The sequence below is a fragment of the Neodiprion pinetum genome, chromosome 3 (genome assembly GCF_021155775.2).
Source record: "Neodiprion pinetum isolate iyNeoPine1 chromosome 3, iyNeoPine1.2, whole genome shotgun sequence".
Lineage (NCBI taxonomy): Eukaryota > Metazoa > Arthropoda > Insecta > Hymenoptera > Diprionidae > Neodiprion > Neodiprion pinetum.
In genome coordinates, this window is record NC_060234.1 from 2,257,114 (window position 1) to 2,679,682 (window position 422,569).

Sequence of the window (422,569 nt, forward strand, 5' to 3'; positions counted from 1 at the left end):
TTTTCGGCTCTAACTTTTGATTCGTTGATCGCAGCGTATTGGGACTGCGCCCAATCGATTTCCCTCGCAAAATTACGTCGGAATAGTGCTAGAAAAAATTTATTGCAGCACTTTTCAAAATCGCGAAAATTTTCGCCAAAAATACAAAGGGGTTAGCCTTACTTTTTCTTGATTTTTTGAGGCAAAAATTTTTGGTCTCAGATTCGATTCAAATGACCCTTTTCTGACCAATTGGACCCCCAGAAACTCAGAAAACGCAGCAAAAAGAGCGTGGGATCAACAGGAGAGAAATGACGAAGGAAAAAGCACCTGCTGAAAAATGTCGAAAACGCAGGTTTTCGTTTTTTGGCTCTAACTTTTGATTCGTTGATCGCAGCGTATTGGGACTGCGCCCAATCGATTTTTCTCGCAAAATTACGTCGGAATAGTGCCAGAAAGAATTTATCGCAGCACTTTTCAAAATCGCGAAAGTTTTCGCCAAAAATACAAAGGGGTTAGCCTTACTTTTTCTTCATTTTTTGAGGCAAAAATTTTTGGTCTCAGATTCGAATTAAATGACCCTTTCCCGACCAATTGGACTCCCAGGAACTCAGAAAACGCAGCGAAAAGAGCGTGGGATCAACAGGAGAGAAATGACGAAGGAAAAAGCACCTGCTGAAAAACGTCGAAAACACAGGTTCTCGTTTTTCGGCTCTAACTTTTGATGCGTTGATCGCAGCGTATTGGGACTGCGCCCAATCGATTTCTCTCGCAAAATTACGTCGGAATAGTGCCAGAAAGAATTTATTGCAGCACTTTTCAAAATCGCGAAAATTTTCGCCAAAAATACAAAGGGGTTAGCCGTACTTTTTCTTGATTTTTTGAGGCAAAAATTTTTGGTCTCAGATTCGATTCAAATCACCCTTTCCTGACCAATTGGACCCTCAGGAACTCAGAAAAAGAAGCGAAAAGAGCGTGGAAACAACAGGAGAGAAACGACGAAGGAAAAAGCACCAGCTGAAAGATGTCGAAAACACAGGTTCTCGTTTTTCGGCTCTAACTTTTGATTCGTTGATCGCAGCGTATTGGGACTGCGCCCAATCAATTTCTCTCGCAAAATTACGTCGGAATAGTGCCAGAAAGAATTTATCGCAGCACTTTTCAAAATCGCGAGAATTTTCGCCAAAAATACAAAGGGGTTAGCCTTACTTTTTCTTGATTTTTTGAGGCAAAAATTTTTGGTCTCAGATTCGAATTAAATGACCCTTTCCCGACCAATTGGACTCCCAGGAACTCAGAAAACGCAGCGAAAAGAGCGTGGGATCAACAGGAGAGAAATGACGAAGGAAAAAGCACCTGCTGAAAAATGTCGAAAACGCAGGTTCTCGTTTTTTGGCTCTAACTTTTGATTCGTTGATCGCAGCGTATTGGGACTGCGCCCAATCGATTTTTCTCGCAAAATTACGTCGGAATAGTGCCAGAAAGAATTTATCGCAGCACTTTTCAAAATCGCGAAAGTTTTCGCCAAAAATACAAAGGGGTTAGCCTTACTTTTTCTTCATTTTTTGAGGCAAAAATTTTTGGTCTCAGATTCGAATTAAATGACCCTTTCCCGACCAATTGGACTCCCAGGAACTCAGAAAACGCAGCGAAAAGAGCGTGGGATCAACAGGAGAGAAATGACGAAGGAAAAAGCACCTGCTGAAAAACGTCGAAAACACAGGTTCTCGTTTTTCGGCTCTAACTTTTGATGCGTTGATCGCAGCGTATTGGGACTGCGCCCAATCGATTTCTCTCGCAAAATTACGTCGGAATAGTGCCAGAAAGAGTTTATCGCAGCACTTTTCAAAATCGCGAAAATTTTCGCCAAAAACACAAAGGGGTTAGCCTTGCTTCTTCCTTATTTTTTGAGGCAAAAATTTTTGGTCTCAGATTCGATTCAAATCACCCTTTCCTGACCAATTGGACCCTCAGGAACTCAGAGAAAGAAGCGAAAAGAGCGTGGAAACAACAGGAGAGAAACGACGAAGGAAAAAGCACCAGCTGAAAGATGTCGAAAACACAGGTTCTCGTTTTTCGGCTCTAACTTTTGATTCGTTGATCGCAGCGTATTGGGACTGCGCGTAATCGATTTCTCTCGCAAAATTACGTCGGAATAGTGCCAGAAAGAATTTATTGCAGCACTTTTCAAAATCGCGAAAATTTTCGCTAAAAATACAAAGGGGTTAGCCTTACTTTTTCTTCATTTTTTGAGGCAAAAATTTTTGGTCTCAGATTCGATTTAATGACCCTTTTCTGACCAATTCGACCCCCAGGAACTCAGAAAACGCAGCGAAATGAGCGTGGGATCAACAGGAGAGAAATGACGAAGGAAAAAGCACCTGCTGAAAAATGTCGAAAACACAGGTTCTCGTTTTTCGGCTCTAACTTTTGATGCGTCTATCCCAGCGTATTGGGACTGCGCCCAATCGATTTCCCTCGCAAAATTACGTCGGAATAGTGCTAGAAAAAATTTATTGCAGCACTTTTCAAAATCGCGAAAATTTTCGCCAAAAATACAAAGGGGTTAGCCTGACTTTTTCTTGATTTTTTGAGGCAAAAATTTTTGGTCTCAGATTCGATTCAAATGACCCTTTTCTGACCAATTGGACCCCCAGAAACTCAGAAAACGCAGCAAAAAGAGCGTGGGATCAACAGGAGAGAAATGACGAAGGAAAAAGCACCTGCTGAAAAATGTCGAAAACGCAGGTTCTCGTTTTTTGGCTCTAACTTTTGATTCGTTGATCGCAGCGTATTGGGACTGCGCCCAATCGATTTCTCTCGCAAAATTACGTCGGAATAGTGCCAGAAAGAGTTTATCGCAGCACTTTTCAAAATCGCGAAAATTTTCGCCAAAAACACAAAGGGGTTAGCCTTGCTTCTTCCTTATTTTTTGGGGCAAAAATTTTTGGTCTCAGATTCGATTCAAATCACCCTTTCCTGACCAATTGGACCCTCAGGAACTCAGAGAAAGAAGCGAAAAGAGCGTGGAAACAACAGGAGAGAAACGACGAAGGAAAAAGCACCAGCTGAAAGATGTCGAAAACACAGGTTCTCGTTTTTCGGCTCTAACTTTTGATTCGTTGATCGCAGCGTATTGGGACTGCGCGTAATCGATTTCTCTCGCAAAATTACGTCGGAATAGTGCCAGAAAGAATTTATTGCAGCACTTTTCAAAATCGCGAAAATTTTCGCTAAAAATACAAAGGGGTTAGCCTTACTTTTTCTTCATTTTTTGAGGCAAAAATTTTTGGTCTCAGATTCGATTTAATGACCCTTTTCTGACCAATTCGACCCCCAGGAACTCAGAAAACGCAGCGAAATGAGCGTGGGATCAACAGGAGAGAAATGACGAAGGAAAAAGCACCTGCTGAAAAATGTCGAAAACACAGGTTCTCGTTTTTCGGCTCTAACTTTTGATGCGTCTATCCCAGCGTATTGGGACTGCGCCCAATCGATTTCCCTCGCAAAATTACGTCGGAATAGTGCTAGAAAAAATTTATTGCAGCACTTTTCAAAATCGCGAAAATTTTCGCCAAAAATACAAAGGGGTTAGCCTGACTTTTTCTTGATTTTTTGAGGCAAAAATTTTTGGTCTCAGATTCGATTCAAATGACCCTTTTCTGACCAATTGGACCCCCAGAACCTCAGAAAACGCAGCAAAAAGAGCGTGGGATCAACAGGAGAGAAATGACGAAGGAAAAAGCACCTGCTGAAAAATGTCGAAAACGCAGGTTCTCGTTTTTTGGCTCTAACTTTTGATTCGTTGATCGCAGCGTATTGGGACTGCGCCCAATCGATTTTTCTCGCAAAATTACGTCGGAATAGTGCCAGAAAGAATTTATCGCAGCACTTTTCAAAATCGCGAAAGTTTTCGCCAAAAATACAAAGGGGTTAGCCTTACTTTTTCTTCATTTTTTGAGGCAAAAATTTTTGGTCTCAGATTCGAATTAAATGACCCTTTCCCGACCAATTGGACTCCCAGGAACTCAGAAAACGCAGCGAAAAGAGCGTGGGATCAACAGGAGAGAAATGACGAAGGAAAAAGCACCTGCTGAAAAATGTCGAAAACGCAGGTTCTCGTTTTTTGGCTCTAACTTTTGATTCGTTGATCGCAGCGTATTGGGACTGCGCCCAATCGATTTTTCTCGCAAAATTACGTCGGAATAGTGCCAGAAAGAATTTATCGCAGCACTTTTCAAAATCGCGAAAGTTTTCGCCAAAAATACAAAGGGGTTAGCCTTACTTTTTCTTCATTTTTTGAGGCAAAAATTTTTGGTCTCAGATTCGAATTAAATGACCCTTTCCCGACCAATTGGACTCCCAGGAACTCAGAAAACGCAGCGAAAAGAGCGTGGGATCAACAGGAGAGAAATGACGAAGGAAAAAGCACCTGCTGAAAAACGTCGAAAACACAGGTTCTCGTTTTTCGGCTCTAACTTTTAATGCGTTGATCGCAGCGTATTGGGACTGCGCCCAATCGATTTCTCTCGCAAAATTACGTCGGAATAGTGCCAGAAAGAATTTATTGCAGCACTTTTCAAAATCGCGAAAATTTTCGCCAGAAATACAACGGGGTTAGCCTTACTTTTTCTTGATTTTTTGAGGCAAAAATTTTTGGTCTCAGATTCGATTCAAATCACCCTTTCCTGACCAATTGGACCCTCAGGAACTTAGAGAAAGAAGCGAAAAGAGCGTGGAAACAACAGGAGAGAAACGACGAAGGAAAAAGCACCAGCTGAAAGATGTCGAAAACACAGGTTCTCGTTTTTCGGCTCTAACTTTTGATTCGTTGATCGCAGCGTATTGGGACTGCGCCGAATCGATTTCTCTCGCAAAATTACGTCGGAATAGTGCCAGAAAGAATTTATTGCAGCACTTTTCAAAATCGCGAAAATTTTCGCCAAAAATACAAAGGGGTTAGCCTTACTTTTTCTTGATTTTTTGAGGCAAAAATTTTTGGTCTCAGATTCGATTCAAATGACCCTTTTCTGACCAATTGGACCCCCAGGAACTGAGAAAACGCAGCGAAAAGAGCGTGAGATCAACAGGAGAGAAATGACGGAGGAAAAAGCACCTGCTGAAAAATGTCGAAAACACAGGTTCTCGTTTTTCGGCTCTAACTTTTGATGCGTTGATCGCAGCGTATTGGGACTGCGCCCAATCGATTTCTCTCGCAAAATTACGTCGGAATAGTGCCAGCAAGAATTTATTGCAGCACTTTTCAAAATCGCGAAAATTTTCGCCAAAAATACAACGGGGTTAGCCTTACTTTTTCTTTATTTTTTGAGGCAAAAATTTTTGGTCTCAGATTCGAATTAAATGACCCTTTCCCGACCAATTGGACCCCCAGGAACTCAGAAAACGCAGCGAAAAGAGCGTGGGATCAACAGGAGAGAAATGACGAAGGAAAAAGCACCTGCTGAAAAACGTCGAATACACAGGTTCTCGTTTTTCGGCTCTAACTTTTGATGCGTTGATCGCAGCGTATTGGGACTGCGCCCAATCGATTTCTCTCGCAAAATTACGTCGGAATAGTGCCAGAAAGAATCTATTGCAGCACTTTTCAAAATCGCGAGAATTTCCGCCAAAAATTCAAAGGGGTTAGCCTTATTTTTTCTTCATTTTTTGGGGCAAAAATTTTAGGCCTCAGATTCGATTCAAATGACCCTTTTCTGACCAATTGGACCCCCAGGAACTCAGAAAACGCAGCAAAAAGAGCGTGGGATCAACAGGAGAGAAATGACGAAGGAAAAAGCACCTGCTGAAAAATGTCGAAAACACAGGTTCTCGTTTTTCGGCTCTAACTTTTGATGCGTTGATCGCAGCGTATTGGGACTGCACCCAATCGATTTCTCTCGCAAAATTACGTCGGAATAGTGCCAGAAAGAATTTATTCCAGCACTTTTCGAAATCGCGAAAATTTTCGCCAAAAACACAAAGGGGCCTTACTTTTTCTTCATTTTTTGAGGCAAAAATTTTTGGTCTCAGATTCGAATTAAATGACCCTTTCCCGACCAATTGGACCCCCAGGAACTCAGAAAACGCAGCGAAAAGAGCGTGGGATCAACAGGAGAGAAATGACGAAGGAAAAAGCACCTGCTGAAAAATGTCGAAAACACAGGTTCTCGTTTTTCGGCTCTAACTTTTGATGCGTTGATCGCAGCGTATTGGAACTGCGCCCAATCGATTTCTCTCGCAAAATTATTCCGGAATAGTGCCAGAAAGAATTTATCGCAGCACTTTTCAAAATCGCGAAAATTTTCGCCAAAAATACAAAGGGGTTAGCCTTACTTTTTCTTGATTTTCTGAGGCAAAAATTTTTGGTCTCAGATTCGATTCAAATGACCCTCTTCTGACCAATTGGACCCCCAGGAACTCAGAAAACGCAGCAAAAAGAGCGTGGGATCAACAGGAGAGAAATGACGAAGGAAAAAGCACCTGCTGAAAAATGTCGAAAACACAGGTTCTCGTTTTTCGGCTCTAACTTTTGATTCGTTGATCGCAGCGTATTGAGACTGCGCCCAATCGATTTTTCCCGCAAAATTACGTCGGAATAGCGCCAGAAAGAATTCATCGCAGCACTTTTCAAAATCGCGAAAATTTTCGCCAAAAATACAAAGGGGTTAGCCTTACTTTTTCTCCATTTTTTGGGGCAAAAATTTTAGGCTTCAGATTCGATTTAAATGACCCTTTCCTGACCAATTGGACCCCCAGGAACTGAGAAAACGCAGCGAAAAGAGCGTGGGATCATCAGGAGAGAAATGACGAAGGAAAAAGCACCTGCCGAAAAATGTCGAAAACACAGGTTCTCGTTTTTCAGCTATAACTTTTGATGCGTTGATCGCAGCGTATTGGGACTGCGCCTAATCGATTTCTCTCGCAAAATTACGTCGGAATAGTGCCAGAAAGAATTTATTGCAGCACTTTTCAAAATCGCGAAAATTTTCGCTAAAAATACAAAGGGGTTAGCCTTACTTTTTCTTCATTTTTTGAGGCAAAAATTTTTGGTCTCAGATTCGATTTAATGACCCTTTTCTGACCAATTGGACCCCCAGGAACTCAGAAAACGCAGCGAAATGAGCGTGGGATCAACAGGAGAGAAATGACGAAGGAAAAAGCACCTGCTGAAAAATGTCGAAAACACAGGTTCTCGTTTTTCGGCTCTAACTTTTGATGCGTCTATCCCAGCGTATTGGGACTGCGCTCAATCGATTTCCCTCGCAAAATTACGTCGGAATAGTGCCAGAAAGAATTTATTGCAGCACTTTTCAAAATCGCGAAAATTTTCGCCAAAAATACAAAGGGGTTAGCCTTACTTTTTCTTGATTTTTTGAGGCAAAAATTTTTGGTCTCAGATTCGGTTCAAATGACCCTGTTCTGACCAATTGGACCCCCAGGAACTCAGAAAACGCAGCAAAAAGAGCGTGGGATCAACAGGAGAGAAATGACGAAGGAAAAAGCACCTGCTGAAAAATGTCGAAAACACAGGTTCTCGTTTTTTGGCTCTAACTTTGGATGCGTTGATCGCAGCGTATTGGGACTGTGCCCAATCGATTTCTCTCGCAAAATTACGTCGGAATAGTGCCAGAAAGAATTTATTGCAGCACTTTTCAAAATCGCGAAAATTTTTGCCAAAAATACAAAGGGGTTAGCCTTACTTTTTCTTGATTTTTTGAGGCAAAAATTTTTGGTCTCAGATTCGATTCAAACGACCCTTTTCTGACCAATTGGACCCTCAGGAACTCAGAAAACGCAGCAAAAAGAGCGTGGGATCAACAGGAGAGAAATGACGAAGGAAAAAGCACCTGCTGAAAAATGTCGAAAACACAGGTTCTCGTTTTTCGGCTCGAACTTTTGATGCGTTGATCGCAGCGTATTGGAACTGCGCCCAATCGATTTCTCTCGCAAAATTACTTCGGAATAGTGCCAGAAAGAATTTATCGCAGCACTTTTCAAAATCGCGAAAATTTTCGCCAAAAATACAAAGGGGTTAGCCTTACTTTTTCTTGATTTTTTGAGGCAAAAATTTTTGGTCTCAGATTTGATTCAAATGACCCTTTTCTGACCAATTGGACCCCCAGGAACTCAGAAAACGCAGCAAAAAGAGCGTGGGATCAACAGGAGAGAAATGACGAAGGAAAAAGCACCTGCTGAAAAATGTCGAAAACACAGGTTCTCGTTTTTCGGCTCTAACTTTTGATTCGTTGATCGCAGCGTATTGAGACTGCGCCCAATCGATTTTTCCCGCAAAATTACGTCGGAATAGCGCCAGAAAGAATTCATCGCAGCACTTTTCAAAATCGCGAAAATTTTCGCCAAAAATACAAAGGGGTTAGCCTTACTTTTTCTTCATTTTTTGGGGCAAAAATTTTAGGCCTCAGATTCGATTCAAATGACCCTTTTTTGACCAATTGGACCCCCAGGAACTCAGAAAACGCAGCAAAAAGAGCGTGGGATCAACAGGAGAGAAATGACGAAGGAAAAAGCACCTGCTGAAAAATGTCGAAAACACAGGTTCTCGTTTTTCGGCTCTAACTTTTGATGCGTCTATCCCAGCGTATTGGGACTGCGCCCAATTGATTTCCCTCGCAAAATTACGTCGGAATAGTGCCAGAAAGAATTTATTGCAGCACTTTTCAAAATCGCGAAAATTTTCGCCAAAAATACAAAGGGGTTAGCCTTACTTTTTCTTCATTTTTTGAGGCAAAAATTTTTGGTCTCAGATTCGATTTAAATGACCCTTTACTGACCAATTGGACCCCCAGGAACTCAGAAAACGCAGCGAAAAGAGCGTGGGATCAACAGGAGAGAAACGGCGAAGGAAATTCTTCGTTTTTCTGCTGTAACTTTGGATGCGTCGATCGCAGCATATTGGGACTGCTCCCAATCGATTTATCTTGCAAAATTAGGTCGGAACAGGGCAGGAAAGAATTTGTTTCAGAACTCCACAAAATCACAATATAATTCATAAAGCCATTACAATTCTCCATATTATGCGCATAATATATCATGTACGTTCTTCACCGAATCTCCAGTGAACTCGTAAACTATACGTAGAGTGCGATACTCTTTGTAACATTCAAATGTAATTTTATCAATAAATTATTCTTCAGATTTTCAAACTATGTCATCTCTAAAATGCTGCAAATCAATCCCTCACCTATCCTTACCTCTGAATAATGTACCTATAAGTATAATTGGACTGAATAATCTCAGACTTGTATACAGACGAATGTGCTGAGACACAAAATCTATTCCTAATCCGATGTCAATCTAGAATACCATATAATTGTTGTTTTAATTATGTATATTCGCGTTATACAAAGGTCTGCGAACATTATATCTACGCAAGTACCAAAAATAAGCAGACAGAAAAAATCTCTCTGTAACGATAAAAGCGAGAGGTATTAAATTCTCTTTCAATATCACCAGTTGAATTTTACAATTTCGATATCTCGTATCTCATTCATTAATCATCTGACGTTAAAGTCTAGTAACCAAACCGCGTAATTTTCATCACGCTATTCGAAAATAAACGCCGACGCGCGAAACGTTCGTGTAGAATTCATTTGTCAATGATTGTAGGAATTGCGAGTTAGACTAGCTTCACCGGTAATATGCGTTGATTTGCCAAAGATCCGGCAAACTATCGAAAGTTGCGCCATCTGTTAACAAACTCGGGAAGTACAATGAGCGCTTACACACTTGCAAATTTGCAAAAAGTAAGTGGCAAAACTATCATCCCGCTACGCCAGCGTCGGCACGATGTAAATGCAATATACGTATACATTTATATGTAGAGTCAATCGCGTATTACCAAATTCAATAGAATCAATCCTTATGTATAATTATCACCATAATTAACAATGAATACTACATTTCACGCAAGCGCATACCAAGGCTCACTCAGTAAGAATACACATGCATACATGCTTGCGTACATATATAGGTATACCATGTGCCCCCCCCTCCCCCCGCCATTTGGCCTATAAAGAAGTCAGATAGAAATTTTTATAGTGCAAAAATGGTTTGGGGTAGCGAGTCTCGGTGAACAACGCGTTACGGTGTTAAAAGTTTTTGTATCAAACAGTGAGGGCAAAGTAACTGTACCGACTCTCGGTTGAACTTTTTGTTATTACTGTACTTGAATCTTAGTACAGTGCGGGTGATATTGTATATTTTTTTTAATTGGAAACAATAATTAATTAGCGCATGACAACGCGGGGTTCAGCGGTATTTTCATTTCACGCCATCGTCATCATCATCATCATCGTCGTCGTTAGCGATGACGGCGACGACGGCGTTGTCTTTTCCATTTTTGTAGCCAACTCTGTTTTTTTCTCATTCACCGTATTATCATTATCCAAAAAACATGGCTGTTCGTTTCGCCACTATTCTCCCTTGATGTAATTCTTATTGTTGCTGCTGCTGCACGATCATCATTCTCTAATTGATATTCAAGTATTAAACATTTAATCATCTGCCGAATACGCGCTTTCGAATATTGCGAACGTTCGTATTCGTACTTGTGTGTTTATAATCTATAACCTATCAGCTCCAACTTTTGAGCCTGACACGATATTTCTGTCTGCCTGGATAAACCAGATCTTATAGTTTTTCATTCTCGCGTTAAAACAAACGAAACACATTCGTTATTAAATTTTTAAATGTAGACCTAATACCACTGACATCGTTATTTATTTATCAATCTTTGAAAACCTGAACACCGGATCAATAAATAAAATTGTTTATTACTAAATAGACTTCAAGTTATCAAGTGACAATGGATCAGGATATTTAATCAATCGACCGAAAACATGTCGCATGTTTCTTACTCGAAATTGATATCTTTAAATTATCCAAAACTTTGTCCCAAGCCTACGCCGCAACAGACACTTGCTGAGGTTAGTTATTTAATATACATACAATAATTGTTATTTGCTCTATTTCACACAATACTTTTTAAATTATATACACGTCTCCATTCATTTATCAATGAATAATACTATAATATACTATACTAATACTATCTCACCTTTACCATCAACTTCCCATTTGACAGTAAAACTTCATATTTTGTTTCAAGCAAGAATAGTGCCCTCACCTTATATTCAATTTCCACCCACAACAGGTCCTTCAATCCGAACCAGTCAAGCGACTGCTGAGCCAGCCAAATATTGTGATAGAAACAATTCCGAAAGTCCAAACGACTCCCAAATCTAATGTATCCAACAACAATGTCCATTTACCGGTTGATAAGAAGAATGGGCCGAGCAAGGTGGCGCAGAGCAAAGGCATCGGGTCTGAAATATCAGTAATGACAGTGGAAACGGAAAGCAAAGATAAATCTAGGCTGCTACCTGCTAAGGGGGATGGAAAGTCTGAAATAGCCCTGATGGTCGTCAAGCCTGAGCAAAAACAATGTGGTCATCACGGCCCATGCGAAAATATCGTTTGCGACGTTTCCGTGCTACAGTACGTTGACCAGGGTGGAGTTCTACCAATGCTAGCTGTGGGGATAGAGGAGAACGAGATCAATGCCCCGGTTGAAAAGCATTGCAAAAATCCGCTGTGCGATGCATTGAGCATAGATCATGACCGATGTCGGCGGGCGTTGATTAAACTCTACCGTTGCGATTTGATGAGTGCTTGCGACATTTGCGGCGTTGTATTCAAGACACGGAGGTCTAGGATGAGTCACAAAAGCTGCATCAGGAAGGAGGTCTATAGGCACAATCAAACAGACGGTGCTCAGATACTTAGGGAAAAAATGAGGGAGCGAGAACTGCAGATGATCGAGGCAGCCAAGACCAAGAAAAAAGAACACTTGGACCCGGCCACTGAGTACAAAAAGACTATGGAGTCCCTGAGGAATAACAAGGAGCTGATCATCATCCCAAAAACCATTCCCCAGCATCAGCCAATTGTCACAATAAAAACACTGTCCCCGGGCAACCAGCCGAGCGTTGTACAAAGTACTAACTCCCGAGAAGTCTTTGGAAAACTTTTGCCCTCCATTCCGATTGTTTTCCCACCACAGAATACAATCGTCGGCAAAAGACCGGGTTCTGAGACCAACGAAGGACCAGCCGTGAAGCAACCCAAGATAACAAATGTGTTTTGCACTCCACCTCAACACGCAAGGCTTGGTCAACAGTACATTAAAGTTTCCTCGGTCACGCAATCCAACATCGTTCAGCCCATGTCTCTCAATGATTGGTTCGCTTCTCAGGCAAATATCGTAACCTCGAGCCAAAATACAGCTCTCAAACCTTACCTGACCCCCATCAGAGTCGTCCCTATCACCAGCCTGAAGTCAGCCCCTTCGCTTCGGCATCAAACTCACGGTATTCCTGCGTTTTGCTTGGTACCGGACAATCTTCCCAAACCTGTACCTGTCTCAAAACTGCAGGCCATTCAGCCAGCTCCGATAGCTCCTAGCCCGCCAAGGTCTGTTGCACAAAATAATGAAACAGAGAATGTGGAGCAGCAGAATTCACAGACAGCAAAAAGTGCGACGAACACAAGAAGGAAATCTCAAGCTCGTAGGAAGTCTGAGGAGAAAAATTCAAAGGTTTTCAAATGTCCTTATTGTTTCAAGGGTTTCAGCACGGATTGGTATTTCAAAATGCACGTAGCTGGGCACACGGGAGAAATGTTATTCACTTGCAAAACGTGTGAAAAACCATTTAGCAATAGATATGATATGAAAAAACATATGCTCAATGAGCACAATGATGGCGAATGCAGATGCGAGATTTGTGGACAGATATCTATATGCAAATCGGCACTTGAGATTCACATTCGGTCCCACACCGGTGAAAGACCCTTCCACTGTACAGAGTGTGATCTGTCTTACAGATCGAGCACTGACCTTAAAACGCATCAACGAAAGCGACACAACTCTACGGACTGCCCATACTGCCATATTCATCTTGTAAAGGCAGATCTTCAGGCACACTTGGTGTCGTGTCATCAGATGACGGAAAAAGAAGCATTGCATGAAATTCTGCAAGGACAGGAACAGGCAGTGAATGGAAATGAATCGTCCGAAATTGAGGTGTCAGATTGTGAGTCAATGGCAAATGGAATCCTGATGAGAATTAAAGAGGAGCTCATAGAGGAGGCAGCAGCTGTGAATGAAACTACGAAGTTTCAGAGTAGTCGTAATGGTTCAGATTCAAACAAGAGGAAAAAACAGATTGCAAATAAACCTGCCCATACGAAGTCTAAAGGAAACGGTGTGCACAATGCAGAGGGAAACCAGAATGTATGCAATTTGAAGGAAACTGAAACTAAGCCTATCGTTGTCAGGAGGAGCACTAGGAGATCGAACTCTAATTTTCAATGTACCATTTGCAAAGAAAATTTCGATAGCTCCACACTGCTTGATGATCATGTAGCTAATGAACCCAAAGAAACTGTGGAATGCCTCGCATGCAAGAGCTTGTTTCACAGCCAGACTGATTATGATAAACATGGCAATAGCTGTGGCAAAAGTTCCTGCAAACAGTCGTGTAAGTATCATAACGAGTGATTTGTGTAGAATACAGAGTTTAAATGTGTAGAAAAAAATTTAAAAAGAAAATTTTAAAAAAAACTCAAAAAATCGTACCTTTGTTTGATTATAGAAAAAAGCAGTTGAGTGAATTTGAACAGCAATGATCTAACGATAATTTGCCCTCCTGCAGCTTGCCTGAAAAATTCAACAACTGGACCGCTGAGACCATTCCAGTGTGAGATCTGCCTGAAAGTATTTAAAAATGATGGAAAACTCCGTATTCACATGAATCTGAGTCCGCAAAATTTCATAACGTGCGTTAGATGCGGCAAGAAATTTCACACTAATCGCGAGTACAGATTGCACATGCACAATAATTGTGTTGAATTAATTAAGTGCCGTAAGTGTAACCGACAATTTTCAAACAAAAGAACACTTGATAACCACATTTGCTGAATTCAGAAGGATGAGGGGTACACTGGATTCTTATGAAAAAAAATCATTATTGATTTGTATGTTTTTTGTAGTTCTCTCGTTATATTTCGTTGCTAATAAGTAGGCCATTATACACTAAGTTATTACTTTAGCTAATATAATTTTCTGCATTGCATTGAAACTTTTCTTTGTACTTCCCTTTCTTTTTTTTTTGACTGCTTACCGCACATTACGAAAGTAATAAGGTGTGTGTAGAATGATTCTATATTATCTTAAACAAGGATATCCTCAAACGAATTCATATAATTGCAAATGTAAAATTTTAAGATAAGAGGAAAAAAAATTAAGGTATTTACCGAGTATTCTGCACACTATTGTCAAATTTTAATTAAAAACTATCTGAGGGTAAGATTTTATGGTATTTCTGACAAAGGAAGCTATATTTGCTTCTTTATTTTATATACAATGTATAAAGTATGCACGCATTTATTTTTATGATTATACCTATTATTATTCTTGTAAGTCAGACCTTTGTTCCTGCTTCGAAGACTGATGAGCACTTACGACAGCAAAAATCCTCAGCTCATCGCAGATAGTATTATTAAAATTTTAGTTCCAAAACGGTTTCATTAAATCGGAATTATTCACTCTAATAAAAACATCAGTAAAAAGATTGATTTTATGAACATAGCAAATGTATTTTGACATTTTTAAAATAGAATTTGTATAATTTTTTTTTTATTCACTTCACCTGAATAACTCATTATAAGAATAATTGATTTAATCCAGTATGTCTCTGTACTGTGCAGTACGAATCTCAAATTGGCAAACTAACCCCTTGTACGATATTTTCGTATTTTTATAAAATCCAGTTATACATGTAACAGCGAAATGCCTACCATAATTAATTATATGCCATTGCACCATTTTTTTCCAGATTATATTTTGTGCACAATATATTTAATAATCAGCTTAGCTGTATTGAATGTTCACTTTCTCGTTGTTCCGAGCTAAGAGATGTGAGAAAATTGTGCTGCTTGGAATCCTGTTTTTTTTTTTTTTTGTTTTATTTTATACTTGTATTTGAACATAAACGTTTGAATTCTTTTAGTCTTCATGATTTTTCTCCAAAATTATTGTCACTCCTAACTTATCATTCAATCATTTACAACTATGTGTACACTGTAAAATAAGTGAAAAATTAAATGTTAAATACGGCGTTACAAATACAAAATGTTTTTATTCTTTCTTCTTCTCTTAAATACATTCTTCCATCCGATTCTTTTTAATAATTATATTCTATCCAACGCCTCTAGCATTATGACACTGTTTCCTCGAATGACCTGAAATAACAAAAATGATATTGTCGTCAATACTTCGTGCGGATATAAAAAATGATTTGCATCTTTCCTCAAGCAATTGCTTCAGATTTTTTAAATTCTTACCACCATTCCAATGTTATTCTTCGTTCCGTCTTTGCATTCTTCGACTGTTTCGTCAATGACCATGTTCATGAACGGATCAAATCCTCGCAGGATGCCAATCACGTGTCTCCCGCCATTCAGTTTTACTGCCAATTGAAAGTATCGTTAATAAAATACATCAAATACCATTCCTCTCAATTTTCTAGAAGAGGGTTTCGTGCGCAACATGATATTTGGCAATATCAAATATTTATAACCTTCCAAAGCTAGGTTCAATGAACGTTGAAAAAATAAATGAATATCCCAAACCAAGTCAATATTATTTGATACTAATTTAATCCTCTGAACTTACGGGATAACTTTTTGTCCATGTATCTGAAAAATATAATGAAAAATTAGTATATATGGGCAATAAATGTACCGGTAGGTGAAGTCTAACCTTAAATTTAGCAACGTAACCTAAAAATTCTTGGCAAAGAACTGCGGTTATTCGGCGTCGGTTTGACACGCAAGTTTATCACTTACTTTTTCAATTCTGGGGGATGTGCTTTGCTCATTTTTAATAGATGTGTTGAATTTTAATTGAAAAATCGGGGCAGTTTGATGCTCACACTGTCCAACGATGAGATTACGAACAACGTAAAGCGACGTGAGACGCTTTTACAAATTTGAACATCTAAGGTGTGTTACTGCGCAGCCATCTCCACGAACAAATCGTATTAAGAACCGACCGTATGAAGGCCATCTTGGATTTTCAATTGATCCCATTCAATACCATCTAGCGCACAATTTAACAAGTAGGAATCTCCACTTGTACTTATAAGTTACGTCATATAATTTCAAGATGGCTTCTATGGTCGGCGCAGAACGGGACGAAATAGAGTCCACCGGTGGAACACGCTTTATTATCTTACACTATAGGATGCTTCCATCGTAAGGTCCACGAAGCATGTAATACCATTTGTGGTAAGGTCAGAGTCAGGTTAGGTTAAAATTACAGCCAAACGAGAAACGAGATTTGAGAGGAAGAAAGTAATTTCTCCTGAAACCTCGTTTCTCATTGGCTCATAATTTGAACCTAACCCGACTCCAACCCTTCGATGGAAACATGACCAAACAGTAATAGCCAGTTGTATTAAAAATGGAGACCCAAACAGTAAACACGAGAAGAAAAGTGTTAAATCATGTAGTTTGCAGTATTTTAGTCGAAAATGGTTTTGAAACGTGTGAAAGACAGGCGCTGGAAACCCTCACCGAAATGTTGCAGGCTTGTAAGTGAATTTAAGACTTCTTGAACGCTGTTAAACGAGTTTACCCTATAAACTAAAAAAGAATGCTTACCCGTAATTATGAACATTGTAGTTATCGTCGAGGTCGGAGATTCGGCGAAAAATTACTGCGAGCTGTCTGGGCGGACCGAGCCTCTGATAGCCGATGTTATTCTGGCCCTAATTAACATGGGAATCAAATTAGAAGGGATGGAGACGTATGGTAAACGTCTAAACAGGACTGTTCTGCCCCAACTTCAACAACAGATACAGGCCAAACAGCTCAATATTTTACAAGCTGGAGTAAAGCAAAATCATCCGTCGCACATACCTAATCATCTGCCACCATTTCCTGATCCTCACGCCTACATCAGGACGCCGGTGAGTCATAACTTCCATCAACTACTCATCATTTTGGCAGCACATTAGTGTAACTATCGACAAATGGTGTTCAGACACATAAACAACCTGTGACGGAATATGAAGCTATCAGGGAAAAGGCTGCATCACAAAAACGGGACATTGAACGAGCCTTGACAAGATTTATTGCCAAAACAGGGGACACGCATAGTCTGTTCTTGACCGAAGACAACACCATGTTTCCCTGTAAGTGGTAGAATTAATTGAGTTTGGAAATTTTCAAAAGTAATATCTTATATTCTAAAATTATTGTTTTATTTATTAATGGATTTTCTCAACTTCTCTCAAGTGATAGCATGCAAGCCACAATTTCCCAGCTATTTGTCAGCACTTCTACCACAGGATCAAGTTTTTGAGCCTGATCAAGAGTTCCAGTTTGAACCGAGTCCGGTTCAAAAAAAGAAGAAGGCACCGCCTGTAGAAGACAAAGAAGAAGGTTTGTTCATAATCTATAGAGACAATGAGTCAGAAAAATGGTGAATCTTGTACTGATGATGTTTCAATTTTCAGCCCAAGCACAAGCAGATGGGACAGAGCAAAGTGGAGAGGCATTAGCCCAACAAGATGTGATAGACAATCCTTATTTGAGGCCAGGCAAACTGCCAAAGAATAAAATAACTGGTACGAATCCGACTGGTCCTGGAAAAAGAGAAGCGACAGACGTATGACTAAAGATTTAGGTATTATTTTGATATTTGGTTTTTAAGCACGGAACTTACTAACTGACAATTACTTTATTATTACTGATGCACAGAGGAAGATATTGTATATTTATATATAGTAAATTAAGTTATCATAAAATTAATAAATATATTTAAAAAAAAATAACAATCCGACTTTAGTTACTCAAGTTGTTATTATTGTTATCATAAATTGTGTAAATTTGCTGTGAGTCATTTTTTAATATAAAGGTCTACTGATTTATGTTGAGTACAATATTAATATATCTGTAGATATCCATAAAATTGCACAGCTCACTAGCACCGATATACATACAATAAGAAGGCAGCGTTTAAGGATTGATAAACATCACAACTATTTAAAGGGACCCTAGGTATTGCACGAGACATTATAAAAATAGATTATACAATATCGCATAGACGTACATATAACGATTACCGATTACATATGCACCCTACATTGCGAAGCTATTCATAGCTTAATTGGAAGCCTAACTAATTGCTTTTATTATAGATAATAATGACATGAGACCTTCATTGATTCTGTGAAAAAATATTAATGCCATGACAGTGCGATGATTTGATAACTGCAATTTAGTATATCAAATATGCAAAAAATTTTTTAACAAGCCTTTGTGAAATATGAACTATGCGTTCTTTGTTCAATGGATGAAGATCGATTATAAAATATTTACTTTCACTTATATTCTATGTAACAAACATGATTGGATTCGTCTAGACTCCTATAAAATGATAGACCAGGCATTGATTCATAAAGTTTACTGTAATACCCTGTTTCTAATTTCTAATTTCCATTTATTTTGCTCTTTCTTGAAAGGCATTTGATTGTAGAAAATCACGCAACTACACGCGATTGTCGGACAAAATTTATTTTAATTTGCAGACAAAATTAGGTGTAACGAACACAACGACCGATCCAAAATTCAACACATTCTAAGTTCAGTCAAGTTCTTTCACCACAAGTAAAAAATTATCTATAGTTTGATGATGCAGTGTGATAAACTATTGCAGCAAGCTGAATATCCATATGTGTCTAATATCAGATTAGTACTTGATAAAAATATTTCAGCAAATTGTTGGCTTTCTTTTTAATTTTTTTCATTCTCTAATTTAGCCATTGAGCACTATTGAAATCGCGAAAATATAAAAGTAATAATCAATATGTTTTACTACATTCGACATCCAATCGCACAGTTTCACTTTACGTGTATTTCTTTATAGGTATGTCGCATAAATACAGTATCTCTTTTCGTACACGTCGATACTTTATTAAATGTATCGTTACTTACGAAATAAGTAACGCTTTTGAATAAATGATTTTTCAATCCTCGGATCGCGTTAAAGATTTCAGTGGTTGGTTCGAGAGTTCAACATGTAGTATCTGGTTTCTTTTATGCAATTCACATAAGGCAATGAGCAATACATATATGGAATATACCTATATGTATAGCATTTGTCATATTGCTTTGATCCTGTTGTATTAATCTACGTATGTCTATGAAAACCCACTATGCTCAACAAGTCGAATACGACATTCTTCCGAACGTTCAGTACTGGTACCAAGGTTGACGGCGTACCCAGCGTAGTTTCATGCCAGATGCAGTACGGATTTTGATGCTGGCGCATTCTGCGGCACGAACTGTTTCCTTAACACTTTGCATAAGATTCTGAGCATTTCCGACCAACATATCTGTGGCTTCTTGATCTTCTTCGGTACCTGGATGCAAGCACATAATTGTTAGAAAGACTGTGATCGACGAATACGTGTTTAGAACACCGAGAAAAAATTGACTGCAAAAACTCTCCTTACACACCATACAACGTGATCTTAGAAACCTAGCTACCCAAGTTTCGCAATTCTATGAGTTGGGGTGAAAAATTGACCACGAAATTTGAAACTTTAGGCTCTACAATTAAGGTCGTGAAAAAAGTACTAAATCTAGATAAAAAATTGGATAAACACAGACATGCCTGAGAAATTCAGTGACAACGCACAATGCTACGACTATAGAGCTAAGTTACATGACAGGCCTACTTTTCACGTGGAATAGAGCAAACTTACTGCGCCCAATCATTTCGTCTGCGCCAATAGAGAGTGATACGGTATGTGTATCACCAGCACACCGTGCATAATTCAAACCAGAAATCAGAAAATGATTAGTTGAGAGAGTTCCCAAATGCTATGAAATTAATAACGCAATGCCACAGTAGCATCTATAAATATTAGAAATTATAACAGTCCTTTTTTCAACCGCTGTTACAGTTACTATGCAAGAATAAACATCGTCTGCCTAGATATACATATCACTCTTGAATCGTCACACCTTTACAAGCGTAATTCAACTCTGTGGACAGACTAAGCAAGAAGCTACGACATTAGAAACTTGACAATGCCCTTTTAGGTAGATTTAAAATCAATCGAGTACAGATATTTTGAGTATGCATATTTGCGAAAAATTAATAAAATATTTTAAATGCGATATATTACTGTATGAATAGAAACAATTATAAATACGATCGTACATTAGAGTGTGAAAATCGATTATGCACATGCCTGTTGAGATTTAATTGAATAACTCAACGTAGAATACAACAATCATTCGAAAATGTAAACTTTCATGCAAACACATCTGTGAAGCAAACACGATTTTATGTACAGCTGTTTTACCATGTAGTATTAATTCCTTCCAGCTGGGAAGCATTTCTATACACAAAGAAATCATCTTTACAGTTAAATTGTTAATTAGTATGCTGTATTTACAGAAGCAGTCGTTTCAAGAAAATAAAATTGTTAAACAATATTCCCTCAACACGCACATTGATTTTAGAAAATTAATATTGAAAAGAGTTAGGAGAACTGATGATTTACCTCACAATCTTATTTAGTTAACAAATTATAAATAAATCAACTTTCTCAAACTTCTAGCAAAGCTTTCTCAGCCTATAAATTCTAATAGTTAAAACATGAATTATTTTGTTTGATTACGAGTTTGTTAAGCTTAAAATATCTTGAATTAATATTTTCAACAATATTAGCACTTCTTCACAGCGATCATAATAAGCCCATGCAGCTTATTAATATTGATTTAAAGCTGAATAATTGTGTATGACTGAAATGCGCAATTATTAGTAACAACGCAATTTTCTGTGTCTAGTTTTCACCAACTTTTGTAAATATTCAACAAAATAGTCGAAGCGAGAGAATTTAAAATAATTTAATAGCAGATTGACAAATACCTTGTGCTCCCAGCATAGTAGCTTTCACTGTTGACAAAATCTTCAGTTGTGTACCAATAGTCGGTATGCGTTCGCAGACTTGTAGAAGATTCTATAGCAAAAATACATTACCGTTATTGCGATTTTAAAAATTCTCATCTAACCGAATGCAGAATCACTCAAATTATTTCAAACTAGATAGAATCTAAAATTCGACTCACCGTACGAATACGTTTGTCTGTACATTCCCGGGCTAGTTCCTTAGCGAGACGCGTCACCTCCTGTGACGCTTCTGCGATCGCTTTAGCACAGGCAATCAAATCTCTCTTATTGCCTCCCTCGCCCCTGACCAAGCCAGACAATCTGCCCATCAGGACAGCCATTTTCTTCGCAGCAGCTATAATGTCATTATCCTTGCTCGACCACTGACGTACTTCTTGATGCAGACCATGAGCAGCCATCTATAGAACCAGAAGTGATGATAATGAATTTGAAAGTTAGAAAAATCGCAATAAATATTGACATAATAGGCACGTAATCCTGACTGACCATTATGGGCTGGTTTGGCTGCGGCGCGTGCATGAACATCTCATCTTCATCATCTGTCTCTGGTGGCGGCGGTCTTGGTGGTGGCAGTTCACCTCCAGGTAGAGGAGGACGAGGCGGAGCCATGTCTGCGTTCAATAAAATTTCAATTAGTAACATAGGGTGCAATGTTAAACTGAGAGGCGGAAGCAAATATAACTTTTTTTTTTCTGGAGAAATATTGATTTCTAAATCAACATTACAGCAAGATAAATGATGGAAACATAACAGACATTCATTGTGATGAAAGCCTTACCACTGTCAGCGTCATATTGACAGTAATCTTGAAATCCTGATAGCGTGAAAAACGTCAAAGCGATATGTTTGTAATTTAAGTAAAAAAGCAATCACATATAAATATGGAATGATTTTGGTTCATGCAAAACCGGTGTACCCAAGATGCACAATTAGTTACGGACGATGAAGTTTCGGTCCAAAATCAACCTGTGTGTAAACCTATATTCAGTATGCAAACATACTCAAACTGAAAGTGGAAAGGTAGCAAATATCACTTATGGTATCAAAAACTAGCAGTTACCATAAGCATGGGATACAAATGCCAGCATCCCCCTTGGATCATAAATATACACATACACTCATCTCTATCATGACGATAATCCCACGTGCATATTCTGGATGTTTGAATGACCTGATTTAGGATAACAAGGCAGAACGAAAAAAAAAAAATGACGAAAACTCGGAAGTATTTCAATAATGAAAATAAAGGTCTAGAGTTCTGGAAGATAAATGCAAATCCGTTTCGAATGATCCAATTCGTGATTCCTGGTCTTGTTAGTCATTCGATAGAACAGCGGAGACAAGAGATGACGATAATACTGCAGGCATGAAAACACGATGCAACGTTCAATTTAAATTCTATACATTTTACTTTACTTCAGATTACCTCGGGCTCGCATTGACTGTTCTAATTCATCCTCAGAAGCCAGCTCTTGGTACAGGAGATCAGGGTTATCTCCTGATAATGAAATACAAATGAATTTGATGAACGACAAATTTTTCACTTCTGAACTCACTCAACTTTGAAGATAAATTTACAGAAAATCTACATTTTGAATTGAAAAACCACAAGCAATGGATGTAACAATCCTTAGTCTCCTTAATTTGCAACGTTTTATTTTTCAAAGTACCTCCGCGAGCCCATTTTGGCAAAGGACTGACAGAACGCCCCTGTGGTTTATTGGCGGTCAAAGTTGGACTTGTGACGCGCAAGCTGCTCGGCGATGGTTGGTTTCGTAAAGGCTGCCCAACTAATTGTAAATGAGAATACGTGTATAGAAAGAAAGGAAAATAGAAAGAATGGAACAAAGTATAGAAAAAGCTGAAATCATACGTAAGTAGATATAAAATATACTCAACTAGAACCAAAAGAAGCAAATGTTTTCATAAGATTCATAAAAAAAACTTTTAAACACCTTTGTTGCGACATTAAATACGATAAAATAAAAACACTAATACATTTTAAAAAGGGAAACGAACATCTACTGACAGATACGATGAGAAAAAAAATTGACTGCAGGCTTTTCAGTCGCAAATATACCTACATTATGAACTTTGATGTAATTTGAAAAAGAAAAGAACATTAAAAAAACATGCGTAATTTACTGATTGTTGTCGTTAAGTATGTACCTTTATCTGTGAAGTAACTGTACTGTTGACCTGGCATTTGTTCCTCTGTAAATAAAAAAAAACCAGACGACCAAATTTAACTAATGTAACATTAAACTTGATTTTAATCGTCTGCAGTGATGAAAATCTTTTTGTTCCTGAAATATTTCTTAATATCCTTGAGGACTTTGACGTAAAACGTCGCACAGCAGAACTATCGCGCCTGATTAATGATAAGCCAGACCTTTTTTTAACATAATCTTTTCAGTGTTTCTATAATCAAATTCAAGATTACGAAGACGGTAATAAACGCCAGATTTTTAGCAATTACAAGCTGTAAGCCCCAGATTGTACATTGTTATTAGTTTTAGTAACTACCTTGAGAGTCATGAGTATAATTTTGCAGAGAAAGTTGACTCGTACCAAATGCTGTTGAGCGGATAAAACTATCACTCTTCTCCTCTTTAAAAATATTCCCAATTTTTCCATCTATTTTGTGTTAATGGTTTTCGATTATTGAATTATTAGTCTACACTATTATAGTGGTCTAAACAAAAAGGTTCTATACTATGGCACTATTTTGTTAACGACTAATTAGTTTGAAAGCTACGATTATTAAATTTCGTATTACTTGTTTCACCATGTAACAGATAACGTTATATTCGAGTGTTATAACTCAAGTATACAATTGAAAACACTAGGAATTCATGGGTCTGGAAAGTCTAATGACGAAATTTGGTGAAAAGAAGTCAAGGGATCACCGAAACAGTGATGTAACGTGAAAGAAAAAAATGATGAGGATATTTAGGTTCGATCTAGACCTACGTTTTTTCACTTACCATTGTTGATTCGCAGTTGAGACATATCTGGCGGTGGTGGCAGATCTGGATTGACGGTAATAGCCTTGCGAACTTGACCAACGTTGGAAAGAAGCTGAAATGACATAATCGCTCATTATTTCATTTGGTTAGGTACTATACCATCTCTTCAACCGTCTTCTGTGCTCGTTTTCTAATTTCCTTAAATTTAATATACCAATTCAACAATTTTTACTTTACTTACAGCTCTGTTGCTTTCCCTCCAGCGAGAGACAGCCGGTCCATCGTTAGTGTTGATAGCCACTGCCTTTGCATCCTGAACCATGGGAGCCACACCTGTTATTAAGAATTGACATTATTAGTTCCAACTTATTTTTAGCTGCAAGCTGCTTATTGGGTAGTGTATACGTTTCTGATTAGTCTTAAACCTGATTTCACAGAAGAGGATCGTTTCGATTTTAATTGTTTATCATTAGTTGCTTTTCTGTGATACTTGGTGTTACTGTGTCCCATGATCGTCGATAACTGTATAAAAATTCAAACATCTATCTCGAGGGTCTCGACGGCATGGCAAAAAACTTCAGCAGTTTCTTAACTCAATAGAGATCAATTATCAAACCAATTACGCCTATATTCGTTTTTGTCAATTAGCCCCAGAATTATTTTAGCACTAATTGGAGCAGGAAGTACACGTCTTTCAAAGTTTCCAAAACACATTGTCCTATTTAACAAATGAAGATAATAAAAAAAGAGACGAATTGCTGTTAGTTTTCAGGAAAAATACAAAAAATAAACCTCAACTAAATGCACAAAAAAAAATCCTCTGATCTTCGATCTCGTCTACCAGAGTAATCAACTCCAAAATGATCAAACGCAAACAGTAAAAAATCAACACGTAAATCGTCACTTCAAAATTTTACTTACTATTTTGAAGACCGTCAGCAGCAAGATTTACCCGCTGAATAAACGCAGGATCTTCGCTATTATCGCTCTCCTGTTTCGCAACGAGTATAACTCGGTTCGCAAGCCTCGCAATGGCCGCCGTGTTGTCCACCATTTTCTGCGGATGATTCTTACTGATGGCATCGTCACAGAGGAACGAATGTTTTTGTATTTGCTCCTCGGAGGTACGAATAAAGTCTCCGCTGTCTGTAGCCTCGTCGCAGAGAGCCCTCGCCCGCTGGATCGTCTCCGCGTACTGTTGACGTAGGTTTTCAAAATGTTCATCAGCCGCCTTACTCTCCGGATAGGTCATTCGAATTCTACCGGCATTAACCAGTTGCGGCGTCAATGATTCCACCTGAGAAGCGCTAACCGCCAGTGCCTCAGCCAATTTTTTGTTACCACCGCTTCCTGTTCAGATCAAAAATCAACTCGGCGATATTTTCGATACTTTTTATTTGGAATACAAATTGTATCAGCCACGTATAAAGATAGTTATCCTTACCTCCTGCAGCGACCATCCTTGCTGTTTTAGCAGCTCTGTTCGAAAACGTCTGAAGAGCATGAGCTTTGTCGTTGAAGTTTTGCTCTCGTCCAGGAGTTCCTTCAAGCGAGAGAACCGCATCGGTGAACTGTTTCAGTGGTGTAGAAATATCGATAAAGTCCTCTACGACCCTGGACACAACTGCTTGCTGAATACGGTTCTTAAGCTCATACAATTTCTGGGATAACTGGCGAGCGGTATCCTGAGCTCGTGGTGTGTTTCCTTGACCGTGTGCACAGAGATCGCCGAGTTGACGAGACAAGTTGTCAACCTCATCGCAGAGATTCAGTATCTCCGCCTTATGAATCCCGGGCAAGCCTTCGGCCACCTAAAGGTAAGAAAATCAATTTTTCTGATCCGACACTGAGGAATCAAAGAAGGGAAGAGTGGTAAAACTTGCACTTACGTCAGCAATATTTTGTTGATTCTATCCATATGTAGCATTAAAATCGTATACCAAAATTTTTGAACATTCGATAATTTATAGATTCTTAGAGATAGGATGGATTCACCCGGCATGCAGTAAGCGATTCTTCAATCAGCTTAGAAATGCCTACCTTTTTACCCTCATGAACAATCAGCGCAATGGCCCTCTGACCGAGCCCCTTATCGTCATTTTGAGGATTAAGAAGCCACTTATTAGCCTGCTCTAATCGGCCTGCGACTGTGTGAGCCGTTTGTGCAATCCCAGATTTGTCCACAGCTACGATAGTCGAATAAACCGTGGAACGCAGGTCATTTAGTTTGTCCTTTATAGCACGAGCGAGCGATTCTGCCTGTGGTGAGTTTCCTTAAAGCATAAACAAAGACCATTTCGATTATAACGAGGTGAGAAGAAAGCCTTGTCTACATATAAAACTTTTTATTACAAATGACAATCACCTTTTCCATCCTGTCGCAGTTCGCAGAGAGCATCAGTCATGGTGGTAATTTGTGACGTCAATTTCGTGATTGGTTCGGCTTGTGACGGGGCCAGACAACGTTCGGCGAGACGTTCAGCCTGCTCAATAATTTGCCTGAGACTCTTTTCACCGACACCACCTCTCAGAGCACTTCCATCTTCAAGCCAATCCTGGGCAGCTCTCATGCGTGATTCGATGGCACTTTGCGCTTTTTTCAAGACCTGGAATTTCGGTGTAAATTTTAAATGAAGGGCGGCTTGAAACTTGAAAATGTCAATCATTTGTTGTTCCAGTTTGTTTCTTATAAAATTGGTAACGCAATGCATTACAGTAATAACGATTAGACCTCAATTGCTACTGTTTTGAGTATTCCATCTGTAGTTTCAGCATAAAAAAACCGATATGTTTTTTGCTTACAAAACCTTAATTAATCTTGTTCATAGCCCTGAGTTGCTTTCGAAGTTAAACTTTTTTGTACCTAGCCGCACTCTAAGATATAATAATTATTTCTACTACGTAAATATTAACTGTGATTTTTGATCCCTCATACATAGTCGAATTGTGCTATTTTGCAATGACAATAAAGATTAGTTTGATATTTATAACGCTAGCTTATATTTAAATCAAAAAGACTAGAATTTTCAGTTATTGTATATTATTTTGTCACAAATACCAAATGTATGTACTTTATTACTTACTTGTGAGAAACTTTTTCTCTTTTGACTTAATAAATAAATGAATAAATAAATAAATGAAAGGCTGCTTACTTCTCCGCGAAAAGTAGCATGTATATAAGCTCAAAAGATATACCGTCAATTGATCAGCATCCCACTCTTCCTCGTCATAAGTCGTTAACTGTAAGACTCTGATAATCTCGTTAAGCTCGTCCGACATTCGCCCCGAAAGATAGTTTCGATTCTCCGCCGCCTCTTCGGCACCCTTTCCTCCCTGTCCAATTATGTGGATGAAGATCTTCATTGAGCATATCAGAATTGGCGCCAGTGTTTTCACCTAGTGAGTAACAAAGATTATGAATTTATAAAGCTTGGTGAATAGAAAGCAGTTTTGTTTGCTCTGGATACATATCCTAACATAATACATATAATACGTATCCAACATTCTTATCATACCTCATCCAAACAGCGCACTAATATTTCCCGATGCACCTGGTGCGTTAGTTCTTTTTCCCTGGCGCTAACTTCACGCGAAACCTTGCTGAGACAGGGGCTGAGATTTTTCAAGAAATGTACTAGGTCTTCCATCGTTTCAATGACCTCGGCGACGGCCAAGTAATCGAGAACCCTTTTGCACTCACGGATTATTTTCCTCACTTCGCTTTCGTCAAAGTACAAAAGGAGAGAGCTTGTGCCTTGGAGAATGCCCCGCGATCCTTCTATCAGCTTTTTCCTGTGGAATAAAATGAATTTGTAAATTTCTTGGAAAAATCATGTTCATTGATTCGAGGCAACCGTTTTTAAATACCTGGCGGGCCCGGAGTACGGATCTTGTTTGAGCATGGCCGAAGCTTCTTCGAGCAGTCTGGAGGCTCCCTCGACTCTGTACAAAGCACTAGGCATATCTTGCTTGAGTAGAGCATCGTCAGAAGAATTGATGGTTTCCCTGCCGACCTGGATTGAGATAGTTGAAGATGATGAGAACGTGAATTACGCAATTTTATGAGGGCATTATTGGCAGGGTTTGAATTCTACGCAAACTCACTTTGACAAGGTTGGTGACGGCCCTGCTGACTGCCTGAACAGGGCGCTCCAAATCTGGCATGGCATTTCCATCTTCAGCTTCTTCGTGTAGTATAACTAGCCTTGAAACCTAAAGTAAAATACAAGAATTAATTGAATTAAAAGGATTCTCTGGCAATGATACAGGGATTAACAGTCTGATTTTAATCATCTCAGAATTCAAAATAACAAGAGAGTTCACAGTTTCATTGATCAGGACATTAAAAGCATAAATTAAAACCCGATTTTGAGAAGTAAACTCTCTCTAGTCATACTACCGATGTCAAATCGTGTGCACAAAATTTTATAAATAATCCAGATGATATTACCTCTAAAAATACAGCCAGTGTATCACAATGTTTATCTTTCTGGCTACAAAACTGTCTTACTGTATTTATGTCTGGTTTTTGAAATGGTCAGTCAAGGATGATAAATCATAATTTATATGCCAAGTGAAAATAAACAAATTGGATGTATCCAATTGGTCAGTACATATTTGATAAATGGTATTTGCCGCTTGATCTTCGGAAAGGAGCAGAGAAAGACAGAAAAAGAAAAAACCACACAAGGTGTAAACAAATGCTTATATTCTTGCGAATGAAAATAACAGTGACCATATATGGTCACGAGAGCTAAAATGCATCATTTCCATAAATTGTGTGGGTATGTAGCGGAGACACGGCAATGAAGGCACTGAAAGAAGCATGGAAACTGAGCCAGCAGTAGGCAACCTCTAAGGCTTGATTACCCTGCGTAACCTTATCTGAAAAGGCAAGACTGTAGGTTGTTTATAAGTAGGCCATGAAATAAGTCTTGTGTAAGCGGGCCTCAGGCAGAAGCAGCAGGCAGGTCCGTTGGAAGACGGCAAGATGCTCAGAGAGATCTTTATTTTCTGACAATATATTTTTAGAATTTCCATGTAAACCTCATCCTAGAGCATCCGCAGTAATATACTGTTAGAATAGGTGTGGCTCAAAGAGGATAGAAAAATCAAGGAAAAAGAGGCTGCAGAATGACAACTGTGTGTATGTGCGTTCAATTCGAGTTTAATATAATTGCATTACTTATGAAGAGCGGAAAAAAACTAATTGATAATGAGACTGAAGTTTGTAACGTTAATGTAAAGAAACGCTTTGGCGGCGGGGGGGGGGGGGGGGGGGGGGGTTTCACTATTTTTCGAGTTTATAGTGACTTTGGACTTGTCCCCTGAAGTTTGTGTTTCTCTCTCTCTATCTTCGTGCCCAAATCGATCAATGAATAATTTTATTCACCGCGTGTAGGACGGCGATGATTATGAATTAAAAAAAAAAAACAAAAAAAAAGTAAGCATTGGTTATACAGACAAATTATCACAGAGAAGGTCCTTTTTTAAAGACGTAATTGATAAATATGCAAATCGAAAGCGGTTCACAAAAGGGAGCGAAAGAAATGTAAATAAAGGAAAAAAAACCGAAAAAAAACCTGACGTATACACCACGCCCAAAAATACCGAACAAAACAATACTCGGTATTCCGGGAGAATTTATAAAACAGAGATGATGTCATATAAACTCGACGGCGGAGTCTGTGTATTCATTTGTCGAGTGCGTTTGCACTCTTCGAAATATGAAACCCTTGCATGTACATGTATATGTTGTATAATGTGCATGTGTATAACAGCTATTAGTTTGAAATGTGTCATTCTCTCCGGTTAAAGAGTGTAATTCGTAAATTTAGACCCTGAGTTATAAGTCGGCGCTGTTAAGCAGCGTCTCTGACCGTATACGCGTGGAATTAACACGCTCGAAAATCCATGTGTATATAATTATGTACGAGTATATGTATAACCTGGCAAAAATAAACGGGTTATAAATAAATATTCATCCCACGAACAATTATATCATCTCTATATGTACATGCAATTTACTTAACGAGGATGAATTATTTATTCACTTACGAGCTGAGCAGGTTCAAATTGACAGACTAATGAATTATCGTCTGCGTATTATAGTTTAATTAATTGTCAACAACCGGAAGCTTCTTGAGTGCAGGTGAAACGAAATTCGTTCGTAATTCCTATAGATTATTCGAAAACTGCTGACTGCACGTTTATTGTCCGTTGTATTTTTTTTTTTTTTTTTTTTCGTTCTAAATATACTTCGGAATGTCTGTATTATAGGTATGTAGACATATAGTCGTACACAGTGATCTTAAAAGAAAAAAAACAGAATGGACTAACCTGCTGTGCGACGGGCTCCAAGATGCTCTCGATAGTTTTCGTGTGAAAGACAGGCATTTTGATGCAAGTATCTTTTTAATTTTGGAGAGAAATAAACAATCACCGAGTTATCCTTCTTCGTTTAAGACTTGAAAAATCATTCGCGCACATACACACACCGAGAACTATAAAACACTAAAAGATTACAGGAGGGGGGGGGGGGGGGGGATGGAACAAAAATACGTCAGGGGTAAAATCCCACGAAACACTAACTCTGAGAAACTGAAGCGATCAACTGACCACACTTAACTGCTTCATCCAGCTACGTGACTGGCTTGACTTATCCGGAGATCCGAGATCCGAGCCACGGTTGTCGAACGAATATCTGCGCAGGCGTGGTTCGTGAACGCACCTTGGGAAAACCGGGAATGCGAGAAATACTCGTTGAATCAAACTGCAAGGAGGAAGCCGGATATTGCAACGAATGCAGAAACAGCGCGTTGTCGTTTCACGATTCATCAATTGTACCGGATAATTCGTTTTCAATCATTTTTCATCCTACTCTTCTGTTATAAAAGGATATTTTTGTTAAATTACATGTCATCCGTGTTATATCCACGGCAATTTCGTAGAGGAAAAATTAATCAAAATTGATCGATTATCGTATAATAAAGTATTCTATCACGTGTACTTCGAAATAAAATATATCTGTAGCAGAAGAAATACGCCTTTGCATAGGCAGCAATTTCATAATGGTAGGTCAGGTTGCCTATGAACAGGCGGCAAAGATGACAATTTCGTTTTTTACTACCGATATTGGATAACTGTATTGAATTATTTCTATGCACTTCTTTTTTAAATTAAGATAATACTGGATCGGAGTATACGGTATAAATTATCAACAAAATTGGTGTAAAAAATGAAGGAAATTTTTTTATCCCCGCTTAGTCAAAAATAGGCCAAAGTGCAATGCGCGCTATTCCAGACGTATAATGTATATTTACAGGGGGGATAGTGCAAGCTTTATTTATATCAATGGAATTATATGACTTGTACAAGTACGGTGTATATAAATATAGATTATCTTCGGGAAATTATCGTATTGACAGTATGAATAGCGTAATTCTTAAGAATGCAACTATTTCACATCTCCGGTGAAAATTGACAGAGAAGAAAAATGAAAAAAAAAGCCAAATAACAAGACATCTAATGCGTACCACTCTAAAAATACAAAAATTCGTCGATATTTCACCGAAAGTTATTCCTCGATTATTTATCATCTATTTCTTAGCAAATGATATTTTCATTGCATGCGACGGCGTTATTTTGAACCCTTGAAGTGCATCCTTTGCCGCGCCAGATTGCACCTCGTTTTCAAACTCAACAAAGGCAATGTCGTGTCTGTTTGGTACTAATCTGACCTCCTTGAAGCCTGGGAATTGATTGAACAACATGGACAACATCATTTCGCTGGTTTCGTCAGGCAGATTGGTCAGGAACAGAATCTGGTTTGGCGGTTGCTCGGGCACTGCAGTGTTCGCCATTCCTGTGTGCTGAGGAACTCCGGAATGATAGCCGACTTGCTGAGAGTGTTTAGCCTGCTCCTTGGCACGCTTTTTCGCACGTTTCGCTTCCTCCTCTGCAGCAGGTACAACCCGCTTAGGTTTCTTTGGTCGTTCAGCAAACGTGCCCTTTCTCTTAGCTATTAGATCACTGTCCGTTTTCGCATACTGTATTCTCTATTAAGAAAAAGAAAACAGGAGAGAGGAAATTAGATAGAATATTAGTTTGCTGATAAAAATTGAGTGCTAAGTTGAGCAATGATGATATTTCTAACATAAAACTGACGTTTGAGGATTCAAATCAGATCTGACTAGTTGTTCTCACCATTGGTTTATCGTAAAACGGGAAACCTTGCATGGATCGAAGGGCGTTAGTAGCGCTGGCGATCTCTTTGAATATGACGAATGCCTGGCCACGCATTTTCAGCGTTTTCAATGCAACGATATCAAGAATTTGACCAAACTGCGAGAAAATTGCATAGAGCGACTTTTGCAGCTCATCTTTGTTTATCTTCTCATTCAAATTGTTTATATAGATCGTGTTGTTTGGCCTTATATCCATTTTGCCTGTAATCAGAATCGGAGTTAGAACAAGTCTTATCGCGAGGCACAGCGATGACTTGTGTTTGTTTTGGTCAGCAAGATGAAATCACTCGACTAACCTCTGAGCCGATGTCAAAAAAAAGGGAAAAGCAGAACCGTAATTTATATAATGTTCAATGTGGAAAAAAACCCGAATGCAAAATCATTGATGATCCTATTCATTACATTAAAAATGCCACGAATACGTGAACGCAGAAATGCTTTCGTATCTTTTTTGCATCCGGCGATTTCGGAATCTGCTGATTATCGCGATTAACATGGTATTACTGGTGATAAAAATTCGAAGACAGAGATATCGCATTATTTTGAACGCATTTGAAAGATAAAAAGCGTTGAACTTACCTAATTTTCACTACTTTATGATACAACCTAACACCTCAACTGCACACGCTTGTTAAGCGTCGATATTTTGAGAGGTTATGTTTGCTGCAATCAAGCTCCTTGCAGTTTGCTGCCTGCGCGGCTGGCTTAGATTATAATTCCTAAATATAGCGACAGATGGCGCCGCGGGTCCGGACGTGTCGGCATTTGAATTTGAAATTTCGAACTACGGACACAACGGTCGTTATGGATTTGCTAAATATTTAAATAATTTATCGCGATTTGAAAGTTCCATATAATTTCACAAGATACGTTATAAATATATATGTACTTAAAGAGACTAGGAAAGGAAAGATTTCGTGTTTTTTAATTTTTGTTACTACAATCTCTGCCAAACATTTTGGCGAAAGAAGAACTGAAAAATTCGGAAAATTAAGCTTAGGAGGACTAGGAAGGTTTTGGCGACTGACGATGTGACGAAAATTCAATTCGCTTTCATCAATTACAGAAAAAACATACGCAATTTTTGTTATTTCCAAGTTGTTTTTCACATTTTTGTCGATGCAAATCAGTGGTAAACGTAAAAAAAATAATTTTTAATAATAAGGCAAGGTATTGAACTATTATAGAATCTTGGTGATCGGTCAATTAAGTAAACGTATTTTTAGTTAACGTTTCGACCCGGATATGGGCCCTCCTCAGAACGATTTATTTATTTAACTGTCAAGAACAACAAAAAATTTTTTTTTTTTAAATAATAATACTAGAAGTACAATCAGACATTAAATATTGTAGATGTAATACTTTTAGGGCTATTATATATTATTGGTTAGTAAGAACAATTTGATTAATTGAAAAAAGAATGGCTTAAAGTGTTATTTACCTTTTTTTTATAAGTAAGTGGACTAGGATGTAGTCGAAATTCAATTTTTTCAATTTTTTGTATCCAGTTAAGGTTAAACAATATTTGTTGTGTGGGCGGAGATTAGAGGTTTGTAAATATTACTTAAATGTCCAACATCTTGTCTTGTAATCTCCGCCCACACAACAAATATTGTTTAACCTTAACTAGATACAAAAAAATTTTGTCCCCATAACACAGTTTTTCTACATAATTTTTTCACAAAATATTTTTTGTTTTTCTGTATAATTGTTTATATTAGGTTCACCTTTACTCTGGATCATATTTGTTTCTCCCATCAGTCGTTATTCACCTGTTGACCCAATCGGTTCAACCAACAATAATTTTTGTTAGACATGTGGAACATAGTCATAAAGAGCTTACCTCCACTTCTTGGACACTTTGCAAATTAATTTTACTGCTAAAAAGACCTTCTTTAAAAACCTTTTAACACAATGACATATTGACTGTGAAGAAACATAGTTCTTTAATCTTTTTAATTAATGACTTCCAACTATTAACTCCTACATGTAAAATAACTAGAAGATTGACATTGACTACCGTCACTCAAAGAACATTGTCTCCACTAATTGTAAATTGTGAATTCGACTACATCCTAGTCCACTTACTTATAAAAAAAAGGTAAATAACACTTTAAGCCATTCTTTTTTCAATTAATCAAATTGTTCTTACTAACCAATAATATATAATAGCCCTAAGAGTATTACATCTACAATATTTAATGTCTGATTGTACTTCTAGTATTATTATGTATATAAAAAAAATTTTTTTGTTGTTCTTGACAGTTAAATAAATAAATCGTTCTGAGGAGGGCCCATATCCGGGTCGAAACGTTAACTAAAAATACGTTTACTTAATTGACCGATCACCGAGATTCTATAATAGATTATATACGAGGTCGAGAATTCTTATTCATTAAGGTATTGAACGTTGAAGATAACCGTGCGTTCGAGTGTGGTACATATTTACACGCGTTTCATAGTTCGTACTATAGTATTTCCGATTCCTTCTAAATCTAGGCCTAGGAAGGTGGAAATAAATAATCACAAGTCCTGATTGTAGAATTGGAGACAGATCAGAGATAGATCCAAACAGGAAAAAGTTGACGCCGCAGGTGCGGGCGGTGTGACCGGCGAAAATGGGGAAGGAATTCCGGGAGGAAAATCTGAAAAAATTTCAGATGTATTTGATTCGGATATTATATAGTAAGCATAAAGATAAATATGTTTTTATGGGTTTGCGCTGAAAATAATTCACCGCAGGCTCTGTGGTTTGGCTATGCGATTTCTACTCTTAACGGATGTGAAAAGCAATGATACATCACATTACGCTGATATTGAAAATGAGTTAGTTTATTATTCAGCTTGCCTTTTTTCCATCGAAAAGAAGAAAATCATCAGCTGCATAAATCGAGTCAAATCGAAGACGACGTTGCATTGCCACGAATAGAATATAAATATTTTCACTTCGTTTTCCTATCAAATTGGATAAAAGAAAACTTGAAACTGACCCTCTATCGATATCAATCAATACAACATTTTTATAATATGTTGGTTTAATTTTTGCTGCTGGTGGAAAAAAAATTATCACATGTCTTGAATACAAAAATTGCAGACAGATTAGAGACAGACGCGCGAAAAAATGAGGGAATAGAAAATATATTGACAATAATAAGAAAATTAGATAGAATGAGAAGTTGATTGAAGGAAAGTTTTCACAAATTTTGAAGAAAATGCAATTTAATCGTTTGATGTTGTTGTATATGGATTTGTAGGATATTGTGATGATTGGAGTTATGGTTACAACGGTTCGTAGTAAAGACTAGATTCACCTGCTTATTGTGTTGCTGTCTCTTAGAACTTAGAACTTGTGAGGAACAATGCCTATAATAAATGACAGTACAAGTATTAACTGTATAATTCACCTGGTTTTAATACCGGATCTGTAAATGATTTAATACAATATATACCGAGTTGTATAAATATATATATATATATATATATATATTATAGACTCTGTGAACATATTTGACATCGCTTGCGTAAAAATAATAATTATTAAATACCATATTTCGTAGTGTAAAAATATATCCATGAATCATTGGATTTTACGATGACAATTTCACGGGCAATCACAATGTAGATATGAATTATACTATTATCACATTATTGAATTTCAGTTACACGTATTTCACCCGGTATTTGATTACATTGATTAATTATCCTTACTTGATTATTTACGCGCCAATATTGTAATTTCTAACAAGATCGGTGCAAGGAATTATGATTTCTACCAATGAGAAAATTATGGATTATATTTAAACGGGTTGCGGCTGTTTTTGAAGTAAAAAAAAAAACTTTATAAAAAACCCAAATCCGAATTATTTTTGCGGTGACCGTCCAGAATCCCCCTGTGACAAACTCAGCCCTGAAAAAATTCTCTTGAAGCAACTCTTCGTGTCTTCCCTCAATTTTTTGATAGCTGAGCTCGTGTAACCCTTGAAAAATGGAATAAAAATTTCAAGCAGCATTAGATCATATTCTGGGTAAAAAATCCTTCAAATCCATTACACATCAAAATCCGACGGGGTAAAGACGATAACCCTGTGAGCTGATTCAGAATGCTCGATATGTAAATACCGTAACAATGTTTCATCGATGTTGAGTTGACTTAGAAGCTACATACCTATGTATACATACATACATGTGTGACGTCATGTGAATACACGTTCATTCGAACGTAAGCTCAAACTAAAATGCTGCTTCAATTTTGCAATACTGTAGCAATTGTTTCATCAATTTTTACAGTAAGTGCCGTGTGCGTGTGGATATCGAATTGACTTCTTCGACAAATACTCGTTGGAAATTCCCAAAGGAATGAAATTGAAATTTCTTCACGTAAACCGTAATACGTCAATGATCCGATAGAAGATCCGGATCAGGCAGTGATTTATGAATATCATTTCAGTAAAAGGCAATTACGTAAAATTTTCAGTAAAATTGTGAGGATACGTTCGCATTCTGCATTGTCTGAACGATTATTATTGTGCAGAAGTTAATTATATCGTATGGTTTCCCGAGATTATTTTGACGTCAGAAGAAAGAAACTGTCGCAATTATCGTTGCAACGACTTTTCCGGAAGTAGCGGTTAGGAGGATATGCTGCTTAGATTCTGTGAAAACGTGCGCAAACTTCTTTCTCGTTGCTACTTTGGCTGTGGGATATGTAGGGGGAAGAATTTCGACCAAATATTCACGTCCCTGAGACCCGCAAGCCTTCCACAAGGTGAATATCTTCAAATCTACAAGAATAATTGAGGTTGACCGTCTTCGGGTATCTTCGGTCGATGTACAGTAATATTCATTGATGCTTTTGTTTTTCGTCTAACTTCTTCACGGTCCGAAACGAAATGCGAGTTCGATTCTATGCGATTTATGTGACAGTGACCGGCGATGCAGCCGGCGTGAGACGATGAGAATCATTGTCACATAATTCGCATATAGAATCGAACTCGCATATTCCTTTCGGACAGCAAACAAGTTAGCCGAAATATATGAAGACACTTATGAATATTGCTCTACAACATCGTAAGTAGAAGCTCTTTCCTCCCCCCCCCCCCCCCCAACCACCTCGTTGAATCATCATCTAACTTATGGTATATCGGGTTCGTAATAAGAAAAACTTATCGCGTCGCTAAAGGCGCTTGTATAAAGCGCTGCAAGCTTCCTGTTGTGTTTCAGTAGCGTCTACGGAAACCAAACGGCAAGTCGGAAGCTAAATCTCGAGGACTGCAGTGCGATTGGAAAATCGGAAGTTTTTATACCAGGATCTAACGAAGGTTCGGAATCTGATCATGAGTACCGAGAATGGTGCGAGGAATCCGAACATTAATCATAACGAAAAACCCCGTGAGGTACGGCTTGGACTGGAGGGTATTGGTGGAACAACGAAGCCTAAGGACCCGGTAAATTTGGATGAAGTTAACAAAATGACCAGAACTTCGGTGTTGAACGGAGTGCAATTCACCGGTCATGACGATAACGATTCGCGGCGAAGTCGATCGGTAAAACCGACGAATTATGCCGCGAGGAAGACCGTGGCTCAGGGTATGATGGACATTGCGCTTCTCACATCCAACGCGAATCAACTCAAGAGTCTAATCGAGTACCAAAGTCATGTCAAGACGTACCTCTTCGTGATGGTTCTGATATGCGTCAGTCTTGTACTGCAGGTAAATTCAGTAAATTCGAGGTGAAAAAATTTCTACATTATTTTACGCAAATTCTGCTCATGCAAGGTGTATCAAGAACTTATGAAACAGTGTGAAGTTTTCTGATATGTATAATTTTTTAACTTTATTGGTCATTTTTCAAGTGTTTTGAATTCTTTCGAAGTATTCAAAGTCATTCGCCAAAATGGATATACGTTGACTCGAAAAGATTTTTGCTACCGACTCACCCTCCGCTGGTTCACGTTACTTATCAAATATTAATTATCATTCGTTAGTCGGTTAGTTTTTATTTAAATAAATACATCCAAACCACATCCCGCAGATTCATTTGACGTTTCACGAGGTATTACGGCTAATTAAGCCGTCTAGTGTTGTAGTACTTATACTAATTGGAACTGTTAACGTTCTCCGATAACGCGGGTGGTTTACCAAGATTATGAATATTGTTAATAAACATCTACAACGCGTGTGCATTTTATTTCGAATAATAAGACAGTGAAGACACCGCGTGTAGCGGAATACGCATAATACGCATGTAGCTTACGCAGAATTTTCGTGGGGATTTCAATCGACGAGGAAAAAAAGACAAAGGGTGCGAGTAGCTTCTGCGTCATTCGCTTTCTCTTCTGTGAAATATGATAATTATTCACAATTGCAACACTCTTGTAGATCTTCTGATTTACCCGGGCATGACTGTCGAATTTTTTCGTCGTCGATGGAATTATCCTCGTCTTCGATTTTTACTGTCACTCGACGTTTTTCCCCCTTCATTAAATACATCGAATCACTTTTCTTTTCCAGATCACTGTAGGCGTCACGCTCATTTTCAAAGGCCGTTTCGACTCAAAGTTTAAGGACAAGGCTGCCGCGGCGAGAGTAAATAAATATATAATGACCGCAGTGTTCCTGATAACGGTGATAAATATATTTATCGCAGTATTCAGCACCGGTGGTAATTCGCCCGGAAATATACCCAGTACCGCAATAGACGCTACCAGAAATAACTCTTAATTATTCACTGTTATTATTTATTTACGATATTTGTATACGTATGTACGAGAATTTTAACGATGACTGATTAAATTTTCACTGCCTCCGCATATTATGAATTAATAATAGTAACGATTTTCGTAACAATTATACAACTTGAAATGAGAAACTTTGTTTCAAATTTACCGTTTAGATTAAATTTACAATGTTACTTCGGTAGAAAGAGAATATATAATAATATGATAATACAATAACGATGTCGTAATAAGATGAAAGCTTGGACAACCGCAAAAATATATTTAAGAAACAAACACTACCTCAGATTATTATACGCACGAATGTAAGGCGGACAGCGGAAGTTCAAAAAGTTGGTATCGCGTGAAATGTGGTCTGATATTATCTATAACAGCGATCCTTAAGGAAAACATGTTTTTATGGATTTGCGCTGAAAATAATTTACCGCAGGCTCTGTGGTCTGGCTATGTGATTTCTACTCTTAACGGATGTGAAAAGCGATGATACATCCCATTACGCTGATATTGAAGATAAGTAAGTTTATTATTCAACTTGCCTTTTTTCTATCAAAAAGAAGAAAATCATCAGCTGCACAAATCGAGTCGAATCGAAGACGACGTTGCGTTGCCACGAATATTCGCCATTAACCTGTTTGCGACATTTCTATAAGCTGTCTGAATTGAATTGAGTGAAAATTTGTCATTTTTATTTTTTTACTTTCAATTCCCCGTTTCGCAGATCTGAGTTCTGAACCAAATTAAGAGCGACATTAAATCATGGCAAAGGGAAAAGGTAAAATAATTTCAGTATTCACAACGATTATTGTGTTTCGTAAATATTTGCTATAGTTATTCTGCAAACATGCGTTTGCCACAAGTTGTATTGACAGTGTCGATTTGTTTTTCCGACGTTTCCTTCTCTTCGCTTCGGTGCTGATCTTAATTTGCGATAAAGTTTTCACAGATTAGCAAGAATCTTTTATGCCAGTTTGAGAAAATAAAAATTTTCTTTCAGGTGGCGGTGGAAAGGGAGGTGATGTGAGTTGTCATTTTCACAGCATATCAATCGATTTATTATATAATCGCGCTCAAAATCTTCATTCAAATTCGAGTGATGCACCGAATTCTCGTTTCTATTAAATCTACATTTTTCACACAAATTTATACCTAAACAGAAAAAAGTTGAGGCCTCAGGTGGTGCAACCGGCGGAAGTGGGGGAGGAATTCCGGGAGGAAAATCTGCGGAAGTAAAGTTCGAAGTTAGTGGTGGTAAAAAGGGAGGAAAAAAAGGTTAGGCTTGTTGAAACACTTTCGATCCCGTATCTCAATTGAATTCGAATAAAATCAATCGTATTCGTTACTGAGCAGAATGTCAATATTGTAACAGGTAAAAATGTGTTTGCAGTGGTGCGTTTCGAAGACGGATGGATATGTAGAGAATTCGCGGTCCGGAGAAGATAAACACAATGAATATGCGTATCTCTTGTTTGCTTTAGATTTCGAGAATGATGCAAATGTATATTATACATACGAAAAATCAGACATACGTAATTTGACTCGTTCGTCACGCATCACTGCAAGTTATAATTTAAGGATATGACATCTCGTTGCATAAGCAAATATTTTCAAAACATGTACAAAATTCACAAATTTTAGATCGTATAAATGCTATACCGAATCACGAACTTCTTTCTTTTGCTCTCCGAAATACATAATATAGATTTCACTTGGTTGTCGTATGAAATTGGATAAAAGAAGACTTGGAATTGATCATTTATCGATGTCAATCGTTACCGCAATTTTATAATATTTTCATGAAATTTTTGCTGCAGGTGGAAAAGAATGATCAGTTGTCCCGTGTACAAAATTGCAGACAGATTAGAGACAGACGCGCGAAAAAATGAGGAAAGCATGAGAAGTTAATTCAAGGAACGTTTCAACAAATTTTGAAGAAAATGCAATTTAATCGTTTGATGTTGTCGTACATGCATTCGGTAGAATATTATGATAATTGGAGTTATGATTACAACGGTTTGTAATAAAGATTAGATTTACCTGTTCATTTTTCTGTTGTCTGTTATAACTTATAATTTGCGTGGAACAATACCTATAACAAAGGACCGTACAAGTATTAACAATATATTTCATCTCGTTTTATTACCGGATCCGTAGTGAATTTAATACAATATGTACTGAGTTGAATAAATATATACATACAGGCTCTGTGAACATGTTTAATATCGTTTGCGTAAGAATAACTATTGTTACAGTATGCGTATTGGTATCACGTGTCATATTTTATCGTGTATTACGTATATATCACGTCCACGGAACATCGGACGGGTAATTATAATTCAGGTATGATATATGCATTACATTATTATCACATTATCAAATTTCAGTTACAAGTATTTCACGCATTATTTGACAATATTGATTAATCACCGTGATACATATCACTTGAATATTTGAATTTCATCCATCAATTATTAATTATCAGTACATTGTTGTACGTACCATCATGAAAATAATCACGTCAATTCGTATATGCAATAAAATATACCGTTGAAAGTTAATTCGTCTTGAATGTATCATACACTGCTGTATTTATAAGAAAATCGTTTACCACGAGTTGTAATTTTTTTGCCAATGGGAAAATTACGGATCACGTTTAAACGGAATCTGAATTTTCTCTACTCTTGTCGAATCAGATTTTTTAATACCGATTTACCAATCAAATTTCCAAAATCCAGCATATATATACATACAATATACCTACATTAAACACATAATTTCGAAAGAATAACAACGATGCGAGATAAAATTCGGTTAAAACGATCTAGTTCCATGAAATAAAAATAAAAATAAAAATAGAAATAAAAATCACCGATAACCCGGCAAAATTCGAAGCGGCCGGTTTATCGAAGACCGGATCCCAGTCGGCTGGTCGAAGAACCTTTGGTGGTGTTGACATCGGTCAGAGCAGAACTGTCTCGCATATCAAATGCCGATATGACAGCGTTGACAGCGACGGTTAACAACATCAGGACCAAGCAAATGTTGTTCCAAATGTTTGCCTTCCTCTGGTCTTGCTGCTTGTTTATGTTCAAACTGGATCCCAGAAGGATGCATATCACGCCTTGTATCACCTACGTACGTGGGTTTTTATATCGGGCGTTGCGGTGGCGTGGATTTCCGGTTTACCATCGCGTATTTCCGGCCAGGTTGGTGGGGCGGTGGTAGAAAAAAATGTGGGACAAGGACGAGGCGAATTGGATTTGAAAAGAGGACGGGGGGGGGGGGGCAAAAGAGAAAAACGATAAAATCAAAAAAATTAAATTCGAACGAGGATGGATAATTGAATTATGAAAAAAATGATACGATAATATTGTATCACGGGAAAAACAACATTCGCACAAACAAACAAACATAATATTTATGTCAACCAAACCGCAATTAATCTTACCGATATTTCAATCCGTTGTAAATATGGAAACGTCAATGTTGTGTGAACGCTTTGTTTTTACGCTTGAAATACGAATATCAGCATAATTCCAAGCATTTATATATATATATATATACCCCGTCTATAACCACCTTGGTGTATAATTTTACAATCATCGAGTATATATTAGGTATGCGTTACCGTATTAATTAACTCATGTACAGTGACCATGACGGTATTGACTGCTTCTACGAGTCGATGTTATATCTGTCGCTGTATTGCGGAACCAGCAGGTGTCTTTGTACAGGTGTGTGTGTGTGTGTGTTGTGTGAGGAAAAAGAATTTCGTTACTGGTATACTTATATACGATAGACGTTTTCGCATTCTTAAATATACTAAATACCCTATACTTCCTTATTAACGGCTTAGTCTATACTTTGGCTTTTCACTGTGCATGCACATGATTAAATAAGCGATCTTCACCAATTATTATCAGTAGTTGAAATTTTCTATCCAAATCCAGAACGTCGCTTGGCGGCAGAAAGTTAACGAATAACCTGCTACTTGGGCTGGCTCATATTACATTATTTTTAAAATAGCTTTTTGATAGGTACGTGTTTTAGCTTAGCGTAATTGAATCAAGGTATAAAATTTTTCACGATGCTTTCTGTAGAATTAATACTCGCATAATTGACTTGAATCGATCAGCTGATAGTCGAGTACGACGCCATATTGCCTTTGCACTCGTTTGTTTTGCCAGAAATTACGTAGATATTAATTTATTTTGAGAATTGGTGAATTGGTCCGATCAGACGATGTTAAAAATACTTAATTTTGCAAAAATTCCACTGATCGAAATTGTTTTTTTCATCTAATATCTATCTCGCAGACTCGTAAACATATCTGCAATTGGATCAACCGGCTTATATCAACAACCGTTTGCTCGCGTTAGGCGTGTAGGAATTTTGAACTTTGAATGGTTCAATTAATGCCATGAATAATTATTGTCCCCTTCCTAGACTAACAAGGAAGGTATCCCAGATCAATCTCTGCGATTTCATTTCTTTTGTAATATGTTATAGTAGACTAAAGACTGAACGATTGGAAAAGTTTCCTCGTAACGAGAAATGAAAAATGTCATTTTTTCAATTATAAAAAAAAAAAAAAATTGCCAAATCGCTTCTTAACATGCCTTAATTTGGAGGGTGGTTTCATCCCTTTCAAGTGTTTAATAGCAGATTAAAAAAAAAAAAAAAAAACACGTGTCGCTTAGTTTTCACTCTGCTGTAACATATTGCAAAAGAAATTAAATCGGAGATATCTACCTGGGATACGTTAATTCCTTGTAAGTCACGACACGAAGCATTAAGTTCAATTCGGTGAATCAGTTGCCTTTTCAGGGTATAATTCATTCCGTTTTCGATTATACGCCGCCGAATATTGATACGCGATATGCGCGTTGCTTTGCTCCATTCCAAAACCGGATATGATGATGTTGATAAGACTGATCAAAAACACCCCCAGTAGTATCAAGTCGTTAAGTATCAAGGCTGCCCTGTGATCCCGACTCTTGTTGATGTTCAGCCCGCCGATAATGACGTAAAGAACGCCCACGAAGGCCTTTCGAAAAATCGAAACCAGACATTTGTACATTCCGTTTTTGGTCATTGAGCGTTTTTCTCTGATCAATATCGTTACCTAATTTGGCAAATTGATCCAATTGCAACGTGGCACGCGCCATATCTTTCACATTCCCGTACGCATATAAACTCTTTCTCTCAAAACGCAACGTCGACATCAATTGCTACCCGACAGCATTTCGGCGGCGACATCGGACATCAGGAGACCGTTCAATCCGGTCGGATCGAACGTCGCGATGAACAAATTGTCCAGGAATACGACGAAGCTGAGGGTGACTCTAGCCTTGCCGATCAAGTCGACCGATCGAGCGAATGCGTTGTCATCCATCCTGCAGTCCCTCAGCAAATTTAAGGAGAGTGAAAGAAGCCCGGAAAGGATCTGCGGTGTTTGTTTTACTGTTTCTTTCTTTTTCTTTTTTTTTTTAACGTCACGTACGAGCATTCATCAACTAAGTCGCAACGTCGTCAATTGGACCAAGTTGCGAGCAATAATAATAATAATAATAACAATAATGACAATAATTACCGTGATCGAAACTATAGTGCACGGTGAAAGTGCAGTAGTCGGCATTGCGAAGGAAAAGAGAGAAATATGTCAAATTGTTTATACGTAGTCTTGTTGTTGAAGATGTAAGCGTATAAATGAGGAAACGAAAATAAATTTGTCTGATATTGTCGAAAGTAACAAAATTAAATTAAAACTTATGCTCGACGTTTTTATACAGTAAGAAGTGTTATTTAATAATTGCTACGCGATTATAATAATGAATTGGTATGTTATTGCGGCATAGCGTTTTTTTTTCCGTCATCGTGCGTTTAACAACAAATATGTAATAATCTATATATAGCTGATTTCTATAAATATGTAATAATTTGCGTGTAAATTTGCACAACAATTGCTGCAAGCTGTGTCGTGGTACTGGGATAATTTTTTGTCATATAAACATGCGAAACAAACAGACACATTCATACACACACGTAAGCTTGGTACGTAATTGAAAGTATTATTCATCGCCATGGTGGAAATTTTCCAGTCTAAAACTGACGGTAAAAAGATTGCGAGAATTGTTCCGATTTGGTATTTCCGATGTTTAAAAGTAGTACATTTGTAAGACAAAGAAAAGAAAATGTGAATCACGAAACAAGGCCTGAAATGACGTGATTCTTTGTTCGAAAATTTCCACCTCAGAGATCGACGCTTATTTCCCGTGTCTATAAATAACAATGAATTACGTTAAATTTTATTGCAAAAGTTTACCTGGAGACCGATTGACGTACAGATCAACGACAGCATCAGGATATAGAACTCGTGCTGCTTTCCAACCTGTGAACAAAATGATAACACGTTGAGGAATGTTTTTTTTTTTTTTTTTTAATAGGGTTTATACCTACAATCAGGATATTTCGAAAATCGATTGTTTTTCAAATTTCATTTTCGTGATACATATATTCAAGTATATACACGGAAAATTTCGTATCGATCCGACAAATATTCTCGAAGTTACGCGAGCATTTGCAAAGACGCCCCGGAGCGTTTGAAAGTGCTTTTGGAACTTTGCTCATCGAAGATCGGATATAGCAGATTTAAGAATCATTATTTTTGGAAATAAAAAATATCAGAATGAAATCAACATTTAACTAAAAACACAACGCAAACCTGCAGGATGTATTTCAGCTGTGACGCATTAGCGGTAAGAAGAGCGATGTCCAGCATCCCTTGAGCGATCGTCTTCTTCGTGGCATATCGATTGACGTCCAACGATTTGATCTGTAATCCAAAATTCACACGATCATAAAGAGCTGTTTTTCTCTCTGTTTGATTTCGTCGCATTGTTCTCACCGCATAGATTAATCAGGGAATTATAGTCACTGCAATGATTGCTGGTCTAATTAATTACTCGATTTATCATCGTTGGAGTCACGTGATATACCGGATTACTTCCGTGATGCGCCCCATAGGGGCCCCTAATTATAGACAAATCGGAGTACAAATCTACTCTGAGCAATTCCGCTTTTCTTTTGTTTAGCTAGAGTAAAACTCGGAGCTGCTCAGAGTGGATTTGTACCCCGAATTGCCTACAATTAGGGGTCCCAATGTGGCGCGTAACGGAAATAACCCGGTATAACAAATTGCGACATCGAACGTACATACAATTTCAAACACCGAAAGAAAACATTTTTACTTTTTGTTTCTTTTTTTTTTTTTTTTTTATCGTGTAGAACGGATTCATCGAATTCCGATCGATCATCGCACTTACGAATGACTCCGCTATCTGAAGCACCGACATATTTTGGTGATTTTGAACCCGCACTCGAATTATAACGACCGTTATATGTTTTCAAATTTCGAATCTAATATGCGGCCTTGCGCAAACTGCAGCGCGCTCGACTCGCGGTTGAAAAGCAGCAGATCTCACAACTTCCAAATCCTTAATGCGGGCGCGATTTGTACGCGTGTGCAAGTTAAACGCGGCGAGGCAAGGTGAACGGGTACAACGTACTCTGCGGTAGCCATACTCGAATGAGTAAGAGAATTTTTCATACCTATACCCTGAAAGTGTAGCGTCTCGGCTACAGTGACGGCATGCTGAAAAACGTCTATGTCGCATTTATGCGCAGATCCCCGATCCCGGATGACGTTGCACGCCGTTTGTGGGAATTAATTTGCCAAATTGCTCGCTCAGCTCAATTCGCCCGTGCGGTAATTCGGAGCCTCGTTGTTATTTAGTCCGTTAACCAATTTTGTCACAATTATATAAACACGTGGTCCGTGAATTTTTTTCACGTATTTTTAAACCGTCCGAGAACATTCACACATTTTGACTTGAAACGTGAAACAAAAAGAAAAAAAAAGTTCCAGAATTTTTTCAAGATAGAACATACTCGTTCCATTTTTATCGCACACTCTGTCATCTTTTCGCACATTTTGTCTCAGTTCAGTTCAAATTGAATTCCATCTTTCGTAGATCGGTTATTGAAAAAAAATTGCGATCGGTAGGATCGTCGGTGTACTGTTTCAACGCGACTCGCGATAAAAGTGAACTCCGCGATTGAGAACGGCCGATTTTTACTATTATTGTTACCGCGATTATCGACTGGGACGAACCATTGTACCGACTGATCCGATTGAATTCTATTAATTCCAACCGATTTACGTCAGATTTCATTGTCTCCCGTAACTTTTTACGCCGTTTTTATTCGGTCCCTTCTTGTTACAACTAGAGCTCTCCTGAAATCGGTATTTGGAAAGTGCGATTTTCGCTCGAAAAGAAAACAGAAAAACATTCAAACAAAGCCGTGTTGCCTGCATAGATAGACGATTGGGGACTGAAGTTTCCCCTTTAGAGTTGTGAAACCCGAAGCCGAGATTAGACAATTCTACGATCTATAGAGAGCACCGTTGATTACGATGAATGATGAAAAGGCATCAAGCGGTTCTCTTATCAGGGTAACCCGTTCGGAATTTCTTAAAGTGAAAGTTAGGAGAAAAGATAAATAATTTTGAAAGAAAAAATAGTTTAAAAATATCCACCGATAACGGTGAACACAAATGAAACAATATCTCTATCATGCGTTAGAAATGATCCTGAGTAAATTCTGGGCAAGCATTAAATTCGGATGAAAAACACTGGCGTTTAATCATCTTTGAGGTTCATAGTTGTTAAACATTTTCTCAAATTGTTGATATCCTAGCCAGGGTTATTCAAATTTAATTTCCAAAAACAGCACATGTAAACAAATGATCGAAAATCGTGCTTTTCCACGGCAAAAAGGATTTTTTGCTAATATACCATCAAAATCCGAATGCCAATTTTTACACAAACTTAATATACACCAAAAAATTTTATAGAATATTTTTAAAATTGTTCGTCATTTCAATTATATTGGATCCACCATTTCCAATTTTGAAATTTCGACTTCAGATCCGTAAGCAGTGATCCCGAAAACTATGAATTTTATCAAGATTAACTTTTTGAATTTACGTGTGCCATATTGGATCCGCCATTTTGAATTTTTGAATTTCGAGTGTAGAAATTCATAATCAGCGACTTCAGAAAATTGTATCCACGAAAGGGTTAAACTCATTTCTACCACATTGTTGCAGGGATGTTGTTTCATTGATCGTCTTCGCTATAATATAAACATTGACGCAAATGACATTATTTTCTACACCGTCTTCTCCCTTTTTTAAACTTTTCCCGCCAATTTCTTACAGCATTAATCACGCTCCGAAATCCAATGTCCGGTTTGTCCTGTTCGGGCGGAGAAGGCGGTGGAGGATCGTTTTTCCCCTTTTCCGGATCGACGCTGGCGAGAGATTTGGGCCTGATCTGCAGATCCTGGCTCTCGAGATTCTCGCTCTTTCTCGTCGGAGGATCCGGTATGAAATTCGCCTCGGATCCCTGATCGAATCCCTCGTTCGTAAAGCCGGCCGTGCTGCGCTTGTTCAACGTCTTGACCCTGTTGTTCGATTCTTCGATCGTTTTTCTCGCGTTTGAAAACTCCATGATTTCCGGTTCGTTTCGCGGCAGTTCCTCGACCGCTTCCGCCATCGGCATCATCCGCGGTGGCATGGGTTTAGACTTTTCAAGCGGACTCTCGTAAGTTTCTTCGAAATCTTCATTATTTCCCCCGGATTTTCCGAACTGCGACGGTTTCAAGTTACTCTCTATCACCACTTCCGCATACCCCGACATTTTTGAAGATTTATAAATTATTTTATTTATTTTTAATTGCTATTTATTTATCGTCTATGATTCGATGATCTTTGTTACACTTCTTCCACCGCGATGTTACACCGATATTCATTCGTTACTGCACGCTTAACTTATTTATTCGTGCCATATATCATCGATGATGACAATTCTTTTTCCCCCGCAACAATATTCCCGAGATTTGTATTAGCCAATATGGCGCCGCGCTTCGTGAACAGCTGATCGTTTCAGACTGATATAACAAATTGATTCTACAAGTTACAGAATACTTTCTATTGCAAACTGTCAGACTTTAAAGGCACCTTGAATCAATACGAAATAAAATTATACACTGTAAAAAAAAAAAAATATCTTTGTTAACATTAATACAAAAGTCTGGGAATTTTCTTTTTCTTTTTGCGTATACCCTTCACAAAATTTCAAATACGATATTGAGTATAAAAAGCGTGGAATTTTTATGATAAAAGCATCGGTTCGTAATATTGTTACATATACTCAAGTATTTAAATTATTGTATACATGTACGGGATAATAAACCATTCAGAAGAATATTTTCTTTCGGTTCAGAAAGATTCGACAAATGACAGAAAAATCCAATGAAATATAAAGCGGATACCTTTTCAAATCGTGGTTGTAAAATTATTATTCCTCTTATTTAATTTAATATTCATTTGAAAATTCGATATTTGCATATAGCGATTTGTATACAATAACGATGTTCTCGTTTCTATTCTCGCATCGTATTGTTTAAATAAAAATTTTGTGAATAAAAATGACTTGTATAATAATGTTCAATTTGACGTAGATCGTATTTTTCGTTCGGTTCCAATTGAAATTCCGAATCGTATTATGTTTTCAACGCACCGCTACCACCAAATGAGTTAATATACACATATTGTTATCGCCAGGGCAAAAAATGTATTTTTACTTTGCTTGTTCGAAAAATTCTTGAACGATTTTTAGATATTCAATGTTGTGTATATTAAATTCTACATCAGTGTATTCAAGTTATTGTTCAATTATCAATTCAGCCATACGAGTTCATGAATTTGCATTTCATGTACCTAGTTTGTAAATTTCATATGACATTGTACGATAAATATCTTGTAAATATGTTGTAAATTTACTTTCGAAGTTTACTTTCGATTACCGTAGAATGCGTAAGGCTAAGAATTTATTCATCTCTCAGAGATAATATTCTAGACACGAACACATAGTGTGGGCCTTATTTGCGATTGGGAAAAATTTTGATGTGTTCACCCGCCAGATTGGCTCCAAGTATTTAAAAAAAATCTGTACAAAAGATCAGTTGTCTATCTTTTTTATAACATTTAAATAACATGCGTTTTTATGACGCTCCCAGTTTCGATTTTTGATTTTCACGTTCTTGGCAATGAAAAAATCTGGGACTTGTATAATACCTTATGTAAGCTTCTGAAAAGAACCCAAAGTTTCTTGGACTTTTCACTATTACGCTTCAAACAATTACGTTTGATATTAAAAATCATTTTCGAGGCACATCACGATTTTTTCATACTTGAAGTACGTTTTGGATAGCATTTGAATAATTTATGGTTCTCTTAGTGTACATGAAAAATAGAAATAATGTTCGATCGTCGGGGGTACATAAATATATATAATACATGTAAATAAGTCCACAATATATAGACGGATTTTGTATAATACCTAGGAAATGAACGACAAGGATAGAGAAATGAAACATGAATACTTGAAAAAAGAAATTTCCAGATCATCAACGAATAAATTTTAATTTCAGGGGCTTAAATATAGGATATTATAAGTCCCAGATTTTTTCAGCGTCCGGAAGGTGATATTAAAAAATCGAAAGTGGGAGCGTCATAAGAAAACATGTTATTCAAATGGGGGAAAATTAGTCCTCGGGGTCACTCCTTTGCATTGATATAGAGAGCTGATCTTTTTCACAGATTTTTTTTAAATACATAATTGAAGTCAATTTGAGGAGCGAACGCATAAAATTTTTTCCAACCCCCCAATAAGGACCATCATAATATACACGTACTTTTGTAATTTTTTTTTTTAACCATTCGATTTTCGAAGCTTTTACACCATCTTCAATTTTATTCATTTATAAACCATTTTTCTCAGAAACTCTTTCTCCCCTGTGCAAGAACTCTGCTTAAAGACGTGCGGTTGAAAAACAAAGTTACAAAACTAAACAATACGGAAATTTATACAGAGATAAAGTTTATTTGAATTAAAATTACCGCAATATTGTTAAATTTATATTGTTTTTTCGCGTTTTATTTTCCGTCTTAATTCACAGTTGTTTCACCGCTGTCCGATTCCACAGCAAAATTTGCGAAAAAAACATAAAACAAAAAAGAAAAAAAAAACAAAAAGTCCCACCAGATACCGATTATGAGTTAGTGGTAAACAGACGCGTTACAAGATCGTGCAGGAATATAATATCGTAACTATAAGGATACGTCGAGTATCGAGTTTGATTTTATCACGATTGATTAATATTTATATATCAACGATCGTGCTGGACGATTAAGAATATCGTTGAAATTAATTTCATATTAATTTATATTAATTATTATCAACTATACAGAATAAAACTCGCTGAATTGCACAGCGTGCAAGTTTCGCGATATCGCGGCGAACCGTCGCCCGCCGGTGTTTTTTGAACGTGCAGGTGAATACTTAATGCGAGCGGTGTATACACAACAATTAATTAACACTAAACAACCGGAGTTATAACGATCAGATGGCGGGCGGAGCGCGGCTGAATGACCGTTGATTTGTTGCTTCTTCAAGCGTCTCGGAACGACTGATTGCTATTTAGCAATACCCGATATCGCCAGTAATTGCGGCACACAATTCAAACCGAACAAAAGTGCAGGTTCTTTTCACCGTTTCTTTTCCATCGTGTACCTTACACATATACATATACATGTATATATATATATATATATATGTGTGTGTGTGTGTGTGTAGACACTCCAGGCTTTCTATAATACGCGACAAGCGAATAATCGCGATCACGTTTAAGATTTATTAATTTTTTTCAACCGTCCAGACTTTTTTTTTTTTATGCAACGTTATTATACGACTATCGTGTATGACAAAGATGGTGATTAAATACTCACAATTGTTATAATATACGTGCTTTTGTCGATTGATATAAGAGAAGTTAATCTTCCGATTAAGTACTTTTTTGTTCATTTTATTATTGTTAAATCAAGTAACATTTAATTTGGTAAATTTGACAAATTTCAGTTTGGTTGAGTACACCTGGATACATAATTAACGCGTTATTCCCGATTTTCGTAACGCATTCTACGCGCATCGACATTTCGTGATCGCGATCTTGATTCGCACTGTCCGAAATCTGCGAGAGTTGTTATTATTATACCCGCGCGATGCGACGCAGAAGACAAATATGAGGAAAAAAAAATCTGTGATATAGCCTTTGTTCAGTAGCCTCGCTCCAAACTGCATCATGTGCGTTAAAAATTTCTCAATGCTGTTTCTCCATGGTCGTCCTCCACCGTATTTGTTGTCTTTTTACTTTTTTCGTCTCGTACCGCGATTCTGACGTCAATTGTTTCGACGGTCCACTTATAGTCTGCGTTTTTATCTGTTTTAGTCGTTCTCTGTAACATCGGGGGTGTAACTCAGTGGTAGAGTGTCTGCTTCGCATGCTGAAAGTCCTGGGTTCAAATCCCAGCTCCTCCAAAGCCCGTAAATTTTTTCCTTTTTTTTTGTCCTTCTTTTTCCATTTGTACTTGTTCTGTGATTTTGCTGCTTTTCGTTATCTTGAAATATTTACATAGATTTTTACTATCTATCAACAAAACAGCGGAATATTTTTACATGATATATTAATAGATAAGTAAAAGTGAATCTTGTAGACTCATTTCTAGTGATCTTATAGATATTTCATTTTAAATCTTTGTCATACAGCATTCTCCGATCGCAGACTCGCAACTCGAAAAATTGTCCGGTATTTAGTTTGAAATTTTGAAAACTAATTAATATTTTCGATTGGACAAAAAATTTTTAGAACATGGCCGTGAATCTATTCGCGCGAAATTTTTTAATGCGAATAAAACACGCTGAATAAAATGTTGCGATTACGTACGATTATACATAATACTTAATGATGTATTGCAAAAAGCGCGCTGAAAATTTGAATAATCAGTTGCGCGGGAATATTGAAACAAGCATAAATTTTCGTCAGCAATTTTTACAAAGACGTGGATGTTATAAACAGGCGGAGTAACTGATTATGTATCTATGATTAATTAATTCCGTAACGTATTATTTGCAGGATTTCTTCACGCTGGTTTGATTTAATCGTACTTATCGTGTTAACAGAAATAAGGTGTAACAGCTAGGCGCAAAGATTTCACCTGCACCGCGACGCTTTCGTTATGTATTATAAATCGTTTATACCGTCTATTTGTTGGTTTTTTTTCTTTTTACTTCTACTACTACAACTAATTTTATCGTAGAATTGCAAAATATCACAATCTTACTGCAGCATCGATTTATCTCGCTTTTATATTCATCAACAGACTATATATATATATATATCTGGCTATATAAGCTGTCGTTTATTACAGACTGCAAGCATGATGTTATACTTAAATGTCCGTTGATTTGCATGGAATTTTCTCTCTTCGTGTAACTCTATATATATATATATATATATATACAACAGTGAAATAGCATAATAGTTTCATTGCGATAGCGATCTTCTCTTCCGTAGTTATTTATAACAATCGTAGACGACGTTGACAATAAGAGCCGGTGATAGTTATGACTTCTTGAAAAAGGAAGTTTATAGCGATCAACCGTGACTCGGGACAAGCTAACTTTGCATGGCATGATAAAAAAGAAGAAGAAAATAAAAAGAAAGTCAAACTTGAGATTCATCCGTCGCATTTGTTTTCCATTTCCCAATTCTCTCACACTGTTACACTACATAGGGATAAGTTATACATTATTCTCCATTGTGCAAAAATCATTTTAAATTTTTTGTCTCGTCGGAATCTCTCTACATTACATTCCAAATAATAATTATAAACGTAAATGACACTGGGGATTTTTGCGCTAATTTTGCAGCTATGCAATCGTTACTGTTAATACTATTTAAGCTTACGATTTATATATACGTACACATAATACTACATACAAAATTAGTTGATATTCTTAACGTTTTAAGTTTAAACAATACTTAATCGCTTAAAAGTTGCGTGAATTACAAAGTAAAACAATTTTTAACACATTTTTTCCTTTACACTTACAACGGAAATCCCCCTTTAAAAAATGATGACTTACCCCAGTATTACCACCGTCGGGATTAATAGGTGTTACAGTTGTCGTCGCCATTGCGGTCAATTTTACGTATCGTTATTAAATATTGGGAACCTGAGAACTTTTGTCAATACAACTATTTCCTCCCCTTGTATTATTTCAATAATATCACTATCGATGCAGGTTCTTTTAATTTATTTATTTTTTTATTCAAAGTTTTTATTTCTATCGAGACACGGACGGTATAAAAATACTCTACGTTTCATTCACGATAGGCACTGATCGACTAATTATCGTGCTATTGTTATTATCGTGCAAAGAAAATGTTTACTATATTTATTCGAAAACGAACAAAGGAGATGATTAGTTGTACGGTATAATAATATTAAGATTACGGTATTGAGGAACAAAGATTTAATACGGTATTCGTCACTTTTTTGCGATAACGCAGCGGTTGAGTGAATAATCAAAAAAATAAATAAATGTGAAAAAAAAAAGGAAACAAAGAGATATTGTATATATCTTAGTTCACAATGTACTTTGTCAATCGGTGAAAATTGCAAATAAGATAAGGCGAGATACCGATGTGATGTATATGTTGAATTACTCGCGGGTCAATAACTGCATCGGTGATACTTTTTAGGTGTTATTTTCGAAATAGATATAGAATAATGTTCACAGAGTTAGAACGATTTTTCACGAAATCCCGAATTATCTCGCAATACTTGGGTACCTTTTCACTGTGAAAGATTGCAAGCCGAGCTGAGGAGATGTGAAATCAACTTTGACTACCGATCGAATGTTTATAGGCAGACTTGAGAGAGGTAAAAGTTTGATCGGTGGACGGTAGGTTTCTGGTGGAGAAATTGGAATACCCTGGGATGTCGGTTTATTGGCCATTCTCTATTATTGCACAATCCGACCAATCGAATAGTAGTCATTGTTGTGCGCCCCGGAAAGCCATGGCAACACGCTGTGACGCAAATTCACGTTACATGCATGCATAATTCTAAATTCCCGAATGCGCGACAAATTGCAAAAACAAAAGCGTTTAATCATATTTTTTACGGGGAAGTGAATCGATGCAGAGGAAAACCAATTACACCGTGCTAATAAACCTGAAAGATTGTTAACAGAAACGAAGAAGCGAGAAAAAAATTGATATTTCTAGCCGAATCTTGAGATTCGAAATAACTTATTTCGAACGACGATAGGTGATACTCGTGTGGACATCGATTCAGAGACGGCTAGTTTTTCGGATTACGTTGGTAATACAGTTTTAGCCTACAGTCATAGACTACAGATTGTCTTTTTTTTCGACCAACAGGTATTGGTCAACTGACCACGTCTCGAATGCACAATTTTAAATCCTTAAAAATTCTGTAATCTATATTTTCATCAGGTGGAATACCGATTTTTTTTAAACGTGTTTCGCATTTATTCTGCAATATCCAGATCCTTTGCAAGGATGCGGCCTACTTGGTATTTTCATTTTAGAATATTAGGTCAGTGTAATATTAAGGTGATATGTGGAGAGCTATATATCAGTGATGAGAGGACTCTGTGCTTCTGTTTGGGCTTCGCGCACTCTATCCTCTATTAGCAAGTCTATGCCGTTACGTGCTGCTGTATCTGCGTTACCAACGTAATAGACTCGGCCGGAAAACTAGCCGTCACGGAATTAATGTCCACGTGTGTACATGCGTACGATGCAATAACTGCATTGCGAACAACGAGCTAAATTCGCGGAGAATTTTCCAACTCATTGTAACTGAATTATGTGTAATACCCGCATTCAGACAAAGAAAAGGACCAAGACGGAAAGTGACGACGGTGATTAATGGGGGGGAAAAACGCGAACAGTTAATGATGAATTCCGCCCGTAGATGATGAGTTTAATAAATTCTGAAAAAATTTGAATTTATTCGAATATTATTATACATAACTATACATAGTATTCAAAGATCTTGATAGATAACACGTCCGCCTCCCTTTTTATGTATTAGACGATACGCGTACATATGCATAATATGTTTGTGTGTTTTGTTTTTTAGTTGTTGTTGTTATAACAAACAATCAGTCTACATATACACACATAATATGGTCGGTTCGATCTTATTCTCTGCACTTTTTATACCGTATTATATACACTTTTGCGTAGACTGATTATTGGCGCGAAAATGATTTTGCGGTCATCGAGGTTTCCCGTTCACATAGTTTATATATTGAGATTTTCGATCTGTTCTCTTAAAATGAGCACAAAAAATGCAGATTATAATCAACCCAATTGTCTACTTAACATACGTCATACATATAACATATCATAATAGAACGTAAAATATTTTTTATTTCTTTTTTTTTCCTCATTTTTTCTTTGTTTATAAAATGGTGAATTTTAAAATAGTTTTTTTTTTTGTTTGTTTGTTACATCGTAATAATATTTCTAATCAGTTAAACTTACAAAGACGTATCCCTATAAATTTTTTTTATACAGTTCAATTAATTTATCGGTTTGTTGTTACCTGCGTGTATGTTTTTTGTGGTTTTTTTTTCCTTCTTAAATTATACTTTCGAAAATTTCATTCATTTCCTTTGCTTCTACATTGATTACTCACCCATATTATGCCTATTTTTCTTAATTTTTTTTTTCTTCCTTTATTACCTATTTTATTCCTTTACAATATAACTTAGGCTTAAAGCACACCAAGGCCACTCACCAAACTAATTTTCCGTCCCTTTTATATTTATTATTTACCTATTAATTATCAACGTCTCCAGCCACAGGCTGAGTCAACAACTTGATTTAAGAGAAGAAATAAAAATGAAACATATTCATCTCTTCTTCATGAAATTGGACAAGTTTATGAACAGGGAAATTTTTTTCTTCAACGAGTCATAAACTTGCGTTGGTATGGAAAATTAACTTGGCGTACAAGCTGTAGGTATTAAAAAAAAAAAAAAAAAAAAAATGGCCCGTTTTCTGCGCCGGCGTACACAGATCTTAAAGTAAATTTTAATCTTTTAACAGTAACGTCAATAACTAGGGTTCTGTTTGTCTTATACGTTAAGCTTGTAATAATAATAATAATAATAATAATAATCTAGACGTTAAAATAAGGTTTAAAAATTAATTTTAATAGGCTATGTCTGTTTTACTTTCTTTTCTTAGATTTGTGCTATAAAAATAGTGCTAAAAGCACGGATGCATTTTACTCAATTACTAATCAACAGTCGCTAAGAAGTTTTCTTGGCATACAAGGAGATCAATTGAGCCCCCAAATTTAAAAATATCAATCGTTAATGGTCCTCGCATGGATGATTTCGTTACACATACTCGTAACAGTCCGTAGTAGAACTGAACCAACATTTGCGCACTTCTGTTATTGAATGATGAAAACGACTTCAAGTGAAATTTTAAACAAGTAAACATGCCGCAACATGAAATGCGGGGTCAAATAATCAAATTTTTTCATTCTTTCTTGTGATTTAAAACAAAAACTTTTTCAAATTATTAAAAAAAAATTTTTTTCTCTTTTGTCTGTAACATTATCGCCAAAAACGCATATTTAAATGTATAATTTAAAGCATTGGAAAAAAAATCCGTTATTATCGTTTTTTTTTCTTACCTTTGTTTCTTTCCTTAGCATCGTTAATAATGTAAATAAATATTTAAATGGTCTCCAAAGGACTTTGCCAATTGTGCGCTTGCATAGACAGTCGTTGATTGTTGCTCGGTTTCAATGGCGTAACGCATCGCGTAGCATCTGGGAATCGCTCGCGGTATCTTTCAAGTCGTAGGTATTTCACCGTGACAAGTTTGCCTGCAAATGTGAAGAATTTACATTGAACGTCGAAATAATTGGATGAAAAATCTTGAGTGTATCAGCAGTTGGGACTTATAAGGGAAAATTAAGTATCGCATTTGGTTCTATACTCACTGTCAAACCACCAGCCGTGCAACGCTCTGTACGCTTTTCCAGCATCCTCTTGAGACATACATTTCATGTACACGCAACCTTCACGGTTTCCACGATCGACGCGAATATGAAGAATTTTCACGTCCTCGCCACACTTTTCTAATATCGCGTCCTGAACCTTTGTTTCCCAGTCGTCTTCAAACTCCCTAGAGCAACAAACATGTCGAGAAACATCATGGCTTTGTGAAATTCCAAAGTTGAGAAAATGAAAGCAACTAGTCCAATTCATCTACTCACACATCAGGGTCAAACATGTGTCGTATCTTGAGGCAAGGCGTCGGCGAATAGGGCAGGCTGTTCACAGAGCCTGCCATGGTTTCGAAGGCTTGACCCTGCCAAACTTTCGTCTTTTTGTTTCCGGTGTTTCCAGCTGCCTGAACGTTAGACGCGTTCAGATTGTTGCTTGGCAGCCAACGCCATACGTGAAATTCCTCGCCTGCCACCTGCTGCACCTCTCTCCGAACTCTGAAGAAGAAAACGACAATGTTTGTTGGATGAGGAGAGTGAGTCAAGTCTTCAGGGTTAGTTTATTGAGGGGCTATAAAGGCCTACCTGGATTCATTTTCGTCTAGAAACTTGACTGCCTTCGCCCAAACGCTGGACATTTTCTGCCGGTTTTTTGGTGGTATCAAATTATCCCTGACATGATTTATAGCCAGGTAACTTTCCTGCGTGCCACCAGGACTCGTTAGTGCAGAATTCTGATGATGAAGTTCCAGCATGCTTATTATCTCGCTGACCAAACGGAATACCTCGTTCTCGGATTCCTTTTTCTGCTTCAAATGCCAGAGGACTAATTTATGACCGCCAATAATCATCAGAGCACCTGGAAAATCACATCAATTCAATTACGCTCAATTGCTTGAGCGATGTACGACTGAGGAAAAAATGTAAGACTCTACATTTTGATATTGAAATGGTTACTGCAATACTCGGCATTAAAATTTGGATAAAACTAAAAAAAATTACGAAATAAAACGCCAAACGAGAAATCTGGTACGAATTTACTAAGTGGAAACGCGTACAAATCTACATAATGTATGGTAAAACGAATATCTGTCAGTAATGCGATGAGCATCGGAAGATTCAGTCCTTTCACCTTGGTTGTGACAGCAAAAAAGGAAAATTCGTGCGATACGAGGGAAATAAGTTTCAGTTGATATCGTTCAATAACGAATCAGTAAGGAATTTACCGACTGCTACAGCCAGAATCGAGGTGAGCAGGGTGTAGAGCTTGTTCTTGATCAAACACTTCATTGGGACATCAGGGTTTAGGACAACCATTCCCACTTTGCCATCTAAGCGTTTTGCCAATACTTTATCCTGAAATGGTCGAACAGTATAGCTTAAGATTGATGATCGCTGTTAAAATTCATCGAATTTTAAATATTTCTGTAACTAAAAACTGAGTAAGTGTCATTAATCGGCTGCAGTTTACCATAGAATCTAGAATCTGTGTATCCGCTGAGGCCTTGTTGATGTCGTCGATTTCGATCAGGGAAATTCCCCATTTGGGATTCTTAAAAATGAGCAACTGTGCGTTGTGAAGATCTTCCTTGATGTCCAATTCATCCTGCGACAACGATATTTTATAATTTCGTGCGTGGCAATGCAACAGCAAACCCAGGCCAGAAAGTGTTTACATTGATTTATAGAAATTATTTAGTACCAACCAAATCATTCTTCAGAAATCTTTCCATCACGTTATTGTCGGTCATATAAGGAAAGTCTGTTGCATCATCGCAGTTGTAGCTTATTGCCTTCTCTGTTAGAATGGTCTGCAACTTTTCCAGCAATTGTATTGCTGTGTGTTCCGTTCCCTTGCGAATACAATTGATACCAGGACTATCGCTATGTGGCACGTTGGGTGAGCAGAATGGAAAATTGTTGTTATCTATAATAATAAATGAAGAACATTGCATTTACTTATTTGTCAACAATCGTTCCGAACAGTGATGGCGGATAAAATCAAAATATAATTGCTGTACTGTATAAGATAAATATAATCGGAGGCTACGACAAATTGTAAAAGGTGCAAAATTCTTACGATTTAGTAAGAAAACAACTTTCAAGTGAGTTTTGTGAAAAACGTTCAGATCAATGACCGTTTCAAACAGAAATATTTTGAAAAAAAGTATGTATAAAATCGTGGGAAAAGGAAATGAAAGTACAGAAAACTGAGAAAATTCTCCAATACACAAATATTTATTGATAATTATTTATAATCAGAAAAAAGTATACAATATTATTAAAATGTTAGAGTTATATAAGTAGGCACTCGATTTCTTTCTTTTTTTGTTCTTTTAATTTCATGTTTTTATAGTAATTAGATAATAATTGTTATTTAGTTGAGTTATCATCAAATCATCACCTCAGAGAGACTACCGAATTTAATTGTTAAATATACTTTATAGTTGTGTTTTCTTTTTTTTGTTCGTTTTTCAGTTTTCATTTTACCATACCAAAACAGAGTTTCATTACCGCTTATGAATAAACACAGAAAACACGTAAACTCTGTCCACTAGTGCTAACCATACCTCAAGGCAGGTGTCAAAAAAATGTTCAGTTCTCTATACCAAAATAGAACTTTCATCCAGTCCGTTCCAATTAAATACTTTCAAAACTTTACAGTAAATCCACTGTTTTCTTTGTAATATGACATGAATAACGATGATTTTCCAAAATTTATCAAAAACTATGGATCCAATCACGAAAATGACCTAGTACAATATAAAACAATCCACAAAATACATATAAAAAAAAAATTTGTTAGTGTACAAGTTATCATAAAAATATTAAATATCTCGACAACAAATCAAAGGAAGAAAAGAAATAGTTAGTAAAGACAAGTACAAGTACGTACAGTGTTTTAAAATATGTTGATACTTTCAAAGCTTGAGACAAGGGACAGTATCTTTCCAATTAGATCGAAACGTCATAATTATTTTCCATCAGACACACGTTCCAAAATGTTCTGATTTATCACGTATAATTGCGAGGAGAGAAAAAACATACACTGGGTAATGTTGTATCCATATCAGGTATACAGGTAAAGTATCAATTACTCTTCTTACATAAAAAAAAAAAAAAAAAAAAAAATGCAAGAAAAAAATATGTATTCCTAAACTACATTTTACTAGTAATATATAATATGTCATTTTTCTTTTCTTTTTCATTGCATGAAATTTTTTTTTAAAATGTCTGAGTATCTTTCGTAGTTTATTTTTACTGTAACTAATACCTACCAGCATCAGGTGAAAAGGTGTCGTTCTTTCCACCAAGCCCCAAATAAACGACTGCCAAAAGAATGAAAAACAGCAACAAGACTCCAACCAGTATAACCGATATCAGGTTGTGATTGTTTTTCATTTCTTTACCATCCGACGTGGATGGAAACGTTCTTGTGATTGCCGGTCTCTCCGAAGCCAGCGCATTGTACCTGTAATCAAATGTATGAAAAAATAAGATGCTAGAACAATCCCGCGCTTCTTCAAGAACACTAACAACATCATCAAGTATCTAATATCTTCCTCTCACCTTGGCGTAGATGGCAGGTACTTGGATCGTAATGATGCAAAGTGTCCATTTGAATCGGTTTCCTTCAATTCTGGTAAGGCAGAGTGGCGTAAGATTGGAGCTAAAAATAAACAGACACAAGAATAGGCTTTTATCGTTGTCGATTAGTCGGCCAAGTGAAAAATTCAAGAGCAATACACAATAAAACAGTAAACAATGGTAAATGGAGCTGAAAAAATGTCACTAGAGGTTTATAAGACCATCGAAAATCTCTGCACTCACAGCTAAGACTGGTCTTTGACGGTAAATTGCTGCTAGAAATTTTGCTCAGTCTCCTAGTGAAGTCGGACAAATATGGTGTTTCAATATTAGCAAGAGGATCTTCGGCGTCTCTGTAGTTATCCTCCTTCTGGCTGTGTATCGGAGATATGTTGAGTTTGAAGGCAGGAGTGACGTAGCTATCCTCGTTGTTGGTGAATATGGATCGTTTCTTGGTGTTATATTCAAGACTCACAGGTACGTGTCTCTCGTTATTCAGAAAAGTAGAAGCGGACGTGGACGAAGACGAGGACTCGTAGGTCCTTGGCTCGACAGTTTTGTATCTAGCCGCAGAGGTCGAGTAAGATTTCTCCGGCTCCTCGGCTATGTCCGAGTCCGATCCAGTCTCTAGACCGTCGTTGGAGACGGTGGTCTTGAAGTTTCTCGTCACCTTCCTGGACACGTTCTTGACCGATTTGAGCGAGGTGTTGAGCGGCGCCTCGAGACGAACGTAGGGCTCACCGGTAACCTCGTTGTTCGCGATGCTCGAGGTCGTCGTCGTTCGAGCAGCGGAACGTCGCCGAGAAGGACTTTTCGGAGCCACAGCCGGAGCCGGCGGCGGCATGGGATTGGCAAGAGTCTGGCGTCGCGAGCTGGATGATTTCTTCTTGCGACCGACGGACGCCGAGTCGTCGTCGGTGTCGTCGCTGCTGTACTTGGCGGCGAGTGAATGCCGACCCGAGCCCTTGAGGCCTGCCTCTCGGGCCTCCATCAGGTTCTTCAATTTCTTGACGAGGATCTTGCGCGTGGTAAGAGTTACGGGACCCACGGGGTAGCCGTACTCCGCCAGCTTGCTGCGCAGCTCCGAATCCGACAACGCGTCTACGGCCTGCATCTTTTATACACGGTCACTCTTCGGTTCGTCACACGCCGGATTTTATCCCGTATCGAAAGAAGAACGTTCGCCGTTTATAACCAAATCTGCGAACAAGTTTCGACGGTAGATTTATACTTGATACTGATTACGCGATGATCACTCACCGCGACACGCGCCAAGCAAACCACCAACGCGCTAGCCTCAAAACAACAATTTTTCTACACCGAAAGAAAAATGGATGGTGCGTGCGTGCGGTGTTGGTTTGGTTGGTTGGTTGGTTGATTGGTTGGTTGGTTGGTTGGTTGGTTGGTTGGTTGGTTGCGCGTTGTTCTCTCCTCTCGCGCTGCTGCTTCTCGGCGCGAGAAAACGCGGGCTTTTGAGGCGCCAAACGACCCTTATGTAATTGAAATCCAGCTTCGAAGAGAACTGCGCACCGGCAGACCCTGGATACCGAGAGATTTATTTCTGATTTTTCCCTTTCACTAAAATTCTTAAGAGGGTGCCCTAGTCGATTTCGATGCTGTCTTATAATAAATCTCCAAATATCGGTGTCCGCGTATCTCAAACGTGAACTAAACGGACCCAAAAATACTGTAATACAATTTAATTTGACGCAGAAATAAAGAAATGACATGAATTCTACGAATTCAATATTACGATTTCGTAGATTCCGTACCATTTCTTTTATATTTCTGCGTCGAATGAAAATGGATTGGAGTGTTTTTGTTCGGAATTGTTTATAGAACGAGACTCTTGAAGCTCTCTCTCGCGTTTGAGATACGCGAACTTCGATATTTGGAGATATATTAAGAGCAGCATACGTAAGACGTTTAATGAGCAGCGCTGCTACTGCGTCAAATCACTAGACAGATGCTAGTAATATTTAGTAAGTTACTAAACTGCTTCTGCTTTTTGCTGCGCATGAAATCCCACCATTATCTATTTACATCATGTAATTTCACATTACCGATAGTCGTGCAGAGGGTAGAGGTGAAGAGAATAGAGTACGAAGTAGGTTATGTTTGTGTCAATAACCTTCGGCACGCCAGCGCATGCGTGATTAGACAAAGACAACCAGACTCCCTAGTTGCTCTCTCTCTTTCTATCGCTTTAATGCTCCGTGGCCGTGAGGCATTGGCGGAGTCGGCCATCTTTAATCATAAGTACGCAGTGGTCAAAGATGAACGAATAAAAATAACTATTGAGAGTCGTGACTATAGTGTATGTAGTTTCGGTTTTTACATTAAATCGTGAATATATTTTGTGCAGTGTGCTGCTTCTGCCAACCTGTCAAAAACGACGGTCAAGATGGTCGTTCTTTTCGATACTTGAGACCGACTTTTGATAAATAAAGTGTTTCGTTTGATGTACGGCGGTAAAGAAATCAGGGTGTAATTGATGCGATTTATACTGAACGAAATTTTAACTCGTTCTAGGGTACGGAAGAGATAGTTATTTTAACCGTATTTCGCTTAGTCGTTAAGATCGAAAAATGGCTCTACGCAAAGTGAAGGGGAATTTTGAGCGAATGTTTGATAAGAATCTTACCGATTTGGTCCGCGGTATTAGAAACAACAAGGAGAATGAGGTATGTCCTAAATTTCGCCATCCTTTATCATCCCTGATGCGACATCCCCTTCAAACATAACCTAGTATACCCTTATCGCCACGAGAAAAGAGATAAAAGAAAAAACTATTCTTCAACCGAACCCTCAATCGTCTGTATCTAACGGTATATTACAATCTAATTTTCCGATTTGCAGGCAAAATACATCGCACAGTGTATGGAAGAGATCAAACAGGAACTACGCCAAGACAATATCGCCGTCAAAGCAAATGCTGTTGCCAAATTGACATACGTATGTTAACATTACTTTCATGTTGACAAAATCCCCTCATCTCCTTCTTAACCTCCTATTTATAACTATCGATAACTGTGTAATTTTTTATCTCGCAGCTTCAAATGCTCGGCTACGATATCAGCTGGGCTGGATTCAATATCATCGAAGTAATGTCATCCGCCAAGTTCACTTATAAACGTATAGGATATCTGGCTGCTAGCCAGAGTTTTCACACTGATACAGAAGTGAGAATTCCTTTTCAGATTTAATTTATTTTTTACATCTTGCATACCATTTTTAATCCTTACCATCGAAATGTTTGGCAGTATATAACTAAAAAAAGAAAGCAATAACTTTTCTTTGTCGCGGATTTCTAACCGTACAAATATATTGGTTGATAATATTATAATTGGCTGAGATAATTTGGCTGAGCTAAACCTTCTTTTATTTTTTTCAGCTCTTGATGTTAACAACTAATATGGTGCGAAAAGATTTGAACAGTCAGAATCAGTATGATGCAGGTTTGGCTTTGAGTGGATTGTCGTGTTTCATTAGTCCCGACTTGGCTCGGGATTTGGTAAATGACATAATGACTTTGTTAACGTCGACAAAGCCATATCTCCGAAAGAAAGCTGTGTTAATGATGTACAAAGTCTTCCTCCGGTTTCCCGAGGCTCTGCGGCCAGCTTTTCCCAGGCTTAAAGAGAAACTAGAAGATCCAGATAGCGGTGTTCAGTCTGCAGCTGTCAACGTTGTATGCGAATTAGCCAGAAAAAATCCCAAAAATTATCTCAGTCTTGCTCCTGTTTTCTTTAAACTCATGACTACATCCACGAACAATTGGATGCTAATAAAAATTATCAAGCTCGTAAGTATTTTTTAATTATAAACGCGTTTAGTTGCCCAGGCATTTAATAGAGTATTGAATTCACTTGTGATATAAACGTCAAAGACGGAAGAGACAGTCTAATTAACTCTTTCAAAACCTTGTTATCTTTTCTTTCTTTTTTTTCCCATGCAGTTCTCAGCGATAACTCTCATTGAACCAAAAATGGGTCAACGCTTGACACAGCCCCTCATTGATTTGATATCAAGGTTCCTATATTAAAAAATCTTACATAACATAGAGTATCTTTTGTTGTTGAATATATACATTCTGCTATTTATGGTTTAGTTTTCAGAGAGAAAACGAGAAAATATCGCTTTCATCTTGTATTCTTGGTTTTCACTTGTGTTTTGTTGATTTTTTAATTTTATCAATTGAATCAGAGGCTAGGGGAAGGGATTATATTCTTAGACCCCAGTTAAAACGAATTTACTCATTAGATGTCCAATCCTAGTAGTGCATCGTACTGTCGTCATAGATTATCACATTGTTACAATACTTGTAAAATATGTTCGCTGGTTGATTGTACATTAGAAACGTTACAATGTTTTTCCTTACAGTTTGGCGCGTTGACTCCTTTAGAGCCTAGGCTTGGCAAAAAGCTAATAGAACCCCTTACCAATCTAATACACAGGTACATTGCTATATTATATTATGTATACACGTCGTATTGATTCACTGTAAATGTATTCAAACGATTTACCTGAGCTGACTGAAGTGGGTTTTCAATTCTATTACATCATTCGCGTGGATACTGAAACCTTAGACTGAAATGCTGCGATGCGTTCTTAAGCTCATTCTCTTGCCGATCGAGGCCACATACGTTTCTGAAACTAAAATAGTCACTCTGCTATATGAAAGAGTATCGAAAATACATAGGACAAAAATTTTCACAAGAAACCTTAACAACTCTGAAATACGTTGGTCAGAGTCATTATTTAATTTCTTTCTTAATTTTTTAATAACGGACTACCACCTACTACAATACCATAGAAAAATCGAATTATTAGCTCAAAAGATTACAGGCTGTAAAAAGTTATTTTTAGATAAATGCGGAACAGAACATTTTTATTTTTTTACATTACAAAGGCTTTTACTTGTTCGAATTAAAATATGTAGCTGTATAAAACAAAAGCTAATTCATTAAGAAGCAAAAAAAAACATTCGACAGGATAATAATTTATCTGTATTTTTTAGTACGTCGGCAATGTCGCTGTTGTACGAATGCATCAATACAGTGATAGCTGTACTTATATCGATATCATCGGGTATGCCAAATCATTCAGACTCTATTCAGTTATGCGTCCAAAAGCTCAGAATACTGATAGAAGATTCTGACCAGAATCTGAAATATCTTGGACTTTTGGCGATGTCGAAAATTCTCAAAACGCATCCAAAGAGCGTTCAGGCACACAAGGATCTCATAATGCAGTGCCTTGATGACAAAGATGAGAGCATTCGGCTCCGTGCTTTGGACCTGCTTTACGGAATGGTGTCTAAGAAGAATCTAATGGAAATCGTACGGAAATTAATGATACACATGGATAAAGCTGAAGGAACAACATACAGGGATGAATTACTGTCAAAGATCATACAGATATGCTCGCAAAACAATTACCAGTTCATCACGTACTTCGAATGGTAAACGTCCAGCATTTTTATCATCAACAAACGTTTTCCAGCCCTAAATTCTTTCGCTTCTTCTTAATCTAGGTATATTTCCATACTGGTTGAGCTTACGCGGATGGAAGGTACAAAACACGGACAATTGGTAGCGACTCAATTACTTGACGTTGCTATTCGCGTTCAGGCAATTCGAAACTTTGCTGTACAACAATGTGCTCTGCTTTTGGAGAATGCTCACTTGCTCACTGGACAGCCCAGAGCTACTATGGCTGAAGTACTGTACGCAGCTGCATGGATTTGTGGCGAATTTTCGAGGCGAGTTGTCCGCTTAATACGTGCAATTAATCGCAGTTCGACATCGACGATATTAAATTTCCGTTTGTTTATAGTGAGCTGCAAAATCCCTTGGCCACTTTGCGATCGATGCTGCGATCAAGGGCTTCTACATTGCCAGGTCACATTCAAGCTGTTTACGTACACAATATTCTAAAACTAATCGCTTGTACTTTGAGTAAAGCGGAAAAAGAAAATGACACGAAATCTATACAGGAGGTATGGCATTATTCGTCAGATTTATCAAAGCTTTACTGAAATTTTATTTTCCTAAATTGTTTCTTTGTTAATTATTCTTAGATATACACGCTCAGCGACAAAATAGTAGCTTTCGTATGCAGCGGTGACTTGGAGGTGCAGGAGAGAGCTAGTTCGGCAATTGTTCTTCTAGAGTGTTTGAAGGAAACTTCCGGACTCGCTGAAGAATTGGCTGAAATGTTTGTCGGGGAATTGAATCCCGTAGCGCTAAAAGCTCAAAGAAAGGTACAAGACAAACGCATGAACGATTAATGATTTTCAATTGTCAATTAAACTTTTTGTTTAACTAGGTCCAAATTCCGGAGGGTCTTGACCTCGATGCGTGGATCAACGACCCTCCTTCAGAGAGCTCTGATTCCGAAGATCTTGACATGAATGACATATTTGTAAAAACTGAAAGGCCCAGCGATTCTTACCGCAAACAAAACGTCGTTGAGTTGACATCAGAGGAACTTCAGCAGAGGCGAGAAGCAAGAAAATTGGAACAAGAAAACAATCCCCATTATTTGAAGGGCTCTAGTAACACGTATAAAAACTCTTCGTCTTATCACAATATTTCGAATAACAATGAAGACGATTTTGAGAGCATTCCAGTTGCCGAGTTGAATATACCTGTCGCGCTTGAAGTTCCTGGGCTCGCAAATTCAAATAAATATTTGAATATAAGTTTCGGCGAAGATGACGGTGACAAGAGACACAAGAGGCGTGGCAAAAAGAAATCGTCCAAGAAAAGTAACGAGATGCACCTTCATGTGATTACGCTTTGCTTTTCGTCACGTTAAACGTTACTTTCATTCCAGATAAGAGATCGAACAGTTCTGAAGATGAGCACGAAACCGTTCACCCTACGCAGTTGGTAAACACCGGAATAGGCGAGTTACCGCCTGGTGCTGAATTGAGCGATGGTGACGATTACGATATCGGAGACATGAATGATCCTCACAGGGCTCTGGACATCGACTTGGACATGCCGTTGCGAGAGGACGAAAGATTGCCAGTTCTGGAACACAGAATCGTTGAGAATAGTCTTGCCAACGAAGTGCCTGAGGTTAAGAAAAGTAAAAAGGACAAGGTAACAACAATTCACCGTTTCTTAGACGAATTAGTTGAACCTTTTTTTGTTCACTTTGATGAGTAACAACGAGGAGAAACAATTTCGTTTTTTAGGACAAGGAGCACAGAAAATCCAAGAAGAAAAGCAAAAGTGCGAAAGAACATAATAAAGCAAAGCAGCCGACGACTAAGAAAGCAGAAGAGAATGGAAATAACATAGATCTGTGGTTGGCAAGCGATACTTCACCAGAGAAAAATCAGAAAGTGGGTAGCGGCGATTACATGGAAATGCCGAGTAAAGTAGAAACTGATAAAAAAGAAGAGGGCGGTAGATCAAAGAGTTCTAAGAACAAGGGTAAAAATAAAAGCGACCATGAAACAAGTAAGCATAAAAAAAAATCTAGGAAAGGTAAAGACGATTCCAAGTTGAGCAAAGATAAGAAAGCGTCTGGCTATGAGGAAACAGCTGGTATTTCAACTCCGTCCAAAGAAATTTTGCCGTCTTTGAACACAATTTTGAACAGGTTTGATAGTCCGTCAACGAATCTTCAGTCTCAGTTTGATTCGACGGATCAAAATTCTTCCTACAAAATTCTAGCGACTGATAAAACGGTCAAACTCACTTACGACGTCAAACAATTACCTCACGAAGCTGACAAGATCGTTATTCTCCTAGTCGTCGCGAACATCGGAACGAACCTTTTGAAAGAATTTGACTTTAGCATCTCCGATACCGCGACATTGAAGCTGTTGCGAGATGTGAGTTAAAAATTTGAATATACACTTAATTTTTTTTTTTTCATTTTATCTTGTACCACTTCCATAATTTTCCCGATTTTCAGGCGGGTGACGAGTTTGAAATGAAAACGCGATTTCAATTACTGCCCAATTCCAACAACGTGACACAATTCACGATGTCTGTGTCGGATGTAACGTTTACACAAAAGTTACGAGGTACTTTGGCGTACATGATAGAAGGAGAGTCGGGAACTTCCCAGGAGAAGCTTGACTTTGTATTGACATTACCATGCAGCAGCTTTATGATCGGTCATATTTCTCACAAAGATATTCTAACCGAATTACTTAGCAGCGGTCAGTTGACTGAGAAAATAAAAAACGAAGTTGAATCTAGCGGACAAGATTTCTCACAACTGTTAAATACCGTTTGCCAAAAATGCAACGTTACTCTAGTCGAACAGATCGATCAAACCGCATCTCTTTATGGACATTCCTTGAAGGGACACCATGTTTGCCTATTATTAAAACATAACGTGAGTATTCACGATTATCATTTTTTATTCACCATTCACATACCGATAATTTTGAATATTTTGTTGTTTTTTTCCCTGCCTCTTTCAGAATTCAAAGGGGACCTTGATGATTGAGGGAAAAAGTGACAATAACTCGCTGTTATCAGGTATTGTTGATGAAATATCCCGAATTTTGGTATAACGCAACCACGGAGAAGTGTATCAAGTTGAAGAGGAAATTGTGAAAATTCAACATATGTTATCTATAGTTAGAACTTTATAATATTCAAATCAATTCCTACGTCAGTGGCGTAGTAAAAAATAAAAATAAACAAATTTTTTTATATATATACACATGTATATATATTTATATATATGTATGTATGTATACAATTTAGCGTTCGTGACCAAGGAGGCTTGATGAAGGAAAATTTTCGTCGATTTTGGTCATGATAGACATTTTTATTTCAAAATTTATTGTCTTTGCGACGTTTCGACCAGGCGCAGCCTCGACATCACCAGGCTACTATTTTAACAAAAAAAAAGAAATGTCCTGCCAAACATTTTTTCTTTTGTTAAAACAGTAGCCTGGTGACGGTCGGGGCTGGGCCCAGTCGCAAGGGCAATAAATTTTGAAATAAAAATGTCCATCGTGACCAAAATCGACGAAAATTTTCCTTCATATATATACACATAAACAGAGAGAAGCATGACAGCGTAGACTATTGTTTTTTTCGAACAAAATTTGCCAGATTCGTGTTTTCCTTGAATTTTCATGAAAATGTGAACAAGAAATTTCTTTGTCGGTATCTGTATTCGCATATTTTTTTTCGAGCTGGAAAAATGATATGATTTTCTTTCTTCATTTTCTATTACTGTTAGGATTTGAATTTGTGATATGTGCCTGGTAAGTTGCTGCTGTTGCTGCTGCTATAGATATGACCCTGTAAATAGGAAATTGTTATTCCGGATCGTATTGATCTTTAAAACAAATGAACACAGTCTGATGTACTATCTACGAATCCACGTTTAACTTGTAACTGTACCTAGTAGTGTCAATAGTATCAGCATATTAACTTCAATTATACTATTATTATTTGACGTAGTTATGATTAAATTCTCTACGCGTTTCAAATTTATCTTACAATCAATAAGTAATTTGCATGGTATAATTTGTTCTTTTTTCAAGAGAAACAATTATAAAGCTGATGCTATTACTTTTATAGGTACCAGAAAAAAAAAAATTTCAAATGATGGATGGATACTGTATGTACATAGATATAGGTATCTGAATCCAGGTTTGCTTGGCTCAAAGAGGATACTTTAGTGGCTTGCGACGATGAATAAAGAGTTTATCGTAGATAAAAGCACTTTTTTTATCCCCATTTTGATCGGTGTACTTGATACGCCGTATTCTGGTTTCGTAGTAAACACGCTATGCGACTTTTGTCGTCACTTTGAGCTACGGTAATCCTACGATTATAATGTACACTGGCATAAATATATACACATACATACCTACATTATATTGTAAGTAACGAAATAAGACAGACAGAATGAGAGAGAGAGATAAAAAGATAGCGAGAAAGCGGAGAAAATTTAAAAGACGAAATCATCAGCACACATTCATTGTGTTTGGAATCGGTGCCTAAAGAAAATTGATAACGAAAGTTTTCGATAATGAATTTAGGGTACAAGGCACTGATTTTCTATACATACATAGATATTTACATACTTGATATCACGTCCGAGTGGCTGATCGTGGATTAAGTATACATTATATTACTTACTTTTCAAAACAAAGAAGCAAAGTAACAAAATTAAGCGTCGAAAATTTTTCTCAATGAAATTCAAAATATGTAAAACAATAATCACTCGGCTATTAATCTACGGTTAGTTATTTTAATGAATAATAATTATAAAAAAAAATTGGGAACTGCGTATTCAGCGATATTGCCAAACGCTATGTATGGATTCGCGAACTTTTATGTTATATAAATTGTATACAGTCAATATAAGATTAAAATATTAATTAACTATACTCAAGGAATCATTCTACTTTGTCTTATCATTTTTGTAATGTATCCTTTTCGTTTTCCTGTTGTTGACTCTAACTTCTATCTGTGTAACAATTGAAATGGCTAGTCGGTAAGTCTGGGATCTTATATCAACTTACCGACCCGAGCTGTCAAAATATATTTTCGAAACTACCATTTCGAATGAAATCAAATCAGCCATTGCAATACTACCCTCGAGAAGAAAGATCTCAAAAATTCTGAAACTATTGAAAGATAATAGAATTCTGAAATATTGATGTATAAATGGGTTCTTTTTGCATGATGTGGCGAAAGTGGCAGCGTGTACGACGCACAAAGCGACTATTGCATATTGATATACATATACAGATGCACACACGCGCAGATATATTATAATCGGGCCCAAGGTGTATTTTTTTCTGTAATCTGAATAATATTCGTATGTGAATTACCGTGAAAGTGGCTGAAAACGTGAAAAAAACGATAATTTAAGGATAATTGATCGATGTAAGAGCTCAGGGAGGCGATAATGCGATATTCTCTTTTGCTGGTTATCATATTTTGAGCCGTCGATTCGACTGCTTAGGCGAAACGGCTCAAGGTTATGTTGCACACTGCCTGATAACGATAAAGGAGGGCAGAGGAGAGAATAAATTCACCTTTCGGATATGTGTCGTATTTTTTCACACGCAGTTCAATGTTTCGGATTCTTCGCGTATGTTTTTTTTCTTTTTTTTCGGGACCGTTTACTACCAAATATCACGGAGCTGAATGAATAGCGAGTTTTTTTTGTTCGTTGTTCGATCTCTGTCAACCGAGCATCTGATCATCCCGCAACTACCTACGTACCGTGAATTAACTCTGATAGTTATTTTGGTCCATTTACATATTTATTTCACCTCAGAACTACGTAGTATCGAAAACGTTGCGTATATCGCTATTCAAACAACCTTTGCCAATGACCGAACGAATAGCGGAGATGCGAAATATTCTAAATCCACAGATCACGTTTACATTGATTACGCCCCTCAGATTCTTGAGACTTTCACAGTTCCACTGCGATCCGTTTGCAAACATTCAATTGCATTATTGTAATGAATATTTTAACAATGCACAAAACGTTGGCTCAAACCCAATCCAATGACTAGTCGATTCCGCTCGTCGCTCTATCTCATCGGTTTTTCCCACCTTAGAATCGCTGATCACTTTCCTGGCAATTGTCACTTCTCCTCAACTATGTCCGGTATTGTAGAGAAGATTTCCTCTTTTTTTTTTTAGAAGCCTGGTGCCTCGGGTTATCAAGTCTGGGAATTTTGCTTGTGAACAGTTATCGCCACAGTTACTTTCCTTGGGTTGAGTATATTATTCGAACTCAAGTTATAGTTACGGTATCGGAGGTCACGAGGAGAACGACAGTTGGACTCGGATTCCTTGGTATGATTCCTACTAATTGCGAATTTTGATTAATAACATCAAATAATTGAAATACGGAAATGAAATGAAGAAAGTTTTTCCAAAATCTCTTCTTCAATTGATAATAAATCGCAAGGATTTCGAGAACTCGATGAGATCCTGTTGGACCGTAATCAACGTTGAACAAAGGAAAATTTAGTTGAAACTAAAGAGCACTAAATAAACGTGTTGAATACTTGTACATTGCTATATATTGCTCTTTTTTGGGCTTTAGCCAAACACATGTTTATTGGAGGATGTTAACCGTGAGTTGAAATTAGATCGGGCTGTTCCCTAAACTGTGTTTTTTAACTTTAGTTCAACGTCCAACTTTGGCAGAAGAGGAACTTAGCAATCCTTCACGTTCTTTGTGTTGCTCGGACATATCTTTGCAATAACTTAATAATTTATTGAACATGTTTCAAGCCGGCATCCCCAATTATAGATCTTCTGATCCTTATTACTATCAGTATTTTGTTTGCCATATGTAACTATCAGACACTTAGATGCGTATCCTTTGTCCCATTTTTCAATAGTTCCCTTTTGAAAATACAATTTTTTTGTTTCCCAATCAGGTGCAAACGCAAGATGAAAGTTAAACGAAGCAAATCCCTTTCCCCTGAACCGTCGAGCAGTAACGAGTACAAGAGGCCCAGGATTGCCAATTCCGGGGACAGTGACAATGACTATCTAGAATGTCGGCTTCTCAATCTCTCCGATGATGTTTTACTGAATATCATGAAGTTTCTCCATCCGCAAGATCTCATGGCTCTGAGTTTGTAAGCCTGAATTTACCACAGATTCGTCTGATATTTGTATTTGTACTTTTATGACGTACAAATGCTTTAAGGTGTTGCCAACGTTTGGAGCAAGTAACAAGGGACAGAACGCTGTGGAGTAATTGCGTCGATTTTCGAACGGCTCCGACACTGTTAGAGGATCTAGAAAAGTATGTAAAGTTTTTTAGACCGATGACCACAAGACTGAGAATACGCGGTAACTTGCAATCGAATAAGCATCGAGGATTGAGCCAAAGCTTTTTTAGTGCAATACGAGCAACGTGTCAACTCAAGGAATTAACTATGGAAGAATACGATATTGATGCTGATAAAGTAAGTCGATGAGTAGATTCAATGTTACAAGGATAAACAATTTCACTGTTCTATCGGTTTAATGTCTTTGTTTGCTCATGTCTTCTCGCAACAGATACAAATCACAGACTTTCCAAAAATGATTGAAAAACTTTCACTCAAAGGCTGCAGGATGCACCATTTGCAAACCGACAAATCCTACTTTTTCAGGATGGACTTTCACATGCCCAACTTGACGGTAATATTATATATATTCATCTCAGGTTTTTCAACAGGCAAATAATCGTTGAAGTACTCAACATTTGTCTAAATTACAGTGCCTGATATTGAGCAAATGCAACTGGTTCTATCCACATTCATTGATGGTGATAAGTAAGATGGTAAAACTGAAAGAACTTCGACTGGATTCTTGTTATCGACTCGGCGAATGCGTCGCTTACGCAAGCCTGGCTACCAGATTTGGTTTCAAATCGTTGGAGGTAATTTTTATGAATATCATCCATCAGAAATAACAATCGATTGCTCTCGTAGTTTTGCCGAATTTCTTTGATCCACGAAATTTACACTCAACTCCCAATAGATTTTAGATCTTAGAGACACTGGACTGGGGGATAGCGAGATATGCTGTTTCAGCAGCACTAAAACATTGACGCATTTGTACTTGGAATGTCCACGGTCGCCGAGACCAGTTTATTGCTACGAGCATGACCCACGGCCCTACAGGCCACCTCAACAGCATTCGACAGACCCGCGCTTGAGAGTGTTCGAGGATCAAAATATCTTGGAGGTAAATAATGATAGGGTAAGATAAATTACAACCCTGAGTCTATTTGCCTTGTCAGAAAAAAAACGGGATCTAACCTTCGATATGTATAAAACATTTTCCAGTTATTAATAGACGAGAGACGCATCGTGCCGTACTTTGATTTCGAACGATGTCTCGTATCCGATCGAGCTATTTGCGCTTTAGGAAGCTACGTTTGCGATCGTACAATTCTCAACAATATACAGGATATGATTTTCGTCGAAGTGGATAGGCGTGTTGTAAACAATCCCAATCTCAAGGAATTGGTAGTGCGGTAAGTTCGATTCAATTGTGCTGGAGATAAAAGTCTAAGTGAATAATAATGGTGATAAGTTGGAACAAAATTAACATCTTTCCTTTCAGAAACTATCCACGAGTAACGAATCAAAGTCTAGTACATTTGGCCGCGAATGCACCTAGCCTTGAATATTTGGACGTGACGGGAACTACCGTAACTCGAGAAGGTGTTGAAATGTTCAAGTCACAAAAGCCTGGCGTTACAATATTATCGTCATTTGATGAAACATAACGTCAATATGAAACTTGAATTCAAGCATTAAAATCAAAGGGAGGTCTCGATTAATCGAAGCATTGTGAAAACAAAGAGAGAATTGATTGGTTTCTTAGTTTCATCATCGCATTCTTGCAGCTTTAGGTTCATTGAAGTTACAGGATTAAAAATCCCATACAATCACGTCCTAATTTGATAGTTTAATGTGTATATTGTACACAATTCTTTTCGTATCCAAATTCAGAACTTGAATTGTCGTACCAAAACTTCAATATGTGCACTGTATCATAAATTATGAATGCGTAGGCAATAAGAACTAAGCTTGAGTGGTACACTGTATTGTTTAAATTTTTTTCTTTCCATTTTATTTCTTTTCGACAGCGCATTATTGGTTAATAAATTATATTAATATATTATACAGCTATGATAAAATTGAGAATCGTGTGCGTTGAAAAATTTTACCTCACTTCGGCAATTTAATGTCTGAAAAATGTTTTTTTTCTGTACCTCGAGAGCTTTAAAAATTCTGGTAGTCTTTTACCAGCTATCAATGTAGTAATATAAATATATGTGAGCAACTGCTAAACTTGTGTGTATGTAAGTGTTTGTGCGTATACCTGACTTTAAGTAGGAATGGGCGTGTGTAAAACAACTGTAAGATTTTCTTTGTCGACCTAGAATAAATTTTTTTTTTTTTTATCTTTTAGATGATATAAAATATCGTTTATAACTTATGGGTATACTGAAAAGTTCTTTCTCATCTATCTATTGTTGTTGTGCTAGTGTCTTTTGTAAGAGGTATTATTATTAGTTACTAATTAACATTATTACTTTGTCCGTACTAGTTCCTTACGCTAAAAATAAATGGAACATTTTTTCAACAGTATATTCAAATTTGTTTCACGTCTGTTGGATCGAATTTCTTTTATCATTTTCACCTCGTTTTATTTAGTTCGTCAAGATTCAAGCTTGCCATGAAATTATCTGACAGATCCTGTGGGTTATTTATTTACAGTGATGGTAATACATAAAGTTTGAACCATTTAAGTTTATTCATATCTTACGATATGCTCGGATTGAGATATTATCAGCGTATTAGAAACTGCTCGAAGCAATGGTCAAAATTCAGAGTATGTTACTATTATTCGCAGAATCTGAGTAATCCTGATTTCTTTCCTAATTTTAAACTGACATAATCATAACCGTTTCAATAGTTGTTCAAGTTCGGCTCCTCGTGCGGGAATAAATATTTCTGGACAGCAAAGCGATTTCACGGAAATTCGAACTCGCAAAGCCTATGCATTCCCGAGCAACCTCTGGAATTTTGTGAACTACGAAACGGAATGAAAGTAGTCTGCGAATACAAGAGTTCCGACGTAACTACAGTTGGTTTTTTTGTACCCGCAGGCTCCATGCACGAGAAATGCAAAGAGCGTGGAGCCTCTTTGTTTATGGAACATTTAATATTTCGAGTAAGTAAAAGCAGGATTCTCCCTCTTATACTTGGTTTTCCCGTAAATACAGTTTTCAGTTTTTTTGGGTTTCTCTTCGCACCAGCACCTGTGACGCGGGAAATTTGAAATGCTTCGCTTCTGTGCCGGGTTCCTACTTTTCAAGTTAATAAAGCGGCCACATTCAAGTCGGGAATAAAGTCCTATGTGCAAAACGGGAATAAAGCCGATTATTCCATTGTTACATAATGTACCTACTATATTTCACAGTTGGTTTTTGCAGCTGTCTTAATTATCGCTACGATTTCACAGGAAACACGATGCAGAGATCAGCTGCAGATTGAACAAGCGTTGGAAGAAATTGGTGGAAAACTTGGAGCTCTCGCTATGCATGATATGTTTTTGTTTTGGGGTACTGTTCCGTCCTGCGATATCGAAAAGCTATTCAATTTGTTGGGCGATATTATCAACAACGGTATTATAGGTAAATTGTTTGAATCTCATTGCCGATTAATACAGGGGTACTAATGTTTGTAAAACCCTATTCTTTGTAAATTCGATTTAACAATATGATATTTCAGTGAACGATGAAGTCGACAAGGAAAGATTCACCATTCTACACGAACTGCAGGAGATTGATATGGACGGCGAACGAATAGTGATGGACTATTTAAAGAATATTGCTTACCAGGATACCGAGTTGAGTAAAAGCGTGTATCCAGAGACATGTGCGATAAAGTAAGAGATTTATTGTATTACTTTTGGAAACTTATCTGCCGTGACTTGGAAAACAAGACAATCCTAATTTTCCCAACTATCCAATAATACTTTTGTCTATTATTAACCAGATGTTTATCAGCGGAGACCATATCATCTTTCCGGGATCGTTTTTTCAAGTTCAATTTGATGACAATTGTTTGCACAGGGGGCACAAGTTTGGCTACCGTCAACAAATGCGCCGAAGCGTACATTATTTGTTGCGACGAAGACTCTGCACCATCGCCAGATTCACGTGAAACACAGGATCACGTCCCGCTGCCTTTAAGTTATCGATTCTCAGGTCAGTTTGTAGTGGAAAACAAGTCCGGAAGAGCGAATTTATCTGTCATCGACGGATATTGATAACGATTGTCGAATTTAATATTCTTTTCAGCAATTGACATGAGACACAGAGATGACGATGAAAAATTAGCCCACGTCGCTTTAGCAGTGGAAACACCAGGTTTTGGTCAAATTAATGATCAATATGCACTGACGGTGGCCAAGGATATTGTTGGATCGTGGGACGTGACGTGTGGCAAGTTTTCGTATCCTTAGATTCCTCGATAAGTTGGAAGTGTTGATAGTATATTGCGATCATTGTGATACAAGTGCGAGAAAGCAACCGTTACACGCATGCTGTGAAGTTGGCCGCGTGAGCCAAAGTACGGTATGCATGTGGTCTCTCTCTGGCACAAGTGTCACATAACTGCTTATGCAACAAATGCATGAGAAGTGCTGCTTTTCGTGTCTGCTGCAGCGAGCTCGGGATGTGAAAAGGTAATAGTGCGAGAAGTGAATGTGAAGAAAGCACTAGTGCGAGAAGTAAAATGGCGAGCCGTTTTGCGCATGCATAGTATCTTTATTCTATTGTAAAGCATCGCTTACACCACTCTCTGCAGGCACGAGAAGTAGCATTTCTCATTCATGCGTTGTATAAAAACTGGAGGGTATATAAGCACTAGTGCTTTCGTGTATATATATATATATATATAAGGCAATAGTGCGAGATGTATTATAATCTGTTTCTCTCGCTCTACGCCTGATTGGCCAATCCGTTTCCTCTCAGGTATTAAAGTACAGAGTGAGAGAGACGGAGTAATCCTAATACATATATATACTCTCACTCCTTCGCTACACTTTCTCTACGCACGAAGCAATCTCCAGTTGTATATGCTCAAAGATAAAAACATAAAGTTGTGTAAACGAATGAACTCCTTCAGGTGGTGGCGATAACAATGCGCAGTCTGTTGCTCATTACGCTTTCAATTATAATTTGTGCCACGTTTATAAATCCTTCAACATCGCCTGGGCAAACACAGGCTTGTGGGGCTGTTATTTCGCTTGCGACAGAATGCTGCTTCAGGTATTTGTTATATTGGCATAGATTTTTACGCATGACCAATTAAAAACCGATGAATTATACAAGAAAATTATAACATTATTGCCTTAATTGGTGTTTGGTGTCGAAAATATTTGAAAATTTGATCATTTCTCAGGATACTTTATGGGTTATTCAAAATGAATGGTTTCGCTTGTGCACGTCGATAACAGAAAAGGAGGTTCAGCGTGCGGTAAATCAATGTAAAACACGTGAATTGGCCAAACTGAATAGCTCCATTGACCGATTTTTTGATATTGCCGTAAGCTTGTTTCGCCAGGGTAGATACGAACAGATTTCCCAACGTCTGTACAAATACGATGTGAGTTATACGAGTTACAATCTTCAAATCGAATATGTTTAAAGATTTCTAGAAATCGTTGGTTGACTCACTTTTGAATTACAGGAAATCAAGGCTAACGCTATAAGAGACATAGCTTCGAAATATATATACGATCAATGCCCCGCTGTAGCAGCTTTCGGACCTGTCGAGAATCTGCCAGACTATACCAGAATTCGATCTTCTATGTATCGACTACGTTACTGATCTAGTTATAATTTCCTTTATGCTGATAATCAGTAGTCAGAATATCTATTATTAGTCTATTATTTCCAATCAATACTTCGAATCTCCATTGTAAACAAAATAAATCAAACGTACACAGACGAATAATTTTGATATTTTTAGAAAATTGCATGTTAGAAGCATCATCGACATACCTGTAAGATGCTTTCCAAATCTCATTCTTTTTGTCGGCGTAAATCTGCGGATCACTCAGCAATCACTGAACGGCACTGCACCACAAATTTACTGGTAAACTTACACAACACACGACAAATATTGCGATAAACAATCTCACAACATGCAACAGCATGAATTCCCGCGGATTCACCGCAAACGACTGAAGTCGGCTGTAAAACGTTTCCCGCTTAAAGATATTCGAGTCAAAGAATTGTTCTTGTTTCACAGATGAGTCGCCGAATGTCACTCAGGTGTAAATTTATTCACGGAAAGTAGTATTTATTGGTAAAATTACACGGTATGCCGTGAATATTACAGTTCAAACGGTTCAAACTGACCCGACGTCCGAGCGTATGATTTCTCGTCAGCTCGCCAAATGCGACTGACGTCGCGACGAACTTTTACCGCTTATTGCTCAGACCGGCCGCGCATGATTTCTGCGCATGGGGTAAATCAGGTGTGCGGGTTGCCGCTGCTCGCCGCGTCAGGCGCCGATTGGAGTGAGAGAAAATTAATTTAATTCCTTCCAAGTGTGCTAAATTGTACTAACAATAGTGTGGTATTCTGTTATGATACGAGAAACTCTAATTAGGAAAATCATTATTGTCAGGTAAATTTATTAATTGACTTGATTTTCACGGCTAAAGAATACATATAATCTGACTGTATAGCGCGACAGATTTGTAGAGATTACTGGATCAAAGATTTACTTTTAGTTTCGAGTTTGATCGTATCAAGTTTTAACCTTCGTAAGAGGAAACATGTTTTCTAACTCCAAAACTCAGGTTCTTAAAATTCTAAATTCCGAAAAGCGGCTGATACTTCGAGCGAACGTCAAGTCTACTGATACGTCTGGTAGTGGCATGATTTCGAAATTTCGTGACCGCGCGAGGCGGTCGAGAGAAGAGCATTTATCAGATTGTTGACTATTGTTAGTTTTTTCCCGGGTAGTCGACAGTGTCGAGGGTTGTTATATCGATATATCGATAAACCAAATGGAGAGTACTGGCTGCAATCGCCCGCCTGCCTGGCACAGGGGAAGATGGATATGTGATATTCGGTCAAGTATTTTGAAGTTAACGCACTTTTCTACAAACGTACTGGGAGGCAGAATCGGATTGTTGGGTTGTTTGTTTCGGGTTGAAAAATCTCGAAATTGAAGACAAACGTGGGACGGATGGGAAGACACCCTGTTAAACAGGGTTGATGGAAATAAGTCGGGGGTTAAAAAGATACTGAAAATAATAAATTATCGGCGCGCTACATTCGACAATAACATTCGATATCATGCGCGTAACGAAGGATCAGAAAGTGATTTAAACCGTCTTGCCAGAAATTCGTGAACCTTGTCATTACCATTGTCATTATTTCTGTTGTTACTGTTATTATCGTGATTTTTACACGATCGGCGAAGGATCGCAGCGTTTAGTTTAGCCCCGCGTTCGTTGCAACTCGTGGAGTGACAACCGAGAGGCGAACTTAACCTAACTTTGGGGAGCCCTTGAACCGCGGCTTAAACTAAACTAAACTCTCGGCCATCGTAACCACCGAACTCTGAGTGACTTAATTATTATAAGAACGTACAGAGGAGAGGAGGAAGAAGAATGCCAAAAATAAGAACTAAACCTGTGTCCAATAGCTCGTGGCTCAGGCAGCGAGAAATTGGATTCAAGTTCCCTCTAGGTCACAACGACAGATTCTACAAGACTCTCTATTCCTCCATACAGCCATGCACCTCCTGGGATCACCGCGAAAATGTTTCCAGTGCTATGCACGGCGGTGTTTTCAACCTAGAATATTCACCGGATGGGTAAGAATCTCTGTCGACCTGGATTCCCCTTTCCAAGTTCCATTTCGCTCAGCATCTGGAGATTGCTGGCCCATTTTTGTTTCCCTTCTGATAATTCTATCCTTATTTTTCAGGTCCCTCCTGCTTGCGGCATGCGAAAAACGCAGTATTCTGATGTTCGATCCACTTTGCAGAAGGCTCATACACGCTATAGACAATGCGCACAATGACTGTGTCAACTGTGTAAGGTAATAAACTTGGTCATTTGCCTGCTAAAATCTGAGACTTTGTTCTCTTAATGCAGAATACACAATGATTAAATTTACTTCTTGTTTATCTATAGGTTCCTGGATCAGCGGATGTTCGCTACGTGTTCGGACGATAGTACCGTGGCACTCTGGGACGCGAGAAATCTTAAACAGCGCATAAGAACTCTCCAAGGCCATTCGAATTGGGTCAAGAATATCGAGTTCAGTCCAAGCGACGGTTTACTTTTGACGAGTGGATTCGACGGCAGTATTTATACATGGGACATCAATAGGTGAGGATTTGTGGAGTCATAGCTCTCCGAGTCATCGAGAATACTGCTATTTAATCATTGAAAAAAACGCAGCTAAAATATACAGTACTGCAAATACTTTTCACCTGTGTCCTTGAGATCCCAGTCTTGTTATGTCACATGTTCTAGAAATTCTTCTGGCCTCATTTGGACATGAAATTAGCATTTTTATGTGAGAGTGAGTGAGTGAATGAATGATTGAATTGCTTTTGTCAGGGTTTCTTTGCCGACTGTAGCCTGATTGTGAAATAAAAAATAACAAGTTTGCAAATTGGCAAATTGTTGGCTGTCAGCTTGGCTCTTCTCTCTGATTTCATTTAATTCGGTTGCACTTCGATTTTCTTTCTTTTTTTAATTCTCGTTTTCTCTTACAGCTTTACAGAAAACAGTTTTTTGTACAATCGAGTATTTCACACCAACGGACTCATGCGGACTAGGCTGAGTCCCGATGCAACCAAAATGCTCATTTGCACAACCTCTGGGTACTTAATCATTATACACAATCTTCAGCTGAGCACTCTGTCGCAGGATTTAGCAGGATTCAAGGTATTATAATCTGAGTTTTCAGACTCAATTTTCACAATTCCTCAGTTTCAAGTCCTAAGTAAGTTAAAAAATTATCTCGCAAATTAAATGAATACAAAGAATTCATTAAAGTTTGTGGTAAATTCGAGATAAATGATACTTAGTTTGTTCGATAAAGATTGTGTTTTCATTTTTTTCATACTAATGAACGTCTGTTAGAAGACTGCTATCATCTCAGAGATAAAACTTGTTATTTCATGTTTTTTTTTATTGTTGAATTGCGCAAGTAATATATATATTAAATATCGTTTGTCAATATATGAGTTATCACACTCTGCAGAGATATAGGAGAACAGATAATTAAATCGCAGAGAGAGACAATGATATATCTTATATTAAAAATTCATGTATACGACTTTTATTCGATGATAAAAGTTGAAATGACTTTCAAGGTAGCAATGAATACATTGTTGTGAAACGTCCTTTTTTCAATCGCGAAAATGTAAATTCTAGAAGCAAAAAAACTTTTGCAGGTATCATTCGTTGTTCAATTTCTGTTCACAGCCGAATATGTACAGACTCATGCAATTGTCACAGACGACGATACCTGTAGCAGCGAGTTTTACACACCTTTTTTCACACTCCCGATCACATAATAGGGTCGAGTTCCTTACTGATTTTCCTGTTGGGGATGACGCGGAGGTGATTTCAAGCCTTCAGGTTCATCCACAGGGCTGGTGTGCTCTGTCGAGGAACGTCAGTACGGGCGAAAAGTCAGAGGTAGAGTATATCCAAGAAATCTTCGCCAAAGACTTGAATCTTCGTTTCACCGATATTTGTAAATTTTATTGCGAAGTAAACCTTTGACCCATTTCAACTCCTCTCTAGTGGACCTGCGTTCACGACATTCAGGAGACTGACGCAGCGGCGCAAATTGAGGAGCAGGTTAAAGACAACGAAGATTCGGCATCGCACTTCAACGATCTCTCCGTAGAAGAATACGAGGATGATCACCAGCCGCAGCCTTCGAGGTCAGGAACCACGTCGCCGTTCGTGATAGACAGCGTGAGCCGAGCTAGAATAGTGCAAGAAGTGACTGACATAATGACGAACTCGTTCGTATCGACGGACGCGACGCAGCCCATAAGACCGTCGCGAACTAGCAATTGGCAGGACATACCGAGGCGAAATTCGCGGTCTCAGTCCCGTTCCGGGGCGCTACCGCGACTGGAGAGAAACATAGTGAGGACGAATTTCGGTGTGGTAGAAGTTAGCTCGATAGAAAATTCCCTGGAGTCCAGACTTGGCTCGGGAAGTGAAGCTGAGGAGAGACGGCGGCAGGCGAACAGACTTCACGAGAGCGACAACGAGGGCGATAATTTACCAGGCGGCAACTCGTCTCCGGGAGATAATACCGAGGACTACAGACTGCCGCGTCAAAACTCCCAGCTCAGTGACCTGCGGCGAAGAAACGTGATCGATGGATTCGAACTTCACGTGAGCAGCACCGACGTCTGGGAGGCTCTCGTAGCGATAAGGGAAGCGAGACACAGACGAGAACGCGAGAGGGAATTCCACTCGTCCCCCGGCGAACGGAGGGACTGGCTGCCCAGGTCGAGCAGCGGCGTTAGCGTCAGCATGCCGCCGTCCCACACCGTTGTCATACTCGGCGACAGGGCGAGGGCGCAGGGCCAGAACAGGCAAGGCTCACAGACGATGTACGCGATACCGCGTAACCATAAAATCCACCAGAATACACCGAGGCTGACGCACTACATCGAGGAGCCGAATGTGGGTTCGGGCTACATCAAGGAGCTCTGCTTCTCCTCCGACGGCAGATTGATCTGCTCGCCCTTCGGCTACGGCGTTCGTCTATTAGCATTCTCCGGTGACTGTCAGGACCTTTCTAACTGCGTACCGCCGGGCAACGAGTCCGTTAAATTACACGAACTCGCCACCAACGTTAGTCACTCGGACATTGTTGTTAGCACGAAATTTTCACCGAAACACTGTTTACTCGTTTCCGGCTGTCTGAGCGGACAAATTACGTGGCATCAACCGGTGGTCTAGCTAATTAATTCCTTAATTATTATTCATTATTTTTTTTTAGTTCCTTTTTTTTATCGTTCTCATTTTCGAAATTTTTATTCGTGGTATTTATATTATTCGTATACCTATGTAACACACGCGAACGACAGTCGTTGATCTCTGTTTTGCAAAAACTTACGCAGGGAATAGTCTGTATTATGTAGCCTGCAATCTTGTAATAGTGAATTTAAATCAAATTTTTCCTGTGTAACACATAATATATATATATATATATATATATATACAATATACACATATGTTTACAACATGGTAGCAAAAATAAGAAAATAAATATCAAGATGATGGAAAAATAAAGTTGAAACCCGTAATTAAACAATAGAATAATTATTTAATAAATATACACGAATAAGAACGGGGAAAAATAAATGTGAACCAACGACGTTAGTTTCACCGCACGCATGCATATACGTATAGTATAATACATATATGCTACGTTTGTTGTATATTATTATTTTTGTACTATAGATGTGACTTAAAAGCAATAATTTTTTTTTTCTCGTTTTCGACGCGAATTTTTCCCTTCAGTATTTTCCCGGTATCGGTTATTATTATTATTATTATTATTATTATTATTATTATTGTTGTTGTTGTTATGTTATTGCAATTTTTTTTTTATCAAACGTTTGACGTTTTACTCGAATTGAGGTCGGACTGTCTGCACTGCTGTTGATCCGAGAAACAGCTTTTTTTCCTCTATTCTCGTAACGTAAGGGAGAAGAAGAGAAAGAAAAATATTGAAGCGTTGAAAATAATTCTGAAATAAAATTACCACGAAAGTTATCACGTATCGATCCAGATCGTTTGCTAATAATTTTTACATGTATACACCTTATAATTATGTAGCACTAGAAACTCTGCGAGTTTATCAACTTTGGTTTCGAAGAATAATTATCTCAGCGCAGTTTGAAACGTTCCTCAAGCCTTGTACATAAGTTAAATGTTAATATATACTTAGAACTTTTATTTATCATTTCATGAGTAAGACTCGAATTTTAGAGGGAGGAATGAAACAAAAATAAATCGATAATCAAAATGTATCAATTGCCACGTTAAAGTTATTTTATACTTGTAATATGCGGTTTTAAATACGACGTACAATGGGAGAAACATGAAAGAAAACAAAACCAAAAATTTTACTGTCGAGTATTACACAGGGCAGTTAAATTTATAATGATTATTTGAGCGGTAGATGTATACGTTTTGTATAATTAATATCCGAAGATATTAAAAGCGAGTAACTGATTTTTTCCTTCCTCGTTTTATGACGTGCGAATATTTCATCTCCCGATTGAAGAACCAGCTTAGCTTAGCAAATAGTTAACAGTAATCATCAAATCGAAGCATTCAATTCGATTTAAATCTCGGGTACCCGAATTTATTGCATTAATTGAAACGACATCAAATAACACGACTATACATACGCGTCTATACTCTTTGTACACAAATACGGAATATCACAATCATCCGGATACAGTCTTGTGAATCATCGATTCCTAATTTTTTGCGAGTCTATAATTACGCGCTGTATGCACACAACTTATATCTGTATTATTATACATACGAATAATGAAAACTTAAGATCCTAAAAGGTAGAAAGGAAATTGTGAATATTTACCTCCGATATTACATACTTGACAAGTATAAAAAAAGACGAAAAAGAAAACGAGAAAATAAAGAAAAAAAACAACTGTAAAGTACATATATATTATATATTGAACATTTGTAAATAATTTATTGTCTAGTTTATAATATATATATAGGTGTGTGTGTGTGTGTGTGTGTGTGTATAGGTATGTATAAATAATATACATGCATGGATATATCTCTCTATTTTTTCTTTTGTTTTTCAGTTGCTGATACTATACGATAAGAATTGCGTTTTCTATATATTTGCTATCCGCCGTGCTAAATTCTTCCGTCTTATTTTCAATCTATATCGTTCTTTCATTTCGTTTTTCACATTATCTTTTGCCGTCAAGCATGTGGATAATTTTATACTATAACGACGTGGTTTAACAAAAAATTGAAAACATTCGCCAATTTACAAGATTAAAAACGTTTTTGTGGTATTCACAAATTTTGTACAACTTTGAAATTTGAATTGTTAACTTGTTATTTATTTTTTTTTTTTTACGCACTGTCACGTCGAACTTTATGCCAAACTATTCTATAAGAGAAACAATTTGCCATAACGCAAGTCTATGGAATTAATACAAAAATATTAGAACAAAAATTCCATTTGCCATTCAGCACTGTTCACTTATAGTACAATCATTATTGTTATTATTATATTATTATTATTATTGTTATATTCGATTTTCCATTTGTTTTTGTTAGATCACGGTACACGTGGTTATCTCGCAAATAAACTTATTTCGCAATGTATGTCGATAGTCACTTGGGTTCGCGATGAGAAGAAGATAAAAGAAAAAAAGAAATAATGTAAGGAATAGATAAGAATGCTAATAATTCGTAAAATGATGAAAAATTATAAAAAGTACTTAAAATCGCAAACGCGTTATTTGCGATATTATCAATGAGTTATGCCATTCTCGTGCAATTTCTACAGATTAACTTCAAGCCGAACCATTATAAAAACTGTCATTATGTATATTGAAACAAATAAAGTGTGTTTGGCAGCTAATGATATGTGACGAAAACGTTTGTCTCGCTTTGATCATATCCTAAATATTGTACATGCATTTTTATGTATTGACATATGCGATATACTAAAAGGGATGAAATGCATGATGTTTATTCTCCTTAGCGATCGATATAAAAAACTGCAATTCATACGTATAAATCTCTGAAAAAAATATAAGTAACAAAATTAATAGCAAGGGTCGTTCAATAATATGACATGTAATATGATGAGGATAGATAAATAAACGATGGTTTTAGCTTCCTTTTCTATTGGTTTATCTCATTATATAACTGTACTAATACGCGATCAATAAAATATAACAATTATCTAGACTATTTCTGGTTCGAAAATCATTTAATCGGTAATTTCAAACCTTCGATAATAAAAAGAGAGGAAACAATTTAGGGTGAGGATATTTCTTTACAGAGATGATTTTTGATTTCGGTCGAACTATTTTTGAATTATTGGGAAGCCCAACTTTATACTCGTTTTTTCAGCAATTTTATCGTCTTCGCGTGATCTATTTGCTCATATTTTCTAGAAAACGAACCTTTTTCAATGAGAGAATAATCATGTCGCGTGATTTACGGGTATACGTAAAAATCGGAAGAAAATTTTATCGGACTTTGAGTAATTAGAACAGTGCAACGGATCGCAATGATTAATCTGAGACCGTAAAACGCCGGATAAGGTTGGATGATCGACAAAGCAAAAATTGTTGAAAAACAGTTGAAAATCATAATTTCAAATGCACGCAACTCGCTATCGGTTCAAAAAAGAATACATCATGCTAGAAATGTAAACGTCAAAGCTAGACGTAAAAATTGTAAACAGCAATAAAACTTGACGGGTAAATTAACTGCGCGTTTGAACAATATTAACTCGCTGATCCAACGATTCTCCTGCAGTTTCACGTTTCATCTCGACAGCGTAACATCGGAACGCAATCGCGTCTTGGGCCGAGTCTCCGTCTCCGGCCTCGACGCTCTTTGAACAAGGAGAAAATGGCTTCCAGTTGGATCCTGCTCATGACCATCGGTCTCCAACTCTTTACCGGGTCAATCTGCACCGTCTCTGATGAGCCCGCCTTCTGCAGCGCTGAATTTGTGTAAGAATTCATCAACTGTTTGCTCAAATTTGCGAATTAGCACCGTAGTTTGTGATACCTACAGGTCCTTGAATTCAAATTCAATGATGACCACCATAATGAGAAATTCGTTGTGACGCGGGAAAGTATGAACTGATCTACGTAGACATAAATTTTATCAGTACCTAATCCGATCAAGACATGTATAATTCATAGACGCGCATAGATCTAATCAGATATAAATATCAGATGGACAAAATTTGGATGTAATTAGAGCTATTCATTTTTCTTCGTGAAAGGTTTCCATTCGTGATCCATGGTTGAAAAAAAAAAAAAAAAAAAAGAAACGATAAGGAAACGCGGCAAATTCGATTTTCCAGGCTGAAGCACATCTTCCTGCTGGTCCCATCGCGGGACGAGCTGCCCCACCTGACTAGATACTTGAGCTTGATCCGGTCGGTGACGATAGCGAGAAACCCGGACGATGATAGTCTGGTGCACGTGATGAGCGACCCGGAGGACAGGGAGGCCATATATCGACACACGATTGAGCGCAACGTGTACGTGTCGCACACGCCGTACTGCGTGCCGAAGACGGAGTTCTCGGCACTGCAGGAACAGCGAGCAAACCGAACGCTGTTGGAAAAGCTGCGAGGAAGCAACGTGCCGGGGAACCTGATAGACCGGGAACCAGCGACGGACGACGAGCGGACGGCGACGAAGGAGCAGAACGGGGCGATGATGCGGTTGCTGAAAAACGGTCGTCTGCCGAGTTTCTCCCGACGGTTTATCAGGGCGGCCGACGCGACGCCGCTTGGAAAACAGTCGAACGCGGCTGAGCCCAGTTCGGGTCACGTGATGGCAGCAGCGACTAATGGGATAGCGGCTCGCGTGGCGCGTTATCAGATGAGGGCGAGCGCGGAGAGCGCGCCGCACTCGCGGTTGGTGAAACGTCAAGACGACGACGTTGTTACGACCCCCGTCACGACGACGGTGGACGTCACAGCGACGGAGGGCGCAGGGCCCACACTAACGCCACCACCCCCGCCACCACCGCCGCCGCCGCTACCGAACAGATCGAACCAAAATCAGGGAAAGGGAAAATGGCAAGGCGGGAAGCGGGACGGCGTTAGGAACCCCCAATCTGCGGTGAAATCGCAGAAGTCGCATGTCCACGGTAATCAAAAACGCACTACACCTTTACCCGAATCGCTGAAGGCCAGGGGAAAGGTTTCCAACCGAAAGTCGCCGAACAGGGAAGAGGGAAAGGGCAGGGGAATTGGCCACAAACAAGGAGCCCAGGGAAAGCATGTCGTACCGCCTTCCGACGAGGACGATGCAAATCGCTCGGCCGACGAACTCGTGAACGATATCGGCTTGTCGACCGATGCGGCCCCGTGGTTGATTCAGTGCATCGCGGAGGCACCCGATACTAATCACAATCTGTCTGATCATCTTTATAAAATGTTCAGGTATGCCAAGAGAATGGAAAATCAAAAGAGAAAGGGGTAACCGTATTCCTATGATGTCTCGCTTCTGTTTATTGTATGACAATTAATTTACGTTTTATTAATATCGTATAAAATATATATATATATATATACATATATATATATATATATATATATATATATATATATATATATATATATATATATATGTATGTATGTACAACTATATCTGCAAACTTAACAATTCTCGTTTATATATACGTATAATGAATCGAGAAGAAATATAATTTATATACGTTAGTTTTTTTGCACATCTTGTACCTTACAGTCGCTTTTGAACGCGGTCGGATTTGTAGTCAGCGTGTAACGAGACAATCGCTGACTCTTATTGCAGAGCTGCCGAAATCATGCTGAGCGTCCGAATTGGTCGAAATTTTTTATCTTCTCCGGTTATATATCTCGTCGTCTTCTTATAGGTAGAATTGCTAGATAGTAACGGTGGATTAGTAACAATACGGGCATCTGCGATTAATGCGCGGCCTTCGTCCGAGTCGCCTAGAAAAAGTATGAAAAATAAAAAAATACACACGAACAAATAATATATAATGCGTATAGTACAATTAATGATAACTACGATTATGAATATGTGTGTATTAAAATGTATAACTTCAGTTCTCAGATTCACTTAACTAATGATTAACACTAAACCTTATATCGTATCAATAACATTCTGCGATACTACACTGCTATACTTGACGGGATCCTATACTACATGTCTTGTATCCTTGGGATAAATGGTACACATAAAAATATACTCCCGATTTAACATTTGAATTACTGAAACACAACGCGCAGCGACAATTTATGGATCCGAGATTAGTTTACTGATCGTAAGTCGTTGTGACATGAAGAGTGAAGCACCGAAGTTAATTCTTCAAAATTATTAAAACGATCATGTTCTTCGAATACTTTCTCAGTAAAAAATTTCAGAACTTGACTCACTTCAATACTGACGAAAGTGACGAGACCAAGAGAATGTATGTCAAAAATGTAAACGGAACTGCAGGTGCAAATTTTGCGAACCCTGGGGGAAAATAAACATGGCTACCATTGATTCCATTCAGTTGGAATTTTATTTTAGCGATGCAATCTTTCCCCGTGATCTACGATATGGAGTCCTTTTTTTGGACAGACGAAACGATGGCAAGATTTGAGTAGTTATGATTTCGAATACCAACGGCAGTAGAAAAATTGAGAATTTAGCCTGTAGAATTCACTACAAATGGCGCAACGATATTCATCTTATACCATCATTATTTTTTGAGCGTAATAGATGACCGATCTCCACCCTTGGAAAGAGAAAATAAATTAAATGACAAAGTATAGAACAACCGTGAGCACTATGTATTCGATATTGGCCATAACCAACTCGCCGGCACTCGGTGAGGGTTCGCGCGCATGGTCATGGTCTGCATGATCCATGGAATCCGTGTGATTGTGATAATGATTGTGATGGTCATGCTGATCGTCAAGCTGGGAGTGATCGTGATACTGTTGATTGGTGGGGGTAACCTCAGCGTTAGTAACAAGACTGGAATTCATGTTTTGAGTATCATCATCCTCATTGTGGCCCGGTACGTGGTGGGGAGCCCTCTTCGATCGTTGGACGAGAGTGAGTCTCGTGTTTCCGTTTCCCGGGTTCTTCCGTCCTGCTCGGTCGGTGTTCTGCAACTGCGGAATAGCGTCGGGCCTGAAGTTGCCCGGAATGGGAGGCGGCAGTTCTCCCCTGAAGCTTCCGTACTGCGGGGTCTTGCTGAGAACATCGGACGACAACCTTACTCGACCGGGGCGCTCGTTGACCTTCGGAATCGAGCGCGCAAGTTTCGCGTCCAGTACCTGAGTCCCGTCGGCTGTGATCAGGGCCCCGTCAACGGGGGCCTGACTCTCAGGTCTTCGCGATGATTGGCGGGGGGCAGAAGGGGGCAGATAGTAGGCCTCGGGGCTGTCGGCAGCCGGCTGCGTGTCCTCCTCAGCCTCTCGCCGCTTGTTTCGCTGGGCCTTCTTCTTGAGCTTCTTGCTCTGGTTCCCATCCGGCGGCGAGGGCACGAACATCGGCTCGAAGCTGTCGAGGGGGGCGTATTCCCTGCTGTCGAGGATCGCGTCGTCCGACTCGTCGACGTTCAGGCGACGGTCCTCGGCGTAGTCAGTGACTTCTGTGACCCTGAGGATGGGCTTGAAGCCACCCTCGACGACGACTGACTCCGGCTTGAACCCGGTGTTCTTGGCGCGTTGGGCGACACCCTCGACCTGGGACATCTTCGCCTCGATGGTGTTCTGGTTGAAATCGGTTTTCGTTAGCTTTGTTATCTGCGCGTTGAACCGGGGTTCGTTCGTCGCTGATGCAGGGAGGCTGTGATGGGATGGGGATGATGATGATGATGGCTGGGTTGGACGGTAAATGGATTTCTTCCTATCCTGCAGGATCAAGTGTTGGGATGCTCTTTGCTGCGACAGCGATACCGGGTTAGGGATCAGGGAGTGCGAAGGCCTGCGCGACTGCACCGGCCTCCGCTGCACAACCACTAGCTGAGGCTCGGCGTGCACCGATGCGGATGGTCTTGAGAAGGTCGGCACCCCCTGGGCGTAAGCCAGTTTCATTACCCCGAAGTTGGTCATTACTGGGCCCCGGTTTCGCTTCGCGACATCTGCAATTAGTTTTTGTTTCAAATTAGGATCCCGCTCACGTTCGCGTTCCCTCACTTCGTATCTCCCGTTCATCATCGCGACCTGCTTCATCGGTCCCTGATAGCCTTGATCAGCCTTCAAGTTGTTGTTGTTGTTGTTATTCGCGCCAAGCGTGTGTTTATATCCGTTCTTGTTCATGTTATAATGCAAGCCTGATGCGGATGGGCTGACCTGTTTTAACTGATGCAGCTGATGATGGTTATGACTGAAATGATGATTGTGATGGTGGTGATGATGGTCCTCGAATGATTGCAGTAAGCTTTCGTACGGTATTTGGAACGTGGGATTCCTGCTCTTAAGCCTTATTAATTGAGTGCTAGTAAACGATGATTGATCGTCGTCTTTTACAACGGGGAGGTTGTTAGCGATGATTGATGGATTACGAATGTATTCCCGATGTTCCTGGAAGAATTCTGGCCTTGGCGTTACCTTGCTCGATACACGAATGCTCTCCCCTCCGACGAGCTGGTCCGTTTCTCCGGCGTTCAACTGCCTTCCCGGTAACTCAGCGTAGACCTCGCGCACTTCGCTTGCCGATCCCTGAATACCACCTTCGTCACATTCGTCGTGGACGTTGATCTTCCATCCAAGATGACGGTGAGTAAAGCACTGAAAAAAGATCATTGCAACCATACAGACACCTTTCGCGCCACTTCTCCTAGTGGAGAACAACACTGTTGGGTTCGTCTTTTACAACTCACCTGATAGTAGACAGTATCCGGAGTGTCAGCGTCTGGAGTCCATTCGACGATTCCCGGTTCTCCATGATCGCACTCCAGTGTCAGAGTGCGCTGATAGGCACCGAACGACGAAAACTCGTCGGCGAGAGGCTGCGACTGGTCAGGAACCCAGTTGCAGAGTCGACCGACTCCGGTGAGCTTCATGGTACCGCGGATGCGTTTAACTCCAGCGAATATTCTCACGTTCTAGGAAGTATACGGAGATAGTGTGTAAGACTCATCGGTTATGACGCACAAACCATTCAAGGACCAAATCGCGATTCGCACCCACCTCCTTTTCCTCCGGTGTTTTGTGCTGATAACCGCCGATGGGGTCGTCCGTTATGTAGAATGGATGATAGCGGGCCGGTACTTCCGGGTCCGAACCACCCTCGACGACGAAGGTGTACTTCTTGCCTCTGACCACGTTGATCTCGGGGATAAGCAGCCCGTTTATGTACCAGGATATCCCCCAGCCAACGTGTCCTGAAATATAACACAGAACCGCAAGTTCGAGCCACTCTCGCTGGAGATAAAAATATTTGAAAAACCGTCAAGTCGATTTCACCTGTGATCGCGGGGTATCCGTGCTTTCCTCCGGTCGGTCCCATCTGGGCGTAAAAAACTCCGTCAGCAGGTTCGCTGCAATGGATCGGTGGTATTTCCCACGGGTCGTTCTTCGGCGCTGCTGCTGGTGGCGGTGGAACGCGCTGCGGTCTTCTGGTCGTCACTTCCGTCTGGGGATGAAAGATTTTCGTTAGTTCTATCGATCGGTTTCTATATAAAAAAAAGCGGTACCTGCAGACTCGTGGAGTCCTTGTCCTTGTCCGTGAGGGCCGGATGACGATCCTGCTCCTGGTTATCTGGCATCGGGCAATTCCACCGGGGTGGTCTGCCGAATTCAATCAATTGATCCTTCCTCAGATAGTTGCTGTGAAAGCTGACCTCTTTCCTCTCGTTCAGGGGCCCGATAGCCCAGATAATCGCTTGGCTCCCGTTCGTCGTTATTGGCACGTCAAGTTCGTCACTGGCCTTGAGCGGACGCTGGTAAGTCACGATACTGTAGCCGTTCACCATCGCCGCGTTCAATAAACGCACCGAGTTTGAGTTGTCCTAAGCATAAAAGGTGGAAGATCATTTTCGCGCTCCCTTCAAAGGATAATATATAAAAAATTCAACATCAGTTTGTTGTCTATTTGTTGTCACTTTATCAGCCGGAGTCACAAAAATTGTTCCACAGTAGTCCATGTCGAAAAATTTTCTACACAACGCGTTGTTTACAGTGAGAGAAGGAGGAAGGAGGTACCTGGATCCTGGTGTCCGGACAGCTGCCTCGCTGACCCGAACACTGCGATTTCGCGTCCAAAAAGTAGTCGACGGCATAACCCTGGAGGGTTTCCTTGTCCACCCATGCGACCACCACATCTCCACCGACCATGATGCTCTTCTTGGGGTCCGGAGACAGGCCGAAGGACATGTACTGTCCGGCGTCTGAGGACAGGAATCAATAAGAAATCAATAAAGCAGAGGGCTTCAGGCATTATTAATTCTCTAAAGAGATATTTTCGACAAGAGTTGCGGCCCTGGTTCGATACTCGTTGCTAACGCGGTTTGCCTTTCTCTTGACATTTTGAAATCTCAATTATATTCCATCAATGGCATCGTTAGCCGACGGGCATATTCTGACTTATTATACAGTGTGTGTATCTAAGTGTGAGTTTGAACATGCTTGAGTATAGTTATGATTGTAAAAGTGAAATTATATGACGGGATATACGATGTAAAAAGGTATAATAATATCCGGGTAAACATGGTGTTGACATAGAAGTTTTTCAAGACTCTTACCGAGTTTTGCGACGAGCTGAACGACGACACTGTCACCAGCAACAGCCCAACGGACTTCGAAGGCGAGATCGTCTTGGAGAACTTCGCAGTTTAATTTCGACTGAAAACCGAAACGATAATTTAATCACGTTGTTGTAATTTCTATCCTCTCTTAGTTTCCAGGAAGAGAAAATATATATATATATATAAATCGAAGCGCATAAGCTATAGTTTTTATTAAAAAATATATTTATTATAAAAATACTTGAAAGTATACGCATCATGTACAAAAAAAGAAGGTAAATAAAAAAGTATAAAATTGTGATATTCGAATAAAGACGTGAAGTATAAAAAATACATATTTTCCTAAATGTATAATACGTTATCACTATTATTATTATCATTATTATTACTATGATACTTTTTTAAACTGGCTCGTTACTGAGGAGTGACTGATATGTGACGTATTAAACAGGTATATCGTACTCACGTTGCGGTTTGCAAAAATCCTTATAAGTTTATAACGATAAATTTTCATCCGTTACTTGCACACGACATATAGTTTATATTTATATATGTATAGGTATTTATGTAATAAAAAAGAAGATCTGTTTATAATGTATCACAGTTCAGAAGGTGGTGTATATACAGGTATACACAATATAAATGTTGGTAAATAGTGGTGAAGGTATAAATTTTCCACTAATCGTATAGATTGAAAAATTGCAAGAGAAATGAGTATTCGTAAAGCGAAAAATCGCAAACGCGCAATTACATTAAAATGCTGCTGCAACATAATGCACGAGTTTCGACGTTGCTACGGAGATATGAAGGTATATGAATAGCGTGTAACGTACATGTATATATAATAGTAGAATCATGCGGCCTATAATTTCGCAATGAATTATTTCGTTGGTTAATTCCAAGCAATGCAACCTCTAAACAATTCTCACCCGATAAATATGCCATATTTAATAATATATAGTGTAAAAAAACAAATCACGCTTATGTATAATACTTATAAGCTGCGCCCAGCTACCGGTAGATTTATTTATTTATTTATTCATATCATAATATTTAGTCCTATTTCACGCGGTAGAATGTTAAATAAATAAAACGGTATTTCAATTGGTGGAAAAAATATCACTCGCCGAGCGTTCGACTAATGGCAAGCAAGCCACGTGGAGGAAGAGAATTGGAAAAACAAAAGTACAAACTAAGTGGATAAATGGGAGAAAGGGTCAGGAATAAAAGATGTAAGGAACCAGACAGAACGCGATGGAGATAGAATTTTTTCGGTTGAAAAAACTCGGGAACTTTTCGTCCAAATTTCACCCGTCGCGAACCGGTAATTTTGTGCTCGTTATCTTTTCCGTCGGTTGAGATTATTCTTAAATTACAACAGCTTTTCCTATTTCACTGGTAGTTACTGGGTGGACGTTAAATCGAAGCACGTTTTTTCACGGGATCCAGAAATGGGCAATGAACGAAATTATCAATATCGTCAAAACAATTGCTCAGCTGAGAAGTTTTGATTAAAAATTGGATATTCTACTTATATTATCAGACTGACGAAGAAAAGATCTATTCAGTATCCATTTTTCGACACGATAGTCAAGTTACCGCACAGAGAGTATTACAGGTGATTGGATACGTTAAAACGTCATTTGGACTAACTCGAAGCTTTGCGAGTTCATTCGAATTGTTCGCGAGACGTCAGTGTCAGTTTCAAACGGCAAGATGTGATGTGAAAATTAATTTTCAACCGTAGGAAGTAACTCGAAAACGAGATTTTGTCATCACGGGGAAGAAAAACCATCCAAATATGATTACAAGACTCAAAAATAAGAAAATAAAAAAATAATAATACACCAAACGACAAAGTTTCGAAACGATTATTATCGAAGGTCGTCGCGTCCTCGAGGTTCGATTTGCGGGTTCGATTCGAACGATGATCAAGGAAGTTTTTCCAAGAATCGCCCTAGTACTGAACGTAAGAGTTGACACTCTGGTCTCCAGGATACCGTAGGAACCTCGCGTACGATCCTTGCTGCTGGTTCTGGTATCGGTGTTGATCACCGAAATTTCTGAACCGATTGTCATGCTGAGGCTGAGAATATTCGAGCTGATGGTGAGAGGGGGGCTGGGAAAACTGTTGCGAATAAGGGTTGAACGCTGGCTGGACGTTGGCGAGCTGCTGGAGGCGCGAAAGCGACTGTTGAATGTCGTTTTGGCTTCCGTGTCCGAGGAGGAACTCGCGTCTGGTGATCGGGAGGGAGTGAGGAGCCTGCTGGATGGGCTCCTGGAGGTGGAGGCTTTTCGGAATCCGGTAGTCGACCGACTGGAGCAGCTGGACCTGGTCATTGCGCCTCAGGGTCGGCCGGTAGGTGGTGACGCGTTGGTCCTGACTGGAGGACGAGGACAGGATCGAGGGAAAGGCCGCCGGGGTCGAGGGCTCTTTCGCTAACCCCAACTGTCCCTGTCCTCCGCGCATATTCTGCAACACAAGGACAGAGACAGTGGTTATTTTGTGATTTCAACACCGGCTTCCGCAATAGTTCGAAAGCTTTGCTTTCCGCTCGCGTGGAAAGCCGTGGTTCGATTCCAAGTGCAAACGCCTGGACGACGCGACGCGACGCGACGCTTCGAATTCACTGCCGAAAGCTTGCAAATATTGACCATCGCTTGGCTGACGCGCGTTTGAACGCACGCGGACGGCGAGTGTGTCACTGGCGTACAAAACTTGCGTTACCTTCGGTTTGGATTCGGAGCGACAAAAGGGTAGTGAAATGTGGGCTACAAGGGGTTCGATTCTGACTTCTGCGGACAGCAGTTACACCTCGACACTCAAGCTCGTCTTACGATATATCAGCAAAGCTGGACTTCGTTCCGTCACTTGGGTGGACAGTGCAACAGTCTGCACTTGACAACGACAGAGTCACCTGAATTCAGGTTAATGAACTGTCCACTGTCCACTGTCCGTGACCATACGCGAGCTCGGTCAAGCGGAAAGGGGTTCAATCAAGGCCATTGAGGTCCGGGAGTCAAGTTCCAACACTAACCGGACCTTGATCTTCGAACTCATTTCACAAGACTTGGAGGACCCTTCGGTGTTTCTTTTTTTTTCCAGAATAAAACAACCCGGGAGTGATTTTGAAATCGTCTGTACCTGATACCTCCGGTCAAGCACGTGACAAAAAGTGAAAGAAGAAAGGCGCCTCGCGCTGCCAACCAGAGCGTGGTCGATGTTGCAAGAGATAGACAGAATGACAGAGGAAAGGGGAAAGCCTGACGACGGATTGACCGCGGCTAATCGTGAAATTGGAGTAGCCACTCACCTGGGGAGAAACGCCGAGCATCTTTAGAGACGGGGGAACGTTCAGGCCCTGGGGTATCTTGACGTGTCCAAAGTCGACGGTGAAGGCCTCGCACCAAACACCGAAGTGTCCGAGCTCGTGGACCGTCAGGTCACCAGGCAGGGTGAGGACGATGGTCTTGTGGTCGTACTTACGGAGCGGATTCTCCTTTCCGTTTTCGTCAGGAATCCGGATGCCTTGGGGCGTCGGATTCGGTCCTGGTCCAGCCCAGAATTTCGCATCTGAAACAGAGTTCGAAGTGACGGTTAAGTTCCCCGTTTTCCTCGCGGAAACGAGCCCGGAGAAAAGAGAACACTAAGACATGGTGTCCAGTAAAGAGTATGTAACAAATTCAAGGACAATTCAAGGACATTCTCAAGTTATTCAAGAACATCAAGTTGAATATTTTCAGGACACAAGAAAAATTCGAGGATAGTTTCCAGGACTTTCGAAGGACAAACAAAATTCAAGGACATTTCCAGGACCATCGGACACCATGTAAAAGTAACACTCGGACTACCCCTTTGCAACACGATGATCATTCCGATTCTACAGAATTTTCTAAACAGTGTAATACGATTGATCCTCGTACTGAAACGGCGAATCGTTCTGTCAATGTACCATTTGTGAATATACCCCCAGTAGCGTTGCCTTGGGTTGGAATAATTTGAGAAGACTGCGGGAAATGTTTCAACAAAGTCAATACAGAATTTTTCCTAACAGGGACTTTTGCCACCTGACAACAGACTCATGCAAGATTTTGAGCAATGCAAATTCTGATATCAGACCTACGGTCAAATGTGGAAGTGGACGGGTCGTGTCTCAAGCTGGAGTCTGCGGGCAGACTTACCTTGGAACGCTACTAGGAGTGGTACCCTTTTATCGACGAAGCCACCTCGGCTCCTGAATTTTGTAATGACTCACCTGGCGCTTCTCCGTCGTAGCTAAATCCGGGTATAAGAAGAGTCTGAGCGTCGACGATGACAACCGGTTCCGAACTTACTCCGTGGATGCCGTTTAGGGTTCCAAGCTTCTTGGGTCGCGGATACTCGAACCCTCGCGGTATCCTGACGTCGCCGAAGTTTACCTTGAGAATCGAAATAGCAGGAAGGAATTAGATGAGCTTTCTTCTCGGTGGGCAGGGAAATTGCCGGGAATCGCACTTTTCCCTCTTAGAGAGCTCGCAGCTCGATCGATGCCTGGTCTCATTTCTGCGGCCAGCCTTGGCGACCGTTCGAGCGTTTCTTCACGCCGCGGTAATTTTTCAATATAAGGGCAGTGTGCGGGGGGAAGGAAGGGGGAGACAGACCAAGGCCGAAGGCCACACCGACGGCCGTTATGAAAGGTGGGTACTCACTGAAAAATCGTCGCACCATATCGCGAACCATCTTATATTGTTCAGGGTCTTTCCCTCGGGCAGTGTCAGAGTGATGTCCTCCTTTCTGTACCTCCTCAGAAGGTCGTACCTGTAATTTGTTCGAACACAAAACCGAGTCATGAATGGTATTGATGACGACGCGATGAGTAAACGAGGACGTTCAACGATCCGATTTGTCGGTGCAGAGGATTCGAAGGTTGGAAATTAATTGGGAGGTTGATGTCGGTAACGTTACTGTAACGATCCGTGTTTAGGAAAAATCATTGCTTGACCCTTTTGACGGGCACATTGTTTTTTAATGAAAAAATTTCCGACAGTCATACGTGGTCCATAAGTTTTCGGGGTAGCTGATTACGATTCTGAAGTCGGAATTACGAAATTCAAAATTGCGGTAATTTTCCGAAGTTTCCAAAATTTTTTGGGATAAAACTAACGAACGGAAAATTCTGACAAAAATATATATATTATAAAACTGTGTGTGGAGAATATGTAGAAGATAAAAAAAAAAATTTTAAGTTTCAGCTGTCTACGTTACAAAAACTCGATTATTTTTGTTGAAAAAAATGAGTTTTTTCACGTTTACTGCTTATAATAAACACACAAATAACCAAATTATTGCAATTTTGAAAGAAGTTTTGATGACTTAGGCATCCAAGAGTCTAAAAAGAAAAAATATATTAGAAATATGACAAAAAAACTGAGACTAAACTGCCTCTCAAAGGGTTAATTCGCTCCTTCAGGATTGTCTCAGATTTGGTATGAAGTGCGGCTAATAGAACTCCTTGGAAGTGATTTTAAACTTGCACAATAACGATTTTTCGTTCAACTTTCATCACGTTAAACGTTACCATCAACTTCAGTATCGCGAAGTGTTTATTAATTGAATTCACTTCGGGCTTCTGTTTTGAAAATCAATTTTTTCTTTCTACTCACGTTCCCCTCTCGTCCGGGACTCTGAATCCATTGTCGATCGGTGTCTTGGAATTGCCGGCGTAAAAGTAGGCGGCTGAAAGTAGATTAGTTCACGAAGATTAGTCAACCTTGATGCTTGATATCTGATTTATTTATTCGTTAAAAATTCTTCCCGTTTCTCTTGTCCTCACTATTATTCCGTCTCCCTCTTTTTCACGGCTCAACGAATGAACGAACGTCATTTTCACCGGGGAATTGAGGAAAGCGACCAGCGCAGGTTTCCTTTTTCGGGTAAATGCTAATTCGCATTATCGGCGATTCGCGACGCGTGGGAAGGCTAATTTAAATTCAAACGTCAAAAAGCCCGCGAATTTCGGAGAAATCGTTGCGGGGTGTGAGTGAGAGAAAAAAAAAAATTGTCCGAATCGGTGAAATTAGGTGGTTTCAATCTTGACTCGACTCAACCTTGACCTATCGTCACGTGCTTAATAAAAATTGCGGGGATGCAGTGATTCCGTTTAAAGCGCGTATCGTACTGCGATTAATGGACGAAGCCAGTTCACAGCCACAAGGCGACTTTCGATTGTTGTCAAGTGAGTGTAAAAGTACATGGAAAAGAAAATAAAAAGACTGGCAAATGGACTCGACTCAACCACACGAGCACACATTCACATGTTCACAGACTGAGCACAGCGTCAGAAATAGAAAGAGGAAAAACCGACTTTTGCCGATAGTTATTTACTCCACGGATCTGCCGTACCCGTTTTGTGCGGTAATTTTCTCTTTCTCTCTTGTAAACTTTTGAAGAAAGTTCTTTTCGAAAGTACATTCGTGCGGCAAATTTATGCGAGTGGCGTCGAAACTCTTTGAAATGCTCCATTTGGCTGGGCATAAAGCTCCGCGATTTGTCGGTGTGTCAAAAATTTTCCTTCGTACAGCCAGGTTGAGAAAGTTGGTCAAGTTCAAACAGAGGCTTTGCAGAGTCTCGTTCGAGCGAATCTATTCACATCGAGACGTAAAATAATGTTCGATTTTGACAGGATAAATTGTATGACCGCGAGTTAATTTTAGACTCTCGATTACGTCGCTCGATCAATTTATCGATCAATCGCAAAACCGGTTCCTTGATAATCATAAACAAACTAATTCTTCTCGGTTTCTCTCTCTCTCTTCACATTCTCTTTGAAAACTAATCTTTCAAATCCACGTTTCGAAGAATCAAAAATATCGTCTAACATCGTTTTGTCAAGCTTACCCGGACCCTCGCCATCGTAGGTCAAGTCCTTGATGTACAAAGTGCGTCCATCTACGGCGAAGACTTCACCGGAAACACCGTGATGAAGCTGAGACAATTTTCCCAGGGGTTTTCCGTAGCTTGCTGCACTGCATGACTCTGGAACAGAATAAAATTTGTGAAAAAACGGGATTGATATAATATTTTAAGGTAGCTATTCAAAAAGTTTTCCAAGCTTTCGTAAGTTGGATATTTATCTTTCGCTATAATTATCTGCAAAGCCATTGTTACGAAACTAATTTTTCTTAAAAAAAAAAAAAATAAAATTCGTCGTTCGTTCGTTCTTCCTCAATTTATCCGACGTTGTTCGCAAAATGACTTTGTGAAATTTTTAACCGCAAAACTCGGTACGTCGTATTATTTGACACTATTTTTCATTTTCTTTTCAAACTTCATCGGCCTCTTACTTCGTCATCTCCCTAATTGCCTTCCACTTATTTTCCTGTCATGAGTTTCCTTTTCTTCTTCTTCCTCGGGTTTGAGAAAGGCGTTGACGGCCCGAAGGTTGAGGATTCTGAGCTTGAGATGGAAGTCGATAAACACGCAAGATGCGCTGACGGGTCGGTCAGTGAGCAAGGAATGCGGTTTAACAACGTCGAAGTACCGCGCTTACTTCTACGTATAACACACACACACACACACACACACATTTCTAAGACACGCGTTCAACGATTCCTGATTACACGACATAACATCGAGTTAGCATAATGGATATTTATAATGAGCTTGCTCGACAAACGGTCAACGTCTCAAGATCATCGAATCTAGTTCAATCCCCGGACGTTATTTCGTCTTTTCATCTCCCTCGAGAAAAAAATTCTCTAATTTCTAACAATCGAGCAAAACAAAATGTGCGAGAGCAAAACTCGCGACGTTCTCTTTTTCGATTTTAATTAATTTTCCAGCATCGACCTGTAAAACGTGCCTGGACCATGACGCAAACCATTTTTACACCACCAATCGTGAGTTTATCTACACTTTTTCCTTTTCGTAAAAATTTCAAGTCTCGTATCGAGTTCGCGATCAATTTTCATCCCAGTTTCGTGCATCGAAGCGCGGATGATGATTGCATCGATAAAATTATAATCAATCTAACGGCACCGGCTGAGAGTTAATTGGAAAAAGAGAAGTAAACGAAGTAAAATGTAGTTCGCAAATGGCGAACGAAGGCGAGAAAATGAAGAAGAGGACGAAGACGAGACTCTTGAATAAGCTTCTTCTCCGCAACGAGATCGTACAGTTTGCCGCTGCGCCTCACGGTTTAATATCGACGGATTTTGGAGAGAGGCGAGCACTCGCTAATCGTTCTCTGTTGCAACATTATGCCGGCCTACTTATCCCTACGGTCCGCTGTATCTTGTATAACCAGGTCGGTAAACTCGCGGTTAGGCATTTCCCTCGTTAAATTCATCATCGGTACCGAAGCGTCAATTTTTTTTCTCTTCTTATACGATTTGTTTTTCCCGTATTAAATCCACGTTAATCAATCTCGATCGTTGTTTTTCAACTTGAAAATGTTTTTCGGAATTTATTCTTTGTGATAATCGATTTCTGAAAATCGAAAATATGACGGCTTGAATCGTCGAAGAAAATCGATCGAAAATATAAAAAAATCGGATCTTCATTTGACTGATTATTTAACCTTGATAAATTCTCACGGATCGATCGATCGCCGTTTTACAGTTCGGTGTAACGATTAATATTCCTGCATATTTTTCATAATGAACGTAATAATGACAACAACAACAACAAAAATGATAACGATAATTTTCTCGATCGAGGTGTACGAATGTAGTCTCTTACCGAGTTTCGAATTATCAAATTATATCGAACCGAATTGAAGAGCATGGCGAAATCGCGGATGGTTTACATTACATGCGTACCGTGTATATACATACAAGAAAATCTGTATGAAATTATTAGACTACATGTACGATGACGATGACGATAATGATGATGAGGTGTCACTGACCCAGACCGACCTTTCGACGATCGAGAGAAAGCAAGAGGAAGTATAGCATGAGGTGTAGCTGGCATAGTTATAATAACGTGTTTTATGTAGACGACTTTGAAATAATAATATGTGTAAATACATACGTGAAATATCGATGTTTTGCTGGAATCGGGAGAGTAAAAACGGTCTTTAGAATACAAGAAGAAGAAAGTGAAGGAGGAAATTTTTTGTCTAATTTAGTGGACTGTAAACTGTTACATCCACAAAACTGAAGGGGAGCAGTGTTGTTGAGAAATTTTTAATCCCGATTTGTGTGTCAAAAGTTGATCGTTGATCGGATGAATTTTTGCGTAATAAGACAAATTTAGCTTCCGCGACTTCCGGTTGCAAAATGCTGGCTACTCGATATTTTTAAATACCTCCTTAACGATTCGCCGTGAAACTCAGGAACGAAACGATCTTTCAAAACATCGTGTCAGAGTCGTTTTTCAAAATATCAACCGATTTTTCAAGATATAGGAAAAGAGGGATTTTTTTATAACATCTTTTTTTTCTACAACTTCCTTCACGATTCGTCGTGAAATTCGGGAATCGACCGATTTTTCCAAATGATTTCTGTCCCATGTTTTTAAAAATCGGCCGATTCCCGAGTTTCACGACGAATCGTAAAGAAAGTTTACAGCCGACATTTCGTTCTGCATGTTTGCATAATTTCCTATCGATAGGTTCTAGAACATGCGTGTCGATTTTTCTACTTTATAGATGATGATTAACGAAAGGATATCTCCTCCTCTTGAGCCCGGCGATACCGATTGAAATTTCGTAATTATAATAACAAACCTGGCGTTGTTGGCTCGTAATAGGTAAAAGTTTCCTCTGCATGGCTTGAACACCGGCTGCATAGGCGTTACACGTTCACATGCATATAAATATAATGTGTATCCGTGCATTGAGCAACTTTTCAAACCGATCGTGAGTCCCGATCCGCCAAAGGCTCTTTAATAAATTCATTAATATGATAGCTGTACGTTACATGGTCATGAATACACGCTCGTATTCCGATACGCCTATAATAAACCTCCTACCTCCGTCTAAACGCGGGATTCACGCGTTTCGATCGCGGTCGATCGCTTAGAGCGATCGGTTTTCGGGCTCGGATTCTGGAAGATCGTTTCGCCGATTTTCAACGTGTGATTACAAGAACTCCATCGCCTTTACGAACACGAAAATTTTCACTCCGGATCGGCGCGGCTCGATTCGTAAACCGATCGGGGAAATGGAGCAGAAAACTACCGGACCAAATATCAGCCAATTATGCCGAGGCACGTGGCCTACGATTCAAGTGAATGTCCACGACGTGGTCTACATGTTTTTTTCAACATAACACTGGAACTCTACCAACGATCGGCCCTCGGCAACCGGTTGCCGATTTTTCACCGATTTTAAGCTTAATTCATGGTGTTTTGCTTGTAGAAAAAGAGGATTAACTCGTACGATTCAGGACAACAAAACCGATCTCTTGGAAATGGAAAAATTTGCAAAATCGATTCAATTTCAGTCGTAATTTCGACTCTGAAGAAGAATCTACGAATGAATTCGGCTTAGAACACTCTAGCTAGGAAGCCTGGTTTTACCGATTTCTTATAACCATTATGCTTAAGAATTTATGTAATACATAAAGCGAGGAATCGCCGTGGCTGTATAATGCGATGAATATAATGATGGAACGCGGTACGCTTTACCTGCCGGGCATGTAACGCCGGCTACAAGCATTTGCAAGTGAAAACCGAGCAGGTGAAAGGTAACGGCTAGTTATATTACATATATATTTAACGCACGATTTACACTGCGCGCATAACATTATACCAGTAACTCGTATTATACGTAAATCATTCTAGTAGTTAGAAGAATTTCAATCTGTATAAAGGGATACAGACAAAAAAAAAATTTCTTTTACCTATTTACTGGATTTGATTAAAGATCGGCAAATAAAAGACGTTGAAAAAAAATATGGTCATCGGTCACAGCGATGTCAAAATTTTCTACAGACATTTATCTAGATACGAGTATTATTATTACCCTTGTTGTTCAGGATGATCAATTCAGGATTTCGCGCATTGTGGAACAACCAGTTCTTGAATTTGCAAACACTGGAATTAACGATACAGGACAATTGTTTTTTCTTTCTCGCAAAAATTATAAGCAGTATTCAAATTCTCTGAAGCAATCATCAGTTTAATATCTACAACCTCAAATTTCCAGTGAAAGCGGAGAAACCGGTACGAAAAATCGTTGTTCCCGAGATCCAGGAATTGGGTATCCATTCGGGTGACTTGAGGGAAAATAATTATAAAGGCATTAAAAAACGATCATAAAACACGAAAAGAAGCCGCTTGACTCGATCGTTCTATTTTAGAAATCGTTAGGACCGTTAGCAATCGTTAGTATTTGAAAATCGGTAGCACCGATCACTACAGGTTAAATATCGATGTGAAAAAAGGATTTCTCAAGGGTTTAACATTGCAAGTAAATATTAAAATCCATAATTCTTAAACCACAATAAGTATTTTGATACATCTGTAACATTTACGATAATGATCGGAGAATCGTCAACAAAAAACAAAGAATCGTCGGTTTGAAATTGACTCTTGATCGAAAGATCGTTGAAAAATTGACGAGTAAAAGAAAAAAAAAAAAAAACACAAATTTGCAATCGGTTGTGATCGGTTTTGACTGTAGAAGCCGGCCGAGAAATCGGTGAAAGAAATCTTCGAGTCAAGGATCGTTGAGATCGGATGGATCCTTGACAATTTTGACGGGCTAAGTAAAATCTTGATTCGTTGCGATGGCCGGGCGAATAATCGCGCAAATTCGAACGAGAAATCGGCACGAGAAATCGGCTTCCCGCGGAAAAATTAGACGACGAAGAGCGTGAAAAAAATGCGTAAAAAATTGGCAGAAGCGGAAAACTCACGTAGGCAGGAGGCGAGGAGAATCCCGATGGCAGCGAAGCTCAGGATCGGTCGACGCGAGCTTGAGGCACTGAAGCACGAGGCCAGGGGTTGTGCCGGTCGCGCCATGGTGCAGGCTACTTGATTACTGGCTTGGAAAGTGGCTGCCAGTTGACCACCTAGCTTCGCCGGTCCCACCACGATCCTCCTCCTCAGGATCAGAGCCTCTCCCCGAGCCTCGAGAGAGGGTAAGAGAGACGAGGAGAGACGGTAGGAGGCTTCATTTATCCACATTGGATTATGCGCAAGTTGTTTTGCACCTTTATTGCAAACATCGGGTCTTGGCCTAAGAAGGAATTTCGAGTCTTATCGCTCTTCCTCTTTTTTTTCCACGACATCTCGCGTCCGTCTGTTCGTTTTAGGATGACGAAGGCGTAGCTTGTACGGTTTGTTAGTTAAAAAAAAACCAAAAAAAAAAAAATTAACAAATAAAAAGAAATCCACTAACAGCAACGACGAAAAAAGTGTTCAGAGACTATTCAAGAATTTTAATTAATGCTCACTGCAGAGAATCGTACTCTGGCTTTATGGAATATTCAATTTTCAACAACATTCGAGAGCTGCAAGTCACTCAGTGATTCGACAACGTTCATTTTTTTTTTTCGTTTTTTTTTTTCCATCAAAATCAGAAAATTACACCGTTCTGCCGATTTTTTTCAACACAATCGACTCGATGATCGTGAATAAAGTTTTTTGAAAATCTCGAAGAAGATACATGTATGGTTTCTTTTTTTGTAAAGTCAAATTTCGTATAATCGTTCCAACCAATAAGCAATAAAGTTACGATTTATTAGCATTATAAAAATAATAATAACAAAATATGCTGTTATTCAAAATCTATGATGTTACAAATAAAAAACTTCAATTCGATTCGACCGACTGGAAATTGAACTTTTGAATACGATCGTTGAATTTTTTGTTTCTGGTCTTTTTTCGTTTCGTGACAGTTCAAATAAACTTTAATTTTTTAATTCTACTTCTCATGATATGTATTATGTACGTATACAATGTACTTTATTACATACTCTTAGAGTTATTGTCGGATAAAACTTTACGGGAAGAGAAATTTTTTAATCGACATATTTGGAGTTTTGAGAAAGAAAAATTTTTTCCTCATGATTCGTAGGATTGGCGACAAGGAAATACGACGAGTGTGCCGAATTTTGAACCACAAGCGAGGCGCAGAAGCGAAAAGACAACGAGACAAACATAGGTAGACGAAAAAAAGGAAACGACACGTAGGTGAAAATAGATAGACGCACGATATTGTATGTAATACATGTTCAACGCGTAGCGGTTCTCCGCCTCTCCCGCGATATCAAAGGACCAGTTTTTCACCGGCATTCAATATATACATAATATACATACACGTGTATAAAAACACACGTATTATACACGACGCGCGTTGTGTTAGAGCTTTCGCCGGCAAAGTTGAATAAGAAATAATCGATGTGATTCTGGGAGGAGGAAAGAAAAAAATCTACAGGTTATAATAAACAAACAAAATAATAGGTGAAAGAAAGCAGGAAAGAGTTGCAAAAAAATTCGTCGTTCGTCTGACGTTTATTTACCTACTCAATCGACGCCCTCTAAAACCGCTCGTTCGATTCGCTCTTTGTCTAACTATGTTGGCGTTCATGCAAATTCCGGATTAAAGGCAGATTTATCCACTCCAAGCTCACTCGCGTGCAGCGGTGAAATACAAGTTCTATGTCGCATTGCTAATTAACTTGACTGGCTTCTCGTCAACGTCCCGTTAGCTCGGGTATACAAAGCGTGGATTGTTTTTTTTTTTTTTTTTCTTTTTTTTTTCATTCTCTCTTCGTCTACTTTCGATATTATTAATTTTCAACGGTGTGAAAAATTTTCAAAACTAGTGCGGAAAATTCGTTGCGGTGAAAATCGCTCGTGTACGATTGTGGAAAATTATAACTGATATTATACGGAATAATTCATACGTTAGAAGCGTGATGCAGGTGTTCAAGATCTCGTGAACGGCGCGGCGGGCAATGAAATCTTGATTACTCTCTATTTTGTCATGGCTCGAATGGCATGCGGGACGAACAACAGCAACGCGTGTTCTTACGCTCTTTTTATTCTCGGTTGGGGGGGACAACCTACAAACTCAACAACTTCGACAACGATCTATTCTGGAGAAGGAACGCGAGTTGTTATTACAATAACGATTAAAACGCTTGCGGAATTCTCGCAATTGCGTATATTCTTGCGAAAATTTTGGAAAGAATTTAAATCGTTAAACAACAACACAATACGTGGTGATAAATAAAACAAAGCCATCGATCGTAGAGAATTTCTAAATACAATTTTGCTACTACGTTGTTAAGGTACGTTGCTCGAAACATGCCGATTAAAAATTTAGAACTGTATATTTTACGGATGATTAATATTATTACGTTTTAAAAATTTCTTTCTTTTACAAAATAAATTCCATTAATTTTGAAAATTTTACATCAGACCTGCGAACAGGTAACTAACGATAAGTGTACAACAAGTTTTCCATGGGTTTGCATTTTTATCCATGTTTTTGACAACGTAAACAATCTGACGAATAAATAAATAAATAAATCGTGAAAACGGTGAAATTTTCCTCTCCGGAAAAACTTGAACGCGATGTTATTTCCGTTCGATTCTACGCTGGGGTGAAAGAATGATGTGTGAAATTTTTTCTTTTCAACAGTCGCACGATAAATCGCGAATTGTAACATGTAACTCGATTTGCAAATACGACAATGGGATGTCGAAGGATGATGACGTCGGCACGTGTGAGTCTCGTGCGGAGTGATTTTTTTCCCTCCGTCTTTCCTTTTCTTTTTCTTCTTCTTCTTTTTTTTTTTTTTCATTTTTTTCTCTCCCTTCTCCTCCCCTCTTCCGCACGTACGTTTTTCTCCATTTTTCATCGTGTCTGTGAGTCGGCATCTCGTATTCATGCCTTCTTCGCACGGACGTTCACTTGCGATTGTGTGCGGGTCAAGGAGTTCAAGTGAAAGTATTAAATATCAGTGGCCTCTGCATCGCGCGGCTAATATGTAGGTAGGTACACACATACGTACGTACGGTGAATCCGCACACGGCAATATAACGGACGACGTCTGGATATATTATTCAGCCGTGTCGCGTTATTATTACGCGTCATGCTCCGTGTGTTGGGAAAAATCGGCCTAGGAGAGAGAAAAATAAAATTATTAATTATGGTAATACAATTTTCGCCGTTTTCCTGCCACCTAAATTAATCTAGTCATTGAAACGTTGAAGGATTTGTTCAAAAAAAAAAAAGAAGAAACAATTATATCACTCATTTTATCGGACGATATTCATTCCGTGTTATTCAACTCGGCAATTTTACTTCGCTTCCAGTTAGTTGTTTCGTTACTTTTGTTCCTTTATTGGAATTTCGTATACGAAATATAGCTATATATAGGTGGTTAAATTTCGCTGTCGAGAATTATTGTCTTATGTAGAAATTTGCCAAAATTGTCTAATAAAAATGTAGGTAAATTATATCTGTAACCGTGTAGGTATAATATGTAAAAAAAAATAATATTGTGTGTCGGGTTATGCAACGTTTGAGTACAATTTTTATGTCGAAACGAGTATACCGTACAAATTACTGTACGTAATACATATTATATTGCAATTGCACAAAAGTTGAGGTACGCAAACCCTCGCGGTGTTGTGAACAAAACAAGTCAAGGTTATCAACTTTTATTACCTACACCTATACATCTAGATATGAAAAACCTTTGCAACTTTGTACAAATACAAACATATAATAACGTGCATAACATAAATTTGTTTATCTGACGTGTAAATATTTATTTAATTTTTTTCCTTGTTCAGAACCTGTCACTCGTTTAAATTAATATTTATTAATACTTGGAACCTTTTCTTCGCATTCTCTTTCGCATTTTAATCTGTTTTATTTTTAAGGAATAGCTAAGAAAAACAAAATTCTGGCCAAAAATTGTTGTTGCATTCCTCGCATTTATCGCCAAGTTTTCAAAGTTATGAGGTATTCGTTCATCGTTGAAGTTTAACAACCGTGCGGCGAAAAAAAGAAAAAGTAGAATCAAAAAGCGAGTATGTACTCCAAAATTACCGGGGAGCGGAAAATTTATGTTGGCAGATTTCTGCGCGAATTTTCGGGCGTCCGTTTTACGGAATAATGGGGGGGATGAAAAATTCGTAAATCAGCGATACGTGAGGGGGTAGTATGGATGCAAATTACCATTAGTTTCGCGACTAACACGGTTTTGTCAAGCACGAATGGCCGGTTCTTGCGCCACAGTCTCGAGCCGTCATCTGTTGGATATTTGCTAGCGTTTACAGCAACGACACGTTGTAACAAGTGGCAGCAACAAAACCGCCCAGTGACATAATATAACCACCGGATCGTAGCGAGGAGCTTTTGTATTTATGCAAAATTCATGCATTCATGCCTAATTTATGCCGCTCGGGATGTTATTCCAACGGTAATTAACCACAGGGTCTGAATCATTTTTTTTTTATCGCTGTTCAGTGACAGGTTTTCGGTAAAATAAAAAAAAGGTGGAATCACGCGCCTGAAAGAAACCTGCGTTTGTCAGTTGCCCGTATTTTTCAGACACCGGGTATATTGAGATCACATGAAATAACGATTAAACGCTGGTGTTCCGTTGATCGGATTTAATTTCTATTCTCGATCCATTTACACGCGCGTTAACGGGATTCAAAATATCCAGAGGCGCCGTCTGGTGGCGGAAAATCGAATCAAGGTGACTCGTATTTAATTAAAAACCTCGACTTTCAGCGTATATTTCAGCCTGCATCGATTCAACGCAACGAAACAAACGTCCGACAGCTTGCACGAGTTTCATCGTGTCTTCGTGTCAGCGCAATTCGCGCGAAACGATCAGCTGTTCGCTCGTCGCGACGCCATCTTGCCGGCGCTTCGAATACCGCTTGATTCTAACGTCGATGTTCGGTGATAATTCGAATTCACATCACAGGACTGATTGGTTAGAAAATTCATTTAAAAGGAATAACAAACCCGATCTTTCGATTTCGCTTCCGATCGGGATTTACGCGTAACGGATCGAGAGGCGATTAATCCGTTTCGAGCGGACAATCCAGTCGTATGCAAATGCCCGCCTGCGGTGCCGAAATTTCTCTTACACAGTGCGGCTGTTGAATCGTCAAATCGGCGTGGGACGTCTCAAAAATAAAAAGTCACTTTCGATTCTTCCCCGCTGGATTTCGTCCTGCAAGTTGTTCGGGTCAACGTCCATTTTTCACTCCGCTCGGTGCATCAGTCTTCCCGTTCCCCTGCCGAAAATGTTCATCCGTCAAATCGTGCAACGTTTCGAAATAATTCGGCGTGTAATTTATCCCACGACTTTTATTTTCTGAATTCGACAAAATGTACAATAAATTAAAAAAGCGCGAATCATCGTACGCGAATTTTCATCCATCGCATCTGACGATTCGCACTTTTGTAATTTGTTACACACCTTGTCGAACTTGAAAAATAAAAACCGTGCAACACGTGCAAATTACACGCCGAATTCTTTCGAAACATTTTATGATTTGACACGTGAACATTTTCACCAACGTCAATTCTTCTCGCGTTTTACGATATTTCGCATTCGATTTTATTCAACTCTCCGAGACTTTTACCCAACGACGTGTAACGGGCGACCGTTAACGAAAGCAGACGATAATTAGACCTTTGATTAAACAATGCTCCGCAACCGTTCTTGTAATCCGCAACTCCGTCGAGCTGATGCGGTTTACGGAGAATAAGGTTTCGGAACACTCGGTTGCGTTACAACTCTGCAAGTCTGATGCTCCGTGCTTGAGTCACGATAATGGAGCAACTCTCGAGTTCTTGTATTGTCGCAATTCTCTCCGCAACTCTGCGTTATACGGTTTAGACTCGATCTTGGCAACTCTGAGTGACGGCGAAAAAATACTCGATTTTCGAGTAAAATCGATTAATTTTCCACACGATCGGTTGTTGTTTGAAAAAAGCACTATCATTTTACGCCATTAACCTTTCGATTGTTGTTCAATGTTTGAATAAGCGAAGAATAAACGAACATATTTTACCCAATGGTGAAAATTATTTTCAATCAAACTACAGATTAGCGAAAAAACTTTCCCACAATTAAGATCACGCAAGAAAATTACGAAACAATCGGTTAATCGATCAATTCTCACCGATTCAATCGAGTCGTGTTCGATTATTTTTGGCCGAATGGCAATCTTTATTGGGAAGAATAATAACAGGGTGGTCACTAAATCTCCATCACGAATTTCCCTGAGCTTTTCAAATTTTCCAGTCAAAAAGAAAAAAATATTACAATTTTCCCCGATCAATTCGCAGCGAATTGAAAAAATATACACATTTCCTTCTTACGAATAAGAATAAGAAGATGCCGATTCGAATTGTCAGATTCTCGTAATATTCCCGTTTCCTCGACGGCTGATCTTTCTCCGGTTCATCTCTTCATCCCCGATACGTACTTCGATTTGAAAATAACGTCGCCAATCGTCGTACAAGGTATTGTCAAAGTGAAAGAAATCCGCTGATTTCGCTAGACGTTCAGAGTAACGGGGGGAAAAGGTCCGATAATTGGAGTTGTAAAATTGCGGCTTGATAGTCAAGTCGAAGCCTTGAGGCTTTGTGGTTGATTCGAGTGGTCACCTTCATTACGGCCAAGACCAAGCGATTATCTGTGAGGTCAAACAGCTCCGGCGGAATTTTAAACTCCCCGGCGAGAGCCCGCTAAAGAAAGATACGGATAGAAAATCGTTTAACGTATCGGTATAAAATTTATAAAATACCGATCACTCGACTAATGTCGGGTGTGTAAAAACTAATGATTCTGCAGCACATATCCCGTATTGTGCAACGGTTGTTAATTCGAATACGAGAGAGTATTTCGACCCGGATGTCTGTTAGGTGAGTTTAATTTGGACTTTTTCACAAATCGTAAAAAAGAAACGCCTGAAATACTGAATTCGAATTCAAAGCGATTTCGAGTATTTAATTATTATTAATACCATCGATGCTTCTTCTTCAAAATCGTCGTGTATATAATTTTTTATAAACTGGTCAAAATTATCGATTCAAAAGTTATTCGATCGACGATGTTTAGAAATTTATTCTCGCCGTTGGCCAGACGGGGGCGGAGTTCAGACTCTGTCCGATACAATAATTATTGCGAAATAAAATGATTGGCATCCGTTGTACGATTTATTATTATACATAAGTGCGCGAGGATTGAGTTTACGATTAATATTAAACAGTCTGATCTCAGCCTCGCTCTCTCCTCGTCGCCTCTAATCGAATTTGCATGACAAAGCTGTATTTTTCATTATCCTTATTTCCAAATTTCATTTCATTATATCTAGATCTCAACCTTCTCCAATTATCATCGCGTATATTATACGTACGGAAATTGCAGAGTTTCCGTGATTCAGTTTCGAGTGACGAATTCGCGAAATCGTTGTTCGGATACTAATAAAAGAGTCTTTGAAAGAGAATGGAAGAGAAAATAAATAAAAAATTAAACGACGGCGAAAACTGTACAAGAAATAATAAAACGCAAACAAGTTTTTGAATCCATTTTGTTTTCCGAGATCGATAGATCGTAAAATTTCTTTTCAAACGAACCAGCGGTTCAACCTCGACACGATTCGTGGGTGAAAATTTGCCTGTCGTAAAAATCGAAAATCAATCCGAAAAATTTTGTTTTTTGCAAGAGAAAAAAGAAAAAAACAACATTCTCATTTCCCTGGTCAATTATTTTCAAAAATTAAACTCCCTTTTTCCTTTGCACAAATTTTTGATCTCTACGCTTATTGATCTGATTAAAATTGATGCGATTATTTGTATTTCTCATAGTTAAAAAAAAAAAAAAAAATGAAATTTCTCTGATCAATTATTTTCAAAAATCCAACTCAACCCGGCAATGAATCCGAATCCATTTTTGTTCTCTCCGCTCGTTGATCCGACTAAAATTGATGCGATTATTAAATTCTCGAGGTCTTTGAAAAAAAAAAAAAAAAAAAACACCGTGATTCCGAAAAATCGATACTCGGCAAAATCGGCGCGCAGCGTTCGGGGTTTTTGAGTCGGCGGTAAGAACCTGAACAATTTGCGGTGTCGGCCTGGCCGGGAGAAACGTGAAAGTGAGAGTAGCCCTCGTGCATGAATCGCGGTGTGTTTTGCCAGCCGAGCGATTCACCGTGTATAATCGTCTCTGCGTGTCGCATACGTGGGCGAACGAATAATCGTGTGGGTGTTATAACGGCGTACGTAGAAATATCGAAACGAGTTTACCGAGCAGGGAATCACGCTTCAAACACATCGGCGAGTCGTCGATTGCTCGGCAATCGGCTGTGTATTCGTCAATTATAGGACCCCTTATAATCACTTCGCGAAAGTCGATGAAACCGATCTGCAGTTTCTTCGTGTTAGCACCTTTCCCGCTACCGGAATTCGATTTTTGGATCGTATGATCGGGCAAAAGTTTGTCGTGTAGAAAAGATGACCGTTTTACGTTCGGTTGATTTTTCAAGTTTTTTTTTTTTTTTTTTTTTTTTTACTCATGAAAAAAACCCGTTGCAGCACTTGAATTATTATTTCATTCCCGATATTTACCCGCAACTCTATATCAACCGGGAATCCGATTCTCCAAAATTAAAAGTTCTTATTAAATTGTAACAATTTTACCTAATTTAATTTATAATGAAAATGTTGTCAGTTAAACTTCTCGAACATCAACCGGAGACTTAATATTACAAGTGTGACGTAAATTGATGTCGGATTGACGTAAGCGATGGAAGAAAAATTTCATTCACGATACTTGATAAACTTAAAAAAAAATTTATAACAGTGAAACAAACTTTACAGAGGCTTCCATGGTGGAATCTCGCAAATTGATTTTTCAAAAATCACGATAGAAATTCACTGACTTTCACGAACCAAAAATCATCGATTCGTCTCATTTGACATTCGATTTTTCTCCCGCGTCGGTTGTTGAACAAGCAAAAAAATTGGAAATTACCGATTTCAAAGAATATTAATTTCGACTTTGACAATTTCAAAAAAAAAAAAAAAACTATCACGACGGTTTCTTCCTTGATACGGATACGTTGGTAAACGAGAGTTTCCGAGGTGAAATTTTTTTTTTTTTTTGCGTCCGGATTCGTAAACCGCAGATCGAAAGGCGGCGGATTTATCCGGGCCTGGATGACGTCACAGACCTCCGCAGACGCCTCGTGTGTACCTACCACCTTCACCGACTGTGAATATATGTGCCGGCAGTGAAAGTGAAATGCCGCGTTGCCAAATTACGACCACCCGAAACGAGAACGAAAATTAGAAGCAATCGTTGATTCGCACGCGGTTGCGATTCTCGATGATCGGAACTCGTCGGGTCCGGTCAGCGTTTTCATCTTATCAAAGTTCTCGGCTCGAAAGGATAAGACGAAACGAAGAAAAGGAGGGGGAGAATAACGAATATAAGCCGCTGATCGATTTGCAAAAACTTTTAAAATGCCTCTATCGGACCAATTTTTGCACATTTGAAGATCTTGTTTCGCAATTCGTTCGATATTAGGGCGAGAAGTGGAGGATTTGTTTTTTTTTTTTTTCTCGACGAGAAAAAAGAGACACGACGATTGCTGTACTTCATGATTACTTGAATTTTATGGAGCGATTTTACGAGAGATTAATCGACAAATAATATTATTTTGACTGTAGGTGATTTCTCACGATTTCCAAGATTTCACATACGATTTATTTATATTACCAAGAGATATCTGCGCTTCGAAATGATTTCTCAACTACCACCTACGATTGCTAACGTAGAATTTTACTTCGACATTACCGATTTCAGTGTGATTATCGAGAATATGGGAAATCGTTATAAATGATACGAAAAAAGAGATGCGATGATTGCTATGATGTTTCATGATTACTTGAATTTTATAGTGATTTTACGAGATTACATGACAGATAATTTTACTCTGATTTTTTACGATTTAAAAATGATTTCTCATTACTACCAACGATTACTAACGTAGAATTCTATTTCAAGATTACTGATTTCAGCGCGATTTAGGATACTAGGAAATCGTTTTTGCTTATGCTCAATTGACAGAAACAACCCTCGCGAATAATGGCTTTTCGATTCGAATCATGCAATTTTGCAATAGAAATTTGAAGAAGATAAAAATAAAATAACGAAGAATTACCTTTTTTCATCTCGATTATGATGAAATGAAATGAAATTCTTGGAAATGAAGGTCATGATACGACAATTCAATCGTTTACCTCGTAACGGATGTATTATATAACATCTGTCTTATTATACAAAACTGGAACAAAATAAACAAAAGAAAAAAAAAAATATATAAAACTAATGGAACAGGTATATATATTATCGATGATGTTTAATTAATTTATGTGAAATGTGTAATTCGAAACCCCAAGAATTAAGATTCACCTCCTTTACAATTAAAAACTTGGGTTACGCGGTGACAAAATGGCGGATTCTTCGTCCAATACGCGCGGATTGATCGTATAAAATAATAATAATAATAATAATAGATTTTCGTAACCGGCTGACAACGGTGGTAAATTTTCCGTGAGGAAATTCCGCGCGTAAAATTCGGGGCCGGAGATTTGGGGATTAGAAAAATCGTCAGGGATATTCTCCAGAGCGGGAGACGAAAGGTAACTTTTGAGGTGGTTTTGGGGGACGCTAGTCGTCCGGGAGCTGGCTGATCCGAATTATGATTTTAACCCGCTCAGAAGATCCAAGTTTGAGAGGGTCGGATATGTATTACGGCCCTGGATGAAGCGAGCAGCGTCGAGGGATATAATATGCGGTATATTCGTTCGCCTTGAGGTAAACTTGACGGGATTTCGTCGTATTAGCGAATTAGAAATATTTCACCCGGGAGGTTGAATTCCGACTCGAAAATCGTCCGTCCAGCGACGGAAGATTGGCCCGGAAAAGCTGGTTGAAGATAAAAAAAAAAAAAAAAACAAAGCGAAAAGAAATTAGCAAAATTTCGTTCAACGTCGACGGTTAAAATTTTTTTAATTCGCAAGTTTCTTCGACGTCGGTTATCGAGCGGAGATTCTTTTCTAACGACGAAATTTCAACGCCGATAACGGATCTCTGCGAATTTTGCGAATTTACCGAGTTAAGGAAATTCCTGTTTGTTAAAGATTTTTCAGGAAATATTCTCAAAAGGGAAGTGTTAAATTTTATTCAAGTTAACGGGGAAGTTCGGTCTTAGAACGGAGCCGCGTTTCCTTTGTAGAATCAAGACGAGCGTCTCACTTTTCATCCCTTACATACCGAGAAGGAAAAGCTCGGGCTTTTCCTCTTGGAAAATTTATCCAGGTGGTACAAACAGCTCGAAAATAATTTCAGAATTCTCTTCGAAACACCCTTTTCAAATTTTCTTCATAATTTTTCTTTTCCCATTTTTTCCGTGGCTCATTTTTTCGTCGACGGTCTTGCAAAACGGTTGTATTAAACAACATTTTGGTCTGTTCGACATCGGGATGAAAATAATTCATGCAACAAAACGAGGAAGGAGTGGAACGGAGATTGTTGGAAAAAAATCGCGTTATTTATCAGCCTGCAGTGTCGACTCTTCGTTCGAAATCTCGAGCGCACGAATCGCGGCGAGAATATTAGAAACGCGTGCATATAATACGAAAGGCCCGTCACGCACTCGGCTTGTCTATTTTTCTCTTCCCAGGGGTGATGTATGTACGGCTGGTACACGGATCTCCACTTACTTAGGTCCGTTTCCGACTCGATCCCCTGCATCCCACCCCCATCCCCTTTTTTCCCATGACGTCGCGTAGAGAGAAGCGAAAAATTCTCCTACGACTCTCGCATTTTTACCGGAATCATTATACGAATGGACGAATATTCTCAGATCTTCTTTATTCCTTCCTTTTGTTAGTCCTTGTTTTTACAAATAAAACGTGACAAACATTTGCGGTGAAATATTTTTAAGAGTATTATAATTTGTATCGGATCAACGAAATCAAATTTACACGACGATCGATCGGTGTCGAATGTTTTCGTTCCGAATGAAGTGAAATTTCTGATAAACGTATCGTTGTTCTTGTTCGTATTTAACTTCTCACCGTAATTCACAATTAAAACTGCATGATATGTTATAACACGAAGGAACGGACGTTTGTTTTTTTTATTTGACGAATGTATTTCAGAGAAATGATTTATTTGGTATCGAGCATCGGCGATGTCAAGGTTTTTGCTAATCTGGGCCAAGATCACATTGTCTCTGTAAATAATCGATATGACTTTTGTTTTTATTATTCGTTTATCCAATTGCCAACGGATCGGAATTCATTATTCATACAAGCCTGTCAATTCAGCACTGCGTTTTATTTTCATGCAAATATCTTATGCGCGCAGTCGTGAGTGTATAATAAAATAAACTTGATCCTTTTACGATAAATTGCTTGACGATCGCTTTTCATTTTTATTACTCGACCAAGTGACAGGTAAATAAAATTGCGATAAAAAAAAATATATCAATTATTTCCGTGTGATATTGAAAAAGCGAAACCAACAAATTAAATATCTTATTGAAAACATTAATCGACCTCGTAGCAATTTACGATATTAAATATCCTAAGTTACCCAAAAATTTTCATATTAAAAATATTATCATTTTTATTGGGTAATTTAATTTGTCTCGCTTCACGTATAAAAATCGAGTCAAAACGGCGACGACCGCAATGTTATTTAACCGAAAGTCGATCGGAGCAAGTAATTTATTTTTTCTCCTCACCACCTTCGTATTTATTTAAATTTTTTTTCTCCACTCTATCTTCGTCATTCGAAGCAGAGAAATAAAAGCTTGCATAACTAATAATCTCGAAGTGTTCTGTATTCTTTTTTCTTCCTTACCATTTTTTTTTTTTTTTTATTTCTTTGCCAAAGAGTTATCTTCTTGTTCTTTTATCCGGTTGAACGAAACTCTCGAGGCGGTAGTAACGCGAGTTTAAATGGGCTTTGCCTACTCCTCGTAACCTGCAGGTGGTAATTATAACCTCGACACTTTGAGCCTCCGGCATTCTGTCCGCGCTGCAGGGAATTCGGAGGAAATAATTTAATTTCCGGTTCGCTGTTTGATGCAGGATTCGTTTCGACGGTTTCTTTAAAGGATTTCTACCCAACCCTTGCCAACGTAATTTCGTATGCAAGACGGCGGCCGATCAGCGTCTAGATCATGTTTTTGGATTGGGGAAGTTTTTGCATTTTTCGGCACGCTAATTTATTCGTTTGTTTATAATCTGTCGTTGGTATCACCGAGTGTTTTTTTTTTTTTTTTTGCACCGGAAATTTCATTCGTCAGGTCGGAGGTTTGACTGTCAAGTATCATCGTAGAAATTTCGCGTAATTTTAGATTGGCAACCCTGTTCACTTTTGACAGATTTGCAAATATTGCGTTCGATTAACTTTCAACTTTTTCGAGTAATTAGAAGTTGGCGAATTCATTCCGTTTCACTATTTCTATACGAATTCGCAAGCTTTTTTATCTTCAATACTTGGAGAAAAAAATATCCACGCAATTTGCAAGTCTGTAAATATACGTTAAAAAGAAATTTCATCCCACTTTTTAGCGATAAAAATTTTTCATTTAGCGAATGATTTTTAAAACTTTATGTAAAAAATCTTGACTATCGCAGTAATCCTGAATTTTTGAAATTTCACGCTATTTCTCATCGTTACAAAAACGACACCCCAAATTATTAAACTTCCCCGTGAAGATAGGATTTCCCATGAGGATTCTTGAAAACCCCATAAAAATTCTTGAAACCCCATAAGAATTACGGAAACCCCATAACAAATCGAAGACCCCCGAAGTGACCCGATAGAAATGGTGGCTAACGATTCTAGAAATCCTATACGATGACCCAAAAACCCCGTGGAATTTTCATCTCTCGAAAGATTCCGATCTCGAAAGATTCCGTGACAATGAAACGAAGAAATTTCTCTCCGACGTTTACAATTTTATCCGAATTTCAAGAAATTTCTTTCCTCTCGAAACTGGATCAAGGAAGAACTGAAACCCGCGTCCCGGATGCGATTAACGAATGCAAAACGCACGGAGTTATCGATACCGAGCGATTCCGCGAAGCGTCGAGAGTCGCGGTCTCTTATTGATGAAGACGGTGAGATGCAGATCGAGCGATCACTTTGCCGGAGGAATTCGCATACGATTACAGCTACCAAGAAGACGGTCAAACCGTGCAAGTAAGGACGGAAACTCGGCGAGCGTTTCAATCCGGACAGAAGTTTACTCACGATCAGGTAGCAAAAGCGGTTAACGTTGGCATAGACGGATTTATGGACCGCACCCGATTCGATCGGCACGAGGATCGGAATTCTTGCAAATGTCAGGAGGATTAGTGTCAGCCAGACATTTACGTCCAGAGGGCTGCGGAATAACGGGAAACGTGCGCGGAAATTTTTCTCCAACGTTTATCCGCGGATCCGTTTGCCTGTCCGCAATTTTTTTATTCTTTTTTTTTCAACGCTTCTCACCTTCGTCCCTTTCCACGGAATTCGATCGTACGAACTTGCAGGGAAGTCGTTTGAAAATATCGCTTTGTTAACGTTTTTAGTCGTTCGATACTTTTTGTCGATTAGTTTTGTTCGTTTCTATTTTCCCGCGCTAGTTTATCGATCTCAGCGACATCTCTGTCGGTCCAAGGTTCGCTCATCGCCTTTCGCTCATCGGCACAGTCGACGCCAACTTCAGGTTGAAGATTTCGATTCGCTCCGCGTTCGATAAAGAAGAAACCTGCAGAATTATAATGTGAAAATTCGTAGGACTTGTTATTCCGCGATATCCTAACGGTTTGCAATCTCAATTATCCGCACACATTTTTAGGAGTTCAGTTTGCACGAGGCTATTTTGCAAAATTGCAAGTGTAAAATGTAACTTTTTTTTTTTTTGTCCGACTCACGATATAAATTTACTGACATTGTTTTTTTTTTTACACCTTCTTTCAAGCTTTCAGGAAATTAAACACTGAATATTACAATACGAAGTACGATGTTTTTTTTAAATCAATTTTACTTCCAATATCATACAGAAGCAATGATTTTGCAACACGGTTTTCTAATTCGTCTATATTCATCGATCGAGTAAATAAACAGATAAATTTTGCTACTTTTTTTTTTTATTCCAGTCGAATTTCAATATTAAAATATACTTCGTTAAACGAAGAATTTACTATCGGAACAGCGAAAGCCACTCTGCGCAAGGTAAAATCTCCTAAATTTGTGGTAAAAAATACAGATGCCTTTGTCTTTTTTTTTTTTTTCTTCTTTCCATCACCAAAAACCCCGAGGCGTCCGTATTTTCCTGCAGCTTCGAGTAAAATCGTTTGTGTTTTTCTTCTCTCCGCGGGTGAAATCATAGAATTCGGCGTTAAACGGTGCGTGTGAATAATCCTTAGTTGGATTTAGCGATCTTGGTCGTATTTTTGAAGGTGCAGGCTGCAAGGCTTAGGGTGAAATAAAGGTTGCGTAAAACTTTTCCGTCCTTAATTACATTCCGGGAGTAGCAGCGGGAGCAGAAGCAACCATCCAAGAAGGTTGCGTTGCGTTGAGGGGGACGAAGAGGGATGAATGGAGGAAAAAGGGGGGGGGAAAGGAGGGAAAGGAGGGAAAGGAGGCACCAGCTGACACAAATCCGAGTTACATTGGAGTCCGCCTCGTTTTCGGCGGAAGTAGGTAGGCTGGTAAAAGTGGCTACACCGAGTTCTTACCCGGCGAACGGTCCAACTTTTAGGGGCGCGTCGCGTCCGCAGCGTAAAATAAATTAACCTTGGAAGCGGCCCCAAGCCCTAAGCCCGAAAACCCCTCGACACGCGTCGACTCAGGGACGAAGGGTTTCCCGCTCCCCTTTTCGTCGCTTTTTTTCCCTCCCACGGCATCCAGATGCTGCGGTATACCTTTCCCGATCGAACAAACAACCTTTAATCAATATACCCCACCTTGCGAGCCTTTGTATTTCCCCCTGTGTCGGATTGGTTTTAATTTTTCTTTTCTTCTCGTCACAATCCCGGTGCGATAAAGTTTGAAGCGCGAATTTTGACTGTCAGGGGAAAATTTTCACCCGGATACTTTTACCTTCGCGGCAAACATAGTATTGGGGGTTACACCTGTTCTCGGCCTAAAATCGTGCCGTCCAAAAATAAATATTCACATAAATCTCATTCACGAATACTGTCTAAAACAATGTTGATAATTCACCACGTTTTCATCCCATTTTTAGGGATTCTTTTTAGTTTTAATAAATTCTTTACATCAGATTCGCATTCAGCGTCGAAAAATAGATAGAAAACGTATAATTGCACTTTCGTGCCAAGAGAAAACAAAAAGTTGAAAACCGATTTATGAAATCGAAATATAAAAATAAAGAATAATATGGAACTAATGAAACCAGTTTTTACCCAAGAATTAGAAGAGAAAGGAAAAGAAGAGGTTGAAGAACTGAGTTGCTGCAATTGAGACTCAAACTTTTTTGTTTATCGGTGAATCAATTCGCTTGGTTGCTTCCGCAGTTTTAAAAAAATTTTTTTTACTGCTTTTCTAATTCGTTAAGGCGTTTGGATTTTTTTTTAAATCTTACCCAACGCTAGTAAAGTACAAGAATGGTAAGATTTTGAAACTAATCGCATTGAAAATGTATCGTTTATCAACAAATTTTCGTATTAACTATTGACCGAAACTTTTAACTGTGAACCAAGTGATTTGTTATTTACGTTATCCAATTAACCGGTATTCATAAACGATAAACATTCGATTTAACTGGTAGTAGCTGCAAAACAAAAACTATACACGATCGTACCAAAATAAATACAGTTTTATAAAGAGGGTAGATTATAGATATTTGAAAATTAGCAAGCGCCTTCCTTGTCGCTAAACTTTTGTATACCAGTGTTAGTCTCATTTCTCCCGCAACGGTTATGACTATTTATCAACGGAGTTTCGAGATCTCTGGTCAAAGTTAAATTCTGAACAATAGTTGTATTCCGTCGAGGGTGGGGAAGGGAAAAGAGAGACAGAGAGAGAGAGAGAGAGAGAGAGAGGGGAAAACGGTACCGTTTTAAGCCAGAGACAAGGGTGCGACAGCCCGCAGAGTGGGTGAAATGGTCGATTCAAGTCGCGATACGAAACGTAGAAAATTCCGCAATGGTCAGACGCGCGATGCGTCTGACCGAAGCGTTGAGCTGATTCACTGAGCGCGGGATTAAAACGGGTGCGAAATATTTTGACCGGTGTAATTTTCGACCCGAGGTCGGTTTTCGGTTCAAATTTCGGGCAATGTAATCTAGACATTTCTTCTGACCTACGTGATTTTAGCAGCGATAAAAGTTTCGTTAATTTCGATTAAAAAAGAAATTGCAACATCGTGTCGGTGAAAGGTTTGAAGGCCACCGATGGAATCGAATGAGTTGGAAAAATTATTGAATTGTAATTTTGATAATGTCGTTGATTGTAATCGAACGTTTTATCCTCCGAATCGTCGTTGAAGATAAGAGTTGTCCGGATAAAAGTCATTTTTCATTTTTACCGGAGCATCCTCAGAATACGAATTCCGAGGAACGATTCTTTCGCCGTTTTATTTCATTCCATGTAACATTATCATACATCAGAGGATTCCTCAAGAAGGTCATTAAATCCCAAGTCATGATTTTCGTATTATATCGTATATGTTCCTTCGCGAAGGATCCCGAAGGACGAAACTATGTCAAAGTGCTTCGTGCAGCCTCGGCAACTTTTGGCGGTTCCCTAATTTCGTATGACTGTGTGTTTGGAATACGAAATCTGCGCTGCGGCTTGTGGGTTTATTAAAAATTTAAGTACGGTTAAAAATCCGTTCGAAGTTCCGAATATGAAAAGTTCCGGAAGCGCCGAATTCCCAATTATTTGGTGGGCGAAACTTGAAGTGAAGAAATCTAACTTTGGAGGAACAACGATGTTTCGAATCGCCGGAAAAACCGACGGCTCAAAGTTCCGAAATCCAAGCTTCCGAAAATTCAAGTTTCGATAGAGCTAAATTCCGAAAATTAAAGTATACTCACAGAGCGTAGCTTACTCGATGAGTGGGTGTGAAAAATTAGAAAAACCGTGAATCGGAATGACCAGGATTGAAAGACGTAAAAATATCGAGAATCCGAAACAAAAAAAGCGGTGAAATTTCACCAAGCCGGAAATTCACAGATCCGAAAATCTTGGATCATTCGAAATTTCGGTGTTTCAGATTTTTTCGTTTCCGCAATTTCGGAACTTTGAGCTTCGGGTGTCGGAGCATGCGAACCTTCGACGTTTCGTCAAAGTTCGACTTCTCGACTCCACGTTTCGCCGGCAAAAAATTCCGAATCAGTCGCTTCCGGGAGTTTTGAAATTCGGAATTCGAAGGCCGCTCCGAGCACGAGATCAGCGCGAATTCGAGGATCCGCAGGATCGGTTTCAGCTCGACGCCCGCATCATCTTTGGGCGAATCCCTCCCCCCTTTCACCCTCTTCTCTTCATCCAGGAGCGGGCGTAGAAGCTGGAGGGTCATTTTTTGCTGACTTCAATCGTTAATCACCCGCGCTACTACCTCGGGATGTTTTTGTCACCGTCCCTCGGCAGCCGTGACGTCGTTCTTGGTACGCCTGAGCCCAGGATCCCGCTTTGAAGGGACGACGCTCGGCGTCCCGGCGCCCCTTTGTCGACGACGGGACGTCCGACGCACCTGCAGGTCGACTGCTGATAACAGATTCGTCAAATCCCAGATAAGACGAGGCCGCCCGCAACCCAAACCCGAGTTCAGAAACCAGGCCTCTCAGTTTCGGAAGAGCTTTCGTTTCGCTTGGTATTTTTTTTTCTTTTCTCTTTTTATTTTTGTTTTTGTTTTTTTTTTTTTTGTTTTTTTTTTTTTGTTTGTTTTCCGGGGATTTTTCGGTTTCACCGCGAGCTTCTTTTTTCTCATTAACGCTTCTATTGCAATCTGCAACGCGCCACTTTCCTTGAAATTGTTTATAGAAATTTGTAAATTTTTAAGAAATGGGTTGATAAACCTTAGATTTTATAATAAGAAATTTATCACGTCTTCCTTCTACGAAGTGTTAGACAAGACTGACGAACTGAGGCGCTGAACGAGAATCACTGGACACGTAAGAGCGTAATGCACCTAAACATCAACAGTTTAGGTTAGAAATAGCGTCCTTGTACACAAGAGAGATTAGTTTTTGTACATACACCATTGTATGTACATTAAATCAAAATTTTTCAGTCATTTCACGTGTAGACGAAGGGTTTGTGAATTAATGAGAATTCCCTGAATTAATGCAAAATAACTGAATTAATGAGAATTAATGAGAAAATTAACTGAAACATTTGGAATTAACTGAGAAGTAACGGAATTATGGAAAATTAGGTCAAGTTGATTTGAATTAGTTTGGATTCGTGACATAATTACCTGTTTACGGAGAAGAAAAATTTAATTTAAATAAGAAATCGAGTTGAATTAAAAAAAAGAAAATAAGAAATTGAAGTAGCAGGAAACACAAAATAATGAATTGAAATTCATGAATTGAAATGAATTAAGTTGAACTAAAGAAATTCACCTGAAATAAAAGAAATTAAATTGAAGTAACAAAAATTAATTTTAATTGCATGAATTTTTTAAAATTAATTTAATTCAAACAAATTATCGTGCCACTCAAATCTCGAGTTATTTACCCCTCGCGTGTAGATACGAAACTTTACGATTTTATTAATTTTTTAGTGTTTTCAGCGTTAGATGCAAGCGGTTTACTAAAGCCTGTCCGAACGAGGGAAGAAACGAAAAGAGAAGAGGAGGTTAAAACAGAAAAAAGAGCGGAAGTAGAAGTTTTATCGAACTCGAATATCCTCCACTACGATCTATGCAACAAATTTATTAACGACGAGTGAAGTTGTACGATACGAATAATCAAGCCGTAGTTACACAAGGTGTAACATATATTAAGTAAATGATCGATCAGAAAATAAATAATATTTTCAGAATCTTTAAACTTTTCATAACAAATCCTCGTATTTTATTGTACAACAGCTGTGCCTATAAACAATGAAAGATTCAATTTCATTTCCTTGCATATCGTCCATGTTTTATTCTAAGCAGAACAAGCTTCACTTCACTTATTGTTAATTAGAATTTTAATGATTTCACTTAAAATTTAGAACGTGAGGAATTAATTAAAGATTTTTTTACACGTGAAAGTTTGCGTACTGAAATTTCACGTATTTCGTGTGAAAACGTACGATAATAATAATAATTATTATTATTATTATTTCTGATCAACGGAGTGCGACATTTAAGCGTCTATAGTGTCAAGGATGACTTAAAAATTCAAAACCATTTCCAGGATGCGGCAGGTCAAATTTTTTGGAGCATATTTCATGTACTCGGATTTATTTTTCGAATATTGTTGGAAAAATTTAACTAAACATAATATCCCAGCAGGTCTATTTTATAATTGTGTTATTTGTTGCATTTCTCTTAGTAAATATGATAATAATTATGGTCATTATAACATTTAAATTGTCATATCAACATTCAATTTGTACTTTGTACTATTTTTTTTCATTTATAGTATATACATTAAAAAATGGTTAAATCGATCAAAAAATTTTAGTACACCTCCTGGGACGATTTTTTTTAACCGTGTACAAATGTCTGTATTACTGATTTATTACATTATTGCAAGAGTAACAGGAGTGTCAATATGCAATTAATTACACTTTCCACGTATAAGATCCTTCTTCAATTCGATTTAACATGGCGTGATAATTTTTCTTAGCTGAGCCTGACATATTATCACTTGAAAGTTATCACTCTCGATAATTTCATCCAAGTAATCTAAATTTGAATCATATCTCGCGCTATTAAACGTTATTTCGACATGCATTTGTTTCAAACAGTCACCATGACATATTTTCATTTAAAAATTATCAACTCTTGATAATTTCATCCAAGTAATATAAATTTGAATCACATCTCGCGCTATCAAACGTTAGTGCGATATGCGTTTGTTTCAAACAACGATCACGTGACCGCGCCGCCATATTGATAAAGTTCGTACGTCCGACTCACCCCGGTCACGTCGATGCTTCGCGTCCTGATAATTTGTCGTAATTGTCTTTGTTACAAGATGAATTGCCTCTCGATTCTTCGCAGAAAAGGTAAGCATCTTTAAGGCTTGCATGTAGACCACGTCGAAATCGTAGGGAGCAAAGAAAACGCAGTCAACTTCAGACGAATACTTTTTTCAGCACGCGACGAGGCAGCAGCGAAGGCCGTTGTCGATCTGCAACAAAGAAATTATCTCAGAGTCTCGGTTAACCCTTTGCCCAGCAACCACGCGTGAGCTGACTCGTGCTACGTCATCGATCGGGATAAACATGTGGAACAAAAGTGAGTGCCGACGTATTTACACTTGATACCGACCTTGTTGTTGATTACGTGCCCGTGCGATCGGACAGTTTATGTAGAATCGAATTCAGTTGCCGAGTTCGTACGGCAGGACAAACGACGCTCTGTTGTCTCGCCATTTTGAAATCGCGTTCGTGCCTGTCGGTCGCGTCGCGAGTCTTCGTCCGACTAAATCGTCTTTTTTAATGCGTTGCTCGTCGATTCCGCTCGGAAAAAGTGCGTGGAAAGTAAAAAGCAGTCTCTGCTGTACGAGTGGACGGAGTGAAGTCTGATCAGGGTGTTGCGCCATCGTGAAAATTCTCGTGTAATTTTACGTCGTGTCCGGAGTCTTGCAAATCTGCGTCTAGGTTCATGAAAATTTGATCGAATCTCGAAAGTTGTCGTTAAAACTCTGGATCAGTGAATAAATTGTAAATTTGATGTGAAAAGCCAGGTATTCTCATCGAATTACGTTCGTACGACGGAACAAACGACGCTCGAAACAAACGACGCTCTGTTGTCTCGCCATTTTGAAATCGCGTTCGTGCCAGTCGGTCCCGTCGCGAGTCTTCGTCCGACAAAATCGTCTTTTTTAATGCGTTGCTCGTCGATTCCGCTCGGAAACAGTGCGTGGAAAGTAAAAAGCAGTCTCTGCTGTACGAGTGGACGGAGTGAAGTCTGATCAGGGTGTTGCGCCATCGTGAAAATTCTCGTGTAATTTTACGTCGTGTCCGGAGTCTTGCAAATCTGCGTCTAGGTTCATGAAAATTTGATCGAATCTCGAAAGTTGTCGTTAAAACTCTGGATCAGTGAATAAATTGTAAATTTGATGTGGAAAGCCAGGTATTCTCATCGAATTACGTTCGTACGACGGAACAAACGACGCTCGAAACAAACGACGCTCTGTTGTCTCGCCATTTTGAAATCGCGTTCGTGCCAGTCGGTCTCGTCGCGAGTCTTCGTCCGACAAAATCGTCTTTTTTAATGCGTTGCTCGTCGATTCCGCTCGGAAACAGTGCGTGGAAAGTAAAAAGCAATCTCTGCTCTGCGAGTGGACGGAGTGAAATCTGATCAAGATGTTGTGTTGTGGAATCGGGAGTCAGAGCTTGTTTTCAGGTATTTGGTATTTTAGTATTCAGTGTTTATCAATGCTCGTTACAATGTTCGACAACTGGCTTTCATCAGTGTCAAACTAGTTGATCAAATTACGTACAAAGACGAAAAAATCTGAAAAAAGTAGAAAGCTAAAAATACTACACTACAAATCGGAAACGAAACAAAACGATCAAAAACTTTAATCTAATCGAAAGTACGAGAAACAGAAAAACAATAAACGCGAGTGTAGCGATACCGAAATAAAAGTGCAAAGCAGTAAAGTAAAGTATATATAATAGATATAAAAGTTGGGTTACGTAAAATAAAATTACAAATAAATATAAAAATAAAAATAACTATGCAAATTGAAATTTGGCTATGGATTTCTTGGTGAAGCGAAAAAACAGTCGTGTTATTTGAAATAGTAAGCTAAAGTGATTCTGCGATCATTAACGACGTCGTCGCGAGCCGTAGAAACTACTCGTCCGATTCGGTCGTGAAAAGGACGCCGTGGAAGAAAATCGGCACGCTGCTGCGCCGCCATTTTGTTATCGCGCTCGTCTCGAGAAAATTTCTACAACTAAGAATTTTTACAGAAATTGGAACATTTCGTATAATTTCTTTAAAAAATTGTAAATATGTATAGTTTTTCGTAAAGAATTATTAATTTTCTTTAAAAATTAACGTTGTTGTATCTTATACATTTTTTAATGAAAACATAGTTTTTATGATAAACCAGGCATATTTACAATTTTTTACGAAAACAATTTTCTTGTACAAAATGTCAAAATTTTTCTAAAAATTCGTAGAAAAATCGTAGAAATCATTTCATCGTCTTTGATTAAATCCGTTGCTCGTCGTTGTATTTCGTTGAAAAAAAGTGCGTGAAAAGTGGAAGAAAGTGAGGTGGCTCCGTGGTTCAGTGATTCATTTAGTGACATGTGCGGGAGTGAATTCGAGTCAAATTCGGGATTCACACAAAAATTCGGTTACCCGCTTGCTGTGTATATTATGTATGTATATACATATATGTATATAGTATATATTTTTAATCGTGAAAAGTGGTGTTTAAAATAGTGAAAAAAATCGGTCAGTCGCGTTAAGCGTTTAAAGTTTGTGTCCAGTTTCGTCGGGTACAGGTGTTTGCTGCAACTACATTACCGACTGTTTATCGTTCTTTGGCCGTCGACGATATATATGTATATATATATATATTCTGCCGTACGCAAGCTGATAACACGACAGCCGATCAGACTGCAAGGTGAGTTGTTGCTGCACGCTGTATCCGCTTATGCTTATCATCATTATTTCATGTGACACTATTTTTCTGACAAAGAAGAACTTTATGTCGCGTGAAGTGGCGATACCGTTGCAATTGTTATTTATACCTATGCGACGTACGTACGTGGAATATTGTTTTACTTGCGTATAACAATGCACTGAAAAGAAAAAAGTCGTTGAATCGACCATGTGAATATTTATTTGTCTCGATTCGAGATCTGTTGGTCTAACAAAATGCTTAGTTGGATTGTTTGAATCGAGTAAACATTATTTTTAGATCAATAGATCTTGAATCGGCACAAGTAAATATTCATTTAGACGATTCAACGAGTTTTTTTTTTCTCCGAATGTATTCGCGCAGTCTTTTTACTCGGGATTTGAAATATGTATGAAGTTTTTCTGTTTCATTTCGTCACGGGTTTTTATGTCGTGCAATTATTTCACTACCGCATTGATGACGAGATTTCAGCAATGATGAATTACATACGAGTGGAATGAAAAGGATTAACTAATTAAAATCACGTAGGGTATAATTAAAGAAAAAGAGTTGAGCATTTTTTATGCTCTTCTTTGAAAATCAGTACAAGTTTTTATTTTATTATTTTCTCAGCAAATCTACGCGATGGAATTCATTAAACATTTTTTTTTATAGATTCGTACGAAATGCTTACGAAAATTATTGTTCAGTTTTGTGGGGGGAAAACTATCGCAGGCTTGTGTAATCAAAGAATAAATCAATTATCGCATGCCTACATCAGCTATTGTTGCAATAACGATGATTATAGTAATAATAACCACAGATCATCAGGTCGATTTTTTTATAGTAGCACAACATATTACCATAATTATATGGATCACAGCGTTATGTTTTACAGTGAGAGTTGCAACAATTTTAATAATTGAAGAGTTGAAACGAATATTCATGAATTCGTATTTCAATCTCACCACTAAATCCATGTACTTAAATCGTACAGAGTAATTGTTTTCTCTTCGGTTGAAATTTTCAGAAATTTCCACATTTCTTTGGGTTTTCTTTTGTTTTTCTCTTCGTTATCAGACTTTCAAACTTTTCTTCACAATCAGGTTCTCGAAGCTTAAAATTATCGGAGAAACGTTGTTTGGTTTTTAAATCTGCCAAAAAAAAAAAAAAGAAAGAAAGAAAGTCGTATCGAAAATTTCATAATCCAAAGATCGTACAAAATTTTTATTTCCGGTTACCGCTCGGTCCTTGACTATTTTCATTTTTTACCAGAATCGAAAAATATAGTTCTAGGTAGAAAATGAAAATTAGTTTTCTAGCCGATACCGGAAAGTCTAGTATCCGTTACTGTTCTTTCTCATTACGATCGCTGTTGCTAGATTTTCTCGTAACTGTTGGAAAAATTTAATGCTCGTGCAAGAATAAATTGACGTCAAAGCCTCGTTTAACTAAAAAAGCAGAGTAAACCTCAGAAACTTATTTTGCGTGGCAATAACCAAAAAAGGATCTACGATAGCGCAATTCCAACGATATTCAAACAGTTTTTTTAACGATACCTGTTTTGCCAAATTTTTCTCAATGCGGGGTTTCGGGGTGAATCAGTAATCGCGTCCCTCGCGCCCACTTTTTACGTCCCTGAACCTCGGTGGCGGCGCGGCGCACAACATCCCCTTGGATCGATGCGCGGAAGGGACGTCGCGACGCCACCGGCGTCGTTGGTGGGAGCCGAGTCGGCGCCACGGCCAAATTACGCTCGGCGTTCTCTGCAGTCAGACCTCGCGTTCACTCAGTCCAGGACAGCAGCCACGAGCCCTCGTCCTTCCGCTCCACCTCCGGTTTTATTCCTGCCGATTAAAACGCACCGCAGACGGACGGACGGCTTCTTACGGCGGAATTCTTCGGTTTCGAAAGACTAGCTTCGACGTCGCTGATCGACGACGTTGGACGTCGACGTCAACGACCACGACGACCGCGACGACGACGACTTCTTGAGGTCAGTTATTGCCCGTCTACCTTTTGTTATTACTTCTCTGCTCACCTTTCACTCTCCTGGAAAGAGCTCCCGGCTCGACCCTGTATTTTCTGGCTCGATACAACCCCGCAACCTGGTTAGGGTCAGGTTAGACTCCAACATCGATTTCAACGGCTCCTGCTCCGTGCACTGCACCTCGCTCAGGTGTTTTCTTCTCCGTACCGTCGGACTCTTCCCGCTTCTTCCGTACACCTTGGCAAGACCAACCGAACACCCTTATTCGTCAGGCTTCCATACTTCAGGATCATATCGTACCGATTCCAAAGTTTCGAGTCTTGAATAGCTAGAGCTTTTGAAAATACTCACTTCAAACACTGCCAAAGTCTACTTCGGGTACTCCCAGGGTACCTTTATCAGAACGATTGCGTCGTCACGAATATACGCACATTTCGCAGTAATTACTCGTCGTTCCAGCAGAGTTGGAAAAACTCTTGGTTTATGTTCTTAACGTTCTTCAAACACGAGTAGGTTCCACGTCTTGATTGGTCTCAATTTACGGAAGGTTCTGCTTTCGTTGTTTCTTTTTTTTTTTTCTTTCTGTCACTACGGTTGAACCTAGACTTCCGATACACAAACGGTTGTACCGTTCTTGGTATTTGTCTTACGACTTCACCGAAGTTCGTTACTCTCGTAGGCACTCGTGGGTCAGTTGTTAACTTTTATGTTCAACCGGTAACTAAAGTTTCCGATCGGTGTCAGTTTACGGAGAATGCGGCTGTTGAACCGAGACTTTTGACCCAAATGGTGCAGTTCCTGACCTCGTTAGACCGCGAATCAATCTCTCTGGGCTTTTCATTCTATTTTCATGTTTCGCATCGTTTATTCACGCTGTTTGAACATTGGTTAGATATCGTTTGGTGTAAATTTATACGGAGAGTTTTACCGGTTTGAGAGAATTGAAATGACGGTTATGTACCAAGTGACACGGTTACTGACCTCATTAGACGTTCGGATCAATCTTTGATAGTTCTTCTCTGCACCCCGATGTCGCGTATCGGCTGCTCATCTCAATTATCAACATTGTTGGTATGAATTTTATGGAAAAGGATAGTATTGGAGGGGTTGAAACGCGGCTTTTGATCCAAACGACACCGTCCCGATGTTATTTATCCTTTTGTCGACGCATTTTGTTACTCCAAATCAGTCGTTGACACTGTTAAATCGTGAGTCGAACATCGTTCGATGAAAATTTATGGAGAATAGTTGCTTTTTTTCTATTTAAACCGAAGTTTTTGATACGAATGATATCGTTCCCGTTAAATTTCAAGCACTCGAGGCACCGTTCGGTGATAGATCGTGTGATGATTCATTTGCATTAAAATGTTTTCCTCTTCATTACCTTCGACACCCGATTTTCAATAACGATAAAATATTAGAAGAAATAAACAAAGAAACAACGATGGACAAAATAGAACAAGGTTGAAGTAAGTGAGGTTAACGTCACGAAACATCAGGAAGATATTTATTATTTTAACATTTTAGAATTTTAAACTTTTGAGGAGTCCGATTTTTAAAAATATCGATATGCTTGGTTCAGAATGATTTATTAAATTTCTTTTCGGACAATTCTAATGCTGCGAAGTAAACTTTTCGAACATTGGCATTATTACAGTAATGTTACTAACATCAATCACATAAAATGGTGAGTTTGCTTAAGGATGTACATGCGTACAGTCTCAAACAAAAGTGAGTCTTGTCGACAATATTGAATACTTTATGATGACATAAAAATCGGGAAAAAATTAAACACAATAAGGACGATACGAAAATTTAATTTGAATAATAATAATAATGCTGAAAATGATCCAAAAATTGTTTAAGCAGAACATTGCTTGGCAAATTTTCTAAGGGAACGTTTTTTTTTCGTGTGAAATGAATTCGTTGATTTTTCTGAATACACATGAATTTTCATAAAATTGTTTCATTGTTTTCAAATTTCCGTTGATGAAAGACTTCAAATTTTGAAAAATTTGAAAAATGGAGGAAAAATCGTGATGTTCGGATAGATTGTTGTAAAAACGTTTTACATTACAATCAAGAAGTTTCTGGGGCATTGAACGAATTGTTTCGTAAATACAGCCTTGATAAATTTTCAGAAATTTCAAAATACTGAGAAAATTTTTCAAAAACTCACGTGTATTAAAAAAAATCAACGGATCCGTTTAACATGACAAAAAAAAAAAAAAAAACATTTCTCGAAAACTAGTTAAACAATGTTTATTTTAAACAATTTACTCATCAATTTTGGGCATTATTATTATTATCATTATTGAAATTTAATCTTCTTATCGTCTTTATTGTCCTCGATTTTATTTTTGATCCCATTTTTATCTTATCACAAAGTATTAAATATCGTCGATCGGACTCATTTTCGGTTGAGAATGTATAAACCAGTAGATCCTCAACCTTGAGGAAAATTTTTCTGATCGTCTGACCTTCGAGAAAAAGGAGTAAAATGAAGATGGGGTAGTTTCGATTTTTGCGAAGACGAAGTGGATCTCGCGAAGCGAATTCGGTTGACGGTATAAAGTCCTCAGGCAGGGATGACGGAGGAGAAGAAGAAGCCATCAAACGCTGCTTAGAGGAGGAGGCATGCCATGAGCGCGAGCTTTTCTGCATGATCCTAATTAATTGACCCGACCTGACGCGAGAGCTTATCTCTCTTTCTCTTTGTTTCTCTCTCTCTCACTCTCTTTGTTCGCGGTGAGACCGCGAGTAACTTCCTCGTGCTTGGACGAGCAGCGAAGGCATCGTCGTAGGTATTATTTCCTTTTCATCATCCTAGTCTGTGGTTGGCGGAAATATTTTTTCGCTTCAGTTTTTTTTTTATTTTCCTCGTGCTTTTTCAATGATTCGGTATAGTTGAGATAGAAATAAGATTCGTTTTTTATCAACGACTTTTCGAACGAAGATTTCACTTAGCCTGGATCCTTCTCCGAGGGATCTTTCTTAATTGAAAACGAAATTTCTTCGTCCAGCATCTCGACTCGTTACCAACGACACGTGTCAAACGAATTTTCGAGCTTCAGAGGAGCGAAATTTGAATCTTGTAAGCTCGAAGGATGAATTTAATTTACTGAATCTTTTAACCGGGAAAAAAACGTTTAATTGACGTAAAATGTATAATTATTGTCGATAGGTTCTCAGATCGAGGGTGTAAGGGTATTGAGTTTTATTCTCGTTGGGTAACGATGTCGAATTTCGAAATGCAAGTTCCGTATAACAAGTGATAACATTGCATCGTTCGAAAGAAAAGGAAGAGGGAGGAAAAATATACTCAACTGTAAAATATGACTAGGATGAAAAAGTATGGAAAATATGATGAAAGAAAGATTGTGTCACGAGATTCAATTTTGATTGTTAATTGGCCGGATTCGTTGAATTTCGAGATTAGGGCTTGATTCCAAATTTTTTGATCGCTTGCTGGGAGATGCGTGTAAATTATTTTACCGATAATCTGGAAAGCGATTATTTTCATTTTCATTTGAATTTTTTTCATAAATAATCGATCACAGAATTCGTTTCTATACTGAAAATGACCAGGTGTTAAATTATAAAACGATGAGACTGAAATTTACTTGTAATTTTATTAAACGATTTATTTTGTGAACTCGATAAAATATATGTAAAAAAAAATAAATAATCTTACGATTCCTACTTTTGTGACTGATTATGTGATTTTTTTTTAATGTATTTGATCGAACTCACAAAACAAAATCACGCAATAAAATTCCTAGTAAATTTCAGTCACAACGTTTTACACTTCAACGCATCATAAATTTTTAGTAGGCTTCGCAGGAAAAAATAGAAAAAAAAAAATGACAATAATAATAAGAATAATAAAAATGAAAGAACCGATAAATTAAAAACAAAGAAAAGACTGACGAACATTTTGCGCACGCGCGCGTATATTGTTTGTGTGTTTTGGCGGAGAATTTATCGGAACGGCGAGTCGAGGCGCATCTAGCGCAGAGTGGGTACGGTTGACTAAAGAGTTAGCAAACCGGAAGCAGCGGTCGGTAGATCCCGAATGCGGCGAGGTTAGCGTGGTCTGTAAACCCGAGAGGACGAAGCGGGAAACTTGTAGTTTGTGGATTCGCCTCGATTTTCCTCGATTTTCCTCGATTTTCCTCGATTTTCCTTGATTTTCCGCGCCACCATTTATCGTATACCGATACGCATATATATATTGTTGAATTCTACGAGTCAGATATACGAAGGGCTGAAAGTCTCACCCTTTCGGAGTTTTGGACGAGCCGATGTACAGGAAATTATAATATTGTTACGAACTTGGCGTTGAGAAATAAACTCGGGTTCCTTGAGGGGCTAAGATTAAGTGGGCGAAATGGGCGGATATTAAAGGATGGGGAAGGATGATTTTATTAACGACACGTGCCTACAAGGATGGTTGTTGTATGCACTGTGAAAAATTTCATTCGTTACAGTAACTAGAAAAATTGAGTAAAACGGGTATCGTTGAACAAAAACTGTTTGAATATCGTTGGAGTTACGAAAAACGAGGTACGCCTAACCGTCGATCCTTTTTTGGTTATTGCAGCGCAAAATCAGGTTCTGAGGTCTACTCTACTTTTTTAGTTAAACAAGGCTTTAACGTCAATTTATTCTTGCACGAGCGTTAAATTTTCGCAAGAGTTGCAAGAAAATCTAGCAACAACGATCGTAACGAGAAAGAACAGCAACGGATAATAGACTTTCCGGTAACGGCTAGAAAACTAATTATCATTTTCTACCTAGAACTATATTTTTCGATTGTGGTTAAAAATGAAAATAGTCAAGGTCTGAGCGGCAACCGGAACTTATGATATACCGATTTATAAAAAAAATATAGTAAATAACTCTAAAACAAAAATATCTCGAAAACTATACGAGTTGGGAAGCTGGTTTTGGTTTCATTTCACTATTTCATCTCATCCGTGTTCGAACCTGTTACAAATAATGTCACGTGGTAGTTACGACATTTTTTAAATAACATACGATTATCTACAAAATGAAACGAAAAATAGCTTTTCAACTTTTATGGATTTTGTGATATTTCGTGAGAGTGAAAAATTCAAACCGGACGAGAGTCAACTTTTAGAATTTTCCTACCGAGTTTCGGTTTCTCGAAGCTTCGTTTGAGGCTGGGAACTCACTTTTCTAAGGTTACGTGTAAGAAGAAAAGAAAGCAAAAAGAAAGTAAAGAAAAGGCGACCCTAACCTAGACTTAAAAAACTAAAATATGGAAAACAGGAAGTACGCTTTCTTGCTTCAAACATCATACACCTTACGTAGTAGAAGATCGAATCAAAGGAATGAAAATGATTTGAATAAAAATAAAAAAAAAAAAAAACAAAACGCGCACTCACACATTAATCCGGGCCATATACGTTGAATTTTTTTTTTATCCATCCACGCTAAACGGAGATAAGAGTGTACGCGGCACATGGCCGAGATTAAATCTGTTTTGTTTAATCCTCCACCAAGAGTTAAACCGGTAGGTATTACACGCGTACCCAACTTGGTGGGCGTAACAGAAATATTCAAAGCTTTCCCGGCATAACCTGCGGAGGAAAAGTTCCTCCAACTCTCTCGATCCACGTGTCTCTGCAGGCAGATACCCTACGCACCTACACACCTACACACCTACTCACCTACAGATCGCTCTCTCAAACACTCGTCGGCATCCGATGCTTCTCGCTGATACAAGGCAGGGCTGAACCTCCCCTTGTGTGATACTGAACTAACCGACGCGACGCTGATATCAGCCAACCTTGCAGGATAAATTTTCCCGGCAATAACCAACGCTCGTTAAACGGTAGGGCTAATTATCCATATTTCCTTACTCGGTGTAACGGTTGGCTTGGGAATCGCGTCTTACAATCATTCCTCGATCGTCGGACGGTTCGAATCTTTGAACCGATACGACGACGTGTCTTTTTACCGGATGTGGGAAAACGGTTGCAGAATTTATTCACCAGCTTCGGCTTTCGGTTTGCCAATTCCTTGAGGTCCTTTCTTTGGAGTCTGGATTTGAGCGATTGAACGGAATCTTGTTTCTTTTTTTTTTCTTCTTCTAATCCTTCCGAGTCGTAGTGGTAAAAGTATTCTTACCACCTATTTTGTGATCCATTTTTTTTTTTTTTGTTGGTTACTTAGTGGATCTTGAAAATATATTTATTTGAGGTTTTTTGCCATTTCTGACAATATGCTTAATAGGTTTTCAGTACTCGAGAGTAATCGTTGCGATATAATGTATGTTGTTATTGTTCGTGGAATCAAATAGGATTGATAAAAAAATTTGGTCGAGGATGTGTATGTCGAGTAATCCTTAAGAGTGTGGCGTGAAGTTTGATGCGCGTAGTAGGTATACCTATAATACGTGTAGCAAACCTATGAGGATATTTTATCTCCGCGTACGTATACGTATACGTGTGATACAACGTGATGTAAGGCCGAGGTAATGCCAGCCAGAATCAATACTCAGGTGTGTGCCGTGCCAGCGGTTTGACGTGAAATTGCGAGTCTCGATTTCGGTCTCTCCTTTGAATACCTGATAGCCGAATGAGAATGACACCGTCGGAAAGGTCGAGCGTTGAAGGATATGACGGAAGAAAGAAGGAAAGAAAATGTTACAGAGGAAAAAAAAGGTCACGATGTAAGGAGAGAAAAAAGAAAGAAAGAAAGAAGAAGAAAAAGAAGTAGAAATCGTCTCTGACAGAGAAGTCACATCCGGGGGAAATAGGAAAAGACGGGAAAAATTATGTCCCGTCATACTTTTGCGAGCCTCGCGTGCCGTCAGATTACGTCGCTCGAAGTTTCACTTTCGTTGCGAGCGTTGCGTTTTCTTTTTTTTTCTTTTTTTTTTTTTTTTTTCTCATCAGCCGACAGGGACCACTCTACGAATATCCTTTTTGCATTTAAATTTTTCACGCGAGTATTCTCGCCGGCTACGTTCTTCGGGATGAGGAGAGAGAGAGAGAGAGAGAGAGAGAAAAAAGAGGAAGAAAACACGAACGAAGATACGGAAAAGCTCGATTGAATTAGGCGGGGGTGAAAAAAATTTTTTTAAAAGAAGAAGCTTTTCCCCCAACCCTGTCCTCCACTTTTTGGCGGATCGATATTGCACGCTTTTTCGACTATACCGTTCGTTGACGCGACGCGTTCACCCGGCCGCGAATCGTCTCGTTTTTTCTTTTCACGCGAGGGAAGAAGGGGATGAAAATAAAGCAGGGACACGGAGATACGTAAGGAGACCCGTCGCTGGCTCAACCCTGTTGACCGATAATCATACCCGACCTTGTCTCACCCACTTGACCGTTCTCGTTGCAGGATCGAAAAGAGGAGAGAGAGAGAGAGAGAAAAATGGAGGGGGAGAAATCGATGAGAGATATTTTAGACTCGAGCGGTCACGAAAATTGCCGACTAATCCAGTTTAGTGTGGGAGATTAATTTTTAAGTATGGAAAATTTTGTGAAATTTTGTTACTTCCGAAGACTACGGTATAAGGAAAATACAATCGCATACAAAAGTAATTTTTTTTTAAAGAATAATCGGAAACAAAAAAAAAAAAAACAAATTTTGAGCAATCAGAAATTCGGTAGTTTGAATGTATAAACTGGGGAGGATACGATTGTTTGTTTAGAAAAAGTAATGGCGATTCATTGAAATTGGTGAAAACAATCGAAAGTCGAATAAGATTTTTACCACGAAATATTAGATTTTGAAAGCTTGTACGATTTGAGGTGAAAATTTGTGTCCGAATGTTTTTCTCCAAACTTTTCTTAAAGTTTAACGTTTTCGGAAAATTCCTTGTTTCTCTTTTTTTTTTTCTTCTTTTCTGTGAGTAGGGTTGATCATGTTCTCGGTTAAAAAGTTGATTGTTGAAAAATTGCGTCGAATCAAACCTTAGATTGTAAACAAATAACGAAGAGTATCGAGAGAGTTAATTCTCCGTACAATTTTGTAGGGTTGAAAATTGAAGATTCTCTAAATTTTGGGTATGAAAAATTAAAGATCAACGAATCTTTTCAATTATACAGTTGGAACGTATTCATTGTATGTTGAAATTTTTTCAAACTATCAATTTCATCGCGATCAGCTTTAATTTTACGGTTGAAAAATTGATTCCACGACTAAGTGAAGAGAAGTAAAAAGGAGTGAGCAAAAAAAAAAAAAAAAGAAAAAGCACCCACTCCAATCAGCGTAACAAAAAAGCTCATTTCTTTTCGAGCCAAACACGTAGACCGAGTTCCGAGGGGAGAATTATGGGCGAAAAAATTTCACTCTTATCTGCTATTAGGATCGGGTCTGGTGATCCTTGTAAAATACAGACTTTTGAATAGATCCGCAACGACTTATGACCGACGCCATTATACTTTATACCTCCGGGCCCTCGGTATTTCATGATTCTTAAGCCCTCTCCCTCTCTCACGACGTTCCTTGCCTTCCTCGCCGTCGCGTTCTCAGGAAAATATTATCCTTCATCGTACAGGTATATAGAACAATGTATACATACGCACGTGCAATTTGGAGCGTTTAATTTCTTAGCTGTTTTTTATTTTTTTTTTAAGAAGAATTTGTGACAAATATTTGAAAAAAAAAGAAAAGAAAATCGTCGTAATACCCGGAGGAAATGGGAAAATATTTAGAGGTCGATATCAATTATTGTTGTAACATTTTTTGTTTATTTTCATGTTTACACCTTACGGACTCTTACTTGTTTTAGTTTTTTTTTTTTTTAATAAAAAAAAATAATAATTTTGCTTTCAACTAGCCTTGTTTTCGTAACACCATTTTGAAAATTTTCGAGGGTGTCCAGAGAAGTTCCACATTTGAGATAAAAAAAAAAAATGAAACTTTGAGCCAAATCCGCGAGTATCTTGAGGATGCGATCGGCTCGACGTTCAGAAACGGATGTTCCTGACTGGCGCCTCGGCGTTAAAACGACGTCCGTATTCTGCTGCGTTAGGCCGACGTGGCGGCCTCGTTTCTCCAAAAGCCGGATTATCGCGCGTCGAACAAAGTCGCGAAATATTGTACCCGACATCGCTGGGCTGGGCGCGTAAAGAGTTGAAAAAGACGTTGAAGGAAAGTGGGAAAAGGAAAAAGAAGAAGTAAATTGACGAACGAGGGACGAAAGGGGGATTAGAAATTTGGCATTTAAGTGGGTTTTTGGAAATTTGAATGTCTGAAATCTTGGAGTAGGAAGTTCGAAATGATTTGTGGAAGAATTGACAGGATTTGGAAACGGAATTATTGATCTGACGTTGGAAAATCTGAGAATTTTATAGACAGTGATTTTTGAAATTTATTTACTTATTAAACCAAAAAAGATTTATATAACAATAAAATTACCGATCTATCAAGTCATCACAGAAACTTAATAACCGTAATGATAAAGAATCCTAGAATTGCGATTAAATTGAATATATACTTCAAGATAAGTCAACGTCCTTACGATTATGTTTATCACATTGTAGTTTGTTGAGATAATAATATAACAATTTAACAACGGCCGATTGTTTAACTTAATTTTCATTCAACTCTTATTATTCACGGTTTCCAGTTCGATTGGAAGTCTATTGTAATCACATATTGCTCTTATATTATCGTAAGGATTGTAGATTCAGGAATTGTTTGACGGAGAATCACGGTAAAGTGAAAATGGGGCAAGTTGTCGGTAAAATTATTGTCACATGTAACAACCGGCGATTTTTTTTAAAAAACGTGCTTATCTTGCTCACTCGTTATTCAAATTTCAAAACACACATGTGCGTATATCAAACGAAAGCGACAGCGATCACCTTTCGATTACATTGCTGCGAAACATTCCAATGTAGCCAATAAAATGGGAAATACATATTTAGTAGATGAAAAATAATCACTTGTTAGGTCCAATTTCAGTTTTTCAATCGCTGCTAGGCCGCATATTATGCGATATTCTAGTCAACAACATTCGTTTCCTTCAAACATCGAATGTGATTCCACACTGGAGTAATAATGTAAAAAACCAGCTGATTTAAGAAACGTGCAAAATCCTGACAATATTTCGGTTGTCTTTGACAGTGAACGGGAATAAGGAAAAGGACGGTTGACGATCTCGTTAGTGAAAATAGGAAATTGTACGACGGAGGAAATCAACTCCTCCTCCCCTCCTGTTTCTTTTTCGTTTTTTGTTTTTTTTTTTTGTATGTTTTTTGTTCTCAACTCTCAGACCCGCGGAGGTGGGTCAGCGATTATTTTTACCTTTTGACTAAATTTATAGGCAATTAAGAGGCCAGCCCTGCGTCTGAGTTGCAAAGTATATATACGTATATAATATGTATATAAGTATATACGTAGGTACATGTATATATATATACATATATATGTAAACAGGTAGTTAAAAGACTCTCTTGGCTGCTTTGAGAAATCGGGAAATAGTACATGAAGATGGAGGTGGAAGTTGCGGAAGTGGAAGTTGGAATCGATTTTCGAATCGTTTTTTTTTTTTTTTTTTATCTCTTAGGTACGAGTTTAAAAACAAAGATATTATTTATCCACGATTGAAGGGATGGGAAATAACGTGTTTGTGGTTTACGTTTTATTCTAACGACAATTCTCGTAGTTTTTGAATCGCTCGAGATTCTTTCGCCGATGTCGCAAAATAAAAACTCCGAAATTGGATGTTAGAGTATGGAAAATTTTTAGATGTTTTTTTTCTTCCACTTCGGTTACGATGAAAATTCTACAAAGATCGCCAAGATATTTTTCCCCACCTAGGGATTAATTGTTGGGATAAGTAAGAAAATAGAATAAATGATAAAGTTTGAATTTGTTTATCGTAAAGAATTTATGAATTGGAGAGGAGAAAATTAATTTCACCAGTTTGCAGGTGAATGCAATTTTTAACTTTATTGGATACGATTTTTGTACTTTTGATTCTTCTTTTGAAAATAGGAGGAAAAGATTAAATAATAGAGTTTCAATTTGTTTACGGTGAAGAATTTGTAAATTATAGAAGAGAAAATTTATTCAAGTTTCCGAAAATGATCAGACAAAGTAACGAGTAACGTTTGATAAAAAAAAAAACCGTAAACCCTTGTTAATCTAATCGTAAAAAATCGCGTACTGGATTTAATGAATTTCGAAAAACTCGCGCAGGGCGAGATGACAGATTAAAAAAATAAAAATAAAGTAAAAAATAATAAAAAAAGCCAAAGACGAAAGAGGGTGAATTGTTTCTCTATTTTTTTTTCTTCCGCTTTCTTTTTCAACCTGCTCGAAACGATTCGCACAGAGTGAAGCTGCGTTGCTCAGGGGTAAAGCAGGGGTGGAAATCCCCCAGGTTTCGTGGTTATTATTCCCGTAAAGTGTCGCCGTCTCGCGTCAAAATACCGTACCTGGATCCCCAGACGTTTCAATCCACTTCTGAACGCGTCAAACTGCCCACTGAAAATTAAACCGAAACTGTAGTGACGGAGATTAAGAAAACAAAAATTTAAAAATAAAAAAAAAAACGAAAACATACATGTGAGGATAAAAATACGGAAAGGTAGCAAAAAAGGAAAATTCTAAAGCGAAGATTATTTTCTTTCACGCCTATCTTGCCGCGATATTTATTTTATAACATCGTTACTGTGTACCTAATCTATATGTGTCGGAAAGAAATGGGGGACAAATGACGAGAAAGAACTTTCTACGTCGTAATATAATCGTAACGGTTGATTGGTTCGAGGGTATAAGGAGCGGGGCTTCGTGTGTATCAAGACGTTTTATCTTGGAATAATGTTGCTACATCGCAGTAAGTTAGAGGGGATGAAAATCAAGATTTCAGACGCTCGCGTGCTCCTAGACATTTGTACCTTGCTCGCGAGGGTTATTCGATTATCCAAAAAATTTTCATCCAACCTTATCGCTATTTTTTTCCAGTGCTAGAATTAAGACATATTTTTCTATTTCTGAACGAGATCCTGAGAGCTTAAAAAAAAAAAATTATTGTTAGATGTTTTAAGCTGCGTGATAAAAAAAATTACACCACACGACGCAATTTCTTTCTCTCTTTTTTTTTTTTTTTTTTTAGTTTCGTATCATCAATTCGTTGTCTCGATAGGTACATGGATTTATTTATACGCACGTATCGTGTAATTTATTTTATAATAATTACAGAATCTGATAAAAGGAATAGAATTATTCTAACTACACTGTTGAAATTTTTATTTCAATAAGATAACGCAGAAAATAGAAGCAACGACGAATATATGTACCGATAAAACTAATCGCGAGTTTAAAGATTATTCAAATTTCAGGTGGCAATTCGAGTTTCCTTCGCTTTTTAATCCGTAGTTTGAAAACTTATAATTATCGAAGTTTGAAGAGGATCGATCCATTTTCTTGAATCGTTTTGAGGAAAAATGAAATATTGACGAGGAAAATAAGGATTCCGATGAAAAGCGAGCGACCGGCTTTCGCTGCGAATCTTAGGTTTACTGCGGACGATGAATGTCGCGCAGTTGGCGATTATCGAGTCGAGTTAACTTCGCGTCTAGCCGGTTAATTGCCGATAAAATCCAACTTGTTAGGCGAAAACGCTGTCCTTTCCTTCCTTCCTTCCTTCCTCCTTTACTCGTCCAGGAGGATAAGGAAGGTCTAGCTAGCGATTAACGATCCGCTTCCCAGAGTAATTGAAATATTATACGGTACCTCGTAATTTCCACTCCTGGAGCCGGCCAAATTTCAAACTATATTATACAAGGTATTTCGAAATTTCGGTAACGAAAATCGTCTCAAATTGCAGCGGAAAATATCAACGATAATCGGGAGTCCGTATATTGTGTAATGCTGGTGTTAAATTCAAAATTGTTTCGTTTTATTTTTCAGTCGTGTTAGAGGAATTCTTGGAATTCAGGGGAAAAGGTTAGGTAAGAGAGAAAAAGAGAAGGAACGGTACGAATGAAATGTAAAATAATAATACGATAAAAAAAAGAACGAGAGAAATCAAAGTCGTAACGATTCAAAATTGAACTTTTAAGTATTTTCTATGCAAATTAGTGATCCGATTTTCTTTTCATTGAAACGTTGATTCGGTTTTTGAAAAAATCAGGTATAGCCTGTATTGGAAATATTCAATACAAGTGAAACATTATCCTTGTGAGTTTAAGATTTGTTGACAAATAATCCACAATTTTAACGATTTTATAATTTGTAAGTTTTACAAAGTTACTCGAATTTCTAAAATTACAAATTTCGGAAAATCCTGAGAGTACCGCGAAGTTTGTTAAATTTCTAAGACTAAAGAATTTTTAGATTAATCAACTTTCTTAAGCAGGATTTTTTCAACTTCCAGGTTTGTCCAAATTTTGGTTAGGTATAAAATTTTATTTCTCAATTTTTCAAATTTTCAAAATTACAAATTACGTAACGCTGAAAAAATTCTACGGCTTATCCAGTTTTCATATTTTTTCTAACAATAAGAGAAAACTTTCAACATTTGCGAAACTCGAACGAAAACGAGACGGTAGGTAGACAGAGAGGAAAACTAAAGAAACAGAAAACATAATTGGAAATCAACTTTTAATCTGACCGAAAAATTAATGTAAGAAAAAAAAAAAAAGAATCTATGCAACAGATTTAAAATTTGTTCGTAATTCGTTCGCCGTTGTTAAGTCCGAAGATGAGATCCATCCCTTATTTTAAAGCGGTGTCACGTAACATGCGAAACACGATGAAAATTGCGTCACCCTGTATACAGATTGTGCTGTTGTTTTTAGTATATATATATATATATATATATATATATGTATATATATGGTACGGAATAAGGAAACGGGACAGGATTTTCGGGGCTGCGTCGTTGTTGGTTGTGACAAGGAGAAAGGAGAACAGGATAAGGACGAAGTAGGAAGATGGAAGAGGGAAGAGGAAAAAGGGAGGAGAGAAGAGAGATGGGTTGACAATTTCCTGGCTGTCAGATTCACTTAGTCCCTTATTCGTTGTCAGCTGCTGACCGCAGCTCCAAGTAATAGATTCCAGTCTACTTTATTCCTTATCTCAGGATAGCTTTTCTTCTTCTTCTTCTTCTTCTTCTTCTTTTGTTTTTTATACTTCTTTACCAGAGAGTAACAAAAAAACATGCCAAAAACGGAAAACAGAAGAAAAAAAAAAATTAAGAGACGACAGGAGAGGACAAGGCGGAAAAACAGTTTTTTCGCGATGATCTCGAAAACGGGAGAGTGAAAAATTTGAAACTGATTTTAAACTGACCGACGGACCGAAATTATTCTAATAACCTGTTTTTCGAATTGGAATTCTGAGGGTTTGAAAACTTGTAACGAAACGAAAGAAACAAAACTTGAAGAAGGTATGAAAAATGAAATAGAAGAGAAAATTAATAATCAAGGAAGTAATTTATCCGTAGGAGTGAAGAAATATATTTAAAAAAGAGGAAATCTAAACGCGGTTTGAGATTCGATTGTCGGCCGTTTCGCACGAATTTGCGGTCCGTTAATTAGTAATAAATCAGTCAATACCGTCAGACAATGTTTGCGCAAATGTTTGGACGATTTTCAAATGAGCATCAACGTCACCGCCGCCGAGTTGACACCCGTCATATTATTCATGCATAATTCAATTCGATTCAATTTTCAACACACATTTAACCATATTCGCAGAGCGGTTTGTAGCTATCTCGCGCTGTGCGATCATTCAGGGCTCATTTCATTCGCGACGTATCGTCGATTTATTACCCTACGTTGCATCGGGGGTATCTATCGATTCCCGACGAGAATTCGAAACTCATTGAAACGGAGGGAGGGTGGAATCGAAACGTTTTTCTCTCTCTTTTACTTTGACCGGATGAAAAATTTAACAGATAAAACAAAGGAACGAGGGGTGGGCGGAAATAAGGAAATAGCACGATGGAAAAAAAATTTAAGATCCCTGACAAGGAGAATTCAAATAAATATATTATCCAGAAACTAGGGATGTAGTCGTTTCTCTTCCATCGTAATTTTTTTCTTTCTCCTTTTCCTTCTCTTCTTTGTCTCTTTTTTTTTTTTTCCTCTTCTTCTTCTTTTCAGTCTATTTCTCTTCGACATCCACTCCCCGGGGCTCTTTAGAATGTAAACACGGGGAAACAAACCCTTGAAAGATCGTAAATTCGCGTTACACGCAAACACACGCGTTCACCGGTGTTGTAAAAGGAGGCGACTTGTTATCGAGAAAACAGTAAATAATAAACAAGGGCGGAAAGTGGGGAGGAATCGGAACGGGGATGGGGGATGATATGATATCGCTGATGCAACGGGGTGGAAAAATGAACACAACGCTTGATCGTCGCGGTGAAAATTTTTACCCCATCCATTTTTCACTCACTCGCAGAATTTTCCAACGGCTTTGACGCGCCATATTTCACGTACATGTATAATACAGGCATGCATATTTCATTATATGTACACGGTGTAGATATACGGGACATTCCGCGCCGAGGCAGTATAAACGATTGACAATGACATTTTTTTCAAATTCACCGAGGAAAAGGTTTTGAAAAAAATTTCAAACTTTTCCAATCACTTGTCTTTACCCCATGATTTCATAAACCCATCTCAGAAACACCCGAATTGATTTTTGTGAAACAAGATGAAAAATATTTGGTTTCCGAAATGAAAAGTTTATTCAAAAAAAACGAAAAAAGATGAAACGCGAAGAGAAACAAGAAACAAAAACACTAGATGACAATTTTAAAATTGTTGGGGTAGATTTTTGAATAAATCAATCATGACACACAGCGAAGAATAACAATTTTTTTTGAGAAATCAATGGGAGAAAAGTTTTTGGAAATAAAAAAAAAAAAAAAAAATTAAATATGAGGAGAAACGAGAAACGAAAGCGCAAGATGAGAATATGAAAATTTTTGGGGTGGATTTTTCATCCCTCATATAATTCCCTTACACGCATTGCTATATCAGCGCATCGCACTTGCTTAAAGTAATAGTATTCGCGGTTTCCTTCCGGGGTAATCTTCAGCTGTTAAAAGCCCTCCTTGAGCCCATTAGGGGTGGCTTTTTGTACGTGCTAAATTAACGTGGGACAGATGTCGTTGCGATGCTGGGTACGAGGCTCGAACCATCTTCTTAAGCTCCGCGAGGGTGTTGCGGTATGGAAACCGGAATATAGCGAAGTTTAGGAATTTATACAACCACCCCTTTCCTACCCTGCTAAATTTTCCCCCATGTCTAGAAATTTCGCCCCGCTATCCTTCTCTCTCGATTCAACACTGACGAAATCCGAAGAAAGATACCGATGAAACCCTTCAAAGAGTTGAGCGTTTTTTACAAAAAGGTTGATCCCTAGTTTTCATTTGTCATGTTTTTTTTTTTCAAACGATTACGAAAAGAGCAGAAAATGAAAATTCCTGGCGATCAGGCGATTTGATCAGCTTGTCGTACGATAAGTTATTATTATTTCAACATAATCATTAATCAAATTTGTAATTGATTTTCGAAAAATAGCTTCCGCTATTACTTGAAACAGATATTTTCAATTTCAAGAGCGATTACAGTCGGATTAAATTACAGATGTTAGAGCGCCTTGCAGGTGACGGTAAAGAGCTTTTTGTAAGCCGGTGAAAATCCCTGAAGATCTTAATCTTAATCCGGGGACGTTTAGCGGGGTGGAAAAACCGACTATTTTGTCCGATAGTTTGAACGGGGGTTGAAAAAGGTTAAACTCGTACAATATAATGCCCTCGTTATATACGCGGAAAGTTTTTCTCTACGTCAGTCATCCCTTATCTCTGTTCTCTCTCTCTCTCTCTCGCTCTCTCTCTCTCCGAGCCCTAAATTATTCCGCAAAGGTTTTCGAACGACGCGTCACTCAATCTCCGCTTTTCAAAGGTCGCGAAAAGCTTCGAGAATATAGGGTAAGTTGTAGGAAAAGGGGAAAGTTGAAGATCGCCAAAAGTTCGCGAAAATCCTCGTTTGCGGTGTCGATGATAAAATGTCTGAGTTGAGAGGGGGATGAGATATATCCTAAAATAAATTTTTCTTTCACGGTTTTTTCACCCATTTCGAAAAGAAAAAAATATTAAATTTCCGTATTTGAATAAATTTAAACTCAATTATCGACGTAAAAATTTTGGCAAAAATGTATTCTGAATTGTCACTAATTTGTTTTCTACCAAATTTTTTATCCCGAAAAGTATTCCAGAGGTAGAGATTTTTAGTTTAACGATTTTTCATAGCTTTGCGAAGTTCTATTTTTGAAAAATATCACCAATTACAATTTTTCAAACTCTTGATTGCGGAGAGAGAGAAAAAATTGGGAAAAATGTTTCTCTCACGGTAAGAAGAAAGTATTATTTCTTAAACCGAATATCGTATGAAAAATCATTTTCCAAAGCATTTCAACGACGCGAGAGCGACGATTTGTACTTGAATATTCTCAGGGTAAACGGGGCTGAAAATATTTGGCCAATTTTCCAAGTCCCCCAGATTTTGAGAATATCGCGGTGTCTCGAGAAGCTGCGGCTCGCAATCCCCAAACATATTAGGACCGGGTTTTAAGCTACGTTGCGTTACGTTGCGTTACGTTACGTTGCGCGCATGACGTAGGGTGGCGAAATTTGGTATTACCTTGTAATTTCGCGGTTTTAAACGCGTCACCCTTGGCAGCTTCGCCCAGAAATTATTAGGCGGGGTTGAATCCACCGAAATTCCAACGCACACGAAGCGCCGAAATTTTACGCCTAATTTCACGACGCGAGCGCTGAACTAATCAAAATTATACGAACTTCTCGAACTTGTCGTTAATCAGGCTTTCGAGGGGTGTGAAAAAATTTACACGTTTTTTTGTTTGTTTTTTTTTTTGTTTTTTTTCTATCTTACTTTTAACTTTTTCACGTATACGTTTTTCCTTACATGCGATTCGCTTGAAATTTTGCATACGTAGGCTTTTGGGGTCGCTGATTACGAATCTGAACTCGAAGTTCTGGAATTCCAATATGGTGGACAAAGAAAAACGACATGAAGGAAAATTTTGAAAATTCTGTACAATTTTTTGGTGTGTATTAAATTTGTGTAAAAGTTGGTATTAGGATTATAACGGTAGATTAGCAGAAAATTCTTATTTTTTTCTCTATTTTTGCAACAAATAAATTTGAATAAATTTTGGATTTTTTTTTTAGACTTGGAAATATTTCAGGGATCATGTAGAACCAAAAAACTTGGCAGTAGTTACCACAAAATTAGTTTAATAGATTTAATAGCTGCAAAACCAAAAAAAAAAAAAAAAGGTGGGACGATGAGCGTTTAAAGGCTTGATTTTGAATATCTTAAATGTATTAAAGTGATTTAAATTGTAATTGTAGCGACACGTAGATAGCAAAAATAATCTTTCCTCCAAGTTTTATCTGGTATTTAAGTCTCATTTTTGTGGGAGATGAAAAGACGGCGTGTAATTATCAATTTTTTTGGATTTTTTTTTTGTTCCGTTTTCTCCGTTATCCACGGGGCGTATAAATACAATCTACATTCGCATCGTTAGACCTACGAGGGTGAATTTTAAGTGGACGATTATTCCGCAACGTCTTTCAGTCGGAATAACGATTATCATTTTTCTCTCCGTCATTTGAGAAGGATAGAATTCTTCATCTCCCTTCAAGCCGAGGGTCGAATGGACGTTGAAAAATCGTCGCGCAGCTTCACGTTACCTCTGTTTCTGATGCGGCCTCGCAAACAAATGGCATCCAGCACCCCATGGAAATATCCGTGCATTATAAAGTCAAATTTGAAAACCTTCATCCGGATGAAAATATGCGACATGAACAGCGTGTGAAGAATTTTTACCTTACGTATATAAATACACTTTATAAATATATCACCGATTATATTTTTTCTTTCTGGTAGAAAAGTCTCGTTGACCGTATGTCGAATTTGAAAGTACGAAAGAGAAAAAAAAAAAAAAATGTCAGAAAACGGAAAAATCCATCCTAAAATCATGTCAAAAATATAAACAATAACAGTTGTTACACTAAATGTTTAGGGTAATGTAGTTTTTCAAGTTACCTGATAAATACGAATTTTGAGTCTGTGTTCTAGATGTCAAATTTTAATTTCTTTCACGTGACTAACGGAAGAAAAAATTGTTTTATTCGATAAAGTTTGTTTTTGTAGAGATCAGAACGATATTTCAGATTTTAAGAAAAATAACGTATTCTCTCATACATTTATTGTACATAATAACCAAGCGAATTTCGGTTTCGTATTTGAATCATTTTTATTAAAAATTAATGTTATTTCAATTTTTTATTAGCTAAATAATTGAAATTATAGATTTTCTTGAATTGAGAAATAGGATCCTGGTTGTTTTCTGTTTCCAAATCTGAATATTTCAACGCATGGGCGCAGAATTGTTGGCAATTGTTTTTTTTTTCAAGTCCCCAACAAAATTTTAGAGAAAATGTTTTCAGTTTTTAACAATGCCAAGTTTTAGACGGGTTTGAACAATCATAGAAGACCAACGGTTGGAGGGAAAATTCTGAAAAAATTCGGGAGTGCTTTTTTGTGATGGTAAAATCGTACGAAAAATCTTGAAGCGAATCGAAAATGGTGAGGTAAAATCATTGGCCGAGTTGACGTGAAATTCCGCATTGCGTACAAAAAAAAATTTCAAAATTTCAAAAATTTTGTTTTCCTCCCTTGGAGAGCTTGCAGCTGTTAGAAAAGCTCAGGCTGGTGGAAAAGCTTGCCGATCGGCGATTTATGTCGGTACACCACTCGGTTTCCGGGTATTTTGCACAAGCTGTAGTTCGTCCTCGCCGCTTGCAGGGTTTTAACAGCGTTTATCGGACTCTCGCCTAGCAATTTCGCCGGAAAGCTTTTCAGACAGCTTCGGCCGTTTCCAGGTTTCAGGTTATACGTGTAACGTCGCAGGTGTCGGAAGAAGTGCAAACGAAGGATGAAAGGGGCCGCCGTTGAGAAACTTTGTTATCGGTGACGTCCGTCAACGGTTCCGTTGCTTTGTGCCAACATTCCAGAGTCCCGGCTCGGCAGCTTTCAGCTTTCAGCTTTCAGATTATCCGTTTAATTAACGACACAATAAGTCGGCCTGCAACGCAACGCATTCCTACGGATATCCCAGACCTGCAGAATGTGTTGCCTCTGACATTTTCCGGCCGCCCCGCTGCAGCTATTATCAAAATCTAAATCCTGCGGGCATTGCTTTGTTAGAAATTGTCGCCGGCGAAATTATCGCACCGATGATATTTTATTTTACGCGCGGGGGGAATTCCATGCGAACCCAACGTTGAGGAAAAATTTTCTCACTTTTTTTTATTCACCAGGCAAATTAATTATAAATATTTTTATTCGATTTTGAGATAGAGGTTTTTTTTTAAAGTTCTTCAAGAAATTTTTTTCAAACCGTATTTTCTATTCCAAACGTTTCAAGATCGGGCGAAGAAACGAATAAAAAATACTTGGACATTAAATAGCTGGGACAAAAATATGACAAAAAAAAAAGAAGGTACGGTTCTCAATAACGTACCGTTTCGATTTAACGTCCATCTCCGGCTCCGGGGGTGGAGATAAAATCGCGGAGGATTCGCAGATGCGGTTCCGTTCTGACGTGTGACGACGGTCGAGATTCTAAGGGGGTTGAAAACGGGGGAATTCGGACAAGTGAGCCGCACGTTTTGCGGTTTAAGGGCGGCAGAGGGGGGGGGGGGGGGTCCAAAATCATATCTGTTTTTAGAAGTTTTTTTTTTTTTTTTTCCTCAAAGAAGAAAATGAAAGAAGTTGGAGCAATTTCAGTTGGAGGGCTTTATTATTTTATTTTTTCTTCATTGAAATAACCAACAAACGCGTACAAGTTGCGAACGACCACGTTTTCAATACGGTGGCGCAGTTACTCGGTCAATTTTTATCCGATTGGCTTGAATTATTGACACAATCTTTAAAACTCGTTCATCGACTCGAGCCGTTGGTTAGATTTTTGAATTTCAACGCCAATATTTTTTTGTACAAATTTTTTTTACAATATTTTTATTCCTAATCGTAAATATTTGAAATTGAACTTTTTTTTCAACATTTGGGCTACGAGCTCGAACCCGAAAAAGTGTTTTTAATACAAAAGCTTTTTTTATCCGTTGGAAGTTTTGACAGTGACGTCGATAGATGCGTCGCAATTTTGTTATTAATTTCAATAAAAAGATTCTAAAATGTTTTTGAAAGTATAAATTATAATCAAATGGCTCTAAATGCTTCCATTTTCGTAAAAAAAAAATAAAAAAATAAAAACAAACGTGATCTCTAAAAATGAGTATGATTTTAGACCGTCCAAGCTGTAAACCACCCCTTAAAGTGTGGATCGGTTTTTACGTAACTCGCAACGTAATCGGAGGGTCGGCAACTACTTTTCGCGCACATCCGGTTCAGTGATCGCGTGTAACGGAAGTTGCGGGGAAATGGAGCCAAGCTGGAGGATGTTCTGAATTCGGAGGGTGGTTCAGCCCCTCTTTCTATACCCTCACGCCGCGTATCTCCCAAGCGAAAATCCTAGAACGCGAGAGCTTTCGACGATATGTTTGGGAAAAGCTCGAGATTCAAACTTACGGCAGAGAGTTATAACGCGCGTTACTCTCATTCCCATTTTTAGAGGCGTCAGTTATTACCCTCGGTGTGTATGACAATAAAAGCGGAGGTTTATACATTTCGGAAGGCAGCTGCGATTCGCTCACGCGTTGCATAATGTTTGAGCGGTTTTTTTTTTTTTTAACCGAAAGAAGAATTTTTGGATTTATTTAATAACACGCTTGTCGAAAATTCACTGTAACGAGTTTTCTTTTTCGCAAATTATTTCCCAGCCGCAAGATCCAGAGGAGAATAAAGAGACAGAACGAACAAAGTGCCTGGAACCAAAAATTTGGAGGAACAAAAAATGAAGATCAAATGTCTTTTTTTTTTTCATCAATTCCAATTTTGCATGGTTATTTATCACTTGAATTCGTTTGTGGAATTTTTTTTTTTACCCGGTTTTTTGTTATTTTCCTCTTTAATTATTTTCGAATGCTGGAAATCCGTACGGTGAACTATTTCGGTGTGTATAAACTGTACACGAGGCATTCCGCACTAAACTGACCTATGGTCAGTTAAATATGGTATGAAAAAATCATCATTCACTGAGTTTTGGATTTTTTTTTCTTTCTCTTCTTGTCGTCAATTCTTTGTTGAAATATGAAAATTTTCAAGACCAAGGCGAAAGTGGAGAAGCTTCTGGTTTGAGAAGCTACAGAGTGTGAAACAGGTAATCGAAAAGTGTTAAAAATATTAATTAGTATTTCCGAAATTTATATTCAATTTGATTTCCTCATTTCTTTAATTACTTGTTTCGTCCTGTATCTTCTAAACCAAAAGCTTGCCCTTTTCCATCTTGGTCTCAGAACTTCCGTTTCTTAACAAAAAATTTGTGAGAAAAATTCAACATCAATCGATCGGGGCTATTCGTACGAAAATTGTTTTTTTTTTTTGAGTTTTTGGGAAATAGTAAAAATTAAATCCGTAGTCAAAAAAATCAAAAAAGTCAGACGTAAGTCGGTTTGGGGTGGAATGCCTTATATATATATATGGATATACATGGATATATATTATATATGGATATGAAAACGCAATGAGCTAGAAAAATCTTTTGACTAGCAGGCCAAAAAATTGAAATGAAAGTAGAAAGAGAGAAGATTAAAAGAAAAAAGAGGCCGACAAAAAACGAAACCGACTCGACACGTTATTCGGTTTTATTTTCCAACCGGCAACAATTTTTCAGGATTTTCCTTTCACGAAATCCTCACCTCTTTTCCCGCTTCCTCTCGCTTCTTTTCCCTCGGGTCGTGTGTATTATATTGGTCTTTACCCATTCACCCGGATATCATATGCATGCAGTTTCCTGCATCTGGTCGGCTTTCAGTTCAAGCTTTTTTCCACACGCGATCCCATTCATTGTGGATTTTTTTTTTTCATTTTTTGATTTGTTTTTTTTTCTGAATTTTTTTCATTTTTTTTTACCACAGTTTGCTCGACCGGACGTGATATTCCAGTTTTTGTCCGCGGCATTCTTTTGTCCTGACTTTTATCAAACCTCCCTGGGTTCTATCTTTTCGCGACTCAATTTCACGAGCGACAAAAATATTCTGCGCCAGCTATTTGCGATTTTGTAAAATCGTTGTTTCATATTTTTTTTTATCGTCACATGTGTTTTGGTTCGGAGGTTGGAAGAACGGAGATGAAAAGAAAATTTATGATTTTAGTTAAATTTTGACATTTGTAAACGATATTTTGTTTAATACGTTCATTAATTTTTACGAAGAAAAGAGAGGGAGAGAGAAAAAAAAATAAAAAGAAATTGTTATCGGTGAGGGTGGTTGTTAAAAAATGTGAATAATCCGAAAATTTGGTCGTAAAAAGATACATTGTATGTATGTACGTATAAAAATAATTTTCTTGGCTTGAATTTGGATGAAAATATAATAATAATTGAAAATGATAAAATTTCTCTAAAAATCCTTGTTTTCACTTTCATTTGTGCTCCCTGTCCGAATCTTTTCTTTTTTCATACATTTTCGACTCGCCCTAAACCTTGTAGGAAAAAAGCTCCCCCCATCGGTGTTCAAGAAAGTAAACCGTTCGTTGATGCACCACTTTTGCTCCTTCTTGTGTACAGGTGTGTGCGTACATGTATACAAACATACGTACATTCGGTTGAGTGAAAACGCCGAGTAGCCAGAGATTCCTGCCCCCGGTAACTTCCCGACGCTTCGCTTCCTCTCCTTATTCTTCATCCTCTTGGTCTTCTTCGTTTTCTTTTTATTCTCCAACCGTCTCCTCCTCACAGCTCTCTTAGTTTCTGCCGTACGCGATTCCCTCGCAAGCGTCTCAGCGAGCTTTTATCCGTCCTTCGCGGCGCTAAATCGCCGAGTGTGTTTGTCCTCCTCGTTTTCTTATTTCCTTGCCTCCTCTTACACCGAACCCTCCGAACGGTGGTGTATTTGAATTTGAATCTTGATTCCCTTTTCTCGCCTCCTTTCCCCTTATTTTTCAACCTATTTTATTTTTGTCACGTTTAAGTTTACAATTTTTTTTTATTCTTTTTTTTTTTTTCTCTCCCATTAACGCCAATTCGTTGTTTAACGCGTTGTTGTATGTCAGTTGAGAAAATTCTCTCCAATGCGCGAGGAAATTATATTAAAATATCTAGTTTTGTAACTTTCTTGACTCAAGTTTCACTGCGGTAAGATCTTATTTTTATTGCAAGCTTCAAACGTAGAATCGTTGAAATATCATTGATCTTAGGGTGGGGAGGTCGTCGATCAAAGCGGCCGCACGATGCATAGATCGCACAGATAGCTGTAGATTTTTATTTCCAAATGTATAACAGTGATCGTAACGAGGAAGAACGGTAACGGATACCAGACTTTACGGTAACGGCTAAAAAACTAATTTTCATTTTCTATCTAGAACTATATTTTTCCATTGTGGGAAGAGAAATGAACATAGTTGAGGACCGAGCCGTAACAGGAAATAAAAATTTCTCTCAGTGTGGAATTTATTTTCAGGCCAAAGATGGGAATAAAAAAACAAAGAACAAAAGAATGCGTTTGTCGAAATTGGTTTAACGTTATTCCTCCCTTAGTTGGGCCCATTTTTCTCGCCTCTCCTCTGTTTGGGAACAATACTGTCGTTAACTAATAATGAAAATAGTCAAACCTGCTCTACCTCGACGAATTTGAAAGTTAAGGTAACAGCGACACATGCGTACAATACGTACGCTCAATGATATTGTAAGATTGTCACGTTTCAACTATTAGGAGGAAATCAGCATTCGTGGTATTAATTCCTCCGTTGGGACAGCTTTTCCTCTCACCCTTTCCTTATGCGAGTCATCATCCCCGACGGTCACCGGGGAGGAAATCCTCCGCGTTACAAACCTGCGAGAATAATTATCTGCTCTCTCTCTCTCTCTCTCTCTCTCTCTCTTGCTTTTACCTTCTCCCATCATCCGTATGCCTAGCCTGTAAGGTACGAAATAGAAATCCCGGGTAAATCATCCTTTCGCAAAGATAAAGAACAAAAAAAAAAGGTCGGTGTCGTTTCACGTCCAAAAAAGTGCGGATTTGCATTGAAAAAATCGAAAAAAAACAGACTAAAAACAAAATTGTGATAGAGGAGGATAATAACAAATATATGCGATTAAAATTATAATAACTAACGTGAGAATTTATCATACCAAATGCAATTGTAAGTAACTTAAAAGTTAATTTTTTCTCTGCCACTCAATGACAAATTACGAATTTTATTTGCAATTATACGCAATTCAATTTTCCTTATTGCGGGTAATAGTTATAAATATGTTTCGGGAAGTTTAATGGTTTTGATAGAAATTTTGCCGTGACCGATCTTTTACTTGAGTTTTGTAAATTTGAAGCAATATTCATGCGTTTAATTTTTATGCAATAGGTTGGAGAGCTGGTTATTTTTTTTCAATCTTTTTTGCCATTTTGTTTTTATTTTCACGTGCGGAAATAATAACGAAATGGTTAGAAAATAAGGTGAAATTTTTATGCTACAAGGGATTTTTTTTTCAACCGGTTCACGTTTTGGGACGAACATTTGTTCAGGGACGTGAGATTAGTCGTGTGGAGAATTATACGGAGAGAAGTGGTAAAATCCCGGCGCACTTTCTTACTTTCGTCCTAAACTCGAGAAATTGCCGGAAAAGGAATTCCTTAATATACAAATCCCCGAAGGTTGGGGCTAATCGGTAGCCCACAGGTTTGTGTTTCCATTTTTTCCTTAGCTTATTATTTTTTTTGTCTACATTTCTTCGACGCTTTTTCCACCTACGATGATCCCGTGTTGCGGAGCTAACCGAATATTCAGTCTCGTTGATTGGATACGTTTGAAAAATACGTACGCAAACGTAACTGGAGTTTCATTTTTTACCTAGAAGCATAATTTTTCGATTGTGGTAAAAAATGGAAATAATTAAGGACTGAGCGGTAACCGGAAATAAAAATTTCTCTCAGTGTAGAAAAGGAAATTAATGGAACGATAATCGTTTGAATAAAAAAATCATCCTGGTTTTAGTTATGATATCCAGCCGAAACGTTGAATCGCAGAATTAATCGGCAGGGATAAAATGATTTCGCCAAGTGTTCTTTTCGTTACTTTTCTTATTCAGTTTTTTCACTCGTGCGCTCGAGACGTCGCGTCGTCGCGTCGGGTCTCTTATAACTCGACTTGTCAGAATTACACCGATACACGATACCCGGGAGCCGTGTCGTCTGGTTTCTCCTGTGGCGGTTCTATAACTCGTTGATAATTCAATTGCAGAAGTACGAGAGGCGACCCGCCCGACTTCCCCGCACTCGCTTCGTACTGATTCGGATTCAGCGGATCTTACCAAGTCGGAAACTAGATCCGACATTCGCCATCCACCTCGGGCGAGACCCGACTCTTGTCAACAGTAGACTCTGACGCTACAAGAATCATCCCCGTGCGCCACCCTCTAACTTTACACGCCACGGACTCACCTTTTGTAACCCGTTTAGGTATATACCTGCGTTAAACCCAGACGCGAACTACCGAAGTTGTAAATTGATTCGTTTTCGAAGTCTCGAATGAAACTAAAAACAAAATACTAATGATAATAACAACAACAACAACGATACCAGCGACAGTGATTTTCAAAAGTTGCCAGACGCCTGGATCAAGCTTTCTTTTTTTTTGCCGTACGAATGGAAAAAGTTGCCCCGTTTTTAAATTTTTCGAGAACAACATCGATCTACGACAGATTGATTTCGTTGATTCGGGCATCGGTTTAAATTATAGCGCGCTGTGCGATTGAACGATTAATCGGTAGCTTCGATTGATCCGTTTCTTCGAACGATCGATTAATCGATTGATTTAATTTTCTACGAAGCGTTTTTTTTTTTTTTTGTTTTTGCGACGTATCGATTAATCTTAGGTGTTTCGATTCGTCCAACGATATTGATCTGCGGTATATTATTTGTGAGGCGGCTTCGGTTGATCGAAATGACGAATAGTCGATAACGTCGATGAATCGATTTGTAATTGCAGTAACGTTTTACCGAAATCGTCGATCGATCGTTTGATCGGAAGAAACGACGAATCGAAGCTCTTGCCGATTAATCGATGAATCCTACGACACTGGTTTGATTACATAGAAATGATTTAGATTTTTATTTTGTTCCTCTACATGTTTGTGAAAAAAAGAAAAAAAAAAAAAGAAGGGAACCAATTTTTGCCAAGGGTGAAAATATAACGAACAATGAAACGTTGATACCGATACGGATATACCGATTAACATATGAAGGGAAAAAAGTGAAAAGAAGAGACCAAATACCTTTTCTTCTTCTTCTTCTTCTTCTTCTTCTTTCATAGAAAGAAAGAGAGACGAAAAATTGGCGAGGCGAAAGCACATTCTTATCGGGGATTCTTATATTGTTTGGGATGGTGAAAAAGCTTCGGGATCGGTTGAAGGCTTTCGGTCACTCGCCAGTTTTGGCGTTCGTCTGACTGATCTGCTCGTTATCTTAACGGACCAGGGCTTTGATATAAAAAGTAAAAGGTGGCCGACCAGCCACCCTCTTATTCCCGTCTCGTTCTCCCTCCATACCAGACTGACTTATGTCTGGCATCAGCCTTTCACGCTGCCGTACTGCCACGCCGTCTGGGAATTCGGCCGATCGGTTATTCCCGGGAATATATTTAACGAACGCCGATAAGAAGTCAGAAAAAAAGAAAAGTAAGAGAAAGAAAATTAGGGTGTGGGGAGGGATAACGAGACGAGAGTGAGATATTTTTGATGGGGTTTTTTTATTCACTTTTTGTTTGATTTTTTTTTTTTAATTTTTTTTTTTTTCAGGATATTTCCCGGTTTCGGTCAGTAAAAATCTATAAGAAACGGTATGAAAAAAAACAACCTGTCGAGTTTTTTTTGGTTGCAGATCTGTGTAATAAAATTGCTCGAGAGTAGGCATCGGAGTCAAAGTGAGGAATTTAAAACGATTCCTCTTGGGAATTTAACTTTGATGTTTATAACGGCCTGAGATGTATTTCACGGTTGTTTGACACGGTGGAAAATACGAGGTCTCAAACTGTATTAGACGAACGTCTATCTGTCCAATTCTCGTGCCGAAGGAGAATTTTGATACGGGGATTCGGGTTTCGATATTCTCTTCTGAGAATCCGAGTATCCTCGGATCGATTTTACCCGCCACTTTGAAATTCGTCCCTTCGCGATGAACCCTGGATGCAAAAAGCTCTGACACTGCCAACCGCTCGCTTTTTCCATTTTCTTACGCAACGACTCATCCTTTGCTTGAGAAAAATCTCCGACGGATAATATTTTTGAAAATGCTTAAGAAACTATTCTGTCGGAAAACGAGTAACGGCGAGTGGAAAATTTTTCACACATTTTTTTTTTTTTCCGGTACGAAAAAAGCTCGTTTTCACCTCGGCTTGACCAAGCCACGTTTTTCAATAGCGAATTTCGAAATTTCGGGAGCTTTTATAAAGGAGTCGTAGGGAGCTTTTCGAGTGGGCGAAACATGCCCGTGATGCGGTTGAAGGAACGGAGCTTCTCACGATTTTCGGTCGAGCGAGCTTTTGCCATGATTATATATATCTCTGACGGCCTGGTTGTGGCAGCTTGCGATACCGCCGGTTGTTACGTACCGAATACAGAGAGAGGAGAGAGAGAGAGAGAGAGAGAGAAAGAGATTCGGGGGTAGATAATGGAGTCCTGAACAGGAAGTCTGACCCGTGGACAGAAAGCTCGGCCGCACCTACGGGCGAAGATGAAAGTCGAGCTTTGGTCTCTCTGCGTCGAAAGAGAGAAGAAGACAAGTCGGAAAAATTGTTTATTTTTTGACGACACTTGCAAATTTCATCGTAGTGAAAATGAAATTAGATAGGATTCAGAGTCCGTCGGTCTGTCGGACAAATTTTCCCGATGATCTCGAAAACGGACGAGCGATAAATCTGAAACTGACGGGACTTGGCAGCCAAGTGAAAAAAGTTTTGAAGAAGAATTGGAAATAAAAAAGATTTCTGAAATTCTTACCTTTTTCTCATTTCAACTAGATACTTCGGCTTCTTTTTTTTCTTCATCCCTCCCTTTCTTGCCGTTCTTCTGTTATGACACAGAACGTGCCTTCTGAATTTTAATACTTGTTCGTGATCCCGGTTTTCTCCGGTGTAATCGAATTTTCATTATTTTTCGCTCTCTCTCTTCCTCTCTCTTTCTCTCTTCACGCTGTCATTTTTTTTAGTTCGTCACTTTTTCTGCTCCCTTCTCCCGCCTCTTCTTATTTCTATTATCCTCTCTCACTTTCATTCCGTTCCTTATAAATATGCAGGTTGAGCGTGTATATACAGGTATTTACTACGTATCATATCTGCATACGTATATATGTACATATATGCATAGTATATGTGTGTGTGTGTGTGTGTGTGTGTGTGTATATATGTATACGCTTGAAGTACGCCGAATAAGAATTTTCTTCCACGCAGCTCATCCTCCATCCTCCCCATTCTCCCTTTACAGATGCGGATATAATATTCATGACAGTTTTACTCTCAGATTCTCGTCTTTATTGACGCGGCAGATGCGAGGAATGAGAAAAAAATAAAAAAAATAAAAATACAACCAAAAGTTGATAAATTTTTCTTTCTCCTTGAGCAGCAGAAGCAAATAAAGGAAAGCAATGCGGAGAGGAAGATAAATGGGGAAAGAAAAAAACGAAGCTATTTTATTTCGTCGAAGATCGTGGAGCTATACATAAATTATTCAACCTTACCAACAAGTTGGAAAAGTAAACAGAGCCTATAATTTTTTTTTTCTTATTTTTCAATTTTCTGTACATCAGGATTAAAATTTCCCTTGAGGATTGTTGCGAATATTTTACTCAAGAAATTGAACGGTTGTCCAATAGCGATTTTTTTCTTTTCTATTTCAAAGGTTTTCCCTTTTCTCAGTAGAATTTGTGACGAAACTTTGAATGTACGTAAATCGGAAAGAGTAGGTCAGAGGGACGAATGAAGCGTGCGGTTTTTTTTTTTTTTTGTTTTTCACTTATTTTTACTCTGGTATAATTTTTTACTCCACTTATCTTCACCGTGTCGTTTGATAAATGGGAGGCAGAGACGTGCGGTATGATGGGTACTTTCAGGCAAATAACACCGAGCTTAATGGAATTTTTTTTCTTTTTCTTTTTCTTGTTTTACCTCGAAGCCAGCGCCTATTGTCTAGCCCGACAACAGCGAGGCAAAAAGTCTTGCATAAAATACGGGCTTCTCTCGTAATTATACCACATACATCCTTCGTCAATTTAAATCTTCAAACCGAACTCTCTCGTCCTCGTTACAAGCCGAACAGCGATGCGGAATTTTTATTTCGCTCGATATTTTTGTCGCCGTCAGGTTTATTTTCTCTCTTCGTAAGCGTCGAAACAAGGCAAAAAACAGACAGAGAGAAGACCGCACTTTTTTACGATATATTCATCCGAGACAGATGGATTAATTTTGTCGTTGTAGCGTGCAGAAAAAATTTTACAAAATTTTCCGTCAACGTAAAAGTAGGCGTGTTGTTTTTGTTTTTTTATTTTATTTTTTTTTTCTTCTAAATTCCACACGGATCGAAGAAAATTTTTTGCAATCGGAAAAAGAAAGAAGAAAATGATGTAGGAAGAGAGAGAGAAAGAAAAAGAGAAAAATCCGATTCGAGCACAAGTTTGCAAAACAATTTTTCCGACAAGTTTTCAGAAACTCTTCGAGATAAATTCCACGCGACATTTTTCACTCGGCGTTAGCATCTGTTGGTTAGAGAGTTTGTATATTATAATATCTCATGCGGTTTGTTCGAAAGTTTTTGATCCCTCGATCGGACCGAGTCTTTACGACACGGTTTTCTTTCTCACCGTAAGAATTCCACGTGCAAACAAAAAGACAACTGCACACTGAAAAGAGAGAGAGAGAGAGAGAGAAGCACATGCGTATATGTAGGCTTGTATATATATGTAGGTATGTTTGGGGCAGAGAGATCGAGATGTGCTTTGGCGAAAAGAAAAGCTCCGGCTTTTGTAGATTACTTTTTCTTTCTCACGGGACGGTCGGATGGTGGGGAAAAAGAGGAGAAAAACCGAAATAAGACTTTCCCACCAGAGAATATTCGCTCACACGCTGTTTCAGCGTCTCTTGGAAACGTACCATAAACTTTCGGATCGTCTCACGCACATTATGCTTTTTCCGAAATTTTTCAACTTCCCCATTAACCATGGAATAAATATTATAGATCTGTCTGTAGAATACGGGGGAACGAATACGGAATTACGGGTGTATTTTAAGTTTGATTTCTTACTTTACATCACTGTTGGTGGTGTCGGAAAATCACTTGTTCTAATTTTGACGAATCTCGGAAGTTTTAGAATTTCTAAAATTCGAAAAACAGGTTTTTAGAAAAATTTCGGTCTCTCGGTCTGTCCGACAAATTTTTGCGATGATCTCGGAAACGATTGGATGAAAAAATTTAAAACTTACAGGATTTTACAATCAAATTATGGGCATGAAAAATTGTCTTGTCCTGTTTAATAAAAATAATTACCCGTCAATGTTTCCTGTTGCGTATATCGTAAGGGATTTTCTGGTTGCGCAACAAATATGCCTTGAAACCCGTCGCGTCTTGCGGATTTTCAGCACCATATGACGCCACTCTGTGTAAGAGAATGAGGATGAGGACGAGGATACTGTCAGATTTGCGAAATGTCGCAGAGCGTTGTTAATTCGTCACCGTCAACCGCAGTGACTTACACCTCGCATTATCCGTTGTTCCGAAAATTCAACCCGCTACCGTCCCTGGTACAAAACTCGTTACGACGTGAATACCGGCAATAAATTAACAGCTAAAAACGTCACTTTATCCAATTCGTGTAAGTGTTTTGAAATTTTACATCACAAGTTCGAAAGCCGTAACCTTTTGTACAGCATTTCGCATGGAGAAACAGGAATGGAGAATAGTTGAAACTATGCTAGATTTTCGACGGTTTAAAAAATGGCAAGACAAGTGAAAAATGTTCGGGTGTTCCCGGGGATTATAAGTGCCGAGGAGAATGAAGTGAGGGGTGGGTTTCTAATTGGGGTGTGTTGCTAACGCAAGACAAACACGCTTGGAAATAAACGCGAGACTCCGCGAGTATCTACTTGCAGTGGATGTTGTAGCGAGGGCGTCAAGCTCTGTCGGCTTCTCTTTGCCAGATGGTTCTCTCCATTTGCTTCAGAGAGCTTGGCCTTACCAGCCAACCTTGTGGTGCGAGAACTAAGAGGAAGACGAATGCCGCCGTCTCCGACTCAGGAACGGAACGGAACGGAACGGATATAATGATGTGTACACTCGCTACACGCCCGAGTCCCATCCATCCTCTCGGTAATACTCTCTTGATAAACTGTGTTGGCAGAACTGCGTTTCGTAGATTTAACCGTCTAGCAGCGGTGCCGAATGAAACGTGCCCGTCGACGATCGAAAAGAGGAGTAAAATCAAGAAACAACATTACTCCTCTACCCTTCTCAATTTTTCCGAACGAAATTATACACCCCGAGATGATTAAACCTGATTTTAATCTTTTTTTTTTCTTTTTCTTTTCTGTTACAGGTGAGTTGGTACCGATTCCTTCGACGCGTATCATTAAGCACCAGGTGAAACGCTGGAAACGATTGCGGTGAGTCTTGAACGAAAGTTGCTGCTGCTGACTTGGACGCTGATTTTTAGATCCGTTTTATAAAGTCTAAGGATCGAATGATTATTTTACAGAATTGATACGCCGAAGTTTATTCTACGGTGTTTGGTTGAACATTTTTTTGCCTTTATCAAGATAGAACCAGTTTCTAACGGTTTCAACACACTGCAAATCGAAAAAATACTGTGGGATAAATTCCGTAAACGACTTTCAGAACGTAGCCGCGACTGTTGACTGAATTTAGAAATTTGTTCGAAAGCTCTGGTACTTTCCGTTCTCTAGTATTAGTCGATCAAAAAATGCTAGATGCTAGAATTTCTAATATGTTTATCGCAGTTTTTGACAAGCCATTAATCGGGATCGGAATGTGCTAGAGTAATTGAGCAAAACGAAAAATTTAGCGTGAAAACGAGGCTACATTATGCTAGAATTTCTAGCATCTTTATAGCATCTTTTGACAAGCCATAACTTGGGAACGGAATATGTTAGAGTAATCGAACAAGGTCGAAAATTTAGCGCGAAACTGAGGTTATATATATATATAATAGACTTTTTATTGATGCCACCAACGCATCTCACTCTCGATTTACAGTCAACCGAAAAATGCAAAGAATCTGTTTTCAGTTCTTCTGTATCACTCGAAAATTATTTTCTCCATACTTATTCGTTTCTCTTCGGTAGTCATTATACGAGTACGAGTGTATAACGGATGAGAGTATAATTTGAACAATTATCATTTTCGCAAATAAAAAATAAATAAATAAATGAATAAAAGCAGTTTGAAAACGGGGAAAATAAAAGCTGCTGGACTCTTTGCGGAATGCGAGTCCTTGCTCTGGAAATTTCGCATTCAATGAGTTTTTGCAATCGGCTCGACCGAGCCTCGAATGGAGGGACGAACTACCGGCAATCTGTCCTACTGTTAGCAGTACACGGTCGTCAAGGGTGGCTATAAGGGCTGAGACCGAGATAAAGGATACTCGGCGACGATGCCGACTTCGTTTTTATCTGTTGTCGGCAAAAGTTTACGTATACCGGGTGCCGAGTGTTTCCGAGCCGGCTAGGCTTTCTTATCGCTCGGGTTTATAGAGACCCGAGTGTAAAACCTTGCGACAAATTTTTACATCTCAAAACTACACCTCGACCACTGAATATTGCAGGTTTTTTCCCAAGTCAAGAGACCTTTTCTTTCTTTCTCTTTTTTTTCATTCCCATTTCAAATTTCGAGAAATTCTTGTCGTTGACGAACGTTGTTGGAAAAAAGAAAATGTTATTTCGAAATTTTGTGTTCTTTACTTTTGACATGGAAACAAATTATTGTAAGGTCAAAAAGAAAAAGGCAGCTATATTTAAGATGGGATTGAAAGTTTTTTTTAGTTTTTTTTTTTTTTCTTTTTGTAAATTTATTCACTCGCCTACTTAACGTGTACTTTATTATCTTGAAATTTAATTAGTTTCATTCAATTTCCCTGAGACCTTATACAGCTATCGAAACGTTTAATTATGTATCCAACTTTTGGCGAGATCTCTTGTATATACCCAAGTATACCTATATTTACAAGATGGTACCTTATACCTGCCGCTCTCTCTCTCTCTCTCTCTCTGTTCGCGCCTAATTTTCACGGCTATGTAATTCAATTTCGAGAAAGGCTGCAGGCGGTAAACTCGCGAGTCACTTTATTGCTTGATGATTAACTGCAGAAGTGGGTTGAGGCAGATGTTATACATTGTATATATATATATATATATATATGTATGTATGCATGTATAACACATATCGCTTGATCAATTCCTTTAATACGTGAGTATCTTACTTCCCTTGGATTATAATATCGACTCAAGATCGAAGCACACGCATTTATCGATAGGAGAAAAATTTGTAACTGAAAACAAAGGTCGATGTAAATTATTTCAAATACAATTATACATGTAAGCTCTAGTCAAAAAATTCAGGTGTCAAGAAAACAGAGAGAGAGAGAGAGAGAGAGAGAGAGAGAGAGAGAGAGAGGCTGATAAAGTAGATTTTAAAATGAGGAGTAATTTAGCTTCGGTGAAAAAGGTTTGATAAAGCACATAAGCACGAAAATAAAAAGAAGCTTCGACAAAAACTTGCAGCTATTTTACATTTTAAATCGCGTGGTATAAATTTTTCTCGCACGCGTTTCGTATTTGGTTTTGTATATTTTTTATTAATTTTTTTTTTTTTGTTCATTTGTTTCCTTTGGTTTTGCTTTTCGCATTTCTTCCGTTTCACTTGGCACTCGGCACTCGGCACTTCACCCCCTGATTGATGGAGGCTCTCTCTCTCTCTTTCACGCCCCTCGTAACGCGTATATATACGCATACCTGTAATGGCGGGTCTGCGGTCACGTGGCAGACGACGTCAACGTCGACGTCGACGTATGATAACGATAATCACAATCAACGCTCACTCGGCTACATGCATATTCACCTACTCAACTCCTATATCAATCATGGTCGTCGCTCATGGATACGGTGACAAGTTTCGCTCTGCGGGTTCATTTATCCAAGTAGGTGTGCAGCGTCTACGTACATATATATGTATATACATATTGAAGTGTTTCAAAAAAACCGGCTATTCTTTTTTTTTCGAAGAACATTGAAAATTGAAATTTTTTGACACATATCAGATGATTGAGATTTCATAACTTCAGAAGATGAGAATCGAAAAGAAAATAAGAAAGAAAAACAAATTATTATTATCGGATTGCATTTTTGACGGAAGAACGAACGTAAAAGCTCGTTATAATATGGGCTGAAAAATTTGTATTGAGAGAGATATTGTAACGAGCTTTCGCTGCTTTCTTCTATTATTCCGATCAGTTGTTTTTATAAAAAGAGTAACGAAGATCCGTCGTCAAGAGAATCTTAGATCGGATCGACGTATCTTTGAAAAAATTGAATATTGGCTAGATTGACAGGTTTTGAGATATTACGATGTTTTTACGAGCGTTAAGTCAAGTTAGGTTAGGTCAAGTTTTGGGTCAGATACGATCAATCTTCATTCGGATATAATTCTTGACTGTGAGCAGGATCATTTTACTTCAACAACATATTCATTTCATCACATTGAATTTTGTTGGGTTATATCAGGCTATGTTTGGTTGGATATCATCAATCTTTACAAAACTATCAAAAAGTTTATAATTATTCAGCAGGACGGAAATACTTTTACGTCCTCCGTCATTTTCGCTAACAATGAGAACAATTTATTACCAGAAAATTTTCACCGTAACCGTTGAACGCGCGTAATTTTTCTATATTTATTTTTCCTCGCGATCGTGTCGGGCTCTCATTAAAGAGTCGTGAGGTTTAATCAATGAAGAGAGGCCGCGAGGCCGAAGGTTGGTGTAGTTATTATTTACACGGGGTATATTTAATACGTATACCTCCGCGCGCGTGTGTGAATATAGAGGCGCCCTTAATGAAAATGACAATATAATTCTCCCCGACGATTAATTATAAACTAGATAATTGATAGTAGACCAGTTTCGCGTCACGTGTCATTACGGCCAAGCCGTCCTTCCCCCCCCCCCCCCCCCCCCCCGATCCCTCTGCGCTACGTCACTCGCAAAATTTGGCACACCCACAAACACACACACACACGCGCGCGCCAACGAATTGCATTCATTCGTCGTCAATAATCGTAAGGGGGCATCGATTAATTATTAACCCGCAGCTGCTTTCGTCTTACATTTTTCAAACTTTATACCATCAACGTTTCTTGGACGTTGCAGAAGGGGCAGAAAAAAATAGGACGCACGGAATTTCGAGTATTTTGTTTTTCTTCTTTTTTTCTAAACATTGTACGTCGACGGTTCAGTGCAGAATAAATTCAAGTCAACGCAGGTGAAAGTGTTGTACCTGGAGAAAGCTTTTTCGATTTCGTTTGAAAAGATTTTCACCCTGTACAAAGATCAACCTAACAATTACGCGCGATAATAAGGAGGAGAAAAATAAAGTTTTTAGTTTAGTTATTTTTTTTTTTTTTTTTTTTTTACGGAGACCAGCGCTGTTGCATCAAAATCGAAAAATCTACGTCGTACTCGCAGTCTTCTTTATTCCCGTCAATTATTCCATCCGATTTCACGTTTCAATCCCTTGGGTCAGTGAAGATGAGGAGGGGATAGCAATCGACGAGAATTAATAAAAGGAGAGACTGACTGTCAACAGAAAGTTATCCCTTCGGCGATAGTAATGGGGGGAGGAGGTAGGGTGGAAGTTAACGACGACGCGAAAGGAAGGAACCGAGTTAAAAACTTTTCTCACCGGTTACCGTGCGCTGGGTAACTTTTGGATCCTCGGCAGGCCACGAAGAAATGGGTATAAGGTTATATACATATATATATATATATATACACATATATATACATGTATATGTATAAGGTATGTACGTTATGCCAGCCGGGAAAGAAGAGATATAACTCAAACCGGTACCTACCGACCTATCCTACCCTATCCTATCCTATCCGGCCTAGTAATCTTAACTTTCTGCTACTCCTCGCCGATTTTCGCGTAAAGCATGTATGCGCGTATTTATCTACGTATGTATGTGTATACGTATATGTTTATGTGTATGTACGAATGTACCGATCGCGTGATTTTCAATTTCATACCGTTGATTCGCTCCTCGATAACCTGGTTAATGTATACGATATTACATTATGATTTACACGGTATAGAGTGAGCCAAAAACACTGACGCATCGAAGCTGTGGTATTACAAAGGGATCCGTTTACTGCGGAAAAAAACAATTCTCCCGTTTGGCAAAATTTTTTGCACAATCTTAAGAGGTGTCGCTGGTCGCATTTGACATTTCCCCTATGCCGTATTTGATATTTCCCATGGAGAGAGAGAGAGAGTGGGAGTGAAAAACACGTGATAAGGTAATTCCGTCGTCGTGTAGAAGAGTACGAAAAAAAAAAATAAAAAAAACGAGAAAAAAAAGATAAAAGTTGGGGGAAGCAGGAGAATGAAAAATGACAAATAAACCGTCGCCCCGCGAAAATGACTCTTAACTTGACAGCCTACTTAGTCCAGGGACGGCTTCAAGTCCACGGCGATCAATTCACGGCTTGTCATTTCTGTCGCAACGCGCCCTAAACTTAAGCGGAACGGAAGCTAAGGGCGTTGTGAAGAATGAGAGAGAGAGAGAGAGAGAGAGAGAGTATGAGGAAAGCTAAGGTACACATCTTTAGACATGACACGGGAGTAAAAAAAATATACAAAAGAAAACTGAACCCCTGCTGGGAGTTTATAATGTAGGTACCAGAAAATATCAGCTGTGTCACGTGGGTCGATTTATTCTTGTGTATTTTATCCCAAGTTATTATTATTATTATTATTATTATTATTATTATTATTATTACATTTTTTTTTAACTCTTCCAACCCGTTTCGTACCTACATGTATATTTTATATCATGTATATGTGTATGTTGATTAGAAAATTTGTTCAAACGGTATGTTGAATCAAGAGATTTCAAATCTGGCGACAAAGAACGAAATAGTTTTCAATCTTTAGTTCCGGTTCGATTCTTGGTTTTTAAGCGTTGTTTTTTTTCCAGTTAAGTAACGCGTAGAAAGATTGAAAATATCTCTGGCTTATACGTTTCTTTATCTTGTTTGTAGTATGGAGTTATCGATTTATTGATAATATTGTGAAACGAAGCTCGATGTGTTTAATCAATTTTTAATTTCATCCGAACTATCGTTCATTTTAAAATTTCGAATCCAGTCGTGGCGTGAAAAGTAAATTTTAAAATTTATACAGCGTATGGGAAATAAATTTTTTCAACTTTTCTTTGTTAAAAGTTTTGACAACAAAGGAACGTCGATTAAAGTTTTTGTCGAGCTTTGAACGAATGGAATTTTTGATTAATATTCCGATCGACGAAATTCGAGAAACTTTGAAACGAATTTCGATAAATCGAAATTGTCGACAAGCTGCCGTTATTGCTGCTAGATTCCTGCGTTAATTCAACGTCGAATATCAGCTGCAGGCTTTGCAAATTTCATCAAAATTATACGTGCCTCAGGTGCCAAAGTGTAACGCGTGAGAACTCTTAGCAAATTATAGCCAATTTCTACCAATTAACAACCGCCTCTGGGTAATTGCATTGATATACCTCAATATCGGGAGCGGTGAAGCTCTCTCTCCCTCTCTCCCTCTCTCCCTCTCTCTCGATCTCTCCCTTTCTCTTGGATATCCCGACGTCTACACCACGGCATAATTATAAACGTGACTTACACGCGACAGAATTCTGCACAACACCGAACATTCAATATCAGATCACTTTCGAGGGACGCAGGCCCGAGTAGAAGATGAAAAAAACTTTTGACAAGAGTCGGAGAGTTTTCTACCGCGGGAGAAAGAAGAATATGTATTGACGAGGAAATGCAATCGAGGAATTTTTAGATTCGATACGCTCCGAGAAGTTTGAGGAGGAATTTTGGTGACAGGTAAATCAGGAGTATCGTTGATCGGAAATTCAGAGATGTATGATCGATAACATCGGGAGGGGAAAAAGAAATTTCGAGGAGAAATCGAGAGGGGATTAAATTATTCGTAAACGATTTAAAGCGATGTACGAAAAACTGAGAATAACAACGGAGATTTGGTGTGTCGGGGAATTTGTTTGTCTCTAACGGTAAGTTTAAGAAACGGGATTAATTCGGAATTGAGATGAAAAAACATGTGTGTATATATTTTTATATATCGAGTATTAAGAAAAACCACGTGGTATACTTGACCACACTTTTCGTTTTTGCTTATTTGTGCACGATCCAATTGTTTGGTGATAATTTATAGCTTCGTTGAAAATAGTTTTCAACGTCAGATGAAAATCTTTATTTGTCTTTCTTTTATCATATCGAATTCGTTATCTTAGGAAGTAAGACGATGACAATAATTGATAGGTTAATCGCATAAATTGATATTATATCGTATTGCGACGCTGATGGGAGTGGAAAAAAAATAAAAAAAAAAAAAGACTGTCAGGAAAAATAAGCGAGTCGAGGTTGGTTAATCGAGCTTGAAAAATAATCGATTGTACTCGATTAAACGGGAAAAATTAAACGAAAATCGATTATTACTGTCGTTCGTCTTACAAGCTATAAGCACGCACGCCATCCACTCATATCGAGAATAGCTCAAGTAGTAATCCACCGTTCGGGTCAGCCACGTTACGCGTTCTACTAGCCGAGAATCTCGAGTAATTTATCAAGCCTGCACGTAATTACGCGTATGTGTATAAATTTACAAAGTGGATCAACAAATCTGTCTTAAAAATTAGTCATTTTTCATCTTGGTCGCAATTTTGTTATTATTTTTTTTTTTATTATATTTATATTTTCTTAATATTATTAAATAACTGTAAATTATATTACACTACATATCGGTTTTCGAATTTGTTCGCGTAATGATTCACCGTTTTTTAGATCCGCTTCCGTGTAACGAACGAGCAACGAGAACGTCGATAATACTAGATAACGACACGAGCGTTGCTCGTTTGCGGTTAAAGTCTCGGCAACATTCTTGTCGGTATTTCGCGGTGACGCAACGGCGAGAGATGTTTTAATCGGTTGGGTTCGATATTACGTTAAGAACTAAGATTTCATGAAGCGGGAGATCGAAGAAAGGTATAAAGATTTTTTTTTTTTTTTTTGTTTGAGCCAGTCTAATACACATACAGATATATGTAGAGCTACAGCTATAACTCGAATACTCGAAGCTTATTTTGAGGACTTTCAAACTTTTCAACTTCAGCCGTGAACTTGGTGTTTATTTATTTATTTATTTATTTATTTTTTGCGCAAAGTTTTATTCGAATTACAAATATCTAAAGAACGTGAAGAGGGAATTAGCGAATCGGAAAAAAGGAGATAACGAAGAAGGGAAAGAAAAACACGAATATCTGAAAAAGATGTGAAGAGAGAAAGTGGATGAGAGAAGGAAAAAAAAAGGAGAAAAAAAAAATGAAAAAATGGCCAGCCTGCAGGGGGATTTTACTGGGATTGATCAGGGTTTCGTATTCGCCATTATCCCGGCGATCTTTTCGTCGAGCTTTTTGTCCTTTGTCTTCTGTTCTTCTATAGTAGGATTCGTCGGTGTATTTATAGAAAGGATCCATTCTGCCATACCTGATACGGAATTCTTTTGTCTTCAATTTTTGTACGGTTGTATACATTCGTTTCTTTTTTTTTTTTTTTTTGTATATTATATACGTTACATGTGGTTTGATAATGAAATTTTATCTTGATTTAGTTGTTACAGGTATATTGGCAAAAATATTTTGTCAATTAAAATGGTTACAAGAGATTTACGTGGCGATTTGTGAGTCAGAAATTTTACAGTGATTGTGAGGAAAAGAAGACAAAGAAATGATTTTGGTCGTAGAAAAAACATCCATGTGTCGTTGTTTACCTTGGTGATGAAAAAAGTGATAGAATTTACAAGATGAAAAAAATGTTAGTAAAGCGCAACAACGATAAATCACCTTTTTCAATTTTAGCTTTCTAAATAATACTTTACGGATGATATATTTAATTTGACCCTTCGTCGCGCTCCCCAATCGTTTGTTGATGTTGGTTAACGTAAACGTGATACAAAAATGCCTGTGCGTGCGTATGCGCGAGTTTGTACACACACGAGTGTTTATTCAAACTTTACTAATTGAGGGTCGGATTATGGGACGAGAGCTTTGAGTAATCCGCGTAAAACGTAGATCGGGGTAAATCGAGGAAGCTTGGGGGAGAAATTAGGTCGCTAGAAAAGAAAAAAAATACACGATAATAATAATGAAGATGATTCCAAAAAAAAAAAAAAAAAAACCGTAGGAAGAGGCTTCGGGTCAAAATCTCGAAAGACAAAAAAGCCGACTGGTCGAAAAGCCGAAATTGCGGTTTTTATAAATCACCAGGTAGAATAATTGTTTTCCCGAAAGTTCGTTCGATCGAACGCTTTTTTGTCCGATAAAGTATTTTCAGAACAGCCGACATTCCGAATGAACAAAGCGCGGAACGTGGAGATACGGAAAAACGAACGTTACCAAATTGAAAATTGAGAGCGGCTGATACTTGGAACGGTGAAAAAAATGAAAAAAACTATCTGTCGGAAATGAAAGTTCCGAAGGAGCAAAACCTTGAGCCGCAAAATGCGAAAGGCCGAAATAGCGAATCTCCCGAGAATTCGGAATTTGTGAAATTCGTCAACTCGACGCCAGTCTTATCGAGCGTCGTCGAAGAAGAAAAGAAGGCAAAGGAATCGGCAACGTGTCTTTAATAACACTTAAGCGGCGCATCTTTTTCCCCGTGCGTTCAATTTATCCGCGACATTGTCACGTCGAATCGCGTTCCACGTTCACGTCAGCTTTCTCGTCTCGCTTCACAAGCGTAACGCGTCATCCGTTGGCTGCAAATCGTCGCGTTGCGTTTGAGGGAATAAACGTGTTTCCAAAGTCCTGCAACCTTTCGGTATTTTGTCCGTTCCGTTTTATTGGCTTCCGGGATTCTTACCTTTCTAATCTTCGGTCAGTCGTGGTTGACAAATTCGGATTTGTAGATTTTCGAAAAAGGCAAGAGCCTGACGTTTGAAAAGTCGACGTTTCGACTCTTCGGTATTCTCGCAATTCGATATTTTTCTCTTCGTAATTTTATCCAAAATCAAAAAAAAAAAAATAAAATAAAATTCGGTATAACTTTATACGTACGTTTTCACATCATCAATTTTTATTCCTCTCGACGAGACAACCTTTTCGCATTTGTGGTCTCTTTTTTACATTTTAATTTGACTTTCGGAATTTCGTCCCGTCGAATTTTTGGTCTTTCGCATTTTTATCCCCCACTCGGAAGGGAGTATCCCACCATATATATCGATTGAGAAAATTATTCTCTCTTTCGCTTCGATCATTGTTCTGGAGCATAAAAAATAGGTAACATAGGCAAAGAAGAAACGGAAAAGGATATATAAATATAAATATCGACAAGCATAATTTAATTAAATTTTCTTCGTCCCCCAATCAACTTAGTTACTTAACTTTTAAATCTGAATGAAACTTTTTTTATCTGTTCCTTTTCCTTCAACTTTTTCTACCACACGTTGTAACTTCGACATGTTTGGATTCGCGCACGCGATCACTCCTGAAATTGAAGCCAGTAGCCGCTTCTTCATTATCATTCCAATGTAATCTTAATCGTTGTCGTTTAAAGTGCTAATTCGAGGCTCCGAGCCGTGATGCTCGATTCTCTTCCTTCCTTCCTTCCTTCCTTCCTTCCTTCCTTCCTTCCTGCATTCATTCATTCATTCATTCATTCATTCATTCGCTGCTATTCCTCCAATTTACACCTTAATTAACAGGTATCAAGTGTATCCAAGCTGTCGGATGAAATACAAGCCGTGCGGCAGCGGAGAACTTTCTTTCTTCTCTATCTCTCTATTCCTATTTCTATTTCTATTTCTGTTTCTATGTATTTTCATGTATCAAGTCATGCCTATACATACACGTGGCGTATGTAGGCTACGTACTCGCGAGGAATTCCTCGGTTCAACTCCACTTTCGTTATACGGTGTTCCTATGAACTTGATTATATTGCAGGAGAAGCATGTCCGGAATTTCAAGTTCCCTCGACTGTTAGCTGCCTCGATATATATATATATATATATATATATGTATATATGTATGTATGTATGAACGCGAGATCTCGTTAGCTAATATGATCCCATTCCCGGCTTCTCACCGTCAGAAGTATATCATTAATTTCAGCACTGTCTCTATTTAACACGCTTTCATCATCTCGCTTTATCTAAAGACGGGTGAACGGTGAAGAAAAGAGAGAAAAAAAAAAAAATTCGATAGATTAAATAAAATAAAGAAAGACAACAACAGCGAATTTAAACACGTCGTAGGAACGAGTTCAAGAATTTTCAAGTTCAAGTAAGTTGATGCAAAAAAACAATATTTTGGATCAGGAATTCGATCAGATGTCTAAATTTTTGCAAAAACTTTTGATTTCTCTTCACTTAATACGTCGATTAAAATTTTCATATATATATACGAGTATATATACATATGTATATATTTACGTATGTATAAATATACTTTTGTTTCCACATCCTTTGAAAAAAAAAAGGGATAAGGAATTGATCTCGTTGGAGAATCCTTGCCTGTATTAGGGAGTTCGGATCTATGGGGGGGTGGGGGTGGAGAGAGTTTGGAAAGGTGATCGGTCGATTTGATTCGAAAAAGTTGCCCCGAGCACTTTATTCTTGTAGTAACACCGAGACACCGCACGTACGCCTCTCACATATACGCGACTCCGGACTTTGGATGGGATCATGCAAAGTAGCCATTATCCTATCAACGGGAAAGGCGACGAAGGACGACCCGTCCTGTCTCCTTATCAACCTGAGTTTACCGAGGGCTGGACTTGATTCCCAAATCTTACTTGGCGATACGCTTATCGAGCATTCTCAGCCAATTTACGCTGCACGGACGCTACCGAGGAGAAGATTTCGGGTTTTGGTTTTTGTTTTAAATTATTGTTTTTTAGTTTCTTTTTTTTACGCCGCTCAACGCATCGTTTCGTTATACCAGAGGAAAATTCTTTTCAACGTAACGTGAAAATTTAGTACCCTTTGTGTCGGACGTTATTGCGCTGAGACAAGTTTTATAAAAAAATGACTGATTGCGAATTTGGAATCGGATTTAAGAAATTCAAGATCGCGGATCTGATATGCCGGACTGAAATCTCTCAACCTTATCGAACATGGTATAAAAAATGTATACTTCAAAAATATCTGTATCTAAAAAAAGTATTCGAAATTTGAGTTTTATTTGTGAAATTCGATTTTATGTTTGAAAAAATAAAAAAAATTAAAATTAAAAATAAAACCAGGTTTATACATTTTTTTTTTTTTTTTTTTTTCAACCGATCCAAGGTTTTCGGAGTCAAATTTCGGTAACGCTTGACGTGGAATGGATTATACAAGGACGTTTGCTTAAACCAGGTAAGCGGACGGATCGAAAAAGGTCTTCGATCCGAGGCGGGCTGTTTAGATAGAGGAAAATTGAATCCCTATCCCTATCTTTCTTCTTCCTATTCGTCGTCGGTTCGGCTTTGGTCTTCGGGGTCTCTTCCCCGCCTGTCACCATTTCGACTCGCTGAAAAGTCTCATTCCTGCACGTGAGTATCCACGTATTCGCTCAGGAAAATTGTCTAGACGATTGAGCTGGAAGATAAATAAACAAATTGATGAAAACAAGTAAAGGTAGAAAGAGAATAGATGAAAGTAACAATGAGATAAGTTGTGCCGGAGGGAAATGATTGAACTGAATGTGAACGGGTTATAAAATAGACATAGAAAAACCAACAAAAAAAAAAAAAAAATTGAAACTATATTAAAAAAAGAATACAAAGAAGTACTGAGAACAGACAAAAATTAATGAATATAAAATAAATAAATAAGAAAAGGAAAGAAAAAGCCAGAAAATAAATAGTAAGATGAATAAATCAATGAATAGGTAGATAGATAAAAATAGGTAAAGGTAGAAAGAGAGAGAGAGAGAGAGAGAGAGAGAGAGAGAGAGAGAGAGAGAGAGAGAGAGAGAGAGAGAGAGAGAGAGAGAGAGAGAGAGAGAGAGAGAGAGAGAGAGAGAGAGAGAGAGAGAGAGAGAGAGAGAGAGAGAGAGAGAGAGAGAGAGAGAGAGAGAGAGAGAGAGAGAGAGAGAGAGAGAGAGAGAGAGTTCAGTTATCGACGAGCAAACCTTAAACGCGAGGCATCCGTTATCTGTCAAGTGTCAACCTACTTCACTCACCTACGGTTAGAAGAACCGAGCCTGATGGAAGGGTTCACCTCTATTCTCTATTCTCAGTCACGTTCCTTTTGTCTATTCCTTTTACCAACGTCAAAATATTTTCAGAAGTTCGGCTAGCGTTTCGTGCTAATGTTGTTGAACAATCGTTAAAATTTGCGCGAGTATTTGTTTTTTTTTTTTTTTTTTCCGTTACTTTCGAACGAGAATCCTTCAAATAATCGCCGACAAACCGATTCTAACGACTGTTCGTCTATTTTGCAGAAACTTTGAACTCTCCCGTATCGTTCGATTGCGAATGTTTTACAACGGGTAAGAAAAAAAAATAAAAAATTTAATAAAAAATTGAATAAAAAATTTATGAATACGCAGGATGTGTGAAAAAAAAAAGAGCGGTAAATTCTGAGACGGATATATTCGGAGGGCTCATAGTTCGGGATCGAGACGATTGATCGTTTCGATATTGGCGGGAAGATAGGCGGCGGTGTGGCGGGTCGTTGCATTGGAAGATATCGAGGGTCGGTGATATACCGCGACTACCGATCGGCCTTAAGTGCGACGCGGATGTCCTGCCAGGGATCAGGATATCGAGGGATATGGAGTGCTTTCCTTAGAAAAAAATGAAAAAAAAAAAAAGAAAAAAACGTTGGGAGATTAGAAAATCTACGGACCAAACGGGCGGAAATCTGTTTTTACATGTTACTTTTGTTTTTGTTCAGAATATTCGGTAAATGCGCTGGATATAGCCGGAGTGTATATAAATATACATACATATATATATGTATATGTATATATACATACATGGGGCATTCCACGTCAAATCAGCAGCTCTGGTATCTCAGCCTTTTCGGTTTTAATCATTTTTTAGTACAACGATGTTCTTAACAATCCAAAGGAGTCTAGGGAATTTTTTCACATATTTTCTTCAGCCACTGGTGAAATTTATACATTGATTAGAATCCGATTGCCGTATCAGGGAGACTTTCGATAATCTTAAGATTTCGAACAATTCGTCTTTCTTTATTTTGTTTCGTCATTTTTGAAATTTAAATATATCGTCCATTCGGAATATCGATACTTAAAAGTTTCGACCATCGTCCGGAAATACGTGGAATTTTACGTAGGTCATAACAACGATTTAGAAAAGACTTTGTAACATGCCGGCATTGTATTCCAAGTTCGGTATATTAATGATAAAAATACAGAATAAATCGTATGGCCGGGGTAATTTTTGACTAACGTACAATTTTCAGTTGCAATGTCCACCCGGCGTTAATGTTACTGCACCGTATTAAAGCAGGCTACAAAATGTGGGAATGGGAAAAGTCCGCTTTGATGATTAAAAACTCCCACCCCCAATCATTTCTCTCTCTCTCTCTCTCTCTCTCTCTATCCGTGTCCCCCTTTTAGCGCCGGGATCTGAGTACTTTATGTAATTACTCGAGAGCTTCCGTTACGGCAAGCGTTGCCTCCACGCGCCGCTATATTGCCGCGTCAACAATTGAGAAGAACCCGTTCCCATACCACCCCCCGTACCGTATCCCTGTTTTATTTATTTATTTTTTTTTTTTTTTTGTTTTGCTTCCGTTTGTTTGAATTTTCCGTTAAAATTATTACTACTTGTTAAATACGGCCTTTAAAGATTTGTCAGTATGGTATCGTCGTCGGTATGGTATTCAATAATAATCGTGACTGTACGCGAAACGAGGAAAAGAAAAAAAACAACAAATGGAAATAACAAGTTACATTAATAACCGCAATATGTAATAATGAAAAATGTCGACTCGCCTCGGGCAACGGAAATGCCTGATAATTATAATAAATTACCTCTAATAATGAATACAAGGTTCGTTATGAACGTTTGTAAATAATATAATAATATATCACTTTATACAATGTAATCCATATTAATTTGACAAGTTGTTTACATACGTACATACATAAATATATATATACATAATAAAAGGCCCGGAGTGATTATAACAATAATTTTATGGAGTGTATTCAAAAGAACGACATTGTTATTACATACGGTATTTGTATATTGTGTAACGATGAATTATTATGTATTCTGTAGAAAATCGCAGTACGTGATCAGAACGAATTGTTTGCCATGTAATTTCAATCACGTATCTACCTATATCTATCTATCACTATACATATATATATACAGGGTATTCCAGGTCAGAGCAACGGGTCGTCGGCCCGACCCCCTGGGGTTCCGATGTCCAATGGATTTTTTTTTTTGGTTTATTTTCGGTCGAAAGCGATGCCTCTGATTTTTTGAAATTTTATCACCGCCATTTTGTAAAAGTTTGGCGACCCGATCGCGTATCCTTGACGTGAAAATGAACATTTTTTAAAATCGATGAAACTTGTTTGTAAAGTCAAGGACTGGAAAATGAATCTTTTCGTCGTGATTCAAAAATGGCACGAAGATACTCTGTATTTTTTTTTTTTTCTCTCAACTTCCGTTTGTGGAATACCTCGGGTATAGATATAGCGTGTATGCGACATGTATAGGTGTAATAATATATATATATATATATGTACGTGTAGGTCTATACGTTGTAAACAATGTCTATTCGGATACAAGTTTTATAGAGCGGAGTTTCGCGAGCTTCAGGCACTTTGCATCGCGAGGCTGCACTTCGGTAGTGAAATTCTTTCAATTTTTTCACTTCTTTGTTTTCGTTTATTTGTTTACTTATTTATTTTTTTTCTTCCTCTTCTTCTTCTTCTTAAAACACCGCAACGCTACCCGCAGTGGTCGAACAATAGCTGCGAGGTTGCAGAAGCTGAAGTTGATGCGGAAAGCAGAAACAGCGGCGGCAACGCGGTAGCGGAACGATTTTTTCACGAGGATGATAACTTTTCTCTAAAGTGCACGGATTACGGTCTTCCTTTTCATTGTTTGTATAGACTTTCTTTGTTTTTGTTATTACGACGGAAAAATTGTCGATGGAAAATGTATACAGTACGTGTGTATGTATATAATAATAATGTGAATATATATTTCTGATTTTCTTTAAAAGTTTTTCCGCAATTTTTCCAACTCCGAAACAGTGGCGTTAAAATTTTTCTATTTTTGTTTTTTTTTTCTCCGTCCAACTGGTCAATTATTTATAAATATTGAGAGTGATTTTGAAAAGGACCTTTTTTAAAATCGTCAAAAACTTTATTTTCTATTCGCAAGCATTTCAAGAACGAGTCTGTGATTCGTCGATTTTTTTTTTTCAATTTTTTTTTCGTCAACTAAATCATTGTTTGAACGGTTTGAAAACTCGCGAAAAATTCTCCAAAGTTCTATTTTTCACTTGGAGTATTTCTAGGCCGGTTACATTACGAAGCGATTATCGTCTACTTTTTTTTTTGCACGTTCAACTTTTTTTTTTTTTATCATCCTCGTCACGAAACCCGTCTGGAAATCTTTTAAATAAAAAATAGAAGTTTTGAGAATTTTGTGGAAATTTTCGGACCGTTCGAACAATATTTTAAAAGTGCTGGGAAATGAGAAAAAAAAAAAAATGGAAAACAAATCGTTCCATCGTGGGCTCGGTCTTGAAATGGTTAGAAAAGAAAAAACAGTTTTTAAGAATTTAAAAAGAGGTTCTTTTCAAAACTACTCTCAATATTCGTAAATAACTGACCAGTCGAGTAAAAAGATGTGAAAATAATTCAGTGTACCATTTCAGAGTTGGGACAATTGTAGGAGAAATTTTAAAGAAAATAAAAAAAAAAAAGAGACGGGGGGAAGGGGGAGTTGGCATGGAATATCCCATACATAGATCATACGAATTTCCGAAACAGAATCAGCGGTTACGAATAATACGGAGTGAATTATATTAGTGGAAATCGAACTAAGGATATTATTTTAGTTTCGTCTCTATTAATTAATTAAGCAGAACGAATAGTTACGGGTTGTGCCACGGATGTGTGGAGATTATGGATAATTTATTGTAGGGAATATACCGTCTTTCGCATGACCTAGTAATTATTATCCGACGAAACAATAACGGCGAATGATGTTCATCCGCTCCGCGATGGGCATTATATTATAACTCGATTCGTACCGTGAATCGAGAGCGAGCGATATAATAAGGGAGTCAATTACCCTCCGATCTATCCGTCTATCCGTCTATCCGTCTATCCGTAAGTAAGGTACATACTTGTTGTATAGTCATCGTTGTAAATAGATTTACCCCGCTGCTATTTTATTATTTTTATTATCATATAGATGTTTCTAGTTAAGGCAATTGAATCTCGTCTCATCGACGTGAACGTACGTATAATGATAATAACGATAACGAGGGTATCGAGTTAAATTTAAAACAATATTTTATCAGGCTAGAAGTTTACCGTCCTTACAGGTACAACTTCATAAAGTTCGTATATTATATCGCAGCGTTTATACAGTCTCGGGGTTGAATTTTTGTTGTTCTTTTTTTTTTTTTTTTGTTTTTAAGGATATCCGAGTGTTCAAATTTCAAGTTTCCGTCAGGATCTAAATCTGCGTGTTTATTTCTAATCGCGCTGAGAAAAATTTCATTTGTTACGGTGACTAGAAAAATTTAATGAAACTGGTATCGTTGAAAAAAAAAACTGTTCGAATATCGTTGGAATTGCGAAAAAGGAGCTACGCCTAAAAATTTTGCGCTATCGTAGATCATTTTTTGGTTCTTGCAAAGCAAAATCAGTTTCCGAGGTTTACTCGAATTTTTTAGTTAAACAAGGCTTTGACGTCAATTTATTCTTGCACGAGCGTTAAATTTTTCCAACAGTTACGAGAAAATCTAGCAACAGCGATCGTAATGAGAAAGAATAGCAACGGGGATACTAGACTTTCCGGTAACGGCTAGAAAACTAATTTTCATTTTTTACCTAGAATTATATTTTTCGATTGCGGTAAAAAATGAAAACAGTCAAGGACCGAGCGGTAAATGGAACTTGTAAAAATTTCTCTCGGTGCGGGTTGTTGACGAAATAGAAAAGAAAAGAAGAAAAAAAGAATTGTGCTTTAAAAATTTAAATTCAAAGATGCGGATTTGATAGTAATAATTTCGTTCCACAAAGTAGGAGAGAAAATTCGTCTCTGTCTCTTTAATTTTGGTGGGGTTCTTACTCCTCCGCTTGTCGTCCGCAGTTTGAAATTTCTTTACTCGCTCCATTACTCCGTTACACCAATCTTGTACATACCGTGTACGTAGGTATATATATATATATATATATATATATATATGCTCGTTTACCTCGACGACGCGTTTTATGTACGTACATAGAGATAGATACATGTACGTAAGTGTAAACGGAGAGTAAACGACAGTCGCGCCAAGCAGCTTGCACTTTGGGACACGTACGGAAAATGGTATGCGAGGAGAGAGAGAGAGAGAGAGGGAGAGAGAGAGAGAGTTTGGTGCAAAAGACTTGCCGACATAATTGATCACTTAACGGCCGATCCTCCTTATCCTTTTTCCTCTTTCCTTTTTCCTTTTTCCTCTTTCCTTTTTCCTTTTTCCTTTTTCCTTTCCCCCATTTCTACTTCCCGAACTGTCAATAAAACACAAAATCATCCATCAAACATTCCGACTATGTATAATATTTTACGCGAGGTGTACGTAAAGTATATTTGCACGTGTGGGTATAATTTGTTGACACGTACGTAAGTCTCTGTACATGTATTTATGGGGTGTTCCACTCCAAATCAGGAAACTGTTGGAACGCGACATTTTTTACAAAAAATTTATTACAAAACGTTGAAGAAAAATCGCTAGTGTATTTTAGAACCGGGGAAGCAGCAAAAAAAAAAAAAAAAAAAAAACAGAGTCAGTAGTCAAATCGGAGATGCGTTACGTGTCGTAGTTGATTTTGAACATTTGTGTAAGTAGTAGAAGTGATTAAAAAAATTAAATGAAAATTGAAAAAAACTGATGCCACTTTAAATCTTGAGTGTAAATGTTTCGTTTCGGAAAGCAAATGTTTCAATTTTTTAAGACAAATCAACTCGAATGCTCATGGGATAATAACTGTTTTGGAAGCATTTTCAGGGATCGTACTAAAATTTTTGGTGAAGTTAAAAAAAAAAATTTCATGTCTCGAACGTTTGCTGAGTTGGCGTGGAATGTCCCATATATGTATGTGTATAACGTGTATCTGAGGAAGCAAATTTTCTTTCAAGGTAAAATCGTGTAACATTTTGATTTGCGTCGATTGTACGTTAATGGAAACGTAGAGTTTTTGTTTTTTCTTTTTTTATTTATTTTTTTGTTGTTTATTCTGCCTTTACTTTATTCGAGTTGGAAGTGGAAAAGTTATTGGTTAGCTAGACGGAAGCGTACGTTGCAGATTTGCGGCTTCGAATTAGAGGAAGTGAATCGAGGTTGAAGGCTATTATTTCCCTAGCGGTGTGAAAATAACGACTTTGGACTTTACGAGCTGCTTCGCTTTCTGCAATCTCAGCATTAATCGCGGTTTTTAAAATAGTTTTCACTTTGCCTGGATTGCATCTATTTTTACCGTCTGCGTCAGGACGGTTTTTTTTTTTTTTTTTCTTAATTAAAGAGAAAAATTTCAACCCCGCAACGATTGGAGAAAGTATCTCGATGAGAGAAGACGAAACGTCGAAGGGCTAAAAGAGAGTGAGAAAAGAAAGGCAGAACTTCGTAACTTTTCAATAGCTTGCTCGATTTTTTGTGAATTCCTATTTTTTTTTTTTTTTTTTTTTTCTTCTCGTGCACAGTCAGATATGAAAAAAAATCTGAGTTTCGGCTCTCGGATTGAAACACGCGTTTGGACAGTTGATGCAAAATAAGCAGGAAATAATAAAAAAAAAAAAACATGAAACCCTCTTTTAAGTGCTCTGCATTCCATGATTGTTGTTGTTATAAAATTCAGTTATTATTTCTTGCAGCGGTTAAACGAGGACAAAGGAACGACGACAAACATTTTTTGGGGTGAGACGTGGTTTTGTTCGTCTGTTCGTTCACAGGGACACGTATATACATAATATACGTTAGGGCGGTAGAAAAAAAAAAAAAAAATCATGTAAAAATTGAATTTTTTTTTTTTTTTTTGAGATTAACATGCATCGAAAATACTATATAGATTTATGACAAAATATTGTGGGTTTCTTTTCCTCGAAGCATTTTAGTCGCTATGAAAATCTTGTCTCTGAATTGATAATTTTTCAATCAAAGGATTACTTACAACTCTGCTCCGGAAACAATGCGTAACATTGTAATTTGGAAAGCGTGATGGTGTAACGACGATAAGTTTAAGAAACATTCACGTGACAACGGATCGTTTCCGCGAACAACGTTGCCGAGTTCAAAACCGTTTCGAAAATTTTTCTCCCGTCTCCCCCTTTTTCTCCTTATACATGTACATGTATATATATATATATATATATATATATATATATATATATATACATAGGAACAGTGACAAGTTTCTCGAGGACAGGTTTAAACGCCCTTTCTCCGTCTCTCTGTCTATTTCGCCCCTTTCTCTACTTCCTCTCTTCTCCCTCTTCTCTCGAAGGCGTGCTCGCGGAACCTTTTCCCGAAATTTGCTCAACCGTGCAACTTTCACTACGGTTGGGTATTACTATTGTTTACTTTTCCAGTTATTGCGCAGTTGTATGATGTGGATAATTTTCACGCCCCTCTGACACTCGCGCAAGGTGGCCGGAGGGGTAGGAAGGGGGAGGTTGAAAAGCGACCCCAAAAGTTCACCCTGGTGGGCCCTTAACTTTTTGCCCACCCTCCTCCTACTCTCTCGACTTTTCGTGCTTTGCGCTTTGCTACGCATTATACGTGCGTCTGTTTAAGTCGCTTGTGTATACGAAACGTGACCGAAATAAACGTCGCCTTGTACATACATACCTACCTAATACTTTGCGCCCTAATTAAAAAGCTTTCCGTGAGCAGTGGCTTATTTTTTTTTTTTCTTTTTCTTTTTATACTCCAAGGGTATGAGAAAATTTATTTATGCCCGTATAGGAACGCTGATGCTCGGATAACGGTGGAATAGAATAGAGTAGAATAGAATGGAATTAGGTCGAGGAAAGAGAGAGAGAGAGAGAGAGAGAGAGAGACAAGGAAGGATATTGACGTTTTTTTAAAGTGTATAATTTTTTTGAATTTTTTACAGGGTAGAGAAACGAGCTTTTCGGGTTATGGGGGTTAAACAAAATGTGAAAAATGGTTGAGTTTATTTTTATAGAATAATTGTTCGCAAGATCGACAATTTACCTTTTTATAGAGAGGTTGTAACGAAGCGTGTGAGAAAAGTCGATTTTTTTTCGTGTGAACAAATTTTTCGGACACGAAAGAAAAAAAGAAGAAGAAAAGTGATACCGAGTCACTCGTTCGTTCTGGAAAAGAATGATTATGTACCAAGAGTGCAAAACGTGGATCTTAGATTTTGATATCCCAGTCAAAACGATGGCAAGTGATTTTTACCAAATCTGGAGAGTTTGACGAGAAATTGTAAAAACTATTGTCATTCAATTTTTCGAAACTGATTGATCAATTAGTCGATGTAATCAGCTGTTGACGGTACGTAGATAAAATGAATAATGATGTGTTAGGTTTCATTAAACTACGTTTGATTTGGTAGATTTGATTAAGAAGATTGAGAAGATCGATTTGTGAATGAAAAAAAAAAAAAAACATCAAAGGACTTGGAGTTGTATTTGGTAAAATTGCGTTAAAAAACAAAAATTATTTTGGAACGCATACGACGTGTCTTCGAATTCCAAAAATTTACCAAGTACCGGAAAGAAGATTTTTAGCACGAAACGAACAAAAAAAAAAAAAAAGAAAAAAAACCAACATCAACAGCGTAAAAGATCGAAGCACGAGTATTCGAGGTCTAATTTCTAGCGCTCAGATATCGCGATTTTATCCCCGTTTCCTCCCCTCGAAGCAAATTCTCCGTGTAATAACAGTCTGGTGGGTGTTTTTTTTTTTTTTCTTTTTCACTCCTCTTTTTATTTCTCTGCCTTTAACCTTTTCCATTACCACTGATTCACCGTTTGATACACAAGGTAATATTCGGCGAGAATCGCTAATGCCGTTTTAACTTGTACCTTTCAAGCACCTTCTGTCGTTTACGAAGGAACCCGAGACGACGTCGACGGTTTGTAACGCAGATCTTATTACCAAAAGTATTACGACGATGACGACGACTAATACTAATACCACTGGTAACTGCAGTTGGAAAATTTTACACACACTTGTAACGAGTTTCTTATCTTTTCACATTCTTCGGGGGGAAAAAATAAATCGTGTGGAGAAAAAAAAAAATATTTCATTTCATCACATTTTTCATAGCTTTCGAAAGGCATTAAACGTGTAACATTAATTGTGCTCCGATCCGATTTTGTTGCTGTGTATTTTTTTACAGATTTATTTTTAATTTGTTAGATTTGTTAGAGTTACATAGGTTTTTTTTTTCTTGAAGTTATTTTTTTAATCAACTTCTTATCTACGCGTTTTTAATAATTTTATGTACACTCACCTCGTAGAAAGACGATCGTTTGAAAACATCTCTTTGTTAATGTCGCGGCAGGCGCGATACGAGATCCTTTTACGTAACTTGTTTGTTGAATCGACAGAGAAATCTTGGTCGAAACTCGAAAGGGGTTCTTCGTCCTTTTCAGTATCGAGTCCTATTCGATATTGCGATCTATCGTTCACGAACTTTGTTAATTTTATACACGAATAGCGGACCTTCGAGTCTTCGGAGATAATTTTCCAATCCACTTAAGCAATTGTCGCGGATTTTAAGGAATCGATGTTTCAAGTTGTGTAATTGGAGAGTCTGTAAAAGAGAAAAATCGTTGTTCACGAGTGGGTAATCTTGAAAGCTTATAAAATTCATTACTTTAAGGTTATACTGAGCGCATTTATATATATTGAAGTTAATTCCCGTTTATGCAGGCTGCCAGAAAGTCTGAGATTGGCAATCTTGGTTGCTTCGAGTTTCGGTGAAGAGGGCTTGATAATTGGAATAGTTCCGGGAAGGCTCGAGTTGAAAAGGAGTCTCCGCATATCAAACATCGGGGCTTCGTAGAGTTTGAATTTCGAATAACTCAACCGAATGGCTAACGATCGGATCAGGCTCGTTGAATCGTTCGATTCGACTCCTAGGAACAAAAGAAAAAAAACAAAAAACAATAAACAAAAACGTTTTAAAAAAAACGATTTTTTTTTTACTTTCGGTTTATTCGTGAATTAATTGTTCGTGGCCGGTGAACGAATCGTGCGAGAAATTTTTTACAGGCACTGTGTTTTTATTAGACTGTGCCAAAAAAATTGAGTTGTCGATCTTGAAGCTGCTCGTTCGATATTTTATAGAAGAAAAGAAATGAAAACGATTCTCAAAGTTTTAGCGAAACCCAAAAATTTGTGTGGTTTGGATGATTAAAAATAAAGAAAAATCGAAAGTAGACGACCTTTTTTTTTCTCCCGTACATGCAGTTATAATCGTTACGAATTAACCGGTTTTTATCAATTGCAATTTTTCTATGTACTGTACATTATTGTTGAACTAAAGGTTAATATAAGAACAGTTGAATAATGAAAAAAAAATTAAGAAAAAACTAAAAATGAAACGTGTTTTTGAAGGAATGAAAAATTGTGAAAATTGAAATACGGTCACACAGCGTAGCTTACTCAAAGAGTGGGTGTAAAAGAATCAGACAAACCGAAAATCAGAATGGTCAGGATTCCGAACGTATAAACATCGAAAATCCAAAAGAAAAAACGAGCAAAGTTGGTAAAATTTCACCAAGCTGGAAATTTGGAATTTCGATATTTCAGATTTAAAACATTTTTCCATTTTCGCCCTTTCGAAATTTTGCCTTTTCGAATTTTTGCACTTTCGGAATTTTGAGCGTCGAGTATCGAATCGTTCAAAACTATGATGTTTCGTGAAATTTTGATATCTCTGCTCCAAGTTTCGCGACGATAAAATTCGAAATTTGTCACTTTCGGAACTCTTCAAACACGGAAATTCAACCCCGTCCCATAAATTTTCATTCTTGAGTTTCGCGATTCCTGCATACAAAACCGATTTCAATGAAACTTTTGGAATCATTTTCTTTCTTTTTTCTTTTGTCTCTTCTATGTTACGATACATCGTACGAACAGCTTTAAATTCAACAACTCGTTTTTTTTTTTTTTTTTTTTTTTTTTTCCCGCACAGTCGACCGTTCACCCATAAATATTTCAAGGCTCGTGTCCGTGATCTTTCTACCGCTGTAGCAGGCGTAAGACTAGCACTCAACACGTCAGACATTAACCCCTATCCTCCTTATCCTCTTCATTTCTTTTCGCAGACGGATTATAGGCGGACACCCAGCGATCCCAGCTTCCTTCGTTGCTTTTCCACTTTCTTTCTTTCTTTCTTTTTTTCTTTCTTTTTTTCTTTCTTTCTTTCTTTCTTTCTTTCTTTCCTTCACCTGTCACGGGGGTGAGTTAAGTACGCCGAGTTGTTGAGCTTGTGCGTGGGTACCAAGCCTGCTTTTTTCTTGTCATTTCCTCTCTCTCTCTCTCTCTCTCTCTCTCTCTCTCTCTCTCTCTCTCTCTCTCTCTCTCTCTCTCTCTCTCTCTCATTCTTTTTCGCTCTCGCATTTGCTCCCGTTTTTTTATCTCACATTTTATGAACCCTCTTCCTTTTCGTGCCTCCCCTAAGAGGCAAAGGCGGTGAGCATTATTCGTGTCTCCATTCGTGTCCAGAACTGCAGCAGCTTCGCTATTGCCATCTTGTTTCTTATCGACTTCCTCAAATTGGGAGGCAAAAAAAGTGTCCCTTATTTTTTCGAAGGGATATTTTTGGCCAGTATTAGTCTGTCGATATTTAATCGGAGTTTAGGGATTGTTGTTGTTACGTAGGTAATGAATTCGGATGATAATGATTCCTAAGCCTCGTGTCTGTTTATTATAAAATTCTCATCGCGATGATGAAAGTTTTCACGCAAACGGTTGAATCTCAGATTCTTACTTTGTTTGTAAAGATCAAGTTCCGAATAAGAGTTGGAAGAATTTTGTCGGTATGTTTAACCCTCTGATTAAAAATATATCCAGAATCGTTCCCGAAAACTTTTCAAGCTTTCTTTAGTGGAAAAAAAAATTTTCAAAAATACGTTACAAACGAAGTGAAAGAAGTTTATCGAGGTATAAATATATTGGATTATACTTTCAGTTTGAATCTTGAGGGGGTGAAAATTTGCTTCTTCGCTTGTCGACGATTTTTTTTTTTTTGTTTTTTCGTCAAACGTAACGATGCAAAATCGCTTCAGGGACGTGCTTAGGAGCCATTGTGTTGGTTCGTTCTATACATATGTATACACGTGTATGAATCGGGGGTGTGTTACATTTGGCTGTGACGTATCTTTGTACACACCGGCAAGGGTTCGATGGCGAATTTGATTACTCGATCGAACGAGCAGTCGCTGGACCGTTATCGGTCCTCGACAAACCGCCTGACGGTAACTTGTGACGGGTATATATATGCGGAATTGACATACTCTTGGCTCTACCTGTCACACACATCGTGGTATTACACTGTACGCACGGTATACGGGGAGGAAAAAAAGGAGGAGAAGAAGCGGGTTCCTCTATCGCCTTTGGATTTCGCCGTTGGACCTCATTCACCGACCGTATCTCGGAGATGGAATTTCGATTTTTTTCTTTTTCTTTTTTCATCTTCTTCGTTTTGCTGCGAAACGAAGAAATTGAAACGATCTTTTTCTTTGGTTCGTTGCTGTTGCAAATTGCGAAAGCTTCTCTGCGATATTTTCTAAGAGCAGTTGTGTGGTTTTTTTTTCTTGGAGCAGGGGGGGGGGGGGGGGGGCAAGCTTTTGGACGTCTGAATCTGAATCTGAGTAATTTGGATTTTTTTTTTCAATTTTTTTTTTTTTTTAACATCGAAAATTAAGCGGGGGAAAAAGAGTTTTTTCGGTATACTTTTTATTACCGTGAAACTGCCGAGTGAAAGGTGACGGAACTTGGCAGCCAAATGAAAGAATTTTGAAAGAAAGATTAGAAAAATAACGTAATGGAAAATAAAAAATGGAAATTTTCTTTTTTCGAATAAATATATACATATTGTATAAAGTGGAAAAAATATGATCGAAAAAGTATACGTTTGTCTGTAAAATATTGAAAAACGATTTATTTTTGGTTGAAACGGAAGTTTAAATTAAACGGGACGTGGTAATTTTTCATGCCTATCATTTGATGAGTGGTAAAATCTTGCAAGTTTCAGATTTTTGCATCCAGCGCCGTTTCCGAGATCATCGGGGGAGTTTGTCGGACAGAACGACATTTTTCGAAAAAAACTGTTTCTCGGATTCGGAGAGTTCCGAAAACGTAATTATATTGTGAGATTCTACCGAAAGTGATTTTCTACCGAAACCGATACTTTTTTCACGTCACTTAAGTTGACAAAAAGTAAACAACTAATTGCAAGGGAATCGTTTGACGGGAAATTTTGAAAAAGTTTAAAACATGTAAAACTGAGGCCTAGCGTAATAATCGTTAAATTTTTGAAAATAAGAAATCTCTTATCTACAACGATTATTTTCGCGTATATCTTACGTTTTGAAAAATCGAATTTCAATCAAAGAAAACAGTTGTATAAATAAAATGGAAAATGAAAAACACTATTCAGATATATAACGTATAATGCGATTTGTTTTTTTTTTTTCTTTTTTTGTTAAATCAGTTCACGGATTAGTTTTATTTTTTGCACGTCGTTTTTTTCCCCCTCCCATTCGAATATGTACCGCAATATAATCACCGCGTGAAACATCGAACGAATTCTATATCGCGGAAGAAAAAAGAAACAAAAAAAAAAAAACACAACTTCCTCAATTTTGACGGATAACTTTAACCCGTGGACAAAAACATCGCGGTTAAACGTTCGCGCCAAATTGCTAACCTAATCTTTGTCTGCACGGCAAACGCAGGCTATCGATATCCGAATTTGACTCACGGATGACCGATGACGTATCGGTTATCGGTCCGGTTCATCCAGCCATTACTCACCTAAACTTTTTCTCGTCTCGTCTCTCTCTCTCTCTCATCCTCCTGATCATCATCCTTCGCTCTTTCGATCCCGATTTCTCGTCGCCGAGACGATCGGTCGACAAATACCGAGAATTACGTGCGTTGTTTTTTTGGGAGGAATTTTATTTCGTGTTTAAAAATTCTTCGGAATTATACATACGTTCGTGCAAACTCGAAGAACCGTTGAACGCAAAAGTTGTGAAACAAAACAGAGCGTCGGATAATTTTACAGAGACGCGCTGCTGTCGTTATTTCTCGAGGGAGAAAGTTTTTTCGAATCCCTCGGCAAAAAAGTCCATCTTCCATCGAATGTCGATGAAATCGTGCGGACGAAACGCTTGTCACCGGTATGCGGAAATGATTTTACCTCTTGAAATCCCGACGTTCCACGTTCCACTTCGCGTTATCGGCTATTAATTAATGAGTAACTACTGCTACAGGCATTGTTGTTGTTGTTGTTGTTGTTGTTGTTGTTATTATTATCATCATCACGAACGTCGTCGTCATCGTAATGACGATTGTTGATACTGTTATTATTGTTATTATTATTCATTACGTCGATCGAAGAGCACGAGGCGGGAACGAATGACGCAGAGCTGTGATTCGGGTCAAGTTTTGCTCCAGGGCTAAACTCTAGGTACGCATTGGTACGTAAGGTATCCAGGCAGCGGTGTACATGGTACATGTATAATACGGTTAATTGGAGGGTTGCTGGTTAAAGTGATATTAACTCGATCCCTTGAGCGAAACATCGCAAGCAGTGGCTAATTGTTCCAAATTAATGTCTACGCGCGTATACGTGTACATGTATATTTATTTGCGTATGTTTGTATATTAGGGGTGGGGCTGAAGTTCCGAATTTGAAATATTCCCAATTATCTCAAGTCCGAAGCGAAGAAACGGCGAAGTTTCGTACGATCGGAAATCTCGAGGGATCGAAGTTTCGAAATGTAAGATTGCGAAAATTTGAGATACGACGGGGCAAAGTTACGAAAAGTAGCCAAGTTTCGAGGAAATTCCGAAAGTTAAAATATACTCACAGAACGTAGTTTACTGAAAATCTGAATTACTGGGATTCCGAACGTAAGAATACCGAAAATCCAAAACAAAGAAAGATCGAAGTTGTGAAATTTCACACGGAGAGAAGTTTTTAGTTCCGGTTACCGATCTTTCCTTGACTATTTTCATTTTTTACCATAATCGAAAAATTTAGTATCTTCTCATTTTCCCACTTTCGAAACTTTTCAAATTCGTAATATCAACACCGCTCCACTGGGTATAAATTTCATACACACGCACGCGTGTACAAGTCTGCGTCTTGAGATCGTCAAATGAAGTACGCACCCCTTCAATTAAGCTCAATAGCTGTCGCCGCTTGACTGACGTTAAATCTAAGGACGAGCTTCTGCGTAATATAAACTCTGTTCATGCGACAACGATTCGACCCGTTTCTCTATTACGTGTTAAGAAACGCTTTTGGCGTGATAATTGTTTGAACATTCCCGAAATAATGAATATTCTTATCATCACGTACATTATTGAAAATTAAATCAATCTCACTCTCTTTCTCTATTTTCGTTTACGAATAAAATTAACCTTTTTCGACGAAGAAATTTCAGTGTTTCAAAGTTGTTCCTTCAATCGTAGGCGACGTTTTTCAACGTCAGAGATTGTCGCGTTCCTGTTTCGTTGTTGGCAGATTTTCAACCAGGCTGTAGATTTACATTTCACGTAACAAAAATTCTTGACGAAATCAGTCTGACTCTGAGATATTAAATTTTGCAGTATAATTTTAGATTTTTTGTTCTCGTTTCGAATTTCTCGACGGAATCACGATGACATGGCATACATGTGCGAAAATGAGAAGACGATAACAGGTACGTACACCTATTAATTAAGTCCGAACGACTCTGCCTCTAGAGCCGAATGCTCTCGTCGTTGTCTACCGGGTAACAAAACGATTCGTCTTTGTCCAACGGTTAATACCTTGTGATGAATGTGCATCGCTCCTCGGGACGAGGAGACGGTGATTAAAAACCCAACCCTCGACCCCCCTCGTTCTGTGCACGCTCCTCTTCCAATGTCCAACGACTGCAAAAGCCACGAAATTTCTCCCACGGTTGACGGTAACAACTTCTTCTTTGCCCTCCTTTGTTTGTTTGTTTTTTTTTTTGCTTTTTTTTTTTATTTTTTATTCATCTTTATCTTTCCTTTATAAATAAAATACCAAGCATAACGGTAGTAGAAATTAAAGGAATTGATGGCGATTGGAGATATTAATAGTAATTGTATACGGCAATGTGTAAAGATGATGATAGTAATCGAGGAACGTGACGGAATTGGTAGATTTGTATAAATTTGTGAGTTAATAATATCGATCCAACGAATTTATGCGTAGTTGATCGTAAAATTACGATGTAAATAACTAGATAAAATATGACAAGATTATTAGAATAACGATGATAGTGAATAAATAAAATAAAGTAAAGTAAAGTGCTAGCAAGTGTCAATGTTATCGTAATAACTGCGTAATAATGTGGATAAAGGTGAAAGTAGATGAGCTCAGATTATCCAATTGCAGGGAGAGATAGAGAGAAGCGTTTATTAGCTGGCTTCCTATGGGCGGTGTATGCATGGCTGGATAAAAAATCACAATACAACAAATTACAATACAATCAACGAGAAGATCAACACTTGAGTTAGAAAAGATATCGAAGGAAGAGTGCGATTAAACGGGTTGAAATAAATACAACAAAAATGGGGCGGTGGATGGATAAAAATTAAGAGAGGAAAGAAAAGTTAAAAATAAATAAAGAAATGAATAAAAATTTAATAAATAAAATATAACAATAGTTGTATGACGGTAGGAATAGTAATAAAGATAGATGAAAAAAAATGACAGAGAGAGAGAGACGAGAAAAGATTGCAAAAGCGGGAAATGTGAAATTTAATGGGATTAAAACTGGAGGGAAATTTTTCGTTCCCTCGCGTTTTCTCTTTTCTTTTTTTTTTCCAGCCGTTTTCTTGGTCGCGTCTTTTTTTTTTTTTTTTTTTCTTTGGGTTTTTCATTTTTTCATTTATTTATTTTATTTTTTTTTTCATTATTCACGTTCCTTCGCTTTTCCCTTTGCGCGTTTTACACGCAGCGGGGTGTTTTATTATACATATATCATCGTGTACAACATGCTCCCTCGCTCATTTACCCCCCCCCCCCCCCCCCCCCTCCCCCTCTCACCGCCCCATCGTTCTCTCAAAGGTATAATAATCAAGCGTTTCCTTTTACAAACGTTTAATTGTTCCGTTCGTAATTTCATAGCGACTTCCAATTCCTTTCTCCCTTTATATGCTCGCTAACACCCTCTGTTCTATTCTCTCTCTCTCTTTCTCGCTTTCTGCCGTTTTTCTCCTATTGACGCGACGCTTCGTTGATGTAAAGTATGATATTCATATTACAAATTTATATGCGAATATTGTGATAATAAAAATTCAGCAATAAATCACTTTGAGAAAAGAAACACGTAGTTTCGTCGAGGTTACTTTACAGTTTGTTTATTTTTTCATTCTATTTGACGGACACACTCGTTGACCGTACTTACATCTTGTCGTTAAAGAAAAAAAACAAACGATATGCCGAACGTTGTTGGATTTAGAAAGAAAATTTTATCATTGATGCTAAAATTGTTGCGTTCGACGGCGTGAATAATAATATTTTTATCACGGAAACGGATTGTGATGAATATAATTTTACTTTACGATGTCACCGGTATTGATTATTTATTTATCCATCCGTTTTTCATTCGTGTTTCAGGTAAGTCGGAAAACGTTTTTCCACGTCTCGACGCTTTGCTGCGGGTACGAAAGCTGAAACCGGGTGAGTGCAAAATGGGTGAAAACCGTTGTCAATACGGTGACGTATACTTTGTTATCACGAATCTCGTGTTTCTTATTTATTTTTTTTATTTTTGCTCCGATGGATTAGTAAAAAGTGTCAAGTCGTATTAAGTCAAGTCACACGGATCATGATTTACGAAATTTTACGCAAATTTGACACGACGATGACGTTATTTGCGACTAAGACGTGGCGCAAAGTTATGTGACATCATTTCACGTAACACGTATGAAAAATAGAATTAAAAGATATTCATTAATTTAACATAAATAAATTGTAGAAAAATGACCCGTAATTCCGTGCACCGAAAGGGGTTATGAAAATAATTTAAAAAAATATCGTGAAAAATTACAAGAACACATGTGTATAAAATTTCAAACGGCATAAAAAGTTTAACGGCGAACATTTTTTGTTTTTTTTTTTTGTTCGGGATCGCTCAACGAACGAGAATCAGAGACGACACAGCGCGCGGTACGATGTCGCGATTGCGATTGTGCGAACGTGGAATGCAATTTATCGGCGCGGATGTTGCTTTACACCCAACGGCGCGATACATGCGGCGGCAGCAGCAGCCTGAGGAACTTTTGCTCGATTTGACTAACCTGGGATTAACAGCGTACATTTACCAAAACTAACTAACCCAACTCCCTGGGCGACCGAACGTCGAGCTTGCAAGCTCGACTTGCCACGGTGGACTCCGTCCAATAACCAAACGTGACCAATTGCACCGCATGTTATCTGTGTGTATACCCCTCTCTCTCTCTCTCTCTCTCTCTCTCTCACTCTCTCTCTAACGGTCAAGTGTAACGGGATATCGTTGTGGTTGGCCGAGTATCGTGTTTGTCGTTTTAGGTATTCGGGTTTCGGGACAACGACCGGTTAACGCGAATTTTTAATCAGCATCGACGCTTGTCAATGTCCGCGGCGATATCGAACAGCCTTGATTTGTCCGTCTCAAACAAGCCGGTCTGCAACGATTACGAAGAGAAAAGGACGTTAGACGGGAGATAGTAGGGAATTGTCACTTTAGAAAATAAACGTACGAGCGAGAAACCTTGAAACAATCTAAAACAAAAAAAAATATAGCGAGTGAAGCGGAGAAATAATAAAACCAAGTACAGCGATAAAGTACAAAAAAAAAAAAAGGAAGTAGGTAAAAATCAGCAAAGGAGAGGAACAAGATTGGTGAAAGAATGGAGACGTGGTTCAGGTTGTATAAAAAAAAAACTAAATAAAAGTGCAAATAAAATAAAACAAATATACGGTGAGAAAAATTGAGTAAAACCATCTTACGCGTAATTTAAGCGTTCAAGTGACTATTGAAATTATTAGTCAACGCATTTTTTGCCAAATTTTTTCTGTGTCCTAATCGCGGTAATGACGATTTTTATAAACTTTTTCTCGCTTTGCTCATTACTTTGTTATTCAACGTTAGCTGTTGTAACGATTTTTAGAAAGTTTCCCTCACGGTTTTTACAGCGGTGTTGCTACTCAATCGATTAAACGGCCGTTTCGTTTAAATTTCAATCCCGATCATCGTTTCGCTTTCGACAAATACACGTCGCTACACGACACGTAACTTTGAACTTTCGAAGGAGCTTTCGTTCCCTTCCCTTAAATCTCAAGCTGCAGGCGTATACCTGTTACAAGTTTGGCGGTAAGGAAACGTCGACGTTAAGCACCGGGTATTGATCTCTGTGCTATTATTAGAGCGATGTCGACCTCTGTTAGAACGCCGCCGCAGCCTCGTGGCTTCCTATTTCTCGTCATCTTTCTCTTCCTTGTTCCTTCTTCTTTCTCTCGTAGCCCCGACCCCTGCAGACTTTTGCATTATTCAACCCTCTTCCTCTCTCCACGTCTCGGGACAAGACGTCAGTCAGCATTTGATCCCCGAGTTAAACTCGAGTGAAGAGGAATCGAGACGAGACCAGGAGAGACGAAGAGGGATGGAAAAAAAATAATTTTCAACCCCTAAATTAAAATACTGCAAACGTACACGACGCATCCCTTCGCGCGAATCTCTCGACACGTCGTATTTTCCTATTTTACTTTATTCTCTTTCTCCTTGTTTCCTCTCGCCTTTTTCTTTGCACTTTGTTTTCCTCTTTATATATATGTATATATACATACGCACAGGAGGCCTCGCAACTCCCGGCGAGATGGGGTTTTCATTGGGGGGAAGAAGTGAAAAAAGAAAACGCGCAGAATTGATGCTAAAGAGAAGAAGAAAAAAAATTTAAAAATTATAATACTACGAATATGTAGATCGAAATATCGTAAAAAAGCTGCCGCTGCTTACGTAACGGTTAGTTTTGTGAGGTAGGCGTGCTACGTTTTGTTATTAAAAAAAAAAAAAAAAGAAAAAAAAGAAAGAGAAAATAAACTTCGTTTTTATCCGAATACGGCAGATGAATTGAACCCCGTGTTGGTTTATTTTACTTATTTATTTATTTATTTTTTTTCCCACTTTTGCGCCGGAAAAAAGATACACGCAAGATTTTTAGATATTCGACACCCTGTTTTTTTTTTTTTTGTTTTTTTTTTTCTCCAAGCGTTTGCGATAACTTGATCAGTTAATTCTTTGCGCCGTTTGAAAACAATTTACCGTCACATTCGACGCACTGTAATTCGATATTGTAAATTTACCATCCTTTGAGATACGGGAAACCGCGAGAAAAAATAAAATAAAAATAAAAAAAAAATCAAGGGAGGTGGAATTTAAAAGCTACGAAAAAACAAAAATTCTCTCCCTTTTTCGTGGTTGTTTGTCTTTTTTTTTTTTTTTTTGTTTCTTTTCATCACCTTTTCGTTATTTCATTCTATTTTGGGAACACGCGAGATGCAGCGGAGGGTGAATTTTTAACCACGACCACACGTTATTATTTTGCCGGGTACGAAAGCAGATAAGAGGATGCGTTTGAACCCTTGCGCCTGGGTTAAGTTGACTCGTCTCGGATCGAATCGGACAAACCAGCCGAGAGACTCTCCACGAGAGGTCGAATCGATCCTGGCAACGCTTTTATCGTTGCGTCTTCGTTAGGGATAATTTTCGGGTCGGACCTTTGATCCTTGATCCACGCAACTCGTCGACAATTAACAGAATGCTTTATCCTGACGGAGAGAGTTTCTACACCGATTTTACGATGTGGCCGATATATATATATATATATATATATATATATATATATATATATATATATATATAATATATACGTACGTGTATAAGTTTCGAATTACGGAAACGGGGATTTAATAACAATTTCTTTTTGAAACAAAATTATATATATATTCATTTCTCACGGTCGAGAAAGTGAGAATTTTCTTGATTCAGTGGAAAATTTGAAGAAAATTTTCATATTCATTCGTGAAGTGGTGAGGAAGTTGTTAATTCATTTTCAGAAATGTAAAAGAGAAGAATAAGATATTCAAATTCATATTGAATTGGATGAAAATTTTTGGTCTTCACTTTGATAGATTGATGAGTAATTTGATTTAATTGAATTTTAAAACTGTGAATTTTCACATTGGATTGAAAATTTGCAGTCAGAATCGCGTGGACGGATTTTTAAAAAATTTTCGAATTTAATTTAATTTGTTTTCATTGCATTACTATGGGAAAATTACATTGCTTTTGTTTATTTATTTCTATTGCTTATTACATTATCCTCCTGATGTAATTAAACAACGAAGTTTATGTGATTTTCGATCAATTCAAGGAAGTTTTAAAATTTTAACCAAAGGCTTGTGAAGTTTTTTTTTTTTTTTTTTCATTAATTATAACCGAAAAGCAACTCTAATACAGTAATTTCACAACGCGTTTATATTTTGGATACGTATAAATTTTTTTGAATAATTTTTTCCAACGTCGTCGGGAGTGATGAATAATTGTGAAATATCTTTACCAATTATTATTAAGCTTGCTTCTCCTGGCAAAAAAGATAATAAATAAATAAAAATTTCAGCGTCATTTCGTTACAAATCTAATTGATAACTTCAATTCTCGTCTAAAATTCCCCCGTAAGAATCTTAGGTGTAAAATGAGCGAAGACATATTTGTTTATATCTTGTAGACAATTTATCGCACGAATTTGTGTAATTGGCAAATTTTGTCGAAAACCGAGCGTTAATTTTCGTACGGTCTGAACTCCCTTAACCGTGATTCTGGGTACGTTAGGTAGGTAATACAGGTATCTATCGATCTCTGTTTCAAGACATGGTGATAAACTCGTCAGTCCGTTATACTTTGTACACATACCAACCTGCGTTAGACGTCCTTTCACCTCCGGTGTTTGCGCAGAACCAACATCTTCACCTGGAGGCGAACTATATATATATATATATATATATATATATATATATGTATATATACATAAATATATATATATACGTATATGGTATGTACGTACGTGTATATATATGTATATATGTATGTATATTACACGATGCTCATATCCTCTACTTACCTGTCCTTCATACGGGATGTGTGCAAATAGATGTCTGGTGGACGACACCATTTTATATCTAAAAAAAAGTGCGGATCACTTTACGAGAAGCTTTGCGACGCAACTTTTTATATCACGTACCGTACACATATTAAGCTTGTATTACCAACGTAATGTTGAAACTTGAAAAAAAAAAAAATTCTAGTCGAACAATCTAGCGGATCGCTGGTTTCGAACGGCGAACCGTGTTTGATGAATGTGAAAAATGAGAATGAATAAAATATTGTTATTATTGTTGGATTAGATTTTGGACGGAAAGATTTTTATTTTTTTTTTTGCGTGTTTATTCTTGTGCGAAAAGTCGAACTTGTGAAATCTCCGTCTTGTAATACATGTCAAAAAATTTGTTGGTTTTTGAAAGATTTTTATATATATATATATATATATAAAAATATGTCAGTCACTGGGGGCGTAAAGGGGGGTTAGAAAAATGTATAAAAAAATCTACAATGCATTTATTAGAGTTGGAAAAATGATGTAAAAGAATTGCGGACCTAGTTCAGAAGGGTGACGTGGAATGCCCCGTATATTAGGAGGATTTTCAAATCGTACGATGATAAATCGAGGCCTGCACCAGGGGTGGGAGAATTTATAGGATTTAATAGAAAATAAAGAGGACAGTTTCATATTTTTTCCGAATCAATCAAATATCGTATCGTTGTTGAAATTTTGGCGTTAAATTTCAGACCGTTCAATATATTTTAATGCAGCAGTTAAATTTTGGAATTGAATTTAAACGTTATGAAAGAAGCATTTTAAAAATTGAAATAAAAAATTATAATTCTATATTATAATTGTATATTATAATTGTAGAACCGCTGCTGTGTCTAAAAGATGACGAAAAAAATTTTAAGTTAATGAGTAAAAACTTGTTGGATTACGAATATTGACAAAAAGTAAGAAAACAAAAATAAAATAAGCAATCCGTGACATGCATAAAATCTCGTTCCGAAGGCCCTCTGATTAATCCGCGACATTGTGCTTTTTTTTTTTTATATTCCTTTTCTCTTCCTTTATCTCTGTTTTCGATTCATTCTTTTTTATTCCATTTTTTCTTCTTTTTTTCATATAATTCTTGTTCGAGTTTTGATCGAATGGTAAAAAAATTCTCCGTTATAACCATTTTTTCGCTCTTTTTTCTCTGTCCATAATTTTTATTAAACTTGCTTACATTGAATCGGTAATTATTCAATATTTTATTCTTATCAAATATATATATATATATATATATATATATATATATATATATTATATATATATATATATATATAGGTATATATATTTATTTATTCTTGTAATTTATTCATTATATACTTTCGATAATTCGATTAACTCTTTTCAGTTCAACTTTTACGTACAATTCACTTATTATTTGATGAAAATGCGTGCGAGATATATCTTGGTTAAGATTTCTACCCTTGCGGGTGAAATTTGTCGGAAAAATTGCAAAACTGTCGCAGGGTGTTAATTTCTAACTGGGTAACTTTAGATGTAAATTCAGAGGTGGAATTAGGGATCGTGTTACGTTTCGCTTTCTATGAAATGTCGCTCCCTGCGGCGTAAAGACGTCGTATCACAGGTACGAGTACAGAATTTTACATTCTGTTCCTTTTTTTCTCGCCAAAAAAAAACAAACAAACAAACAAGCAAACAAACAAACAATACATTATTCACATATAATTTTGAATCGCGTTACACATTGAGAAGGGTTTGATTTTCTTCAATGATTATTTATTTTCATAGTAAATTATACTGTACGGTATTTAACGTTTTTTATTAAGTGCTGCAGGAAAATTTTGTGACAAATGTTGTGAAAAAAAAAGAAAAAAAGGAATGAAACATTTTTTATTTATTTTTATTTCTACACCTTACGGACTTTTGTATGCAGATATTAGTTTATTTTTTTCGTATCGTTTCGAGTTGTACTTAAAAAAAGAATATAATGTTAAAAAATGAGCCACCCTAATGCTTGTATACGTGTACGTTGTACATATTGTAAATTTGTTCATGAAAGATGAAAGAAAAAAAAAGGAAAGGAAAGACAAACAAAAAAAGGTATCGCGGCCAGGAGGTTGGAAATAATTTGCAATCCGATACAGCCGTAATCGGATTGGTTTCAAATATGCCACGACTATGACGACGAGTAATCTCCACTGCGTCCGTTTATGTATCTATATATTACATATTTACACACACATACATATATGTGCACATGAAATGTATAATATATTGTGAAAGGCTCGTGTGGAAAATTGCCAACAAATAAAAGTAGGAATGGAAAAGAAAAGAAAGAAATAATAATAATAGATGAGAACAAATCGAACTGAAACTCGATGTTGCGACGTCGATTCGTTTTGATAAATAGTTGTGATGAATTTTTTTTTTTTTGTTTCCACAAATTGAGATTTCAGCTGGGACGAGTGAAATAAAAATTATCGTACCATGGGAAAATAAATTGCCAACGTAATCATTGTTGAATAATTTGATTTTCATCTCGTTTCCATTCTCGATTTTTTTTCACCGTACGCGGGAGAATATTTTTTGCGAAATTTTTTCCATCTCACCAACGTACAGGTACGTAAGTATCCGATGGTATCTACGCGACGTTTGCATCGGTTGGATGTAAAATGGAATGAAACAAGGTGGCGGAGTGGTTAAAAGCTTCTCGACGTTGCGGGTCGGGAGTTTTAAACAGGGGTTGACCTCCTGCCGCGATGCCGGGGTAACGGGAACACCGACGTTGAGGGATTTTCCGATAGACGGGAACATCGTCTGCACGAACGGATAGATGGATGGATGGATGGATGGATGGATGGATGGATGGATGGATGGACGGATGTGCCTTCGTGTAAAAGTATATACGGTCTGTACGTATTATACGAGTCGCGGTACGTACGTAACGTACGTGCGATTTTAGATATTTTTATGTTATCAGGGAAAATTCATCCGTTGAATAATTATTATCGAACTGCAAGGGGGAAGCTGCAAGGTCAAGTTAAAATGTAAACAGATCACAAATACGAAAAGGTTGTCTTGTCGAGAAGAATAAAAATTGATGATGTGAAAACGTATGTATAAAGTTATACCGAATTTTATTTTATTTTTTTTTTTTTATTTTGGATAAAATTACGAAGAGAAAAATATCGAATCGCGAGAATACCGAAGAGTCGAAACGTCGACTTTTCAAACGTCAGGCTCTTGCCTTTTTCGAAAATCTACAAATCCGAATTTGTCAACCACGACCGACCGAAGATTAGAAAGGTAAGAATCCCGGAAGCCAATAAGACGGAACGGACAAAATACCGAAAGGTTGCAGGACTTTGGAAACACGTTTATTCCCTCAAACGCAACGCGACGATTTGCAGCCAACGGATGACGCGTTACGCTTGTGAAGCGAGACGAGAAAGCTGACGTGAACGTGGAACGCGATTCGACGTGACAATGTCGCGGATAAGTTGAACGCACGGGGAAAAAGATGCGCCGCTTAAGTGTTATTAAAGACACGTTGCCGGTTCCTTTGCCTTCGTTTCTTCTTCGGCGACACTCGATAAGACTGGCGTCGAGTTGACGAATTTCACAAATTCCGAATTCTCGGGAGATTCGCTATTTCGGCCTTTCGCATTTTGCGGCTCAAGGTTTTGCTCCTTCGGAACTTTCATTTCCGACAGATAGTTTTTTTCATTTTTTTCACCGTTCCGAGTATCAGCCGCTCTCAATTTTCAATTTGGTAACGTTCGTTTTTACGTATCTCCACGTTCCGCGCTTTGTTCATTCGGAATGCCGGCTGTTCTGAAAATACTTTATCGGATAAAACAGAGTCTGGTCCGGGTGACTTATCGAAACTCCCACTTCCGGTAGATTGATCATTCGTCTACTTTCTGGTATTTCAGGATTTCCCCCCTCACCCTAGACATGTTCGCGACAGACTGTATATTACAGACGTACAACGGGAGGCACGGAGATCCAGTTTCCCTCGGTTTGATTCAATTACGTCAAAGCCTTCGTCAAGGCTGATCAAGATCGTGGCTGACGATGAGGCGAGGCGTCTTACTTGCTTGTAACTCGTCTGCTGAAATCTTAGATATTCGAGTGTGGTGGGGGTGGTAAAATCGAGTTTGCAAAATCAGAGATCCCTGTTACGCCTAAGCGTGGTGTGCGTCATCAGTTGCATTGAAACATCGACAAATGTGCTAACGAAGCTGTGAAAAGCGACAACCCCGATGCTTTTCATTGAAGAGAGAAAAATTATTCGATACATCGACACCGTGTTTTTCTTTCTTTCTTTTTTCTTTTTTTTTTTTATGAATTCTTCAGCTCCTGTTTGTCGCGAAAACAAAAAAAAAAAAAAAAAGGAAAAAAAAATTAGGGAGATAATGAGGAAAAGTCCAAGATTGAGAAATAATGAAATTCGAAATTTCTTGACCATAATTTAGTTAGGGGATGAAAATAATTATATCCATGAGTTGAATTGCAGCGTAGAAACATTTAACAAACAGAATGGCATGGATTTTTCAATTTTAATCGGTAACTTTCATTTACCTTTTTTCCATCTTTTTTTCTTATCTCTTTCAGTCTTATCACGCCAGGGTAGAGATTGATTTGAAAAAAAAAGTGAAGAAAAAAAATAAAAATTCCATCGAACGAAATTTTGGCTTTACACTTTTTGAAATTGACTAATTATGACGATACCTGATGAGTAAAAAATTTTTATTCGATCTTTGATCCTCAGAAATGTTGCAACTAACGGAGAATCGAGTAATTAAAAAATTACCCGAGAGCGACGATCGTGAAGAATTTGTCCCATTAAAAAAAAAATAAAAATATGCTCAAATGTATCGAAAACTAAGCATTAAATTGAAAAATGTTTCGGACAAAAGTTGTTTCACGTAATCGGAGACATCGGATGAGTATCTTAATTTTTGCGTCCGGGGCCTCTGCTTCAAACATTTTCGTCTTCAAACAGGCCCAAAACATTATACGAATTTTTCTCGTAAAGAAAGTGGCGATACGTAAATTTTTGCCAAGAATTAAAAAAATGAGAACATCAGTTCTCCACGATGAACAGAACTCACCGCACCGTTGCTCGTCGTTTTTTCTTTTTCTTTTTTCACAAAGAGAGGAAAAATGGAACGAAAGAAGAGAATGAAAAGGAAGACGGGGGAAAAAAAAACGAAAATATCACCTACCCCCGCATGTATTCCCAGGGGTTTTTGGTTATCGCGGGATCCTAGCTTCGGTCTCCCGGGGACTTTACAACGGACAAAGGGATCCCATCGCGAAGAACAAAGTATTTCTCTCTCTCTCTCTCTCTCCCTCTCTCTCTCTCTCTTTCTCTCTCGCTTTCTTTCTTTCTTCTCGATTAGCAAAAGCAGGCGCCAAAAAATGAAAAAATGAAACGAACCGAACGAAGGAAAAACTAAACAAAAAACAAAAGAAAATGAAAAAAACTAGCTACAAATGTATGGTCCAGTGATTAAGTTTCGTTTATAGAACTACGGTGAAATTTTTTTTCGAATCTTTTTCTTCTTTATCATCCGAGAATCAACGGACGAAGAATTTCTGGAAAAAAAAAACAAAAAACAACATTTCTTCAACTCTGTTATTTTTTTTTTGTTTTTTTTTTTTTATAAGAACGAATACAGTAATTACCGTTGTATTGTAAGATTCAAAAAAAAAAAATATACAACACATATGCATAAATTCTGTACATGATTGTATTACGACGAAGTATAACTGTAATATTTTTAAAAAAAATTATATCTCGCAGTTTTTTTTTTTACAGAATCTTTTAACTTACGGGATTGGATCAGAAAATAAGGAGAGAGTGTTGGTGTAAAAAAAAAAAAAAAAAAAAAAAAAAATACCAACAACAATAATGATAATAACTGAGAAAAAGAATGATTAATTATTTCGCTCGTAGAATTTGTCTTTAAAACAGCCGCAAACGCGAATTCTTGACAAGTTATTCAAAACTTTGTATATAACCTGTAAGTATACATGTGTATATATTATATATCGTCTATGTAAAATTGTATAACTTATATACACGTGTACGTATCTTCGGAGAAGAGATACGAGAGTAGATTCAAACACGGCGGGAGGGTGAACTAATTTATACCGCTACTCGAGATAATTAAAAACTCATCTCATCTTCAGACTTTAAACTCCGGTTCAGTGAGTGATTCGTGTAGACGACTCGCTGCGCCGCGTCTCGACTAACCCCGACTTTTCCACTTGGGTTCGGATGAATATTGTACGAATTAACCCGTTTATACTTTAAAATTGAAACGTCCGGTCAATGTGCCGTTGTTCGAGGGAAGAAATACTTTTCGGAGGATCTTGAGAGGTTTTGGACATGTTTTTGAAATTTAGTTTTGTTATTTTTCTTTTTTTAATTTCAGGTTTTTCGTCGCAACGTGAGAATAATTGTAGAAAATTAATGGCGGCGTACCGATTTTTTAGAAGAAAATTTTACCCCTATATTTCGTATGATTGACAATTACTTGACTATATGCGGTATTTATAATGTGAAAATTGTAAAAAACTAGAATCTGCGTCGAAATTGAGAGTGACGGTACGAGAAGAGGGCAATGTTTTTTTTTTTGGATTATTTCTGATCTAGATTTTTTATGTTCCGTTTTTTGTTTCTGTCTTCTTCGGATAAGAATATAAACAGATTTTTGATACATGATAATTTTAATTGCGTATCGAATGCAACCGTTTTGTTTTGTTGTTAGTATTTTATTCGGAGTGGCTTTTACGAATTCAAAGAGTCGATATTGAATTTACGGACGAAATTTTTATCACGGTAATAATGAAATTAAAGTTTTTGTATTGAGAGGTTTTTTTTATTTTTTTCATTTTTTTATCTCATCGATACGATAAATGAATTTTTACAAGCTTGCGTGGGAAAAATTTTACGATTCTTCATTTTTAAATCGAAGCAGATTGAAGATATTTACCTTGTTTTCTTGTCAAAAAATTGAGACACGATAATACATACCGTGAAGTAAAATTTAACGAGTTTTCTAAAATATTCGACGGATGGTAACGTTGAAGAAAAAATCGTGTAAATTTTTTCCATATCGTTTTATCGAAAGATTTCGATTAATCTGAGCGTACAGTTAATGGGTGAGAATTTTGTAAGCTAACGCATCAGTTAACATCGAAGTAAAAATAATTGAGCGAAGAAATCTGGAATGAAATTGGAAACAAATTTTCACAGACACCTTTATTCACTTTCCCCTGTAACGTACGAAAAATTTATCACGATACGCGTGTCACCGTTTTTCGATTATTTTTCTCATCGTCAAATCCGTTCAGCGAAATTGTGTGTATAATAATGTCACGTGTATTGTATTACGTAGATATTAAATACGACGGAAATTGATTACCGATAGTAATACCGGTTAATACGATTCGGGGCTCTGCGGTTCCAGTATTACAATAATAATATCACGAGGTATACGATGTACGTCCGTGTATGTATGTATTTATGTATGTAACGCAGAGGTTGGGAATCTGGTTTCGTTCCTTTATATATACCCGATTCCGGCGTATACATAAAAATTTTATACCCACCGCGGAGCTGATCGGCTACATTTTCTTGGAGGAAAAGTTTACACGGACCGTTTTTATTTACCATTATTTACGTAGGAGGCAACCGATTTAGATGTATGTATAGTATGCGTTAGAATGCCTAAGAAAAAAAAAAAAAAAGAAATGAAACCTCTATTTTTTTTTTTTTTTTTTTCCGACCTTCCACTTCGCGAAACCATAGTTTATAACGTAATATTAAACCTCGTGAAAGGAAATCGCTGTGCGGTTTTTTTCACCGGTGCGGCATCGAGTTTTTGTATTCGCCATTTGACGAACACGTAGGAAATCCAATTTTAACGGTTGGAGGGAGATAATAATTCTTCTATACAACGGACGGAAGTCCGCGTGGTAGAAAATTTTTCGTACCGCACGATCTTCGAGATATTCGAGATTGCGTAAAACGTGATTTTTCGCCTTTTCGAAAACTCTCCGTTGACTGTGCGCGATAAATATTTCCGAAAGAATATAATTTTTTTTTTTATTCATCCCTCTTGTCAATTGTTAATGATGTTACATGCATGTGTTGTATTGTATTATATACTCGATATATTTTCAGCGCTGAAAGTTATCAGCCAATTGTAAAGTATGTATGAATTATTTCTCAATCTTACTGTTCTTATACTTGGTTCTTGTCAATTTTCTCAATTCTTGTCGTCTGGGGTTGAATTTTTAGTCTCTTAACCAATTGCTTCCGTAGCAATGTATTATAACATATTGTTGAATTCTGACGTAAAGCGGAATTAAATTTATAACGAATATTAGTCAAAACTGTAACAATATACATACGTATCATTTTCTGAAAGGAATTTGAAAATTAGAATAATGATAATAGTAACAATAATATTAATAATAAGGAGAAGAAAAGACGTCGTAATTACGAGGCTGGGATTTTGCAGTTTCAATTTTAATGCAAAGAGGATTAGGATTAATCGAGGTATTCTGGTACCTAGTCTTTTTTGCCGTTTAATTAATTTCGAATCGTCACGTACATTGTACCAATTAATATTTTCGATAAGAAAGTTTTCTGTTTTTTTTTTTTTTTTTCTTCACGACTCAGTAAATCAACGGATAATACATTTTCCATATTATTATTACATTGTCAAAGCGAATCTGAGAAGATGAAAAAAAAAAAATAAAACCATAGAAGAAGAAGAATTCTTATCACACGTTGGGGAAATCTTCGCACACTGTATATTGGCCCGGGTGGTTTTTTTCATCTACATATTATATCGCAGGCATCAATGGCTCTTTGAGAATCAAGTTGTGTGCAAAACGAGGTGGAGATTTGTCGATTCATTGATACAGAATCGTTGAAATACTTGTCACACCGCTATGCCTGTTTCAATAATGGAATGAAAAAAAAAAAACAAAAAAAAAAAAAGTAAGAAACGCGCGGTAAAAACATATCTGGATAATTGTAAAGAATTTATTTGACGTGTTTGAAATGTTGTTCGAGATCAACGTCGTGTGTCGTAGGATGAAGTGAAGTGAAAAAAAAAAAAAAAATATGAAATGAAATGTAAAAAATATACATTAAAAATGTACGCGAACGAAAGGATCCAGGAGTATCCAAAAAAAGAAAAAGAAAAGGAAAAGTTTAACTATAAAAATATACAGGCAAAACTTTTTATTACGATCCAGCGTTCGAAATTTGAATACCTCGAACGTCAAAAGTTTTGGGTACAAACGCGTTCTTCCTCGTTTTAATAATATATGCAATATGTATGGCGTATACATATGTATATAAGTTACATACCTACACGTACATAATATACATACATATATGTACATTGTAGCAGACCCTGCGCGTCGACGCGTATAATTCAACAATTGCGAAAATCTGCGAACCATGAGAAAAGCTCAGCAAAAAAAAAAAATCTCGATCCATCTTTCCTCAAGATGAAAAGAGAAACAAGAAAAAAAAAGACCCAAAACGAAGGAGATGAAGATAACAAATCGCTTCAATGCTCATTGATCCGAAGAAAATAACGACGGTTAGAAAATTGAAATATAAATTAGGGGTTGATTCGTTAATTTTAACCCTTGTTTTACAGCCTGGGGTATAAACGAACCCTCGCCTTTTCTTTTTTAATTGATGTTTTGTTATATAAGCTGAATGGTTTCGAAAAGTAACCTTTCAAGAACTTCGGAAACAAATTTGAAACGAAAATACTTGACAGTTTATTTTTCACAACAATTTTTGTCGCTGGGGTACAGATGACCCCAGGGTGTCAAGTACGTGATTCTACAGAATTGTACACGAACAAGGGTTAAAGTTGACAAATTAAAAATTTCCACTTGGCAGTATATTCAACGCGGAGTACACTTGAATGAAATTTGTAATTTTCTTTTCGACAAGTTTTTAATTGTCTTTTTACAAAATCGGCAAAAAACGGTTTACCTATTTTCTTGCTTTTCTTTGTTGTTTTTTTTTTTTCGTCTTCTTCTTCTACCGTTTTCTCAAACAAACGAGTAAAAATTTGTATTGTAAAATGTACGTGTATCGAGAACATATCGAGATTAGATCGCGGTTGAAATTAACGATTTTATTTTATCGCTGCTTTTCAACGAGACTTTCTTCCGAATAGCCTTATTTCTCGAGTTCCATGGGGCGGTGCATTGTTTACGACCACGACAATACTACAATTCTATAACCATAGTACTACTTCAGTATTATATCGCAGACGAATGAATCTGCCCTGGCTGGAAGGCAGCGTTCATTTATCATTCGAGATAATGCCGTTAAAGCTGTACCAGCCTGCAATCGCGTTGTAAATGTCAGCCGCTGTGTTTCGTATCTCTGCCTGGGTATATAATCACGTATACATATGTATATATATATATATATATACAGGTATATAATATGGGTATGTACAATACAAATTGTATACGTACAGCGAGAAATGCATTATGCATTATGTACAAAGCACCTTTATTATAAATATGCAAACGCAGCCAATTAGTATCGATATTCGAAAGTGGAGAGAAGCAAGAAATTTACGAAATTGTTAAAAACGATGAAGGGGTTTTTTTTGCATTTCCGCAACATTTTTTTACATCTGTTGTACAAAATTCGTTTTTTTTCGTCAAATTCAAAAATAGGAGAATGAAAATGTGAGACCTCGAACTTCTCGTTTTCACGCTGCAGGTTTCAAAGTTCACAAAACACAAACTGTTAATAACCTAGAAACTGAGATTCCTGATTAACGATTCAAAAGCTTTCGTGTATCATATTACGTGAAAAGATGAAAATTTTTTAATTTTTTTTTTTTTAACCACTACAGTTAATTCGACAATACAAATTTCAAACGTCTGAACTTGGATTCGTTATCGGTAAGCCAAAAAACTTGAGCCTAGTAATTTCAACTAAAATCATTGAAATGATTCCACAAACTTTTTTCATTTTCGGGGTGATTGCACCAATTAGAAAAAAAAAAAAAATTGAAAGCACAATTTTTACGTATATTGTATAAAGCAGCGAGCAAGCTGCAGCATTGTTATGGATTATATCGTTTTCGTTAAAGCTGCGCTTTCGGATCAGCGAACTTTCCGGCGGAAACTTGAGATCCGTGCTCTTTAAAGGGCCGATCAACTTCCGACCGACAAATTTTCTGATTTCCGGACAAAGCTACGTAGGGTGAGCTTTCGGTGCGGTCAGCCGATTAATCTCTTCGCACGATCCATCAGGAAACTGTCATTAACTCGGGAACCGGAAAGAAAAAAAAGTCAAAGTAAAGAAACGAGAAGAGAAAAAGAGATACAAAAATAATTTCAATAATAATAATGAAAATTCGCTTACTTAGAATGTAAATTTGATACAAAATCTAAATTTTTGTGGTTAAATTTTGATCGAAAAATAAATGTGCACTTCAAATCTTGAATCGATTCGAAATTATGACGATTTAAAATGAGGATTTTCAAAAGCACGCCGTTTCGCTTTGAGTTTATTTCCCATTTGTCTTTAAATTGGAAAATTAAAAAAACAAATTTTCCTGTTTGTGAATAGCTTGACTTCTGAATTATCTAAATACTAATTCTTGTAGGAAATTTGACTCTACGTTGACAAAGTACTGTGATAAAAATTTTCCAACTCTTGTTCGAATGAAGAAAAATAATTTATTCTTCTTACCGCACACCCTAATATATCCATATATGTTTATACTAAACGATCATAATTAATTACGTCCCCAGATGTGAAAATATACTTTAAGATACTCGTTGTTTATTACGCACGTACGCATCGAGCGTGCGTATACAGGTATGTAATAAAAGATTCCTCGGAGTCCCGTAAATTAAGCGGAGGAAAAAGGGAACTCGTGCGGTGTTGGATAATTAAATTAACCACCGGAAATACACTGAGCTCAATTTACCTTTTCATTAAATTTTTAGGAATGAATGCGTGTATCCACGAATGAAGCGGTCTGGAATTTCACTATGGAAGAAAGAAGAAAAAAAACACAGACGGAACCAAAACTTGGCGAAATTTGACGTCCGTTTGGACAGTTGAAATTCAGAACCAAGCAAATACAAGAAAGTGTATAATTACAGTGAATTTGTTTATGAATTCAAACTTTTTGTCTGATCGGTGCGAATTTTCTATAGTTCCAACTTTTTTTTTTTTTTGCTCTGTTTTGCTTTTGTTTTTATTTACGTATACAGAATAGTTCAACAAGAATCCAATGAGTTTAATTTATTCGTATTCGTGTAACGATTATGATTGATATATTTCGATTTAAATGAGCGTTACGAATATTGATTTTAATTTTTATTTTCTTCCCACGTGAGAATGGATGAAAAAAAATAAAAATTAAAAACAATACACGTATGAATTTGTGAGAAAAATTGTTGGAGAAAGATTTGAAAAGTTGTTTCGCAAGAAATGGAGAAGAAAAAAAGAAATTTGCGAAGTTCTATCCATGTGTATATATATATGGTCACGAAATTATTATCTATATATTATATAGACATTGACGCGAATTCGAGGGGGGAAAAACTTGTGCGAAAGTGGGTCAAGAAAATAAAAAAAAAAAAAAACACCAGAAAATTTGTAGACAGAGAAAGAAAACTAGATGGAAATAAAAAACTGGGTTTTGGAAGAGAGTGCGAGTGAGAGAGTGAGAGAGGGAAAAGAATGAGAATGAGAAAAAGAAAACAAAGAAATTGCGGAGGGAACACGGGGCGGAACAAAAAATATCTTTACGTTAAAAAGAATAGAGCGAAGATTTTTCGCGTGTTTAGTTGCGGCTTATGCAAACTAAAACCGAATTTGAAATCAGGATTCTTCTACTTCAGCTAGCAAATCCGTGCAGTTCGAGTCCTGCAGGATCAAGAAGCGCGGGAATTTAACTTCTGGTTCAGCCTGCAGAGTTGAATCGAGTCTGCTCTCCTTCTCTCTTTCTCTCTCTCTCTTTCTCTTTTTCCCTCCCTTTTTCAATACTTGAAAAATTTTCAAGGAGTTCCGACTTTCAAGCTCATCTGCTGTTTGCTAACGCCTAAACACACACGTACTTTTTTTCCCCCTTTTCTTCGTTTTTTGCTTCTTTTTTTCCCTCTCTCGCCCGTCTAGCTTCGGGGCCGAGTTTTCCCATCGATTTAGCAATTTTTCTGAGCTTTACTTTCTTCCTCTCTTCCTTCGTTCCTTCCCTTTTTGCCTCGTCAGGCTTTATTAATTTTTATCAAATTTGCAAAAACTTGGGATCGGTGTTTTTTCTGCGCGAATAACGACGAAAAAACGGAGAATGAGGGAAAAGAGAAACACTGAGAATCGGTGGAAAGGATGACTGCGATTCTGTTGACTTCGAGATGAAAAGTGAGGAAATGAAAGAGAAAAAAAAAATTGAACAACTTGAAAATCTTTGAAGACTTGTGCGATCCAAATATAATATACCTGCAATTAATTAATAAACTACGCGATTCTGCATAAGGTTTATAATTCTGAGCTGTTGACTAAATTTGAAACAAAAACAAAAACGAAAAAAAAAACACGTGGCTTATTTCGTCTCATTTTTTTTTTTTTTTTTTTTTAATTGAACGGTTTAGCAGATACATGATGTACCTACATGGTATACTTATGTATAAAAATACTTAAGATGCGAAAGTCGTTTTTTTTTCCTTTGTTTTTTAAACCAGACGAGTGGTATCCTTGTACTTCAAAGAAGAGAGAGAGAGAGAGAGATGGAGAGAGAGTGAAAAGAGGAAAAGTAAGGGATGAAAATCAGCCAAGTGGGCAACGATTCGTCGATGAACTGATTTCGCGTACCTTGAGTTTCAATTATCACGATGATGATGATAATAATAATAATAATAACAACGACAACAATGATATTAATAACTGCTTTTATCTGTGCAAGCGCCGTTTTTTTTTTAATAACATGAAAGCTAAAATCTCATTTACAAATCTCGATGGAGTAAATCAGTTTATTAAATTGATTATAGAAATTTGACCATATGTTTTATAATATGAAGGAAAAATTTTCAACATCAATTGTAGAAGGTTTATAGATAATAATTCTTGGAGAAAAAATGGTTTCATTTTTGAATAAAATTAAATGAATATATTTACATTTTGAGGATTTTTTTTTTTCGCAAGCAGACGAATTTCTCGAGAGTTTTGGAATTATAATCAAAACAATTATACAATTTGATGTTTTTTTTTGTTTATTTATTTAATGATTTTTTTTTTTGCCTCTCCGCTCAAGAAACAAATCATTGCAAATAGAACTAGAGGTTGAACGGTGTAAATTGCGTAACTGCTGCGTGAAAATTCTGACCTATTCAGGTGAGCGTGAGATTCCCAAGCTCTCCGCATACTCATATTTATATCAATATTTGTTACGTATACGTTTTTGCTAGAAAATCTCTCCTCCGGATTATATCCCGTTTCCGGAGGGTTTCGGGTTACCTTTCTACCCACTTCTCGACGGGTAATTCTATCCCGTTGTGCCAGCTATGCAACTCGTGTATACATATATATGTATACAACGTACAGAGGGTTAGGCGAGGGTTGTCTTCTTGTGTAACGAAATCTTACACCCTATTTTACACACCTTGCGAAAGCTTGATAAACCTGAATTAGATTTATATACGTTATATATATATATATATAAAAGGTATCGTGTCGCGTACACTGAGAAAAATTTTATTCCTTACAGTAACTAGAAAAATTGAGTAAAACGGGTGTCGTTGAAAAAAAAAAAACCGTTTGAGTATTGTTGGAATTACGAAAAACGAGGCACTCAAAACCATTTTGCGCTATCGTCGATCCTTTTTTGATTATTGCTACGCAAAAAACAGTTTCCGAGGTTTGCTCTACTTTTTTTTAGTTAAACAAGGCTTCAACGTCGACTCGGTTTTTTAGCGTTATTTTTATTGTCAAAATTGCGATTTGGAGATATGTATTAATTTTTTTTATAAAATCAGATTATTTTACAAGTTTCAAAATATTTTATCATCGTTGTCTGTTCAACGAACGATCGATTTGAAACAATTGCGTTGGGTTGACGATACAATAAACGAAATATTAAGAAAAAATAATCACAATTACGAAGCATCCATCCAACACCGAGTATTAGGCGAAATTCATAATTTACATTTTCGTTGTTGATTCTCATTTTCATTTTCGCCTTTTTTCCTTTATGTTCCCGTCGTGTTTCGGTCAACAGAAACCGAACTCGACGTATTTTTAAATTTCATACGCAAAAGGGGTGAGTGAAATTAACTTTTTTTTTTTATCCCCCGACAGCTTTGTCTCCCCTCTCTCTCTCTCTCTCTCTCTCTCTCCCCCGGTATAAAGTATACAATGTCCATATTATGTCTATGTGAATACATATTATGTATATATGTTGAGAGAGAGAGAGAGAGAGAGAGAGAGAGAGAGAGAGAGAGAGAGAGAGAGAGAAAAGAGCGTTTACCCAAGATGTTTACGAAGCAATCGAGCCATCCTGTTAATTAATTTACTCAATATTCAAACCATGTACTCTAGTCGTTACGTACGTATACATTATGTTCACGGACACTTGTGTATCAAGCATATATGTATATATATATATATAAATAACATACATTATACGTATAACCCTGTTGTGAAATTAATTCATCCTGTTTGCGTGTGTAATTATTACGAGGTGAAAGCATTTCGAGCAGCAGAAAAAGCAGCGCGTGAGGGTGAATTCGAATTCATTTTAATCGCTCCGCACTACTTCCGGTCAGAACAAAAAGAAATCTTTCACTAATCTTTAAGAAAGAAGCGGTTCTTCTTCTTTTTTTTTCTATTTTTTTTTTTATGTTCTCGATGTTTAAAAAGGCAGTGAATTTTACCGTGCATATATTTATCGTTAGTCGATGTATTAAAATGATTTTGAAAAGTAATTAGTTTTTTGTTCCCGTTTACTCTTGGCTTTTCGATCGTGTAAAAGTGTCGAAAGGTTTGAGCAATAATCGAAGTAATATTGATTAAAAAAAAAAAAAAAATATTATAATCGAGAATTACAGTTCGAAAGGTAAATTAATCGCAAAATGGGTTGAGTTGGAGTTTAATGAACGATTATATTACTTTGAAAAAACTTGAAAATGGAATACCTGAAGAATTATGAAAAAAAAAAAAAAAAAATCTGTACATTTGATCGTCGTATTTGAGGAAATTTGGAAAACTTGTTTGTTTGTTTATTTTGTGTAGGATATAGCCTTATTTTACCATCGCCGCAATTTATGTACCTATGTCTAATATCGTTGCATAATAAAAAGAACATTCTCTCTCTCTCTCTCTCTCTCTCTCTCTCTCTCTTTCTCGCTCTCTCGCTCTCTCACTCTCACTCTCTGTTTTCATTCCAATCGGAAGTATGCGCGGAGCGAAAACACCGAAGGTTGTGCAGTGTTTTCCACGAGGTTAGCGAGGCGCCCAGACGTCGCGACGCCCGATTTCTGCAGAACTGCCCGGCGTCGTCGCGTCGCGTCTCCTTCATGTGGCGTCGGTATCGCTTTACCGTCTTTCGCCAGCTTCCATTTTCCACACACACACACACACACACACGCACACACGTGTATACTTTATTATTTATTCTCTTCATTCTTTGCACATACACAATTAGACGTTCTCTTTTCTTCTGTGTTGTTTTTCTTCTTAACGATATTCAATCCGCAGCGGTCGCATTTTTTAGTTTGATTTGTTTTTTTTTTCCAAATCCCCTTCGCGCTTGAAAATAATGTTTGTGTTTTCCGTAGGAAGCTAACAAACTAATCATAGAGAATGGATTTATTGAATCTACCAAATTATGCGTGCCGAACAAATATTGCGAATGAAGTGTTTTTTTTTTTTTTACCATTTCCAACTCGAAGGAACGTTACGCGTATTAATAAAAAAGTGACGGGGGAAATATTTTGTGTCGTCGAGTGAAACGAAGTTTATTTGAATTAATGTCAAATTTCTTGTACAATTTTTTTCTTCTTATCAGCGCAACCGGCGCTACGAATAAATTCTCCACGTCTTTTTTCGGTTTAAGAAAAAAAAAGCTCCGATCAATTCATTTGTCTGTTCCTGTTAGCTGTTCCCTGTTTCGGTAACGGTTGGTTTTTTTGTCGCCGGGTGAATTTGTCGCAACTGTTGTACAAAGATAGAATTTCTGCAAGGTGTAACTTGAATTTTTTCTTTTGTCGCAGAATTCATCAATTCACACGCATCGTGAAATTTTTGATAAAGGATTTTCTTGACGCTATACAGCAAACTTTTATATCATTGTATGATAAAGTTATCTTATGTCTAACTGCGATTGTACATGATGCGAATGTTAAAACATTATATATATGTATATATATATATATGTATGCGTGTATTATCCGCAAATCCAGCAGCATGTCCGGATTATAGTGACGTACGGAAGAGTGAGATGGTTGAAATTCTTCTTTCTTAATGAGCTTTTTTTTTTACATCCTCCCTAGCTGACTTTCAAACCCCGCAAATACCTGCCCACTTCTTAACGAATATATCCGCGATGCTGGTGTAAGGGAGAAGAAAATACGGGGGAGTTATTAGCCGCTGAGACCAAAGGGGACGAGGGATGGGGGGGATCGATATTATCCAGCATCCGACTCATAAGACCCGCTCGCCACAGTAGCTCTTCTTTCCTCCTGGGAACTATACTATAAGAAACCCTTTTTCTCTTCTTACAGTACGCAGGGCTTAGAGGGCTAAGACAGCAGCGCGGAAGAGCAAAGAAGAAGTAGAAGAAGAAGAAGAAGAAGAGAGGGAAGGAAAAGGAAAAGAATCTAAGGAAGCGGATAAAAGTTATTCAAGATGGCGGCGTTCGTGGCCAAGCAGATGGTCGGCAACAAGCTCAACGCTGTCAAAGGTCAGTCATTACAATGTGTAATTTTATTCATCATCTTTCCCGTTATTTCCACTTGTGTCTGTGCGTGTGTTCTTCTTTCTCTCGGAATAGAGTATATCAGAATTTATGACTGTGTTTTGTGATTTTTTTTTTTTTCTTTCTCTCTTTTCTTCGCGACACAAGGAACAATTCATGTGATAATCGAGACCGAGAAGAACCGATTTTTCTACAACGAATGAATTACGAATCAATGGAACCGGACGAACGGAGCTTGTTGATTTGATCGCGTGAATTGTCGCGGGTTCGTACATGTTTTGTACAGTGTTTCGAGACTGCGATATGACGTGGCGAAAATTTATAGACGGGTTAATCCGCAATGCTGTGCGTACGGCGGTTAAATACATAATACCCTCGTCGATATATATGTGCTATGTAATGTGATTCGGACGAAGTGGAAACTTTGTCTCAAAGTTTGCACAGATTAATTGGTATCTGGGTAACATTGTGTAACGTGGGTATTTAAGTTTCCGGACGAATGTATGTACGTATATGCATATGCCTATAAATCGTGCTAACAAACGTGCGATTTGTATGATCCAAGTTATTTCCTCCAACAATGAATCGAATCATCTAGAACGCGAACGGTGGATGAGTCATCGTTGAAACGTTATTTTTTTTTCATTATTAAACGATACTTTTTCTCACACGAGAGATGATTGAAGATATAACATTTGATAAGTATTTTTTTCTTTCGTATTTTTGATTTTTTTGATTTTTTCTTATTTTCTTTGTTCGCGGATTCGTACGTACGTAATTATAGAAGAGAGAGGAATCAATGAACGAAGATCGTCTCGTAACGCGTTTCAGATTAATTTATTTCACGAAAGTTGTAGATTTTTAATTTTTTCCGTGGTGTTTTATTTTTCTTCTAATGATGCGGATTACAACTGTTATCCTTGTCGAACAGTAGGTTTGCAGAACAGGCTCTTAAACAGATTCCCTTACCGACATTGTTACCGACGCTTAACCAAGACGCAAACCATTTTCTGAAATTTTCTTGGGGTGGTGATATTCTCACTTGACCGAGTGTCGGTAATAATGTTGTTGTAGGAATCTATCTCCAGTATCGTCCGTGTACATATACTTTGAATCGTTGCTACGGCGGAGAAAAAAAAAGATTGAAAAATTGTTAAACAGAAGTAATAGTTTCGTTTTGTAAAATTACAATTCGTAGTTAAAGATAAAATTGAATATTCCGCAGAGAATTCGAATCAAAGATCGATTGTATAGAGAAAAAAAAAGAAGATAAAACGCAAAACGTTGGCGATCTTCGGAAATTCTCTACGCGCATAATTTCCCCCATTCACCCCCCCACCGTATCGTTGACGAAAAATCTCCACGCAGACGGACCCGAGTTGCGGGTCCAGCATTGGAGGGTGGATTCGGCGTCGCCCTGCTATGCCAGTTATCGCCGTAAATTTGGGTATATTTTCATGATGCGGCTACGGGGAGTGTCGGTATTACCATACATTACCATAACGCGCGAGTTTATCTCACCCCCGTCGGGATAACGGGGCAAACTTCGCCCCCTTCCTTTCCTTTCTGCCCTCCCCAAATCTACCGCGACACCTACATGCATTATACATATGTTCGTGCGTACAATTATGTATAACAATAATGGTAATAATAAGGTTTATAATGATGATAATAATAGTAAGAACGGTTCGAAGGATCGAACTTCTTAGGTTACGGAAATCGTTTTTTATATTCGTCAAATTATATTTGTATAATTTTTATAAAATCTACCGTCTATAATTCGAGAAACGAGGCATCGGTGTTCAAATCGTTCTTTATCCAATCACGTGCAAGATGTGATGAATTTTGATTTCATCGGGGTTGATTTTTTATCGCAAAAACTCGGTTCTTAGTATCGAAAGATTTTTAATGATACGGATTTTCATTGATTCTAGGGTACTGTAAATTATCGTATGCTTGGAAGAAAAAAAAAAATTTGCTGTCGTTAACTCGTTGTTCCTTCTATCGGATTACGTATCTGTGAAAGGTTTGGTTTGAAATGACATTAATTTCTGATTTTGAAACTAAGAAATATTTATTTTCCGTTATACAATATCACATATACAATACATCGTAGTGTAACAGTTTTTTATACATTTTTCCCGATTGCTTGATCAACCGTATCGTAATATTATCGTCAATCTTCCTCCGAAACACACAGGAATAAAAATGATGTAAATTTTGGAAAAAAAAAAAAATAAAAAAAAATAAAAAGAGAAAGCAAACGATTTTCCTGTTCTTTTTGATCACCGTTATACCTAATTCTTTTCTATTCGTTTTCTTACTTCGTCATTTTATCAATATCGTTTAAACCTCGAGGTTGTCGGCAAATTCAATCCATGCACCAAGAAATAAGGGTGGGCCTCTCCGTCCGACGGATCGAAGCAGCGGTTTACCGCGAATCCGAAATCGCCATCCGTCCGTCCGTCCATCCATCCATTCGTTCATTCATTTATCCATCCGTTCGTCCGTCTATCGGAGAACATCGGGGATACCGTTGAACAACTCCCTGTTCCCCCAAGTTCCGGTAATGGGAGTTAAAGGACTCGCGGTTGATACCGAGAATTTCCTACAGACGCAATTCCCACGCCACTCCGAAATCCTTACGCCCAACCCCCGCAAAATATAACCCCGCTGTACATGCCAAGCCGTCTCACGATCCACCCTTGGACATCCATAGAATTTTCGACGGGTGGTCTAATTACGCTGAAAGCAATCGGCAATCAGCAATCAGCAATCAGCGCGACTCTCTCTTTCTCTCTCTCTCTCTCTCTCTCTCTCTCCGTGTCTCTATATTTCCGCAACGTTCGTCATGAGTTTCATTTCTCTTCAGCCTTTTCCTTTACGCGGATTTTTCAATCCCGCCGATCTCGTGCGTTCAGAGGGTGTCGAGTGATTTTTTTCTGTTTTTTTGTAACCTGTCGATTTGAGCGTGTTTTCATTTCGTTTTTTTCTTTCTTTTGCTTTTCCTTTTGCGAATTATCGTTGAAACGCGATTTGAAAAAATTGAATCAGGTGTAACGAATTTTTTTATATCGGACGATTACGAGACGTGATGATCGATGATTCTGAAAGGGAGGTGTGTTTTTTTTTTTTTTTCTCACTTTTTCACTTCTTATACGTGTAACGAACGATCGTTCCTTTGAAAATGACAAAGAAAAAAAAAAAAAGAAAAAAATGGGAACATTGAATGAATAAAATAAAGGGAATTTTTAATAAATACGGTTAATTGCTCGTTATCATAGTTGGCCGCGGTGGGGGTTATCGACGAGAAGTATATAACGCACGCGTACAATACGTTGCACGCACACACACGCGCGCGCGTATATATACCCGTACGCAGTACGTCCAGGAGGCAGGGTAAATCATTAACGTGAAACTAAAAGCATGCCCGAGCAAATTGCGGTGCTTGAGTGCAACACGATGACCGGAGAAACCCTGCAAAGCTTTTATATACGCGTGTATTATACAGGTATATAGCTATGTATATATGTATATAAACGTATATACATATATATACATTATGTATGTACGTATAGGTATTCGATGGAGGCGCCTCGCGTAATTGAATGTCCGAATTTTCGTTATATACTAGATACGGGCGTGCTGTATACACGGATGTATTGTAGAGGCACGGGGATAAATTCAATTATTTCGCAAAACGCTCGATAATTAATTATTACGATTATTTCATTGGCACTGATGTTTGTTTTTTTTTTTTTTTTTTCCTCTCTCTGCCCGCCGGTGAGGAAAAAAAATGTGCTAGAAATATTTTGCGTAAGATTGTTCTTTGAAAATATCGTGACGATATGCTCGAGGAAGAAAAAAAGTGTGAAAATTACTCGTTGCGGTATATCAGTGGTAAAAATAATTTCAGCGAAAGAAATTAGGAGCGTTTATATACATATATATACATGTGTCATGTATATATATGTGTGTGTGTGTGTGTGTATGTATATATTTATAAAAGTTCGCTTCGATTACGTGTATTCTGTAAATTTCACTCGCAATTCATTATTCATAATTGGCACGCTGTATAATTATACTTGATACGATACGGTACGGAAAATTTCCCAAATTAAAAGGAGGAAATATTATTTCAGGTATGAAAAGGGAATTTCGTATATCTATAACCTATGTGTGATATGTGTATAGCATGTATATTACAAAGGTATGCTTGAAACAGCACAGCTAGCTTTTTCAATTCTCTCTGAAACTTTTTGCGCTACGTGTTTTTGTTTTCCTTTACGTTTTTACCGTTTCTTTCGCTTTTATCTTTATTCCGGTTTCGTTATTCGTTGGAATGACGAGGAAAAAAAAAAAAAAAACAGAAAAAAGCTTAAAGGCGGGGAAAACCGTGTAGATTATATTCTAAATTCGTCACAAGCGACTTTTCAAATTGGAGGTAATTAATTTCTTCCTGATCTTTTTTTTTTTTTTTTTTTTCTTCTCGTTTTTCTTCATCTGGTGAGGGTAAAAATAATAACGATAAATATAAAGTCTCGACTTTTTGAATGAGGAATAATGGCGTTTGTTTTTTTTTTTTTTTATAATATAAGTATGGAGTATAAGAAATATACAGTACACCTACATTTTATGTACCTATTATATAGGTGTACATATATGTATGTATAAATCATAAAGTTCTTAGATCAGTCGTTGGAGGAGTTGAAATTTTCCGACAAATGACTGTCCAATTATATATATACGTAGGTATATCATAGGTGTGTATATATATATAGTTGTGTATGTATATAATTATGTACGGACAATCCGTACGTATTTTGCAGGCAAAGAAAGTTTAAGGTGAAAGACAGGGAGCACCCTCGCACATTCTCTCCCTTCCCTCTTTCATCCACCTTATTTTTCCCCTCCTCGAGGTCTTCTCATTAGGAAGATTGATATTTTTAATTAGAAATCCCCGTGGTAATATTTTACATGTTTATTAAAAGCCGCTGCTGGCGCAGAGCTTATATACATATATATATAATATGCTAGAAGATGAAGAAACGAGTAACTGACGTAGCTGACGGATATGTAATGTAATATATTTAAAATATTTGGTCGAAAAAATGATTGACTTAATTTTACGCGTTATTAATGTAGTATTGTGTAAAATGTTGTTAATAAATTCGACATTCGTGATCGAAGTGCTTTTATCGAAAATCAATTATTGTCATAGAAGGAGAAAAATGAATAAATAAATAATAATAGTGATAAGTGATGTAGACACGATCTTCTTGGATCGATGAAACGACGTCTGAAATGATTTTAGACTCAATTTTCTTGAAATATTGATTTTTTTTTTTTCCTTTCATGTTTTCAAACAGTTTGAAAATATTTCCTCGATATTCAATTAATTTCAATTTTTATGCTTTCCTCTTCTTCTCATCTTCCTTTTTCCCTTCCAGTTTTCAACAATTTCGCCGAACGAATTTTCTTCGTCGCCCCTCGGTTTTAATGAATTATCGAAGTTACACGTACCTCAAAAATGTTACGCGAAATATCGCCGCAGCGTTCGGAGGTAGAGGAACTACGGTTAAAATGGAGGGAGGGAGAAGAAGAAAAAAAAAAAAGGTGTAGAGAACTGTGGGAGGAAGAGCGAAGAGAAGAACGAAAAGAAAGAGAGAAAGTGGAAGGAGAGAAAAATAAAAGAAAAAAAAAAAACAAACGGTGAGAAAAATCTGGAAAACCGACGATGTTTAAATTACCGCAGAGGGTAAATTGAATCGGGATGGCGGGATGAGAGAAAAAAAAAAAGGGAGTCGAGTGGAAGAGTCCGAGTTTCAGTTTCAGACTCGGTCCTTTCAACAGCTGTACATAGATATGTATATACTATATATATATGTATGTATATATGTATATGTAGGATATAGTCGTCGAGTAATAGAAATGGAGTTGTACGTACGTGTATGCACGTAGGTGTGCGATAAACGTGTATTACGTACACGGATAGAGGGTTCTATTTACTATTTCATTACCGAGAAGCGGCGGCTGTACTTTGATCGCAATTTTTACCGATCCGGAGATTGGCTCTTGGGGGAATTGGGGAATACCACGTTTGTCTCAAACGCGATTTCGAAAGGAATGGAATCGGGTGGACGGGGGTGGTTTTCAATTCCTGATGAAATTACGCGCGACGGTCATTCTCCATTCGTTTTATACTCTTTTTCGTTTTCAGCTTTTCTCCATTTGAGAACGGTCACGGGAGGAAACACGAAAGCGACGACGAACCGATAGCGAGACGGAAAATGAGGGGCGGGGGGGTGGATATTCTGGATTCGAAAATGTTGCGAAGGAGAGAAATTCTAAAAGTAAAGATGTCAAAGTTCCGAAAGGGCGAAAATGAGAAAATTCTTAAATGTTAAACATCGAAATTCCGAAATATCCAAGATTTTCGGTTCCGTGAATTTTCGGCTTGGTGAAATTTCGAAGCTTTGATCTTTCCTTGTTTTGGATATCCGATATTTTTACGTACGGAATCCTGGTTGTTCTAATTTTTGGTTTATCTGATTTTTTACACCCACTCGTTGATTAAACCACGATGTGCGAGTATATTTTCATTTTCGAAACTTTACTCTACCGTAATTTAAATTTTCGAAATCCTGCACTCGGGAACTTTGAAGCCGTCGGCTTTCCGACCATTCGAAACTTCGTTGTTTCTCCAAAGTCTGATTTTTTTACGTCAAGTTTCGCCGTCGGATGATTTGGAATTAGGCGCTTTGGGAACTTTCCAAATTCGGAGATATAGGTGTACGATAGGTGTAGGAACGGCGTATAGAAAATTGGCAAAGAAGCACCAACGGCAGTTTGGACGCCGATGAATTGAAAAATACTTTTCTCCTTCTTCCATTTATTCGCACCTCACACTTTCGTTGATGATTTTTCTTTCGCTTCTGCTTTCTTTCTTTGTTTTGTTTTGTTTTTTTTTTTTTTTTCTTCTTTTCCTCACTTCGTTCGCGTCTCTTCACACCTCGCGAAATGAAATGAAACGAAAAGAAACGAGGCGAGAGCAAACCGGGGAGAGGAATTGATTGGAATTGGAAAAAAGGAACGGTTTGCCGATGCAACCCTAGGCCAAGGACATCCATATTTATGCCTTGACAAGATTTCCATTTCACTCTTTGGGAGTGTTACGGTGCCAACAGTTTCCGCTTGTCCGGCTTGCTTCGAGGAAACACCGCAGGTTCATGACTTAAACAGCAGACATTATTTCGGACCATTTGTCTTTTTATTGCGTATCACGCTGATGGAACGAAATTCGCGAGAGAGAGAGAGAGTGAGAGAAAGAAAAAGGGTGAAAAACATTGTTCTTGTATAATATACGACGCGATTCCAATCTCAAAGGTTACTCTCTCATTCGTTATTCCTTTTTTAACGTTAGGCGTAATTTTTCATCATTTTTCTTACTTGTCATCATTTATCCAAAGCCTGTGTTACGTTTAACAAAGAATTCAGAATAATAATCGGTTGTAATTTTTCATCAAAATTTCACTTGCCGTACGTATTTTTTTTTTTTTATGGTTACAAGTCGGAAAAGAAAAGGAAGTGCGATTACTGAAAAATTATTGTTCACACCCTGTGCGTGTTTTTTTTTTTTTTTTATAAATTTATAAGTTCAAGATTTTCCATATATATTTTTAAACCATTTACGTTATAATTTTTATTCACAGTATCGATCTTAAACTTGTAATATTTTCTTTCAAAGTTTTTCTCCCTCACATAGACGCAACGCTCTCTACATGTATGAAGTTTTTCTTTTTATTTCAGCTAATTTCCTTCGTCTGTTGTATTCCTGGCTGTGTATTGTTTACAACGTATTATTTATGCACGGTTGTGACCGTCTCGACGTTGTGTTTGAAAATTCATCTCGTTTGAAGAACTAATTTCAAACTCAATCGCGGACAAAACTGATACTCCTTGCATAATAATGCGAACAATATATATATATATTATATATATATTATATGTATTACGTAAAGCTCAATCGTGGAAGCCAAACGAGGAACTGAAATCGGTGGAATTCGCGTTACAAGGGAATTGCAGTTGGGAAATATATGCAGTACAAGCAACTATTGTGCTGTTTGTTTTTTATTTATTTATTTATTTATCATTTCACCCTCGGACACTCTGTGTGAAATTTATTTGCAACTTTGACTCAAATCGAGTGAAATTTTTCAGATTCGAGACTCTATCGATTCCCCCGAATTGAAGAGTGATAATTAATTGTATGATAAAATAAAATGTCAGTTCGACGCAATGAAATATTTTGTTAAAATTCCACTTGATTTTTCGCTTATGTCAATTTTCATAAATCTTCCTTTAAAATGCAGGATAATTTCATGGAAAATATCGTTGAAAGCCTTGTTGTCTTCTTTTTTTCTTTTTTTTACGTTTCTATTCTAAAATCATAATTGTATCAACAATATCACGTTAATTTACATAACTAACATCTGCACAATTTCGGCAATTTCACATGCCTCTAGGCATGTAATTATAAAACACTGCGATATGACACACTCGACGAATTTCGTAACGCATTATTTTCGCGTGTATTTTACCTATACGTCGTATATATGGGGCATTCCGTGACATCTCGATCAAGATTCTACGTCGACGTCTAAGATTGGTTTTGTAATTTTTTTTCGTACGAAAGCCTACGCGACGACAAAGGTAATTGACATTTCTTTCGGAATATTTCTACCCAGCGTATCTGAGGTATGATTTAATTTTCCGCGATCTGAAAATGTTGAGAAAAATCTTATAAAATGTAAGAAAATTTCTTTTGCACCAATTGGAAAATGGAAAAAATTTCATAACTTCAAGAGACAAAAATATTTCGTAAGATTTTTTCAGATCGGGTCGATGAATTCTGAAAAAAATTGCGACAGCGTTTTCCGTCGCGTACTTTCGTACAAAAAAACAAAAAAAAAAAAAAAAAAAAAACGACAAAGCCAATCTGCGACGTTGAATCTTCTGATCGAGATGTCACGGAATTCCCCATACATACGTGATTAACAAGGCTTATCCAATATCAATTAACGATATTTAATTACAACCGTCGCGTTTCGTTCGTTCCGCAGGCTTCCGTGCCGTTGCATGCATATAATGTATATACAATGTATGTAATACGATATCGTAGATGCAGACGCTATGTAATAAGGTATAATATGAGGTGAAGCGGTTATGCGGAGGAACATTGTTCGATCGGAATGCATCGCTGGCATGCCATTCGCATCGCATATATATACATATAATATATATTTATATATATACATGTATATAGATCGTTATGCGTCGAAATATGTACTATAAATTCCTGCAGTTGTGTGCAATGCAGCTGCGGCTGCAATTGCGGCGAAAATTGCATACATTCTTACATATATATATATATATATATATATATATACGCAGCTGCGGTTTTCCATGCTCATGAAAACTCAATATTATACCAACGCAGTTTTATCCAATTTAGAATTATTTTTATTTTTATTATTCATATTTCAAATTCCTCCGCGCATAATTCCTCCGTTGTTTTTTCCTCTACGAGTATCGCGGGTGTCTGTTTTTTTTTTTTTTTTTCTCTTGCCTCTTTCGTTCCTACGAATTTTCTTACGGCCGAGATAAGAGTGGAAGAGCTTCGGGGGGTGAGGGGAAAGTTTTCGAAGACGCGTGATCTGGGGGTTGAAGAAAGTGACCAAAATAGAGAGGGAGACGCGGGAAGAGGTAGCAAGAAAAAAAAAAAAAAAAACAAACAAATAAAAAAAAAAAACACCGGTCAGGGGAGAAAAAATAAAAAGTATAAGCCCCGTGCGCACGGGGCAGAAGTAAAAGAAGAAGATCTCTTATTTCACCGGTTTATGAGCCATCCGAAAAGAAATGGGTGACATTAAAAGCTTCGCCGGGCCATCTAAGTTCGCTCTTTTAAAAATATATTACACCCATTTATCGACCCCCGCCCACCCCGACATATCACGTGATACGTTATACGACATACGTACGTGCATGCACGTTCACACGCACGTGTGCGCGTACTTTTTTTATTTTTTTTATTTTTTTTTTTCTCGTTCCTCCATCTGTGTTAGCAGCGAGCGCGTCGGTTTTTTTTTTTTACTTTATGTTTATACGCTTTTTTAGCTGCTTTACAACCCCGTACCTACTTTCGTAGCCTCGCTAGAATTTTTCCGCAACTGTGCTCGGAGGCTGAGATTTTACTCGCGTGCCACCGTGATTTTTTTTTTTTTCTTCCTCTCTACCATCCGGAGAAGATTTTTTTTTGTCAGGTCGAATTACGTGCGTACACTTTCTTTGCGTTTCTTTCTTTTTTCTTCTTTTTTTTCTGGGTCATTAACCTTTTTTTTTTTATCTACACGCAGAATTAAAGAACGTTGCAAAAAAAAAAAAAACAAAGAAGAAAGAAGAAACGAGGGTTGTAAAAGAATATTCGGTCTATTTAATCATCGTTGTCATTCGAATCGAAAGAACGATGGTAAAGAAGAATGAGAAGAATCGTTTAAATTATAATCAAACGATGAAGATTCGTCTAATTATTAATGAAGTGTACAAATTTTCTGCAATTTTTTGTCGTAAATTGTAGACAGGCGTAGATTTAATTTGGGGAGGTACTTATTTGGAGGTTAGAAAAATTTTTCATCGGGACTCCCCTCAAAATCTGTTGCGAATCGTTGAGAAAAAAATTTGCGGCAAATTTCAAGCTTCTACGTCAACTGGAACACGTGTCTTTGAGATCTGAAAGTTTTTAATGTAAGATAACTGGTTTTTATAACCAGTTATTTCGTTTTTTATGACTTTGATATATATTGAGGGAACGATTTGAAACTTGGCAGAGTTGTTGCTTGTAACGACAGGAGGAAACTCTGAAAATAACAAAATTTTATCATAATTTTTTATAATACGTTTCTCTTTTTTTTATTTACATACAAGCTCAATAGCGTCACTTTTATTAAGCTTATTGTATACAAGGGAAGAGTAATTATAAAATTTTGAAATTTTTAGGGTCTTTCCCTATCATTACAAGCAACAAATCTGCCAAATTTCAAATCTTTTCTTGAAGTTATATACCAAAATCATACAAAACGAAATAACTGGTTATAAAAACAACATGTATCTCACATTTAAAACTTTCAGAGCTTAAAGACACGTGTTTCAATTGATGTAGAGGCTTGAAATGTGGAACGGATTTTTTTTTTGAATCATTTGGAACAGATCTGGATGGCGTCCCAATGAAAATTTTTCCAACCTCCTCGAATAGGCGACCCTATATATTTATGCAATATATTTAAACTCACGTGATATCCTGACCTAATTTTAATCAAATAATTAATGTATTCAGTACTTTTTATTATGCTGCGGTTCGCCAGACATCAAACCGCTAATGGATCAGGACTTATCGCTCCGTATTAACCGAAACCGATAAGCATGCGCGCGGCATTTTGAGTTCATTTACCTGTATTTAAAGAGTCTGTATAAATCAACGTATTATATGCTGTATACGGATGTAAATAATTTGTGCAAATAAATTGTGAGCAGGTACGGTTGTCTGTAGAAATAAATTGATAATGTGACGGAAGAATGATGAAGTTACGCAGGGGGTTCGACGTTTTTGACAAGCTTGAAATAATATTATATAATTTGGAAAATGGATTCTCAACCTGCTTATTATCCCCTTGGACGGCATTTGTCTTTAATTCTGATTGATCAGGGTTGATTGGATTCTCACAGTCAATGAATTCTCCGCGAAATATTGTTTGACGAATCTTCAACACGTCGTAAAATAACACATCGATTCAATTGTAGGATATTTCACTCGTAAAGTAATCAGATTTTAAAAACCTGCATCTTAACCCTCGTGATTTATTTTCTTTCGAGACGAAGTTCGGGAAAAAGAAATGAAATAGCTTGAACTCGAAGCGCCAAAAATAAAGAATGAAACGTAGAAAAGAGGAAGTGAAGAAAAAAAAGCTGCCGCGAAATTAATAAAATAACGAGTTAAAAATTTCTATGATCAAAAATTCTCCTCGTTACACGTAATTTTCCCAGTATTAATATGTACGGCTGCATGGTAACTAATGTAAATTTGCATACGTTCACGTAAGTGGAAGCAGCAGTCTGGCTAATTAATCCGGAAAAATTAACCTCACAATCAGTTGCTAATGGACGTCTGGTGCCCTTCTTCCCTTCTCTTTTAACCGTCAAACCTTTTTACTTCCCTGCCGCGGGAAGGACCTTCCGTCGTTGCCGCGAGAGAGAGAGAGAGAGAGAGAGAGAGAGAGAGAGAGAGAGAGAGAGAGAGAGAGAGAGAGAGAGAGAGAGAGAGAGAGAGAGAGAGAGAGAGAGAGAGAGAGAGAGAGAGAGAGAGAGAGAGAGAGAGAGAGAGAGAGAGAGAGAGGGAGAGAGAGAGAGAGAGACAGAGTCGTAACGGGGAGGAAAAAGAGTCTCGCTAACTCACACCCCTTGTAACCCTGGTAGCTGACATTGTTAACCATCGTCAAAAGATCACCGCACTTTGTGTTATCGCGTCTAAAACACACCTCCCCGAGCCTCTTTTATTGTTACACGTTGATAGGGCAGGCGGATAGAAAATCACAGACATATTACCTGCTAACGACATCGAATTCACGGCATCTTATTGCGGGTTGAAAGATTAATGTTGTTTTATTAATACTTTTTTTTTTTTTTTTTTGTTTCTGTTCCCATTTCTTGCTCAATTTGTTCCCTTTTTTTTTTATTTCTTTCTCTTTTTCTCCTCTCTGATTTTCATTTCTTGCCACGGAGATGCGAATCAGGTTCGTTATTCTTCGCGGTAGGTAGGTGTACAAGATTTATTCTCGTTTCATTTATTTTTCTACCTTCTTGAGGATAGTTTTTTTTTTTTTTTTTTTTTTTTTTTTTTTTTTGCAGACGAGGCTTGAAATATCGAAGGATTAAAAAATACGAGTGCGAGTGAGTGGTTTTTGTTTTTTTTTTTTTCCTCTTACAGCTCGAGAATCTCTTTTGTTGGATTTTAAAATGTAGAGAGTTGAAAGATGAGGATGTCGGAACGTCGAAGGATGAAAGTATCGTGAAGGAAAAAAATATTCCGACGATTGATGGCTTTGAATTTCTACGTTTTTGAAGTTTCGTTGGACAAATTTTATTTAACGCCTCTGAAAATTCGATATCTCACTGTTTACGGTCGAAATGAAATTAATGACCGGTGAGGGTAAAAATGTAGAGAAAGAACCGAAGATAGATGACGCGTAAGAAGTGTCGAATTTTAAAAAAAATTTTAAAATCTATTTCATGGGATATGGAGTGAAAAAAACAAAAAAAAAAAGAAATAACCAAACCGAGAAGACATTTTGAACTTTGAACATACTTATGGTAAAAAATTGCAATCAAAGGCACGAATAATCGATCGTTAGGTTAATAGAAGCCAAGAAAATTGTTGAAAGCATTTTTCAAAAATACTCAATAAATGTATAAAATGTCATATGAAAAATAGATAGATAACTGAAAAAGTAATCGATTTGGTTGACAACTTTTTCTTTTTTTTTTTCTCTTCGTTTTGAAAGAAGATGTATAATTTTGGTGACAGCAAAAAACGCTCATCAAACGGACATGACAAAAGATGAATATCAAATTTGACGATATTTCGTATTCGGTAGGATGAAAAGTTATTTTTCTTTTAAATATATTTCTTCTCTTTCTACACGACGAATCGTTTTTGTTGTAGGAATCATTCAATTTTTTCTACTATTCACGTTGGACGATTATCATCCGCCCGATGAAATGCGAATAAAATGAAATTGAAACGAAGTGAAATAGAAAAATAAAAAAAAAAAAAATAAGCATGAACGCGGTTGGACGCGAAAAAAGGTCGAAGGAATTACGGAGCGGCTCTCGAGAAACGTGAAAAGAATTGAAAAAAACTAAGGGGGATGACGGGGTGGCAATTTGAAAAACAATTTCTAGCCGAGTGTGGGGGGGTCGCCTTTTGTAAACGGCGAAAGCGACCTTTCGACGAAACGTGGAATCGGAATTGCCGCCATCGAAGACCACCCCTTATATCATCCTCCCCAATTACAACGCGCATCCCCCGATAAACGGACCGCTTAGCGCTTCTGCAATTCGAAACTCGACGACACTACAAGTCAGCCGCAGGACAGCGGTTTTCTCCGACGATTTTTTCTTTTTTTTTTTTTCTCATCTTCCATCTGTCTCTCCGCCACGCGATTATTATTCGCCAATTCAACGCGAGGCGATAACTCCGCAATTAATTTTTTCCCTTTCCTTGATTTTATTTTTACTCAAAACTCAAATCTTGTAGAGTTTTAGAAAGAGGAAAGAAGACGAGAGTTAAAATTTGAGCCCTTGATGTCAATACTTCGTGAATACTGAACGCCGTTTTATATTTTATTTAATAATTTTACCTTCGTTTCGGAATTTGTAGGGATTATTGTACGCTGTACAAAAGAAAGGTCTTTCTTTGTTATTTTTTCGACATTTTCGACACTTTCAAAAGTTATTGTTGACGTAGCGACTGTGAGAGAAAAATCCAAAAAAAAAGAAGACAAGCGTCGATTTTTTTCAGCAACCCTGGTGCACACGAATATTATGAAAATTTTCACATTCAAATTGGTAATTTGATTTACGTTAACGGAAGAATGAGTTGAATAATGTAGGGGTGTGGAATTTTCAATGCAAAGAGAGAGAGAGAGAGAGAGAGAGAGAGAAATGAATAAGATTGCGGAGAAGAGAGGAATAAGGTGGGGGAAGAACGAAGAGTGGGTGGTTAATTTCGTGGGGGTACTTCTGTGAATAACATCACCTCCCCTTTTCATCCCCCTTTCATCCCTCTTTCATTCCCCCTTTTCGCTGCCGCCACGGGAGTTTTGTCTTCCAGGAGAGACTATATTAAAGATTCCATCGTTTCCCTCCCTCCCTTTTCCCACCCCCTCACTTTTCTCCCTCTACTTCCATTACACTCTACTTTCTCCAGCGAAGCTGAGAGAGATGAGAGAACGGAGAATAGAGACGAGAGAGAGAGAGAGAGAGAAAAGGGTTCGGGTAAATGAGCGTTCAACGCATTCAATTTCTTCCCCTATATAGCATCCAAACAACCCTTAGAGAAGTGGGAAGAAAAATTTCTGAACGAACGAGGGAATTCTCTCTCGGTTTGTGTGCGTATGACGCTCCTTTATTAAGTTCCAATTCTAGACGCGATGGAATTTCATTGAAACCAACCGCGTGCCGCTTGATAAATTCCTTCTACCTTATGTTATGTATAGCGGAGTGAAATTGAAGGATATAAATATTAATTCGTTTTAGATCGGTCCTGATTCCCTTAAATTCGCCGCTTAGGTCTGAACGTCAATTTTTACTCAACCCTTCGTTTCGATTTCGACAATCTATGATTTTCGAAAGCCATTCAATATTTTACACCGACGAAAGTTTAACGGATTTTGGAGAAATTTGAAGTTTTTTTTTTTTTTTTGGTGTTTTCTTCAATTTTGAACGTATCTCGTCAAAGTTTCTTTTATTATTCAGCCATTTTTGAACGCTCAACAGCTTTGACGAGAATGCGAAGAGATTGAAAGAATATTTTGGGACTAAAAATTCACCGAAATATTTGCAGTGTACTTGGAGAAATAGAATTTATTGAAGACACGGGGGAAAAAAAAAAATCGTTACCCATAAAAATGACGAAAGATTCAAAAGAAAAGGGGTGAAATTTTTTTATTTTGAACTTTTTTGAATTCCTGGAACTTGGTTAAATATTGAAAGAAACAAAAAAGTTTTCAACCCTGAAAATTCCTACGTTTTTTATTCGTACAGTTGAATCGAGCGAAATTAATAAATTTCATCGTAAAATAATCGTGATTTCTTGACGTTCAGTTTTGCTGTCTTTTCATCCTCGAAACGTCGCTCTCTTCTCTCTCGGTGACAGTTGACAGTTATACGTATAAATAATTCCGACTGATATCCACGCTTGGCAGAAAGTTGGCCCAATTTTCATCCGGAAAGACGTCTCACAATTACACGTCGCACGCATTAGCAGAGTCGTTTTAAGCTTCCATTTACTGCAGCAGAAGCGGCAGATGTTTGAATGATTAATTACTCGGTACTCGCTCGTCTCGTGGATTATGGCATTAATATCCACTGCACCGAAGCCGCAAGCTTCCATAAAAGCAGCGCAGACTGGCTTTGAATCACTTTAAAGCTACCGTGTGGTCGACTTTTTTTCTCTCTCTTTTTCAAACGGAAAACGTCTGTCGAACGGTGTAATTCGAGGGTGAAAGATTTGAAAAAGAAAATACAGAAATATCGGTCAAGTTGTTCGGATTTTGAAAATCAAAAGTCAAGCAGAAGTTTTGTCAAAAATTTGTCAAAGTCGAATTACTGATATTCGTTTTTATACAAACGAAATTGGATCCGTCTTTTAAATATCACGAATCGTTTCTATTCAAATCAAATTATACATAAATTTTTTTCCAACATAAAAATTTTTTTAAACAAATCACTCATACTTCGTTATAATTACAACCTGTGAGTTGATTTTTTTTTTTTTTTGGTTCTCTTCTGCAGAAATAATTCCGGAGAAAAATTGATTGAAATTTTTTTCCACCGATTTTGTTGAAGTTGGTTCGATCGACTCGAGCTTCAGCTTTTGAAGCCTCGCTTAACCATTTCTGCAATTTCTATCCCTCCTTTTTTTTTTTTTTTTTCTTCTTTTTTCTTTTTTTGTTCGGACAGTACAAGGCCTGATAAGTTTTTTTGAATCGTAACAAAAACTCGAGTCGTTGATACGAGGCGCCGGATGTGTGATTTCCGGTTTCGATAGACCGCAAAATTTATTACGCCCAGTTGGGTTTTACGGTAAATTAAAACTGCAGAGATTAGAAACGGGCGCTGCTGTTCACCTCGGATGTTAAATATTAAATATTTGAACGGCCGGAATCCGCGCTTGTGTATTGTACGTGTAATATCGCGGCACGTTAGGATACGAAACACGGGGAAAACACGCGTGATTAATCGAACCCCTCGCTAACGAGCCTGTGTAATCAATTCCTAGCCGTTTGCTCGGCGAAAACATAAAGGAGGGAGGGGGAGCAAAGAAATAAAGAAAAAAAACAAATAAATAAAAATTGAGAGAAAGATCAAGAAGGAAACGAAGGTACGACGGAATCGTTGATAGAATCAATTTTACAAGTTTTGGTATATATTTTTGTAAAGAAGTAAAATGGAAAAATGACGTACGAAGGGTACGAAGACCGTGGAAAAATTTTTGGGTGATTTTCAAGGTTTAGAAAATTTTCGTTGAGATGTGAAAGGAGGGAAGAGATGGAAATTCTCCGAATGAAAATGACGCGATCAATTTGCTCGGAGACTCGTGGAGGAGAAAGGAGAAAATTGAGAAAATGAGAAGGCGGAGGAGGAGGAGGAGGAGGAGAAACTGCGGCTTTGTCTCGCTGTGCGGGGAAAAGTATTAATTGCGCCGACTTCTTTCCCGAGTTCCTGGATCAGTGAAGAAACTTGAGGAAAAGCTGAATGAAGGAACTTTTCCGCAACGTTATATCACGGTTGACGGTCCACCCTATTCGTCCTTATTACTGTTGAAGTATCGCTTAAGGATATAAATGCGGTGAGGTAAGGTCTCGGATGAAAAAAAAAAAAAAATGACAAAAAAAAAAAAACGTGCCGGGAAACGAGAAACGGTGCTATCGAAAAATTCCCGCAAGCTCGAAAGCTCGCGTCGGTCGGGCCGAATTTTTCTCAATCATCGTCGGCTGCTTGATGTGGGTGAAGAAAAAAAAAAAAAAAAAAATTTGGAACACGCGAATTGAAACGGAAATAGTTACCAAAGAGATTTGAATCTTTGAAATTTCTTTTTTTTAGCATTTTTATAGTTACAAATTTTTTTCCCACGCTGAGAATGAATTCCGTGGTTAAAATTCGACTCGACTGACGTTAATTTCTGTCTCTCGATCTCGATAATATCGTCATTTATTTAGGGTTACCGACTTTGATTATCCCGTCTAAAAATAACTCGTACAAAAATTTGACGAAAAATTGACAAAACATTACATTACATTAAATTAAATTGTATTGAATTTTAATTTATATCGGTTACTTTTTAGTCTGCTATTTTTACTGCAAGTTATTTTGGTGTAGGCTAGTTTTGTCGTAGGTAATTTTTGTGCGGCTTATTTTTCTCTAGGTTATTTTTATCATCTCGATGCAAGTGATTTTCGCGTCGGTTATTTTTGTCGTTGATTATTTTTCTATGCGTTATTTTTGTAACAGTTTATTCTTTTACAGGTTACTTCTGTCGTGGCTTATTCTTATTATGAGTTATTTCTCGCGCGGTTTATTTTTGTCACAGTTCATTTTAGCGCAGGTGATTTTAGGGTTTGTCATTTTCGAGTTGGGTCAATTTTGTGCGGGTTATTATTGTTACGTGTATATGATTTTTGTCACATGTTATTTTTTTTTGCTTGCTCATTATTGCCACGGGTTATTTTTGTCGCGAGTCATTTTTGTTTGGGTTATTATTCCCAGGGTATTTGGTGGAAATGCAATTTTTTCAGCGTCGTTGATTTTCACCTCAGCCTCAGTACAGAGGGTGGACGTTTAAAGAGGCTGGTAAAAGCTTTAATCTCACTGACAGTTTCTCTCTACATCTGATTCTTCTGTTCCTCTCGGATCCTTTCTCCGATTCTCGCTGTATCGGGAGGCGAGGTCAGCGACTGACGGGAATGTGGAAAAGGAAGGCCGGGATCATATTCTTCTTCCAATCGTCGCGGCGATGCGGCTTTGAGCCGAGCCTCCGAAGCTCGGAAAAAGCTGAGCTCACAGGATACGCTTGCAGTTTTCGTTCCACTATTTCTCCTCTCCCCATACTCCGCGTCTTCATTTCCTTTTCTCAAAACCCGGAAAACCCTCTTCGCACTTCAACTCTGACGCCCAATCTCGGGATACGACCCTTCCTCTCGAACATTCCGCTCCGACGATCACCGAGATCGGAGGATGCGAGGATTTATCCAAGCTTCGTTCGCATCCCGCGTCCTTCGAAGTATCGTTTCATCGGTATTAAGGATTTTTACTTTTCCTACGAACGAATGAATCTTTCGTATTCACACTTTGACAACTTGTTTCGTGTTCCGTGCCGTTTTCATTGTGTTATACACTTCTGTGAAGTGTAATCTACGACGAAACTACGGTGGGTTTTTTTTTTTTTTTTTTTTTATCCCCCGTTCTTCTTGCTCACGTATGTTATAAAATTTAGCGATCGTCGTTTTCGCGAAGCAGCTTCAATTCAATCGGGGAGGGATAAATTTCTCGCGATCACTCTCGGACATCGGACGAGGTAAAAAATCGCGTCGAGTCAGCGACGCGACCCGTGAATTTTTCATTTTCCTTTTTTCCTCAGCCCTTGTTTTGTTTTACTACGGCTTCTTTGTTTTTTTCTCTTTCGTTTTTTATATATATGCACTTTTTTTTTTTTGTTTCGTCAATCTCGACTTCTTATCTCGGTATTTCTTCGCTTACCGAGAGAACGATAACTTACGGAAAAGCAGACGATCATTGGCAACCCCTTTTTATTATTTGCCCCCTCTTTATTTCGTTCTTTCCCTTTCTTTTACTCCTCATCCTTACCTGCCATTTATTTTTTTATTTTTCACTTTTGTTCCGCGGACCAAATCATCGACGAAAATTCTTCGTTTAGTTATTTTTTTGCCGCTAGTCAGTGAGAAATATAAGAAAGTCAACAAAATAACGACGAGGAAGAAGAAGAATGGATGAAATTGATCGTTCGTGGCAGTATAATTTTGTATTGTTTCTAAAATTAATCGATACCCAAAACGAATAATGCTAACAATGACGACGGCGATAATTTTGACTCCAGAATGCATGGGAAAAAGTTATGTAATATATATTCTACGCCTATCGGCAGCGAATTAATTAACCTTGGAAGAAAAATTCTTGAAGCTTTTTTTGGGGGGGGGGGCGAAAGAGAAAAAATGCAAAGATAAGAAAGAGAAAAGAAAAATCGTCTGTTAGAAATAACGACTAACTTCTTGCGTAATTTATTAACTCAAGTACACCGAATAGCCGCACGTAACGTTTCTTTTCACATTATGTATCGGGATATTAGGTACGTGAAAAGTTTTCCCCATCATTTTTCCACTTCGTCCGAATTCTTCTTTTCTCCGATCACGAGGGCACCGCGGACCTAATGAATAAACTCTGTACGTTGGTTATTTTATGCGCGGAAGTTGGGAAATTTTTTTACGACTTACCTACGAAAAGAAGGAAGAACGATTCGGAGAAAAAAAAATTGTACGATTTTTGCGAATAACAAGATGAGGAATAAAAGAATTAAAAAAAGAAAGAAAAAATGAAAAACGAGACGGAGAAGAAATTTCGTCTGAACCGTTATTGTAAATATTTTATTACGATGGAAAAATTATTAGTTTTTTTATCGAATTTTCTTTTTCGTCAACGCTCCTTGTCTTGAAATTTTATTTATATCGTCGAGATATTTATAAAATAATATATGTAATATGGGGAATTCCATGCGAACCCGACCAACGTCTGACCTTCGCTATTTCTGATTTCGTTTAAAATTTTTTCCGCAATTCTCCCAACTGAATTTTTGTAAAATTTTTAATCAACTGCTCAATTATTTATGAATATTTAAAGCGATATTGAAAAGGATCTTATTTTAAAATTCTCAAACTATTCCCAGAGACTGTATTTTCCAATCCAAACATTTCGAGACCGGGCCTGTAATGGCCGACTTTTTTTCATTCATTTTTTTTTGAAACATTTGAAACATTGTTTGAACGGTTTGCGATAGCGCAAAATGGTTAAGCGTACCTCGTTTTTCGCAATACCAACGATATTCGAACAGTTTTTTTTCCAACGACACCCGTTTCACTCAATTTTTCTAGTTACCGTAAGAAATGAAATTTTTCTCAGCGTAGAAACGCGGTAGGAAAATTTGCGTCAACTCTCGGAACGCAACGGTTATGTAGAGTTTGGTAGGTGGTGTCGTTAATTACAAAGAGCTGTCTTGCGGCCGAGGCGAGAAATCCTTCTTACCCTTCCTACCCTTCCTACCTTATTCCTCGCAGTTACACGCAACAAGACCATTCCCCCTAATCCAAGTAATTACTATGCTTACCAGTTGAAATTACACCGCGACTTCTGCCACTCTTTCCTGCTGCACCGCCACTCTTGCATTTCGACTCTGAGTGTCTTTACATGTATAATATACGCGTTATGCAAACATATAATGTACAAATATATGTATATAGGTACCACATTGTACATATATATTCATTTGCCTGGCTTGTTTTACTCCGAGCTAATAAACTTAATTTGCTTTACACGCATGACGTATTTTCTCCCCTTGTATTATCACGTTATCGAATTGTTTCTTTAAGAATGTAGGATGATCGAAATATTATTATCTTAATTCAAATACAATGGTCTAGAAATATTCTTGCGTGATGTTTGAACCTGTGGGTCACGCGATTCGGTTTTTTGTACTTTATGGCACGGTCGGATGAAGAAAAAAATTCAGGAATGTAAAAGAGAACGAGAAAAAAATAAAATAATAAAAAAAAATAAAAAAAAAAATTAAAGGAAAAAAGAGCGAACGAATAGTTTTAGTACGATGGGAATCAGTCGAATAATTCGATAAATTTTTCATGTCGTTTTTCTACATTTCACGAGAGAAAAAAAGAGAGTTTTTGTGGAAAAAAAAAAGAGGAAGAAATTTGTTGCCCTTATGATTTTACAAGCCTTTTTATCTTCGTGAATTTTGCGAATCGTTAATTTAATTATTAACAAAATCGCCTGCCTGACATTTCATTCTTAATTGTAATCGCAAAAGTGAAAGTCCGCGACCCCTTTTCGAACCACGGTAATATCAAAGTAACGGATTTCCGAACACGTAACGAAGACGATCGAAAAGTTTCTGCTGCAATTACTACTACTACTACTACTACTATGATTATCATTTCCGTCGCAGGAAAGGAGAGTTCGTTAAAACTTCACCTGCAGAGTAAGGCATTTGGCAAAAAGGGCAAGGATTTGTAATTAAAAAATAAAAATCCGTCTTTAAAGATGAGCGAAACGTGTTGTAAAATTATTTACACGCCGTGAAATGCCTTGGAAGTATTTTTTTTTTCCTGATCTTTTTTAAATCGACGTCATTTTTTTTCCTTGTTCACGGTGCGTTGAATATCTCGTTTCTCTTTGTGTTTTTTTTTTTTTCTTCTTCCTTCATCTTTCAGTCTGCGTGAAATCAGATTTCGAAAAATTCAGGCAGCAGAAATTTGTTGCCAAAAAATTTGTTGTCATTCATATATTGTTCTTATTAGTGTTGTTGTTATTATTATTATTATTATTATTGACGTTGTTGTTGTTGTTGTTGTTGTTGTTGTTACTGCTTCTGCCCTTAGTTTTTTCTCAACCTGATCACGTACCACGGCAATTATTATTTTTCCCCAAACTTTTACCACCGTCGAACTTCTCACGGCTTACATCGTCTATACGTATGAATGTGTGTGTGTGTATATACGTTTAAATATATATATATATATATATATATATATATATATATAGCCTTATATATATATATAAGTAGCCTTACTAGCAGATCGACACGCGGCTTTGGATTTTCTTGGACGGAGGCTGAAACGAAACGAGAACTTGTTCTTTCTTTATTTTTTCATCAATTTTTGTTTTTTTGTTTTTTTTCATTGTTTTCCGTTTTTTTTGTTTTTTTTCTTTTTATATTTTCTCACGACACACCCGTTTTACTTTTCACTCAGTTTCTCGCCTTTCGCGATAATTGTTTCTTCGCGTTAAACTTTCCACTTTTACCCGGAAAACATTCACTTTCGTACAACATTAGGTAGGTGTAAATTATTTCACTTTACAGCTCGCCATCTTCTTTCATATAATGGAAATTACGAGTCGTTAATTCGTTATCGTTGTCGATTTAACGGAAGTCGATTCATTCCGTTCTTTAACCTGACCCAAAAAATCATGGTGCAAAAGAAATGTGAGGGGGAAGAAAAAAAAAATAAAAAAAATGGACAATTAATTACGTGGGATGAGAACAATGCTACGAGGGGGAAATAAGAAAACTGCTAAAGAGAAATGAGGGCTTTATTATATCATGTGTATATATATACATATATATGTATGTATATATATATATAAATCTACGGAGGTTCGGAATTGCGTGTAGCTGTTATATTAGCTGGCAGCAGCAGACCACAAACTATTGATTTCGGTTTGTGGTCCTCGTGGCTTTTGTTCCACGTGAGAGAGAAACCAAGAAAGAGAGAGAGGGAGAGGGAGAGAGAGAGATTAAAGTGCTCGGTCCGTTTCTAGTGGAGACTGCGTCTGAAAACTCAAGAGAAGAAAGACCTTATCCTTTATCGTCACCTGCTCTATTTAACTTATTGCCCATATATTTTCTTGTTGGAAATAATAGGACAGCGTTAACTTTATTTCATGGAATTCAGCAAGTTTTATTACATACAATATATATATATATATATTATGAATCACATGGAATTAATATTGTTAGCATGGCTTCGGAAGTTTGATCCTGGATTCGATAATAGTAGAAAATATCTGATAACTATTGAATTATTTTATCGTTCCATCAAGTTTGCAAAATCGACCTAAGCTTTGGAAGTAATACAATTCAAGTTTTGAAAAATGAACGAGGAGGTTATAAAATGTATCGTAGGCTTAGGTGATAACGAATATTCATCTTGGACGAATTACTTTAAAGTTTGGACAGAGATTTGGTTTGGAGATTGTAAAAAGTTATGGCGTAAAAATTCAGCAAAATATAGCCAAAGTTTCGGAGACGTTACTTATTTTTCATTTCGAGATTTATAAGTCATAGATTTTTTTTAGTTTTTACATTTTATCGCAGTACCTTGTACTCGAAGTTCGGAAAAATTCGTCTGCGATTATCCTCTCACGTTGATTTTGCAAACATTTTCCGTCAGCTCTGACAGGTGATGGAGAAAAATAAAGAAAACTATGTTAATCCATTCGGCACGGCCCATCTTTTAAAATAAGACGGAAATTAGGATGGAATAACAAAGATTTGAAATTGAAGAAATAAATCAATCGGTTAAATCCTTTCTTCGCGAACGATCCTCTTCCTCAGTCGTCGGCTTAGAACTTATATATATACATATATATATATACATTTAAGTGTACATATCAACGGCAGAATAACCCGAGGGCTCTAATCCCTCCTGGAGTTAATTAACAAAGGCAATTATCGATTCGGAGAATAAAGTATAAGAAAATCCTTTATCCTCAAGGAGGCAGAACGAGGTAGGGAATTAGGCTTGATTGTTTTAAAGACGCTCGAGTTACGTAATTTGTAGAGAAAATGATTCGGACGTATTTGAACGTGTAAAGAAAGATTATGAACCAAGAATATGTATATCGATCAATTTTTATCATTCAAACGTTGCGATAGTTACGAAAATTGATGAGACAAAAAAAAATAAGAAAGAAAACAAAAAAATTAATCGAACCAATTTCACTTTTATCGAGATTCTTCCAATGCCGTAGAGGTAAAGAAGAAAGAAAGAAAGAAAAAACTTCTTCACCAGCCAAGATATTTTACGCGCTCCTAATTACACCCGCATTAACCCTTCGAGGGTGGCGGCAAAGGTCGGAGGTCGGAGGTCGTGAAGGTTTACGATGCAGGTGAGCGGCTTGACCATGTGGAACTAGAAAGTGGTCGTAGATTTTGCAGGGTTGGCCGCATAGTTTCTAGAAATGTTTCCTCGCCCCCGGATACCTCGGTTCTCGGGATAACGGGATGCGGATGAGGAAGTTGGATTAAGCATAGGAGAGGCGGTGGTTTCGTTCTGTATTTTATTCGTCGCGTTCTTCATTTTTATTTTTTTATTTCTTCGTTTCTTCTATTTTTCTACGCGTGATTTTCAAACGCTTGAGCATTTTTTAGGCTTGATTTTCTTACGAACGTATGACAAGTTGATATTTCACACGTTGAAGAAATGATTGAACATCGCTGAGTTTTGTAGAAGAAGGCTAGCTTTAAATTGATACGTTCGGTGATATTTCGTTTACGAATTTGAAATATTCCGAAAGCGTCTGATTTCGAATTATTTGGTGGCGAAGCTTGAAGCGAAGAAATCAAACTTTGAAGAAACGACAAAGTTTCGAACGGTCGGAAAACCGACGGATCAAAGCTCCGGAATGCAAGGTTCCGAAAATTCAAGCTACGATAGAGCAAAGTTCCGGAAAGTAAAGTTTCGATGGAGCGAAATTCCGAAAATTGAAAATATATCCACAGAGCGTAGTTTATTATTCAACGAGTGGGTCTAAAAAATCAGGTAAACCGAAAATCCAGAACAAAGAAAGATCAAAGTCGTGGAAATCTTGGATCATTCGGAATTGCGATTTTTAGGGTATTTAAATTTTCTCATTTTCGCCCATTCGAAACTTTGACGTTTGCTCAAGGTTTGATTTTTATACTCAAAATTTCGCCACCAAAAAATTCGGAATTTTAACCCCGCTCCCCGGTCTCTCGGTTATCGTTTCATTTCTCGTCTGTATAATAAGCAAGGTGTGAAAATTATTTGCCTGAATTGAAAACAAGAAAACAAATGAACCGAAAACACAATTCCGCGGTCACAATTCGGAAATATTTAACATTCGATCGAAATATCGATGTCAAAAATTACAAGCTAACAATCTTTCGTACGTATTTGGCGGGGGTGAAAACAAAAGCAAGAAGATTGAAAAAAAAAAAAAAGCAGAACGTTTAAATTTGATCATTCGTCAGTGTCATGCGAATAGTAACACGTATACGCAATGTAGTACATATAATATATATATATATATATGTATTTATGGGTATGTATGGACATACATTTAACCACTCATGGATCGGAGGAAGGGTTAGAAACGGTGATACAGTGGCGCAATTTTATCAGGAGCTGGTATAAATTAACCAGCCAGAAGAGGGGAAGAATAAAAAAAAAGGGACAAAAAGAAAAAGAAATAAGCAAATAATAAAACACCAGGGGAAGAGGGAAAGTCGAATGGTTGGGAGAGGGTGGAATTAGGGTGTAAATGAATCTCGGTGTTAACGGAGCGAAAAATTAAAATAGTGTACGCGGTGATCGCGTTTATTTTCTCTTGTTCGTTTTTTTTTTTTTCTTTTCCTCGTCATTTCATTTCTTCTCTTCTCTTTCTTTCCGACATTCACTTTCACCTGCATTTATATTTACCGACAAATTTTGCTTAATTTGTCGTCCTGCTGTAAACTAAAATTACATATCCGGTTCGATTCGATTCAATGATTTTCTTTTTTACGTTCGTGTTTGTAAAATGACGACGATGATGATGATAATAATAATAATAAAAAGAGAGTAAAAATCGAAGGAAAGAAAATAAGGGATAAAAATATAGTGTGACGTGCATCGCACCGAAATGATCGTATCTTTCGAAATACAATCTTTTGTATCTGTAAACTAATTGTATTGCAACAATGACACGAGTCTTTTCGTCTTTTTTTTTCTCGAACTTTCTCTTGTTTCTTCTCTCAGAACAGTATGGATTATATCGGCGAAACGACGCTTATCGTTAATACCAAGCACACATTACGTTTTCCGCGTGAATTCTCGGACGCGTGTAACAATGTAAATCATCCGGAAATTGGCGGACGGGTGAGGAGAGAGGTCCGTAAGCTCGAATTTCGCGACACAGCGCGAAGATTATCCCGTCAAATATTGTCACAGTCACACACGTGGAGTTAGCTTCGCTTCCGTCCATACGTGTGTACGCAGAGACACGTGTACAGGCTATTCCTGAGATTTATATACCTCAGCATCGGCGGCACGTTTACGTGTGTATGTATGTATGTATGTATGTATGTATGTATAGATAGATATATACCGCGGACTGTTTGTTATGCAACGGAGGAGGAGGAGGAGGAGGAGGAGGAGGAGGTTAGCATGCATTATGCATGCCGGTAGAGAAGGGTCTATTAGACAATAATTCAAAATTCTGAACGTGCTCACTCTCTCTCTCTCTCTGTCTCTCTCTCTCTCTCGCCGTTAGATCCACGCGACGCGACGTCGAATCCGCGTGTTGCTACCGACATGTAGATCATATATATACGTATATATATATACGTCTGTATACATGGTATACGACAGTGCCGACTAACGGGTGTTTCCATTACAAAATCGAACAACTCGTCGAGGAGTGTTTTGAAAGGAATGTTTTTGATTTTTTTTTTTTTTTTTTTTTTTTTTTACTCTACTCTTTTTAATCGAACAAAACTTTTCTGAGTAAGCGGCAAAACGAAGAAGAAGAAGGAGAAGAAGAATTTTCAAGTTTGATTTTTACCTTCTTCTTCTTTTTTCGTTTTTCATTTTTTAAAGTCATCATTTCGAAGCAAGAGAAAGAATAAGCGAAACGAGAGTTGTTTGAGATTAGAATTTAGCATGAGAAATTTGACGTTAACGCGTGTTTCTGTTTAACTCGCGACCGAACGCCCGAAAGGATAGCAAAACTTTCTCACCCGGAGTGTAATAACAACGAAAATGATTACGCGTGTAGGAAATATTTCCTCACGTGTTGTAATACGTAATAACCTCTGTAGGCCGGATGAAGGCACGCGATCTATGGCTGGTATAATAAATTACCCTAACCGATAGTTACCCATAAGGCATGTAAACCAAGCGAACGCGGCTGACGTGTCGTATAATCAAGTTCGGGATATAATTTGCGATTTAGCGCGCGTATACCCGGTGATCCGTAAGTACGGTGGTTTCGGTTTTTACGTTTTTGTTCTTTTTTTTCTCCCGTCTCTCAAGCATCTTCAAACAAGTCGAGACGAAAATGAAGAATGCAACGGATCGAAAATTCAGATTTAGCGGATGAGGTGATAAATAAACGAGAAGCACACAAAATGTGAGAAAAGAAAGGAATAATTTTGAACAAGGGATAAACGGAGAAAAAAGGAATAAAATTAATGTATCTTTTTTTTTTCTCAAATTTCATGCTGTCCGAACTTTCAATTATGCATCGCGGAGATTTGTAACATTTTTTTTTTTTTTTTTTCACGAATTCGAATGGGAAATAAAGATTTCGTTGAATTTAGCCGATCGGAATAAGTAATGTACGACCGTCTATATCCACGAAATCTTTATTTCTCGCAGATAATATACCGGCGGGACTGCAGCTGAGGATGATATTTTATATTCGAAGATAATAAATTCTCTACACTTTTATATATATATATATATACTTTTTATATCTTGAACCTATACTTTCGCTATTTTTAACACACACACACACACACATATATATATATATGCGTACCTTATCGAGTTTACGTCGTAGCCGTGCGCACGATGCAAAACGGAGACACAAAAGTGTAATAAATCCAGTTACAAATCGAAAAATAAGCTCCACGCGAAAGCTCGAGGATATATTGTAAGCTCTTTGCGTCTGTATGTATGTGTATATATATATTATGTATTATACAGCGGGTATCGCATACGGTCGGGATTAAATATAACTATCCCTTCTCTCCCTTATCCGTGCCTGATTTTAACCATTGAATATCTAACAGCGATCCGAGCTTTCAAGCTACGTCTGACTAAACTGAATGAATCATCTTCGCATCGGATGTGACAATTGTATTCTCGTTGCTTGTTGTTAAAAATTTTCTCGAGCATTGGGAAAGGACGAGTATTAACGGTTCGAATGATTCTTGATTATTTCGCGTCTGTTGTCGGAGAATGAAAAAAAAAACATTTTTGAAAGGATTAGAGAAAAACTGATAAGTACAAGTTGTATGAATTATTTCTTTATCTTGAGAGCTAAATTCTAGAAGGGAGTGAAGAGAAAATAATAATACGAAGTAAGGAAAAGTGAATGAGAGTAAAATTTGACGTTTCGAGTAAACGAAAGTCTCTCTTTGAGACGGAGTTTCCCTGAAGCGAGTGCGCGTACCTCCTCTACGTACGTGTTCTCTGTGTCTATAACGCAAAGTAGGAAAACTTTCCTCAACCAAGTTTCTCTCCCGAGTTCGGGAAACTTTTGGGGAAACTGTTTCGCCAGTAAGTGACTTCTCTCGTGTGCCCAATTTACGAGCGTCTGTACGTATATATGTACATATTTATTTATGCATACACGTTACGTTACACGTGTACACGTATCATGGTATCTCGTATTCGTCGTCGTACGCTCGACGATCGTTGAAAGGATTTATTTTTGATACAACGGAGCGATAAGGTTGGAATATTTATTATACAAAATTATTAAACAGCTGCAAGCCTTGCAGAGGATCGTCGATTTTCTATATTTCAGATCGTATCGGGAGGATAATCTGATTAACGAAAGAAATTGATCAGCCGCTTCGCTGTGTGTTTGTAAAAGAATTACGTTTTTCTTTTTTTTTTTCTTCACTTTTTGAACCAGTAGATTTTTAAAGCCTTTCGTCGCATTGATTCCAGTTTAATATCGCGACATATTCTTGGGTTTGAAATTGAGTCCGAAGGATTGTTTAAAAAGTGGATCCTTAACGGAGGAAGGAAGAAAGGTGGGGGAGGGGGGGAAACTGTGTTAAAAGAAGCAGCTGCTGGCTGTCAGGGGGATGTAAAAATAAAAATAAAGTGAGTCTCAGGGGTGAAAAGAAGCTGGCGCGGGTTTGAATCCTGCAGGGGTTTCTTAAGATGCGTTTCCCTGACGCGGTTCTTCCGCGGTTCTTCGCTACAATAAACTTCTTGTTTGCTCTTTGCACCCCGTAATTTCCTTCGGTGAGACGCGACGCGGGTTTCTCTCGAACTTTAATATCTCTTCTTTTTGCGATATATATATATATATATGTTGGACAGCCTGGATATTTTTTCTTCGAATCGGCCCGTCGTGGAAAATTTTTAATCGCACGGTAATATCTCTCTCGAACTCATACGTCTTCAACGTCTAAACACAATTTTTAAAGTATCGAAACCTGACGCATGGAAATGTTTAATGTAAAAAAAAATATTTCTCAAAACAAAATATATTGTTTTCTGATATTTTTGACAATTTCGTCTCCAACCGTTAAAATTGGAAAACTCGATGCCGCACCGCTGAAAAAAACCACACAGCGGTTTCCTTTCGCGAGGTTTAATATTATGTTATAAAACTATGATTTCGTGAAGTGGGAGATCGAAAAAACAAATAAAAGTTTTTTTTTTCTTCTTTCTCTCAACAGTAACTCTCTCGATTCTGGCAATTCCAGCGATTCCTAATTAAAAACCCGACTTATATCAGACCCAGCTGAAAACTTGATCGAGAAATGCGAACAATAGGCAGCCGGAGTTTCTACATTCGCTCTTTTGTCTCCTCCGTTATATAATTCATTCCCACCATTTCTTTTCTCCATTTCTCTCCAACAGCATAAAATCCTGCTTCAGTCTCTGCAGCGGTTGCATACCTATACGTACATACATATATATACATATATACATGAAAGTCGTTAAGAAAGTCGAATCGCGTTCGTTCGTTCGTTCGTTCGTTTTCTCGATTCTTGATATTAGCAAAATTTACGATTTTCAAACAACGCCAGGAGGGAGGGGGAGGGGGGAAATGGTCTCTTCCCGGGAAGCAGGAAATGCAGAAACCTCGCGTCACGTATTCCGGGCTTTATCGGATGTTCGGTCCGATTCGATTTGCCTCGATGCGAGGCGAGGGTTTGGTTTAAAGGCCGAATGCATCTCGGCTTCGGGCGTTATATCGCGCCGATTACGCGAACGGTTACAATTCCGCGGCTGTAAAATCGTCGAGCTGCATTCGAAACCCTCCGTCCTTCTTCTGTAACGCCCGAACCTTCTCCACTCTCCTCGTTTCACTCCGAATCACGATTTTATCCCAGCTCCGAAGTGCCAACTTGCTATCCCGGCCACCGATCTTAACGACCACCCTCCCTTCTATCTCCTCTTCTTCTCTTCTCATTTTCTTCAAACTGCATCCTAACACCCGAAGCAAGGCACGATGTTCTTCCTACTTGCATTTTGTCGATGCTGATTTTTACCGATCGTTAGCTACATCTACGTATATATATATACGTAGTCTCGTTGACGACAATTTCAATTTATTCCCAGGTATTGCCAGAAATTTATAATATATACTCGACTCAAGTCTTGCACGATCAAAGTTTTCGTTCGCGATCGATCGTTTCACACTTTGAAGCAACGCTATTTAGATTTGTTTTTCCTAAACGATTGTCTTCTCAGATTTGGTATTTTTCTTTTTTTTTTTTATTACTGAATCTTTTTGTTCGATGAATTTTCATTATTGTTTTCATTAGAAGTTTCAACACGATATTAGTTTCAGTCAGCGTTTGAGAAGTGAATTCTCGATTTCTCGTTTCACAATTTTATTTTCTTTGCTTTTCGCGTTTGAATATTTCAAATTTTTCGAATTGACGCTTGGTTTTTTTTTTTTTTTTGTTGTTACATTTTCTACTTTCGATACACTTTCTTCAATTTGTCCACGATGCGTATTTTGTTTTTTGAGGTGAAAAATTTTATTCGCAACAGATTCGCGGCAACGGAATTCAATAACGGAATTTTCGCACATATTTCACCGATTTTGTTCATTTGTTTATCCACCTCGGTTTTAACTGTAGGAATTTATTGTTTAAAAAATGAAAACACATTGCGAATACAATTTTTTACCGATAAATACATAACTCGAGCAGTAACGGACTTTATATTAAACGAACCTGCGGTCTCGGCTTTTACGCTATAAGATTATTTTATCGGGTACTCAAACCAACCCACGGCAGTATAAAGGTACATTATGTAAAAAGTTTCCCGCATAGTCATTCCCCTTTTCTACTCCATGCTTCTTTTTCCAACGTGGTCATGTCGTCGTCGTCGACGTCTTAATCATCGTTATCTCTGTATCTCTCTCTCTCTCTGTATATTTCCCGGCGTCACTTCTTGTCCAACTTTCTCATTTCTTATCACAACTCTTTCCCCGCTTCTTCTTCTTCTTCTTCTTCTTCTTCCCCTTCTTCTAATTCTTACATTTTTTTAAAACCTACAACTCCGAGAGTTCTTACGTTATGACCGCCGGTAGATTCGTGTCTTCGTACGCGTCGAAGCTTAAGGGAAAGGAAAAAATCTCCTCGGGCTCGATGAGAAAGGGAGGAGGGGGAGGGGAGGAGGAAGAGAGAGAGAAAAAAAAAAAAAACTTGTCTCGCCTCAGGTTCTGCAGCTACTTGAAGTCAGCGAAATAGAAAGAGAGGGAGAGAGAGAGAGAGAGAATGGGAGTGGCAGGTTTGTAGCCAGTAGCAAAGTGACTGACTCGGGTTGAGCCTTAAAAAATAGGGAAATAAATCAACCCCCCACCCATCTTTCACCAGGCGCAGGGGGTTGAAATTTTCCTCCCCCTTTCTCTTTCTTTCCATTTTTCTTTTTTTTTTTTCTTCTCTCCTTTTTACTCCTCCTATTTTGCCCCGGGGCCTATTCCCGCCAATTTCAGTCCAAGCAACCACTCAGAAGTTTCATAATAAAAGCTCGAGGTGATAAATATATATTATACATGTATAGAGAGAGGAAGAGAGAGAGAGAGAGAGAGAGAAGTTAAGAAATGAATAGAAAATATGGGTGAAAATAAAAAAGCTTCTGAGCGAAATTTGTTTTGAGACATTTTGGAATTTTCATTGCCGAAGGACAGCGACGAGCTTATTCGAAGCGGCAGATGTTCGCCGGTCGTTGATCCTTGCTATCGCTACTAAGCTTGATCGTTACAAGCACTCGCCGCGTCTCGTTTTCTCTGCGGCGGCGAAACACCGCGTGTGGGAACCTCTTGAAGCTCTTCTTATTATATCGCGGCTCGGACCCGACCTCGTCATCTAACGCGAATACGCGGCGCCGAGGGATGTCCGGTTGTAACGACACTCTCGGCCCTCTTGACCTTTTCACCTCGTTGCCGAAAGCCTTTTCAAACGGCAGCCCGCAGTCGTTAGACGCGCCTTCGACGTTTCGGGTGGAATTTTCGCTTTGTTTTATTTTGTTTATTTATTTATTTATTTATTTATTTTTTTCATTCCATCTCCCATCTTTCTCATCGAGACTTTGTTCGATCGCCGCTGATCGATTGGAGGAGGAAAATAGGAAAGACAAGTTGTACGAATTGGTAGGTTTTCAGGAATATAGAGAAAAAAAAAAGAAAAGAGAAAAGAAAAAGACAGGAAAGGAATGAAAAAAAAAAAGAACAAACCTGGACGAGTAAATAAATTTTAATGCAAAAGGAGAAACGGAAATCGAACGAATTCCGTAACGTTGATCGAACAATGGGGTGAAATTAGTCACTGATTTCTGCAACTCGGAAGTGGCGGCGAATGGTTGGAGAAATGAGGGAGGATCGAGGAACGATAGGAGAATACAAAACATTTCCAATCAAACGACGATAAAGCTACACCAATTTTACGTCACTAAAAGGAAACCGATAAAAGCTTTCACGAAAGCTTAAACTTTCCCCTGAAATCCCTGTTCGTCTATCTTCTCTGCACTTCTCTCTCTCTCTCTCTCTCTCTCCTTTACGCGCGAAACTTCCTTTTGACTTCTACACCCTCACTGATTCTTGTACCATCACGTCAGATTTACTCAAACGCCACGAGGCTAAATTGTTTCCAAGCTCTTTTCGTCAGCTTTTTTCCTTCTTCTCGTTTTTCGTCGCGTTTTTTGCATCTTCAAATTTGGGAAAATGGTTGTTACGGGGTTAGAAAATAAGTACAACTCGATGCAGGAGTTATTTGGAATTTGACCGTGGTTTTAGTGTCTGAATATGTTGATAAAAAAAGAAAAAAAAAAAGTTTCAAAGAAGCTTTTCTTTGTCCTTACAATTAAAGTTCAAATTTACAATGATCGATTTTACAGTTTTATACTGATCAGGGATAAATGAAGCATTCGCCTTTTGAGTCGTACATTATTGTGCTCAATCAATTTCTACAACAAGATAGTGTAATATGATTTTTCGGATCGTTGATTGCAAATTTGAAATGAGAGTTGAAAAATTTAAGATGGTACATCCGATATGGTGAACGAAAATTTCAAAAACTCTGTGCAGAGATTTTCGGGGTCGCTGATCAGTTTCGCCGTATTGAATTTTCAAAATCTGATTACAGATTCGTAATCAACGACCTCGAAAACCCTTGGACAGAGATTTTTCTCCCGATACGAGCGAATTCGAGAGTGATAAAAATGCTTACCGATACGACTCGGATGGGTTAGCCGAAGTATTAATTTCTGTTGATCGGAAAGAGTAAAAAGGAGAAGAAAGCTTGTAATTTTCTTTCTCGATTCACAACGTCCGATTGGTCTTTGCTATCCGATTGCTCCTCGACCTTCGTCACGGATCTTTTTACTTAGTTTTACGCACCTTTTCGAAAAACGGTCAACCTTTCCATCCTGAGGATACGCGTCTGACGGCTCGACGTCATCCGGTTTCCCCAGCTATAAGGGACAACCGACTCCCATAGGGAATATGTCAAATTACTTTTGTCCTGCAGGTTGACGGAGGATCGGTCACGAGGAGTTTCCAAAACGCGCGGATACCTAACCGCGCTTAGCGTTGTAACAACGGAGAAATTGTTTCTTCCCCTATTCTCCGACACCTTTTGGGGTGAAAATATGTTCCAAATCTAGAATCACGCCGATTTCACGCTATTCTCTTCCCTCTGTTTTATTTTATTTTTATTTTTTTTCCCTTGTCTTTCTATTTCTTCCTTTTCAGTTTGTTCGCTGTCCTCCTTTTTTCTTTCCATTTCGAACCGCGTCCGCGTCTTGATCGATCGGTCAATTTTTTGGATGAAAAAAAAAAAAAAAAAAAGAAACATTACGCGTCGAATATTATTCAAAATTTCGTTTTCAAATACGAGAGTTTCAAATTCTCGAGAAACGCGAAGAAGGCGGTTTATATTTTTTTTTGTTCGTCTTTTTCAAAACGTCTTTAGAAAAGTAGCGATTGATTCGAAATTATTTTTCCTTCGTTATCGCGTCGAGTGTTTTTTTTTTTCTTTTCTCTCTTCGCTCCGTACGTAATTCTTCAATCTTCGTTTCACGAACACACCGGACTAATTCGTCAAAATGATCACGATTCTTCTTCAAAAAACGCTCACATTTATTGTTATTAATTAACGCAGGCAGGTGTTTATATATTCTTGTAATCGATCTGAAAAAGAAGGCGAAAAGAAAGAGAGAAACAAAGAAGCTTTCATCGATGGTTGAGATAGAGAGAGAGAGAGAGAGAGAAAGAGTCTGTCTTGTCCGAAGGATTTTGAGCTTGACAGCTTTTCCATCCGCGCGCAGCGACGTTCTTCAGGGTGATAACGAAGACCCAGTTTTCCATCTAAGCCAGCCGGTCTAGTGAGCGTAAGTTGTGCTTTCCATGGTGCAAAAAGGTCGACGGGGAGGGAGATAAACCACGGCGAAACTTTGTCTGGTTGAGAAAAATACGGGATTCCTAGAGTCACCGGTTAAGCTCGCCTCTCCCTCTCTCTCTCTCTCTCTCTCTCTCTCTCTGTTCCGTCCTCTCTTGCCTTATGCACATCCACCTCTGTGGAACCGAATCCTCGGTATGTAACCAACGTGAAATGGTTTTCCAAAGCTGCCACGCGATGCCCCGACGACGCCTCCCGGGGGACTCTCTGCGCGCGCACACACACGGACGCATATATTTGTGTAAAGTTGCGTGCGTGTACGTAGGGGAGTACATACGTGTGCGTAAACGTAGACACGTACGGACGGACAGCGGCATGCATCGGAGGAGGAGGACGTCCCAGACGTCTCGCGCAATGGCGACGAAATATTTACCTCGCTGACTTTTTCACCTCTTCTTTTCCTATTTTTTTCCTTCCCTCCTTCCTTCTTTCTTTTTCTTTATTTCTTATACTCACTTTCGTTCCCCCATCCGTCAAAATACCGGGGATATCCTTATCGCACCTCGATTCCTCTTGTGATTTCTTTCTTTTTTTTTTTGTTTTTTTCTCTTCCCTTTTCTCCAGGACCATCAAATCTCGGTGAAGGAAATTCATTCGGTACGGTCTGTTTGAAAAAAAAAACACACACACACACGCGCGCGCGCGCACAACAAACACAAATAATTCAATATCTCTGATACGCGAAAACTTTTACACACCGACAGACATAATTAAAATTCGCACGGGGTTTAATGTCTCAATGAGGAACGAAACGGTGTAACGTTACGCGTGTTTTTTTTTTCTCTCATTCAGGGCATTATTATTATTATTATTATTATTATTATTATTATTATTATTATTATTATTATTATTATTATTATTATTATTTTGTTCGTTCAGGGTGCGGTTTTCCGGGGCAAAAAAGACACGTTAAAGCTCCGCGCGTCTGCCTTGTTCGGAATTATTCCAACGATCGTCATGGCTGATATGAAGCACGCACGGTTATGAATAAAAGTTTTTAATCCAGAGACTATCATTAATTAGCGAGAAACCCGGAATGAGTTTATACGCCACCGCTGTATTCGGACCGTTTAATTAACGTAGAAATCATCCGATACCCGCCGTGATAAACTCTGCGAAAGTAGCGAGAGAGAGAAAACTGTCTATTACTTTCCTTTTTTTTTCTAATAATTAATAACCGCAGTTTTTCCGTAACGTTCCGCGGATGATGAATTCATTATACGTGTAAACGGTTTTTTTTTTTTTTTTTTTCCTACAGCTCAACTTTTTCGCTTGTCGGAATTTTATTAAACAAGAACAAAAAAAAAAAAAAAATGAAAACAAAAAAACGAACCATCGACCAGGCGAATAAATTGCAAAGTTATTACTGAAAGACGAGAACTCAATTTTGGTGTTCTGATTTCGTTTTTTTTTTTTTTTTCATATATTTCATGCCCAATTCACGATCGAATATCCCAAGTTTTTTTTCTAAGACCCGCGTAAGGATAACTGTGATAATTATTTTCACAAGCGACGCGCTTTTTTTTTTATCGATAACTGGAGCGGGTGCAACATTCGTACAAAACCTTCGGGGTGTGAATTTGACGCGCTTATGCTTTTATTCCTTTGACGATGAAAGAATTGAGGGGGTCGGGTGGGAAAAATTAATTAGTAAAGTATAAGGTTGCCGACGCGCGAGCTTTTAACGCTGCATCATAAAGCACTACAGGCCTTGAGTTTAAAAGCTTTCGATTCGATTTGCGAATTGGAATTTTTATATAAAACCCGATCGGTATATAACGGCTTTCAAATCTCTTCGCGTTGAAAAATGGAAATTGAATTTAATTGAATGAGGGAGAAAAAGGGTGGAAAGAAAATTTTTTAAATTTGCGAGGAAACGAAAGGTAACCCGATGTAATATATTGCTCTCGCATATTTTATACAACGGTTTCGGCTTGATTTACAACAGCTTATTAGAAAGCCGACATCGTCCTGTCGTCGGGACGTTCGTTAGCCAACTTTTACCGAGCGGCTTGGATACCTGCTCGAATTTCAATTTAAGGATGTGTCGGGTTTAAGGTCTAGACGTGAAAAATATCGAGATAGAGCGAGCGAACGATCCGGAAGAAACAGTTGGAAGAAAACGTAGCAACAGCGATCGTAACGAGAAAGAATAATAGCGGATACTAGACTTTTCTGATAATAAATGAAAATAGTTAAGGACCGAGCGGTAACCGGAACTAAAATTTTCTCTCGGTGTAGCAAAAGTACTTTTGTCCGATGTTTTTTTTTTTCCTTTAATTATTTTTTGTTAATTAAAACCATAAGCGACACTTCTGTTTCGATTTTCGAATCCTGATTTTATCCTCTTTCTTGGTCTCGTATAGATCTTGACCAAGTTGCAGGTCTGATGGTTTTTTTTATGGTTGTTAAGCTTAAATTAAAGTTGGTTTGGGTTAAAACACCTCGAGTTTCTCGTATACGTGATTAGTTTGCTTTTCTTTTTTTTTTTAAATCGTTTTTCTGAATCCTACTTCGAAGTTACGAAATCTTCTCATCTTCCGACAGGTGTGATAAAAAAATGTTTATATTTTATAAGATATTTCTCAATATTTACAGATCTTGGAAGGTCGGGGGTTTTTCTTTCCAAGTTTTCGAATAACGCTTCAGATACGCTGGTGAGAAAAATTTTGAAAAAAATTGCGACAGCGTTTTTCGTCGTGTACTTTCGTAGCAAAAAAAAAATAAGTGAAATCTTTTGATCGAGACGTCACGGAATGCCCCATATATATACGTTGTACACGGCACCGTAAGCTCGTCTACGTTTCATCGGTTATACGAGCTCCAATTTCGGCTTCTCGGACTGCGGATGACCTCAATGCTGAATAGTTTCGTGAGAGATACCTACGTTCGCTCGTAGATCACTGTCCAAATTGCGGTTACCAACGCAAGAACGAAATCTCAGGCTCTCTCCTCTCTTCTCTCCTCTCTCCTATCCTCTCTCTCTCTCTGCAGTAGTGACGCTGGGTTTCCCAACCTGACCCGACCACGCCTATTACGCTACCCCGGTTTCCTCTCTCTCTCTCTCTCTCTTTCTCTCTGCTTGCATCGTCTCTTGTACATCCGCATCATTGGTTAAGCCTGGAAACTTGGTAAGAAATTATGTCGTTAGGACTGAAAAGTATCAAGTCTGTTATAACGTGAAATTGAAATCCACGGGAATTGTCTTTGCAAAGAAAATTTAACAAAACATGGTAATATCTCATTCAATTGTTAGAACAGTATCGTTGATTTTAACGTTCGTTTATTCGTATAAACCAAAACTTGAGTCAAAAATCTCTGTCGAACGTGTATGGAAATGTAATATTTAAGTACGATTTGTTTTAGCTCCAGAGTTACCGCAAGTCGATTTATCTTTAGTCTCAGTTATTTTGTTACCCACCGCGATTCTGGTTGATTCGACATTTTTTCGAAACGAAAGGGAATTGTCACGGTGCGTGTTGCTTGTTGTCAGAAATACTTACGGAGATGCTGTAGCGACGATGATGATGGTAAACAAATTTGGTGCTAGAAGCAATTATTAGCGATTTGTGAGATCGTTCGTGAAGAAAAAATTCCATTCTGACATAAAAAAAAAAAAAAAATGACTAGGATGAATTGTAACAGACTTTTGAAAATACTATTCAATTTGATGTACTATTATTTCATACATTGTGCGCGTACCGATAAACTAACTCTAAAATAGGAAGCACCGATTTTATGACTGTTGTAAAATTCGACGAACAGTTGAAGGAGAAAATTGACATTGGAATTGCGATTAGTTTTACACTGAGAGAAATTTTTATTCCCGGTTACCGCTCAGTCCTTAAACTATTTTCATTCTTTACCACAGTCGACAAAATACAGTTATAGGTAGAAAATGAAAATTAGTTTTCTAGCTGTTACCAAAAAATCTAGATATTGAAACAGTTTTTTTTTTTAACGATACCTGTTTTACTCAATTGTTCCAGTTACTGTGACAAATAAAAAATTTTTTTCAGTCTAGTTTTGTAATTTTTCAACAAATACCGGCGTGAAATTTGCTCGTGATAAAATTCTCGTTCAAGATTGTACCTGTATTATATACCCAACGCAGTTTCATTTTCACCCCCAGGTATCATACCTGCAACGTATATATATATATATATACACACACACACACATGCGCACGTATAATATCGGCGGTGTTTGAAATTGGGGAATTTCGATATCGCGATCCGCCACCGAGAGAGCTTGCGAGAGACTGGGAGGGGTTGAATTACGCGGGTGGATAACGGAAGTTCCGAACGCATTCGCGTCATACGTAACCGAAACTGCGTATCTATCCGCGTTCTCCGAACGATGATGTTTCGCGATATTTGATGATTATACGTGCCGGCGCTGTCCGATGCCCAATGCGTTACGTTGTTACGCGATATAATATGCATAAACAGAGTATTTGTCACGCATCTACATGTGCGTATGTGAACACTAGAGTGCTTCTAAAAAACCGACTATTCGGTTATATGTAAATATTTATATATTTATAAATGCTACAAAACTGACTCGTATCACTGAAATAAACAATGTTATTGATTTTAAAATTAAAATTATAGACTTCCAATGAAATGTTAATTGATAAATTTCATCAATCAACGATATGAGTCAGTTTTGTAGCATTTATAAATTAATAACATCGTTATTTCAAACGGTTCGATGTTTGAGGCCTGATAACTCCGAAACGACTTACCTTACGCAAATCTTTATTCAGATCTTTTTTATAGAGCGTAAAATTTCCTACAAGAATATGTTTTGTTTATATCTTCACACCGATTCGTTTTCGAGCAATAGAATTCTAAATTTTTAAAAAATTTTTTCCCATGTTATTTAATTGGGAAATAGAAAATTGAGAATCGCCACCTCTAAATATCAATATTAAGAGCTCATATTTTACCGAGGTCATTTTTGAGGGACGCTCGGAAGATTTTTCAATGTTCTTCGAAAAAAAAAATGGTCGTTTTTTTTTTGAAACACTCTTGTATATACTATGTATATATATGCATACGTGCACCGAATGCACGCGGTCAATACGATTGTTATTTGTAAAGTGTGCGAATAGCGACGAACGAATTGACGAACTGCTTCTAATTTCGTACGTACGTGTACGTATTATTATATATACGTATAAATAATACGGATGTCGAAGCGGTGGAAATTTTTCAAACTCTTGGAACACATTCCAGATATCTATAAAGATATACATGGATTTTATATATATATATATGTGTGTGTGTATGTGCTATGTAGGTATATTAATTGCAAGATGAATTTTCTTTTTTCACGTCTTTTTCTCCACACACGCTACTGACAGCACACGATTATTAACATTTGCAACGCTTCGTCGATCAAAGTAGATGTGAATATACTTGACGTTTGTTTGTTTATTTGACAATTTGCAGAAATTGCAAATATATATATATATGGAGATCGAACTTAGTCAGAGAGAATAACTGCGCGCAAACAAACGACTCTGGTATCTTTTCTTTTTTCGTTTTTTGTATCTGTGTGTGTGTTTTTTTAGTCCGATGCCGTTTCTATTATTATTTCATTTGTTCGTCATTCGGTGCGATTTTCTTGCGTCTTTTTCTTCCGGTTCGGTTTCAAGCATATGTTTCGGCTTTTTGTTCGTTCAGCTTCGACTTTTTTTTATTTAAAAAACAAATTTTCATCCCCCTCCGCCTACTGTTTCACCCTATCGACACGGAAACATTGCAGGCTGTGACCTAATATCGTAATCGTCGTCATGGCATCAGAATGTAATTTAGAACCACCCGCGACATCAATTTATCGAGAATGTTTGACAGCCCTCTTAATGATTCATTTATAATCCTTGAACCAATTGACGACCGGAGCCTCGGTGCTCGAACTTTCGTTATTCGACACGAACGATGTTGCGCTGGTAAAATTTTTTCCTTTCCATATTTCCCTGTTTTTATTTTTTTTTTCGCTAATTTCCTTTTCATGTCGTTTCTCTTATCACAAAGTCGTACGTCGGGCGTTGCAGTTATATAAAAAAAAAAAAAATTCTATAAAGTATTAACAACGATGATAAAACGAAAGAAAATGTCAACTTATCTCGATGAGAAGAGAAAAAAAAAATAAGGAAAGAAAAGAAAGCAGGTTTAAAGTAGAAAAAAAGGACAAAAACCAGTCGTTTCAAAGACGTTTCGACTATATTGAGATGTTCGTCGTTTATTGATCGTCACGCGAACCTTTCGTAACTGTTACGTGTACGTATATTCTCAATTCTACAAGGATTAACGACGCGGCATGGAGAAGTCAAGGAGGAGGTGGAGGAGGAAGACAAGAATGTAACGTGATTTTTCGAATACACACGCATACACGAAAAATTACCAATACAATTTTTTTTCCCCATCGAAATTACGACGTACGTTACGTTGAATAGTTCTTGAAAAAAAAAAAAAAAAAACCATTTCCAAACCTAGTGAATTGAAAAAAATCTCCAAAAATTCACAGAGACTACCTTCAAGTAGTACTATACTATACGTGTGTACAACGAATTATAGAAACAAATCCAGGAGGTTAAAATGAAAAAATAAATAAATAAATAAATAAAAAAAGTGGCTCAGTGGAAACCGTCTCGTATATATATGCATGCATATGCGCAACGTGTATGAGGGTACACAGAACAGGCAGTCTCTGCAGGCCAACAGGCCAAAACCCTGGCAAACACGACCACCTGCATCCTACCAACTCTCTACAACCCTCCTTCTCTCTCTCTCTCTCTCTCTCTCTCTCTCTCTCTCTCTCTCTCTCTCTCTCTCTCACTCTCTCTCTCTCTCCTCTCTTTGCTGGAAGATTGCCAAGCGTCGAGCAAAATGGCGCTGCTGCTGCTGCTGGGCTACCGTTCCCCACTAAATGTGCCTTTGGTACCAGCACCCCTATTTCTCCTCCTCCTCCCTTACTCTCCTCCCTTCCACCCTTTCATCCCGGCGAATACCCGGGTAAACTATTTGTAACTATCGGCAGTCCCGAATGCCAATCGGTGCTGTGCGCCGAAACGGTCGTTAGGTGGGTACGTATTTTTTTTATTTTCTACCAAATTCGATCGTCGAACTTTTAATTTGTGAACCGATGATCGGATTGAGGGATGTGACGTTGCACTGATTTTTTTTTTTTTTTTTTTTAAACAGGTTACACGTGAGGTATACAAGTTGATCGGTTATCGAAAAGCTTTTACTCAATTATCGAAACTTTTGGTATGTAAAATTATTAATTGACGGGCGCAAATTGTGAATTTTTCGATGACTAAAAGTTTGTATTTTTGATAATTTTAGAACCAAGGATCAAACGGACAAATAATTGGGACAGGTTCAATAACTGGGACACTCACCCGAGCTTTCTTAAAATTAATTTATCCACACGGCGTGAAATATGTTAGAAATATTTCGTTTGGAACGTGAAATATTTCCGCAACGTGTCGAACGACTATAAATTTCAATGCCTGCATTTGTAACCTGGGAAATAGTCGCGGGAAATATTTTGCAAGTAATATATCCGGACGTGATTCTTAAATTTTTGAATAGAATATGTAACATGTTTCAGATGAGACAGTTCCGAAAGATTTCCGAACGAATTCATTTATTTATTTTTCTTTCTACGTTTACGTTAGTCATCAATCGTTGGAATTTTCGAATTTGGGGAATAATTTCTGAACGAAATTAAGTCTGGACTTGAAACTTCAAGGATTCAAAGAGAGTTTCGAAGGATTAACGAAGTTTCGTCGTTCAGGCAATTATACCGCGAGGAAAATAATTTCAGACTTGAATTTAGCCGAATCTTGAGATTTTAAATATTTAAGGACAACGTTCTCAGAGATAATAACGACGATAATTCTCGTATGAATTTTATATCGAGTTGCGCGAACAGCGAGTATTTCGGACAAATAATGTTTGCTCGGTTTTTCCCGATCTCCCTTGCGCAAGCTCGCGCAGATCCGGAATCTTCGTCAAAGTCTCGATATTGAACCCCCCCCCCCCCCACCGATGTCGAATTCGGAAACTGTTTGTCCCTGGCATACAGTTTCCGTCGTTGCGTCGAGCCGCTGAGGTTTGGTTCGAGTAAACGATTAGCGGGAAGTAGGCAAGTATCGCGTTTCTCCATCGGGAATAGGTATACCTACGTCGGATTTAACCTTATGAGAGGATATACCGATGGATATCCGAGACCCTGTTTGTCCTTGCTTCATTTCGAGGGGAAGAAACGGATCGGTTCGATTCTCATTCCATTCAAACTTCGATATTCTCGTTCGACGATAACGTTTGACAATGAGTTCCCATTTTTCTTTTTGAAAAATTGTTGCGGAGACGACGCGGAGGAGCTTTTGCTTCTGTGCGACAGAAAGAGAGAGAGAGAGAGAGAAAAAAAAACAAAACGAAACAAACTCTGTTTTGGAAAAAATTCTCGTAATCAAGGACGAAGTTTGAATCGAAGATTGTTTAGCTGATTAAAAGGGTCATCGGGGTTTTTTTTTTTTTTTTTTTCAAATCTGTCTCGAAGAATTCGATACTTGACGTTGACACAACGCTCTTGACAAAAAAGCTAAGAGCTTTTCAAGAAATTTGGATCGATGATCAATTAAGTCACTCGAAAAAGCTCGAAACATTACAAAAAATCCCGAATATTTACATCCTTCGCTTGGATGAAACAATGTTGACGGTAGAACTGAGAGGTTTTAATCAAATTTCGATCCAAATTTATTCAACCGACCGAAAAACGGCAATACTTGACCCGGATAAGACGCCTGTGACGGAATAACCGAGAGCTTTGACGAAGTTGAGATCTAAGATTATTTGGCCAGCCGAAAAAGCTCGCAAATTTTTCGAAAAAATCCCTCATCAATTTCAATCCTTGACTCGGGGAAAAAAGCTGGTATCTTTAAGCGAGAGCTCGAAGGCCGTGGTATTCCTTCGATAAATTCCTCGACCAGTGTTGAAATAATTCCATCAGTCGGTTGTTTCCTCTTCGCCGAATGGGGTGGATGATATTATTCGGTACGTACACCGTTCGCGTCATATCAGATCTCCCCGTACTTTCTCAGCGGTAGACAGGCAAACAATGGAGCTGAGCGACAAGGCAATAAATCCGAGCATACAGCATCCGTGTTTTCCGTGGCTGGTGCCGACCGGCGTCTATAAATTCAGTTGATATCCCACGCAGCTTAGGCGTCTGCCTGCCCATTCCTGGCAGAGCCGCGCCTGTAGGATAGCCGAATACCCGAGGAAATATTCCCCCGGAAAGCCGCGTCGCCGAGTCTTCGATCCCCATCGATCCGACGCTCCGAGTTACAAAGTTCTTCCTCTCCCCTCGCACACCCAGAATTATGATCCACGTAATCGGCTTTCTTGTTCGAGTACACGCGACGACTTTTCGCTTCTTCTTTCCTCGCCTCGCAATAATTTAACGGTCCGAACGAAAAACAAAATAAAAATTGGTACGTCAACGTTAAGAGCGATACAACAATGGTTCGAAAGTTGCGACTGATTTGGGCGATGAGGTTGAACTCAATGGAGAAGACGGAATTTTAATACGGTGAAAAATTTGATTAGTCTTGATTTTTTTTTTTTTTTTTTTCTCACGTTTCCTCCGTTTGACCAATTTCGATGAATAATCCACAACACCTGATTTCGATTAATTTTCAATTAGTCGGAAAACTCTGGGATAATGTGAAATTGTTGTCGGTACAAATCGTTGAGCTTATTCCAGATTAAGAATTGCATTTTTGCGTTGTTGAAAATTAAACAAGTTGATCAAATTACTAAATTCAACGTGGATCATTGGTATCGATTAGTTGTTTCGATTCGTTTTGAAACGGTGAAAAATTTGGGTATATAATTTGGATTTCTTACCTCGAAATAAAGGTCGCGTTGTCATCGGTTACCATAGACCAATGGCAGTACCGAAATTTAATGTTTTCCGGACAAAATACACGTATAATCAAGTGAAATTAAATTCAACGAATTCGAATCGATGTCCGAGCTTTTATTTCTATAAATTACAATATTTTCCTAATTTGTATTTTCGTAAAAAATATCGGTAACTTTTTGGTCACGAAAAAAATAAGAAAAAAAAAACAAATGCGACTTCAGATTATCAAATCATCGTATCAGATCCTTCTCAGTTTTTTTTTTTTTTTTTTATTAATTTCTCTCTCTTCAACGATTTACTCGTTTTATTTGCTTCCGCGCACTTTCCGCTCGCCTGAGAAACATCCTTAAAGGTTGGGACATTCGGTTGAGTCCTGGTAGCGTTTATTACCGGAGCCCGAAGAAAAGGTGTCGGAAAAGGAACTGTACGATTCGGGAATTTACGAGCGTCGGTTGGCTCGCTGCCTGGGGAAAACCCGAGGACGAAAACTCCTCGGGTCCTCCGTCCAACCTTGGCTCGACCTCTGCGAGGGAACTTTCGATGCAAATTAGCCGAATGACTTAGGGCCCCCCCCCCCCGCCCCCTCCCCCTCCCTCCCTCTCTCACTACCACCCTATCTACCTACGGATTTTGATACAATGGGATTATTTCACGACTTGTTATTCTCGGGCGAGTCGCTGCCTCGACTCGAGAGGAATCCCCGGCCCTTTCTTTTTAACCTTATTAAATTTCCTCGCTCGTATGGAGAACGGAATATCGGTTCCCTCCTGCAAACGAGCGAACTAGGCGAAGGAATATGGAACCTCCCCCTTAATTCTTCCAGCTTTTTCACTCTTTCGCTTATTAGACGAAAATAATATATTCGCGGTATTCGTAACACAGATCTGCGAAAGCAAAATTTTGTTCTTTGTTTTTAAGCTGCACGGGATTTTTTTTGGCACTTACATTTGAAATATGCGAGGCGTCTTGCATAAAAAGAGAAAAAAAAAAAACAATCGCAACGACCATTTTATTACAACGATGTAAACGATATTTTTTATAAAATTAAACAAACCGTATCTTTGTGAAATTTATTTAACATTTCGTGTCCGTTCTTTTCGCCTGTGACAAAAGCTTTTCATCTTCTCTTTTTGATACACGTCCGAAGACGCTTCCGATTTTCATTTTCCGTTTCCCTGTTTTCATTTATTCTTGAGTCTCGCTCCGATATTACATTAAATGAAAGTAAGGCGTCACTTTTGAACAGGATTTTTAGAATCAATGAGAATAGGATAGCAGATTTCGAATTAAACGGTGGTTTAAACTCTAAAAACGAATAACTGCAAACACGAGTTGAAGAAAAAACCTGACGTGATGGAACTTTTTGAGTATTTTCTCCGGTATTAATTTTTGATCTTATTTAAATATTGGAAAATATACGAATCGTTTGATGTACAACTAATTGCGGAGTTTGAGCTGAATTTAACGAACGATTTCGCATTCTATAGACGTTAATTCTACGGATTGAAATACTTTGGAAGATTCTTTTTTACATTTTTTTTTTTTAACATTCGTTTTCAACAGTGAAATTACTTTGATATTCTTGTGTAACACCTTCTTTTTCAAATAATAAGACTACGTTCAAAAAGTCGGAAAATTTTTGTACGACTTTCTAACTACAAGCCAATAATAATTCGCGGCGATATGTTTTTTTTTTTTTTTTTTTCATTTTGTGATCTAGTATAAAAAAAAAATGTCTATTTCAATAGAAAAAAAAGTGCTAATCTTGAGACATTATTTCTAGTTCGAAAGTAATTTTACTAGCTTATGATCGTCGTTAAAGAAATTCCCAAACAAAAATTGCTGATTTCGAAATATTTCATTCGATTCTTTATCATCGAGTCGAAATTAACGAAGCGTGAATCGTTGAATTCGTCGAATTTTTTCATACGTCGCGTAAAATTTATGTCTCATCGACCGTTTAGGCCAATTTCTCGTTTCCTCGTAGAGTAAATTCGTTATGTATAAGTATACTTTTCGCATCGCCTTGTCCTCGGTGTAAAAATAAGAAAAAAAAAAGAAAAGAAAAAAAATACAAGACATACCCCGTGTAAGAATTACAATTTCAAATGCTATTCCCTAAGGGTGTTGCCTGAAGTGGGCCGCTCATGGACTTGCAGAAGCGTAAAATCGACAAGCGTAGAACGACGTTCGAGGCGTCGCGACGCTCAGACTGCCGCCATTTCTGTGCGAGACGCGAGTTACACGGATTAAATGGCCCGGAAACGGAAGAGAGAAAGATATCGACGTAGAAACCAAAATATGGGGGTAACTCTCTCTCTCTCTCACTCTCTCTCTCAAGATAATGAAACTATCGCTTGCACCTTAATTGGATTGAAACAATTAACGGAGGCTGCTGGCCCGCTTGCGAATAATCGACTCCGTCCACAGTGCCAAAACGAATTCCATTTCAGATTATTAGAAACTTGCCTTCGCATCTTTCGAACTTTTCTTAACTCAAGGATATATCGAATAATTTAAGATAAGATTGAATCGGAATGAAATCAAACGCTGTAAAGATAATGAGAAGATTTGATTTTATTAATAATATTGTTCGATAGATTGTTGGGGAATTTTTTTTTTTTTTTTTGTCATGTAAAATGAATTCGCTGATTTTTCCGGATATTTATGAATTTTTAAAGAATTTTCTCATTATCCAAAACACACATGACAAAATAAAACATTCCCGAATAATTTGTTGAACAATGTTTTGTTAATACGATTTATTAATAACTTTTTGCTCACGATAGCCATGATACATCTTTGAGAGATGAAACTTCGGTAAACTCTCGTTTTTGTAAGATTTGTTTTTTTTTTTTTTTTTCACCAAGAAATAGAATAGAATTTATCAAATCAACGTAAAGCATATCTCAAAATATACGATGTAAGGTATATTGACAAATTTTTTGATACCGAAACGTTTCAAAATCTTCTTTGTTAAAATACGCTAATACGCTTCGCGTGACGTGATGAAAAAAAAAAAGAAAAAATTAGGACCATTTTGAATAAACAAAAAAATCATTCATTTCTGTACAAAGAATCGGCGAAAAACAATATTCATTGTATGTATATGTATATGTATATTTTTTTTTTTTTTTTCGAGATATCCTTTATGGTAATTCGATAAACTGTTTCATTCCTCTTTGCAAAAAAAAAAAAAAAAAAAATTTTGAAAAAAACGTACGTATACAGGATTTTTCTCCCTCAACGACGAAATTTTTTTCTATATTAAATTGTACAGATTTTCTTCCAACATCGCTTTTCAATCGGTCGCACGGAGCAATTTTTCCGCAATACCAATACAACGCGAACAAATTCATTTTATCCTTGACTCTTTTAATGATCGTTAAGGATCCGTGCTGCTAAACTGTTGGATTGAATTTAATTGGAAAAGTTTGTTTCCCCCGTATTCCTTCTTTCTTTGTTTCCTACTTTTTCCCCGTAGGTTCTTATTTTTCTTCTCTCACGATCGGACAACGTTGCCAGCATTGGAATACAACAAAATCTGCCCCGTCTAAACTCTTCTTGTTGTGTAAAATTTAATTTTTCACCCACTTTTCCCGATTTTCATTTCGTTTTTGCCTCTTTTATCGCGTATATTTACAATACCTCGTCGACGCCCGCGTACTGTACGCAGGTATTGTATATTATACATCTGCATAATCCGCAGGGCTTATACCGATGAACCGTGTGATCGGTAATCCCTTAATTTGTCGCCTAAGGGTTGATTTTCGTGATGGAAGGGCGGGGGTGAAGGGGGGAGGGACGAAATGATCTGGTAATCGTCGTTCCCGAACTGGAACTCGTGGAATCCGAAGCACGCACGTGACGCGAGGCCTGCAACCCTTCAGGATTAATTTCCCTGCGACCAAACCCCTTTCAATGGGGTTTGATTTAATTGAAAAACGGTATAATAAATACGCGAACGAAGCCAAGGTGGAAAGGCATCGAATATCGAATAACAACAACGATATTGTATAGTTGAAAAAAAAAAAAAAAAAAAAAACATGTATAACATGCATTCAGAAGGGAATTCTGTTTCCGATTTTTTTTTTTTTTTTTTATCTTACTTCTCCCACAGTATCTGGAATTTTTTCGAATTTTATTCAACCGCTGAAATATTCGTAAATGTTCAAAGTGATTTTGAAAAAGACGTGTTTTTAAGATTACAACAAAATTCTCGGAAGCTGTATTTTCTATTTACAAACATTTCAAGAACGGGACCTCGATGAGCCGATTTTTATTGCAGGACTTTGAATTTTTTCTTGATCGCATCAAACCATTGTTCGAACTGTTTGAATATTTTTTGAAAAATTCTCGAATCTTTTATTTTTTACTTTAAATTTTTCTAGACCAGTTTTATTACGGAGCGATTTTTGTCTAGTTTTTTTTTTTTTTTTTGTCTTATTCAACTCTTTCGTGTTATCAACTTCACAATGAAACTGTTCCGGATATTTTTGTCCAAGTGAAAAATAAAAGCTTCGAGAATTATCCGGAAATTTTCAGTTCGTGTAAAGAATGTTTTGGTTGACAAAAAAAAAAAAAAAAATGAAAAATTGCGGAAGAAAAGAATCGAAAAACAATCGTCCCATCATGGGCCGGGTGTTGAAATATTTGGAAAAGAAAATACAGATTTATTAGAATTTTTTGGAGAGTTTTATAAAAAGGTGCTTATCGAAATTCCTATCAATATTTACAAGCAATTAATCGGACGAATGAAAAATCGGAAAAAAAATCCAGTATACCGTTTCAGGGTTCGAAAAAATTGCAGAAATTTTTTATTTTTTTTTAAACGTAATCAAAAACGCCGAGGTTCGGACGTTGGTTGGATTCGCACGAAATTCTCCGTATAATTATACGTTTAAGACGAGGCTGCTGCCACCAAAGGGAAACTCTGTAAAAGTCAAGTTTATCTTATCGGAGTAATATATCTGTAAGCCGTACATGGTATTTATGTGTGTGTGTTCATGCCTTATATACCTAAAACACTACGAGCACAGCGCTTGTCGTGTTTATCTTGAATGTTCGCTATTCCCTCACTTTTCTTCATTTTATTATTGTGTGTTTTTTTTTCTGTTACACCGTCAACTCTCTCTCTCTACAACTCTAGCAAATTGAAATTTTACTCCGAACCTGCCTCACGGCCGATTAAGATTCTTCTACCTCGATTACCATAACACCACAGTTTTCGTATGTAACACGAAGCACAAAAATTATCCACTTTCATTATATTTGTTTCGTTGGAAATGCTTTGAATTTCTTTTTTATTTTTTTTTTTTCCAAACTCCGTTATTAATTTTGTTACTTTTACGGAACGATTTGGAATCGTAGCGTTTTTTCAACCATTCCGAGATATCTGTTTACGGTTGATAATTTTTGTTTTCAACGGAAACGAAAATTTCGATCAAAGTTGTATACGCGATTTTTCATCCATGTTATTTATTATCGATGCAGTTTTTACTTTTTTTTTTTTTTTCTCACTTTCCTTCGTAACCCGACCGCTAAGGATTTACGTTAGAAACTCGTCTCCGTGGATAGTAAAAGATTCGAACGATCGATGAGAAAGAGTTCTGAATTTCTTCGAGAAGGTCAAGCTTTGATGCGTTTGAAGGAAAAAAAAAAAAAAAAATAGGAGGGGGTTAAACATATTTGTAACATTCGTTCCGATAAAATTGAGAACAATGTAAAAGCGATCGAACGAGGCCAAAAAAAAAAAGAAATAAATGAAAAATAAAAAAAAAAAACGTACATTAACATAAGCTGTTATATATGTATATATGTATATTATATATAGGTATATATTTGATTGCGAGTTGGGAATTTCATTCAGGCGGAAATTGTTGATCCCGGTTTACATCTCGTGTTCCAATATCCTGAAAGTCTTGGCGAGAGGGGGGAGGAGGGATCGGATATAAAGGCGGATGGAAAAATGAGCTCCCGGCGAATATTATTCGATTGCAGGGCGGTCGACGGTTTGTCGTTTCGACAAAATACGCAATTTCGTTTTCCGGATCCGCGGACGCATTCGTATTCGGAAATTCATGCGTCCAGGTTATGTTACGGCTTCCCGGGGAGTTGAGGCGAGGCGAGGCGAGGCAAGGAAAAAGCGAAGCCAAGGGATGAAACCAGGGGAAAGAATCGTTTACCCCGCGTTGATCTCGCCGGGTGGCTCAGCGCTTATTGTTACAAACTGCCTCGTTTCTCAAAGGTCGCCGCGACGCGACGCCCGTCGAGGAACTTTTCTCCCCAGATGGATACGCGTGTGTCTGGGTGTGTATGGTGTAATATATTTTTTTGCACCCCCGCGACGCGGTACGATTTGCAAAAGTGACAAAATAGGAAAGTGAAAAAAAAAAAACAAAACGAGAAAAACCGACACCCCTGATATCGAAACTAGATTTTTTTTTTTTTTGGCTCCCATCAGAGTTATCCCATCTTTTGATGGTATTTTTTTTTTCTTGTAATATGGTTTTAAAATCAAAAGAGGAACTATTTACTGGTGTGGAAAATTTTAAAATCGCAGAAATTTTTATTCGTATACGTATGTATTAATTGGCTCGAGACTTTTTTTACTTGAGAACAGACGTTACTTTTTTTTATTTTTTTTTTTTTTTGTCTCTTCTTCTTCGTCGAGACATTAAGCGTCAGGCAAGCTTGAGAAACTTATCGAACGTGTAAGATTCTTTTATATTATATCGTTTTTCAGTTTTTTCATTGTTAATTTGACAGTTTCGAGACTTATTTTACAATCTTTAGTGAATTGCTTGTACAAAATATGCAACAATGAAGGGAAAGTCTGCTTTGAGCAAATTTATTTAGTTTGAATTAACGGAAGGTAAAAATTAAACTTTCAACTCTATGCGATTACTTTCTTTGCCTCTCTATGTCCATCTATCTCTGCATAGTAATTTGAGAGTGTCCCGATTATTTGAACAATAAAATAGAGTCGGTTGGAATTGGGGGAGGAATGCAAACAAGACAAAGGGAACATTAAGTTATACTTCGGAGTTGTAACCTACAATTTAGCTACTGAAGCTAATAAACTACATCAATCAAATCATAGTCATAGTTCAAATATATCAATTATTCAATTATTGATCGTTGATGCTGATCAGTGTATTCAAATTTTAAATTTAACGTTCAATTCTTTGGCAAGTAGACGAAAATTGAAATAATTATCACGCAATTGGATATTCTAGTTCCTGATAATTTCTGTCTTTCTCTCTATTTCTTCAGTCGGTTTTTTCTTTCTTCCTTTTCTTCTTCTTCTCCTTCTTCTTCTCCTCATTCTTTTTTTTTCCACTTCTTTCCGTATCGCGCGCGAGATGCGGCACCTTGTAAGGTACGTAAAGACAATTGGCTGTTCCGTCGATAAGGGAGGAAAATGGGAGTCGATAAAAAGTACATAATACAGGGAGGATCGCTCGATCTGTGCCCTCCGTGTTATCCTTGCGAGTCCTGCGTGTCCCGCGTAGCGTCGCGTAGACAATGGTAATGGCGAGTCAGAGAGAGAGAGGGAGAGAGAGAGAGAGCTTGCAGCCCCGTAAAAGGACCTTCCCGTAAACCCCGCTCGTCGCTATTCGCTACATAAATGCCGGGGATCTCAGCGTCTGGATAGAAATAAACTTTGTCTCACGGCAATATCAATTTGCCGAACGCGAAAGAGATGGGTACGAGAAGAAGAAAATAAAAATAAATAAAACTTGGCCGGACACGGTTTCGATGAATTTTTAGAAGGGGCTGAATCGCGTAAAGCTCGAACCGAATTCCGAATTCCGAATACCGATTAATTCGTGACAGTCACAAAGCTCGCTGAAAAGCTTTTCCTCGGAATTAGCTTCTTTACTGTGGGTAAAGCGGAATTTGGGAGCTTTGTTCGAACAACTACGGCTATCAAATGTCAAACGTGAAAACAGTTGAAATGATTGCCAAAGGGAAGGCGAGGAGATGGATACACGAGACACTTGTAACCACGAATTTCAGCTCGTTAAATTTTTCACGTATTTTGTACGATTCTGTTGCAGAAATAAATGAATTCGAAAAACGAATTTAAATTCTTCGTATATCGCGTCGAAGGGTTTGAAGGGGTGAAAAGCATTTTTAGATAATTAAATAGGAAAGTTGAAAAGCCTCGAATCGATATTTTTAGTCACAATTTTCTTTTGTTATTTAATCATACGTACGACGGTTGAAAAATTTATAAAAAATTCTTCTTTATCCTGCTTGGAAGAGCTTTTTTTTAATAGCCAAACGGCAAATGGACGAGGGGATAATTAACGACCTTCGAATAAGAGCTTTCGTCTCTTATCCTTCGTTCTTTGATTCTCTTAGCAATTTTTTCCCTCGAATTAGCCACAGAAAAATAGTAAAAATTAGGAAAACTTCTTCTCTGCGCAATTTCTGAGAGCCCGAGGGGTTTCGAAAGCTGCCTTCTCCAACCAAACGCCAATTCGACCGATACATAACGCACTCGAGTTAGAGTTTTAATTCGTTGTTATTTGTTATCTGTGTTTCTTCAGACTGTTTCTCCGCAATGATTGGGTGTATGAGAAATATGAAAAAAAAAAGAGAAACAATCAAATATCTTGCTTCACGGAATTTCAAAGGGCCGGAGGGGTTCAGCTGCTTTTTCCTACCACAAACCAGTTTGACGTATTCGAAATCCTTGAATCGAAGCTTTCATCCCTCGGTCTCGATTCTTAGGATTCATTTTTTTTTTTTTTTTCTTCAGGATTTTCTTTCACATCGCGAGTTTCCATAATTATCAAAGACGACTGCAAAACAAAAATCTGCTCCGTCAAATTTTGAAGAGCTCGAAGGGATCGAAGAATTAATTTATTCGACAAATCTCGCGTCGATTGGACAGCTCGTTTTCTTTCTCTTGACAATTTTCCTCTCAAATTGTCCTTTTGAAAAATTTGGCAATAGTCTTGAAAAAACAAAGGGGGGAGGGGGGAGGGGGAAACAATTCTTTTTCACTCAATTTCCGGCTGCTAGAGTGGTTTTCCAAGCCTACGCGCCTTTCGCGACGTCGGTGGATTCATTCCTCGGGTTTATCGCGACCAAGTTGCGTAAAAGAAACGCAGCGAGCCGAGCGCGAGTAGGTTATTATGTCAAATGCAGCCTTACGGCCGAGGTATCAAACAGAACCAGCAGCCACGCCCGCTTCGCCGATCGACCCAACCTTCCTCTTGTGCTTCAGCGGCAGGTTTATTCGTTCGAGCACTCGCTCACTCGGCCCCCTCCACCCCCTCCGGTTAGTTACGGGGGTTGGCAGTTGCGTTATCGCTACGGCAGCCAACCGAGGAAGGCCAAGAATCCACGCGAATAGGTCAGGAACATCACCGTCCGTGCCATTCGTATCCTCATCGTACACAGTCGAGTAGGAAATTACTCAAACTCAGGGGTGGATGTGGCATTTTCGGAGACTTTGGTACACTTTGTGATTATCGAATGGTCCATTTTTTCGACATACCGATGCTGGGTGTAGATGGAAATAAACGAATTTCAGATTCAGCGGGTAAATCGTTCAAGTTTAGGGGTGGATACATCGTGTTTGACCACTTTGGTACCATTTGTGGCCATCGGTCGATCCAATTTTGGACTTGTCGATGTCGCGTGCAGACGAAAATAAACAAATATCAGATTTAGAGGGTAAATTTTTGAAAATTGGAATGTTGGTAATTTTATAAAAAATTGTCAAAAATAAGTAAGGTTGCGAAGGTGAGATTTGTGAGAGTTTTTTGAGAGTTTGAGAAATTCTATTTTTCAGATGGGCTTCAATAATCATAGAAAATTCGAGATCGCTGATACGAATCTAGAAAAAACAAAAATTCAGAAACGCTTTCGCGAGACTGGAGAATCGCATACAATATTATAAAGAGAATCAAAAATGGCGAGGGAAAACAATTGGTCGAGTTGACACGGAATATCCCATATACAGCTATTGAGAATACAGCCGAAACACGTGTATATTTTATACGGTGAAACCCACCCTCTTGCAGGCGGTTGTCAGAGTTGTGATATGAATGTGAGAAAATTGGGAAACTGTTTTTAAAATAATTTGAAACCGATTTCTGGGGGCGTCCGATGAAAGTTTCATCCTAGACTCGAACGAGGATCCCCCCATTCCTTCCATTCGTGATCAGGGGTTAATTTCGTTGGTAAAAAAAGACGCGGAGAGGGGTGGCCGCAGTTTTTGATAAAACCGATTCGGGGTCAGTCGGGTTACCGAGGGTAGGAATCGGGGGGACGAATATGCGGCTTGAGGTAAACTGCCGCGAACCAATATAAATGCAAAGACGTTCGCCCGACGCGGCGCCGGATGGCTTGAGCTTTAGGAGCTGGAACGAAAACCGGTCGCAGCGGTCGTCGGGGTTAAAAAGCTCCGAACGACTCGCCCCCTCCCTCCCTCCCTCCCGATCGCCGTACCTGATTGATATTCCTCTCAGGACACGCGAAAACCTGCAGCGGATGCGACGACGATCGTGTCGCCGGAGGGGAGGAAAGGACGCAGCAGGGTGTGTGGGTGTGGGGTGTAAGGTATAAGGTACAAGGTATAGGACGCACGACGCCCGCGGGAATCCTTGAATATAATTCTCCTTTCATCCTTCCCCTCATCGTTCCTCAAAATCCTAAGAAATTGCTCCCGAGTGGGTGTCGCAGCTTTTACGTCAAAAGGGAATGCAATTCGGTATTTCTTTTTTTTTTTTATTATTTTTTTATTTTTTCTTCCTTATCCCTATCGTTCGAGAGTGGAAGTGGTGTAAGGAAGAGAGGGGGAAAAAAAAATAATAAAAAATCGAACCACATAGATGTGCAAATAATTTGCCAACGTAAATTCTTTACATCGTCGTAACTTGTCGCCTAAGGATCGTTGTTTTTTGTTTTGATCTTTTTTTTTTCAATCCATGTTATTGTTTGTTTTTTTTTCACAGAATTGACGTTTACGTACAATCGTACGATAAGGTTTTCAATTTTTTATCACCGTCTCGTTTGTAATAAATAAGTTTTAGTCGGCGTTGAAGCATGAGAAAAAAAAAAAAAAACGAACAAAAAACTGTAAAACCCGACAATAATAAATATCGAAAGTTTCTGTTCGAAAAACACACAATAATACAAACTTGTAGTTTAATACAGACAATTTACCTTTTTTCACAATCTATGTACATGCGTATCGTGCGCGCTGATTAATCAGAATATTCTCTCGGTGCGACGATGCGGAAAAAATTCGTAACGTTCAGGCCTAATTATTATCGTCTACAACAAGACGGCCGTCCGATTTACCGATCCGGCAAAATATCGCGTCCCTAAGCGCAGAAGCTTCGCAAGCTTCCCAAGGGTTGCGGTAACTCACGAAGGGACAAAGACAAGTGTTTGCATACCTATATTATATACGGAGATTAGGCATTGGGATATTTCAAATGGACAGGGGCTCCGAATTTTGGTCCTGATCGAACACCCACCCACCCTCTCTCTCTCTCTCTCTCTATATATATATATATATGTATATCTCTTGCTCCGGTATTCGCGGTGAGACAAAACAGAACGGCTATTACTTATAAGCCAGGAAGGAGCCAGGCGGATGTTACTCGCGGAGGAATCGAGGAGCGTCGAACACGGTGAAGATGAGAGTGCGAGTGGATGAGAGGATAGATGGTGGGGGGGTGGGGGTAGACAGCCTCGACTTACCCGAGAAACGGCGATAACTCAAATATCTCACCCCGTGGGGTGGATGGAGGTGCGCGGGTATTACTCAAGTTAATGCTTCGGCATTTATATAAAGGAATGTTTCGCTGATATATCCTTCTCCTTTCTCGCTCGCGATTCCCGCGGCTTTTCTAATGAAACGTTTTTTTTTTTTTTCCCCCACCACCCCACTCTCACGGAAAAGCATCCCCACCTTTTCCCTCGGGCCGTTTGGGAAACTTAAACACCGGGCCGACAGTCGTTTGTCGTTTTTACCTCCGCGAAAGCTTTTGCTTATGCCTGTACACATTTGTATTATACGTGTGGTTCATCTATGCGTTGTACGTACGTTTCGTGCACGTATACGTATACGTTCGCGTATAGAACGCGGCGCACGGAATGAACCGACTCGAGGATAAATTCTACTCCGGGGAATAATCTCTTCGGCGCTATTTCTCTCCAGGGAATGGAAGGAGACGGAGGGAGGAAAAACGAGGGAAAAGATACGCTAGGAATAGTCTTAAAATTTCTGTCGCAAGATCCGGTGATTAACTAAACCGGTTTTAAAGTGATTTGTTTTTTTTTTTTTTTTAAGCAACGAAACTCGCGGACAATTTTTTCGTTGCTCGAAAATGTAACACGTAAGTTTGCGTTTATTCGCGTAGCGCTGCTTTCCGCTTTGAGGATATTTTGAATTTTTACACTTTTTTCTTTTTTCTTCTTCCACTCCTTCTTGATATTCATGGGGTCAAGTATGCTTGTTGTGTTTGGATAAACCACGGCACGCAGGGCAAATCCCCGACAAGCAATCTCTATACGTCATACGAAAGTACCTGTACTGTATGCAAAATAGTATACCGACACATTTTTACAACCAAACGTGTGTGTGTGGTGTGTTTTATCCGAAATAGCAATCTTTGCCCCCATATATGCATGAATATAGAGATAGATACGAGGGGCAGCGGAGGGTTGAAAACTAAACGGTTGAATCTCGGGAGATAAATTCCGTTTTAGCGTGTGCGATGTTTTACTTTTTTTTTCTAATTTCTTTGCTTGTTTATATTTCATTTTATTTATTTACTTATTTTTTTTTTTTCTCACCACATCGCTGGACAAACTTTCCGCTTACACTTGAAAACGCCCGGGTTTTTTTTTTGTTCAGCGTACAAATCGATAAACAGATTGCTCGACGGATTTTTCAACTCGCGAGTGAATTCTATTTTGACCGATTTTATATTCACCCTTTTTTTCGGGGTAAAAAGCGCGACGCGTCGGAAAATCGTCGTGATTTTTACGTTACAATTTTTCAGTTTATGTAGCGAAAAGATTTCTCTCGGTAGCGAGGAAAAAAAAAAGAAAAGAAAATTTGACCGATAGGAGAAATTTATATCCATGGATTGCGCGAGATTTTTTTTACTAAAATTACAAAGCTTCAAGGGGGACTTGAAATTAAATATATCAGTCAAAAACTGCACGGCCAATTTCCAGAAACTCCGCAAACGCGTGAAAAACGTGACAAGTCAATTATAACAAGAATCGGAGAGTCTCGTTCTTCGGGCGAAATCTGACGTTGCACTTCTTTCCGTTAAACCACGGAGTTCATGAAATCGATGCATCGATGGAATCAATCACAGATCCCTGTTCATTTTTGATAATCGACCGTGCAGTTTTTTTTTTTTTTTTTGAGTGATTCGATTGATTTTGAGTTCCCATAAAAAGTATTAAAAAACCTGGACAATTATCTTTCGAAGCCTGTATCTCGGAAACTGGTGATTTTTGAGCCTTCGAATTGGAAGCCAATTTCTTCGGGACGTCTTTTGACTGTCTAAATTTTTTCACATACTTACTTGACGTTTTATCTTGTTTTTCTTCTTCTTCTTTTTCAATTTCACAATGCAAAAAATTACACTCCGATTCTGAGTAAAAACTGCAAGCACGAAAAGAGGTCGTTGAAACCGACGCGACAAGCCGGGCTGAAATCGGTGAAATAAATTTGAGACGGCTGCTTGATCGAGGTTTGAAATGCGGTTGTTTTGGATCGTTGAGCAATCGAAGTGTGCAGATGCGATGAGGAGCATTAGTCAGGGTGACACTTTGGATGAGACGACACGCCGCAGTCGTCGATTCTCTACCCCATCCGGATGGGATCCGGAAATCGGTGTATATATATATATATATGTGTATATATATATTATATATATATACGTATACCTACATCTATACCGAATGCATTTCATTTCCAACTCGCTTTCGATTCCCGGACATGTATATGTATGTACGTAGAGTAGTTACACTTCTCGCCATTGACAAACACCCGAAGTGTTCTCCCTGATCTGAATAACGAAGTGGAGGACTTTCGTCTCCTTCAACTCGACGAGTTCACCATCAGAGCAGTGAAATTTTCAAATTACTCTCCCTCGCGGTGAGGGAAGCACAAATTTTGAGAATCATTGAAAAAATATTCAACGGTATCATTGTTTTGCGAAACGATGATTTTTGACCCTTAATTTTAAGGGTGAATTTTTTTTTTTTTTTTCTTATCGTTTTCGTTTACTTCGCCGCACTTCAGCGTGATATCTTTCATTGCTTTTCACTTTCCGAACTTTAAATTGTCCAGCCTCTCGGGTCTTACGGTTGTGAAGGTTCTGGTTGGAACGTGTTTCTGTTTTTTTTTTTTTTTTTTTGGTATTAATTTATTTTTCACAAAACGTCAACGCTAAAAGCCGTTCGATTCCAATCAACCCCCGCAGTCACTCGGGGTAAATATTTGAGCAGTTTCAATGCTCGAGTCGGTGGTGGTTTTTATATATTGGTAAAATTAGCTTCTCCCTTTCATTTCCCCGATGAATAGGGGAACATACAAAACCCGTCACCGCCGTTCGCCTTCCGATAATTTTAAACTTTTGCGAAAAAGCAACGTCCCGATGCGAAAGCTTCGCGAAACCCGGCCAACTTGAAGCGAAGAATAATTTCATCCGGGTTTTTCGTGAGTTTCCGAAAATGGAAAATCGCCGGAATTTCGATGGACGATTTTTCGATCCAAGCTTATACCAGTCGTTGAGCTACGCGTGTTTTCTTGTTCTTTGTTCTCTAATTTTTACTCAGTTTTTTTTTTTTTTCTTTTTCTTTTTTTACCGGCAGACGAGTTTCGAGCTTCAAGCCCGAGATGCCGGATGACAAATGGGGAAAAAAAAAAAGCTCGCTTTTCAACTCTCGTCGACAAATTCTTTGGACAGTTTTTTATTTTTTTGTTTTTTCTCGTTTTTTTTTTTGGTTTTCGTTCAAAATTTATCACCACTTTGAGCGATGGCTCCGAAGTTAACGACTTTTCAATCCTCGCGAGATTCGTTCGATAAATTTTAGTGGGATTTTTGCCAGCCTTCCACATCAAACTTTATATTAAACGCTTAGGAAGATGAACGTGTCGCTCCTGAAGGAATCGAATTATTACCAGGGCTGAAAACGCGCGCTACTTTATAATATCGGAAGTTGGAAGAGGGGGGAGAAGAATATTCGACAGCCTAGCCTCGCTGTTGATCTTTGAAATTTATTATGGAATTGATTACTTTTTCTTACAACCCTTTTCACTCTCTCTTTCTGGACGATCTATTTTTATCACACGTTCGCGGAAGCTCCGAAGCTTTTATTGACGACTTGAGGCGTTCCCAATGAAGGCAGAGTGTTGAATTTTCATCAATTTCGTTTTCTTTTCCCTTTTCTTTTCTATCTGTGTGTGTGTTTGGGTCGGTGCGTCTGAGTTTGAATCGAGTTAAAAGAAAAGATGCGAAACGTAAATTGGGCAGCCTTACAAGGTGTGGGAGTTTTTTTTTTTTTTTTTGTTTTTTGCGCGCTCGCGTGTATAATTAATTGCCCAATTTCTGTTCACCCCCCCCCCCCCCCATCAACGTTATGAATACAACCCACCCTTAAACCGAGTATCTTCGTCCAATTATAAGCGGATTTATTTTCTGTTTCAGGTAAAATACACACGCCCTATTTTCTCTCACAACTTTGAGCCCTTCAAGTCTCTCCATTTTAAGGTAATAAATTTCTAAAAATTATACCTTCGATCTCCAGCCTCTCGGTGGAGAAATTGGATTCGACAAATTTTAATACATCAATTTTTTTTTTTTTAACACTCGTGGTTCGTCTTGATTTGAAATTGCGTAAAACGGTGCTTCGAAATGAATAAAATGAAGAAGCAAATTCGTTTCACTTTGAAGTCAAAGCTTTTCGTCATTTTAATATCAGCTCTTTCGCCTGGAATTTTATCAAAACAAATTCTTGTCCTCTTTGTTCGTACAATGAACGTAGTTTAGGAAAAAAAAGGAAGGGAGAATTACAAAATTCACATATTCACCGAAGTTTCAAACGAGCGTTGAATTCAGTTCATTTTTAGCTGTTCTGTTGTTTTTCGTTTCACGTTTTGTTCCTCGGCTAATCACCGTAGATTTCTTCCGCCTCATTCGCCGCGAAACTTGGCCGCGTTACGCGATGCGGAATTTCTCGATTTCAAAACCAAAGAGACCATAGAAATTCCATTATTTTGTCTATGAAAGGAGAGTTGCCGCAACGCATCTGAGATCTGAAAACCAGAGGAAACAAAAGAGGGGGAAAAGAGAAACAAACAAACGTTAAAGAAAAGAACGAAAAATTAACGAAATTCAAGCGATTTAACGATTTTTACGCGATTCGGAGATATTTTTTTACACGCCAGTGTGTAAAAAAGAAAAAAAAAAAACAAGGGAACGAAAGAGTAATGCAAAATTTCTCTTCTACCCCGATTTTTCAACTCTTGGACGAAACTAATTCCGCGATTGCGGCGTTTCAATCCCCCGGAGAACAATAACCGCGAAATTGTTGTGATAATTTTTTATCTCTTTATTTTTTTCATCCGCCGCTTTCATTCTTGTGTGTTTTATTTTCGTCGGATACTTTTTTCACGGTACCGATAACGCCATTTAACCTTCGTTCATTTTCAGACACGACGATGAGTTTTTTTTTTCTTTTTTTTTTCTTATTTTTATTCCGATTTTTCATTCGATTCTGCCAAAACCGGGAAAATTTCCTCTTCTCAACGTCTTCGGGTGTATTCTTTTTTTCTCTTACCTTCCTTTTCTTTATGTCTTCCTGTTTTCTTCTTCTTTTCGATATCATCATTGGCTTAGAAATCTCAGAGTTGAAAAACGAGCCGAGGATGCGAATTCACCCTCAACTTACAGACAACGCAAAATTGGCACGAGAAAAAAAATTGAGGGTACAATTTCGTGTCACCAACTCATAGATGATGCTAAAATTCCGATAAGGAAAAAAAAAAAAAAAAATGTCGAGGCTACGAATTCAACCCCAAATTGGAGGTTTTTGAACGGTTTCTTACCCTTAAGCATATTCAAATAACGGGCGAAAAGTAATTCAATTAGAATCCAATCCAAATAAGGAGTAAGTGACATCCAATCGAAGACAGTAGAAAAAATAAATAAAATAAATAAATAAAAAACAGAGAAAAAGGTAAACCACGCTTTCAACTTCGTTAACCAACAATTAATTTTTACAATACCTAATCTTGCGCTTGAGATTTTTTTTTATCATCAATCGTGAAACAACGTATGATTTGTCTTACGTAACAAGCTTGACAGCAAGTGTAGCGTATCGCCTAACCTAATATCCACTCCGTCGATGAGATTTACGTTTCATTTTTTTTTTTTTTTGTTTGTTTTTTCACATCTGCGATTAAAAAAAAAAAAAAAAAAAAAAAAAAAAAAAAAAAAAAAAAAAAAAAACGGCGTCCCCACATCGATCCTGAGATTTATCGAGTTACATGTATATGTGTTACGCATGCGTGTTCATATGTGTTACGCATGCGTGTTCATATGTGTTACGCATGCGTGTTCGTATGTGACTGAAAAAAAAAAAAATAAAAAACGCATCATACATACAGCGATTCGAAACAATCCCCGGTCTCATCTTCTTATTCTTCTTCTTCTTCTTCCTCTTCTTCTTCTTCTTCTTCCTCCTCGCCCTCTTCTATTTGTAACATCGAAAGAACGACAGTACACGGGGTCGATCTCTTCAAGTCTATTCCCCCCCCCCCCCCCCCCCTCTCTCTTTCGTGTGTAGCTGCTTTTTTTTTCCTCCCCTACGCCGTCACCTTCGGTTCCCTTCTCTCTCTCTCTCTCTCTCCTCCCCCCCCCTTTTTTTTTTCTTTCTCCTCGTGACTAAGGTTGACGAACGCGGCGGGGGTGGGGGAGTGAAGCCCTACTTTATGTATAAGACTCTTATTAAGTAACCATGCTACGGGTAATCTTCTTCCGCGGAAAGACCCACAACGTCTGCCTTACCTTCTCTGTATTATATATATATACATATACCTGCACATATACCCATCATCCATGTACGTACATGCCTACCTGTCGTGTTTTCTTATTTTTTCTTTTCTTCCTTTACCTTTCTTTTCCCTCTCCCTGTCCTTTATCATATTCTCTTTGTCTCATTGGCTCGTTTTTTTCGCGAAGCACGGATTTCGGCGCTGCGTGTCCTTTTGTTTGAATTTTTGTATGGTTTTTATTTCTGTTTGTTATATTCTTTTTTTTTTTGTTTTTTTTTTGTTATTCTGACAGAGGCGGACCGATAAATGTCATTGGTCGAAATGATATCCGCGCGATAATCGTTGAATCGAAATCGTGCGACAATTTTTTTCGACAGAAGGGAAGAAGAAATTTTTCACAGACAAATGACAATGTACGTGTCACAAATGTTTTCGAAACGAAAGTCGAGCATGGATTTTGAAAGTTTGTGGTCTTTTTTGATTAAATTTTCAATTTCTCGGCAACGTGTTCAGGTGCGTGAAAAAAAAAAAAAAAAAACCGAGATTTTCATTAGCATGAAAAAGTCACTACGTTGTAATCAAAGTTTGACCGAATTCGCGTTGACGCAGGTTTAGTTTTTTTTTTTTTGCTTTCTTTTTTTTTTTTGTTGCACCGTTCGTCGAAATCTCGTTCCAACTCTGCACAGGTGCTCGGAAATACCGTGGCCTTCGTGAAATCCACGTTTTATCGTTTCTCATTTAACTTCGCAGCTCTTTGATCACTCAAACTCGCTATGTCTACTTGACGTTTAATTTACCTCAAGCCTTTCCCCGTTCCACAAATCAAAGGGTCGAACCTAGTGTTTGTACGATATATAAAAGCGAACAAAATTAAAAGGAAAAAACAAAAGCGATTTGTACACATGCCAGGTTTCACGGGGAGGGGGAGTGAAAAAAAAAAAAATGGCATCACCGATTTTATCTTATTTTTCCGTTTCGCATAATCGGCTTTATTTTCACGTTCGTTCAAAGGATCTATTTTTTATTGGTTTTTCTTGTGATTTTTTTTTTTTTTTTCGTTTTTTTCCACGTTTATCGCGTACATGTTCATTTTTACCCCCAAGAAAAAAAAGAAAAGAAAAGATAACACCGTATCGTACAACAATTTGCGAATGTGAAAAATACTGTGTTATACTACGGTTCAAAGAAAAACCAAACTAAAAAACACAAGAAAGTTAGTTTCGTTTTCATTACGATTCTGACGATTCATTTTATTCACCTTGACATGAGTTTTCGTACGCGAAAAACTGTGACAAGAATCAGAGGTCAGGAAAAACTGGCCCGCGAAATTTTGATCTCAGAATCATTTGTGTTGTCCTTTTTCATCGTTGTTCAGACCCTCGGACATTTGAAAAAAAAGAAAATTCGAAACATCGTAGTTTCGATAGCTAGGTAAAACAAAGAAATATTTCTGCAAGTTCACTAATTAAAGAGAAAAAAATTAACGTCCCCCCCCCCCCCCAAAATGTCCTTACATTTTTCTAATTTTTCGCTATAAAACTATTTCTTCTCGGTAGTCTTTTTCTACTAATTCGACCCTCAAGAGTTCGAAAAACGTGATCCAAACATCACAGAATCCATGATTGAGAAATTACGCAAAGGTGACTGATAATGTAACGGTGTGAAAAAATAAAAAGTGAAGATAAATCCGTTGCAAATAAAACTTGCCTAGACGTCTTGTAGAGATGATAATAAAAGGTTTGCGTATGCTATTATTACGTGTCTGTATATTTGTATACATGTATTCGATGCGGTCTAACCGGCGTCTGGCCCAAGGCTATAACGGATAATAAACCCCATGCAAATGGGGAAAACGTTGTGGTGCCGGTATGCAGTTTCGTTACAGGGATAAATATAACCCGGCTCGCCTTGCGGAACGTGGATGAAAAAGGGTAAAATTTTCCAGTCGTTTTTCCAACCTATTCGGAATCGAAATGTTGTACGGATTCGACTCAACGTGCCTTGAAACGTGTATCGAGATTTTTCACACCGACGACGGTTAGCATACGCGAATCTCAATCTCTTGTACGTATCACCGTGTATGCCGTTTTTTAATATCTTTTTTAATATTTTTACACGAGTTCGAAGAATCTCTCGACGGAGTTTCGCGATACGTGATTTCCTTTGTCTTATGTCGTACGCTTGCAGGTTCTTTTGTTTTTAGGTATTCTTTTTGCAATGTTGTTACAGGGTGAAAAGATTCATGAAAAGATACCGAGACTTTGAAGTGAAATGGAAACAAGGAACGGCACGGAAAGGCGTTGAAATGAAGTTTTGTTTTTTTTTTTTTTTATTCATTACAAGAAAAATAATAATCAGATCGAGCGAGAAGTGATCGAAAGTTCTAAATCTAACAATTTTTATAATAGAAAAATATTTTTAATATACCACAGAAAAAAAAAAAAAAAAAAAATTGTAAAATTTTCCGGTTTCTTTATCGAATGGATATTTTCAACCTCTGCAGAGTTGGTGAAAATTGAACGATGAATAATTAATATCGCATTTTCGAGTCCTTGGATGAAGATTAACTTGAAAAAATGAGCCGTAATAATAATCGTAGAAATATTATTTACACGGGAGAAAAAAATTAAATCGAAATATTTTCCCGAATGTCGATACTTTAATCTTAAATATACACACGTACATATATATATATACATGACTCGACTTTTTTCGCGGATCAGAAAAATTCCGAGCCTTCTCAAAGGCGTGTGTGTGCACATTGGAAGCAGCAGGCGACTCGTCAAAGAATAATATATTCCACCCCCTGGAAATCGGGGGGGGGGCCTCTGTTCGGAAATAATTGATTGCTACTCGAACTTCTTCTTCTTCTTCTTCTTCTTCTTTTGATTCTTGAACGTCCGTTTCATCGTACAAAGAAATCGAAATACGCGGAAGCATATATATATATATATATATAAGAATAATATAAGAATAAGAATAAAGGCTGAATATAAATGATAAAACGCTAGCGAATATGAGGGAATTGTTGAGAATTTGGTACGTGTACATGAATACCTAGCTTCGTAATGCGTATGTATGCGAAGAAGGAAAAAGGAAAAGCTCTGAAAGAGAGAGATAGCGAGATAAAAATTTGAACAAACAACCGGGCTAGAAAATGAAAGAAAGAAAGAGGCTGAACGTGAAAATAAAAAGGGGGATGAAAGTCGTTGGCTGAGCTTGCCAATAATTTAAGAAGACAGACAGACAGAGAGAGAGAGAGAGAGAATGAGAGGGGGTGAGGGGGGGTAGAGCGAAGCTACGAAAAGGGTGGGAGAAATCGATTCAAACGCGATTATATCGAGCAGGGATGTCGAGTCACTCTCCGACGAGCAGGAGGGTGGATTAATTATGTAAAATACAATACTGCCAGGGGCGTATCGATTCCCTTGTTTCTGGGCGGCGAATCGGCAGAGTGTCGCGGTGGAAAACTGTGCCCAACAAAAGTCGCCTTGTATATATACGAGTATATATATATAATATATATATATATAATATATATACACAAAACTGCAGTTTTCCCTGAACTTTTTCCAATCGGAGTTTTTAAAGTTACGGTATTTTGGAATCTGGAGGAATCATCGATCAGCCGATTTACAAGATTTTCGGATTATAGGATATATCGTTTTATGACAGACTGAGAATGTTGAGATTTGAGTGGAATGATAGATGAAGGAAAAAATAAATAAATAAGAATCTATGATTCTGAACAAATTCGAAAATCAGCTTACATAATATTGCGTGTGTATTGCGATATTTGTGTATTATAATTTTGTAGAGACGAAACAAAACATTTTTTTTACCCATTTGGAATGAAATTTAAAACTTTATGCACGGAGAGAAGGAAAAGAGCGGATTTTACTCAAAACTGTTTCTAGAAGTAAATTTTACATTTAACGAAGAATATTTTACCAAAAATATCTCAAGCGTCAGTCTTTTTCTGTAGTTTTCAATAAAATCTGCTCCTTTATTCTCTCCGTGTAACTTTTCTCTTTCTCGATATCTTACGATTATTCATTATTCCAATCTTTGTTTAAGGGGTCGTCTAGTGTAATGGCTGTTTTTCTTTTTTTTGAGCTTTTTTGTAAGACAAACCATGGAAATAAAATTTTTCATAATTTTCACTTGAAGTTTGTTAAAATTTACAGAAATATTGAATCCTATCGGCTGGTATAGATTATGTCATATTCAATATTTGTTGAAACGTCTGTAAACATAATGTGAAAATTATGAGAAATATTATTTGAATGATTTGTTTTAAAAAGATACTTAAAAAAAAAACCCTTAATCCGTAAATTTGACGAGTTTTTGCTAATATCGAATATAAAACCAGTCTGGTAAAGAACGAAGTAAGGCTTGAGCTTAGGAATTGACGATTTGACGTCACGATTAAGAATTCAATTAACGCACCGACGAATTCATTCCATCATTTATTCATTACGCGCGATGCACGCAGCTCTGCAACAATGCAAAACGTGTTATAATACCCGCATATACAGGCAATGACGACACAAATGAGCCCTCATACAGAGATTCCCAGCTTCCGTAGATTCGAACGGCTTCGCAATGTGCCTTTCTCGTGTCTGCCTGTGTGTGTGTGTGTGTGGGAGTCTGCAAGCACACCAGATGCGGGTGGAAGCAATCAGGCACACAATAACCCCTAAGCACAATGCCCCTCTAATGTGACTCGATAGAATCTCCCGTCTTCGACGTTCGAAGCTGCCGAATTATTGTACATCAAACTCGCAGTCATCGTCATCGTCGTCGAAACTCGGAGTAACCATTTTTTTTACAATTTCGCCAAAGTTCGAATGATTTTATCCCGTAGGCCTTCATTCCGGTCGATTAATTGTTGTTGTTATTCTTTATTCGTGATAATTTTCTTTACACTTGTCAAGGCGAGTGTAACGGTTATTGATACCGTTCTGATTATTTGACTTTCTTTGGTTTTGCATTCGTGTGATCCTTGGTTCCAAAATTACCCAAGTAATGAGTATTTAATGTCTAATCCTGTGGCGATTGGGTTTAGTCATCGAGAAATGATTTATAGAAACGTGTCAATTATTATACACTGGCACACTCGCATTGAACGGTGTTTATAAATTTTATTCCCGCATCTCGCGTAAGGCTGTTCGATACTTTTCGTTATTCATTTTTTTTTTTTTTATCACTCTAGCGATCTTTGATTTAATCGCAGAGCTCGAGACCTTAACTACGATCAATTTCGATGCTTGGAAGATTTGCAAGCTCGTGTTTCACTCGATTTTCGTAATCCCCAAAGTTGCAAACTTCATTTCTGCTCAATTTTTTCGTTCCGCAAAACTTCAAACTTGAGCTTTGACAAATTTTCCGATTCGTCAGGCTCGAAAGCTTGAATTATACCGAATCTCGCCATTCGACAAATTTCAATCTCGATTTTTTACTCAATTCTCGCGATTCCTGAGATTACAAAGTCCATTTATATTCCGTTGTGCTTTCTTCTCTCTCTCTCTCTCTTTCTATCTCTTACACTTCACGTTTCAAACATGAGCTTTGTATACTTTTTCGACCATGTTTCGCTGCGTCCGTCCAATCCTTGTTCATACCCCCGGAATTTCCCACCTTAACTTTTTCCTAATTTTTTTTATTCCTTAAAGATGACGCTTCAGTTTCACGTCTGTTTCTTCTTTTTTCTCACCGGATGAAATTTGAACCTCGAGTGCTGCTGTATTTTCTTCACGAAACTCCGAATATCAATCCTCCACTTTGGGTTTACACGTTCCGATCGCGTATGGGGTTCGGACCACCGGAGAAATGCTTAAGCAGCTTTTGAAACGTGACGTGAAATCGTCGGGCGGTTAAACAGGACGATAACTGCTGCGTTTGGCACACACACACACACACATATATATATACGCAACGCAGAGAGAGAGAGAGAGAGAGACACGAAGTAGCGCTGAGCTTTACCTCGACTTCCTTTATAATGCATTGATGGGGTAATGCTGATAACCGTGACGCAACCCGTTTACATTATCTGTAAATAGATAATGGAAGTATATTATTGAAGGAGCGTTTGACGTGTTGTATACGCGTAAACAAATTTAAACGGCCGGTTACGCTGTTGAAAATGATTTGTTAATTTTACCGACAGACTTGTCGTTGGAAAAGAGTTGTCGAATTACGAAATCAGGCTGGAAATTGACGAATTCGGTGTAGCGGCGTTGATTACTATTAAATTTACGAAAAATATTGTTTGTTTGTAAGAAAAATTTATTAGCAAAAGACGAAAACAAGTAATTTGAATTTATATTAACGAATTGTGTGGTAAATTTGTTGTACATTTAAATCGGATAAACAGCGAATGTACGGTGAAGGAAGTTCCGAGTGGAAATTTTTTACAAGTTTTGCTCCCCGTTATTTATCGTTGAAAATTAACGAATCGACGAGTTCAGATCGTAGATCAAATGCGTCAAATTGCGGAAATTATAACGAGTAAATGAGTAAACAAATAATTAAATAAGTAAACAACCGCGTTGGAAAAGCGGATGATCAGCTTGCAGAGCTTCAGGCGAAAAATTAAGGCCAATACCGAGGCAAAGGTTGAACCGTCGTACCGACAAGAGCGACGAGGTATTGAAAAAAATATTGCAGTTTTTTTTTGGTTTCGTTTTTTCTTTTTCAAAGAAATTCAGTTTTTCGGATTTCAACCAAACCTTTGAAAATAGGAGGTTTAATATCGTTTGACGCGGTACGTGAAAAGTATAGACAAGGAAGAGTTGAGAAAAGAATTCGATATATAACGCGATTCTACAAGAGGGAAAATTTTCCGATGAGGAATGTTGAACGAGAATTAGAAGGGGGTTGAAACGTGGCAGATTATCGTTCGTTCGTATAATCGTTGAGCTATTATTAAAACCTGACGAAGGCCGAGCACGAAGACAGAGAATAAAAACGGATCCATGCTTTTATGAACAATTATAACAAACGGGAGATTTTTCTTTTCACTGGTCAAGGTGAGAGAAACGTTCACAGGGAAGGAAGAAGAAATTTATATAACAAAGCGAGGAGGGGAAAATTGAAAAGAAAAAAGAAAAAAAAGATTGACAAAACTAATATGCGTGCGCTGGGAGAAATTATAAAACTGACCGTTTTGTAAAAATATCATCACCCTTTGCGCAATGCGCGATATATATATTTTTATGGAACGTTGTTTCTCCGTTTCTCTTTCTTTTTTTCAGTTTAAACTAACCACCCTTGAATGCTGCTACGATTCTACGTGTTATTTCATCGATTTCACGGTTCGCCGTAACAGCCCTGTAAAAACTCCGATGGTAGAAAATACACCAAAGAATATCAACGCGAAGCAACGCTTTATTGTATTTCTCTTCTATTTTGTGCTATTTTTTTTTTTTTTTGTCTTGTTTTGTTGTCTGTTTTTCACTCGTTCGGGTATGATTTTTCCGTAGAAAAATTTTGTACCTTAAAATAGACAAAACAAAACAGAAAACACAAAACAATTTTTAGTCGAAAGTTTTGCAGCATACAAACGTGTAGCAGCTTTGTATGTATCCATCAGAGATCCACCATGGATGCGGATGGAGTCTTTCGTCGTGGTTCTGCCTGTTTCGGGAATATTGAAATTCGAGATTAAAAATGGCCGCCCCTGTTCCGTGTATCTTCGGCAGGGATCGCGAGCAGACAAGGCTGCGGGGTTGAAGGGTTGCGCGGCTGTCCGCCCGGTCCAATCAGCCGCGGTGTCCACACAGCCCTTTAAACTTTGGCAATTAGGGAGGGTGGCTGGGCGGCTGATGAGAACTGGAAGAGAGAGAGAGAGAGAGGCCGGGGTCCTGCTGCATCGGATATTGCCCTAGATAAAAATCAAATTAGCCCAACACGGCGTGTACACGTGTGCGGAATTGCGTGCCGAATAAACGCGCGGGATCATCCCCTAAATATATTCTAGGTCTGAGGACGACTTTGGTTGTTTTACACCCGATATACCTGCGTGCCAGGTTCGTTAATTCGGCAGCTTTAAATCACCTCGAAATCGGCGAAACGGAGGCGAAAGTACGTACAAGGTTCTAGAAATTAGAGTAAACTGTGAAACGAACTTGCGAATGGATAACAATGTGAAGTTATCTTGAGAATCGAGTCGAATTTCGGTATGTTTTGTCTGCGATGTCATTTTTTTTTTCTTTTCTTCGTGATTATCTTGTTGGTGGAAATTTCAAGTTCTTACGTACGTAACGTAGAGATAAGGAGATGGAGAATCGTAAAAAAAATTATCAGCGATAATTAATTTGGATTTCGTTTCTGTTTTCAGGTAAGAAAAATAAATCTACAATCTGTACGGCGAACATTCAAGTCCGATAAATGCGGCACAAACGTGAGTAAAATTTCTGAATATCGTGTCGAATCTTTTTTTTTTTCGTCTACTACTTATTTGAACTGATTTTACAAGTCGAAAATAGAAACAAGTCAGTTTAAATGTTCAAGAAGGGATTTTGAGGTAAAACAAATTATTTATAAAAACCTGAAAGACGGTTAAAGTTGAGAAATTTTATTGCCCAGCGATTGAAACTTTTTTTTAGCTATATCACGAGACAGTCGTCAGCGTTAATGACTAGTCATTAGATTATTATGTTTATAAGTAGGTTTAGAAAATACAGGGTTTACAAAAAAAAAAAGCTAAATTTAAAATTGTTTAGCAGCCGATTCGTTCGAATTGAATCTACGATCTTTTTCCCCTGCCACGTAGGCACGATTTTAGAAGAAGAAACATAAAATTTGTTTCGCCGACTATACGATTAGTAGTAGTTGAAAATAGTTATCCGAATAAAACGATTATCATCGTCGCGGGGATTGAAACGAAATCGAATTTACGAAAATTTCAAACAATCTCTCAAGCAGTTTGAAACAAAACATCGATATCTAAATTTAATTCGTTTTTTTTTTTTTTATTTTCGAAGCATCAAAATCGATCTTCGTAAGCTTTACGACGAGTATATTTAAAAATTTGACAAGTATTCAAGCCACGGTTATCTGGGTGATAAAAAATTGATACAAAGTATGGATTTTTAGCCGATGCAACTTTCTTTTAAGGAATTGCAACCTTTGGCCAATGGCCAAGAGCAGCTTCTAAATCTGATTGCGAACCGGATCGCACTATGGGAAACGATACGTATTCTATGGGGGTGGTGTGCATGCGACTGGTTTATGTTGGGCGGAGGTGGAGGGGAGGGGGGAGGAGGAGGGGGAGTGAAAGAATCGGGGAGAAAATGGAAGAGGAAAGAGGGAAAAGTTCCGCATGCCCCAGTTGGCAGAAAATCGCTGGCTTAGCACACCCGCGATGCGGTATCTAGCAGCCACGCTTCGGTAATCCTAAAAAATTTATTCCCGCAAAAACCAAACTCTTCCTGCAACTTTAACCGCCCCCCCCTCCCACAGGCATCGGTTCATTTTTTCCGTCCTCTTTCTTCTTCTTCTTCTTCTAGTTTTTTTTTTTTTTATTTTTTTTTTTTTTTATCGCGTTTCCGTATCTTTTACTCTCTCTCCCTCTCTTTTTTTCTCACGCCCTCTATCGATCTTTTTGCACCCACAACTCTGTATCTCGGGCTCTCCGTCTACTTCTTCCTTCTCTCTTTCGCCGTCCTGAACTTGGGAATTAATCTCGAGCACGACAGTCTCTTTCCTACCTTCTCTCTTTATATAACTTACCCCAAAAGTGTTCCGAGTCACGGGCAAGTGGCGGGACGAAACTTCCTAGATCGTGATCGACGGAAAATTCGACTCGTTACGCGATCCGTCGACGACGTCTGTGTGTGTTATTTTTTTTTTTTTTTCTTTTTTTTCTTCTCGGCATCATCGCCGCTTTATCAGCTTTTTTATCACTTCTAACGACGTTGGACGAAAGGAGAAAAGCGTTTCGCGGATATATTTCGTCACCTTTGGAATTCGTTAACGAGATCGAAGTATGGCGATTTTAATTAACGTGTGTTTTTTTCTCTCACTCTCTCTCTCTCCCCGTAATCATTAGCGGCAAGATTCAAAGAAAGCTGAAACTTTGCAAGCTAACGATTTTTCACGCTGTTTCCCAAAGAGGGCGTTTTTAATTTAAATATTAATATTAATCTTGTATAGTTTGTTCCGATTTCACGAAATGTTTCCGGAGTCTGGAAAAATAACAACAGTTGTAGCAATGAAAGTTGTGCCGAAAAATTTAGGGAATAAAATTTGATTGCACGCGATTCTTGGGGATTTTCCGCTGGGCGGAATGTTTCGTTTGACAAGCTTTGCGCGAGGTTTTGTCCGAAGATTAACGGTGGCTGCAGTTGCGGCCTGTCCGAGGGCTTAGCGGGTTTTAGCACCTGCATGCTTGGGAAAGTCCGAACTTCACGGCCAACTTTGGCTAACTGCTCGAGGGAAATTTCCCGCCCTACCAATATTCACCTTACCAAGACACACACTCGAGTCTCTCGGCTGCCCCCGAGCCAGTTTGGATCTTCAAATTGTGTTTTGTACTTCGGTTTAAGACCCCGGAACTTGTATCGTCATCCTTGTCTTGTCAAAAGTTTGCGAATCCAACTTTATTCGCGTATATTGAAATGAAAATCTACGCAGTTGCTGAAAACTCTCGATATATAGTATAGTATAGAAATTTTTATTCATTTTTACATTGATGTTGAAACGAAGCGAAATTGACAATTTTTCACGCGGAGAATCGATACGCGGATGTGTATTTGCGATAAATTTTTCTAGCGTAAAAGAGAGGAAGAAGAGGAAAAAAATAAATAAACAAAATGTATAAAAACTGCATCGTCAGTCGGTGTGTTTGAACTCTCTTTCGCATTTTTGACACGATTCTTTATTGATACGTGAATATAGTGATATATTATTATCTCCCACCAATTTCAGTATGTTCAATAATACCTAAGGCGGTGTAAGATTTTTTTAAATTTTTTCTACATCGTAGCTGGCTTAACCTGAACTTGACCTCGCGTATTATCGACAATTAAAAAACGACGTGTAAAGATTTTGATCCTATACAATTAAACTCGATGTACTTGAATATCGCAAAACAATGGAATCCTTGTGGAAATTTTTACAAATTATTTGTGTTTCAGGGTCACCGGCAACCCCTGCAAATTCTCGCGTTTTGTTTTTTTGCGATTTACCGTTCCTGTTTTTTATTCTTTTGTGTGTTTTTTTTTTTTCTTTCATTTCACGTCTTTCGGGTATTTAAGCTCGACATGTCGAGGGCTAGGCGAATTTTCCCCCCATCGGGTCCTCCGAATCAATTACGAACGGCTTAAACAACGGATAATACAGATTTTCAACACGGATTTTCCAAATGGCTCGTATCGCGGGTCGTTTGGTGCTTAAGGTTTATACGTACGCGTAGAATTTCGACATTTCCGTGTTTCACTCGGATTCGGCAACTGTTAAAGCTCGTTTTCTCGTTTGAGATTCAATCAGGCGCGAATCCCAGCTACGGCTAGAATTTTATTTACATACGCATTTATGGGGAATTTATCATGCCGATCCGATCAACGTCTAATCTTCTCAGTATTTTTGATTTTCTTTCAAATTTCTTGTGCAATTTTTACGATACTGAAAAACAGTAGCCTGAATTTTTTCTGATATTGTTTGTTCAACTGTCGAATTATTTGTGAATAGGGTCAGACGTTGGTTGGAATGGAATTGGAATTCCTCACATATATGCTTACTTGTATTTTTTTCGCATTCCGCAAATAATAATAGGAGACTATCCTATCAAGAAGCGAAATTTTTACAATAAAAAAAGATCGCACAGATTCGAATAACGCGGTCAATTTCGTGGGTGAATAAATTTGGCGAAGAAAAAAAAAAAAATATAAAATTTCTTTCCATCGAAAACGCGTTGTAACGGAAACGCCAAGTTTTCAGAAACTCACGACAGAGAATAATAACGATGCTGCAGCATCACGCGTTGACTGAAAATTTCTTTTTTTTTTTTTTTTTTTTTTTTTTTGCGAACGTCGTTTATCGGAAGAATCGAGCCAAGCATGTTCCGGGCGTGATATACAAATCGCGAGTCTCGCCTTTAGCTGAATTCTGCACACCTTGCAGAATTTATCCGGCAGCCTTGCGTATATGTGTATAGGTCCATGTATGTATTATTTTTATATATATATATGTATACATATGGTTGGAATTTATTACATATCCTTCGCGAATATATTCAGCCGGTGCAGCACGATGCGATTTTCCTGGCCCGCGGTACAAACGACAGATAAATATGCATTCTGCTTGAAATGTTTCGCTATTAGCCCTCCTGCACATGCATATTCTGACAGCCTCGTATTTATCGGATATAATATCCGCAGTGCAACGCTATGCGATGCAACATCTGCGCCGAATGCCATTCTTATCAATTATATACATATACATGTATACATATATATACACACACTTCCTGCGTACACGCTATTTTTTGTCGTATTTCTTTCTTTCCCTTTTTTTTTTTTTTTTTTTTTACAGCAGGTAATTATTTTTTATTTTAAAAAGTCTCGTTTTGAAGAGATTGAGATACGACCTTTGTTGAATAAATCTTAAAAATTCCATGTGGCAAGGTAATTTTAATGAATCAATGAGAGAACGGTGATTTGAATGTGTATTCGCAATAATTTGATAAAAAAAAAAAATAAATAAATAAATAACTGACTTTAGTAACGAAAGATTAGAGACGCGATTTATTTCTATGAAAATATTAACAAACACTCTTCCGCCACGGATCAAAACCGCTTTTGCACATTTCGAAAGAAAGGAATGAAAAATGAAAACGCTTCGACTCTGATATCGTACGGCGAATAAAATGCACTCAAGATATATCGCGGATCGGCGTTGATTTTCATTTTGCCTCGCGTTCGTCGTTGGATAAAAAGGCAGCGATGTTCGCTCGCCGGCGATTCGGTGTATGCGATTAATTTTGCGTAACCGCAAAACAAGCTGCGGTTACACGTATAACGGCAACCCGGCTACGATTCGAAACCGGGCAAAAAGGGGGCGAGCTTTAAGCTCCTAATGGCGAAACGTGCAGGACGCTTGTACGTTTAAACGTATAACTGGCGCAGGGGGCGAACAAAAAGCTTCCCAAAGCTGCTAAACCCTTTTGCCACATCGACGCGAGAAACGCCTCGCGATCACCAGGTTTGCTAATTCTTGAAAAGTGCAATGCCGGAACAAATTTTGAACTCGATATTTCTAAACTGTCAATACGACTAATTCGCACACTGAGAGAAATTTTTAGTTCCGGTTACCGCTCGTTCCTTAAACTATTTTCATTTTTTACGATAATATTATATAGATAGAACGATAAATTGACGTCAAAGCCTTGTTTAACTAAAAACGTAGAGTAAACTTCGGAAACTGATTTTGCGTTGCAACTACCGAAAACGGATCGCCGATAGCGCAAAATGTTTACGCGTAGCTCGTTTTTCGTAATTGCAACAATAGTCAAACACTTTTTTTAACGATACCTGTTTTACCCAATTTTTCTAGTTACCGTAACAAATGGAATTTTTCTCAGTATAGATAAATTTCAACGTCAAAAGTTCGGAATCGTAGAACTTACGATCGATAGTGATCGGGTACCAATTTTTTTTTTTTTTTTTTGATTTTTAATACAATCGAATGGCCGAACATTTTTCTCACAGTTTTTCTTCCAAGATCGTCGAATCGTTTTTAGGGAATTTAGAATCAGACCTTGCTGGAGCAAAGCGATTTTTATCGAAATAAATTGAATCCACTCGCTATTCTGAATATGATTACGGGAAAATTCTGAAAAAACTAGCGATGTTTAAAACGTGATAAATGACAAAAAAGAAAACATTCAATCACCGTCAATTTTTGACCAGATCTGCACGACTAGGCGTTTCAAAATTTTTCTCACTCTCTTTCATAATCGAATGATCAACGTTTCGGCTAGTTTTTCCACTCGAAACGGTAAACTCGCGACTTTTAAATTCGAGTGTCCGAAATCGTTTGAGCATCGCGATTTTCATAAAAAAAAAAAAAAAAAATAGAAACTGAGCATTAAAAAATTGTACGAAACTTAATCTCGAGAAATGAAAGAAATAAAATCACGAGAGCTCGAAAGTATTGTTGAAAAAATGCTTGGACGTGTTTCTCGTCTAGAAAAAAAAAAAGTAAAAAATCAATTCAGTTTTTGCCTCGATATATATCGAGAGAGAAGGACGACGAATCTCGCGGTCCTTTCCCCTTGATCGAGAAGTTAACAGTGTTCTTAACGGGGATTGGTTCATCAAACCCTCGGTCTACCCTTGTGTACGGTAAACAGGCTTTATGCCTTGATCCGCAAGTACCCACTTCGCCGGAGTCGAAAGTGCGACGCGAAGTTTATAGAGACGCGAATCGGCGGGCTGAGATGGTTTCGGCCTTCGTTGGCTGTACCGAGGATCGAGCGACGACTACAGCTCGACCCGTCGGTTAATTGTATAAATTTACAACGGATTAGCACGTCGGATGGAAGCCAAGATTCCACGGAGGCGTGGTTTTTTTTTTTTTTTGTTTTTAATTTTAAATCAAATTTTCTTTATTCGTAGTTGATGCGAAACCAATTTTAAAAAAGAAATAAAGTTGAAACACTGCGAAACGATGCGAGAGCGAGAACGTGCTGTTGTTTTAATTTTTATTTTTCTTTTTCTTCTCTTCTTCTTTCGTCCCATGAGAAGAGAAAATAAATCGAAAACCGGTCTGTAAGAATTGACGGAGAAATGAATTTGCGGTGAGAGACGGATAAATGCGAATTGACGATTCTCTGCCGGTGGAACCGCAATATCGAACTCGAAAGGGGTTCGAAACATCCCCTAATTACCAACGTTCACGTGATACCAGCTATTTAATGGACCGCCGGCCTTTCTCTGCCGCACGCCCCCCTCCCCCCCCCCCCCTCATAATTAGCTCCCAACCGCAGCCCGAACCGCGTTTATCCGTTCGGAAATAATCCGCGTGCAGCCGGAGCGTACTCGAAAATATACATCGAACGATTTTTAAGGGTGTACTTGGAGATCCGTTTAGCGGTAAGGCGATTTCGCATTTCTTTTCTTTTTTTTTTTTCGAAATTTCATCATCTACCCTTCGTTCCCTCCTTACTCGCAGAAATGTAGAAATTTTTAGACGAATCGTTCGATCGTTGCCGTAAACTTGAGCGCGATGCGTGCTCTTTTTTTTTTTAAATATGTATATATATATACATATTTTTTGATTTCTTTTTTTTGGGGGGGGTGAGTAAAAAATGTAAAAAACGCAGTTGCCAAATACCGGGTATAAACCTTGCCTGAGCGTAAAACGCTGCGATAGTGAGCAAACACGATTTGCAAAGAGAGTATAAAGGCTGCATTCGTCCCGCTTTTTCATCGCGTCGAGTGGATATCGAACAAACAGTGAAGAGAGTTTTTGAGCAGCCAGCGCAGCGTTCCGTCATTCCAGCATCGTCAGCAAATCCATTTCATTTCATTCGATTTATATTATTTCTCTGTATAACTTGCGGCCATTTTTTTTCTCTTCTTTTCTTTTTCTTTTTTATTCATCCGTATCCATCCATTGTTATCGATCATTCGTATTTCTCTTCTCGTATATTCGTTTAGCGTATATCGCAGAGTATTCTCTCTCCTTACGCCGCTCAATTTTTCTTTTTTTCTTTTTCTCTTTTTTTTTTTTTTTTTGACAATTTTCAAAATCTTCGTATATACGTCCATGTGTTTTCGTTATCGCGCTGGAATCTTTGGCGTGAATCGATTCGACCGGAGGCAACGAGGCGTTAAAAAATCGACAGAAAATTGTATAATACCCGATTCTTAACCGGATAGTGAGTGGTTGAGAAAGATGAGCCCGCTTTTACCGACCTGCGGGCCATTCAGCGATCCCTCTCCACCCCTAAGAGCATTCAGCGATTTTCAATTTTTCACCCGGGAGAACTTGAAATAAGCCAAAGTTACGATCATAAAACAGGCTCCCCCCACCATCCCCTTTGTGCATCCCTCTCGCCGCCTTCGATTCTCTACTGAGTCGAAATCAGAGGGAAAGGGGAAACCGAGGCAATTTTTTTCAAAGTGCTCTTTTCTAATGGCTCGATTATAGGCAATTTTCCTCATCTCTTTAAACCGTTGCCACCCCAAGTATTATATTATATTATATCTAACGGCCCCAGTGTCGATAATTTCTCTAAGAATTCTCAAATCGTGGTAAATTTTCCCAACTGCGAATTATTACCATTTTCATCGTTCTTGATTGTCGAAGGAACGGTTTTTTTTTTTACTTTTATTCTTTTTTTTTTTTTTTTTTTGTTCGTCAGCACGTTTATATACAATTTTTCTTTCCCTCGCATTCGAAGTGTATTGATAATTAATCCATTGCCTGCGATACATTTATCACAGAGGAACCCTTGCGCGTCTTCACTTTTTTTTTTTTTTACAAGCCGAAACAATTATCAGTCAAAAGTAGCGACGAAGAGGAAATTGATTGCGAAAAAAAAAAAAAAAAAAGAAGACAAGAAACTCGTAAAGTTTTCTATAAACATTTTTGAATATTGTGCGAAAAATGGGTAAATAAACGAATCTTTTGCGTGGTTAAAAAATTTTCATCAAGATTGGTGGGCGGGGAAAATAAAGAGATCGGTAAAAGCCAAGTAGCAAAAAGTGGGGGAAAAAAAAAAACGAAGGAAAGCTTGAACCGCGAAGAAAAAATGGGGTGATGAAAAATGTGAGTAAAAAAAGGGGGGGGGGGTGGGGGGAGGGGGGAGAATTTCTCATATATCAGTGCGCGGTTGAGTTTATAGATCGAGGACAGGGGATACGGGACGGAAGCTTTCTCAAGTGAAAAGCTTTCATACAGGATAGATATAAAGGCACACGAGTCCTGCAGCCGTTCGAGAGACGAGGAGACGACGCGGAGGCGTATCGTCTTTCCGCAAGACTTGCCCTAATCGTGTTAGCGTCAACGTAACGAAACGCGCAACGGTGCCTAAGTTGGGAATAACGAAACGCAGCGTAACGTATTGTATCCTAAACCCGAGGCCTGATCTAATCTCGCCTAGCTCAACGCCTAACTGGACTAATACAATACGTACTTACAATTAGCAAGGTTCTCGACTTGGCGAAGGAACGAAGTAATTGGATCGTCAATTTATTGGGAGTGGGGGGGGATGACGAAAATTCAATAGGCAGGTACCGAGATTTTTTCGAATCGTCGAAATTCGTTCCATTTCCATAAATGTTTAAAGTGAAAAGCTCCAAATTTTCCCCCCTTTCTTTTTCAAAATCGTTAAATTTTTTGAAAATATTTATCCTCTCTTGGTTTTTCACTTATCGTTTTGAATCTGTGTGTGAAAAATTTGGTCACACGCTTGCGTCGTGATAAATTTTTCGCACGGTTGGAAAATAACGCGAAATCGCGTAAATCGCACGAGAGTTCGAAACGTTCGCGATGACGGGGATTTATATATTCCTTGATGGAATGAATTTTCAGTTTTTGATCAGCGTCGTTGGTGAGTCGAGATAGGGAACCGCGTGAGGGGGAAAAAATCGAAAAATAAAAAACAACAACGACAACGACAACAAAAAATCTATCATACTCGACGTTATTACGCGTTAACGAAATATAAATGGTGTAAAAGATTGAATTTCCTGTGAAACATTATGTTTTTCCGCTCGATTGAAAATTTCAACACAATACTGCGGGCATATGGGGGATCGACGATTTATTCGATGAAAACGATTTTTATCTCTCGTTTGTCGCACGCGTACCTATAATAAAGTACATATATATATATATATATACCGTGCGTTGAAAATGGCGAAAAAGACACGGGAGAAATATAACGCGAGGTTAGAAAAAGGATAGATAGACAGATAGAGAGATAGAGAGAAAAAACGGTGCGAGAGAAGAAGAGAGAGAGGGGGATAAGTGATTTTAAGTGAAAAATATGTCGCCGAACCTCGAAGTCACTCGAAGACCTGGCCATGGCTGAAATGTGGGAACGGCGAGGAGGGGGAGGAAACTCGCCGAAAGCTCTCCCGATTCAGGGACGAGGAAGAATGAGGGGGGAGGGAAGGGAAGGGAAGGAGGACGAGGACTCGAGTTAACCTGGGACCCGGTAGCTTCGTAGGTATAATACACACCGCGGGTGAATGGAGTGAACTCGGCTGCGAAATAAACCCTACAGGATTTAACCGACGCGGCTTTTCCTCACACTGCAGTTTTTCACACCTGACCAAACCCCCCGAGAGAGAAGGAGAGAGAGAGAGAGAGAGAGAGAGAGACAGAACCGCAAAATCGCTGAACGATGGGTAGCGGATTTTATCCACCGCATTTTCTACTCCTTATATTTCTTCTTTCGTTTTATACACGGAGGTATTTACTCCTTGTTCCCAGGATCACATTTAGCCACGGATGAATCGCACAGGTCAACGGTAACGGAAAAAAACTTTATTCGATTTCTATTTTCGTTCGTACGCTTGTATGAATAAATTTTTTGGTTCCCCGCGTAGAAGAACAATTAACAAAATCTTCGTTTGTTAGTTACGCGTGTACAGTTGGGTTTTGTATTTTTTTTTTTTTTAACGCTTACAAACAAGTCTCGGAAGTTTTTGATCGACAGCTGTGAAAAATGTATACTTTTTTCATCCTCGTTGATTTTTCTAAACAAACGATTACCTTTTTTCCGGTTTATATATAATTATTTGAAAATGAGACAAAAATTGTTCTTTCAAAAAACTTTCATCACCCGACTGCCGAGTAATATTAGTTTCAGATTTTTCACTCCACCGTTTTCGAGATAATCGCGTGTAAATGCTGCTTCGTATTGTTTTTTTTTTTTTCTCTTTGTTCGTTTTTTTCCGCTTCGTCCGTATTCGCGAATCGAGATTCTCACAGCTTGCATGCACGGCGATCGGATGAATATTTTTTAAGAAACAAATTATCCAAAATTTTGAAACCTGCCGTCAACGAACGGGCAAATATGCGGATCTGAAATTAACTTCCCGTGGGATAATTATTTCGGGACCGCATGCGCAACCCTGAGGGACGCGGAGGATGCTGTTCGACGAGTGCGGCTAACCGGGCGTTTCGGTCGACCCGGGGAAGCGATGCTCGCCGAGGCTGCTGCCCGGCATATCCGCAGTGCCCCAAATGGCACGACGCCAATTCGGCTTCACCCCCTTTGGCCAATTTCCACCCCCGGTTTCGCCCAGGCTTTTCTGCCACACCTTAAGCTCGCCAGCTTTCCGCTGCAAAAATGACGTCCTGGCTTTTTTGTTTCTCTCTCGCTCTCTGTAAATAATAAATATTTTTCCTTTGTCTTCGTATGTATATATATATATGTATTTTTTTTTTCTTTTATGTCTGTCTATTTTATTCTCAAGTATCTGTCTCTTTTCCGTTCATCTCTACATTCGCCAATATTGCGATCTATCCGTCTATCTACACTGAGTAAAAATTTCATTCGTTACAGTAACTGGAAATATTGGGTAAAACATGTATCGTTGAAAAAAACTGTTTGAATGTTGTTGGAATTGCGAAAAACGAGGTACGCGGAAACATTTTGCGCTATCGTCGATACTTTTTTGGTTGTTGCAACGCAAAATCAGTTTCTGAGGTTTACTCTACTTTTTCAGTTCAACGAGGCTTTAACGTCAATTATTGCTGTTCGATACGGTCCATTTATTTATTTATTTACTTATTACCCCGTTCCGTGTAACGACAGTGTCGTAAAAATGTGGTCTCAAAATCGTTCGCGATAAATGACCCGCGCTGGTAGTAAAAAAGCATAGGAATTGATCGAAGGAGTTGAGAGAGGACAAAATTAGATTAAGGAACCGTAACGAAATTATTAAATTCTGTTTGTCGGGGTGTAGGAAATTTTTACACATTTTGGTCAACCTTTATTTATCAAGGATGATACGAAATATTGCAATTCAATTGATAATTCGGGGAAAACTGAAATACAGAACGGTCATTAACAAAGTAGATTCTTAAGAATTTCATTGAATTCGAGAATGCGGATTAACAAATCGAGACGTTACTTTTTTCAATTAAATATCCGTTCAAAAAATTAATTCAATATTGTTCAATTGAGAATAAATAAAATTTTTGAACCAATCAAAATTTCCACACTTCTGACGATGAGCGGAACATTTTTAATTATCGCTAAAAACAATATTCCGAGGATTATTTCAAGCACGAAGCCTTGTTCTGCCACAACTTGAAGAAAATGAAAATTTTGTTTCACGAACTACACTTCTTTGGTTTTTTTTTTTTTTTTTTTTTTCGCAAACGTTTACCAAAAATTGTTTAAACAAATTTTCATACAGTATTCGCGCGAGTATCGAGATCCGTTATTGCATTTTCTTCCTTTCGACACTTTTTTCTTTTCTTTTTTTTTTTTTTTCGCTTCACCTTCCGTTCCCAATTCGTTCGACTCTACTTTCTCTTTATCGCGGAGTTATTTCCGCCTTTCGCATTACTTCTCTTCGGATAAATTTCACCCTGATTCGATCTTTGCGTTAGGCCCGTGGCGTTGGCACTACCGTAGAACCTGATTCCTCCATTTCATCCCTTAGCAGCGGGATTTCGATCGAAATTGAACTCAACGGGATACCTGAGGCAATAAACAGCTTTTAGCGAACGCGACATTTCTTTGCAGCTTCCCTCGCTAGCGTTTATTCAGACCTTACACATCCTCTGCTTCTGGGCGAAAATCTTGTTGGTCGAATAAAAAACGACATACCAAAATGAGGTGTCTTGGAAATTTTCAAACCTGCGACCAGGCGTCAAAAGATCAGCTCGCAGAATTATCCTTCTGTTTTTTTTTTTTTTAATTTTAATTCGTACAAATATTGAAAATATTATTAAAATATTCGTTTTTGAATCTTATCGATGAAATTTTATTCTCAAATGATTGTAATTTTTTTTACGTTTTTTTTTTTTTCTCGTCTTCATATCGCGCAACTGAGAATTGAATTTTCTAAATTTTCGGTACTACGCAACTTGCAAGTTTGAAGCATGAAAATAGCGATGATAACGTTGAAATGAAATCGTACGTTGAGGATAAATATTAAAAATAATTCACAGCTTATCGCACAACGAATTACATCGACGGTATTGAATTGACTAGCGGTATAATCCGGATTGCGGTCGGACTGAAATTAAGCTCGAAATCCGGTCCAGCTTCGCGAGCTTGCGTCGAATAGTTCATTTTCCCGTTTCAAGTTGTTCTTCTCCTTCAGCCCAATAAAACTGTCGAACAATTTTTTTTTTTTTTTTTTTTTGCCACAGCGTTAATCAGTCGAACGGTTTTTAATTTACTTACGTTTTTTCTACTGTATTTTTACGTTTCTTTTTTTAATTTTTCTTCTCTCGTCGTTTTGAAAGTCACTTCAACGTGATCTACATTCCATCATGAATTTCATAGACATAGACGAGTTCATTACGCCCACGGGTGATAAATCATTTCGAATGAATCGTTCCTATCGGGATATGTTCGATGAAGTTATCAGGCGAATTCGTAGATCCGCATGCATGTACGTACGTGTGTATGCGTATACGTACGGATACGTAGCGAGGTCAGATAAACGGATCGGAGAGTGGAATAAGACGAATAGTCTTCGCCGTTTCTGCATCTTGATAAATCCACCACCTCCTATCAGATACTTCCGTGAAAATCCAAGGAGAAAATCTTGCGCCTTAACTTGAGTTTCATATGTACGTATACGTGTACGGGGCATTCTCTTCGACTTTGATCATTTTTTAGTACGATTTTTTTTTTGCCAACCCAAGAGGGTCTAGGGAATTGCTTTTAATTTTTGTAACCGATGATGAATTTTATTTTTCTTTTTTATTCAATCGCAAAACCAATTCACACTTATTCTGTGATTTTTGAGCACGACTCGACAATGGGCTCTTAATATTTACAATTTTTTTGTCGGTAAGTTTTTCAATCTTCCATATCGGAATTATTTTTTTCTTTGTCCCGTTGTGTATTGAACTGAACAGATTTCGGAATCATATTATTTTCATGATTCCGCGATCTATTTAGATCGGGTTTCAGAAGAAAGAAATTGATTCGATATTGAAATGGAAATATTAAAAATTCCGAGACGCTTTTGGGACGGTAAGAACATCGTATTAAAAAATAATTAAAATCAAAGGGGGTAAGTACATGGACTTTTAATTTGACGTGGAACGCCCCATACACGTACAATGAGAAAGTTACACCGTTGCATGAGTCAAATAAAAAAAAACTATACGAAACGGATTAGAGAAAAGCGTGACGTTCGTGCCGAGATTCTGCAAAAGCGGAGATAAGCAAAATGCTTTCGAAATTGAATCGGTATTGAAAATCCGAGGATTTTGATACTTGTGGAAAATCCTATAAATACCTGAATAAAATTCTTCTACAATTTTTATTTCTCATCACTTATAGCTTGTGATATAAATGTATTCAAATTCAATTTCTTACGGTTTACTTTCAGACAATTTTGCTTATACCTTACAGTTAGTTTTATTCGCCTGAATTTATCCACGTATTATTTCGAAATGACGAAATAAATTTTGCTAAAAATGAAACAATCGGTCGAAGAATATTTTGAAAAAAATATCGGGAATACATGATGAATACTAGTTTAACGGATTTCAATTTTTCAAGTAAAAAGTTGCAGAAGCTGAAAAAGTTTGAGGCCAAAAATCGAAGGATTTTTCCACCGAATTAATAAGAATCAACGGCAAGAAAAAAGATATAACAAATAAGAAAAACAAAAAAATAAAAAGGGTCAATGTTCGCGCCGCATCTATTGCAAAAAAAAATAAAAATACGTATCACGGTGGGAAAAAAATTCGACGGCGCTGAAGAAGAATGCGGAACAGGGAGTCGGGACGAGACTTGAAGTAAAACAAAGGGCGGAAGAGCGGGGGGAAGTAAGGAGGAGAAAAACATAAGAAGGAACCGGAATTCTACATTTTTATTTCATAAAACCTGCACCAGCTTCGTGGTGGTAAATATTTATGGTATAAGGGGTAAGATATGGGCTCCGGTGAGAACTGTAAAAAAATTGAATAATGCGGATGAAGGGAAGGGCGAGAAAATCGAAGAATTCTTCCCTTTTTTTTCTCATCTATTCGTTGTAAAATAATTTCTACGTATTTAAAAATCAAAATCTGTCACTTTGCTTTTACATAATTATCCAATATTTTCGTATCCTTGTTTTACACGAATATCGCGGTGCAACGTTGTAAATTTTTCATTCCGACGAATTTTTTTCACTTCTAATTTATGCTCTTACTTGCTGCGTTTGCCGTTAAAAGAGAAAAAAAAAAACCATCGTTTTTCCTCTCCCCGAGAGTGTTGTCCTTTATTTTTTTCGTCGTTCTTGTCGTTTCGTTTGCTCTCTTCGTGTGTGCGCGTGTTTTTCTTTTTTTTTTTTCCTTTTTCTTTCAGCAGAAGCACAGCAACAATCGAATCGTGATTACATTCGAGGATTGGTTGAGTAATCGGGAGCTTAACGAACGCCAGGGAATGAAAATCGTACACACTGTGAGTACATGTAATAGGATTGATTGACGGACTTGTAAACGCAGAAAGTAAAAATTGCTGCACATGATATTACATACGATACATCAGCGTATAAATAATATTTCAGTGGCGCATTATTTTTTTGAAACATTATTACTCTTGCAATAAAATATACAACGAGAAAAAAAAAGTTTTTCCGATGCAATTTCCATGAGAAACTTCGATCACAGTGCTGACTGATTTCAGAGTTGAGGTAAGAATTTGAAAACATTAGGCAATTGTTTTTGATATTATTTGAAATTGATTTGGCGTGTGGGGTGGCAAAAATTTGTCAACGTGCTAAAAATAAGGATCACACTAACGTTACATGTGTTTTATTAACCGACGCACGATTTTCCATGCATCATCGAATATTCCTGATTGTGAAATGTACAATATTCATGCGATGTGAAAACTGGATAAACTCACGCTCGAATTTCCAAACTGCATCCGCTTTATGTTTTACGAACCAAAATATTTTTTCACATATTTATGTCAAACGCAAATAAATATTATTGGTAAAAAACGCAAAAGGCCGTAGGGTGAAAAGAAATTTTGAAGTTGAAAATTTGTCATCGAATAATTAATAACGTAACATATCGATTGATATTAATTTTATTATTATTTCTATTATTATTGTTATTAATATAAAATTTCACGAAGAGTAGACATTTAAACAGGGATAGTGCAGTTGTTTAAAAATCGAAAATAATATTCTCGAATCGTAAATTTTAACCCAATCCCGGCATCGAGATTCAGCCGAACGTGACGACCAATCACTCATTACTCGTATACGTAAAGGTTTCATAGTCGATATATGTGACGTGGCCAAACTCCAATCATCAAACCAGCCGCACGATCCGAGCTAATTACACAGCTGCAACATGCCCGTGCCGATTATGTAAATAATTTGCGAACGTGATTTTACGTTACTCTGTTTATTTCAGTATTTGCCGTGATAGTCGGAGAATTGTATAATTTTCATTCCGGTACCTGAAATGAAAGGTGAAAAAAAACCACACAGACACACAGACAAGGGAATAATTCAACAAAGAAAGCACACGTTTTACGGTTTCGCGAATAAATTCTTGAATAATGAAAAATGAAAAAGAGTGAAAAAATGAAAGCGGAAAAAAATAACCACCGGCCGCGAATTCTACTTGGGCGTGTTTTCAACGACGCGTAGGTCGCTATTCGGGATTAATCAGGGCAGATTGCTCATTGCTTCGAATGATCGGAGGCCCCGGGTTTCTGGTAGAGGATCACGACCTTCCCCAAAGGCCCCGTTAGAGTAAGTTAACGCAGAGCGTTGGACGACGAGAGAGAGAGAGAGAGAGGAAGCAGGTTGATGGGATTACGCCAGGGGGACATGAGCCTTTGTTTATCCTGGAGATTAAACCCTGCCTGATGCTTCAAGCTCGGTGCAAGCTTCAAGCAAGAATACATTTTCATTCCGATGAAAATACCCCCGAGAACATTATACAAACACGTGTACACGTGTGTGCCTTTTGCATGCATCTATTGTTGGATTTTATGCGAAATCCGTCGGTTACAGGGTGATTCAAGTCTGAGGGTTGGATTACATATCGCGGCTCGTAGATACGGTGATAAGCGATTTCGAACGATTTTAAAGTGATTCCTGCTTAACAAAGTTGTTCGCAATTTCGCGCGATTTCGTTCGAATCCAAGGGATCGTACACGATTTCACGCGATTTCAGGCAATTTCGCGTGGTTTCAACTGAATTCAAGTGATTTCAAAATGACTGCCTTCCAAAGTCGTTTGCGATCTCACGCGATTTTGCGCAATTTCATACGATTGCGCGCGATGTCAAGTGAATCTTATGAGCTCTGTGTCACGCATCTGCAAGAATTAATTTTCGAGATCGAAATTCTGGCAATCATTGAATCAGGATACTTTTTTATAACGATGAATTGAAAGCTCGATCTGTTTTCAGTTCCTTTCGTCGTTCGTGTCGTCGTACACGGATCGCCCTGTTAACTTGCAACTTGTAACGTATGAGTAAAAGCATTGCGGAAGTGAGGGGTATACATTCGTGTACGTGCGTTGCTAGAACATGTCCGCTCTAGCTGATATATTCGTTACGCGATCGACCCAGACTGCAGTGCGACCGGAGCTTGCGAGAACGCCGAAGCGAAATAGGTCGACGTTAGGCGCCCCTGAGAATAATTGCAACGTGTAGGCGTGTGCGTGTTGAAGTGGGGTGAAAAAAATGTTGAAAAGAAGCAGCGTCGAAAAGGAAAAACGCACAAGAAAAAAAATGTCATCAGGAAACCCCCTCCCCTTCATATTTTCATCAATTTTTTTTATTTCCTCTCTCTCCTTCTTTCTTTTTCGTCGTTCGAATTTTTTCAAGCTTGCCTATATGTTTCACCTGCAAGATATTTTGTGAATGATTAAAAATTGATTGCAAAAGAAAAAAAAAAAAAAAAAAAGGAACGAGTATAAGAAACAAACATGCGGGAATAGCAAAAGTCGTAAATCTTGACACGCGATATTACGTTTAAAGTCATTAAAACTCTGTTGAGGTATAATTCGGGTGCGTTTGTGCGCGTGTGTGTGTGTGTTGTTGTATATTAATTTCTGCATGTAAAAACGTCGAGTTTTGTCGAGCTTGCAACAGTCGCGACAACGGAGAGATAAATTCGCAACAAGCTTGTAATTTGTTATTACACACCGTTGTGGAGAAATTATGAAGAAACAACTCGCAATTAACGACACAAGCATGATGGATAAAGAATCGCGTTCAACTTTCCACGAATGTTGACGTGGTTGAAAAGGAACTTGCAAGTGGTAGAAAAAGAAGAAAGTAAAAAACCTAGAAGAGGAAGAAAAAAAAAAAAAAAACAACACCCTTTCTTGTGGTAAAATTTAAAAATGAAGTTGTAACGAAATTCGTATCGAATTCTCGGCACGAAAATGGTGAAAGAAATGTGGTTGCGAGAAAAAAGTGATTCTTCGAAATACGAAATCCGGGCGATCGGAGAAGCTTTCATCATTCGTCGTTTTGCCGTCGACTTGTGTCCTTTTTCCCTTGGTTCTGAAAATTTTCTTCACTCTTTACTTTTTTTTTTTTTCTTCCTCTCTCTCTATTCCGCACCTTGTCAGATGGGGAATAAGTATAACGTACCGATAATAATAAAATAGAAATTGTTTCAAATCGAGTGGCGAGGTGGGGGTGGGGGTGTGTGCGATGTATATATACATAGATATATTTCTCCGAGGGTGGTCCGCTGCCGGTGGCAGAACCTACGCTAGGTATATTGGAGGCGGGAAATTTATCGTCTCCATCTCGTTTCTGCTCTGAGTAGATTTGATTGTAAGGCAAGGCGAGCGCGTGGTCCATGGTTTAAGGCTGATTTACAGCGGAATGGCCACCCTGCCGTATATCGGTGTCCGCTGCTGAGCGGACCCGCGACTAAAGTGCGAAAACGTTGAACGTGAATCGACTCCCGTCGCCGCGTATAAAACACCCCTAACCAATGGTTTCCCGTAGATCAAACGCCGTGAAATCCTTCTTTTCCACGCCGCTTGTTACACCGCGGATGAATTATCGGATTTGTCCCGTTGAACGCTTTTCGTAATTCGTCGTTACTCGATATTTTTAAATTTTTTTTTGTTTTGATACGTTTCAGAAACCAAGGATCGACCATATTACCGATTAATTTCATTTCTCACGGGACGACGGAGGGTAAAATTATCAGTGTCAACAATTCTCCTTCCCTGTCAATCCACTAATTTAAGGTAGTATTGTTTATTTTTTTTCGGCTTTTTCCTTTAAATAAAATCCGCACCGCAAAATGTTATTTCGACCAGTTCAAGTCAACCACTCCAAACCTATCAACGGGCTGCAAAAATTTGCGAAAAACACTGCAGTTTCTGCAAAAATTTTGCAAGTTTGGTAAAAAAAAAAAAAAAAAAAAAAAACGTGGAAAACCTATCGACAATCCGAAATTCCAAGCACGCCACGTTTCCCATCGATTTATGTTGCGGTAAACTCTTATTTCACTCCCTCAAGATGTATCGGCCAACGATTTCATCAGCAAAACTCCAACTTCGCGTTAAAAGTTAAGCAAACTTTGTTAGAAATTGAGCGCATCGCGATACGTCGGGGGTAAACTAAAGAAAGAAGAAAAAAAAAAAAAAGGAAAAGAAAAAATCAGGACGAAACAAGGACGAACGACGACGTTACCAAGATGCTACGGAATTGAAGGTTTCGGTGCAGAGTTGGCTAATAAACCACCGTTGAACACTGTTGACTCGCAGGTACGAGGTAGGCAGGCGGGGGTGGAAAAAAAAGGAAGGGAGGGGGGGGGGGGGGGGCAACACGTGGAAAAAGAGACTTTCTATATTGGAGACGATACGTAACAAGAAGACCCTGCAAGCACATAAAGATCCATCTCCTGAAACGGGGCCCCGCCACCAGGCGTAAAACTTTTCGAATACGTGTGTCTGCCGTAAAGGCGAGCTTTCGTCGAAGCGTACCCCTTCCACCCCCTCCCCCATCGCCCCGCCTGTTTCATCCCCTAAAATATCTTGCCCGCTGCAGTAAAAGAGAGGCGCGCGCGCGTATAACATTGTATCTACGTGAATAAATAAATGAAAAAATAAATAACAGAGAACGGGGGGGGGGGGGGGGGGGGCTGTGGAGGCATCGTTGCTGGTATCGCAGCATCAATGCGTCGGGGAATGGAATGGCAATTGAAATTTATCGAACGTCCCACTCCTTGGCTGTTGTTTATTTTTTATTTTTTAATTTTTTTTTTTTTTTTTGTTTTGTTTTTCGAACAGCTTTTGCAAAATTTTCACAAAATTTGTTTGTCCGCGCGTGTTCGGAACGGACTCGCCTTCGATTGTACGAAGTTGCGGAATATTTTTTTTTTTTTGTGGCAATCGAAGAATGCGAAACATCGAGAACGCGGTATTAATTTGTCGAAGAATTTTTGAAAATGACCGATTCGAAAAATAAACGCCGGTTTAAAACGATCTGTGTGGTTGAATTTTAGTTTGAAGTAACGTTTTTCTCCTATTCAAAGCGTTTGAAATTGACTTTGAGTAATATTTTTCACAAATTTTAATCGACAAGTTTGGTCGTCGATGATTATTCGAAAATTTTGAATAATTTTCGATTTGGTAGTGGAATAATTTGTTACTCTTTTCATTCAAAATTTTCATCAATTCTCACGATTCTGTGGTTTCCATGCTAATTCTTACTCTCATATTTTTTTTTTTGTTTTTTAATTCTTCCAGGAATTCTGGTTAGCTACCAAGTTATTGTCGCTGTTAAGTTCGTCACTCAACGATAGACTAATTTAAATAAAAGAATCGACGAATGATTTTTCGATTCGAATCAAAGGTTCGTGTGTAGCAACAGGTTGTCGCAAGAATCCTGGAACAAGGATCTCAGCATTTTTGCGCACGTAGAAAGCGTCGTTGCGTAATTTTCAGCAGAAAAACAGACCGTCTCCATTTTCACATGTTTCTTTTCTTCGTTTTGATATTTTCATTTCTTAATCGTTCGTACGATCGTTCGAGTTTCATTCGCTCGAAGCGGAATATCCGATAACATATGTATCAATATCGTAATTTTAGAAAGATAATAACAATTGACGCAGATTAGATTGAAAAAAAAAATAAATAAAAAATTTGAAATTGTAGCGACGCGGTTTCTGTAAATTATCATCGTAATGTCGTTGCAATTATAACGAGTTATCGAAAATGCTATGAGCATTCGAGGGTAATAATAAACGATAAAAATTTAATAGGAAAATGAAAATTGAAATTAACTCGAGAATGGGAAATGCTCGGAGAGCCCGGTTCGGAGTTTGCACGTAAAGCGATTTCACACGGCGTTGCAGTTGGATGTATCAAATATACACGCAGGTATATCCAGTGTTCATACATACGTTGCATTTTCATCGCTTAAGCGTGGCTATAACGACAATTTACATGCCTTAAACCCACCCGTCGACGACTAGCGACGCACTGCTAAACTCGCCTAGCTGTTATGCAAATTTAACGCCGCTAATTGTTTCTGTGCCTTTCTTCCCTCGCACCTATCGCTCCACTTATGTATATATGTATTTACACACACACACACACACACACACACACATACATGCATATAACACACGTACGTGTGTATGTATAATATTTTGTACGTATGTACAACTTCAATGTTTGCATGACGTTAACGCTAGATTATCCATGTCGCGAGCAATTTACCCCGTAATACGTCAACCTGAAAGCTCTATTTATTCCTTCCACATTTCGTCCGACTTTTCACTTCACCGCACTTGTTATTTTTTTATTTCTATTTTTCTTGTTCTTTTATTTTTCTTTTTTTTTTCTCCACCAACTCCCACTCGATTTCCTCCCCCTCGCTCGCTCACTCGCTCTATTTTGAATATCAAAAATTTGAGCGAAATCGTTTTTCAATTTTACTAAAAATTCTCTTGACATTCCGATTCGGTTATTCGTTCCTGCCGATTGCATTTCTCGTCACTTATCGTCACTGTTATTCGATTTTGTTTATTATTTTTTTTTTTAACTCTCGTTTCACTTTTTTTCACTGTTTCAAATTTTTACTCACTTCTCGCGTCTTTACCGGGATTCTTTTAATTCGTCGAACAATTTAACGAACTTCCGATTATCCCGCTCTTATACTTTTTCCTCTCAATATCATCCCCTCCGTCATTCCCTCGTCACGATCTCACCACAACCTATTTTTATTGTTTTTCTTCTTTACTAGTTTAATTCCTTTTAAAACCGTCCCGTGTCGCGTCACGTATATTATATATGAGCTAAGGTCTTCGGGCTTAATTAAATGCCTATCGCCTCCTCGAAGAAGGGTGCAGTGTAGAAGGTGAGGGAGGGAGGGAGATGAAATTCAGCTCTAAAGCTTTGAAATTTTCTCACCGAGCTTCGATCTAAATTCAAGGAACGCGCAATTCTCACGCCGCGGATCCCGAGACTATAAAGTCGTGGTCAAAGTATGCCCATATCGCCACCCCCTCTCGGCCTTTGGTATGTCAATATAGTTCCGCCTCCTATATATACGAATACGTATATATACGCGGATCCAAATCCTCGAGAGAGCGAGAGAGAGAGAGTAAAGGGGAGGAAATGAACCCCCGGGAAGCCGAGGAACGCGAGGAGTAGGGTAGATAGGCGCCAACCCCTCTTCTCGCGACGCTCAGGCATGCCTGCGTGCCAAACGGTAATGATTGGCGCTCCTCGACGATCCTCGAAGCAGCATCTGCCGGTCCTTCTCGTCGTCGTTCTGTGGGGTGGAAAAAAATTCACCCCGTCCGAATAATATCGCGTGAGAAACCACGCATACCTCTTTTTATATATACCCCGTCCCGCGTCTATAATCAACGCGTAGGTATTTCCATAAACGATTTATTTGCCTTTATATGCATGGCGGGCAAAAATTTATATCGACAAAGATCGTGCAAAGTGGTAAAATCCGTTGGCCGATACAACGTTCTCGAAAGCGAGCGTTAACCTGCCGAGGAATTTTTTAGAATTCAAAATTTAATCTTTCGATTTTAAAAAACAAAAAAAAAAAAAACGCAATTTTGAAATTTTTTTTCCCAACATCCGTCACGGGACTCGTTTCCTACATACGTTGATACTGGGAATTCAATAATGACTGTAAAAGTTTCACGGGATAAACCGAACGTCTGATTCGAATGCAACTTTTGTTCGTCCGGGTGTTTAAATTCGGTCAGTTGTCCGAAAAGATGAAAACTAAAACGTACGAAACGTGGGAAATTTTTTTGAATCATGTACGAGTTTCGTTCTCGTATTGTTGTTGTTTTTTTTTTTTTTTTTTTTTTTTATTATTACTTTTCCCCCTTCGTTCCGCCTTTCTCACTACGGTGGGAAAGCGTTGCGCGAAGGAGAAAACGCGAAGGAGAAGAAAAGCGGTTGCTCGATAGTCTTAATTATTCTTAGTGGGTGCCTGAGAGAAAAGAATAATAGGAGAATCAGTATTCCAGGATGCCGGAGGGCGCTGCGTCGGTTCTTCGGGGTTCGGAGGGGCGGGGGTTGCATGCCTTATTCAACAGAAAGCCGGCCTCTTGTATTTATCAAGCAGATAACTCAGCCCCGTCGTGTCTCGCCGGCTTTCACACAAGCTCGACAAGGCACCGGCACAGAGAAACGCAAACGCAAACGCAAACAGCCAACGCGAAGCAGAGATTCGGTTACAAGCGTCGGGTAACAATACTGTGTGTGTAGGTACAAACCCGCCTTATACCCCGGCGGTAGCGAAGGCGGGGGTTGAAAGGGGTGAAAGAGAGGAGGAGGAGGGCGCTCGTGTCGGCAATCTGCGAAACGTTTTAGCAGACAAGCTCGGTTTCTGCTGCTCGGTTTCTGCGGGGGATTTTTCCCTCACATTTCATCCTAAAAATGAGACTACGTTTTTTTGTTTTTTCCAATCGTGGTGAAAATAAAAGATGAAAAAAAAAAAAAAAGAAAGAAAAAGGAAACGAACGACGAGAAGATGATGGAAAAGAAAAAAAAAAAAACGAACGACATTCGACCAGGTAAACGCATTTCCCGGTATATCTCGATCGGAGGAAACACTTTCGTTCTAGGCTTTGCTGCATAGTCGATTTCCTTTCTATTGATCTGACCTTATATTATTATACATGTACGGGTGTATAGCTATTCGTAAATATTTGTTATGTGCAGGTCCGCGAGTATATTCGTTTTCTTGGCATGCTGTTTTTCAACGAATGGATTCGGTAATACGATTCGGTTTCAATGATAAGGATTGGATCAGGAAAATAAAATTATGAAAATATAAATGTATGCATGTTTTGTTGCATTTTTTTTTTTTTTGTACCGTTTCTTGCGTCTCTCACAAACGAGAGATAAAAATGCAAGTTTCTGCTGCTTGTGTAGAGATTTTGATCACTTGAACCGGTTTATGGAAAAGTTGTTACCGTTAGAGAGATGATCGTAGATTCCGTTTTTTTCAACTGCAATTATCTGTAATATTGTACAAACATTTGAGCATTGCGTTAATCTATAATCTAAGTTGATACAAAATAAATAGCAGATGGTTTATAAGAATAACATTTTGCTGGTCATTTATTTATTTTCTTATCGTCGATTGACGTGAGCTTCTCGAAATAAAAACAAGAAACTTTAATCATTGATCAAGTCACCGGAGATCGTAAGTCACAATTTTTTTACCGTTGTAATTACATCTTGTAATCGTTTGACCCGAACTTTGTCCAAAAAAAAAAATAATAAAAGTTCGGTGGACGAAGAAGATTTGGAAAATCGTACAATTTTCGAAATCTTCAATTCTAAATTTTGGAGTTTGGCGACCGATCTGGTTATCAAGATGGGTTTATCTATTTGTTGAGCAACCCCGCAAGAGATGGAGAGAGAGAGTGAAAAAAAGGAAAAGAAAAAAAAACGAACCAATATGGGTTAAAAGACAAAAGGCAAACGAATGAATACAGAGGACTGTTCGCGGAAGCAATTGCTCCAAGATATTTCCGCTCGGCTCGAGTAGTCGTAGGTACAATATTTGTCGAGAGACCAAAAGTATCTCGATTGTGCGGCGTTAATCGAGCTTTTTTCCTCGTCGACCAAAGCGGTTCGGTGTAATTATTTTACGTCAGGATTACGAAGCAGAAGGAAACCTCCTGCACTTTATTTAATTTCGAACCTTTTCCTTTCTTCTTTTCCTTACCCTCTTTATTATTGCTTCTTCCTTCAAAATTCAATTCTCATTCATACGTAATTTCCCTTTTTCACCCGATTCTTTTCAAAGAATTTCACGATATTCGTGTATAAGAGGAGACGAAAAAAAAAAAAAAGAAACGAAGCAAGACGAGGATTAACATAAAAATCCTGTACCCGCGCTTGATAAATTTACCTATCAAAGAACGATAGATAAATTCAAATTTCATTGCGATTCAGATGCAAAGGAGATGCAACACAAAGTTATCGTTAACTGTGACAGGATTTTGCATTGAAATTTACGTTTTTGGGGGGGGGGGGGTAGGAGAGTATATGAATTTCCACACGACAAGTTAAAAAACAATTCACCTGCGGTTGATAAAAATATACACGAGCGTGAACAGCGTGTACCGAGTTACGTGAATGTTATTGAAATAAATAGCGTTGAAGCGGAGAGAAAAAGCTCGGATTCCGTAGAGAAGAAAAGGGGAAAAAGAAAAAAAGAAACGGATCTTGCAAAGACGCGAAGCGAAGAGCACATTGTGGGCAACACATGGCGTTGTATACGAGGCAGGCCGGGTTGGTTAAAGTTGGAAACGAGCTTTTCACGTCGGGATGAAGAGGGCCGAGGATTGAGTCCCGGGATGGGCTGGAAGCCAGAGCTCCGCAAGCACGGAGCTTCCAATTAGAGGAAATCATCGCGCGACCTACAGCTTTCGAAACTTGGGACCTCTTGCCCTCACCTTCTTCTTCTTCTTCTTCTTCTTATTCGTTCTCTTCTCTTCCCTCGGCATGCGCCACGAGGCTATTCGCCTGATGAGTGGCCTCGGTTTGAGTTCAGGTTATTTCGATGCAATTTCCACCCCTGCCTCTCGAAGCGACGCCGCCGCGACCGCCGCCCCTTTCGATTTTCCGCCAAACAGCCATTCTCATCTCGTTATTTCTCCATTATAATGCCGCGGCGAAAGTTCTCATTATTATTTATCGCGAGGCGAGGGAAAATTTGAAAACAAAATATTGAAAACTTCGAATTGCGTATTAACGATGATGTACAGACTTGAATCGTAATTATTCTCTCTCTCTCTCGTAGGTGCGTAACTTTACGAAAATGAAACAAAATTCTTAAATCGAATCATCGTCGAAGAAGAAATTTTTTTTAAAACGTGCGCGGAAGACTATAATTTTTTTTTTTAGTCATGCTATTCTTCGTTCAAACTTTTGTATTCGTACAATTATTTTATTTACTCATTTCGTTATTTTACTTTTCTTCTCACCACCTTGTCCATAACATTTTCATTCTTTATTGCCAAGATTTCTTTTTCTCCTCGTTTTCACCTCGTCTTATATGTTATATACATGGAAAGCAGAGAAATATCGCTCGCTTTTTTTTTTTTTTTTGCACTCACCTTGCTTCGGATTTTCTACCTTTTTCGCGATTTTTTTTTTTTTGTTTTTGTTTCTTTTTTTTTTTCTTGCCGTGATTTTTATTCATTTTTTTCCGCACGCGTCAGTTGCGTGATTGATATAACGAGGCGCTCGACTACGCAAGTCATTAATTACCCGAACTGATATTGTTTGAGATTAAAAGAAAAAAAAAAAAACCGGATTTCTTGGTTGTTTTTTCGGTCCCTGCGTTTTTTTTTTCTCAACTTGTCTTGTTCGTTTTTTTTTCAGTTAATTTGACTGTGTATAATTACATTAGCTGTACTTACCGAACGGTGAGAAGAAAAGCTCACGTTCGCAACTTACGCGTACTGAAATTTTGTGTAAAGGAATTGTTCGAAATACTTTATTGTGTGGAAACGATAAAAATGAAGAATAAAATTTTTCGAGGTTGTTTAGGAATGCAAGGAGAACATATATTTCTTCACAAAAGTATGAAACACGAAAAGAACAGGAGTAAATGTTTACTAGATTGAAAAAGCAAACCAAAGTTAGAGATATCCAAGCTCTGGAGGATTCCGGCGTTGAATGAAAACGTTTCGTCGTCAGGAATTGCGTAAATCTTCGGGATCCAAATCACAGCACACGACGGATGTGAAACAATACCCAACAATCTGAAAAACGTGTTTATAACGAAGAAATAAAACTGAATTATAAGATTAATCTGCAAAACAATAATGTTAAATAAGCATAGTTGTCGAATAATTATTTGTAAAAGAAGGTAGAACCGAATGATTCAAATTCGTTTTCGTTATATCGGCATTTTAGAAATCCGGAAGAAAATCTGCTATTTTGATTCACTGTAAAATTGACGATGCGTATGATTTGAAAATGGGAAGAGAGCGGTGCTTTTTTTGAACCAATTTGCGAGGCTGAATTAATTTAAAAAGGCAGCGACAAACCAGAGAATAACAATCGGAGCCTGTGGAATTGAGTGAAAAAACAGACGGTTACTAAAATTGAATTTTTCGAAAACTGAAAGTTCCGATGTTTGTGGAATTTGAGGACAACTGAAAATTCGAAGCGTACTAGAAAGTAAACCATCGTACTAAATACATAGATAAATAGACAGGAATTCGGATGATTATTTCTTTTGGATTTTAATGTTTCTAACTTATCACATTTCATCTTTCGTATTCTTCTATTTATTGTTATTATTATTATTGTTATTATTTTTCTCAAATTCGATGTGACCTAAATTTTCATCAAACGTACAAAATCGTCGAGTGTACAAGTCTACGTAGCTGTACGAAAATTCTGACGACCCTGTAATTTGGATTTTTATTCAGCGAAAGCGTCATATTCCGATTTTTTTAGTGGCGAATCTTGAAGTAAAAAAATTAAACTTTGACGAAACATCAGAGTTTCGACTTCGACGGTCAAAGTTCCGAAAGTGCTAAAATGAGAAGATAAAAAAATCTGAAACAACGACGTTCCAAATGATCCAAGATTTTCAGTTTCGTGAAATTTTACCATTTTGGTATTTCTTTGTTTTCGATATTTTTACGTTCAGAATCCTGGTCACTCTAACTTTCGGTTCTTTTTTTTTTTTTTGTTTTTTTACACCCATTCGTTGGTCAAACTACGCTCTGTGAGTATATTTTAACTTTCGGAATATTACTCTGTCGAAACTTTGCCTTTCGGAATCTTGTTCTATCGGAACTTTACTTTTCGTAACTCTTCCCTATCGTAACTTGAATTTTCGGAATACATTGCATTTCGGAACATTGAACCGTCGTCTTTCCGACCATTCGAAACATCGATGTTTCTTCAAATTTTCATATCGATACTTCAAGTTTCGCGACAAAATAATTCTTAATCAGGCGCGCTCGCAACGTTTGAAATTCGAAATTTCAACCCCGCCCGCGTATTCAGCGTTTCAAAGTTTCTCCAAATTTCGACCACGACTAAATTTTCACGTTCAATCGTTAACGTTTCCGCGTAACCAACAAAAAAACAAGAAAAATAAATAAAAAAAAAAAAAAAAATTAAACAAGAAAAATTCGATATACCGACGGTTCTACCGTGCGGCGGCTATTTCGCATTTCAACCCCTACTCTCTCCTATTTCCACCCTTAACGGGGACGGTGACGTCGTCGGGACGCTACGCGACGCGCCGCGTCGCCCGATTCGAAACACGCCCACTGCGCCGACGGCAGGACGGCGAGAGGAGGGGAACGGAAAGGGGTAGGGATCAGGGGAGGAAGGGGTGGAAAGGGGAGAGTCGGGAAGCAGGAACAACGTCCGGCCGAGACGGCGCCAGTTCCACTGCCGCCAGCAAGCCGAGCGCCACACGAAACGCCATGGACATACTGGGTATGTCCGACCAAGCATGCCTTCTTCTACTTGTCGTTCTTCTCTCTCTCTCTCTCTCTCTCTCTCTTAAATACGAGCGTACCTCACACGGCGCCTGCTATTTTTCGTCTATACGCGTATTCGTAACGCGTAAGACCGACGATGCGTACCGTTTTTAATATTAAAAACTGTAGGCGAGGAATTGTTCCGAGATTTTTTCGAACGGGTAGATTGTTTTAAGGGTTGAAAAATGAAAGTTTGATCGCGGGGGGGGGGGGGGGGGGGGAAGTGAAATAATTGTTTGGTGTGGGTTTTTTATTTTCTACTTGTCGGGGTGAGTTTTATTTATTTATTGTATTTTCATTCCGTTGTTCTCTGTTTGCGCGTCGGGATGATCAAACGTTGGAAGAAAACTTTACGACGCGAACCGAGATGGTATTATTTTCGATCCATTTTTGAACGAGTATCGTTCGGCTGTGTTTTTCTTTTTTTTGTTCAGAATTATTGTCTGCCTTGGTGGTGAGTAAATTTATTGCGTTGTTCGCGTTTCTTGTAAATTTTTGAACGTAAGAGAAATACAAGCTTTGATACGCTGTGGTATGTTTTTTATTTCTTTCGTTTGCGTACTTCTTCGATTTTCAAAGTGATGTATTCGATTTATACGCGACGGAGAACACGCTTCTAGAACTGTAAGCTCGACTTGATTCGTCGCTGTAGCGGCTATTATTGAATAATTTTCTTCACCTTTGACACTTTTTGGATTTGTTTTGTCGTTGATTTTTCAACCGTGATATTCGCCTGTCAAAGCCGGATCCGAAATAAAGGAAATAAGCTAATGACGAAAAGCTGCGTTTGTGCATTTGAGTACGCGTAAATCACTTTGTCGTAACGTTGTACGTAAAATTATATCAAAAATCTTCGTACGATTTGTTCAAGTTTGTTCCGTTGCGTTGTTAAAAATTTACCGTGACGCTGTCAATTTTCTCTTCCGTTGTTCAATTTCGTTTATACACAATTCGCGGTGATGATTTGAATCCGTGACACGAAATTACGTGTGCAATTTGCAAAAATTTTACACCCGTAGCCGGGGTTCTAATTTTGGGGCGTGTCGTTTGCATTGCGGATTTGTGTTATAAGCCTTATCTTCTTTTATATACTTGTGGGAAATTTTCTACATCTTTTTTCTCAACGCCTCTGATCTGAACTGCGGTAAATGATCTGAATTTTATCGACGACCTTGAATAAAGGTGGAACAGTGCGATTTGAAGCGATTTCTAAGAAAGAAGAGTTAACGTTAAAAAGGGGCTGATGATTATCTGCGAACTAGTCATCGAATCAACGATGCGATTTCTGAGATGAAAACATTCGCGAGGTAAAATAATTTTTCTCTGTTTGAAAAGTTACACTTTTTAAAAATAGACTTTTTCACTTTTCATGCTTTTATAAAAAGTTTTTTCAATTGAAATTATTCAGTGAACACTTTCTTCGGAGTGCGTTAATACTTTTGTAGATTATTTCAGGTTTTTTATATTGTTGAAGTTGAAGAAGATATTTTTTAAAATAACTGTTTCGTCATTGTAGCAAATATGCTATAATGGCGGTCAAAGGGTTAAAAGTGAATTAAAGGAAATAAAAAAAAAAAAAAAATTCACAAATTAACGTATGAATATTGAGTACCGGAAGTACTTGAATTGCGAAATGTGCGTATTAAGACACACCGAATGAAAATTGTGAAAACAATTTGAAATGATTAATTTTTAAAAGCCGTTGAAAACAGAGAGTACGAAGGAAAAAGATTTCGGAACGATAACTCGATCCTTTCATTTTTCTTCTTCTTTTTTCTATCTCTCTCTTTCTCTCCCTCTTACTTTTCGCCACTCGGGGTTGAATTCAGGTCGCGGGGTCAAAAGTGTTGGAAATAAAACACTGACCGTGAAAAAATATATAAAAAATAATTCATTTTTCCCCGAATAAAAATGAAAGAGAAAAATCGCAACCACGCCTCTTCCAGCTTCTCACACTTCTCTTCTTGGTTTTCTCAACCTTCGTCTCCTTTTTTCCCATACCTTTCTCTCTCGCTGTTGTCGCGTTCGCCCGGCTGTTTGGCAAATGGGAGAGGAGAGAAGAAAAAAAAAAAAAAAACGCGTCGCGGATCTCGAGGGACGTCTTTTGACACCCGCGGAACGAGAAATGACGTTAAGAATCTCCGAGGCGTCTTTGGTGTGCTTTCCGTTAAAGCGAATGGACGATAAATGGTAATTTGGTTACGGTTGATATTCGCATCTTCCCCCCCTCCCCCCCTCCCCCCCCCCCCCTCCTCGCCCCTTCTCTCAAAACAATTATCGCGAATAAAAAGACTTCCTTTCATCTTCAAACCTACTCGTCTGTCTACCAAATTAATTTCTTCCAATTTTACAATCGTTGAATGTAACGTAGAAAGTTGAACCGTTCGCAGAATTACAATCGCACGGTAATACGGTGTAATTTAATGATATTAATAATAATAATAATAATAATAATAATAATAATAATAATAATAATAATAATAATAATAATAATGATCATCTTTTTTTATCATCCTACTGTTTCGGATAAAAGAATATTTATTGATATAAGAGCAGAGTGTCCGATGAAATAAAAATATAATTTTGAATATAAATAATGAAGGGAATGAATTTCAGGGGTTAATTATTCTTGCATGTTGCGAAATATCAAATTCAGCAACGCGATATGGAAACATAAATCGCATCACGTTGTGTCGTATAATTTACGTCACACACACACACACGCACCGAGGATACAAATTATATGTCATTAATTCTCAGTGAACGGATGAAACGCGATTTCCTCGTTAACAAGTTTAATTACTCTACTCTTTGTTCCTTCGTTTATTTATTATTTTATCAATATATCAATTTTTCTTTATTTTTTTTATCTCCATCATCGTTTCACACACTTTTCGTTGTTTTCTATTTGGAATTTTGCTCGGAACTTTCGACTCACCGGCAATGTCGTAGCGCTAATGCAAAGGTCTGCAGATTCCCTGCTGATTTGGCCGCCATCCGGGCTGACATGGAGGTCGTCGGGAACTAGGCTGTCTGATGATGCTCTTGGCTTTGCACGGCAGCGATCCCCCGATTAAAAGTATCGCGAAAACCGCGAGTATATAATTAAAGAAACGCATATCTTGAGTCGAGGAGCGAAGTACGATTTATACCGACTATGCGAACGAGACGTTGGTGAACGATTAATTTTATACATATCGAGCAGACGAAAGGTGGGGAAAACAGAGCGACGATTATATTTATACGGGTCGAGTGTTATCAATCTTTCTAGTTGACGTTTCAAAGGTCGACGTTGAGGGATCAGTGACTTAGTACGTCAATGAATCAATGAGATAACTTCAGAAGATGGTTAAACATGGAACGAAGTTGCAGAGGCTGCGAGTCAAGTCTAAGAATAATATTTTCACCTCGAAGTGATTGAAGAGAAATTTGATTATTCGCCATTCGTTCGTGCGATAAATTGTTAGGGCCAACTATTTTTACTTTTATCTTCTTGCAAGAGGATCTTGTGGGTACTCTTTTTTTTTCATTTTTCAATCAATTTATAACAAAACAGTAATGTCTTGAACGCTCAATATCATTCTTAACACTTCAAATAATATTATTATTATTTTTCTTTTTCTTTTCTTTTTACAAATGCCACTGATTTTCATGGATAACAATATGACAAGTAATTTGAAAATAAGGAAAATTAGGTATGTTTTTTGAATTCTTCATAAACACGAGTTGAATGCTTAGCCCATTTTAAACCGTCAAAGCGTTCGCAGTCTCCCTGAGGTCGATTTATTTGAAAGAGATTCCGGTAACGGAAACAAAAATTTGAAAAAAAAAAAATAAAAATAAAAAAAATTTGGAACGTTGGGGGAACAATCGTTGTTTCCATTATCTACTCGGTTGCTATCCGTCGTGTGATGCGCGCGATAAGGAAACGGGGAAAAAATAAGAATACTTCCGAGATTCTCAAACTGGCAAAGTTTTCCTGTTCCGAAAATCCTCGTGCTTTAATTCGGCATGACTGTTGAATTAAGAATAAAGTGAAATAAATATGCACTGAGAAAAATTTCACTTGTTATGTTTGTGGTTAAAAAATATTGCGTGATTCGAGGTAAATTGATTTAACGCTAAAACAAGGATAATTAATTGTCAACCTCGTTTATACGCCCTGTTCGTTTGCGTCATGGAGAATGGTCAATGAAAATACGGAGGTAAAACAAATAAAAAATAAACCTTGACGCATCCAGTTGAAATAGATATTTTATCGATAACAATGTTCATTGACAGAGCGATCGTGATTGTTCGATAATCAAGCAAGAACCGGTAGCGAGACGCGTACGCAAATTATCTAATTTGGGTTTGACCAATTTTTCCGTTTTATGATAACGAGTGCTTCGTTTAAGTCCGAGAAAATCCGTCAGTCAGTTTTGTTTACGATTAGATTTTATAGTATACGTTTGTAAGTATTTGCAAATTCACAGTGCGTGGAACTCGGAACTGGTATCTGAAAAGCGGTGAAGAAAGAAAAAAAAGTTAAACATTGACAAGTCATTGAAGAAGAGAGCTAAATTGGTGTAAAAGAGAAATCTTGAAGTAGCGTAGAAGAAGATGAAGCAGAGGAAAGAAATCGGTTCTTCTTCCTCGCCTGATAAAACCATAAACTTTGAAGTCATCGTTTTCGACTTGAACGTAAAGTACAAGATGATAAAGCTCAGTTAGCGTTTACGTGCACCGAGCTTTTAATGCCCCGGATCTTTGAAAGGCAATTTTTTTTTTTTTCATCGACAAAGCAAGAGAAGAACGGAGAAGAGGCGGGGATTTTATAGTCGTACGTACTAACGGCTCGTCTAACCTTGTTTCTGCCTCGAAGAGCGACCATCATCGACGTAAAAGCTCAGCTTCTTGTCGCGGAAGATGAAAAATAAAAAAATCGGGGTGAAATTCGTTTCGGTTGTTTCGCAGAAAAATTTCTTCTCGCTGTTCGACAGGTTGCAGGAAATTTTTCTTCAAATTATCTCCCGTCCGATTGCAAGCCGACAAGGATGTTTTCACGCAGTGCGTTTCAACTTGAAGAGAAAGTTTCAGTCGATTTTATTTATCTATTTACTTTACGGGGCAAAGACTAATATTTATAAATCAAATACCAAACGGTTCGCGAGTCGCACGGATACATTATTCGTGACTAACGATGAGAGAGCAATTGAATAAGCCTGTGAGAACCTTGCAGATAATTAAAAAGCACTTTTTCACGAACAATGGGTGAACCAACCCAATCAGGTCCCGGACGGGAATCCTTTATTAAATTTTTAATACTAGCCAAAACATCATTTTTCGTTACGGAAATATTTGTTGTACAATCGTTTTGCGCAAAGTTCAACACAAAGTTTGCAAAAAAAATATTTGATTTCAGCTGAATAGAATGTTTATGGTAAATGTTATGTTTTCGAGATTGCTGCCGAATCCAAAAATGACTTCGAAATCGATACTGAATCGAGTTAAACACTTTTCTTTTTTTTTTTTTTACTCTCATCGTTTTCATCGCCATCTTCAAGCTCAGCGCTCAACTTATTGTAACGAACAAGTTGAGATTTCGTTACGACGTTCCTCTTGAATACGACTTGATCGTTATCAAAGCATCCTTTGTTCTCAAAAATCGAGTCAGAGTAAATTTAAAATGCTTTGCTTTACCACTCGTCGCGTTTTTTGCTTAATCGATCCACTGTAATTTTATTTACCACCAGCAACTCTCTGTTTGGAATTTGATGATTTTACTTGGAGAAGAGTGAAAATAAGTGACACACAGGCAAATGAAATGGTAAATTTTTGTTTTTCATTCTAGATTTCGACGATATTCGTAACTCCCTTAAATTCTAATACTCACGAATCATCGAATCCCAAAGGAACAATCTGCTGGAAAACTTTTCTCCGAAATACGAGGGCGCAGCGAACTCTTTCTGTCTTCGTTTGATCTCTTCGCCTCTCTTCAATTTTCACCGGAAATCAATGTACCTCTGAAATTCGATTAACCCAAATTAATTTGAACAAATATTTACACTTCACCCACGCGATATACTCGAAGAGTCGAGGAAAAGGGACGTCGTTCTTCCCTTTTCGAGGGTAAAGAAAAGCCCTCTTCACCTCGAATCAAACTCGATTGTTATATAAATTATCAATTTCGATCAAAGAGACCCCTTTCATGCATTATTTAGGTACAGACTCGAGTGTTTGCTCCCAAGAAATAAATACACGTACAAACGATCGATCTCTGTGTATATTTTGACAGCAAACATAGACGCACGATTTTTTTTTTTTTTTCATTTTCCAATTCTTTTGCTTTCACGTTTTCTACACCGACAGGTCAGGATTTAATAGCAAAATCACAGAACAAATTGATGAAACCTGTATAATTTATTTACCGTTTCAAAATTTAAACTATATATTTATCTTTTTCCGAAGCTTCGTGTCGTTAGAATTAAGTTATACCGATATTTGTATGTATATGTATTTATATTTTCTTTTTTTTTGTTTTATCACAAAACTGACGCAAAATTGATGCAATTTTATTTTTTTTCTTTCAAGAATTTTCCGAGCTTCAAAACTTTTTCACGCAACACAGAATATCAGTATTTTTTTGTTTCGAGTTAACAATGAAATAAAATCGAAGATACAATGAACAAGAAACAATTTTAAACGAAGAATATTATAGATGTGTAGATTTTTATTTATTCTCGATTAATTACTTACCGTTAATTTCGTTATTGTATTCTAGTCTCTTTTACTTTTACTTATACTCTTACATACTTTTTCTCAAGTTTTACTTGTTCGCGTTACTCCTTCACCTTTTCTTCTGTTACCACATCAATTTATGCTAACAAACCACAAGCTGTGAAAAGAAGAAAAAAAAAAAAAAAGGAGAGGTACGAGAAAGAGGGGATTATTGCTTTCGGGAATGAATTTCGTTCTTACTTCGTCGTTTTTTTTTTTTTTTTCCTTCATCATTATTTTTCACCGTAAATTTAAACGCAGCTGCTGTCGCGTTCCGATCGCAGATGAGCTGAAGGATCGATTTATACGTATATATATATGTATGTACGCTGTAATACCTCTGTACCCTAAATTCCCATGCGAAAAGGAGATTTCCCGAGATTGCGGAACTCGCGATAAATCATCCGTCGATATTGAAGACGCCGTGTGGTAAAAAGAGAAAAAAAAAACAAAAAAAAAATGGGGAGAGGAGAAGGGGGAAAAAAATAATAAAACCACGTCGAAGAAGGAGAGTGAAAATCCGAATGAAAATTCTGCGAAAAAAGAAATGAAGTAAAACATATTATTGAATGATATATTGTATATTCTATAATGTAGGCATCTGTTCCGTGATTCGTAGAAATAAAATTTATACGTCAAAAAATCCCACCCGATTTTCGTCCATTCTACTTATACGTAAATAACAAATTTTGTAAGTAAATTGTATGATTCTGCGAAGGAACAAAAAAAAAAATGTACAACAATAATATATTGATACATCGCAAAAATGAAAATTCTGCAGTTACACATTTACGAGAGAATTGAAAGAGGGATCGGTTTTTTTACTCGCAAGGTTTTTGCAATAATTTTCTCGTGCAAAAAAGAAAAAAAAAAAAAAAATGACACCGATTTGAGAAACGTGATTGAAATTATTAAATTTACCTTGATGTGTCGATAAATATGTTATGAAAATATAACAATTTTTCGTTTTAATTTTTTTTTTTTTTTTTCCAAAAAGATGTAAAAAAATTAAGCTTCAACGTTGATCGATCTGAAAAATAGGTATCGCAAGCTAATCCGATTTCCCGTTGAGAACGTCGCGAGAAGTTGTGCGTCCGTTTATTTAATTTATTTCATTTTTATTTTTTTTCTCATTTTCGCGTTCCACTTTTTTTCAGACACGCTGCCACCGAATTCTTGGATTTGCATCTTCAATGCAGCAGCTGCGGAGTTTTAACGGAAAGCCCCGTTTCGGATTTATATATATATATATATGTATACGGTGGTAACGGATAATCTGCAATCTGCGATCCAATCAATGGCTCAGCTGCGCCTCCCCCTTTTCCTCCCCCCCTCTTCCCCCTCTTCCTCTGAATTGGAAACTGAGTTAACCGGAGCCAGGCGGACATTTGCACGGATATACCGATTTCATCTCGTACCCCGCGATCGATTTACATGACGATAAATCCTTGCCGAAGATTCGAATGTTCCGGAAACGACAGAAGTAAAAAAGAAAATAAAAAAAATAAATAAAAAAATAACGAGTTCGCTGAAAAAATTTTCCGAAGCGATTTCGAATTCGAAAATCGCTAGGGAGAAATGAATTTTTATTACAAAATTATGTCAGACGTTTTAGACTCGAAACGAAAAAGAATGACCCAATTTTTTTTTTTTTTGTTTTTGATTTTATAACGATACCGAATTAAAGCTCACACACGTGTACGTAAAATGTCTGATACAACGAATACGATAAAATTTGTTAATTAAATTTTTCTCTTCTTCTCTGTGTTTCAGGTAAGCGAGTCACTCACTCTCTCTCTCTGGTGAATACCGGTTGAACAACGATTGGGTTTTTTAATGGGAGTCCCTAGTTTTGACATTAGGTCGATATCAGTTCAGGTATGTAGACCGAGAAGAAATTAATCGCAAAGATTGAAAATTCGCTTCTCGTTATTTCATCCATACGTATTATTATTTCAATTCGTGGTGAAAGAAAAACAAACGAGACTAACAAAGGAACAAAAGGCAGACAGTGTTGAAAAGTTGTTCAACAAATATTAATTCGCAATAAAATTACACCGAACCGCCCACGTGGCTTTCAAAATCTCGACAAACTTTGTTTGGAATATTGCAATTTTCGCAATTTTCCTTAGTCGAGTTGGTGGTAATAAATAATTAAAAAATACCTCGCCTCCCGCTTTTGCAATGAAACGCAAATTTTACTCCCCCGAGGAATTTTATGTAAGCGTGTATATATGTATAACATATATAATTCCTCGCCAAAGAATTTCCAAGCTCCCTTTTTCTCCATCCCTGCATCCCAGAATAACGCCTCCGATAATTGCGAGAAAATCCAGAAAAGCTGCTTTTTACTTTCACACGGTGCGAGTAAAATCCCGTTTATCATACGCGTTGTCGACCTCGTTAACAAACAATCTACAACGAGAGAAATTTTTAGTTCCAGTTACCGCTCGGTCCTTAACTATTTACATTTTTTACAACGATCGAAAAATATACTTCTAGGTACAAAATGAAAATCAGTTTTCCAGCCGTTACCGGAAAGTCGAGTATCCGTTACGATTCTTTCTCATTACTATCGCTGTTGCTATATTTTCTTGCAACTGTTGCGAAAATTTAACGCTCGTGCAAGAATAAATTGACGTTAAAGCCTTGTTTAACTAAAAAAGTAGAGTAAATCTCGGAAACTGATTTTGCGTTGCAACAACCAAAAAAGTATCGACGATAGCGCAAAATGTTTACGCGTAGCTCTTTTTTCCTAATTCCAACGATATTCAAACAGTTTTTTTTTTAACGATACCTGTTTTACTCAAATTTTCTAGTTACCGTAACAAATGGAATTTTTCTCGGAGTAGGAAAAAAAAAAATTAAAAACAAAAAAAACAACTTTAAAACGAGAAAAAAAAAAGAAACGCGTCGCTATCGTTTTAAAAAATTTCCAAACAAACGGTGAATTCTTATGCAAAAGTTGTAACGTTGAAACGTGGATTGATTTTCAATTTTCATTTTGCTTTTTTCTACTCCAAATTCTAATGAAATCGTGTTCTCGGGTTGAAAGCAAAAAGTTTTTCTTCCTTTTTGTTTTTTCCTTTTTTCTTTTTTTTATTTTCCGACTTCCGTCACCGTTTTCGGAACTTTTCAGTGCGACGCCGCCGCCGCCGCCGCCGGGTCGAAGAAAAGTTTCGAGGAGCATTGAAAATCCGGCCTGCAGGCGGGGCTGGAAATTAACTCTTCTCTCGAAGATAATTCTCACGGGCTACTGCTGCGCATATAATACCAGTAATTTCTCATCATCGTTTCAAAAACTTTCCCTTAATTTGATCCAACGAACCGCTTACGAACCGAATTTAGTCTTCAACTTCCGCTATGCTACATTGTGATATAGTATAGTGTGTATACATGTATATATATGTACGTAGATATGTATACGTAATACATAACCATGCCCGGAAGATAATTAATACAAATCTCGAAAGATAATAATTACACTTTGCCGCCTCTTCTCGACCGATACCAATTTAATTTGGGTGGAAAACCAACCGAACTCCAAGAAATTTACACGAAAGACTCGGTGTAACCCTGAGTTTCCATATCTCAATCGCAATCTTAATCTCAATCTCTTCGGTGATTTCAATTAGTTGTAATTAAGATTCGAAATTGTCAGAGTTGATAATTAGCAAATTCACGCTGGCTCGAATTCTCCACCAATTGTCATTTCGGTTGTTAATTGTAAGTATAAAAATCAAGCAATCGAAACAAATGAAAGAACAATAAAATTATGTAAAATTTGTTTATTTTTTCACTCAAAATCGGCTGTTTTTTTATTATTCTGCTTAATATCACTTATATACGTATGTAATATTGCGCATAAGTACGAGTGTACGAAATTTTACACGGTTGTGGTTTTACTTTCGATTTTGTTCGTTTCCCTTCTTCTTCTTCTTCTTCTTCTTTTTTATTATCATTCGTTTTTACATTCCCCCCCCCCCCTCCGGCAGGTTTTACGCGTCAATTTATTGCTGTAAAAAGTTTACGAGGTAGGAAAACGCGTCGTCGTGTCTACGAAACTTTTCGGGGCGAGGGTGCAAAGCTTTTCGGCGAGTGAATCGCGGCCTTGAACATTTGAAAAGCTTCAATGAATCATCGCCGCTGTCATTCATTATTCACCGACAATTAGAAGTGGAAGCCAGTTGATACGGTCAAACTTCGTCGTTAATACTTTACGAGTCGTGTATAACGTATATTATATACAGTGGTGCCTTAATTATAATTTATTCATCGTTGCTGAACGTTTTTTTTTTTGTTTTTTCTCTTTCATTTTATCGGCGTCGATTTTTATCCACGTTAATCATTCTCGCCGGTGAGAATTAAATTTTTTTCACGCCCGTACAAAACTGGTCAACTTTTCACCGACGTTATCACGATGCTTTGAGGAAATTTCAATATCGTGAAATGCGATATTTTTATTTTTATTTTTTTTTTCTCGTCCGCAGGTGACCGATATTCGTACAAGGAAGAAGGAATGAAATTACATTTTTCAAAAGATTCGCGCAGACGAAATTCAGGATAGTTGAAAATAAAATAGCTGCACGTGATACGGTGAAAATTGAGAATTCTTATAGTCGTAAAATCCGTGTCTAAAAATCTTGCGAGTAATTTGAAAAAGAAATTCGAAATTGTGACGAGGAAGAAATATATGAAACCAGTGAAATCGGAGTGTTTAAGAAAACTGTGGTTAAAAAAACTGATGTACAAATAATTCACAAACGTTTGAAGTACAGAGAGAAAAATGACTGTGAAATTTTGTACTACTGCGGAATTTCCGGTTTATTTCTCTTCTTTCTCTCTCACTCTCTCTCTCTCTCTCTCCCATATCTGCAGCAATTCATGAATGATACAATGGGATATTCCCCATAGTCTGCGAACAATGGGGTGCAGCAGAAGACAGTGTATGTATATATATATGTATGTATATATATATATATACATGGTGGTACATGGTGGAGAAATGAAAGCTGCAGTACGCAGACAAGGCAGATTGGCGCTAAAACACTCTTTAAAAGTATACGTATAGTTGGGTACGTAACCTAACTACAATATAAAGTGGAAAGTCTGTAAACGTGACGAATAAACTGGGCTAGAAATGGACCGTGTATTTTTTTTTTTTTTTTTCTTATCATCTTTCAACGTCATTCGTCGTCGTTATTTCCCTTCACTTCTCGTTCTAATTTTATATTACGAACGTTTTATTTTCACGGTTTGTCCGCTTTCGCTGTTTCTCTCATGGTTTTCGAGTTTTTAGTTTCTTTTCTCTTCTTCCAATCCCCCCCCCCCCCCCCCCCGTGGCTCGTTTATCCAAACCGCGACAGATTTCGATGGTTAGATTAATTGTTCGTAGTTGTTTCTTGTAACATGAAAAACAATAAATTTTATTCTTGTATTTCAATACCTTTTACCTGTATTCTTCGGGTGATGAAATTTTTCACTTATCTAACAAGATCGGTTATCGACACGCCATTTTTCTTTTATCTGTGTTCTTTTTTTTCTCTCTCTCACACAATGCATCACAGTCGAAATGAAGTATTTTTAAATGAAAATTGTTTACTTTTCTACGTACATGTTCCACATTATTGAAATGATTTCCTGCTACGTTTCTTCTTCTTTTTTGAAATTGTTTGCTAGAATTTTAGCCACGAATCGTCGTTCAACGATTCCAATGACTCATGATTTTTCCAACCGCATGATGCTTGTTTGAAAATTCTTCGTTCTCCCGTTTCTTTTACTTTTTTTCAATTTTCACTCACTTCGTAGTTTTTTTTTTTTTTCTTCTTTTTTTTTTCTTCTTTTTCTTCTGCTCATCATGCCGCCTACAATGTGATTTCTTTTGTTCAGATCCGGACTAAAAATTTGCTATGTACACGGAAAAAAAAAAGAAGAAATAATAATAACAATATTGATAAGAAGCTTCTCGCGTCTCGTCGATACAAATCTTATTGTATCCATTTATCCGACTTCATCCAATCCCCCCTTTTTTTTTTCTTCTTCTTCTTTTCTTCTTTCCGCATTCCTTCGAAGTCGCAGTTTCACATCCCGGTGTTATGTTTTCACGAGCTTTTTTCCCACATCACGTACACCTGTAGTTACATGTATACATGTATACACGTATCCTCTGATCGGACAGTCGGGCTTTTAAACTCGTATCAAGATACCGTAGACGTAAGAGATGCCTTGTCAATTTCGTTTGAAATCGCAAAGCGAAAAGCCGAAAAAGAGAGACACGGTCTCGATACGAAGGTGACGGCGAAGACGGCTTACCCAACCGTACACAGAGACGCTTTTCGTAGCCTTCGTGAAACTCTCGTCCTTTTCCTCTACGGATATGTTTGCGCGTGTGCAAAATACACACACGGAGGCGGTGGGAAGAATGCGACTAGCGAATTCCACCTTTATACACCAAGGCTCCCAGCATCCCTTTTACCTCTTTCCTCTTTAACCCGCGGGGAATTTGCGGCGGCGAAAATACTCTCGTGAAATTTTTCTTTTCTTTTTTTTTATTTTTATTTTCTTTTTCTCTTAACCTCAGCGTATCTTTTTCAGAGCTCAAAGTTATGTGTATAAAAGTGGTATATATATACATATATATATATATATATATATATATATACGCGTATCGTATTACAGACTTCACACTAGGCGAGTTTGTTTGTTAAATCATTGAGAACTTGTAAATTGATTAAAACGAGTACCTAGTATACGGTAATGAATTTTATATCGTTACAATTATATTAAAACCAGAGCAAAAGTTTTTCGAATTTAAATTAACCTTCGTTTCTTCGAATTAAACGGGTAATAATATTGTTCCTAATCCCTGTTGGTAATAAATAATCGATTTTGTTTCAACAATTTATCTTGTGAGACATAATTCATATCCGCAGATATTTAGTTCAGACGGGTCCTCCCATGTTTTGCAAAAAAAAAAAAGAAAAAAGAAGAAAGAACAACGCATTAAGTCGCCAAAAATATCGGCAAAAAATATTTCATTCCGTTTCTCGTCGACGCGAAGAATTTTTGTATTAACGATGTTTTTTTCCACGACTGACTTGTGTTGAGATGTAAATTAGTTGGAAAATAGGGCAACTTTTTAACAATCGGTGAATAAGAAAAATCTGAAATAATTCAGGGAATTGCTTTTTACACCCCCAAAATACATTACATCAAAGTTCAAACAAAATCTCGGACATTACGAGGGTTGGTGGCAGGCTTACTTGGCACGGAATGTCCTATATGTAGATACGACATGCTTACACGTACTGTTATTACACGATCGATCTCGGAGCAAATATGTGTTTCCGGTTTTCGCGCTTGCGCGCTTCACGACGTAGACCAAAAATTGCCGATCCAAATTTCGAGCATCGTTCGTCAGTTGTTGTCAGAACGAACTCCGAGATGGACGAAAGTTTGTTCGATTCGTGTTGCGCGTTTCGTGTCACGTGACGTGAATTGTTGTTGTTGTCGTTTGTACGTTAAGTGACACTATCTTTGAACGAGTTTCTGGATAATCACTATTTGCTGTTGAGAGATGAGGTAATCAGGAAAATTGCTGTTTAGTTATTGTTACTATTTCGCATTTCTCTTCTATATATTTTATCTCACCGAATTTTTTCCCCTTTTTTCTATTCTTCTTTGCTCTTTGAATCTATTTTATTTTCTCATTGTTTGTACACAGTTTCACGTATGACAATTACAATTAAATTCACATTGCAATTGTTATTTTACGGAATTTAAAAGCTGTGAGGAATTTACCACTCGAACGTGTAATTATCAGACGATTTGTGTGTTTCTTTGTTCTTCTCTCTATTTCTTGTTTTAAATCTTAAATTTGATTTCTGTCGTTAACCAGCTCATTTTTTTCGGTTATCACCTGATCGTTCATACTAACGACTCATTTCGTTGTTATCACACGATCGTGCAAGTTAAAATTTTAGTGAAAATCTACACATTGCGGTTAATGAAACGAGAAAAATTTGAAATCCAATCCGATTAGGACGCAGATAAAAAAAAAAAGAAAAAAAAAAGAACCCTCTCAAGTATCGAAAGAAGAATACGTCGATTAAAAATCCTCGAGTCTGGTATTCAACAACAAAATCTCGTTTGAAAATAATACCGTTTAATTAGCTCGCGTCAAATTTTACCAAAAAAATCATTTCGCAATAGATTATTCAACAACAAAAAAAAAAAAAAAAACAGCAAATTTCTACAAACCGTATTCGTTATAAATTTCAAACAGATGTTTCACTTTCCGCAAAAGTAAGGAACGAAACAATATACGTATATGGGTGAAAATAAAAAAAAGAATTATAGGCGAATTGAACGATATGGTAATTTGGCGAGAGAGCGTTTGAATCGGGGTAATACGCAGAGTTTGAAATATGATATTTGCGGAAGAGGGTGTGAAAACCTCGGAGAGAGATTTTTATCTCGGCCCTTCGAACCTCCCTCTCTTCTCCTCTTCTCTAGGACTTGGCTGCGGTTCCCCGTGACAAATTCGTGAAAATTCAAATCCCTTCTCCCCTCCCCCTCCCCTTTTCTCCCTAATCCGCAAACAATGTAGTTCCAAGTTGATATCACTTAGCATAGCCAGCCCGAGAGCCGTTCCTGAATCTCACCGAGTTTCCTGGAAAGTCCTTCTCCGCTGCCTGGTCGAGAGTCGGACGGGGGTTTCAGGGGTGCAAAAAGGCACTTAGGGAAATTACCGGATCATCTCCGCAAACGGAATCCTCCTCTTTCACTCACACAGCTATATTATCTCGAGAACCTGACAAGTTTATACGTCGTCGTTCCGAATGTGTTCAGGTCCTGCCGAATTCGCACTGACAATGGGATTGAGAAAAGTATCCGTCACTCTTGTTGTTGACGCGCAACGTTGCCGGGAAATTTTTTAAAAATTTTATTTCCATTTGAAAAGAACTATTATAGTTGGTGACGTTTGCCGTAACTTGAAATATCAGTTTTTGAGTTGGGGTAGAAATATGGAAGGGTTAAATAATAAAACAGTCGTAATGTGGAATTTTTAAAGAAGCGGAAATTTGATTTGTAGAATTTAAATATTTCATTTCTATATTTTTTTTTTTTTTTTTTTTTAATCTAATTTTGTTTTCTCTTCTCATTTAATCCTTCCTGCGTGACGTAAAACTGTGCAACTCTTGCCCTACTTTTTTCCACCCCTCTTTCCTTCATTTTCTTGTTTTTATTCTTCATTCATTTTTTATTTTTTTTTTTTTTTTTTTTCTTTGTAATATAATCACTCGAAGATGAAATCGCTGCGGCTTAGGGTCTTTGATACGACAAATCGCAAACGACGATCTTGTACTTATTATTTTAACCTGCCTGCCTGTAACACACCCTCAGTCCCTATCAAATATAAATACAAGTTGTGCCGACGTGGAGGAAAATTATATATTCACGTATGCAAATGGGACAGGTTGCAATATTTTTCTGTTTGCCAAGAAACGTCAAGCATATTGCTAGATCAATCCTCCGATGATAAGTAGGATTTATTTATTAAAGACATGTTTTTTTTTTTCTTTTATTCACCACTCTTTCTTCCTTAGCTTTTAACAAATCAAATTTTATTGTATGAAGCGGAGAAAAAAATTACTGAAACGCATACGGACGACAAATAGCGCGTATAAAAAAGAAAAATAAAAATAAGTATACGGGTCAACTATATCGGTATACATTGCAAGGAACAAATTCTGGAGCGCAAGTAATTGGAAAGAAGAAAAATCAAAATACACGTACGCATATATATATGTTTCCGTGACATATTTTCTGCGGCTGAGATTTTCGCGATTACAAGAAAGTGCTAGCCGGCCAGCCTATCCTGGACAAAGGAATACCTACTCTCAACCCGGCCTGAAAACATTCGAGTTGAGCTTAGAGAGAAAGAGAGATAGAGAGAGAGAGGGAGGGAGGGGAAAAATGTTTCCCTTAACGAATAAAGAGAAGAAGAAAAAGGTAGACAATAAAGACTGAGACGAAGACGAGGAGGGGGTGAAAAAAAGAGGAAACATTTTCCACCCGCAAAACGTTCACGGAATTTAAATGATTCACAAAACCGCCACCACCGTGTCACCCTCCACCCCCTACTCCTACCCCTCTTTCTCCTTGTCCTTCTCCTCCTACTTCTTCTTTTCCCGCGTATGTAGGCCAAGCACTTCTGCAACGTGGCATGGGGGACACCTTCGCCCCTTGTCTACCCTCAGCAAAGATCATTACGGCGGGTCCCAACGCGGAAAGTTTTAAAGAGAGAACCTCGCTGCTTGCGAAAATATTCAGGAAAGAGGAGGAAAGAATATTTTGTACTTTAAATTCGATTAATTAATTAATTAGTTAATTAATTTATCAGTCGGTTAGTTGGTTAGTTGAGGAGGTATACAAACCTGGTGCTGGATACAGATTCTCATATATGTAAACCTTTTTCAAGAATTTAAGCCGAACATTCTAGAAAAAGGTTTGCGTCTTGGCTAAATGTCGGTAAGTGTCGGTATGGAAATCTGTATCCAAAAATGACTTTGTATAGTTGCTTGGTTATTCACTTCTTTCTTGTTTCGAAAAGCTTTAGTTTTCAAGACTGTTGCGGATCAGTAGGTATATCTATACTCATTTTAGAGACCAGTTTTAGCTACTTGGATTGCACCTGGCACTCAGCTACGTTTATCAGAAAGTTTCTAACGGCGCTAACGACAAAAGCCACCGGTCATAACCGATCCTACATCTTACCCTCGGCTCTGTCTTTTATGTATATAATACACACGCACACGTACACACACGACACGCACTCTTCGCTTACTTCCAAACTTTTATACGGAATTTAAACTTTAATTCCGTCAAAAGCTTACCCCGGCGATTTTCTCATTTTTGATGTTGTAATTTTCCTTCTTTTTGTTTTTTAATACCTTCTTACTACTTTTTTTCATTCAACTAACTCAGGCATTCAGTCAAGATAAAATACAAAAAGCAAATGAAATTATGTGGATCAGGGTTTGAGCAGTGTAAATAAAGTGACTCTTGACTAAATTTTCATAAGATCAGTAGCTTAATAACGATGGAAATGAATTGTACAACTGTAATCGACGAAATTTGATAGAGATGTAATTTTTATATCAAGCCGAGATTCTTACAATCAAATAAACAACTTCATTGACTTTGAGTTTCAACTTTTGGAACTTTGTTTCGTTCTTTGTTTATCCCTGATAAACAAAATACGCAGAAACTCGTACAAAATTTGTTCAGCCCGTAAACCGATGTCTGTCATTGGTCTGTTTTAATGTCGAAAGGAAAAATGAATAAATAAGCCTAGAAATCTGAGGATTTTAGCGTTGCAGTAGAAATGGTCAGTATACGGTCAGACAGACCGCGCGGTGAAATATTCGCTAATATTCTATGTTAACGGAAAGCGTTTGACGAAACTTCCGCTTTCTTTTGTCCCATCTTTTAAATTTCTGTAAAGCGTTCAGTCATCTCCTCGTTTCTCCACTTTATTCCCTTTTTTAACGCCTTAATTTATCCTCCTTATCTCTATGTGTGTAAAACAACAGGCGCGGTTGGCAGTGATGGAGGCGACGAAGATGACAAGGAGAAGGAAGAGGAAGCAGAGAGGGAACGACAGGAGGCTATCAGGGAAGCCGAGGAACGACGGAAGGAGAAACACCGCAAAATGGAAGAGGAGCGCGAAAAAATGCGGCAAGAAATCAGAGACAAGGTAAGAATTATATTATACGCGGTTTAATATCATCCAAGATTTTTCTCCTTATCGTATTTTTATCAATTATCGAAACCCCGAAATTCGTTCTCTTCGCTCCTTTTCATATCTTCCCGCTGTTTCTCTCGCATTTTCAGCTCAATTGTACCAAAATTGTACGTATTGCACAGGTACATAGAACGCAGTTGACAATGAATAATGTGAATAATTCATCATATTCCTGCAATTGTCCGAAAATACCGTCAGAACGTTATTACAATTAATAATATTATTGTTACTATCACTTTTATTATTATTATCATCATTGTAATAATTACCGTTGCAAGCACGTGTGTCGAATTTAAAATCCTTCTTCTTCTTTTTTTTTTTTTGTCGCTCCCGTTTCGCTCGCTAAATATTTCATTCTCGTTTTTCTTTCTTTATATCTTTGTTAATATTTTCTTTTATATCTTTCGTCTCGTTGAATTATTACATTCGGCGGGGAAAAATTATAATCTCCTAAAAAGCGCACATGCATATAAATGGGAAACGCGAAAGAGGATGGGAATTATTTCGCGAATAATATGGCGACGATATATATATATATATATATATATATATACGTAATGTATATTTATACATTTTTCATTATGATTTTCCTGCATTTTTCCCGACTCTAAATAACCGTGCCCAGAAAAAGGAAAAGATAAGAAAACCACTATAAATGGCAATTACAAAAGCTGCATGCAGATATTATATTCGCGAAAATATGTGACTTGCGAATTTTATCACCAACAATTTCAGACTTCCAGGTCGGAGTTAAACGTGTTTGAGAAATTCGTTTTCCACGTTAACTCAATTTGCGTAAATTCGATTATACAGATTACCAATGTTGTTTCATATATTTCTATGTCGAAATTTTACGTCTCCGTTGAAATGTTACACGCGAATTGATATTGATGAAGTTCTTGCCGAAAAATTGCCAGAAAAAAAAAAATAAATAATAACGATGATCAGATAATTCAAATAGTAGCTCGAACGATTTATAAAATGGATAAAACGGAACAGTGGAAAAAGAAACATGATAATAGATGCAAGAAAATGATTCGTGAGATTTTTCGCACGTGACCTTTTATTTTCCGCGCAAACAAACTGCGAGAACTGTAAATTGTAGAGTTTCGTCACTCTGACCTGTATAATAAAATAATATGTACGTCGAGATTGAAATTCAATGTGCAAACATTTCAGTGGAAAATGAATTATTATCAATTCACGAAGCACAGCGACGAGTTTGTTTGTTTGTTTTTTTTTTTTTTTTTTTAATGGAAAATAAATATTTTTATCAGCGTCGTTTGCCGAACTCGAAACTAGGTCGCTCCAATTTTTATATTTTTGTTTTCTTATTTTCGTTCTTCGATATTATAGGAGATTGGTGTGTAATTTAGAATTATGCAAAAATTATAAAAATCTTTGCGAAATCAAATTCGTCGAGCTTTAAATTTGACTTCGTCTTCGAAGCTGTTCCGGCTTCGTATTTCACAGAATTTTGAATATCACGGATGGCTGGACTAGACGAGAGAAAAATTTTCCCTCGGCGCGTATATATTTCGAGACGAGAAACGGGCGGCTCTGCAAACTCGCCTAGCTACTGTAATATACATGTCTCTTTAACGGATTTCACTGCAATATGCAGGATTTCCAAGGTCTGACGCGAATCCGACTGAATTTCATACCGCGAATTAGGAAAGCTGAAAAAAATGAAACAAGTAAAAAAAGAACGTCACTTTACCGCGCATAAATTTTTCACTTTATTTTTATTCGCACGATTGTGAAAAAAGGGTTTCAACCAAACGTGACCCGTATTTTCACTTTCTTCCCTTATTTGCATGCATTTCATTATTCCGTAAACACTGCGTATCGTACGAAAGGGAGTAAAAGAAAAATATTGGGGTAAAAATTTATGGATTTAATATAATGCGCGTTTATTCGTTTGATGTACACAATAAGGATATTTTATATTGTTGCGATAAATTTGCAAACTTTTTGCCAGTTTTTCCCGAATCGGAACGGATATATTTGCTCAATAACAGTTGTGGTAGTTAACGGAACGAAAAAACAAAATATGAATAAATGATTACGAATTGACAGAAATACAATTTTGACGATTTAAATTCTAGTGTCGTCGAATTTTTTCTTTTTTTTAACAAATTCGGTGATTTACGTCTTTGCGATAATTTTTTATACGTGTTCTGTGAGACGTTGAAAAGTTCGAAATTTCAAAACAAAAAAAAAAAAAAAAAAAAATACGTCTTCGAGGAATTTTTGATCTTATGAAAAACAAAGCTCAAACATTGAGATGAATTGTTTTTTTTTTTTTTTGTCGGCATTACGAATCGAGTCAATTATACTGCATCACTAATCAAAGGGTCATTGCGTCGTTGAAAAAATCTGCGGGAACAAGAAAGTAGCGAGCTGTTTGTTAAAAATTTGACCCCAAAGTCACGAAGAAGGGAAGCGAAAGCGCGAGTTTACGAAATAGTAAGCAAAGCTCCGATGTATATACGCGTAATAAGTCAGTCCGGGATCCGTCTAATGTTGGGGCTCAGAGTTAATTAATTCAGTTTAGTGTAGGTTGAAAGGGTTTTGAAAGCGTCTTTGTAACGTTAATTGGCCAAATTCTCTAATCCTTATTGTTATCTTAATCTCAATCTTTATTTATACTCGGGGAATTAGCATTTACCCGAGTCCTTCGCGAGGGCTAAGCACGCGGCTCTCGAAATTTCCCTCCCTTCGTCGCATACGGAACGTCAGCCGAGTTTGAACCACACTCGCCGTAAGCTACGCCGAATGGAATGAAAAAAATCATCGGTGACGAAAGTTTCGATAAAACTCGACGTCGATACGTCGAAATTGTTGTTATTATTATTAATCATTGTTACAAGAGAGCGAACGATTTGTCGGAACGTTTGACAAAGGGGGAAGAGATTACTCAGCGACGCGACTTGCGTTTCGGCGGAAAGTTTTGAACTGTAAGATTCGTATTATAAAAAACGAATAATTCGAGTCCAACGACTAATTTACGAGACAATCCGCTAATTATCGCGGTAGTTGTTGAAAGGAGAGAAGAAGCAGGAAAGAAGAGGAACCAAGCTCGATACTTGAATGAAGAAATTTGCGTAATCCCGACTGATTCGAATAGGAAGACGATAATTAGACGTCAGATTCTGTCTACCGTCGTTCCTCTCTCTCGAGTTTCACTCTATTAAATATTCATAAGAGACAATCGGTACAATTACATTATACTATATCACTCGGCGAGAGTTGTTTAATTCGCCTTTCGTTCGAATGAAAATCTCATATTCCACTTCGTAGCACACGCATACACACGTGTACACATACCTACATGTACCTATATGTATATAACCAGTCTCAATTTCTCCTGGGATATTTCGCCGCATTTGAAAACTTGCCGGATTTCTTTCTCAAAAAGTTTAATCCATTCGCTATCCTCGATTTCCTCCCCTTCTCCCTTCATATGCCTATATATATATATATGTATATATTCACAAACATACACCGGGTGTTCAGATTTTAACCAAAATTTGCAAGTTTGCCACTTGCTTTGATGTTGGGAAATATTTTTTTGCCAACTTGCCAATTTCGTGCTAATTCGCAAAGAATTATTTTTCGCCAACTTGCGACTCGTTTACGCATTTGCAAGTTTTTGTTTGTTTTTGTGAAATTGATAGAAGAGGCAGAGAAAAAAAATAAATAAATAAAAAATGGCGTCGCAAGAACGGAAGATGGAGAAAAATTGGCGGCGGCCGTATTTTGCGAATCGAGAATTATTGCTACGGGGGTTGAATCGATGCGTTATAGAAGCTACGTGCAAGCGTCGAGTGATGTTTTACATAGGGGTTGGATTAAAACTGTCAGTAGTATTAAGCGGCGGGGGGTTTTTGTCGAGTGACAGGGGGCGGTCTTTGCGGTTGCGGATAAAATGGGAATTTGACCCAGATATGAGCGAAACGGTAGGAGCCGAGTTTTACGTACGACGACGAAGAGGCGAGATGAGAGAGAGAGAGAGAGAGAGAGAGAGAGAGGGAGAGAGAGAGCCGAGTGGATAAGGGGGTGGTGAAAAGTAATGGAAAACAAGAGGGACGGAAGGGGAATCGATGTGTAACGTGAAAATAAGAGACGAACAAAACGCGCACTTTTGCGACACAATGTGCAACGAGTTTTCGCGATATTGAACGGGGAGTGGAAAAAAAACATCTCACACACACATATATATATATACCAGGGTGTTTCAAAAAAAGACGTTTTTTTTTTTTTTCTTATGGTGTCAAAAAACTGATAGTATACCTAAAAACAAAAATTGTGGCACCAATGTGAGCTCTTAATATAAATAGTAAGGTTTGCCTCTATCCGTTTCTTTATTTTCCATTTAAATATCACGGGAAAAGTTTTTTTTTATTTTTGAATTTTTATTACTTTGGAACGGTTCATCGTAACTTCAATCTGAAAAAAGAGATTTGTAGGCAATTTCACGCTCTACAAAACGTCTGTATACTATACGGTATACTATCGATTTTTGGACACCATAAGAAAAAAAAAAAATTGGTCTTTTTTTGAAACACCCTAATATATACACACACACACACACACACACACACACCTACCTATAGACAACTTGTCTATCCATTACACCCGGCACGGAATGTTGAGAAACTTGGAGAAGTCCCGCATTTCGAAGTTCTTAGCCGATCCGAGTGTCGGGCTGATTGATTGATTGCGTTTAAGAAGGATCCGGATTAGGCGTAGGTATCGATAAGTTTGATGTTTTTCAGAAATTCTATGAATAATTTCAGAACATTTATTATACCGAGGCGAGTGGAGTATTCGTGGAATTTGTACGAAAAAAAAAAAAAAAAATTAATAGGATACAGAGTGAGCTTGTGTAAATTTTTCATTATTATTTTTCCCCTCTTCTTCGCCTTATCGTCGAACAATTTTTTCAACACTTTTTATTTCAATGGTGGTTTTGAAAAAAAACAAATGTCGTCTTATATCCTCAACATATAGGTCATGCTGCCGGTATCTTGAAACTGAAAAAGCTCGTTCACAGTTACGTATAGATTCTAAGTGGAGAAATAAATTTCGAATGAAATGAAAAATAGAATACGACAGCTAGGAAATTAACTAGTCTCCGGAGAAAAACCTTCGTATCGATGAAAGGTGAAAAGTTTTTTCCTGTATCGTGTAGAGGTTAAAAGTCAGGGTATTAATTGGACTTCGGTTGAGGGTAATTAAAGCTTTTCCGATTGCTAGCGCTTTGCTGCCGCAGCACGTATCTCGATAATAAAATCGACGCCCGGATTGCAGTTTTCGTTCTATTTCTTCCTCTGTAGGATTTCTGTAAATATAGATACCCGACAGTTTTTACACACACACACACACACACACACACACACACACACACACACACGGATATATATAATATGTATAGACGTAGATAAATGCGGGAGAAATTTTTCTGCTGCACTTCTTTAGACATTTTTCATACTCTGGTTTAAGTTTATTCCAATTAACGACGAAGCTAAGGAACGGATATCGCTTCATCGTCGATCTTCGAATGCCGCTTGAAATTATCCGTCTCCTTCATCTTTTTCTTCGCTTTTTCTATTCTTTGTTTCGAATTTTCACTCATCGATAATCATCGACGGGAAATTAATTGCTAACGGATTTGTTTTTCTGCTAGTTTCTTATTCGTTAACCTTATTTTATTGATCTTTGTCTCTGTCGAATTTAGTTACAAAGAAAAGATGGAAAAACATTGAGGAATGAGGAACGTATGTTAAAAACGAAATCGATACTAATAGCAAGCAATTAAAAGTACATCCAGAAAATTATTTTTCAAAACTTTGCTTTGCTTTGCTTTGAATTAATCGTACCTTGAAAATTGACCTAACAACCAGATTTTAATAACATTCTCGCGTTTCGTTTCTTCAAATTTTGCTATTTCTTTCTTATCGAGTATAAATATATTATTTTTGTAACCTGAATATTGAGTATTTTGAAAACCAAGGTAAAAAAAAAAAATCTATCCGATAACGCGACAATATTTCTAAACTTACCGAGACTGTTAGTTTATTTTCTTATTTATTTATCGCTTGAAATTTGCGGTTTTTTATATTTCTTCTTCTTCAACTTTTGTCCAAGTTTTTATTTTTCCAAATAAACTTAAACTCGGTCAAAGTGTTTCAAAAACAAACTTTTTCACTGTCTGTATATAATATATATATATGTGTGTACCGAACGGCCAATTCGTCCCTAAAAGACTTCGGACGATCTTTCGATCGTAAAATTTAGCTGCCTCTATACAAGATTTCGTAATTCCCCGCCCTTTTCTCTCATCTCTCTCTCTCTCTCTCTCTCTCTCTCTCTCTCTCTCTCTCTTCTTCCTTTCGCAACCTGTCTTTGTCTCTACCGATGAAGAATTTATAATTTATAATTCACTCGTAAGTCCTTTACTGCCGAAATTTGGAGTGGATGAGTCTTATACATACATATATACGCCAGGTGTTATAAAATGGGGTAAAATTGAACGCAAGATTAACCGAGGCGGCGATCCTCGCGTCTTGAGCTCTCTGAAATCCGTCGAAACGGATGCTCGAATTCATTCCGATGCCGGAGGCTTATTTATATACCTACATATATATCGCGCGTAATATGTAACCCGAAGATAAAACGATGAAGAAATAGAAAAAGAAAACTATTCGAAATCGATCAGGAAAAATCGTTAAACGTAACTACGGGTGATGGAAAGTCGTTCGATTCTCACACAGCGACCTGAATTCCTCGGGAAAAAGTAAAACGAAAGCGCAGAAGCGGGAGAAAGTCCTTTACAATGATCCAAAAAACAAAACAAGCCTGCTGCAATCCTGCTGCAAAAGCAGCAATATTATTTCAATATTATATGATCTATTATATATATATATGTGTATGTATAGATGTTTAATTTTTTATCCGCTTGCAAGCGTAGAAAATTTTTAACTTTCATGAAGGTTGGTTAAAATTGAAACTCTGCATAACGCAATGCGTCACGCTGTGACTCTTTTCCTATTTTTGTTTTTTGCTTCGTTTTTTTTTTTCTTATTCGTTACTTTCTCTTTTTTTTTTTCATAGGAGCTACAATTTTTCCGTCTCTCGTTTTAATTCATGCATCTGCACGGCGTACCGTTTTCCTTTTTATTCGCTTTCTCGCGTGTTATATCCATATGCGGCCCGCGTTTTTTGTTTTTTTTTTTTTTTGTTTTTTTTACCTCTTCTCTTTCGCGTGGAAAAATTTAACGCGTGTGTTCGTTATGATATAAAACGCGCGGCGCATGAATCAACGGCGGAGAAACTGCAGGCGGCGTGGGTGAAAAAAAGAAAAAAAAAAATTGGTGTGCAATTTTGAAAAATTACCGAAACCACGTGTCCATGGATTTTAAAATCACATTACGTTCTGGTCACGTTGTTGTTTTCGTTTTGAGACAAAGAAAGATCTTGGTGACGATATCTTGAGGATTTCGAAAATTTTCAACAAGTTTTTAACTTCGAATAACCACTTTTTACAGAGATTTGGCGAGGTATTTTCAACGACGAACATACAGTATTGTTATATTTTACTATACGTATGTATATCGCACACATCGGCACACTGATAAATATGCACGCGCATAATAATCTCACGCCAGATCTCAACTCGTCGTAAGGTTCGAAAAAGGGGATTTTGGATAGTAGGGTGAGTGTTGTGTAAATGGATGGAGAGGGGGGGCAGGTTTAATGAAATATAACACCAGCTACTTTGCGAGTTTAATGAAGGACAATAACTCTTCGGATAACCCAGCGACACCCCCGTCTTGTCGAGTCACCCCCCAAACCCCGATCCCTTCGAACCAAAGCTGATCTAATTTTCATGCAAACAAATTCTTCGTCTCTCTACCTATGCGAGTGTAGTGACATGTACGTGTCACATATATATACACATATACAAGGGTGTGTACAATACCTTCGTGTCTCTAGATGTGAAAGACGCGAGGCGACGCTTTATTCCCGCTTACTCAGAGCTCGCTCTACGCCGTTTTCCGTCCTTTCCCCGACTAATTGCACCTCGTTAGGAACTCGAAGAAACTTAAAATTCACCTCTTCGTCTATCCACGACTCCGCCCTCGGTATTCCGGCTCTCGAACCTCGGTCTACTCCGGTGATTAACAATATTTGCAGACTTTCGACGTCGTGGCGGATATTCAACGCAAGGGAAGTTAACAGAAAGAGGGGGGAGGAGAAATTTTGACGAAAGTGCAGGCGCAAATTTTTTGTCCTTTTCTTAATGTTTTTAATGGACGAAAAGTTATCGAGCGGAAATTTGACGAGAGGTTGTATCGATGTTTGTTTGTTTTTTTTTTTTTTTTTGTCTTTTTCTTTTCCGACGAGACGCTTGTGTATATTGGAAATAAGAAGTCTTCGAGTCGTGAATCGCAGTTTGAAAACCAGTCTTGTTGTAATTCGTTCGAGAATAAGACTCCGAAGAAGGTGCCAAGAAAAAAAAAAAAACAGATCCGCAGACGTGTAATTACGTCTAGCTTTATTGTACCGTTAATAAGAGGTTCCCCTTTATTCGTGCCTGTAATCTTGACGGGGTGGAAGAAAATGTTGAAACTCGATTAAACAGCGGGTGGTATAATTATTATGCAAAAGTGCAGAAAGGAATTGGGCCGAATACGGAGGCTTCGACCCTGATTTACTGCAACGAGACTGATTGCGCGAAATGACCCGGAATATCAGATGGTCGGACCCCGTGCAGAGCCGCACGAAATAACCCGATTTCACCCTATCTGGAATCTGGAATCTGGAATCTGGAATCTGAAAGGGGAGTGGAAAGGGAAGAGCGACCTAGATACCTGGAATTTTTTTTCACCCTTTGTCGTTATTGCCCAGGGATAAATTTGATACATATGTGTACGTGGCGCATAGACGGTAGAGAATTATTGTTGGCTCTAGATAATAGCGGGAAATACTCGGCACGTAGAGGTAATAATAATAAGGGTTGCTAGACGGGGGGTTAAATTGGCTAAACTCGAAATAGCCGGGAATCGGGCACTTGTGTATTCTTTTTTTCTCTCATCCATTTTCCCCGTCCGATTGTAGTTATCTTCTTTTTTTCTTTTTTTTTTTTTTGGTTTTGTTTATTGTTTATTTTCATCCCCTCGAGGAAGTCGGTTTACGATAATGCGATACTTTTCATTCGTTCTTTTACTAAATTGTAGTCATACGTTGAGTATCCGTAAAGTCGTTACTTTCGTAAAATGCGAAGGATCTTTTTCAAAATATGAAAATTGAGAATACTGTGGTTGTTTTAAAAAAAAGAAAAAGAAAAAAGCTCAGATGTAGAATGAATCTACCGTAATTTATGTCCGCTCAGTTGCAGTGAAGAAAGAAAGATAGAAAATATATTGATAAAAGTTTAAATTGGTACCTAATGATGTCGTTTTAATTAGCAGCTCATGGAGTTGCGAAAAAAGAATCGGTACGTCAGTCGAGTATGAAATGAAATGAAATTCTGTGCGTGCATTGCGGATACGTACAGGGTGTCCTAATTTAAAAGACGCGCTACGTTTCCAGTCGACTTGATGGTTCGATTCGAAAATTTCTCCTGCGAAAGTAGCGTGACTCAGAGGGAGGATAAACCAATTATTTTTAAACGGAATCATACTTTTTTGCTTCAACTCGGATATTTTTTATTCGAAAATGTACAACTTTCTCGGGAAATTTTTTAATTCTTTTACCAAAGTGAATAATTAGCGAGATACAAGATAAAATCAATTTCTGCAACAATTTCGTGACAAGGTTGTACATTTTTGTGTAAAGAATATTTGAGTTGAAACGAAAACGTGTGAATTTTATTTTTTTAAAGCTCGTCTATTCTCCACAGCGTTATCAGTTACATGTCAAAATTATTCACTCGACCCCTTTCGAACCGTAAAACTATTTTTCTAGGACACATTTTCCAATTAAACTATTAGGTCGACTGAAAACGTAATGCGTCTTTTAAATTGGGACACCCTGTATATACATATATTATACACTTAAATTTAACTCGGCGCATATGTGTACGTCTAATACACGAGTATATATATATATATACTTACAATCCGTCTATGTACATAAGTGTGCACGATGCGGCTGCAGAAATCGATTATTTATATATATGTAGGTATATTCTTTCCGGGAGTCAGCGATTTATTATGGATATTACGTGGTCGTGCCCTCAATTGGAAATCAATTGAATGGTTTATATTTAGAGAGAAGGTCGGGTTACTTTCGAGAAAAATAAAATCTTACCTCACCTCGTTCCGATTGCGTTGTATTGTAATTGGAAAAATCGCGACGCAATCTTCGCGGTTTTGATTGAACTTTGTACATTTTAATAATACTTCCTTGTTTTTTTTTTTTTTTCTTTTTTCATCTTTGTATCGTACTTTACAAAGAAAAAAAATATTAGGAAAAATTCGAGGATTTAAAATATTACAAACTCAAGTCTTTGATCGGCTTTGATACGAAGCGTGTCAAGTTTTGAAATCTCGAGAACTTGAATGTCGCAAAAAAAATTATTCAACGTCTTAGAATCAGAGAATTTCAAATCCTGAACGTACAGGATCGTCGAGAATCTCTCTGAAATTTTTTGTTTCAAATTAATAAATAAAGCGAGTAGTATGAAAAAGGAAAAAAAGCGACCCCGTTAAAAATCTAGACGCCAGTATGATCTTCGGTTATAGATATACGTTGGTAATATTCAGAAATGTGCACTGCGCGAATATTTACGATCATATTATACCGGAATACACACTGAATAATAAATTTTCAACTTTTCCTTCCCTCCGTTTTTTCGTTGACTCAAGTGGAACGGTTATACCTAGTTTAAAAAGTTTCGAGCTCGTAGATTTAGAGGGAGAGAGAAAGAGAGGGAGAAACAGGGTGGTCTGCGAACTATGCAATAAAACTGCAGGACTCTACTATCCAGCATGTGAATAATTCTCGGCGGTAAAACTGAACCCCGTATGAAACTTGGGAGGTTGAAATGAAAACGAGAACACACTTCGATAAAAATCTAGACGCATAACCTGCGGTGCACGATCGAAGCTGAAAACAACGTTTGGCACACCAAAATTGCATAATTTTCTTGAATCGCGAAATCTTGTTTTAATTTTTTCTTTTTATTATTGCGCTTACTTCAGAAAGTCAGCGTTTCTTTGCCATAGAATATCACAGTTTGTTTCAATTCGTCAACTGTTTACGAATATCATATTACATGAACACTCGTGATATGTAGGAATTAATATATATCGTATAGTATTTATTTGTATATTTTATATCGAATTTACCTTCTATTCATATACACAAGTATTTCGCGTCGAGAATTCATACGATTTATTTATAATTCTCACGCGACACGCAATCGAATAATTCGTTTTAACCGCAAGACGGAATTTCCGTACGTACGACAATAGTCGATAAGATACTTTCCGATTGCGGAACAAATGGCGAAGCAAATTTTTCTCCCACGCTATAAGGAATTTTTCGCAACGATCGAAATGTGGATATTAATTTTTGAACCAAATCGATCGATACCTTTTTATAAGAGCTTCTGATGACCGAAACTCGTTAGACAGTGATGAATTATTTTCTAGTCTCTTCCATTTTCTTCTACTTAATTCCACGATCGATGAAAATGAACTTGAACAAGGACGAAAAGGAACGGCATAAATTAAAACGTGAAAAATAGAAAAGAATCAACGTATATTTTTATACGAGACGAAGACGAAGATGAGAGAGATGGGTCTAATTTAAAGGTCTAGTGACGTCACTTCATATCGGTCAATCCAATATCTGAAATGCAATATGCATACAAGTAAAACCATCTTTCTAGGTATCTACGTACCAGATATCTAACTAACGATTGAACGATTGAACGCGCGTGCACTAAAATTCTAAAACGAAAGCAATTGTTTTGTCAGGTTGACCAACCGCGATGTATGTAACCTAAAAAAACTTTGACAACTGTCCGTGGCAGCTGTGCTCAACTTCGGTCATTCTCCGATTAATAATTTTTACAAATAAAAACAATTGTAATCTTGCGATTCGATCTTCAAAAACAATTCCAACGACCAAAATGTTTCATCTATCACAGATGCCGTTAATATTTGTCGCAGTGATCGATCAACATTGGCAATTGCCGAGCAATGGATGTCAAAATTTTTGAGGTTATATACGTCACGGCGACATGTCATCTCAACTTTTGGACAGTTGGTCAACATGAAAAAACGACTGCTTTTGCGCCAAAATTCAAGCGATTGCGCTCAATGCGGCGCAACGGCGTACCAATTTAACAGTAAGCCGAAAAGCTCCAACTTTGTACAATGTTATTATACGAGTACAGCTGGTACGAATACTTGTACATACGTATATGTAGGTACGTAATATGTACAACGGGGATCCAGAATCGCGGTAGTATGTATTACAATACGTACGTACTACGTGGTCATTTATTTTAACGAAGAAAATCCCTAGCCCGAGGGAATTCAGTGAGCTTAAATCGTATTTTCTTATACTCTTGATTCATTATTATCGTGATTTTTTTTTTTTTTTTTTTCCTCTGATCCCCGCAGACGCTATTAATAATCCTCTCGCCGAATTCCTCTGTCGTATCGCAGAGCGATCTGAATTATGGAGAACGAGCCAAAATTGGAATGAAAAAAAATTAGCTCAACAAAAGATACGATTTTTAAAAAAAAACGGTGGCGTAAATTTGATCGTAGATTATACATGCACGGAGGACATTTTGAATACAGCAATTTGTCCATTTCTGTTTAACGAGCCAGAAACAGCTCAGCAAAAACTCACATCAATCAGCTAAAATTAATCCGGGTCAATTTCATTGGAGTATGCCGTGTACACATTCATATATTATACACATATTGGTACAATGCGCAATGGTTGGTATTCACCACGTACCTATACACACACAGGCAATATATATACAACGATTACTCTGCAGTTTGGCTAATTATTCACGGATAACGTGCAGACATGTCGACAAATTTCCTACACACGCATTAAAACATACAAACTCCTGCCTAACCCAAAAACTAGGTCAAATATGTAACGATTTATTGGATACAAATCTTCTGAAATCGAACAGTTTCAAATTTACATATCATCTGGTCAATAATTCACCTAACGAATGTATCAAATTAGATTTATATCGCAAGTTTTTTTTTTTTGTGAAAAAAAAAACAACCGAAGTTGTGTATATAGTGTTCAAAATGCATCTTCGGTTGCCTGTCTGCTGGCGTTGTGCGTCAAGTTTTACGGAAAACGAGAACTAAACTCGCTGTTAAACAGGAAGAAAAAGAAAAAGAAGAAAAACAGGTGTTGGCATAAGATTGTATTTTTCATGAAAATTGTAATGCCCAGTTGCCAACCGGCAAGCCGGCCCTCCCGGTTAGAATTGGGCATTAAATCGTGGAATTAAGGGGTGGGTATAAAGAGGGCCGCGAATCAATTTGTAGGGGTTTAATCCCTCGACGGTTGTTTGTTACGTGAATCTGGTTTCAGGTGGCTGGCTGTGTTGAGCCATAGACATATATATATATATATATGTATATATACACACACAGATTCGTATATCGAGTTCTGGAACACCTTGTATATTAGGTTAACAGAACGTCGTTCTCGCACGACAGGCTCAAACTGTGATAATCGTGATGTAGGATCGCTTAGCGTCCGTTGTCACGCGATTCATGATTACGCCCTTCTCTCTCAGCAGCGGCCCTTAGGCTCGATACGAGAACATATAACTCACGGATATACATCTCGGGATTCTAGAGGGATGAAGAGTGTAATTATTTTATCGCGGTATGCTAAAGTAAAAATAACCCCGCCTTATCTGTGGGGGCAAAAGTTATTCATTTGTTACTCGTTCATTAATTTCCGCATTTTTTCCCTCTCTTTCTCTCTGTATCTATCTTTCTCTCTCTCTCTCTCTCTTTCCACCGGAAGGGAGCCTCTTATTGTTCGAGAAAAACGAGAGATAAAATTTCCTCTGATTTTATTACATGTACCAACCTGGATATTTTTTCCATCCCCCCTACCGCAACTCGTAATTCTTCTCTTTTTACATATATATATATATATATATATATATATATATATATATATATATATATATATTTTCTCGTTCTAATCTTCTTCTTCATCCTCTTATCATTATTACTAATATTATTATTATTATTATTGGTATACTTTGTACAAGATGAGTTTCGGTGGCTTCGGTCTCTTGTTTGAATATAACGAGCGATTCGACAAATTCGCAACGTATATATCACGTAACGTCATTTGTCATGATCGGAGGATACATTATCTTGTACGAGAGCTTTTCTCGTGTCGTCATTTACCCTTCGCTGATCGTTGCGAGCTTACAAGACTAAATCGAAGACCCGATAAGCCGCGGGGAAGAAATATCGACAGACTCGATCCTCTCCCGGCGGAAATTTATACCCAACGTCACACTTTCAAAATAAACCACGTTTTCATCCTCCCGCGATACGAACGCCTCGAAACGAAAACCTGACAGGTTGCACGAACTTATCCGGGGTCTAACATCGGCGCAGTTTGTCGAAATCGATCAGCTGATCGCCGAGGCCGACGCCATGTTTGAACGATCCCCTGAACGTATTCACCTTTCAGCGGGCAAATATGCAAGCCCACATTTTCCGCGCCAGGTTGTACCTGCGCCGATAAATTCGGTCACGAATTTGCAACACTAGGTTTCGACTTGAGCTAGTTTTGACGTCAAGCTGCGATCGAGAAAATCCGTTTCGTGATTCCCGGCTGTAAAAGTAAGAATATAAATTTGGCGGGGAGGTTACGGCACGGATCCGTTGCTCCAGATTTGGATCACGCATCGCGGATCTTCTGCGTCCTGCTCCGTGCTCGACAGATTTGCCGTTACACACCTGACGAGGCTTCTAACGCAGGTAAGCTTGACCCACTTCGGCGAAGGAAAACGGGAAGAGGAACAAGATCGAAGAATCAAGAAACGGGATCCAAGAAAGAAGAAAGAAGACGAAACTTAACTGGGGTCAAATTGACTCTAGTAGGGAGTCCCTGCATTCAATATGGCGACTTCCTAATAGAGTCAGGCTGACTCCTTTTAAGACGTTCACCATTCGTCGATGAGATTACGTGCATGCGGATGTATTTAATGTGAAGGAAAAAAGAAAATTGATCTAGAGGATGTTACCCAATCATGTTCGCATTTTTGCGCAATATTGTGAAAATGTAACGATAAGAAATTCCGTACCAACAAAATTGTTTCTTTTTTATGTATACCTAAATCTGCGTGCGCCTCTTTTATGCGATTAATTTGGAACCAAGTTTGAACAAATGTTCATATATAAGATGATATTTTTTTACTTTCTTGGTATCTGTTTTAAAAATAAAAGATCACCTGACTTGACGGTGGAAAATATCAATGAAACTAGTCAAAAACTTGTTTAAGAATTAATCCGCCTGCGTTATTTCTTTCAGAATTTATTAAATACCGACGTTCTATGAACGATACATTTTTCACTTCAAAATTATATTTTCCAAGTGAATTTGTAAATCGAACGGCGAATGACGAATCGGCTGAACTGCATCGGTAAGTCGATTCAATTCGCGAGTTGTGCTACGCGTGGTGTACGCATGATAATATTTTTAATACCGAGTAAATTTTTCTTTTTTATCATTTATTTTTATTATTTTGCCTTCATCCTCTACGAAACGAAATTCTATACAGGTGGAATTTCTTTATACAACGAGTCGAGTTTTATTAATTAAACGTTGAGGCGAAGCGTGACGTCCTTGTATACGTTGAAATATAATTTTTCAAAGGAATTCGTCTGTTCAGCAAAATAAATTTAATACGTGCAAGTACGTGGTATGTATTACAGCACTCTTTGAATTATACTCATACGTACGTACATACAACATGTATAAATACACACACGCGTGCACACTTCAAATCGTATTCAACTCAGCTCGTAATTATACCAGGTGTACCGATAATTATTCAATAATTGGATTAGCTCTAATTTTTTTTTTTTTTGTTTTTCTTTCGTTTTATCCCCGGTTTCTTTTTCGCCCTCGTTTTTGTTACGCAGAGGGAGACCGCGAGTACGTTCATTTCCGTTCACGTTTGAGAATCAGCGAAATTATACGCAAAATGATAAAAGACAGCTGGTTTAATAAATTCTTAATTTTTCCCCGGCAGGAAATCCAATTTACTACCCCCGGTTGTAAAGGTATACGCCCCGTATATCGTACGGGTCCATTGTAATTATGGGCAAAGAAAAGAAAGGGGGAAAAAAAATAACAACCATTGTTTCTCTCGAATGTGCGCAAAACTGTGGGAAAAGAATTGAAAAACGGAATACGTGGAGAAGTGTAGCGTGTTTGAAGTATAGCGATGCCAAAATTTTACTCGTTTTGTTTTTTTACCCTGTAATATTTGTACAATATTATTTACCAAAAGTTCACAAAATAGAAAATCCTCTTTTCTTCTTTATTCTTGACGGAATATTTTCGCACAAACGTTAAATCATATCCGCATGTCGGTATATTTGAATAAATAATGCAGCGACGGAATATTTGGCGAATTAGCAGTGAAAACCAGCCTTCTCTTCATCCCTCTCGTCGTCAGCCTGGGCACTCCATCAATCACGTCACTCAACTCTGCAGTTGAATCACACCCCTATGCGTCCATTATACGTCGTAAATTATTATATAATTTTGTGCTCCCGGTTTAGGATTATCCTGCGCGCGACCCTCGGGCAACAATAATCGAGTCCCGCCGCCATTTTCAACCCTTCGAAACTTTCCACCCCGTAACTTATCCTTGTACGAACCCTCGTCAAAACCGAAAACGCCCCGTAAGTCGGGACAGAAATTGTCTTTTTTTTTTTTTTTTTTCTTCTTCTTTTCTTTTTTTGCCACTTTCGAACCGTCCAAGTGTGAATATCGTCCCGTTTTTCCGTTTCTTTTTCACTTACTCATCCCCGACGTTCGATGTTTCGACACATTTTTTCATCCCTACTGATATGTTCAACATTTAACGTATATTTTTAGTATTTTCTTTGCCTTATTCTTACTGCGATTATATTTAATTCCGTTCAATTGTCAATGCGATGATAATCGGAAACGTGTTATTACACTGGTGTGAAATGAATTAGAAATCGGATTGATAAATTCTCGCGTGACAATTCTCCCTTTGTTATTTTATAACCGCGGTAAAACGTGTTCGACTATAATAGTATAAGTATACGATACTCGTGTACACACATATCAAGTTGAAATTCCATCCTATAACGATGAGGTATACATATAACACGTATAATCAAGTCGTTAAAAGTCCATAAATAACGATATAATCTGTTGAAAATCTGTTACACACTTTTAATTCTCGCCCTTCTTATTTGTTTATTTTCTTTCTCTCTTATTTGTCTTTTTTGTTTGTTTCACGCGTTTAACGTACAACTAAATTTTTATTTGCTGAATTTTTTTTTTCCACTTCTCTCTCTCTCTCTCTCTCTCTCTCTCTCTCTTGCTCGTGCTCTTTTCTTTTTCTTTTCCTCACTCTCCAACCGCGAATTACCATTAATTATACATTACCAACCGTATTTCCAATTTACTACAAATCGTCGCACGACAGGCACCGGCTTAATTTCTTGCCTCTATTAATCTAACTTCGTGTTTTACTTTCCTTAGTTTATTTTTCATTTCTCTCTCCACCGTGTTCTTTTGCACCCTCCGTTCCTAGTTTCAAATTTACATAAGAGGGTGCAATGTTTTTTTTTTTTTTTTGCTCTTTGTCTTTTCTTCCTCAATTTACTCCGTTTCAAATCTCCATAAAAAACGACGCTGATTTATTATGGTTCGTAATTTTCCGTCCCATGAATATTACATCGATCCAACATAGTATTTATTTTTCCACCTTTCTCTTTGATCCGTTCCCTCGCAGTGTATTTTACAATTAATTATAATCACCTGTTACGTACCACTCGCGTTTCCAAATGATGGAAAAATCAAGAAGATAAAAGAATTGTTCTCTTCGAAATCGTAAGAAAAAAAAAAAAAAAAACAGAACCATATCGCAGGTACATCTATTTTCATACCACATATCGAAACGATAGATAATTTTTGCTATTCGCACGAAATGAAAGATTTGTTCAACCAAGTATACCAACGAACCGATTGTGCTTCCTTTTCTTTTCTGGGCTGCAAATTTTTTCCGCAAGACAAGCAAAGTTTCTCGACATAAAAATTGTCATCCGCGTTGTCTCGATGCGTATATGCGTATATTGAAACTTCCCGCATCGTTGTTAACATTATCACATAATCATGATAATAATAATTATATCTAGCAGGAAACAATTAAGCGACGTAGTTCCGTGCAAGGCGAGACGTCTCGAGGGAATGACATTTCCGTGTGTCTTTGTACATCCGAGTTTCCCGGAAGGGAAGTTGTGGATAAGTTTAACGATGAGAATTAATGCAACTCTCGGCAGCCGAGTCTGAGTGCACAAGACAGCAGGTGGTACATTATTATCCATTGTTTCACCTCGGCGTCAGATTCGTATTATATCACGTACCTACCTACTGTCAGCCCGTTTCGGCTACGTCCGCTGATACTTTTATATGATTGTTGTAACGAAACATAAGATGTAAGATGTGAGAGAAATTTCATTTGTTATAGGAACTAGAAAAATTGAGTAAAACAGGTGGTATCGTTTCTTCAGATTTTGGACAGTGGGTTTTTTTGTTTTTAATTTTTAAACGATACTTCAGATACGCTTGGTAGAAAAATTCTGAATAAAAAAAATTATAATTGCGTTTTTGGTCGTGTACTTTGATGATGAGGAGAAAAAAAAAAAAAAAAAATTATAAAGCCAATCCGAGACATCGACGTAGAATCTTTATCGAGATGTCGCGGAATGAGCCACGTGCTTATGCATACACGCGTTGATACTCTGAGATATGCATTTCCCCGAGTGAAATTGAAGAGATAGGCGACGACGTCGCGACGCCTCGAGTCTATTCTACGTTAATTCGCGTCTGCTGCATTCAGGCATACGGAGAAACAGCCAACACGAGGCTCGACAGAAAAGCAGGGAAACACTTTGGCACGCCGTGCAAACTCTATTAAAACCCAGTCAACCTCGGGCAAACTCCATGCACCGAATTCCCTGCGCTTGTATACCGCATTCCGTGACAAATATGCGTATAATAACATTAAGCACAAAATTGTTCGACGAAATTTACTAACGCAGTGGAAAAACCGTTTCTCTTACCGATAACAATTTTACTAAGATTCAAGTTTTTCATGCGAAATTTCTCAAGATTAATTTACAAGACGATTTTTCCTCGGCTATTCAGCGGATCGTGAAAAATTTTTCACATGTAAAATTCCGATCGACAAACTTATCCGTTACTGTACAGAGAGTTATAAAAAAAAAAAAATAACATCGATCCCTTATTAATTGAAATTTCATCGTGTCTCATCAGTTCTTTTATACCATAAAAATTTGACCGAATCTCTTCTTAATTTCAAACTGAAATCGATCGAATACTGTTTAAACAATGATTTCTTTCGGCGATTAAATTTTGATAAATTCAATTCGGTGGGCGGGTTTGGCACGGAATGAACCGTACATGCGCACGCGCACAAAGCTCAGATCGTATTCTCTTTGTTTACTCTCCGTATAACGTCGAGCTTCTCCGGGTACCTGAAACAGCCTTTTCACCTGCAGCATCGGAGTGTGATATCGCAGAGCTCGCGCACAATACGCTAAATTTTTTTCTTTCATCCCCTAACGACCTCACCTACCCTTACCGACACTCGCAATTCGTATCTCGGAATTTAATTATCCCCACGTATGAGGATGGAATAATATTTTTTGAACGCGTACACGATACGCAACCGTTACGGTACCAGCAAAGTTTCTTCGTTTCAATAATTCCTCTTGCGTTTTTATTTTCTTCTGAATTCTTTTGTCTTTTCTTTTTTCATTATTCTTCATTTTGTTATTATTCTTACCTCCTTTCAATTCTCGCATTTCTCAACGGTATTGAAAGATTTTCCCCACCTGAACCTCCTTCGGAATTATACACGATACAGTTTTGTATTCTACGATATTTGAACAATTTTTGAACCGAGCGAATCGAGCTTTTGTACAGAATTCCATAAACCGCGAACCGTTTCCCGGACGGAGACAGATGATTAATTTTCATTGGGCGAAAGTCTGTGGCAAGTTTTCTTGATCGGGAATAATCAGAGAAAAAGGGTTAAAAGGATTGCAATCGACGTACACGAAAATCGGTGTCAGTTTGTAATTACGATCGTTTTTATCGCCTTTTCGCGTTTTCGAATTCAAATAACTAATTAGCAATCTCCTTCAAGGCACAAATCTTTGTCTCGGATCACGGATCCAACATGGCGGGTGTAAAATTGAATAAAAAAAAAAAAAAACTATAAAAATTCGACGATCCTAGCCGAAACTTGTTACCCGGGTGTTTTTTGGGTCGCTGATCAGAAATCTGAAGTGGAAATTTATTCGTTTACTCTCGTGAAAAAGTGGCCTGGTATTATTTCCTAACCTCGCAAGGCTAGGGCAATGAAAATTTTCGACGTGACTGAATGGATAAAGTTTTCAAAATAATAAAATTGAAAACAAGAACCACCCTATTGTATAAATACATTATAATTGGACGTTTGAAACGGCGCCGATTCGGAGGCTTTTCCGTATGTTATACATTATTATCCATACCTACCTACATAACATATAGCTCGAGGTTGAAATAATCGTGATAAAGTTTGCTCGTTGGATAGATTGGTTTTGGACGAGCGGAAGTGGGTTTACGACCTCGATGCAGACGATTATACATATACATATATATATATACACGCGAGAACGAACAAACCCCACCGCACCGGAGTGAATACAGCCTATAAGCGAGAGCTGCCAGTGACGGTTTTAGCTCGGCGATAAACGGAATTGCGGGGCGAAAGTGAGTGGAAACGCACCTGCGAAAATACCCTCTACGGGCACGCGTGATACGAACGGTTATGCAGAAGCGGGGTGGGTGTTTTCAACCCTTGCCGAGTTCAAAACTACCGCCGTAACCCGGTGGCTTGACATTTTTATTACAACTGCTCGACACCCACGCGCGCGTCATTATCGCCCTGACGAATGCGGTGCGAAATTTTTCTACTTTTCTTTTTTTTTTCTACCCCCCCCCCCCCCCCATCCTCTCTATATCTTCTATATCTCACCGTTTTGTTTGTTTATTTCGCGCGACTCCGTCAATTTAAACGGGCGACATTGTTCGTCAACGGGAATATTTTAACCACCGAGGAAAAATGAAATTTTTTAAACCCCGACGAGAGGGACTCGACCCTAATTTTATCGCACGCTCAAAATTATGCTACCGACGTTTTGATTGTTATTTTCACGGTTGAATGAAAAAATTAACATCCGGCGAAAATGAACGCCTCGCTCTGGCGAGGTATGAAAGTTTGATCTATTATTTATTTATTCGTTGTTCGATTTTTTTTTTTTTTGTTTTTTATTTTGAGGTTTTGAAGTCTGAATTTTTGCAGATTTGGGATATTGACCCAGGCTTGTAATATTATATCCGAAGATAATCGATTTGATTCGCACAATTTTTTTTTTCTTTTTTTTTCCATTTGAACCAGTCTTTTTGATTTCGCAGTTGTTTTGCAAATTTGATACTAAATTTGGCGTGGGAAGCAAAAGTTCGAGACAATTTATCCGAAAAGTGATATATGACTTATTGACCGTACTCGCGATTATCAAATCCATGATTTTCGATGGTTAATTTCTTCGAATTGATATTATTATATAATTTACAACGATTAGCAAACCAACATAATTCAGGTTAGCACCGAGTGCAATAATTAAATCGGCGGTCTGTCCGAAGCATCGGATGTTATAAACGGATATCAATAACCAACGAGCTTACGATGATCTGATCATCTGGACACCCGGTTTACCGAACGTCGAGAGTTTTCACTTTAGGCAGGCATGATAACTATGATTAATCGATGCAAATAGCCGATTATAATATAAATCGTTGCAAGAAAAGGGAATATAAGTCGGTCGGTCTTTACGACGACAAAACTTTGGCGATGATCTCGAAAACGGGCGAGTGAAAAATCTGTAACTGACAGAACTTGGCAGCCGTATGAAAAATGTTTTTAAAGAGAAATTGGAAGTAAAATGTTTCTGCAATAGGTGCGTAAGATTGAGAGATTGAAAAAAATAAATGAACAAATGTACAAACTAAATGAAACATGACCGTTTATATAAAAAAAGCAACAAGGTGGAAAAGATATAAATTGGTTTGTCGGTAAATCGTGGGAAAATCGATTTATTTCAAATCGTTTTTTTTTTTTTTACAAACTAGAGAAAGTGATTTTCAAACGAGACGAATAATTTTCTTGTATCGCGAAGAAGATGGATAAAAAATGTAACCGCGTTTCGAAACGATAACTCAGGTCGGAATGTCGTTTACTTTTTTTTCAGTATAACATAAAGAAGCGGGAAGAAGTTCAGGAAATGATGCCGCAGGAAGAACCAAATCCTCTGATGCGTAAGAAAAAAACACCCGAGGAACTCGCGGCCGAGGCCGAAGCCGAGGATGAGGACGAGTTCACCAGTAAGCAATAAATTATTAACATATTATATCATTATCCTGGATGGGGGATTTGCGAAAATACCAAGAGAGAAACGTGTTTCTACGATCGAAAATATATTTTATATTTTATGCTTCGCGTTGTATTTGGTAAAAAGAAATAAAAGATATAAAAATTTTAATCACCGAAATTATCCGTCGGCTAAGAAATCAGTCAAATTTCTATTTCTGTAAATTATAGCCATTCCGCTTGAAGTTTCGAGTGAAATTCGCATCCCGATTACCGAATCATTTTCCCTGACAGTGTGCAAACTCCTCACCGACACGATTTCGGTATATAATATATACGCCACATACGTATACGGGAGAATTAATTATTCCCGTGGAAATCCGTTTATGGGGTGCGAAATGGCAGATAATCTCCCGCATCGATTGAATGCGTCAATTATCTTGTGATCCAAGTGTAAACAGTTGGATAATTTGTTGTTGCGGCTTTGCTATTCGATCGGGAATAATGAATATATACCCAATGTACTTGAATATTGCGTATGGATGTGTAATTGTGAATTTATTTATGTCAGCTTTACGATACTGTAATCATTTTTATCTTCCTACGATCGAACGTATTTTGCACAAATTAAAACCGATATCTTTGTCAAAGACTTTCAGATGATATAAAATCGAGTTCGATTGTTCACGTCCGATTATAAACGGTATGGAATAATTTGATTTTCTAAACTTATTGTTTATTCGCATAGTATGTAAGCATGTTCTAATCGGTATATGGGGCGTTCCACGTAAGCGCGGCCAATGATTTTTCCTCACCATTTTCGATTTTTGGTACAATTCTTCGATCACAATGAAAAGTACTCTTGAATTTTTTCAAATTCTTTCTGACAACCGTTAATTTTTTTTTTTTTTTTTTAATTTATAAAAAAAAAAAATTCTCAAAAATCTTATTCTCCATTTTGATAATTCTGACATCGCGTCGATTCACGTCAAACAATTTTCCCTAACGCGAGCATGTTTTACGTTTTTTGCCATGCGTGTTTTCCGTTCACAAAGTTTTCCGTTTCTACGACGATAAAGTGAATCTGCTGACGCGCATGCGCGGAGAACAGAAAATACCAGTTTTAACTCCGCCGCGCACGCGCCGTCGCGAACAAAATTAACATTACGTTACTATAACCTCAATTTCCCGCTTCGCGAAAAAACGCGTGACATACTCTTGTTATGTAAAGAACCGCGTGGAACAATATTCGTTTTCGGTTCACCTACGACTCGTATTCCGTCCTGAAAAATCTCTAGTTCACCTCCTTGTTACACGATATACGATTATCTTCTTCGATTCTGTCTCCTTCTTCTTACGTGTCGCGTTTTCTGCTAATTTTTTTCCCATCTTGTGCAATTTTTCAGAACTGAAGAACACGATAGAGACACAAGTTAACGAGCTCAAGACCCAATTTGAAAGCAAATGCAGTCTTCAATGAGTGTACTCCCTCTTCAGCGACCGCCATGAGTGACGAGACCAGGCCGACTATATTAAATGAGCAGTCGCCTGGATGAAACGTTGCTGAAAGAAAGAAAGAAAGAAAGAAAGAAGAAAGAAAACAGAATAAATTCACCACCACCACCACCACCACCACCACCACCACCAACATCATCATCATCATCATCATTATCGTCATCACCGTCGCAAACCTGATGATCGTACATCTGATTATCAATTCTTTAATTTTTCCGTTACGGACAGAAAGAGAAACGATCGTAAAAAAAAAAAAAAAGAGAAACAACGACAAGAACAGATTGAATTTTTCACATATAGTTCAAAAGAAATTCAATCAATTGTCATTGATTAACTGTTCTTTGGTAACGTTTTGAAAATTAACCGCAAAAGACACACACACACACGCACGCACGCACTCACACGATAATTTTTGTTCCAACTTTTTCTTTTTATTCATCTTTCGCGATTTTTTTTTTTTTTTTTTTTTTTTCTTTTTATTCTTTGTAAAACGGTGAAACGGTGAGAGATGATATAAATAATCGGGGCGATCGCTGACTGCACGTGTGTATAATAAATACATTATGTATGTGCACGATCTTAGCGTGTGTATGATATATGTATGTAATATCGTGACAGAGATGTGCGAGAAAGAAGGATTTCCACCCTGATTAATGAAAAACGTTAAGGAAGAAAATAGAGAAATACAATAAATGAATTTCGACGATATCTATACGCGTACACACACACACGCGCGCATATATATATATATATATATATATATGCATATATACGTACATACGCATGCGTAATGGGTGAAAAATAATAACAATAATGATGATAATGAATCGGTGATAATTATTATTGTTATTATCGTTATTGTTGTTATTTTTTCATCGGGCGTACAAACATACAGGAATAATAATCTACAAATGTATAGAGTTGTATGTACGGTCGTATACGTTGTATACAAAGTGAATACATCATGCCTATGTATATCAAATCACCGCATAGATTAAATTACAGCATGACGCGTGCACCAACATTCGATAAATGATAAATAGATAATCGGGGATCTTAGGCGATTGGGCGTGCGATGCAGAGGAATATTATATACATTATACACAAAAGTATGTGTATATATACATGTAATGACCTTGATTATTGAACTGTAATTATATATAATTAAAGCCGCGTAAACGGAAGACGGAAGTGTGTTATAATAATAATAATAATAATAATAATAATAATAATAATAATAATAATATACGTATTGTAAGTATTTCGGAGCTGTTGCGAAAATGAGGGGTGGAAAAAAAAAATAAAAAATGAAACAAAGAAAGAAACAAATTAAAAGAACAGATACGGTAAAAAACTATGAAATAATATTAAAACCAAAGACTGTATAAACAATGACAAAAACAAAAAAAGAAAAGATAATGTAAGGAAAAAAAAAACACACACACACGCATTTCTGTATAGGCTCGGTCGATGTATATTGCATTGTAATATAAATTTTGTTGTTGTTGTTATTATTGTTATTATTATCCTTTACATACATCCACGCATTTGGCTGAGAAGGATTACCAATGAGAAACAAAAAACGACCGAGCGATGAGTGAGCAAAATTTTCGTTAATCGATCGAACTGTGAAATTATGAATTCCAACGATATAAATTGCTTATTCGTTGTTGTTATTATTGTTATTATTATTATTATTGCTACTCCAGTGTTACGTAATAAAAGAAACACGTAACCGTGCTACGTAATCACGTATAATAATAATAATGTGATAAACGTTATCGCGTAGTTTTGTATGACTTGTTACGCAGCAAAGAACAAAAAAAAAAAAAAAATATTAGGACCAGAGAAAGAATAAAAAATCACAACACCCGCAATGCAAAAAAAAAAAAAAAAAAAAAGAAACAACAAAAAAACAAACCGGCAAAGATAGATCGAAGGCAGAGAAGCAGAACAAAGACAGATACAAATTGACAAAATTCAAATTCAACACGCAATGTTGTGCGATAATTTGAAGAATCATTATCGTGTAAAATACACAGGTATATATTAGCAGTTAGTTCAACACGTTATTGCGGTAAGAAATAGTCAGGTTTTTGACGATGAAAAACGATTGTTAGAAAATCGAGTCAAAATCGTAGTAAATTTATTATTGATTTACTATTTTTTTTTTTTTTTCTTACATGTATTTCTTCAAATTTTGCAATTCAATATATGGACAAAACTGATTGTTGCATACGTATATATATATATATATACACATTTATGCGTAAATATAACTATAAATATAAATATAAATATAAATATAAATATAGTCACCATATACAATGATAATTTATCACAGTATGCATAAGTTCGTGTAGAAAAGTTAGTTATAAATATATATTAAATTATATATATATATATAGTATAATGTATGCAGGAAAAATTGTAGCTGATTAATATTATTGTACCATTATAATAATAATAATGATAATAATAATGACAGTAATAATAATAATGAAATATAGATGTAATTAAAAAAAAAAAACCCATAGATAGATAGATTCAAGCGACGGCTGTTTCAATAATAATAACAATAATAATAACGATATAAATACAATTTACATTGAATTATAAATTATATCGTTGCAGTAATAATAATTTCGGTATAACAAACAGTAATTGTTTAGAAAAATTGCTAAAAGATCGCGGATAAGGAATAAAATAAAAATATGAGCACATGATAACAGAACGAATGAATGAATATGAATGAAAGAATGAAAAAATATATGAATGAGATAATGAAAAAATGAATGAATTACCGACCCGTCGAGTCGCGAATTTCCTCATCGATTAAAAAAGGTCACCAAAGAAGGGAGATGAAAAAAAATAATCGCGCATGCCTTATTTTTCGTGTATATATATTTAAAATTGTACGAAAACGTATTTATCAATTCCTCTATTGATAAAACAAGTAATTGTTCAACAAAGTCATTCGTTCTTTTGAAAAATGAAAAACAACGTGTCGCATAATTGCGAGATCGATCGTCTGACGAATAAATTTGAAAATTAAACACACGATTACATGTTACTTTTGAAATTTTGTTCCCTTGCGCTTGCGTATAATTTTAAAATTGATGTGAAACGAGAAGACAGCAATGTAAAACAAAAAAAAACATGGATGAAACGAAAAGAAATAAATAACGATACCGTTAATAATAATCTGCTTTAATATACGAATATAGAATTGTGTGATATACGTAATATATGAAAAACAAAAAAAAAAAAAAAAAGGAAGCAGCAACAACAAAAAAGTAAATTTTACACGTTACGAAAAGAAGGCAGAAACTATCACGATGAGGGGTCGAGTGTGTTTATTTGAATGAAATAATGATGACGTAGATATTAATGTGAGCATAAATGTGTGTATATATATGCATATAAATTTATACTCACATTAATATCGTTATGAACGTGAATATACGAATAATATAAATAATAAATACCTATCTATTTGACTGTACAATTGACTTAGAGAAGATTATAATGGTACTTACTGTAAGAAGAAGATGAAGAAAAAGAATAGAAGAGATAAAGAGAAAACAAAAAAAAAAAAAAACAAAAAAAAAACACTTACACAAGGTAAAATTGAATGAAACGAGTTATATACAGAATAATAAATTAAATTAACTTACTAGTAAACGTAAAAATAATATAACAATTATACATTAACATTAACGATAAATATATAATATACCATACAAGGTGAATAAACGATATAACGGTATTTTGCTTATTAAACGATGACGATTTAGCGTGTAATATAAATATGGACGAAAAACAAATTGCAGAGAAGCAAAAATGGATCGAAGCAAAAATATCTGCAAGATGCGAAAATAAAATTTACCCAAGATTACTGCCGTTGGGCAGTTTTTGTTTTGTAATCGGACGATGAAGATGATGATTGTATAGGATGAAGAGATGAAGAAGCGTAATAAAAGGAAAAAAAAAAAAGCGAAAAAAACGAAAAAAAAAACAAAAAAAAAAACATAATCGTAAATAGCAAATTGTATTTTTTTATTTGTCAAATTGTCTCTGTTGTAAAAAAAAAATTTTAATATTCGTCTCACTTATCACTGCTGTTTAAATATGTTATTGTTAAATATTAAATACAACGCGTGATTTGGAAAAATTAAAATGAGTAATATGTATATATATATATATACACAATTATACACGACTAATTGAAAACTAAAACGGAAACGGAAAATAACGATTAATCGCGTAATTTTCTATTTCTCGATACAAAGAAAGAGAAAATAATAATACCAAGACAAAATTTCAATCACGCTTTTGATAAAAATCTGTCTCACTGCTGCTTATGCCGCTTTAATGACGAATGTTACGTCGCGATCTTCATTATTTACTCTTAAATTCTTCGTAAGCTCTCTCTTCGTCTCTGACTGTCGTAACTTATACATATGTGTGTATTTTTGTAACGTTATTAACAAAAGTATTTACAAATACGTGGGAAGAATGTTGAAACAGCGAGAATTTTATTGACATTGTTGGTAAGTTGTTACTTCTGATTTGTTCGGTCGGAGAAATAAATGATAAAAAAAAAAATAATAATAATTTTCTGTAATTTTTTTTAAACGCGAAATAATAATACAAACACTGCAGTGATAACGGCTGAAAAATTAATCTCTCATTACTAGCAATAAAATATATAACAAGTTGTAGCTCAGGTTGCTGGTAAGATTTAATTTTTTTCAAACCCAAGACTCTTGGGGGATGAGAAGAAAAAAAAAAATAAATAAATAAATAAAAAATGAAAGGAAAAACAGGAGTAAGGAAACAAAAAATTAAGGAACGAAGCGAATGATAATTTTTTCCACCGTGAGTCGATATTTCACTTTATCTTTATCTCATCTAGCTCTGTCTATCTATTCGTCTTATATCTATAAATATATGTACGTATCTCATCGCCTCTAAATCTGTGCATTTTTCTCTTTCGTGTAATAAATGTCGTCAAATAAGAATAAATTGTAACGTCGAGTTACACGCAGTTAAAGAATGATGAATTTTCAAACAAAATGCTTTGCTATATGGCGAGTTGAAAGAAAAAAAAAAAAAAAAACTCTAATTAGAAAAAAGAAGTGAATTTCAATTACGTACGTGGTCCAAAAAGCTCCAAGTAAAAAGAAATGATTAAACTTCCGAGCTTCTGAAATGAATTCACTTCTCGTTGTTGATACTAAATAAAAAAAAAAAACACCTGCAACAATAAGAATAATGATAAAAAAAAAAAGAAAAAAAAAAAGAAAAAAAAAAAGAATAGAAAGATGATAATTAAAAAATGATAATTGTCGATTGAATCGACATCTCTTAATAGGCCTTATAAAATTTTGTCACGTGTATCTATCTCGATGTTTTTTTTTGCATGCGTTTATAAACTATATCTATCTATCCGTCTATCTATCTGCCTGTCTGTTTGTCTGTCTGTCTGTCTGTCTGTCTGTAAATCGCCGTGTCTTGAATTATATATAATTATCGGTGGTTTTACTAATATAACAGATTATAACCTATGCATACTTATACATTACGTACAATATATTGTTATTTTGGCATCGTAGCTGATTTATCAACATTTGGCGAACAGCAGAAGTTGATTGATAATAATTGTGTAATTGCGATTAACACGATAACAATGTGGAATGTAAAAATCGGGATGTAGAGAAATTGAAACACAATATTAAGAAAAATGATAAAAGGAAATATTCTGTTGTTGATAATTATTTTTATTCAACTCTTTTGTTTTCATCGCCGGATGTTTATTATAATATATTTATCGCAGCGCCCTTTCTCTAAGCTCTCTAACACGTATATACATATGATACAATATATTCATCTTTATCTATCTATCTATCTTTCCCTCTCACTCTCTTTCTCTTTCTCTCTCTCTCTCTCTCTATATGATCAATTTTCTCTATATAGTTAAATACTTAAGTACGCTATATACTGTGTGTGTTGATCGTCTGTCGATTATTTTTTTTTTTTCTTTTATATATACACGGATATATGGGTAAGATATAATCTAATTATACAAACATACACGCCTGTGCGTATATACGAAACGTTTCCAATCCTTACAAAATTGACGCGAATAAATATTATTATTATATTCTTTTTTTTTTTTTTTTTATTTTTGTTTTTCACTCAGTCAAACAACACTTAAATGATAAATGGTGAAAAAAAAAAAAAAAAAATTCACAGAAACATGGTGATGATGACGATGCGGTTAGACGAAAGAAATTATAAATGATGATAACAACCGGCTTGTAATGCATTATACCTATATGTATCCACCTATAATGATGTAACGTAAATGATTTGAAACTTTTTATTCGACGATAAAGGAATTACATCTAGTAAGATGTGGAGAAGTGAATGAAAAGATATTTAACAAATAAATAAATGAATAAATAAATAACACGTATATTAAAAAAAAAATACATGTATGATATTATACTTCAAGTCAATTACTTAATTAAACCCGAATACATGATATATTATTAATATTCTAATTAAATTTTTCATTCTATCTTCTTTACATGCAATTCTTTCTTTCGCACGTAATTAGAAACGAATCTGGTGGGAGGAGGAAAAAAAAAAAAAAACAGTGCACCGAGAATTATCTCAATTTTTCAATTAATTTTCGATTATCCTCGTATCTACAAATTTTCCGTCGACAGCTAAGAAAGAACAGAAAAAAAAAATCAATTGTTTTATCGCTCCGTAATTTCACTCGAATTTCTTTTCTCACTTTTTCTTGCTCTCAAGCAGTTTTATCCCTTACGTATACATAAAATTATACAACACGATCGCATACCTATAAACACAATTACTACGTACTATAGATGTAATAACGTATTTCGATGTTTCTATTATACTTGCATGTTATTATCTTAATTTATCTATCATCCTCTATGTACTATCCGTGTGCTAATATCTCTATATACATATACATATATATTTAGATTATAAAATGCTTATACGCAGTGTGTATGACAGACATAACATTTAGATGAAACGCTATACCATTATTGTTGTTGTTGTTGTTGTTATTGTTATTATTATTATTAATACTATTATTATTAATAATAATCGTTCTAAGATCTTTTTCCTTTCGCATTTTCTCTCTCAAATTTTCCGTTCGGTGGAACGAATGGAGAAAAATAATTTTTGCGCAAGCCTCGAATTTCTTCGAATTCGATGGAAAAAAAAAAGAAAGAAATTGTTGAATATGTTGAAAACTCCTCTTTTATTGTGTGCATAATACGCGTAATTTGCAATTTACTGTTGTTACAGATTGCAGAATTAAATGTTGCAATACGAACGTGAATATGCGGGGTAAATGTAAATTGTTGTTACCACTTATAATTATTGCTTGTAAATGTTAATCTCGTCGCGCTGTTGTTGTTTCTTGATATTCAAATATACGTAGGTATTTCACTGCTGCTTGAACGGTTCTCTACACGCATATATAGGGAATTCTACGTCAAATCGACCAGAGTAACTCGACACTATTTTGGATTTGGTCCACGATTTTTTATATTGTTGTTCCAACTCTAAGAAGCATTAAACATTTTTTTCAGATTTTTCCAACCCCCATGATCGCTTCAAATGATGATATTTTGAAAGTGATTGCGACATTTTTGATAATTGTGAAACACGTTACGTAATTTCTGTAGTCAAAACCAAAAATATACCAACCAAAATCAATGTGGGCAGGCAATATGATAATTTTTTATACATTTTTCTAATAAATGAATAATTTTTTTTGAATTCTCAGCGTTCAATATATCTTTTCTGATATAACAAGTACCTTGAAATTTTTATTCGGTATGCAAAAAAAATAATTCTACATTCTAAATAATTTCCTGATAATTGTTGTTTCGGGAAAGTTTTATTGAATACTGAAAATTAAAAAATAATTATTAACCGGGTAAGAGATTGATAAAAAAAAAATTACCGTTTTGCCCGACCACTTTGATTTTGGTTAAGATATTTTTGGTTTTAGTTCAAGAATTCATGTAACTTTTTTCATAGTTTTCAAAAACAGCGCAATCGCTGTTAAAATATCGTCATTTGAAAAGCTTTGGGTGTGTCACGAAGGGTAGGAAAAATCTGAAAAAAAAATCTCATGCTTTTTAGAGTCGAAACAACGTTATAAAAAATCGTGGACCAAATCCAAGAGGGTGAGGATCGGAACTTGGTCAAATTGACGTGGAATTTCCCGTACATATGTATGTGAATGTGTTTTGTTACATTGAAAGGGTCCCGTTTGTACATACAGGATCTCTAAATTTTTAAAGAATAATTAATTATCGTTATGATTTGCAGAAATTTTTATGAAAAGATAAACTGATACACAGTTTTCCAGATGAATTCCTCGTATGTATAAAACATGTGGGATGATTTTTCAATATTCCTTGTTACCCGTACGCTGGCTTTTTCTTAGATGGAATTTCGCTGAACCGTTTTCCGGAATTCAAAGTCATAAATTTTCGACGAACCCTCTTTTTCCATCAATATCGTCTTCTGCGCGGCTTTTGACTTATACTCTTCTACAATACTACATATTCACATGCAAAATCGCACGCACCTACACGTCGTATATAAACTTACGTAGAATACAATCTTTCAAAGATCTTAAAACTCTGTTTGAAACGTAGAAAAGAAGGGATAAAATGAAGATTCGAAATCGATGCCGAAAAAGTAACGGGATAAACGCAATAACAATTTTTATAGATCTGAAAATTGAGTGCAATAAAAAAAAAAAAAAAAAGTGAAGAAAAATAAACTTGATGGAGTTTCGAATTTCCTATTTCGCTTTCACCTTCACGATATATATCGTTGCTTTTCATTTCCAATCTGCGTGTAAGAAGTAAACAAAAGCAAACAAGCAAAGTCACTCTGTAATATCTACGTTATTCAAATTTCCTCCTTGCTTTATCTGCCGTTCTTCTCTTTTTCCAATTTTTCATCTGATTCTCTCAAACAAGTAATACATGCATCACATAAACTGTAAACCTATTTCAATCCTTTTCCTTGCGCCACCCTAAGCCTGATAAAGAAATATGTATATATAGGTATATAACAATATTATACAATATATACATATTATATATCTGTATTTAAAAAAAAAAAAAATACATAAATAAAATAAAAAAGGGCAACGTGGCAAGTGATATCAGAAAACTTACACGTGTATTATTATTGATATAATATACTGTAAGATGCATATTATTATACAAAATCACGTAACACGTAATAATTATATTTACGATTAACTGATTGTTCGAATGAACTGTCGTTGTTTTCTTTAATTTTTTCTTTTTTCTTTAATTTTTTCTTTTTTCTTTTTTTTTTTTCATTCTTCTAAGATCAACAACCCTTCGTTGCTTTTGGCAATGTTCTACATTATTCTGTAACTTACGCATAATAATACAGGCATGAAAACATCAAGAAGAGATAAAAATGATACGCGTCGTGTAAATTTTCGTCGACGGATCTTTCGCTGGGTACAATAAATGATCGTTCTCGTTGTTGTTATTATTACTATTATTATTCCTATTATCATTATCATTATTATTATTATTATTATTATTATTATTATCGTTGTTGATGTTGTTGTTGTTATTGCTGTTGTTGTTGTTGTTGTTGTTGTTGCTGTTTGTACGAATCGAGGGAAAGAACGTGAAAGAAAAAAAAAAAAATAATAACAAAAAAAAAAAAAAACCATTCACTCTTTCATTTACGCGTACAACGTGTACATCGTTCTTCTTTAGTATTTCTCTTCCGTCTGTGTTTCTTTTAATTTTCCATATCTCCTGTAATCTGTGATTATTTTTATCGATGAATAATTATTAATCGGCGGCAATACGCGGCGAGTAATAAATAATATGCCAAAATGATGCTGTACGAGATTTCGAAAATTTATGAATATAACGCGTATTGCGAATAAACCAAAAAAAAAAAAAGAAGCAAATTATACCGAATAGATCGAAACGATGCGGCAAAAAGGAAACGAGTCTAGCTTCGTGCCTTATGTAAGAACTGTCGAGGTACAAAAAACAAAAAAAAAATAAAAATAAAAATTTAATAACAAATCTAAAAGTAAAACTGAAACGAATAAGAGAAAACAAAACTCACGCTTTAAATAATTCACCCACTCGTTGAAGACACTCGCGCTCTTTCTCGTCGCGCGAATTTTGTTACCTTTTTCACTCGCCCTGTACGAAAATGCTTGTTAAAGGAAATCGAAAAAATGGAAAAAACAAAAAAAAAAAATAAATCATGAAAAAACTTCATCGAGAGATTCGTCGGATGATGGGATTTTTTTTTTTTGGTTTTTTTTCTCAAATCTGCGCGAACAAATTGTTAAATCGCGTCGGAAAGTTGTTAAGAAAGGGGCGGGATAAAATTAGGAGGAAAAAGAAACAGAGGGAAAGAAAGAAGGAAAGAAAAAAAAGAAGGAAATAAAAATTAAGAAAACAACGACTTTGATATAGCGTAACGTGTATAGTATATGATAGTGTAACGTACTATATAATTCGCTAGTGTAGAACAAAATTTGAATAAAGCAAAAAAAAAGAGGAGAATTTTTTTTTTTTTTTTAAACTTATTTTTTAATTTTTATCTGTTGGTTTGTCTTTTTTTTCACCTCCAAGCAAATGCGACGAGTTACGATAAGAAATATTATATATCGCGTATAAGTTGTAAAAGTTGAGAAAAAAAGCGCCGAACGTTATGATCGCGGATGTTTACGAACGTGGGTTTAATTAATATGAATTCGAAGAGTGAAGGAGGAACGTAAAAAGAATTAGAAAAAAAAACATATAAAACAATCAGAAACAATGTTTGCTTATTTTTTACGACAAGGGTAAGGAATAAACACATAAAAACACACACACACACACACACGCACACGCACACGCGACAAGAAAAAAAGAAGAAACAAAATAGTTTAAACCAATAAAAATAATATTAATAATAAAAATGACTATTTAGAGACAACGACACAACGCATTATAAAATAATGATTATTATATTAATAACGATAATGATAATAATAATAATAATAATAGTAATAATAATAATGATAATGATAATAGTAGTAGTAGTAATAATAATAATAAAACAACAATAATAATAGTTATAATGATAACGATAAAGGACAAACAATTAAATATAGTTAATCTTTCACACGTATATACACATATATGTTATAGCGTATCTATGACTGCATAATACACGTATATAATGTGTGTGTTATACATAGAGTTGAATAAAATAGGAAAGAAGAAACGTGAAAGGAAAGAAAATAAACAAGAATAGCTTAAGAAGATAGTAAAGAAGTGGTTGGTACGTATTAAGGAAGAAAGTGAAGGGAAAATTTTATTTTTAAACTTTCCCTTATCGAGAAAGAAAAATTACGAAACGAGAAGTAAGAGAGAGAAAAAAAAAATAAATAAATAATAATAATAATAATAATGATTAGGCTTTAGCTTTGTACGTGAGAGTGCTAAGATATGAATATATAGTTACATACGTACGCATTGAACATTGCGTTGTATGTTATGTTGTTATGTACGCAGTATTCACGGGTGTTTAATTACGAACATCCGCCATTATGTACCTTGATGGTGGAAAGAACAGAAAAAAAAAAAAAAAGGGATAAGAGAAACTAAATTTATATAGCATTCGAAGATGTGAAAATAAAGAGAAGTAAAACTAACGATTGGCGATATTTGATCCCATTTTCGGCACGTATGCAAAAAAAAAAAAAATACAAAATAAAAAATAAAAAAACTGTTTACCCGATTGATTGCGCGTTTTTTTTTTTCTATTCTGTTCGACTTGTTACACTTTTGAGGCGGGCTTGTGCGATTTTTAGGCCATTGTATGATAAAAACTTAGCGCGTGACTATGTATTACCATTATTGTTGTTGTTGTTGTTATTATTATTATTATTATTACTATTACTGTTGTTGTTGTTGTTGTTGTTATTATCATCATTGTTGTCGTCATTACTGTCATAATTTGATGCATAAATACGCGTATTGTACATGTTGTGTAATTGTTAACGAAAAAGCAATATTGTCGATGCCTATATTTGTAATACAATTAACTACGAGCTTTTATTCGTTTTTGTATTAATAATAACCTACCATCCGATCGTTTGTTCGTTCGTTCGTTCGTTACTTCGTCAATTATTCGTTTCCCTTTTCTTTTCTCTCTTAGTGAACACTCGAATAAAATCTCTCTTCGTTCGTGAACACAATTATTATTTATTCGTATACACGTAATACGTGAAAACGACTCGCGTCGAGCGTACGATAAAATAAAAATAAAAATAAAAATAATACGAACAACTATACACCACACGTTGTACATGTTACAACCGTTACAACTTTGAAAAAATGACAATATCAAAAAGACAAAACACACGCTGATACGGACGAAGAAAAGTTGGCAAAAAAAAAAAAAACAAAAAAAAAAAAACGAACAAACCATTTTTAATCGTAGCCCGATATAATAATTCAACGCATCGACCAAAAATTAAATGAAAATAGTGTCGAAAAATCGCATAATACCGGCTCACGAGTTAAGTCGTTAAAAAAATATTATACCATCATGTATAAAATCTATACATTAATGCATGACAACATTATAATACAGACGGTATGTTTGAGATGAAAAAGAGAAAAAAGAAAAAAAAAAAAAAAACCGAAACGAAAAAAGAGAATAAAAGGAAAACTGCAATGAATAAAAATAATGATAGCGATAGTGATAATAATAATAATAATGATAATAATGATAATAATGATAACAGCACTAGTATTAATGATACGAACCCTTGTATAAAGTAGTGTGCGTAGTGACCGATATTGGTATACAGAGACAAGATTAACGAGTTTGTTGTTGACGTAATTATTATCTAATATTAATAGTAATATTGATGATGATGATGATAATATTATTATTATATTGTTGTTAGATATCTACGGTATTACCTTATTTATTATTACATTATATTATATTATATTATATTATATTATATTATATTATATACGTATCGATATGCGTATACGTATATATACAAATGAGGCAACAATAATAAGACATCCCTCTATGTACGTATCCGTCTTAATACCGATATGGAAATGAGATAATTCTAGCTTAAGTGATTTGAGAGGAAAAAAAATAAAGTAAATAAATAAAAAAAAATCGATAACAAATCGAAAAAAAAAGACACACAGACACAAGATTCAAGTAGTATGTTCATATGATATATTATATGCATATAATATATTATATAATGGGCGTTGCGTATTTAGGGAGAACGCTGCCACATTAGGTTCGTCCCTCGGAACGGTTTTCATTCTATACGTAATTAATCGCGAGAATTTCTTCGCTCTCATTTTTCCGTCAATCATATGCGAATGTTGCGCGATCTTTCACTTTCTCTTTTGCCTTCTCTTCTTCTCACACCGCGATCGAAATTTCATTTTCTTACGAATCGCGACGAGAGATTATTATTCGGGTTGTTTTTATTTTTTTTTCACTTATCTACGGCTCACCGCCGACGACACGACGAAGACGAAACGTTGATTAGAAATAAAAATGTAAACCGTTGGGAGGGATTTTCCACACCGTTATAGCTCTTATTATTATATAGTAATAAAACTATTATGAAAAAAAAAAAAAAAATACCAATAAAAGAAAAGTGAATAAAAATGAAAGAAAAAATACCAAAAAAAAAAAAAAACCAACAATAAATGCGCGTTTATGTTATTTAGTTGTAAAAAGTACGTGGTAATTTGATGGGAAGAGTGAGACGAACGAGATGAAGGCGAAGCGTGTAGAAAAACGGAAAAAGTTGGGAAATTAAAAGAAAAAAGAAAAAAAAAAAAGAAAAAACACCACCATGGGTAAACAGTGAAAGTGAAGGACAAGAAAAGTGTAATAAAATTCAACCAAGTTATACCAAATTCACAGCTACCTCGTGTTATTTTTCATCATCACCCATGTATGCAGTATTTAATTATTAATTTTCATTCGTCACAAAATTGAATGACTCCAATTTTTTTATTTTTTTATTGTTTTTTTTTTTAACAATATTTAAGATTATAGATACGAAGTGAGGAATCATTGACTTTATTATTCAGCTAAATTTTGAGCACGTATTCGAAACGCGTGGGGCGTTTGATTCAATGCGAAGAAATGAATAAAATAAAAATAAAATAAAATTGGAGTAAGACATGGAATGAAATAAGCTTGCGTTTGCGATTTAATTTTTTTACGTCACCGCTCGCAACGAGAGGGCTTGCATACCGCAAATAATGCGTGCGTGTGACGAAACACGCGGCCAACTTTTATTCAATAATTTGCCAATTTGCGAATTTGCTAAACCGACAAAATAATCCGACGTGTGATATACGACGCGACGTTTTCGGTTATGAGATATTACACACCAGTTCAAAATTATCCGTCGGACGTTAAAGCACGCGGTGTGAAAGGACTCCGGCTGATTAGTGAATTTTTTTAAAACTTTTTTTTACATTACTTCTTCCCTAGCTGATGTGTGTGTGTATAAATACTACGTGTTATGAGAACGGTAAGGAATTCTCGAGTTTTAATCGATCTCGAAAATCATCGTCACTAATGATAATCAATTCCACAAGATTCGGAAATTAATTTACGGAAACGTTAATTTTTTTTTTTTTCTTTTTTTTTCTCTGTTTTTCCTCAATTTATTTCTTTCTTCCTTACATTATCCGGGGAACAGTGAAAATATCGAAGAACACAAATCGACAATGATTGGCAAGGAGTTAGCTCTGATAATCCTGCAGCTGGTCACGCTCCTAGCAAAATGTGGATCCTGTCAGGACCTCCTGATGAACGTAAACACGAAAAAGGTCTTAGCATTTACGAGCGATAAATTTCTCAGCTTAACTTTTGACCCGGCAGTTTTGCTGACAGGCGATGTTCTCGCGTAAGTATACATATATTAAAATAAAAAAAAAAAATTAATAAAAAAATAGTAATATTGTACTAGACGAAAATTCAAGCCATCTTGAAATTATTGCAATTTATTTCACAATCTTTCGATCCTCGCTAATGTTCAAATTTAATTTCGATCAATTACCAAGCTGTAAAAAAAAATTTCTTCCCTTCTATCGCTAATTGGTGATAAATATCGATCCTCAGATCGAGCACCGAGCGAATTACGAACATGGCGAAGGGCTTGGCACCTGGATACGTGAGGCTTGCAGGACCCAGAAGCAACCTCTACAATTTCGAAAGATCCCTCTTTCCTCGTACCCGCTTCGAGGATTCGGATCTAACGTTTTCGGGTAAGTTTCATTCTCACATTTTTTCATCGTCAAATTATCATCATAACAATAATCTGAACTGCGTGAACTAGGTCAGTATTTCGCTGCGTTACTCGCGAAATTCCTCAATGCTTACCCAAGTTCCTTCGCCTCGAATTTAATACAATATGCCAGCGCGTATCACGTTTCATTAATCGCGCGGAATGTTCAATGATGGGTGTATAATAATTAACGACTGTTATTTTACTATTACAGTTACAGAGTAGTAGAATTTCTTGAGATGGACAATATTAAAACGTAAAATTGGCTTCGCTTTCATTCGATATTCAATTTCAATAGATTTTTGTCCTTTGCGAATCTCGAACTGCTATCGCAAAAATTCATTTGCTTGGAAATATTCGAATCGTTTAATTACTTATTATTATTATTTGTTTCTTTAATTTTTCTCGACCACGAAATGTGAATTCAGAAGCCAAGTCAGCATTTCATTACGTTTAGTTCTACGAAAAATTATAATAACTCATTGTTTCCACAATCGTTTATTGTCGATCACTGCCGACGAATAAATTAAAATGAGTTTGATAATTAAGCCTGATGTTTCGTTGATATAATTGATATGGATTTGATTATCTCCAGAATTGATTAATTTACTGAAGAAATTATAACGTTACTGCATCTGAATTCAATATTTCAACGCCTCAAATGTCTCTGATTTACTAAAACAGTCCGGAGTTGAAATCGCAGGCAAGAAATTGGATGTGCCTGGGGAAATTGCCAGAGTCGACGACTCTCGCATTTCTACATTATACGTTATATATTGTTTATCTAGGAGCCAGTGTTCATATCCATAATACAAATACGACGTGTATACTACAGATGCACGTATAAATTGTAGAATTGCCTAGGTAAGGGATTAAATTTCGCAAGCAGAGCGTTATTGCTTAGCTGCCTTGTGCAGACGAAGCTACCAGCTGAGTGGATTAACCTAATTAATGTTTAACCCGCAAACCTATGTACGCGTATATGTATCGCGTATACATGCAATTCTCGTTTCCCGACGTTCCCATTTCTACGTCACTAATTCGAATTGGATAACATGCCAGACATATACAGATGAGAATATAAGTTGCAATATTCTCCTCCACGTTCGCAGCCAGTAAACCTACGCTAATTGCAAATTTAATACTGACAACATACTACAACGTTGTACACTCTCTCGTTGTAATTTTTATCATTCCGTTACTGCGTCTCTCTGTCATAAAAATTATACGTTTATGACCGGACTGATTTTATTAAAATTGACAATTTGAGTATAAAGGTACTTTCACGTAAATTACTGAACGTAACGTCTGAAATTGTACTAAAACTGAATATAAAAATGAAATTTATAAACCAACAATTTATAACCGAACTTTGTTTCCTCTCTTAACCCAGAAGCGCACTGGGTTCTGGTCCAACAATGGGCTCAGAGAGCGGGGCTCGACGTCGTCTCCTGTCTGACGCCTCAGAGGATCGAGAACGAGGATCAAGTAGCTGCCTGGGATCCGAGAAACAGCCTGGATCTGATCTCGTTCAGCGATCACATGGGATACAACATGAGCTGGCAGCTGGGATACGGTAGGAAAAGAGAAGCCGCTTGTATACATATCGCAGAGCTTAAAGCCCATCGATTCAACGAAAATACGAAACAAGACCTTTCCATTCTCCACTCGAACTATTTGCTTTCCAACTTTTTAATGGCAAGACTGACCGAGTCGTATTTCAAAATTACATCTCAAACAACCAGCGGAAGCTTTAATTCCTTTCGCATAAATTCACAGAGTGCCAGACAAGATGTGACATCAGTGGTTCTGATCTCGGGAAGGACGTGGCTCGCCTGAGACACATGCTAGGCGCTTTTCCGAGGTACGCTAACAGCATCATAGCTGGACCAGACGTTGTGAGCTTGCGTGGTAAACAGCAGCAGCAATTCATTCAAGACTACTTGAACTCGGCCGGAAGCGCACTTTCGGTGATCACCTGGCATCCGTAAGTTTGATCGGAAATAATCGATCCTTCGTTCGCTCGTGGCAAACGGAAGCAACCTTGTAAAATCAATTCTCTGTCCTTGTAGAGACTTCGCCGGTATAGCCGTGGACTCTGATGGTGTCGCACTTCAGACCGACACTCTGGCGACGGACAAGGATTTGCTGTACAAAGCGATGGGACGAACGATCGCCAAAAAGCCACTATGGATCGGTGAGTGGGTCATATATCTCTGGAAACCATTTATTGTTTGAATTTTTATTTTCTATTTATTTATTTTTTACAATCTTCCAGCTGAGTCGAAACCCGAAGAGTGCAAACAGCAGTTTCTGGGCGCTCTGGTTTGGGCTCGACGACTTGGAAGCGCCGCGAAGCTTGGCGTCCAGGTTATCATGAGACAACCGGATGCCTCTCACATCCTGCAGCCGACTCCGGTGAGTGAAGACATTTTCTTTGAGCTTTTTCATCGTTTATTTGAACGCCTCGAAGGCCAATTATCCCTTTTGTTACGTATTTCGTTACCTTGTCGCTAATTGTCGCACAGGACTACTGGGTCTCGGTGCTACACAAGATGCTCGTCGGTCGAGAAGTGCTGGACGCTAAATTGACCTTGGGGAACAAAACGCACCTCCACTTCTTTTGCCAGTGCACGAAACCCTCAGCCAAGTACGACAAGGGAGCTGTAACCATTTTCGGACTTAACCTGACTCCGGGAAAAGTCGTGGTATCGCTAAAGGGCCTGAAGGTCAAGACTCTTCACAAGTACATTCTAATGCCTGGATATGATACTGAGAACAGGATGTTCGCCGAGTGAGTAGAAACGAATATTTTTTTCGAAATTTAATTACATTGTCCGCTTTTGCAACAGTCTCAAATCAAGGACACTATTGATGCTAAATGCCGATTTTCACAGAACCGTTCTACTCAATAACCAGCCGCTAAATCTCGTCAATGGAAAAGATCTCCCTGAAATCAACCCGACTGTAACGAATCTCGGAAAGAACGTGGCCGTCAAGCTTCCATCAGGAGGAATTGGATTCTGGGTGATACCCGGAGCCAGGGTGAGAATTTGAATGATTATATAATTATTTATTACGGTAATTCATCGAGGAAATTCTTCTGGATCTCATTTGCAATGGAAGAGTTCATAATCGTTAACTTGTATTGAACTAATTATAGGTGAAAACGTGTCTTGGTCATGAAGATGAATTGGGGGACAAGAACCAGTTGTTGAAGAAATTGACAAAGAAGTTGGAAGAGCCAGATGCTCTGGACGAAAACACAGGTCACGAAGTGGAGGAGGATCAGGACTTTGAGGCGGATTCGACCGAGGATATAAAGAGCATCCTTAAGTCGAAAAAGATGAAAAAGCGAAAGCACAGGCACAGCGATGAAACTGAGGACGAAGAGAGGAGGTTCAAGAGACTGGATCCGAAAAAAGAACTTGAAAAGCTGGAGAAGCTTCTGAGGAGGAACACGAACAGTGAGGACAAAAAGTCGTCCCACTTGAGGGGCAGAGTGGGTTTGAGCATGTTTGACAACGGAGGGAATGACGGGACGGAAGAAGATGGAAGGGAAAATACATCCGAGGATCGAAATGGCGGGCTGATGCGGCTGAAAAACGAGAAAAATGACTCAGCCGAAGAAATCCGGGCTAAGCTCGAAGAGTACAAGAAGAAGCTGAAGCAGTATGAGATGAGGGAAAAAAATCTCGGTGAAAAACGCGTTGAAGAAACGAACAGAGCCTCGTACTCTCACGATGAACTCCCAATTACCGACATCGACACTCAGAAGGCGTTGGAAGCTCTCGCCTTGATATCAAGAGTGGAGACTGCGATGCGAGAGCAGGAAACACCCAGCAAAGTCAAAGTGCCGGGTCAACTTCAGATGGTGGCCTCTGACATCGGCGAGCTGGTGATGGTAGATGAGCTGCAGAAGACCGAGAAGACGAAGAGAACGGCGGACCCCGAGGCGTTTGGAAAGCTGTATCAGTTCCTGGTGAACACTGGCCAGCCGGATAAAATCCACAAGCGGGAAGTAGAAGGTAATTCGCGGAGAAAACGAGACCTGGAGAAGTTACTTGGCGACGACCCACTCGGTCTGAGGAAGGAGGGGCTATTCAAGAAGCGGCTGAAGAGCGATGACGCCAAGGAGAAGCGACTCGAGCGGAGGATAAGGAAGAAGGAAAAGGACGTTGATATGGGCCTGAAAAAGGATCTTACCATTCCGAGACACGCTGATAGTAACGAGAATAACTTCTTCGGGTTTCCGGAGCTGAAACCTATCGAGAACTTCCCCGAAGGTGATCTGTTCGTCGAAGAAGGAAAATCGGAGGAGGAGAAAAGCCACGATTATGATTACGTTAAGGACGACGACGACGAAGAGCAGAATGCGAATAAACGGAATCACGCCAAGCGACGCAAGGTCAAGAAGCACCAGAGGAAACCCGCGGTCGACGAGACGTGGATCGAGGAGCCAAACTCAAAACTCTACTATGCGCCAAATGAGTATTTCGAGAATTTTAACCAACCTCCGGTCACGATAAAAACTCAGTGGAAGGACTACGGAGAGCTGTGGGAACCAGAGTCGCTTCAACAGAGAGAAGAGCAGCCGAAGTTTCAGGAGAACGACGCCACCGGCGAAGCCGTGATCAGGAGAGCTCACATCGACGAGAAAACGGACAAAAAGGCGAAGGAAAAAGCGGTCAAGAAGCTGATCAATTACTACGACAACGCTGGGGTGGAGAAACCGAGAGCCAAGGGCGGGAGAACAGGGTTTAAATCCCAGGCCCAACAAAAGATTGGAAAACCGGCAATGAAACCGAAACCTGAACCTCCGGTTGAAGAAAGTACCGTAAAGCTTTTGGAGCCGGAGGACGAGTACGACGATAGCACAGATCCGGGGTCGATGCAGTTCGTTAGTTCGAAAGCTGAGGACTACTCGCAGGAGGATTACGAAGACGACGTTGAAGATGTTGGAAGTAAAAAAAGGACGAAGAGGAAACTCGCCAATTTGGACGACGAGGCTTTCGGGCAAGAAATGATTAGTGAGGACGCTGCCAATTCGAGAGACTGCAAGTGTAGGGTCATCAGAGGCAACCGTTATCCGGTATGCAAAAACTGCAGGCGAGCTGTTCGCAGAGGACGCGACGCTGCTGAGATCGTCTTGGAGGAAAAAGATGATTCTGCATCGACGCCCGCCTCTGACCTCTCCGAGGAGCTGAACGAATCGGCTTCCGATGAACTCCCACAGAGTTTGAACAGCTCGAATGAAGCGTTGGAGAATGTCAGCGAGCGGGTGTCTGAAACGAGCGAAGTTTCACTCACCGAGTCAGATGCAGCGGATTCCAACGAAGAGACCCTGAAGAATGCCGAAACGGAGGATCTTAATGCGGAACCAGATATTTCTACAAGCCCATCGCCAAGTTCTACGCCAGCTTCTGTCACAGTTGTGGAAAATGAAGAAATTGAACCACCTCAACCAACGCCTTCGCCGATGCTCGAAATGCCTCAAACCAACGATTCAGATTGTCAGCTTTCAGCCACTGAAAAACCTAGTGAGCCTGAAATTGTTACGGAAAATGGCAACGAAGTCGGTTCTCCTGCAGATACGGGGAAGGACACAGCGGTTCTAATTCTCAGCGACAAAACTACGAACCTGTCTGAGCTAGAGGCTGAAAACGAAAAGAACCCAGTCGAGGCTGATGTTCAGGCCAAACGTCAAGTTGGCGAAGTGACTGAGACGAAAACTGAGAGCCAATCAGCAACTAAAATATCCCTGGGAACTGGAACAAACTTGGGATCAGGTATAAAGTCGAGCAAGCTTGAACCTAAGCTGAAGGACAGGGTGGAGCTGAAAATGAAGTCGGATTCAAAGCCGGTGTTGAAGACTGATTTCACCAAGAATAAAATGGTGCTTAATACCGAGGCTTTGGCGGCGCTGCTAAAGGAAAGCGAGAGCAAGAAATCGGAGGTGATGAAGGCGCTCGAGGCGTCGGCAAAGTTGAAATCTGTCGACCCGAAGAAGTACGTTGATTACCAGAAGAAGCGAGCCGAGAAGTTGGAAAGTCTGAAAGACAAACTGAAAGACAGGAAGGTAAAAATACTTCAGCAGTATCGTCAGGAGCTGGTAGAAGCCTTGAGCAAATGCGACGACGAAGTAGAGCGGAATCTGAAGCGACGGCAAATCTGGGAGGACTTTGCTCAGAAGGACGAGTTCCAGGACTTCGTGGACAAGGACAAACTCGACTACCTTATGACGAACAGGCCAGTCAACTACGAACAGTCTGGAGAGCAGAACGAGTCAGTCGAGGAAGAGGACAGAAGGTATTATCCCGAAGTCGACCTCGTTCAGCCTCTGCGAAATCCTCGGCAGCAGAAAATCCCAAGGAATTCATACTACAGTCCAAGCATGTCGGACTCTCTGGACACTGTGCCGATCATGGCTAACGCTCAACCGTTGCAAAGTAGTCGCTACGACAACGGTGACTCCTATTACGCCATTGTGGAGAGTCTTGAAAATCCAAAGATCCTTCACAGACAAAATTTCGGCTACGGAGATTCCGGATACGGTTTTGACGACTACCGTCAAGGTAACAGACAGTTCTACATGCCTTCTGGCAATCAGCAGCAGCCGGGGCTTCGACAGTATCCCAGAAATGATCAGGATCAATATACTATTCCGCAACAGCCTTTTCAGCAATTCAACGACGGCGTTCAGTCGGATTATCAAACTTACGACGATTATATAAGCTCTGAAAACGCGGGGTCGTTTTACTCCGATGGATCACCGAGTGAAGAGACTTACAACCGAGACGTTCGGCGCGCTGTTCCGACTCCAGTAGAACTTGCAGAATATCAAAGCAGACAATTTTTTGGACCGCAAAAAAGGGAGCAGGACCTGGTGTACAAGAAGAAAGTTAGTGTTGTACTGGTACCAGAATCGAGGCAAAAGTCGGCTACGCAAGTTATAGGTGAGCCGATTGAGTTCTATACGAGCGTCGGAGACGTGAAAGAATCACCCAAGAAATCGAATGACATAAACGCTCCAAACCAGGACGATCAAGGTGATGAAACTTACGAGAGCGAAGATGGACTCAGAGTTCCACAGGCTAGACCAGAATCGCCATGCGTAAATGGAATCTGCGGATCTAGAGCGCGTGGAGATATTGCTATGGAACTTGGAGAACCGCAAGATTCGCACGAAGAAGTTCAGCTCGAAAATAATTCGGACAAGGAACGCAGAAGAAACGGTCGCAACTTGATTTCGCAGAAGAAGCTAACAGTCGATGAACCAGCCTTCAAAATGACGCCCGTTGAATCGGAACGTGATTTAGCAGCAGTCAGGAAGGAAAGAGGGACCGACGAAAATAAATCGCAGTACATATGCCTGAGAGAGGATTCGGGGGAAGATGACTCCGCTGGCGAGGAAGAGAGGACCCTATTCAAACTCGTGAAGAACGGCGATTACTACGAAGCGGTGCCAGTTGCAGTTGTGCCGGAGGATCTCAGTGCGTCCAGACAAAGGAAGATGTACCGAAGAATTGCAAGACAGAACGAGAAGGTGAGGAACAAGCGGCGCAAGTTCAGCGACGACGACTTCACCGATGATGACATGAACTACCACGTCCGTAGGGAGGCCTATTCGAGCAGAAGACCTGAAGAATTACTGCCAGGAAGTTCTTCAAGGTCACAGGTAATGCTCGAAGACTCTAACTATCGGTCGATCGGAGATGAAATGAACCGGGTGGAAGTGGGGCAGAGACTGAGTCCAGATGAATACGAGCTGCTGATGATGATTCCGGTTAAGAAGACCGGCAGAATGCTGAAACGCTCGAGGAGAGAGATCGGCGACAATGTTATCGACAGGTCTGGAAACTACGAGGACATGAGTTACTTGTGGGACGACATTGTCGACGGTGAACAGAACGAGGCAAAGCTCCAGGAGTACATCGCGGAGAAGGAGAATATCGTTCGGGAGTTCCAAAATGCTCAGGCGAACCTGAACAAGTACTTGAAGAAGCTTGAGGCCATGCGGGATCCGGTGCAGCTGCAGAAGTTTGAGCGAATCATTACGAACCTCGGGTCTCACGATCACGAGGAAATGTCGCTGATCACCCAGGACGAACAGCAACGAATTCAACTCGCGGAGTATCTGAAGCAAGAGATCTTGAACAAGGTTCGTGGCTTCGATGCTTATCGCGGAGAATCGACGACGCCGGGCTGTGAAACTTCGACTCCGATATCGCTGTTCGATGCGGCAATGCCGAAGATTGAAAGCACGATCAACGACAAGCTGGTAAAGGTCGGGAACTTGACCGAATCACTGGAGGACTTCATCAACGAATTTGACAAAAAGTCCGAGGATAATTCGACGGCTAGTAGCAACGAGACTTCAAGTGCCAAGAACGAGAAAATCAGCTATAACATCTTCAACACCGCTCTGAGTAACGTTAAGAAATTCTTTGAGTTTCTAACTGGCGTTAATCTCATTTTCCGCAGACACTGATCAATCTTTGTCAATTGTAATTTATTCCATGAATTTTCTTCTTTTTATAAATCGTCTTTTTGATGGCCTGATTCTATGATTCTAGTTTTTACTTATTATTTGTGTACGTCACTGTCATTTTTACAGACCGATGAGGTCATAATTATTTATTAATCATTATGTTCCGTATATTCTGCTTGTTATACCGTGTATGCATATATGTATACATGCTTAAATAACATGTTTGTCAAATAATGTCGTTACCACATCCTGATGTAATAAAGAAATTTGCTGCAATCACGTACCGTTGAGCGAAATAAATATAATACATGTGTCCAGATAATTGCAAATACCTGCCTTGACCTAATTAATCATTTCTGCATGTCATGCTTGTCAGCGTTAAGTAAGAATTATAATAATACATCTTTTTTATAACTCTATAAATTATTGAGAGCTGGTAAATAAATATATTTAAGAGTAATTAATTAAAGGTTACACAGTATGATCAGATCTATTACGTACAAATAGTCTAGCAAACATCTTGCCAAAAGTAGAAGAATAAACTCGGGATGAGTAAAACTGTACGAATAGGCCAGTGATTGTTCTTCTAATCATGAAACTTGAGATCATTATCAACACATTCAGCAGGTAGCATACTACCTGACTTATAATTAGCTCAAGTGTCACAAGTACAGCGTGAAATATCACGAGGCGCAATGAAATGACCATTCTTCAGAATGATAAAATGAAACACGATAATATGACGAAAATTTATTTAAGCCCAACGATTTGTTCACGCAGGAATTTATTTAAAAAATTCACAAATAGGTTGACTGTAGAAAACGGCAAAATGAGAAATAAAGTAGCGAACTACTTTAAAAGCTACAAAAGACGCGAAGTTTTGACTTCACAATTTTTGAAAATACATCTAGCAATAAATCAAATCTACTTTTGGCTGTAAGTAGACATGTAATTATAAATTCATTCGACCAGATAGACGTAATAATTAGTTATTTGCTGATCTACAGAGTTGAGATATTTGGATGCAATTGTAAACCATAGCGTCGCATCAAGTGTGGAAGTCCATTGCTGTTGACTAGTGTACGAGTGTTAGTGTAAATAAATCAATCGAGCAATTCTTCATTGCGGATATAATAATATGAATACAACGCCGAGTGTGGAATTGTGTGCATAATATTTCGACGTTGCGAAAATCGTCCGTTTCGCAAGACTATCGTCGGTGGCTTATCTTTTTTTAACCGACTCATCAGATGCACTATAGTGCAGCGGAAAGTCGCTTTCGCAGCTTGTGTCGATTCGCACGTGACAGTTTAATTAATCTCCGGCGGAAATTCGATTTTTATTAATCTTCAAGTTTGTTCTATGAGATAGTGTAATCGAGTACTTAAAAATAACGCGAGCCTGATTCAAACGAAGTTAAAACACGGTATTGTCTATGGGATATGTGCTGAAAGAATTTCTACCGTGTCTTGCAAATGCTGGAAAGTCGAAGGTTGCGAAAAGATATTTCTCAACGTGCTAGTTTGATGGAAACGAACGTATATTAAATTTAAAAATGGTTAAAACTGTTACATTTTCGCTGCTTTACTGCTTAAGCTTTTACATTTGCAGAATCAGCTGTGACCTTAATGAAATTTCATGGTACGTATTATTTTTTTGCTTTTTCATCACCTTCTCCATAATAGTGATTTTAAAAATCATCAATTAACTCGTTTCTTTACTCGCAGCTCATTCAAAATAATTTAATTTTCTCATCGTTGTTGTGAAACATTATTCGTTTCCCTGATAAATTGCGCAAGAATTTTAAAACAGTCGTGGAATGTTTGTTGGAAAAATTCAGGGTACAAACACACATCGATTGAGCAAATAGTAAGCAATAAACTGAGTGAATGAAAATAATACAGCGGAAATTGATTTCGAATCGAATAAACATCGCGAACAAAATTGTAACCCGATTAACTCTTGAGAATATATGTACCTAAACGTGAAATTATATTTTTAGCTGCGTCAGCTTTTGCTTGGTATGAATTTCAAAACCCGAAGATCGTTGACCCGATGTCCTTGTAACGAATTACGACTTATGCATAAACAATTTTATTCAGGCCGTCGGTCAGCGAAGCGTCGAATTCAGGATCTACGGAGATCGAGATTAAGCACAGCTTATTTGACGACCCTTCGAAGAGAACTGTGGCAGTAGTATTACCCTTGGACGAAGAGAAACCCCAGGTAGAAAATCATCAGAAGAAGAAACGATGTCGGAAAAACCGCCGGCACAGAAAAATGAAGCTGCGACTCGACCCAAACGATGCAACGGACAATAACAGAGATAATTTAGTGCAGACCAGATACAGGAAGAAGATCTCATCCGCAGAGATGGAAGGCCAGCAGGTTCCATCGATTCGCAGCGATTTCCATGAGAACACGAAACGGCGCGTCGACTGGTCTAAGGAATTTCAGGACATCGACGAGAGCTTGGAAAATCCGTTCATGAGAATATCGGAAAATCGGGGGTCTCACAGATCGAACAACGAGGAAGCGGAGATCGGTAGCTTCGAAAAAAATGACGAAGACGTTATTTTGAGACGGATCAGGAATCATATAATCAACCCTGGCGACTACAAAGTCCTGGCCCTGGTCGGCAAAAAGGACGATTATTCACCGCCTCAGAATCCGAAGAAATACATTTGCTACTGCAGAGAAGATGACTGCTCAGGTAAGGACTGCCAACCTGAGATTTACAAGCCCTGTTCAGGGTCGAGAAAAAATTCTAGACCCACACCTATGAACAATTGTGGCTTTAATAAGGTTAGAAATTACTCGCCGTCGAATGCCAAACACGATAACAAGAACTACGTTCAAACACTGGCAAAAGTCAACGTCGAAAACAGTGGAATGAACCACAAAATCTTGCAAGAAGAGGAGAATAATAAGAACGATTTCTCAAAGGAAACCAATTCCAATCAAAATATCCAGGCGCAAAAATCCACCGTGAATTTAGACCAACAGGACCAATTATCAGTCAAAAATTCTCAACGACTTGCAACTTCGACGCAGCAAAGTGTTAGCCAGATTCGCACTCCGAACAACAATCAGTGGCTGCGTCCAGTCCTTGGAATCAAAGGTACGGATTGAAACTTGTGATTTTTCAGCACATTACGCGATAAATTTTCTTTTCGCCAGTAATAAATGAACTGCAATTTTCTTTCAGGATCACCGATACAGTCTGGTAGTCAAGGATCCTCTCAAGAATTCAGTAGAACACAATCGGACGCAACCTTGAGTTGGCTTCCGTTTTTGAAGGATCAATCCACCAAGGGCAAGAACGAAGATGGAGTGCTGATGGCTCACGGTCAGGTACCTCTTCAGAAAAGTCGCACTTTTCAACTTCCGTCCGTTAAAGAGCCGGTGCCGAGCGTCGAGAAGCCTTTCGGTTACCTGGAAAACCCTGAATCTTATGTGATCTCATATGGAGATTCGACGACGATGGAATCAAGCACCGAGAAATATCAGCAATCGGAAGAGAATCGAGGCTATGACTCGAACGTGGAATCCAATGTCGGCTTGCCCGTTAGTTCGGAGGAATATTCATCGGACAAATTCGATGCTTCTACGGAGGGAAACCTGTATCTGCAAGTAGACGATGGCCCAGGATCAGACGAAGTCACCAAAGTCTCGGTCCCGCTGAATCATCCTGTGAATCTTCCTCACCCTGAAAATCACGACGACGATGTTTACTTGCTCGGAGATTCGACGGAGGAATTAACTGGTCACAAAGGATTCGGCAATACTCCTCAGAAGTATGAACTTCCTCTGACGATGTCAAAGGACGACGAATATCAACTGGAAAGAGATCAGTTACACCACAAAATGTCTGGCTTCGGAACTCTGCGACCAGGATACAATCCTCTGCCACCAGGAAGTTTCGTTCACGAATTTCGAAGACCTTATAACGGTTACGGAAGTTATGTGGTGAGTCCAAATACGCAACCCAGCTGGAAAGATCGCTCGGGTTACTTGACCACTGAAATTCCTTTTCGAGCACAGCTGGAACGACCTGCGATCGCAAGATCCGGCTGGAATGGATGCAACGTTTATCCGACTGCTCAGCTTTGGCCATACAAAGGGACGATGCAGACTCCGAATAATTACTACGGAAACGGAATAGGCGGTCCTGTATTGCGAAATTTTGGATATTACGGAAATCCGCATGCGGGAAAGCCGATGGAGGACAAAAGTTACTTGTATTATTCACCGATGATGAAGACAGGCAATGGAGGTTCAGGGTTGACCCAACAACGACGTCCCGCGGCTAATGACAACCGCGATGATTATTCCGACATACAAGTCGTAACGAACGGATATTTCACTTCGAAAACATACGATGACGTGGAGGATGTCGATGGCAACGACGATCAGGAAACGGGAAACGCGCAGGCGAAATTCGAGAGTAACGTTGACCGGGTACATCACCTCACTCAACAAGGCTTCGCTTATCCCACTTCGAATTTATACAATGGATACGAACCAGCGAATGATTGGAAAGCACAGAAAGAAAATTTCGCGGTCTTCGATGGAGAAAATTCGCGGTATCTTGAATCAGTGGAAGATGACGATGAAATGGAAAATCCTTCCGCAGTTTCTGCTGAAGCCAATACACCGATCGTCGATGAGGATCTGAACATTTTAGCCGTAACTGAGGAAAGTTCTTCGGAGGAATCCTCACCGAGTGAAGATTTTACTGGCGAAAATCAGTCAAAGGGTGTTTCAATGGATTCAGCTGTTCACCAGAGTCTGGATTTACTGAAAAAAGGAAATACGTCTAGGGTTGAAACTGTCGGCGGAAGAAAGATAGGAATATGGGGCACATCGGACTCGTTGGAGGCAATAGAACTAAATGCTGAGTCTTGGAATGAACAGTATGGAACAATTAGACCGGAAGAGAATATCTCATCGGATTCATTGGAAGTCTCGGAGGAGAAAACTTCAGAATTAATTGAAAATGGATCTCGAGGTCTTGAGTCGAAGTACGCTGATTCGAAAAACGATAATGGCGAAGAAGTTGGTTCCTATTACAAGGCAGACTGCCACTACCCAACGTCTTCTTTGTCCGATAAAAAGTATTCCGAGAACATTGTATCAGCAGAAAATGAAGGCAACGCTGAGCAACAAGACGTATCAAACCTTTCGCCGCCGATTATCATCGAGCCAATTGTAGCGATCGAAACTTCACCGACTAAATATTTTTCCCCGAATGACAGAGTCTTGGAGTACATAAAAAATCACGGTCAAAATTTATTACAACATTCTGATCCTTCTAGCCTTGACCAACAAGATGCAGTAAATCAAGGAGATCATATGGGCCAAACAAATGAGACCAAAGACCAAGAAACGTTTGTTCAAAATCCACAATACGTCGGAGAATATAGTCAAATGTCGACATCAGAGAATACGAATAGTGAAGAGATAACCGATGAGAAATCGGAAAATCTAGAGAGAATATTTACTCAGCCGAATATACCGGAAATTGATGAAATCGATGAAGATTCCGGTGATTCCACGGAGCGATTTGACGCTGATGCAGAAAATGAATCTAAGGAAAAATCTGTAATGACTTCGGAATATGTCCAGAGACCGGGAAAATATGGTGTACAGGATAAAATTAGTCCGACCGACTTATCATCTCTGAAAAATGAGGCGTCTGAGGATTTATCTCGAAGTTACGAAGATTGCACAGTGGAATCTGTGATTTCCGAAGTTTTAGGAGAAACCCGATATCCTGATAGTTACATATCCGAATCAATGGATGAATCAACAGAGTGCTCGCAGCTAGAAGATTCAGTTTCAAATAATCATCTAGACATGGAGAACTATGGATCCGAATCTATGGTTAAAAATTCTAAAGAAAACATTCAACAATATGGAACTGTAGAGGCTGGAGGAGGAAAGAATTTAAATTCCTATAACATTGGCAGTCACGATTATAATGATGAAAATTTGCAAAAAGAGAATGCGAGAACTCAAGAAGCGTCAGTTAATTTAGTTATGAATGAATACCGGAAGAATAATGATGAAAGCAATGCGGAATCCAATTACAAACCAACCACGGAGACTTACGCAGACAACAAAAGACTTCTGGTTGGCGAATTTCTGAATCCTTCTACTGGGAAAATCGTGCAAGAAGGTAAATCATTAAAATTATAAGATAACGAGTGTGCAGGGAAAACACTAACAAAAATTTATTTCTTTACAGTCAACAGGCGGACAGAAATGAAACCTGAGGATCACGATGCTGTGGAAGACAACGGAATGCAGTTAACGGTTCAAAGTTCGAAACTAGAGGATAAAACGGATAGAAAATGGGACACCGCGCAACACAGAGTCGATTATGGGGACGGAAAATATTCAAGTTCACTTGAAGATGATAATGATTACGGATACGAAAATTTACGAGAAGATTCAAATACTCGGAAATATTCGGAGAAATTAGGAGCAGTGAGTTTGGTTGCAAATGAGGGAGAGGATCGTAACGAAATGAGTACCGCAGCATCGGTGAAGACTACACCATCTGTATCATGTAGTTGCAGAGTTCCCGAGGGTGAAATCACTACGGAGGCTTACAGAAATAACGAAAAACTTTCGTTAAGTGAAGTCCTGGAACCTACTGTTGAGAAAGACGTGCAGGATACAGAATCAATGAACACACATAAGATAAGCGATGACAAGGCCAACAGCAATTCCCAAGTACCTAGTCGAAAATCAACAACAGAAGCTTACGAAGAGAGTAGGAAACTCCTGCTTGGTGAATTCGTGGATCCTCCTACTAGAAAAGACGTTTCAGAAGAAGGATCATTGAATGCGTACAGTGGCAAGTATGGGGAATCAAATTTTGGCAATAATCCGACACCTGGAATGAGTGGGAAGGTCAACGGCTTCGTTGGAATTCAATCTACGACGAAAAATTCTAAAATAGATCACGAGGTAAATCGAAATGCGGGTAAATATCACGATTATAGAACATCAGGGCAATATTCGAGTTCTTGGAAAAATTCGGGAGAGTTGCAGAGTGCGCCAAGTTTGACTACCGATAAATACTCGAAGCATAATAAGAAAAGTAATGTGGCAAACTCTGCTTTTCGAATTCCTAGTCAAAAATCATCTACGAAGGCATATGAAGATAAAGAGAAACAACTTGCAGGTGGTGAATTTTTGATTTCTGCTAAAGAAAACGTGCCGAAAAACAATGCACTGAAGCAAGAGAACGCTGAGGTTGAACTGATGAATAATGCCAAAAATCCCTTAGCCCAAATCGACGGTGAGATGAAAAGCTTTGGCAAAGAAACAGAGAATAATGACATGCAATCCACGAATGAAAAATCGAAACTAGAGAATGAAACGAATAAAATCGTTTCACAAGGTAATCCTGAGCCTAATAGCGACTCATTTTCAAATTCGCCGAATGAAGAAGATCACAACACGATGCTATTTCCAGGAAATTCTGGGGAGATAACGACAAAAAATTTTGAAATCAACGGAGTTGTACAATCGCTAGGCTCCTGCATCAAGCCACCAGAAGTACAAAATGATTCTGGTTACTTGGGAAGAATTGCTCCACGAAATCCAACTGCAGCTGTTGAGTCTTTCGGGGATCTTGTCGATTCCGATCTCTACTACATCGGAGACGGTGTAAGGCTACCATTGACCATAAAGCGGTTGCAGGATGGATCCTTTGCTCTGAGCATATCGGAGAAAATTTGTCAACAATGGGCGAAGGAGAAATGCCCCTGCTGCGTCCCGCGGGAGGGAAAAATTCTACAGGAAAAACACTGGGATGATAAGAACTTGGATTCACTAATGAAAACCAGCCGGAGCAGCCTCAGTCGAAGAGGAATTTCAGCTGATCAAAAATCAAAAAGTGATGAAATGGAGCTTGAGGATAATCCGGATATCGCGAAAGGTACGCAACTTCCCAAGAAAAGGAGTATCAGGTCGATAACTATGCCGGTTGACGAGTTCGCTCAATTATATAATTTGAATTTAAATTTGGAGGATTACAACGTGGAATCAACGGCGATTGAATCCACTCGGAGACACAAACTGACCGAAAGATCTAAGATGGAGAACGACAATCAAGCGCAGAGCAGCGATTTGGTCCAGAAAATTGTATCGATAAACGAGGTGCCTGAGAATGAGAAGGTCGGCGTATTGTTGTCGACTTTGCAAGACTTGATTGCAACAGAGCCGACGGAAATATCTGAGGTTGTGGATAAGCTCGAGGAAAATATAGCGAAGGAAAAATTCAGGGGCGAATTAGGAGGGGATAACGGAGAGGAAGATGCTTCCGGGGATGAAGCGAAGCGATTATACGATTACCAGAAGAACAATCCTGTTCTGGAAAGAATAAGAATTATAAAGCAGCTGCAGATGGGTAAGGCAAGATGTGAACACAAGTACCAAAAGGACTGCGACTACGCGATTACCCAGAAAACTGAACTCCTTACGACAATACTGCGATGGCTTAAGGAGTTGTTGCTCACAAGTCAGATTGAATGATTTATTTGAACGTAATATATTTCATGTATATTTTTTGGCGGGCACTGTTTATTACTGTAAAAAAATATATCGTTATTCATGGTGTGAATTTTATTTCCGATGTGACGATTAGAAATCCATTCTAAAAGGTGGCAGGAAAAATACTTTTATCCTATACGAACAGTTGAAGAGCAATAAAATTCTATCTGATGGAAACTGTACCTGGTTTTTGTATTGCCTTATTTGTAGCGATTGGATCATCATTCATTTTCGAAAGTATACGGAACAGTTAATAAAAAAATAATCGATCAGAAATACTTTTGTGAAAATGTATAATGGTGCAAATTTGATATATAAAAATACTTCTCGAGTTCTCTTATATCGGATTCAGCGCGAAATCAATGGCGCCTAAATGAGGGCAATTTCTACGGAATAATTGTTCTATCGAGAGTATGGAAGAGACGGTTCAAATAATTCAAACAAAAATGATGCAAGGCGTCACAGTTGCATGCGATCAGGCGTACATGGTGGAGCTACGAAAACAAACTATTATTACTGTTTAGATAGATGGATGGATGGTTAATTTGACTGGGAGAAATGCAGTGAGGACGGTTGATGTTAACATTTATACCTAGTAATATCATGAAATTATTCATGCTGTAATTCACACACACTTGTATGTTTTCAATAAAGATAAGACAACAAGAACAATAATTTTTGTGTAGTGTTTCATTTATTTAACCGAAATAGAATCCTATTTGAATTTATACTTTTGTGTTCTGGTTCACTCTTATTTCGAACAGTCTACTGAATTCACATACTTTAAGTCTTATTGTTTCTGTAACAACTCTGACGTTCTTATCCTCGACATGGTAAATATTCAATTCTGATGCGTATGCTGATGGGATTTCATCAAAGCACTTTGACGGACCGTCAATTTTCCGGAATTCATATGTGGTTTTCTCAAATTTCACCTGGAGTCTATATTGTTTGACGAAGCATTCGCCTTCGTTTACGCTTCCGTGATATCGTTGTCTCCGACTTGGCTGGTTTCGATCTGACCCATTGCTCCATGAGGAATTTGAGAGTGAGCAGATGATCTTCATAGTATTCCATGGATGAAACTGATATGAGACCCAGATAGAGATTTATAGGCTCGATAAACGTAACACTAGTAATGGAATTTGCGATCCTGGGCTGAAACGTTTAATCTCTGGTTCGGAGCGTATTAAGACTGCGCCCAATCGATTTCTCTCGCAAAATTACGTCAGAATAGTGCCACAATTATTTAATCCAGCACTTTTGAAAATCGCGAAAATTTTCGCCAAAAATACAAAGGGGTTAACCTTCCTTTTTTTTTTACCAAAAAATTTTTCGTCTCAGAATTGATTCGTATGACTCTTTCCCGACCATTTGGACCCCAAGGAACTCAGAAAACGCAGCAAAAGGAGCGTGGGATCAACGGGAGAGAAGATACGAGGGAAAAAGCACCTGCTGAAAAATGTCGAAAATTCAGGTTTTCGTTTTTTGGCTGTAACTTTCGATGCGTTGATCGCAGCGTATTGTGACTGCGCCCAATCGATTTCTCTCGCAAAATTACGTCGGAATAGTGCCACAATTAATTTATTCCAGCACTTTTGAAAATCGCGAAAATTTTCGCCAAAAATGCAAAGGGGTTAGCCTTACTTTTTCTTCATTTTTGGAGCCAAAAATTTTTGGTCTCAGATTCGATTTAAATGACCCTTTCCCGACCAATTGGACCCCAAGGAACTCAGAAAACGCAGCAAAAGGAGCGTGGGATCAACGGGAGAGAAGATACGAGGAAAAAGGCACCTGCTGAAAAATGTCGAAAATTCAGGTTTTCGTTTTTTGGCTGTAACTTTCGATGCGTTGATCGCAGCGTATTGTGACTGCGCCCAATCGATTTCTCTCGCAAAATTACGTCGGAATAATGCCACAATTGATTTATTTCAGCACTTTTGAAAATCGCGAAAATTTTCGCCAAAAATACAAAGGGGTTAACCTTCCTTTTTTTTTTACCAAAAAATTTTTCGTCTCAGAATTGATTCGTATGACTCTTTCTCGACCAATTGGACCCCAAGGAACTCAGAAAACGCAGCAAAAGGAGCGTGGGATCAACGGGAGAGAAGATACGAGGGAAAAAGCACCTGCTGAAAAATGTCGAAAATTCAGGTTATCGTTTTTTGGCTGTAACTTTCGATGCGTTGATCGCAGCGTATTGGGACTGCGCCCAATCGATTTTTCTCGCGAAATTACGTCGGAATAGTGCTACAATTGATTTATTCCAGCACTTTTGAAAATCGCGAAAATTTTCGCCAAAAATACAAAGGGGTTAGCCCTCCTTTTTTTTTACCAAAAAATTTTTCGTCTCAGAATTGATTCGTATGACTCTTTCCCGACCAATTGGACCCCAAGGAACTCAGAAAACGCAGCAAAAGGAGCGTGGGATCAACGGGAGAGAAGATACGAGGGAAAAAGCACCTGCTGAAAAATGTCGAAAATTCAGGTTTTCGTTTTTTGGCTGTAACTTTCGATGCGTTGATCGCAGCGTATTGTGACTGCGCCCAATCGATTTCTCTCGCAAAATTACGTCGGAATAGTGCCACAATTGATTTATTTCAGCACTTTTGAAAATCGCGAAAATTCTCGCCAAAAATACAAAGGGGTTAACCTTCTTTTTTTTTTCACCAAAAAATTTTTCGTCTCAGAATTAATTCGTATGACTCTTTCCCGACCAATTGGACCCCAAGGAACTCAGAAAACGCAGCAAAAGATGCGTGGGATCAACGGGAGAGAAGATACGAGGAAAAAAGCACCTGCTGAAAAATGTCAAAAATTCAGGTTTTCGTTTTTTGGCTGTAACTTTCGATGCGTTGATCGCAGCGTATTGTGACTGCGCCCAATCGATTTCTCTCGCAAAATGACGTCGGAATAGTGCCACAATTAATTTATTCCAGCACTTTTGAAAATCGCGAAAATTTTCGCCAAAAATGCAAAGGGGTTAGCCTTACTTTTTCTTCATTTTTGGAGCCAAAAATTTTTGGTCTCAGATTCGATTTAAATGACCCTTTCCCGACCAATTGGACCCCAAGGAACTCAGAAAACGCAGCAAAAGGAGCGTGGGATCAACGGGAGAGAAGATACGAGGAAAAAAGCACCTGCCGAAAAATGTCGAAAACTCAGGTCCTCGTTTTTTGGCTGTAACTTTTGATGCGTCGATCGCAGCGTATTGGGACTGCGCCCAATCGATTTTTCTCGCGAAATTACGTCGGAATAGTGCTACAATTGATTTATTCCAGCACTTTTGAAAATCGCGAAAATTTTCGCCAAAAATACAAAGGGGTTAGCCCTCCTTTTTTTTTACCAAAAAATTTTTCGTCTCAGAATTGATTCGTATGACTCTTTCCCGACCAATTGGACCCCAAGGAACTCAGAAAACGCAGCAAAAGGAGCGTGGGATCAACGGGAGAGAAGATACGAGGGAAAAAGCACCTGCTGAAAAATGTCGAAAATTCAGGTTTTCGTTTTTTGGCTGTAACTTTCGATGCGTTGATCGCAGCGTATTGTGACTGCGCCCAATCGATTTCTCTCGCAAAATTACGTCGGAATAGTGCCACAATTGATTTATTTCAGCACTTTTGAAAATCGCGAAAATTCTCGCCAAAAATACAAAGGGGTTAACCTTCTTTTTTTTTTCACCAAAAAATTTTTCGTCTCAGAATTAATTCGTATGACTCTTTCCCGACCAATTGGACCCCAAGGAACTCAGAAAACGCAGCAAAAGATGCGTGGGATCAACGGGAGAGAAGATACGAGGAAAAAAGCACCTGCTGAAAAATGTCAAAAATTCAGGTTTTCGTTTTTTGGCTGTAACTTTCGATGCGTTGATCGCAGCGTATTGTGACTGCGCCCAATCGATTTCTCTCGCAAAATGACGTCGGAATAGTGCCACAATTAATTTATTCCAGCACTTTTGAAAATCGCGAAAATTTTCGCCAAAAATGCAAAGGGGTTAGCCTTACTTTTTCTTCATTTTTGGAGCCAAAAATTTTTGGTCTCAGATTCGATTTAAATGACCCTTTCCCGACCAATTGGACCCCAAGGAACTCAGAAAACGCAGCAAAAGGAGCGTGGGATCAACGGGAGAGAAGATACGAGGAAAAAAGCACCTGCTGAAAAATGTCGAAAATTCAGGTTTTCGTTTTTTGGCTGTAACTTTCGATGCGTTGATCGCAGCGTATTGTGACTGCGCCCAATCGATTTCTCTCGCAAAATTACGTCGGAATAATGCCACAATTGATTTATTTCAGCACTTTTGAAAATCGCGAAAATTTTCGCCAAAAATACAAAGGGGTTAACCTTCCTTTTTTTTTCACCAAAAAATTTTTCGTCTCAGAATTGATTCGTATGACTCTTTCTCGACCAATTGGACCCCAAGGAACTCAGAAAACGCAGCAAAAGGAGCGTGGGATCAACGGGAGAGAAGATACGAGGGAAAAAGCACCTGCTGAAAAATGTCGAAAATTCAGGTTTTCGTTTTTTGGCTGTAACTTTCGATGCGTTGATCGCAGCGTATTGGGACTGCGCCCAATCGATTTCTCTCGCAAAATTACGTCGGAATAGTGCCACAATTGATTTATTTCAGCACTTTTGAAAATCGCGAAAATTTTCGCCAAAAATACAAAGGGGTTAACCTTCCTTTTTTTTTCACCAAAAAATTTTTCGTCTCAGAATTGATTCGTATGACTCTTTCCCGACCAATTGGACCCCAAGGAACTCAGAAAACGCAGCAAAAGGAGCGTGGGATCAACGGATGAGAAGATACGAGGAAAAAAGCACCTGCTGAAAAATTTCGAAAATTCAGGTTTTCGTTTTTTGGCTGTAACTTTCGATGCGTTGATCGCAGCGTATTGGGACTGCGCCCAATCGATTTCTCTCGCAAAATTACGTCGGAATAGTGCCACAATTAATTTATTCCAGCACTTTTGAAAATCGCGAAAATTTTCGCCAAAAATGCAAAGGGATTAGCCTTACTTTTTCTTCATTTTTGGAGCCAAAAATTTTTGGTCTCAGATTCGATTTAAATGACCCTTACCTGACTAATTGGACCTTCAGGAACTCAGAAAACGCAGCGAGAAGAGCGTGGGACCAACAGGAGAGAAATGGCGATCGAAAAAGCACCTGCCGAAAAATGTCGAAAACTCAGGTTCTCGTTTTTTGGCTGTAACTTTCGATGCGTTGATCGCAGCGTATTGGGACTGCGCCCGATCGACTTCTCTCGCAAAATTACGTCGGATTGGCTCATGCAAGAATTTATTTCAGCACTTTTCGAAATCGCGAAAATTCTCGCTAAAAATGCAAAGGGGTTAACCTTCCTTTTTTTTTACCAAAAAATTTTTCGTCTCAGAATTGATTCGTATGACTCTTTCCCGACCAATTGGACCCCAAGGAACTCAGAAAACGCAGCAAAAGGAGCGTGGGATCAACGGGAGAGAAGATACGAGGGAAAAAGCACCTGCTGAAAAATGTCGAGAATTCAGGTTTTCGTTTTTTGGCCGTAACTTTCGATGCGTTGATCGCAGCGTATTGGGACTGCGCCCAATCGATTTCTCTCGCAAAATTACGTCGGAATAGTGCCACAATTAATTTATTCCAGCACTTTTGAAAATCGCGAAAATTTTCGCCGAAAATGCCAAAGGGTTAGCCTTACTTTTTCTTCATTTTTGGAGCCAAAAATTTTTGGTCTTAGATTCGATTTAAATGACCCTTACCTGACTAATTGGACCTTCAGGAACTCAGAAAACGCAGCGAGAAGAGCGTGGGACCAGCAGGAGAGAAATGGCGATCGAAAAAGCACCTGCCGAAAAATGTCGAAAACTCAGGTCCTCGTTTTTTGGCTGTAACTTTTGATGCGTCGATCGCAGCGTATTGGGACTGCGCCCAATCGATTTTTCTCGCGAAATTACGTCGGAATAGTGCCACAATTGATTTATTCCAGCACTTTTGAAAATCGCGAAAATTTTCGCCAAAAATACAAAGGGGTTAGCCCTCCTTTTTTTTTACCAAAAAATTCTTCGTCTTAGAATTGATTCGTATGACTCTTTCCCGACCAATTGGACCCCAAGGAACTCAGAAAACGCAGCAAAAGGAGCGTGGGATCAACGGGAGAGAAGATACGAGGGAAAAAGCACCTGCTGAAAAATGTCGAAAATTCGGGTTTTCGTTTTTTGGCTGTAACTTTCGATGCGTTGATCGCAGCGTATTGTGACTGCGCCCAATCGATTTCTCTCGCAAAATTACGTCGGAATAGTGCCACAATTAATTTATTTCAGCACTTTTGAAAATCGCGAAAATTTTCGCCAAAAATGCAAAGGGATTAGCCTTACTTTTTCTTCATTTTTGGAGCCAAAAATTTTTGGTCTCAGATTCGATTTAAATGACCCTTACCTGACTAATTGGACCTTCAGGAACTCAGAAAACGCAGCAAAAGGAGCGTGGGATCAACGGGAGAGAAGATACGAGGGAAAAAGCACCTGCTGAAAAATGTCGAAAATTCAGGTTATCGTTTTTTGGCTGTAACTTTCGATGCGTTGATCGCAGCGTATTGGGACTGCGCCCAATCGATTTTTCTCGCGAAATTACGTCGGAATAGTGCTACAATTGATTTATTCCAGCACTTTTGAAAATCGCGAAAATTTTCGCCAAAAATACAAAGGGGTTAGCCCTCCTTTTTTTTTACCAAAAAATTTTTCGTCTCAGAATTGATTCGTATGACTCTTTCCCGACCAATTGGACCCCAAGGAACTCAGAAAACGCAGCAAAAGGAGCGTGGGATCAACGGGAGAGAAGATACGAGGGAAAAAGCACCTGCTGAAAAATGTCGAAAATTCAGGTTTTCGTTTTTTGGCTGTAACTTTCGATGCGTTGATCGCAGCGTATTGTGACTGCGCCCAATCGATTTCTCTCGCAAAATTACGTCGGAATAGTGCCACAATTGATTTATTTCAGCACTTTTGAAAATCGCGAAAATTCTCGCCAAAAATACAAAGGGGTTAACCTTCTTTTTTTTTTCACCAAAAAATTTTTCGTCTCAGAATTAATTCGTATGACTCTTTCCCGACCAATTGGACCCCAAGGAACTCAGAAAACGCAGCAAAAGATGCGTGGGATCAACGGGAGAGAAGATACGAGGAAAAAAGCACCTGCTGAAAAATGTCAAAAATTCAGGTTTTCGTTTTTTGGCTGTAACTTTCGATGCGTTGATCGCAGCGTATTGTGACTGCGCCCAATCGATTTCTCTCGCAAAATGACGTCGGAATAGTGCCACAATTAATTTATTCCAGCACTTTTGAAAATCGCGAAAATTTTCGCCAAAAATGCAAAGGGGTTAGCCTTACTTTTTCTTCATTTTTGGAGCCAAAAATTTTTGGTCTCAGATTCGATTTAAATGACCCTTTCCCGACCAATTGGACCCCAAGGAACTCAGAAAACGCAGCAAAAGGAGCGTGGGATCAACGGGAGAGAAGATACGAGGAAAAAAGCACCTGCCGAAAAATGTCGAAAACTCAGGTCCTCGTTTTTTGGCTGTAACTTTTGATGCGTCGATCGCAGCGTATTGGGACTGCGCCCAATCGATTTTTCTCGCGAAATTACGTCGGAATAGTGCTACAATTGATTTATTCCAGCACTTTTGAAAATCGCGAAAATTTTCGCCAAAAATACAAAGGGGTTAGCCCTCCTTTTTTTTTACCAAAAAATTTTTCGTCTCAGAATTGATTCGTATGACTCTTTCCCGACCAATTGGACCCCAAGGAACTCAGAAAACGCAGCAAAAGGAGCGTGGGATCAACGGGAGAGAAGATACGAGGGAAAAAGCACCTGCTGAAAAATGTCGAAAATTCAGGTTTTCGTTTTTTGGCTGTAACTTTCGATGCGTTGATCGCAGCGTATTGTGACTGCGCCCAATCGATTTCTCTCGCAAAATTACGTCGGAATAGTGCCACAATTGATTTATTTCAGCACTTTTGAAAATCGCGAAAATTCTCGCCAAAAATACAAAGGGGTTAACCTTCTTTTTTTTTTCACCAAAAAATTTTTCGTCTCAGAATTAATTCGTATGACTCTTTCCCGACCAATTGGACCCCAAGGAACTCAGAAAACGCAGCAAAAGATGCGTGGGATCAACGGGAGAGAAGATACGAGGAAAAAAGCACCTGCTGAAAAATGTCAAAAATTCAGGTTTTCGTTTTTTGGCTGTAACTTTCGATGCGTTGATCGCAGCGTATTGTGACTGCGCCCAATCGATTTCTCTCGCAAAATGACGTCGGAATAGTGCCACAATTAATTTATTCCAGCACTTTTGAAAATCGCGAAAATTTTCGCCAAAAATGCAAAGGGGTTAGCCTTACTTTTTCTTCATTTTTGGAGCCAAAAATTTTTGGTCTCAGATTCGATTTAAATGACCCTTTCCCGACCAATTGGACCCCAAGGAACTCAGAAAACGCAGCAAAAGGAGCGTGGGATCAACGGGAGAGAAGATACGAGGAAAAAAGCACCTGCTGAAAAATGTCGAAAATTCAGGTTTTCGTTTTTTGGCTGTAACTTTCGATGCGTTGATCGCAGCGTATTGTGACTGCGCCCAATCGATTTCTCTCGCAAAATTACGTCGGAATAATGCCACAATTGATTTATTTCAGCACTTTTGAAAATCGCGAAAATTTTCGCCAAAAATACAAAGGGGTTAACCTTCCTTTTTTTTTCACCAAAAAATTTTTCGTCTCAGAATTGATTCGTATGACTCTTTCTCGACCAATTGGACCCCAAGGAACTCAGAAAACGCAGCAAAAGGAGCGTGGGATCAACGGGAGAGAAGATACGAGGGAAAAAGCACCTGCTGAAAAATGTCGAAAATTCAGGTTTTCGTTTTTTGGCTGTAACTTTCGATGCGTTGATCGCAGCGTATTGGGACTGCGCCCAATCGATTTCTCTCGCAAAATTACGTCGGAATAGTGCCACAATTGATTTATTTCAGCACTTTTGAAAATCGCGAAAATTTTCGCCAAAAATACAAAGGGGTTAACCTTCCTTTTTTTTTCACCAAAAAATTTTTCGTCTCAGAATTGATTCGTATGACTCTTTCCCGACCAATTGGACCCCAAGGAACTCAGAAAACGCAGCAAAAGGAGCGTGGGATCAACGGATGAGAAGATACGAGGAAAAAAGCACCTGCTGAAAAATTTCGAAAATTCAGGTTTTCGTTTTTTGGCTGTAACTTTCGATGCGTTGATCGCAGCGTATTGGGACTGCGCCCAATCGATTTCTCTCGCAAAATTACGTCGGAATAGTGCCACAATTAATTTATTCCAGCACTTTTGAAAATCGCGAAAATTTTCGCCAAAAATGCAAAGGGATTAGCCTTACTTTTTCTTCATTTTTGGAGCCAAAAATTTTTGGTCTCAGATTCGATTTAAATGACCCTTACCTGACTAATTGGACCTTCAGGAACTCAGAAAACGCAGCGAGAAGAGCGTGGGACCAACAGGAGAGAAATGGCGATCGAAAAAGCACCTGCCGAAAAATGTCGAAAACTCAGGTTCTCGTTTTTTGGCTGTAACTTTCGATGCGTTGATCGCAGCGTATTGGGACTGCGCCCGATCGACTTCTCTCGCAAAATTACGTCGGATTGGCTCATGCAAGAATTTATTTCAGCACTTTTCGAAATCGCGAAAATTCTCGCTAAAAATGCAAAGGGGTTAACCTTCCTTTTTTTTTACCAAAAAATTTTTCGTCTCAGAATTGATTCGTATGACTCTTTCCCGACCAATTGGACCCCAAGGAACTCAGAAAACGCAGCAAAAGGAGCGTGGGATCAACGGGAGAGAAGATACGAGGGAAAAAGCACCTGCTGAAAAATGTCGAGAATTCAGGTTTTCGTTTTTTGGCCGTAACTTTCGATGCGTTGATCGCAGCGTATTGGGACTGCGCCCAATCGATTTCTCTCGCAAAATTACGTCGGAATAGTGCCACAATTAATTTATTCCAGCACTTTTGAAAATCGCGAAAATTTTCGCCGAAAATGCCAAAGGGTTAGCCTTACTTTTTCTTCATTTTTGGAGCCAAAAATTTTTGGTCTTAGATTCGATTTAAATGACCCTTACCTGACTAATTGGACCTTCAGGAACTCAGAAAACGCAGCGAGAAGAGCGTGGGACCAGCAGGAGAGAAATGGCGATCGAAAAAGCACCTGCCGAAAAATGTCGAAAACTCAGGTCCTCGTTTTTTGGCTGTAACTTTTGATGCGTCGATCGCAGCGTATTGGGACTGCGCCCAATCGATTTTTCTCGCGAAATTACGTCGGAATAGTGCCACAATTGATTTATTCCAGCACTTTTGAAAATCGCGAAAATTTTCGCCAAAAATACAAAGGGGTTAGCCCTCCTTTTTTTTTACCAAAAAATTCTTCGTCTTAGAATTGATTCGTATGACTCTTTCCCGACCAATTGGACCCCAAGGAACTCAGAAAACGCAGCAAAAGGAGCGTGGGATCAACGGGAGAGAAGATACGAGGGAAAAAGCACCTGCTGAAAAATGTCGAAAATTCGGGTTTTCGTTTTTTGGCTGTAACTTTCGATGCGTTGATCGCAGCGTATTGTGACTGCGCCCAATCGATTTCTCTCGCAAAATTACGTCGGAATAGTGCCACAATTAATTTATTTCAGCACTTTTGAAAATCGCGAAAATTTTCGCCAAAAATGCAAAGGGATTAGCCTTACTTTTTCTTCATTTTTGGAGCCAAAAATTTTTGGTCTCAGATTCGATTTAAATGACCCTTACCTGACTAATTGGACCTTCAGGAACTCAGAAAACGCAGCGAGAAGAGCGTGGGACCAACAGGAGAGAAATGGCGATCGAAAAAGCACCTGCCGAAAAATGTCGAAAACTCAGGTCCTCGTTTTTTGGCTGTAACTTTTGATGCGTCGATCGCAGCGTATTGGGACTGCGCCCAATCGATTTTTCTCGCGAAATTACGTCGGAATAGTGCTACAATTGATTTATTCCAGCACTTTTGAAAATCGCGAAAATTTTCGCCAAAAATACAAAGGGGTTAGCCCTCCTTTTTTTTTACCAAAAAATTTTTCGTCTCAGAATTGATTCGTATGACTCTTTCCCGACCAATTGGACCCCAAGGAACTCAGAAAACGCAGCAAAAGGAGCGTGGGATCAACGGGAGAGAAGATACGAGGGAAAAAGCACCTGCTGAAAAATGTCGAAAATTCAGGTTTTCGTTTTTTGGCTGTAACTTTCGATGCGTTGATCGCAGCGTATTGTGACTGCGCCCAATCGATTTCTCTCGCAAAATTACGTCGGAATAGTGCCACAATTGATTTATTTCAGCACTTTTGAAAATCGCGAAAATTCTCGCCAAAAATACAAAGGGGTTAACCTTCTTTTTTTTTCACCAAAAAATTTTTCGTCTCAGAATTAATTCGTATGACTCTTTCCCGACCAATTGGACCCCAAGGAACTCAGAAAACGCAGCAAAAGATGCGTGGGATCAACGGGAGAGAAGATACGAGGAAAAAAGCACCTGCTGAAAAATGTCAAAAATTCAGGTTTTCGTTTTTTGGCTGTAACTTTCGATGCGTTGATCGCAGCGTATTGTGACGGCGCCCAATCGATTTCTCTCGCAAAATTACGTCGGAATAGTGCCACAATTGATTTATTTCAGCACTTTTGAAAATCGCGAAAATTTTCGCCGAAAATGCAAAGGGGTTAGCCTTACTTTTTCTTCATTTTTGGAGCCAAAAATTTTTCGTCTCAGATTCGATTTAAATGACCCTTACCTGACTAATTGGACCTTCAGGAACTCAGAAAACGCAGCGAGAAGAGCGTGGGACCAACAGGAGAGAAATGGCGATCGAAAAAGCACCTGCCGAAAAATGTCGAAAACTCAGGTCCTCGTTTTTTGGCTGTAACTTTTGATGCGTCGATCGCAGCGTATTGGGACTGCGCCTAATCGATTTTTCTCGCAAAATTACGTCGGATTAGCGCATGAAAGAATTTATTTCAGCACTTTTCAAAATCGCGAAAATTTTCGTTAAAAATGCAAAGGGATTAGCCCGACTTTTTATTTTTATTTTCCGACTGAAAAGTTCTGCTCTGAGATTGGATTTACATGACCTTCTCCCGACTAATTGGACCGCCAGGAACTCAGAAAACGCAGCAAAAATAGCGTGGGATCAACAGGAGACAAATTACGATGTAAATATTCAATTATCACTGTGTCATCGTCGAAGTTCCATTGATGTGACGAATCAAACAATCTCTCTCAGCTTTTTTCAAAAAGCGGAATGCTCTTAGCCGGAATAGAAGTGGACGTTCACTGCCAGCGCAGTTGGTCAAGGTAAGTAGGGGAAATGAATTGAAAACAAATTGTTCAATAGACCGGATATACGGTTAAAGTAGTTTATAATTTAAAATATATATATATTTATATATATATAAACTGTACATAATTGATATATTTATAGATAATATGTGTTTTAATAAAGTAATGGTGAGCGTGATAAATTAAACAAGTATCTTTGTTTCATACAAACTAAGAAATCCCCCAATTTTTCTGACAGTCGGATGAATTTGGAGGATCTCCAGTAATCACAAATTGTATGTATATGTTTCGTTTCATCTACATTAAATTCAACATTTTTCATTATTATACCCTATTCAGTCCATCCTACAAATACATTTTACAGACTGTTTTACATTTTACGATAATCACATATTCTCACCTATCAAATTTCCTGTACGTCGCAGTTTTTTTTTACATTTCATCCAATCGCTCATTCAAATAATTACGGAAAATTCAGATGTTTTCGGGTGTCATCATCCTCTAAAACATGGTCAATGAATCGTTATAGTGCGAAATCACAAACAATCACAAATAGTCATTTCTGTTCACATTAAATACAGATTCTGATATAGTGTATGGGTATTTTATGCGAAGGAAAAAGAACATGACATGCGTTAATAACAGAACACGAGTCCCACGCAGACAAAATAATGTAGAGCATGTTTTTTGAGCTATGCAAGCCAAGATTGCCAATTGAAAGGCCTGTGCCAAATATGCCAAGATTGATCATTGAAAGGCCTGTGCGTGTAAATAATATTATGCAATAACTGTGAAATGGACTTTGTAATATTTATATATCCATCGAGTCAAAGATGAAGTAGTCGAATAAGAAATCGTTGATAAAAAAAAAATTCGATTGCAATACACAAAGTCGCCGTATATCGTATACACTTTTGACTCTAGACGTATAAACTATTTACATAAGAAAACGTGGTCACGGAATAGAGAGATAGATTTTCTCCTATATATATATTGTACTCATAAATAAGGATAATAATAATAATAATAATAATAATAATAATAATAATAACAACAACAACAATAATAGTCGTATATTAAATACGTTAAAGAATTAAATAATATGTATGTAATAGGTCTGAACATTAACAAACCATACAGAATAAGGGAATAAACGTCCTCTATAATTCCAATGCGTATTTACATCGATTCAAGAACTAATACTGTATGATTTTTTCTTTAAAAGTTATTACAATCGGTAAATATCAAAATTCGAATTGCAACCTCATATATTATATGTATATGGTAATACTTCACTCTCTGTCACATCGGTATATCTTTATTTATTTGCTTGCTTAATAATAAGAATATGATAAAAATGTTTATTAGAAAAATGACCAAATGACGACAGCTATTTCGAAACCGCACCTAGTAGTAAATCTAGCATCACTTCGTTTGTCTCTTTTTCCCTCGATTTTTCTTAAATAAGAACAAATTAATGTATGATAATAAATAACTAATCTCGGAATAGCTGCCACGGGTACGACTTAGTCGTGTTAATCGATATAATATTTGAGCGCAGCTGAATCCGTATTTCAAAAACTCGGTCGAATTGATATTATTTTACAATGCAAATTTGTACCACTACTGAATAAAATATGTTGGATATACATAAATACGTATATATTTTCCATTCACAAAAGGTCAAGATAACATTTTTAATGTTACAATACGAGGAAAAATAAGCACATTTGAATAAATAATTTCAACGTCAGATTCAGCTGCCTGTGGCTAATGTATATGTACGACGTTCAATTCGGGTTTGTTTGACCATTGTATAACGCAAATACAACGTCTTTTTCGTAAACAAAATTATTGCGTCAAATATCTATGAGGGTTTAGTCAATTTGAATAAGAATCTTTGTTAGTGTTGTTTTTTTTTACAATTTTTTATGCCGTCCACTAATGGTATGACAGCGAAAACTTAAGGAACGTGTTTTAAAACGTGCACGAATAACAGAACGAGATGTAACGAAAAAAATTTAATTCCTGTTTCATTTAGATCTAAGATCTTTGGTATAATATAGCTAGACTCAGAGATATTTGTCGCATTAAAGCGCTGTCGTACTCAACCAATTGTAATTTAAAATAATTATCGGTATCAATTGCCTAGTAGAGGGGTAAGTTTCAGCTACCCTGATAAGGCATCTGATCGGGAACAGACGATGAGTGATTTTGATTCGGACTGTGATAGTGAAGGCTGTTGCTGTCCTGTGACATTTCATTTCCCACCGGTTCTTCATACTTTCCTCTTTTGAATCTGCCGTAAAGGGACGAATACGGCAAATTGTAATGTATCGCGGCTTGATTTATACTCATGTGACCCATTCTGCAAAGAGAGAAAAAAAAAAAAAAAACACCTCGATATTACAACACGTAAAACAATGGCAGGGAAAGTAGAGTTTTTATTGGATTCACAGTAGATATAAAAACAAATGTTTCATTTTAAATGTACTGAAAAAAAAATAAACGAGTACCAAAGAGTTAAGACTCCATTATTCAGAAACGTTAGAAAAGTGTATCTTAAAGGACTTAACCAAGCAAGAAATTAGTAACAGACGCAAGTTCTTTATTGCCTTAGAATGTTTGATTCACACTCGCGGACGAAAAAGTGTTTCTTGAAATACAACTAGGCAACATTTTTACTGTTATATAACAGGTGTTATTTCTCACCTAACAGCCTCGAGAGCTTCAGTCATGGCGTCTTCGCTCCAAGGCGTCGGATTGCTCCTGCTCAATTCGATCCCCTCTCTTTTGCATCTGCCATAAAGAGTTCCAGTCGGGATACCAAATTCCGTGGAAGCACGCTGGACGGACGTTTGTCCAGACCGAATCGCTTCCAAGGCTCTGTCTAGGTCAGCGGGCGACCACGTGGTCGGACTGGCGTTGAAAGGTGCCGCTAATCTGATCCCTTCTCTCCTGGCAATCTTGTACAAGGTGCTTGAGGGTATTCCGAAAGCTTTCGATGCCTTGTTCGCGGAAATTGTTCCCGTCCTCAGAGCCTCCAAAGCGTTGTTCAGACTCTCGTCGCTCCACGACTTCGTCGGACCGTCTTTTTTCGGCGTATCGATACCGAGTCGATGCGCCCGCTGCCACAACGTCGTCGATGGAATCCCAAAAGTAGCTGTTTGTATGTAAAATATCAATGTTAAAAATTGAATAAACAACTTGCACAACTTGTTCAACGAATGTAAATAATCGTTGTTACGATTTTCGATACTCACCGGATGCTTTTGTGAGGCTCATATCGTGATTTCGCAAAGCGTCCAGAGCGGCGTCCATGTCGTCCTGTGTCCAAGACTTGGATCCGTGATGATGGGAGCCGATTTGTCCGGAATGTGATCTGCCGTTGTCCCCACCATCGGAATGACCGGAACTGCCTGACGGCATGAGGCCAAGAAGCTCTGGAGTGATCATCATCATGTTGTCATTATCGCCGGTCGTTTTTGAACTGACGCTAGCTCGATCTGACATATGACTATCTATATCTATCGTGTCCGTCGAGTCCATCGTGTGCAGTGTCTCAAATTTTATTTTAACACTGTCACAATTTTGTATTTCTGTAACATATAATTAACAACCATCGCAAGTATTACCACACGCTGTGATTTTTGTGAATTTCGCTTTTGTTTTTTTAAGCTTTCGAATCATCTTTACAGACGTGGCAAAAAAAAAAAAAAAAAAAACAAAAAAAAAATAGCCAACACCCCCAACAACGATATACAATCAATTTATAGTCATTCACATCCCCATTTTCAATTTCGATTTTCCGAGTTTCGTAGAACTCTACCTTATTGGAAAAAAAAGAAATAAATAAACAAATAAACACCCGCCGTCGTACGGTTTGAATAAACGATTCGACGATGATCATTTTACGGTTACGTGACTCTATTAAACTTAAAACGGTATTACGATAAGAGGAGCCCCCCCCCCCCCCCCCCCCCCTATCCCACCTCCCTGCTCGTATAATAAAATGATGTTGCGTAGGCAGCAAATTCAATGCGGAGGAACGCAAATTTAATCACAACTAGTTAAGTCTTATTAACCCAATTATTTTGATTTGTCATCAAGCTAACATGCCGTAGTACAACGTAATTATTCTCATCACCGGTTTTTACCTCATAGAAAATTTCCATAATATACATAGCAATGAAAAATTAAACAAAGAAGACGCAAAAAGGTAAAATATGGAAAAAATTTCCACGAATCGTATTAATGATAAAATTCATTCATTCATTTCTTCATGTACCCCATTACTTCCGTTGTATACCTATACGTACAATATACTTGATGGTTGTTACGCTACTTACTGCTCACTGTTTTCATCATCACTAATTATTTCGTTTAAATATTGGTCGAATAGACACTTTCCGACCTATCGTCGTTCGTATTTCAACTGTATTCTAAATAAACAGTACCTAATCAAATCTAAACTGTCATCGATATGCTTTTCGAAACACACGTTCATTGTTATCATACGTATAATAGTCTACGCTTGTCCTGACGTATGCCGGTATAAATAAAGGTTTATGCATTATGTCACAAAGGAATAGGTACATATTAATATACCTGTCGATTGGTGATCAGGGTCTCTCAAATGCGTTATCGTAGTACCAACTAGAGTAGCACTGGGAGGTGTAGGTTGAGTTTCGGGTGGTAAATCAACGTCTCCTGGATCCGTATGGTGCCCGTAATGTCCCATTCCTGTGTGACAAAACATCTCACCTTTATTTCAGTGATTAAAATCTGTCCTAAAGTATCCATTATATAGATATGCCCCACACCTTTGACTATCGACGACGAAACCTCATCAAAAATTTCTATAACCAATCATTATTCTCTTTTCCTTACTTTTGTTTGCTTCTTCTTCTTCTTCTTCGTTTTTTTGTTTTTTTCTTTTATCTCTCTTCTCTCTCTCTCTCTCTCTCTCTCTCTCTCTCTCTCTCTCTCTCTCTCTCTTATCGTTAGTCCCTAAGAAAAAAAAGAAAAAAAAAAAAAACTTTTCAAGCGTCATTTCCAGTTACGTATATCAAACTATTTCCTTACCCTATAATAATAGTATGTCTATCAGTTCCTCTTTCCGGATACCGTACGTGTACAGAAACTGGCATAGTGATGCATACTTATGCACTTTTTATAACGCATTCCATCCATCCATACATACATCCATACATACATACATGCATACATGCATACATACATATGCTCGAACCTAAAAAACCATCAATTTCGGTAAATGTAAACTTTGTTTTTCCCCCCCTCTCATCATACACGATCATAGATCGACGATCGCGACGAAACGTGTACCTAGTTAAATATCACTCGAGGTATATATATGTATATATAATCTTTCGGATATCAAGCGCATTGTATAAACGACATATACATCTATAGACACATATAAATGGGGATGTGAATGACTCAGTATTGTTCATACCACACAAAAACATATAACAATATTACTATTTTACACACTTAAAATGTACATGTTTATCTAATTAATTTTCATCACCGAATTTCCAGTGAACGATGCTCCTCGTGTTCATGGGAGATAGGGGAAAATCGTAGAAACGAACGAAAGAAGCGAGCAATGAGAAAAAAAAAAAAAAAAAAAAACGACCTCGATTCGTGACTGTTACAAATATATTAATTTTATATTAATTGTTGAAGGAAAAAAAAAACAATGAAAGATTTTTTTATTCGCTTTTAAAATATAGGAAGTGTAAAAACAAAAAAAAAAAAACGAAAAGAATGGAATGAAAGAATATACATTATGTCCGTACATAGGCGAGGGCGAGAAATTTGACGGTGGATTCTTTGCTAGAGCACAGTTTTTTATTTGTTTAAGTTTCTTGATTATTATTTTTTTATATATATATATTTTTTTTTGCAAAGAAATTGTTTTTATCGTTTCACGTTCAGGTGTGGGGCAGCAAATCGCGTGAAATCCACTTACCGTTATTGTTGTTCGTGTTACCGTTGCTTATTTCCTTTTGTCGCGATTCTAAAACTATTGTCGGCTCACCGAACTCTTCATCTTCGGTCTGCCAGTCCCTGTGATTCTACAAATCGAGAGACAGAGAGAAAAAGATAATATTGAATATATATTTCTCAATTGTTCTCTACTTTCTCCATTTTGTCTATATTTTTATTCTTTCATCTATCGTCATCATTATTATCACAAAAAACGCGCGCCGCCTTCTTAAAATCAATTCGCGCTCAAAAATCTCTCTTCATCGTCAATTTGTTTCCTCTACATTATACATGCATGCGTTTTATTTCAAATTACCTTTGACGGTCAGGTCTGATATTAACAGAGGAAAATAAAAAAAAAAAAATAAAGAAAAATTTCTCCCGCTTTTGTCTCTAAAAATGGTATAATATACGTATATATAATAATAATATTCTTTTAATCGCGCTTCTTTTGTTTATCTATAACGTCCGAATTTCCGGTTACCCCGAAGGGCCTCCTCCCCTCCCCTCTCCTCTCCTCTCCGCCCCTCTCATCTCCCGTCATCTCACCGGCACTCCTCTCCTCTCCACTCCACTCGTACTCTCATAATCTCAAACGATCGTCAGCTTACCTCTTTGTCGTCCCGATTGTTGAATCCTTCGGTTTCCTCTTCTTTGTACTTCTCGAAATGCCTGTTACCCGGTGTATCCGAGGACCTTGCCTCAAACCTGGGCCTTTTATACCTCGGATGATGCTGTCTTCTAAGCTTTGTATAATTCAAACGTGGTGTACCGGTACCGGAAGAATCACGATCCCTAGGCGGTGAACTTAGGCTAACAGAAGACGGTGGACCCTCTCTACTTTCCGGTACCTCGCAGAGGCCCTTTATCTTCAATTGATCCGCAGTCTTCAGGAGTGACTGCAACAACGCAATTAAACAACGCCGTCAAATTTTAACATTCTCATTACCCTTTCGTCCGTCCGCCGATAACACGTTAAAATAATGATAATTCGAAATTTTATACAAATTTTTTTTTTTTTTTTTCAAAATCCCTTCTTTCCCTTCATCAATTTTTCCCCTTTTTTAATTACCGTACATTGTGATTCATTTTTTTTTTTATATTTTTCTCACGTTTCTCATTCTCCAACAGACTATCGTTTTCGTTGTCGTCGTCGTCGTTATTGTTACACGTATAACACGAATCGCGAATGTTATTTGCAACATATATATTATACAATCGTCGCAAAGAGACGGATACGTAATACGTACATGTACATTCGACACTCTCGATAAGGCCGCTTCTCCCCCCATTACTCGAGTTGGAACAAAGCGCGCTCGTTGTCCCAAATTTTCTCAGATACTCTCGCAAAATAATAGATCCGACGACAAAGTAGAAACGTCGAAAAGAAACCAGCCCAACTACTGTCACAGACTTTCGTCAACCCTGTTAATTCGTGAGATTCTAATTTGAATGCGCGATTAAACGCACGTCGATCTCATCTATGTTAATTAAACTAATTCTTAGAAATATCCTCCCCTACAGCCCCATAACCGGCCCTACATCGAAAGTTTCTCCACACCGCAACCCAACATTTTTCTCTTCCTTCTTCGCCGTTCGTTCGTCATCATACCCTGTACAATATTAATCCGGCAATGCAGTACCCCGCTTTGTCGTCGGTTCCGTCGCTGAATCCGGTTTTCTGTTCTTTAATCAACGCCGAAAGGGGGAGACAAACCCGTGGCGGCTTCGGGAGAGGGGGGGGGGGGGGGGGAGGGGGCCGATTAGGCGGGGTTCAGGACACACGACGAGAACGATGTATACGTGTATAACCTCCCCCACCCCCACCGCCCTTCACCCCGACACAGCGCACCCACGAATCGGGGCTGAGGGGGGTGGAGGGGCAGTCAGACACGACGCTGCGGACCTGCGTATCGACCATCGTACACCCCCGCCCTCCACCCCGCCGAACCCTTAACGAACTTCGAGAGACCTATACCCACCCCCCTCCGCCCCTTTGGCGGTGTTCGCGAGGTGGGTTGACGGGTAAGGGGTAAGTTGGTCGGGTGACGGAGGTGGCGGTGGGGGGGTGTCGTGCATATTAATGTGTTTACAAGGGTATGTGTGGAGTTGCCTGTACGATATATATTATATACATATATATATATATCAAGGTGTCGGTGCCTGCGTCCATCTTTTTTTTTTTTTTTTTTTTTGGCGCATTTGTGTGTGTGTGTGTGTAGGGAGGGGGGGGGGGGGGGGGGGGGGGGCACATATGTGTATTACGATTATCGTCACATGCGTATTATATGTATGGCAGGTTGATTCGAAAAATGAAGTATTTTTTTTTTTTCCAAACGCTCTTATCCCACGACATTTTAATGTTTGGTAGAAAAAAGATCGTCCCATAAAAGATGACATCTCTGTCTCGATAGTCTGATGAGTCGCGATCTTTTAATTATTATTTCCGATTCATTTGCCATGAGAAAATATGACTTTTCGTTGGAAGTTTGAATACTCGTAAATTGCCGAATGTTTTTTTTTTTTCTTTTGTGTTCAGCGAAACTCATGCACAAATTCGAGCTTTCGAAAACTCTGCGAGAAAGCATATTTATCATCGTTAGAACACACGTTTTGGAGTTATGTGAAAACTATCGATTTTTATCGAAAAAGAGAAGATCGGTAATGTTCGAATGATGATAATTATTGATATAACAAGGTTTGTTGAGTGTGAAAAAATATTGAACCAAGTTTACGAGTGAAATTTTCTACCATGGTTAAGGGGATACCATGGTCGATTACGAGGTCCGTGCGTATATACATATACAAAAATATCGGAAGACACGTAACTCGAAAATTGGTTTAACAGCCCCATTCTATACGCAATTCTGAACAAAGCTTCGATCCATTTTCATTTGACTTAGAAATAAATAAATCGCACGGGTTTTACGAAATCGCGATGGTAAATTCGTAGAATTCATGCCATTTCTTTATCTCTGCGTCAAATGAAAATATGTTGAATATTATTTTTGCTCATAATTGCTTATAGAATGAGGCTGTTCGAGCCCTTTTCCGTGTTTGAAATACGTGGATCTCGATATTTGAATGCATAAACGAAAACGTCTAAATCGATTAGGGAACGCTTAAATGAATTGGGAAATAAAAATCAACATTTCAGGGGGTAAGAGCTAGAACTACGTTTCTTTTTTTTTTTTAAACCACACAAACGTGTCGGATGAAAAATGTGAAATAAAAAAGTAAAAAAACAAATAACTTTCTCGGTGTTGCCACGATGAAAAATCGTAAATTATTTTTTCCCGAAACTACACCCTGGTATGTATACGTAAACTTATATATGTATGAGAAACCGTGTTTTACGCTTTCTATTGTAACGTTAAAAATAGAAGTGTCAAAGTACGAAATGTTTTGAAGACGCAAGGATCCGTTTTACGGTATTTTTCAAATTTAGAAAGTTCAATCTCTATTAAATAAGAAAGGAGTTTAAATACAACGATTCCCAAGAATTTCTTATTACCAAAATGTCCAAAATTTCACTCAAGTTCCACTTGCAATACAATAACATCGTAATAAATAGAAAAGGAATTTCCCGTTTTGCAATTTCACTATTCTTCTTTCCGCGAAATAATAATAATAATAATTCAGCAGAACCGAAATAATTTTACCATTACAGATTCAAAACGAACGTTCCGCCGTACGGCGATGAAGGAAAAAATAAAATGTTCCGTCCATTAGTCGTATAAGATTCGTATAAAATATATAATTGGGCAGGCGATGCCCTTGAACCCCAACAAGTATTGATTTGTGAACTCTGTGTTTGTACCTAGCATGAACCAGCTCTTTCTTCCTTATCTTCTCTTCTCTATTATTTATATGAAAAAAAAAAAAAATATATATATATATATATATTATATATATATATATATATATATATAAGCAAATGTTTACTTTCACGATAAACGAGGATTTTTTTCTGACAATATTTGTAACGTAGTCAAATTACTGCGCGGTAATAATGTTCAAACATTTTTATATAGTTTGTTCAAATATTAAATTTTTTTTTTTTAATTTTTATTATTGATTACACCTTTTTTTTTTATATATATATATAATATAGGGTTACGCACCATAATACCGTAACTAGTTACAATTTTACCAATCGGAAGAAAAATACTGATCGAATGAACTGGGTCGTTTTTATATTCAAGATAAAATTTTCTTACGTTCGTACGTATACGTCAGTAAATAAGTCAAGCAAAATATTAAGTGTGTGTGTGTGTAAATATGATATATATAATCACATGTTGCTCGCAGTGCCGCGGATTGTAAGAAAAGGGAAAAGAAGAAGATAAACATGAGACTGGGTATGTATTTCTGGTATACAACGTCAAGAGAAGATAGTGTGAAAAAGACAGAGAGAGAGAGAAAATAAATAAAAGAAAGATGAGAAGTGAGAGGGGAAATGGAAGACGGAAGCAGCCTCCCCATCCTTTCCCTTTCCGGAAAAAGAAAAGAAGAGTAGAGAGAAGCATGGCAGCTACTGTTACGAATACACCGAGCATAACGGAATTGATAATGTAACGACGTAAGACGACGTGGGTGGTGGTCATGTTGTAACCTTGTATACGTATACCGCTCTAGTTGCGGCTGTGATGGTTGTTGGAGATGAGAGAGCGAGATTTCTGAATGGCTTGCAAAAGAAGTTTCACGTACGCTTCTCGTTCTGCTTCCTCGCCACGTGCGTTTCTTCGTGATAACACGTGTGTACGTTAGGATGATCCTTACTTGGGACGTCGATGATTTTTTTTCAGACCACCCCCCAAATCGACTATAAATAATTCAAAAACAATTTCCTAATTTTTTCACATTTTTTATATCAATTCTAACCCGTGCCTGTGAATGGATGGATATCACCATTTAAAATACACCTGTTTCAGATACATTCTCGGCATATAATTTATTGTAAGAGTGACGATGTTCGAATCAATCTGTAATTGCGGAGATTTAGTGAGTATTGGTGCTACTGTCTGAGAAAAAATTCACACCAATCTCGACGAATTGCACACCCTAGAAATTTGACTTTTTCTTTTCATCTATAAGAAATGCAATTCTCTGTATTACCTGGTATGATGATGTGAATTTTTTCTCAGATAGTAGCACTAATGCTCATTAGAACCTCACATTCATGGATTTTTTCCAACATTATTACTCTTACAGTAAAATATATACTAAGAACGTGTCCGAAACACGTGTATTTTAAATTGGGAAATCCTTCCTCTTACAGGCACGGGTTACAGTTGATATAAAAATCTGAAAAAAATTGTGAATTGTTTTTGAATTATTTATAGTTGATTTGGTGGGGTGATCCGGAATAAATTCGTCAACATTCTAAATGAGGACCAACCTAGTGTACGTACACCTATGTATAATATTTACTACGTATACAGGGTGGTCCATTTAAGTTGGCACAGCGGAATATCTCGAGAATCAGCTATTTTAGAGAAAGATTTTTGAAATAAAAGTTTCATGGTTCGAAGGGGAAAAAAAAACACTTGCGCCATCGTACTTTTGATTTGGTGGAGGTGAACGTTTTTTTTTTTTTTTTTTTTTTTTCCCCAAATCGAAGCGTGTACTTTTTTTCACAGATTTGCATTTTACACATAAAAATGATAAACTTTTATACCAAACATTTTTTTTTCATACGACATCAATTTTTCAAGGTATCTAATATTGCAAAAAACAAAGTCGTTTTAATCCATGCTCAAAATTATGCCCGTCAAATTCAATACACTTCTAAATAAGTTTTATAAAGGATGCGTGACAGCGTGGTAAAGTTCCTCTATCCCGATGCCTCTGCAAGCATTTCTAATCCGAATTCCTTCATATTTTCTGGAGTGATTGACTTTTTCTTTGATGTCGCAAAAAAAAAAAAAAAAAGTTAGGGATAAAAGTTTATCATTTTTATGTGTAAAAATCAATTGCAAGTAAACATATTTTGGCGACGAGAAAACAAAAAAAAAAAAAAAAAAAAAAAAAAAACAAATGCAACAAATTACGATTGATATATTTTTTTCCATCGCAAAACAGATTGTACGTATTGAAATATTTTTTCAAGAGATAAAATAATATGAAATATATTGCGTGTATTTATTTATTTATTTATTTTATTGTTTTTACTTCAATACATCACTTTTGTTCGATTCCTTCATCAATTAACTTCTTCCGCAATTTTTATTCCACCTATCGTTATTATGCGTACAATATTTTCTCGCCGCTTCGTCACGTAAAAAACGCTGCATCGTTTTCGTCGGCGATTGCAGCAGACACCGCATAATGAATAATCGCTGCGCATACTGTGCGACTGAATTTCGATATCCTGCGTATACGGTATAGATGTATAAGATATATGCATATATAATATACGTAATCGTGTATAAACTAGCGGCGCCGATTCAACTCTACTCATTGTTTTAATTACGGTCTGCACGGAGTATCAATTTTCCTCCCCAATTAAGATGCTTCGGAAAGAAAAAAAAATTTATAACAAAATACAACCAGGAAGCGCGTGTTGTTACAGGCACATACACGATATACGTGCGGTATATAGTATTAATTATCCGTAAAGAAAATGAAATAATTCTATTTTTCTGAAGAAAAATAAAAAAAAAAAATATACATATATATATAGCGAAGAAAAACAGAAAGAATGGAGTAAGGTTATAATTAAACAAATTCGAAATCAACAAATAATTTCATTCAAGAAGTCACGCGTCGAATATATTCAACTTCGAATAACAGATTTGTAAATATCGTTATACCTGTTATAAAACATTCTTTTTTTATTTTTATTTTTATTTTGTCAAATTATCAATTTTCAACTCGAAAATGCTTGTTCCGTGCGCAGTTCAGGGTAAGTGTATCTCTATTTTCTCAAGGATTCAATGTACTAGGTTTGACGGGCATACCTACTTGAAGGTGAGGCAACCACCGGTTGTCGGATGTTTACGAACGTGTGGAGGCAAGAGAGAACCTGATAATGCCGACACTCGTCCGATGTCTATATCTATACCCCACTTACGAGAGAAGAAGGAAAGAAAAAGAAAAGAAAAAGAAGAAGCGGACAAATAGAGAGAGGTGGAGTGTTTCACCGGACAACAAACGGACGTATGCCAGTGTAAACTTGAAAGAGGACGCGAAAAAGAGAGAGAAAGACAGGAAGAGAAAGGAAGAGAATAATCTTCCTTCGCTTTCAAGCCGTTACAGGTATATGATGTACGTTTATTATATCTTTCTATTTTTCCGCCGTCTCATCGCCTGTAATAATACCGCAATATTATCTGTGAAACGTAAACTGCATTTTAAAAAAAACACTGCAAATAATTACACGCTTCTGTGTATAAATTGATGAGATTGAAAAAAAAAAAAATATTTATAATCCTGTGGAGTTTATAATTCATGAATCAGTTAATTACGGACAGGAATATCGTACGAATTCACGATAATACCCCCCCCCCCCCCCAAAGATTATTGCACATAATCCGTTCAGATCTGATTGAAAAGGTGTTACTGCTGCGGCTGAACAGTCCGTTATATTTTAATATGTAAATGCTGATATCGGGTGAATATGTAATTCTGAAAGCATGTCTTTTCCAAGTATTTTTGAGGTCAAGGAAATAATCCGATAACGACCGTAAAAATTTTTATTTTCCACGCATTCATACGGTTTTGAGCGTTCAGAGTCGACGAATTCTTAAAACCATTTTCTCGGATGGCGTCGTAGAACAAACTATCATATTCGTCTTTTGGGATGAAAGTTTCTTTTGAAAAATACCGAATAACACTAGTTTTCAGTTCAAATACGAAATTTCAAGAACTATCGAGTCAATCTGATTTATTATATAATTATACAGTATAAACATAACTTGTATTAGAAGAGTTGATCGGTAATTCTTGGAATTGCGTATTTGGAACTCAAAAGTATTATTATTAAATGTTTTTCAAAAGAAAAATTCACCCCGAAGAAAGAAGATGACAGTTTGTTCTATTGCGGTATTTTATAAAATGATAAAAAAAAAAACATATTCAAAACTGCCTTAATGCGTGGAAAAAATGACGTTATATAACACGAGCATGTTTTACATGTTTTTCTATGCGTGTTTTCCATACCCAAATTACCCATTTCTATGACGCTCGAGCAAGTCTGCGAATGCGCGCATGCGCGGAGTACTGAAAATACCAGTTTTAAGCCTACGAGTTAGAAGTGATAGTTTCAGTACTTCTGAGTACTCCGCGCGTGCGCCGCCGCGACAAGACCAAAGTTACGCGACCCTAACCTCAATCTCGTACTTCGTGAAAGACCGAGTAACATACTCTTGTTATATGAAGAATCGTGTGCAACGATGAGGCAACGGTCTTTTCGCCTTGCGTATTCGCAATATTCGTCTTCTTCTCACTTACGACTCATATTGCAAACTTGCGCTCGGCCCGAAAAGACCGAGTTTGCCTTTTATGGACATTATCGGATTCTTCGACCTCAAAAATACTTGAAAACACGTGTTTTCAGAAGTAAATATTCACCTGAGACACCAAAAACATTGAATTACTTTATGACGTCATACCGCGATTTTTGGTAGTCAAGTGGTTTAATAACAGAGAGATGAG

At 37.8% G+C, this 422,569-nt stretch overlaps 18 protein-coding genes, 1 long non-coding RNA gene and 1 other non-coding gene across 63 annotated transcripts in view; 12 read left to right on the forward strand and 8 right to left on the reverse strand.

The window, feature by feature from the left end:
- The first annotated feature begins 10,001 nt into the window (after positions 1 to 10,001).
- Positions 10,002 to 15,138, forward strand: LOC124213567 (uncharacterized). 5 transcript variants are annotated; one of them, XM_046614988.2, is made up of 4 exons: positions 10,002 to 10,482; positions 10,784 to 10,925; positions 11,153 to 13,538; positions 13,713 to 15,138. In XM_046614988.2, the coding sequence occupies exons 2-4, from the start codon at positions 10,839 to 10,841 to the stop codon at positions 13,976 to 13,978; spliced, it is 2,739 nt and encodes a 912-aa protein (XP_046470944.1). In that variant the 5' UTR covers positions 10,002 to 10,482; positions 10,784 to 10,838; the 3' UTR covers positions 13,979 to 15,138. The 5 variants fall into 5 exon arrangements, with proteins under 5 accessions (XP_046470944.1, XP_046470945.1, XP_046470946.1 ...); XM_046614989.2 differs by having other exon boundaries at positions 10,002 to 10,254; XM_046614990.2 differs by having other exon boundaries at positions 10,002 to 10,194.
- Positions 15,139 to 15,177: 39 nt separating this feature from the next.
- SNRPG (small nuclear ribonucleoprotein G) lies at positions 15,178 to 16,143 on the reverse strand. The gene is made up of 4 exons (XM_046614995.2): positions 15,907 to 16,143; positions 15,734 to 15,756; positions 15,403 to 15,527; positions 15,178 to 15,300 (listed from the first exon to the last, which is right to left on the reverse strand). The coding sequence occupies exons 1-4, from the start codon at positions 15,936 to 15,938 to the stop codon at positions 15,250 to 15,252; spliced, it is 231 nt and encodes a 76-aa protein (XP_046470951.1). The 5' UTR covers positions 15,939 to 16,143; the 3' UTR covers positions 15,178 to 15,249.
- Positions 16,144 to 16,288: 145 nt separating this feature from the next.
- Taf8 (TBP-associated factor 8) lies at positions 16,289 to 18,288 on the forward strand. The gene is made up of 5 exons (XM_046614993.2): positions 16,289 to 16,652; positions 16,744 to 17,030; positions 17,105 to 17,255; positions 17,359 to 17,505; positions 17,580 to 18,288. Exons 1-5 carry the CDS (start codon positions 16,523 to 16,525, stop codon positions 17,735 to 17,737), a joined length of 873 nt encoding a protein of 290 aa, XP_046470949.1. The 5' UTR covers positions 16,289 to 16,522; the 3' UTR covers positions 17,738 to 18,288.
- On the reverse strand, positions 17,785 to 30,689 carry Vinc (vinculin). Of its 8 annotated transcripts, XM_046614977.1 has the most exons (20): positions 30,358 to 30,689; positions 28,123 to 28,230; positions 27,886 to 28,031; positions 27,534 to 27,810; positions 27,214 to 27,414; positions 26,384 to 26,624; positions 26,059 to 26,291; positions 25,908 to 25,928; positions 25,463 to 25,829; positions 24,940 to 25,368; positions 24,260 to 24,351; positions 24,037 to 24,130; positions 23,219 to 23,263; positions 22,720 to 22,839; positions 22,476 to 22,547; positions 21,536 to 21,660; positions 21,208 to 21,447; positions 21,008 to 21,098; positions 20,439 to 20,474; positions 17,785 to 19,487 (listed from the first exon to the last, which is right to left on the reverse strand). In XM_046614977.1, the coding sequence occupies exons 1-20, from the start codon at positions 30,412 to 30,414 to the stop codon at positions 19,318 to 19,320; spliced, it is 3,165 nt and encodes a 1,054-aa protein (XP_046470933.1). In that variant the 5' UTR covers positions 30,415 to 30,689; the 3' UTR covers positions 17,785 to 19,317. The 8 variants fall into 8 exon arrangements, with proteins under 8 accessions (XP_046470933.1, XP_046470938.1, XP_046470936.1 ...); XM_046614982.1 differs by lacking the exon at positions 23,219 to 23,263; XM_046614980.1 differs by lacking the exon at positions 25,908 to 25,928 and having other exon boundaries at positions 30,358 to 30,688.
- Positions 30,690 to 31,265: 576 nt separating this feature from the next.
- Positions 31,266 to 32,956, reverse strand: snf (U1 small nuclear ribonucleoprotein A snf). The gene is made up of 3 exons (XM_046617231.2): positions 32,844 to 32,956; positions 32,224 to 32,465; positions 31,266 to 32,075 (listed from the first exon to the last, which is right to left on the reverse strand). Exons 2-3 carry the CDS (start codon positions 32,458 to 32,460, stop codon positions 31,617 to 31,619), a joined length of 696 nt encoding a protein of 231 aa, XP_046473187.1. The 5' UTR covers positions 32,461 to 32,465; positions 32,844 to 32,956; the 3' UTR covers positions 31,266 to 31,616.
- Positions 32,957 to 33,997: 1,041 nt separating this feature from the next.
- On the forward strand, positions 33,998 to 39,678 carry LOC124214786 (ninjurin-B-like). 5 transcript variants are annotated; one of them, XM_046617419.2, is made up of 6 exons: positions 33,998 to 34,365; positions 34,530 to 34,664; positions 34,764 to 34,949; positions 36,552 to 37,029; positions 37,485 to 37,975; positions 38,777 to 39,678. In XM_046617419.2, the coding sequence occupies exons 5-6, from the start codon at positions 37,598 to 37,600 to the stop codon at positions 38,984 to 38,986; spliced, it is 588 nt and encodes a 195-aa protein (XP_046473375.1). In that variant the 5' UTR covers positions 33,998 to 34,365; positions 34,530 to 34,664; positions 34,764 to 34,949; positions 36,552 to 37,029; positions 37,485 to 37,597; the 3' UTR covers positions 38,987 to 39,678. The 5 variants fall into 5 exon arrangements, with proteins under 5 accessions (XP_046473375.1, XP_046473376.1, XP_046473377.1 ...); XM_046617420.2 differs by having other exon boundaries at positions 37,488 to 37,975; XM_046617421.2 differs by lacking the exon at positions 36,552 to 37,029.
- A 353-nt stretch (positions 39,679 to 40,031) lies between these two features.
- Positions 40,032 to 52,180, reverse strand: LOC124215339 (uncharacterized). 14 transcript variants are annotated; one of them, XR_006882329.2, is made up of 7 exons: positions 51,914 to 52,158; positions 48,279 to 49,110; positions 45,722 to 45,832; positions 45,323 to 45,388; positions 41,867 to 42,128; positions 41,035 to 41,086; positions 40,037 to 40,218 (listed from the first exon to the last, which is right to left on the reverse strand). XR_006882329.2 is itself a non-coding variant. In XM_069134711.1 (6 exons), exons 2-5 carry the CDS (start codon positions 48,759 to 48,761, stop codon positions 41,057 to 41,059), a joined length of 690 nt encoding a protein of 229 aa, XP_068990812.1. In that variant the 5' UTR covers positions 48,762 to 49,110; positions 51,914 to 52,169; the 3' UTR covers positions 40,032 to 40,218; positions 41,035 to 41,056. The 14 variants fall into 14 exon arrangements, 12 of the variants coding, with proteins under 12 accessions (XP_068990812.1, XP_068990811.1, XP_046474585.1 ...); XM_069134711.1 differs by lacking the exon at positions 41,867 to 42,128 and having other exon boundaries at positions 40,032 to 40,218; positions 51,914 to 52,169; XM_069134710.1 differs by lacking the exon at positions 40,037 to 40,218 and having other exon boundaries at positions 40,949 to 41,086.
- A 250-nt stretch (positions 52,181 to 52,430) lies between these two features.
- TRNAA-CGC (transfer RNA alanine (anticodon CGC)) lies at positions 52,431 to 52,502 on the forward strand. The gene has a single exon. It is a non-coding gene; the product is annotated as a tRNA-Ala (tRNA).
- A 3,487-nt stretch (positions 52,503 to 55,989) lies between these two features.
- MAN1 (LEM domain-containing inner nuclear membrane protein MAN1) lies at positions 55,990 to 63,137 on the reverse strand. Of its 2 annotated transcripts, XM_046618609.2 has the most exons (11): positions 62,879 to 63,137; positions 61,862 to 62,818; positions 61,601 to 61,700; positions 61,309 to 61,502; positions 59,737 to 59,957; positions 59,502 to 59,636; positions 59,257 to 59,386; positions 58,616 to 58,889; positions 58,301 to 58,528; positions 58,025 to 58,209; positions 55,990 to 57,907 (listed from the first exon to the last, which is right to left on the reverse strand). In XM_046618609.2, the coding sequence occupies exons 2-11, from the start codon at positions 62,730 to 62,732 to the stop codon at positions 57,756 to 57,758; spliced, it is 2,490 nt and encodes an 829-aa protein (XP_046474565.1). In that variant the 5' UTR covers positions 62,733 to 62,818; positions 62,879 to 63,137; the 3' UTR covers positions 55,990 to 57,755. The 2 variants fall into 2 exon arrangements, with proteins under 2 accessions (XP_046474565.1, XP_046474564.1); XM_046618608.2 differs by having other exon boundaries at positions 61,862 to 63,137.
- An 824-nt stretch (positions 63,138 to 63,961) lies between these two features.
- On the forward strand, positions 63,962 to 72,011 carry garnet (adaptor-related protein complex 3, delta 1 subunit-like garnet). Of its 2 annotated transcripts, none has more exons than XM_046618606.2 (14): positions 63,962 to 64,302; positions 64,478 to 64,573; positions 64,672 to 64,800; positions 65,013 to 65,423; positions 65,577 to 65,650; positions 66,639 to 67,082; positions 67,155 to 67,382; positions 67,457 to 67,619; positions 67,701 to 67,883; positions 67,949 to 68,390; positions 68,459 to 68,730; positions 68,826 to 69,470; positions 69,554 to 69,982; positions 70,071 to 72,011. In XM_046618606.2, the coding sequence occupies exons 1-14, from the start codon at positions 64,207 to 64,209 to the stop codon at positions 70,161 to 70,163; spliced, it is 3,705 nt and encodes a 1,234-aa protein (XP_046474562.1). In that variant the 5' UTR covers positions 63,962 to 64,206; the 3' UTR covers positions 70,164 to 72,011. The 2 variants fall into 2 exon arrangements, with proteins under 2 accessions (XP_046474562.1, XP_046474561.1); XM_046618605.2 differs by lacking the exon at positions 65,577 to 65,650 and adding an exon at positions 66,002 to 66,075 and having other exon boundaries at positions 63,963 to 64,302.
- On the reverse strand, positions 65,195 to 73,305 carry LOC124215341 (uncharacterized). The gene is made up of 3 exons (XR_011176750.1): positions 72,657 to 73,305; positions 66,145 to 66,274; positions 65,195 to 65,298 (listed from the first exon to the last, which is right to left on the reverse strand). It is a non-coding gene; the product is annotated as an uncharacterized lncRNA (long non-coding RNA).
- Positions 72,209 to 76,668, forward strand: LOC124215338 (uncharacterized). Of its 7 annotated transcripts, none has more exons than XM_069134704.1 (9): positions 72,209 to 72,504; positions 73,276 to 73,349; positions 74,025 to 74,228; positions 74,300 to 74,561; positions 74,656 to 74,778; positions 74,858 to 75,019; positions 75,121 to 75,342; positions 75,429 to 75,619; positions 75,709 to 76,665. In XM_069134704.1, the coding sequence occupies exons 3-9, from the start codon at positions 74,038 to 74,040 to the stop codon at positions 75,872 to 75,874; spliced, it is 1,317 nt and encodes a 438-aa protein (XP_068990805.1). In that variant the 5' UTR covers positions 72,209 to 72,504; positions 73,276 to 73,349; positions 74,025 to 74,037; the 3' UTR covers positions 75,875 to 76,665. The 7 variants fall into 7 exon arrangements, with proteins under 7 accessions (XP_068990805.1, XP_068990806.1, XP_068990803.1 ...); XM_069134705.1 differs by having other exon boundaries at positions 72,209 to 72,468; XM_069134706.1 differs by lacking the exon at positions 72,209 to 72,504 and adding an exon at positions 72,621 to 72,712.
- Positions 76,669 to 76,768: 100 nt separating this feature from the next.
- On the forward strand, positions 76,769 to 80,138 carry LOC138190326 (cytochrome b-c1 complex subunit 1, mitochondrial). The gene is made up of 9 exons (XM_069134699.1): positions 76,769 to 76,986; positions 77,071 to 77,328; positions 77,620 to 77,791; positions 77,889 to 78,045; positions 78,156 to 78,367; positions 78,461 to 78,604; positions 79,290 to 79,432; positions 79,566 to 79,769; positions 79,854 to 80,138. Exons 1-9 carry the CDS (start codon positions 76,924 to 76,926, stop codon positions 79,992 to 79,994), a joined length of 1,494 nt encoding a protein of 497 aa, XP_068990800.1. The 5' UTR covers positions 76,769 to 76,923; the 3' UTR covers positions 79,995 to 80,138.
- A 952-nt stretch (positions 80,139 to 81,090) lies between these two features.
- Positions 81,091 to 85,736, forward strand: LOC124214510 (DDB1- and CUL4-associated factor 10 homolog). The gene is made up of 6 exons (XM_046616828.2): positions 81,091 to 81,999; positions 82,113 to 82,226; positions 82,322 to 82,519; positions 82,912 to 83,083; positions 83,627 to 83,842; positions 83,951 to 85,736. The coding sequence occupies exons 1-6, from the start codon at positions 81,794 to 81,796 to the stop codon at positions 85,130 to 85,132; spliced, it is 2,088 nt and encodes a 695-aa protein (XP_046472784.1). The 5' UTR covers positions 81,091 to 81,793; the 3' UTR covers positions 85,133 to 85,736.
- A 2,988-nt stretch (positions 85,737 to 88,724) lies between these two features.
- Positions 88,725 to 91,389, forward strand: LOC124214052 (uncharacterized). The gene is made up of 2 exons (XM_046616019.2): positions 88,725 to 88,923; positions 89,283 to 91,389. The coding sequence occupies exons 1-2, from the start codon at positions 88,820 to 88,822 to the stop codon at positions 90,412 to 90,414; spliced, it is 1,236 nt and encodes a 411-aa protein (XP_046471975.1). The 5' UTR covers positions 88,725 to 88,819; the 3' UTR covers positions 90,415 to 91,389.
- On the reverse strand, positions 90,420 to 107,664 carry Skeletor (DM13 and DOMON_DOH domain-containing protein skeletor). Of its 2 annotated transcripts, XM_046616017.2 has the most exons (14): positions 107,510 to 107,664; positions 102,543 to 102,680; positions 101,309 to 101,381; positions 100,355 to 100,463; positions 99,922 to 100,084; positions 98,980 to 99,239; positions 95,663 to 95,762; positions 95,124 to 95,308; positions 94,616 to 94,930; positions 94,386 to 94,554; positions 94,110 to 94,303; positions 93,800 to 94,024; positions 93,528 to 93,707; positions 90,420 to 92,687 (listed from the first exon to the last, which is right to left on the reverse strand). In XM_046616017.2, the coding sequence occupies exons 1-14, from the start codon at positions 107,613 to 107,615 to the stop codon at positions 91,722 to 91,724; spliced, it is 3,183 nt and encodes a 1,060-aa protein (XP_046471973.1). In that variant the 5' UTR covers positions 107,616 to 107,664; the 3' UTR covers positions 90,420 to 91,721. The 2 variants fall into 2 exon arrangements, with proteins under 2 accessions (XP_046471973.1, XP_046471974.1); XM_046616018.2 differs by lacking the exons at positions 90,420 to 92,687; positions 93,528 to 93,707; positions 93,800 to 94,024; ... (3 more) ...; positions 95,124 to 95,308; positions 95,663 to 95,762 and adding an exon at positions 95,897 to 98,138.
- A 23,748-nt stretch (positions 107,665 to 131,412) lies between these two features.
- Positions 131,413 to 375,869, forward strand: cpx (synaptic transmission protein complexin). 2 transcript variants are annotated; one of them, XM_069134805.1, is made up of 5 exons: positions 131,413 to 131,427; positions 219,298 to 219,476; positions 338,576 to 338,739; positions 361,410 to 361,542; positions 362,935 to 375,869. In XM_069134805.1, the coding sequence occupies exons 2-5, from the start codon at positions 219,422 to 219,424 to the stop codon at positions 363,006 to 363,008; spliced, it is 426 nt and encodes a 141-aa protein (XP_068990906.1). In that variant the 5' UTR covers positions 131,413 to 131,427; positions 219,298 to 219,421; the 3' UTR covers positions 363,009 to 375,869. The 2 variants fall into 2 exon arrangements, with proteins under 2 accessions (XP_068990906.1, XP_046474847.1); XM_046618891.2 differs by lacking the exon at positions 131,413 to 131,427 and adding an exon at positions 133,180 to 133,420.
- Positions 375,870 to 377,314: 1,445 nt separating this feature from the next.
- LOC124215466 (trichohyalin) lies at positions 377,315 to 387,279 on the forward strand. Its single transcript, XM_046618889.2, has 10 exons — positions 377,315 to 377,711; positions 377,883 to 378,089; positions 378,305 to 378,450; positions 379,864 to 380,046; positions 380,250 to 380,457; positions 380,543 to 380,667; positions 380,749 to 380,888; positions 380,999 to 381,264; positions 381,368 to 381,515; positions 381,634 to 387,279. Exons 2-10 carry the CDS (start codon positions 377,911 to 377,913, stop codon positions 386,959 to 386,961), a joined length of 6,723 nt encoding a protein of 2,240 aa, XP_046474845.1. The 5' UTR covers positions 377,315 to 377,711; positions 377,883 to 377,910; the 3' UTR covers positions 386,962 to 387,279.
- A 955-nt stretch (positions 387,280 to 388,234) lies between these two features.
- On the forward strand, positions 388,235 to 396,171 carry LOC124214688 (uro-adherence factor A). The gene is made up of 4 exons (XM_046617237.2): positions 388,235 to 388,602; positions 389,064 to 390,082; positions 390,170 to 393,142; positions 393,212 to 396,171. The coding sequence occupies exons 1-4, from the start codon at positions 388,517 to 388,519 to the stop codon at positions 395,509 to 395,511; spliced, it is 6,378 nt and encodes a 2,125-aa protein (XP_046473193.1). The 5' UTR covers positions 388,235 to 388,516; the 3' UTR covers positions 395,512 to 396,171.
- A 12,096-nt stretch (positions 396,172 to 408,267) lies between these two features.
- The window catches only part of LOC124214118 (pipsqueak), a 34,516-nt gene continuing 20,214 nt past the window's right edge, over positions 408,268 to 422,569 (reverse strand). For 3 of the 6 annotated variants that reach the window (XM_046616149.2, XM_046616152.2, XM_046616147.1), the window contains exons 4-9: positions 414,523 to 414,810; positions 413,895 to 414,000; positions 412,508 to 412,663; positions 411,163 to 411,498; positions 410,612 to 411,062; positions 408,268 to 410,267 (exon numbers count right to left, since the gene is read on the reverse strand). In XM_046616149.2, the coding sequence (XP_046472105.1) occupies positions 410,066 to 410,267; positions 410,612 to 411,062; positions 411,163 to 411,498; positions 412,508 to 412,663; positions 413,895 to 414,000; positions 414,523 to 414,810 (1,539 nt within the window). In that variant the 3' untranslated portion in view covers positions 408,268 to 410,065. The remainder of the gene's footprint in view (positions 410,268 to 410,611; positions 411,063 to 411,162; positions 411,499 to 412,507; positions 412,664 to 413,894; positions 414,001 to 414,522; positions 414,811 to 422,569) is intronic. The other 3 variants (XM_046616148.1, XM_046616150.1, XM_046616151.1) reach the window with 3 other exon arrangements.

Bases quoted from the DNA above. Each gene is read 5' to 3' on its own strand.
- LOC124214052 (XM_046616019.2), top strand. From the start codon at position 88,820: ATGGCTTCCAGTTGGATCCTGCTCATGACCATCGGTCTCCAACTCTTT. The intron at 88,924-89,282 runs GTAAGAATTCAT...TCGATTTTCCAG, and splicing joins TTCTGCAGCGCTGAATTTGT to GCTGAAGCACATCTTCCTGC.
- MAN1 (XM_046618609.2), bottom strand. From the start codon at position 62,732: ATGCAGGCCGTAGACGCGTTGTCGGATTCGGAGCTGCGCAGCAAGCTG. The intron at 59,387-59,501 runs GTAAACTGCAGC...CGACCATTTCAG, and splicing joins CACAGATTCTAGATTCTATG to GATAAAGTATTGGCAAAACG. The intron at 58,890-59,256 runs GTAAATTCCTTA...GTGATTTTCCAG, and splicing joins GATTCTGGCTGTAGCAGTCG to GTGCTCTGATGATTATTGGC.
- LOC124215339 (XM_046618628.2), bottom strand. From the start codon at position 48,761: ATGTCGGGGTATGCGGAAGTGGTGATAGAGAGTAACTTGAAACCGTCG. The intron at 45,389-45,721 runs GTTTGCGTTGTG...TTTTGTTCACAG, and splicing joins AGCTGAAATACATCCTGCAG to GTTGGAAAGCAGCACGAGTT. The intron at 44,045-45,322 runs GTAAACTTTTGC...ATTTTTCGAAAG, and splicing joins GTACGTCAATCGGTCTCCAG to GCCTTCGTGGGCGTTCTTTA.
- LOC124214510 (XM_046616828.2), top strand. From the start codon at position 81,794: ATGCCAAAAATAAGAACTAAACCTGTGTCCAATAGCTCGTGGCTCAGG. The intron at 82,227-82,321 runs GTAATAAACTTG...GTTTATCTATAG, and splicing joins GACTGTGTCAACTGTGTAAG to GTTCCTGGATCAGCGGATGT. The intron at 82,520-82,911 runs GTGAGGATTTGT...TTTCTCTTACAG, and splicing joins TATACATGGGACATCAATAG to CTTTACAGAAAACAGTTTTT.
- LOC124214688 (XM_046617237.2), top strand. From the start codon at position 388,517: ATGGTTAAAACTGTTACATTTTCGCTGCTTTACTGCTTAAGCTTTTAC. The intron at 388,603-389,063 runs GTACGTATTATT...AATTTTATTCAG, and splicing joins GACCTTAATGAAATTTCATG to GCCGTCGGTCAGCGAAGCGT. The intron at 393,143-393,211 runs GTAAATCATTAA...ATTTCTTTACAG, and splicing joins TGGGAAAATCGTGCAAGAAG to TCAACAGGCGGACAGAAATG.
- snf (XM_046617231.2), bottom strand. From the start codon at position 32,460: ATGGATATAAGGCCAAACAACACGATCTATATAAACAATTTGAATGAG. The intron at 32,076-32,223 runs GTGAGAACAACT...TTTTCTTAATAG, and splicing joins CGTTTTACGATAAACCAATG to AGAATACAGTATGCGAAAAC.
- Vinc (XM_046614977.1), bottom strand. From the start codon at position 30,414: ATGCCTGTCTTTCACACGAAAACTATCGAGAGCATCTTGGAGCCCGTC. The intron at 28,032-28,122 runs GTGAGTTTGCGT...ATCTCAATCCAG, and splicing joins CCGTCACCAACCTTGTCAAA to GTCGGCAGGGAAACCATCAA. The intron at 21,448-21,535 runs GTCAGTCAGGAT...CTGGTTCTATAG, and splicing joins AGCCAAACCAGCCCATAATG to ATGGCTGCTCATGGTCTGCA.
- Skeletor (XM_046616017.2), bottom strand. From the start codon at position 107,615: ATGGCGCGACCGGCACAACCCCTGGCCTCGTGCTTCAGTGCCTCAAGC. The intron at 101,382-102,542 runs GTAAGCTTGACA...ATCTACTTTCAG, and splicing joins CTACGATGGCGAGGGTCCGG to CCGCCTACTTTTACGCCGGC. The intron at 94,555-94,615 runs GTACCGCTTTTT...TTTCATCCCCAG, and splicing joins AGGACTCCACGAGTCTGCAG to ACGGAAGTGACGACCAGAAG.
- cpx (XM_069134805.1), top strand. From the start codon at position 219,422: ATGGCGGCGTTCGTGGCCAAGCAGATGGTCGGCAACAAGCTCAACGCT. The intron at 219,477-338,575 runs GTCAGTCATTAC...GTAAAACAACAG, and splicing joins CAAGCTCAACGCTGTCAAAG to GCGCGGTTGGCAGTGATGGA. The intron at 338,740-361,409 runs GTAAGAATTATA...CTTTTTTTTCAG, and splicing joins GGCAAGAAATCAGAGACAAG to TATAACATAAAGAAGCGGGA.
- LOC138190326 (XM_069134699.1), top strand. From the start codon at position 76,924: ATGCTCGGATTGAGATATTATCAGCGTATTAGAAACTGCTCGAAGCAA. The intron at 77,792-77,888 runs GTAAATTGTTTG...ATGATATTTCAG, and splicing joins TATCAACAACGGTATTATAG to TGAACGATGAAGTCGACAAG. The intron at 79,433-79,565 runs GTATTTGTTATA...ATCATTTCTCAG, and splicing joins GCGACAGAATGCTGCTTCAG to GATACTTTATGGGTTATTCA.
- LOC124215338 (XM_069134700.1), top strand. From the start codon at position 73,866: ATGTTTCAAGCCGGCATCCCCAATTATAGATCTTCTGATCCTTATTAC. The intron at 74,562-74,655 runs GTAAGTCGATGA...TTCTCGCAACAG, and splicing joins ACGATATTGATGCTGATAAA to ATACAAATCACAGACTTTCC. The intron at 74,779-74,857 runs GTAATATTATAT...TCTAAATTACAG, and splicing joins TTCACATGCCCAACTTGACG to TGCCTGATATTGAGCAAATG.
- SNRPG (XM_046614995.2), bottom strand. From the start codon at position 15,938: ATGAGCAAAGCACATCCCCCAGAATTGAAAAA. The intron at 15,757-15,906 runs GTAAGTGATAAA...TATATTTTTCAG, and splicing joins CATCCCCCAGAATTGAAAAA to ATACATGGACAAAAAGTTAT. The intron at 15,301-15,402 runs GTAAGAATTTAA...TTGTTATTTCAG, and splicing joins AGAATAACATTGGAATGGTG to GTCATTCGAGGAAACAGTGT.
- LOC124214786 (XM_046617419.2), top strand. From the start codon at position 37,598: ATGAGTACCGAGAATGGTGCGAGGAATCCGAACATTAATCATAACGAA. The intron at 37,976-38,776 runs GTAAATTCAGTA...TTTCTTTTCCAG, and splicing joins GCGTCAGTCTTGTACTGCAG to ATCACTGTAGGCGTCACGCT.
- LOC124215466 (XM_046618889.2), top strand. From the start codon at position 377,911: ATGATTGGCAAGGAGTTAGCTCTGATAATCCTGCAGCTGGTCACGCTC. The intron at 378,451-379,863 runs GTAAGTTTCATT...CTCTTAACCCAG, and splicing joins TTCGGATCTAACGTTTTCGG to AAGCGCACTGGGTTCTGGTC. The intron at 380,668-380,748 runs GTGAGTGGGTCA...ACAATCTTCCAG, and splicing joins CAAAAAGCCACTATGGATCG to CTGAGTCGAAACCCGAAGAG.
- LOC124213567 (XM_046614988.2), top strand. From the start codon at position 10,839: ATGTCGCATGTTTCTTACTCGAAATTGATATCTTTAAATTATCCAAAA. The intron at 10,926-11,152 runs GTTAGTTATTTA...CACCCACAACAG, and splicing joins CGCAACAGACACTTGCTGAG to GTCCTTCAATCCGAACCAGT. The intron at 13,539-13,712 runs GTAAGTATCATA...GCCCTCCTGCAG, and splicing joins AAGTTCCTGCAAACAGTCGT to CTTGCCTGAAAAATTCAACA.
- garnet (XM_046618606.2), top strand. From the start codon at position 64,207: ATGGCTCTACGCAAAGTGAAGGGGAATTTTGAGCGAATGTTTGATAAG. The intron at 64,574-64,671 runs GTATGTTAACAT...TTTATCTCGCAG, and splicing joins CTGTTGCCAAATTGACATAC to CTTCAAATGCTCGGCTACGA. The intron at 69,983-70,070 runs GTGAGTATTCAC...TGCCTCTTTCAG, and splicing joins GCCTATTATTAAAACATAAC to AATTCAAAGGGGACCTTGAT.
- Taf8 (XM_046614993.2), top strand. From the start codon at position 16,523: ATGGAGACCCAAACAGTAAACACGAGAAGAAAAGTGTTAAATCATGTA. The intron at 17,031-17,104 runs GTGAGTCATAAC...AATGGTGTTCAG, and splicing joins ACGCCTACATCAGGACGCCG to ACACATAAACAACCTGTGAC. The intron at 17,506-17,579 runs GTTTGTTCATAA...TTCAATTTTCAG, and splicing joins TGTAGAAGACAAAGAAGAAG to CCCAAGCACAAGCAGATGGG.